This window comes from Ischnura elegans, chromosome 11 (genome assembly GCF_921293095.1).
Source record: "Ischnura elegans chromosome 11, ioIscEleg1.1, whole genome shotgun sequence".
Lineage (NCBI taxonomy): Eukaryota > Metazoa > Arthropoda > Insecta > Odonata > Coenagrionidae > Ischnura > Ischnura elegans.
The window spans coordinates 88,332,905-88,898,985 of record NC_060256.1 but is presented as its reverse complement, the minus strand read 5'-3'; the positions used below and the strand labels follow the sequence as shown (position 1 = coordinate 88,898,985).

General features: G+C 38.1%; 8 protein-coding genes and 2 long non-coding RNA genes across 14 annotated transcripts; 5 read left to right on the top strand and 5 right to left on the bottom strand.

Moving 5' to 3' along the window:
* Positions 1-58,736: 58,736 nt before the first annotated feature.
* LOC124168381 lies at positions 58,737-59,908 on the bottom strand. Of its 2 annotated transcripts, XR_006866924.1 has the most exons (3): positions 59,870-59,908; positions 59,611-59,742; positions 58,737-58,770 (listed from the first exon to the last, which is right to left on the bottom strand). It is a non-coding gene; the product is annotated as an uncharacterized LOC124168381 (long non-coding RNA). The 2 variants fall into 2 exon arrangements; XR_006866923.1 differs by lacking the exon at positions 59,870-59,908 and having other exon boundaries at positions 59,611-59,835.
* A 21,627-nt stretch (positions 59,909-81,535) lies between these two features.
* Positions 81,536-112,988, top strand: LOC124168036 (probable E3 ubiquitin-protein ligase hulA). 2 transcript variants are annotated; one of them, XM_046546135.1, is made up of 10 exons: positions 81,536-81,952; positions 82,026-82,096; positions 82,357-82,478; positions 85,236-85,386; positions 86,095-86,217; positions 87,257-87,413; positions 89,375-89,612; positions 90,965-91,170; positions 108,785-108,950; positions 112,242-112,988. In XM_046546135.1, the coding sequence occupies exons 1-10, from the start codon at positions 81,862-81,864 to the stop codon at positions 112,357-112,359; spliced, it is 1,443 nt and encodes a 480-aa protein (XP_046402091.1). In that variant the 5' UTR covers positions 81,536-81,861; the 3' UTR covers positions 112,360-112,988. The 2 variants fall into 2 exon arrangements, with proteins under 2 accessions (XP_046402091.1, XP_046402090.1); XM_046546134.1 differs by having other exon boundaries at positions 81,537-81,952; positions 87,254-87,413.
* Positions 112,970-113,718, bottom strand: LOC124168038. The gene is made up of 3 exons (XM_046546137.1): positions 113,630-113,718; positions 113,279-113,521; positions 112,970-113,194 (listed from the first exon to the last, which is right to left on the bottom strand). The coding sequence occupies exons 2-3, from the start codon at positions 113,502-113,504 to the stop codon at positions 113,082-113,084; spliced, it is 339 nt and encodes a 112-aa protein (XP_046402093.1). The 5' UTR covers positions 113,505-113,521; positions 113,630-113,718; the 3' UTR covers positions 112,970-113,081.
* Positions 113,719-113,806: 88 nt separating this feature from the next.
* On the top strand, positions 113,807-182,835 carry LOC124168035 (nuclear pore complex protein Nup133). The gene is made up of 22 exons (XM_046546133.1): positions 113,807-114,069; positions 114,168-114,292; positions 115,963-116,288; positions 117,097-117,315; positions 129,187-129,375; positions 131,244-131,367; positions 134,047-134,223; positions 136,056-136,218; positions 144,308-144,461; positions 145,253-145,442; positions 145,943-146,052; positions 146,608-146,714; positions 146,853-146,952; positions 150,477-150,596; positions 150,718-150,852; positions 154,648-154,849; positions 162,324-162,457; positions 170,630-170,995; positions 172,533-172,724; positions 176,681-176,784; positions 180,806-180,927; positions 182,574-182,835. Exons 1-22 carry the CDS (start codon positions 113,960-113,962, stop codon positions 182,702-182,704), a joined length of 3,600 nt encoding a protein of 1,199 aa, XP_046402089.1. The 5' UTR covers positions 113,807-113,959; the 3' UTR covers positions 182,705-182,835.
* A 7-nt stretch (positions 182,836-182,842) lies between these two features.
* On the bottom strand, positions 182,843-247,750 carry LOC124168037. Its single transcript, XM_046546136.1, has 4 exons — positions 247,644-247,750; positions 242,942-243,364; positions 185,472-185,826; positions 182,843-183,212 (listed from the first exon to the last, which is right to left on the bottom strand). Exons 2-3 carry the CDS (start codon positions 243,339-243,341, stop codon positions 185,519-185,521), a joined length of 708 nt encoding a protein of 235 aa, XP_046402092.1. The 5' UTR covers positions 243,342-243,364; positions 247,644-247,750; the 3' UTR covers positions 182,843-183,212; positions 185,472-185,518.
* An 8,388-nt stretch (positions 247,751-256,138) lies between these two features.
* Positions 256,139-273,267, top strand: LOC124168258 (dynein axonemal assembly factor 10). Of its 2 annotated transcripts, none has more exons than XM_046546398.1 (8): positions 256,139-256,391; positions 256,636-256,736; positions 259,528-259,658; positions 259,755-259,856; positions 265,108-265,223; positions 265,320-265,454; positions 267,029-267,126; positions 272,945-273,267. In XM_046546398.1, the coding sequence occupies exons 1-8, from the start codon at positions 256,218-256,220 to the stop codon at positions 273,150-273,152; spliced, it is 1,065 nt and encodes a 354-aa protein (XP_046402354.1). In that variant the 5' UTR covers positions 256,139-256,217; the 3' UTR covers positions 273,153-273,267. The 2 variants fall into 2 exon arrangements, with proteins under 2 accessions (XP_046402354.1, XP_046402355.1); XM_046546399.1 differs by having other exon boundaries at positions 272,895-273,018.
* LOC124168259 (JNK1/MAPK8-associated membrane protein) lies at positions 273,220-282,670 on the bottom strand. The gene is made up of 6 exons (XM_046546400.1): positions 282,493-282,670; positions 282,121-282,364; positions 281,834-282,046; positions 281,588-281,757; positions 281,349-281,425; positions 273,220-273,553 (listed from the first exon to the last, which is right to left on the bottom strand). Exons 1-6 carry the CDS (start codon positions 282,557-282,559, stop codon positions 273,338-273,340), a joined length of 987 nt encoding a protein of 328 aa, XP_046402356.1. The 5' UTR covers positions 282,560-282,670; the 3' UTR covers positions 273,220-273,337.
* A 206-nt stretch (positions 282,671-282,876) lies between these two features.
* Positions 282,877-458,047, top strand: LOC124168256 (serine/threonine-protein phosphatase 2A 56 kDa regulatory subunit epsilon isoform). Its single transcript, XM_046546397.1, has 10 exons — positions 282,877-283,847; positions 398,864-399,060; positions 421,074-421,175; positions 423,323-423,415; positions 424,727-424,857; positions 429,015-429,074; positions 434,042-434,255; positions 440,257-440,376; positions 443,400-443,629; positions 455,784-458,047. The coding sequence occupies exons 1-10, from the start codon at positions 283,709-283,711 to the stop codon at positions 455,887-455,889; spliced, it is 1,392 nt and encodes a 463-aa protein (XP_046402353.1). The 5' UTR covers positions 282,877-283,708; the 3' UTR covers positions 455,890-458,047.
* A 10,082-nt stretch (positions 458,048-468,129) lies between these two features.
* On the bottom strand, positions 468,130-506,321 carry LOC124167886. Of its 2 annotated transcripts, XM_046545944.1 has the most exons (12): positions 506,087-506,321; positions 504,978-505,095; positions 502,430-502,615; positions 495,770-496,050; positions 491,655-491,799; positions 490,805-491,096; positions 487,293-487,688; positions 485,949-486,190; positions 483,251-483,372; positions 482,748-482,821; positions 473,640-473,778; positions 468,130-469,000 (listed from the first exon to the last, which is right to left on the bottom strand). In XM_046545944.1, exons 1-12 carry the CDS (start codon positions 506,101-506,103, stop codon positions 468,622-468,624), a joined length of 2,391 nt encoding a protein of 796 aa, XP_046401900.1. In that variant the 5' UTR covers positions 506,104-506,321; the 3' UTR covers positions 468,130-468,621. The 2 variants fall into 2 exon arrangements, with proteins under 2 accessions (XP_046401900.1, XP_046401901.1); XM_046545945.1 differs by lacking the exon at positions 473,640-473,778 and having other exon boundaries at positions 468,760-469,000.
* A 5,300-nt stretch (positions 506,322-511,621) lies between these two features.
* Positions 511,622-513,554, top strand: LOC124168082. Its single transcript, XR_006866836.1, has 2 exons — positions 511,622-511,779; positions 513,362-513,554. It is a non-coding gene; the product is annotated as an uncharacterized LOC124168082 (long non-coding RNA).
* The last annotated feature ends 52,527 nt before the right edge of the window (positions 513,555-566,081 follow it).

The window sequence follows — 566,081 nt, the reverse complement described above, 5'->3', positions numbered from 1 at the left end:
ACCATTAATTGAGGATACGAGAAGATGCTACTTTTTACGCACATATGGGAAAATGCATAAACAAAAGGAATAACATAATGTATAAAAACCCAAAAATACTGAAATTGTAAGGATTTTTATAAATGCATCATCCAAATAATATGTGTCTTAAGGTATTCTATATAGTTTTGTTAGAATTAACCATTAAATGACGATATGAGAAGATGCTACTTTTTATGTTAATATGGGAATAAGCATAAGCAAAAGGAATTACAGTATGTTTAAAACCCCAAAAATACTGAAATGGAATAGATTTTTTAAATGCATCATCGAAATAATATATGTCATATGGTTATCTAATTAGTTTTGTTAGAATTTACCATTAATTGACGATACAAGAAGATGCTACTTTTTTAGCACATATGGGAATATGCATGAACAAAAGGAATAACAGAAAGTTTAAAAACCCAAAAATACTGAAATTGTATAAATTTTTTTAATGCATCATCGAAATAATATGTGTCATAAGGTAATAATCTATATAGTTTTTTTAGAATTAACCATTAATTGACGATACGAGAAGATGCTATTATTTACGCACATATGGGAATATGCATAAAAAAAGGAATTACACAATGTTTAAAAACCCAAAAATACTGAAATTTTATGGACTTTTATATACGCATCATCAAATAATATGTGTCTTAACGTATTCTGTATAGTTTTGTAAGAATTAACCTTTAATTGACGATACGAGAAGATGCTACTTTTTACGCACATATGGGAATATGCATAAAGAAAAGGAATGACAAAATGTTTAAAAACCCAAAAATACTGAAATTGTACGGATTTTTATAAATGCATCATTAAAATAATATTTATCCTAAGGTATTCTATACAGTTTTGTTAGAATTAACCATTAATCGACGATACGAGAAGATGCTACTTTAAACGCACATATGGGAGTATGCATAAACAAAGGGAATAACAGAATGTTTTAACCATAAAAATACTGAAATTGTATAGATTTTTTAAATGCATCATCGAAATCATATGTGTCATATGGTTATCTATATACTTTTGTTAGAAATAACCATTAATTGACGATACGAGAAGATGCACCTTTTTACGCACATACGGGAATATGCATAAACAAAAGAATTACAGAATGTTTAAAAACCCAAATATACTGATTTTCTATGGATTTTTATAAATGCATCATCCAAATAATATTTATCCTAAGGTATTCTATACAGTTTTGTTAGAATTAACCATTAATCGACGATACGAGAAGATGCTACTTTTTACGCACATATGGGAGTATGCATAAACAAAAGGAACAACAGAATGTTTTAAAACCCAAAAAGACTGAATTTGCATGGATTTTTATAGATGCATCATCCAAATAATATATGTTATAAGGTATTCTATATAGTTTTGTAAGAATTAACCTTTAATTGACGATACGAGAAGATGCTACATTTTTCGCACACATGGGAATATGCATAAACAAAAGGAATTACAGTATGTTTAAAACCCCAAAAATACTGAAATGGAATTCGTTTTATTAATGCATCATCGAAATAATATATGTCATATGGTTATCTAAATAGTTTTATTAGAATTTACCATTAATTGACGATAAAAGAAGATGCTTCTTTTTCCGCACATATGGGAATTTGCATGACCAAAAGGAATAACAGAACGTTTAGAAACCCAAAAATACTGAAATTGTATAGATTTTTTAAATGCATCATCGAAATAATATGTGTCATAAGGTAATAATCTATATAGTTTTTTTAGAGTTAACCATTAATTGACGAAACGAGATGATGCTACTATTTACGCACATATAAGAATATGCATAATAAAAGGAATTACACAATGTTTAAAAACCCAAAAATACTGAAATTTTATGGACTTTTATACACGCATCATCAAATAATATGTATCTTAACGTATTCTATATAGTTTTGTAAGAATGTACCTTTAATTGACGATACGAGAAAATGCTACTTTTTACGCACATATGGGAATATGCATAATCAAAAGGAATAACAGAAAGTTTAAAAACTCAAAAATACTGAAATTGTATAGATTTTTTAAATGCATCATCGAAATAATATGTGTCATAAGGTTATCTATATAGTTTTGTTATTATTAACCATTATTGACAATACGAGAAGATGCTACTTTTAACGCACATACGGGAATATGCATAAAGAAAAGGAATAACAGAATGTTTAAAAACCCAAAAAAACTAAATTTTCATGGATTTTTATAGATGCGTCATTTAAATAATATGTGTTTTAATAAAGTTTTGTTAGAATTAACCATTAATTGAGGGTACGAGAAGATGCTTCCTTTTACGCACATATGGGAATAAGCATAAACAAAAGGAATTACAGAATGTTTAAAAACCAAAATATACTGAAATGGTATGGATTTTTAGAAATGCATCATTCAAATAATATTTATCCTAAGGTATTCTATACAGTTTTGTTAGAATTAACCATTAATCGACGATACGAGAAGATGCTACTTTTTACGCACATATGGGAGTATGCATAAATAAAAGGAATTACAGAATGTTAAAAAACCCATAAATACTGAAATTATATGGATTTTTATAAATTCATCATCCAAATAAAATGTGTCTTAAGGTATTCTATATAGTTTTGTTAGAATTAACCATTAATCGACGATACGAGAAGATGCTACTTTTTACGCTTATATGGGAATATGCATAAACAAAAGGAATTACAGGATGTTTAAAAACACAAAAATACTGAAATCGTATGGATTTTTATAAATGCACCATACAAATAATATTGTTCTTAAGGTATTCTATATAGTTTTGTTAGAATTAACCATTAATTGACGATACGAAAAGATGCTACTATTTAAGCAAAAATGGGAATATGCATAAACAAAAGCAATGACAGAATGTTTAAAAACCCAAAAATACTGAAATTGTACGGATTTTTAAAACGCATCATCAAAATAGTATTTATCCTAAGGTATTCTATACATTTTTGTTAGAATTAACCATTAATCGACGATACGAGAATATGCTACTTTTAACGCACATATGGGAACATGCATAAAGAAAAGGAATAACAGAATGTTTAAAAACCCAAAAAAACTAAATTTTCATGGATTTTTATAGATGCGTCATCCAAATAATATGTGTTTTAATATAGTTTTGTTAGAATTAACCATTAATTGAGGGTACGAGAAGATGCTTCCTTTTACGCACATATGGGAATAAGCATAAACAAAAGGAATTACAGAATGTTTAAAAACCAAAATATACTGAAATGGTATGGATTTTTAGAAATGCATCATTCAAATAATATTTATCCTAAGGTATTCTATACTGTTTTGTTAGAATTAACCATTAATCGACGATACGAGAAGATGCTACTTTTTACGCACATATGGGAGTATGCATTAATAAAAGGAATTACAGAATGTTAAAAAACCCATAAATACTGAAATTATATGGATTTTTATAAATTCATCATCCAAATAAAATGTGTCTTAAGGTATTCTATATAGTTTTGTTAGAATTAACCATTAATCGACGATACGAGAAGATGCTACTTTTTACGCTTATATGGGAATATGCATAAACAAAAGGAATTACAGGATGTTTAAAAACACAAAAATACTGAAATCGTATGGATTTTTATAAATGCACCATACAAATAATATTGTTCTTAAGGTATTCTATATAGTTTTGTTAGAATTAACCATTAATTGACGATACGAAAAGATGCTACTATTTAAGCAAAAATGGGAATATGCATAAACAAAAGCAATGACAGAATGTTTAAAAACCCAAAAATACTGAAATTGTACGGATTTTTAAAACGCATCATCAAAATAGTATTTATCCTAAGGTATTCTATACATTTTTGTTAGAATTAACCATTAATCGACGATACGAGAATATGCTACTTTTAACGCACATATGGGAGTATGCATAAACAAAAGGAATATCAGAATGTTTAAAAACCCAAAAATACTGAAATTTTATGGATTTTTATAAATGCATCATCCAAATAATATGTGTCGTAAGGTATTCTATATAGTTTTGTAAGCATTAACCTTTAATTGACGATACGAGAAGATGCTACATTTTTCGCACACATGGGAATATGCATAAACAAAAGGAATTACAGGATGTTTAAAAACCCAAAAATACTGAAATCGTATGGATTTTTATAAATGCACCATACAAATAATATTGTTCTTAAGGTATTCTATATAGTTTTGTTAGAATTAACCATTAATTGACGATACGAGAAGATGCTACTATTTAAGCAAAAATGGGAATATGCATAAACAAAAGGAATGACAGAATGTTTAAAAAACCCAAAAATACTGAAATTGTACGGATTTTTAAAATGCATCAACAAAATAGTATTTATCCTAAGGTATTCTATACAGTTTTGTTAGAATTAATCATTAATCGACGATACGAGAATATGCTACTTTTAACGCACATATGGGAGTATGCATAAACAAAAGGAATAGCAGAATGTTTAAAAACCCAAATATACTGAAATTGTATGGATTTTTATTAATGCATCATCCAAATAATATGTGTCCTTAGGTATTCTATATAGTTTTGTAAGAATTAACCTTCAATTGACGATACGAGAAGATGATACTTTTTACGCACATATGGGAAAATGCATAAAAAAAAGGAATTACATAATGTTTAAAAACCCAAAAATACTGAAATTGTAAGGATTTTTATAAATGCATCATCCAAATAGTATGTGTCCTACGGTATTCCATATAGTTTTGTAAGAATTAACCTTTAATTGACGATACGAGAAGATGCTACTTTTTACGCATATATGGGAATATGCATAAACAAAAGGAATAATAGAATGTTTAAAAACCCAAAAATACTGAAATTGTATGGATTTTTATAAATGCATCATCCAAATAGTATGTGTCCTACGGTATTCCATATAGTTTTGTAAGAATTAACCTTTAATTGACGATACGAGAAGATGCTACTTTTTACGCATATATGGGAATATGCATAAACAAAAGGAATAATAGAATGTTTAAAAACCCAAAAAAAACAGAATTTGCATGGATTTTTATAGATCCATCATCCAAATAATATGTGTTTTAAGGTATGCAATATAGTTTTGTTAGAATTAACCATTAATTGAGGATACGAGAAGATGCTACTTTTTACGCACATATGGGAAAATGCATAAACAAAAGGAATAACATAATGTTTAAAAACCCAAAAATACTGAAATTGTAAGGATTTTTATAAATGCATCATCCAAATAATATGTGTCTTAAGGTATTCTATATAGTTTTGTTAGAATTAACCATTAAATGACGATATGAGAAGATGCTACTTTTTATGTTAATATGGGAATAAGCATAAGCAAAAGGAATTACAGTATGTTTAAAACCCCAAAAATACTGAAATGGAATAGATTTTTTAAATGCATCATCGAAATAATATATGTCATATGGTTATCTAATTAGTTTTGTTAGAATTTACCATTAATTGACGATACAAGAAGATGCTACTTTTTTAGCACATATGGGAATATGCATGAACAAAAGGAATAACAGAAAGTTTAAAAACCCAAAAATACTGAAATTGTATAAATTTTTTTAATGCATCATCGAAATAATATGTGTCATAAGGTAATAATCTATATAGTTTTTTTAGAATTAACCATTAATTGACGATACGAGAAGATGCTATTATTTACGCACATATGGGAATATGCATAAAAAAAGGAATTACACAATGTTTAAAAACCCAAAAATACTGAAATTTTATGGACTTTTATAAACGCATCATCAAATAATATGTGTCTTAACGTATTCTGTATAGTTTTGTAAGAATTAACCTTTAATTGACGATACGAGAAGATACTACTTTTTACGCACATATGGGAATATGCATAAAGAAAAGGAATAACAGAATGTTTAAAAACCCAAAAAAACTAAATTTTCATGGATTTTTATAGATGCGTCATCCAAATAATATGTGTTATCAGGTATTCTATATAGTTTTGTTAGAAATAACCATTAATTGACGATACGAGAAGATGCACCTTTTTACGCACATACGGGAATATGCATAAACAAAAGAATTACAGAATGTTTAAAAACCCAAATATACTGAAATTGAATGGATTTTTATAAATGCATCATCCAAATAATATTTATCCTAAGGTATTCTATATAGTTTTGTAAGAATTAACCTTTAATTGACGATACGAGAAGATGCTACTTTTAACGCACACATGGGAATATGCATAAACAAAGGGAATTTTAAGAATGTTTAAAAACCCAAAAATACTGAAATCGTATGGATTTTTATAAATGCACCATACAAATAATATTGTTCTTAAGGTATTCTATATAGTTTTGTTAGAATTAATCATTAATTGACGATACGAGAAGATGCTACTCTTTAAGCAAAAATGGGAGTATGCATAAACAAAAGGAATGACAGAATGTTTAAAAACCCAAAAATACTGAAAATGTACGGATTTTTATAAATGCATCATCAAAATAATATTTATCCTAAGGTATTCTATACAGTTTTGTTAGAATTAACCATTAATCGACGATACGAGAATATGCTACTTTTAACGCACATATTGGAGTATGCATAAACAAAAGGAACAACAGAATGTTTAAAAACCTTAAAAAACTGAATTTGCATGGATTTTTATAGATGCATCATCCAAATAATATATGTTATAAGGTATTCTATATAGTTTTGTAAGAATTAACCTTTAATTGACGATACGCGAAGATGCTACATTTTTCGCACACATGGGAATATGCATAAACAAAAGGAATTACAGGATGTTTAAAAACCCAAAAATACTGAAATCGTATGGATTTTTATAAATGCACCATACAAATAATATTGTTCTTAAGGTATCCTATATAGTTTTGTTAGAATTAACCATTAATTGACGATACGAGAAGATGCTACTATTTAAGCAAAAATGGGAATATGCAAAAACAAAAGGAATGACAGAATGTTTAAAAACCCAAAAATACTGAAATTGTACGGATTTTTATAATGCATCAACAAAATAGTATTTATCCTAAGGTATTCTATACAGTTTTGTTAGAATTAACCATTAATCGACGATACGAGAATATGCTACTTTTTACGCACATATGGGAATATGCATAAACAAAGGGAATTAAAGAATGTTTAAAAACCCAAAAATACTGAAATTGTATGGATTTTTATTAATGCATCATCCAAATAATATGTGTCCTTAGGTATTCTATATAGTTTTGTAAGAATTAACCTTCAATTGACGATACGAGAAGATGCTACTTTTTACGCACATATGGGAAAATGCATAAAAAAAAGGAATTACATAATGTTTAAAAACCCAAAAATACTGAAATTGTAAGGATTTTTATAAATGCATCATCGAAATAATACGCGTCATAAAGTATTCTATACAGTTTTGTAAGAATTAACCTTTAATAGACGATACGAGAAGATGCTACTATTTACGCATATATGGGAATATGCATAAACAAAGGGAATTAAAGAATATTTAAAAACCCAAAAATACTGAAATTGTATGGATTTTTATAAATGCATCATCCAAATAGTATGTGTCCTACGGTATTCTATATAGTTTTGTAAGTATTAACCTTGAATTGACGATACGAGAAGATGCTACTTTTTACGCATATATGGGAATATGCATAAACAAAAGGAATAATAGAATGTTTAAAAACCCAAAAAAAAACAGAATTTGCATGGATTTTTATAGATCCATCATCCAAATAATATGTGTTTTAAGGTATGCAATATAGTTTTGTTAGAATTAACCATTAATTGAGGATACGAGAAGATGCTACTTTTTACGCACATATGGGAAAATGCATAAACAAAAGGAATTACAGAATGTTTAAAAACCCAAAAATACTGAAATTGTTAGGATTTTTATTAATGCATCAACCAAATAATATGTATCACAAAGTATTCTATAAAGTTTTGTTAGAATTAACATCAATTGACGAAACGAGAAGATGCTACTTTTTACGCACATATGGGAGTATTCATAAACAAAAGGAATTACAGAATGTTTATAAACCCAAAAATACTGATATTGTATGGTTTTTTTAAAAGCACCATCCAAATAATATGTGTCTTAAGGTATTCTATATAGTTTTGTTAGAATTAACCATTAATTGACGAAACGAGAAAATGCTACTTTTTACGCACATATGGGAATATGCATAAACAAAAGGAATTTCAGAATGTTTAAAAACCCAAAAAACTGAAATTGTAAGGATTTTTATAAATGCATCAACCAAATAATATGTATCATGAAGTATTCTATATAGTTTTGTTAGAATTAACCATTAATTGACGATACGAGAAGATGCTACTTTTTACGCACATATGTATGCATAAACAAAAGGAAGTACTGAATGTTTAAAAACCCAAAAATACTGAAATTATATGGATTTTAATAAATGCATTAACCAAATAATATGTGTCTTAAGGTATTCTATATAGTTTTGTAAGAATTAACCTTTAATTGGGAATATGCATAAACAAAAGGAATTACAGAATGTTTAAAAACCCAAAAATACTGAAATTGTATGAATTTTTATAATTGCATCATCCAAATAATTTGTGTCATAAGGTATTCTATATATTTTTGTTAGATTTAACCATTAATTGACGATACGAGAAGATGCTACTTTTTACGCACATATGTATGCATAAACAAAATGAAGTACTGAATGTTTAAAAACCAAAAAATACTGAAATTATATGGATTTTTATAAATGCACCATCCAAATAATATGTGTCTTAAGGTATTCTATATAGTTTTGTTAGAATTAACCATTAATTGACGATACGAGAAGATGCTACTTTTTACGCACATATGGGAGTATGCATAAACGAAAGGAATAACAGAATGATTAAAAAACCAAAAATAATGAAATTGTATGGATTTTAATAAATGCATCATCCAAATAATATTTATCCTAAGATATTGTATACAGTTTTGTTAATATTAACCATTAATCGACGATACGAGAAGATGCTACTTTTTACGCACATATGGGAATATGCATAAAAAAAGGAATTACACAATGTTTAAAAACCCAAAAATACTGAAATTTTATGGACTTTTATAAACGCATCATCAAATAATATGTGTCTTAACGTATTCTGTATAGTTTTGTAAGAATTAACCTTTAATTGACGATACGAGAAGATACTACTTTTTACGCACATATGGGAATATGCATAAAGAAAAGGAATAACAGAATGTTTAAAAACCCAAAAAAACTAAATTTTCATGGATTTTTATAGATGCGTCATCCAAATAATATGTGTTTTAAGGTATTCTATATAGTTTTGTTAGAAATAACCATTAATTGACGATACGAGAAGATGCACCTTTTTACGCACATACGGGAATATGCATAAACAAAAGAATTACAGAATGTTTAAAAACCCAAATATACTGAAATTGAATGGATTTTTATAAATGCATCATCCAAATAATATTTATCCTAAGGTATTCTATATAGTTTTGTAAGAATTAACCTTTAATTGACGATACGAGAAGATGCTACTTTTAACGCACACATGGGAATATGCATAAACAAAGGGAATTTTAAGAATGTTAAAAAACCCAAAAATACTGAAATCGTATGGATTTTTATAAATGCACCATACAAATAATATTGTTCTTAAGGTATTCTATATAGTTTTGTTAGAATTAACCATTAATTGACGATACGAGAAGATGCTACTCTTTAAGCAAAAATGGGAGTATGCATAAACAAAAGGAATGACAGAATGTTTAAAAACCCAAAAATACTGAAAATGTACGGATTTTTATAAATGCATCATCAAAATAATATTTATCCTAAGGTATTCTATACAGTTTTGTTAGAATTAACCATTAATCGACGATACGAGAATATGCTACTTTTAACGCACATATTGGAGTATGCATAAACAAAAGGAACAACAGAATGTTTAAAAACCTTAAAAAACTGAATTTGCATGGATTTTTATAGATGCATCATCCAAATAATATATGTTATAAGGTATTCTATATAGTTTTGTAAGAATTAACCTTTAATTGACGATACGCGAAGATGCTACATTTTTCGCACACATGGGAATATGCATAAACAAAAGGAATTACAGGATGTTTAAAAACCCAAAAATACTGAAATCGTATGGATTTTTATAAATGCACCATACAAATAATATTGTTCTTAAGGTATTCTATATAGTTTTGTTAGAATTAACCATTAATTGACGATACGAGAAGATGCTACTATTTAAGCAAAAATGGGAATATGCATAAACAAAAGGAATGACAGAATGTTTAAAAACCCAAAAATACTGAAATTGTACGGATTTTTTATAATGCATCAACAAAATAGTATTTATCCTAAGGTATTCTATACAGTTTTGTTAGAATTAACCATTAATCGACGATACGAGAATATGCTACTTTTTACGCACATATGGGAATATGCATAAACAAAGGGAATTAAAGAATGTTTAAAAACCCAAAAATACTGAAATTGTATGGATTTTTATTAATGCATCATCCAAATAATATGTGTCCTTAGGTATTCTATATAGTTTTGTAAGAATTAACCTTCAATTGACGATACGAGAAGATGCTACTTTTTACGCACATATGGGAAAATGCATAAAAAAAAGGAATTACATAATGTTTAAAAACCCAAAAATACTGAAATTGTAAGGATTTTTATAAATGCATCACCAAAAAGTACGCGTCATAAAGTATTCTATACAGTTTTGTAAGAATTAACCTTTAATAGACGATACGAGAAGATGCTACTATTTACGCATATATGGGAATATGCATAAACAAAGGGAATTAAAGAATATTTAAAAACCCAAAAATACTGAAATTGTATGGATTTTTATAAATGCATCATCCAAATAGTATGTGTCCTACGGTATTCTATATAGTTTTGTAAGTATTAACCTTGATTGACGATACGAGAAGATGCTACTTTTTACGCATATATGGGAATATGCATAAACAAAAGGAATAATAGAATGTTTAAAAACCCAAAAAAAAACAGAATTTGCATGGATTTTTTATAGATCCATCATCCAAATAATATGTGTTTTAAGGTATGCAATATAGTTTTGTTAGAATTAACCATTAATTGACGATACGAGAAGATGCTACTTTTTACGCACATATGGGAAAATGCATAAACAAAAGGAATTACAGAATGTTAAAAACCCAAAAATACTGAAATTGTTAGGATTTTTATTAATGCATCAACCAAATAATATGTATCACAAAGTATTCTATAAAGTTTTGTTAGAATTAACATCAATTGACGAAACGAGAAGATGCTACTTTTTACGCACATATGGGAGTATTCATAAACAAAAGGAATTACAGAATGTTTATAAACCCAAAAATACTGATATTGTATGGTTTTTTTAAAGCACCATCCAAATAATATGTGTCTAAGGTATTCTATATAGTTTTGTTAGAATTAACCATTAATTGACGAAACGAGAAAATGCTACTTTTTACGCACATATGGGAATATGCATAAACAAAAGAATTTCAGAAATGTTTAAAAAACCCAAAAACTGAAATTGTAAGGATTTTTATAAATGCATCAACCAAATAATATGTATCATGAAGTATTCTATATAGTTTTGTTAGAATTAACCATTAATTGACGATACGAGAAGATGCTACTTTTTACGCACATATGTATGCATAAACAAAAGAAGTACTGAATGTTTAAAAACCCAAAAATACTGAAATTATATGGATTTTAATAAATGCATTAACCAAATAATATGTGTCTTAAGGTATTCTATATAGTTTTGTAAGAATTAACCTTTAATTGGGAATATGCATAAACAAAAGGAATTACAGAATGTTTAAAAAACCCAAAAATACTGAAATTGTATGAATTTTTATAATTGCATCATCCAAATAATTTGTGTCATAAGGTATTCTATATATTTTGTTAGATTTAACCATTAATTGACGATACGAGAAGATGCTACTTTTTACGCACATATGTATGCATAAACAAAATGAAGTACTGAATGTTTAAAAACCAAAAAATACTGAAATTATATGGATTTTATAATGCACCATCCAAATAATATGTGTCTTAAGGTATTCTATATAGTTTTGTTAGAATTAACCATTAATTGACGATACGAGAAGATGCTACTTTTTACGCACATATGGGAGTATGCATAAACGAAAGGAATAACAGAATGATTAAAAAACCAAAAATAATGAAATTGTATGGATTTTAATAAATGCATCATCCAAATAATATTTATCCTAAGATATTGTATACAGTTTTGTTAATATTAACCATTAATCGACGATACGAGAAGATGCTACTTTTTACGCACATATGGGAGTATGCATAAACAAGAGGAATTACAGAATGTTTAAAAACCAAAAAATACTGAAATTTCATGGATTTTTATAAATGCATCATCCAAATCATGTGTCATAAGGTGATCTATATAGTTTTGTTAGAATTAACCATTAATTGACGATACGAGAAGATGCTACTATTTACGCACATATGGGAATATGCATAAACAAAAGAAATTGAAGAATGTTTTAAAACCCAAAAATACTGAAATTATATATATTTTTATAAATGCATCATCCAAATAATATGTGTCATAAGGTATTCTATGTAGTTTTGTTAGAATTAACCATTAATCGACGATACGAGAAGATGCTACTTTTTACGCACATATGGGAGTATGCATAAACAAAAGGAATTACAAAATGTTTAAAAACCCAAAAATACTGAAATTTATATATTATTATTTTTATAAATTCATCATCCAAATAATATGTGTCTTAAGGTATTCTATATAGTTTTGTTAGAATTAACCATTAATTGACGATACGAGAAGATGCTACTTTTTACGCACATATGGGAGTATGCATAAACGAAAGGAATAACAGAATGTTTTAAAAACCAAAAATACTGAAATTGTATGGATTTTAATAAATGCATCATCTAAAAAATATTTATCCTAAGATATTGTATACAGTTTTGTTAGAATTAACTATTAATCGACGATACGAGAAGATGCTACTTTTTACGCACATATGGGAGTATGCATAATCAAAAGGAATTAGAGAATGTTTAAAAACCCAAAAATTCTGAAATTATATATATTTTTATCAATTCATCATCCAAATAATATGTGTCTTAAGGTATTCTATATAGTTTTGTTAGAATTAACCATTTATTGACGATACGAGAAGATGCTACTTTATACGCACATATGGGAATATGCATAAACAAAAGGAAATGCAGAATGTTTAAAAACCCAAAAATACTGAAAATGTATGGATTTAAAAAAAATGCATCATCCTAATAATACGTGTCCTAAGGTATTCTATATAATTTTGTAGATTTAACCTTTAATTGACGATACGAGAAGATATCACTTTTTACGCACATATGGGAATATGCATAAAAAAAAGGAATTACAGAATGTTTAAAAACCCAAAAATACTGAAATTATATGGATTTTTATAAATACATCATCCAAATAATATGTATCTTAAGGTATTCTATATAGTTTTGTTAGATTTAACCTTTAATTGACGATACGAGAAGATGCTACTATTTACGCACATATGGGAAATTGCATAAACAAAAGGAGTAACAGGATGTTTAGAAACCCAAAAATACTGAAATACATGGATTTTTATAAATGAATCATCCAAATAATATGTGTCCTTAAGGTATTCTTTATAGTTTTGTAAGAAATAACATTTAATTTACGATACCGAGAAGATATTGCTTTTACGCACACATGGGTATATGCATAAAAAAAGGAAATACAGTATGTTTATAAACCCATTAATACTGAAAATTTCATGGATTTTAATAAATGCATCAATCAAATTATATGTGTCTTAAGGTATTCTATATAGTTTTGTAAGTATTAACCTTTAATTGACGATACGAGAAGATATTATTTTTTACGCACATATTGATGGGTGCATTAACAAAAGGAATTACAGAATGTTTTAAAACCCTAAAATACTGAAATTGTATGGATTTTTAGAAATGCATCATTCAAATGATATGTGTCTTAAGATATTCTATATAGTTTTGTAAAAATTAACCTTTAATTGACGATACGAGAAGATGCTATTTTTTACGCACATATGGGAATATGCATAAACAAAAGGAATAACAGAATGTTTAAAAACACAAAAATACTGAAATTATATTGATTTTTATAAATGCACCATCCAAATAATATGTGTCTTAAGGTATTTTATATAGTTTTGTTAGATTTAACCATTAATTGACGATACGAGAAGATGCTACTTTTTACGCACATATGGGAGTATGCATAAACGAAAGGAATAACAGAATGTTTAAAAAACCAAAAATACTGAAATTGTATGGATTTTTATAAATGCATCATCCAAATAATATTTATCCTAAGATATTGTATACAGTTTTGTTAGAATTAACCATTAATCGACGATACGAGAAGATGCTACTTTTTACGCACATATGGGAGTATGCATAATCAAAAGGAATTAGAGAAAGTTTAAAAACCCAAAAATTCTGAAATTATATATATTTTTATAAATTCATCATCCAAATAATATGTGTCTTAAGATATTCTATATAGTTTTTTAGAATTAACCATAAATTGACGATACGAGAAGATGCTACTTTATACGCACATATGGGAATATGCATAAACAAAAGGAAATACAGAATGTTTAAAAACCCAAAAATACTGAAATTGTATGGATTTTAATAAATGCATCATCCTAATAATACGTGTCCTAAGGTATTCTATATAATTTTGTAAGAATTAACCTTTAATTGACGAAACGAAAAGATGCTATTTTTTACGCACATATTGATATATGCATAAACAAAAGGGTTTAAAGAATGTTTAAAAACCCAAAAATACTGAAATTATATGGATTTTTATAAATGCACCATCCAAATAATATGTGTCTTAAGGTATTCCTTATAGTTTTGTTAGAAATAACCATTAATTGACGTACGAGAAGATGCTACTATTTACGCACATATGGGAATATGCATAAACAAAAGGAATTACAGAATGTTTAAAAACTAAAAAATACTGAAATTGTAAGAATTATTATTAATGAACCATCCAAATAATATGTGTCTTAAGGTATTCTATATAGTTTTGTTAAAATTAACCATTAATTGAGGAAACGGGAAGATGCTAATTTTTACGGATATATGGGAAATTGCATAAACAAAAGGAGTAACAGGATGTTTAGAAACCCAAAAATACTGAAATTGCATGGATTTTTATAAATGCATCATCCAAATAATATGTGTCTTAAGGTATTCTATATAGTTTTGTTTGAATTAACAATTAATTGACGATACGAGAAAATGCTACTTTATACGCACATATGGGAAATTGCATAAACAAAAGGAGTAACAGGATGTTTAGAAACCCAAAAATACTGAAATTGCATGGATTTTTATAAATGCATCATCCAAAAAATATGTGTCTTATGGTATTCATTATATTTTTTTTGGAATTAACCATTAATTGACGATAAGAGAAGATGCTACTTTTTACGCACATATGGGAATATGCATAAACGAAGGGAATTACAAAATGTTTAAAAACCCAAAAATACTGAAATTGCATGGATTTTTATAAATGCATCATCCAAATAATATGTGTCTTAAGGTATTCTATATAGATTTGTTAGAATTAACCATTAATTGACGAAACGAGAAGATGCTACTTTTTACGCACATATGGGAATATGCATAAACAAAAGGAGTAACAGAATGTTTAGAAACCCATTAATACTGAAATTTCATGGATTTTTATAAATGCATCATCCAAATAATATGTGTCTTAAGGTATTCTATATAGTTTTGTTAGAATTAACCATTAATTTACGATACGAGAAGATGTTACTATATACGTTGATATGTGAATATGCATAAACAAAAGGAATAACTGAATGTTTAAAAACCAGAAAATACTGAAATTGCATGGATTTTTATAAAAACATCATCCAAATAATATGTGTCTTAAGGTATTCTATATAATTTTGTTAGAATTAATTATTAATTGACGATACGAGAAGATGCTACTTTTTACGCACATATGGGAGTATGCTTAAACGAAAGGAATTACAGAATGTTTGAAAACCCAAAAATGATGAAATTGTATAGATTTTTATAAATGCATCATCCAAATAATATGTGTCTTAAGGTATTCTATATAGTTTTGTTTGAATTACCCATTAATTGACGATGCGAGAAGATGCCACTTTTTACGCACATAAGGGAATATTCATAAACAAAAGGAATTACAGTATGTTTAAAAACCCAAATATACTGAAATTGCGTGGATTTTTATAAATGCATCATCCAAATCATGTGTCATAAGGTGATCTATATAGTTTTGTTAGAATTAACCATTGAATGACGATACGAGAAGATGCTACTTTATACGCACATATGGGAATATGCATAAACAAAAGGAGTTATAGAATGTTTAGAAACCCAAAAATACTGAAATTGCATGGATTTTTATAAATGCATCATCCAAATAATATGTGTCTTAAGGTATTCTTTATAGTTTTTTTAGAATTAACCATTAATTGACGATACGAGAAGATGTTACTTTTTACGCTGATATGTGAATATGCATAAACAAGAGGAATAAATGAATGTTTAAAAACCAGAAAATCCTGAAATTGAATGGATTTTTATAAATACATCATCCAAATAATATGTGTCTTAAGGTATCCTATATAGCTTTTTTAGAATTAACCATTAATTGACGATACGAGAAGATGCTACTTTTTACGCACATATGGGAATGTGCATAAACAAAAGGAATTACAGAATGTTTAAAAACCCAAATATACTGAAATTGCATGGATTTTTATAAATGCATCATCCAAATAATATGTGTCTTAAGGTATTCTATATAGTTTTGTTAGAATTAACCATTAATCGACGATACGAGAAGATGCTTCTTTATACGACCATATGGGAAAATGCATAAACAAAAGGAGTTACAGAATGTTTAAAAACCCAAATATACTGAAATTGCATGGATTTTTATAAATGCATCATCCAAATAATATGTGTCTTAAGGTATTCTATATAGTTTTGTAAGAATTAACCTTTAATTGACGATACGCGAAGATGCTACATTTTTCGCACACATGGGAATATGCATAAACAAAAGGAATTACAGGATGTTTAAAAACCCAAAAATACTGAAATCGTATGGATTTTTATAAATGCACCATACAAATAATATTGTTCTTAAGGTATTCTATATAGTTTTGTTAGAATTAACCATTAATTGACGATACGAGAAGATGCTACTATTTAAGCAAAAATGGGAATATGCATAAACAAAAGGAATGACAGAATGTTTAAAAACCCAAAAATACTGAAATTGTACGGATTTTTATAATGCATCAACAAAATAGTATTTATCCTAAGGTATTCTATACAGTTTTGTTAGAATTAACCATTAATCGACGATACGAGAATATGCTACTTTTTACGCACATATGGGAATATGCATAAACAAAGGGAATTAAAGAATGTTTAAAAACCCAAAAATACTGAAATTGTATGGATTTTTATTAATGCATCATCCAAATAATATGTGTCCTTAGGTATTCTATATAGTTTTGTAAGAATTAACCTTCAATTGACGATACGAGAAGATGCTACTTTTTACGCACATATGGGAAAATGCATAAAAAAAAGGAATTACATAATGTTTAAAAACCCAAAAATACTGAAATTGTAAGGATTTTTATAAATGCATCATCGAAATAATACGCGTCATAAAGTATTCTATACAGTTTTGTAAGAATTAACCTTTAATAGACGATACGAGAAGATGCTACTATTTACGCATATATGGGAATATGCATAAACAAAGGGAATTAAAGAATATTTAAAAACCCAAAAATACTGAAATTGTATGGATTTTTATAAATGCATCATCCAAATAGTATGTGTCCTACGGTATTCTATATAGTTTTGTAAGTATTAACCTTGAATTGACGATACGAGAAGATGCTACTTTTTACGCATATATGGGAATATGCATAAACAAAAGGAATAATAGAATGTTTAAAAACCCAAAAAAAAACAGAATTTGCATGGATTTTTATAGATCCATCATCCAAATAATATGTGTTTTAAGGTATGCAATATAGTTTTGTTAGAATTAACCATTAATTGAGGATACGAGAAGATGCTACTTTTTACGCACATATGGGAAAATGCATAAACAAAAGGAATTACAGAATGTTTAAAAACCCAAAAATACTGAAATTGTTAGGATTTTTATTAATGCATCAACCAAATAATATGTATCACAAAGTATTCTATAAAGTTTTGTTAGAATTAACATCAATTGACGAAACGAGAAGATGCTACTTTTTACGCACATATGGGAGTATTCATAAACAAAAGGAATTACAGAATGTTTATAAACCCAAAAATACTGATATTGTATGGTTTTTTTAAAAGCACCATCCAAATAATATGTGTCTTAAGGTATTCTATATAGTTTTGTTAGAATTAACCATTAATTGACGAAACGAGAAAATGCTACTTTTTACGCACATATGGGAATATGCATAAACAAAAGGAATTTCAGAATGTTTAAAAACCCAAAAAACTGAAATTGTAAGGATTTTTATAAATGCATCAACCAAATAATATGTATCATGAAGTATTCTATATAGTTTTGTTAGAATTAACCATTAATTGACGATACGAGAAGATGCTACTTTTTACGCACATATGTATGCATAAACAAAAGGAAGTACTGAATGTTTAAAAACCCAAAAATACTGAAATTATATGGATTTTAATAAATGCATTAACCAAATAATATGTGTCTTAAGGTATTCTATATAGTTTTGTAAGAATTAACCTTTAATTGGGAATATGCATAAACAAAAGGAATTACAGAATGTTTAAAAACCCAAAAATACTGAAATTGTATGAATTTTTATAATTGCATCATCCAAATAATTTGTGTCATAAGGTATTCTATATATTTTTGTTAGATTTAACCATTAATTGACGATACGAGAAGATGCTACTTTTTACGCACATATGTATGCATAAACAAAATGAAGTACTGAATGTTTAAAAACCAAAAAATACTGAAATTATATGGATTTTTATAAATGCACCATCCAAATAATATGTGTCTTAAGGTATTCTATATAGTTTTGTTAGAATTAACCATTTATTGACGATACGAGAAGATGCTACTTTATACGCACATATGGGAATATGCATAAACAAAAGGAAATGCAGAATGTTTAAAAACCCAAAAATACTGAAAATGTATGGATTTAAAAAAAATGCATCATCCTAATAATACGTGTCCTAAGGTATTCTATATAATTTTGTAAGATTTAACCTTTAATTGACGATACGAGAAGATATCACTTTTTACGCACATATGGGAATATGCATAAAAAAAGGAATTACAGAATGTTTAAAAACCCAAAAATACTGAAATTATATGGATTTTTATAAATACATCATCCAAATAATATGTATCTTAAGGTATTCTATATAGTTTTGTTAGATTTAACCTTTAATTGACGATACGAGAAGATGCTACTATTTACGCACATATGGGAAATTGCATAAACAAAAGGAGTAACAGGATGTTTAGAAACCCAAAAATACTGAAATACATGGATTTTTATAAATGAATCATCCAAATAATATGTGTCTTAAGGTATTCTTTATAGTTTTGTAAGAAATAACATTTAATTTACGATACGAGAAGATATTGCTTTTTACGCACACATGGGTATATGCATAAAAAAAGGAAATACAGTATGTTTAAAAACCCATTAATACTGAAATTTCATGGATTTTAATAAATGCATCAATCAAATTATATGTGTCTTAAGGTATTCTATATAGTTTTGTAAGTATTAACCTTTAATTGACGATACGAGAAGATATTATTTTTTACGCACATATTGATGGGTGCATTAACAAAAGGAATTACAGAATGTTTTAAAACCCTAAAATACTGAAATTGTATGGATTTTTAGAAATGCATCATCCAAATGATATGTGTCTTAAGATATTCTATATAGTTTTGTAAAAATTAACCTTTAATTGACGATACGAGAAGATGCTATTTTTTACGCACATATGGGAATATGCATAAACAAAAGGAATAACAGAATGTTTAAAAACACAAAAATACTGAAATTATATTGATTTTTATAAATGCACCATCCAAATAATATGTGTCTTAAGGTATTTTATATAGTTTTGTTAGATTTAACCATTAATTGACGATACGAGAAGATGCTACTTTTTACGCACATATGGGAGTATGCATAAACGAAAGGAATAACAGAATGTTTAAAAAACCAAAAATACTGAAATTGTATGGATTTTTATAAATGCATCATCCAAATAATATTTATCCTAAGATATTGTATACAGTTTTGTTAGAATTAACCATTAATCGACGATACGAGAAGATGCTACTTTTTACGCACATATGGGAGTATGCATAATCAAAAGGAATTAGAGAAAGTTAAAAAACCCAAAAATTCTGAAATTATATATATTTTTATAAATTCATCATCCAAATAATATGTGTCTTAAGATATTCTATATAGTTTTTTAGAATTAACCATAAATTGACGATACGAGAAGATGCTACTTTATACGCACATATGGGAATATGCATAAACAAAAGGAAATACAGAATGTTTAAAAACCCAAAAATACTGAAATTGTATGGATTTTAATAAATGCATCATCCTAATAATACGTGTCCTAAGGTATTCTATATAATTTTGTAAGAATTAACCTTTAATTGACGAAACGAAAAGATGCTATTTTTTACGCACATATTGATATATGCATAAACAAAAGGGTTTAAAGAATGTTTAAAAACCCAAAAATACTGAAATTATATGGATTTTTATAAATGCACCATCCAAATAATATGTGTCTTAAGGTATTCCTTATAGTTTTGTTAGAAATAACCATTAATTGACGTACGAGAAGATGCTACTATTTACGCATATATGGGAATATGCATAAACAAAAGGAATTACAGAATGTTTAAAAACTAAAAAATACTGAAATTGTAAGAATTATTATTAATGAACCATCCAAATAATATGTGTCTTAAGGTATTCTATATAGTTTTGTTAAAATTAACCATTAATTGAGGAAACGGGAAGATGCTAATTTTTACGGATATATGGGAAATTGCATAAACAAAAGGAGTAACAGGATGTTTAGAAACCCAAAAATACTGAAATTGCATGGATTTTTATAAATGCATCATCCAAATAATATGTGTCTTAAGGTATTCTATATAGTTTTGTTTGAATTAACAATTAATTGACGATACGAGAAAATGCTACTTTATACGCACATATGGGAAATTGCATAAACAAAAGGAGTAACAGGATGTTTAGAAACCCAAAAATACTGAAATTGCATGGATTTTTATAAATGCATCATCCAAAAAATATGTGTCTTATGGTATTCATTATATTTTTTTTGGAATTAACCATTAATTGACGATAAGAGAAGATGCTACTTTTTACGCACATATGGGAATATGCATAAACGAAGGGAATTACAAAATGTTTAAAAACCCAAAAATACTGAAATTGCATGGATTTTTATAAATGCATCATCCAAATAATATGTGTCTTAAGGTATTCTATATAGTTCTGTTAGAATTAACCATTAATTGACGAAACGAGAAGATGCTACTTTTTACGCACATATGGGAATATGCATAAACAAAAGGAGTAACAGAATGTTTAGTCACCCATTAATACTGAAATTTCATGGATTTTTATAAATGCATCATCCGAATAAAATGTGTCTTAAGGTATTCTATATAGTTTTGTTAGAATTAACCATTAATTTACGATACGAGAAGATGTTACTATATACGTTGATATGTGAATATGCATAAACAAAAGGAATAACTGAATGTTTAAAAACCAGAAAATACTGAAATTGCATGGATTTTTATAAAAACATCATCCAAATAATATGTGTCTTAAGGTATTCTATATAATTTTGTTAGAATTAATTATTAATTGACGATACGAGAAGATGCTACTTTTTACGCACATATGGGAGTATGCTTAAACGAAAGGAATTACAGAATGTTTGAAAACCCAAAAATGATGAAATTGTATAGATTTTTATAAATGCATCATCCAAATAATATGTGTCTTAAGGTATTCTATATAGTTTTGTTTGAATTACCCATTAATTGACGATGCGAGAAGATGCCACTTTTTACGCACATAAGGGAATATTCATAAACAAAAGGAATTACAGTATGTTTAAAAACCCAAATATACTGAAATTGCGTGGATTTTTATAAATGCATCATCCAAATCATGTGTCATAAGGTGATCTATATAGTTTTTTTAGAATTAACCATTAATTGACGATACGAGAAGATGCTACTTTATACGCACATATGGGAATATGCATAAACAAAAGGAGTTATAGAATGTTTAGAAACCCAAAAATACTGAAATTGCATGGATTTTTATAAATGCATCATCAAAATAATAATTGTCTTAAGGTATTCTTTATAGTTTTTTTAGAATTAACCATTAATTGACGATACGAGAAGATGTTACTTTTTACGCTGATATGTGAATATGCATAAACAAGAGGAATAAATGAATGTTTAAAAACCAGAAAATCCTGAAATTGAATGGATTTTTATAAATACATCATCCAAATAATATGTGTCTTAAGGTATCCTATATAGCTTTTTTAGAATTAACCATTAATTGACGATACGAGAAGATGCTACTTTTTACGCACATATGGGAATGTGCACACGGAAAAAAAAGTTTAGTCAGAACTATCGAATTCTGATGAAATTTATCAAACTTTTGGGTTCATATGGCACATTGAAAAATTCAGTAATTATTACCAAACCAGTTTGATAAATTCTATCAAACTTATTTGGCAATTGTTACCGAAATGGCTACAGCAGTTCGATAAAAACTATCAAAATCGAAAGGGTAATAAAACCGACGTAGCGTGCACGTGTGAAAGATTTTCAAACCAGAAAACACTATTATGATTGAAAATCATAAAATTAGGAGTTTGGCGTAAGTTTCTGCAAAAGAAATACAAAAAAAAGAGGAAAAATAACAAGCCTGCATGAAGCATTGAACGTGGGCCCCCCGCGTGGTAGCAACGGACTCTAACAACTAGTCTAAATCGGTTGCCATAATAAATGCTTATTTAAACGATCTAATATATTATTATTGCAAGTATTTAACCTTTGTTTTGATATGTGAATAAGGTGTGACTACAGTTTCCCTTTGTATGCTTAAGAGGAAAACTTGATGCATAAAATTGCATTAGGTAGTTACTCCATATGGATATCTAGTGCAGATGCGCAAGAAAACTTTATTTGCAGGCTTATTACATCGATATAGAGATGGCTTTAACGTGCTGGGTGATATCCTTAGCATGGATTGGGTCTAGTATCACGGCTTTTATCACATGTTATTAAACATGATCGCGAATGATTATACCTCAGGAATACCTCTAATTAAAGTTTTAATGTGTCGAAATACACAAACATCTCCTTACAGCTTTAATATCTATGATAATATGTTATTCAATCAATGTCTTTGATGCACCAGCTAACGGGTAGTATTGTAATTTAAAGCAGGAAAAAACAGAAAAATGAACGTAAACAAAATTAAAACGTTATCGCCATCACAAACAATGAAAACAAAATCATTTTACCCACCTATCTTTTATGCAAGGCCTGTTTAAGAATCTTTCAACTGCAAATGTGTTTTGGTATAAACATAAGAGGAACGATAGACCGTTCGATAGATTACGAAACACTTGGTAATTTCTATCAAACCAAATTTGCATAGCGATGTAGAGTTTGATAATTTTTACCAAACTAGCAATCACCTTCGTAAAATTAATCATAACTTCGATAAAAGTTATCAAACTCAGAATCGTATTGAATTAATTCGGTTATTTTTACGAAACTCTTCCGTACAATTGACCAAATTATGCAATACCAAAATGTTTGATGAAATATATCAAGAGCTCACGCTAGCGTTTGGTAAAATAAATCAAGTGCTTAATAATTTGCATCAAAGTTTAAGTATATTTAACAAAAATACTTCCTATCACACCAGTTCGATAGTTTTAATCAAATCTTTTTTTTCAGTGCATAAACAAAAGGAATTACAGAATGTTTAAAAACCCAAATATACTGAAATTGCATGGATTTTTATAAATGCATCATCCAAATAATATGTGTCTTAAGGTATTCTATATAGTTTTGTTAGAATTAACCATTAATCGACGATACGAGAAGATGCTTCTTTATACGACCATATGGGAAAATGCATAAACAAAAGGAGTTACAGAATGTTTAAAAACCCAAATATACTGAAATTGCATGGATTTTTATAAATGCATCATCCAAATAATATGTGTCTTAAGGTATTCTATATAGTTTTTTTAGAATTAACCATTAATTGACGATACGAGAAGATGTTACTTTTTACGCTGATATGTGAATATGCATAAACAAAAGGAATAACTGAATGTTTAAAAACCAGAAAATACTGAAATTGCATGGATTTTTATAAAAACATCATCCAAATAATATGTGTCTTAAGGTATTCTATATAATTTTGTTAGAAATAACAATTAATTGACGATACGAGAAGATGCTACTTTTTACGCACATATGGCAGTATGCATAAACGAAAGGAATTACAGAATGTTTGAAAACCCAAAAATGATGAAATTGTATAGATTTTTATAAATGCATCATCCAAATAATATGTGTCTTAAGGTATTCTATATAGTTTTGTTTGAATTACCCATTAATTGACGATGCGAGAAGATGCCACTTTTTACGCACATAAGGGAATATTCATAAACAAAAGGAATTACAGAATGTTTAAAAACCCAAATATACTGAAATTGCATGGATTTTTATAAATGCATCATCCAAATCATGTGTCATAAGGTGATCTATATAGTTTTGTTAGAATTAACCATTGAATGACGATACGAGAAGATGCTACTTTATACGAACATATGGGAATGTGCATAAACAAAAGGAGTTACAGAATGTTTAGAAACCCAAAAATACTGAAATTGCATGGATTTTTATAAATGCATCATCCAAATAATATGTGTCTTAAGGTATTCTTTATGGTTTTTTTAGAATTAACCATTAATTGACGATACGAGAAGATGTTACTTTTTACGCTGATTTGTGAATATGCATAAACAAGAGGAAAATATTAATGTTTAAAAACCAGAAATTCCTGAAATTGAATGGATTTTTATAAATACATCATCCAAATAATATTGTCTTAAGGTATCCTATACAGCTTTTTTAGAATTAACCATTAATTGACGATACGAGAAGATGCTACTTTTTACGCACATATGGGAATGTGCATAAACAAAAGGAATTACAGAATGTTTAAAAACCCAAATATACTGAAATTTAATGGGTTTTTATAAATGCATCATCCAAATAATATGTGTCTTAAGGTATTCTATATAGTTTTTTTAGAATTAACCATTAATTGACGATACGAGAAGATGTTACTTTTTACGCTGATATGTGAATATGCATAAACAAAAGGAATAACTGAATGTTTAAAAACCAGAAAATACTGAAATTGCATGGATTTTTATAAAAACATCATCCAAATAATATGTGTCTTAAGGTATTCTATATAATTTTGTTAGAATTAATTATTAATTGACGATACGAGAAGATGCTACTTTTTACGCACATATGGGAGTATGCTTAAACGAAAGGAATTACAGAATGTTTGAAAACCCAAAAATGATGAAATTGTATAGATTTTTATAAATGCATCATCCAAATAATATGTGTCTTAAGGTATTCTATATAGTTTTGTTTGAATTACCCATTAATTGACGATGCGAGAAGATGCCACTTTTTACGCACATAAGGGAATATTCATAAACAAAAGGAATTACAGTATGTTTAAAAACCCAAATATACTGAAATTGCGTGGATTTTTATAAATGCATCATCCAAATCATGTGTCATAAGGTGATCTATATAGTTTTGTTAGAATTAACCATTGAATGACGATACGAGAAGATGCTACTTTATACGAACATATGGGAATGTGCATAAACAAAAGGAGTTACAGAATGTTTAAAAACCAGAAAATACTGAAATTGCATGGATTTTTATAAAAACATCATCCAAATAATATGTGTCTTAAGGTATTCTATATAATTTTGTTAGAATTAACAATTAATTGACGATACGAGAAGATGCTACTTTTTACGCACATATGGGAGTATGCATAAACGAAAGGAATTACAGAATGTTTGAAATCCAAAAATGATGAAATTGTATAGATTTTTATAAATGCATCATCCAAATAATATGTGTCTTAAGGTATTCTATATAGTTTTGTTTGAATTACCCATTAATTGACGATGCGAGAAGATGCCACTTTTTACGCACATAAGGGAATATTCATAAACAAAAGGAATTACAGAATGTTTAAAAACCCAAATATACTGAAATTGCATGGATTTTTATAAATGCATCATCCAAATCATGTGTCATAAGGTGATCTATATAGTTTTGTTAGAATTAACCATTGAATGACGATACGAGAAGATGCTACTTTATACGAACATATGGGAATGTGCATAAACAAAAGGAGTTACAGAACGTTTAGAAACCCAAAAATACTGAAATTGCATGGATTTTTATAAATGCATCATCCAAATAATATGTGTCTTAAGGTATTCTATATAGTTTTTTTAGAATTAACCATTAATTGACGATACGAGAAGATGTTACTTTTTACGCTGATATGTGAATATGCATAAACAAAAGGAATAACTGAATGTTTAAAAACCAGAAAATGCTCAAATTGCATGGATTTTTATAAAAACATCATCCAAATAATATGTGTCTTAAGGTATTCTATATAATTTTGTTAGAAATAACAATTAATTGACGATACTAGAAGATGCTACTTTTTACGCACATATGGGAGTATGCATAAACGAAAGGAATTACAGAATGTTTGAAAACCCAAAAATGATGAAATTGTATAGATTTTTATAAATGCATCATCCAAATAATATGTGTCTTAAGGTATTCTATATAGTTTTGTTTGAATTACCCATTAATTGACGATGCGAGAAGATGCCACTTTTTACGCACATAAGGGAATATTCATAAACAAAAGGAATTACAGAATGTTTAAAAACCCAAATATACTGAAATTGCATGGATTTTTATAAATGCATCATCCAAATCATGTGTCATAAGGTGATCTATATAGTTTTGTTAGAATTAACCATTGAATGACGATACGAGAAGATGCTACTTTATACGAACATATGGGAATGTGCATAAACAAAAGGAGTTACAGAATGTTTAGAAACCCAAAAATACTGAAATTGCATGGATTTTTATAAATGCATCATCCAAATAATATGTGTCTTAAGGTATTCTTTATAGTTTTTTTAGAATTTACCATTAATTGACGATACGAGAAGATGTTACTTTTTACGCTGATATGTGAATATGCATAAACAAGAGGAATAAATGAATGTTTAAAAACCAGAAAATCCTGAAATTGAATGGATTTTTATAAATACATCATCCAAATAATATGTGTCTTAAGGTATCCTATATAGCTTTTTTAGAATTAACCATTAATTGACGATACGAGAAGATGCTACTTTTTACGCACATATGGGAATGTGCATAAACAAAAGGAATTACAGAATGTTTAAAAACCCAAATATACTGAAATTGCATGGATTTTTATAAATGCATCATCCAAATAATATGTGTCTTAAGGTATTCTATATAGTTTTGTTAGAATTAACCATTAATCGACGATACGAGAAGATGCTTCTTTATACGAACATATGGGAAAATGCATAAACAAAAGGAGTTACAGAATGTTTAGAAACCCAAAAATACTGAAATTGCATGGATTTTTATAAATGCATCATCCAAATTTTATGTGTCTTAAGGTATTCTATATAGTTTTACTAGAATTAACCATTAATTGACGATACGAGAAGATGCTACTTTATACGAACATATGGGAAAATGCATTAACAAAAGGAGTTACAGAATGTTTAGAAACCCAAAAATACTGAAATTGCATGCATTTTTATATATGCATCATCCAAATAATATGTGTCTTAAGGTATTCTTTATAGTTTTGTTAGAATTAACCATTAATTGACGATACGAGAAGATGTTACTGTTTACGCTTATATGTGAATATGCATAAATAAAAGGAATAACTGTACAGTAGTAGACAATTTGGCAATTGTTTACTTCTACATCTAATGTTACAACATCTTTAATCTCTACTTCTTCCATATTTTCATCACATTGGCTGGGGATAACATGCCATTTCCGTGCTAATACCAAACTTGCGTTTCTCAAGGCCATCAGGAAGGTTTAATGCGTCAGAAAGTTGCGCCTTAAGCACCACATTTTCACTTTGCAATTTGGACATTTGATCAAAAAATTTCTCTAATATTTTACTCTGTGATTCAATTAACTTTAACCTGTCTTCCAATTTATCGTATTGCTTATAAATAATGTTCCCTAGTTTTTTTGATCCGTTATCTTTAGTTATTTTATAACCTCTGCGAACAAATAAAATATTTCCTGAAGGGATTTACCTCCCAAATTACTTCTGTCAATTCGGAATGTCTTTCGTAAATTTTGGGAGTCCATCATTTCCAGGAATGTCCTCTTGATTCAATCCCTTCCACCTTCCTTCCACCTGTACTTCTAAGATTGTTTTCATCAGATTGTCATGGCTTATATTATTGCCAACTCAATTTTCCCGTCTAATCCTAAGGATTTTAGAATTCATCTCTTTTCTCCCACTTTTCTTGGCACTTCCTCATTATACTTTCATATATCAATCCATTTCATACTCATCATTCGTCTATAGCACCTATTCGCTTCATCAACTTTATCTTTATCATTCTCCGGTAGCACCACATTTCGAATGCTTCCACTCTTGACTTCTCTGCTGCTGTCAACGTCCAAGTCTCACAACACGCCATAACGACACGAATTTGTAATATTTCACGATTATTATCAACCAGCGATTGATAAATAGAATAGATATTTACTTAATAGGATATCGCGCGATTACTTCTCGGTAGGTTTTCCATTCTTTCCTCACACGTAGAATGTAAGTACTATCGTTTTCCGATGTGTGTAGACACCCAGGAGTCCTAGTCAGAAATTAGCACTTGTGGCTCGTGAGCACTTGAAGTTTGAGCTGTATCCATCTCATAGTTTCTTTTTTGTTACCGATTGTAGAGAACAACTTTTGCTTACAAAAAATTATGGAGCTGAAAGTAGACTAAAATCAAACATGTATAATAATTGAACCAATAGAATTTGTTTTTATACCTTTTTCTAAAGACTCATTGAACGACCCTCGTACTATATTGACTTTCACAGAAATACTTCCTTTTCCGGAAAATTTACCAGTATTCTTTTTACAAGTTTTTCAAGTACGTAAGAATAAATTTAGAGAAAAGAAATCGGACGGTAATTGTGAATACCACGTAGTTCGAATTTTTGGGAACGGGAATAATAATTTCTTGGGTTAAGGATGCAGGGAACCTTACATTTGGCAAGCTTTGATTGAAGAAATGAAAGATTACATCTGCAATGTCTTATATGATAACTTTGACATACCAGCATTATTTGATCTGGACGGGCAGCTTTTTTAAAGATTGGCTATTGATAATTTTTAATACATCAGGCGCGGTGACTAGTTCCAAAAAGGAGTTCAGGCTTAGATGATATTACTATTTGTTGAATTATCAATCATTGAATTATTTTTTACAGATGGATACAATTTAAGAGACTCAAATGTACTTGCGAACTCCTTTTTGAAGTCAATATCAATAATAACTGGGTCATTTAAGGTCCGATTTCCATGTATTAGTTCATGCATCCAAAGTTTGTTTCGCTCCAATTAATTCCTTGAAGATACTCCACTGTTTCTTTTTATTTCGATTTACTTTGCCCAACTGTTCCATGTAATAGGAGTTAGCCGCATTACGGACACATATACACAGTTTATTTCATATTTTTACGTACTCTTTTCTCAAGCCGTTATTGTGCGGGTGATGACGTAGTTTTTCAAAAAAGATTTTTTTACGCGAAACTTTGCTCACCGAGGAATCAGTGATCCAGGGCTTTAATTTTACGGCACGTTCATTCCTGACAATACTTGAGAGTCATTTACACATGTTAACAGTATGTTTGAATTCGTATTAAAAGTTTAGGAAATTTCATGTTCTTCATACAATACTTCCCAAGAATACAGTCGAACATTTTCATTTAATGATTTACGGCAGCAATACTATAGCATATTAACATAAGATGGTGTGCTTTCGTTTTCTTCGCGAGCAGAAAGATTGGAGATTGGGTTGGACTGAAGAGTGATGCGTAAAACCTAAATGCATAACCTTGGCTTGAAGGTTTACGTTAAATGTGTTCAAGAACCGAGTGATTACATGATCTGAACAGGTAACTCATTGTCTAGTAATTCTGGTTGCTTCATTGGTTAAGGTAGTCAAGCCACATGAACTCATGATATTTGTAAGCTGCTTGGAATCGCAGCTGGGCATTAGTAATTGAACATTCATATCACCGACCATTATTTTTTTTGAGATATGTCCCTTGATTAGGGTTCAAAATCTAAAAATATTAATCAATAGAAATTTTTGTCCCTGTAGACGACAAAGAGATCAAATATACAAAACTTGCATGAAACATTGATCAACAAGCAATTTAGGTTCTGAAATGCGGTTGGGGTTGAAGGTTGTTTAAATGAAGGTTAGGCGATGCGGGCGGTCCCGCAAAGGGCGCAATATTTATTCGTTTCTGCTACTTTTGAAGATATATATTTGCGTCCGAAATAGTAATTTGTTTGTACCCGGTTAAATCTGTACAGGAATCGAAACACGTGCTGTGAGGAGTGGAATGAAATCAGTGGGCAGTACGATATCTTTGCATCAATTCGATATTTTGTTCCGCGATATCTCCCCGGAAAAAGGTTGACTTTGCGGCATGGTATATCACTCATACGTGACTCACCGTTTCTGACTTACGAAGTTGTGGCTCCATAGCTTAGTAGGTTCATTACATGTGCGGTTGTTGCGGGAAATGTGGGAGGGTTTAAATTAGAATTATTTATTCTCTTTTTCATTTTATAAAATAATAGAGTATACAGGATTCAATACTACATTTATAAAAGTAATGGCTTTATCTACCTTAACACATTTCTTTCCAAACGGGTTAAATCACTGAGGTGAAATAGGTAGGAGAAGCGGCAGTGTTTGTATCTTAATTTCCTTGTGGCTAATTGCTGTCTTATATCCGTTGAGTAAAATCCCAACTTATAGTATCGACAATACTCAATAACTAACCAGATGCATTCGTAGTCGAAATCAATTTATAGCCCTAAGGGTATGGAAATTATTTTAACTCACTAAAATGAGACACGTGAATCAAAAAAACATGTTATTGAAAACGATTGTACATGACTAGGAGGTAAGGATTACAAGGTCCAGAGTCGAATGGAAGAAAATAATTTTTATTTGACACTTAGCTAACAGGTCATCATTTACGTGCTGATTCAGAAGTCGGAGTTGAATTCCTCCTATTTCCCAACTAGATTTCGTCTTAACCGGGTAGTTGTTAGTACAAAGCCCACCCAAATACCTTAAAAAAAAACTACACACAAAAAAATACCCACATGGATTTCCTGCCTAAGAATGCATTCTTTGTCTCCTAGGACCGGTCTCATTCGTAGTAAATAACTTTAAAGTGCACTTTGTGGTACCTTTGTTTCAGCGCTGTTTCGAAACCTTTTTAAACTTGCTCCTTCGAGCCGTTAACTTTCGTGTACTGTACCAAGACCTCGTGCTTTGATAACCGAGGGTGAATTCACTCTACACCAGGAGTCTCTCATAACTCCAGTTGTGTGGGTCAGGTCGGCCCTTATTTACCATTTCACGTTCATTATAACCTGGTGTAAACCTGATGAAAATATACGGCAATGCATAGCGTCCGAGGAAAACTGCACTCCTCCCAGCTTTAAAGTCAAGTCGATGAATGGTGTTCTAATTCTTCAATATTCATTCTGAAATTGAAAAAGCAAAAATGTGGATTAAAATTCGAGTCAAATCTCTTCGAATAACATAAAAGGAATTAGCATTGGATGTCCCGCGAGGCCATCGTCTCCTTCTCTTCTTCATTCTTCCTGCTCCACCCTTCATTCTTCCCCTCACGTCCGGGGATGGCTTGCACCTAAGGAGAGAGCAGAAAATTAAATTAAATTCGGGGGTCAGATTAATAAATATGGGTCACTCCACCTTAATTCAACAAGCGTTTGTCCATGAGAGACTCAGATTATGATGTATGTATGGGTCTACATCAACCTCAAACTAAAGCGCTGTTATTCGTAGCCTCGTAGCGCTATTATTTATTGCTTATTTTACAGCGAAGTCCTTTCGTGAGTCTCTTTGAGTACAATATTTATAAAGTGCACCTCCCCATTATTGTTATATTTAAATATTTCAAACACTGTTAATCAACTTTTCTCAAATAATCCATCTCAGAATTGGCCCAAGTATTTATTCTTTAGAATGTGGGCTAATTCATTACCTCAGAATTAGAAAAATAAATTTAAATCAACTCCTGAATGATATTTTTTGAAAATATTTAAACGTTCACTTTTTCTCCCGTGCGGCTTTCCGATTACTTTTAATACCAATCTATGGACGTGTACTCATACTCTGCTGTCTATATCATAGTAGTATGACCTACAGCGTCAACTATAAACTATCAACCATGAATTCATCAAAATCTGAAACCCTGCGGGACAAGCTTTTTTGGAATTGAGATGGAATGACTCAAACTATTATACCCGTTTGTCTTTAAAAATCGAGGAAATGGATACTAAAACAAAGGCTGTTTATTTAATAAGAAGGACAACCAAAAAATTCTCTAGAAATTCACATATTTGTTCAATGACTTTTAAACAACAGGCTATTTTTTAGGGAGCTTGCTAATATGATATTGAATAGGGTAGGTATATTAAAATCTCTCGTAAACAAATTAAATTATTGTACTTAAATGTGGAATTCTTTATATGCACTTGATTTTAGCAGTGAAAGATTTGTATTACTATGTAACCTGACTAAGAAATATACTACTTTAATTATAATAATAGCAACACTAAAGGATTCGTAGAATAAGCAGTGCCAAAGAAAAACATAGCAAACAAACATTTTGGGAAATATTACATCGTATCAACAATTTTGTTTTCAAAAATAGGCAGATAACAAAAGTTAAATATATAACTCAAAAAATTGAAATTATTGACCACATGATGTTAGTAATTTACAAGTTGTGCAAGATTCTTTAACTATATTGGATTTGTACAAATTGGAATTAAAAGTTGCTTTGTTCCACCGAGATCACGATTTAACTTTATTTTGTTTATTTTGGACACGTTTATTTTGGATAAATTAGTACGGAAAGTCATTTTTAATCAATATTTAGAGTAAATATTTACATAAAATTTCTTTCTCTCTTCGCATAAATCGTTGAAATTGATAGTGGAAAAAAGGAGACAGTGAAGTGATTCTTATTTCTATATTTCACGGGTTATCTTAGTGGTAAAATGAAAAATCGATAACTTAAAACCATGACCCATAACCATGCGTTATTATCGCGACGGAACTGAATGTGTATTTTTAGTGAAAATACGTCAATTTAACCTTCATTACTTAGATTTATTTTTAAAAAGTGTTTAATCATTTTTCATTTAAAAATACGTGATACTTCCAAGGTCCCCCACGTAATATTGGGTGAGAATCGGCTTGACCTCCTCGCCCCTCCTAAGCGCCACATCTAATTAACCCTTTCGCTACTAACAAAGTAAATATTCGCCCGGAAGGTTTGTGACACGGAAGACGAAAGCAGCAAATTTTCGTCTCATATTTTCCTACGCAAACTAACGAATGACGCAAATATCCGTTTCGTTGCCCTTTCATGCCGGTTGCACCTAAGCGAAGTCTTATCGGGACCCAACAAAGCGGGGACATAGGCCGCACCCTCGAAATCCGGGAGCACGTACCAGGACACATCGTCTGCGCTTCATCCGCGTCCGACCTCGTCGGCGACGTAAAGGCATAGAAAGCAGCTTGCATTGAGTGCCAACCCTGTAAGTGGTCACCGACACGGCCCCATCAATAAAATGGGACTGGTGGGTGTCTGCATATTATTGAAAACGATAATACTTGTTGAGACGCGATGAGACCCTTCGTGCTGGTGTAGAAAGGCCGGATGGCGCAGATTGATAAGCACTGTAAGAATCTTGGGATTCCTGGAGGTAAAATTTAATTGAGAAAAGTAGAAAAGGAGCCAGCAATTGACTTAAAACCAAGAACCATGCGTTATTATCGCGACAGAGTTGAATCCTTATTTTCAGTGTGAATACGTTAATGCAACCTTCATTCGTAAGATTCATTAAAAAAATGTTTTATCATTTTTAATGAAAAAATTACGTGATACTTGCAAGGACCACCTGGTCCCCCACGTGAGATTGGGTGTCCATCGGCTTGACCCCCTCACCCCTCCTAAACGCCACATCTAATTAACCCTTTCGCTACTAACTTACTTTTATGATACAGAGTATATAAAGTTGACAGACGAAAGTGGTATATTTTCCTTGAATGTTGAAAAAAAAATAAGGAAATAAAATCCTTTCAGGAAATAAGGAAGGCGGAGTAGTAAACAAACGAAGCATTACTATACATTAACGTCCGAAAAATATGGTTCTGTTGTGCCTACAAGTCAAGGGTGAAGTGAAGGGTCTATCAATTTATAATGAGAGGAACTTTGAGAATAATATGAAAATAATATTCGGTTCCCTTATTTTTCACCTGTATAAAGGCTTTAGTATCGAGTACGGACACGTTAAAGATAAGCGTGCAAACTCCATCTGCAAATACTGTGAAATTGAAAGTATAAAATGCAAGAGATTGAATAAATATATTATAGTTTTTCAAACGTTTCAACTTCAATGGTGAAGTATATGAATAAAAAATAATAAAAAGCACGGTCTTATCTTGTAACTCATGTCATAAATGATTAGCCTCATTCACATGAATCGAATCACATACTAGCTTTCTATACGCGAGAGACAATTGCTACAGTTAATCAGCTTATTTGCCTTTTTATGCTTCATATTACATTTTTTCCAATGCCCTTTGAAGGTTTAGTTAAATTAGCGCCAACGAGAGTCAGACATGTATCCCGATGTCAAATGCTAACTCAGCATAATATTCAGCCAGCATTGTGCGAAAAATCAACGGCGAAGAAATCATTCGCCAGGATTCGAACCCGGATCCCCCCCGAATGATTTTTTTTTCTCAGCCGATTTTAGCACAATTTGTGCATTGTGGGTGACTCTCGTTATGTTCCCACCGTGGCTATTCCCGGTATACTTATAAAAAAAGAAATACTTATCCATCCAGCGAACTGAAAAGGTATTTGGCAGGGTTGGCTTATCACAAGCATGTAAGCTACCCTCCATAAATTTTTACGAAACATAATAGTAATGTATATACGAAATTACGCCCAGGAGTTTGGTCCGTGATTTCAAATGAAACTATCATTGAACATGTAATTTACTGCGTTCCTTGGGTGCAAACTTCTTCGCAAGATTTATCGCTCACCGACAACATGAAATTAATCTGAATTTATTCATTGGCGATATACAAAGAACGAGAATCAATTTTGTCATTTGGTAATTTTCCAACAACTTTTCCAGTAATTTTCCTGGGCAATGATTAAAATTGATTCCCTATGAAATTATTTGAATGGTATAGATTTATATTATTGTATCGGCTTTAAAGTAAGGAGCCCCTTTTCATTTTTTCCATAAAAACCAGCACCAATTAATATTTAAATGAAAGCTGATTTAAATGAAACAGAATTACTACTACTATGTAGTTTTCCTACCATTGTTCTCAGTGTATAACATATGACGTTATTTTACTCAACTTTCTTCTATTCGGCAACCATTATTATCCTCTGTATTGTGAAATTCTTTAGAACTAATATCATCTACTTCGGGCACCGCAAAGTAAAAGTTACATTATTTCTGACTCTCGACAAGAGGGCAGGTGAAAATTCTAACGGAATGAAAAAGGAAGATTACATATGTTCTTGTCAGCGTAAAAAAGTATTAACTCGAAAGCACACAATATATTTATGGATATGACTAATGAACAAAACGGGGCCCATTGCGCTTCATTGTGGGGCACCTTATGTCACTTCAACTATGGACAACAATGGACAACTCGCCCAACGATACGTCGGCCGAGATGGAGTTGGATAACCTGACCCGGTGGAAATACCGTGTAACCTTCCACAATTCTATACGCCGGGAAAGCCTACGATCATTCTTCACCGTTCCAAATGCTTTCTTAAAATCCAAGAATAAAGTGTAATCATGTCTTTTCGATTCGACAGATTGAAGGACATCGTGAAGAAAGAGCGCGAGCTGTGTTTTCGGAAGTCGTGTATAAATATAACATTTTCTCCGTAATAAGGTAAAAGGATGGATTTAATCGAAATCCCTCCGTGAAGGGATTCATAGCAAATTTTTGGCAGGTGGCACCTCAAGTTTATTGAAGCTTCCTGAATCATCTTGTTATGACAATTATAATATTTCACACGAACATTTTATTTTCGCTTCATATGTTTTCTTATGACGTATACTCCTGCCTGTCCTTCCCGTATTTCATTTATATTTAAAGGGTTTCTAGAGCCCGTCCATATTACGATAGTATTACTTACATTAAACTAAGTCATCAACAATGTATTCACAACAGCGTATCAGAATTCCACGCCTACTTGAACACCTTATAAAAACTGTAACAACTGTCATATAAAGCCTATTTAAGGTTTTAAAAAGGAGTACGGATATCCTTATAAATAATCGGTTATAAACTAGGACTCAACAACAACTGTCAGCTCCGAGTTTTTAACGCGACTCAAGTTAACAGAAAAATAACCAGACCGAAAACCTTTTGCAGTACAAGACCTCGGAGCCTCTGATGAGCTCAGTTATACTCCCAGAACTTTTCCGTAACAACCGCGCACAGTATAGACCTACTCGGCGACGGAGCCACAAATAAAGTAGTAGTAAGAGACAAACGGTGAGTGCAAATGTGAATCTAAAGATAGGCAAAACCTCGCCACGGAGCCCGAAAGAAAACTCAGCGACGGCACAAATTGAGTGTGGACGTGGGTTACCTAAGCACATTCCATCCGCTAATCTTAATTCTGATTGCGCTTATGCTAATGGAGTTCGACTCCAGATTCGGTGGCTAGGTCGCGTCCACCTCCGTCCTCGTCGGCTCTTGGTTGCTTACGAGTGATGGATGCAGGTCGCTGTATGTGCCAACCTCCCACCCACCCGGCCCCATCAGTTAAGTATTGGTGGAGAAGAGGTCCCACTAGTTCTCTTAAGATATTTTCATCGCCACGACAATTGTTTTGTAGTCACACGCCCATTTTCATGAAATAATTCACCCTTTATTAGGCGATACATGCTCTCAAAGAAAAGGTTTAGTGATTTGAGAAGTGCAGATGGACAAAATGCTTCTGAAGGAGGGTGGAAGGAGATAAATGCATGGTGGCTGAAGGGCGCCTTATTGATAGTTGGAATTTTAAGTATTTCATTGATTTTGCCCAGGTGAGGAAGAAATTTTATTTCAGAAACACGCGAAAAAATGATGTCTACATTGTCTTTGGTTTTTCACCGCGTAGGGTCGAGGGTGACCTTTGACCTGAAGACACTGACTACAATGTCAGCGAAACTGTTGTCGCCAAAAGCAAACGTAGGTGGTGAAAACCCAAAGAGAATGCAGAGATTATCTGGTCAACGCTGCAAAAATCTTCGAAATATGCGAAAGAAACTTAACTTCGATGATAATGTGAATGCTTGAGAGACCTTGCTTGAGATTCTAAAATTTGATTTACGTTGAAGAAGGAAAAATGAAATATTACTTCAAACATGTGAAAGGAAGTTTCTCTAAATTTAAAGGTTACATATCGAGAAGAGCTTAGAAAGTATGGGCGTCAGAGAAGACTATTTGAAATTAGACTTTGTTTGAATGTTTTTTCCTCATCCGTCAGCGCTCCGATCACCTGCTGATTCCACGAGCACGAGACCGACTTAGCGCTGTCCCCCAGACCGTCGCGAGCCGCGCTCTTCAAGACTTTGGCCAGCGATGTCCTCTCGGCTGGTAGACTCGGAATCCGTAGCAGGTCCGCTTTGGTGGCCACGGAGTCGGATGGAGGACCTGGGAAACATAAAAGGAAGATCAGTGGCGCTGCGTCCGTCAGACATTCTGGTTCTTTTGGATGGCAATTTTCACGAATATTACAAAAGAGGAATAAATATGTTGTCACCCACAGCGCATTTAAATGGGTTTATAATAGTCACGGCGCTGACGGACAGACTGATCCGAGTTATATGGAGAAATATGGAATTATTGGGGATATTAACGGAAATTTATATACTTGATTATCACTGAAATTCGAAAATTTTCAATGCTATTCCTCGCAATCGAAAACAATACTGCAAAATATATGTTAAAAAAGTGGATTGCATTGCACTCATAACCGCGCCGCGGACATTATTGAAAACCGAATGAAATGCGACAGAGGAGGCGTAGGAAATCAGCCTTCTTTGGGGTGGAATCAGGCCTCCTCTTTGCTGTCTCCTTGGCATTTCCAATCGCCGGCGTGGTGCCCTCTGCATTAACCTGCTCTTAACGAAAGGCGCCAAGAGTACCACGGTTTAACGTCCCATCCGACGGACCGAGTGTTGCGCTTGAAAATGTCCTCCATACAACTTTCGATCAGGGATCGGGAAAGCTCTGAAAATCTATCACAAAAACGGGATTTGAACGACACGATTGATGCAATGAAGCTTATCATTGAAGTGTTCGTATAAAGGAAGGACGGCACAGGTATACCAAAAATGATTTGTTCATACTCCTAAATGAAGAGTTGAAAGAAAATTAAAAGCTTACCAAAAGTTGCTAAATTTAACAGCAAAATCCCATATTGGGGGCATGAAAAAAGAGTGAGCAATATTTTTGTTGTCCATATTTCATAAGTTTTCAGAAAGACAGATCAAATCATATTTCAATGGCTCAAGTATTGACATACCTTGTTCTTTGCAGATAATTTTTAATCTAGAAATCTAATAAACTATTTTATTTAATAAATTTTTAATTGACTGTGCCTATATATTAGACGGATTCAATATGACAACCAGAAACAAAGAAAAAAACGGATGCCACAAAAGTCACCAAGCAAACCAAAAAAATTCAGGCGATACTTCAAAATAGGAAATAATCAACGATGTACTGGGATAAAAAATTTGGTTTGATTGTGGATTTCAAGTTTCTTTTGGGGGTGTATTATTGATTCGGATGTATGTTAAGCACATGGCACATTTTATTTGAGTTGGACCTTCAAATCTATGTATAATAATTGACTAAGGAATTTAATGTGAAAAAAATTATCCAATATACCTTCTTTGAATAATGCTCCTCCGTAGTGTTTATGATTGGCAAGTGGATTCATAAACACTTTAAACGAAATGTGTATATTTGTAATAGTACCTTGACGCAATAAAATTAACATAACGGATCACTCTGCAACTATTTGCCGTGAAGCAAAACCTTTATTAGTTAAATACGTAAACTACGAGCGTGTATGACGTCGCGAAATGAATGTCGGGTCTTTTTGTGTTGAGGGTGGCGCCCCGAGTCGCGCGCCGATATTTTGTCCCTTACCCCTAAATTGCATCCACAATCCTGAGGACTCTTCCTCACCCTGACCACTGGCTCCACCCAACGACGCACTTCCCGACCGCCTTCGTCATGCAGTCGAACTGAAAATCAGGCCAACAATTTTGACTCTACCTCGGGCTATTTGTGCATGACAACCTCCCTTCATATCCTTAGTGATTCCCCGCCCATTCGTTACCTCTCATGGCTGTATGTAAGGAGCAATGCGTCACTTGCGGTTTTTCCCCTCAGTCCTCATTCCTTCCCAGTAAAGTTTGAGTCTGACAGCGGTTTGGTTAGTGCTGAGATGTGGACGTTTGTCGCTGAAGAGTACTGGTGAAATGTATTACCACGTACGCGTTACTGTATGGATCAATGGAATTTGGTTCACATTATCGCATATGTTTGGTTCAATTACAACTTTTCAGAAGTGTACGTGAACTTGTACTAGATACAGAATCATGAAACAAGACGTAATTGCCTAATGGCTCAAATTGGTGGACATAGCAGGTATTTCCGCTGTGACAATTCCTTCTTGTCATTCGGATAGAAGTATGGTGTCATCGGTACTATTTTTGTGTTTTAGCTTAAGAGCATTTTCTTATTATTTACAGTTTACGAAGGTGGTGTGAATAATTCAATTAATCGATTGAATGAAGGTGCATGGCTAAAATCAAGCTTTCAACCACCCCAACGAAGGCTTCGGGTCAACCCTTGGAGTGTTGTCATCGGTCATACTGCTAGCAGTATGCATGTCTCAAGGAAATAATGTGAAGCTTCCTACTGTGTTAGTGAACTACATGAGCGAGTGTTCATCTAAAAATTTGTTGTCTGTTGTGTGATCAGTGTGAAGTGTTCGTGTATGCATGTATTTTGAAGAGTCGTTGTTTTAAAGCTGAGCTCTACCGCCGATGGCACTGGCAGCAAATGAATGGTAGGGATTCTTCTCCTCTTTCAGTTTGATTCAATATGAAGCTTGAAAATTCTTTTCAGATAATCATGTATAACAAACTTGTTTTAGCAGCAACTTTTTCTGATCAAAAGGAGAATTCTTTGACGAAAATTGCGGCGTCTTTTTGAAAATGCACTATATAGTTAGAATGTAGAATCTAATGTTTTTGTGATATAGCGAGATTAGCTCGTTGGGTATTAAATGCTCTTTATACACTATAACAATTATGCTTTTTATGTCCTGGAGTACTAATAGTGCTGGATAATTTTAATATCGTGTAACCCGGAAACTAAGGGTAAGGAAACTAATTTTCACTGGCTCGACTTTTTGATTTGCGATGCGAAGCATAGTGAACTTACCAATGTACTTATGTAAAAGTTTTAAGGTTCAGCAGTCATGTGTCATGAGTTTAAATATTTTGATCAAAGTGCCAACTACATGCAGATAAAATTGTCAAGGAAGTATGTATTTAGTAAAATTTTAGAGTAAAAAGTTAGATACTGAAGAACAACAGACTCGCCAATTGGGAGTGTTGGGTTAGAGAGAGAGAAACGTATTTGGTTGGGGGAAGTGGATTAACTTATTTCCACCTTCCCAATTCTCTGTCGACACATGAATGTGCCAACCTACGTGAAGCAGTGACCGCGGCGGACGGGACTCCATTTGACCGTTTATTTCTCCTATTTCATCCACTCTGGTAAAATCCTGGCTGGATAATTTTCGAGTCGTTTTCCTGTCTCTCTCCTGAATGACATGACTTAAAAGGACGTACCACTACCTCTCGACCGAATACATCTTCTTAATTATGTTTATATTCATGGCCATATATCTTTCTTGACACATATCTTGCTAAATTATAAAGCTTATTTTTTTGCATTTTTGAGGGTAAATATCTTCAACCGATCTTTAAAATGCGGTTTAAATTTTAAACGATCAGGTGGTAAATCAAGATTTCTGCATATTTAGCGATTAATTTTTTTTCATTTAAGATAATCCCTTCCCCGTACTTTTTCTTCGTCACGTAGTCCACGGAAAAATATAATCTGTTTGGTAGCTGGAGTAAAACCCGAGCCCTTTCCTGGTGTATTTCTCCCAATCATCGTGATTTATGTATGAACATTCAAGTATATTGACAAAATATTTAGTCAGATTTAATCATGCTTAAGGGTTGCGAGGAGAACGAATGGTGTTCCTTCAACTTTTGATAAGGAATCCTCACTGGCCAAGTCTGAATTACACATCCAGAAACATTCACAGTTAGACATGATGAAACATTCTGTTCCAGAAACGCGTTGATTTAAATCCATGAAATAGTTCAGTTAGTAGTTAGCAATTGACAATAACTCAAGTAGAAGCGACCAAGGTATGAACTTGGCGAGTGCTGAAGCTGAAATTTATAGAATTATTTCTAGACTGCTTTTTCTTGCGGCACGCAAATAACGCACACTATTACACTTAATTGCTGTGATCTCAGACCGTCTCATAGGCCCACCGCTTATTAGCTCATAAGTGCGCAATTAACTGTTACTGACAATGGTTACATTCGGAAGAAAGGTTAATTGCAACTTGTTATCATTTTTGACATGTTTAAACCTACTGAAGATGCCATTTTCTTTAATTGAATGAATGATAAAATAAATTTAATAAACCATTATGAATTTATTTAATGCAAAGTTATTAATTCATATGATTGAATTATAACGATATTGCTTATCTCGAGTAAGATTCGACGATGAAAACAAAATATTGTGGATGTCTTCACGAAAAGAAAATCAATCCTAGGAGTCCGTTCATATATTTTTCGTTGAGGTTGCATGTTTCGCGTGTGAATAATATCTTTCCGATGGTTAATTAGGCTACAGTTTTTGTTGGAGAACTTGCCAGTATTTTCCGTACGCGACGAATACGACCCTTGAATTGAAATTAATAATGCTCAATGTTGATTTCCTTCAATTTTAAGGTTTTCAATCGTCAGTAAATATGATAAATGTATGACCATGATGTGATTTGTTAAAGGGAGAATTTCTATGCACTAATGCAAACACAATTGTACTAATCGCATAATGGTAATGTCATTATCGCTCATGAAGTCCAATATATCTATTCACTGCCTATCTTCGCTATTCACTCTCGTTTGCAATTATTTTACGTGATTAGCTACTTAAGTGACATGTTTATGAGTGAAAAATTTAAACCTTTGTTTACCAATACATTAAAAATTCATGTCCTCACTTACCTCAGTCAATACCGTTGTTTTCTTATTTGTAGTTCTGTAGATAGCTCATCGATACTGCTCTCCATTATCATTCCCCGGAATGAGACTGTGACTTCAACGAACGAAGAAACGGCTGTAAAAGACTAAAAAAAAAAAATTTATAAATTTAAAACTTGCAAAAATGTGATTCTATCAAAACGACGGTTTGTGAAGGACTGGGGTGTGTTGTGTTTTCTTCATGAGCAGGGGGGAAGGGGAGGTGCTTGATTGGAGACGACAGTTGAATGCAGACCGTTAGTATTGTAATGTATTGTTTTTCGTAAATCGATGATGTGTTCTGCAAACGTACCTTCTGACCTTCGGAGACAGCTAGCAATTTCTGGAACATTGATCACGTGTTTCATGACCGTTGGCTCTTAAAGATTTTTCGCGCTATTTTTGTGTAACATCGCCAACTTGAGATCAAATCCTATTGGTTAAGCGTAGCAATGGTTCTCCGCGGGAAATATTTTTTATTTATAATATATAGTATATCAACGTATTTAATAATGTATATTACTAGATAAAATTTCAAACAACCCAATATCAACGATCTTTAGCGTTTTATACATATTTCGTTGCCTTCAAAAGAAATCGTATAAAAATTATCGTGACGTCACAGGAACACGTCACAGGGCTGACTCAGTGTCAGAAGTACCCCTCCCTCAGTTCCTGGACTGCACTTCGCGGCGAGATCTCTTGGGGCTAAGAGGTGAGTACCTGAACTATTCTTTTGCCGATATTAGGCATTTTTGTATGATTTTTGAAGCAACTCTCTGATGTAGAGAATAATTCACGAACACTATTGATTCAACTTTATTAAGTAATCGTGATCATAGCAACTATTATTTTGAACGAAACATTTTTTTACGCCAACCGTCTTCCGTTCCAACTTTTAATACCATGTGAGGAATGCGCCTCTAAGATAAAATTAGTGTCAGAATAGTTTGTTTAGGGAACGCTGGTGATAGGAAAACATCCCCTTCGATGACAATCGTCCTGGTTTTCCTCTCGACCCTGTCGATTTCAAATGGAAATGATTTTTTATGGAAAGTATTTCGGCTACGGAAGATATGACCCACTTGATTAGCCAATGCTAATTTATTTGACGAATACCCGATTGCTATAATTTTGTGATCCCCTTTTGCGTAACTATGTATTCGTTTACGAGTGTTATATCTATGTGTAACTTTTGAAAATTGGATTTCGCTATAGAGTGCGAGTATTTGAAATGAGTTACCTGCGAGTAGTTTTAGCTTTGCATTGATCGTGTGTCTAATAACATCGAAGATAACGGTTCGAATACAGAAGTAATGATCCTAACGGCAATACTGTGCATTACTTTCAGTACTTTGGTATTTTATCGCTGTGACTGTAATTTTAAGGTATTAACAGTAGACGAGGAACAGTGAGACATTTTCGTTATTAATTAAGAGAAAACTTGAAATTGCATAGTGTAGCTATTACTATTCTTGTTTGCTTTAAAGATTTTTTCTTATCGGTACCTTAATGGCGAGTTATTCCGCATATTAATGGTTTCTTAGAGGTTTTTATAGTCCCTAATATTTAAGCCACGTAAGTTACAACAGAATAATCTCATTAAGATATTTGGTGACACTTCGAAACCGCTATGAAATAATAAGTCATAAAATTTTGACGGGGATGTAAAGTAAGAGAACATTGGCGATCATAATTGGATTTACAGCACTTCATTTGGAATTTTCTTTTTTACACACAGCTCTGAGGTCGTTAGTATCATAATATGTTGTAATCTTTACTGTCGCCATCACCTTGAGTTATGTGTTATGTTAACTGTATAATTTTAGGGCGTAATCATATTGCCAACCTTAAATGCGAAATTTTTCTTTTCAGGTGAACGAGTAAAATGGGGATAGCGAATCGATTCCGTGAAACGGGTGGGGTCAAATGGGGGAACGCGATGAGGTTTCAAGGATGAAGCAGCATTCGGGGAAATTGTGAGTTAATATAATTCACTTTATCATTTGATGTCTTTAATATTCCCATATTTAGATCTTTTTTTATCTTTGTCTCTCTTCATTGCTAGAGGTAAACGAAATACTGTGAGTTACGGAAATTATAACGTATTGTGTGAAAATTCTTATGATCCTATTTAATATTATACTATTTTTTGATGCTCCGAAAACCCTGATTTTACGTTTTTGACCCTTGGTGACTATTATGCCTTCGAAGGCCGCTAGGAGGAATGAAAAATGTTATTAGTTTACGTATCTCACGTAAATGTTGAGAGATAGCACTTAATATTTAATGATGCCACGTGGAGAGAGATGGAATATCTAAAATACTCATTTAAATAATTCTTAATATGCGATATCCGAGGTATTACTTTTCGCCTCCCACCATACACTTGTCCCTCTAGTATATCCTTCTTCGGGCAATCATAATAAGTGCTCCAGGATACATCCGTTTATCGTGGTCTGCGTTCTGCTTGCTCGGATATCCATTTAATTTTCTTATAGCCGAATAGCTATCAGTTTCTGCAACACTGTCATTGCCCAGGACCATGGTAAAGAATACTCAAATATCAAGTTCTGATGAGTTGTCTCCTTACTTTATGCTCTAATTTCCTGCTCATATAAGTGAGGTGATGCTTTATTTTTCTGAAAAGTTCTCTTCGCCTGGGCTATCCTACTGATTATTTCTTTCATGCTTCCTCCGCCGCTGGTTATTCTGCTTCCCAAATATTAAATTAGTCGACTTCTTCCAACGCTTGTTTCCCAAAGTTTATGCTTTTCTTGGCTTCCTGTCGCTTGCTGCATTCTATTTTTTTATAGTGATTTTCAGATTGCATAGGTCATTGTCCTACCCATCTTCACTTTAATGTTTTAAAATTTTTCAATTCTCTGCTTAAGTTTCCTCGTGGATATTCACGCCATGGAGATTCCGGGTTTTTCTTTGATTTAATCGGTCCCATTTTAGTTCTGAACTGATTAAATTACAGGAGAAATAATTCGGCCTTGACGCACTCCGTTTCTAATTCTTGATTTTCCATATATGAGTACACATTTTATCACGCCTACGTGTTTAGAAAAATAAATTGAGGATGATTCACCTGTCATTGTTAAGTACACCTACTTATTTCAGAATAGGAAGCATTGAATTCCAACCCACGCTAGTTATGCGTCATATTATAAATCGATATCTATTTAAATTGCTTTTGTACTTGATCGCCCTCCATCTCATATAGATATTCAAACCATCTCTTCACAATGTATCAATTATCGGTCATGGGTTCTCTGTTGTGTCACTTACGGTTTACATTTTACGCTTTTTATTTGAAGTTTTTCAAGTTCCTCCCCCAATCGGGCCTCTACTTTTCCATGTACACGATGTTTTTATATTCCTATACCACGTTTCACTGGCCTGTCTAGCTTTATGACAAATGCCGTTCCCTATTTCAATTATTATTGTACTTTAGTGTGCCTTTAATGAGATTAAAGGCTTTCTGCGTGATCCAACCTTATGATTTCCTTCTATCAAGAACTTCTTTAGTTGTTATCGTTAGCTCACTGATCAAGATTTTCTGACTCTCTTCCTCTAATTTCTCGGTCAGATATGATGCTAGATTATTCTGCACTGCTTACCGAAATTACACTTTCCTAAATCATTCTACTTGGCAAATGCTTTCCACCGCTTCGTTTTTTTAATTTTGGGTAACATGACTTCGCTATTAAGTTATGACCTCTGTGGTTACATACCCTAGGTTAGCTTATGTCGTCCTTTTCCTAGTTTCTGAATCTGTTTTTGGTAGAATTCAATCAATTTAGAATCTTCTCACGTATGTTGGTGTTTCCCTTGTGTAGATTTTACGGCTGTGACAATTTAATGTTGATTTAGCAACCACTAGCTTGTGATCTGTGTTAGTCTTTCATTTTGGTTACAATATCCTTGCTTTCGGGAAATTCTCCAGTCATGACCTTTGATGATGATATATTCACTTTCTGGGAGAATATTTACATTTTATTCATCTCTTCCTTGCTCTATTACTTCTGTTTGTTCTTGACCTATTCCGCTTCTGCATTTTTTATCAAATCTTTTGTATGCTTACAAACCTTCTGAGCTGCAGTAATTATGGGTTTTGGTTTATATCTCAGCCATTACCAACCTATCATTAAATTGTAAGTGGTCTTCTAATCTGCGCTCTTTATTATCACTATCCCCACTTCATTGTTACCTTTTAGCGATCCCGAGTGTTTTTTTCTTAGCATCCATTCCATAAGTTTCCCACTTCATGCCATTTCGTTTCGCTTTTTCTTTATACGTCGAGGATCATTCTTCATATCGCCACCCACAAAGCGATGAAACGTTACATCTTTAAGAAAATTTATCGCACTTGATAGATGTACTCGCTTTTGTAGTCCTCGCATTGAATTTCTAATTGGTGACTATCTTTGTTTAACTTAATTATATTTTACTCAAGATGTCGTGTGAATCATGTTTGTAATGAATACACTGGATGTGAATTATTGGGATAACTGTGGTAGCCACCCCTGCCCTTCCACATTGCATTAATAATGCCAACAAATTGATATTACGATGCCTGCAGTGAAAAATGTGTGGCTCCTTTGATAATTTCAGCATGTGACTTTTCACGTATGAAGAAGAGCTGCTATCTCCTCCCTCTTGTGAAGGAAGGGATATCAGGTGTTGACTCATATTGCGAGTAATTTTAAATAGCTTAATATTCGACTGAAACACGGCAAAGAAATCACAAGCTGCAACAAATATGAATAGTCAGCCGTGTGCTTTGTTTCCAAGATTAATTTTTTAGTTTTTCACGATTTTTCCCTTTTTTTTCTAACAACCGTAATTGTGCTAATAAGTCGCATAAGGGTGTATTCCGTGTGCCGTGCTGGAGATTTCCCCGACGTTTCGCGACCGACTGCTGGTCATTTCTTCAAGATATTAATGCTGGAATTGGTTTTTCCTGTCTTTTTTATATTTCTGGTGGGAGGGATGGACGGAGGGTATGAGGAGTTAGGAGTGGAGGGGGAAGATATCGAAATGTTGCGGATGACTGGGTTCCAAGAACTGCTGATTCTTAATCCAGTAACGCTATTATGGTTGTCCTTGTTTTTATTTATTTGTATGGTTTCGCGGATGAGTCGGGCTTTAAAATGTTTTATCCTCGCGATGACTCTTGATTTTTCGAAGTCGATCGCATGTCCGGTGTCTTCGTGCTCCGCTACGGCTGGCTTTGAAGAGTAACCCAGTCGAATGGCCCGCTTGCGCTCTTCTCTACGAGTTTTGACCGTTCGTCCCATTTCCCCGATGTATTTCTTCTCGCACGATCGGCAGGGGATTTCGTATACTCATTCAATTTGAAGTGGCGTCTTATCGTATGCATTTCCCAGAAGGTGTCGTGCTTGGGCGTGTGGTTTAAAAATGGCTTTAATGTCAAATTTCCGGAGGATGTTACCGACCTTCTCCATCGTTCCCTTCACGTAGGGTAGGAAAGCTTTCTTTTGGCTAATGATGTCTTCTGTCTTGGGAATTGTTCCTATTGCCCTTGTTGATCACCTTTGCTAAATATTTGCATATACCAATTTATATTTACTTGGTTCCCAAAGCTTAGTGAGGTTAGCACACTTGCTGGAAGGAAAGCATTGGTAGTTTCAATCACGTAACAAACTGAAGGGAGGGAAGTCGTGTTTTATAGTTAACCGGAACTTATTTAAATGTATATGAAAATGATGAGGCACATTGTCTCTCAGAATTTAACTACAGAACGGCATAAAGCATTAAAAAGTGTTCAAAAATGTTTACTTATATTGCTCCTTCAGGAAGATAAGCGGCTCGTGCACAACGAAGTTAGGAAAATAAAATTGCACGTGATTTCACAAGTCACACAACTTCTGGGGTCGCTCCTAAGCGGCTCATAGGGGAATCACTTGAATCATAAGGAAACTTCAACGATCGGTACTACCCCTAGCGGGACTGTCAGTAATTATATATTTTTTAGTATACAGCTAGGTTCACTTGCTTAAGGATGGTGTATGTGTTGTTACTCTGTTAGTAATAGAAATGCTACGAATTTCTGCCAGATGTGGTTTATCCAAAAACATCTAGTATTTTATTGTATCAAAGGCTTTTTTATAGCTATGCATAAAGCAGCGGTTTATTTATTACATTTAATGGACTGGAAAATCGGAGTGATAGAGATTTTCAGGCGTCCTGTGTACTTTTACCTATTCCAATACGTGATTCGTTCTATAAGTCCTTAGAATTTCCAAAAAATTGCTCTCTTAGTTTCCAAAATTAATGTTAGTCAGAAATTAGCACTTGTGGCTCGTGAGCACTTGAAGTTTGAGCTGTATCCATCTCATAGTTTCTTTTTTGTTACCGATTGTAGAGAACAACTTTTGCTTACAAAAAATTATGGAGCTGAAAGTAGACTCAAAATCAAATATATATATCAAATTGAACCAATAGAATTTGTTTTTACACATTTTTCTAAAGACTTATTGAACGACCCTCGTACTATATTGACTGTCACAGAAATACTTCCTTTTCCGGAAATTTTACCAGTATTCTTTTTACAAGTTTTTCAAGTACGTTAGAATAAATTTAGAGAAAAGAAATCGGACGGTAATTGTGAATACCACGTAGTTCGAATTTTTGGGAACGGGAATAATAATTTCTTGGTTTAAGGATGCAGGGAACCTTACATTTGGCAAGCTTTGATTGAAGAAATGAAAGATTCCATCTGCAATGTCTCTTATGATAATTTTGTCATACCAGCATTATTTGATCTGGACGGGCAGCTTTTTTAAAGATCGGCTATTGGCAATTTTTACTACATCAGGCGTGGTGACTAGTTCCAAAAAGGAGTTCAGGCTTAGATGATTTTTACTATTTGATGAATTATCAATCATTGAATTGTTTTTTACAAATGGATACAATTTAAGAGACTCAAATGTACTTACGAACTCCTTTTTGAAGTCAATATCAATAATAACTGGGTCATTTAAGGTCCCATTTCCATGTGTTAGTTCACGCATCCAAAGTTTGTTTCGCTTCAATTAATTCCTTGAAGATACTCCACTGTTTCTTTTTATTTCGATTTACCTTGCCCAACTGTTCCATGTTCCAACATAGTATTTTATCTCATGAAATTGGTATTTTTATTAAGTTTTATCTAGTTTTTTCTTTATTTTAAAGAAACATAACAGCGTAAATGCAATTTCCTAAAATTATCCTGGAGAGGACTCCCGCCTCATTTGCTAAGGAAAGTCCCACCATGAGCCGAGGGCCCCCAAACAGTGGTGTAGCCAAGGTGGGTTCCGGGGGGTCCAGACCCCACCCGAAATATAAAAAACACAATTATTGTCCTTCATAAAAGAAAACAAAATATAGGAAAATCAGGAATTTACAAAAATGTTAATATAACAAATTAAGTTTTTCGATTTTGAAAAGTGTTAATATTAGTTTAAAACCCATTACTTAGTGCTCGGTTTTTCAAAAATTTTCCCCCCCGGTTTCCCGTTCCCCCGATTGAAATTCCTGGCTACACTACTGCTCCCCCGAACACCCCAGACCACTGTATTCACATGATGTTCCGGCTAGGTTTCATGACGTTAACAGCCTTCAGCCTACCTAGTATTTCATTTGGGATTAGTATTTATATAATTTGTTACTTATTACTTAGTTTCACTATAAATTATTTTTCTTTGACAATTCGTCTAATATGTTTTTATTTCCAAAAATTTTCCAATCAAAAGTTTTTCTCTTTCGTCAGTAGTTATCATTTAAGTTTCTTATTTTGTTATTTTACATTTTTTAATCTGAAAGATGTTTTTAAAAAATGGCTATGAGATCACTTAAAAAGACCTATTGGATATAAAAGGTTTTATAGTGAGGTAATCGATAGTACGCCATATATATAGTATTAGTGTCTAGTTATATTGAATCCATAGTCTAGGGTTTTGAGTTGGGTAGGTAGGGTTTTGGTAACTCATTCAGTATGACCGTGTTCAAACATGGGTCGTGATGGAAGTTTTCCCGTCAAAGATCGTTCTCCACTTGTAAGCTGTGTGCATAGAGCTGCAAGTACAGTGTTCCACCCGTCATTTGGGACGTTGAGATTTTAGCCCCTTGGCGGCTTTCGTTAAAAGCAGGATATAGGCGGCGCTGGCTTTCTTTGCACCAGGGAAGCTCAACAGGATAGGGGAAATTTTTTCGCAAGCATTTGCGACATCTATTCTTGACGTTGTTGTTAAATATAATATTTGTAGCCACAAAAATGCATAATTCAGCCATAAATTTCCAATTTACGCTATATTGCCTTTCCTTCTGATAACTAAATGTCTCTTTCTAATGATTTATATTTTCGGTCGAAGTGCTATTAGAAAAACAAATGAAGGTGACATCCGCGTCCTCTCAAGTGAACTGTGTTGTTGTTTCGGAGTTCTGTAGTGAAATCGAAGAATGTCGGCATTTGCCAGAGTGTATCGCATCGTAATAGATCTTCAAAATTTGGAGTATCGTAAGAAATACGTTACTGTTGCGCAGTTAAGGACTGCCCTTCCAAGGGCTGTAAGTTTTTTCTGTTTTCCTCGACAAGTAGCCAGGTAAGTCACATTTATTTTTATTGCATCTGCTGTCATGTGTTGTGAAATACTTTTCTCAAGAACTTAGTTGTTGGATGTTTTACATTTAGGTAACTTAATCCAACTCTTTAGAAGAACAGCGACATTTCAGTTTATTTCCTCTCAATTGATAAAGACATATCTTTCCCGTGGAGTAAGTATAGGACTGTTAAGAATGATTAATCCAAATGTAGTTCATCTGCTTGAAGCGATTATTATTAAATTCCAAGGATCTCGAAAAAGGAATGCATAATTTTTACTATGCTTAGTTAACTTCCATCCTTCGCTCGTCACATTGTTTTTATGCTTCTATGTGCTTGCTCCAAACATCCAAACTCGGTGGTTTGAAGTTACTATGTATTAGAATTACTGTTTAAATCTATTTAATTAAGTTAAATCATTTTTAATTAATGCCTTTATTTTTCACTTATCTACACCAAATTGTGTTGTTAGTGAAGTTAACTTTATGCATATTTGTGGTGGTGTCATGTGAATCTTTCTTTAATTTTAACCTGGTATTGAAATACTCTTTGCAACAGTCTAAGATAATTTTCTTCTAAGAAATTACTGAGCTAAATTTCTAGTTCTTTTAAAAGTTTTGAATCATCGCCTCATCCATGCTGCCATTCAGAGGGGTAACTAGGACTATGCTTTGGGTGGAGGGGATAGCCTGGGGTAGCGATTCCCCACTTTCGTTGGGGAAATTTTTTGAAAAATAGCATGCCTGGAGATACATTTCACATAATTTTCGCACTAAAAATTGACTTTAAGCAGACGCAGTTATTAAATGTCAAAACTAGACAATTGTTTTTGTTTCTCTGAGGCTTTGGGGGGGGGGGGGGGATCTATCCCCCTTCCCACCGCCATGGTTACGCGTCTGCTTCCATTTTTGTCTTACAGAACTGATTTTTGTGGATATCGTCTGAAAATTGTTTAACAGTGCAATACTCAGTTATGGCCAATTCACTCAGCTAATTTTGTTTGAAAGTCCTAGCATTTCTCATAACTTTCTTGTGTTTTTCATAGGGAGGTGTAATTTTCCTTTAAATTCTGAAACATTACAAGTGATGTACTCTGATTGTGTTTCTTTCTATTCTTTCTTTATCCAGGAGTTCATGAATCATTCATCAGAACTTCATCATGAAAAAAATATGTAGCACAGAACTATTCGGATAAGTTTGTTATTCTCCTGATTAATGTACTTATTGACAATAAATATTATTTTTGTCTTTTTATATTCGATTTTAATTTATGTGCAATAACCTAAGATAAACAATAAGCTACTGCCCTGAGGCCTTGATGGATCTTTCCTCCAAATAAAAATGATATGAAACTACCCATTCGCTCCTGAGAATCAGTTATTTTGTGCGTACGAGTTTGCGGGCATTTTGAGTTGAAGCAAATAGACTTGAAATAATGGAATGGGAAGGGAGGTCGTGTTTTAGGGATTTGAATTTGGCGGCAGATGCCGATGCTGCTGCCATCTGAAATTATAGTAGTAAAACTCTTAACTGTCAAAGAAGTTTTGCGTGGAGTTGGACATCTATGCTTTGCACTCTACCTTGCTCTCAAGGCTCAAGTGGCGTTATCTGTCGGCCTCTTCTCTCAAACACAATACGTGGTCGTTGGTTCAAATCTGGGTGAATTCCTTACCGGCATCTCCTCATATAATCCTCGCAATGTGGTTATCTGATGCGGTTCTGAAATAGTAATGGACTTTATCCCCTAAATAGGGAAATTGCATACTTTTTATAAACAGTATGCTGATATACTACAGTAAACACTTAGTACCGCAATATACTTTTTTCCGCTTAAAATTCAGTTTTAACCCTAGAAAATGACTCCCAAAAGTCTCCCGAGTTTCGCGGGCTAAAATATACCGCCCCCACTAATCTTTGGCCGTGACGTCATAGTTCAGTAGGAGTCCAGATCCAAGCCTAGTAACTGCAGGTTTGGAAGAGCCACGTTGCGTTTAAGGGTGCGATTCATAGACGACACTGAAATTGCTCACTTTACAAAGTCTCTCTTTACGGTAAAGTGAGACTTTAGCTAAAGTTCGTTTCAGAGTCGTTCCAAGGATCTCACTTTATAAAGTGGAACTTTAGCTCCTAAAGTCTCGATCATGCATTGAAATTTTTGAGTGTTGGCAATGAACGCTGCGAAAAAGTGAAGAAAAAGATGACACACGATATTAAATGCGTACTTGTTCACATGTTTCTGGCGACTGGGTTTTCGTGTTGTATTTTGCTAAGACTTATTAAGCTGTATTTTCTCGTTTTCTCATATTATGTGCAAATTTAAATGAATACTGCGTCATTGAAAGCTTTTCCCCACTAGCTTTTTTGTACGTTAATGACTGAGTTGGCTGAATAAAAGATCACTTTTAATTAGCTTCGTGCATTGGTAATGCCCTTCGATGTTCCCAGCGAAGTAAATATTCAAATGCTGATGTTTTCACGTCATTTTATGATCATTTTCTATGATTAACTGCATACGGTTGTTTGGACTACATGTTAGTCGAAGTTTGATGGTGTACATTCATTGAAGGTGGGTGAAATAGTGAAATTCTCTCGCGTTAACTTGAAACTGCCAATTAATTTGAAGATTTACCGATCAGTGGTTGTCTCAGTTGGACGCATATTTTGAATGAGGTATGGGTGTTTGTTGAATTCTTTTGTGCTTACCAATATTTTAATCCTTGGAATGTTGACCTAAGGGGTTATATATTCTAGAGAAATCGACGAGAATGTACAGTCAAGAATATCTATATCATCAAAACCAATGAATGAATGGCCACGCAATGAAACATGTTGAATGTGAGAATGGACTTATATCAATAAATATCTCTTTTTCTACTTTAAAAGATGCCTCGACATATGTGAATACCTAACCCGAGTATCCATTCACGAATTTTGCAGTAAAAAATGTCAGTGAAGTCTGTGATGCTGCGTAAATAACATTTCATAACAATCCTACATCCTCGAGAAAACATTGCTTTGCTGCTGATAATATGGCTATGAAGGAAAGTACGTTTTACTTTTTATTGCTGCCTTTCATGACGAGATCTTATATCATCATTGTAAACATGCAAATGTATAGTCGAAAAACGAAACAGAAACTCGACTCTAGTTTCACAATCACAGAAACATGTTAAGCGTGATATGGAGGCATACGGAAAGAGTACATTAAGCAAATATTGAATGAAAACGCTTAAAATGCAATGCAAGGTGTAGAAACTAGTATTTGGCTGGCCAAACGATATGAAAATCAAGTCTTTGTTTACGAAGGCTATTGACGCCAATGTAAACAGAATATTCTACACAGCACAAAATATCCACTGTATATCCATTGGATATCCATAATGTCCACCACACATCCATCGCCACGGGATATATCCTATGTATATACAATGGATATCCATGGCTGGATATCCATCAGAGTACAACAATGAATATCCAATGGATATCCAAGAGTGGATATCCATTGGATATTCATCAGAGGACACCCATGGATAATAATTATTTATAATGAGTAGTTACAGTATGAACGTAAAAATCAATCTATACATGTTTTCTATGACAGGGGTTAATAAATGATATTACAAAATAATAAAAATAACTACTTAACCCGTTCGAGATGGCGGAGTTTTCGTCTTAGCATGACTGCTGTACTGATCCCCAAGTGACTCTTCTTTCTACTGGTACGGAGCAGGGGCGCAGCTATAGGAATTAAGGCTGGGTGGGGGGGAGGGTTTAGGTGCAACTAATATGTACCGGGGTGTGTGGGGATATGGAATACACGCCAGGATAAGCGGTAGGTGCGAGATTAATAAATTGCAGAATTTTAAAATAAATGGTTCAAAATGGTGAGTTTTACGGCTTTAGGAGGGATATTTTATTAATCCTTACGCTACCTATTCTATTAGTAATATCAATCCAATTAATTAAAATGGATTAAACTTATAAATTTCTCTGAGCTCTGCGCGGGGGGGGGGGAGTTTATCCCCCCAAAACCTCCCCCTCGCTGCGCCATTGGTACGGAGCATTTTTGGAGGACCTTCGTTAAAAAGTGTCTCGCCGATAATCACACGGGAGGGGGGAGCACATGTGCTCCCTCCTCCCTTGGAGAGGAGGGAGCACATGTGCTCCCTTCTCCCCGGAGAGGACGGAGCACATGTGCTCCCTCCTCTCCGGATTTACGACCCTACCAGTGTCATCGGTTCGAGGTCAACTCATGGGTTGCTTATATGTGTTTGGCACATGGACAATTGTTTCTTGCACGTAAATTGCAGACTTTGAATTGAATTCCTCGTTTTCTTCTGAGCCTTGTCAAATTTTAAATGAAGTTCTAAGGTCAATATCAACGCATTTAATGCAGCATCAATTTCCATGTTGATGTTTATAAAGAACTCGAAATATAAGTTAATATTTATCGTAAAATTTCGTTTAAAAATTGTAAACGCTGCTCAAAAGACAAAGAATTCAATTCTTAGTTTATATTTATTGAGAAAAGAACAAATATTTATTTAGAAAACTGACTGGATAAACAATTGCATGACCGCGGTCCCTTTTACCCCTAAGAGGGGTAATAAAGGCGAAGGGTCAGGGTAGTTGCTCCCGGACTCCGAGGGTAAAGCCTAAACCCCGCAGTATTGGGTCCCGAAACAAAGACGTCGTACACCCGCGACCGTCATGAAAGGGGGAAAGCTGGGAAACGTTTTTTCGCAGTTTTACTGGTTTTACTTTTGACTTGACATCCGAGTGACCACGTTTTTCGAAACTAGTGTCTTTGCGAGCGTCAGTTATTGAGGCTAGTGCGACAAAACTATATTCATCACTTCGTTTTTCGCGAGTGAATTTTAAACTGCTGTCACTAGTTCACTCTGTGTGACGCATTTGCTGGACTCCTCCGCCAGATTTCGACGGAAGTTTTTAAAGGTAAGTGTACGCGTACTATTAATAGCTGACCATATTCGTTAACATACCAGAGAGCACAAAAATCTCATGAAAGCGTTTCAAAAACAGCTAAAAAAAAGTACTGAAACAGTAAGTAATTAAGTCCGCCCGAAAACATTTTTTTCTCGACCATAAACACGTGTTTAAAGACGTAGGCCTTTAAATGCCTTTTCATGTGGCATCAGAACGTTTTCATGCAGTTTCAATTACGTTTTTTCGGCCCTAACCACGCTTTTTATGCTACGAATTTTTTTATATTCTAATACCCATACAGCACACAAGGTGGAATACACATGTATTGCATCTGTAATACAGTCAAAATACACGAAGACCGGATGCTGTATTCAATTGTAATACAGCAGTAATTTCTGTGTATTTTCACTGTAAATATGCTTCAAATGTCCTCTAGTACACGTATAATACAGTGTAATACATGATGTACACTAGTGTATTTTTCCATGAAAATTACATGATGTACGGTAGTGTATTTTTCCACGTAAATTACATGATGTACAGTGGTGTATTTTTCCACGTAAATTACATGATGTACAGTGGTGTATTTTTCCACGTAAATTACATGGTGTACCAAAATGTATATTTCCATGACAGTTATATTGTAACAATTACATATACAAGCTGCCTTCAACCTCAGTAGTTCATGTAAGTGAACGTCTTTTCCTAACAAATTCACAGGGGATATGAGGTGCAATACTTACTAACCGATCAATACAAATAATTAAAGCATAGCTTGGAAGCTTAACATTTTTGTTGCCTCTCATAAAAGCTAATAATATCTTCCTCATGACCCCTAAACAAAGCAAATGCATGCAGTCAAGAGGAAAATCCATAACCATCCTAATGCCAGGGATTGCTAGTAACGGGTTGTAACACAGCCACCTAGAGATAAGGCTTGTTCCCAAGCGTGTGTGGCGAGGCCAAGCATTTGATTAAACCTGGTTGCATTCCATGCACTTTCCTTGGATAGATAATTTCTTTCTAGCAGGGTAAAAGGTGTTCACACAAGGTCCCAAATGGTTCTATTAATTAAGAGTAAATTCTTCTTCAATTGTTCACTGAATAGACATTGCATGACAGATGGGCTATGAAAATCTTACCCTAGAGCCTGAGTAAATATAAGATTGTTCAATGACAATTGCCAGTGAATCATAACATCATTGACACATCTGCTATTATTCCGCTCGTATTCATCAAAATGAAAGCCAAAATTTACATATAGTCCAACCTCAGCTACTAAAACGTACCAGTCCCAGGCGCTTATGCATTTGAAATATTGTTTGGGATGAGCAAAAGTTTCAATGTCACTTTGCAGTAGATGTATCAATCTAATAAAAATTTGAAAGTCCTGCCAAACCACCAGCATAAAAATATGTATAAAGAATATGATATCTCTTAAATCACATCTCAGCTCTTACCATGCATGAGGAAATCACCACAATGAATTATAGTGGCAGGAAAGAAAAAAACAATTAAAATACAGATATTTTATATTTTCATTATTCAATCACAATAATAGCTGCAATCCTCTCTTGTTACCATGAAATACTTTGCTGAAACAAATATTGTCATTCTCTTTTGAACAAAAATTATTTTTAAGTACATTGACAGAAGCCATACTAACTATCTTCAATAGTTTCTCCAACGAATGTCTATTGTCACATCATCCACTTAAAAAAATCCACATCCACCATAGTTCTATACGTCACTTATACCTCTAAGTCTTTCTGTCTTCTGAATGATAGTTTGGTAACTGAAGAAATGGCACCTTCCTCCAGTCTCGGCACCTTAATTCAACACGAATTATCTCCCCATCTTCTCGTGCAAGGCCACAGATTCTTTTCTGATGTCACTCGATGTGAAGTGCAGCTCACACACCTAAAATTAATAAATAAGAAAATACCAAGTAAATTACTTAGTCATTTCAATTTCAATTTAAGGCATTTCTGAATGAGAAATATATCTAATGACTTGGCTGGTAAATACAGGAGATAACTACATACCTCAATGATTTTTTTTATAAAAAACTAGATATAAGCATAAGATAATTTGAGATGATAAAAGCCGGACACAGCTAAATTCCGGTTCATTGCATCACCCACGATTGTAAGAGAAAAACGCGTATCTCCATTCACGGCGGTTCATACACACTAATAGCATATAAGTTACTGACGAGACTCAATGAATTTCTCAGCATTGCTTTCCATGAAACTTATTAAGTGAGTATCGCTGGTCTTGCGAAATGATACATAAGCTCAAATTAATTCGAAAGCATGAATACCTTTAAAGGTATGTGTTTTCCCCCGTAATATACCGTACTACGCCAAAAATACAATGACTCAGGAAGCTTCATCGAAAATACCCTAGTATATAACTTAGGGCGTAAATAATTCAAACAGCTTTTCAATTCTAAGTTAAATAAGTATTTTTAACTGAGTACAGAGTTTCAGACGCATAACACACCAAAGGGCAAGCTAAGAAATAATATTCGATACCATAAACTTGGCTGCTAAATTATAATTCCCAGTAACTCCTTCAACCACACGTTTACTGAACGAAATAATACAAAAAACAACTAAAATAAAAGAATTTTCAGTCGAATTGCCGCTACAATATTTTAAATCACCACTTTTAGTATTGGAGACATTCATCAACATCTCCAAGCCACATCTAGCTAGAAATTACATCCAAATAATTACAGCGTGAAAGGGTACATACCTTACTGTTTTTCGTGGAGATGAAATTGTCTCTTCTGATCGCCCGAATCCACTTGATCTCCAGCTCATGATATCTTGGAAAGCTAAAAACTTAACTTTGGGTCCACTCCTGAGTTTTCTTCGCACTCCGGCACTGAACACGTGAAAGGCGTTTTTAACAAAAATGTCTCACAAACACACGTTTCTTAAGCCCAGCGAATGAAATTCAAGAATAAAGGAAAATTCACTATCATCAGAAACTTCAATTTTCAATAACTTACACCACAAAAATCCCTGAAAAAGTGGTGAAACGTAACGTAAAATTCACTCGTAAACAACGTAGGGGTTTCAAGGATATCACTACTTCGCTCAAAGATGATCTTATGAGTGGATTCATTAAAACCGATAATGTGCTAGGCAATTATTAGTTTTCAGAGTGAATATTAATCCACAAATATAATTTTCCTCGGCAGTGTACTCTCCTATATGTTACATTTATATTTTTGGTCGCTAATATGAACTCACAGGTTTATGCATTATACCGGTATGGATACACCAATACTTAATGTAAATCCCTACATATAATAACGCTGTAATACAGCAATAATACGTTACAAAATACATTATGTATAGTGTACATCAATTTCCTTGGTAAATACATTATGTACGCGAGTTCTTGTGCTGTGTGGGTAACGTTTTCGATGCCCTAATTTAAGAGCAAAAAAAACAACAAAACAAATGTAAGAGACAGGAATAGGTACGTTAAATCTTAAATACGGGCATCTTATTGTGAAAATGTGTTAATGGATCGATTACCTCGGTGTGTGATGAAATTCTTTGTTTTCTGTTTCTACCAGGTCGGTTTGTTGTGGCGAAGACAATAATTTAGCAGAGCTTACCGCCAGCTTCTTCGGGTCGAAGATAAAAAATTACCGTTGTAAATCTTCCAAGTAGTAGCAGTAAATATTCGACTTGAGGACGCTGGCAATAGGGCCAGCATAACTTTTGTCTTTGTCTCAACAAACCGACGTGAAAGTTATCGAATATCAATAACCTCGAGAAAATAGTAGATTTGAAAGGCAAACATGTGAAATGAAATGGATGAATAAAACGTTGAAATTATATGATAGATGATGTTCTGAAAGCACAAGGAAAAAAGGCACAAGGTAAATACTTCACTTGAAATCACAAGGCGTAGGAATGGCAAAATCAAAGTGGACGCTACCAGCTCCTTGTGGTTGGAAGTGCGATTAACGTTATGTCATTGTTTGGTGTAGAGCGAGATATCTATAACCGCGTTTTTCAAAACGTGATAAAAAAGCAGCAAAAGCTTTTTCTTGGAGGGAGAAAAACCTCTGAAAAAAAACATTTTCAAATTTGATTTCTGAAACTATAAATGGTTTATATATATAAATAAAGAAATATTTTCAAAACTTAACCTCGCTGAAGTGATTTTATGTAATTATGTCTTCTTGATCATCATTTAATAGTTTTACCAGCCAAAATGTGACCAACTTTTATTTGCAGTACTAGAAAAAGATTGCATCTAAATTAATAAGCTTAGCGACTATTATTATAATTTGTGCTAAGTGCACATAGTGGACCTTGTCTTTTTGAAAGATTAACTATCATGTACTTGCCCCTTTTTTTTGGATGTTATGATTATTTACTTTTATCTCTTTGCTATAGGCGGTGTTAGAGGTAATTTCCCTAATGAAAAAATTACGGACAAAGTAATAATTGATTCTGTGAAAAACTGGTTGCGACACGGAAAGGCGAGGGCCATCAATGAAGCCAGGTAAACAATTCTGGTAGAGTCCTGAAATTACTATGTTCATTATTAATATTTGGCTTATTTATTTAATATTACAACTCACAGAAATATCTATACAGAGAGCATATCATTTTTCCTATTTTAGTCTGTCATTAATTATGATGGTGGCCTAGGATGATCTTTAAATTATTTAGACTTTTGCATTATTGTTCCTACTATGGAGTTCCTTTTCATTGAAACAAAAACACAATTTTCAGCTACGTGACATTGGATTTATATACTTCTGAGCTTACTGTAAAGGAATAATTTTAAATTGTTAGAGCACTAACCTTAGTTACTTACAAGCTCTATTATTTATTTCAGGAATATCCAGGAACCTGGTGCACATAATAATAATAATAATGTTAATAATAATTGAGTTTAAATAATGAAATTCATACATGTTCTAATTAAAACAAAATAGCATTGTATTGTAAAAGTCATAAGTTAAATAAATTTCATTTCAGAATGTTATTGCCCTTTCATCCATCATTTATACCTCTGGTGATATCCAAAATCTTAGTCTGTTAAATTAATACAAGGTTCTCAATCACTGCTTGGTGTGTTTACTTATTCATTGCAAAAGAATGCATTAAATTTATGTAGCCAAACAAAGAAAAATTTAAGGCATTAACTCAAGTATAATTTCTATTTTACAGTGTAGTTGTGGATATTTGGTGGATCCACTCAATATCCTGTAGGTAGCATGCCAATTTTTGGGGATCTCCAAGATTTTCCCTAGACTCTGTATATCCCTTAGAATTCAAGACGATTTGTAATGAATATCCATTGAATACCTTATAAGGTATAGATACTATAGTATCGTGGATATCCACTGGTTATCAAATGAATGTCCACAGGATCCTCGATGAGTATCCACTAGATGTCTAATATATGTCTATGGCCTATCCAGATAGAGAACATTTGGATATCCACTGGATATCCACTGAAAATCCACTACAAATCCAGAGCATTCTCAATGGATATCCACTGGATATCCAATGGATGTCTAATGTATGTCTATGGCCTATCCAGATAGAGAACATTTGGATATCCACTGGATATCCACTGAAAATCCACTACAAATCCAGAGCATTCTCAATGGATATCCAATGGATGTCTAATGTATATCCATGGCGTATCCAGATAGAGGACATTTGGATATCCACTGGATATCCATTGGATAAATCTATGGATATCCAATGGATGTCATGGCAACCAACATGGATATCCAATGGATATATTTGTGCTGTGTGGGATTTTGCTATCATATTCAAGTATCTTTAAGGAAAATTCTAGAATATGAACGTATAAATAACCTAAGAACTTAACAATTAACTTGTATATAAAATCAACATAAATTATGCCAACCTGTTCAACCAATTACTGTGTTGTAATTATCACACGACCGATAGTGTTAAACTTCAAAATATAAGAATTGGGTCATCTCCATCAATACCGACTCGATATATATTCAGGGAAAAGACATATATTACTTGTATGGTTATTTCTTGAAACGCGCCAGTTTGCTGCTGTGTTCTCACCAAAAAATTAGTTCATATTCATTTCCGTAACCCAAATATCTTCATATTTCAACTTCAATAACAGCCGGTGCAGCCATATTTATTCATCCGTAAAGGACACTTTGGCTGCTATTCTGGATAAGCGTTGCAAAAAATAGCATATGCTATTCTGCGGGTCATTATTGCAACGACCCCGTATTCAGAATGAAGCGTAGTAATAATTTTGTTCGGAATAGCAGCATGCTATTTCTTGCGCGAGCTATTTGGAAGCTCCGCCCCTTCCCGTATGAAAAACTTTCTGAACAGTTTGCGCCGCCAATGAGGGAGAAGATATTTTATATATTTTTCTGTATTTTATGGAATATTGACTTGCAATTACAAATAATTGCTTCATTTGCATTTAAAAATTATATTAAAGCGTGGATTTATATAATACGCTTTGAAAATCTCGTTTAGGAAATCAGCTGATTGTTGTTGTTTTGATAATATCACAATGGCTTCAGACAGGTGGGTTAGGTCATAATTTTACTGTTATAATGATGATTTATCGGGCATAAATATTGAATCATTTACCTATATCCGATCGGTCCTTTATCGTGAGATATATGTTATGCGAAATAATCATTGAAACCTAAATATGCTTGATTTTCTTCGTAATTGTCTTAGGCTTCGAAGTCTGTCTGTTCGTTGCATGTCAAAATAAATATGTACCAACTTTTATTGCTTTGATCGTGACGATATAGCTTTACTGTATGAACTAGAAGCTTTCGTTTCTAATACTAGCTTTATATTATATGACTCCCTAATTTCAATTCATTCTCTGTTTAGGAAATGAAGTAGGTGGCAACGTCACCGCTGTGCTTTCATGTAATATGATGGAATAGTATCAATATTTCAGCTGCAGATTTGGAAAAAGCAGAGGGATGTGATGGTGAATTTGAGGATGGATGGAACAACTGTGAAAAAGTGAATCGTGTGGAAAGTGCTGTTGTGTCACTTATTATTCCCAGACGGCACAGAACCCTCCGTATCTAATTCGTATGTACATAGTACCCATTGACTAAGGGGATAGTATGCCGCTTCGTCGCTTTTCGTCAATGGATAATTTCCGTTCGCGGCCTGTCGACGAAGCGCGTACGCAGCATGTGAATGTCCGCTACTAAGCACGTACGATTGGATACGAAGCGCGCAGGAACACGGCACTCAGGCTAATCTCAATCGATTAGGTCGACATTAGATATATCGTAACTCGCACGATCGAAAAATGTATCGAACGCAACACAATCGATAGCTACCGACCGTAGCGAGAACCTTGATACGAATCATTATGAATTGTAAGTTCTCAATAGGTAAATAACACCATATCATGAATTCTAATTACCATGAAAGACTCACGACCGACAAAGTTTTGTCGGTTGTGAGTTTTTCATGGTAATTAGAATTCATGATATAGTATTATTTACCCATTGAGAACTTACAAAACTTACTCGGCCACTTAAATAACTCTGCGAAAAATGAGATTCTCATGGCTAATTCACGCACCCCCAGCATCCAGCATTGTTAAGTGGCTCGTACTTACTTGGAAACCTTGAGATGTTAATGAGAGTAAATTCTTATTAATTTTGACACTAAATAAGACATCACATAGCCCACGAGCATTAAAAAGCTTACCCTATAGCCTGACGAAATAAATTTTTTAAATAAAAATTGCCGATGAAACAGGATTGCTGACACATCTGCTATTAGTATGATCGAATTCATCAAAATGCAAGCAAAAATTAACGTATAGTTCAGTCTCAGCTACTAAAACTTACCCATATCAGGCGCTAAAGTATTTGAAAAATTATTTGGGATGAGTAAAAGTCCCTAGGTCACTGCAGTAAATGTATCACCCTATTAAAAATATGAAAGTCTTGCCAAATCACCAGCATAAACGCTTGTAAAATAAAACATGTTATTTCTTAGATCACACCTCCGATTTTATACTTACTTTGCATGAAGTCACCACCTGAAGAAATTTTAAAGAGGCAGGAAAGAAAAAACCCACAGAAATACAATACATATATTATGTATTTTCTATTGTCAACCACAATAATATTTCCAATTTTCTCTTCTATCCCACATCTAATTTAGCGAAACAATTACTCTTATTCTCTTTCGAATAGAAAATTATTTAAAAGAGGACTGGTCGATACATACAAACTATCGTCAATACTTTCTCCGATGAACGTCCACTATCACTGCACCAACTTGCACAAATCAAATCCACATCCACAAATATGTCACTTCTGCCACAATGTCTGTCTTCTTGGCGACAGGTAACAGTGAAGCAATGGTACCTTCCTCCAATCTGGGCACCTCCAATTCAGCAAGAATTTTCTCCTCGTCTTCTCGTCCAAGGCCACAGATTATTTTCTGATATCACAAGGTGCGATGTGAAGCTCAGACACCTAAAATTAATAAATAATAAAATACCATGTAACTTATTAGGTCAAATCATTTCCAATTTTTGGTATTTCTGCATGAGAAATCAAATTACTAGGCTCGTAAATATAGTAAATATTTTTATGCCTGATATTTTTATTGTTTTAAACTATAGCATAAGATAATTTGAAATGATGAAAGCCGACGTGTAATACACCATAGGGCAAGCTAAGAAGCAATATTCGAACCTATAAACTTGGCAGCTTATTCCTAGTTTCTCCTTTAACCACACGTTTACCGAATGAATTAATACAAAAAAGACAACTAAAATGCAAGAATTTTCAAAAGAATTGCTGCTACAATATTTTGAATCACCATTTTTAGTAATGAATAGTACTATAGTACTTCAGTACTGAATAGTTCGGGATGTTGATGCATCAACATCCCGAAGCCACTTCTAACTTAAAATTACATCCAAATAATTACAGCGAGAAAGAGTACATACCTCACAGCTTTTCGTAGGGGTGAAATGTTTTCTTCTTATCGCCCAAATGCACTTCTTCTTCAACTCAGGATCTTTTGGAAAGCTAAAACCTTGAACCATGTCCCGGAGTTTCCATTACGTCATCCCGACAATAAACACACGAAAGGCATTTTTAACAAAAATATCTCACAAACACGTTTCTGAAGCCCAGTGAATGAAATTAAAGAATAAGGGAAACTTCACTATTACCAGACACTCTATTTTTCACAAACTTAACCACAAAAATCCCTGAAATGTGGTAAGACGTTACGTAAACGACGCGATCTCCAACGCCTTGTGCTAGCTTGTGAAGACATGTGATCTTTCTAGGAGGATATGGCACGATGGCACCAGATGGCACCACCCGCGTAAGAAAATAGTTCCAGACCGAATACAGTTTTATCGATGAGATACAATTTTATCGATGCATATGAATTTGCCAGTCCTCTTGCATCTTTATTCGTCATTAAAGGAAATAAAGAAACAAAACCTTCTAAGTAACTTCTTAAGCGCGATTTTTGTATCTTGATTGTCCACCCTCGTATTTAGGAACGAAAACTTCCTGTGCCGTCTGGGTTGTTTTCGTATCAGCTGATTTTAATATGCTCACTGAAATTTTTGATAGACCCTGAACTGTGCCGATATACTGAAACTTAATTGTGTGAATAACTTACTTGCCTATAGAGGAAACAATTTGTATTGAATTCCACATGATATATATAGCATTAATGATGTACATGGATATTCCATTAAACGTTTGTGGCGAATCATATTTGTTCCGAAACTTTATTGGTGTTCGGAGAAATCCTTTGTTTTCAAGCAAGTAATTCAAGTCGACTGCCCGTGTTATAAGTTTGTAAATTTTAAGTTTTAATTGTAGAAGGTAGCGAATAGTGGGGAAAATAATTTCGACTCGTTGCATGTTTTTGTATATACTGTCCAATTGAGGAAATGAGCGGCTGATCAAAGTATATGGTATTATTATGGTAATATATGGTTTTCATTGAAAGCTATAACTGTTATTACATTTGGCGAGTTAGTGTGTTCACACAAGCTTGAAAATTTTCAAGAATCGACCTGATAGCCTACATTGAGGATATTTTTAGTAGCAAGTCAAGTGATGAAATAAAATTATGAGTTGTAAATATGAATAAAACACGGAAAATTTGGGCTAATCGTAGTAATTCTTTGCATTAATTGTTATTGTTTTCGTACTGTCGATGAAGCAAGCTGGTGCTTCATATATTAAGCGCGAATGTTAATTTCTACCCAATTCACTTAACTAGTTAAATATTCATCACTTATGCTACTATTATTTAATTAAAATAAAGCAGATATCATTTTATTTTTGGCTATTATTCCATTTTTCAATGCTTGATTATGTTACTTTAACCTCAGAAAAACAATTCGACATCGCAATGCGCACCTTTTCAGGGTTGCAATACCGAATAGCTCGGCCTCGAAGACTGCGTAATATTATAGCAAGCCTACCGGTTGCAATTCGCCGTTCAGAATAGTGAATTGCTACGGGCCTATGCTATTCTGAGAATTACGTCTTCCGGTGTAGTAAAAACACGAATTGCAACCGTTCTGAATACCAAATAGCATAGGCGTTGCAATACGCTATATTATAGCAACATCGGTTGCAATACCGGAGAATAGCATGATGCTATTCCATCCAGAATAGCAGCCTTTAGCCCTAAAGTGAGCTCCGGTTGGGCACTTTACGGTAAAGTGACGATTCGGCCATTTTTCCTCTAAAGTGGCGTTTATGAAACGGAAAAAGCAGACTTTAGCCCGGCTAAAGTATACTTTAGCCTAAAGTGCCGTCTATGAATCGCACCCTAAAGGAGAACATGGGTGAAATAAGGAAAAATTACAAGTGGTGCATTGTTCCTCTGTGCAATAACACCCCAGAAAAAATTTTCGTCTGCATTCCCACGGAGGAAATTAGAAGAAAAGCCTCGATGCATGCCGTCTGTCGGGATGAGCGTTACGGAAAAATAAGAGTATAATAAACGGAATGATAAACCCGCCCAGCTAGCACATTATAAGTCATTGAGATAAGGTGAAAGGAAGAAATAAGGAAGTCGCTTCTCAAGTAAGCTTGTTATGGGTTTCTTACGGCCAGGGCGACAAACATCCAGAGTAATGGCAAAATGGATGCCAAACTTTCAGCACTTCCGTAGATGCTGTTATTATCCCATCGTTACAGAGTGTTAATTAAGGCCTTTATGCATTAAAACAATGTTTTTATTATTGGCGCTTCTATATTATGAGGAGAAATAACATCATACCGCCATAATTTGAAAATCATTCACATTTATGAACTGATAGCTTAACGAAGGTCGTAAGAAAAACACAATTTCACAAGAATACCAACGTAGAATAATATAAAAATGCTGGATGGAACATCTAATATATGTATTGTAGTCGTCGGGTTATCAAACCATAATTTAAAATTCATAAATGTTAAAATGTATGGACCTTGAATAAATTCAGTTTTTCATGCACATGCCAAACAAGTTTTTTTTTACATAATTGGATATTTAGTTAGTAACTACGCCGTCATTCCTCAACATCTGTCGTGGTGTAGTAGTTAGCGAGTAGCACTTCAGTTCCGAGGGTCACACGTTCGGTTCCACCCTGACGTTATTTTTTTTTCTTTCCGCCGCATGGTTAGAGTACTTGTACTATGCTTTATATCTTCACTAGCCGGTTGCTTGCAGTTATTAATTTTTTTCTATTTACGGGAAAATCTGTTATCAGTTGTTCAGCCCTTCTAAAAACTCGCTAAATTTCCCCAATAGCCTTTAAATTCATGTCAAGATGAGCCGCGTAGCATGTGTAGTACGCTGTTCAGCCGCCTTTGGCGCTCCAACAGAAGTGACTTACATTGTCTGAGGATATTTGACGGCATTCCTTACCTAAACGCCCCTAACGTCTTACCCTTGCCTTATATAAGTCCCTTAGCTTACGATAAGCTGCTTATCAATTTTTTCCGTAAGAAAACCATAAGAAACGGTTAACTCACTTACTTTGTGCTATCTGGGCGTGTGCTATGTGAGCGAAGATAACTTTAATACAAATAATATATCCATATTTCATTGACTGAATAATTTGAAACTGAGATTTTTCGATAATTCGGCCGCCGTAGAATAAAAACTCAACTTCACAACAAAAATCGAGATAGGTGTTTCTCGATGGTTATAATGGACTCAAATTATTTATGGCACTTTTTAAATTTCAGTTACGGAAGGACATAGAAAATTCCATGGTGTTTAAAATCAAGGGAGGAAATATGAAAATATAGAGCAACGTTGATCCTCATGCATTCGAGTGCCAGCCAAGAAGACAGCGTTTTCTTCTACTGTCGACGTCAAAATGATGTGCCGCAGTACTTTGCAAATTTATATCCTGGCTTCACTGCATGCTATAATAATGAACTATATGTCATTTTAAAGGAAATTTTATCCTAAATTCTTATTTATTTTATTACAAAAAAATTGAAAAATGTAGACACGGCCAGTGCAATAAATGACTCCGCGCACCGAAAAATTAGCCGTTTTGTCAACTTCATGAACTTTGCAACTCAACCTAAGGAAAACTACTACGTCTACAGCATTCATCTTCCACATTAATTTACACTCATCAGTGCGGATTAATAAAATGGCTTTTGGGTATTTTTAGAACTTATATTTTGTTATAAATTAATGAAAATATATAAACATATCTTGTCCCATAGTTAACCCCCAAAGATAAAGGAAGTTTTAGATGGAAAAAGAATGGAATCCAGAGGTGGTCACAAAAAATGAATCGCAGCATTCTTTAATTTATTCTACGCCGGCTTGCTTTTCAGAAAAAGTTGAGTCACAACGAGGAATGTTCCGCGGCCCTTGATTTGGAAACTGTGGACCCAGACAGCACACATGCTACTGTATACATTAAATATACGTATACGTAGTGTATAACATGCGTATACAGTAGAAGATACACGTATACTGTATACGTATAAAAACCTTCTACCCACCATCTACCAAATGTATATAACGCAGCAAATGTCCTCCTACCACGCATATACAGTATACGTATACAGTATACAAGACATATATATATACAGTATACAAGACGTATATATGTATGAAAGCAGAAAATTACTGCAGAATTCCAGGTTTTCTAGGGAAATTTTACTAAATTCCAGGTCAATCTTACGAGATAAAAGCTATGTATACGAATTTTACAACACTACATTTACTTAATACTTTTAATTAATTCTATAATTATGTATTGTCCTAATTAAAATTCTTACATTTTTAAAAGAAATTATTCACTTATTTTATGAATGCAACACTTGGAATATCAACAAATTTGTCAAAATTGTAAAAGTTATCTAAACAGTGTTTGCACTCATAAAGTGCAATTTAAAATGCAATCGATGCATTTTGAAGCATGCATGTAAGTATATAAAATAGGCCTGAAAATTGGCCTTGCACTGACAAATTTCATGTGAAACGAGTTTGAAATAAAAGATTTTAAATGCAAAGCAGGAGCAAAAATTCATGGATATTTTTAGTGACAAAAAATCATGCATATTTCCAGATTCCTAATCACTAAACACCCTGAGTATATTTTTCCTCATTGAGCAAAATCCTGAATGCAGCTGTTGACATACACTGCCGTATTAAAACTGAAATTAAAGTAGCAAAACGAAAACTAAATCTCTGTTCTGGTGCCAGTGTGAATTTAGTGCAAGCGTGGAAGTACTAGTACATTCATTTTGTCATTTAGTGTGAGTGACATCTCCAGCATTTCAGAGTGTTTACGTACATTTGAGAACATCCTGTCTAAGCAGCAGAGAGCGTTCATAAACATAATGTAACATGCTAGTGTGTTTTGCATTGTTCTGTGGGAACACTTACCAGTTTGTTTGAGACTTCTTGCTGACAATAAAGTGAATAGAGAAAAAAATCTGTGAGATTCAGGTCTTACAGGGTCTACAGAGGAAATGGAAAACACATGTGTGCTGTTAAAACAAAATAATTATATTTAACTAAATATTACACATTTTTACTAATATACCACACAATCTCAGAAATACATAAGATATTGAATTCATTAGACACAATAAAGGGGCCAAGCCCGGATGGTAAACCACATTTTGTGCTTAATTATCGTCAAGAGGTTTTAGTGGATCCTCTCACAGTATTATTTAATCAGTCTATTCATCCAATGTAAAAAAACATCTTATCGTATGAGTAAATTCACTAAGCATAGTAAGTTAAAAGTCAATTTAAGAAGTAGTAAGAATTTAGATGTCAAATATAACTAGACAAATATTTTCTGAATATTTTGATGAGTGTTGATAAATAACAAATACCGTTAGAAATGCCTTTATTCAATGTAAACGAAAATAAAGACCAATAGGATCAATATCAATGTTTTTGCCTGATTATCCTTCCTTAAGGTCACAAGAATCCATGAAGAACAAGCTCACTTTTCCTCGTATTTCTTCATCATTGGCAATTTGGAAAAGTCTTCCTTTCTACACCTGTAAATAATATCACATAAACTTTATTAGAATCTATTAGTGATACATCTAATTTGTCTAGTTAAAGTAAGTCATTTTGTTAAAAAGTAATCTCTATTGATGTGATTTTCCCTTAAGCTATATAAATACCTACCAACTATCAACAAAGGATATTTCGAAAAAATTCCCCATCAGTTCTATATGTAAAAAACGATAAGTTATTCACCTTGAATAATCGAAGTACTAAATTGATTTGAGAATTTAATTCCTAATAATTTAAAACCTATTTGTCTAAACCTAAAGAGTGAAATACCCTCTGATCTCCAACAAATATGATTACATTTTAAAGGAAGCAACACTAATGGCACAACAGCCAATTAAAAAAATGTAAATAACTTTAAATGACTTAATAAATAGTAAAGTCGAGAAATGTTTGTTCACATTCCTCCCACACTACGGTGATTAAATGCGTCAAGCACATAAATAAATTAAAGTTTACGCAAATGCAAAGTTTTTCAATCAATAGAAGATGGATCCCTCAGTCTCAGAAAGTGTGAGAAGGTTGAAAATATTAAGAATTTGCGTCATTTAAGAAAGAAAAATGTGGCAATGGCAACACTTCTACTTACCCAGATTGTGATGAAGGAAGCAAAAGTAGCACTTGAGCGGTTGATAAACTTTCATTGGACAAGTTTCGCAAACAGCAAACACAACACTACAAAAGTTAAGTTATAACGGTAATTGATTGCCTAGGTGCAGGTGAAACAAGTAAATGAAGAACTTAAGAGGCTGATAAACTTCGGCAGGATCAATTTCGCAAACGACGAACACAACACAGTGAACGCAACATTATTCGCGTGGTCTTTGATTGTGAAAGCGGTTATGGACGCATTTACGTTTGCATATGTTATCTGTGGAAATCGACAACTGGTGGAATCGACTATCGACGGAATCCACTATCGATAGGTCGAAATCACGGGCGGGAGTCCAAATCTTGGCATTCAAAAAAATTAAGTTTCGCGTTATGACTCGAGGAATAAATTCCACTGAAAAATATCTTTTTTGTTTCATCGCCTCAGTAGATAAAAAAGCACGATTGAAATCACATTTCGAAGAGCATTTTTCTTTATGAAAAGAGGGACTTTTCATGGATTTTTTACATCTTAAGGCAGTTCATTGATTTTTTAAATTAATCTGGATTTCTTAATAACCCAGGCGGACGGCGTTCTTGGGTGTTCCGAACAGAAATGATAAAACACTCTCCAGTACCGTTATCAGCCTCCTTCATTTTTGCCAGGGCTGCCTGAAGCCAACCGTGGAAAATAAATTCACTGATGAATCAGTTTAAAGATATTAAATGAGACGACGTCTTTATCCAATGAAACCAGAAGGAGAATAAGAAGAGAATAGCGGCTCGAGCCAATACCTTTACAAAGAATGAAGATACATGTACAAACGTAATTATTTGCTTTGCCAACCTCGCTGCCGTGAATGACACCTGCCCTTTGCGAACAGGTCCCACTCCATGTTTTCAGGGAAGAGTTAGCTGGTAAGGTTTTCCAACTAAATTCCAACAGTGTTTTTCACGTGACACCATCACGTGGACTACCATTCGTCTGGCTCCTACCCTTCCACATAGTTGGCGTGAGTGGCCCTTCCTGAGGTAATTTTGATTTATTCCTGTCAGTGTAGCTCTTGGGGTCATAGGAGCACGCAATTAGTAACGGAAAGGTTTTAGCCCATTGGAAAGGACGCTGTGTATACTGAAGTCTACATATGGAAATAGTATACGGACAGAGTAACCTTTAAAGGACACTAATTTTTTACTAATGGCTACACAGTAGCGGATACAGAAAAAAACTCTAGAGGGGGGCGTAAAAGATATCTTGACCAACCTTTACTTTTATCCTAAAAAAATAATCAAGTCACATGCAAAGTTTAAGAAAGTGTTATTTGAACTGATTATACGCACATGAAATACAAAGCCATCTTATGACATAAAAAAGTTAAAATTGTAGTCCTGCAATGTTTGGTTATGCGGGCGGCCAGGAAAGGGTTGGGGGGCGCGCCTCCCATATGCATCCGCCACTGAGATTACATATGGAAACAGTATATGAAAGGTATACGTATACCTCTCAGATACTGTTTCCATATGTAGCACATACGTATACAGTATATTAAAGGTATACAGATACCTTTCGTATACTGTATACGTATACGCTTCAGGATACTGTTTATGTATACCTAGAATCTAAAACATGTATACAGATTCTCAAGGAAACAGTATACACCTGGTATACTTACGGTATACGTATACCGTTACCAGTGTGCTGTCTGGGGAGATAGAGGAAGACGTGTGGATCAGCAATTTCCATTTAGTTGGTTGTCAGGATAACCAAGGATCCATTTAAAGGTTGTTAGGCCATCGTATAAAGATAGGACTGATGTGCATCACAGGGGAAATGGGATGTTTGAGGGAAAGTCAAACCTAAAGTTGCCCAAAGAATGTGCAGTTCTATGTCGTTCTTTCCCAGTTAAAACCAAATAGAAATTGGATTGGGATGATATTTTCACCACGGGTTCCAGTGATAGTGAGAGTGCAGGTAATCATGGTCATCGTCGAAGGTCATCCCTCTAGGATTTCCGATACGTCGAATTTTTAAGTGACAACCGATCGCAATGACGATGAGCTCGCCTTTAGAGTAGGTTTCAGATATATCGTGAGAAAAGCTCCCAAAATGTATCAAAGACTCTGTTTGGAAAATGTTCCAATTTTAATGTTACTTTAGGAAGGCCCTCTAATTACAAAAGTAACTTATTAACACCTGAGGACGTTGTATTTATTATATTAATTGAAATGCGATTGACCGATTCTTTCTGCAGAATAGGAAGTAGTTTCTGGGTTTTGAGTTACAAGATGGTAGATTGTGTTGGAAGTTCGTCTATATTATCGCTACTAAATTGAAACATCAATAGTCTGGCTTCCTCAGAGCTTCCTGTCGCCCTCCAGGCAAGGTATTTTTAAGTTGAAAGTATCATCGACAGCTTCGAGGTGGAAATAAGTTCACCATAAGACTCTACCGGACTGCCAAAAGAATACACACATCACATGAGTATACGCTTTCGCCAATATCATACGCAAGTCTCACTTTGTTATGAACTATAAAACATTTCAGATGCACATCAGCTACCTTTCCATTTCTCGGCATCGACTTTCCGCGCCGACGAAGTCTACAGTTTCACTAAAGTACCCTGTTATTATGATGGAATCAGTAACAAGGAAGCTTGCTAGGATCAGCCTAAGGATAACCATATTCCTTCATCTTTACGCAAGCTATCGCTTTCAATGGAGGAGAAATAGATCAAATAATAGCCCTGAAGTCACAATGAACAACTGCGATACGTCTGCACTTCAATAAATGAATCATAACCACGCCGTCGCATGTATTCATGTATGCAACCTCTACTATGGCCGTGCCGCCGTCCGCCGTGCCTCCTCGTACTGAACTATGACGTCACTTTTCTGCCAGCCAATCATCGGGCGTTTTCGCTTCTCACTTGCATTTGAAAATTCTCGTGAACTTTGATGCATTAAATATCGCAAACCACGTCATAAAATAATAAAAAAAACTTTCACCGAGGTATGCAAACATATATTTTTATATAATTTTGGGGCTATTGATTATATCTGAAATATATGCAAGTTCCCTATTGGTTGATAATATCATAATTTCATCAAAATTTGGGATAGATTATTATTTAACTGTAGAGAGTCCACAGCTGTGGGTATTTGAGCGAATTGGGTAGGCTGTGAATTCTATCTGGTGAGAGAATGCAAAACAATCTCGAGGCTGGGGGCCCAGATAGACTAAAATTATTCAATAAATTCTTTACAGATTGCTTACATCCTTCATCTACTCTCTCTAATAAAATTGATCACTTCGCCACAACAATTCATGACCATTGTCTATCTAACATTAACGCAGATCCCAGAGAAGTATTTGAGTATCTCTGCAAAATCCCTCTCCATCGTGCCCCTGGTCCCGATGGTTTGAGCCCCAAACTAATTAGACACTGTGCCTCCTCCCTCCCTCTCACTTCCATTGAGCCTCCTACTGAACCGTTGGCACCTTTCCCTCTGCACCTTCCCCTCCCAAACAAACAACATTCCCATGCATAAAAATGGCCCTAAAGATGGCCTCAAACTACCGCCCAATATTGTTACTTCCAATACTATCTTCAGTTTGTGAAAGTATTATTCTGAACAGGGTCTACCACTTCACTTCTCCTTTTTTATCAAATAATTAGCATGGTTTCCTTCCAGGACTCTCCTGCCTGACCAACTTGGCTCTTTTGCAGGATCATGCAGTCGTTTCCACCTCCTATAAAGCTCAACTTGACGCAATATTCTTAGATTTCTCGAAAGCCTTCGACTCTTCTCCTTCACAAACTCTCTCATCACTTAAACCTGCATGGAGATTTTCTAATCCTAGTAGACTCTTTCCTCTAGACAACAATAGATTCCAGCGTGTACTACTTCCTGGCTGCTCATCCCAATGGTTACCCACAACATCTGGAGTACCTCAGGGAAGTGTTCTCGGACCATATTTATTTAATCTTTTCATTGACGATCTGGCCTCCCTCGTACATACCTCTCAAGCCCATACCCTTTTTTACGCAGATGACTGCAAAATTTTTAAGCAAATTAACAATGTCACAGACTGCCATAATCTACAGGATGTATTGAACAAGGTTTCAGAGTGGTGCAACACATGGAAACTCCGCTTAATTGCTAATAAATGCAACATAATATCCATTTTGCTAAAAAAGTCCCCTTATGATTTCAGGTGTAGTTTAAACTCCCTCAGACGAGTCTCCACCATCAAAGACTTAGGTGTTTTAATGGATCAAAAATTAAATTACTGTGAGCATATTACAAAAATTAAAAAACAAAGCTATGTCTCTCCTTGGCCTCCTCTACCACTTCTCAGAAATTACATACCCAATAGCATTACGTACATATTTTTCAACTATTGTCATTCCCATTGTAATGTATTGCTCCCCCATTTGGACAATCTCAGCCCCATCCAATATTCTGGCTCTTGAAAGTTTGACAAATTTGTTCACTAATATATAGTTGAGGGCAGAGCCCCTCATCTTCGTAATATGTCTGCAAACACTGTTTTGCAGACTCTCTCTATATCTAATAATCCAAATGTAATCCTTAAATCTGATTTAAAACTAATACATAGCATTCTAAAATGTGCCATAGACTGTCCCGATCTCGTCTCCAATCTAAATTTTAAAGTTCCATGCAGGCCCACCCGAACGCATTCGCTGCTCCATATATTCGCCCATTCCCAGATTGTCACTAACCAAACATTCCATCCTCTCTTCCCTCATAAATTCCCTTCCAGATCACATTGGCCCGTTCTATTTTCCAAACCACTCCTTTACAAACTGCACTCTTTCCTACCTTAATAGAAACACACAAGGTCAATAAGTTTACTCAATGTATTGTTATTTATTTAAATTTATTATGTATAATTGTGTATATGCTTTTTATGTTTGTTATACTGTGCCACTATAAAATGGAAAACTATGCTGTATGTGGAAAATTTTATAAATAAATAAAATCAAATTTAAGTAATATTGTATACTTGAGGTTATTAAAAATCTTGCTCCTTTATACTGTGGCTGCACTTTATTTAGTGGACACAATTAATTTTATTAAATTCAGTATCATTATAACCGGTCAATAATCCTTACATTGGTTTGAAGCATCTCTCCATTCAATTCTCATAGCAGCCAATCTTTTCACACCAACCCATTTCTTATCTTTCACATCCATCATACATGTCCCATATATTTCATTCGCATGTACTTGCCTCTCGACAATTATCTTAATCAGGCCATAATGTCTCAAGATAAGGTCTATGTTCGGGTAGGACAAAGCGAAATTTTTGCTGCCGACACCCTGGAAAATTTGGAAATCACTTGGTTTTTTACATAATTTAATTATTTCGATCGTTTAATGCAATCATGCCTGAGAGTGAGGTAACCACGAGACAATTGCAAATCGAGTCAATCGAATTCTGCGATTCAGAGACTATACCCTTTAGGTCTCATATGTAGTCGCGCACGTGAATTGAGAATATAACAGGGGCAAGTCAGCATACATTTCAAATATGGGGTATTTACGGACAGGTGAAAATAGTTTCATGGCTCAATAATCTATGAGTACAGCAATAATTGCTATCGCACAGGCGTGCATAACATATATTCTATAATGGCAAATGAGTTCCAGGAGAATTATTTTGTCTGTTTTTGACAAGTTGACGTTGCCCATGAGTGATGTGGATGGGAAAGCCAGTTTCTCTGTGCTGTTTCGAAAATACATATAGACTTCCAGCCATTGATGTTCTGAAATTTTCTTGGTGGTTTTCTAATGGCCAGCTTATCGTGATGTGTTTAAATCATTGGTAAATTAATGGAATGATACCTCCGCAAATAAAAAGTTTTACGATCTAATATCTCCTCTCCAAGGCGAAGCATTGGCGATGATTGCTTCTATTCCTTTCGGCAAATTGCATTATACATCCTCCTGGGGAGAATTAAACAATTTTTTTCCTAATTCTCTCATTCCTTGGTTTTCATTTTTGGATAAGATGTTTTCGTTTTCAGAAATTTTTTATGCATAAGCAGAGTTAAGACAATTTTTGTCAATATTTGCGGAAATCTTTGGAGCTTGAAAATTCCGGATTTGGGAGAATTTATTTTATTCCGCTTGGCTGCTTGCGTTTTGAATTCAGAGACATTGTGCCATTTTGAGGGAATGCTGAGTGGAAATATGTATCATTCGGTAACGGATGTAACTAATTTATGAAATGAACAATTTATAATTCTGTAAATATCTAGGGGAGCGATCCACAGATCTACCCCCTCTATTTCTTGAGGTAATTCTAAATTTACTGTTCTTTCAATTTTCACGAACCCAGTACTCGTTTTCGAAGTCGGTTGTAACATTCGAGGTCATAATTACACTTCCAGCAGTTACCCACTCACAGTATATTATCAAAAAATTCTCATTTACGTCTCGCCAATTTCAATTTTATAACAAAATAATAAAAAAACTTCACCGAGGTATGCAAAAATATACTTTTATATAATTTTAGGGCTCTTGATTATATCTGAAATATATGCGCAAGTTACCTTTTTTGATAGGCCACCCCCGTGGAAATATTATTGGGCTGGATCTATTTCCTAGGATTTTCCTTGGTAGGTGGAAATCATTTTCTAATGTGATCGTAGTCGATACCTAGGGGGTGGCACGGGGGCGCATACCCCCCCCCCCCAAAACCTCTATATATGTGCAATATTTCAGTGGCGTAATGATGGGGGGGAATGAGGGGTTGTATACCCCTCCCCAAAGCCTCTTGAGTAATAAAAAAATATTAAAATATCTTTTCTGGATTTTATATATACATAATAACTTCATCTTCTTAAAGTTGAATTTTATATGCCAAAATGATGAAACATGCATTTTCAGAAATGTTATTTTTCAAAATGTTTCCTGACCTCCCTGTTTCTTGGGGGGCTAGCCCCCAATAACCCCTCTCGTCCCCCCAAAAGCTGGATCATCCCCCCCAGGGCCCTCTCATCCCCGAAAGCATATTCCTAGTTACGCCAATGCAATATTTTTAATACGGTCCCATTCTCATTGCGTTCGTTTTGTATTACGAGGTATCCTTGTCCTTGTATCCCCCCCAGAAAGATATCCTGGGTCTGCCCATGAAAGCGATAGCTATGAAATCTGTTTTCGTTTGGATTACAATGAGAAGCTGTCCAGTCATCGCTTGTTAGCCTCCTCCTCATGTTATTTGGTTGGCTGTTTGTAAGTGGGAGATGCTTATCCTCTATCAGTTAATTGGTTTTGGTAGGTGTAAGAAGTGAAGGTCGATATGCAACTGTCACCTGAAGACTTACATTGCAAAGTGGGGTTTCCAAATACACATCGTCGTATGCCTGACAGTAGATGTGAAGCTATGTAGCAGTTTAAGGAATATCCTTTAACTCTCGGAGATTCTCGTGGACATGCTTTAACGCGGTGGATGAATACGGAGTGCCGATGATCTATTTAATTGGGAGTATCTTCATGAAAGAATACGAATCGAATTACGTCCAGGTCTATGAGTCCCAGATCGTATTACCTGTCTATCATGTCGTGTTCAAGGCTGCTTCAAGCTGGTTCAATGCTTTTTCTCTTGTGTTTTTAATTAGATTGCTGGAATGTCATCAGTTGCGGATGGCTTATTTATCCAAAGGTCTCTTCATCATCGATTTCTGATGAATAGGGGCTATAATGTCATCTTCATTTACTTCCCTCTCGTTTTCATTAGCATTCTTTCCTAGGCTGTTCTTCCCTTTGTTATCAATCGTTAGTTCTCCATTTTTTCCCTAAGGGTATCCTCTCCTCAGGGTGGTTTCTCACTTTCCCATTGGTGGCCTCTACTTTTCCATGCACAAGATTGTTGTGATCACAGATATTTTTCATCCACGCTCCTGTAGCTTTTCCTCGCTTTATGGCATATCTTGTTTCCTATTCTCTTGATTCTGCCCTTCCTCAGTTTTCACATTGTTTACTTTTTTCTTTCTTCAATGAGATCCAATACTTCCTGCATGACCAATGGTTTTTCCATAACGTCTTTTCGTCTGCAAGAACTTAATTGGCTTCTGCCTGTAGACTTTCCCACCTCTCTCCTCCTGAATTATTGGTCATATGTTTTAATCTTTTTCTACTGCTTCTTTAAAAGTCAGTTGATGCTAAACCTCCTTCAATTTTTCAACCAGCCATGTTTTTTCACGGCTTTCTTCATTTTTTTATTTTAGGGGATATTTCGTCATAACATTAGTTATAATCACAGTCGATATCTGCCCCTGGGTAGCTGTTGAACTCCTTCACCTGGTTCATGAATCTAACTTTCAATATGATGTAGTCAATTTGGGATCTCATAAGGTCTCCTGGTATCTTCCATGTATATCCTATTCGCAAGGGGGTTTTGAGTAGTGTTGGCCAACACTGACCTTGGATCAGTGAAAATTCAAGCAGCTTCCTCCTCTTTCATTTCGGTTTCCTAATCCATATTTCCCTTCTATCATCCTGCCTCGACCTTTGTTGACGGCAGCAATCCATTCACTACATATGGTAAGGTTTTTTCCCATCTTACCTGTTTGATAGACGTCTTCGACTTCTTCATCCTCATAATCTGATGAAGGCATGTAAACCTGCACCACTACAGGAGCTATGGGTTTTGTTTTAATCATGACCATTACTATCTTTTCCTTAAACTGCAGGTAGTTTTCTTTTAACATGCATCCCACTGCTCTTCCTATGCATTATCCCTACTCCAGTATTTACCATTTAGCGATACTGTGTGTATTGTTCTGTGGCTTACACTCCAAAAGTCTTCCTCCTCAAGCCACTTCATTACGCTGATGCCTAATACGTTGAGGTTCATTCTTCGTACCTCTAAGTTTTCTAGTCTACCACAGGCACGATGGGAATTAACATTCCACTTTCCTGTCCTTAGCATTTTACCACATTTGACCAGTGTGCCACGAAATCTGAATTTGGGACTAGTTAACCTACGGAATATTTTACAATAGAGAAATCCATTTTGTCTTGATATAAAATTAGTGGAGTAGTTGCAACTCCTCGGGATGATATTGTGGTGGTTTACTCTTGCCTTCCACATCGCAGACCTAACATAGGGCCGAGAGGTGGTCCAGCGACAGCAGGAATATGTTCTCAACTTGCTAATATGTTGAACTTTATCCACTACCTTCTTCATGGCTTTGAGCCTGCTTACAGCTTTAGACATGGTGGTATTTATAATAGAAACACAAGACTAGATACAATTTTGTCACACCGGTTTAAGGTTACTGAAGCAATTTTCAGCCGCTAATACAGAATGATTTCACGGCAATATAATGTCGGGAAGAAAGTTACTCATAGTTAAAAAAAATTAAACTGGATGATAATTCAGCTTCCCTATAAATGTACAAAATTAAATTGAATGAACATTCATACAGAACGAAAACAAGAATACCTGTAAGAAACAGTTGAACAATGACGACCGTTTATGCGGTGTTGCAATTGTTGACTGTACAATGTTTTCGTTTCTTCGGGCTCGGGGTGAGGATGAATTTGCTGAAATATTTTATTCGAGATGATGATAATTTATTGTTTTTAGGGCACTATTTATGACCAAAAGTATCCGAAATCATACGTGAGAGCCATAAATCGAATATTTAGTGCCTTAAGTCTTTAATTGCGTGTTACGAGATTCAAATGAAGACTGTCGAAACATGTTTCCTTGTGATCAAACCTAACTTCATGCCTTGATTTTTAGATTGATGATAGTAATATATTTTTGTATACAAAGTATTATATTTTTGCAATAATGTTATCTCGAAAGAACAAAGATTTAAGGACTATCAAGGAGGGAGTTGTTGGGAAATACGTCAAGAAAGATACTCCTCCCGAAATGCCAAGTGAGTTGTTACCTCTTTGATTATGCATTAAATACCAAGTTACACTAGGATCTTATCAGAATTTAATTTACAGTAATTAATGTTTGGCCTACACAACCCCAGCGAAAGAGTCATAGGCGTGGCCAAAACCAACATTCCTCAATGGTAAGTCATTGGTACACCCAGCTTGAAAAATAATTAAACAAATGTATCTGACTGTCTATATCACTTAGTGCGTCGCTTGCCATACTCGGTTCAGTACGCTCTGTCACCCGACCAATCATAATGTATCTTCAAACTCGGTAGAAATGCAATTTTAATGAATTACTTGTGTTGTTTTGGTCCGAAAAATGAAATGTGCCGTGTATTTTCAATACTTTAGATTTTCCAATGACTGCTGAGGTGATTGCGCATTTGACTTTCAGGTTGTGCCGCAACAAACAAGTATTGTACAGAAATTTGGAAATAACAGGGGGACACCTAGCACATTGGGTGGCCATGAGGGAAAATACACCCCCAGCAGCTCTGTTCCAGACCTAGCCCAGAGGTATCAATTTTTATTGTGGCGGTGTTCATTTTTTACCTTTAGCCGTAAACGATTATCTTGAGTTCAACTTTGGCTCTCTTTCAGTGACTTATTGTCCGATGAGTTTCCAAATATTTTTGATTTGCAAGAAAACTATTTTTTATGTATTAATGGAAACAATCGATAAATGCCCTATGTTTATGTAGAATTTATGAATTATTCAGAGTAAATTATGCTTTGAAAAGAGGTGAGATATGAAATCATTTTTCTGACAGTGCTAGACAAAGTTATGAATTCTTGTATGATTATAAATATCTAGGTTTCAAGTGTTCCTTTTTTTTTAAGTACAGCAGGATACTAAATTCTTATTATATTTATTTAATAATAAGTTGTTTAATGTGAATTTGCTATTGTTTTTTTTAATATTGTACTACCTTGCTGGACTCATGTCTACAAGATCTACTTGTATCTTTAGATGATACTGGGTTTTTTGCCCTTCCATAATGTTTCACATGTCTGACGTTGAATCATTAATCAACTATATATGTGCCACAATTCTCTGTGCAAATACTCATTTTCCATGCAAATATTCATTTGTATTTGCTGGTGCGGGGACCATAAGAGGGGTTAGTGTGAAGAGGAACTTGTAGGTTTGTTGGGCAATTGCGGCATCAGAGAATGTGGAAGAGCTGTTATCAACATTAACTTTTATTGAATGGCACCAGGGGTATAATGGCTCAATGCCTCATCCAACCGAAGCCCTTTCTTTCAAATGCCCTCCACACAATACTTCAGCGGGATCGGGCTTCCTCAAACAATCTTGGGTATTTCCAGGATACAGCTGTTGGTCCATGGGGTACTTGGGAAGCTGGCACTCTTCCCGTCATATCAACCTGGTTAGAATATTTACTTGGGCTCACTATCACTCATCTGAAGTTTGTTCATACTGTTTTGGGTTGACCAATTCCCATGGAACTCTTTTGATCATCATCAGTCTGCCAATTATCCTGAAATGGGTTGGATTCAGTTTTTCACCCAATTCTCTTGTCGGCCAGTATTTTCACCCCTACGTTATTGTTCTTTCACTTGTCTTTTTTAACCTGCTATATGTATTTTAATCAAAGTATACATCTGCCATTTTTCCACTCTCGAATGTGTGTCTTCATCATGATGTCTGTCTCCATCAAGGCTGTCATGCATCCCTATGTGGCTGATTAAAATATCTCAACTTTTTAGAAGACCTCTTGGTGCCAAACTTTCCCATAGCTGTATTAGGGTCAAATATTAAGAAACCCCTGCTAATTAAATTATTTAAGGCCTAAGAGTGAATTTTAAAGTGTTGTTCACACTGCATGTATGCTCAGTTGATGGAAATTTGAGTTGAAATCACAAAAATGTATTAATTTTTTTGTATTGACTTGTATTTGTTCATCAAAATTTTCACCTGGTAAAGTGGCGTTAAGGACCGCTAGCATTGGTGGGGAAAGTATCACCGTTAAGATTTCTGCAAAGCTGATGTGGCTATGAATCAGACTTTCCCTTAGGGCTGGTCTCCAGTAGTCAAAGAGGCAAACATGCTTGCTGATTTCAGCCCTTCTGATGCTGACCTCTTCTCCAGCCCCTCTCCTCTTTTCTAAAGCACTCTTCGAATCAGGGATGCCGACTTACACAAAATATTTGGGAGGCCCAAACCGAGTATCTTGCCCCGGGAATTTCTATTAGTATGAGTAGGAGTTTTTTAAGCATTTAAGAAGAGTCATATGATGAACATTTTAACTCTGATAACTTGAATCTCGATATCAGGACACTCTGGGGAAAATCGACAAGCCTGACACATTTTTTCCTCATGCCCATAACGAATTTTCGAGGGGGCTTGGGCCCCCTCAGGCCCCATGAGTCGGCGCTACTGCATCGGATGTCTACACTAGGGATAAACAAATGTCAAAATAAAACACAAGTAATGATTCTAATATTTGATGCATATGGTGCTGACAGCCCTAAACTAATGAAATATAAAAAATAATTAGCATAAAAGCAGAACTTTCTTTAGCAATTCTTGGTGGTAATACTTTCTATTTCAAATATCTACTCCTGGATATGCATTTATAAGAATCCTTTTTTCATTTAATGGTCTTACATATGTCAATGCATGGAGAAGTAATTGAAAAAATATTATTCTTATTGGAGCTGCCATTTTCTGAGTTTCTTAAAATGCACCATTTTTATTTAAAGCTCGAAAAAAATTGGTAATACTATGATGAGTTTCTGATGGCACTGAGAAATTTTAGAAGAAAATTTTCTTTCATTTTCTGATTATTTTGCAACAACTGTTTATATTATAACTGAATTGCAGCTGCTCAGACTCCATCTCCACTTTTTGCAGTGGCAGTAGATCTGCCCCTACTATATTGTAATATGCCACTCTATAATGTGTTTCATGTAGAATAATGTATCCCAGGAGTTAGAAATTCCCTGTTTTGAAGAAGAAGAAAGGGAAACTTCTTTGGGTTCTTTTTCATCTGAATGACTAAACATTCTAAAGAATATCACTGTTCGTTGTTGGGAATAGAATTTTATATTGGGAAACTGGATATTTCATAAACTCTCTAGAAAATGCCTTTTCCGTCATTCCTCTCTCTGCTGGGGAAAATAGGAAAAAAAAACTTTGAATTTCCATGCATTATGATCTCATTGATCTCTGTTATATTGTCATCACTATTGTATTACGAATGAATATATAATATATTTACTGTGTTACAAACACTATTTTGTTCATAGGTTTGCGAGCATGTCTGTGGGTCCTGGAAATGAACCATTTGGTGGGCCGAAATCGATCCACAATGGATACGGTAATGGGATGGTTACAGCCATGAGCCACACTTACATTAATCAGTGCAGTGGTTCAGAGTATACCACTGAACAATTACAGGTATGATTGAACATTACTGCTCCATTTATTCATTGAAATGAATGAAAATAATCATTGGTTTATAGATCTTAAACTAGCAATCATGTGGAATGGATGTTGTCGTTATTCTTATTAAGGTTAATGTACAAAAAAGAAAATTTTATTGAGTCGAAATTCCAGCTACGTAATGAAACTGCTAAGATATTAAATTTGAATACTCATGGCTTGCATATGGATATTCATGCTCACTATAGGTGGCCAGGTTCTGAGGCTCACGAAATCTAAAAAATAGATTTTCCAGATTACATGCATTTGATTTTCTTTTGAACCATAATTCTGGCTTCTATTAATTAACTTATGTGGCAGTATGTGTTTTACGTGTGGTTTTTCAATGTTGTGTCCAGTCAAAGAGAAAATAATACCAACTGAAGGTGTCTGTACTACATAGTAAGCCTAGCATGTAGTAGAGTAACTGGCAGCTCCCAACCTAATCCTTGGAAGAGCTGTATAATGCTCTATATTCACTAATAGTTTCTGGCAAATTGGGCAGCTTTCCTCTGCATATTATTTTAGTTTATGGATCTTTTTTTTCCTTGACTTCAGGTTAAGAATGTGTGAAAGACTCTCACAATGTGTCTTGAACTTAGTTTTAAGCTTTATTTTTATTTAAATATAAGCGTGATATCTGCCTTAGGCTAATTTTTTTAATGCCTTCTTCAACCTTGGCAGATTGGATATATGCCATTGAGCGGGCAAGTTTCTGATTATGCCGACCAACTTGATCAATACATGATTCAAAGGGAGGTGGCAGCGGCGTATCATCTCCCTGAGGATTATTTATCCTACCCACAGGTAAGGATTGTCCAACACTGGAAATTATTTTTTAATTAATTATAAGTGACAAAACCCAGACTCTTTAAATTGCCCTTGCGTTGAACCTGCCGCAGCATGTCTTGAGGCAACTGGTGCATGGGTGTGTCGACACATTTGAAAGTCACCTCGAAAGCAAAGCATGGAAGATACAGCTGTTTCGTTCTCCTCTATTTTACATCGACACAGAGAACTAGGATCTCATGCTAAGTGCTCTGTATGGATGATGTATTGCTATTTTTTTTAAAGCAGTCATAAATTATTAGGATTTCAAGGAGCAAGGTTACAAGGTATGCCAAGAAAGGACAGTGCTATACCTCGGATCACTCAGCAAATATTCATGAACTTTCTAGTGTTCATGGTCCAAAAGCATTTCACAAAATGCACTATTTTGAAAGAGTTTTGAATAAAATGTAAAACATTCTGGATTTACTTTGAGATGTACCAACAGAGTGCAGATGTGTGCTTCTGTCATTGATGCAATAAAAAATAATTTTATAAGTGTGGGCTCCTAAGAGAAAAAAATAGCAAAAAATGAAATTTCTGATGAAACAGGAGGGTTGGAAAACTATTTTCAACCTATTATTTCTACCAATGATTAAATTTTTCCTTGCTTTGAAAAATTACTTGCCTGAGATATTTTACCTTGTCTACTGGGATTGACACGTTTGTTTTCTGGGTATGCACCAAATTTTCATTTGTCTGACCATGACTCTTTCCCATGTTAACCTGCCAGTATCTTCAGGTCAGGAATTAAAGATGGCTCAAAATGCTGGCCGGGTTGCCTGCCAAACTGTCATCATCCAATAACAAACGGTGTGGTGGAAATCTGGGAAACATGATTGCATATACCATTTACCGTAGAGTCTAGAATTTTACTGGCATTGTCTTCAGATACAGAAAGAATCTTCATTCTGTAAAGTTTATAGACAACCAAGCACAGCTGTATTGAGTAAATAAGTTTAGTGTCTACTTGGTGTGCTGATGTCTGTAGATTGGTGGGTAATCTCTTCTTTAGCAGATGCCAGTGTCATCATATGGGCAACCCATGGTGACCACATACACATTTGACAGCCAGCAGGTTCATCATCCCAACACACATCTTGCACAACACCAGAACCTGCATTTCCCTGGGCAAACTATGGCAAGCCATCAGCAGCAGGCTCCAACAACGCAAGGTCTCTGTCTTAGAATTTGATTTGGTAATTTGTTGCATGATGCCTTGGAAGTAATGATTGCAATTCAAGACATGTCATTCAGTATTCTAAGCCTTTTCATGCTGGACAAATGATGCAATACGTTTACTAGTCGAACTGAGATTGGCCTGATTTCAGATTGGTCATGAAGTTCATATGCAAGGCAAATCAGATTGCCAAGTTTGCCAACACGGGCTCAATATATTTTTATTCAGCTATCAATAACAGCAGGTATTTTCCAAACTATAAAGCTTATTTATTTCTTATATTTTAGTGTCCAAATACAATTGTTGTGAGCTGAGAGAAAAATTTTGGTGTTGCATGATTTCTCATGCATTTAAATTATGCACTCTGGGCAAGGTTCTTTCAAAGGTGGTCAATGCAATGGTGCACTACTTCTCCACATGGGGAGGGGGTATCATTACATTGTATGTAGTTGAGTGCTAGAGGCATGGATATAACAATGAAAGATTTCTCAGTCAGCCATTAGATGTGTTGTCACCCTATATGAATTTAAGTGGGTTTACAAAAGTCGCTATTGACTGATGAGTGGTCCCAGTTTCACGGGAAAAAAGCCATAATTAAGGCCTCTGGGAAGGCTACTTTGGTTTCCCACCTGGTAATTGTTGATATTGGCTGTGACGTTGTGGGAACTGATTTTGTGAGGGGGACAGGGGGAACAGTAGCAAAGGAGTTGAAGGAACTTCAAGAGGCTCTTCCAACACCTCAGACTCCTCCAGCATAAAAAATCTGCAGTGGCAGACCATGCCATTAACCATGGCTACTCCATCCATTGGGCCTAGGAAAAAATCCTGTGCCATGAGACAAAATTATGGGAGGGATTAACAATGGGATCCATTGAGATCTGGGTTGAAGGTAATAACTTCAATTGCGGCATAGGATATGCACTCAGCAACGCCTGGTAGCTGACTTTGAAGAGGATGTGATTGGCCTGCAAAGGAAAGACCCTGGCCAATCAGAGGAGACCTCAGGAGGTGGATCAAGACCAAATTAACTGCGCAGACCTGGCATCATCCCTAAAGATGAGATCCGACTCAGATCCAAAATGTCAGCAGCAATGTCAACAAATAATTACCCAGTGGAAAATCAGAGTAGCCTTCCAAGACGCTGTACACTGGGAAAACACCAGAGAATACTTATAACTAGGTCTTTTTAGTGAAGTTTAATTAATTTAATTGAAGTAATCATGATAACATACAATATGAAATTCATAACTTTTAAATTCTGTTCTTGGTGAGTGCAGTAATCTGTTGCAAATATTGAGGATAAAGGATATCTTTGTGCTCATTGCTACGCTACGGACATTTTTGGAAACAGATTAAAATGCATGCTAATTAGCAAAATGATTCAAGCTTCTACAGGACTGATTGGGGCCGCCTCTAGTATAGTCAACTTTAACTTATTACTCAAGATGCCTCAAAAAACCAACACATGAAATACATGAGCACCACCATGCTAGGTGGCAGGGCTATTTGCCAGGGCATCATAGGCTGACTTTTCTTGGGGCTATTTTACATCCATGGGCATCATTATAGTTGATATGGCTCAGTGATCAAAAATCCTACTGATTATTATCTTTTGTAGAGCCAATTACTTCATGAATGTATTGAATTGTGTTCTTCTTTCCTTTTTTCATGCTTATAAACAGGTGTCATGAGATGAAGGGAAATGAGCTCTATGGCCGCGATAGAATTACAGTTAAAACGGCCATTAGAGACTGTTTCTTTAACTGTTAAGGTGACATGAGAAATTTGGCAAGTTCCTTTGTTGAAGTGAAACAGGAAAATTACTTGAGCGAATAGAGACTAATCTTGAAAACCAGACGTGTTATAGCAAAAACCATATTTAGTTAATTTGTGTCAAGGGAGGGATACGTAGGTATATATTCATTTTGGATAACGATGCGTATATGTTGCTTGCAGGTGGTGGCGGAGGGCGAGGGAGTCAGGGTGCGGGGGACGGGAAGGGGGACGGGGGAGAGGATGAGGATGAGCTGCCCCTGCCGCCTGGCTGGTCCGTCGACTACACGCTCCGGGGACGCAAGTACTATATAGACCACAACACAAAGACGACGCATTGGAGCCATCCGCTGGAGAAGGAGGGCCTTCCTACTGGCTGGGAGAGAATTGAGTCACCAGAATATGGAATTTACTACGTGAAGTGAGTAATTCTTCTCAGCTCTCGATTTGATAGTGTTTCTACGCTTAGGTTAATGAGATCAGTTAGCTAAGGAAATGAAAATTAACTTAATACATTCCACTCTTCATCATTCCTGACCTGTATTTCACTTTCTTCTTTATTTACTGGGGTCATGTGTTTTTACCTTTAAATATTCTGAAATAATACTTTATAAACCGATTAAATTGTACTGACTGTTATATAAACCATCTTATGATGTGACACTGATCGTTTAGGTGAAGGGTCCATTGACCCAGCTTGCCCAGTTATGGTAGAAAACATTTAATTTTACCATAAATAAGGAGGTAATATTTTTTACAAACTTTTCAAAATTTTATTGTGCCTTATTTTACGCATAAGCAATGTCATAGAAGTTCATAGTCCAGGAATAGCTTGTTCTCGTGTTATGACTTCTAATCAGGGATGGGAAAAGCATTGAAAAAATATCGGGCTCAACAATTAAATTAAATTGTCTAATTTGTAATTAATTAGAATTGCAAATTTCTCATAAATTTACTGAGTACTTTTTCAGTGTAAACGAATATCTAACTGCATCTTTGTTGCTGAAAATGTTTTTCTTTGTATTTGAACATTTACATTTTTTTAAATTCTGTTTTCCTATTATGTAATCTTTGAATTCGTATATTTCATTACCTTTTTTGACTTGCCCAACACTTATCTTATTTGATAAATGGGGCCTATAAATGTGTACGGGGTGGATAAAAATTGCATCACGAGATTTTAACCCTGGATTGCAAGAACCAAAAAAACTTAGGAAGAACCAAAATTACAAATGATGTTAAGGTGGGAAATGTACCATTTTTGAACTGCAGACTTGAACATTACTTCGAATGCTTTGTCTGCCGGAGATAATGTTGTATCCAAGACACCTTGCTTACTCATTTGCTGCATGCTAGCCTTCAAATCTTGGGGCTATGTTTCAAATACACCGTCTACACTTCAATTTTATTTTCATTTACTAGGAAATTTTATTACTTAAACTGCTGGCCTTGTGAACCCATTTTACCGGTCATCGATTGACTGGCAACCCTATATTTATATCTGGATCTCCAGGAGGCAAAGCATTCAAAGTCATAAGTTGTCGAGAGTGTCCGGCAACAGGGCAAACTGGTGGCCAATCGGAGTGCTTTGCTCAAAGTTTCTGTAGTTTGAAAATGGTTTTTGACCTTAAACATCATTATTAATTTTGGTTCCTGCTGGCATCAGCTATCCAGGTTAAAATTTGGTGGCACAATTTTTTTCCACCTTGTACATCATTATTATAATTTGATTGTGTTTTCATGGATCATATTACTCCTACGCCCACCTTTCAGTCACATAACTCGGCAGGCGCAGTACGAGCACCCCTGCGCCCCCCACTACATCTACCACCAACCGACAGACTTCCGAGGGCACCCTCATCTGGAGATGGCGCACCCGCGAGGGGCCGGCATGGCATTGCCCCTCCCTCCCCCACCACAGCACACCCATTTCCACCCGCATAGTGTCCTCGTTCCGGCCAGTCCATACCTCAACCAGGGTAATGTCTTATCTTTAAACACCTGTTTAAAGACTTCTTTTTTCAACATTGCACGATTGGCATGCACTTGCATGGTTTTGTCAAGAACATGGAGGACAACACACATGTTTAAGAGTGATTTTTAGAGTGGGTGGAGAGTTTCCATGAATGGAAAAATGAGAATTAAGTGGAAATTAATCTGCATTTTCTTTGATAAAACAACACAGGATAAGAAAAAAATTGATGGTAGAGTGAGTGTCAGCTTTTGTGAGTAGTGGCTTTTACACAATCCTGTTTAAAGATAAAGTTGCTACACATATACACTAGGATACACCATAATATTAAATAATATGTGTATGTAGTTTGAAGTACAATCCTTTAGAAAATCTTTTACATCTTAATAACATATGTCCATAAGAAACACTTTGATTCTCCTTTTCAATGCTCCACGAGAGGTAAGTGTTATAGTGCTGTTTGGCAGCTTCTTATACAGCATTGAGATTGAGTGATTTGCAAATTGTGAATTAGAGAACTTACTGGTAGTTAGTTATTTTTAGAGTGGGTGGATTTATTCATGGAAAGTAAAGAGTTAACCAGGAATTAATCTGCGCTTTCTTTGATAAAACAACACAGGATAAGGTAACAATAGATGGTAGAGCGTGTGTTGACTTTGGTGAACAGTGGTTTTTACACAATCCTGTTTAACCCACGTGTGGATTTACGAATTAAAGTACGTCATTGGATTTATGGTGCAGCAGCGGCGCTGCATCATTTTTTGTTATTATCTTTCAAAGTTAGCCTTTATTTTAGAGATGTGCGAATAGTATCCGCGAATACTCGAATACCTCGAATAGTAGAAAGTATTCGATATTCGAGGTTTCGAATAGTTATGCGAAAAGTACCGCCTCGAATACCTCGAATACTTTGAATTTCGCGTCATACACTGTCGCACGCACGTCGTTGGTAGTTGACTCGGAAAAATGTAGAGAACTGTAGTCATTTAGTGCTCGCAGCGCCGTTTTACGCAAGTTGACGAATTACATCAAATTCGTGGATTTTAGCGGTGAAAAGAGTTCGACGAGGGGAACCGAAAATGGTCTGGTGAAAAAATCTGAAAATCCCCGAATCCCCCCACCAGGAGAACCTCAGTGCCGTGGGATAGCAACCTTAGGGCATTTCCCACGATCCGCTATCCCCCTCCATTCGGCACTCGCCTCACCCACTCTGACGCTTTCCTCTTCTCCGAAATCAAACAAAAGGTCCCAGCTCGCGCAGGGATCGCATTACGAAGACCCCTGCTTCGAAAAAAATATCGAGTTACGAGAACAATAAAAACGTGTTTCACGCCCTTCCCCCTTTTCTCACCCACTGACCTTTTTCTGGCTACCTGCTTCGAAGTTCCCCATTTCTGGAGGTCAACTGCTGTGTGAGTACCGTGGGATACTTACATTAGCGCATTTCCCAAGATCCGGTATCCCTCTCCATTCAGCACTAGCCCCCCCTCTGAGGCTTTCCTCTTCTTCGAAATAAAAAAAAGGTCACAGCTAGAGCAGGTATCATATTTCGAAGACCTTAGCTTCGAAAAAATACCAAGTTACTCGAGAACAATAGAAACGTGTTTCTGGCCCTCCTTTTTTTCCCCCTGTGACCTTTTTTTCCTACCAGCTTCGAAGTTCCCCATTTCTGTGGAGGTCAACCGCTGCATGAGTCATCTATTAGCACAAAAGGTGTCTAAGAATGATTTTCGTCAATTGATGTTACACCTTTATTGAATAGAAATACAGTAAACTCTTGATTTTACGAAGTCAGTGGGACCGGAAAATTGGCACTTCGTAAAATCGAGTTTCGTAAATTCAAACCTTTTTCATAAGTCACGAAAAAAATGTTCGCTTTTGTTTCTTCCGCCGTTTTTTGTCTTTAGTGGTCTTATTTAAATGTTTTCGGTGGTTATTCTCGGTATAATTCATAGAAAAGGCTTTTTGCTATCGATTTATGATGTGAAAAATCGTTAAATACCACCATAAAATTCCCATTTCTAGTTCATACTTCAACATCAACGATCGCTAAAGAAATTCCCGACCAGTTTAGAAAACGTAATCAAATAATGAATTGCAATGTTTATTATAAGAATTAACAGTAATAAATTTGTGGTTAGGAGCCAATAGCTACTGTTAAGTATGCAAAAGATAGATATTTGTTTCTGACACCCACGGAATTTTAGCGGCAGCCGGCCTAACCGCCATTTATGTCGCCCTCTATCGCTCAGTGACGAGAAAAAAAGAAAAACAAGGGTCTTAGCCCGTTTCCAAAATAACCTTCGTAAGTTAATATTTCGAGTTACTTCGTATTTTCAGCAGAATGTGCTCTATTTTCACTGAGACTCAATTACGATCATAAATAACGTAGGATGTGATTATCTTCTGGCGAATATTTGAAGTAAATTCTGTTTGAGTTCTCCGTCCGACTACTGTATTCCATCATCTTCGCAGACGTTGCCATAAAAGACTTAATTCTTCATCAGGACTGTATTCTTCATACCGGGTGTGAGGTGACCTGTTCATATAGTATGTTTCTCTCCTTTTATGCCGACAGGAGCAAGGTTCCAACAGGAAAACGACAGGAGAAACATCTTACAGTATCGGAGAAATATAGATAGAAACGTTATTATCCACATTGATTGTTTTCCTACAAGAGACGTTTTATCTAGAGATGTGCGAATAGTATCCGCGAATACTCGAATACCTCGAATAATAGAAAGTATTCGATATTCGAGATCTCGAATAGTTATGCCAAAGGTACCGTCTCGAATACCTCGAATACTTTGAATTTCGCGTCATACACTGTCGCTCGCACGTCGTTGGTAGTTGACTCGGAAAAATGAGAACTCTAGTCGTCTAGTGCATGCAGCGCCGTTTTAGGCAAGCTGACGAAATACATCAAATTCACGGGTTCGAGCGGTGAAAAGAGTTCGACGTGGGGAACCGAAATTGATCGGATGAAAAAAATCCGAAAATCCCAGGTGTCCCCTATCAGGAGAACCTCAGTTCCGTGGGATAGCAACATTGGCGCATTACCCACGATCCGCTATCCCCATCCATTCAGCGTTCGCCCCACCCCCTCAGACGATTTCCTCTTCCCCGAAAACAAAAAAAAGGTCCCGGCTCGTGCAGGGATCGTATTACGAAGACCTCAGCTTTGAAAAAAATATCAAGTTACCGGAAAATAATAGAATCGTGTTTCACCCTTCCCTCTTTCTCCCCACTGACCATTTTCCCGCATCCATCTTTTGATAAAATGAGAGGAGGTGTTTGCCGTGTGTCCTTTGTGGCTAATAATGACAGGCACTTATTTTGAATCTTCCCCAGGAGATGAAACTACCATTGGGAGGAACTCAGTGCCGTGGGATAGTGACATTGGCGCATTTCCCACGATCTGCTATCCCCCTCCATTCAGCATTCGCCTCACCCACTCTTGAGGATTTCCTCTTCTCCGAAATCAAACAAAAGATCCCAGCTCGCGCAGGGATTGTATTACAAAAACCTTAGCTTCAAAAACTATCAAGTTACGCGAGAAAAATAAAAACGTGTCTCCCACCCACCCCCTTTTCTCACCCACTGACCTTTTTCTACCTAACTGCTTCGAATTTCCCCCTTTCTCGAGGTCAACTGCTGCATGAGTCATCTACTAGCCCGAAAGGTGTCTAACAATGACTTTCGGCAATTGTTATTACACCTTTATTGGATTGAAATATTAGTAATGTGCGCGTAATTTAATAAAGAATAAGACCAAACACGACATATTTCTGACTTTATTTAAGCATTTTGCGCAGGAAAATAAATACCGGGAAGAAGAAGAAATACGACGGAGGCGTAATGCTCAAATAGGGTGGTTTCCTATTATTTTTTATTGCCTAAATCGAAATATTAATACTCCTGAAGTACGTATTTAACGCTTATAGAGTTTTATAAGACGATACCTATTTTTCGCGATTAAATTAAAAGTGAAAATTTTCAAGCGCGCGAAAACGCGACGGGTAAGTATGAATGCCGGGAAAAACTCCGCGTGACGTCGTTCTGGTTCCCGCTGCCGCAAGTGAGGTGACCTTGGGGCGAGGCACTGAGCGCTATTACGACGCAGGATGCTAGCAGGTAGCCGAGTACCATGCTAGCTGGTAGCGCTTGGCTTAAATAAGGATTATTAATACCTTATCAAACAGACTGTGTGATTATTAAGACATGTTTCCCTGAGCTCTGTGCCTCATGCATGCATTGGTAACCTCAGACGATGTAAAACTCCAATCCTCTCGTCTAGAAACTAGGTCCCTGTGATGTCACGTGGAGTGGCATCGCATAGGCGCCAATCTGGCCTTTTTCAAATGAGGTAAAATTGAACATTGCCATTAGTCTAAACCGGTATTTCTAGAACGAAATAATTTGTATATTATGAATACACTAATGGTGGGTAACGAATCACAATCAATACCTTTCGTTTTCTCCCTCAGACTCCACCTGGGGTCTTTTTTGACCCCAGGGTTGATAAAATTCCTGCAATTTTTGACTCAATTCAGATAAGCTTTCCTTGTTACAGATATGCCTTCCCTCATGTTTTGTCTTTAAATTCATAATATTTTGAAATTAAAATTTTGTGTTATTCATGGATGGGAATTTTTTTCCTGGGTGGGGTCAAATTTGACCCCAGGTGGAGACTGTGTAGGTATTAAAATTTGAAACGTATATCTATGGAAATATAATTGATAAAACGTGTTGAAAGGTACATAATCCTTACGTAGATTTTCATGGTGGTATGAAGATTCAGATCCAAAGTTTCCGGGTTATACACCGCGTGTCTTTCTTCATATACAACAGTTTCGCCGGCATTGCAGCTAGCATCTTTAGGTCACTGAAGTGCAGAGTGGAGGTAGAGATCGTCTTTTGTATCATTCGTTTAAGGCTGGGATTATCTCATCGGTCAATCCTTCCTCGTGTTTTCCTTTTTCCCTATAATTTTTTTTTGTATTTTGTTGGAGCATCCTGTTCAACATCTAAATCTACATGATAAACTCCTAGCCACCTCTAAGGTTTTAGGCAGGGGGTGAGTATGTTTTACTCAACGTATACTATTTTCCATGAGTTGGGTAGCTGGTTCCCGTCTTTCCTGCTGAAGATTTTTATAGAATCCAATATCTTTTCCTCCGTTTAGAGCTATATTTTGAATATAAAGTATCACAGATATTGTAACGTGGGCCCAGTGAAGATTGAGTGAAAATAGTCACCGCCTGCCTGAGTTCTCTCGGAGGGTATCATGTTGATGCATTATCCTCATATTATTCCATGTCAAAGACTTAGCATTTTCACTCATGAAATAATAACAGCATGTAACGCCTACGTCGAAAGCATTTAACGCCTATGTCTAAGGCACTATTTGGCCTCTTAGAGCATCATAACCCTTTGTCATCAGTGGGTGCATTGAGAGGAGGAAAAGAAAATACTGTATGGGACAATTTGCCGAAACTGTGACGGTGATTCATCACCTTTACTTTCTCACAGGATTTCCCCTTCCTCCTCATTTTCAAACTAGCCACCGCTGTCTTTAACACAACTCTCTGTCAAGGAGAACAGGCCTTATTTTCGTTTCAGCTCTGTAGGTGCATAGTTCATATCGCAATCGATTTTGTGGGATCTGTAAAAAATTGTACCTTCAAAACGTTGTAGTGAATATGTATATATTTTCATTTTGATTGATATTTTGCCATTATATTTCATTGATATTTTTCAAGTGAAATACAAAAAATTAATAAAAATATGAATATGTTACTTTCAGCTATCTAAATGGGTGGATTTGGATATCATAGAGCTAAATTCTTTCCTTGGTCTTCTGATTATGTCTGGTGTTCAGAAAGGACAAGGAAAGCCGCTACCTGAGTTTTAGTCTGCAGACAATGCCTTACCAATATTTAGAGCTACTAAGTCTCGTCACCAGTTTCAAGATATTATTAGGTGTCTCCGATTTGATAATGAGACTCGTGCGGCTAGGCAAGAGATATCAAAAAATAAAGTGGAGGCAATAAGAACTGTGTTTGAAATGTTTACGGAGGGCTGCATTTTCTCGTACAAACCATCCTCAAACATTACAGTTGATGAGCATTTGTGCAAATTTAGAGGTAGGTTTATATTCAAAGTGTGCATGCCATCAAAGCCGTGGAATATGGAATAAAAGTATGGGCAGCTGTTGACTTGAAACTAATTATATTGTAAATGCACAAATATACACTGGAAAAATTGAATGATCCCGGGAAGTGAATCAAGGTAAACGCATAGTGCTAGATTTGGTTTGCCACTTGCAGGCAGTAGAAGTAATATAACTACGGATAATTTCTTCACAAGCAATGAACTGGGACAGGAACTCCTAAAAAGGAAATTAAGACTTGTAGGTACACTAAGATCAAATCGCGTAGGAATTCCGAGGGTGATGTTACCCGATAAGCATTGAGAAGAGCATTCAAGTACTTTTTCTTATGCAAAGAATATGCTAATGGTTTCATATATCCCAAAGACAAGAAAGGCAGTTAGTACACTTTCAACTCAACGCCGGTCATTTGATATTAGTCGCGGTAAACATTAAAAGTAATTTTATTTTATTATCATACAAAATCCGGCGTCGACACTAGATCTAATGGCAAGACATTACTCAGTAAAGCGTAGGACAAGAATATGACCTCTTGCTCTATTTTTATTTTATTGATATTGCAGCAATTATTGATTTTGTTTTAAATTCAAAGAGGTTTAACGGGGAAACGGGAAAGGGAGCAAGGAGAAAATTCCTTATTGAATTGGCAAAGGAGCTAGTAGAATCAGAGATAAAAAGACCATTGAAAAATCCTCGGACACGAATGCAAGTTATTAGGGAAGCAGTTACCTCTGCAGGATTTGACCATTTATTCCACTGCAGCGTAGAAGGGATTTGCAACTACGTAGAAAAAAACGTGGACGCTGTTCATTTTGTCTGAGATAATCCAGTAGGAAAATTAATCGGAGGTGTGAAAAATGTGGAGTCTTTGTTTGTAATGATCATGCAAATATCATTATATCCTGCAGAAAATGTGAAGGATTGTAAGATAGATTAGTTACTATTTCAATACATAATTTTATAAAAATATTTTTTTTGTCTTGGACTGTAACGGAAAATTATAGGAGAAATTTTCTGGATGAAAAATAATTTGTTGCGTTTTCTAGGATAAATATTATTGCAGTTCAAAGTGTTAATATTACTCGATAAAGCAATTAAATTACTTATTTATGTCTTTATTATGATTTAAAACTGTATAATTCAAAATATCCTGAAAAATACCTATTTGTTTATAAATTTACGGTATGGGGTCAAAAAAGACCCCAGGTGGAGTTTACGTAAGTATTGAGCAGGTGGAGGCCGAGGGTTAATGAAGGAAACTACCCTATTGTTTACATAAAATTAAAATATTCCATTAATCAGCTAAATTCCTGTTTGAATCCTTTAAAGGCAATCACAATTACTCGCCAAAATCTTGGGTTTCCTGCTGTATAGGCGACCTAGTCAAACATTTTCACATTCATCGTTTAGTATTCGAGGTATTCGAAATTCGAGGCATTCGAATATTCGAGCAATGATTTAATATTCGAATTCGATATTCGAATTCGAGAAATCTACTATTCGACCCATCCCTAGTTTTATCATTTCTCAACGTGGTTAAGTATTGGTTCGCTAGCGTGAATTCCCAAAAAATGACACGCAAAAACCTGTACCGTCACCTCATTTAGTTTTCGTGTTCCTTTCTCCGCCGTATTGAAAGTTAGGCAAAGGATCATTGACATAGAGAAAAGATTTTCTTAGTTTTAGCACTAAAAAATAGTCGCGCCATAATCGTAAATAAATATAGTGTGGAAAGAGCAAAGAAATTAATTTCAATTGAAAAGTCAGCTGAGAAGAAGAGAGACAATTATAAGCGCGGCACCATTTTCCCGATAGTGGAAGATACTTCTTCTGCCTCTCTCCGGTTAATAACTTCCCCCCGTTGCAGGTAAAGATGAACCATGCCCTTCTCCACAATCGGGGAACATTCCCAGTGGGTGGGGTGAATAAGAGTGGGATGGGGATTGCCTGAGGGAAGAAGTGTGGTCAGCACAAGGACTGATGAAGGGGGCAGGACAAAGAAGGGTGGGGAAATGGCCTTCAGCTCTGCCTCAGTCTACTTTTGGGGGCCGTATTTTTTTGCGACGCACACAAGCACAGTCTCCTTAGGGAGGGAGTGAATGGGAAATGCTGGGGAAGGAGGGGTTTGGGATGCGTAAGGTGGGTGTCAGCAAGATCAGCCAAAGGCGGCAGGAGGGAAGGGACGGCTTTGGAAAGACAGAACCCCAGCATGGGAGAACGGGGAAGCGCGTGAGAAGAAAGTTCATGGTTAGACTTGGAAGTGCGTCTTCATTACGAGAAGCCTGAAATATAAATTGGCGGTAAATAGAGCCCAGTACTTAAGATATTTAAGTTGTTCATTCACAAAGGCCAATATATACACGAAAAGATATTATGGCGCGGATTGCATGTATCAACGTCCATTTCGGGATGTTATTAATTTCTGTTCCCATTTATAAAAGTAGCAAATAGATTTGAAAGAATGATAATCATGAATAAAAAATATCTAAATCGATATCCAAACGCACATGAGCAAAATAGATGAATGTATACATACCGATCCATCGCAAGTAATACCGCTCAAGCTTCTTCCGGTATAGGACTTAAAAATCCTGGATAATGCCTTGGTCCAAGGGCTGGGACTTGCTAGTCGAGTTCGGGGGTAAAAAGAGGACTCGAACATTAGCCAATTTTAGATCTTCCACGTATTTATGAACGGTGGCATTATCCATTATTAAAACAATTTTGCTGTTCTTTCTAGCAATTTTTCTCTGTAGACGTATAACCGTTTGCTGGAAAATTTCTTGGGTCATCCAGCTGTTTTTATTTGCATGGTAAAAAACGGGGAGGGCTTCCAATTTTACATGTTTTAAGCACCGTGACCTTTCAAATTTCCCAATGACAACGGGCTTATTTTGTCCGTGCCCGTTTGGTTGACGCACAGCCCCACAGTAACACGCACTTTACTCTTTTTCCCCCCATGGCACCTTTGCCCTTTGAAACCCAGGGTTGCGTCAGGTAATGCATTAAAAAATAGCCCAGTTTCAGGGGCCAGCGAGGGTGAGCTCGTCGAGGAAAGGGTCCCGGATTAGGGACCCTTCGAAGTGCTTCGGCGAAAAGTAGTCAAGTAGTCTTCGAAGTACGTTCACAGCAGTGCAAAGGGTTAATTAGGGGTGTACGAAATACTCCGCGCGACCTTCCTGACATGTTAAACTACGAATTATTGTCGATGCTATGTTTACGAACAGGCACGTAAATAGGGGCATAATGTCAGCCGCGATATTTTAACTGAACTCCTACTCCCCCTAAATTCCCACAGTGAGGTTTTTGGCGACCCATTTCTCTCCAAAGTTGCATTATCATTTACGATTTCGCACTTTTGATGGACCACAGTTGGAAGCGCTGATTTTTTAGCTACTTATGCCGGCGTAACTAGTTTTGTTGACAAATTTTTCGCCGTAGTTCGTATAAACGAATGCCATTTGCTCCTAGGGACCGAGCCGAGGTTCGTAAATTCAAAAAATTTCGTATAATCGAATAGCGCCATGTATTTAGCATAGGCTTTTCACCGGGACCGCAATATCACTTCGTATAATCGAAAACTTCGTAAAATCCTGCTTCGTAAAATCAAGAGTTTACTGTATTAGTAATGTGCGCGTAATTTCAAAAAGAACAAGTCCAAACACGACGTATTTCTGAGTTTATTTAAGCATTTTACGCAAAGAAAAAAATGTCAAAACACGACGGAGACTTAGCATTCTGGCGAAACTCGATATGAGCAGCAGAGCTTCTCGGAAGTTGATGCGGTATTTTTTTCCGAAAACATATATCAAGTTACAATTTATGAGTTGTGCTATAAATCTTTATTGTTACAGTCCCAGACAAAGGGATATTTTCTCAGAATATTTGGTTTCTCCCTGATAGCAATTCCAATTCATCTTCTTATCTCGTGAGAACTCCCAAAGATGGACTGAAAATAATTGAAGAAAATCCGGTGGAAAAGAGCTTGTATTTTGCAAAATGCCTCAGATTGTCAGCTGGCACTTGGCAGCAGGAGTGGGGGTAAAGCGATGTTTGTTGAATTAATTATATGCCCAATTGTTTCCATAAAATTAAAATATTCATTAATCAGCTTAATTCCTGTTCGAATCATTTAACGGAAATCAAAATTACTCCCCAAAATCTTGTGTTGCCTGCTGCATAGGCAACCGAGTGAAACATTCCAGCATTCATCATTTAGTATTCGAGGTATTCGAATATTCGAGCAATGATTTAATATTCGAATTCGATATTCGAATTCGAGAAATCTGCTATTCGACCCATCTCTACTTTATTTACAAGTTTTCTGATTGATTATGGTAAATACATCTATTATCTTTATTTCTCACCATGTTTTGCTATATTTAACCCATTATTGTGGAAGTTTTAACAAAAATCTTGAACGCTGCATTATTTTCCATTTGTTGCCGTAATGCTCTCTATTCTGTTCCCTCTGTCTGTTATTTTCAAATGAAAGTTTTAATTTCGTGTGTAATGGTTTTTTTTAAATGTAAAAGGTTCCAAGATGATGTTCTCCTTGTCACTCTGGAAGATATCAGTTTTTAATAGCACAAAATATCTTAGCCTAGCACAAAGCCACTGAGTCTATAGTAGTTCCCAGCATAATTGATGTACAAGCTGTTGTCAGCTCCTCAGTTGACGACAATGGGACAATGCAGATGATAGCTCCTGTGCAAGTCAATATACACCCATGTCTCGTATAGCGCAAGGGATGCATTCCTTGGGGTCTTTGCGCTATACGAATTTGCGTTATACGAGAGCGTTTTAACATTGGGAAGATAGGGATGCGTTCCTGGTAGAATAGGTCTTGGGTATTGAATTTCCTCTAAAACATATATATTCCCATAAATAGCCTTAGAAAACATTATTTATATAAATGTTTATAGTTTAAAACATCTTTAAAGATTGTGGGCACGCATTCAAAGACTTTTATTCACGGTAAAAAAAAATTCGTACGTGTTTTCAAAATTCCCTCCGCCGTGCGGATAGGCTAACATCTGCTATCTCAGGGGTTCGTAATGCATTGCCGGCAGTTGACGATTTTTCAAACCAGTTTAAAAACAACTATTGTGTCACCCAGGCCCTTTTGTCGCTCATCGAAATGACAGGCAAATGCTACTTTGAATGCCATTTCATAGCTAGCGGAGTTTATGAATGATAAATCATTTTAATTTGAAGTCCTCTGAGTCATCAGCAGCTACGTGAAACAGTCTTTAAATGCCTTGAAACCTGACCCAGGTTTTCCTTCCCTGAAAATGAATGAACGAGAATGCATTCTTTTCCAAAAGAATATCGTCTCGTCAACACTAAAAACTAGTTGAGGGGGAAAGGAGCCACTTTCAATCACAGCTTGGAGTTCATCAGAAAATGTTGTGGTGACTGCGCTATCAACACTTGCAGATTCACCTGATATCGCCGTACTGAAAATACCTGCTTGCCTTTTAAATTCTGGAACCAACCGGAGCTTTCACTAAATGTCTCGGAGCGATTACCACTCTTGTCTTTTTGTACTGATTCACTATGAACTTTCTGTATGTGTAGACCGCTTGGTTGAAGTTGGTGCGGCTGAGGTCACTGATGTTTTAACCTTATCTTTATTCAGAATAAGGCATCGTGCGTTTAAACTTCCGCGCAATATCGCTTTGACATTCTCCATTTTCAAAGCAATTGACCTACCTATATCAATTTCTCTTCTAGGTTAATGGTTTTTCTTGATAAATTCTTGATTTTTCTACCTGCGTTCCAATTTTTGCCATTTTCTCTTGGTTTTTACTCTGCATGGCTCTATCGAAATCACCTTCTACTGCTGAACTGTATTCTTGAGACGCAGAGGGCCTACGACTGCGAGGAGGGAACGAAGCTGTTGTGTTTGAGACTCTATAGCGGACCCTCTTATATGTTGACGCTATTCATGCGCAACTTGGCCACCGCTCCATTTCTCCCCCGTTAATGCCGATGACCTTGAAGGCTTTAGCGTAGACCCTCTACCTGGAAGTCAATCGCCCGATAACCTATGACGGCAAAAATTACGTCTCAACCAGTATTGCTTAAAAAAAACTCATTTCCACTAGCCCCACGCTTAATTAATGATCTAAATGAACTCATTCTGTTAAGGAGACGAGATAAATTACTTCGGTAGGCCCGCTATCTGGACCCAATGACGTGTACTTTTGGCCATTGCACAGCAATTGATTTCGATTAATATATAAACAAAAAAGAAGATTTGAGGCAAGCAATAATATTAATATGCGTAAAATGATAGAAATTTCGTGTGTACTTAGCGCAAGTTCACGTTTCATCACGAGAGCGTTTAAGATATTTGATTAGGCTACACTGCGTTGCAGTGTTTCCCCGAGGAACGAATTTGCGCTATATCGAAATTGCGCTATACGAGACATGGGTGTACTCTAGCACGCCTGCTGCTGAACTAAGGCTGTTCTAGGCCTTATAGAGGCAACAGAAGGACCGATGTATGTTCTTAGACTCTTTTTCTCAAGCCTCATGAGTAGGGACATGCAAAAGTCGCAAATGCCATAACGCGAATTTTAACGCGAATCTGGGATTTTCCCGCGAAATACGCGATTTCCGGCGTTTTCCCGCGAATACGCGAATTTCGTATTAATTGCGATTTTCTCCAATTCATGGGCGATTTTCACTAACTCAGACGCGATTTTCACAATTTTTTTCTTCTGCTCATGCTCCTCCCACGAAATTGTTTTTCGAGGCGTACATTTAAGCCGTAATATTTTCCCTGCATTGGCCGCTTTTCGACGCGACGAATTTCCATGGGCCGCCGTTCACGGCTCAGCGCCGTGAGATGTCTCGTTTGAAAGTGGCCAGAATTTCACGGAACCGTGCCGTGAACGGCGGCCGGCGAAAAGTCGTCGCGTTTGAAAGCAGCCTCAAGATAGCACGATGTGTATTTCACGCCATAAACGGCGCACCGCCGGGCCGGATTGAACCTTGCCTTGCTGACCGTCAACAACGCCGTGCCATCAACTGCGCGATTCGACTCGCTTGAAGACATGCATTGAGACCAATGGTTATTTGAAAGCACAGTGCCGTGCCGTTGACGACGGCCGGAGCAAAGCAAAAGCCTGAAAGCGGCAAAAAGTGGCTGTGCGCCGTCTATTCCGTGAAATACTCACGGAGCTACATTGTGGCAGCTTTAAGCCAAAACGACGTATCGCCGGCCGCCGTTCCCGGCACAGCGCCGTAAAATTCAGGCCACTTTCCGACAAGACGACTCTCTGGATTTCACGGCGCTGTGGCGGGAACGGCGGCCGCGGAAATTAGTCGCGTCAGTGAGCGGCCAATGCCGTGAAAAAATTACGGCTTAAATATACACCTCGAAAAACAATTTCATGTAGAGCAGAAGGAAAAAAATTATGAAATTTGCGTCTGAGTTGGTGAAAATCGCCCATGAATTGGAGAAAATTCATGATTTCCGCAAAGAAACACACTCGAGGAAATAAGGCGACTTGTTTGTCCGGAGGATGTCTAAACCGCATTCACGATGTCCACAAAGTAGCCAAAATGCCATGGGAATCAGATGGTTGACTTAATAAAATTACTGGAGGGTTCAAACTATCCAAATACTCACATTCTATAAAGAGATAACCCTTTCGCTGCTAATGACGAAAATATGTGGCAGGACGTTTCTTGACCCGGGAGACGAAAGGCGAAAATTTTCGTCTGAGATTTTCCTACGCAGGCCTAATGCCGAAAATACATTTCCTTGCTCTCCTCCTTTTATGACATTCCTGGGTTTGCAAAGTCTTAGTTTCGGGACCCAACACAGGCCAACACCATGGACTGGCAAAATCTGTAACTGCCGAAATCCGGAAGCATGAACCTAGACCCTCGTCTCTTATTACCCCTCTTTTTGGCAAGGGACCGCAATAATACAATTGTTCATTCAGTTAGTTTGCAAAATAAATATATGGTTCTTTCTTAAAAAAATATAAACGAAGAATTGAATTCTTTGTCTTTTGGCAGAGTTTACAATTTTTAAATGAAATTCTACCATAAATATTAACTTATATCTCGATTTCACTATAAAATCAACATGGAAATTGTTAAGGCATTAAATTCGTTAATGCTGACGGTAGAGCTTCATTCAAAATTTTAAAATTCTCAGAATAAATCGAGGAATTCAATTGGAAGTCTGCAATTTACGTGCAAGCAACAATCATCCATATAGCTAATTCACATAAACAAAGCATGAGTTGACAGCGAACCAATGATGCTGGTAGGGTGGTAAACCACGAAAGGAGGGAGACCAACTACCCTCAGAGTCCAAGATAATGCAAAATGCCCACTAGGAAGGATCAGAAAAGGTTGGTGTTGAGAGTGTTTGATTATCTGCAAGACCTTTCTTAACAGATGTCCAACATAAATGCTCCATACAGAGGGGACCAAGGAGTCTCATGGAGCGCAGTCCCGCATTCATGTTAAGGAGAGAACTCCACCATTTTGAAAGAGTTAAAGAAGTTAAAAATGAGCCTCAAGAAAATTCATAAGAGTACTTTTTTAGATAAAACCACTTATTAAATCTGCAAAACATGAAAACCTCTAAAGCAGCTGCTGTAAAGTCAATACCTATGCAGATGGCTGAAAAAGCGTCAACCAAACTTAGTTCTCTTATGGTAGAAGACCTAAGCAGAAAAATAGGTATTTGAAAAGATCTCAGTTTTTGATCCCCAAGAAGTTCCGTCTACAGACATGAACCCTGACTTAAAAACAAAAAATTCATGGCCTGGAATCAATGGAGACAGAGAAGTTGATGTTGGCGTTGGGAGGATTACAGAAATTACTACAAAAGCGAAATTCCCGGGGTTCAGTGGATGTAATTAAAGCAATCCAGGAGCTCAAATGTCTGAGACATCCTTTGCATCTAAGTGCCTTTAAGCAATTTGGATCACTTCTGCAAACATGGACTGAGAAAGATTTCTTTCCTGCTATAACGCTGTGTTAATAGATAAGAGAACAAATGTAAAAGATGACAACTTGATCACAATAGCAATATTTCATTTGAAATTACAGACATTTAAAAGTAATTTCTCTCTAAGTAAGCTAGATATATGTATACGCGAAGGATAAATATGTAAAATAGGTTAATTCAGTCAATACTCCATGTATATTATTGCTTTAATTATTCCCAATCAATAATATCCTAAATTTAGGGCAATGGGTGGGCCACTGGAAGGATGGCTCTCAATCAACATAAATTATTTTGGCTTTAAAATAACACCGATTTCAGGGCAAAATAACATCGCTTTTGCAGAAAAATAACACCACTTTTGGCTATAAAATAACCCCACCTTTTGCATGTCCCTACTCATGAGTAAAATGGGATATGTCGGTTTCTACAAATTATAGTACAGTGGAACCCCGATCTACAGTTCCCACATTGATCGTTTTCCTGTATTCATCGTGTGCCGTTGCTGGTCCCAAATAAAGTTTCATAAAGGCAATGTAATTTTTACCTGCATCCATCGTTCCCCGAAGTATCATTTTCCTGCATTGATCGTTTGACGAAAATGAGACGAAGTGTTTACCACCTGTTGTTTGTGGCTAATAACGACAGACATCGCCAGGAGATTGAATTACCATAGGGAGAAGCTGAGCACCGTGGGATAGTTACATTAGCACATTTCCCAAGATCCGCTATCCCTCTCCATTCAGCACTTGCCTCCTCCACTCTGACACTTGCCTCTTCTCTAAAATCAAACAAAAGGTCCCAGCTTGGGTAGCAATCGTATTACGAAGACCTTAGCTTAGAAAAAATATCAAGTTACACGAGAACAATAAAAAAGTGTTTCATGACCTTTTTCTCACCCACTGACCCTTTTCAGCCTACCTGCTTCAAAGTTCCCAGTTTCTGGAGGTCAACTGCTGCATGAATCACCTATTAGCCCAAAAGTTGTCTAACAATGAATTTCGGCAATTGGCATTATACTTTTATTAGATTGAAATATTTGTAAAGTGCACGTAATTTAAAAAAGAATAAGACCAAACGCAACGCATTTCTGACTTTATTTAAGCATTTAAAACAAGGAAATAGTTGGAAAAATACAATGGTGATTTCTGGCAAAACTCGATATCCTCGTAGCTGAGCTTCTCGGCAGTTAATGTGGCATTTTTCCAAAAACAGGATATCAGGTTATTATCAGTTATCTATTTACGAGTTATACTATAAGTCTCACTTGTCAGAGTTACTGAGGAAGGGATATCTTCTCAGGATATTTTGTTTCTCCCTACTAACAATCCGAATTCATACTCATCTGTTGCTACACTAATTATAAAAGAGTGTGTAAGTTGCCTTCTATTTAGGACAAAAAATTTTATGGCACAGTCATATGTTTATGCTTCACCCTCTGCAGTATGTTCTGCGTAAAACGTACGCAATAGCATCAGTTCCTAACTTCACCTCGCACAAGTGGTTCCTTACCTTCCAGAGTGGGTTGAGTTCAAACTAGCGAGTGTTTTCCATGTGGGTTTAATAAAGTAAGGTTTCATTTTTATTAGGTTTATTTTTAATCATATTTGGACCATCGCCCTTCCGAAGAAATAAGTGAGTACTTTAAAGTTGGACTGAAAATAATTTAATATGGAGAAAAGCATCCAGGATAGAAGCGCGTGAATATTGTCAAACGCCTCGGGCAGTCCGCTAGCACTTGACGGTAGGGGTGGGGTAGAGCGAGCTACCTGGTGAAAACAAGAAGTGGGATCAAGCCAAGGCTCAGGCGGGTATGCCGCTGACGATTAACGCAACATTGTTCATACTTTACACATTGCCTAAATTACATGAAAATATATTTATTAGACAGGAACATTACAAATAATTGACTATTTTTGGCCTATATGATCCATCTCACAACCAATGACTGCGCCGGCGAAAGCGGTTGTTTTAGGCATAACATGCACATTGCTCTCATGAATACGTATGACGTTTCATGGATTTTTACTTCAGAGAAAAATCCATAATAGCAGGGTAAATGCCGAATGGAGAGCAAACATTTTTTAGCGAGGTGGCGTGTTCCTTTAGGATATTTAAAAGAGATATTATTTGAATCAACAATATGACCTAAGTGTCTCGATAAAGTACTAGTATACCTGTAATTGGCTAAAATCTTGTTTGAATCCTTTAACGAATATCATAATTACACGCCAAAATCCTGCGTTTCCTGGGACATATGCAACCTAACCAAACATTCCCACATCTATCGTTTTCCGAATTCATTGTTTTTTTTCGTCCATCCCCCAGAAAAACGATAGATCGAGGTTCCTCTGTAAAACAATAGTATGTATATCAAGATTGTATTCTATGCAATAGTTAATGTGAGGAAAAAATTATATGTTAAAGTATGTAGGGTATATTATTGTTTGTTTTATGTTCTTTTTCCAGAAATTCCACACTGGCTTGCTGTTTACTCTCAAGCATCTCAGGACTTGGACCATAAACTTAGGTGGGAATTATTCCGTTTACCTGAGCTTGACTGTTTTGATGCCATGTTGAAAAGACTGTACAAGCAAGAGTTGGAGGAAATAGTAATGCGATATGAAGCATACAGGTAGGTTCATATTGAAGTTTTGGTAAGATTTGCCTTAAATCAAGATGTGTACAAAGTAATTTTCTAAGACCTGTAAAAACATGTAAGTCCGTATATTTTTCAATGAGGAATGTATTCTGCAATCAAGAAATCGAAAGCATTCCATCAGTTGTGCTGGCATATTTAGGCGAGTGCATTTGCTCTTCAAAAGCACTGTACATACCTAGCATTTTGCCTTTGTCTTTCTTTGCTTTTGATAAATTCAAATTGATTTTTGTTATATTCATTAAGAGGTCTGGATTTTGTATTTAACCTTTGTGATGTGGACAATCGACATTAAAATTTATCCAATTTTCCCAATTCTTTTGGCAATTAGTGTGTAAACTTCATTTGAGTAACTAGAAAAGAGTAGGAAAAGTGAGACTTCTGGGTAAAAAATAATTTTCTTATAAAGTTAATGTAATTTTGTAGGTGAAAGCAGAAAAACAACTCATAGCTCTTCATGGTCTATCTGGTCATTGCAATACACAGCCAAACTTGCCATCACATTACTATGTCACCAAGAGATATTTTTTCATAGATGTAAAAAATTTCTCTCAGAATGGGCGTATGCACTTATATTATTATGCTGTTGATTGCCATTAGGTTTGAAAAATAGAAATACCCTTATTTTCTCTTACTACTACTTTTACTACCCATCTGCTACCTCTTGAGCCATTAGTGGCGAAAACGCCATGGTAGTAATCTGTTTGCTGATTGAAGAAAGATTTCGTGCTTTCCCGGCGAATGGACTTGGTACAGAGTTCTCGGGATCGCCACCGGGTCAGGAACTCCATATCTGCCAACGTTTCGATGTCCGACTCGGTCATAGTCCTCAGGGCTGTGAATGTCGAGTGAGAATTTGACTTGCTTATATACAATTACTCTGGTGGTCAGGTGACTGCTGATTGGCTGTCGTCAGCGGCATGCTCTGATTGGTGGTTTTGCCTAGCCTTTTGTATAGTCTTGAGCACAGGTTTCCAGGTGCTGCTCAGAGCATATCCGGAGTCTCTATTGATGGTATTCTTAGTCAGTCTAATTTCAATAGACTCTTTAATGAGTCGATCCCAAAAGCCATTGGATCGGCAGAGCATCTTGGTGTCGTCAAACTTAAAAGTATTTTTGCATTCCATCCAATGCTCTGCGATGGCTGACTTTTCGGGCTGTCCTAGGCGGAGGTGGCGCTTATGTTCTTTGAGCCGCGTGTCTATAGTGCAGCCCGTCTCACCGATGTATATTTTCCCGCACCCACATGGCACTTGGTAAACGCCAGGTGTCTTCAATCCTACCGGATCTTTTGCTTTGACGAGCATGTCCCGGATCTTTTTTGGTGGTTTGTGGATGGCCTGGATGTTGAATCTCTTCAGAATTCTCGCTACTTTCCCCGACACTGAAGAGATGTATGGTAAACACGCCTTTGCAGTTCGATCGTCTCTTTCTCCATCTTCTCTCCTTGAGTTGGTCTTGGATATGGACCTTTTTAGGGCCTTGGAAATCTGTCTCTCATCATATCCATTCTGCTGGAAGGTTTTCCGAAGGCGCTTTAGTTCAGGTGCTAGGCTATCTTTGTCCGAGATAGATACGGCTCGATGAATCAGGCTTTTCATTACTGCCATTCTCTGCGAAGGATGGTGGTGACTACATCCATGTAAGTAAAGGTCCGTGTGGGTGGGTTTTCGGTAAACGCTGTGACCGAGTTAAAGAGCTCAGGTCACCACTTCTCGGCCTTGTGCATTGGTATCATGTGATTTGATGTTGTTTACTCCCTTGTGTTTGATTCTCACTGAAAAGTGAACCCTGAACGAGTAATGCATCAGAAAGACTGATGGGAAAAGTATTAAAAAATGTGAGTGAGTTCAATTACAACGCCAAACTTGTAATTACCATTAAAATATTTTCTTTGAAAAAGTAATCAATAGAATTACAAATACTTTTAATTTTGCTCCTATACATGATGCAATCACTGTCAATATTTTCTCAAATGGGAGTACTATCGTGCAGTAACCATTTTAATTATTATTTAATGCCATTACATAATAAATAATCAAAATGTCAAATCGAGGCACAATACGCGTAAATATGTAAGCTCTTTCAAAGTTTTACAACTGAGGATGAGGTTAATGTAGCTGGAACTACCTTTAACGAGGGTGAAATATAAATTTTCACTTCTGATTTCTAAAACGTAACAATTTCTCAGATGTATCTATGTAATATATGCTCAAGCTTTGGATTAAATTACTAGTCAAAATTGCTATCTAAAAATGTATTCATCACAACTAAAAATTAGTAAAGGTGTAATTGTTAACAGTAATTTGATTATGTAAACATACTTTGTTACATCACATCACTGATCAGAACTCGGAATGATGTCACTTGTGAGAATTAATTGCAGACTATGTATATGTTTTTGTGTTTTGGATGAAGAGGCATAGGTTATGATGAGGGATGTTATTAAAACCTTATTTTTGCAATTATATCACCATTTTATCAATTGGATGTCTTAATACTGTGCTCAATGGAGTTATTAGCGCAGGCAGGTGTTTATCTGCAACATTTTTATCTTTCTAACCATTTTTGATGTAAATAACCCAATGAAATTTTAGTGGTTTCTTGGTATCAAATTGTTAAGATATGCTTAAGAGACATGTGAGTTCCTTGGTTATGCCGTACATGGAATGAAAATTAGAAGAAATACAATAATTTGCAGGCCTCAGTGGTGACAAGATTAAGTCCTAACATGCCAAGCTGAAGGTTGTGGGTTCGTACCCTACTGGAGTATAGGTGTCTTTAAATTTGTTGTCAAGTAAAAAAGGATCGTAATTGGTTGGCACCTCTAATCATTACAGACATTATTAATATTATAATCAATAAAAACAGGCAAGCCGGTAACGGTATGTTTATCCAATGGCATTCAATTATATGCTGGCTATGTCAGTGATGCAGTGAGGGGGGGGTTTTGGGGGATAAAAACCCCTCCGAGAGCTCAGAGAAATTAAAAAATTTAATCCATTTTACATGATTGGATAAATATTACTTTCAGAATAGTGTAAGGATTAATAAAATATCCTTCAGAAAGCCTTACAACTCACCATATTGAACCATTTATCTTAAAAATCTTCTGGGGGAGGGCAAAACTCCCCCTAGCCTTAATTCCTAGCTGCACGCCTGGGCTATGTCATTGAAATATCTATCTAGTGATATTAACCAAGTTGCAAACCCAATAACACCACATCAAATATTGTCTTAAATTCATCTTCTGCTATTACCATGTAGGTCAGCGTTGCTGTGGGAAATGGATATGAGGCTGAGCGTTCACCAGGATGATCCAGTTCTGCCACCAGAGATCTTAAAAGAAGCAGCACTATCTCAACATGTTGAAACTAAAGTATGACACACATGGTTGTGTATCAACCAATTCTGCTGTCACAGAAGCTGCTTATGTGTATATATACATCCTCTTATTCAGTGGAATAGCAGCTTTAAATATACTGTTATATTGGGCATTGCTGTAATTTTAACCGTCCTTGAAAGTTGGAACAATTTGCCCAATGTTAGTTTTGATAAGGGTTTTATTCAACTGAAAGTTGCAGACTAATTTTATTTTTCTCTGAGTGATAACTATATTCTACATCATATTCAAGCTTTGTAATGAAAGCTGATACTGTGATGTTTTCATCCAATCCCACAATTACTCTTTTGTAATCATGAGTGTGAAATTTATAAATGGGAAGCAAGAGTAGCGTCTCAAGGGACTTACTATATTTTTTCCTCGAATTCGATCCATATCAACCTATAAATGCTAACAATTTGGGTAAAATATATTTATGTACTCTATTAAGATTCCACCCAGGTCTATTGAGAGGTATCACTACTTTTGCTCGTCATTGAATAAAAGACTTGCACATCCTACCTGATTCATGCAACAAATTGGTCTATATGTAATGCATTTTTTGGTCTAAGATATAAATCGCTTATCCTGTTGACACATTCAATAAATCACATTTTCAATAAATGAAAAAATTGTTTTACTTAAACATACTCTCTTACAGGGGCTCTAACACTGGCACCCTTCCAAAAATATTGGACTAACAAATTACTCGACAGTTGGGTACGTCACTCTTTTTCAGGTTTATCACCTTCCCCTGTATCTTCCTCTACCAACGACAATCCGGAAAGCTTAAGAACTTTAGCATTCTCAATATTTAAAGTCCTTGCCCACTGCCGTCCTGGAAGAGGCACAAAGATTTAACTTGAAAACGGAACACCGAAATATAAACTGAAGCATGCACATTTCGAATGAGTAAGCATACCTGGTGAGATATTTCCTTCTGATTCACTTTTATAGCCATAATATTTCGCCCAGTCACTCCTACCAGTTGCCATCATATAAATCACTAGCCCGAAAGCATTCCATGATATAAACATGTAAGTTAAAGACAGCCGACGTTTCCACATATGAGCTTTGTCCACTGGCACAGGATTCATTCTTCGTCGGAAGAACCGCCTTAGCCACTGAATGTTCCAAACGCTACCCATTTTTCTCAAAAGTTAACCTACTCAAGGATGGATACAGAGTTAATCAGAACCCCAAAAATAACTCCGCATCTCGGAAGTGAATATTGCCACCAAGGCAACAATTGCTAAAAAAATCACTTCAAAACCTTCGCTGTCTGCTGTCTGTCAGTTTTCCTCACGGTTTTCCTATTTTCCCTGTTTATGCCGAGAATTTTTCTGTTTGTGCCGAGAATCGAAACTGAAATACTCGATAGTTGTCTCGCTGTATTCGATCGATCAATTCAACTAGTATCGATATTCTCGAGGCATGTGTAATCAGCCTGAGCGCGGCAAGGGGGCTTTCGAGGGAGTTATGGTGTAATTGAAGCATTTTATTTAGCTCAGGCTAATGATTTTTGAAAGAAGTGCTTGTCGCTTTACAACACCCGGGGATAATCCACATTTTTCATTGTTGAAGTGATACATGAAGGTAAGAGATGGAGTGGAATCAGTCTATGCCGAAGTCTTTAAACCTGTCCGCTGTTTCCACTAGATCACCGCTCCAGTCGAAAAGGAGTTTTCCTTCATTCACCAGGAAATCTAGCCGGTAATTTGAATGTGTTAAAGAACTATGAATAATTGTTAACCTTTTCATCATCGAATTTAGTTTTTCTCAGATCTTATTGCTTGTCACTTTGATTGTAGGTCCTCTGTTGGCTTTCGTTCTTCTCAGCCCAGGAAAGTTGTTGCAGTAACTCAACGCCATGTTGTTGAAAGCTGTGGTGCTTCATTGCCCGTTTTAGTTGCTGAAGCCCTCGGTTATGCCGACCGTGAGTAAAATGAATTGTAGCATGTGTACTTCTATTCAACTATAACCTGTCAATTCACTTGTTCCTTCGGAGATTTGTTGTAGTAATTGAGCTCTTCAGGTCTCATTGGAGTGGTTCTTCGCCATATTTCCATGTATCTCGCGGTCACTATTTTTTATCACGGTGTACCTGTCTGTGATATTAAGGGCATGAAATTCGGAATAAAATTTTGCCAATGTGAAAATTGGACCATGACTTTAATTAGGATGTCATCACTCTCATTCTTTGAGGACATTACTTCAAGTAAGTCAGTTTTCCTGCGGCCGACATATTGACTTGTATCTGTAACCCACTTCAACAGGTTTTTGAAATTTGCGGGATTCATTTTTTTAGGTGCAATATTTCATAAAATTTATGTATTTATGAGTGAACTCACCACTTTACTCGATTATACCAAACGAAGTCTTGGTAAAAAATCAAGGCAATGCTCTACCATAGTAAACAATACAAAGCGTAGATAATAATATTTAAATTAACAAGAGACCATCAGCAAAAATTTAGGAACCGTGCTGATGGTAAGATAAGATTGTGACGTATAGTAATCGATATATGTGTGGTCATGGATAACATTAAACGTACAACCACTGCTTAGTATATTTATAACTCTCCAAAATCTAATATCTAATTCATGAGTACATGATGTAGCAAACAAATTATCATACACCACTACAATAACTGATCAAGAATATACTTTTTAGATATTCAAGGCTACAGTTGTAATTTCACAAACTATATGCCAATCATTGAATCCTTGGCAAGGTGCTGTTGAGCTTATTGTTTTATTTATTGTGTGGATTGCGAGAAATGTGTAGTCCTCATTACACATTGGATTCAGCAATCTGTCTTTGCCAACAAAATGAAGCAGTCAACTCAAAAATTTGATCTACTTACGGATTAAAAAAAACAACATTGGCCCTTAATCTGAATTCAATAAAAAAACAACATTAGCCTGTGATAGGAATTCTGCTCAAGGGTTCAGCCTCAGGGAGACCATGAACCTGGAAAATGAGGAAAACCCTGAATCCTCTTTGAGTTTTGGTTCACGTTGGAACAGATAAAAGAAGTTATTGGAGTGGGGGTGCATACATGGATTTAAACACATAAATTGTTTGACCTGGAGTCACACAACCCCTAGCTACACTTGACTGTTATTAAACTAAAATGCACTTTGTCACCCTTTTGCTTCATTTCACAATTCCACACACTCATACGTCAACAGAATAATCCCAATCACACAATTTATTCCACCTCAGAGTGCCTGAGAAGAAAGAGAAAAGGTTGGGGTGGAAGGAATGTGTTGAGATGAAGGACTCAAGGAAAGCCTAAGGATGATGATCTGTTACAATATACTTAGACCCTTTTTTTTAGTTCATAAAAGTAATGTATTTATGGCTCTCGATTTTTATATGAATCATGGGCGTACTCGGCGAGGGGCAGGAGGGGGCAGCTGCCCCCCTCGAGAAGGAAAAATCACAAATGTCTTCAAGCAAAATAATATATTTTCAAGCAAATAATTTTTATTGCTGATCAATCGATTTTATTGATATATTTTAATTCTCGATGGAGATTGATTATCACTATTGTGGTGTTGCACATGATTGTTTGCGTTTCTTTTTTTTTTTTAATCTTAGGGAGTGCTTCTGGAAGTGTGCGCATTTCCCCCTCTGGGTGGGCGTGGCTGGTGACTGGACGGCGCCTCTTTGTGTGGCAATATCGTCAATTGTCGTCGGCAGGCTCTGTCCACGAGAGCCGTCGATGGAATGTGGCTGCAGGCCAGTGCAGGGAGTTGAACCTGCCCCCAAGCGATCTATCGCACAAGGCTGACCTTGTGTGTGTCATCACCAATGAGGGCAATCACTTCCCCTCCTGCGTCGCCGTTACCCCTGAGGGCACAGTGCGCTACTGGCCCAGCATTGCGCACGAAGGGACATCCGTGGAAGATAATGCTGACCTTCAGGTTAGATCATTTGATGATATGATTTTTTGGAGATTTGATGCAATGCACTGCAGGAACAAGTGACTTTGTACGCAGTCACGCACACGGGTGCAAAGTTAACCCTTAACCAGTGACGTGCAATTCTGGTTGCACTACCAGTGACTGGGAGACCGCAATAAATCAAAAATTCATAAAATATTGCTACGCCATTTTTATTGTTTTGTTTAATTTTTCTTTGAATGCTTAACTATTTTAAAACTTAAATTAAAATTTTTACACTCCCAATACGAACCAATTTGTCATAAAAAATTTTGATTTGAAGCAGGATCAAAAAACTGATGCCAAAAACACTTGAGTTATAATTATTATATTTATGTATCAATATTTCTAGTATTTCCCCCCTATATAGTAAATATAGTCCCCCCCTTTACTTTTATCACGGGCATTTTTCGAAAAAAAGGGGGGACTATATTCAGACAAATACAGTATCTACTTAATTCAAACCTTTAACCAAGCAAAATTATTGATAATTGGGGATTTTACTGTATTTTTGCTGTTTGGGTCTGGTCAAGATTTCTTTTTTTTTTCTTTATTATTTATGATTAAGAGAGTGTGCAACATGTTTCTAATGCCCAATGATATGTACTTTAGTCTCCATTCCTGTTGTTGTAAAAATGTGATTCAGCTTGGGATGTGAAATTGAGAATGATGGTCACCTGTTAAAAATTGGGTTGATGTATCTTTCATTAAATACAGTTTTTTTAGTCATCATGATGGAAGTATTCCACTAGATAAAAGCTGAGGTATGATTTGGATTTTCTCATTCTAGGGTCAGGAGTGTGATTCCCTCACTTACCTGGGCCCCCACGGATGTCTGCTTGCGACGACCACTTCAACAATTGTCCTCGTTGTCCCTCAAATGATTGATGGCAGGCATTCGATATTTTGCCGTGCTCTCAAGACTCCTCAGGGCTGGCTGGGTGGAATCAGTCGAAGGTTTTCATCGCTCATATTTGGCTCAATGACGGCCAGCCAGGTCATGGAAGTGGTGAGTTTTCCCAAGCATGGCATGATTCATATTGTAAAACAAAATGCATTTTGATAACATAGTTAAGTAATGATTGATAATTGTTGAGTATGTTATTTGAAAATTTGTGTGTAGTTTTTTGTGAATCTTTCCCTAAAAAATTGAGAATTAGTATTAAGTGTTATGTCTAAGTATGCAATGCCTCATTTTTCAAGGGAAGAAATGAATGTGTGTTTATCTTTGAAGTGGTTGCATGCATTCACATTAAACATTACTGTCTCACTTTTACTCAGCTATTTAGAAACTGGGTGTTAGATTTTGGTATGCTCAGGTGGACTTATTATCGTGGTTTAAAGATTGATGCAGATACTTGCAGTGAAAATGTTTATTTCACACCATAAGCAGCAAGATACAGGGCAGACTGATGAAGTATGAAATAATACATACGTACTCACGCCAGAGTATAACACATGAGGGGCACAACTATGAATTAAGGCTAGGTGTAGGCACAATTAGGGGGTTTGTGCATAATTAATACCGGGTGGTTTGGGGGTATGGAATGCCCACCTGAGTGTTAGGCACAGGGGCCCTCCTCCAAAACAATTTTAATATAAATGTGAGTTTTACCACTCCCTGAGGGATATTATATTAATCTTTACACTATTCTATTAGTAATATTGTTCCAATTAAGTAAAATAGATTAAACCTAAAAATTTCTCTGAGCTCTGGGGGGGTTATCCCCCAAGCCCTTCCCCTCGCTCCGCCACTGTTACGCATGTTCAAAAAACAAGAAAATTAGTTCATACTAAAATCATGAGTAGACATGTGAAAATGTAGATTATAAAATAGAGATGTGCGAATAGTATCCGCGAATACTCGAATACCTCGAATATTAGAAAGTATTCGATATTCGAGGTTTCGAATAGTTATGCGAAAAGTGCCGCCTCGAATACCTCGAATACTTTGAATTTCGCGTCATACACTGTCGCACGCACGTCGTTGGTAGCTGACTCGGAAAAATGTAGAGATCTGTAGTCATTTAGTGCTCGCAGCGCCGTTTTACGCAAGTTGACAAATTACATCAAATTCGTGGATTTTAGCGGTGAAAAGAGTTCGACGAGGGGAACCGAAAATGGTCGGGTGAAAAAATCCGAAAATCCCCGATTCCCCCCACCAGGAGAACCTCAGTGCCGTGGGATAGCAACCTTAGGGCATTTCCCACGATCCGCTATCCCCCTCCATTCGGCACTCGCCTCACCCACTCTGACGCTTTCCTCTTCTCCGAAATCAAACAAAAGGTCCCAGCTCGCGCAGGGATCGCATTACGAAGACCTTGGCTTCGAAAAAAATACCAAGTTACACGAGAACAATGGAAACGTGTTTCGGGCACTCCCTTTTCTCCCCCACTGACCTTTTTTTCCCACCAGCTTCGAAGTTCCCAATTTCTGTGGAGGTCAACCGCTGCATGAGTCATCTATTAGCACAAAAGGTGTCTAAGAATGACTTTCGTCAATTGATGTTACACCTTTATTGAGTTGAAATATTAGTAATGTGCGCGTAATTTTAAAAAGAATAAGACCAAACACGACGTATTTCTGAGTTTATTTAAGCATTTTACGCAAAGAAATAAATGTCAAAATACGACGGAGACTTAGCATTCTGGCGAAACTCGATATGAGCAGCAGAGCTTCTCCGAAGTTGATGAGGTATTTTTTTCCGAAAACATATATCAAGTTACAATTTATGAGTGGTGCTATAAATCTTTATTGTTACAGTCACAGACGAAGGGATATTTTCTCAGAATATTTGTTTTCTCCCTGATAGCAATTCCAATTCATCTTCTTATCTCGTGAGAACTTGGAAAGATGGACTGAAAATAATTGAAGAAAATCCGGTGGAAAAGAGCTTGTATTTTGCAAAATGCCTCAGATTGTCAGCTAGCACTTGGCAGCAGGAGTGGGGGCAAAGCGATGTTAGTTGAATTAATTATATGCCAAATTGTTTCCATAAAATTAAAATATTCATTAATCAGCTAAATTTCTGTTCGAATCATTTAAAGGAAATCAAAATTACTCCCCAAAATCTTGTGTTGCCTGCTGCATAGGCAGCCAAGTCAAATAATCCAGCATTCATCATTTAGTATTCGAGGTATTCGAAATTCGAGGTATTCGAATATTCGAGCAATGATTTAATATTCGAATTCGATATTCGAATTCGAGAAATCTGCTATTCGACCCATCTCTATTATAAATACAAGATTTTACACCTTCCCAGCGAACAACATGTATAAACTCTTCTCGGGATACCGCAAGGGTGACATAATGCAAGAGTGCCGACGTTTCGGGTACCAACTCGTTACCCATTCTCACGGTTACAGTAGCCGTGAGAATAAGTAATGAGTCGACGAGGCTACTGTAACCGTGAGAATGGGTAACGAGTCGGTACCTGATATGCTGGTGCTCTTACGTAATCTTACCCGTGTGGTATCCCGAGAAGAGTTTTTACATTATAAATACACTTTAACACTGGATGACTTTTCTCATTTAAACAAAAGTGCTCTTTTTTTCTGGCAAATATGAGCCCATCTTACATGGAATCCATCCTTTCTGTGGAAATAATTAATCTTTGGGTCCTTATTAAATTAGTCCTTTAGGAAATTAGTCCTTTGGGTATGGTTTAACAGCTGAACCGGATGGGCCATTTTTGCGTGTACAACTTCTGTTTTTTCTACCATTTTTTTTATTACTTGTTCAATTCAAATAATAGGGTAGTTTCCATCATCAAGGAAAACGAAATGCATTGATTGTGATTCCTTACCCACCATTAGTGTATTCATAATATAATAATTATTGGGTTTTAGTAATCCCAGTTTAGACAATGTCAATGGTCAATTTTGATCTCATTTGAAAAAGGCCAGATTGGCGCCCATGCGATGCCACTCCACGTGACGTCAAAGGGACCTAGATTCTATACCAGTAGTCAGGAGTTTTACATCGTCTGAGATTACCAATGTGTGCATGTGGAACAGAGCTCAAGGAAACATCTCTTGATAATCTCCTAATAAAATTGCCTATGGTTGGAAAGTTTCCTTAGTTTGATAGGGTATTAATAATCCTTAGTTAAGCCAAGTGCTACCTGCTAGCAGGCTGCATCGTATCGGTGCTCATAGCCTCGCACCAAGGTGGCCGCACATGGTGGCAGCTGGAACCAGAATGACGTCACACAGGCTTTTTCCAGCATTCATACTCAGCTGTCATGTTTTTGCGCGCTTGAAATTTTTCACTTTTCATTTAATTGCAAAAAATTGGTATCGTCATTTAAAAATCTAAAAGCGTGAAATACATATTCCAGGAGTAATAATCTTTTGATTCAGGCAATTAAAACAAAATAGGAAACCAGCCTATTCTAAGTTCACTAGTGTGGGCCCACCTACAATGAAGTTTAGTTAATGCAGAGTAAACTTCTGGCTCCCTCAACTTCATTATTTATGGGCTCCACTGTATATTGAGGTTCATTCTTTGCATTTCCACCTTCAAGTCCTCTGGTAGATATGAAGCGTTCTAATGTTCCATGTCCTAATCCTTAACATTCTGCCGCATTTGATGGATTTATCCTCTTGAGTGGTCCCGGCAGAACGGAATTTGGAACTAGTTTACTTCTGAAATATTTTACCCGAGAGAATTCCGTCGTATTATTATGTAAAAATGAGTTGAGTATTAGCGATCCCTCTGCATGATAATGTGCTGGTTTCTCCTTGCCTTCCGCATGACAGTAATACAGCCATCAAAGTAAGTACTTCTGCACCCGTGGTGAAATGCATAGACTCATTCCATAATCTAAATGTCATTGGTCATCTTGTTGGATTCTGACACAATCAGTTACCCACACCAATTCTTTATCTGAAGTGGTTATCATGACTGCCATTCTTCAAAACAGAGTTAAATTCATTTTGAATTTGTTTGAAATGATATTTCAACGTGTCATGAACCAAGAATATGCTATTGATGTCAAAAAAAAGGCCTCAATGGCATCACAGGAATAATGTACTTATCATCACTGCGGTCAACATTTTAACTAGTGATGGGTCGATTCCAAAATTTTATCGATTCCGATCCCGATTCCGATTCTGACATTTCGATTCCGATTCTACCGATACCGATTCCATCGATTCTGATGCCATAGGCTCCAAGAAAAATATCAATTAATTCCAGGCAACAAGAAAACTACTTTTTTAAATATTACTCTGTGAAAGAGTCAGTTGACAAAAGAATCTTTCATATCATTGCTATGTAATTAAAATATAATAGCTAAATTTCAAAACAGAACATACCTGAAAAGTGGTGTTACATGATAGGTATTACTTTAGAATATTGGCACTCATATATGTCGACAACATATATATATATCCAAACTACAAGGGAGAGCCCTGAGTACAGGAATTTTCATAGCTGTAATAAAGATTACATACTACGTATATGAATCATGTAATATTTGGCCCTTTCAAATTCTCAAGCAGAAAATCCAATTATTCTACATGCTCAGCCAAATCTTTTGCAAGTTTTGACTTCTCCATGTTACAGTATTAATTCCTGCAGAAAATTGCCTTTTCCTACACAGGTGTGTTATTGGGCAAGTACTTTCCCACCAAAATTGCAAGATTTTGGAGACTTTGGAATTTTTATTAAAAATTATATCAACGATTTGTTGGATCTTGAATCTTAATGGAATTCAAGTGGACGAAGCGAACAACTATAGAACTAAACTTTAGTTTTGTAGAGCCAAAAAAAATGCTATACTTCTCACGTCATTCAATCAACCTTAAAATCTCTTGCTTTTTTAAGTTCAAGAAAGAAACTAAACGCTGCAAATGAATATTACATCGGACAGATGCAGTAATAAAAAAGGCTAAAAGAGCCTTGTGGGGTGAAAACTCCCCCTACCGTGCGACTCTCCTCGGCGAGGGTGGAAAGGGAAAAAGGGTATCGCTTGTTGCCTTTCACGGAAACAGTTCATTTTTCTCTCTCTTAAGCATGCTGACTTAATCTCTTCACTTTACTTCAATACCCGAGGCATATTTCTTACGCGCGGGATGGTTCCGAAAAATATCCAATCCTTAGTATTTTCACTCGAGTAATGCGCTAAATGGTCTAGTCGATCTATACATAATCCTTTTTAACATCCTCAGTTTATTGTTTTAAGTCAATGAAGACGATTATCCATGCTTTAAATGACGATTTTCAGGACTAATGTTTTAAAAAACTTAAAAATCGGCCCCAGTTACCGAGCCTCAGAGGTCCGCGGCGTGTAGGTCAGCCTTGACGCGCGATTGAAAAATCGTTCTTATTTCCTTCGTCGCAAACTTTTTTTCAAGATTTCTACTTAGTACTCTTTAAAAATCTCTACTTTATATTGTGGTTCAAATTTTCCGAGTTATATTTTTCGTAAACGAAAGATAATGTCTACTTAATGTCAAATTCCACGTGAAAAACGGGTCGGCCATTTTGCGTTGTAAAACCAGACAGATGAGAGCCAAAATCTTCAAAAGTCATTGAAAGTATAGGCAAAGCACCAGATCAAAGGGATATTGCGTTTTTTATTCCACAAAACTCATATCAACGGAAAACCACTTGGACAAATTCAAAGGATTTTGAGGAAAAACGATATCTCGTGTGGCATTGAAAAATTGGTCATGTTTGGGCCTCTGTATCTCACTAAAGGTTCGCAATTATGTAAAATGGCATATAAATCAATATTTGCTGATGATTTATGAGTATTTACGCTGAGTTTGCAGTCTTTATCCCCAAAAAGGTCATTTTGGACTTTATTCAAGCTTTTTCCGATTTCGGACCAGTTAGCGCGGGGTAGGAACTAGGAAGACGATCAGCCGCCGCGGCTGGCGTAAAGGTATTCGGCGCCTACATCGACAACAACAATAGTGTATTCGGCAGACTGAGGGTGCGTTCCGAATCACGCATCATGTGCATCGATGCGCATCAGGCCGTTCCGAATCAAGCATTGATGCGCATTGATGCGGCCCTGCAACGAGCATATTTCGAGGTTTCGGAAGCATCAACTCGCATCGGCTCGCATCAGAAATTCTTGATGCAGTTGATGCGGAGGCGAAAATGGGCGCAACCTTTAAAATTTTGACTGGAGTTTTGTGTTTGCTTAGGGTGTTTACACGACTATATTGTGCTTCTATTATCGTAGGAAAGAGTTTAAGGAGTTATAGATATTAGTTTTTGAAATAATTAGTCCATATAAAGTTGAAAATGGGAAAATGTATATCCGTTGCGTTGAAGTGTGCGTGTATGTAACTTGTTTACAACCGTTATTTATTTAATTGGTGGTAAAAAATGCAAAATACGATCTATAATTTCACACATTGATATGCAGGCGTGGTAGTTTTATCCGTAATTTTGCTTCTGTACACTAACTTGTGGAAATTTTCGACACTTTAACGTTATATTGTGAAAAGATAAGTTGAAAAGCTACATCAGGGAGTGTTTATAGCACAAAGACTGTGGTTTATAGTATAATAGTATCTTCAAAATAACAATATAAGACTTTGTTCGTCGGAATATTATAATTGCTTACGCTTTGCATAACCTAACTGGTCTATCATTTGAAGGCATATATGTTGCAAATTATTGCCATTTTGCCAAACGTTTATTAGCTATTTAATGTGCGAAACTATACATTCATTGCAAGTGAATTTTCTCGGTAGGTACTGAAATTATTTTCCCCTGCTAAAGAGATTAGTTCACGTTATGGTACCACAAGTAAAGGGACATTCAGTGTAGTGATGCCGTGATAAATAACATCATCAATTAATTTATTTATGCAAGGATCATGGATGTGTGCTTGATTTACATGTACACTGCAGTGATGTGTGCTTGAAGAACCCCATCGAGTTGATTGAGTATTCAGTGCAATTGTTTTGTTCATAGCGTGTGATTTGGTAAGCCCGGATAAATACGTATTGCAGTACTGCAGTTAGTTTATAAATTGGCTCCAAATACTCTTTAATCGACGCATTGATGACGCGGCCAACTTATTTTCAGTGTCCTCCTAAATGCTATCCAACTAAAGGCACACTTCTATCAATGTTTCCTAAAGTAATGGGTTTCCAAAATGGTTCTCAGTTGAACTTGGGTATCTGTCTTAAGAAGCTGCATCATATGATATCAAACATTGAAAAGTAAACAAAAACATTGAAAATCGGAAATCGCCATAACTATAGTGATTACCGGTTTTCAATGTTTACATTCAATTTTCAGTCATAATTACAATGCATAAAATTTTGTAAAATCAGGAGGAAATGCTAAATTCTATTTGATGAATGCCACTCGATCCTAAGTAAATGGACAATGCCCAACTATCCAATCCTCAAAATGTACTTAATTTTATTGTGATTTAGGCTTTTTTATGCACTCGGAACAGTAAAATATGTACCTATGTTGAAAGATGAGACATTGACCTACACTCCAAGAACTATTTTAACATGTTGTAGCTATTTATTTCTTAACTTTGCAACTAGGTTACAAGCACAAAAACCTCCCTTCAACTAGTTGCTTCCATCAGCTACAAAATTCTATCCATTAATGCAGTTCAAATGCTTACCATTGTTAAGCCCATTTGGAAGCACATTTGCTATCATATTTTGTAAACATGTAATCAGCAATTATTTTTTCCTATGGCAACTGAGTTTTTAACAAAATGATGTCTAACCTCTGTTCTTTGACCTTCCATGCACCACATCAGTGCCAAGTTTTTTTGCTCCAGCTGCCTAACTTACATACTCGCCTTCTATTCTATACATAGCCACTGCACAGCACTGCTTTTTGTTTTCCCAAGCTACTGCTCCATTAACTAACTTGTCATGTATCCAGTATAGGACACTCAATCTATTTTGTCAATGGCAAAGTCAGCATTTTTGTATCCCTCCAGAAACGTTCCTGACTAAGAATAAGATAATTTATAGTCCCCATCATATATCTTAATATACTCTTTGCATATGCCCAGTATTGCATTGTAAAATCATCAATAAACCTTCTTAACTTTGACACTGCAAAGACGCGATCTGGCCTTGTACAAATCATATGCATACATAAGACAACCAATCAAAACTAGAAATGGAGCATCAGGAAAAGTTTTTGGGTAACTGCAGGAGATACATTCAAACCTGCTTCTATGAGACAAAGGTTGATTGCAGGTCAAGTTAGTAGATGACAAGGAGATTATGTGATCTGGTAATTTTCGAGCCATTCCATTTTTTAAAGAAAACGTCTTCTGCTTCTCCTCCCTCGCTTCCAAACACTGACTCATTTTCTTGATTACTCTCAAAACTACTGTCTACATTAGTTGGAACTTTGTCATTACCCTCACAACTTGATTCAGGGATGGAGTCTTCATTACTTGATATTCTGATATTCCCCTCACTACTTGGGTACCTTTGTGAGTTCAGCTCTGCCATTCTCTCCACTGCCAGGTTGAGGCTAGTACCTAATTATCCCTTATCCCCTAAGAGCCTAGGTAGAATGAAAGAGTTACCAAGAGATATTTGGACTGGTTTAAGCTCCCTAAACATATTTACAAAGAATACTACATCACGTGCTTCGATGAATTTTCCCGCAATATCAGGGTCAGTCAAAAAATACCATTTTTGACTCCTCACAATTGCCAATACTTTTTGCATTTGGCATCCAGCATCTTTCATTGCTCTGTAGCCACATAAGCATAGAAAATACATCCAAATACTTTTAGATGTCTTCGATTAAATTTTCGTTCAGACCATCTCTCCTCAGGTAATGCATTCCCTCCTGCTTTGGATGTTACTGTTTCGAGATATACAGCTTCTCAACAAGCTTCAACCCAATAATATTTTAGTAAATTGATGCCAGAGAGTTTGTACCTAGCTTTCTATTTGCTCAGCGAATCATTTCTGCTTGAAGATTATAAGATTTTGTAGTTTAATCTTTTATCACACATGCCCTTAACCTCCCCTGTTATGCCTGTCCCATATATTCACCCCCATAATCTGTATGCAGGCATTTCATATTGTTCCCTGTCTCATTCTCCATGCTTGTCTTAAAAATTGTATAGCATTGTAGGACTAAATGAGACTCCTTACTTTTAATAAAGAAAACAAAAACCTTTCTTGTGCAGTCATCAGTTAAGGTGAGCATACATTGTCCTCGTCCTTTTTCTATTCCATGTTCCTATCCCTTTCTTTCCTTACCACTGAATTTATATGTATATTTTGCATAAATAATATAAATATATTTTCACCTATAATACCATCAGACCACACAATTCTGAGAGGATCAGACTTAATTTATTACAAACAGCTTCCATTCTAGCACTTATCTCGAATCATTTCTTTGCTAACATGCCATCAACATATGCTATACAAGGCTGAAATATATTAGTAGGGGGACAATTCCACACCACTGACAACCACATTATAACCTGCATGTTACTCTGTCACAAGTCTGTTACTCTTGTGCCACAGACTTAGTAAACAGTCCTCTACTGCTTTGACAGTCAATCCTACGTAACTTAAGTTGCATTACTTTTACTTTCTGAATTATATTGTTTCAAATCTTGACAACATATGCCATTTTCTTCAAAACTAGTGGCTAGATCACTCCTTTTACTTCCAAAGATCTGGCATCAAATAAGCTGTACCCAGATTCATTAAACAAGACAGCTGTGTCTTTTTAACTAGCTTGCTTACAGACAGTACATTGGTTGATAAATTTGTAAATTTTGATCTGGAGTATAGCAATTTACAGAGTGGGAACATGGGCACTTAGGGAGGAGAATGGGAGAGGCTGGAGGTGTTCCAGATGTGGGTATAAGGAGAAAGTGAAGTGGACTGAGAGAAGAAAGAAGGTCAAAGTGCGAGACATGTTGAGTGAGGAGAGACAGCTTCTGGATAGCATTCAAAGGAGACAGGAGGTATGGATTAGGCAAGTACTGAGCTGGGAGTGGATGTTGAAAACACTATTAGGGGATAGAATGTTGGGTAAACAAAGGAGAGAATAGGATTTTTAGATAGCATGAAAAGGGTGAAGTTGTGAATTCAGGAGGGAAGTCAATGAGGGCAAGGGGGACTTTTGGAATGCTCCATGCAAACCTACCTTAATACCAAGCGGTAGAATACTTAAATAAAAATGTCTTGGAGTTATTTTTTAAGCATTATATATGCAGTATGAAAAAGTGTTTGTGAAAATTTTATCGAAGTATTAAGTATTCCTTCCCGATTTTTATGAAAAAAATTTGTTTTCAAGTCGTATATCTTGTCGGTAAGCCATAAATTGATGTCTAGCAGCTAAATCTACGTACTATTGATCGTAAAAATCGTCTCTTCAAAAAAATTTGACCCGTAAAACTCACTGATGGCTGAGATATACTATACACTACGCTTCCTTATTGACCGTTTTTCGAGTTAGCTGCAAAAATTCCCGTCAATTCGCTCAGTCTATCACTATTTTAAGTAAATATGAGTTGCAAGTTACAGCTTGGAACTTTCGAACGACCGTAATGAATATAATTAAGTTTTAACATACGCATCAATAAACGTTTTTCGTCATCATAAGTACTATGCATATTAAATTTCGGCATATCAATCATTGTGTTATCGCTTAACCCGAACTATCTTCCAGCACGGGTGCCTGCCGGTATTTTGAACGGGGGAATACTTCCCGCTCATATCGCATCAAGCCGTTCCGAATCACGCATCAGCATAAGCGCATCAATGCCTTGATGCAATTTCGGAACGGCTGCATCAAGGTCATGCGTTGATGCGCATGATGCGTGATTCGGAACGCACCCTGAAACTACCAGGCCAAGGCATTAGAATGACTTATCGGCTTTAAAAACTGCATTAATACACGAGTTTCATGATAGCGCTTCCTGTCGGCAGATTGCTGGACCTACTAGCCTCGAAAGCTCTGTAGCCTTAACTACTCGACTCGACATCCGTAATGCTACTCGAAACGCTCGAGTCGAGTACCAACTACTCGATCGACTTGAATTTTCGAGTACTCGCACATCCCAAGAAGATATGTGTTTTGTTATTACGATTACGTGGCGCGAAAATTCAAATGACTGTTGGAAATGCGGTCGTATATTTTGTTGTTTGAAGTACTGCTGGAATCGGAATCGATTTTTCGCCTTGGCAAGTACTCGTTTTCGATTCCGGTTCTTGGCCGAGAATCGAGGAATCGAAGAATCGAGGAATCGAACCGACCCATCACTAATTTTAACCCTTTCGTGCCGGGCTCCTTCATGGAAAGTTAGTTTTGCTCTACGAAGGCTTTGAGAATTTCTTTTTCGCCCTGTACGGAGTTGTTTCTCGGCAAGGAATTGTCCAGGTAGTTGCTTCCTCCACTAAATGACCTTGCCTAGTGGGGTGCCGGACCCTTTCCTCGGCCCCCTGGGCAAATATAATCCTCGACCCTTTTCCCGAAGGCAGCCCATCACGGCGTACTTTTGCGGTCAGTTTATAGTTACTAATGCGATTTCATTTTTTTATTTTTATTGTTACTGTTAGTTCATCAATGTTCCATCAATGTTTCATCAGTTCCTTTCATTCTGCAATGCCTCTAGAACTGTTAAACAAAGTTCTACTGTTATTTTTAGGGTTTTCAGCAAAAAGGGCATTATATCATAGACCAACAAGTACCTTCAAGGGAATGAAATCTTTCAATGTACCTAGCATACTTCTAGTTATTTACGATTTATGATGTTAACACATTTTATATCCATGATGCTTAAATCCACTCTCCTCATTCGCGTCAACATTTTAAAGGAAGGGAGGGGGAGCTGTGGCATTTTGATTTCCAGGAATATTTTCATTGACACCGATTTTTTCCCCTTTTTCAGAGAATATCCAGGGTGATAGCAGTATGCCCCACTCAAGTTGATGGCGGGTCGTCTATCCATAGTCCGTGGAAAGTATATCTTCTTACTGGTCACTCACTGCAGCATTGGATGATTGGAGCCACAGAGCAGCTTATTGCAGAGTACGATTTGGATCGCATTACTCAAGATTCCTTTCAGCAAACTATTTGGGTAAATTATCCTTATGCTTCAAACATGTGCAATTGCTTTCAGTTTTTGTTGGAGTCTTTATATTTTTTTAAATTTTGACTGCGGCATTCTCAAATCCTTAATGGATTCATTTTGCGCAATCTTTGCTGTATAGATCTACAAGAGCTATCTAAAAGGAACTCAATGTTAGTCATTCAAGCACTATCTGGCCTCTTTAGAAATATGCATTAAAAGAAGGGCAGGATAGTTAAAATGGCTAAAAACAATTGAGTGAGCATCATATTTAATAATTTTGACCAAAAGAGTTGTAATTACTATTACGATGGTTTTCCAATAAGTTGTTAGGAAAAGGTAGATAAACATTATTTTGGGTAATTTAATTTTTAAGTTTTCAATACAATCTCCTTTCTTTTATACACCCATGCATCGTATAGCGCAATTTTGATATAGCACAAATATGTTCCTCGGGGAAACATTGCAATGCAGTGTAGCCTAATCAAAAAACTTAAACGCTCTCATGATAAAACTTGAACTTGCGCTAAGTACACACAAAATCTCTATCATTTTATGCATATTAATATATTGCTTGCCTCAAATCTTCTTTTTTGTTTATATATTAATCGAAATCAATTGCTGTGCAATGGCCAAAAGTACACGTCATTGGGTCCAGATAGCCGGTCTACCGAAGTAATTTATCTCGTCTCCTTAACAGAATGGTAATAGTTAATTTATATCATTAACTAAGTGTGGAGCTGGTGGAAATGAGTTTTTTTATGCAATACGGTTTGAGAAGTAATTTTTGCCTTCATTGGTTAGCAGGCGATTGACTTCCAGGTAGAGGGTCTATGCTAAAGCCTTCAAGGTCATCGGTATTCACGGGGGAGAAATGGAGCGGTGGCCGAGTTGCGTATGAATAGCATCAACACATAAAAGGGTCCGCTATAAAGTCTCAAACACAATGGCTTCATTCCCTCCCAGCAGTCATAAACCCTCTGCATCTCAGGAATACAGTTCAGCAGTAGAAGGTGATTTTGATAGAGCCACACAGAGTAAAAACCAAGAGGAAAATGGCAAAAAATAGGAATGTGGGTAGAAAAATCAAGAAGTTATCAAGAAAAACCATTTACTTAGAAGAGAAACTAAAAGAAGTCATTGCTTTGTAAATGGAGAGCGTCAAAGCGATATTGTGTGGAAGTTTAAACTCATGATGCCTTATTCTGAATAAAGATGAAGTTAAAACATCAGTGACCTCAGCCGCACCAACTTCAACCAAGCGGTCAAGACATACAGAAAGTTCATTGTGAATCAGTACAAAAATACGAGAGTTGTAATCGTTCCGAGCTTCTCAAAATAGGCAATTGTGTTGGTGATGACCTCCTCATTAGAAGTAAACCTTTGTCCTCCATGTCATGTCTTCATTTTGGGTAATTATAAAAAGTCTCTGGGGCCGAAATGTGGTGAATTTAGTGAATGCTGAAATGATTGCAACTTCAATTCATACTTTTGGATATCTCAACTGCACAGGTGTGTTCTTCCTCCATTGCCTCAATGAAAGGGGATCTTTTTCCTTGTAAATTAATGATGTTTTTCCCTGTTTTTTTTTGCACGACTGGTTGGATAATAAATGGGGGAGAAATGGAGCGGTGGCCGAGTTGCGTATGAATAGCATCAACACATAAAACGTAATACTCACTTGTTATTGTTTATCCCTTTTGTAAGTGATATAAATTTCATGTGCATCCCAAAAGACCTTGGCTATAACAATAAAAGGGGAGAATCCATGTGAATTACAACTCCAATGAGGTTGTTATGTAATACACTCATTATTATAATTATTTAAAAAAGTGTGAGGAGTTGTTTGGTGTTGATGTGCTTGGCTTGTTTTGCAGAGGGTTGAGAGTGGGGGCGAGAGTAAGGTGTGGCTCATGGACATGCAGCTGATTGAGGGAGGATTCATGGTGCTCGCTGCTGCCGTCAACCCTAGTTGCTCGTCTCTGATGCATTATGCATTCGGTATGTCCCCTCAAGCATTTGTACGGTGATATCCCCTTGTTTTTAATGTACTCCTATGGTGTATGCTAATTTTAGATTTATCGAGAATTATTCAATCTTATACTTATAAATATCGATTACTATTTTGTCAGCTTAAGGTCCTCTATTCCATAAGATTTCTGTGAGAATTCAATTTTGGTTTATTTCTTAAAACCTGGGTTATTATTTTTTGTAGCTTTATGAAGCTAAAATTCTTTATGGTAATTATTGATGAGAATTGAGTGAGGACATCATGTTTATGATGAAAAGAATTCAATGACCTTACCAGCAATAATGGATCACACAATGTTGTAATGAATGAGAGATCTTTTGCTGGTTCCACTTAGTGGATTTATAGCAAACATGTTTACTACCTTGTTTCTTCAAATTATGTGTGCACAGGTTAAAATGGGAAAATACTTGCCATGAAAACTGTGGCGAATTTCCTTCAGGGGATTAACGTTCTCATGGGGGGGGGACTATAAATGCCAACCTCTACTTTACCTTCTTTCATGGAGCTGTGTGTTAACCATAATATTAGCTCCATAGAACCCTGTGTGATCAGACTCAGATCAGCTGGAGCAGTCAATGGAAAATCTAAAATGAATAATTTAGACAAAGCATGCCATCATGCATTTTACCATTGACTTGCTTAGTTCAACACATTCAGCAGTCACTGGACTTCACCCGCAATGGGGGGTGGTTGACTCATGCATTTTCCCACTTTCCTATATTAAACCGAGTGTTCAGTCCATAGTAAACACATGTTGGTAAATGTTAGGCTTTAATTCTGTCCCTGTATGTGGTAACATAGTGTCTCAGTGTTATTTTTTCACCATTTTAAGATCGTCCAGTTCAATTAAAGCTTAGTACAATGTCAACTAATTGAAATTGTGTTGTTGTGAAAATAAGTGATACACTGGAAGTGATCAGGGGGATAGAAAATTAATAATAGTTTTATTGGACATTAAACAAATTTGAATTTGCAATAGTCTTCGTCATATAGGGAATACAAGAGTGAGTGATTCTAACATTTTTTTACATATTAATGAAATGACCAAGTAAATGAACAAATACATAAAATACATATGGCAAAATCAATAAATTATGAATCTACAAAGCACAACAAAATTTCACATTCAAAAAAGTCATTTACGGAGTAAAAGGCTTTTTTTATTTGCCAGTTATGTATTACTTTTTTAAACCTGGGCACACTCACATCTTTAGCCTCTTGGGGCAATCTGCTAAAAAGATGAATTTTTAATATGCTAAATGAATTGTGTAATGATTATGAAAGTTTGACCGTTTTTCCAAGGAGCACGGATCTTCTTTGACATTACAAAGGCATTTATATGATTTCGAGGAGGGTTGCTGCAGCCTTTAATGTAGGTACCTCAAAAGTATGTGATTGTGTGAAAAATATGGATAGCCTTTTAAAATATTGCTTAACAGGTTGTTAGACAGGGTTCCCACTCAACCGTGAAAACCTCAAAACCGTGAATAAGCCGTGAATTTCGTCTACCGTGAAATTAACCTGGAAATAGCCGTGATATTCGTCGTAAAACCTTAAAAACCTCTCAAACTCTATTTTAGATCTACGATTGACGGATCGAAAGAAAAAATAGGTCAGTCACTCGCAGATACTGTCCACGAATTTATCTGTACACGTATATTCGAAGAGCAAATATTGGTCCGTGTGTCATGACGACACACACCTTAAGGCTGTGATTGAACGACCTTTAACCGAAGTGATCATTAACCAGATCAGATACCTCAGATATCTCTTCACTTCCCTTTCACCCTCGATTTTCTCACTCACAACCTTTAGCCGGCTCTAAATTTTGCTAACGATAGGCGACGTCATAAAAACACTTTCATTGCTGCGTTTTGCATTCCCGGCATTTATCGCATTTGCTATATTGTTAGTAGCATGCGGACAGTGATTTTTATGTGATCAATATTTCTTCCTAAAATGGCTTATCAACAGACCGTGAATTTGACGCAATTTAGACTGTGAAAACCTGGAAAAAAACCGTGAATTCTATAATTTAGTTAATGTGGGAACCCTGTTAGAGTAAAAGAATGAAAACTGATTTTGAAAAAGTGAATGAAATATTGTGTTTGTGGTTCACTCAACCAAGAGAGGAAGGTGTCCTGATGGCTTGCCATGCTCTTCAGGAAATGGCTAAGATGTTGTCTGAAATGCTTGGTGATGAAGGAAAAGGGTTTACTGCAAATAATGTGTGGATTGATAGATTCTAAAACCAGTATGGGATTCGTCTGTAGTATTTGTGCACCAAGATATTGTCAGCTAAAGAAAATATGGTTGAAGTGTGTATAGTGGTATTCAAAGAGATGAACGCAGGGTACTGAGAGGACCAAACTTTGGGATAACACTATGGTTAATTTTTTCAAATCTTCCCTTAGAAATTGCATATCCATTAATTATATGTAAACATTGATTATCCGGAATGGCATTGCCCCCATTTTTCTGGTCAAGCAGGGTTCTTCTGTACAAGAATTGTATTGTACCATTTGTACCATTTTTTAATGAAAGTGCATATTTCTATTTTTCTTGAAAATGGAATTTATGCTGATTATGATGGACCCTTCATGATAATCACTTGTTATTTATCCTATGACTATCCTCATTTTTCTCAGGAACAATATTCACCGATGAAGCATCGACGTCACCTGTGAAATTTGCCTCATTCTGTCCCATCAAGTACACATCACTGTATCGGGAAGATGAAGAGTTGAAGAGCTGGAATTATCATTTTATTCTTCATGGAAACAATGTCATAATGTTTAACTTCAAGAACATAATTGCAGTTCCAGGTAATAGTGATTTACAAAAATGATTTTGTGTATAGATCATTTATTGAGGTATTATTAAGTGCACTAAATTTTTGCAAATTTAGGACGTATGATATGAACCATGCCTTAAGGGACCAAAAAAAAACTCTTCATAAGTTGCCTTTTTGGTTATAATTTGTGTCAGGTGGATTTAAATACAGCGCACTCCCGATTATCAGGGCTGGTGATGGGGAGAGAAGACGGCAAGAATAATCGGAAAACATGGATAAACCAAACTTTCACTTTAATATCTTGTAATGTTCATAATTTACGTAAAACAAACAGTATATTATTATTTATCTGTTATTTTAAAGTGCTTGCTGGATTCATTGAGAGCTTTATTCGCCAGTCCATGATCTTTTTAGTGGTGATAGCATGGTAACACTCGTATTATCACTGCTCCATAGAAGACCTGGTTTCGAAAACCGCGCATCTGTGGCTGCGTGATCATGGATACAGAATAGGGGTTTGCAGGAATGCTTCAAAATCACTGCACGACATCGGAAACTACACTTTCAGGCACCACGCCACGCAGTCACAACTAGCACAAGTTGCCCGGGTTGCAACTGCTGGAGGACATGTATCCGTGATCACGGAGCCCAGTTGTGCACTGCAAGGCTAGTGTGCGATCGCTTCCGTTTAATGAGGGGGATTCAAATCAAAATAACAAGTCTGGTGTAACCTAGCATTAAAATGCAGTTATCCCGGTGATTTTTCGTTTGGTTTTATTTTTTTATAAAGATCGCGGAAAGTATTGAGCGAGAGTGAAAATTGTGCACGCTTAATCTGCCACACGGATAAACCGCAGCCGGATAATCAGGAGTCTGCTGTATGTCAATGTGTGTGAATGGGGATTTGGAGTTAGTGTTTCTGTAAAGTGGGGATTATGTAAGTTGTTTTGAGCATCTGAGTGAATGTGCAACTCTGATTTAGTTTTTATTGCTGATAAGTTTGATAAACTATTAGAGTAATTCCAACATTGTGGCTTCCACTCAGAGTGCTACTATCCCAAAATTCGTGCACATACTGTATTGCTGCATTTCTCATTTTCACTCCTCTTTTCTCCCACTCTTTTCAGCACTCCCTCATTGCTCTCTCGGTTGATCTATTGTATCTTAATCATTCTTCCATAGCACCTCATTTCGAATGATTCCACTCTTGACTTTTCTGCTGCTATAATAGTCCATGCCTCGCTTCCATAGAGGAACATGCTCCATGTGTAGCATTTGACGAATTGTTTCCTTACTTCTATGCTCTTATTCTCAGCTGTAAGTAAAGTCTATTTATGTGGAATACTCACTTCATTTGTTCAATCCTACCAACTATTTCTTTTCTCTTTTATCCATCATTGGTTACTGGGTACAGGGGCGCAGCTAGGAATTAAGGCTAGGTGGGATTTCAGGCGCAACTAATACTGGGGTGCTTGGGGTACTGCATACCCACCAGGGTTAGCGGGAGGTGCGGTGGCCTTCCGCCGGAAAAAATTAAGATAAATGGTTCAAAATGGTGATTTTTACGGCCTTCTGAGGGATATTTTATTAATCCTCACACTATTTTGTAAGCAGTATTAATCCAGTTAAGTAAAATAGATTTAACTTAAAAGTTTCTGTGAGCTTTGGGGGGGGTTCCATCCCTGCGCTGCGCTACTGACTGGGTACTTCCTCAGTATCAGAACTCTTTCACGTATGCAATATTGTATTTTTGTTGTTAAATGTCGATGCTGGTATTCTCTCAGTCGTTGAGTACTTGTTTTCTATTACTTTTCAGCTGATTTCTGGGTATAATAATTTGTTATGTTTTATTTCGAATTGTAGTATCATCTCCCAGTGAGGATCCTGATAAATTGGAGTTCATGACGTCAGACGATCGAGTTTTGGGGGGTGCTCTGTGTGGTAGTGTTCCGTTATTTTTTCTCAAGAATCACGGCCTCCTCTCCATTCTTCCGATCGAGAGCACTTCGGTGGATGCATTTAACAAGTTAGTGTTATTCTTTATTTAATTCTTATTTTCAAAAAATGTCTTTACTTTTCTATAATTATTATTCAAAATCCCACCTCAAATGAAATTGCCTTACTCCAAACACGTTGCATTTGACTTTTCCTTGCAAATTTAACCTGCATGGATAAAAAAAAACTCAAAAAAATGGTGAGGGCCCAGGATGGCTGTGAGAAGCCCTGGGCTTTGTCAGCACCTTCCATCTTCCTTGTATTCTGCGAGTCTGTGAACTGTAAAATGAAAGAACACTCGAGACCTGTGCATTGGTTAAGGTCCATCTTTCCTCTCGCACTTGTCAACATTCTCAACATTGTAATTATCAAGATGCATCGGGGATGAGGGCTCCATCTTGCTCCCTTTTCGGTTTAGCATTCACACACATCTTTTTTGTGTTCACATTTTAATTTGAGTACCATAATGGTGAAGATGAGCATCTCTATTCGCTAATGCTAAGTAGCTAAGTGCCAACCATGATCTTGATGATTTATGGGAATGTAAAAATAAAGTTTGAATGCCGAAAGATGCTTTTCGAAATTTATTTTAGAAGGGTGAAGTGAGGGATTTTTTTGTATAGTAGTATGATATAGTGGATTTTGGTCATATTAGGCCATGCAATGCATATGTAGAAGCAAGAGACTGATGAATGAACACATTGGAATGGTAAAACAAGGGCTAGCTAAGGAAAATATTTGATGGATTGCAGTGGAGGGGATTGGCGAAGGTGGATGCAGGGAGTGGAAATGCCACCAGAAGGGATTCTCCAAAATGAGCAAATCCATTGCTTGTTTTCGATGTTTTAACATAGTTTCTCCTGCATAAAAGTGAACAATTGCTGTTGCATCCTTTAAATTGTTTTCTGACATTTTCTCAAGTCTTCTTAATATTTTTCATTTTAGCTAAGTTATCATCGAATCTAGATATGACGAGATCCTTTGCCACTGTTTATGATGAATGTACCGTATAAGCTTGTGTAAGAGGCGCACACGTGTATGAGGCGCACCCCTATTTTGAGGAAGGAAGCTATAAAGAAAAAAAATTTTACGGTTTTTTTTTATCCTTTCGTGCGGTGTTGCAGACGTATGCCTGGAATTTCGACAGTTATCGAAATTTCCTCTTTCAGTACTATTTGGAAGAGGAAATTTTGATAACTGCGGCGGTAATAGCGGCATAAGAGGGAGTAGAAAGAGTTCCGATCCTCTCTTCGCATATGTCATCGCTCTACGTTGCTTGTCCTACTCACGAACAATTTTGTTTAAAAGCTCTCGCAGGAGAATTGCAATAGAATTGCAGCCGTGGAAAATTTTAAGGCAAAACACGACAGGCACATAGCATGAACCTTCCCAAGAGCTTGGACAACAATCGGGGCAATCTCAGCGCCTTAGGATAATAACCACGTCGTAGATTTAAGGCCCCTTGCACACACACCGATTTTGGACGGCCGGTAAAATATCTGCCGTCCACATTCCAATAGTGAACAATGGGAGAGCATTGGAGCTTGCACACGTACCGAACACGCACCGGCACCGGCTAAATGCCGGTTAGCTGCCGGCTTTTAGCCGGTCCCTACTAAAGACGTAAATATACGTGTGGACGTTTCTTGACCCTGGAGACGAAAGCTGTATAATTCCATCTGAGATTTTCCTGACCAAGAGAACGAAAGCCGTATATATACGTTTTCTACTTCTCCCCCTTTTATGACAGTCGTGGATGTACGACGTCTTTGTTTCGGGACCCAGCACTGCAGGGTTTCGGCTTTACCCTCAGAATCCGGGAGCAGGTACCCTGACCTCTCATCTTTACTACCCCTCTTAGCGGTATGGGACCGTGGTCATGCAATAGGGTGGTTTCCTTCATCAAAGAAAACGAAATGCATTGATTGTGATTCCTTACCCACCATTAGTTTATTCATAGTATACAAATTATTTTGTTTTAGAAATACCGGGTTAGACGAATGGCAATGGTCCATTTTTATCCTCATTTGAAAAGGGCCAGATTGGCACCCATGCGATTCCACTCCACGTGACGTCACAGGGACCTAGTTTCTATAGGAGGAGTTATACATCGTCTGAGGTTACCAATGTATGCATTAGGGGCAGAGCTCAGGGAAACATGTCTTAACAATCACTTATTAAAACTGGCTAAGGTCGGTAAGTTTTCCTCGTTTGATAAGTTATTAATAATCCTTATTTAAGCCAAGCGCTACCAGCCAGCAGGGTACTGGGCTACCTGCTAGCAGCCTGCGTCGTATCAGCACTAAGCCTTGCCTCAAGGTCACCTCGCAGGGCGGCAACGGGAACCAGAAATACGTCACGCGGAGAGACTTCCCGGCAATTATACTTAAGCGTCGCGTTTTCGCGCGCTTGAAAATTTTCACTTTTCATTTAATCGCGAAAAATAGATGTTGTCATTTAAAAATCTAAAAGCGTGAAATACGTACTCCAGGAGTAATAATCTTTCGATTTAGGCTATAAAAAATAATAGGAAACCACCCTATTGTTTATTCAGTCAGTTTTCGAAATAAATATTTGTTCTTTTCTCAAGAAATATAAACTAAGAATTGAGTTCTGTATCTTTTGAGCTGCGTTTACAATTTTTAAACTAAATTCTACAATAAATATTTACTTATAACTCGAGTTATGTATAAACATCAACATGGACATTGTTGCTGCATTCAATGAGTTAATAATGACATTAGAACTTTGTTTAAAATTTAACAATGCTCAGAAAAAAATGAGGAATTCAATTCAAAGTCTGCAACTTACGTGCAAGCAACAATTAGCCAGGTGCTAAATACATATCAGCAACACATAAGTTGACCGCGAACCAATGCTGTAAGTGATGGTCGTAAACCCGGAAAGGAGGGAGCACAACTATTCTCCGAGTCCGAAATAATGCGGAGTCTCAGCAGGGAGGGGTCGAAAAAGGTTCCACGAGACCTTTCTTAATGAATGTCCTCCAAAAATGCTCCATACCACGAGAAAGAAGAGTCTCTTGGGGCTCAGTACAGCAGTCATGCTAAGACGAAAACTCTGCCGTCTCGAAAGGGTTAAGTACCATAATGGTGAAGATGAGCATCTCTATTCTCTAATGCTAAGTAACTAAGTGCCAACCATGATCTTGATGATGTATGGGAATGTAAAAATGGTGTTTGAATGCCTAAAGATACTTTTCGAAATTTATTTTAGAAGGGTGAAGTGAGGGATTTTTTTGTGTAGTAGTATGATATAGTGGATTTTGGTCATATTAGGCCATGCAATGCATTTGTAGAAGCAAGTGAATGATGAAAGAACCCATTGGAATGATAAAACAAGGGCTAGCTAAGAAAAATATTTGATGGATTGCAGTGGAGGAGATTGGCGAAGGTGGGTGGAGGGAGTGGAAATGTCACCAGAAGAGATTCTCCAAAATGAGCAAATCCATTGCTTGTTTTTGATGTCTTAACATAGTTTATCCTGCATAAAAGTGAGCAATTGCTGTTGCATCCTTTAAATAGTTTTCTGACATTTTCTCAAGTCTTCTTAATATTTTTCATTTTGGCTAAGTTATCATCGAATCTAGATATGACAAGACGCTTTGCCACTGTTTATGATGAATGTATCAGTGCTTTTACAATGGGTTACTAATGGTGGGCCAGTGAAATTCAAAGTAATGGGTAAAATTTAGTGAACTATATTTGTGCATTACTTAACCATGTCTTTACGTACAGCTTCTATGTAGTTCCTTAGGGATCTGTGAGTGTGTTTTCACAAATTTATTGACAGAGTTTATTTGATGAAGTTTTCTCAGGGTCATTACCAGTTCAGATGGTCCTTGGCTGCTTTTATTTAATGTTCTGATATGTCTGTGGTCATGAAGGTGATCCTGTTAATTGTTATGGCATGTATTTAAAAGAAAATGGAAGTTTCTTCCATTGCTGAATTTACGTTAATATTGTAACAAGTTGGATGAGAACATCCAGCATTTTCAACATTAATGTCTGTATTAATATGAGAGCAGTTTGTTACAGTTCTAATGTCTCTGTTTGATAATATTAGGGATGAGTCGATTCCAAATGTCGATTCTCGATTCCACCGATTCTCGGGCACGGAATCGGAATCGAGAATCGATCGCCTAAAGTCGATTCCGATTCCATCGATTCCAGAAAGATATATGCTATGAGCATAGACTATAAGTTCGGGGCATAAAGGCTGCCACACACCTAAGCGGCCGCGGTGTCAGCCTTGCCCGCGCGGAGAATACGCCTGGCACGCGGGTGCTGCGACGAACATGCCTATGAGGCCTCGGAAACATGAAAATGTCGGCAAGAGCGACAAACCGACGAACCCTGAAATGCCTCGTGTTTATGAGCAACTCTCAGAGAAAAAAAATTGGAAACCACGGGTTCGGGAAGCATTGCGTGCGTTTTTCGTTCTTTTATTAACCGCTGATCATGGCAAATCAAATTATTGCGATTATGAATCACATTCGGAGAATTCATCTGGACCACCAATTTTAAAGTATAATAAATCGATAGATATGTTTTAGTTTCGAATGTTATTCGAAGTCTGATGAAAATAAAAACGTGCAGAGAGCGAGTTTTCCTGTGAAAAAAAGTTTCTTATAAATACGAGCTAAGAGCGGTTTTTTATATCAGTAACTTTTTTAGACTAACAGGCGTCTGCGTCAATAATAAAAAATTAGACACATTCGCGTTTGTATAGCCCAGTTTCATCAATGCAACCCTTGAGGAAGTTGATACTTGCTTGGCATAAGCCTCCGGGCGGACTCGACAGGTTGCGTTCGGCCGCCACCGCGCACCCGCCAGGCTGCTCTGGTATGTACGGACGCAATGAACGCTACACTATTGTTTAGCCACCGCGGCTACTGTTATTTTTAGGGATGGTCGGATCGGATACCTCGGATCCAAATATCCGCGGATATTGTCCTTCATCGGATCCAAAGTCGCGGAAGACATCGGATCTGGATCCAAAATTTTAAATAATTGCTTCAGTGAATGCAACGCCCCATAATGGTGGAAAGAGTTCCGATTCTCTCTTCGAATGCGCCGTCGCATGCGATTCTTGTCCTATTCATGAGCCGTTTTGTTTGAAAGCTCTCGCAGAGGTTACGAGTAGAATTTCAGCCGTGGCCAGGATTTTCAGCCAGAAAATAAAAAAGGAAAAAATACGACTGGCACATAGTGTGACTCTTCCCAAGAGATTGAACAATCATCGGGGAAATCTCAGCGCCGTAGGATAATAACCACGTCAAAAGTAACTACGTCGCAGATTTCAGAAAACCACCCTCGGCCGTCCATCAGCTCGTACCTCTTTTGTTTTTTTTTCGTTTCCGAAATCACACGGGCCATAAATCATTGTCTTCTAAGGAAATTATCAAATCACAAGAAAACAACTGAAGCGTGTTTAATCTCTACCTCGTCTCACCAACTGACCTCTTTTGGCCTAACTGCTTCAGTTCTCCGTTACTAGACGACAAATGCTGCGAGAGTGACTTTCTGGGCCTGAAGATATCTCGATAGCTTCGACAATTAAATGAAATGCACGAGATTTAAAAAAGAATTAGACCAAACGAGATGCATTCCTGACGATATTAGTTTATTTTTTAGCTCTAATTGATTGCCACTCTACACAATTCTACAATTAGACTTTACTGATATGCAACATTGTTCAAACAGCACAATTTTCAAAGAAACAAGCGCAGCATTAATCCCTCAAACAATTAGAGACGGATTGTAAACGCCAACTACATATGTATATCACGTAGCGCGCCCGACTTCGCTTTGAAGGCAACGACGTCACTGAAGCAAGATCCGACTTGCTCGTCCTTGACTCCCTCATTTGTAGCCTCGTTGTTTGAAATACGGAGGGAGCGCGCTCCTTCCTCTCCACCTCTCCTTTACGCGCTCCTTCCCAGTGGCGTATCCAGGGGGAGGGTCCGGACCCCCCCCCTCCCCGAAACATAAAAATACAATTATTGTCCTTCACAAAAGAAAACAAAATGCTGAAAAATCAGGAATTTGCAAAATTTTTCTCTAACAAATTAAGTTTTTTTCGATTATAAAAAGTTTTAAAATTAGTTAAAAACCTATTATTTAGTGTCCGGTTTTTTTCCAAAATATTCCCCCCCGTTTTTGCCCCCCCCCCCTCCCCCACCCCTCCCCCCCCCCCCCCGAACAAAATTCCTGACTACGCCACTGCTCCTTCCTCTCCACCTCTCCTCTCCTTTACGCGCTTCTGCTGCCCACCCCTTCCTCATGCTGAGCGGTTGAGCACCTCGTCGCACGTGACGTTAATGCCGTTTTAAATACTGTTAATTGTGTTGCTGATTACGCAGTTGCAATTTAAATTAATGATACACCGATAAAAATGTCTTTCATTGTGTATAAACATTTCCATTGAGATAAGGAGAACCAATGAATACCGTGTGCGTGCACTGTGGCATAAATTATCGCGAGGATGTGCTAAATCCACCTCACCATACTGAAGTATTTTCGGGTAAAACACAAGTCGGTATGCAATGAGAAAATAAAATTCGGGGGAAACGTGCGTGAGGAAAATTTGAATTCAGTCGATGGCAGGGGGGTAGCAGTAGATATTGAATAATGACTTTGTTTAATGGCAGGAATTTGCAAAATGCATTTGGATTAGAAAATATCCAATTCGAAAGATCTGGCTCCAAAAATCCTGGATCCGGCTATCCCTAGTTATTTTATTCCATTCAATTCTTAAATTTTAATGACAGCAATGCTACAGATAAATCAAAATCCCACCTGTTAGAAGGAACAAGAATCGATGGAATCGGAATCGGGAATCGATTTGAAGGAATCGGAATTGGAATCGGAATCGGGAATCGATTTGAAGGAATCGGAATTGGAATCGGAATCGAAAAAAAGTGGAATCGACTCATCCCTAGATAATATTACTCATTTTTCTGTCGAACTTTCCCTGTGTCTTTTTCACTCCTCTTGCTTGATTTTGCATTCTCTTGTGGTCTGAAACAAAATTAAAAATCTTGGTTTAGTTTCACTAATTTTGAAGGAGTTGTTTGGAAATTTAATCTTTTATCAGAAAATAAGTCTAAAACTTCTGAACCTTTGTGGAGTATACAGTAATGTTGACGATATCAGAAAAACAGTGAGTCAGGCAATAATGGACAGCGAAACTATAATGGATCAATTGTTGATGATGGTGTGGGACAGGGAAAAGGGAGTATGGTTGTGATAAGAGTGGCATGCGGATGTGAGCATCGGCAATCCCAATGTTTTCGCTGAAATATTTATAAATTGTGTTGGAAATACGGTAAAACCTTTTTACATCATAATGGATGGGACCGAAATTTGGGTAATTTGATGTATGGAGGTTCACTATAGAGAGGTTTCAGTGATAGGCACCATTTTTTCATGTCCTTCGGAAATGAAAGGTACCACTGTTTTTTAAACCTTGATATTTATGTGTTAAAACACACATGAATGCATCAGTGAACAAATATTTAATAATTACAGAAAGCGAGCGCTATCGCATGATTTTTACCATGATTCGAGAGAAAACTATGTAATCTCTCTTAATTCAACAGTCACTTAAAATGATTTTATTTCTCACTTAGGATAGTTGGATACCTTTTTTCTTATTTGTTGTTAGGTATTTACTGTTACTCTCATATTGAACAAAATGGCCACGACTAATGATTAACGTGAAAATTACAGCATAGTAAGGTATGTAAGAAAAAAAAAGAATGAAAAATTTATTGCTGAAAATGTCATTCCACGTACGTAATCACGGCTGCATTAATGGTCTCTTGTTGTCTCGGTACAATTTGCGGAGGTAGTTAGGCCTTCTTGGGGGTATCTCCTTGGTATGATAAGTGGAGGTTTTACGATATAAAGAGGTTCACTACAAAGAGGTTTGCCTATAAATTTACATGTAAAGCAGACAGGACCGTAGGGGTGGTATGAAGTGTGGAGGTTTATGATGTAAAGAGGTTCACTTCATAGAGGTTTTACTGTAAAATTGTATTTGTGAAGAAAAAGAGGAAATTTAAACGTTACAATATTTTGTATATTTTCTTCGACTAGTTCAATAATGGAAGACAGTAATGTTTCGGAGCAGTCCCTGCTGTTTTCTGATGGTCTTACCGTGTCAATGGCTGAACTGGAAGAGATGTCAGTAAACAAGGATAGCACTACTAAACTGAAAGCTGCCTTTTTGAACTATGTTAGAAAAGATAGGGTAAGTATAGTGTGGAATATTAAAGTTGTGCCTGACTGTTAATATGCAGTTCAGTTTTATGTTTTTAAATGGTGTGTTTCATAAGTGTTCACTTACAATGGTAATGCTTTACATTGACATTGTAAGTAACATTCAGTTTTATAAATGAGTTCTTTTTTTTTTACTCTTAAATGTAAGCCAGATGCTGAGGTTTTTCCTTTGGTCAGACCTTATTAGTGTTTTGTGATATCTTATGCATTAAATGGAAAATCTGGGTCTCTTTATTTTTCAAACACAAAAGAAAAAACGTTTTGAAGTTGCTCTCAAGCAGTAGATGTTTGTTTATTACTGTTGTTGTTGTAGTGAGTGGTTCTAAGTACTTCACTATAGTTCACAATGTACTTTTTCCTTAATTACAAGTTTATTAAATTTTTGTATGCTTTTTTAATATGAGTTCTTGATTGAATTCACAACCTCTTTACTTAATTAATGTTTTATAAGGAAATTTACCAGTTGTTTTGTGATTATGATTGGATAGTTTCAAATTGGTTAGTGGATTTTTTTAGACAATTGATGTAAAATAGAGTGGATCAACAAATAAAACACAGATTCTGTTTACTCACGTCTATTTGCAATGGCGGTGAAACGGCAACAATGGAAGTGGTATGAAGGACTTGCAAAAGTGGTGTGCATTTCATGTTCTGCAACAAGATGTCCCTTAGCCTTAAATTCCAACTGTTGTGCTAACAAACACAAAGATGTTCGATTATTTACTACACACCTATGTTCTGAAAGTTTTTGAATGTTTGCAGGCCAAGTGTGAAGCCCTCCTCCAGGACTTATTCTCAGAGTCTGCTATGGGGCGGAGCTCACGTTTGGAAGTGTCCGGGAAACCAGATGTTGACAGGCCATTGGACCAGGTGGTTGTGTCTGCCAGCTTGAATATCATTGATGAAGTCCCTGATGGCGACCCCCGGTGGTCGGATTCGAAGCAGTCAACAGGTTGAGCACATTCATCTCCCTTTTAAATACAAACTTACTTGCAAATAAAGAATTTCCTAAATTCTGAGTTAATATTGTGGTAAAAGTTTCTATGCTGTGGTTAATTGCGGTAGTGGCTGAATTTTTTCTTTTTGTTTCGTAAAATTTCATTTAATTTTTAGAGATAATTTTGAAAAAATATGAATATCTTGTGGCAGTTATATCTCCTGGAATCAAATATGCATGTAAATTTACAGATAATGACTGATGTGTGTCATTGGTGACGTATAAATCCAAAGAATATTTATCCATATTGTGAAATAATCAATTAAAATGTATGAGCCTATAGCGTTGTCATTGTTTGTTGTTGAAACAATGGTTTTTAACGTCTGTTAAACTATATGTTGCAGTTGTTTTCTAAGTATATATTACCTATAATATTTTCAATAAATTTCAAGTTCATTTTACACTGTGTACTCACATTTTTCACTTTTTATTTGTTTAATATTGTCTTCTAACAGTGAGCCTCAAGACCTCATCCTCCCTCCAAATATTGAACCAGCTTCAGGGAAAGCAGAAGGCTCTGGAAATATATTTGGATTTCTTGAAAGCAATGCAACTTTGGGAAAAGGTTTGTGTGTAGCTAGTCTTTTTAGTTTGTTTTAAATTCAGTCTGTGCATTAGTTACTTTTTTCCTTGTATGAATGTTTTGTCTATTATATTTATGGTCTTATCTCAGCAGTGAGCAGGGTCTAACATAACTTTTTTTATTGAATTGAAATTAAGGAGGCATAGGTTCCACTTTTTAGACAGTTCTGATTCCAGTTTGGCTCCTTGTATTTATTCTTGGCCTCAGTTCTGGTTCTTAACCTAATTTTTGCAGTTTTCATTCCTTAATTTCTAAAAACCATCAATAATTCTTGTTTGGATATTCTCCAACACTAACTAAAATAATACACCAACTTACCACTCAAGTGATTGATTCTGCTTGTATGAATCATACCGTAGAAAATTCTTCAACTTAGGTTTTGTGGGATATATGTCGATACTGATTCTTTTTGGCTTAGATTTGGGTAGATAGTATTAAATGCATCAGCCACATGCATACATATTTCTGCAATTTATTTTTAAGAACTGCCCAGGAGTACAAGTATCTTCTGACTTGCTTGTATTCCTTTTTTTTCAGCTTTCTGGCCTCTCTGTAGGCGGAAGAGTGGTCTCAACATGCCATGTGCTGGCTGAGCACGAAGAGAAATTAGTTGCTGCCATTAGTTTGAAGACTCTTCATCCAGTGTGAGTTTCTTCTCAATATTACATTTAGTGTCTCCGTTAAAAATTGTTGTTATGTTCACAACCCCAGTTTACTGGTATCCTGGGAGTATTTTTTCCATTATTTTCTGATAATAATCAATGCATTTTAATCCCTTGCAGTCACAATGCCTTGTTAGATCCTGTTATCAAGCGAGTACAAGTGGATCGTGGTATGCTAACTGATGGCTGTTTGACACACATTGATCTATTCTTCAAGGAGGTTAGTTTTCCCTGTTAACTTTTTATTGTGTTTTAGCATGTTTAATCGTTTTATTGAATTTTATATTTATACATTTGCTTATGTTTATTGCTTAACTAACAAGGGGAGTGTCCAAAATGCGGGTCTCCAAAAAGATGAAGATTGTTTATGAAGTTAATGCCAAGTACAGTGGAACCTCGTTAAAGCGAGTATGGGCTATAGCGACACTTCCGCTATAACGAGAGATAGCCGATGCCCCGTCAATTGACCCTATAATAAGCGTGTTAAAAAGTTCGTTTTTACGACACCCTTTTGTTGCTGGCTCTCGCCATAGCGAGGGTTTCACCGCCGGAAGACTTTCATCGAGACTCCTTAACCTCTGTAATTGCTAGCGATCTGTTAGAAATGAAGTTAATGGAGTACTCAGTCTCAAATTTATGTGGTAAACTGTCGTTCGATAAATAAGTAGTTAATTTTGGTGAAAATATTGTGGCATTAGCATTCGCGAATGCTTCATCTTCTTTTGTTCCTCGGGCGGCAGAAAGCAGTCGGCAGCATACCCGCACGTCCGTGAGTTGCGTGAATAGAAAGCATTTGATGGCCGTCACCATGGCCAAAAAAACACCAAACACGTCTAAGCAAGAAAGTAAAAATAAAGGAGTAATATGAGAGTGTCGAAATTAATTTATCTTCCTATTCGCTCTGCAAAATTAAAAAAAAAAAAAACAAAAGCGTCCAAGAAATGCAGACGGTGAAGAGTTATAAGGAGCTTTGTTCGGGTGGTTTTGCCCATTCAAATCTGCGGGAACTTCTGAGAAAGGGGCTACGCCCAAGCCTAAAGCGGAGTATTTCAGGGATAGATTGCGAATCAAGAATGTTAAGAGTGCGGAAGGATGATTATACTAATGCGAAGCATTTTCTCCCCTCATAATTGCTGGTGATGCCTGCGGTGTAAACCCGAAGTCGTGGAAGAAAGGACTCCGATCATAAGTATCTTTAGAAGTATTCCCCGCGTCATATAACATAGACGAAACGGAACTTTTTTACATACAACTCCCCGGCAAAACCCTTGCAGTATGAGGTATTTCTTGCAATGATGCCTCTAAAGGTAGGTAGTGCGTCTTAGCGATGATGTAGGATGTACGAAGAAATGATACTCAGCATGAATAGTCCGGATTGACGTATTTATTCTCCGTTGCGGATTTACAAGGGTGAACTATTCGCGTCAGTGGTCGGAGTCGTACTGGCGCTCTCTTTTGTCACGCGGGTAGCCGAGCATCCCCTGGTGGCCGCTGGAAGAACTCACAGAACAACTAACTCTCGTTTGCAGTGCCGTGGTAAACTCTGTGTACTATTTCAAATATGTCGCGAGCGTAACACAAAAAGAAACTTTTTTCAACAACGGCAATTTTAATCACATCATTTTTCAAGCTTAGCAAACTTTTTACCATAGATGATGAAGATATTACATTATCTGATAGAAAAAGTCTTCCAAGGCGGGAACGTTATACAACCTTCCACCGTTTTCGCCTGTGTAAACAAATGTAATGCGTTATTTCACTTCACAGCCGCTTAACGTACAGAAACAATAAACATACACCAATGGAAACATTTGAGGCAGTATATAACCGCGATACTGTTTTATCAGTTAATTTTTGATTTTTCAGTGGAAAATACCAAAATAATAGATTGATCGCGTAAATGAACTAATTAAGTGCATAGAAAAATGGCTTCGTCGGTTGTGCATTGGCATAATGATTGACGAAACAATGCTTTCCATGATTTTTATTCAGTGCGGCGCTTATAAATTGTTTAAATAGTTAGTCGTTGTTTGAGTAAGGAAATTTAGTGATGCAAAAAAACATCGCCTTTCCTCTGGATTTATGGTTACGTTTATCGGATAGATGTTTATCTGTCGCCACTCCAATCCTGTTCCTGTATATCTGTTTGCAACGGGTATATTGGCTATTATTTGCTCCACCTCCGGTAAAGCGGCAATTCGCTATAGCGAGTGTTTATTAGTGCACCGTGGGGTGTCGTTATATCGAGAGTGCACTGTAGTAGTTTTTCCAAAATACTTGTGTTCTCCAATAAGATTATCTGCAACTACTAATGTTAAATTTAAGAGATAAAATTCACAATTGGTTATCAATTATGGTTACTTATTCAAAGAGGGATTGCCTCTGATCGTAGTATTTGATAATTACTGAAAAGGTAATGTTTTAGCCATGAAAATTATATGAATTTGCGACAGGTGCATGTAGAAAAATATGGAAGAGTGAAATATGGATGTTCTAGTCAGATTGTAAAAATGTGCCATTTTCCTTCCATTCACAGGTGGTCTCATCAAGATTACTTTAACAACCTATCTAGCTCTGTAATTATCGGACGAAGAACTTTTTCAGATGTTTTGAATCTTTTTTAATCGCGTTTAATCGTAAACTTTATGAATTTGATTGGGTTTTTTGATCACTTGACCCTTCACTCAGCAGTGCATCATTTCTACTGACATCAATGCTCCTTCTGAAAAGAGAAATATTGTCAGTATCCGTAAAAAAAATGTGTTTCAGGTTTGCCTACATCCGAGTAACAGATATATTCACCGGAAATATAGTTATTCCAGAATGCATCTGGTCCAAAGCATTTGGGATTATTGATCTTCTACTGTACATATTTGTTTTACCCTTAAAAATCAATAATTCTCTTGCTGGAAGAAGTGAAAGCAAAATTTACCGTCAAGACACTTCTCTGGAGCCTCTTGTTACAGATGGCTTGCATACAAATGAGTGACCACTTGCAAAAAGATGGCTGACTGCCCCCAACTCCGGGGAAGAAAAGGACTGCAATACTACAGAGTTTGATTGAATTCTAATTCCCAGATTTCAGACACTCCCCTTGTTGGTCTTCTTTGGCTCTAAACCAGATTCAAATTTCAAATGCTTCAATTGCTTGCAGCATTTGAAATGCAATATGACAAGGTGAATCATAACTCTTGAGGGTAAGCTTCGTAAGTTACCTTAAAAAGTTAGGTGTTCAAGTCTATGGAAGTAATTGCTTTGCACTGGAAGAGGGGAAGAAATTATGGAATGGAGGACTGGCCAATGACAAAACCCCTGGGGTCAGGAAAGGCTCAGCATATTCAGGAAAGGAGATTTCAATGTTGTAATTGAGGAGGCTCTAGTTTCTTACCGCGATCAAAAACTGGAAGATACTACTTGTATAGAAATGGGAGAACTACTCCGGAAGATAACTTGTGGTTAAAATTTTTCTTAAGAGATATTACATGGCAACAGTGGGTATTAACATTACTAGTAACGTCACCGGTAATGCTGGCAGTGTTTGATTTTGAACCAATTGTTGAGCAGTAGAATACCTGTATGAATATTTTAAATTGTAAATTGAGCACATTATACTTTTTAGAAGTTTTCGATGCATGTTAATGCTTTAAATTGATTAACTTTATTTTTTGTAAGAAATTAAAAATGATTTTATATGTTAAATATTTTATTATACTGCATAAAAACAATAAGCTCTTCCTTTTCCAGGTGTCAAAAGTTCATGAAGCTATTCCAGTGTTGTGCCAGTATTCAGAAGAAGTGGTGCAAAGCAGTCGTCCTCCCGATGAAATAGCCTCCACACTTGCTGAAGCCAACACTATCATTCTAGTGAGTAACACCTCTCTTATTGTATGAGTGCAGTATAAACCTCTTGAATTTATTTAACCACTCTTTAAGAACTTGAATGTCTTGGTGCATTCTTATGCCATTTTCCTTCTATTTTATACAGACTGTTTTACAAGACGTGATGAATTTCCGGAAACAGAATGATCGCTCTCCCTCTCCTAATTTTCCTGGAATGGAGTATTTGCCGTGGACAGCATCCTCTGGAAAAGCCGGGGTTGGGGATGCTCTTGTCTTGCAGGTACCTATGCATTCAGTTGCATTGATATTTATTGTTTCTGGAAGGTAAAAGTCATTAGTGACACATTTAGTATTGTTTTTCCATGGTTTATTGTTCTTTCGCTGCAAATACTTTTGTATATAAGTAGTCCGGTCAAGTATCTTATAGTGTGTATACTATAAGTTGGCGCATGGGCCTGCGAAGTACTTGAGCTGCGAGCAAAGGAGGGGAGGAAAGGACCGACAAAAAAATTGTATTGGACCGACACAGGTAGCTTGCGGGTCCGTTCGCCCGTCCCTTTCCTCCCCCCGACGAAGGCAACTAGCACCTCTCTTAGAATTATTAACTTTTTTTACTTTCTCATATAATATCTCAATCTGAATAGCATATTTGTTAAGTACCAAATAAGCTAAGAAGAATGTTATGAAACACGAAGTGCTCCGACCATAAATGAGGAAATGTTCTAAAGTTATAATTTTAGCTGTTGTACTGAATGTTTTGTTTTAACTTAAAGTAAAATTCATTTGAAACTGCTGTGCCATTTATTGTACACTAAGTGTAGCACGTTCTTGCATACCTCAACTCTCAATGCATGGCTACCGTAGAATTAACATAATTTGGACAGCTCTATGATTTGCCTTAGTCATTAGCTTTGTTCATCGACCTCATAATGTTTATATTCCACACCATCATGCACAAAACTTCAAAAAACATTGCTTATTAGGTTTCTTTCTTGAAGTGAGTGTGGAACCTCATTATCCATTGGATTTTATTCAAGACTTAAATCTTAATCACTTAATCCATTCACTTAATCTCTTCATAACTGATTGCTGTTGGACCTAATGAAAGCTCTGCAATTCTTACAAGTGCTGTGAGATTTACATGTGCACATTTGGTGAATAGAATTATCAATTGCTATAAAAATGATAAGATAGGTGTGTAATAAGTTAATATGGCTGAAAAGTAAGTTCAGGTGACATCAATAGGGAAGAGCATGACTGGGTTAATGTTTTCTGTCTTCGTTGTTCTTGTATTTGTGGTGGTTACAAGTTTTCCTCGGGGATGCTCTGTCTGTGCCCCTTTTACATTTTAAGTTACTTTTTTTGTACAACCAAGAAGTACAGTCGGATCCGGATTTAACGTCTTCGCATTTAACGTTTTTCCGAATTTAGCGTTTATTTTTTGGGGTCCCGATTCATTCCCTATTAGAACAATGTAAAAATAATCCGTATTTAGTGTTTCCGCATTTTGCGTTTTTCCGCATTTATGGTCGTAAAAATTTTTCCCGCACAAGATTTTTTTGCCCGATTTAACGTTTTTTCATGACGGTTCGTGCAAATGATTATCCAAATCTTCAAATTTCTGCTCGTCAACAAGAAGAGTCCCATAGAAGTTTCCCAAGAGTCGATAAAATACCGGGGAATGCTTCTTCAACTGCTTTCTTCCGCGAATGCAGCGCTGGGACCTTCAACTCGCTAGCTGGGTGATTTGTCTTCTCGTAATGTTTCGCTCCCCTTCTAGTCCAAACACCTGGCACTTTTTGGATCAGATCCGATCTAATGGAGCAAAGTCATCCCTTAATAACCTCAAACTACCTTATCCTTCACTTTTGGAATTTTACTTCGATGATAATTGACGACTGATGACGCGAGTTTTTCTCCGAGGGCCGCTACAATGACAGTTTTCTCGTAATGTTTTCACTTGATGGCTTATGCCCCTTTCAACTCTACTCTCTACGGGCAGTTAAATTTTAGCCCAATATTTTTCCAGTCATCTACTTTCTCTTTTCAAAAGAGGAGACACACTATATCATTTGCGCAGTTCACCAGATGATTCTTTCTATAGATTTCAGTTTCCGCGGAGGAACAGAGAAATAACCGAGGAAGCGTTTCCCCTGTCATGATCGTGAAAGAGAGCATTCTTTCCCTACGTAACAACATTGTTTCACATCGTAATTTAGATATCCCGGAGCCCATTTACCGACATGCGGTTGGTTGATATCGCTGTCGATTCAAAGATATTTATCTGGGGCTATTTCATGTCAAAAGATAATGACAATCGGAGTTTTGACGAACTATCACGGTCCATGACTCTAAATAAATCGCTCATGCCGGAAAAAAATCACCGCATAATCAAGGTAAAAAAAGATCGTGGATAGAGCGCGGAAAAATACGAAAATCCAGCAGGATTGCCCTTGGTGGTTGACTTCGACATCATAACTCGGACGAAGTTGCCAAACTCTAGAGGCACTGACAATGTGTCAGAAGAAATCCAGTTCTGTTGAAGATTAAACCTTTTCACTTAACAGAGTTTAGCTAATCGCTATTCAAGGTCCAACCAAATTCTATTAAAGGCTGCGGTGAAACAAGGTGAGTCGGCGTCAAGGTGATTAGCGCGCCGCGTAAGCAACTTCTCCCGGCTCCATTCGACCTGCATGAGGCCGCGGATATATGACAATCTGGTGTTATCATCGAGTTGAATCACCATCAACTTGTAGGCATACTAGAAATAAGATTCTCCTTTTTTGGATGACCTCGAAATCCAAAATGAGCGCCCAGGAGGGTTTTTAAAGGCTCATAAATCCCTCGTTTCGCGGAGGCTACAGAAAACTAGTTTCAAAGTACACCGGGATTTAAGTTTTAAAGGATCCGGGTTCGAATCCCGGTCAAGGCGAATGATTTTTTCTCTGTGGATCTTTCGCACGCTACAGAAAACATTAAGTTGACAAAATTCCAATAAACCCTCCCTTTTACTAGTTATTCGGTAGTTTAGAATTCGGGATTAGCGATCTTCTGTTGTCATTTTATTTCACTCATCTTTATTGTTGCAATGACGATTTTTTAGGACATACTTACACCTTTTCTTATTACATTAGAAATGCTATAGTCACCTACATGTCACTTTTATAGAAAAAAATATAAAATTTAATCGAGACGACTGAAATATGAGTAAAAATGGAATCACTAATGACCATAATAATATTCCGTGGGAATACTTTTAAGTTGATGTACATTATAATTTTCTTAAAATATTTCATTAAAGCAATTGTCATCCTCTCATTACCTACTTATTTCTACTACCCATTTTTTTTAGCTGATTCCTGAAAAGTATTATCCAACCCTCACTGGGCAGAGAAAATTTAATCAATGAATTTTTTGCTGCATGCAGCACCTTTTAGTTGCTTAAAATAATATATTTTATTCATAAAAAGCCATTCCAATCATTACAGACCCTAAAACCTGAAAAAAATGGCATGTCCTCATTTAGTGTTTGTCTGCATTTAGTGTTTTATATTTTGTCCCCCCTGAAAAACCTTAAATCAGGATTCCACTGTATTATGAATTGCATGATTGAGAAAAAATGTAGTAAAACTTATGGAAAGCACTGCAGGAACAAGTGACTTTGTACCCAGTCACGTGCACGGGTGCAAAGTTAAATACACCAAAGGATGAAGTTCGCCATGAAAAAATATTTGACTTAGCCGGGATTCGAACCCGGAATGCCGGTCAGGTGTCCGGATTTTCTTGTTCGGTAAAACCCATCCCGAAGTTCGCTCTGAGAAAATGGCTTGGTGGCGTAATTGGGTGACACACCTGACCGGTAATCGTGAGATCCAGGTTCGTATCCCGGCTAAGTCAAATATTTTTTCATGGCAAACTTCATCCTTTGGTGTATTTAACTTATGGAAACTCAGAAATTTTACGCTTCTCAGTGTTAAAAGGCATTAATTGGTCCAATGTGTTTTATTATCTGTGGTAAGAGATAACAATAGTTCTTGTTGATTTTCTATTTTTCCCTTGTTGAAATCTGTTCTAGCATTCTATAACCTTGAAGAATGGAGCGCAATTGGCAGGAAACCCCAGTTTGCGAAATCAGTTGTACGATCAGTTGGTCAGCCTTGTTGATATCATCCTGGATGGCTGTAGATCTCATCTTGAAAGCATAAAAGGAAGTGGAAAGTACCCGTCTTGCCTCCAGCAGTATGAAGTGAAAAGGTCCTCCTACATCAAATCATTCTGTAAGTTTGTGACTTTGAAGTCTTATATAATATGTAAATTGTTTTGGTATTTTATGGAGTTTTCCAATTTTTAGGAATTCAAATGCATACTATTTAGAACTATGCAATATGAACAAGGATTATGAGGTCGGTCTTATTCAGTTATGACTACCTTTTAATCTTACCCGGTGTTTATTTGTGGGGTACAAGTAATCACATTGATTGTTACAATAAAGATCATGCCGATTGCTGTTGTAGAAAGAAGGGAGACTGAAGGGGGAAAGTAATTGGGAGCTATAAAAACTATTATGAACTGGTAAAATTGATGCATTAGCTCGCAAAAATACCTAAAGATTCTCCATTAATCATCAAAAGAAATAAAAAATTTGACTTTAAAATGGAGAAAATTATCTTTGAGCTGACCACTGTACACATAGGTTCCCAAACTGCCGTCGGGAGTTGGGAAATACACTGAGCGCTTGCTTTAAACATCGTTTTGAGGGAAGATTTAGCAACTCATCGTCACTTGTGTATGTGCTGTAATTCTTGGTAAGTTTTCCTATTGCTTTTGTGCCACGATTATTACTGGGGATACTAAAAATGCGACATCGGGATGATGAAGTACAAGCGTTTCACTTTGTATGTTTCAGTTAACAGAAAAATGGATGATAACGTTGCCGCTCGTTTGAATAGTACACCAGAAATTCATCTTGTTTTACATACTACCCCGCAAGCCGCCTAAAACGTGGGTGGCAGGGGGTGTTAGGACACCAGCCTTTTTTAGGACACCAAAAATTGATTCCAAGACCCTCATGGAATTTGTTATGAAAAATTACTGCTATACATCGGTGGAAAATTGATATGTAAAGGAAACTTGTAATACTGAAGGATAACGATCGTAAGCTTACAAGCCATGCTGTTGAATTTGGCATTGCAGTGTTAGCAGAGAAGGTAGTCCTATCCATCCACACACAAGCTACAACCTATTTCAGTAATATAGGTAAATCCCTAAACAATATACTAGTACATACCATAAAAATATAGTGGGAAATAGGCAAATACAATTATAAAAAACTGGAAGTCACTACCATTCTTATATTCATCACCTACAACTTGCAATAACAGAGTTCATTATGGAAACAACTATTTATTCACTGATTTAAAGCCTTAAATAAGCCCACGCAAGTGACACATGTGGCTTTTCCCTCTACTATTCGTTGATATAATAGAAAAACAAACTTCACACACAGTTTTGATCTTGATAGCTTGATCATGAAATTTCATATCTACCGTGAACAACGGAGGTGAACACGTCATTGATAAGTCCTTGTCCTTGATAACCTTGATAACCTTGTCAAACTTTGTGCATTACAACCACTGACACTGTGATTATTAGCAGTAGTTTAATGGGAGTTGTCACATTGAAAATAACGCTATTTTGGCACAAAAGATGTTCACAGAAATCTCCAATCAGCGAGCAAAAGTTGCATTGACTGGAATTCACCTATAATACAAGCACATGCAGTCCTAAACGATGAATTTTCCAGTACCTACGAATAAATGGATGAAGTTATTGTATATAAAAGCATAGCAGACATTAGAAAACATCAAAATTGTTCTAATTACTTACTTAAATGAATGTGATGTCGCCACAACATCAACTTACAATTAATGAATCCCCCTTCCAACGGCCGTCAACGATGCAGAAAAGTTTTTTGGGTTTTCCACCGGTTGATGTTGTGGTCTGATATGCCGGGAAAACCTAAGATCATACATCCTACAACAATGTTATTTAGGTATTATAAAATGTTTGGTTTTGTTTGGATCCATAGCCATATGTCTTGTTATAAACTCGCATACATCACCCTAGTTAGGCATGCCCTCAAATATTGCTCTTTAGTTTGGTTTCATTTTTTTATTATAAATATGACAGACGTAAAGAGGGTTCAAAATTAATTTCTCATATGGTTGGCCTTCAAGCCTGGAGTTGTGAGGGAAAGTGGTGAATTCGAAAATATTTTGAAACTACTCAATATCCATACTCTAAATGCATGCAGTAAACAAATAGGAATAATATTCTTACACTCATCGCTAAATAATCACATTAAATATTCTTATCTATTATTTCTAATTAATCTGTGGGTTCCATCAGTTCATTCCAGATCTCACTATTTATTTATATTTCACATATGGGAACGATTTACATGTATCACCTACCAATTTTTAGTGGTGAGGGATTAAAAAAAATGTTATATCAATAGATATTTTTTAGTGATGGGTCAATTCCAAAATTTTATCGATTCCGATCCCGATTCTGACATTTCCATTCCGATTCCACTGATACCGATTCCATCGATTCTGATGCCATAGGCTCCAAGAAAAATATCACTTAATTCCAGGCAACAAGAAAACCACCAACAAAAAAATATTACTCTGTGAAAGAGCCAGTTCACAAAAGCATTTTTCATATCATCACTATGTAATTAAAATATAATAGCTACATTTCAAAACAGAACATACCTGAAATGTGTTGTTACATGATAGGTATTACTTTAGAATATTAGCAGTCATGTTTAAATTTAAAATAAAAGGATTTCCTTTAATATCTATCTTTTATTGATAATATCTTATCATTATCATTAATGTCTCACAAATTTAGTCTCCTTTTACAGACTTTAAATTTTTGCTCAAAAAGCAAAGCATCTTCAAAGCATGTCAGGATAAAGCCTGTTACATTTTACTTCACATATTTATCCTGCAGAACTAAATGTCTTTCACTGAACACAGGGGATGGCGGTATGGCAAGGAACCTATTCGCTAATACTTTCACCCTTGGGTAGGAGATGCAAGTCTTCCAGTATTTCCCAGGGAAGGAACTTGGTGGTGCATTCATCTCTGATAAATAAGCTTCCATTTCAGCTTCAACAGTGTGTTGTTATGGTGACTTTGGGTACTTTTCCAAATGCATCACTGTATCTTGACCATAAACCTGTCACAGGCTCCCTAGTCTGCATTTGCTCCTTCGGAATATAATAGGGATTTCCAAGTAGCACTTTTTGATCTCGAGTCGAGTTGAAAATTACTCGCGAGTATGGAGTCGAGTATGATAATTTCTGAACCAGGCAACACAGCAATACATACTACAATATATTCTACTCCAATTTTCTATAATAAATGTCTAGCCTAGTAATGTAACAAGGAAAATATAATGAGGATCGTTGATGGTTATTGTCAGAAGTAGGAGATGAATGAAAATTAATGTGTCTTCAATAGTTCCATAGGCACAGTTGAAATTAATTAACCCCAAGTAATATGTTGACCATTTAAGTCATATATGTATCAAAACTACAAGGGAGAGCCCAGAGTATAGTAATTTTCACAGCTATAATAAAGATTACATACTACGTAAATGAATCATGTAATATTTGGCCCTTTCAAATTCTCAAGCAGAAAAACCAATTATTCTACATGCTCAGCCAGCAGGTTTTGACATCTCCATGTTACAGCATTGCTGCCTGTAGAAAATTGCCTTTTGCTACACACTTGTGTGACTGGGCTAGTACTTTCCTACGAAAATTGCAAGATTTTGGAGACCTTGGAATTTTTATTAAAAATTATATTGACGATTTTTTTGGATCTTGAATCTTCATGGAATTCAAGTGAACGAAGCGAACGAACTATAGAACTTTAGTTTTGTAGAGCCAAAAAATTCTATACTTCTCACGTCATTTAATCAACCTTAAAATCTCTTGCTTTTTTTTTAAGTTCAAGAAAGAAACTAAACGCTACAAATGAATATCACATCGGACAGGCGCAGTAAAAAAAAGACTTAAAGAGCCTTGTGGTGTGAAAACTCCCCCTTCTGCGCGACTCACCTTGGCGAAGGTAGAAAGGGAAAAAGGGTATCGGTTGTTGCCTTTCACGAAAACTTCATTTTTCTCTCTCTCTTAAGCATGCTGACCCTTCACTTTACTTCAATACAGGCGGTCCCCGACTTTCGTACACAATGCGTTCCCGAAAACTTGTACGAAAGTCGAATTGTACGAAAGTCGAACCATTGACTTCCATACTAATTAGGGGTTACGTTCCAAAAGAGCGGAATTTACGTACTAAAACCTTTTTTTCACGGAATTCATTTCAATTGACTTAATTTTAATAATATATTAATAAAACTCCTCAAATCATCTAATTTATTTCGAAAATACGCAGAAAATGCAAATATAAGTTTAAAAAACAAGAACTCCGTTGGCTATCGAGTGAAACTTCCTCTTGGCGTTTAAGTTGACATTCCACTTATTACGTCCACTATATATAAAAGGACATATCAAGTAGCATAAAAAAATGTATTCGTTGAACCCGCACTCTGGATACCTTTTAATTTTTACACCAAAATTCGATATTTGGCAGGTGAAATTCGTGATCGCGTATATTCCGCATGTTATTCAAAAAAGACAAAATACAAACGAAATTCGGGTGATATTTCGTGCAATATCGTTGCTGAAGGTTTACATGAATTAAACAGCACTCAAACGAAAAAACACAATTAGAAAGAAGGTCTTACTATAGTTTTATTGAAAGCTATTCGATGATGTCTAGTCAACTTCTTTTGAAAAATATCTTCAATGAAGGCTTTCCTCTTCTCTTGATAAGGGAGCCTATAGCAGGCAGTCTCTCTCCCAAATAAATCACCTAGATCAGAGTCAATTACCAACAATTTCCTTCATTATATACGTTCATATTGTTCGCATATACTGCCGATACTGCAATTTGAAACAATTGAATGTTGGGATGCGCAATAAACATAGCGGGAATTTTAAAAAAATTACGGACCAGCGTCCGAAAGTCCGAATTTAGCGTACGAAAGTCGAGTAAAAGGTGTCAATTTTGAACGTGCGAATTGTACGAAAGTCGAGTGTACGAAAGTCGAGGACCGCCTGTATCCGAGTCATATTTCTTATGCGTGGAATGGTTCCGAAAAAAATCCAAATCTTAGTATTTTCACTCGAGTAATGCACTAAATGGTCTAGTCGATCTATACATAATCCTTTTTAATGTCCTCAGTTTAGTGTTTTAAGTCAATGATGACGATTATCCATGCTTTAAATGACGATTTTCAAGACTAATGTTTTAAAAAACTTGAAAAATCGGCCTCAGTTACTCACAGTTCCGCGGCGTGTAGCTCAGCCTTGACACGCGATTGAAAAATCGCTCTTATTTCCTTCGTCGATAACTTTTTTTTCCAAGATTTCCCTTTAGTACTCTTTAGAAATCTCTACTTTATATTGTGATTCAAATTTTCCGAGTTATATTTTTCGTAAGCGAAAGATAATGTCTACTTAATGTCAAATTTCACGTGAAAAATGGATCGGCCATTTTGCGATGTAAAAGCAGACAGATGAGAGCCAAAATCTTCAAAAGTCATTGAAAGTATAGGCAAAGCACCAGGTCAAAGGAATATTGCGTTTTTTATTCCATAAAACTCATACCAACGCAAAACCACTTGGATAAATTCTAAGATTTTTTTTAGGAAAAATGATATCTCGCGTGGCATTGAAAAATTGGTCATGTTTGGGCCACTGTATCTCACTAAAGGGTCGTATTTATGTAAAATGGCGTACTATATCTGGAAATGATTTATGAGTATTTACGCTAAGTTTCATGTCTCTATCCCCAAAAAGGTCATTTTGGACTTTATTCCAGCTTTTTCCGATTTTGGACCAGTGTGCGCCAGGTAGGAAGACGATCGGCCGCGGCTGGCATAAAGGTATTCGGCGCCCACGTCGACAACTATAGTGTATTCGGCAAGCTGTAAACCAGGCCAAGACATTAGAATGACTTATCGGCTTTAAAAACTGCATTATTACATGAATTTCATGATAGCGCTTCCTGTCGGTAGATTGCTGGACCTACTAGCCTCGAAAGCTCTGTAACCTTAACTACTCGACACAACATTCGTAATGCTACTGGAAACCGCTGGAAAAGCTCGAGTCGAGTACCAACTACTCGACTTGATTAGAATTTTCGAGTACACGCACATCCCAAGATATGTTTTGTTATTATGATTACATGGCGCGAAAATTCGAATGACTGTCGGAAACGCGACCGTATATAAATTTGTGGTTTGAAGTACAACTGGAATCGGAATCGATTTTTCACTTTGGCAAGTACTCATTTTCGATTCCGGTTCTTGGCCGAGAATCGAGGAATCGAACCGACCCATCACTAATATTTTTCATTTATCACAAAATGCATTCAAAATATTTGTACTTCAAAATGTCTATTTTTTAAATTTTTCTAATCTAACTATGTCTATTGTAATGATTTGCAAAAGGACATTATTCCACATAATAAATATTATCATTATTTCTTTTAATCAATACAAAAAAGTGCACATCAATCTGACCTTTCCTTCAAGAGAAATGGATTGTCAAACAACAAAATTGTATGCATGTTAACAACACCCTTCCCAACATTCTGTTGCTGGTAGAGCCCCAATACCATTCCTTCATCAAACCATTTCATACTACAGTAGATTCCATTTAATGGGTCCACTGGTTACTTGGGGCAGCCGCTTAATTGTGGCAGATCTTGAAGAACAGAACCCAATAGAGGAACATCCCAGAGTATTCTCCGCTTAAGTGGGACAGCATGCCGCTTTATTGGGCCATTAGTCGGCGACATAGACTCTATACTCGTGACGAAATTATTATTATTTTTTTTTCAGAATACTATTTTTTTATATTTTCCTCCTTTGATTTGCTCTTATTTTTCACAAGTGTTCCTATTCTTGCCCTATTTTGAAAGCTCTTGTTGTTATACTGTCCGTAAGAGGAAAGGACTTTTCTTTAATAGGACTTAGTAAAAGACATTCATTCAGCATCGCCCGATGGTTTTGAAAAATATTTTCAGCTTAATTGTTATTATTCTTAAAAGTGATAATAAATTAACTAAACTCGCTGATTTATTAATCAAATTAATAGTTTAATGAACTTTGGTTGCATTATAAACATACGTTAGTCTTCTTTCTACTATTTCAAAGTTTTTATGTCCATATACGAGAGAGTTTGCCTAATTGGGGCAGCCGCTTATTTGGGGCAAAGTGCACAAGTTCCGATACGTCCCAATTAACCGGAATCTACTGTATTTGTGTTGTCCAACTGTAGCCGATGCTTCAGGAGGGTTGATGTGATAAAATGCTGGGTAGTCCTCAGAGTGGTCGACTCAGGGCTGCGAGAGTATTGTAAATGGCGGCAAATATTGTATTTTTACAAACTGAGTGTTTTACCTGTTAAAAATTGTGTGAATTGCAATATGATGTTGCTTGCTAATTCCCCATTGTTTGTTGAGTGAACAGAATTGTAGATTGGATTCATTGTAAAGTGTCGTTTCCAGCTAAATATTTTCATAATTTCCGAAACTCAACTAAAATTCAGTGGGAAAACTTTTGATGTTTTCAAATGCCCTTTTATAATGCCATCATCATTTCATTTTCTAGTTGATGAAAAGGAGTATGAAAGAGCTGCAGTTTTGGCTGAGAAATTTTGTGACTTTGAGGCTCTTGTTCGTGTCTGTGATATTACCGGAAATGACGAAAGATTGAGTGAATACCAAGAAAAATTTGAAGACCAGGTATGTCATATTTACCCAATACTGTTTTATTTATTTATTGGTGTTACACTCTCATGCTATAGATATAGCATGGAACATCAATTCTATCAGCGGAAATGATTCCCAGCTCTGTTTCTGTATCATTTTAGTAAATCCTAAGTCCTAATATAAGTCCATGTTGTGGAAATTTAGGATGAATAGATTTTAGGTACATTTTTGAGCTTGCAAGAGCTGTTACTTTGATTTTTATCTGTAAATGGATCAATTGTTTATATGCTTATATATTTATGGGGAAAAGTTGAAGTGCTGACATAGATCAGAGCTTGTGTAGTAAAGATGTTAACATAGATGCAGAGTTAGACTAATTCAATAAGAAATGAAAGCACTATCAACTCAACCCAACTTGATCTCTTTTAGCCTTGTAAAAAGTTTTAATTGAATATTTTTACAGTACACAGGGATGTATGGGAAAACATCATTATGATGTGTCTTAGGTTTGGCTACAATTTATGATTTGGACATATTGTCTATGGGGTCATTCCATTTCAAATCAACCAAGCCCTGACACCCACCAACTCGGATTTTCATGAAACTTGCTGTGGTCATACATTCTGGTATGATTAGAGATTACATGCAAATTTAGTCTCCAATTGCCAATTGTTTATGAAATATGAGCAATTGAAATTTGTGTGTGCCCCTAAAGTGCTGCAACTTGCAATGCATGGTGATTTTTTTTTTCATCAAACTCCAATCCTGATGAAAAGTCATGATTTTTTTTAGAGCTAAGTAGTCCATAATGATCCCACGATTATCGTTAAATATTCACTGCATGAAGTACTTCAGCTGCAACAAAATAAAGTAAATAATCTCCCTTGTACCATTTTTCATTGTCAGCATCCACAGGGAAAGTGAAATTCGTCGTAAAATCTTAAAAACCCCTCAAAATTGATTTTAGAACTACGATTGATGGATCAAAAGAAAAATCGATGTGTTGATTATATTTCAAGGCCAGTCACTCGCAGACACTGTCCACGCATTTATCTGCACACGTAAATTCGAAGCGCAATTATTGGTCCATGAGTCATGACGACACATTAACCTAAGACCTGTGATTGAACGACCTTTAACCAAAGCGATCATTAACTCTGGCGAGAAATCAGACACCTCTTCAATTCCCTGTCTCCCTCCATTTTCCCACTCACAACCTTTAGACGGCCCTAAATTTTGCTAATGATAGGCGATTTCATAAGAGCTTTTTCAATGCTGCGTTTGAATTCTTGGCATTTGTCGCGTTTGCTATATTGTTAGTAGCGTGCAGACAGTGATTTTTATGTGATCAATATTTCTTCCTAAAATGGCTCATCAGCAGACTGTGAATTTGACGAAATTTTGACCGTGAAAACCTGGAAAAACTGTGAATTTTATAATTTAGTTTGAATGGGAACCCTGAACTAGCGAACTTCCACTGGAGGGAATGACGCCTCTGTTGCTTCACTGGCTAAAGAACTCAGCCGGAAATCGAGGGATCCGGGTTCGAATCCCGGTCAAGCCATATGATTTTTTTCTCTGTGGATTTTTTGCACAATTAGTGCATTGCGGGTGACTACGGTTATCATTGTGGCTAGTCCCAGTAAACTTAAATTCGGATAATCAGGAGTTTACTCTGTTTGGTTAATCTTGAGAACGATATCTGAGTGTGAGTCATGATGATGAAAAGACATTTGAGATTGATAACACTTTTAGTGTTGATTGATCTGTGAAGTATGTTTAATCTTCTCTCTGAACTCATCTCAGATACATTTGTTATTTTATTCCTCTGTAAAATTTATTTTTTCATATCATGCTAATTGTTATTCTCTCATGTGCACTTTTCATTTTGAACAGCATTAGTAGAAACTCATTAGTAGTTTATGAAAATGAAAAGTGCACAGCACACAATGAAGTTAATGCAAAGCTGCCAAAGAAAACAACTGTCTAGTTGTTTTTATAAATTCGGAGTCCATCTCTTGCCTGTAATATCTTAATCAGGTTATTGTTGGCAAATGTGCCCTTAGTGCCTTTGTTGTTTTGAATTGTCTTTTACTGGGGAGCTTCCTGCAGGCATTGAATGTATCGTTTAAAATTGGCTTAATATTTTTTCTTTTACGCGACTGAATATAAATTTGCAAGTTACTGTTTTTTAGGAATTCATTGTGAAGAGTATTAATATTTAGTTGAAAAGAATTTTTTCCGTCATAAATAAACTTACGCTATTCAAAACATCATCAATGATGGTAGGGAGTGTTTGTAAAGGTCGGGGGAAATAATACTGTATTTGTCTGAATATAGTCCCCCCTTTTTTTTTTTTTCAAAAAATGCCCATGGTAAAAGTCATGGCCCTTATATACTGGTTGCTAATCTCCGGCTCGGGATTGTTGCCTGAGATTCCGCTTTTACCCCTCAAACCCCTCACACGCCTCCCCTCAAACAAAACGCTGGGCATAGTGTGCTGCCTTTAGGGGAAATATGGAACTAACTGCGCTGTCGGCGGCTGTATATGCTTTCGACAGTGCAGTTAGTTCCATATTTCCCCTAGTGGCAGCGCAGCGCACTGTGCCCATAGTTGTGTTTGAGGGGAGGCGTTTGAGGGGTCAAAGCGGAATCTCAGGCAACACTCCCGAGCCAGAATATGTTCGGGAGATTAGCAACCAGTATATAAGGGCCACGGTAAAAGTAAAAGGGGGACTATGTGCAAACCCATATTTTAAATTTTTTCCTGAAACTCAAGCCTCAAGATTAGGGGGGGGGGACTATATTCCGAAGAATGTGGTACTTTAAAACTCTCTATATTACAAATTTGGCGGGGACAAAAAGTTGTAGGTTTGCATTGATGAACTTTGTTTCAGAATCACCAAAAAAATTGTATTTTCAGGAAATTTTCGTAAAATACTGTTTAGAGTACAGAAGTTTTTTTTTTAGATTTCAATTTTATATTAATACAGTAAAACCTCTTTACATCGTAATGGAGGGGACCAATATTTGGGCATTTTGATGTATGGAGGTTCACTATAGAGAGGTTTTAGTGATAGGCACCATTTTATTAATAAACCATAATATTAATATATTTAAACATACATGCATGCATTAGTGAACATATATTTACAATTTAATGATTACACAAAGGTAAAAGTAACTTGTTCAAGAGGACTTTTTAGGATAGAAATTAGTTATTGGGTTTGCTTAAACCTTTTTTAAAACTCTTTCGATATAATGTTTTCAATTCTATTGAATACCATCATATTATGATCACATTCCTCCATGCTTAATAAAAGCCATTCAATTACGTTCAATGAATCCACAACCTCTTTTTTGGTGGGAACTGTAACTGATTCCTCATTACCAACATCTTCCTCTAAATCCATCTCTTCCTGTATCCTGCAATATATATACATCTCCTTCACCACTATCTTCCAACTCATGTGGAGAACATATGAATAATTAATTATGAACATTTACAAAGTCTTCAAATGTTGAATTTGTGTCAACTATTTTGTTGATTTTATTGTACTCTGTAGGTTCATTCTTAAATATCTCACTTTCCTCCTGTTTGCTATCACCCGTAATCCCAGCCTTGATGAAGCATTTCTCAAAAATTGAGGATATTAATTCCTTCCACGAAAGGCACAGCCTGTGCATGGTCTGAAGGATGTTCCATGAGCACTTTTAATGTAGTTTTCACTATTCACTCTCCATAAAAATAATTCACTAGCTGCTTTCGATAATGCCTTTTGACCAAAGAAATAATTCCCTGGTCTAAGGGTTGTAATTTACGAGTAGTGTTTGGAGGGAAGTACACAACTTTTATATTTCTTAACATAATTCCTTCAACCTCTTATTTCACTGCCCAAGTTTTTTATTTGTGCAGCCTAGATATACAGTTTCTTCTATTTTTGCTCGGTTGTTTAAAATAGATGTCAGGGTGAATGATGGTATTCCAAAGGTCACTGCTACATCTTTCTTCTGCCTGCCCTCATTGATGGCTAGGAAAATTCCTCGGAATGTGGTAATGTCAAGCAGCCGCCTTGTTTTATTTGTCGATTCCATCGTCAGCTTATAATTAATTAAGTAATTTTCGTATGTTTTCATATTTTATGGCAAATAATTGAAAATACTCCTTATAATATATTTTAGAAAATTGATTTATCATTCTTATAACATATGACTTGTTAAAGATTATAAAAAATAAATAAACACGTGACTATTGCAAAAAATAAACAAGAAACTGAGCGTAATTTGGAAATTTCGATGAATTCCCTTTCTCTAAAATACAATGCTCGTAGAGTTCCGTAGAAAAACTCTGTCAGGGGCACAAAGAAACGCTCGGTCTGCAAAATGACGTGATTTCCTTGTGAGAATGCTGGGCGAACTACTTCAGAATGCCGCGGCGACGGTAAAAAATTTCATTGCTCTACCGCGTATCAGCTAATTATTTGTCTCCTTCACCTAACATTGTCGCGCATGGAGTGATGTTCGTTCAGTATTGCTAGAAATTGACGTCCCGGACTCCCGATGGAAGTCAGATTTCGCGGCATAAATACGCACGCGAGACATATGACTGTCGCTCAGCGCAATAAATTGTAAACTACGATCGTTCACGAAAAAATTACCAAGGCGGCAGTGAGAAAGTGCTACACCGGGAAATATGGGAATAAAATGATTGCAAAACTGTATTTGATTTATTTCGAGTCGCAGTAAATTCATGAAATATTTTCATTTTAGAAATGGAAGTAGCAATGCGGTTGAGTAATTCTGTCTCCATGAATGGGAGTGAAGTTAGTTGAAATATTTCCCCCGGCAAGGGATTATAGGCTGCGCTGGTCGCCTCTTTTATTAACTGAACATAGTATGTTAGCATTTACAGGAAAATAAAGCCATAAGTAATAGATAGCGAGTGCTATCGCGCAATTTTTACCATGATTCGAAAGAAAACGATGCGTTCTGTCTTCATTTAGTGTCACTTAAAATGATTAGGATAGTTCGTTGCCTTTTTCTTATTTACTGTTAGGTATGCTCTCATATGGAACAAAATTGCCCTAGCTAATGGTTAACGTGAAAATTACAGTAAAGGTGTAAAAGAGAAGAATAAGCGTGAAACATTTATCGCTGAAAATGTCATTCCATGTTCGTTATCGCGGCTGCATTAATGGCCTCTAGTTGTCTCGGTACGAAATGCGGAGGTAGTTAGGCCGTCTCGGGGGTCTCTCGTTGCTATGATATGTTGAGGTTTTACGATATAAAGAGGTTCACTATAGAGAGGTTTGCTTATAAATTTACATGTAAATCTGACGGGACCAGAGGGTTGGTACGATGTATAGAGGTTTACGATGTAAAGAGGTTCACTACATAGAGGTTTTACTGTATTAGTATTAATTTGATTATAATTGTAAATTTTGAATAATTTAAAGGTAGTTGATATGACTAGCAATCAAATAACTGGCAATAATATTCTATGAAAAATTAATAAAAGAATTAAGTGAGGAAGAGAGGATTTAAGTTTTATGAGGAAGCACTATCAGTGCTGACTCAGAACCCAAGGAAGTCAAAAGGATATACAGTGCAACCTCGATATAACGACACCCCACGGTGCACTAATAAACACTCGCTATAGCGAATTGTCGCTTTACCGGAGGTGGAGCAAATAATAGCCAATATACCTGTTGCAAACAGATATACAGGAACAGGAGTGGTGCGGCGACAGATAAACATCTATCCGATAAACGTAAGCATAAATCCAGACGAAAGGCGATGTTTTTTTGCATCACTAAATTTCCTTACTCAAACAACGACTAACTATTCAAACAATTTATAAGCGCCGCACTGAATAAAAACCATGCAAAGCATTGTTTCCTCAATCACTATGCCAATGCACAACCGACGAAGCCATTTTTCTATGCCCTTAATTAGTGCATTTACGTGATCATTCTATTATTTTGGTATTTTCCACTGAAAATTCAATAATTAACTGATAAAACAGTATCGCGGTTATTTAATGCCTCAAATCTTTCCATTGGTGTATGTTTATTGTTTTTGTACGTTAATTAAGTGAAATAACGCATTGCATTTGTTTCTACAGGCAAAAACGGTGGAAGGTTGTATAACGTTCCTGCCTTGGAAGAATGTTTCTATGAGATAATGTAATATCTTCATCATCTACGGTAAAAAGTTTGCTAAGCTTGAAAAATGATGTGATTAAAATTGCCGTTGTTGAAAAAAGTTTCTTTTTGAGTGTTACGCTCGTGACGTATTTGAAATAATACACCGAGTTTACCACGGCACTGCAAACGAGAGTTAGTTGTTCTGTGAGTTCTTCCAGCGGCCACCAGGGGATTCTCGGCTACCCACGTGACAGAAGAGAGCGCCAGTACGACTCCGACCACTGACGCGAATAGTTCACCCTTGTAAATCCGCAACGGAGAATAAATACGACCATCCCAACAATTCATGCTCAGTATCATTGCATCGTACATCCTACATCATCGCTAAGGCGCACTACATACCTTTAGAGGCTTCATTGCAAGAAATACCTCATACTGCAAGGGTTTTGTCGGGGAGTTGGCTGTAAAAAAGTTCCGTTTCGTCTATGTTATATGACGCGGGGAATACTTCTAAAGATACTTATGATCGGAGTCCTTTCTTCCACGACTTTGGGTTTACACCGCAGGCATCACCAGCAATTATGAGGGGAGATAATGCTTTGGTGCTTTGCATTAGTATAATCAACCTTCCGCACTCTTAAAATTCTCGATTCGCAATCTATCCCTGAAATACTCCGCTTTAGGCTTAAGCGTAGCCCCTTTCTCAGAAATTCCCGCAGATTTGAGTGGGCAAAACCACCCGAACAAAGCTCCTTTAAACTCTTCATCGTCTGTATTCCTTGGGCGCTTTTGTTTTTTTTAATTGTGCAGAGCGAATAGGAAGATAAATTTATTTCAACTCTCTCATATTACTCCTTTATTTTTATTTTCTCGCTTAGACGTGTTTGGTGTTTTTTTGGCCATGGTGTCTGCCATCAAATGCTTTCTATTCACGCAACTCACGGACGTGCGGGTACGCTGCCGACTGCTTTCTGCCGCCCGAGGAACAAAAGAAGATCAAGAATTCGCAAATGCTAATGCCACAATATTTTCACCAAAATTAACTACTTATCTATCGAACGACAGCTTACCACATAACTTTGAGACTGAGCACTCCATTAACTTCATTTCTAACAGATCGCTAGCAATTACAGAGATTAAGGAGTCTTGATGTAAGTTTTTCCGGCGGTGAAACCCTCGCTATGGCGAGAGCCAACACCAAAAGGGCCTCGTAAAAACGAATTTTTTAACATGCTTATTATAGGGTCAATTGACGGTGCATCGGCTATCTCTCGTAATAGCGGGGGTGTCGCTGTAGCCCGTACTCGCTTTAACGAGGTTCCACTGTACATAGTAGGCACAAAATTAACGTATTTCTCTGAATATAGTCCCCCCTATGAATATGGCTCCACCCCTAATTTTGAGGTTTCAGTTTCTGGAAAAAATTAAAAAATGCGTTTGAATATAATCCCCCCTTTGCGTTTACCATGGGCATTTTTGGAAAAAAAGTGGGGACGATATTCAGATAAATATTGTATTTTATTCCTAAATCAATATTTGTAATTAAGCATTTTGGTGAATCCTATTTATTTCCTGTGCATCTCCAGTCATCCGGCATTTGCAGTAATTCTATGTCATGGCTGCATGTGACAGGGGCGCAGCTAGGAATTAAGGCTATGGGGGGTTTTAGGGTAACTAGTACTTACTTGTAATGGGGTATTGCATACCCACCAGGGTAAGCAGGAGTTGAGGGGGCCATCCAGAAAAATTTTAAGAATACTGGTTCAAAATGGCGAGTTTTACGGCTTTCTGAGTGATATTTGATAAATCCTAACACTATTCTATAAGTAATACTGATCCAAATAAGTAAAATGGATTAAACTTAAAAATTTCTCTGAGCTCTGGGGGGGAGGGGGTCTATCCCCTAAAACCCTCCCATCGCTGCGCCACTGGCATGTGAGTAAGATTTTGCTAAAGTGTTTTGTATGTAGACTGTAATTTGTGTTCCGCTGCTAGGGGCGCATGAAAATTTCTTCTGGTCGCGGTTGGCTCTTACTTACCTCATCTGTTTCATCGGCAGGGATTTTCCAACTTCCTGTACGCTTGGTATATGAGGGAACACAAGCAGGGAGAGTTGCTGGAGAAGTTCAGGCAAGGGAGCTCGTTGAGGAAGGTGCAAGCGGAGGGGATGATGCTGAAGCCCTTGGACGGAGGCAACAGGTTGGCCTTTTCATCAGCCTTTGGGCAGAGGCCATCGCGGCCTCTTACTGTGGGAGGGGACAAGCCGTTTCGGAGGGAGAGCCAGCGTGAAGCGTTGGGTTCATTCCTGTCAAACCATCCATCCATCTCATGGATGCTCAACGTGTTTGATGGGGAGACGGTGAAGGCCTCGGACACCCTCAGGATGCTGGCATCCCAAGAGAAGGAATCCATCACCAAGAAAAAGGTGTGTGCACTTTTGAGCCCAATGTATACCATATCAAGAATATATCCCTATGTGTCCCAGGTTGTGTGTGTATCCCTTAGCGAAAAAAGTGTTGGATTTCAACAATTACTGTTGGACTTCAGCAGTTACTGTTGGGTTTCATCAGTTACTGCTGGATTTTCTACGGTTACTGTTGGATTTTCAACAGTTACTGTTGAATTTTCTACAGTTACTGTTGGATTCAACAGTGGTCCCAAGTAACTCTTAATAATTTCAACAGTTTTTTTTAACAGTTTTTTCACTAAGGGTAAATATCCCAGGCTCTACATATTACTTTTATGACTTAGTTCTTAAGGCAGTTTTATAGAGAAAATCGAGGAAGCCATGAAAAAAATATGCTCAATGGCTCTCGGGTGTTTATTTAAAAAATAAAAAAGCTTTCTCAATGCTGCCTGTCTTTTTTTGCAGAGGTTACTGCTAACTGCCGCCCAAACAGAATTGAAATTGAGTTGTTTCTCAGCTGCATTGGTGTCTTGTCTGGAGCGTACTCCTCCATTCCATTTTTATAGTCTATGCTAGTTTTCATCCTTAGGTATCTTCTGCTAATTAGGCTAATAAAATATGGATGAAAAGCTCTTGAAAAAAATTAATATGACTCTGCGCATTCCATAATTTCAGGATAATTTTTACATTGACCTCTATGGGTGATCATTGATTGGTGGCTGACACAGTGAACCATTAGGTCTAAGTAACCTGGTAGCGCATCTACCCCACCTTGTTCTCAGTCCAATCCCCCTTTACGTCTGCTTAAATATTTCTTATTATGGTTTTTGGTCAGTAAAGGCTGGTTTATGGAAAGAAGAAATCATTATATACATAGCTATAAATCATTATTACGGAACACTTAGAATGAGATTCCAGCTCCCTCATGTCAATGCTGGTGTTTGTACAAAAATTCAGTGCAGAACCTGGTGTGGTTTGCATGGGGTTTGTTCAGTTTTTGAATTATTGGGGAAATAGGCATGAAACTTTGGAACACGCTGTATTGTATACCAGTTTTATTTTTGTTTGTTTTGCATTGGGATTCTGTAAGTTCTAAAAATGAATCGTGCAAGAAGTTTGCTTTGCTGGTGTAATATGCCTGGGAGTTTTCTCTTGTAGGAGGGGCAAGGTATACATTGTACATATAAATGTTCAAAGACCTTTCACAAATGGTATTTATTAATATGTGTCATTAAAATATGATGAAACAAAAGTTTCTTGCTTTTTTATACCATTGGAAAAATGCGTTTCAAGGTGTATTTTGAATCGGTGTGCCTAATAATTATATTTTTTATATGCAGGGGAATACTGAAGGCCATAAAACAAAAATATTGAAAAAATCCAAGCAGTCACACTACTTCACAATAAATGATGATTTCAGTTTGTTTATCAAAATTGAACATTTATTCTATTGTGACTGTAATCACTTTAAGATTATAGTCTTGTTGTACGTGTACAAAGTATATCAGTTTGGAGGTAGAGAGGGTAAATAATGTGAATGCCTTTTATGTTGCAGTACATGTTATCAATGGCAAAGTTAGCATTGCTGGCCAATGGTAATGTTGCAGCCCGAGGGGCAGCCATGGACTGGATTAACAATCAGATGAATCTCATTGAGAGCCAGGAAAATCTTCCTGAAAGCACAGTGTATAGCTTTGGCTATGAGCCTGATAAGATGCCTGTGTTAACTCCAGCGGAAATTATCAAAGTAAGTGTCTCGCTCCTTTTCATATGCTTTTTCATTGTCAACCCACCACCTTAAACCATGTTCAAACACATTTTTTTACTGTAATTTTGGTGTGAAATCTGTTATTGTCATCTCATACTAACCATGGTCACTGGTGTTAGTGCTTGTGTGTATTGCGAAGCCTGCAGACCCCATGTTAATCAACCATACTTTTTATGTTTCTCGTAAGCGTGAAAATGAAGTAAAAATTCAATTTTGCTGTAAACCAAGGCAGGGTGCCCACGATCCGGTAAAACAGGGAAATGATCAGGAAGTGAAATGAAGTAGCATGGGACATGGAAAAGACAGCAAAACATATGGTATCTCGAAATATTGTTTGAAATTTGGGAATTAACCCTTTCCTGCTGGTGCCTACAATTGGAAAACATTTTCTGTGCTACGAGTAGCATGAGAATATTTAAACCTCCCTGAATGGAGCTTTTTTTTTGGTCTGGAGTTACCCTGGTATTCTCGTCCAGGGTTCTCACTCAACCGTGAAAATTTAAAACTGTGAATAAGCCATGAATTTCGTCTACCTTGAAAAAAACCATGAATTTCGTCATAAAACCTTAAAAATCTCTCAAATTTGATTGAAAAACTACGATTCACAGATCAATAGAAAAATCGATACTTCGATCATTATTTCAAGGCCAGTCACTCGCAGACACTGTCCACGCATTTATCTGCTCACGTATATTCACGCTTATTTGCCGAGGAGTGGCCCTAAGGACTCGCTAAGCTGGGTCTCAGGCCGGGCCTGAATGCATCGGACAATTGCTACCTCAGCGGTCACTTCCCTTCCCTCATGTCGGCCAGAGCCAACATCCGGTTGTTTGCGTTGAATAATCTGCCATAGCTATACGGGAATAACAATTAGTTAGTGCCATATACCATCGAGTACACTGTAGCATTGGTGCTCTCCCCCTGCATTCTCCTTGCCTAGTAAAAGAAATAAGATAGGATCGGGTCGATGTGGTGGCTAGAGAGTTGGCTTCCCACCTTGTGAGTTCAGGTTCAAATCCGGGCGGTGGCTGAGAATTTTCATAGACTGCTCAATCCCTGGTTGAATAGGGTAGTTTCCTTCATCAAAGAAAACGAAATGCATTGATTGCTATTCGTTACCCACCATTAGGGTTTTCACAGTATACAAATTATTTGGTTTTATAAATCCCAATTTAGACGAATGGCAATGGTCAATTTTAACCTCATTTGAAAAAGGCCAGATTGGCGCCCATGCGATGCCACCCCACGTGACGTCACAGGAACCTAGTTTCTATACGAGTAGATAGGGGTTTTACATTGTCTGTGATAACAATGCATGAATGAGTGACAGAGCTCAGGGAAACATCTCTTTATAATTATCCATTAAAATTACTTAAGTTCGGAAAGTTTCCTTCTTTTGATAGGGTAATAATAATCCTTATTTAAGCCAAGCGCTTCCCACTAGCAGGGTACTGTGCTACCTGATAGCAACCTGCGTCGTATCAGTGCTCAAAGCCTCGCCTCAAGGTGACCTCACAGGGTGGCAGCGGGAACCAGAATGACGTCACATGGACCATTCCCATCATTCCTAGTTAGCCGTCGTGTTTTCGTGCGTTTGAAAATGTTCACTTTTCGTTTAATAGGGTGGTTTACTATTATTTTTTTTTTGCTTTAATAGAAAGATTATTACTCCTGGAGTACGTATTTCACGCTTTTAGATTTTTAAATGACAACATCTATTTTTCGCGATTAAATGAAAAGTGAAAATTTTCAAGCGCGCGAAAACGCGACGCTTAAGTATGAATGACGGGAAATATCTCCGTGCGTCGTATTTCTGGTTCCCCCTCCCGCCCGGTGAGGTGACCTTGAGGCGAGGCTTAGCGCTGATACGTCGCAGGATGCTAGCGGATAGCTGAGTACCTTGCTGCAAGGTAGCGCTTGGCTTAAAAAAGGTTTATTAATACCTTATCAAACGAAGAAAACTTTCCGAACCTAGCCAGTTTTAATAGGTGATTATTAAGACATGTTTCCCTGAGCTCTGTGCCTCATGCATGCATTGGTAACCTCAGACGATGTATAACTCCTATCCTCTCGTGTAGAAACTAGGTCCCTGTGACGTCATGCGGAGTGGAATCGCATTGGCGCCAATCTGGCCTTTTTCAAATGAGGATAAAATTTGACCCTTGCCATTCGTCAAAACCGGTATTTCAAAAACCAAATAATTTGTGTATTATGAATACACTAATGGTGGGTAACGAATCGCAATCAATGCCTTTCGTTTTCTTTGATGAAGGAAACCACCCTATTGCGAAAAATAGATGTCGTCACTTGAAAATCTAAGAGCGTGAAATTTGTACTCCAGGATTAATAATCTTTCGATTTAGGCAATAAAAAAATAAAAGGAAACCACCCTATTTTGTGTAGAGAACATTTCAAGCACGACACTCCGTCCATCGGATTGGACATTGAGATGTGATCACCTTGAAGCCTTTCCTAGGATCTGGCTAAAGCTGATGCCAGGTTTCTCTCCAGCCTTCCTTCCCTCATGGCGCAGATGGCCTCAGCTGTCGGTCACTTCTCCTTATACCACTACCACTGCAAACAAGAGATGTTGGTATGTCAGCCCTCTCTGCCAAACTTTGTGATTGAATGAAAGTGAAAATTGATGCTGTAAGGAATCACGTCCCGAGTGGAGTACTTTTGAACCCCACTACCACGTCCCCTGTAAAGTCGCCAAGCTGAAAGAGTTTGTTGAAATTTTAAAATGAGAAATGAAATGTTCTCTCATTTTTAAATTTTCGGTTCTCATATGCGTATTTTTTTCATAAAGATAAAATTCTAGTTTGATAAGAAGTGTGTTCATTAATATTGAACAACTTTTCCATAAAATGCGAATCTTTTAATATGAAAAGTTCATTTCCGCTTCTATATACCCAAATTTATTAGGTTCACATTTGAGACATATTAAAAACCTGTTGTTAGCAATTTCTGATGATATTATACGATAGAAAACTGCCTGTGAAATGATGCAGATAAAAGTTTTGGTAGCCCTTCAAGGCAGTCAAAGTATTCTGAAGGCTTGCTTGTGTTTTCCTTGGCATAGTTGTCATAAGATTGTATATATTTCTGCCTCACCTGAGTTAGAAGAAGAATGTGACGGACTTGCTGAAAAACCCGAGGCCCTTGGCTTCACCTGACAATGGTCTGAGGAATAGCTATCAGTGATTTGGTGTAGGGAAGTAAAAGTAATCAAATTAATGTTAACTAATACATCTGTTGTAATTTTAATTGAATTCACTAAATTTGTAAAACAGTATTTTTTACTTATCTACTGCAAAGCTCCTGGGAGTAATTATTACATTTTAATAAACAAGTTAAAATTTGAATTCCACGTGCACTGATCGACAGGCATCATCTATTACATTTTCCCCATCTACTGGTGTAAATGTTTTGGCAGAACATTTATTAATACCTGGAGTGCCTAAATCAAACATTTTAATAATTATTTAATCAATTGCAATAAGTAATAATTAAAATGTTGGTTTACATATTAGTATGCCCGGTTTGAGAAAATATTGTCAGTGATATCATGTACGCTAACAAAATTAAAGGTAACTGTAATATGATTGGTTTTTCAAAGAGAAATTGTAATTAATTATGAATTGAGTGTAATTTTAATATAGCCCAATTGCATTTTGTCTACACTTTTTCCAATACTGCACCCTATTCAGGAACCTCAATGGTATTTACATTACATTTTTTGCAGTGTTTGAACTAAGCTGTTTGGGGAGAGTGATAAATTAAGGGCATGGATTGGCCACATAATTCTGTCAGCATGTTAGTGATGTATTTTTGCACAAACTGCAGATTGAATATTACTGGTAGCATATCAGTGCTATGTTTTTTATATTGTTCTGAAGTAGACCTGCTATGATGCCATCTGTTTTGTGTTTCAGTTGTACATAGCCGATGAGTGTGAGGAGGCCACTGAGTACGAATTCTCCAAAGCCCTTGACCTCTTGCCTATGATCGAGAATAATGAGGAGAGAGAGGAGTTGTGGTGAGTTTTGTTCTTCACAGTTGAGTTCCGATTGGTTCAATGAAAGCGCATAATATGCCTTGTGCTTCGGGCCTCCACATGGCTTACTTGAAAGGCTGACTCATCCTTTGGCCTTTCCACCACATACAGTGCAACCTTGATAAAAATGAGACTCCACAGTGCTCAAATAAACACTTGCTATGGCAAATTGTCACTTTACCGTGGATGGAGCAAATGACAGCCAATAAATTGATTGTCAACACTTACGTAGGAACAGGATTGGTGTGGGGATGGAGATATTTCTGTCCCAGAAACTTAAGCTTGAATCCAGAATGGAGGCAATTTTTTTGCATCACTACTTTTACTTACTGAAATAACGAACTAGTCAATTCAATTTTTAAGCACTACACTGAATCAAAATCATGCAAATCATTGGTTTTTCGATCATTATCCCAATTCTCAACCAACCAAGCCGCAGCTTGTTATGTACTTAGTGCATTTATGTGACCATTCCATTATTTTGGTTATTTTTCAATGGTTTATCTATATTGTCCCTCCATGTGTGGCGGAAGTGATGTTATTAAGCAATTTGATGAAAATTCCTTCAAATGAGTCTACAGACTTCATTTTCTAGTAATAAAACTGTTTTCAAAAGGTTTAAGAAAATCTTCAAGATATCTTCGAGTTTCTTCTTCTTTTGTATCCTGACTCTTTGTGTGAAAACCTGGTGCTAATACCATTAATTTTGGATAAAAATGTTGCTTTTTATCAGCTATTTTCAGTTGTACTTTTCGAAAGGTATTTGTTTTTGTTGGGTGACGTTGTTCAGACAGACCTGTCATCTCAAAAGCCAATTGATTTTTTATCATCTTAACATTACATATTTGTATCTTGAAATACGATGATTTTGAATGGTGGATCAAGAATCATGGCAAAAGTGGGTAATTGTTCTTTTACCAGAAATTCTGCTGACTTTCAATGGAAAACAGCAAATTATTGATGAAACCTCGTAGATGACAATTTGAAAAATTCTTATTTTCTTGGAAATTAATAATGCTTATCGCATGGGGGATAGCTTCAGACTATGACATTTTGGTACTGTAGCTTTTACGATTGGTTTGTTAAGGATTCCATCTTTAATAGCTAGTCGAAGAGTATGAGCTAAGCAAGAAAATGATTAAATGGACTCCCTTCAAGTGCAGATAAAATATTCCTCCCATTGTCTTGGACAATCCATTCAATTTGGTCAGTCAAACCTCAATCTTCTACAGTTAGTGCAATGAAGTTACAAATATTCACATCGGAGCGTGAAAGCTATAGAAATGGGACATTCTCCAAGCACACTTGAATCCATAAAAAATGAGCCGTCAAACTCATAGTTATCGATGGGTGTTGATGTCTAGGCGTCTGTTGTAAGAGCAACGTATTTAGCTTCAGACAACAATTTTTCAATTTGTTTCTGTTTCCTCATACAGATCTGGGATAACTTTGTTTGCAAAATATTTTCTGGATGGAATGGTGTAACTTATTTCTAAGTGATTTATCAGTTTGCAGAAACCTTTATTTTTTACAACTCCATAGGTAGATTTTCAAGACGTACCATTTCTCCTATCAATCTTCACAAGTCTTACAACTCCAAGTTTTGTCAATGAAACTCTTCAGAGTAGGATCAGCAGTGGGAAGAGTTGATTTTCTTTTTCTAGAAGGAGTTTTTAATTGCATGTGGGAACTAGAGGAGGATGGTTAAACTGAAATGTATGAACTGTCTGTAGAAACACTAGCAGCAACATTAGAATCATTTGAAGTGCGTGAAAATCTGGGATTGGCAATAGGACTGGGAAAAGTTTTTTCTTTAAATGAGTCCACGTTGGGGTAGTCGTTGGAATTTTCCACCCCTCAATATCTTAGAAGCACAGTGGATGCACAAAGCAAATTTGTTCCCTGTTTCTAGTATCATATTTGCTGGCCTCGGTGGCGGCAGGGTAAAGTCCTCGCCTGCCAAGCAAGAGGTCGTGGGTTTGAGTCCCGCCTGGTTAAGTTTCCCTTATCCAGGGCATGGTTGTTTGTGCGTGTGCAATTGTTGAAATGTTTATCCCACCCCGATGTAAAAGGCCAATGTGTGCTGTTTTCGGTGGAATGGAAATAAATTAATATTTATTGTGAAATACTAGAGCAGATGCCCAAGTGAACTCGACTTATTCCATGTTAGCAAGTAAAGAAAATAATAATGTCTTACAGAAGAGAATTCTAAAAGAAATAGTAACCCTTGTGTATCCTTGCATTAAAATATGATAATCCTGGTGTTTTTGCATCTAATTTTATATTTTATAAGTACATATTTTGAAAAACATCAAAGGAGGACATGATCAGATAATCAGGAGTTTACTGTGTTTGTTTAATCTTGAGAACGATGTCTGAGTGTGAGTCATGATGATGAAAAGACATGTGAGATTGATAACACTTTCAGTGTTGATTGATCTGTGAAGTATGTTTAATCTTCTCTCTGAACTCATTGCTGCAAATGAACGATGAAAAGCCTATTGTAATTTCTTTTTTAAAAATTAAAGTGGCTTAATTTTGAAAGCTTTTCCTCAGTAATGAAGAATGGCGCAAAGCAAATCATGCATCAACAGATAGCTTATTTTTTTATATGCTATAGTATAGTTAAATTCACCGTTCTTTCTCAATTTATTTATATTTATTATTTTATATTATTTCCATACCACCGAAAACATCACATATTAGTCTTACATCGGGGTTTTCTACAAATTTAACAGTTGCATGTCCATGGGCAACCATTCCCTGGACAGGGGTAACTTACCAAGGTGGGATTCTGTTATACAGCTAGTTCGGCTTTACCCCACCGCCACCGAAGCCAACAATGTTTGTGTGCTGTGATTGGAGAAAGAGCCACTTTTTTGACTCAGTTACTGAAGGTGTGACCTCAATTTTGTCTCATGCAATACAGCATCCATTTCCATTTGTAGTTGTAGTATTGCAAGTAGAATGACAGAAAGTTCAGCAAATAAAGGAATTAATTCACGGACGAGGGGCTCATCTAGCCCTGGTGCATTCCCTCCCTCTCCCTGATCATCTTTTCGGTGTAGTCATCATCATACAGCATGGAACATGGTGCTCTGAATTCACCCACCCCTGCTACAGTTTCAAGACTCTTTCCTGTGACCTCTTGTAAAAATTCCTCGTTTCTCTTATGCATGATTCGATTTCTCCTGAAAAATTCTTGTATCATCTCGTTACATGTCAGGTCCTCAATATAATCACATAATTCATAGAGCAAAAATATTGACTAGCAACTCCCTTAGAAGTAAATGCGAGGGATAAGGATGTTAAAATCACAGATATTTTGAAAGTGTAGACTGTTAGAGCAGAGTGGTGATTTAATGAACTTCCTGCTAACGGGGAATAACTATCCCTTAATTCTCTGTTTCAGCTTCACTTGGCAATTGCTCGCACACTTTCAAATTAGGAAATGAATATTTACCACTCTGTTACTTATAAAGAATTTACAACACAGGTACATACTTACTTTATCTATACTGAGAGATTGTTTGCCATCAAGGAATAATTATTCCAATGGATATTTCCTGTACAGAAAGAGATTAATACCTGCAGGACTTACTGTGGGGAAAAAAAGATAAATGAGTGAACCTTGATAGGATGCCTGTTGAAATCTCTAGATCTTCTTATACTCACCTCTTGCTCTTCCCCCGGGGACTAGTCCTTCAATTTTCTCCTTCCTTTAAGTCCTCATGTGCTAGCTACATCTTATGACACGGCCTATCTACCATTTTCTTCTCTGACAGAATTCCCCACTGTGTCCTTTCTTCTCCTATCCTTATCCTTTGGTGCACCTCCTACTTTCCGGGCACCAAGTCAGTAAAGGTGTACTTCATAACCTGCTTTTTCCAATGGTTGATTTTTCTGATCTGTGAAGTACCACTGCCCATTCGAATGCATTGATGCCTTTGTGTGCATTTATTCATTTTCATTCCGAGTGCTTTCTTTGTCACGAATTTTCCAGGTTGACAGTTTGGTGCCGGGCGATCCTGAGGGACAAGTGGTTGGACGTGGACTCATGTGTTCCAGTCGAGACGTGCCAAAGAAAACTATTTTTCAAGCTGGTTGAGCTGTCGCTCCTCATGGGTGAGTTGATGCACTGTGGCTGCAGGCCAGGGGAATTGGGGAATCCAGAGAGAAGTAAGATAGTTGAAGTGATCAGGGAAAGTCAGGAAATGTTCTCCATGGCATCAAGGAAAATTTATATCGTGATGAGCGAGTCAAAATAACCACCGCACTGCCGCCTTGTGGAGTGTGTGCGTATTTGATTGGGAAAGATGCGGTAAATTTGCTTTTGGAAAGAAAGGAATTCCAGAAGTGGATATGCAACCGAGTAAAAGTAACATGTTTACCAGTAATGATTACTTTCCAGTTATTTTTTATATGTTCATGTGTGATCATTAAAGTTGAAGAAATGTAACTATTACTTGTAATCTACTCATAGCTTTTGGGAAGTAATCGCTACTTTCCCATTATGACTGCACCAGCTGGGTTATGGCAAGAACTTTGGGTGAACTGACATATTCATATGTGCGTAACTCTGCCAAAGCTCCGTATAAAAGCAAAGTGGGAGCAGCAGGTACTGTTGAGGTAGTGGAAATCGTGCCCTCAGTTTTTTATTTCCTCATGCTAAGGAGGTAGACCTTTGTATAAAGCTCATCGTGGTAACCATGTTTACCTCTCACCACATAAATGGTGCCAATTTATAGTTTCAATTCTATTTAAGCACTCTCATTTCATCTTACCGTATAGTGTTTGAGCAAAATAGTTTTGTTCGGCAAGCTCTTCCAGGGGTGCAGCTAGGAATTAAGGCTGGGGGGGGGGGGTTTAGGTGCAACTAATACCGGGGTGTGTGGGGGTATGGAATACCCATCAGGATAAGCGGAATGTGTGAGATTAATAAATTGCGAAATTTTAATATAAATGGTTCAAAATGGTGAATTTTATGGCTTTCTGAGAGATATTTTATTAATCCTTACACTATTCTATTAGTAATATCAATCCAATTAAGTAAAATGGATTATACTTAAAATTTCTCTGAGCTCTGGGGGGGTTTTATCCCCCAAAACCCACCTCACTGCACCACTGAGCTCTTCTACCTCCAGCATTTGTGATTATTACTAAGGGGGAAAAGTATCCCAGCAAAGTTTGTGGTGCCAATAAGAAAATCTGTTTCGTGATGGATAGCAAGTTATTCTTAGGATAAATGTACGATAAAGTAAATTGTCTTCTCCTTTTCATCATACAAGTTGGAAACTTTGAGTGAATTGTTTGACTTAGGCTTAGTGCAAGAAAAAGTGCTGGTTATGAAGGAAAACTGGGGTAGAGTAAATACAAGGAGAAATTTTGGCAATGAGGTATAACTGATAATTTCATCTGAGGAATCAAATAAAGATTATTCTGTGCACTGCCATTCAGGTGACCTCTGTTAGTTACAATTGGGGCAGGCTAGCTGCTGTTATTCTGTCCGTGGCTTGTAAGATGAAAAGAGAAAGACAATGGCGATACGTTGGTATTTTCCTCATCCAAATTTGGCCCAAGACTATAATCAATAGTTTTTACCCGACATGACTTTGTGAAATTTCTGAAAGTTTTTCATTTAAACCTATGAAGCATATGGGAAGCCCATGTTCTTGCAGACTGTTAATGGTGGCGCAAACTTGTTCTTGCCATTAATGCTGATGTTTATGTATTTCTTGTTGTTAAATGGCTGTTTATTTCTCTTTCCTCAGGAAAAACTCCTCTTGAAGTCCTGCCGCCAGTGGATAAAATAATGGCAATGGAAGAACTGGGAACCCTGAGGGAGAGCAAAAGCTTTCAGTACCTTCTCCGCATTGGCTATGAACATTACAGTGGTCTCTGAAGTGATGTTGCTCCAATGCCTCCTTCGTTTCCTTAAATTCATTGGAAATTCTACAAAACGTTTTATATCCAGAATTAATCGGTAAATTTTTACATTGTGTTGTAATAAAATATATTTATAAATGTACTGTACACTTTGTTGCATTCAATTTTAATATAAGTAAAATTTTAATAGCCTAAGAAAGATGTACAATTTTAACACTCGGATAGAAATAACTTTTTTTTTAAGTATAAAGTTCTCTAAGGTTAGGTTTACCCTCAGAAAGTGACCATTCTATGATCCCATCCATATCTTGAGTTTGAAGAATGTATATTTTTTTAAAGCTGTGGAAGTGGTCCTAAAATAGATCTCAGAACTGCTTGAGAATAGAAAAGATATCTCATCCTTCTGCTCCTTAGGTACATTCAGATTGAATGTTATTGCCGTCGTAAGGAAGGCCAAGCAGGCTGTAAAAGATGGCCTGTCGAAATGTTACTCGATGAAGGACCATGGGTGCCTATCTCTTTCCCTGGAAAGTAAATAAATTCAGTGATATTAGGGAATGATGTACGTAGTTCATGCTATACATATCTTGGAACATAATGACGTCATATTAACTGTCAAAACAATTTTATTGGATGGCATGAATGAACCGTATTTAAACACACTTTTCTGTTATGTGGTTATGAAAGCTTAGTTTTAATATTTTCTTGAGAGTAATCTTTTCTTTCTCAGCATCTTGCTATAACTATGTTGTCATGCATATTGGAATTATTCTGAGCTTCCTTTTAGTTGGTGATAATGGTCACACGTAAGACTTTCAGCAACAGTTGCACTGGGCTCGTTCACCACATTTTATTTTACTTTCGATTACAATAGTGTTAAGAATGAAGAGATGTATTTCATCCATTGTTCTATCCATCACCCACATCTCGAGCTATTCAAGAGAAAAATTGATGGCTTAAACTCTTTCTAGCAGCAAAATAGAGGAGCCTAGGACAAATATTAAACTAGGAAACCAAAAGCTTGAAGAGGTGAAAGAATATTTTATCTCAGGGAAGCTGTGTTACCAACAATGGACAAAGCAAGAAAGAAATAGTGGAATGGCACAGGCAAGGAGGGCTTTCTGCGAAAAGAATCCACTTACTGGTTTGAATATTAATGTAGAAGAGAGGAAACAATACATCAGATGCTACGATTGGAGCATGTTTCTCTATGGGAGCAAGGCTTGGATGCTGGCGAGAACCGATAAGTCAAGAGTGGAAGCATCGAAATTGTGGTGTTTTGGAAGAATGATGAAGGTAAAATGTACGTTGGCCACAATATGAGGCATGACGTTTTATTGAAAATAATTGTGGAAGCACAGGTGGAGGGGAAGGATGTTAAGGGACAGCCCTTAATGAGTTAAAAAGGACATCTTATAAAGGATGCAAATGAGAATAAATACATCACTATGAAAAGGCTAGCGTATGGGAGAGAGGAATGGAGAGCTGCATCAAACCAATCTTAGAATTTTCGACTTACGGTGATGATGATACTCTTTCTTACCATCCACCTCGGTTAAATCTCACAGACTGTGGCCATATTTTATTGCGTGTAGAAATTAAATTCATTTGGTCCACACGCAAGGTCTTGTACAATCCAGAAAGCCATACAACTGGACTCGTGGCTTAATATTGATGTGAAAATTTGGGTTGACAGTAATAATTTTTAAATTTCAGTGGGAAAACCTTGAATTATTGAAACTGACAGCAATTCCTTGAATATTACAGTGGATGATTTTCTGGTCAGCGGCTAGATAAGCTGTCCCCCACTGGCATTGAAATGGGTTTACGTAAGCCGCCTCTCATGAAATGGATGACAGAGGGGTGCATACTATTTCATGGCGAGAGATGTAAAATATGGCTAGGGCTTTTTACCAAAACCTATATCCAAGATTATGTTATGTTGTTAGAATACTTAATTTTTCTTCGCTATTCCTCGTGGGTGCATATATGCTGCTGCGAACATTGGGAAGAAATGGATTGCTTTGCTTTTGTTGATGCACTGTGGACACTTTTGAAAACCTATTGAAAAGTAAATTACGTTGCCGCATAAATCAAGCTTTTAATAGGTGGACTGGCATCTTCTATGATGAATGGTATAAAGCACTTCACAAGCCATTGTTAGCGATTGCTTGATAACTATAGTGACTATAATACAGAAATCCACCGTAATAACCAAATTCCTATTAGGAGCTCAAATAATGTTGCATTAAAAATTTTTCATATTATCCCCACAAGATACACAGTCGAGCTGATCAAAGTGTTTCTGTAAACCATATGCTAATACATTGGATAAAAAGGGTCAAAAACGCTTCATTTAAATATATCAGGACTACTACTTCAGCTTTGGCACAGTGCGCATGGCTTGGACTGCTAGTCACATAACATGCTCAGCAAGCCAAACCATCTTGTCTGATATAATCTGCAAATTTCCTCAAAGAGTAATGATGCCGTGGTAGCTTGACTGGCTAAAGCACTTGACTGCAAATTTGGGGATACGGGTTCGAATCCTGGTGAAGGCAAATGATTTTTTCTCAGAATTTTCACATAAAACACTTCATGATCCATCAGTAGTGATACTTGATAACTAAAATGTGGAAATTTATGGTATTAGCCAAATGTTAGCAGCTCAAATAGCGTTAAATTTGAAAATTTCCTTATTATCCTCATAAGGGTATTCATAAACACAGGCCTACTAATTTCAACTGATGAGACAGCTCTCGGCTGTAAAGTTACCCCCTCACCATTGTCTCCAACCATGAAGGTCTCCTGGCCTTGTTGGGCCCACCTCTTAGGCATGGACTGCGATCTCTGCTGGGTGCGGTGGTGGCGTGGAGTGCCACTGCTCCCCTCCTCCCTTGGCCGCACCACGGTGAGGTGTGGGTGGAGGCGCGGTGGGTGTCCGACCGCGGTGAGCAGCATCTCTGCCCGTGGTGGGCGTGGTTGGGTGTGTGGCACTGGTGCTGCTCGGGGTGGTGGTGTCCATGATGGTGCTGCGTGCCTCGCGCCTCCGAGCAGCAAACGCAGCCTCAGCCTCCTTCATTGCGGGCAGTGCCAACTGTGGTGTCGCAGGGACCTGGCTCTCGCTAGCATCATCACCTGTCCAAAGAGGGTGTTTCATTTATACATTCATTCCTAGTGGATAGATAAATTCATGGGGGCACCCCATAACGCTCTAAGGGCCAAGGGACATATACCTATGTCCAAATTTTTAATTAAATGAAAAGGTGTATGATTGTAAGAATTGGTTCTATTGACGAATAGGCTATTGCGTTCTATGTATAATGAACCTGGATAACGTAGTGGTCTGCGCATTGGCCCGGAAAGCCAAAGGTCCGTGGTTCGATTCCCGGTCCAGGAGAATTTTTCTCATGGCAATTCTTGTATATATATTGGGTTCTAGTTTTAAATTCTTTTCCCAATATCCTTTAGATATTGTAGTTTCCACATTGTTAAGAACTTTCACTTGAAATGCTGTTTATGAAGTGGAAATTTGATAGTTTATTACAAATCAATGACAAGATAAATTACGGCAGGACTTTCGGTTTAACCTTTACTTGTACCTAACCTGTGGAGTTAATACGAAAAACTCCGCATTTGTGCTTTTGTTTTCCCAAAATTAGTGTTCTTATGTCATGGGACACACGTGTCCCCATAGACTGTAAGGGAGCGAGAATTGGTATTATTTCACGTCCCAGACTGTATCTCAGAAACTATTATTGATATCACTTTCATATAAATATTTTTGGAATCTACGCATTAATATTAGCCCAAAGGCGTATTTTGTTAAGCAAACTAATGGCTGCACCTTAAAGGGTCAAGCTCATTTTACTCTGAATGTACTCTCGAGCACAAGTGCTACTCAAGGTTATGAAATGCAAAAAAATTCATAATGCCACATAAATTTAATACTGTGCAACCTAGGTTTCAACGTGTTACATCATCATCTGGTACACATGCATTGAAGACATAGAATAAATAGTCACACATGAATTCATTCCTAAAAAAACCAAGAGTGAATCTTTAAAGAAAGCATGCCCTTTTCCTACCTTACCTCCCCTACTACCACATGTTACAATGTTTTCACGGATGCCCTGCAATTCCCCCCCCTTCCCTTCCACCTGACCCAGGCACCACCGCAGCTAACTTCCCTCCTCCTCTTTTTGAAGACAACGTATGTGCAGATCCTCTCCTTCCTCCTTTACTTGCTTTGCTCTTAAACCCAATAGGGTGGTTTCCTATTATTTTTTTATTGCCTAAATCGAAAGATTATTACTCCTGAAGTACGCATTTCATGCTTTTAGATTTTTAAATTTCGATATCTATTTTTCCCGATTAAATGAAAAGTGGAAATGTTCAAGCGTTCGAAAACGTGACGGCTAAGTATGAATGCTGGGAAAACTCCGTGTGACGTCATTCTGGTTTCCCTGAGCTCTGTGCCTCATGCATGCATTGGTAATCTCAGATGATGTAAAACTCCTATCTACTCGTATAGAAACTAGGTCCCTGTGACGTCACATGGAGTGGCATCGCATGGGCACCAATCTGGCCTTTTTCAAATGCAGTTAAAATTGATCATTGCCATTCGTCTTTAACTGGGATTTCTAAAACCAAATAATTTGTTTATTATTAATACACTAATGGTGGGTAACTAATCGCAATCAATGCCTTTCGTTTTCTTTGACGAAGAAAACTACCCTATTGAAATGAATTTGTGTGTGACTATTTATTTTGTGTCTTCGATGCAAATGTGCCAGTAGGTGATGGCATGCCTTGTTTTAACCTAAGACTCACAATACCTATTAAATTTATGTGAAACTAAAGTTTTTTTATATTTCATTATGTTAAGTAGATTCCATGAAGTCACGATTGAGACAATGAACCATTCAAAGTGTTCCTCCAGTATCCCACCAGGATCTCAAATACCCATGTGCATGTTTGTCTAAGTACCTACTTGGGAACCTTGACGAATATGTATGTATGTACATACATTTTGATGACTCAACGTATACTTCCTGTCTTTAGGTGAATTCTTTAAAAATTTGTGAGCACTTGATTACCTGGATGAACCGAAAACGCATATAATTTTTTATTTTTAAAAATTCATTCCCACGTTACTGAAAACATAACTAAATGAAGTAATGGACTTACATAAAATATTGGCCTTTTGCATTGGGGTTCTCCACCAAACTAGCAAACAAACATGCTCTAACATCCATGCTCTACTACTCGCCAATGATCAATTTTAACATCATTTGAAAAAGGCCAGATTGGTGCCCATGCCTATCCCGGTGGGCCTCCAAACCTCTACCAGAGTTGGGGAGTAATGGAGCCACTGGTGATGATCACTTTTCATTTAATTTTTACTAGCAGTTGTTACATTGACAGAAATATAACCATTACTTGTAATCTACTCATTGCCTTCTGAAAGTAATCATTGCTTTTCTGCATATACCATACCACAGCAAGGGGGTCAAAAATCCGGTGCTGTGTGAATGAGTGCATCCCAACATGCTTGACTTTACCAAGTTTACGATAATGAGTGCTGTAGCCACTATACATATGGTAAGAGGAAATGAGAAACTGGAAATGTGATCATTGGGGGAGTTCAAGTACTATTACATAAGATGATAATACATAAATGCTGTCCAAACAAGACTTGCTAATTTCTTTGTTAACTTGAGATAGCATCTGCTAAAAATCAAAGCATGGGAGCTGGTAGTAGTCCGTTAGTTATGTGAGAGAGTGGCTTCCTCCCTCCGCTGGAAGTGGAGCACTCATGTAAAGCACAATCTCACTCAGAATGAGGTCAACATCAAACCATTTTTTGTCACAATACTGTAGTGAAACCTTGAGGATTTGTTTCGATCGATTTGTGGTATTACTTAGCAGTAAAACTTGATTCATCAGGTTGCTCTGCATAAGTCCAACTGAACTGGTTTTTATTTATGTTATAGGTTGCATCAAGTTTATCCCTTGGTTATTTATTTTTTCCTTTGTTTGCTCAGTTCCAGCCAACTCTATACTTAGCTTTGAGAGGATAATGCGAAAATCACAGTGAGAGTCTCTAATTATTTCAGTAACTCAAGTGAGTGACTGCTAATAATAACTACAATAAATGCCCAGGTCCTTCCAGCTGCGATGCTTGGGTTTTATTTTTGTTCGTAAATTAACCTCTGTTATCTCCCCAGCAATATGACTTCAACTCTCTCTCCTGTAAAGTAACTTTCATTATCATCCCTATGGGGTAATTGACGCTGTCTATACTGCTGATATTGTCAATTGAATGTTTATAAAAGGTAACAGTCAATCGAAGGAAAATATAGCTATTGCCCTTGGATGCCATGCAAGTTTCAGAAAGAGACAACTGACGTTGCAAAAAGTTGAGATACCCGAGTTGAGGCATTGTGTCTTGGTAACTACTCAAGCGATTGAAATGAAATGAACTGGAGATGAATGGAAATTTATTTCCACCTTTCCTCAACATCATCAGCAACTCATCCTCACAATTAACAATTATTTTATCCATCTTTGTATGAAATTAGGTATGGTTTTGAAGCTCATAAAATTAGTACTTCCAGTAAAATTCTAACTAAGTGAATTAATTTGTGGAGGTGCATTCTTTAGTGAAATGGATAAAAAAGAGAGACTTTGTTTGCACATTCCACGCAATAATTAATGACCAAACCCAGTTTCACCTAATCCGTAGGCATTATCAATGTGCAAATAACAGGTTGCAACCTCTTAAATGCACTCAAGACAGTGGGATGTGGGAGCAAAGAAGTGGGGAGTGAAGTGCTATGGAAAGCATGTTTTTTAAGATGATGTATGGGTTGAACTGGTCTCTACAACCTAAGTGAGAGCAAATTTTCATGCCTATAGCTTAATTAGGGGTGAGCTCCCTCAAAACCTATCCAAATCGACCTTTAGGTTGCATATCTGAGTCAGTGACATCACAAATTGTTAGAAGTCAGAATTGATAATTATTTTAACTGAAATTGCATAATATAGCATACCATTCCTGCTTCCAGTTTTGTTTTATCATTTAAACTAGGGATGGATTAATCCAGGATTTTTTTCGGATCCGGATTCGGAATGGGATCCATAGATTTTCGGAGTCGGATCTTTCGGATCGGATATTTTCGGATCCAAATGCATTTTCCTGCAATTCCTGCTATTAAGTGAAGTAATTATTCAAATTTATTCTGGGTACATACAATCGAAGGAATGCTTTTTAGATTTTCATACACATTTTAACGTTTTTATAAATTAAAAATCATTTTTATAGGCTTTCAAGTTGTTTTTTTTTTAAACATCTTTACATGGTCAGGACCTAAACTGTTACGCTTGGGTTTGGAAATGAAAATGGGTAAAATTTCGGATAAACCACTGACCAGTGGCGTAGGACAAGAATCGCATGCGACGGCACATTCGAAGAGAGAATCGGAACTCTCTCCACCCTTATGGGACGTTGCATTCACTAAAGCTATTTAAATAAAATTTCGGATCCAGATGCGATGTCTTCCGCAACTTTGGATCCGATGTGTCCGATGAAGGGCAATATCCACGGATATTTGGATCCGAGGTATCCGATCCGACCATCCCTAATTTAACCGTATTTTTAGCATTAGAAATGAAAAACCGATGCTAATAAAGTATAGAAACAAAATATCTGAAACTGATTATTTTTGGCAAAGTTGACAAGAATCCTGAGGGTTCGAGGCGAACCCTCTTATGGGTACAACGCACCGGGGCCAGGAACCAAACCCGAGGCTTATACGCCCGGACACCCGGGGAGGGGCTGGATGGGAAGGAAAAAGGATAGAGGCGACGTCGCGATCGGAGCCCGCCGACGCCTCCGGGAAAAGGATAGGAGGGAGGAAAGGAATGGAAGGGAGGGGAATAGGGATAAAACACCCCAGCGCTATAGAAGCGAAGGAGGCCCTACCTAGCGAAACCAAGCACACGCAATTATTCTTCTACCAATTCTAGTAGATTTTCCTATGAGGAAGAAAAATCTATCGATCGAATTGGTAGGCAAAGTTTACAATCAGTAAAGATGGAGTTAACTTGTTGAAGCTGTTTATGAGAGAATTAACATGTGTAAAGCCAATTTATTGAATTTTTTCTCATGGCAATTCATGTGAATTCCACTTGCGTTCACACGGTCGAATTGAAAGATTGTACCTCACTGCTATGCATAGCCTTAGCACAGGTTTGGGGCTCTCAATGTGCTGTAGCTTCATAAATGTCCTTTCTCCCTCGTGTTGCCATCTTAGATGGACCGCTAGAGCCTAATATGAGCCTCGGTACAATTGCCATGGAAAATCAGAAACTTGAATAGAGCAGTAATCTGGGCAGTCGATACCTCCACTGCAAAACCACGCAACAATCGCCCATGGAATCAAATCCGCTCATCAAGGAGCTCGACAATGTGAATGCGCTCAGCTGGCAATAGCTGGAGCATAAATGCTCACCCCCGAAACTGGAGAATTGGAGGTGAGCGTTTATGCTCCGGCTATTGTCAGCTGAGCGCATTCGTATTTTTGGGCTGCTGGATGAGCGGATTTGATTCGGCCGGTGATTGTTGAGCGGTTTTGCAGTGGAGGTATCGCAGTGGCCTGGAAAACCTAAGGTTTGTGGTTTGAGAATTTTTTTCCCATTTCAATATATATGGACCTCCAACTACAGTCCGGCCGCCGAGAATAGTCCGATGACTTTTAGAAGGGTCTGGTTCGGGGTAGGGGGCAAGGTTGCCAGGTAAGAAAGGGAAATGCCCACCTCGCATGTAAACAAAAGGGTTACCATGAGAAAGGAGCCAGAAGGGATGACAAGCGTGAAGGACCCAAAGGATGAATCTTTTGTTTAGGTGATTCGCAGAAAGGGTTTGTTTTGGTGGCTCAGTCTTGTTTCAGTGCTTCATATGCGTGTGACAACGTTGTATGACTAGGCGAGGGTGTGAGGTGGGTTTGGGGGACAGCGATTGGCTGCAAACCGTTTTGGCGCAGGGTTCTCTTCCCCTCTTTTTGAACTTCCATCGGATAACTCTCGCCGGCTGGACTGTAAGTTACGACCAAGGGGACTAGTGGCCTGGAAAGCTAAAGGTCTGCAGTGTGATTCCCAGCCCAGGGCAATTTTTTCTCATGGCAATTCATGTGAATGTCAAAAGCCATATTTCCAAACGTAATGGTCATGAGGATTTTCGTTTCTAAAATTCACTTGATGCCAATTATGAGCTCGGGACCCTAGCTTTGGTCAGCATCCAAGTGGTCTATACAGTAGGCCAACTCAATCCCCCTTTGCTATACATAATGTGATATCACTGTAGGCTGCTCGATTTGGCAGGATGTCAGTGATTAATCCGTCAGATGTCCATCACCTGTAGTCATGTGCGATGGGTGGAGTTTAGGGGTGGCCAGGAGGAGCCTGGCCCCACAGCTTAAAAGGTAATTTGTCTGAAAAAAGTACGAATCCTGTACATTCTAGTACAATGAAAACAAAAACATCAAATATCTAAATAGATTTTTGTCGTGGATAGTACTTAAAATGTTGTTTTCAGAGGCTAATTAAAACAAATTTTCCAGAAACACCTAGGGGTTATTGAATACCTCCAGTTTCACTGGGGGATGTTCCATAACCCCCGCGATTGCCCTCCCCCCCAAACATAAAACTCTAAAATTCGCCCATGCCTGTGGTTGTGATAGTCGTGTCGGTGGGCGCGGGTGGTGCGGAGCAGGGCGCCTGTTGCAGCTCCTGCACCCTGGCGGCCGACACGGCGGATGCCGAGGACGCGTTGTGCACGTGGTGTCCGGGCGGTCGGGAACGCGGGTCCCACAGGAAGACGTAGTATAGGGAAAGCATGATGGCGGCGAGGGACACGGAGAACACATAGGCCATGACGGTGAGAACTCGCACGATCTTCTTGTTCTGTTTGCGCTCGTACAAGCGGTCCTTGGATTCTTCCCCCGCGAACCTCACGCCCCCGCCGCCACCCTCTCCCTCGGCCGCCCCCACGCCTCCCCCGCCCGACCTCCCGCTCATCTTGCCCTGCCGGTTACGACGAACCGAGTTGGGGAAGCCCGCCAGCGTGCAAGTACACACAACCGAAGACACACGCACCTACACCGGCTGCACTCACGGGCCCATCACGGACCTAGTCGCACTCCTAATGTTGAACGATGCGGCGCCGCGAGAGTTTAGTCTTCCATGCCGGGAGAGAACCAAGCCCTAAATTGTAGAGTGACAATTTTTCAAACTAACTTTCCTCCCCGTCTCTCGATCAGAGAGCTATCTTACGCGAGTGTCTGCGAAAGCCTAATCAGCCATACGGAGAGTCAGCTTATTAACCCGAGCAGGGGAGGAGTGTGACGAATTTGAAAACAACTTTCCTGCCCGTTTACAGCTCCTGAGATCGGTATTGTAATTGTCTCTCCAGGGATGCGTTCGCTATGCTGTTTTGGTGTAGGTACCTCAAGGACTACTGTCTGTCAAAATGGCGGCACAACAATGGAATCTTTCACGGATTTTGTAGATGATATCCGCAGCGTCACCTTTTGTTGTTTGTTTACTCTAAGCTTCCGGTCAGCGGGCGGCGTTCTCCGATTGGGTGGATGCGGTGTCCTAGCAACGGACCGATCTGACGAATGCAGAGGAGCGTTGATGGCGACCTTGTGTTCCACTTTATGATTAATGTCCGATCGAGCGGGCATAAATCGTGAAGCAGAGTAGATGGATAACTCGGCTGCACTCTGGCTAGCGATCTTTCTCCGGAGACGGGTGGTGGGGCGAACTACGGAATGGGGAGAAATTTTGTCGGCATTGTCGTGATGTTTTCGGCGAATTGATTGAGCTAATGCGGCTTCTCCCACCCCTCCCTATTGTGTCATGTGTGTACAGCACCAGGAAGCTGGAGAACTCGCCCCACTTCCCCTCTCATCGACTATTTTCGTATCAAGAGATTTCCCGCTCTCGCTATCGCCTCATTCCCATCTTCCGATCGGATCTTTATTGAAGTTGCGTGGCTATATTTTGATTCCAACTGGGTTTCCGTCGACAATCCACCCGCGACTTTCCGTGATGGAATCAGGTAAATTTTAAGGTCTCGGCTGCATCGAGGCGCCCGTTGGAGTCAATACGTCTCTTTACGTTGGTATGTATCAATGGTGACGTGGATGTTATTGTGTTCTCACTTTTTTTTTGGGGACAATAATTGAGCGCACTTAAATCCTTCGATCGGACACGAGCACAGTATGGACTATCTTCATCACTAGATGGCTCAGTTTCCCTCAGCAGCAGTTTCGATCGAGGCCTCTTGAGTTTCACGATATCAAGTGCTCTGGATCCTTTCTTTGTAGCCCACCGTCGTAGGGCGAATCTTCAAGATGATGATGTGGGAGGCTGCCCTTTCTTTTTCTCCCTGCCGACGTCTCTTCGTCTTATCCTTATTTCTTATCCTCCTGCGCCAGCCAGCCACTATAATGTGCGCCGTGTCAAACGTTGCTGATCCTGTGGATTACGTTGCTCTGCCCTGTGAATCACTCTTATTATCCCTGTCCAGTAATTGGCTGATAAACGTGAATCACTATTCGAGGATTATTACAGTGTTCACCTTGTACAACTTGGGCGTGGATCTCATTAATGATGCGCGCGATCAGTTTACTGATATGAGGTGAGCACTATGCTATCCTCAGTGCACTACCCTACTTTTCGCTGCTGCCAGCTGCGACTTTGGATCGACTATTTTCAACGTGGCGAAAGATTTTTCGCGGATGTTGCTACCGTGTCGCACTTGTCTGTATTTTACATATATATCAGTCCACTTTTCGTTTCGTGGCACACTCTCCTGATCTATCGTTGAGCACCCGAATATATCTCGGCCGTTGGCAGCGGGTGTGGGCCGCCCCTGCTTCTAGTGCGAGAAGGGCCCACCGCGACCGAGGGATAGCGCGAAGTGCTTTGGGTCCATGTCGCCGTCGGCCTGTTGCAGCGTCGCTGCACGACTGAAGCCGCCCCTGCCGCGGGTGAGACTGTCGATGCGAGTTTATCGGCTGGCGGGCGCCAGTCGGGATCCAGGGGCGCCCGCCCTCTAGCGGCGCCGACGCGAACCCCTCCCATCTTCCCCCCCCCCCTGTCCTCGAAAAAGACGGGAACGAGGGGGTAGGGAAGAAATGGTAGCATCCCATCCCCTCCTCCCAACATCTCTGCTCACTGCATCCGGTCGCGAATGAAGGCACGCACTGGAATTCAATGATGACCCAAGTGAAAATCAAATTATGATCAAGATATACGATTTAAGTTTTTCCTGGTGGATAATATTTGAGAATTCTTCCCGGGCTCTGCATCAGGTTGTTGGCTTTATTTAGGCCGACGTTTCGACTTGTTTTCCATTTTGAAAATGCATCCATCATTATAGGTCAGCAACCCTGGGGTTGGTTTGACTTAGCCCTAGATATATTCACTTTAAGTCATACTGCTTCTATAAATCATATGCCCTTAAGCATATATTCAAGCCATTGTAGTGATACCAGAATACCTGGGTGACCGCAACTTTTGTCCGCATCATTCCCCTGTGTTTTCTCCGGCAGTTTTCTCAACCGAAGCAACCATTTGTGACAATTTTAAACCATTCGCAGCATCATCGACATCAGTATTGTTCAACTGGTGGGTTCTTTGCTTTCTTCTAGACCTCACAAAAAGGCCGCATACCTCTCGTATGGGTTCCTCAATGCCATCATCATCAACAGTCATCAGTCCTAAGATTGATTTGACGCAGCTCTCCACTTTTTGATATTTTGGAATCTTTCTCGGGATCTGTACCAGGTTATTGACTTAATTTTCGTCGACGTTTCGGATAACGTATTTCTTCCCATTTTCAAGGCCGTGTCAGATTTTACATTGAATTTAATGGACCGTTGTTGAGGCTCAACAACAAAGTTTAGGTGTCAACTGATTAGCTGATGTTCGTAATAGAATGGTTTCCTATTATTTTTTTATTGCCTAAATCGAAAGATTATTACTCCTGGAGTACGCTTTTCACGCTTTTAGATTTTCGAATGACGATATCTATTTTTAGCAATAAAATGAAAAGTGAAAATTTTCAAGCGCGCGAAAACGCGACGGCTAAGTCTGAATGCTGGGAAAACGCCGTGTGACGTCATTCTGGTTCCCGCTGTCGGCGAATGAGGTGACCTTGGGGCGAGGCTTCGAGCACTGATACGATGCAGGCTGCTAGCAGGTAGCAGAGTACCCTGCTAGCTGGTAGCGCTTGGCTTAAATAAGGATTATTATTACCCTATCAAACGAAGGAAACTTTCCGACCTTAGGCAGTTTTAATAGGTGATTATTAAGACATGTTTCCCAGATCTCTCTGCCTCATACATGCATTGGTAATCTCAGACGATGTAAAACTCCTATCTACTCGTATAGAAACTAGGTCCCTGTGACGTCACGTGGAGTGGCATCGCATGGGCGCCAATCTGGCCTTTTTCAAATGCGGTTAAAATTGACCATTGCCATTCGTCTAACCTGGGATTTCTAAAATCAAATAATTTGTATATTATGAATACTCTAATCGTGGGTAAAGAATCGCAATCAATGTCTTTCGTTTTCTTTGATGAAGGAAACTACCCTATTTGCCTTGGATAGTGTTTACCAAATTCCATGTGAGTGCGGAACAAAATATAAGTGAGGAAGAGAGGCTGAATTGGGACTAGACTGAAAGAACTCTTTAGGATAGAAAGACTTTAGATTAGGGAAAAACAGAAGTCAGGCAAAGGAGGACACAGCATCAATGGAGTCATGCTATTAAATGGGGGAGGAATCCGGCCAAAGTTCGTCGCCGCTCACATCGATACTGCGACCGCATAATCAAGGAAGCCATAGAAATACGTCGCAATCAAAATTTTTAAATTGCGACACTGGCTTTCATTTGAATAATACTTTTGAGACCTTCACCAAAAAATTGTAAAACACTTGAGGAAAGAAAAGTAAATAAATTAATGACAAATAACGAACATCAGTCGTTCACACGACAACTTAACTAATTGAAACGTCGCGACGTCGGCGCAAATGAAGACAATAACCTGGTGCAATGCCCGAGAAAGAGTCCTTAATATCTTTTATAATATGCAGCACGATATGGTGGAAGTTCTTAACATTAGGTAAATGAAACATTACAATATTTTTACAGGATTTATTCGAACAAGACGTGCTGCATTGTTACGTTGACTTGATGATGTTGTGGTAACAACGAAATGCGTCGTGTTACAATTGATCCTGTGGAAATATTGCAATGTTTCATTTCACTCAAGTCCTTAATATGCTTCGGATGGAGATATTATCGATTCACAAGATTAATTAATAACTGCCCATTTATTGTTGGAAACCGTGAAACCCAGAAATTATTTTTGAATTTTTAGAACCCGGAAATCATTAGCGGATTTATTCTCGAAGTCGGGAATTTTTACTGTATCCATTGGAGACTAGCTTTAGTCTCCTAGAGGTCTCTGGGACTCAAGTCTCGAATGTTTATCTCAACAATGTGTCAACTGAAGGAAAATTACGCCGCTATAAGTGTTATAAGACCTGTTATATATATCCGAAGAACGAAATCGTTTCGAATTCTTAGACTTTGTCTCGAGAGTTGGGCCATGTATTCGTGTTCACTTGCAGCAATTTTAGCACTAAAGCAGAACATTTAAATTCATCGGATGCCATGGTTGATATTGGGTAACAGTATTCCGTTTGCGTTGTTATTATTTCCAGCCTTTATTACACCATTCATTACGCGACTTCCAGAAGTGAGGAGTTTTCAGTTCCTCGTTTTGTTAGATATTATTGGTTATTATTTTCTGAATGTCTCGAGTCTTTGTAGACGGTAGGGGGTTTTGGGGGATAAAACCCCCCCAGAGCTCAGAGAAATTTTTAAGTTTAATCCATTTTACTTAATTGGATTGATATTACTAATAGAATAGTTTAAGGATTAATAAATTATCCCTCAGAAAGCCGTAAAACTAACCATTTTGAACAATTTAAATCTTAAATTTCCAACAATTTATTAATCTCGCACCTAACGCTTATCCTGGTGGGTATTCCATACCCTCACACCCCGGCATTAGTTGCACCGAAACCCCCAGCCTTAATTCCTAGCTGCGCCCCTGGCTGGAGCTAACGTTCAGTACCTCACTCGGTCGTATCACAATTTTAAGCTACATATTTCACTGGCGGTGAATTCTTCTCGGGTTTCCATCCGGGTGAGCTCCATCTCCATCGCTGCCGACGTTACGATAGAATCCTTTACTATCGTCATCAGGGCCTGATGACGATAGAAAAGGATTCTATCGAAACGTCGGCAGCGAAGGAGATGGAGCTCACCCGGACGGAAACCCGAGAAGAATTCACCGCCATCATACGCCGGGAAAAAGTGAAATCTTACATACATATTTCACTTTTTTGTTTATTTTTTTGTCCCATATTTTCCGTATGAAAATGTAATTTTAAAAACAATTCTATGACCAGAAGTACAGATGTCCACCAATATAACACCAGAGGCAAATTCAATATTTTCAATGATCATTGCAGAATATCAATGCTTCCAAAAACCGCAGAATTTTCTGGGAAAATAATATGTAACGAACTTCCTTCAGAAGTAAAAGCAATGCAAAGCCTAGAAAAAAAAAGTTCAAGAGTAATTTAAAAGACTTTTTTGTAAAAAATGCCTTTTACAGCTTTCAGGATTGAATGGAGAGATTTTTTTTAAATTTCTTTGTAATTTTTATTTACATTTTTTTTATTTGTAAAACTTGACGAAACCCATACAAGTGTAATCATGTCTTTTTATGGTGAGTCAATCAATCAATCGGAAGGGATGGTAAAAATGATGGTGTGATTAAGAGTGGTTTGACGCAGCTCTCCATTTCGCTAGCCTTTTAATAGTGACGTATTTAGGTATTCTCTTTTAAATCATTTATAAGCTGTCCTACGTAACTCATTCGGGGCCGTCCTTTGCCCTTCTTCCCTTCCACCTGTCCTTCTACGATTGTCTTCATCAGGCCATAATGCCTCATAATGTGGCCAACTAAGTTGTCCCGTCTTCTGCTTTGAGTTTTTATAAGACTTCTCTTTTCTCCTACTCCTATTAGAACTTCCTCATTACTAACTTGTTCGATACATTTTAACATCATCTTTCTTAGGTACCACCACATTTGTAATATATCCTTGCCTTGACTTCTCTGCAGCTGTCAACCTCCAAGCCACGTCCTATAATGAAACATGCTACATAAGCGATATTTAAATAATGGAGAAGCTCCGACTCCTTGGGATAATAATATGGTGGTTTCTCCTTGCCTTCCTCATGGCAATACTATAACGTTAAGGTAAATTCTGCCGCGCCTTCAGCGATATGAGTGTCGCAGTACAGACCACTGTGGCCTCGTTCTTCACTCGTACGAAAAAAGCTGCTGCTTTCTCCCCCGGGTGATGGGAAGAATATTTGTTGGCGGCCTTCCGTCACGGGTTCTTCCGAGGCTTAAAGTATATGACTTGTGGCTTGACCATACCACCTCGGTCGCTTTTTGTCCACGACTGCTTATTCGATGATCTACCGATTCGATCGATGGATTTTTCTTCCTCATAGGAAAATCCACTAGGATTGATAGAACATTAATAGCTTACGCTTGGTTTCGCTAATTAGTAGGGCCTCCTTCGCTTCTATAGCGTTGGGGTGTTTTTCCCTCGTCCCCTCCTTTCCGCTCCTATCCTTTCCCAGAGGCGTCGGCGGGCTCCCATTGCGACGGCGCCTCTATCCTTTTTCCTTCCTCTCCAGCCCCTCCCCGGGTGATCGGGCGTATAAGCCACGGGCTTGGTTCCCGGCCCCGGTGCGTTGTATCCTTAAGAGGGTTCACCTAGAACCCTCATAGTCTCTGCTTATTCGATGATATCTAACGGTTTGACCGTTGGATCATTCTTCCTCATAGAATGGTCCTCCAAGATTGTTAGAACATTAATTGCGTAAGCTTGGTTTCGTTAGTAGTAGGACCCGCCCGCCTTTGTGACGGTGCGGGATTCCTCGTCCCCTCCCTTCCTTCCCTATCCACTCCCAGGAGGCGTCGTCGGGCTCATATCGCGGCGGCGCCTCCTTCCTTTCTCCTTCCAGTCCTCCCTCTTCTGCGGTTCAGAAGTTATAAGCTAACGCTTCAGACCTCGGCCCAGGAGTGTAACCCGCGAGTCCGCCCTAGGGTTTCGTATCCACTGCTTATTCGATGACTGAACTCGCTTATTTCTCAGCTAACCTCTACATCTAGAGGTCGACTTTCCGCTACCCGGTGCACGAACTCGGTGGTTTTGAGCTCGGGAAAAATGATTTGTCTCGATAGGGATTCGAACCCGGATCTCGCTAATTCAGAAAATTATTTATCCTCTTTGGAATTTTAACCCTGTTATTTCCAATGGCCGAGATTAGGGTTAAGCTCATCCCAGACTAAGTTACAAGCTTGTGAACTTCCCACATTCAGGGTCGGCCCTTAGCCAAAAAACTGTTAAAATTTCAACAGTTAACAGTTAGTCAATGCAACAGTAACAGTGGAATCCAACAGTAACGCTGAACCCACCAATAACTGTTGGATTTATCAGTTACTGTTTCTTTTAACAGTTACTATTAGTTTTAATAGTTACTGTTAGTTTTAACAGTGGTCCCCATTTACTGTTGAATTCAACAGTGGCTTTTGGATTCAACAGTCGTCCCAATTAAATGTTGAAATTTCAACAGTTTTTTCGCTATCGGGGGGGGGGGAGGGGGGGGGACAGTTCCTTCCCATCGCACTTCAAAGTTTTTTATGCGGGGGATCCGAAGGCTTCAACCAGGATTGAATCCGGGATCCTTTGTTCAGTAGCCAATACCTCATAGAAGAATTACTTCTCGGATACATCTCTGAGGCATGCCGAATATCACATGTGATGTCTCAGATATATTCTTGAGACTTACGGAGACATCTCTGACACCTCTCTGAGATGATGTCATATGAGAAATTATAGAGATCTCTCAGGAATGTCTCTGTGACGTCTTAGTCTATGGCCTAATTATGTAATTGTTGCGGATCTGTCCACCCTACTTTTTTCGATTCATATATCGATAAATTTGTGATTAATAATGATGGTTTCAAAATAAGAATTCCATATTAAATGTCGCGATATTAATAATCACAACTAGGGAATTGCTCCGAAAAATAGGTATGGAAGGAGTTGACGGAGTTTAAATATGTAAAGAATTATTTTCTGAACATCTCACTATTATTAACATATCACTATTATCTCTGAGACATTCACGATGTTCGATATATCGGTCGAGACTATGGTGAGACGAAGTGGCGTAGCCAGGAATTTATTTCGGGGAGGGTCCAAAACCAGGGGGGAACATTTTTGAAAAATAGGTTACTAAGTAGAGGGTTTTAAAAGTAATTTTAACACTTTTCATAATCGAAAAAACTTCATTTGTTAAAGAAATATTTTGTAAATGCATGAGTTTTCAATATTTTGTTTTCTTTTATGTAGGAAAATATTTTTTTTATTTCGGGGAGGGGGGGGGACGGGGGTCCGAACCCCCCCTCCTTGGCTACGCCACTGGTGAGACGTCTCCGAGACTATCATTTGCCATGTGGGCTGTTCCACATACTTGGCTACCACGCTCCTCAATGAAATTATAAAACCGATTGTACTGTCCAATGGTTTATTAATAATAACATCGCGTTTCGACTGTTAGCGTCATCATCAGTTCAAATAGAAATTTCTAGACTTGTTGTAACTAATTGACCTAATGAAGAGTCGAAACGCGTCGTTATAATTAATAAACCAGAAGACAGTACAGTCAGTTTTATAATTTTATTCAGCCTGCTGTTCCACCATATCTCGCCAAACAGAGTTGAACGCCCAAAATGTTAGAAATCTAAATTTCCGAAGCAGGGGCGCAGCTAAGAATTAAGGCTAGGGGGGGTTTTAGGCGCAACTAATACTTCGAAGTGTGGAGGTATTGCATACCCGCCAGGGTAAGTGGGAGTTGCGGGGGCCCTCCTCCAGAAAATTTTTAAGATTAATGGTTCTAAATGACTAGTTTTACCGCTTTATGAGAGATATTTGATTAATGCTAACACTATTCTACGAGTAATACTGATACAATTAAGTAAAATGGATTAAACTTAAAAATTTCTCTTAGCTCTGGGGGGGTGTTATCCCCCAAACCCCCCCCCCTCGCTGCGCCACTGTTCCGAAGCACAGGGCACAGGCAAGGGAGAAAGAAGTTTCGTCTACAAAGACTCGAGACATTCTGTGGAAATATGTGACCGCGTGTATATATTCGCCCGTCCCCTCCCCTCCTCGACCTAGCCGCCCGCCAGCCTATAGGTCAATTCCCCCCTCCACCCGACCCCCCTCCCCTCCTCATTCGGCGTAGTGTGTGTGTGTGTTAGTGTGTGTGCACGCGGCTGGCGGTTTACTCCTGATCAATACGGGTCCAGAGAGGGGAAGAAGCACCGCCCATCCCCCCACCCCCTTCACCGCAGACGGGGCGGGCGGGCAAGGTGTGGCACTCACTTGCATCATTGCTCGTACACAGATGATTCATACACGCATTCCCCTTTCTATGCTTCCCAGCGTGGTGTCGTTTTGTCCCAACATCAACTGGCTACGATGATTCAGAAAGGAACGAAAATGACCGGTTCCACAATTATTTCGATACCTCCACTGTATAAACGCTCAACAATCGCCCACCGAATCAAGTCCGCTCATCTAGATAGTCCTTATAGTACTAGATGAGCGGATTTGATTCGGTGGGCGATTGTTGAGCGTTTATGCAGTGGAGGTATCGATTTATTGACGCGTTCGGTTTCGATACAAATGATCATCATCAGGAACTTATGACAGGAATCATTTATAATTATCAAATGGGAGTGAGAAGGAGTGTTGGGATGGAGTGGAAGGGGTTTAAACGTTTATCTTTGTTACACAAATCAAATTAGCACAAATTATATACCCAATGATTCTGGGCAATCACGAAGAAAATTCGGGTGCGATTACACGTATCATTACTTTACAAATCAAATTAACATAAATTATACACACAATTATCGTGGGTAATAACGAAGAAAATTCGGAAACGACAACACGTACCACTACTCCAAAAAACAGATTAACACAATTTGCATACACAATTGATAAATATTTAGCACGAAAAATCGGTAGCGAATACGCGCGCGACCAAAGGCCACCATTTACATGACGTCACTTCCTTTTTGTTTATTTTCGCGTCGTCAATAGGATTGGTGTCCATTATTGGACTCCCATTGTTTTCTCCCGTCGTCAAGGAGAATTTTTACAATATGAACGGGCTTCCTTCTGTCTCTCACTATATACAGGCCCTTTCTCACTGTATACAGGGGGTGTTTCTGGAGGATTCTGCAATACTTCAGGAAATGGTAGGGGAGACATTTTTAAGCACTTTTTGTCCATAGACACGGGGTCGCAACTCCTTAGTTACTGAGCTATGGCAACGCAAACATTTTTTTGTATGCTATTTGCATTTACCATGAAAACGTTTTTCCTTGGGTATTCAGCCTTTTAGACATTTTATTTAATACTCTGGATTTTTAAGGACATTAAATAATTAAGGTTGGACGAAAATGTGCGATTATAATTATCTGAAACAATTGATCTCAAAATGGATGATATATCGCAATCGTATATCGGATACTAGCTCAAAGTTCTCATTTAATTAAACTTAAAGATTAATTGTTTCATTCGTGGACCTGGACTAAAACCTAGAAGCCCTCGATTACTGATCGAGTGTTTTCACGGCACCGTTGCAATAAAGCAATCCGTAAAACCACTGTTCAAGGAAAAAGTTGGCTATTTTTAGAAAAAAAAAACTAGGGTGGTCGTTTTTCGCTAAATTTCGCTTAAACTTTGACCTCATATATACTGTTAACGTGTGGTCACAGGAAAGAATAATATAGGAAAGTTATGTAAATTTTATTTGCAAATATTTATATGAATTTTCAATTTCCTAGCTCAAAAAAAATCGTTTTTGAGGTTTTGGTCGTTTTTTTTCGATTTCAGCCCGCCGATATCCTCGTCCTTTTTCTGCTAAATCTTCCTATCCCTTACTTTCCTATCCTATGGAGTTATTTGTATATTATATTAATATTATTAATGCATTAATGCTAAGTCACACGATGGTAAATTTGAAGCGATCAAATTGGCTAATTACGTTGGCGTGTATGCGAAGGCAAATAAATTCATTTATTTTTATGAAATAAATCAATTACAATTAAAAAACAATTGCAAAAAAGAATGTGGCTCAGCAAAAAAGAGTATTGGCTGCATTAAAATAAACGGATATAATATGGCTATAATAAAAACGAGTCGATTGGGTGCTTGAATTCTTCAAGCGGGTAATTAGGAGGGTGGGAACATTGTTGTGTCACGTGTTGTCGAGCATTGTGTCCATAAGTGTTAAAAATATTCAAAAATTTCCCTGCCGGTTTTTGAAAGGGTAAGGAACTTAATTGTTTACTTTTAAAATTATTTGTTATTTTCAATATGATTTCATTTGACGGATACTTCATTATTTGAATAGGCTAAGTTTAGCACTGAGACATAATTGGAATAAGGTTTTTAAAATTTCAAGACAGTGATGATTTTGTGGTTATTTTTCAACTCTTAAAGTCCAAAAGCGTTGTGATAAGCGAAACTTGAAAATGAAACGAAGATTCCTTAGATAAATATATAAAGATGTACCACTCGCAAAACATATGTCCATAATGCAGTGTGTAAAATACTAAATTGTAACGATTCCCCAAATTTCTTTGGTACTAAAAAATAGTTATTCTCAAGATATTCCAATTTGAAAAAAATAGCTTTGGCATATTTGCTATCTTTATCGTATCGAATTATCAAGTATACTGACACGTGTATTTAAAATTCGCAATCCTGTTCCAGTCTTCGATCATCAACCCTAAAATTCCTGGTCAACTATGTACGTGGATAGAAAATCCTGTATGTAATAACAATTCCATATATTTTAAGAAAAAGCAGATTCGATATATATCGAATGAGAAACTATACACAAAAAATATTTCAATTGGGCATTGTGAGGAATACCAAGATGTACCCATTTACCAAGTGTCATTGGTCCAACGTAAATACTAATCATGTTATGCCAATTCGCGTATTTGCTACAATTATCGAATCGATCTTTCGATAAAACTGCTATCTGCACTGTAATATCCGCAATGCCGTAGATTTTAATTCCAGTTAATAGAAATCTTCTCTATATTTCCTGGTCAACTATGTCCTTGGATGTAAAATCCTATATGTTATAGAAATTCGACATATTTTAAGAAAAAGTAGATTCCATATATATCGAACGTGAGACTAAACGCAAACAATATTTCAATTGGGCATTGTGAGGAATCCCAAGATGTACCCATTCACAAAATGTCATTGGTGCAACGTATATACTAATCAAAATATGCTAATTTCAGCATTTGCTATAACTATCGAATCGATCTTTCGATTATACTGACATCTGCACTGTAAAAACCGCAACGATATTGATTTTATTTCCACGCTATGGTCATCTTCTATATAATTGCTGGTCAACAATGCCCGTGGGTGTAAAATCCTAAATGTTATAGCTATTCGATATAATTTGTGAAAAAGCAGATTCGATATGTATCGAATGTGAGACTACATGCAAAACATATTTCCATTGGGCAATGTGAGGAATACCAAGATGTACCCATTCACCAATTTTCATTGGTCCAACGTATATACTAATCCAGTTATGCCAATTTGCGTATTTGCTACAATAATCGATTCGATCTTTCGATTATACTGACATCTGTAATGTAAAATCCGCAATGACATTTTTTTATATCCAGTCTATGGTCATCTACTATATAATTCCTGGTCAAGAATGCCCATGGGTGTAAAATCCTAAATGTCATAGCTATTCGATATAATTTGTGAAAAAGCAGATTCGATATGTATCGAATGTGAGACTACATGCAAAATATATTTCCATTGGGCAATGTGAGGAATACCAAGATGTACCCATTCACCAATTTTCATTGGTCCAACGTATATACTAATCCAGTTATGCCAATTTGCGTATTTGCTACAATAATCGATTCGATCTTTCGATTATACTGACATCTGTAATGTAAAATCCGCAATGACATTTTTTTAATATCCAGTCTATGGTCATCTACTATATAATTCCTGGTCAAGAATGCCCATGGGTGTAAAATCCTATATGTTATAGCTATTCGATATAAATTGTGAAAAAGCAGATTCGATATATATCGAATGTGAGACTACATGCAAAACATATTTTCATTGGACATTGTGAGGAATAAAAAGATGTACCCATTCAACATATTTCATTGGTCAAACGGAAACACTATTGAAGTTATGCCAATTAACGTATTTGCTAGAATAATCGAATCGATTCTTCGACCATACTGACATCTGTACTTTAAAATCCGCATTGCTTTTGGTTTAACTTACAGTCTATGGGTATCTACTATATAATTCCTGGTCAAATATGTCCTTGGATGTAAAATCCAATGTGTTATAGCAATTCGATATATTTTAATAAAAATTATATTCGATATATATCGAGCGTGAGACTACATACAAAACAAATTTCCATTGGGCATGGTGAGGAATACAAAGATGTACCCATTCACCAAATTTCATTGGTCCAACGGAAACACAATTGAAGTTATGCCAATTAACGTATTTGCTATAATAATCGAATCGACTTTTCGATCATACTGACATCTGTACTTTGAAATTCGCAATGTTTTTGGTTTAATTTCGGGGATATGGGTATCTACTATGTATTTCCTTGTCTACTATGTCCTTAGATGTAAAATCCTATATGCTATAGCAATTTGATATATTTTAAGAAAAAGTAGATTCGATGTATATCGAGCGTCAGACTATATACAAAACATGTTTTCATTGCGCATTGTGAGGAATACCATGATGTACCAATTCACTAAATTTCATTGGTCCAACGTATACACTTATCATTTTATGCCAATTTCCGTATTTGCTATAAAAATCGAATCGTACATTCGACTATACTGCCACCTGTATTGAAAAATTCGCATCCTATTGATAACCCATCCATGCGATGGCCATACCCTTATCCCTCTCTTCTCTACTATCCCCGCTTTCAAAATTTCGCCTATGTTCTTATATTGGTGACGTATATAGGGCGATGCGTGTATTTCTTACGGGGACCTAATACAAAAAGATATAAATTCATATTGATATATCTTCGTTAGGAAACAATACTCATCTAAATAATTTATGTGTACGCATAATTCATTTCTTCCCTTACATATTTTTATAATTTTTATCCCCGTAACTATGTAAATAGGTCTGAAAAATGGCTCAATCGAATGCAACCTTTTATCGATCATAACTTCGACTGTAATCGCTCGATTCGCTTGATTTAACTTTTGTCGAAGAAAAGGCATTAACAGTAGTATTATATATGACTTTCACATTCATGCTTTGATTTAGAAAAAAGTTATTAGCGATTTAAGCGTAACCAAGGAGATTGGTATCGATATAACTCGCACATGAATCGATCGAGCGAAATGGTCATCATTGCAAAAGTTGACCATTTTAATAATATTATTACTCTGAAAATTTCATTTCTCTAGCTTAAACGGTTGCTAAGATATTCAAGATTGCATGCTCCGCAAAAAAATGGCGACAATGATTTTTCGCGTGCAGGACATTTTTCGGAATTTAATTATGAATTAACCAAGAGGGTTACGGCGAAAGTAAGCTCAAACGTGACCTCTAACGGTTTTTCCTGAAGAGTCCAAATTTTCATACGGCACATGTCTCAAGGCTGAAATCCGAGTTTGAAAATTCGCCCATCACGACAATGTTAAATCGAAATCGTTTATTCCTCGGAATTGTTTCAACGTACGAAAATTTTACGATAGCCAAAAAATTAACCAAAGAATTCTCTAACTTTTTGGCAAAGGAATTTGTCGTACGATTATTGCAAGTTGGTCAAAAAAATTCCTAAAGTTTTCCCATAAGAAAAGCATTGAGAGCATTCAAACAGTAATAAAAAATACTAAATATCAATTCGTCGCTATGGCAACCACACCAAAAAATCGACCAAAAAATCTAGTCCATGTCCATTGAATATCATGTTCCTCGGGCGTTTAAAAGTACAAAATAAAAGCGATAAAGTTGTAGTCCCATAAGGCTCCCATGTTAATTCAAGTCGATATATCTCGAAAACTAATCGACTTTTTCAACTTTTCAGATTTTTCCTCCCGATGAATTTTTTTTTACTTTTACGTCCAATATTCCATATACCCACACCTATCACAGTTTGGGCTACTAATTTGTGTCAATCACCCAATCAATGAATTACTTTCCAGCTTTAAATATGTAAAAAAAGAGGAAAATAAAAAAAGAGGAAAACCAAAAGACAGCATTTAAAATATTTACAATATTCATATTTTGCAGGCATCAATTCATTAAGCTCCCGAAGTTTTCTTTTGATCTGCATGAAGTAGAGTAGTGCATAAAGGGTCATCCATTAATTACAAGTCCATTAATCACGTGGGGAATTTAGGGGTGGAGGAGGTTAGGCCGATTCTCACCTTATTTCACGTGGGGGAAAGGGTGGGTTCTGGAAAGTACCACGTATTATTTTCAGCAAGAAACAATGTTAAATGTGATTCCAGACTACGATCTTAGTAATAATATTAAATAATTATAGTCTTAACTAATCCTAAATGAAAATAATTAAACAAATTGTTTTTTCAATAAATTCAACGCAATGAAGTATAGATGAACGTATTTACACTGAAAATACGCATTTTGAACAATCCAACGTGAGATTAGAGGGCCGTAGGCTGGGATTTGCCGAATCTCGCGATATCTCACTAAGGGCGTAAGGTCCACAAATCGTCAAAATAACCTCATGTAATAGGGTAGTTTCCTTCATCAAAGAAAACGAAATGCATTGATTGCTATTCGTTACCCACCATTAGTGTCTTCATAATATACAAATTATTTTGTTTTAGAAATCCCAGTTTAAACGAATGGCAATGGTCAATTTTAACCTCATTTGAAAAAGGCCAGATTGGCGCCCATGCGATTTCACTCCACGTGACGTCACAGGGACCTAGTTTCTACACGAGAGGATAGGAGTTTTACATCGCCTGAGATTACCAATGTATGCATGAGTCATAGAGCTCAGGGAAATATCTCTTAATAATCACTTATTAAAATTGTCCGAGATCGGAAAGTTTCCTTCGTTTGGTAAGGTAGTAATAATGCATATTTAAGCCAAGCGCTACCTGCTAGCAGCCTGCGTCGCGTCGTATTAGCGCTCAAGCCTCGCCTCAAGGTCACCTCACAGGGCGGCAGCGGGAACCAGAAATACGTCACACGGACTTTTACCATCATTCCTACTTAGCCTTCGCGTTATCGCGCGCTTGAAAATGTTCGCTTTTCGTTTAATCGCGAAAAATAGATATCGTCATTCGAAAATCTAAGAGCGTGAAATGCGTACTCCAGGAGTAATAATCTTTCGATTTAGGCAATAAAAATAATAGGAAACCACCCTATTGATAGACGTCCTCTAATATATTTTACGCATGCAATTTATCTGGTTTATGGAATTCCGTTTCATCCCTAGTTCATTTTCTAATTATGATATTCTATTATTGGGTTCCGTCAATGGAAAACTAATATTGGAGTACGAGCGAAAAAAACTCACAATCAGTGTGACTCTTGAAGTGTGGATGAGTAGAGGGCGGTTGGGTAGCTTCGGTAAACACCAGAACACTTCATATGTATCACGTGACGTGGGAAATTTAAGCGTCAATGAGCCCTAGAGAAAAAAAATTAGGTGCTCATCAAAATTATATGCAATAATGAAAAATTTCTCCTTGACGACTTTCCCAAGATAAAATGGGAGTCAAATAATAGTGGTCAGCGATTCTTGTTGACGACGCGAAAATAAACAAAAATGGAGTCGTACAATGGAAATAGCGGCATTCGGTCGTACACGTGGTTGATCCCGATACAAACTCTTTCTTTGTCTTAAATACTTAACAATTTAGTTTACACATTATGTTGATTTTATTTGTGAAGTAATGGTACGTGTCGTTGCCCCCCAATATTCTTTGTATTTACTCAGGACAATTGCGTATATAATTTTTGTTTGTTTGATTTGTGTAATATAGGTAAACTTTTCAATATATTATATATTATTTCCTTTACTCACCAATGAAAAGGTCCTTGAGCTTCCCTCGAGTGATTTTTATTGACGCCCAGTTCCACACCAATACCATTCGCTAATCGTATTCAAGTCACGTGACATAATACCATGTTACTATTGAGACGCTCTAGGTGTGTTAGGAGCAAGTTAGTAACGTCACCCGCCTCCGACTTAACCTTACTCTAATAGGGTAGTTTCCTTCATCAAAGAAAACGAAAGGCATTGATTGCGATTCGTTACCCACCATTAGTGTATTCATAATATACAAATTATTTGGTTTTAGAAATACCGGTTTAGACGAATGGCAATGGTCAATTTTATCCTCATTTGAAAAAGGCCAGATTGGCGCCCATGCGATGCCACCTCACGTGACGTCACAGGGACCTAGTTTCTATACGAGTAGATAGGACTTTTACATTGTCTGAGATTACCAATGCATGCATGAGGCACAGAGCTCAGGGAAACATGTCTTAATAATCACCTATTAAAACTGCCTTAGGTCGGAAAGTTTCCTTCTTTTGATAGGGTATTAATAATCCTTATTTAAGCCAAGCGCTACCAGCTAGCAGGGTACTCTGCTACCTGCTAGCATCCTGCGTCGTATCCGCTCAAAGCCTCGCCCTAAGGTCACCTCACTTGCGGCAGTGGGAATCAGAACGACGTCACACGGAGTATTTTCCCAGCATTCATACTTAGCCGTCGCGTTTTCGCGCGCTTGAAAATTTTCAGTTTTCATTTAATCGCTAAAAATAGATATCGTCATTTAAAAATCTAAAAGCGAGAAAAACGTTTTCCAGGAGTATTAATCTTTCGATATAGGCAATAAAAAAATAAAAGGAAACCACCCTATTGTAATTTCAAATGCATTAATATAAAAATTGATCGATATGGAATGGGAGCAAGGAAAAATAAATGATCTTTTTTGGAAGTTATGCTCGAGGTCTGATTCCATAGGGTATATTTTCCCAAAACAAATAGGAGTTTAATATGGGTTTTCATTTAGCAGTGGGGTTCCAGAAGCTCAAGGGTTGCGCTGAATAGTATGTTTAAAAGGAGCGGAACGGAGACATTTTAAAATTACACAAACGGAGTTTCAAACAAAAGTTAAAAAATAAAAATAAAAGTCTTCGTTGGGAAGCTTCACCAAACACCTGCTGCCGTGAAAGTATTATTACCGCTACACTTATCAATTTTACCTGTTATAAACACAATTGAATGTCTTCAGAAGATTAAAAGAATCTAAACTTCTCTGTGTATTATTCGGTATTTTTATTTTTCTTGAATGGCTTCGATTGTTAATCAAAATCTCATGCGCCAATACAGTTGTCAGCAAAGGGATGAGCGTTTATTCCAACCTTCAGTCCAAATGCTCTATGGAATAGATGAATGTAGAGGTAGACCTAGTCCAGTTCACCTTCAAAGTGGGAGAGCCAGTTGGTCTAACTCAGCCATCACCCACAGAAAGGATCTAGAGTAGGGGGTGTCCAAAGTTTCATCCCGCGGGATTTATATGCGGAGCCCTATGGTCAGTAGCCAATGCTCTAACCCGCTCTGCCTGCAGGTAATACAAAAAACTATTTCTGAGGGAAGATGTCACTGATAAAAAAATGTTTGCGGTGGTCAATTAGTGAAGGACGATGTCGCACATTGGAGCCACGCCCAGGACAAAACACGCACGGTATATGATCTCCAAAATTCAGCTGCCACAGAGTAAAGGAAGAGCTATGAAGAGGATATGCGCCCCGGCGGAAAAACATGTGCCCATACTTTGCCAATCGCAAGCCATAATTAGCGAAATGTTCTATTCTATAATGATATTGAACTATTTTTTCTCAATGTTCATTATGCACTCCTGACTGGAGACGACAGATGGTCCACTCAAAAATATTTTAGAACATCCCTCACCTTGAAGAAAGATATGGTGTTTTCCCGACGAATTGACTGAATAAGGTTTTCTCGAGTATAAAATCGGGTGAGTGTGTGTAAAGACTCGCTCACACGGCTGGAAACCCGAAGAACCTTTGTAATGCCTCACCTGTTTTGTTGTCTTTAATATATAGCGCTATTTCTTTTCACATCTTAGTGCTGTAAAAGATAGATCGTCATTCACGATAGATAAGTAACGATTTCATCCGATGTAAAAGGTGTAGGAATTTGACTGGAGGAAGTTTGGATGGTAAATACGACTCTGTATTAGTCGAGTCGGGTTTAAACGTATAGGAAATCTGGTCGGAAAGCATGGGCGAAGTTTAGAGTTTTATGTTGGGGGGGGGGGGGTCATGCAATCTTACGGGGGGGAGGGGGGCTATGGAACATCCCCAAATGAAACGAGGGCCCCAATGTGTTCCTGGAAAATTTGTTTAAATTAGCTCCTGAAGACAGCATTGTAATTTCTACCTAAGACTAAAATTTATTTTCGTACTTTTTTTCGAACAAATTACCATTACATTTGGGGGTGGGGCAGGTTCCTCCTTCCCCCAACAACTCCGCCCATATCAGGAGGGCAAGGCGTTAGATTCAGAGGAAGGGGTAATCCCAGAAGGAGAGGTCGAAAAAGCACAAGTCGAAAAATTGAAGCGTTCAATTTTTAACATTCTGTGAGCCCTCAATATTATCCATAATTTACCATTTTCCATAAATGGGCGTCGACCATGGATGCAAAACTGTTATAAATTAATGTATGATAAGTAGTAGGAGTTGAGAAAAGTTGGCAAAAGTTATTTATGTGCGATTTAAATTCCATAATCAACATATTTGTCTCCAAGTTATAAACTTAAGTAATTTTGATGTAAGTCTTAAGCGCAAGAGTTGTCCTGATTCTTTCTTTTTTAATTTTTAACTGCTCTTAGGAATCTGATTCGCGAAGGTCGTTACATAATTTTAAATTTTCATTTTAAAATCACCCGGGTCGCTTTATTTTTAATAACCACTCTCATAAACTCATACATTTACCCATCTTTTTCCCCTATTCTGGTGTCCATTTCAAAATTAATCTCTTATTCCGTTACGTAACTGAGGTTAAAATAATAAGATAAGTAGCTAATACGTAATTTTCGCCTGAAAATGATAAATATTAATCGAAACCCAGGTCGCTATATTTAATGAAAAGAAGTGTAATAAGTAATCGACATTCATCCAAGAAACCTTAAAATGGAATACCACATAGTTTAACATGAGTTAGTGACTTTTCTTCATAAACTATCAATTGACATTTAGGAATTCTTCTCTGGTTCTGCACCAGATAATTGGCTTAATATCCGCCGTTGTTTTGTAGAATTATTTGTTTCCCATTTTCAAGACGGTTTTTTTCCATCGTCTCACATTTAGGAATAAGACGTTTCCGGAAAAGTCGGTGATAATGAAGCCGGTAACCTGGTGCATAGTCGGAAAAGAATTTATAAATAGTATCAACCGAAGAAAGCTTGTGTCGTATATTGATAAACAATCATTTGTTTAGCCTACATTTTTTTATAACCAGAGATTCATAAATTTCTTTTTCTTTCGCTATATGAATCGAACCCTAATCACCTCACTTTTATTAGATTTTTGATCCAGCAGAGAACACTTTTTACACCAAGATTGAAGTTTGTCGAGGATAAATCGTACGGCTTAGCCTGAATGCGAACCCATATCTCCCGATTACCATTTATGATATCAGTTAACTTCCGTTAGTTACTTTATCATGGAAAATTTCAGCTTGTTTTAACCGAACAAGATGTTGCAAGTCTTCATTGTGGCTCAGCTGATAGAGCATGCGCATACTAAGCTACTGTGGGTGAGGAAAAGCCCATTTATTATTAGTCACTACACAGCAACAGACGTTTTCCAAATCCATGCATTGTACAATTAATTTACTGGGAAGCCTCTTTCCTCGTGCAAATTTACATACACCAAGGAGGAAATTTTGAATTAATCACACGTCTTAACCGGATTAGTTAAATAATTTAAAATTTATGCGTTGGTGGTAAATGCGAGTCAAATTTAAATTTTTCGTCCCGCAAAGAAATTAATCAAATGAACGTAAAGGTGTCGATTACCTTTTCTTGTTGGACACTTGATGTCACTTACACTAAAACAGAGATAATTCTGTCAAGAGCTAATTTATGTTTACGATCACACTAAAAGTCGCGAATCCCGTTTACAACTTTTTCGTTTAAATCGCATGACCGTAATTTGTATAACAGCTTTTTGTGAGGTACCCTGTCAAATTCTTTCTTAAAATATAGAAATAGTGCGTCAACCTGTCTTTCAGAATCACCAGATTTGAGAACAGGAAACAAAATCACAGATACACTTATGTTGTATGTTCCACAAATATTTTAATGGTCTGACCTACGTTTCGACACTATAAACATTCCAAAATATCATTCTCAAAGGTGAAAATATACATTTTGCGAGCTTGTTTATACCGTTTGGAAAGGTGTAGAGGGGTCTTTTGAAGGTGGGAGGGGGAGATAACAAGGATATGGCTTTCTCAGGGTCATTAGACTGACAGATTTAGCTTAGAGTCAAGGAGACATTGCAGCAAAGGAGAGGAGTGGGATGTAAGTTTATTTGTGATTTTCGTGTGAAGATTTTCACAGCTTCTTTTATCAATGTTGGTGGTTGTTTTCGGGAATTGCTGCAAAGGTAACATTTACTCACTCGACGTTTCACTCCTCCTACTGGGAGCGTTTTCAAGAGAATGGGAGGGAAACCGTTCTCGCCCCGAGCTTATATAGGTTTCGCCAACCCATTGTTGACCCGATTTTGAATTTACACGGAAGTCGATAGCCGTTGGTCATCATATCATATGGAGATGGCCATTATATTATTGGGCCAGGAACCCTCTCCGTATGTCATTATATCATATGGAGATGGTCATTTTATTATTGGGCGAGGAACCCTCTCCATATGATATAATGACCAAAGGCTATCGCCTTCCGTGAAAATTCAAAATCGGATCAACAATGGGTTAACGAAACCTATATAAGCTCGGGACGAGAACGGTTTCCCTCTCATTCTCTTGAAAACGCTCCCGTTAGGAGGAGTGAAACGTTGAGTAGGAAAATGTTACCTACGCAGCAATTCCCGAAAACAACCACCAACATTTATCTGTGATTATTATGTTTCCAGTGACACAGTTCCATCAAATATCGCTATCCACCCTTCAGGCCGTTTTACACAGCTCACGTAATTGTGCAGGTCAGAACTCCATTAATTTCTCATTAAGCCGTGAAATTGCGCGAATACACGAAATAAATTTGAAAATGAGCTATTTTGCCATTTCACGTCAATGTATTCTCTCATGTGTTCTACGAATTCACCGCTTAACACAAGGCAATTTTGACTGCGCCTTTGTTCACGCATCAGATTGTGCAAGGGGCACCCGTGTAAAACGGCGTAGAACGACGGAGTGAGCCTTTTTTGGCTATGGAATGCTGCCGTTATAGGCAAAATATCATTTGTTTCCTAAAAAAAAATCGCACGGCAAATACCTGACCGCGCAAGCCTAAATGTCTCTGAAGTGGACGAAAAGTCACGATAGGCCAAACTCATTTGAAACAAAATTAGTGAATAGAGTGAAGGAACGAATTTCACTGGCTCACTCCGTCGCTCTAGTATTAAGATCTGAGAATATAGCAAAGAAAGAGCGCGAGCTGTGTTTCGCAAGATCATTCTACCTTTCCACTTGAGAAATTGAATCCATTGCCTTGTGTGCAGTTCCCTCGAACCTTCGAGCCATGAATATAACAAAAGAGGATCCTCAAGTCGGCCCCGTAATATGTGTTTTCGCCCACCACGCATTTAAATGGGTTTGCAAAAGTCGCCACTCGCGTCGCTGACGAACAAAGTGATCCGAGTTTCGCGGAGAATTAAGGTTTACCTAGGAGTGTTAACCGAAATTTATGTATATGACCATGTGATCGATCAAATTTATAACTCTTCAATGCTATTCCTCGTAATTGGAAAGGCCAAACCGAAAAATATTGGTAAATAGTGGATCGCATTGCACTCATCACCGCACCGCGGACATTTTTGAAAACCGATTTAAATGCGACCGAAGTGACAACAGAAATGAACCTTCTATGGGAAGGAATTGGGCCTCCTCTACGCAGTCCTCTTGCTTCGAGCGTACTTTTTCCGATGATTCCTCATCCTGTTCGGAATTCTCGAGGGACGTGCCTCAAGTGAGCCGAGTGGAGCTGTTCCAGCTGTTCGCAGCGCTTGAAGCAACGCTTTCTATTTATAGCGCGCCCTCTCTTAAACTTCGCTCGCTTTACGCTCTTCACCAATGACATGAGGGACTCTCGGCCTGCCTTTCGGACCGTTAAAGTTTTACCCAAGGGGGATGCATAGAGGAGGCCCAATTCCATCCCATTGAAGGCTGATTTCTGTTGCCACTTCCGTCGCATTTTAATCGGCTTTCAAAAATGTCCGCGGCGCTGTGATGAGTGCAATGCGATCCACTTTTTATCCCAATATTTTGCAGTGTGGTCTTTGTAAATGCAAGGAATAGCATTGAAGAGTTATGAATAGGGTGGTTTCCTATTATTTTTTAATGACGATATCTTTTTTTCGCGATTAAATGAAAAGTGAAAAATTTCAAGCGCGCGAAAACGCGACGGCTAAGTATGAATGCTGGGAAAACTCCGTGTGACGTCATTCTGGTTCCCGCTGTAACCGTGGAGGTGACCTTGGGGCGAGGCTTTGAGCGCTGATACGATGCAGACGTCACGTGGAGTGGCATCGCATGGGCGCTAATCTGGACTTTTTCAAATGCGGTTAAAATTGACCATTGCCATTCGTCTAAACTGGAATTTCTAAAACAAAATAATTTGTATATTATGAATACACTAATGGTAGGTAACGAATCGCAATCAATGCCTTTCGTTTTGTTTGATGAAGGAAACTACCCTATTAGATAAATATCATCATCACGAATGTAATTTCGATCAACACCGATAATTACGCCTTATTTACCCGTGAAACTCGGATCAATTTGTCCGGCATCGACGCGAGTAACGACTTTTGTAAACCCATTTAAATGCGCGGTGAATGTCAAAAATTTGGCCGACTTGAGTATCCTCTTTTGTAATATCCATGGTTTTACCTTTCGTTCATGTCTGGTAACGACCCATAAATCATTTTCGATTGCTATGGTTGAGTAGTGTCCTCTAGATTGCCTCATAACATCTACGAAATGAAGTCGTCACAGTCCATCATTGTTCAGCAGTTCACTAATGGCGGACTTTGTTGAAGCATAGGCGTAAAGACATGAGTTAGTTCATTTTCAATTTTCTAATTGAAAGTTAAGAAAAACTGACAATTCTTCCGCAACTACATTTTCTAAGGACTCCTCAACAATTTGCATGCTACGGGTTAATAAAATAAAAATCTTCGATTTTTTCTGCGGGCGTAATATTATGCCATCCATCTTTTGAAAAATCGTATTTTGCCTTATTTAACAAGGTTTTGCTAACCTCTAAATAAATAAACGAAAAAACAAAGGAAAAATTCATTCTTTAAAATGATATCAAGCACGTATTCCTAGCATCAAAGGTTGGCGGTTGAGAAATACCACAAAAATATTGAAAATGGCCCGCACTGGGTTAAAGGTCTACAGTACTAATTGTAAGTACTATGGTCATCACGGAAACTGATGAATAAGCTTCACTTCATATCCTACGTTCTCATTGTTCTCACGCATTAAATTTCATATTTATGTTTGTACAGGCTCCGAAAAAGATCTCAACTTTTCTATAATGCCCCAAGATCTTTATACGTTCAGTTAACTTTAAAAAAACATAAAATCCGCCCATTTGCCCATGAGGTTCTAGGGGGAATTTGACTTAATCCTTTATAACCCAGGGATGATTCTGGGATAAATTAAATTTCAAGACTTCTCATTTTAAAAATGTGAGAATTTTCTACTCAATCATAATTATTGTGGCAGCCAGGGGCGCAGCTAGGAATTAAGGCTGGGGGGGGGGTTAGTGTATAACTAATACCGGGGTGTGTGGGGTATGGAATGCCCACCAAGATAAGCTGTAGGTGCGAGATTAATAAATTGCGGAATTTTAAGATAAATGGTTCAAAATGGCGAGTTTTACGGCTTTCTGAGGGATAATTTATTAATCATCACACTATTCTATTAGTAATATCAATCCAATTAAGTAAAATGGATTAAAATTTTAAAAATTCTCTGAGCTCTGGGGGGGGGGGTTATCCCCACCCCCCTCGCTGCGCCACTGGTGGCAGCTGCATATTTCGTCGTTAAAATTTTCAATTAAAATAACTCGTAGTTTAAATATTTCCTGAATGGATCCGAAAATGTATATATTTTAGATGTTACTTAGACGAAACATTGGGTTATAATGGGATAACCCGGTAACGCCTGAATTAAGAATTTTCTCCGTCTTTTGTCGTAATCTTATATTTTAAAATGAATTAAATTCTGAGTAATCCGGTGCATTTTCTTAAATTTTAGTACAAATACTTTTGGAGATACAGCCTGGCTCCATATGGTCCCGCTAGGCTTTTAAGTAGTAAAAAAATCGGAATTTTATAAACATCTTCTAATTTACATTTTAATACCAAAAATGTTGATGCATTTTAAAAATATTTTTGAAAATAAATATACGTACAAATAATGCATATACAAATTAATTTATGTACAACAAATATAGATTAAAAAAGCAAACTTTTCGGAAAAACGTCAGTAAAAATATTCTAATCAATTTTATTAATCAATCTATTTAACTTATCTTATCTAATCAATATCTCTATAAACCCAAATAAATTACGATAAATAAATAAGCTCTCATAAAAAAATATTTTTTTTAAAACCAGCCTTTATATTTAGATTACAGGGGATGAGCAACGTTTATATATGACACAAAGCAAAAAAACTCAGTGACCCCGAAAAACCAAAAGTGACGTATTAAAAAAGTCACTATATTTATTAAATTTTCAGTGAATGGTAAGCCCCCTATGTTTCAAAATGTCACCCCTATGCTTTTAAATGCCTACTATGTGGATATGCCTAAAGTGGATAACTTTTACTGTGGTCGCAAAACACGAAAATCGACCATTTGGAACTTCTTAGATCAAAAACATGTTTTGGGGGGCTATAGGTTGACTGGGGGGTGGTTAAAGGGGGGTTGGAGAGAAAAAGTTATATTTTCATGTATTGTCATCGGAAATGAAGAAGTGTGCAAAATTTCAGCGTTTTTGCTTCACAGGAAGTGAGTCAAATTTGAGTTACAAGATTTGTACCAGACAAACAGACAAACATACAGGTTGGTGAGTTGATATAAAGGCTGGAAAAACAAGGTATGTTTAGTACCATATGATACCGCGAGGCATTTACGGGTTAACAATGGCGGAGTCCGCCTTTCCCACAGTTGAAGCATAATATGCGACGACTGGACTTGGTGAAGCAGTAGTGCTGAGAATACAACCTAGAGGACTCTGGTGCGAAGCGAAGGCCAGAGTCCTCTAGATTGCTCTCTCAACACTAACCTCAGAGGACTCTGGCGAAGGCAATACATACTCGGAAAAACATCGATGCTCAAAGAAAAATAGTTTGTATAACCGATATATGTAATGCTGAACCCCTTGGAATTATGCGACTGCAATTCTCATTAGTGTAAGGAATTGCCTACTTTCACGGGGTTTGCAATCGTTTGCGTCGCGCGTCGGCGGTTGAATTGGCTCCTGTGGCCGAGTTCCTTTCTATGTATACCACCTTAGTATGCCCTAGGGTGCCTCGTTTTGCCACTTTTTTTTAGGAGCGAATCGTAACACCCGACAAAAGTTGCGTAACCGGGTGGGTATTACAGATGTGATTTTTTTTTCAAAATCGGTTAATATCTTCTGTTCGCCTTTTTGTCTTGAAATTTCGAAATTTTTTACGAAAAACGTTAAAAATGTAAATAATTTAAATTTGGTTTAAGCAAGCACTCATTTTTTCCAGTGGGCTATAAAATTGGTCTTTCCTTTGTATTTAAGACCAAATACGTCAGATCCATTTGCTTTTAATTATCGATAAAATGACCTTTTATCGTACCCCCAAAAGCGGTTTTGCGGGGTAGGCAATCATATCTGTATTACCCACCCGAGTACGCAACTTTTATCACGATTCGCTCCTAAAAAAAAGTGGCAAAACTAGGCACCCTAGTATGCACTATGTACTAACTTATGAATATACCCTCTGTGCGGAAAAGATCCTACGCATGATCGAAGCGCTCCTACACCGGTGCGGCCGTCAACGAACTATAAATCATAAAAATCGCTTAGTGTTGCGTAGAGCTAAAGGATATGCATAAATGTATAGATAAACATAGTGATTTCTATGTAAATGACCGTCTTGGAAATACTTAAGTATTGCTTAGAGAATTATTGCTTTTATAGGAAAGTATGAGGAATAAATTAGGCAGCGTGATGGAGAATGGAGTAATTCGACGAAGAGCTTAAATTTTAACGTAGTATATTCAGCCCATTGTTGCGACAGCGATTTTTAAGACACAAATCTGGAAATAGTGGAATGTAAATCGCAATACGCCGTACTTGAGAACAGCTGACGTCAGGCTGAAGCGAGTCCGGGACTTCCAAAAATGACCGATTGCCATATGTTTCAAATGGGAAAATGGCCGCCCAAACAAGGTGCCAAAAAATTTGCACAGTCAGTAGCACATACTAGGGACAGATTTCATGTTCCAACACGAATAAAAATACTGTGGAAAATAACCACAAAATGTAAATGTCAACCAAGACTCTGAAGATCCCTTGTACTTTGAAAAATAGGAATTTTTAACGCACCCTTCTCTTTTATTTTATATTTGTGTTATCCCAAGTTAGGGATACCTCCCCCTTACATGGAACACCTTTGTGTTCTAATGCCTGTACCACGTTGAAATTAAAATACTATAACTTGGGACGCGGTTTTTGATTTACATGCAACAGTAACAAAGTTTACCTGCAAAAAAACACATTTAACTTAAGAATTTAGGAAAATGTAAGAGAGGGGTTTTATTTTGCACACGACATTGTTTTTATTTTTACTTCTAAAAGGTTTTATGTCCTGAAACCCCCCCCCCCGCCACCTACCTATTGAGGTGGCTTGCGAGACAGTGCATAGATGTAGATGAAAACTATTCCTCACAATGAATTTCCTCCAGCGTGATCCCCAGTGGCTATTCGAGACTCAAATCACCATTTGCGGCGCTGAAAGCAGTGAAGTAATTTGCCAATATAGCTGACGCATCGAAGATATTGTTGTGATGATAACATAGGTGCAATAGAATGAGTCGTCGAGACACTGCGATATTTTAAGTAGATAATATCTTAGAAGGTTTTCTTGACTTTCAGGAGGTATTTCAATTCCCACGGGCAACGACAAATAGCAGTTAAGATTAAGGAATTAATACATCTCAGTTGAAATATCCTCTACTATCTCACGGACATTACTCAAAGGGTTCCTAATGATCATTAATGAGTGACTGCGATAAAAATAGCATTATTTTCAGCCGGCTAGAAGAGATAAATTGCAATACGTCGGTTACCCCAAGTGCATTAAACAAACACACCACCGTCCGAGTAAATGATGGATTGTAGCAAAAAATGGCAACTGAAAATGCATTTTACATGAATATGAATGCTTAAAATATATTATTTGCGACGTTGCGATGTCTTAATACCAAAACTATTATTCGAAAAATCAGTAAATTCCCAGAAATGCTAATGATTTGTCAACGTGGTGTCCTTAGGTATCCTCTTAGCTCTACCTCCGAATTCGGCCAATAGTTGGCGTATTGCTTGTCTGGATTCTCGAAATTCGAGACAGGCACGTGCCCATGTATGGAGGATGAAATTTCCTCTAGGCCGAGCACAGGTATGGATGGATGGATATGAGACAAAGGGTGACTTCCCTTGTCTTCTACTTCCAGTCGGCCGCCCTGTGGGATCCCTCGGGGTCCGTTACGTAACGAGAGTGCGGTTATGCAACTAATTCCCAAATGGAGTGGCGATATACGCGTTTCGCCCCCCCCCCCCCCCCCCCGCCCCAACGTCCACTTCACTTTCACAGAGTGCCTGCCCCCTATATGCCACGTGTATGCTCTTGCTATTCATCTTTCCGCCTGCCGGCAGAACAGTAACACCATTTCTACTATGTCTTTTTTGTAGTCTCTATCAGGAAATAATTTTTATTCTGAACAAAGCAGACTTTTAATAAAAATAAAACGACAATGGGATATAATAGAACATCGCCAAATTTGAAATGGCTGAAAATTTTAAGAGTGATTTAATGACTAATTTAATAGTTGGTTAAATTAATGGATGATTTGATATGGTTTTTATTTTTCTTTATATTCATTGTTAATATGAATTTTTTTAGTGCCATTAATGTTAAAATTTGTGTAATTTTCATAATTCGTGTGGCTTCTTTTTTGCTGCTAGTCCTGAAGAAGGCGATTAAATATGCCGAAATTTCGGTCTCATTCGGAATCGCAAATAATTTCCTCAAATCAGAAAATATAACAGCAGAGTTAAAAATATGGTCGATCGCGGTCATCATAATTATCTGGTGCTCTGCATGCTCGCTGGTCCATTAGGTCACTCCTGTCTCCATCCGCTAATTTCCCAAAATTTCTCCTTTGTTTACTCATATATGCTGATCTTCACCTGATCCTATTATATAATTCTTCTCCTTCCTCTCTCCTTCAACTGTCCTCTCTAGTGCCACACTCATTATACGTTCTCATCTCATCATATTCTCATTTCCTGAATTCGACCAATAACCAAAATATCAAGCTTATTTAAATAATGTAAGATGTTCACACAGAATCAATGTTTACGAATGCGCTGCTCTCTTAAAATTAAAATAGTATTTTTTTACATGTGTAGATAAGTTAAATTTATTGACGTATGAAAAATATGACCTCATAATTCTCAATATCATAGTTGGTACAGAGCCTCAAAGTTCGCGAAAATGACTAAATTTATCCGCGCTACAAGAATGCCCTTTGGCGTCAGAATGCGAGTAAGCAGATTTGCTCCATGGCAATAACAAACAGTAACGACGATAAGAAACAGCAACAGATACTGATTCATAACTTGAAGGCTGTGTCAAAAAGAGTGCTGAATGGTTTCAAAGATTTTACGGTGTATATATTGCGCAATGGCTGACTCCGACCTCGTAAAGGTGCTTTCAGGGAACTTTCTGAAGGTAGTTTAATTCATGGTCACTTATTTCTTCTCCGGCAATTGGAGCGGAGTTGAGAAGCCGCGAAATTTAAACGTACTATAAATTAAATCAACTATCTCGTTCGCCAGTAATCAAAAGCTTGGTTTTTATCTCATTTAACTACTGGCATTTACTCATTGCTTTTAATGTTTTCTGGGTGCAATATTAAAATATGTGAAGGTACCTAGAAAGAAATACGTTTTGAAGAAATACAAATGATCATATTTACGCCGATTTACTTGGCATTCCTAAGGTCTGGAAGAGAGACATACGGTGATTCAGCAGTTGGATAGGTTCAACTGTAAATAAATTTGAGCGTTTGCACTGTTGGGGCTAAGGTGACATCAGAATGTAAAGTGAGAAAAAGAATCTTATACTGTGGAAATTGCCGTAGATGAGGACGATGAAAAAGTAATAAGCGCTATTTTTCAAGAATGTGCTGCATCTTCCAGTATGCATACAATATTTAAACATGCCAATTATTCAGTGAAAATATTTCACGTGACTGATGATGAAATTAACATTTATTACTATGAAAAAATAATTATACTGAGGAGAAAGTACTGAGAGATACATAGGTTCCTCTAAAACTGGGAAAAGTAGTCTACTGGCCCCACGTAAACGTATTTTTTACTGGACTCTGACTTACGCTCAGCAAAAATGGTGATGGATCGTTAGGAGCGCGGGATTACTATACAATTGTCAATGTGGGATTTTACGAATACGAATTCAGGTTAGAGAAGAACTGCTTTGACTGTCATTTTCAGTGTGGAAGATATTTTTTATCGAATAATCATCCATTTTCAGTGGAATTTCCAATTGTATAAATTCTATATTCAGGGTTACGTGAGAAGAAATACGTGATGGTCAACTTGATAGATCACTTAAATCTAAACAATATCGACTAAATCTCGTATGCAACAATTACCTTTACGTAAATGCATACGCCATCCTTATTCAAAAATACTCTTTTCCTGATTGAAATATGAGTAAAAACAGGAAATCAATATTTTTGCATGAGGATGGCGTCGTAGCTACGTAGCAAACCGCGCGCCACCATAAGAGCGCTTGGTGACCGGCCACTGGCTAATGGAGTGACACAGCCGCCAGATGTCATCGAAGTCGACCCGGGCCACGAGCAGCTCGGCGTCATGACACTCGGAGAGTCGTGCCGCAAGCACCTCGCCTAGCTACGGGCTAGCTACACGCGACAGCAACTGAAGCAACTGCCATTTGATCTTATTGTTAGTGCAACTGAATATTTTCTACTTCTTTGTACTTAGCGCTACGCGATTAAATATTTACTTTTATTTCTTAAATAGAGGTGGTCATTTTACTGAAATCACTTCCTCAGGGTGTTTCGGAAGGAATCTGCCATACCTACTTCAGGAGATAGTTGATAAGACAATTTTAAGCATTTTTGTCCAAAAATATGGGGTTGCAACTCCTTAGTTACTCAGCTATAGCAACAAAACATTTTTTTGGATGCACTTTTGCAGTTTCCATCGAAAAGGAAAAAACCCGCGATGCATCTTCTGAGGGGACTCCTAGCCCAGGGGCAGTGGCGTAGCTCGTTTTGATCCGGGGGGGGGGGGGTCCAAAATCAAGGGTGAAAAAAAAAAAAAAACAGATTATCTAGTAGAGGGTTTCAAAATAGTTTTAACGCTTTTCATAATGGAAAAAACTTCATTTTACAAAGGATTCTTTTAATTCATGATAGTACAACACTGTATTTTCTTTTATGAAGCAAAGTAAATGTGTTAAAATATTTCGGGGGGGAGGCCTGGACCCCCCGGAAACCTCCCCTCGCTACGCCATAGCACAGGGGCATATATTATCTGACACTCCATTTCTCAATATGGTTAAATTTCATAATAATTGCCCATGACCAAAGATGATGTATAAATTTCAGTATTTTGCGAGCGAAATACATATATTCTAGCTAATGTAATTAATTGATATATTAATTAAATGTTTTCCCGATGCTTGCGAATTGACAAAAAATATCGGTAAAGGCCACCAAAGTGGCACCCAACCTTTCCCGAAGCGAATTTCTCGTGCTACGTGCCTAACGGCCAGTGACTATGGTTGCTCTAAGCTACATAAATCCTTTTGTGTCCACTTCCTTATTTTATTGGATTACCTTAGCGAAAATAGAGGAGACAGAAAAGATATAGATGCATAAAATGTTACACATTTAAGGTTCTTGATCATAACATTTATGTTTCCCTATATTGACTATTTTTTAATACAAGTGTGTGTAATACGTTTATATATAAGTCTTATTAAAATTTTATTCAGAGATGTGATTACTGATGATATTAGAGCCAGAAACCGTAAACGGGGAAGATCCTTATTAGCTTGCGGCGGTGACCTTGGTGTTTTTCTGCTCCCGGAATCTCCCTTCGATCTGGATTCCTTTTTTTCTAAGGCTTCTTTCCTCATGTAATGTTCCCATTCGGGGAAACTCGCCGATCGCTGACCTCTGAAGGGAATCGATCACAATTACCTCCGGACAGACTGATATTTCAGTGCATTTATTATATATCAATGGGTTTAAAACGATTTCAATATTATTGATTTGAATCTCGCGGTGTATTTCTAAAGTTTCCCTCATCATAACTCTCCTCTCAAATTTTCTCGCAATCAGAGTTGACTTTGATTTGGTGCTTTCGAGTTCATTTGCGATAAAGATTTAACTATTTCCTCAATTTAACGAAACGAAAATTTACAAATTCACACCCCTGTAATCAGATTAATTAATTTAAATCTCTTTACACAGTATTTTTAATGTCTGTCATAGTTGTTTCACTTATATAAATTCGTTATCATTACCCAAAGACCGGTGAATAGAAAAATAGCAATTAAAAGAAATTAGAATTAAAGATAACATTCATTTAATAATAAAAGATCCTGAGTTCAAGGAAACGAAGTACAATATGCGCTTGGAAATAAACAATTGCAACTCTCAACGACCATGTCATTTATTACGATGGAGGTTTCATTGTAACTACATCATCGTCAAGGTACGAATAGTGTATGGTGCATTGAATTTATATAATTTTTGACTGAAGTGAGGGAAAATAAGGGGAGAGAGGATTTGCAGGATATTGGAAAACCAGAATTATAAAGTAAATGGAATAGAAAGGAGAGTAAAAGAAGGGAAGATGATTTTTTAACTTCTTCTCTATTTTGTTCACTTTCTTCTTCAGGTTTTCCTATCTCATCTCCTTTCTTCCTCCACTTCAGTAAAAATAAATTATACATTGAATGCACTACACACCATTTGTGCCTTGAAGATGGTGTAGTAGAAACCTAGGTCGTAATAAAGTCTATCATCGTGAAAATTTGCAAGCATTTATTTCAAATTGGAAAATTCCGCTCCATCACGCTTGAATCTTAAAATTTCATTGGTATTTTTTTTACCAACATTTCTCAGTGAATATTTTTGAATCCATGGTCAACGTACAACTACGGATTAGGCTCAATATTAAGGGCTCACATAATGTTAACAACTGAACGCTTCAGTTTTCGCTGAAAATCTTCACCACTTTGGGGCGTTCATGGAAAAAAGGCGCGGATTACACGCCATCTATAATTCTTTTTCCGGACTAAAACAGCAAACTGCTGCACAGAAAATTGAGTTGAATTATTTTTTAGCCGCGTCGAAGTCTTTTCCTTAATTTACTACCTATTTAATCCACGATAATTATCATTTCGAGGTGTCTTATACCACGACCAAAAATGAGAAATTACAAACATGGCTGTAAAGCGCCAAAAATAAAATTCATACGATATCGTAGCTTCTTTTTTTCACGTTAATTTTCCTGTTAATTCAAAACGACTATGCTAATGTCACCTAAATCTGCGCTAATTTTTTGGATGACATTTCGATGCAATGTAGCCGCCATTGACGTATGGGTACTGGCAACTCACGCTAAGTGCCCCTGTAATGATCCTATGATGGAAGAATCCCATTTCCCAAAAAATGCATAAATATGTTGCTGTGTGGCGCCTCAGAATAGCCATGTCAAACTATGCCTCGGGAACTTTACCTTTCGCTTCCGAGAACGGCTTACTCCTCTTTGCCGAAAACATCCTAGTTTCACCTTTCTTGTATAATTATAATAATCTTCATTTCTTTGCCGGCCTCGGTGGCGGCGGGGTAAAGTCCTCGCCTGCCAAATTAAAGGTCGCGGGTTCGAGTCCCGCATGGCTAGGTTTCTCCCATTCAGGGCATGGATGTTTGTGTAATAGGGTAGTTTGTTCATCAAAGAAAACGAAAGGCATTGATTGCGATTCATTACCCAACATTAGTGTATTTACAATATACAAATTATTTGGTTTTAGAAATACCGGTTTAGACGAATGTTGATGGTCAATTTTAACCGCATTTGAAAAAGGCCAGATTGGCGCCCATGCGATGCCACTCCACGTGACGTCACAGGGACATAGTTTATATACGAGTAGATAGGATTTTTACATCGTCTGAGATTACCAATGCATGCATGAGGCACAGAGCTCAGGGAAACATTTCTCAATAATCACCTGCTAAAACTGCCCAAGGTCGGAAAGTTTCCTTCGTTTGATAGGGTATTAATAATCCTTATTTAAGCCAAGCACTACCTGCTAGTAGCCTGCATCGCATCAGCGCTCAATTCCTTGCCCCAAGGTCACCTCACTTGCGACAGCGGGAACCAGAATGACGTCACACGGAGTTTTCCCAGCATTCATACTTAGCCGTCGCGATTTCGCGCGCTTGAAAACTAGATAAGATAGAACTTTTCAGTTAATCGCGAAAACTAGATATAGTCATTAAAAAATCTAAAAGCGTGAAATGCGTACTCCAGGAGTGATAATCTTTCGATTTAGGCAATAAAAAAACAATAGGAAACCACCCTATTATTAAATTTACTGAAAATCCGTTTATAAAATGGCCAATAGGAGATGTATTCGGTGTTTTGGGAGTAAAATCAAATAAAAATAATGGCACGGTGGAGACGTTGTGTCGATCATCACTCACTTGTCACTCCACAGTCGTAACTGACAAGTCAGTAAGAGTATTTCACGATTCTCTCCTGGGTCAGTTATTATTGGTTACTCTATAGCTATTTAATGATGCATTTAATGTAACCGTCAGTGGGAGTCGAAGCGTGGGCCATACGGCCCGGGCTACTGAAGCACCTCACTTTCCACCCTTTCCACCACAAGCGGCTCTTCTCCCTCCCGAGGCATTAGTTAAATCTTCAATTTCGATTATTTTAGAGGCACAAATTCATTACTTGGTATCCATTCATTGAAATAATTTTTTGGGATTAGGGAAATAAATTTTGAGACAAAGGAAGTATTTGTGTGATAAAGTATTCGCTGCCCGACACCAAGAGCAAGAACCTACTTTAAAATACGACCCACAACTACATTAGGTTAGGGGACGATACACTCCTTACAGATGATTTATTGCTATTTAAAAAAACCGGCCTTTAGGGATTGCTTTTGGACCCGAAATTTACTAGTACACCAATGAAAATGAACGATATGGAGGAACATATGTGGCCAACTAATAATGACAGTGGTCATCGATATCAGTGGTTGCCGCAAAGTAAATCGGTTTAAATGCTGTCAATATTATTTATCGAATTTGTTTGTCGAAATTATTTTTTGGGCCAATCGAGTTAATTTGTGATAAAGATGTAATCATTTCCTCAATTAGGCGGAACGATTATTTACGTATTTTAAACCCCAAAAACAGGAAAGAAACTTTCAATGGCAAACTATAAACTTGATATTGGTATTTTTTTGGAAAGCGCCGTTTCGTAGTTGATTAATAATAATATTCCTATTGCAATTGTAATTGAATATTTAACTTCACACTGTCAAAATCCACTATGACACAAGGTAAATTAAATAATTAATTACTAACCATAGTTTCAATTGATTTCATTCATCAGCAAGGTTTTTGATTTTACAATGGATTAGAGTTCACTTAACTCTTGCGATAGCGCGCTCGAACGGACATCCCTTCATCGATTGGATAACTTCAGCGAGATCTTAGGATAACCTACATAGAGATGTTATGTTGGTGAGGTAATGAGTACGTTGCAGACCTCATGTGACATTTCTTTCTCCTCTTAAGCCGACAGAAAAAAATCACTGATGCCGTCGAGATATAGTGGAAGGACAGTCTTAGTGAACGAAATAGATATGGGGCTTTTCCACAAGTTTATTGCGTAACGTACAACACGTTTCGACCATTTGGTCATCATCAAGTACACTGCGATATTGTTAGTTTTTGGAGCTATGTTTATTCGAAAGTATTCATCCAAATACAGATCCAGAAACTGAAATATCAAGTTGTACTTGAGAGTGACGTAGCGTTCGAAACGAATTGTACGGTACGTAATCAACTTTTGGAAAAGTGCCATCTCTTATTCCATAGAGTTAAACGCCGGTCCATTATGACAACCAACGTGTGGAACCAAAGATTTTAAAGGTTGCCCAAGTCAGTTTTGCAGTTCATGGATCCGTATTGTTGATTTTTTTTTACCTCCGAAGGTATACTTTAGTACCTACTGTATGCTACCTGCCGATCACGAGGTCGACTTGTAAATTTTTTTTAAATAATAACGATTATAATTAACAATAAAATGATTTAACTTTTTTGGTAGTAGCGTAGAACCCGCTTATTGTTAGCCGGACCATAATCAATTGGAATCCGGGTTGACGGGAGCGGTCGACGAAAAATCAGCAATTAACCCATTTATGCCCACTAATTTTTTTTCATGAAAATTTAACTTTTTTTTCTTTTTTCGAACTTATTATTCCTCTGGACAACAGAAAAAATGTTGAAAAAAATCCTGAAGCATTTGTTTAAAAATTATGACATGGGTCGTTTTCGACCCACTGGGCATTGGTGAGCACATTTAGGATATTGACTATTGGAGCGTTTTCTAATAGGCTCTTCAGAGTTATTGAGGTGCAACTGCTTTATGATTTCCAATTTGTTGTGTTTTGTTTTTAAATTGAAATTTTAATTAACTTACATTATTTTGGGAAAATTGTTAAAATAAAAAAAATATTTTAAGATAGTATTCATATAAAATAATTGTTTATTTCCTTCTAAGTTTTAACAGTCAGAGATATTTTTATGGTACTCCTCAAAGCACTTATCGTGCAAAGGAATGCAACATTTATGGCATGATTTTACTGTTTTACTACGACATAAAACGCATCTTCTTCTTGGCTGATCTGTGAGAATGATATGGTGCGGTCCACTCGTTCGGATTATCTCTGGAGGTGCAAACTTGCTTGTTAGTCCTGCTCGTTGTGGTGGAGTATCATATTTCTTCAATAATGATATTACAATTTCTCTTCTGAAAGCTAAACTGTCCAGTTTCATACCATAAGTCCTGCTGAGACACCATGCATTACTCATGCATACATCCATCATCCATAGAAATATGGGCGTGTACCACTTTTTCCCACGAATGCCAATACGGTAATTAGAGATATTATTGTCCATTTGGTCTACACCACCCATGTTTCGATTGTACATGGCAATAACGTGGGGTTGTGGAATATCAATTCTTCCTTTTACGGATGATGAATATCTCGATGCCTTCTGCTGAGGTTCGACACCAAACTGATTAGATAGCATTGTGACAACATTATTGTCCATCCACCTAACTGCACTGATATTGTCCTCCCGGGATACACGACAGTCATATCTACCTCTCTCATTTCTTTTAAACACTTTAACATCCTGCAAGGGGCAGTTATCAATTCGGTTCACTCTAGCGGTTCCCGTTCCACCATAGTCAAATTTTGTTAGTTCGTGTATTAGATTCGCAGAAGTGAAAAAATTATCAAAATACAGGGAGAAATTCAGCAGTGGATAATTTTTTTTTAGGATTTCAGCAAACCCCATCACCACAGATTCACCGAGCCCTCTTGATGAAGTGAAAACCCTTTTTTCCTTTACTTTCCCTTGGTAGATATCAAATTGGATGCAGCTACCCAGGCCTTGTAACCGAATCTCACTGGCTTTCCCCGAATAAACTGTTTGCAACCGTGCCTTCCAAAGTATGGAATCATAGCCTCATCGATAGAAATTGATTCTTCTAAAGGCGCAAATCTTAAAAGTTTTTGTTGAGTTCACAAATGACTGGACGCAATTTTGCGAGACGACCGGATATGTCTAATGCACTATTATCTGCACAATGGATGTTCGTAAATATTTCCTCAAACTTGTTTCTTCTCATACTTCTAGACACAAGTGCATGATAGACATCTTCCTTTTCTTCCCAATACATTCTTCTTCTTGGGAGCCAGTTATATCCGGATAAAAACAATATGCCTAAAAATGTATACATATCTTCCTTGGAAACCTGCACACACCTATTCCTCGCTGCTGCATATTGGTTGGTAAACTCAACAAGTTTCGTAATGATGTTGTCATCAACAAAAAGTTCGAAAAACTCTAAAGGGTGACTGGACGAGGATAAAGTCAGTGGAGGTATAAAACATGTACTCCAAGAATCACAAACAGGGGTAGTAAGATCACAACTGGCCCAACTTCGTGTTATGTTTTGTGTTTTTGTTGACTTCCTTCTCCTTTTAGAATGGGATGATTCTTCAACGAATTTGATTACCTCATCAACTTTACCAGGGTCATCTTCAATGTCAATGTTGAAGTCACCTTCCGCTTGCAGCTGCCGGCCACAAAGACGATCAGGATCGTTACATTCTTCGTCCCCGGAATCCTCACATGTATCGTTTCCATCTTCTGGAGGAGTTATGTAAATATATACTTCATCTTTTACACCTTTTTCATCCAACTCTTCTAGCTCGTGAAGTATTTCTGTTGTAGTCAGCTGTTTGCGACTGATTTAGACAAAATACACCGTCGTCCGTTAAGCAAACGACGCACCTAGTTCAACACGTCTGCGGTCGTTGAACTTTGGATTGTTTTGACGACCTATCCTGCGTACCTCATCTTTCATTCCATTTTTCCTCATTCCTATAATAATATATACCAACGGTTTAGTCCAATGTGAACAGGCGTTGGTGAATGCTGATTAGGAGGGAACACTCAAAATTAAAAATTGGTTTTCGTTATATAAAGCCAAAAAGAAATGAATGAAAAACACACTGCCGAATTTTCAGAGCTCAAATTCGATTTTTAATCGAGATAAGTAGGTTTAAAAGTCCGATAGGAGCCTTGGCTACGCCCACGACGCGAAACGTATTTCTATTGGCTGACGCCGCGTGACGTGTGAACCTCATGAATGCCGCCCGAGTAACGCTGGAAGAAGCGGTGAACACATCGCGTTCGTGGAAATATTGGCCAAAAGTTTATCATCATGGCGAAGCGAAATGTCAATTTTCTCCTGGTCGATTCCCGAAATGAAATTACCTAATTAACAGAGACTGTGAACAATTTTTTATCTCAAAACGAATCATTTCATTGAAATGAAACTATTTTAAGATGAAATACTTATGGTTTTGAGTGAGACAGTGATCACGGCAATAATCGTGGGTACTTTCATTTGTGGACATACCATCCTAAAATCCTTCACTTATTACTGCTTCTTAGCTTCCGGATGTAAATTATAAAATAAAAGAACAAATCATCACAGTCAATATCTTTCCCCTCCTAGCTGTTTTCTTGCCCTGTGAAGGGAGGAAATTCGGGGGTCTCCGTTTCTTTCAGGATTGGCATTCAAATTTCGTTGGCGCAGTATTTTTTAAGTAGAGGCTTTAGCTATAGCTTTGGCTATACATACGTTCCTGGTAATTTTTTAGTCAGTTTAGTTCTATAAAAAATGGCAAACAAGTGTCATCAAAATGAAAGAGTAACTCAGAGACGGGGATGTTTTTATGAAATATATTTACACCAGTGTTACACCTACAGTCACTTTCAAAAGTTTTAGGACCAAGTTAGCGGCACCACTCAAGGAAATTTAGTATCCTTTAATCCTTTCGTTATTTTTTTGCTCCGTGCGGTAAACATTCCTCTTGTGAGTGAATGTATGTATATGCACTCAAAGAGATAAATTATATTGTAACTGCAAATTTATGATTCTGCTTCCATTTATTAAGGACGTAATGATTGCTTCGTGTGCATTTACTGCGTACTTGCACCAGTTTTCACACTTAGTTGTTAAAGCACTTATTATATGGCTTTTATCATGTGACGGCGGTGGCTTGGTGGGCTTTTCAGATGGGATAGTGAAAGATGAGGGGTCGGGACTATCTCTCATAATTTTTTTTTCAGCTCGTTTTCTTACTTATTGACAGGTTTTATATAATTGAAATTTCGCTCTCATTTCTATTGTTACAAAATGATTTCATTAATGCTAATGCGGATTTTTTTAATTAAGAAAAGAAATGGTGGATAAAATCCTGGCGTCGGCGTTAACGTACAGGCTGAAGTCTGGTTAAGGAAACACACATTACATTGTATTATTTGAAACTTACTATGTTTCGATTTATCATAGTTCAAACTATTTGCTAGTGTTCATTCAGTACGCGATTGCCTACGGTTTCTCTGTTATTTTGTAAGACTTGCAAAGTTATCCGTGTTTATTATTTACTATTTGTGCTTCTGTTTATCAACCTGGCGGTACCTCCTGGGGTCAATTGTTCTTATTTCTGCTTTATGTGAGTAATACGATATCATAGAATTTCCTGGAGTACAAATTTGTAATTATCATACGTAACTTTGTACCATTTGACCTTTCTTTAGGCTAATGCCGGAGACCCTTTCCGTGACTGTGGTTGGCTTTTAATGCGCAAGATAGAAACAAAGAGAGAAAATCGGGGCAAATATGCAGTAAATACACGCGAAATAGTCGTTCAAGTCAGAGTAAATTTTATCAGAACGATATATTTGGAATTAAAAAGGAAAATTTCCCTTTGAGTGCGTATATATTTAAGCACGTGCGAAATTTTTGCGATGTGTGGCCGAAGACAACAAAAGGAGTAATGGAAACTTTGGGAAGCAGAAATGACTTACATTAAAATGGCCCTCACGAATTCATAACAGACAATTTCTGAAGGAATATGCTGTCTCCGTGCAGCGTCGTACCACTGCCTTCCTGGGTCTGGATCGTTAGACACCACAAAAAAATGCTTTCCTGGTGTTTAACGTGAGGTAAATTTACATTTCGGCAGACAACAGTGTACTTAAGGTTTCCTCCCACTCATTTAAATTCTACGTTTTATCTAATATTAATTTATACTCGAAGTAGCGTTTACGACAATGCAATCCTTATGCAAGCAATGCAGATATCATGAGGTTCACACGTCATCAACATGGCGTCGCCCGAGAGATGCGTTTTTGGCGCGGAATTCAATTTGAAACTTCAAACTGCTCTAGGGGCGAAATTATTCAGCGCTCAACGGTAAAATTTGGTGCGAGCCTTTCTCACACCCATTGCATTATAAATCAAACATAATATTTGGTAGTGCAATACCTTCTATTTAATCCTGTCCCTATATTTTTGATCATTCAGTGCCTCAGTGAGATTTTATGACAGTTTTAAGTTTGAGTTTTTCATTTAGACATAAAAACTGAGCCCGCTGACGAAGATGACGACGCTGATGCGACGACTGCATGTGACGTCAGCCGAGTATCAGCAGAAAAATTATAAAAAGAGTTCTGTTAAAAATGCAAAAATGGCTTGAGAAAATTAGATCCACAGAAAAATATGCAAAATCATTGTGCTAATAAATTTTTTATAGTTCTTAATTATGAAATATGGTTGGCGAGGAAAGGGAGCCTTCAGATGAGATACGGAGGAGACAGAAGGTTTGGATGGGAGGAGTGCTTAGCGGGGAGGGGACGTTGAAAATGGTGCTAGTGGGTAGAATGCTAGGGAAAGGAGAGAGGAGAAGGGAAAGAATAGGATTTTTAGATAGATTGAAAGGGAGTAGGTCTTACAGTGAATTGAAGAAGGCAGTGCTGGAAGGAAAGGGAGTCTACCAGATCACTTCTTTAGCACTCCATGGAAACCTACCTTAATCGGTAGAATACTATAATAATAATTATGAAATTTTCGTTATTTTTTCAAGTGTTCTACTTTTTCTCCCTATACCCTTCTTTTTCTAAGGGTGTTGCCCTCTTTTCCACCTCTTGACATCTGGTCTCCCTAGGTGTAACTGATTAATACAACGTAAAAAAAATCTTTTCGGTTGGCAATGGTGTCGCCCGTCGGTGGCAACACGTTTCTTCTGGGGAGGGGAGATGGCATTTTCTGCTCACGTATGGGAAACAAAAGCAAGGGCCGTCTCTCGTAAGGCTTCGTCGTCGTCGTCGTCGCAGGGGTGTGGGTGAGGGAGGGCTCGCCGTAAACATGGAATGGGGGCGGAAAGCATACTTATCGGCTGCCCACGTCTCCTCCTGACACTATGCCTCCGATCTAACCTCATAATAACCCATGACAGTTGCAAACCCGTACGAATATTGGCGTTCAAATATTTATAATATACACAACTAACCCACTTCCGTCCACCGTAGCCATATTATGTCTACATCCTAACCATTCTGAGAATATGAGGCTGTTGAAAACTCGCACTCCTCTTTTTGCCGCCAAATTGCCACAAATATGATGCTGAATCTTGCAAAACTTAATTCAATTTAATAACTTATCATTTTATTTTTTTAATCCAATGGAAATGAAACCACTGTCGGAAAGAGACGGGTGCGAAACGGAAATTCAATATGGACGCCTATTTTCTGTAAATTACATGCGAATATCATTAAAGTAAACGGGAAACGGCTTTGTATAGATTATTTTGACTTAATTTCATCCAAAAATATGCTTAGGTCCAGATGATTCATGCTTTCTGTCATGATCACTTGTAGAAATTGAAAAACAATAGATTCTGGCCTCGTTACCGCGTAGTGACATGGTAACATTAGAAGATGATATCCTTTCTCTTTAAAGGCTGATTATGGTTTAGGAAGGAGGACTGAAGTTAAATGATGAAGATAAATCTAGGAAAGACAAAGCGATGTAAGTAAACTATTAATATTATGCAAGTGTGAAAATAAAAGAGTGTATAATAGGAAAGCGAAGAAATATATAGTGACAGATACCGGAGAAGTATCTCAGAAATAAAAGCAAGAACAGCAATGGAAAATTGTTTTCAGCCAGAACAAAAACTTGCTTTGCAGTAAAAGGAAGGAGGGCTGAACTTAAATGTGATGAGGATAAATTTAGGAAAGACAAAGCGAATTAAAATTATGCTAGTATGAAAATAAATCTGGAGGTGAAAAAGCGACTAATCAAGTGTTACTCACGGAGTGTTTTCATGTATGGATCATGAATCTTCAAAGACCGAACGAACTTACCTACTGTTTTTTTTGCATATTCTAATTACTTTACAATTAAGAGATACTATGAAAGTAAACCCGAACAAAACTTTAAATGCGTTTTCAAGCATATTCCCAAACGGGAACACGCCACAAAATTTTGACATTGCTTGAAAAACAAATATAAACTTGACCGAAAATCTAAGTCGAACAATGTAATATATATGTATATTGATCTTATGAATAAATGAGCATTTGTTCCCGGAGATCGAGTGTAGAGAAAAATATCGAATAAAACGCATGCTCACTACAGAGGCGATAAGAATAACCAATTTCGAAAAGGTATAATTAACAACCAATGTATACACAAATCATGCGATTCACTGAAAAAAACCCCATACTTTATTTACATAACAAAAGCTATAAATGTTTTATACAAGTAATCACAGATAAGAAATAAAATTATCCTGATTTTGATACGTATGTTCCCAAATGGAAACATTTGGAATGTGAAAGATTAAGCGTAGACATGAGTTGAGAGGGAAAGAAATACAATAGAAGATTATGGAATGAGGGTTTGGAGAAGGAGGGAAAAAGTATGATGGGTGGATGTGATGAGAAATGAGGAGGTAAAGATATTCAAAAGGAAATGAGGAAAAGTAAAGAAAACTGCTTGGGTCATGTGATGTGGGGGATATGTATAATAACAGTGACACTAAAGGGGCCAGTTGAATGGCATCAAATATTATAAATATACTGATTTACATGCAATTACTCCCTTTAAGAGAAACTTTTGACAGTAATTTTCATCATGCAGGGGAGAAATATTAAAAGTAATATTATTCGTAATTTTTATCCCACTGACTACTTAAAAAAACAATTTTTAATTGTGATTAATTACAAATAAGGCTGAGTGATTGTTACTGAGCCCGATAACATTTTTTTCAAATTCTCTGCCCATCACTAGCTGAGGTTATTATCTGGGTAAAAGAATATTGCGGTATTATTTATCTGCGAAAAGGATTATTACGGTATTAACGATAAGTATTAGAGAGGCCAGTTAAAGGAGAGAGGAAAGAGAAGAATAAAATGAGTGGAATAATCAGGTGAAAATCAACAGCTATAAGGAAACGATGGAGAAAGCTCGGGACAGAAGTGGATAGAGACAAAAGTGGCCCACGGGACCTGCCCTTAGAGTATATAGTTCAAGTGCTTTAATCACTCAATGGGCCTGTCAGCAAGGAGAACATCAGAAATGGCAATAATGATGATAATCCACCACTTATTGCTGCGGTATTTACCCAAACTCACACCATTGAACCTAAAGTCCAATGGACCTGGTTCTTTTAAATAAAATCTTTATAATCGGGTAGTTTCCTTCATCAAAGAAAACGAAAGGCATTCATTGCGATTCGTTTAACACCATTATTGTATTCATAATACACAAATTATTTGATTTCAGAAATCCCAGTTTAGACGAATGGCAATGGTCAATTTTATCCTCATTTGAAAAAGGCCAGATTGGCCCCCATGCGATGCCACTCCACGTGACGTCACTGGGACCTAGTTTCTATACGAGTAGATAGGAGTTTTACATCGTCTGAGATTACCAATGCATGCATGAGGCACAGAGCTCAGGGAAACATCTCTTAATAATCACCTATTAAAATTGCTTATGGTCAGAAAGTTTCCTTCGTTTGATAGGGTATTAATAATCCTTATTTAAGCCAAGCGCTACCTGCTAGCAGCCTGCATTGCAGCGGCGCTCAAAGCCTCGCACGAAGGTGGCCTCACACGGCGGCAGCGGGAACCAGAATGACGTCACACGGGAGTTTTCCCGGCATTCATACTTCCAATTAGTCGTCGCTTTTTCGCGCGCTTGAAAATTTTCACTTTTCATTTAATCGCGAAAAATAGATATCGTCATTGAAAAATCTAAAAGCGTGAAATGCGTACTCCAGGAGTCTTTCGATTTTGGCAATAAAAAAATAATCGGAAATCACCCTACTGGGGAACGAGCTCATATATACCCTATGGTTTTTTGGCCGTACGACCACAGAAGAAAATGTGCCCATCTAATTAATTTTCTCATGCTCAAATATGTGGCCTCACATTTTTTATTAACTTTTTCGCCTGAATAAATGGATATTTATGCCAATCAAATCAGAAATAATAATATCAAAATAAAGATATGGAGTGATAGCTGACAAAATTCGGACGAATATTAGATTTTCGCCGATTTTTTAAATTTGTCAACATGATTTTTTAAAAATAAGTTTAAATGCAAACAAATTTACGCTAAAATAGAAAGTATTTCATTCCTTAAATATCAAGTAGAACGTATTTACTTTACGACACTTTACGTATTCACGACACCTTTAATGAGAGTCTGTCCTATTTTGATCATGTTCTGCTCTGAAAAAGGCAAACCTGATCCCGCTATCAAAAATAACGAAAAAATATATTTTAAGAATCGTTATGTATCAACATGCAGTTAAGTTGATGTGGTAAAAACATGGATAAAATCACCAAAAATTTTTTTTTTCGAATTTTGGTAATTATCCGGATTGAAAATGGCAAATCTGACCCTGCAATTTAAAAGAACGAAAAAAATACACAAAAAATAATTATTTAGAAGGTTGCCAAAAATTACCTTCATAACCTAAAAGTTCTAGTAAAATTCAAATATTTTTCCTTAACTCAATTTTGGTCCAAAAAATCTTAAATAAATCAGAATGTGTTTGGGCATATAAATATATGTTCATGAATTTTTAAAGCAAAGGATCGCTCAGGATTTGTTTAAAAAAACACATTTTTACGATATGAGACCCCTGGGACCACCTAGGCATCTAAAAATTTCGTTAAAGGGGTTTCTAAATATTTACTTTCGAGTGCATAATTCCAAATATGAATCCAGCCGAGTGGATATTTCACCATCTTATCCCGCTATAACCTTTTGGGTATAGCCTGTGGTAGGGTTTGCAACACCAATCCCCATGTGGGTAAACTTTTCTCAGCATTCCCACCGGGTTAATGTTTTTATAACGGCCAACGTTTCAAGTACCGTCTCGGCACTCATCATCAGGGCTGAATATTGATTTATTTAATGTTTGGTTGCTAATTCTCATTGTTTTAATAAATTTTGTTAAATAAAAATATATTTAAAAAATAAAATACGATGCCAATTCTTTTATCGCAGCTATATTAAACAGTCTAATTTCCTTATGTGGCCTTTTTATATAAATGAAGTTCTTTAGACATCCTCATTACGCGGAGAAAGAATGGAATATTGGGTCATAGTGTTTACCGTAAGCCGACAAAAACTAACTTATACCTTAATGGGAATAGTCACCATCACCCCTCACAGCGATCGGCGGTCCTCACAACTTCATTCCATCGTGCTAGGACCATTTCTGACAAGAGTAGATTACCTTCGGAGATTAGATTCCTTATAAGGACTTTTGCGCAGAATGGCTACAGTGGGCACCAGATTTCCATGGCACTCAAGAGGACTTTCCAGCCACGGGATATCCAGAAAGAAGGTGGAAAAGAAAAACCGGTAGCCAAAGCTTGCCTGCCGTACGTCTCCACTATTTTGGGTAAAATATCAAGGATACTCAGGAGACACAATATTGAAACTATCCACGTGCCTCCGGTCAAATTAAGGGAGCAGGTGGTTAAAGCGAAGGATCCAGTTGGTCTCAAGACTCCTGGCGTCTACCGTGTCCCGTGTGAGTGCGGAGGAGCATACATTGGAGAAACTTGTCGCACCATTGAGACTAGGCTCAAGGAGCATAAGCGGCACTTAAGACTCGGGCAACTGGAGAAATCTGCCATTGCCGAACATTGCGTGAGCTAGGACCACATCATTAAATTTGAAGAAGCAAAAATAATTTGCCATGCTAAAGGTTTTTGGGATCGCCTCACGAAGGAAGCTATTGAAATTAAGCTGGAGAAAAATAACTTAAACAGAGACTCTGGGTATTCCATTAGTAATACTTGGAAACCCGTTTTGCAGAAGATTCTAGAAGTGAGGGCAAATTCTCGAATGCAAAAATCAAAAACTAACGCCACCTACAGCCACAGCTGTCTCTAGAGATAGCCAATCTTGATGCAGTTGACCAAATTTTTTCGAAATTACAGTTAAAGAACTTCATTTATATAAAAAGGCCACATAAGGAAATTAGACTGTTTAATATAGCTGCGATAAAAGAATTGGCATCGTATTTTATTTCATTATTATTTTTTTAAATATATATTTTTATTTAAATAAATTTATTACAATGAGACTTAGCAACCAAACATTAAATAAATCAATATTCAGCCCTGATGATGAGTGCCGAGACGGTACTTGAAACGTTGGCCGTTATAAAAACATTAACCCGGTGGGAATCCCGAGAAAAGTTAACCCACATTATTCGCCGGGAAAGCATAAAATCATATTTCACCAATCTCCATGATACATTGTAAATGTTGCTATGGTTGCAATGTTTATTGATAGGGCATTTTTATAAGTGCCGCTGTTTATGATGATGCTTCTTGGCGTGTACAGGCGTGCATGTATTAGTGTGACTATTCGTCAAAATGTGGAGTTCCAATACGTTTACATTCATTGAAAAAACTGATTTAATCTACGGTCCCTGAGGTGCATGGAACATATCTGTGGTACATCTCCCCCTAAGGTATGTGCTCTTCAAAGGTAATGGGTAAACCGGAGTTTAAGCCCCTTGTCGCATTGGTGGCGGTTTCTGGAACTATTTTTCCCGCGAGCTATGGTTACGAAATATTATCAACAAATCTTACGTTAAATAATAATAATAATAATCTTACGTTAAATCTTACGTTTTATCCTCAGAGTAAGGATGGGGTTTTATCAATTTTACCATTTCAAAACACATTCTAACATGACTCAATTCGAAGTCGATTTTAAAAAGAATTTGGACGAATGTTTGGCGAAAGAAGTCAAATACTCTCCGGTTCACCCGCGAAATATCCGCAAGAGTATTTGAATTCTTTCGCCAAACATTCGTCCAAATTCTTTTTAAAATCGACTTCGAATTGAGTCATGTTAGAATGTGTTTTGAAATGGTAAAATTGATAAAACCTCAGATTTGTTGATAATATTTCTTAACCATAGCTCGCGGGAAAAATAGTTCCAGAAACCGCCACCAATGCGACAAGGGGCTTAAACTCCGGTTTACCCCAATTATGTTACGTGTTCCTGTGAAATTAAATTTTTATCTGTTTGTGATGAATATTTCATAAAATTGTTAGCCTTTTGAGAATTTATATCGTTTACCTGAAATTACAGATTTTCTGTTAACTTTACCCACGGAACTAGACCGTTAAACAATAGCCGCGTTTAAAACTATGCAGTGCATCTAATTTGATACCAATTTTCAATATGCAAATTGAAGTGTCTTCCCTAATACAAATACACCTTTGTACGTACTGCTTCAATAGGACAGAAATCAATTTAGCCATGTAATTATTGTGTAATAATATGAAAATATTGCATTTTCAGATGAAAAATCCACAAAAAAGATGTTGAATAGCTTATGGCTGCTTATGGGCTTTTTTACGTAAAAATAAATAGGAGTAGTATAAATTTGTGGTGGTTCGTGTTTTTGAGGGTTGCTCCCACATAGCACAAAATATCTACTAGATGTCTACAAAATATCTAGAACGTCTGCAGCTAATATCTAGAAAATATCTGGTAATATCTTTTAGACATTTTGCAGATAATTGAATGTACGCTTTTCGGACATCTACAAGATACGTTGAGAAGATATTTTCTAGAAATTCATGTTCAAATTGGACCCACTGCAAAAATTCAGGAAAAATGACTCGAATATAACATGCTTCGGTATAAAAAGAGTTAATTTTCCAATTGACAGCCTGCTGGTGTTCTGAGGATTCTTCCTCAATATTGGAACCTCTCTGGCATTCACTTCTTTCTAATGGGGGCTTCCTCCTCCAATTCCAAATTTGAAGTTACCAAAGCAGCTCACAATTCCCTTTTAGATTTTTCAAAGGAGTCTGCAAGATTATCAATGAATGTTGATTCAGTGTCTTGCAGTATTGGTCTTGAGGAATATTTAATGCAAGTTTTTGTTTTGATTGATTAGGAAATTTCACACTGAACCGATACGACCATTTACCGAGGACAACAATACGGCTCAGGTGTCGTCCGATTGGCTGTGTCTTTTGGAATTCTTCATGTTCTTCCCTTATGTCTATTATGCAGCTGATTACAGGTCTGGTAAGATGAAAGCCGGTGTCTCGATTGAATTGTTGAGATACTGATTGCCGTATGGATTAGACATAAACAGTTAGTGTTGGGACTCACCCTTCTTGGTCTTCCTCCTCGTGCCGTCTGTGGGTCTCGGCTGCGTCCTGGCGGCCCACTGCGGTCCCGAGGCCTTGCTCATCTCGTGTTCGTCGGCCACTCTGGCGGCGAGGTGTGGGGCCATCTCGGGGAAGAAGAGGGCCATGGAGGAGGGGGGCGGGGGGTCCTGGACGAGGGCCTTCCCTCCCAGCTGAACTTTGGGCGTCCACAGGAATAGGTAGTACAGCGAGAGCATGAAGGCGGTGCCCGAGACGGTCGACAGGTACGCCATCACGGTGAGCAGCCGAAGCAGCTTCTTGTGCTTCCCTGCTCCCCCCTCCTCCTTCTTGTCCCCCCCGCCCCCTCCCTTGTTGTCCCCGGACGAGCTCCCCTCGCCACCGCCATCTGCCTGATCCGGCATCACTCAGATGTCACACCCTCGTCCTGCAATGATGAGGAACACCTTTCAAATGAAAACCACCATTGGAACAGTCCTGAGCAGTGGCGTATCCAGGCGCCACCTGGGGCAGGGGCGCAGCTAGGAACTAAGGCATGGGGGGTAAGGTGCAACTAATACCGAGGTGTGTTGGGGTATGGAATATCCACCAGGATACGCGGTAGGTGCGAGATTAGTAAATTGCGGAATTTTAAGATAAATGGTTCAAAAGGTGAATTTTACGGCTTTCTGAGGGATATTTTATCAATCCTTACACTATTCTGTTAGTAATATCAATCCAATTAAGTAAAATGGATTAAACTTAAAAATTTCTATGAGCTCTCGGGGAGGGGGGTTTATCCCTCAAAACCCCCCTCGCTGCGCCACTGACCGGGGGTACGTTCCCTGCAAAAACCATTTAATTTTAGCAGAAAAGTATTAACCGATAAAACAAATTATTCTACTCCACCAATATGTTTTAACAAAATAGCTTCCCGATGATCCATCAATTGTGTAATTTTAAGTGCCAAAGCAGCATAAAATGTGATTTCTAGATATGAAAATGTTCTCAATTTGCTGGCTAGGGGTTACACCCCTCTATTCCCACGGGTCGTGCCCCCCTCCCCCCCCCCCCAACAATCGTCCTAGCTGCGCCCCTGCTCCTGGAGTGCGAGAACCAAATTGGAGACTTTTACGCCCGCACACCTCTGCAGGGGTGTGGATAGGAAGGCAAAAGGAAGGGAAGGACCGGCCGCCACGATAGGAGCCCTTCGACGCCTCCAGGGATATGCAAGGAAAGGTTTCGGATGGAAAAATACCAAAGCCGTCATTTAGCCGACTTGGGCCAACATTAAGGAAACCAAGCTTTGCTGTTCCTTCAGCAATGGAACAGCATTCTATAATTAAGAATATTCCACTCATTTTTCCTTAGATGTGAAAACCAGGAGCGGGTGAGGACTTAGGGCGGATCCTTAGAAGGGATCAACACACGAGGGCCGGGAACCAAGTGTCTTTAACTTATTCGCCCAGTGATCCTCAGGACGGGGGTGGAGAGGAAGGATAAAGGGAAAGAAATCGCCGAAGAAAAAAAGGTAAAGAAGTACTGACCTAATTTTTTAGGTAATAATTATACAAATAAAAAACAATGCATTTGACGAAAAATATGAAGAGTAGAAGAAAATAATATTATTGGCATGTATTGAAATGTATTTTAATATATATAACTACGCACATACACACACAATAAACAAGACAACGAAACATTGACACATGTAATAAATTGAAATTGAGGAACAAGGACATTACAATGTTCACATTAAAATAATGCTCATTTGAACTACACCTTACTTGAAGTAACTTTTACCGTCGAAAAAGAAGGCTACCACCTGTGACCTGTCCGTGCGGCAAAGTATCCATCGTTTTTTATCTCGGATGTGGAAATATAGCTCGGTAGTAATATGATGTTCTATGTGTTGATATGAAGGATATCCTTTCTGAATTGCTCATGCAATCTATAGCCCCATTCATTACAACTTAACTTGGCTTACCTAAACGTAATATCCCATTGACCGACGAATGAAATATTATGCCAATCAGAGCTCAGACCGTGTTTCAATCGTGGAATAGAGTTTAGAAAACTTTCCAAAGTTCATTTGAATACAAACTGGCTTTATTACCTTCCTTAATATTATCAATATGTAAGAGATGTATGGGGTGGACAAAAATTATATAACACGGAACTTTAACCCTGGAGAGCTGATGCCAGTATAAACCAAAATCACTTGTGATGTTTAGGTCGAAAACGCACCATTTTTAAACTACAGAAACTTTGAGCTAAGCGCTCCGATTGGCCACCAGTTTGCCCTGCTTCCGGATGCTCTGGACAACTCGTGACCTCAAATCATTTTGTCGCATTTGCCTTTGTCTTTTTCAAAGAGAAAACTCGCTGCCAATTGGAGAGCTTTGCTCAAAGTTTCGGTAGTTTAAAAATGGTGCGTTTTTGATAAAAACATCATTACTAATTTTATTTCCTTCTGGCATCAGCTATCCATGGTAAAATTCTGTGACACAATTTTTCTCCACCTTGTATGTAATTTTATGAACTAATGGCTATTCCCAATCGAGTTACGCCGCATTGAATTGTTTTCAACCAGTAGATGGTCTTCTCAAGTTTTCAACTCCTTAATTACGCAAAGTTAAATCAAGTTAAGTTGCTGTCAACGTGGCCTAAACTTAGCACATAGTTACATAGCCTCTAGCAGCTCCCACCCAAATCCGTGGAGAGGCTGCGTATCGCTCACCGTTCTCTCTTACCACTTTTTAACGAATCGCGCAGACATACTATTTATTTTGTTTACGGATTATAATGAACAGGCATTTTGTTCGCGGATGAAGTTTTTCTGTGACTTATCTCTCCCTCAGTAATTCAACCAGAAGGTTGGATCGGATATGTTAGGGCAGAGGTCACCCCGAACTAATCCACAGGTATTTGAATCTCACGCATTCAGGGTATGGGGTTGAATTCTTTCCCTGGGCTACCTTCGGCACTTCGATGATTTTTCTTTGGGCGTGTTCGAAGGCTTCACGTTGATTTGAACGGGGGGCCATCGAACAGCATCCAAGGGTACTACCCACTTGGCTACTGTGCTCCCCGTCATATCTCCAGTAATGAAAAAAAAAACCTTTTTACCGCAGACGTTTTGAAGATGTCAAATGAAAACCTTTTTATATGTACAACGTTTTTTACTCACATTATTTCCTTTCTTATAATAAATGTTTACCTGGAAAGGAATGTCGTAGGTGCATTTATTTTATTTTATACCACGGAAATTTAGGCTGATATATTATCTTTCCCAAGTGTTATTTCGTACACGGAAATATTTAAGTTTAAAATGTCACATTATAACGAAAACTCAATGTGTAAAATAGAAGAAATTCATTGATATGAATAGATTAGCGGATAGGAGAGAGGAATGGAGAGCTGAGTCAAACCAATCTTAGGATTGTTGACTAGTTATAATGATTTTTAATGAGATACGTATATGGCGTCTGCAAAATCACATGCCAACACTCATTGTCAGTGGACTCGAACACGTATGTCTTGGAGGATTCGTAATTAAGAAACTGAATGAAGGAGCTTATTACACATGAAAGATGTTAGAAATATGATATTAAGAATCAGGGTACTAAATTAATACGATATGCAATGAAAAGCGCCGTATATCAAAAAAAGTTATCGAAAAAAAAAAACTTTCTTCACATTCTTTTCGAGTCAGATGAAAAAAATAAAAATGAGCGAAATAGAATCTCAAAGGCAGCTAAAGCATTATTATTTGGAAAAGAGCAGGAATTGTTATCATCCGAAAGTATTTTTTATATAGCTTAACCGCATCAACGATGTGTAAAGCCGTTCGCGTTGAATCTCACCGTTCACTGACACTGGAAGAAGCCAACTCATAACTATCTGAGGAAGAAGTTTACTAATGTTTTGTGCTGTAAATTTACCCGCAATGTAAGACATAAGAAGGTAGGAATTGATTGCCGCAGCTGCAAGAAGTTGTATCATCTTAACTGTGTCCCAAACGCACCCAATGTATATTCCAGATGCCTCCGGCGCTGATCTATTTTTTTGTCATCAATGCTGCGAGTTTCCATATGACAGTACTTCTGAGAGTGATAAATTTTTAATTTGAAGAGATGATTAAGACAAATATAAACCTAATTAATTCTTGAGGGTGTAAAGTTTAACTGTTGACAGTCAAAACTAATTTTGTTTCGAGCGCAAAAAATGAAGTACCTAAAACTTTAAAGCTACCCCATCAGTTATTTCATCACTTCTCATTGCATTAAAATAATGAAAGGGAAAAATAATGATCAATGCATTAAATCTAAAAAAGGTTTTTTTCTATAATGCATAATTAATTAATTAATGTATGAAGAACCTGTCAAGTGGTGCATGAAAATCTGATGTATCGATAACTGGAAAAATAGTGTGCCAAAAAAAAGAGAATGGATGCCCATAACAGGGATATTACACTTAAAAAATACCTTATTTGTTAATAACTGCATTTAAAACATAATTCGCTAACATGAGGAAACTAAAGCAATCTGTTTTACGGCAAGTTATTAAAAAACTGAAATGGTGATAAAAGGGTCGTAATAGTAAAATTTCTCCATCGATCTCGTTAAAGTGCCAATAACTGGGCGGTTTAGCTTATTAAACTTAAAATTTTTTTCGAGGTGGGCGTCTCTGCTTACACGGTGTATGTAAGTGTGGGGATGACTAACCTTAAAAATCGATGGAGACTTCCGAATAGTTGTCCCGCTCACATTCGCGTAGTCTTCTCCTCAGCGTCCGATCGCCAATTGAAGAACAGCCCCCTCTACGGCGGCGCGGACGACCAACCGCCAACAATCCATAGACCTCCCCCAATTCCAAGATGGACGGGCCGCGCACAACACCACGTGTCGCCATAATCCACTTCTGCACCCATTGGCTTCCTCCTCCTCCCTCTTACGAAACCACCCATCCACCCACGCCGACCCCCAACGGGTGGATTATACACACTCACACCCCTCCGCCTTGTTCGCCAATTTTCTTTCAGTGTCGATTGTAAGAATGCTTGAAAAATAACGACAACCGCAACCAAAGGGTCCGGTGTTGAATGGCATTCATACATGTATTGAAATCAGTAGCAAAGTTTTCATTCGAGCTCTTGTACAGCAATAATTAGTTATAATATCATCATGATACCCTCCAACATACTGGAGCATCGCCTGAAACAATCCTAAGAATGTACCTCGTTGAATGCTGGTAGAACACCTACAGAACATCCTAGTTCCAGGGATGTTTCCGCGGAATATTATTCAGTCCCAGGGAGATCCATCTACATCTACGAGGTACCGTACAAGCCACCACCAGGGTGTGTAGCATGGGGTGATTCCACACCAGGCATGAAGCGCTCATCCTATCATTAGGTAATCATAAACGTGCTCGTTCACTGAGCACAGCCCAAGCGCTAAGGATAATGACACGCGGTCAGACCAGAAACTAGGATAGTGCTAAGAGCACTGACATCCAACATGCAAATAAAATTACTCTTTAGCAATAGAGTAACGAAAAGTTAATGTAGTAAGTGATTCATGCATGAGTTATAATATTGCTAGTATTTACAAATACAATAAGCTGTTAACTACACAAGCAGAGCCTATTTTATCCAGTCCTAGACAAGCTATCATAGAGATAAACTATTCCAGAATCCAGACAAGTGCGTCGCCAGCTATTCTTTCGGAAGTAGAGTTCAGAGGATAGTCAGCAATTATCATCGGCATTGTTGGGTATTTTCTGATTGATCTTGTTATTTTGTGCATTTAAGCTATCATAATGTCGTAAGAAATATATTTTATGCATTCATATTTAAATATAATGTCTTTTATTTCCCATTTATTGCCACAATTCATCATAAACTGTGATCAGTGGCGCCGATTCCATCGGGCCTGAGGGGGCCCAAGCCCCCTTAAAAATTCGTTATGGGTGTGAGGAAAAAATGTGTCAGGCTTGCCGATTTTCCCCGGAACGTCCAGATATCGACATTCGAGTTATCAGGGTTCTAATGTTGATCATATGACTCTTCTAAATTCTTAAAAAACTTAAAACTCACTACTTATAAAATTTCCCGGGGCAAGATCCCCGGTTTGGGCCCCCCCAATATTTTTTGTAAGTCAGTATCCCTGACTGTGATGGTGGTTTGTAGGTTTTAGGCGTTTAGGGTAACCAATGTATTACACTTTATTTTCTACTTTGCTAACAGTTTTTTATAAGCATTTGTGGCTCTTAGGAACCTTTTTGATAATCGCCATGAGCTAGTAATTTCAGTTATGATTTATTACTTTCTGAATCTTTATTGCTAATTTTCATTGCCCCAAGGTATAGAAATATCTCCTCAAAACCAAGAAGAATCTTCCTTGACATTTTCTACTTTATTTTTTGCATTGACTTAACGATTCCTCTTATTACACCCTGATCGGTTCATTCTCGATTGTTTGTTCGCATATAGTGATTGATTATGAGAGTCCACGTAATCAATCATTACATTATATTATCTTAATCAATCACTATATACAAAAACAATAATCGAGAAATAACCAATCAGGGCGCTCAAGGCTATATATAAATAACATACCGACGAGGATTTGGGTCCACATTCTGCCCCTGAAGACGATGGTAGACTCAGTCTTCGAAACGTTAGGATCAATTACCCAAAAACACACCCGGTGGGAAATCCGAAAATTTTTGTGTGGGACATCTCACTACGTCCTTGGCTAGTACCATTCAAATCCGTGTAAAGTCCTAGGGAAGCCACGGGTATTTCCTTGAAACTTACCAAGTGGCTTGCTCCTATTATGCTAGCATTTTTTACTCTAGATAAATTCCAACAATTAATTTTATGCTGATTGGAAAAAATCGCTTTCAACCATAGTAATATTAGGAGTGGGAACGATCGAGAAGCGAATTGTCAATCATCGACGTTTATGCATCCATGTTGTATCCACCGAACATCGATATGTTTTTTGACCGAAGAATGCAACCATTCAACTTTTACGCACTTATTTACTCGAACTCATCAAAAATTTTCTCCTTGGCCGATGGATTTCGCAAGTTGATGCCTGAATTTTCATCGGTAAATGAGAGTTACCTATTAGGAATTCACTTTCAAACGTCTTGCCATAAGGTTCCAGTCATACCCTGAGGGGACTGCATTCCGCGAAATCTTCGCGTAGACGGGTACAGTATAAGGAGCAGGAGAGTACTATGGAGCTCATTTCTATCCGCTAACAATAATTAATATAAAGCAACTTCATTCAAAATAAAAATGAACCAGCTCCTGATTTCCCACGATGGTCTGATATGGGAATTTTGTAAAAATCAATAAAGCCGAGGGATTACAATTTAAAATCGAAATATTTTTTTTATTCGCAAGATTAATTATTATTTACAGCCATATCTCCTTTCATATTTTATTAATCTTATGACTGTCCAAAGATCTTAATGACGCCGGAGTCAACCATCGATTTCCAGTACCCTTCCTTCGTCACCATGGATGAGATGTTGAAGGCTCTGGCGCTGAGCAACAATGGGACTTCCATGGAGACCACTACGTGGGTCCTCATTTGGCATTAGTGGCTGCTTAGTCGTGGACTTGTTTTCGTTAAGCGATTGCTAAGAGTGAAAAGGGGCTGTGTTCTTTGATGCTACCGACGCCAGGAGGAGGAGACGGCCTAAGAAACGGTGGAACACAGCATTGTTCTACACAAATAAAATTGAAATCAATCTATGTTGATTGATTACTCGAATAAAATGTTTTCACAAAAAAGTGTCATGTTTTCATTAATCCTTCGCCCTTCGATCCCGAAGGAAGTAATTGGGTATCCATATTTGTACTTTGCCCACGATGTAAGTGTTGAGAAAATAAACAAATCCAAGGTACAAGTAAAATCTGAAGACCTTGCATCTGGTAAGAATAATAAAAAATACGAGGAAAGCAATTGAGGGAAATGGAAATTAAGTGATATCATTCGAGTTCCAAAGAGAAGTAATGCGATACTTTTATCATGCTAGAGGGAAGTTTGTTGCTGTTGATAAATGACTGATGATGAAAACTTATGCACTGAACTTATTTAAAATAAAAATTAGAAGGGGACTGATAATAATAATGAATGTGTGGACTAAAACAAAGGAAAAAAATAATAGAGCTGTACAACAGGGACACATTATAAAATTTCATGCAAACATTCGTTTCTGCTCAATCAGTAATAGTAACAAAGGCATAATTTCATTATATTGACTCTCTTAAGCCACAGTCCTCACTCACTAATCCCTTCTTTTGCAATGAATATTTTTCTGCCGGTGGTCGAGATATAAATATTTATTTTTATCCCTATTTATTATATTTTCTTCGCATGGAAGCAAATCCCATAGCAGCTTCGGTATTTCCATTTCGTAATCATCATCACTGGCCAATAATCCAAGATTGGTTTGACGCAGATCTCAATTCTCCTGTCACCTAATATTTTGACACCTAACCCTCTTTTACGGATGTATGACCCTTAAAATGTAGCCATTAAAAAGGAACAAGACGACCGTTGCCCTATACCCAAGTTTAATATGACTCATTACCCTTAAAAAAAAAATAGTATATAAAGTAATTGGGGAAAATTTAAAAATATTTGAAAACTTCGAGAAATATAAAGCGAGTGCATAACTTAAAAAAAGTTATGAACAAAGTTTTCCGCGACGAGGACTCGATTCAACAACCACCACCACTATAGCAGCACGTTTACTCCTCTTGACTATCGCATCCATTTCCGTAAACTGTAAAATACAGACCAACAGTGAAAATCGTGGCGAGTACGCAGTAACTGCACGCGAAATAATCACTATATCCTACATAAATCGAAACAGAATGATACATTAGCATGCAATTTGTCCCTCTGAGTGAATATGACAGTCGTGGGTGCCAGCTTTTTATGCCCTCTGTGATCATGTTGGGTCGGTTCTGATTGGCGCTGATTAAACACAAGACTGGCATCATCGGTCCTGATGATGATGGGAAAGAATTCCATCGAAACGTCGGCAGCGACGGAGATCGAGGAGCTTACCCGGATGAAATCCCGAGAAGAATTTACTTCCACCATTCGCCGGCAAAAAGTGCTGTCCTACAAAAATAAAAACTATTATTTGCATCGATTTCTCGCCAATTTACGGACGATAGATTCGTGAAGAAATTCACCAAAACTTTGTTGACAACAGCGAAAGACGATGAATGACACTGACATAAGAAATACAGATTGGAAAGCAGATAATTGAGTAAATCTTTCGTGTTTGTTCCTCCACAGACGATACTGAAACATTAAATATTAGTTAGACTAACGAAGAAAGACGCACTTGGTGTGAATTTTGGTGCATTTGGGGCGCGAGAGAGGCGTGCGGGGAGGGGACGCGAGCGGTCTTCGCCAAAAATTCATGTAGTCACATCTGTCGGACCATGCCGAAATTGAAGTGCATATCCAAAGTTCGCACACCTTTATAGCCACTCGAGAGGACTTTTCATAGACCGTAGGCTCCTTTCCTACGTTCTCGGATCTAAAAATATTTCATCACTTCTCTAAAAGTTGGTAACATCGATTTGTTTAATGCCGACGAGGCGCCTAATAAGGGACAAGTCGTCTCACTACGCTTCCTTTGTTACCTTCTGCCATCCTCCGATTAACATTATCAAAGATAAACGACCTACTAGCAGCATGCGCGGGATGAATTTTGCTGTATTGGAAGCGTGGGCGGGGGAGAAGCGAGCGTGGAGGGGAAGGGATCTGCCTGCGGCTCTTACATCCGCGACGCTGCGTGGGCGTTGGAATATTTTCTTCGCGGACGCGGACTCAAATTAGGAATTTTGTGGATAAACGGTGGCAGATACGTCAAAATGCACGAAAATTTTGCTCTTAAGGGCAGTAACTCGGTAAAATCTGTAGAGAATGACCATAAAATATTACATTTTTCGAATTTCGACCCTCCCCCCTAAATTGCATTTGAGCGAGGGTCAGGGGTTCACCTAGAGGTCTCAAAATTTTCAGGCCTTATTTTTGATCGGTCCCACAACTTTTTTTCATTGGGCCAGAGGGATTTGAAAAAAAATCGATTTTTCCGATCCGCCCTACCGTTCGCATAACTTGATTATTCTTATTAATTAGTTCATAGTGTAAAGGTCGGCTGCCAGGCTATGTTGCAAGCAAACAATACTCTTCCAATGTACGATTTTTATTATGTACAAAAATCGGTTTACACTTGAGGTGGCACAGTTCTCTCTAGCACAGCGTTCTGCTAGCACCTTCTCTTATATTTCTGCCTCTCGCAGTGGCTTCTCCGCTGGTCTTATATACGCTGGATATACTGCTTTTGGTTTGATGCGGCAGCCTCGCCGCGTTGACCGGGCTCGCCTGGTTGCCCGCGCTGATCAGCGTCGGTGCGTTGTACTTCCTGTTTGACTCGCCACAATAGGAAGTTCATACGAAATAAAACTTTTGGAACGGAAGATTGTATCATAAGCGTACGCAGTGCATAGGGCTGCGTAACTGGACGAGAAGGTAGGTACTCTCCCTACCCCTTCTTCGTGGCAACAATCTGCTGACTTGAACGTCCATATCTAAGAACCTGACTCGACCTGGAGTCTTCACTCTACCTCGGCGGTTGAGATCTTAGACTCGAGGTGAGTTTGAGTTAAGATATTCTAGAAAGTAACTTCGACTTATATTACTTGAGCTAGATCAGTTGTGGTAACGTTCAGCCTTAAATTTGATAAAATAATATATCTGCCTAAACTTTTTTCACTCATTGTCTCCTGCTCATTAAAAACTAGCATTAATGCATTACAATATCACAGGTGGAAGTATTTTTACGAGGGATATTTCATTTCAAAAACGTTAGACGACGGCGGCGGACATCTTGAAATTTGGCGACTCAATTAGAATTAGGACTTGTAATAACAACGCAGCAACCGAGTCGAGATAGTCTCTATCCATACTTGATTGATCTTCTGGAATACGACTTATAGGCGCGCCTGACACATTCGGCAGACGTCACTCCCCATTAGTTTGTCCTTTGTTGCTTTAGTGCGCATATCATTTAATTTTTTTCGTAGTTCAGATTAAGCGGATGTTCGGATTAAATCTAGCGGGCAAGGGGACTGCATAGAGGAGGTCCAATTCCATTCCATAGAAGTCTGCTGTCTGTTGCCGCTTCGGTCGTATTTTAATCGATTTTCAAAAATGTCCGGGCGCAATGATGAGTGCAATACGATCCGCTTTTTTCCATTTTTTTTGCATTATTATGTTTGTAATGGCAATGAATGTCATTGAAAGTTATGAATCCAATAGATCGCATCAACAGTTCGGTTAACACCCCTAATTATATGTTATTTCCCCGTGAAACTCGGATCAATTTGTCCGTCAGCGACGCGAGTGGCGGCTTGATTTTGTAAACCCATTTAAATGCGCGGTCGGTGACAACACTTGAGGCGGACTTGAGGATCCTCTTTTTTAATGTTCGTGGTAGCGGGACTTACGAATTCCACCGTCTCTATAGCGCCAGGTTCGACATTTATCACAATACCTTTATCGCTAGTATGGGATTCACCTTAGACAGTGACTTCTTTTAAGGACATGTTCCCTAGCCTTGCCATCCGTACCGCAAGGGGTTACACCAATCTTCATGAACGTCGGTAAATTGCTATGGGAATGAAGGACCCTGGATCGCGATGCAGACTGCACAGTGGTCCGGATGGCCAAAGGTTCGCGGTTTGATTCCCGGTTCAGGGGAATTTTTCGCAATTATTATGGGTTGAGATGATGGAACGACAATGGGTTGGGGAGGGAAAAAGCATTGTAAAATTTGGTAGGATGATTTTAATCAAGGACACTGTGATATTTTAATACTGAAAATATACGGATGATAATAATATATGTTACGGAATAACACCGCATTCCGCGGCCATGCCCTCCCGCATGATTCATCGTACTTTTTTCTTTATTACCCTCATTGTATGGGGGTTGTACTACGACTCATGGACCCCTTGACCCTCCCCCAATGCATGCCTCTGCGCAATATGATTTTTAAACAGCGTCATCCCGAGTAAATTTAGCTTAGTTAAACTCCAACCACGCTTTCACCACAAAATTTGCATCGTCATCAATGTATAAATTGTACCCGCGAGCCACAGGAGTGATCTTACTATAATGATCCTTTGCACATGTGTCAAGTTTAAAAAATTCTCTTCCAGATGACGTAGTCCTATGCTCCGAGGCGTATGCTGGCGAGTTCACAGCCAGCAAGAATTCGTAGGAGTCACAGGAACTCTGCTCACTCGATAAAAAAACGCAGTTTTGTTCATGCATACCCCACTATAGCTGAGTTTTATGCATCATACAGCTTACCCATACATAATTTTCTCGCGGACACAATTTGTTAATTTTTGACACTGGGTGACAGAACTCGTTACTCTTGACTTTTCGTAACTCACAAACAATTTTTTTCTGCTGCTACTTACTTGTTCCTCTAATCAGTTTGGTCTTTTGGCGAAAGCTTCATTAGACGAAATCAAGTTGGTCAGAAAATTTAACAAGAAAGACGTGCATGATTGGATTTGTGGATGAGAAATTAGGAAGGCCTTATGTTGTTTTCCGTGTTTTTTCTATGGCAATATAATGACTACATATCCACTGGTCTTATTTTTTAATTTTTTATTTCTCTTATGTTCCGTTATGTCAATAGTTTTAAACTTATTCTTATGCTCTTAGAGTTATGAGGCAACGTATAATAACTCGAAATGTCATACTTCGAAAATTTTATTGAAAGTCTGATAATTATCTAAATCAATCCAAATGCATTCATTTGTGATTTAATATTAAGGTTTTATGCGATTTTTGGTACACTGGGCCTATTTAAAGTGTAGTATTTCATATAAGCCTTAAGTTTAGCGATATTATTTAAATTTCGCGCTTCATCGTGTTCCGAATGATCCGTACCATCATGTTCATCTGTGTTCCATTCTCTTCAGTCATGATTTCAATGAAGTTGATATCGGTATTAATTTATAACTTACGATAAATTGTTAAATAAAAGGTATGTAGTTAGATTTTATAGAAAAATATTAAGGAAAGGAAGGAGAGAGTCGGTCTTTTTCACCATTGTATGAATGACTCATTCTCTTTGTTTATTCGACTTTCATTTGTCGTGTATTTCAAATTCGGCATGGAAACGTAAATAAACTAGTGATAACCTGTGTATCGTGAAAACTACCTGTGAAGGCAATGGATAAACCTCAGATCATATGTCATTTAGAAAAGAGCCTCAACTTTACAGTTTTTGATGGCCGATGGATTCCTTGTTCTGCAAAATTCGTCATTTTAGGAGGCCACCCTAATGGGACAGGTGCCTTGCAAATATACGAAATAGACGGCACGGAAGTCAACCTTATCCGAGAGGTACTGTGTGTTTCATGTATTAAAAAATTACTTTAAATAGCAAAAATCTCACCATTGCTGGTGTGTTGCCATAGGTGTAATACTTTGTGAAGGAGGAGCACAAGTTTTTTTGCGAACAACATTTTTCATGTTGTCTGATTAGTTTACTCATGGGGCAGTGATGAATTACACTCATAATCATGCGTATTATCAATGGATTTCACACAGAAGAGGAGCTTTCATGCTGTTAATCCCTCTTTTTTAGGTTGGGAAAGGTAAAGCTTTCAAATGTGGAACGTTCGGAGCTTCCAGTTTAAAAGATCGTCATCTAGCAACGGGAGATTTTGAGGGGAAACTGCAAGTTTGGTAATGTACCGTCTTAATTTAAAAAGTCTTGTAATATTTAGCAGCTTGTTTGCTTTGTTTTCTTTCATGCATACTTGAGGTAATAATCAATTATAATTTTAGGTTCATGATACATCTGCGTGTGCGATCATAGGGAAATATCTGTTATGGAAGTTTTGCTTAAAGTAGTCGCTCCGGTTCCATTTCATGTTCTTGATTGTTGTTCAGTGTTAACAATAAGTTCAAAATAATCGGCCTTCTTGATTTTTTGAAAAGCAATCTTTTCAAACACATCATTCTAAAACTACATTAAATATGTCCTCGCTATTGAAAGCATACAATGTTTACGCATATAGCGTAGATAAACTCCTTTTATTAATTACATTCCATTAAAATATTTAATAAGTTGTAAAATTTATTAACCCCTTATACATTACCACAAATATGCATTTATATGATGAATATAATATTTTATTGCTTGGAATGATGGATCAGATTCCACAGAAACTATAACCTATGTATTGTGCATCATTAACATTTATGGAAACATAAAATACAAATCATATTACTATAAATTGATTGCATCATTCACAAAATGTATCACAGGAAAAAAATAGATCGATGAAAAAATTTACATGAATGTTAAACATAAGAAGGCATATGGATTTTATTCATACCCATCCCACAGGTCCTCGGACATTTTGTGGTACAATTCTGGAAATTTAATCCTTTAGTGAGCTGTTATTTTTTGATTTCTTTAATTCAATGGTTTATTCATTGAAAACTCATATTCCCCTTTCCTGTGGTCCACATTTTATTCTTTCTGCTATAAGTGAAAAAAATGGTGATTGTTTTTTTTCTACCGATGTTATGATCTTTGGAGGATAAATGGCTGTAATTCTTTGTGAGATGGTAAACCAGATGAAGTAAAGTAGGCAGTGGAGTGGAAGAATTTTTGGGGAAAGAAAAATAGGTTTTATATGAGATATCTAATGTGATGCAACTTGCCGGTCTTTGCTCCCTTGTTTAGGAGGCTCTGCCCCAACAGCTTTACTGTTTAGGGTTAGGGTTTTGAATATTTGGACATTGAAGGGGATCTTCTAATTTTCAAAAATTTGCCTAGTAGGGCTTTTGGTTGGTTACCAGCCTATCAAATTTGATGCCTAAGGTACATTTGGGAGTCAAAAGCACTGTATGAATCAAGTAACTTTTTTTACAGTCATGTGCACGGGTGCAAAGTTTCATACACCAAGGATGAAAGCTGCCATGACAAAAATCATTTGACTTAGCTGGCATCGAAACCTGGGTCTCCTGATTGCCGGTCAGGTATGGTAACAGTAACACCACCAAGCCATATTCTTTGAAGCTGAATTTCAGACTGATGTTACCAAACAAGTAGATGGCTTGGTGATGCAACTGGTGGTATGGCTGACTGCATGGGCAGATCCAGGATTTCTTTCTGGGGGCACAAGCAAGGCCGTATCCAGGATTTTTTCTGGGGGGGCACAAGGATACCTCGTAATACGAAACAAACACTATGATAATGGGTATTAAAAATCTTGCATATTTTATGAAGGTCTGGGGGGTGCACGTGCCCCCTAGATCCACCTATGTCTGACCACCAGTTGGGAGATCTAGGTTCCAAATCCCGGCCAAGCCAAATGATTTTTTCGTGGCAAATGTCACAGGCTGTGCGGTCTTTGGAAAATTATGGTTTGAAACTTCAACTTTGGTGGGTTTTTTGCGGAACTGTTGTTGGATATACATAAATAAGTAGGACGGAGTAGAAATTATGAATCCATCCATTATTCAAATTATTTAATGATATTAGTTTTGGGGTTAGAGCCATTCAACTACTGGAATGCTCCTCAAAATTTTTATTTCTGCTATTTTGAATTCTTTTGGGGAAGGAGGGTGAAAGTCAGATCCTCCAGAATTTTCTGCTGGATTGTTTTTGGTCCCCTTCTTCCACCGAAGTTTTCAGCTGTGCAGCTTGCCTGGAAGCGGCCAGGAATTCAGATATTTGAGTCAGTCATCAGAGTCATGCAAGGGGCTTCATAGGGTATTATGTAATATGATAATTTTAAGAATCCTATTTTGAATAGTGATTATTTCATTGAGGAAGTTGGATGCTCCCCAGAATAATATGGATATACATAATGATAATTTAAAATAAGTTGTAATATTTACCTGTTCTACACTATCGCAAATATGCATTTATAAGATAATGATAATAATTATTTTTTATTTGCAAGTATGGGCTGGATAAAGCAGAAACTATAACTTATACATGGGGCTTCAATAAGATATATCAAAACAGAATTCAAATCATTTTACAATAAATTGATCACATAATGCACAAAATCAGTCGCAGGAAAAATACTATACAGATCGGTGAACAAAATTTACATGAATGTAATGCATGTTTAGAAATTTAAACTCATTTCGATTTGTAGAACCCCAGATGAATATGTTTTAGCTGTCTATAAAAAGGTCCCAATAGTTTTATTTTTAAATGGAATGTCTTCTTTTAAATGAATTAAACTCTGAAAAATGGTCTCTGCCAATTAAGTTACTGTATTTCTCCAAATAAAGTCCCCCCTCCCTAATTTTGAGGCTTCACTTTCGGGAAAAGTTAAAAAAATGTGTTTGAATATAGTCCCTTGCTTTACTTTTACCATCGGCATTTTTGGTTAAAAAGGGGGACTATATTCAGACACATATGGTATTACATCAATGTTTTATTGAAACTGTCGAATCTTTTATTGTGCCATTCGTGACCAGGACTTGAAATGTCTGTCTTATTTTCAAGGAATTTGGAAGATCTTACATTCCCGGTGTACTCAGTCAAAGCGCACAAAGAGATCATCAATTGCATTGATGGCATTGGTGGTCAAGGTACTTCAATAGGTGCTCCAGAAATTGTCACAGGAAGTCGAGATGGTGGGTTCTTAGCTGCTAGTGTCCTTTTTCTGGCTTATAGCCTGAAAAAATTGTGGAATTAGCAAGTGTTAACTTTTGGGACACAATTTTTTCCAGGATTAGTCAAAGTTTGGGACCCTCGGTTGAAAGAAGTCCCTGTTGCAACAATGCAGCCATTTGAAGAGGATACAACCCGAGATTGTTGGAGTGTTTGCTTTGGTATGTAATTGCAGGTGAAGCACTGATGAAAATCAAGTGATTGGTCCATTGAGAATATGTTCTAATAATAAATTACACAGATGGGTACATCTACATAACATCCTGCGAGTCACCTCTAGGGTGTTTGGCAGGGAGTGATTAATCACTAGCATTCAAGGTAACCCACACATGCATACCACATGACCACTGACTGTCGACCATCGACCGGCACCAAATCATTTTCCGGAGGTGTAAATGCCATATTCCCATTTTGGGGTCATTTCATAAAGGTAGCAACACCATTCAGTGAATTTAGATTCGGAATGCAGAAGGTATTTTATGCTTAAATAACTCTTTTTAACCCTCAGACTGCAGGACGTTTTGTATGCTTTTTTGGGAAAAATGTTGTCAAACGTTTGACCATTGCTAGACTACCTACTTCAGTTTCCCAAAATTTTTATTGAAACCGGGTGGAGGCCAAGTGCCCTTTCCCTCACTATAGCGATCGCTAATGCGTTCAACAGATTCAGGCTTTAATTGGTGGAAGTTAGACATATTTAAATGAATAAAAGATCGTAGCACTTCTCCACAAAAAACTTTTGACTGCGTACAATGCATTTCGGCTCACTGAACCATCATCTGGTACAAGACCAGAGACCAAGGACCAAGATTTAAAAAATTGTGGAAAAATGCTACAATCTTTTATTTATTTAAATATCGCTAATGCGGCTTAACTCTCCTCAGCCATCCCAGAAAAACAAAACGTTTAAATACGTTCTAAGGGTTAACAACCGAAGGAATAATTGCAACCCATCAGTTACAGGTTAGGCGGAGAGCCATTTTTTCTTCACTCAATTTCTTATTAACATATTTAATGCATTGTGTCTAGCGTAGGTAGTTGCTCCACTATTGCATAAGTGCAACTGCTTGAATAGCATTTCAAAACACATGGTCACCATATGGGGTGATAACTTTCGTCATGTGTCTTTACATGCATAAAAAAGTAAAAATTAAAGACTTACTATGGCCTTAAATATCAAAATAACAACTTTAATGTCCTTATGGAAATATTTGCAAAAAAGGTGTACATGTGAAATTTCAGGGCCCATACCCAGAAGATGGAGGTTGAGAACCCTGGGGTGACGGCATGTGTCGTTCGGCCCATCGCTGTCCCCTGTTTCCAACCCTCACTCTCACTTTCCTGTGCAGTGCTATTAGGTGGACTTGAATTGTCAAAAATACCTGGAAATACGTTTTCATTCGTTATCCCTTTTAAGGGCATACCGAACCCTTTCAAACAGAACCCTCTTGTTCATCTCTGGCTATGGGTGTTTTCCTTTCTGACCTGAAATTTCAACATTTTCCCGGGCAAATCTGGCCGGCCAGACAGTGATTACAGATAATTTTCTAAACTAGTACCTAATCAGTCATGAGTTAAAATTAAATTTCCTTTGCAACTTTTGAGAAAATGATTAATTAAGGGATAGTGTGGCTAATATTTGTAATAATAACTGAGGAATATTAAAAGTAAAACCATAATATTAATTGAGGGATACAAAGATAGGACATTCAAAAGGAACAGTAACTAAATAAACTATTTTCTAACTGCTAATGATGGGATGGTTTCACTTTTTTCACTCCTATTCCGATTCAGTCCCAGGCATAAGTTTTTTGTATTGCTTCTTAATCAGCAGTAGTGGGACATAGTCACGCAAGAGACCATATTTTTTCACTTTGAATTGACTCAATTGCCCCACCACATCTAGATATTGGGAGAGAATTTTCAAAGAGGTCAAATCAGAGAGCAACAATATCAACCTGCGATGCATGTTGTCATGAGAAAAGATTTGATGAAGGTGATAAGGAGTGAAAAAAAAAAACAAATTGCAATTGAGATTGATTTCCAAGACAGTAAACATTTAATTTTGGCCAGAAATGATGCATACAATATTCGAGAGAGAGTGCTGGGCAAATCTTGTGGTATCCCTGTTGGAACTAGCTCCTAGTTTCCCTCAGGGTGCTGACTGCCAGGAAAGAGAGAGAGAGAGAGCCCCAAACTCGTTAAGTAGGGGAAGTCATCGGTTCTTGGGTAGGCTGGAAGGCTTTCCTTAGAGGGTGGTGTCGAAAAAAGTTAGTGTCAGCATCAAAAAATAGAGGCCCCCAACTCTGAAACCATTAAAAATTAAGTGTAACAGCCCTGTTTTGATGAAAACCATGAACTCAACTAAAAAACTTGATTGTGGACTTTTAATCTCTTGACATGTGTACATACTTGTAAATTATAGTCTTGCGATCCATTTGAGTCATGTCAAAATTTCAGGGGAGTATAAGGCAGTTTTTGGAACAAACTGTGACTCAAGTTTGCCTTGAGTGCCACAAGGAAGCCTATCCTTAATTTACTTAAGGATAAGAGATGCCTTGGAACAATTGATGTGAACAGCAATGGTTGGAAAACTGAATTCACTAGCTTAAAAAATATCAGTGTTTGCACTAAAAACAATGGCTGACTCAGCCAAAGAAACATTGGCAGTTGGTTGTTATTGATTGACCTGATGTGAAAACTCAGAGAACCTCATTAATCGCCATTCACCTGGAAATTACAACATCATGTTTTCAGATCATGGATTAACTCTCATTTCTTGGCCACTGCCAACTTAGGGAGTTATCTAATCACGATTTCATTATGATAACTATAGCACAAAAAAGTGACTGATTTTGCCTAAAAAGATGCAATTTTCATTCTTTTATTATGATTTTCAATTGTGATAGAGTTTGAAAAATTAAGAGGCCCACATTTTTCGGTCTGTTGCCTTCTTCTCGAGCTATCGGTGGTGTGATATTGACAGGCTTACTCCTTCTGCTGAAAAGTTCATGACATCGCCGACTCTTGCTGAGTGGCTCGATGCTTCTCTGTTACTTTTTGGCCTTGCTCATGAATCTTACGTGGTTTGTGGTCATAATCATCATGATGAGCAATCCTTGCCGTCAAAGATTGGGTCTCTCTGAAGGACTTGGTGAATCAGAACTCAAATAACCTCGTTATCTGATGAGCAATGAGTGCCAACTTTTGTTTGTTTCCAATTTCAAGTTATGAGAAAAAATGGTTGAATGAGAAAGACTTTTTTTCATCATGACTTATCTTTCCCTTCCACCTTTGGAATTATCTTTTTAAATTGTGATTTCAGGACTGATTGAAAGTCTCCATCATTTTTCAGAGAAGTCACTCAAAAGTCTTTCAACACCTTCATCATTAAGTTCTGAAAGTTATTCAGTTTTTGAGGTTTCTATGAACTTTATGAATGGAAAAACAATATTTTTTAATTCTAATTTTGGTGGAAAATGTAATTGGGCATTTGATTGAAAGAGTAAATCTAAAGTAAATTTTGGATTCATCAAATAGCTGGAAAAAATTATATATTTTGAAAAGCCACTGTAGTTAGATTTCAATAAATGGTATTTATTATGTGATTTGATTCTAACATTCACTCAGTCCTTGGAAAAATTTTACTTGCCTATCGTACTACACCTTTGGCAACAGGTGAGATAAGCCCCTCAGAAAAGATGTTCAAGTATAAACCTTGGAACATACTTGGAGGCCCGGGGGAGATGCGTAGGGGTGTAAGGCTAAAAAAAAAGGCTCGATTGAAAGGAGAATAAAAAATTTAATAAAAAAAAGACCTCACTGAAGTGTGGTGCTAAAGGTACAAATTAATGACTCGGGGTGGGTAGGTAAGGTAGGGTAAGGATGTTACCTTGCCAGCAAGAGGTAGTGGTGGTCAAAGAAACGGTGCCGTTGGTCGCCTCCCGGGAGCAGCTCTCCTCACAGCCAAACATTCGACGAGAGTTTTTCCAAAATTATGCTCGCCGCTCGCGGGCAGGCATTCCTTTTTATAGGTTTGGGCCCATTTTCCACCATCAATGTTAGGCCCTCACTGACTGGAGGCCATTTCCTTTCGGCGGAGGATTACACCACCCGCCGAGCTGCTCGACCGATAGAGTGAGGCACGGCTCAACCTGGCACCCTCTTGTCATTAATTAAACCACCCTCTAATAGTCTCCCCTTCCTAGCTCTAGATACCCAGAATACAAGGTGGGTGAAGCTGTTTTGGTAAAAACTAGATCAGGCAGTGTTCCTGTAAAAGGTGTAGTTGGGGAGAGGGTCAGTGTGGTTACTTGCAGGGTGTACATCGGAAGCCAATGTCAGTATGTGCACATGAACCGATTGAAACCCTTGCCACCTACAAAATTTATTCCTAAGCCAAATGTTTTCCCTTTCCACTTGTTAGCAGATCCTGATAACTCGGCTGTGGATGCAGCACCTCTGTGGTCAATGGTGCAGACTCCCTTGACCATTACCCCTTGACCCAGCCAATCCTATTCTGCTTCTGTCCCAACTGCTGAAATGGTGATACCCACTGCTGACCAATCCTCAAGGAGTACAGGACCAGAACTTCGTCGTTCCAACATTGTATTTGACTCAAACTTGAAAATATTGTTATCATCCACATCAAAGTACCCCTCATTTGAAACACAACAAGAAAGCAGCCTCCTTCTCCATTCTGGAGACAAAATATCAAGCCAGGGGCGACCCATGAGAGGTTTTACACGCCCAGTGGAAGACACAACTATTTGTGCCCTATTACATCAAAAACTCAATCTTTTTTTGGTGACTTCAAAATTTGCAACATTGAATGTAAAGTGTTTCATTGTTGCAGAGCTCGCTCATGAGTTGGGAAGGTGGGGATGTGAATTTTTGCAAAATGTTACCAGATTTGCTGGGACAATAAGATATTCAGGGAAGAAGATGCCTTGGTATTTTACCATTTTTCTGGTTTAAATTTAGGTATACCTCATCCAGTATTGCCATCGAATTCAGTTTTGCTTGCGATCCTATTGGCAAAACTATCTTTGATTGCAAAACAGGATGCGGTGTAATGGGAAGAGAGCATCCCCATATTCCTTATGACCAAGTTGGTATCTATAATTCCATATTCTCAATTTTATTTTTATAATGTCATGCAATTTTGGTTCTTTCAATTTTTGCACTTGTATGATCGTAACAAACGTATTGGTCTGCCGCAGAACAGAAGAGGTGAAGGTCACAGTGAAACTAGGAAACCTCAAACTTCGGGAGGTGAAGAAGCTCTGCTACTTGGGTAGCTGAGTGACCACTGATGGACAGAGCAAAAAGGAAATGGTCATTTGAATAACCCAAGCGAATAGAAGAAGAATCCTTGAAACCTCAATTAATGCCAACCATGATTACTTGCAGGCAATTCCTACAACAACACTCACCGGACTGTGTGTGCAAGCTATGATAATGGAGATGTTAAACTTTTTGACCTGAGGAAATTGTGTGTTCTTTGGGAAGCAAACTTAAAGAATGGGGTGAGTCAGTGGAATTGGCTTTCATCTTGGAAGAATTAGTTTCCAGAGCAATTTAGAGAGTATGTTGACTCATTTGTTGATCTTCTGGTTTCTCAGGTTTGTTGTGTCGAGTTTGACCGGAGGGATATCCCAATGAATAAACTTGTGGCAACTACACTCGAGTCAAAGTTTTATGTCTTTGACCTGCTTGTACAGCATCCAAAACAGGGCTACCCGCATTTAATGGAAAAGGTAACCCAGCATTTGCTGCAATTTATTTACAACTCTCCAAAAATTACTCGTGATAGCCCTCAATGTTTTCTGTGATTTATATTTAGAAAAACCATGTATATCTTACCCACAGTATAAATTATTGTTCTACATATTCTTATTGTATAATTGATCTTTTAATATTAACTTCAGATCTTCAATATATTGTACATACTCATCAACACATTTTTTGTGTTTGCTGCAAACTTTTCTCATTTCCCTTGGCCAACTAAGAATTTGTTAGTTCAATAGTTGTAAATATGTATTTCTGGTATTATCTTCTTTTAGTCTTAGAATTAGGGGCAGTTAAAATACATACTTGCATTAATCATAGCCTTAGCACAGGGCCTATTGGAAGTACATATGTATTTCATCTATCCCAGAAGAATGTTGATGAAATGCATTGTTGGGGCAAAATGTTGGTCCCAGCACCAAAATGTTTTCAAGAGAGCCAAAAATTGTTCTCTCAGGGCCAGTAGCACCCTATGCCTTATGAGCCAATCATTTGCCTTGACCAGGATGTGAACCTGGATCTCAAAGCACAAAAAAACACTGCAGAGGAAGAAGATGCCTTGGTATTTTACCATTTTTCTGGTTCACATTTATACCTCGTCCAGTATTGCCATCAAATACAGTTTTGCCTGGGACCCTATTGGCAAAACTACCGTATTTCTCCGAATATAGTCCCCCTCTGAATATAGTCCCCCCCCCCCTAATTTTGAGGCTTCAGTTGCGGGAAAAATTAAAAAAATGCGTTTGAATATAGTCCCCCCCTTTACTTTTACCACAGGCATTTTTGGAAAAAAAAGGTGGGACTATATTCAGACATATACGGTATCTTTGATTGCTAAACAGGATGTGGTGTAATGGGAAGAATGGTAAGTTATCTAATCATTCACTCGGTGGAAACCTGAGAAGCAACTTGGTAGTTCAAGTGGTGTAGCACATAATACATTTTTGGGAGATCCGGAGTTGAATCCAGGCCAGGGCAAGTGATTTTTCCTCTGTAGACATTTTGTACTTAAAACACGCTCTTGGGTGACTCCATAAAATTATGCTCGCTGGTAATTACGCCGTTGTATCCTTGAATAATATCGATGATGTAATAATTCAAAGTTCCAGCTTCCACATAAGAACTATGGCACTATGCACACAAGCATCCTGCCCTAACATCTGGAATTTTTTTTACCAACTTATCATATATAGCCAACAAAACTTGACTGGGAAAGAAGATGCCTTGTTAGAACTCCTGGTGCAAATTTGGCAGATCAGGGTTCAAATTCCAGTCAAGGCAAATGATTTTTCTTCTGTCGAATTGTAGTACTTAATGTTCACTTGCGGATGACCCTATAAAGTTATCCAAAACTTTTTCCTTGAATAATCTCATTATAATCGTTTATCAATTGTTAAGAAGATGTTATTAGTAAAATGATTGCATGGTGACTTATGGTGTCCAGTGTAAAATCTTTATGTAGTGGTGCTAGTTATTTCTTCCTCTGTTAATGCCCATGTTTATCATCTTTCTGCATAAATTAATATTGACTTTTCATCCATAGGCTCACAAGTCTACAATTTGGGCGTGCAGGCACTTACCCCAAAATAGAGAAGTGTTCATGACTTGTGGAGGAAGTGGATCTTTGTGTTTATGGAAATAGTGAGTATTAATAATCATAACACCATTTTTTGCAGCCCACATCCTTTATGTTTATTCTCAATTTATTTTTTTCTTGCCTCCTTTCCTCGTATTAATTTGTGAGAAAACAACTTAGTTAGTGGAAGGTGGAACTTCCCAGAGCTGCATTTTGTGCGCTTTCAGTGGGGCTATGAAAGCACTTAATTTTTAAAACTTTAAACGAAGGCTTTAAGTCAAATGTCAAGTGTAACCTATTTTCTGATCTTAGCGAGTGTCATTCCAGGAGCATAAAAAAAATATTTACACTATCTCAGTGACGAAACTCATTATATGTCGATTTTAAATTTCTCGTGCACCCATTGTAAAGAACTTATGACGATCATTATCTAATCATGACATTTTTGAACCTGGTGTTTTGTTTGAGGGGCATACATTTGTTAATACATATGTCAATGCTTTATGAATAATATTATTTTCTACAAATGCTTTTGTTTGTATTATTCAAAATTACTGTGAATGATTAAGGACGGAGAATTGAGGGTACCAACACTGTTGCCTAAAATATTTTTGCTAAGACTTTGTGTATCTGTAAGATTTGACTATGAATGTGTGCAGTGCAGATGAATGAATCACTGCACTCCTCACCATCCCTCACTTAACTCTGTAGAAATGTACCTGAAAAATATCATATTAAGCCAATTACATGTTAAGTGAAATGTCTATTTCAGGCAGTCTAATTTACACTTTGTGCACCATGAGATGACTTCTCTGGTGGCTATTCTACATCCATGGGCATCTTTACAATTGCTATCGTGTTGCGATCAAAAATGTGATTACCTTTTGATTTGATGAATATACTAAGGTGAATAGGGTGGTTTCCTATTATTTTTTTATTGCCTAAATCGAAAGATTATTACTCCTGGCTACGTATTTCAAAATTTTAGATTTTTAAATGACGATATCCATTTTTCACGATTAAATGAAAAGTGAAAAATTTCAAGCCCGTCAAAACACGACGGCTAAGTATGAATGCCGGGAAAACTCCATGTGAGGTTGTTCTGGTTCCTGCTGCCGCAAGTGAGGTGACCTTGGGGCGAGGCTTTGAGTGCTGATACGACGCAGGATGCTAGCAGGTAGCAGAGTACCCTGCTAGCTGGTAGCGCTTGGCTTAAATAAGGATTATTAATACCTTACCAAACGAAGAAAATTTTCCGACCATTGGCAGTTTTAATAGGTGATTATTACGACATGTTTCCCTGAGCTCTGTGCCTCATGCATGCATTTGTAATCTCAGACGATGTAAATCTCATATCCACTCGTATAGAAACTAGGTCCCAGTGACGTCACGTGGAGTGGCATCGCATGGGCGCCAATCTGGCCTTTTTCAAATGAGGATAAAAGTGACCAATGCCATTCGTCTAAACCGGTATTTCTAAAACCAAATAACTTGTATATTATGAATACACTAATGGTGGGTAACGAATCGCAATCAATGCCTTTCGTTTTCTTTGATGAAGGAAACTACCCTATTGTGTTTATTGCTTCTCCCATGCTCATAAAGAGGTGGCATGAGAGTTTTAGCAAGTTCCTTGGTCGAGGTCAAAGAGGAAGATTGTTTGAACAAATAGGGAACATCTTGAGACCCAATCCTGTTAAATCAAAAACTGTAGAAAGAGAAATTGTGTTTGAGGGTAAGGGATATCAGTATTGAACTTAAATCTGTGGAAAAATGTAATTTGAAAGATTGAAGTTGGCTCGTGTCCACTGTGGTGCCATTTTCAACTATGCACTCACACTATGTAAGACAATGAAGATTTTTCCCATCTCCAACCCTCCCCCTTAGGCTAATCAGGGAGGAGTAACGAAGTCTAGCATAAGGTGAATGATTATTTTCTCTATTTCTCTGTAAATGCTGCAGATTATAAGTAAAATGCATTACTTGCAATGCATTGTAAATTTTTTAAATTGCTTAACACTACTCATCTAATTCTGGTGGGCATTTGGTTTGATTTTTCCAAATGTTACCAAAAATAACAATAATATTACTTGTAACTGTAACTCTTTATGTTTTAAAATTTTAACTGGTATTTTTATTTGAATACACTTTTTTAAAACTAACTGTAACTGATTTCCGGTACACTTATTTGGTACTTCACTCATCACTGGTAGGTTCTCAAGTGACTGCTTTACTGTGTATTCATGCAGTCGAAATTTGCCTTGAAAATAATTTGATTATATTTTTAAATGAATTGTGTAATTTATTACTGTCCAAACTTACTATCCAAAACTCTACTGACTTACTGTCCAAAAATGTTATGACATTGTCGGAAGGCGTTTGGAGTGAAGTGAAGTCTGCGGTGAAGAAGGTTTTGATCACGGAAAAGTCAAGAGAATTTGGATGTGGGAATCCTATCTCAACCCTCAATTGGGAACAATCAAGGAGGTTGTAAATATCTGGAGGTGCTGTTTCTGAGTTTTTACCATGGTCAAAGTTCCACCATCTTGTTTTGACAATTTTTGGTCTTAGTCTCCGACTGTCATTTTGATGTGGCTAAGTTGTGCTCTGAAAATGCACTACAATGAGTGAAAAATGCTACTACAATCACTAGTATATTGCCCATGATTGTTATTTGATTTTTCCCATAATTCGCGATACTTCTATTAATGTATAAACACTGTGTCTGTTAGCCACTTTACTAGTGGGAATATCTTTGAAAATATACTTTATTGCTGTAATTGTTAGTTTTCCGTTGGCTGTAATAAAATTAAATACCAGTATAAGTGCAGGTAAGAGACTAATTTACTCTCGTAAATTTTATTTTTAGCTGAGATGATTGAAGAACACTACCATGGTGATTGATAACAATTTTTCTCTGGGAAAAGATGTTTGAGTCATAACTTCACAAAGCGTACCAATGAAGTGAGAAAAAAAGTTTACATTGTGCGTACCATAGGTTATTTTAATGTATTAACGAGTTATGACCAAACATTTGACCAAACAGTAAGCATTGACCCGTATGGGATTCCCAATGTTTTAGTCAAAGTGGGCGTGGCTTGTCCTACCCAAGCACCCGGCCACACTTCACTCCACCCTTGAAACCAGTGGTGCCCCCTCCTGATATTTACAACCTCCTTGGGAATAACCTGCAACAACGAATAAATCGTAACAATTATCTTTTACGATGGGAAAAAACAATGAGAGCCAAATAATGGTGGGAAAAAATTCTCTTTGACGACACAAAAATAAAGAGGGGAGGAGTCATGTAATGGAATTAGTGGCGTTTGGTTGTATGCATTGTCACTCCCGATTTTTGTCCTGAATACTTATCAATTGAGTTTGCAAATTGTGTTAATTTGATTTGTGAAGTAATGATGAAAATGAAAAGTGCAATTTTTCAAGCGCGCGAAAATGCGACGGCTAAGTATGAATGATGGGAAAACTCCGTGTGACGTCATTCTGGTTCCCGCTGCTGCAAGTGAGGTGACCTTAGGGCGAGGCTTTGAGCGCTGATACGATGCAGGATGCCAGCAGGTAGCAGAGTACCCTGCTAGCTGGTAGCGCTTGGCTTAAATAAGGATTATTAATACCTTATCAAACAAATAAAACTTTCCGAGCTTAGCCAGGTTTAATAGGTGATTAATAAGACATGTTTCCCTGATCTCTGTGCCTCATGCATGCATTGGTAATCTCAGACGACGTAAAACTCCTATCTACTCGTATAGAAACTAGGTCCCTGTGACGTCACGTGGAGTGGCATCGCATGGGTGCCAATCTGGCCTTTTTCAAATGAGGATAAAAGTGACCATTAACATTCGTCTAAACTAGGATTTCCAAAACCAAGTAATTTGTATATTATGAATACACTAATGGTGGGTAACGAATTGCAATCAATGCCTTTCGTTTTCTTTGATGAAGGAAACTACCCTATGCAGTAGCCGGAATAGAATTGCTGGCCTTGGTGGCATTGGGGTAAAGTCCTCCCCTGCCAATCCGTAGGTCGCGGGTTCGAATCCCACCTGGGTAGGTGGTCCCTATCCAGGGCATGGATGTTTTGTGTTGTGCTTTGTTAATCCTCCATAGTGAGGGCCTCTATGTGCTGTTTACGGGGAAGTTGGAAAATAAATAAATAAAAGTAAGGAGGTAAGGCTACAGTGGACTGAGTGCTTGACGAGGGATATTTTTGGGACAGACATGTGAAGTAAGGGATTTAGGGGGAATATGTGTACATCTGGACTGTAGCAAAGCCAGGATTTTTAAATGGAGAGGGGGCCCTTCTGGGGTGTACAGAAAATCCCCCTTGAGTAAACTGGGGAGGGTTGTAACCCAGAAAAATGCCACTGCGTGTGGATTGATTGGGGAATCTGAATTTAATAGAGGAAAGCAAATCAGGATGATGAATGTATGAATTAAGAAATGTAAATAACTTTAAAATCTGTTTTCTTTGATGGCAGAAAACAGGGAGTGACAGAAAAGATAGGACGGAGCATGCCAACGAAGGGGGGTACCCTGTTTCTTAATTGAAGCTTTCATGGCAAAGAGAGGCATACCGGTGTATGCCGCATGATTTTCGGGTGACATCTCACGGCATACACCCGTATGTCTCTCTTTAAGGGGTACTCTGTGTTTTACAATTCTGGTGTAGAAGCTACTTGTACTGTCGAGGGAGGTGATGTTAGAGGGAGATGTGATGGACTATATGGGAGAGCAATATCCTGTGAATGGAAATGTATAAATGCTGTGAAGTATAACTTAAGAGCTTGAAGGTCAGTTCTGTACAGTGATAAAAGAGATGTAATAGAGACATAGCTTTCCTCTTGATTGAAGGAATGTTATCTGAGAAGTTAAGTTTACTGTCAGTTAAGACATCTAAATCCTTCACAGCTGAAAGACATTGAAGAGGCTTAGAGTTAACGGAATAGTGAAATGTAATAGGGATTTTTCAGAGAAACTGAAATGGAATTTCATTTCCTGGAATTCAAGTTGAGTTTCCAAGTACATATTGCACCATTTTGCAGTCAAATCTAAGGCGTTCTGAAGGACTTAGCAGTGTGAGGTAGTGTGAATTTGTTTGAATATTTTTCAGTCGCTGGCTAAGAGTAGAGTATTATCTTGGTAGGGAGGCAAAAAGTGTGCTGAGGTCATCAGTGAAGAGGCTATGAAAATATGCAGTTATAATTGTCTAAAACTACTAATATTTGAGCTTAATTAAACGACAGCTTTAAATGAGTACCAACAATACGACTGTGCAATGTCACCCATTTTTAGATTGTTTCAGACCATTATAATTGCACAATTTTGTCCAGCCTTAATTATTTATCGTCCGTAAAAATTCTGAGTATTATATAAGGCTTGATACCCAAGAAAAACTGTTTTCATGGTAACTGCAAAGTTCATCCAAAATATGTTTGCATTGCCATAGCTCAGTAACTAAGGAGTTGCGACTCCATGTTTATAGGACAAAAAGTGCTTAAAATTGTCTCACCTACCACCTACTGAAGTATTGCAGATTCCTCCCGAAACACCACGAATATGCCTTAGTATATATCTTGATTCATAGGCGTTTTGAATAATACAAAATATAAATTTTTACCTAACATTATTATTTATCCAGCATTAATTATTAACAAATATATGCCCATCAAAGTGTAAGCAAGGTTTTGAATATCATCGTTTCACAGTAAACAAGCGTTTGGTGATTATTGTTTTAATTTCACTTCCTAATCATTTTCGTTACCACTAATTATTTCCCTTGGAAAGAAACCATGTCTTTTCTCTCAATCCATTTTAGGAGTGGAAATTGCCTCCGAATGTTACCTGACATTTTGTTATTACTTCCAGTAAGTATCCAACTAAACGAAAAGAAAAAGATGGAGATGGCATCACAAAAGGAGTCATCGGAAGTGTCGAACTTCTCCAGAACGCAACCCTATCAACACAGCCCATCCCAAGTTTTGACTGGAGCCCTGATAAGCTGGGCCTTGCGCTGTGCACTGGACTTGATCAGGCATTCCGCGTCCTCATCACAACTAAGCTGAACTTACTTTGAGCTGCAATTACAGCACTTAAAACTGATGAATATCGAGTGTTTTGTAATCCAAGGACAGCACATACTGTAATATCAAAATAATTTATTTTACAAAAATTACAAACATTTACAATGACCTTGATCTTAACTTCGACTCAAGTCAATGGCTATAAAGATGGTAATTGACTAACAATAGCATCAGCACTTCAGTCGGTATGCAACTTTCTTGGATCTGTGAAACGGGCAGTAAGAATGTAGAAGGCAGCAGGTAGGGGAACGAGGGCGATGAGAGATCCATGGAACACAGGCTGCTGCAATTGAGTGATAGCGATGATGCCGTACGCGTGCAATGCCCAATGCCCGAGCAGAATCACCACGTTCCTCACATCAGTGAAGGTAGTGACGATCAGGGACTTCATTGACTGCAAAGAAAATAGAATCAGTTGTTTTAGGGAGAGGAAAAAAATGTTTACTACAACAATTCCTTAGTTTCTACTGATTTTTGCACATGCACATGGCACACTATTAATTTTACATACAAAATATGTAGATATGTACCACATATGGATTGTGGTTTCATCAAACATACAAAATTAAAATCCAATATGGTGTAATAGTCCGTCAAATATAAAATAAATTATTAAACTTTCACATCAGCAGAGTTACTTGATGAATGGATTCCTAAATTTTGAAGATTCTAGCAATATTATGGTGTCAGCAGCAAGTACCCAAGACATGAAATAATTTGTCATAATAACATCTTTTGCCTTAACTCTGGACTAGAACGAGTGAATGTGCCATGGCTCTCAACAGACAAGCTTCCAAGTTCTTTCCCTGCCCTCAGCACACACGGGTGGATATTTAGCCCCACCAAATTGGGCAAATTGCAGGTACTGAGACTACTAAGGCCATGTTTAAGTAGTTGAGTGATTTCACTTGGTTTTTAAGATGTATTATCAATATTTGGCATAGTAAAATTATTTTTTTCAATATCAGGCCACAATCTGAGACTCCCAATCAGATTGATTGTCGAGCAGTTTACTTGGTTGAAATTCATTAATAGTAAAGATACAAACAGCTGAAGTAATTTTCCAAACTTTTTTAATGTTTTCACTTCATTATCAAGAGCTGTCTATAACATCATTATCTAAGAGCTATCTCTGTTTGAAAAACATTGAAACCAGTAGAGAAAATAAAAATAAAATTTGGAAAATTACTACAGTTGTTTGTATTATTACTATGTGAGACACTACAATGGTGACACTGCATTAACCTTACCATAAGTTTCCCAGAAACACATCAAGCTTTGCATTTACAGAGAATTTAAATCATGAATGCTAATTGAAGTGAAATGTATCATTCATACATGCTAAATGCATGATGAAATTGGTGGGGTACTTTAGGGGAATAAATCACATTACGCCAAAAGTATAATACCTATCCAACTATATTGAGTAACATGGTATACTTTGAAAATGGTATACAACATAATTACTGTAATGTGAGGCATTTCATAAAAATTGCTGCGGAGCAAGTCACTTCTTTTGGAATCCTAAGGTCTCTCTCATTCCTAGGTTCCATCATAAATGCACAGACATCAATTAATACGAAAAAATTCATCCTAGCATAAGAGTCACTTTCTTTCAGCAGTTTATAAAATGCCAAAGGAAGAATTGAGGAAGACATCTCATAACCAGATCAACTAGGCTTGTAATGGTCAAACGAAGGATTAGGAGCTGGTATTTAATATAAGATTCACTCACAGTACAAACTAAAATTAAAAGATCCACCAAGGGGGAAGGAGAAAAATGGAAGCATAGAGTAATAAAAATCCCAATCTACACTCCAGACACAATGATGACAGACACAAGTGCCTTTTGTGTCTGTCGTCATGTGTGACACAAAGCTTTGCTTCGATACATTCAATCTACTGCAATTTCCATTGTCAGAAGGTTACTATCATTTTCATGAGAATTTAGAAATATACCCTGCTTGTTGTGCCTATGTACTACAAAAAGTATGGGAAAAAAATTAAAATAAAACCTGGGTTCTCACTTGTAAAGTTTCTTTGAAAGAAAAAATCTACAATTTTGACAAGCTCTTTATGGTGCATAGAAAAATACTTAAGTCAATTTGAAAAATATTGCCAAAAGAATGATATCGTGTTTCATACAGTAAGAGACATGGTGCAAATAAAACTTGACCAACTTAACACATTCCGTGCTCATGACTTAACGTTTACATCATGGCAGTGGCTACCGAGTGGCTGATGACGTAAGGACTACGTCATGATTCCCTTTTGCGTTATATTCCACCCTGGGTGCCAGCCACCAGTGTTAAGGTATGGGAGAGGGTCAGTCACCATTCTTCGCCTCTTTGCCATGTGGAAAGCTCCGAAATTTTTTTTCCCGATTTTTTTCTATTTTACCCGGTTTCTTTTAAATGTTCTATTTAAATGTTTCTTTTAAAAAATGATATTATTTGATGCATAGTAATTAGTAAATGAAAAATTATTCTTCATATGCTAGTCAATTTCTGATTTGTAAAACAATATGTTTCATTGCAACAATTCTTCATTTATACAAATTTTCCTTATCATTTATAAACCAATGTTTATCATTATAAAATCTTTTCCAGAGGATATCATATCGTTCAGTTGTATTTTCCATCACAGGGACGGAAAATATTGGTAATACTCACAATATTTACTTTAGTGCAATAAAACATTTAAAATCTTATTTAAATGTATAATTTCCAGATTAAAAAATTAATATTAGCTGCATTACTATTTTCATTAGTTTTTTCCAGAAAGTGATAAAGTCTGAACGGGTTTTCCCTGCAGTAATGGCAAAGAGCAAAGAAATATAGGAAACATGTTGGTGTGTTGCGGGTAGGTATCACAAGTTTGACAGGATACTTAGAAAATTTTAATTTTACATTTTTAGCAAATGAAGGGTTACCTTTGGAAAAAAAGTGTGAAAACATGTACCCAGCATCACAAATCATAAGATTATGTCATTTAAATAATAATAAAAAATACAAATTTTTGCCAAAAAGTCAGCCTCAGGGCATTTTCTCCAAAAAACGGTCAGCACGGAATGTGTTAACACTCTTTTATATTTGTTAAAAAAAAAAGTTGAAGGGTGATTCAAAATACTATGCGAATAAATGGGAATGGCACTAAAGCCGGATAAAGTGTAATCATGAGAATATATCCTTAGGCTATCTTCATGTTCTAGACCCTAGTTTTGCATTTAGATGCATCACAATAGAAAGGCAGCTATTAAAAAAATATATATTATAAACAGGAAAAAAGTTCTTTACATTATATATTTTTTCCACTTTTGACCTTATGTTTGAAGTGCTCATTTCCTGCAGCTTGGTGAGGAGGGCCAAATTGAGTGACGAAATACGTATTCAACCTTGTCCCCTTCTCACCATTGACTATGCCCTCCGTAGAGCTATTCTCTACTGGAGTTTTGAAGCCATCTACGAGGGGGGACCCACGAATAACTGGATGGAAATTTTTGCACACGTAACTCCTATATTTTGGGCTTCTCCCACTAGATGGGTGTTATTTCATCATTTCTGAGTCAGTATGCAAAACGACGTGGCTTTGGACGGTTGTAGTGAGCCCCTGTGGCCATTTACTTTCAAAGAGTTTTCCGATCTCTTTGATTTTTGAAATGGCTGATATTCGAGAACAATGGGCAGCATTGAAAATTTGTTCTCTGTTTGGTAAAATTTATTAGGACATGGTTGTTCTTTTGTCTACAGCTTATAAAGAACACTCCTTAAAGAGAACTGAAGTGCACGAGTGGTATTCGGAATTCAAACGAGGCAACATGTCAATCGAAGACATTCAATGCCCAGGCCAGCCTTTCAGGTCCACAACTGATGAAAATGTAGAAAAAAATCATGCCCTTGTGCACGAGGCGTACTATTTACAAACTTGCTGAACAATCTGGTCTTTTTTTGAGTTCATTACTGTGAATTTAAGCTGAAGATTAGCAAGTGAGACGAATCACAGCAAAATTCATCCCCTGTATTCTGACTCCTGATCAAAATGCGCCACGTGTTGCTGCTAGCCGCGACTTGAGTTTTAATGTAACAAATTGCATGACACTGCTTTCTCACCCACCCTACTCACTAGAACTCACACCTTGTGATTTCCTTTTGTTCCCCCTGATTAAAATGGTGATGAAAGGCAAATGTTTTCATCACATTACAGAGGTGAAAATGGAATCGAAGGTGGTCCTGCAAGGCATTGGAGACTTTGATGGTGTTTTGTGCTGTGGAAAAAACATTTTAAGGAGGAACCTGCGCTTCGAAATACTGCTTTCATTAGTTACATAAACTCGATAACAACGAGTTATAATCGCTAAATTTGAAATTCTTAAAAATTAAAAGTAATGCTAAATCAATCAAAATAGCTGTACAATGCATGAATTTTACTAAAAATGGAATAATCCTGTGATATTAAGAAAAGCTGTTATATTGACTCTTAGGTATTGGAAGAATTTAAATACTTTCTCTGGAAATACAGCAAAGCGTTATAATTATGTCATTTGTGATGAATAAAATGAACTTGACTAGTGAGACCTTTTGCTCTGTTAATTTCAACGTAATTTGGAAATATGGTTTATTTATAATTGCTGACCACCAACTCGACAACGCTGCCTACATATCGTAGTTTCACACTGGTTGAGCACCTTTGTTTGTTTACGTTACCTCGTAGAGTTCCGTTGCATTGTGACAATATTACTCGTTTTACTTTCCAATTTACTTAGCCTTAAGTTATTAAATATACCTTTGGGCTGAAGTGATGGCTTCTTTATGCCGATTTAAAGGCAAATTTATGTCTGAAGGAAAAGGTAAGAGCTTGGATTATTTGAGGAAACGAAATGTGGCCGAAAGTGAATCCATCAATTCCATCGAAGCGATTCCAACGAGTGCATTTGTTGAAGGATACCGAATCGTCGACATGCATTTTTAATTTCTTAAGAAATTTTTGCAATATTTTCCAACATAAAGTGTCCATAAATGCTTAAATAATCAAAGTTTATGTCTTGATTTAAGAAGATTAAAGTCCCTGTCGAATGACTGACACAAAGCTCTTGAATGTTTATTTCTTTGTAGATTTTCCATTCAATAGCCTCATCCATACTATTAATAAGGAGTTGATCAGTGAAAAATAGAAATGTTTCAGTTAAAACCCAAATGTAATTCGATTCATTAGTATCAGGATAATTAAATAATACTTGTTCCTAGTGCCGAAGTTTCAGTAAATTTGGAAGGCTAGCATTGCAACGGACTCGCTTATGTCAGCTGTCATCGATTGTTCAAGAATGCATCCTAATTTTTATTCTCCTGGAATGACTTCATAAATAGGTAGATGTATTATCTGTTGTTTTTTCAAATTATGCTAATTGGACCTTTGGAAAACGTATCAAAGTAAATTGTTTGGACAGTGAAGAAAAGAAGTACTCTTTTCTATTCTATTTTATACTTTCGAAAAATTACATGGGTGAATATTTGATTAATTAGTACGTTCGCGAAGTTGTATTTCCAAATACTACGTAGTCGGTACCCAACAGCGATATGCTTGTCTCGTGGTACATTCATTTACCTGTAGACCTTATTCTAGACTTTTAAAATCAATTAAATTGATGATTAAATGCATAATGCGCTAGAAAATGAACTTCTATTTAAATAAGTATTTTCTACAAGTTGAAAAGGATGTATATTTTTAGAAATAAACGTTAAACAATTTGAAGTATTATTCTGAAGAACAGATAAACTATTGCAAGTCTCAATAAATTCTATCATTTTCGCTTTTGAAGTGATATGCCTACAATTTCAAGGGATGTATTATATTCCGGTCACGATTATTCGCATGTTCAATAAAATTTAGGTGCATATAGGAATTATTTAACAACCAGCACTATTAAATTACATATTTCGGTGTACAGCACGTTTCGAGATGAACTGAATATTCGTTTAATGAATTCGTAGAAAAATGACTCCGAAAAATCCAATTCACTGGAATTGTGCAGCAGTGGACAGGTGCAATATCGCTCTTCATATTTAACCTCCGTACACTTTGCAACGTTGCCACTACCTCCGCAGCATAATGGCTGCTCGCTCTGCAGAAAACCGGAAGTATGTTCTTTAAACTTAAATACTGGCGCTAACATATCGGTAACCCCTTCTAAAAAAATACATATTTTGGGCATCGATGTCTATTCTATGCTGTGCTAATTTTTCAACGATATATTTCGGGCCAAATTTGAGATAAAAAATGTTTTACAAGGGAAGGTCATCATTCTCCCATAAAGACAATATATTTCAAGGTGGAAATCCGTTATTTTCAAATCCATAAATCTCTTTTAAATGGCCGATGACATAGTACATAATACTTTTTCACTATTCGATAGAGAAAATAATGAGCAACAACATATGTCAAAATAAGGGGAGGGTTTCGGGCATGTTTGAAATGATGGTTCCTCCTTCACCAATGTACCATTTTAAATGGGGAAAACTTCGAAGGTGACTAGCGTTTTTAACACAAAAAATTAAATTTTCAATTTTTTAAAAATTGTCTCCAATTATTTTTGGATCCCCTCTCCTATGTGAGTGAATCTGTGAATTCTGGATGCTTTGAGTGTGATGCATCTACCAAAAACTAGGCATCCTTAGTATGGTGTCTCCATTCCTGCAAAGAATCCAAGGTTGCTGACGATGTAGCATTTATAATGAAAGATGATTGGCAATTTTCCACAAAAATAAATTTAATCCGACCAGAGTTTTGATGTTACTACATCATTTTCAAGGTACGAATGGTGGTAAGTGCAGTTAATTAATACATATTTAGGAGGTGGGAGAACTGAGGGGAGAAAGAGGAGAAATGGGGTGGAAAATCCTCAAGGAGGTGGCTGGAATGGGTAGAAGTGGAAAGCGTTATTCTACCCTTTCCAGCCACCTTCTCGAGGATTTTCCACCCCATTTCTCCTCTCTCTCCCCTCAGTTCTCCCTCTCCCACCTCCTAAATATGTATTAATTAACTGCACTTACCACCATTTGTACCTTGAAAATGATGCAGTAACATTGAAACTCGGGTCGGATTAAATTTATTTTTGTGGAAGATTCCTTCATTCATAATGGAAGGCTCTTCCATTATGAATCAATTCCACTCCATCTCGCTTCATTCCTCGAATTTTAGACGTAGCCTTTGTTTGGGTCCCTTCAGCCCTCACAAAGGATCCTGTTTGGTTGCATATATGCATGAGGGTGTTTACGAGTGTTTGAGTTGGGCTATTCCAGTTTAGAATCTGGGGTTTGGTCCCCGAGGTGAAACTCTCCCCTTTCCACACACTAACACAACACAGTGATTCATTTTTGCAAGGTGGATGAGCATTGGAATATATAATGTGGTCATTTGAGTACTTCATTCCACATTGCATTGCTGAGACTAAGCAAGCGAAGAAATATTTTCACTTAGAGTCTCGACAGAAAAGTGTTTAATTGAAGAACCTCAGTTTTAGTTCCTTGCCAACACAGACGTAGGCTTATTGTAAAAGGTCCATCATGGTTAGTGACCCTTATAAGAGAATTTGATGCTATTGGATTTAATGTAACAAGTTGAATGATATAGTTGTTCCTATAATTTTAAGAGCCGCTAATGCCCTTGGTGAAGGGAAAATAGATGAAAAAAATCATTCAGTAAAATACCTACAGTCAAATATTCACAATGGAAAATTGTGAAAGTTGTCATGAATTTCCAGAAGACTGGGAAATTCTGCTTGATATTTCAGTAGCTATGATGTAAAGGTTTAAAAGCTTAAAATAAAATAGATAGTTTTACTGGTGCCACTTGGCTCTCTCAATAAGGTTTGTAGTATAGAAAAATATTGCTTCCTATCTATCACTAGGAAGAAATGATCTACAAGCTTTGTAAGGAGTGTGCTAACATACAGATGAGAGACATGGACACTAAGGAAGAGTGAAACGACCAAACATAAAGCCACAGGGGCGGATCCAGGATTTCTTTGTGGGAGGGGGCACAAGCAAGCATTTTGTCGAATAACCGCCAACTTCTCGGAGTCCAGTACTGCACATTTAAAATGTCATTTTGAAAATCTTTTTCATTCATTATGATGACCTAAATATGACTAGGAACTAAATATGACTACATGGAATTAATAAATCAATACAAACCTGATTCAACTTAAATGCAAAGTGGGCTGCATTTGAAAGAACTGACAATATGATCACGATATACGGGAAAGAGTAATCTGAAAGGCAAAGGAATCACACATATTAACAGAGATAAATAGAAAAATTGGCAATGCATAATTCAGACAATGAAATGCAACTGCCATTCATGAATCAATGCAAATATGTAAGGTTTATTTTAGACGCATAACATTCGCTATAGACAGCAACAGTATACTCACAGATAAGACCTCCAAGTACTGCTTGAATGAGAGCTAGTATTGGGAAAAAATACAAAGCAGCGTAAATAGACATCTTTCCCTGTTTCGGCAAGAAACGGCCCGCCAACCACGGTCGAATTGCAAGCATGATCACGACACACAGCGCAAAAAATATGAAAACCATTGTGTATCTGGAAAAAAAATGAAATAAAATTTTGCACTGCAATGGGAAGCAAAATACTTGAAAAATATAGAGGTTTCTCTTACAGTGGGAAGACAGCTTCCTGTGTACAGTGCAATGTTTCTTCATAGTTAGGATTAGGATTATGAAAAAGGGTATACCAATCCGACAGGTGTTCCGCCTTGCAAGACCTGATAGAAAATTCTCCTCTTGGCTCCACCAAAAGCAATGTCATTATTGATGCTGCAGTTATTTCCACCAAAGCTGACAAGTGTAAGATCAGCACCTCTTTACAAAAACTGTAAATCGATGGAAACAATTCAATAGAGGAAATTTAACACCACCTTTCGACTTCTAACAACAAAAAACCAACCTTCGTCGTTTAGCAGCCGTATCTATACAAAACCAATGCATTACCAGGGCTACGAGGGCCATGAAACTCAAATACATCCAGTCATAAAACTGAGGACTATCATGGCATAACATACATTCAGAATCAAAGTCTTTCCCTCTCCTGTACCCTCGAGGGCAGGCACCACAACTACTCCAGTTGCCATCCGGAAGTTTCTGCCGGCCACAATAAAGACCCGGACACCTAGCTGGATGCGAGACGGGTCCTATTTGCCAAAAAGTCAGCAATAAACCGGCAATTAGATACACATCACGATAACTTACTTACGATGTCACTCAACGTCAAACTGCCAAGTGAAACTAAACTTGGGAAAGCTAATGACGTATTGTATACCTTTGTCGTACTCATAACATTCTGCCAACGACGAAAAAAATATGCTCACTATGAATATTTTAAGCATTTTTGGATCATCGATGGTTCACATTAATCAACAAAAAACATAACTTCAACCCATCGGAGCAGAAACACTTATTTTGTATTGGTACCAATGGCACCGAATGGTATGATGGTTGGTGTCAAAAGAGGAATAATGTTTATGAAAGTAGAGGTTTATTATTCACTTTTTATTAAAATATCAACGAAAAAAATCAAATCTTTCCCATATGACTGTCATCAAACCCACCTGTTGTAATTAAGTTTATTTTAACTGCTATTTTGAATAAAAGAAACGCCTGTTCTTTGCTGCCATCTTCCGAGGTGGCCTGCAACTGACATTTGCATGGTTTGTTGCCTCTCGTGCATTACGAGATTTCGTGACTACTATTTATGGCACAATGTTCTACTGACGGTTAGATTTTTGGAAAGGTTTCGTCTTATGGCTACTTCTTTTGTTATAATTTCTGGTTATGAGTCGTTATTTGATTTGCAGTTGTAACCAACCAATGTCGGACTTTGTGCTTCTTTCATTTCACGAGTGAAAGTGTTCATAGTAACTCGGTAAAATGTGGAGAATAGCGGAAATCCAGCAGCTGATGGCGGTGAAGATTAGTGTGCATCTTTCGATCCTTTTCTTGTGAAGTGGCTTGAATGCAAGAATATTTTAAGAACTTGGAATGGACGATGTTAGTATTGTGTGTTGGAGTTCGTCGTTTTATGTAGTGACAAATTCTAAACGGGAAACATAGCTTCCAGGGTAACTCGTTTGTCATAGATTTGTAATACCGGCTGAACACCCTCGATGCCCTCGTTTTGAACCCGAATTTTCTAGTACATTTTCACGTATTCATTGAAATAAGTGTGGTGCACTCGTGTGTGTGTTACTAAATGTTCCGTGAAGTTAAAACCGTTACTGCAAACATAATTGCGAGTTCATGACACGCCTATGTCAAGCGAATGTGTGAACCCTAGTCACCTTCATACTGAATATACTATCCCTTGGTTTTGTTTACACTTTTTTGTGTGTTGTACATTTGTGAATGAGATTAGTATGTGTGTGAGTCCTTTTGTATGCAGTTATGCATGAACCACTACAGGCTGGAGCGAAGTTCATAAACCAAGGTTAATGAAAGGTGTTAATTTACTTTCGTAACAGAGAAGATAAACAACCAACATGTCTTCGGGCACGTTTGTGGATAGGATAGATCCTTTCGCTAAGCGATCTCTGAAGAAAAAGCCGAAGAAATCGCAAGGATCATCACGCTATCGGAATTCGGCTGATGTTGAATTGCAAGTTCTTCCTATGCTCAAAGGTAAGCAATTGTTTAAATCAGATTTCTTATTATAGTTTAAGCATATACAGACCTTTTCGATTACCAATTTTTGGCTCAATGGTACCTTACTTGATGCGACAAGTCTACCCATCGTAATTTGTGACTCCCTTGTTTAAAAGAGAATGTATATCGATCTCATAGTGTTATATTGCTCTTAAGCATGGCATTAATTATATGTTTGGCGCCTAACCTCACGATGTTGAATCAATGGCATTGTAAATTCATACAAATGGGATATTTATTTATAATTGTCATTTAAATCGACCTTGTATGGTTATATTGGATTTTTTTACTGTTAAATGTTTACTCCAACATTGGGTTGAATCTATCTTGTTGTTTTGTCCTCCGCCCATTTAAAATGGAATGAACAATCGATCATCCAATTTTCGTAAGAACTGCCGGCTTTGACCCGGTCACGTAATTCAAAATGGCGCTCGCCTTCGCAGTATGAGATATTTTATTCGATTATAAAAGATTTTTTTAACTGCGAACTGCTACCGTTATCTTTCAATAGTTTTATTACCGTAAAAATGATGCAGGTATTGAAATAGGCATCCGTCATCACCCTAGATCTCAGGGTTGCATTTTATTACTTCGTGATCACGCTGGTCTGAAAAACTTGCTGTCTGTACCATTAGGACTGTTTCTATTCTGTTAGTGCTTTCAGTGTTACAGTTTTACTTTATTTTTACTTTTCAATCAGATAGGAATTCAGAACTTGGGAAGTATTGCCCATTTCATATTTATGACCTCCACAGAGAGGTGGTGTAGCGTGCCCCCATGTGACAGAATTTTTATCGAGCGTGTGCATTCATTCAATACGGAAGGTGGTTAAGTCTTAATCATCAGCCGTAACTATCTATTCGTGTTAAAATCTTTACCGTCTCAGTTTTGGAGTCATGTTTTGCAATCCGTTGCATGGTAATGTGTAGGTAGTTCAGCCCTTATATATCCCTGCTATCTGAATCTCCAATACCAGTAGGTGGGACGTGTTGAACAATTCTTATAAAAGCTTCTTTTGTCGGAGGGTTATTGGTGACAGAAACTAACGTCGGTTGATATAATGTGTTACCGTGTATTATAGACACATTTGTGAAGCATTGTGCGTATGACGATTCCGATCAATATGAGATTTTCAATAATATGTTAATGCCCTGCATCATTTATGCTAAAAAGACCGACAGCTTCCCATAATTTTTCTGTGCAATATTTAGGCACATATGTTCATCAACTTAGTTCGGAAATTTGATGTTTCCAATGGTTACCTATCGATCCTTCGTAAGAGCCGTACGATTTAGCAATGTGTGAAGTGTTGATCAGTGAAATGTTTCATGAAAATTTATTATCGTCCTGTGGCCATTATTCCTTGTCTGGTTTTAGGTACACGTTCGGTATTTTTGATTGTTCGTTTTCTGCTTGTTCCTAAATAACCGCCCTGTACGAAAAAGTGCTACTATTTAGGCTCACAATATTGGAGTTATGCTTTTCTAGTTTCTGACTGTGAAATTCACGTAGGTATTCGATTTCGCCAATAGATTTTACGGAACACGGATCGCTAATTTTTTGTCTCGGTTGGCCAATGCTTGCTTGTTTTTTATTCCATTCTCTTCTTTCATGGAATCTTATGGAAATGATGGAGCCCAATGCTGGAATTCATAATCCAGGTTAAGTGAATTGTAGAAAAATTGAGAGATTATTGGTGAGTTGCAGAAGTTATCGATCGAAATGCTTGTGCCTTGCTTCACTGTATATCGTATTAACAAATGCGCTTTCTTCTTTCTAAATGGGAAAAATGTATTGCGGTCACGGTACCGGTCCGTATGAACTACGGGATGGCCCTTAAGACTGAGGACTCCTTAGTGCACGAGATAGGTTCATAATTATTATCGTGTATTTTCTTCCCTCCTATGGCCTTACACATGTATTCGACGATGATTGTCTGCTAATCCTTCCCTGCAAGTGCCAGCAATTTATCTCCACGTCATGAGGTCTCCAGACTTAGATGCATCGTGGCCCCCTGTGTTCCTCGCCCATAGTATACCTCTTCCGCCTCTCGTCCTGCCAGTTGGAAAGACTTCGGCATATTTCCCCCAATGCTGACGTCATTTGGAACTACTTCCGAATATTGTTTTTTCCAACGACTAGAGTAAAATGTTCTTCTCTTGTTTCGATAGCACATTTTGTGTTGCAACTAGTACTCATTACTCATCTGTTAAAATATTTTTTGTGTATTTTATTTACTTTACGTGTGCTGTGTGAGTTGTCACGGACTAAGTCTGTTGCATTTCTTGTCCATGCTGATCTTTTATTGAAGAACCTTGAATGAATGAGTTGCACGTAGTGTTTCCTCGAAATCGATTAATGGCTAGTGTGCGCTCAGGATCGGATGGCAGCGGTTGTTTATGACGTCGTGGCACTCACCTCTTTTAATATCACGCCGCCAAATTTGGAATTGGCAAGAGCGTCCGCGGATTGAACTATCGGGCGGGTTGGAATCGAACGCGCGCGGGGAGCGGCCGACCGCCGCCTGCCAAATAGTCTAGCACCATCGATCCCTTCCCCTTTGATGTGCCCTCTCCCTCTCTCTCCACTTCCCTGAGAATTTTCCTGCCCCTCGGAGGAATCCATCTCGACGACTCCTTCGCGGAAGTCTTTCTCGTCGGCGAAAAGGGGAAGTGTTGTTTATTGGGCAAGCACGGCTTCCGCCCATCCTCTCTCCTTCCGCCGTGGACGTTTCACGAATTCGTCAACGGGGGTTGCCAGTCGTGATGCGACATTCACTGGCACGTCGATGATTTCACGCTGCTGGGATAACGATTACGGAAGATGATTCCTCGTACGCGTGACCATTTGTAGCGCAATTCGAAATACTTCCCCCGTTGATGTGATAAGAATTATCTGTTTTGAGATTGACTCCCTAAAATTTGGCGAGAATAATCCGTTCTCGCTCGAATATACGACACTTCTGTGGGAATATCTTTTTGATAATTCTGAAATTGCCTTACGGTCCGGCGGGGGTTGATCTGCTGTGGATTATATGTTGGATGTGGTTTCTGGTTAATTGCGGAAAAAAATGGAGAGAAAGAAATCCAGTGCCTCTCTTCCTCCTTGGCGGTTTGGTTTTCTCGGATTTCGACCAATCCCGGGGCGTGAATAATTGTAATTGTTTATTTTTGTGTGGAAACTATAGAGTTGGTCCAAGGCAGAACGTTTTGAATTCCTTCTTAGCGAGAAGGCGCTAACAAAATTGCGAAACTACTTTCCAGTCATCTGTATCGACTATTGTGTCACTGTCAAATTTGTTGACGACTTATAAGCACCGTTCACCTTCACGAATTCTAATCGCTCCCGGTTTCACTTGCATCTTTTTTTGCTTGGACGTTTAATTTGGAGTATAGATCCAGCGACAGGGGAGGAAATGTCAATATTCCCCTCGCATGTAATGTTATTTTTCCACGGAAATCGTTTTAGTCTTTGAGTAGGTATCAAAGTTTCTTTAGCGGGGGGGGGGGGGGGGGGGGTTATTCTTCTATGTAAATTTATTTTTGTCAAACCCCAGCAACAACAGCCTTTGTTACATAATACGCCTAACGCAAGAATCATTGAATATTTAACCCGCTCTAACGACTGCCATACCGCTATTGCCGTCAACCATGCTCATTAGAAAAATAAAGGCTGTGATTATGAGAAAATCGATGATATCACGGAAAGTAAATTACAAACCTATGGTTATGATTTAAAATAATTGTTTCTGTCTACTAATCTGATTGCCTTGACTGTTTTTAATGCGGTGGGCGTGTCAAGTTGACTCGCGGAAATGCGCGTTATCGGAATAAGTGTTGAGCTACTCGGTAGCGCCGATCGCAGCCCAGTAGCTGTACACTTACCTTCCTTCTCTCCCGACGGCTCTGAGGGAGTATTGTGCACAAGGTCATATGGGTTAATTTGAATATTACTTGACATAGGGATCATTTCAATGGATTGTTCAAATTATAAAACGTCTTTGTCTTATAAGCGGCACTTCTGTAGGCGTAAAAAATATATAAGCTCATGCGCGCCAAGCTATACGACGTACATACAAGAGAGGCATCCAAAATATTCCGTAGCTTTGGTGTAATTGAACCCTTAAGCACTAAGCATGATGTTCTCGCGTATGATTTTTTAAAAACTTTTTAGTCTCCTCGGGGAACGTGACTAACTAAGCATTTTTCCTCTGTTTGATGATAATAGATGTAAGGTGTCGTTATTTTTAAGTTTTCAGTTTAGTTTCGTTAGTTTTAAGTTTTGCTAATTTCGTAGCTGGTTATTAAAAAATAACCAGAGTATTAAATTATCTTTATTCCATGGGCTTAGATAGTTATTCTGATCAGAATGGTGTCTTCTTTAAGCTGGAAGGGGAATTTTGTGAAATTAGATCTCAGTATTTCAGGTTATCCACCTTATAGTTATTTTATAATCACGGATTTGTATATTCGTTGTAGGTATGAATTACTGGTCATTTCATGGGGCACAAAATGCCAGAAAAGTGTTTATTTTAAGGTCCTCTGGAAGTAGTAGTTTTCTGTGTGGGATACCCTCGGCAGTAATGGACGATATGATTATTTTTGGTTGTTATAGTAAGTATAGGTATTTTCTCACGGCCCTTTCTTTGAAGAGTTGAGTTGAGCTTAGTTTGAGGTCAAAGTGTGACCTTCAACCTCGCGTTATTGTTCTTTCGTCACGGCTTTAGTAAAGGAAAACACTCAGACCAACAAACTTATTTTTTCTCCTCTCTCGGCTAATTTCACGGGTGTGAGTGAACCGACGATTAGAGACGCAGTGGAAGTTGGTGCCTTTGATAGCAGCAACACGTTCAAAGGATTTTATCATACTGCCTCCAGTCAGGTGGTGCGAGTTGTGGGTGTTGGAAATGTTGCATGTATTCTTGATGGAGCCCCGATTTTTTCCTTTGCAATTGCTTGTCTGTAACCGTTTTCTCCATCGCGTATTATCCTTCATTTACCGTGATGCATATAAGTTATTTGTGCATTTCATGTAATGCCCTCGTCAGTTCCTTAGTTTTGCTTTGTGTGTCGTATGGTTTTAAGTAAAAATACAATAAATTTTTTAGGAACCAACCTTTGCTGTTCTAAATGATACGTAGGTCACTTTCCCTCATTGTTAAATGAGCTCCAATATAGAATTCAAAACTGTCAGCAATCATAGGGTCACTAGCCTATTTTGTTCGTGCGTGAAGTTAAAATTTGAGAATTCGCCGCCAAAATTTTCATCGAACCTATTAGGTAATCAGCGGTTTCTGATAGGAGTATCGTTGTGTAACTATTATGTGAATACGTATTTACGTATTCAATGCACCAAGTGTTTATAGGTGAAAATCATAAAAATATTTATGCGAGTGTCTCTTTGAGTAATCTACACCTGAAGCTCCACCCGTCCGCTGAACTGCATTACTCCAGATCACTTTTTTTTTCAGCTAATGGAGCACCTGATGCTGGAAGCTGGGAATCGTTCGTTGTTACCCCGACTTCGATTACTCTCCCATTGTATAATAGAATGTTCGAACACAAGTGTTACAGTTGCTCGTGCTTGGACTGGCGTAGACTCACAGTCGTTTAGAAGTACTCGGTCTACCCAGAATTCGATCACTGCACACATCCATCAGAGGGTTTGCTTAGGGAGCTGAGGGTAGACTTCACCCTAATCTAATGCAGTGGCGGGTGATTTTCGCACATGCATAGCGAGGGGATCCATCCGTCCGACCTCGTGAAGTGTGGATTTTTTTTACTCGTGCCAAGGCATTACCGAGTTCGAACTGGGCCCCTACGCCCAATGTACCTGGACCTGCTTACCCCTCTTACATACTAATGATTTTAAGTTGGCTATTTATATCCATCTAATTGGTCATCTGTTACGCAAATCCTACAGCTCCCGTGTAATCGACTCCTCGTATAAACGCCAGCTACCATTCGTCGTGGTCTCATCTTTGATCGCCCTCTCTGTGTACAATTATTCTCGAAAGTTATAGATGTGCAGTACACGATTTTTATTCTTAAAGTTCTTATTGACTTGAGTCCAGCCTGGGTCCATCAAATGTATGCCCTTATTTATATTCCAAGCTGTAGGCATAGGGATGAATCTGATCTAAGGTCGCACACTCTGTTGTACCCTTTTATCCTGCTTGCAGTTAAGCCTCTCAGAGGGCGATCGGTTTTCCCTCCACTTTCTTTCAGATTCCGTAATCGGCACTTTAAGTAAGAGCTACCCCGTCCTTTTTATCATCTGCATGCCACCCTACCATCCACCTCTCGGGTGTTTGGCTTAGGATATTTCTCCTCAACATGCACTTAGTCACATGTTCCCGACAAGCGAACCCGTGTATGATTAAGGCTAGGATGAGTGCTTCATGCCTGGTGTGTAATCACCCCGTGCCACTCATCCTGGTGGTGCCTTGGTCTGTACCTCGTAGATGTAAGTTCTACTACAGTGAACTGGGTATATTATTCGGTAATGCTGACCGAGTAAAATATGGACTAGGTAACTTAACCGTTTAAGGAAGAACTTAATTAGCGGTGAATTCTATTGTGGTCTTTATCGTTCTTGGTGAAATGAATGTTTAAAGTTTTCCGTTCTGGAATCTATTTCTCTGTTGTACTCAAATTTGCCTTAATAGGAAATCCTTAACAGGTCTTTCACAGTACGCTAGACGTAGCCTGCTAATATTTCACTAGGAAACTCAATTAAAAGATTAATTCTAGGATTTAAACGATGTTCATTCAGTGCTGCCCATCGTATTTGTTGCTGCATTGTCATCTACGTAATCTCCCGGAAACTGCCTCAAAAGGCGAGTGACGGGGTTGTTAGAACATAAGCCGTTGACAGATATAAAAGAAAAGCGAATATACCAAGTCCCGCCTATCATTAATTAAAATCTTATTGTTCGGGGAAAAAACGAATTCCTTCACCTATCCTTTGGGAAAAATGCCTGTTAGTCGTTTCTGTCGGGCCTGGAAATATAGTGATGTTCTTAAATGAAGTTCACGGATTTAGTATTTCTGCGACGGGTCCTATATGTTCGCTGCATATTCAAGGCGTGGCCGGACGTGAGCGAAATAGTATCTCTTTCACTCTTTCATCCGAAAATCCTCTTAGTTGATTATATACGATAATTAAATTAAAGAATCGGCCTTTAAATTCCCTTGTTAATCTTCTCTCTACGGGTCCTTGGTCAGTGATTAAGAATACCGCTCACTGGCTTTTTGTACTCCCAAATGAGGTCTTACGACATTAGGACTATCAAGTTCTCTCCTGTAATTCACTTCTCGGGCATACACATACTACTTTACATAGGATGGTGAAAAACCCACCCAGGTGAAATTCGAATTCGTGACATCAGGGTTAGCAGACGAGGACTTAACACCTCACCGCCATCGTGGCTGACCAAGGATTATTTCTGCAGATACTATGCTACATTTTTACTGACCTGATAATTCTCTATTTACATATATGTAATGCTTTTCTAGCTACCTCAAGGATGTGTTGGCGAGAGGTAAATCTTCATCATCATACAATACGCTACATGTGCACTTCACAGTCATTGAAAAGCTAAAGAATCCTTGCGTGCGAGCAGGCATGCCTTGCGTTGGACCATGACACGGATATTACAATAGAGGATTCTTCAGGCGACCAATGCGTTGTCACCCGCCGCGCATTTAAATGGGTTTACCGAAGTGGCCACTCGCGTCGCCTACGGTAATAGCGATTCGAATTTCGAGGAGAAATAAGGTATAATTTGGTATAAGAATCCAAATTTAAACCGGGATGATGTGATCTATTTATTTATTATAAATTTTCAATGCTATTCCTCGCAAAATCAATCATTATGTAGTAAAACTCGCTTATGATGAATTTCAAGGAACCATCGTTCTATTTTGTTAAAAAAGTGATATCGTTATTCCCATTATATAGGATTTTGGCCTTGGCATAATAGGACTGCCAGCTAATATTCCGTAAATCGTCTTGATTTATGCAACAGATCCGAAACATTTAAACTATGTTCCAGCATTTCCATCAAACGACTGTAAAGGGAAGGATTTTAAGATCAATGATAGATGGATATGGCGTTGGCCACACGTGCACAACTGTTGAAAAGGTAAGGAACGGTTAAGTAGCCTCGGTTAAGATCGCCTTAATTTTTTTGTAAAACCGGAAATAATCCGTAAGGGACCTTAGAATAGTTCGCTAAAGCAGGGATTTCGTATCGATCAATCTCGTCAGGGGGTATTCATTATTAATGAGAGGTGATTTTTGCGATTTTTGAACCCCCCCTCAGTGAGATATCGTGAGATTTGAATCGATTTCCTTCCTCTAATGTTACGTGAGATTGTTCAGTATTCGTATTTTCAGTGTAGATTCGTTAATCTATGCTCCATCGCGTTGGATTTATTTAAAAAAAATTTGTTTGATTATTTTTATTTAAGATTAGCTAATACTAATATTTAAGATTACTGATATCGCAATGTTACACTGTTTCTTGTGGGAAAAAAATAACGTGATACTTGCAAGGACCCCCCCTCACCCTCCACGTGAGTTGGGGTGAGAATCGGCTTGACCCCACCCGAAACACCTCACGTAATTTATGAATGCCCCCAAGAGTCGAAGATACCGGAAGTTCTCCTCGCTATAGGCAGGATTTGGTTACATGCGTGATCGTTATAAGCTAGTTTTACTGTATATGTATTAAGTAATGAGAATAAGGATCGATCTTCACCCGTCGCCGCGGTGCGGACGGTTTTGAAAACCGATTAAAGTGCGCCCTAAAGTGGCGACTAAACTGGGAGCTCCAACGGGACAGACTGGTGTACGTAGTCGTCCCCTTGGTCCACGACCGGTGTGGCTGTCGTGGGCGCCGCCGCATTAAAAGCCTTTACTCGCATGCAGTATCCCCCCTTCCTCCGCCTCCGCTGCTTCCTTGGGTTGGGCTCTGGAGGGGAGGGGAAGAGGGAGGGGGTCGTAGGGGCGGGAAGAGCTGGAGGCGGCGGCCCGCGCCGTGTGGTTATTGATCCGCCACCCCTCCCATCTTTCCCCCTCCCTCCCTGCCTCGCACCTCCTTGTCATCTCGGGGCTGCATTCCACATGCACGGCGACCCAACCTCCTCGCACCAACACGCGTGCTGCTGCGCCTCCTTCCTCTACATCTACACACTACCCCTCAATGGGCATTTGGCGGGGGGTGTCATGTCAACACTTGACTTTTTTTCTTTATTCTGGGTTAGATTTGGCGAGGACCCTCCCTCTTCCTCCAGTGAAGTTGCTCTTACGTACAATTTTAATCATTTACAATATTATAGTAGACAGAACCTATTTTAGGTACATTGACAGTTGAAAAACATATATTGGCGGAATAAGCTTTCAAAGGTTCATTTCCCTTATTCGTTACGTTCTCCCCTCTTCCTCCATTCCAGTTGCTCTTACTTACAAGTTAAATCTGTTACAATATTATACTAGGCGGATATCTTATTTTAGGTAAATTGATAGTTGAATAAACTACATTGATGGAATAAGCTTTCGAAGGTTCATCTCCCTTATTCGTTACTCATACATTCAATATAGCATTTGTTTCGTGGGGCATAGATGCATAGATTCAGTGGATCCTGTAGCTTACTAACATAAACGGTCCTAGAAAATGCGTGCGTAAGTAACAGATGTCCCTAAAATGGAGGTAACCCGAACAAACCCTCACTTTTACGGTTTAATTTACCATGCACATATATACTATAAGAAGTTAGACCAAAAACTGCAACTTCAATCACTTTTTCGCGTAAATGTGGACAGGACAATTATTTGCCCTTACGTTCGTTTACCACTCATAGACAACAGCCCCCAATTTGTTTATTCCCCCTCTGCGTTGTATGTTTTCCGTAGACGTGCCAATCATAGGCGACTGCAGTGGAGAGGGTCGCAAAAACGCCGGTCAGCAGGAGGTACTATAAAATATGGATGGGATTTGCATTTTCAAGAATGCATTCCGGGACACACTTTCGTTCATTCTCTAATGTGCGCATGGTTGTACTGGTTTCACAATTTTCGCTCTCTTCTTTCCCCTAGCTATACATAGACTCAGTTTTTAAAGGAAAAGCCATTTTTAAGATACCGGTCGGAAAACCTATGGCTATGGTTTCCGCAGTTGAAAAGAATTGTGCCGAACAAGGTGCCAGTGTCCGCAAGTGGGAGTGACCCTATACTCGTGCATATCCGTCCGCCGAGGAATTGATTTCTGTCCTTAAAACGGAGGTTTTCCATGAACAGAGGTTTCGCTGCATATTCTTCGTCGTAACTGACTTAACTTTCGAGCGCCACCCAATGGTTAAAATGAATTCGTGCCCGAGTGAAAGATTCCTTTCTCCCTCCACCCATGGCTCCTCGTGTGTGGTGCGTTTTGGCACACGCGTGTCCCCCCACCCCTGTCGCCAGTGGGACACGCATTCCGGCTGCGTTTTGTGATCGTGCTAATCCCTCGCGCGTAGGGCACGTTCACGATTTTGGATACGTGTGACAGGTCTACCCCGCTCTCTCCCTTTCTCTCTCTCTTGTTGCGTTTCGCAGGTTGATTCTACGCACCCATGAACTTGTTTTTTTTTTCATTACGATGAAATTTCCTCGATATACGCGTGAATTTCTGCTCGTATTCAGGATATATGCATTGTTTCCCCAGACTTCGTTAAAAATTCATTTTTAAGCTCACTGCCAATGGAAATACATATTTTTATTTCAATGCTTCACCTCATGCTCTATATTTATTGTTTAAATACTTTGTTCTTTCTTGTATGATTTTGTGCCAACAGTTGAAAGTCGAGTGGAACGGCTGAATGGTAAAGGTAGTCCTAGGATGACATGTAGTGAGCAGGAGATGGAGTATATAATTCGTTAGAATTATCTTTGAGTTAAGAGATTTTCTTGCAGCCGGAGTGTAGAGCTTTATCAAACCAATCTTCAGGTTGCTACCTATTGGAGATTGTAATGATTTTACGTATTACGTTTAGGGAAATCCATAACCTACATAAATATACATCTACATCAGCGTATCCTTATTTAATAATTGGAGTCAACAGCGCCATAACTTATTCAGGGAATGACGTCACATCTGGGATGCGACTTTTATGTACAGCCGTTTTTATTTGTGAGAATTGAGGTTGTTTACCTGATTGAATTTATTGTTATAAATAAACTAACTGGGTGCTAATATTGAATAATATTTTTCACTGCATGCGAATGTTAATCGAGTAAACATTTTCCATGCTTTACCCAGTCGACCATTGCGGTCGATTCGTTCAAGTGACTGTGAAGAGAGTACGAATCGTCCGAGGACGTTTTCGATATTGATTTGATGGCTATGGATGTGTCTCAAGGTATTATGTGGATATTCAAGTGGTTATATTTTTATCATAAGCCAACAATCCGAAGAATGGTTTGACGCAACTCTCCATTCCGTTCTCCTCTCTGCAAGCCTTTTCATTATGACGTATTTCTTCTCATTTACATCCTTTACAACATGTATAATGTAACTCATTCGGGGCCGTCCCTTGCTCTTCTTCGCATCCACATGCCCTTCTGCAATTGCTTTCATCAGGCCATCATGCCTCATAATGTTGGCATCGAAGTTGTCCCGTCCTCTCCTTAATCCTTTATGATGACGTATATTTTCTTCCACTCGTCGTAGCTCGTCCTCATCATTCTTCGGCAACACATTTTGAATATGGGCGTTCTTGATGGCTTTAAGAGCATATGCGAAGTTGATCATTTTTGTGTTCAAAGTTAATTTCATTGCGCTTGCTGAGGTTGTAGTTTCAGCTTCCTTTTTTGACGATTCATTGCATGAATGAATATTAAGCTAGAAATCAAATTTCCTCCCGTAAAAGAGGTGATGAAAATATCGCCCTTTTGCCGCCGGCGGTTCATTTTTTCTCTACCTTTCCATCACGGAGCTGATTGGTTCTCCTGGGACACTTCAATGGGCATAGTAGTGGCGAGATACCATTTTTGAGCTGCTGCGATAGCGGCCAACATGGACGTGTGAACCAGTCTCTGAAGGCGGGTCTCATTCGCGTTCTCTGCTTAATGTGAGGCCACGCGTGATCGACTGATTCCCATCTGTCGCGCGCGGAGGCGTTGACGCACATCGCGCCTCCTCCACGCATTCGGTGACGGGAAATCTGGCTGCTGGTCGTCGACCTGGAAAGGCCTTGACCACCCTTCGCTCCTGGCCACACTCTGATTGGCCGTGAATTTGCGTATACTCTCGTTTCATTTCGCGCCGCTCGTCTCTGGGTCAAAATTGCACCTGTCGATCCTGTAGTTCTCTCTGGTGCGTTTAACGGCAATTTTGTCGATTTGTCAAAGCCTTCGGATTCTTTGTGTATTTTGGCTTAAAATGCTTAAAAGTCACATTGATTTCCATTTTCCTCATTTGAAAACATGATGGCAGACATTGATGCCGAAATATTGAGAATTTGTCGCAGAACGAAAGTTTATTTTTAGCGAGATAAATTATTTCAATATTCCTCATTATTTGTGCATTCATATCATATTTTAGTTTTCTCTCCACGTAACACTTGCACTTTCATCTTCCCGGAGTATCCCTCCTTTCGGATAGGAGTTCTAGACGTTTCTAAGTTTCGTGAGCGCCTCGTGAGTGCTATAATGGGGTGGAATTGAGACATTATCGTCGCCAAAATCGAGTTGGAAAATAGTACATGTGAGTTAATAGGGTGATTGTGTTCAAGGTGCGCTGGTCTCCAATGATATTTATCCGAGCCCATCGAGCGTGGAACCACGCCTATGCGATCGAGGCAATGCGATTCCTTTTTTCCTGTGTGTTCTTGATATCTTTGTCGTGAGGGTGATCAGTTTCTAGGTTTCAGCATCTTCAATTCCTCAGTTGCGTTGCCCACCGCCTAATTCCGAATTTACGGTCTTCTTTACCGCACAAATTGGCCGTTGTAGTGTTCCTATGTGTGAGTTTGCTTTTAGTTGCCTTTTCGACAACGACTATCAAAAAGTGGATTCATTTTGCAACGGAAAGTGATGTTATTTTTTGTGAATGTGATATCGTTGAGGCAGTTATCCTTGACGAAATTATAAACGGTCACTTCGTCTGGTAACGTTGACTCTCCTCTTGATCCCAATGTTATTTCCATTCGGCAGGTTTTTAATAATTTAAGGAACAACAGGCCTTTTCCTTCTGCCTTATTCTCTTTATGTTTTAAAATGCAAAAATTTTGGCGTTTTCATCAACATTCTGGAAATTGTGTATTATAACGACATTAATGTGAAACGATATTTTGTAGTTTGTAATCAACGTAGAGCAGTTGAATATATAGTAATTATTATTTCATACAATGAAGTATGTATATAAACACACCGTGAACTTAGTTAACTCGTATAAAATCAGTTTATTCCTTCCAATGCATCATATTTAATGAGGTATGAGTTATTTATGTACTTTATGGATGTTTTAACGTTGTTAATTTTCTAAATATTTATATTTTCTCGTAGCCATGCTCGTCGTTGCGCGTTATTGCATCGCTAGTTCGTGGCGAGCTAGACTCGCTCAGCTCTTGGGGGTTAATTAGCGACGTGAAATTTAAAAGCAGATCCCAGAAATTCGCCTCTCATAACTGTCGCCAATTCGCCTTAGAAAATCTGTCATATGTCTGACTGTGGTATGACACGTATTCTAGCTCGTCTAGCGTCGCTATTGCACCATGAATGGCAAAGGCAAATGAATGGTTTTTATATTTCTTGGCGGAAATCGCAACTTTTTTGGTGAGTCAACCATTCCAATGCCATTGTGGACAGGCTTTGCCTCGGAATGGTTGATAATTTTATTTATGTTTTGAGGATTTTTATCATAGCCAAGGATACTAGATAGAGAACCCCCCACTACGTCATTTAAAAGTTTTATTTATGTTACAACTTAGGGTGCGTTTAAATTGGTTTACAGATAAATATGCAGCACGGCGATGGGTGTAGACCGACCCATTTGCTCTCAATATTTGCCATAAAGTGTTGCACTCGTGAGAAGTAGTATTGAAATTTTTGTATTCGGTAGAAAATATCATGTCAAAGTTAAATTTGTGTTAGGAGTCCCAAAATCAAATAAAATCCGATAATCCAAGCGTGATGGAGTGGAATTTTTTCCATATTGAAATAAGCGCTTGCAATTTTCCAGGATTATACAATTTATTCCGACCTAGGTTTCGATGTTAATACCTAACCTTCAAGGTAAAAAATGATTCGTACTCGTTATGTTACTTCGGTGAAATTCGGATCACTATGCCGTCAGCGACGCGAGTAGCGCCTCTTTTAAACCAATTTCAATGCGTGAAGGATAAAAAAAACCTAGTGTAGTAATCGTGGGCGTAGTTATTTTAGTACGAGTCCAAGGGAGAGGATCGCGAAGTTCTCACGTGAGCGCGTCGCATTTATTCGTGAGGTTTAAAATATTTCGTGAGCCCCCCATTAATTTGCACTTATTTATTCTCCCCCGTGCGACCTTATGTCCACTTGAAGGGCCACAAGAGCGACTGTTGCGTGGCCGGAAGTAGGAGGAGACTTCAGGAAGCGAATGTTTTCTTGTGTCACGCACCGAGTCAACGCAGATGCTACTAGTTGCGGGCAACCAGTTGAAACTGCATGGCTTCGCCTATCGGGTTGCATGGCTCTCGGACCCTCCCCGGCTACAGATTCTGTCTGCTCCCATCCCCGTGTGTGTGAGGCTATTTAATTCAGGGTTGGTACAGGTCAGGAATTGAATCAGGATTGAATCAAGAGGATTTAAAAATGCCCATGTGAAAGTGTGGGAATAACTTAATCAGCATCAGGGAAATTTATGTCTGTACGCGCGAAAATAAAGGACAACTACGCTATCAGCTGGCTGTGGGCTAACTTTTATGAATTACGTCTTTTCCAGTAAATTTTCCTTTGGAAATGCATCAATTCAATACGTAAACGTTTCTACTCGTATTTTTGGGAAAATTTCGATTCTGGAAGAAACGCATTACATTGTGTAAAATTTATTGATATAAATAATTTATGTTTTCTTATCTGCTAGGAATTCAAATGGAAAATTACCCTGCTCCGCGCTCAACTTTGCCATGTTTCTGTCGTATACAATCTTCCCACTATAAAAGCTACTCTACGTTGGTCGTTCGAACTACAGTGTGCACGTATTTCCCGGGCTGACTTGAATCATTGGTGAGGTTGGCCGTGACTCGCCGAGCTGAACGAAAAATTTGAATACGATCGGGTTGGGAGTGCGGAAAGGTCATGGGGAAAGGTATCGTGTTAATTCTCCCAACGTTTCAATGGCTGAGTCTGCCATCGTCTTCAGGGGTTTACTCTTAATGGTAATTTTTTACGGTACTTATTTATTTATTCATATCCCTGGTTGCCGTTATTGTTGTGTGCGGATGCAGCGATTAATTATGACATTCCAGGCACTGCTCAGTTGGAAGCCTTTATCTTTGTTTAAGCTCTTCTCCTCAAGGCTAAAAGCAATTGCCTCCTTTACCACACCCGGTGGAAATCCCGAGAATTTTTTCATCAATTTATACGCCGGGAAAACCTAAAATTTTACATCATGGGGAAAGTTTTTTGCTATGGAGCAATCACGTCAGAGATTTTGGATTGGGAGTTCTTGTTACAACCCTGAAGTTAAAACCTACTCTCCCTGCAAATAGTCGATTCACTCGCCTTTATGTGTGCTACACCGCGGTAACTAAGTCATTGATTGTGATGCAATAAACTGGAACTAAGAGACAATTTGTTTCTAAGTTTTCAACCTATCATTAGTAAGGATCATCGCTTCAAAAATAAATTTTCGTGCGTTGCGCGTTATTGACACGATATTTGGTGCTCGGGAAGCGATGACTCCACCTTGAACGTGCTGTGCGAACGTACGTAAACATTTTTCGCAGTGTGTTCATATGAGAGCCCATTGAATGTTAGACTGGACTGTGAAAATGCATATCCTTGATGAGCACTTAATAGGGAGAGAAGAATTAATTCTAAATTTCGTTGTTATAAAACTCATTTATTACAACCAATTTTTAATGCTGCTTACGTTTAGGTGCATCTCATGGTCAACAAATGGAGGCTGGGACATGGAACTATTTTTTTACGCCTTTAAAGTTAAAGCCAACCCATATGTCTTCAGTTCGCAATAATTCTTTAGAGTTTTCATTCGTGATATGTCTAATTTCCTGAAAACCAAATAAATTTATAATGCTACATTTGAGATTCAGCGAGTTATGTTAGACTAAAGCGTCATTTTCATAATTGCATAGTTTCATTGTTGATTTGCATGCGTATTATTCGAATTTTCTAGATCTTCCTTGCGTCATTCGGGGTCCTTCCAAGAGAGTTCACGTTAACTCTGGTAAGAGAGATCGCAGTTTGATGAATAACAAATTTGAGTGTTAGTATCTGGGCATCCCACTTTATAGTTATTTTTTATGAGAAAAGTTTGCTATTCTACGCTTTTCCTTGAAGTTTTTAAATTACTCGTTCCACCTTAAAGGAAATATGAGCCTTCGGGTATAGATGAGTGGAAAAAAATGTATTGAAAAATAGTTTGCTATGTTGAATGGAATGAGAAGTGATGATGGTAATTTCTAGTCGAAGTTTTGGAAATGGGATCATTTTGTTGTCGTAAGTTTATTTGCCTTTTAATCCTTGGATCCTATGATGGAATTAGTATATCTTTTTATATAAACCACGAAAATATAAGTTAGGAGGAGGAAGCCGTTAACTATTCAACTTATTTGCGTAAAAAATAAAACGTTTTGGACTCATTTACTAGGAATCGATTTGATATGGGTCTACAAATTTCCACCACGATTCCTACTCCAAAATAATGTTTTGGTATGTTGGTGATGTTATGCGGTCTGTAAGTTCTAGCTGTCCTCTTTGGATGTCACCAATGGTCATACTCCGTCATTATTATGGCTGAATTTGTGAATTTATAGCTCAGATACCCATTCCTGGAAAGTAAAATTAGTCCTCTGCCAATGATTGAGATAAATTGTAAAGTTGGTGTCAAACTAATGGATTATTGGAGATACATTACGGATTCGCAAAAGTAAAAATAAATAAGATGGAGAACGAAAAATACATAATCAGTCATCGCTGTTAGTTCGTGATTGTATGAGGAAAGACCGTCGCATATGCCCGAATTATTCATGAATTTTTCCTCTAACCTGGAATTTCATTTCGCATTTAAAATACCGTAGCATAAAATTTTCCTATTTTATGGCCCAAAAGTCCCTGCCGTAATTTAATAAAGACAATTTTATGTACACGCATTCTTTACACGGAATTGATTACATTTTAAAATGCACTTCATGAAAATATTTATGTTTATCTCTTTAAATCATAACGGTTGTCTTGAGGTGCCAAGTGAGACGTTCATAAATCACTTAAGTGTAAAAGTTTTATCTCGAAATGTGTCTTTCAATCAGGAATCTAAAAGAATACATAAAAGTAATATTATTATAAATTATTTAAGTAATTTTGGTTGTTATAAATTCTCATCTATCGCAGTAATCGCGTAAGATTAACCTAGAACTTAGTAACCTTGAAGGTAAAGTAGTAATCACCTAGAAGGAGATACTGTCACGAAGTGAGCGAGGTGGCGTTTATGAAGAACCACCGCCATTTGAGCCCCTGTTACGGGTGTCTTAAATGATTGCCTCCAATACTCCTTGTGACCATAGCAGGGCCAAGGTTAAGTGACTTCTGTCGACCTAAATAGGGCGTGGGTGCGTTATGCCTTCCTTTTGCAAACTTATCTCCTCATTCAGATTGTTACCGAGTATGGTATCCTCTGCCGTAAGCTTGTGTGGCGCCTCACAGATTATGATTTAAACGTGTTCAGTGTGTTAAGTTTACTTATTTTGTTAGTGCGTGGGTGGCCATGGAATACTGAGTGAGGGGTGGATTCTCTTGCTGCGTAAGTTTGTAGGAGTAACTTATTTTTTTTACATTGGATTAGATTTACTTATTCAGTTATTTACGATCACAAAGACATAATAGTATCAAATATTACAAGAATATAAAACACGTGAATTTATTGTGCCTGATAAATCAAAAGGTATATTAAGGCAACAATAGTAAATCAGTATCAGGCTTCACACGTAAAAACGAACTATAGAGGGTATTACAACTTCTCACAAAGACATTATATAATTGGAAAAATCAAATGCATCAATGCACGAATATCCCTGTGTTAAATTATTAACATATTAGTATCGCTTTGCATTTCCTTATCAAAACATGTTGTATGTTTTGCGGAAGCAATAATTGTCGAAATTTTATTAATTTTTTTGTGTAATGTTATTTTTGTTGGTGGAATATTTGTCTTCTTTGTGGGTGCACCGAATGATGTTCTGGTTCGACTTTCCTCACATTACTCGTGGGCTTAGAACACCCAAGGGGGCGTATGGGACCTAGTCATCACACATCTAGAACTGGGGTTGGATGGTTAAACCACCTCTGTTCAATTAATCAACCATCCCAGGGTATTTTGTTCTATAAAAACCTATTTGTTTTTTTTGTCACCCGTATGATTTTATTTGTGACCACCCCTTTGACCTTGATGGGGTCATGGTTGGAAATTCGCGAATGTTGATCGTGTGTTTCCAGTTCCTTTTAAATTTAATAATGAAATTTTCACCGTAATTTCAGCCTTGTTTTATCCCAATTTTACTTTAAAATCCCTCGAGGAAAGCAATGATTTTGGCTTGGGACGCATATTGTGGCACTCCAGGGTAATTTGGTGTACGCTAGCATGACTAATGACCTTTTTCCGATGTGTGTGTAATTTAATCAAGTCGAGTTTTAGAATCTGGAATTTGATTAGAAATTACGCGTGGTGGTGGCTGATGAAATTTAGCCGTTTAACATCTTCAGAGACGACTGAATAAGCTTTTCATTTGGATCCTTCGGTCATGCCCATAAAATTTTTGTCAAAAAAATGCTAGGTGACCCAGGTGAAGGAAATGACCCTCTGCCCTGGATGCAAAAAATACACCAAGCGTACAAGGGCATGTTTTAAACCGGAATGAGCTCTCTCACCATTTGTTAAAATCCAACTTCGGGTTTAATTTCTGAGTGAAATAACCCCCTTCCGATTTCGTCGTATTAATGTCCGTTTATAGCCGCAGGAGGACACAGGTGCTCGCCCTGGTCTTACGATGGATGTTCAGCTTCTAGATCCCTAAAATTATCCCGTTGAATGCGTAATTGTGAATTTTTATGAATGATTTAACAATCCCTAAATATAATAGATTATGTGTCGAATAATTGTGATTTATGCTAGACTTGGTTGTAAATGGTGGAACATGGTTTCTTATCTCTTTTCTATGAGTTAATGTGAAGCTTTTTCGCTATTCTGTGTTCTGCGTCTTGGGAAGAATATGTTTCCCTGGCGGAGGTTGTTGGTTGGTCGTTTCTGGAGTCCGGAGCTAGTTAAGTCGCAGCTAATTACTAAAGACCAGAGCAGGGTTTCTTCAAACGTTCGCTCGCAAAGATATGACGCAATTTAAAGGTTACAACCGATGCAAGGTCGTGCGATTGTTTTTAAGAGTGAGGATCTTGACCTCGCTATCCAAATCAAATGCTTTTCGCGAATTCTGTTGAAAAAAGTTTTGCCGTCAGAGACGACGTCCGTCGCGGTAGAAAATCTAAGCAAAGGTGCAAATAGTGTGGAAAAGTCAATTATTATGTTTTAAAATATCTTTTCCAGGTATTTGAGTTTATTGTACCGCTGTTTTCAAGTAATTATAATATTCATTTTCAAATAACTTTTTTATAGCTTGAGTCGACTTTATTTACGGCGTCAATTTGCTAATCACTGAAAATGTAGTGTGATTACATGCCTTTAATTCATTTTTTCTCATATTCCTAAGATATTAAGCTCATAATACTAGCTTTTGCTTAGAATGGCGTATAAATGGTAGAAGTAATCACGTTTGTTTTGCTTTGTTACGTACCAACTCAACGAAAGTGGGCAGAAACTTTCACTTTTCCAGATGTTATACTTGGAAGAAAATGGTTGATTAAGGAGGGTACTTTTATCGTCTCAACTTATCTCTCCCTGAACAATAAAAAGTTATGGTACCTTTTCACACGATTTATTCAATACGACCGGTTTCGTCGCAGAGGCGACATCATCAGGTACAGAAATCGTTTTTTTAACAGTTATTTTGTTGTTGTTTATCCGGTTGCTATTACGCGTTGGTAGGGGAGGGTTGCGTTGGGGTTGGAGCGTTACTCAGCTTCAGGGGAATTTCCAAGAGGGGGGAATTTTTTTTTTATTGTTCAGAATGGATTTTCACAAGGTAAAGTCAGAAACAATCGAGTTTATCTCCCCCTTACTTGACAGGAATCTTCTACTTAATTGCGAATTTGGGTTTGAGTGAATGGCACCATTAGAAAAGTCTATTTTTAAATTTTCCTGAAAATGACATTTGCAAGGTGCCGAAAAACCGGGAAAACAGGAAAAAAACAAAGATATGAAATGCGGCAGATTTTGACGGATGAAAGAAGGTAAATGTCTGGGATGTAGGAATCTTTTTCCGAATGTGGAAATTAATAATTAGTTGGCGCCACATAACATGCAGCACAACGTGCGGTTGGTTATCTCCTACGTTCTGCTATGCCTGTAAGACAAAGATGTGTTGTATGACGGTATATCGGCCCTCTCTGCCACACCTTTTAATTAAAATGAAGACGAATTTGGTTCCGTTAGGAATCATATCCCGAGTGGAGCACTTATACAACTCATCGCTATACTCCCTGTACACTAGGTAAACTTTGAGAATTTTATTTCTCTGTTGAACATTTCTCTGACGCTCTTCCTCATCGGAAGAAGATGTGATAGGAATCATATCCTGTCTGAAACACGGTTTAATCAAAATAATGTTGATATTTCACGCTTCAAAGCGACCTGTCCCTGCAAAGTTGGCAAATGCGTATTTATTACTAGGGCAGTCGCCATTTTTTAATATTTGTAGCCGATGCGCGACTTTAAACGTTGCCTCGGAAGAAGAAGTGGAACCCGGAACGCTTCAAAGTGGGTTGGATGACGTCTGTGTTGTCTTCCTGCATGGCGAGGATATCAGGCTTTTTTTGCCGTAGGAAAATTTTCATAGTTTCTGCTTTCCCCCTTCCTGCAATTGATCTTACGGTTAATGTGGTGATTTGCAACGTCATCGAACTCAATTTTGATTGCTCTCCCCTGATATTCTCAGGGGTGAGAGAGAGCCAGGTTCACAATTCTGGTAATATCGGTATCGAGATTGAATAAATATGCACATTGAATAAGTTAATAAAAACATTCGATATATTATAATGTCCGCTGTTGGCAAAGACTGTGAGTGTGTAATGCCAACTCGCTCGCGGAGGCATCTAAGGCATAGGTGATGAGGTAGAATACGCCATAGACTTCAATAATCTTCAAAGTCTCATCTCTATCGCGATGTCTCCGATCATTTCTCTGGGATTTTCTACTGGCGGACGTAATTTCTTTGCAACAATAGCATCATATTTTCAGCCATTTCTCAAAGCGTATCTGACGCTGAAGCCAGTAATCTCATTTATTCATGTCGACTTGCGGGGTAGTATGTGCATGCAGATATTCTCCTTCATTTTGTAACATAAATATTAATGACGTATTTATTGGTATGAAATGTGAAGCAGATATCATTTTTTTGTATCTGCTTAACTTCATAGATTAGAGTTGATGGTGATAATGACATTGAGGATCATATGCGAGCGGTGAATGGTATGCTAGTGAAGTCTGACGTCCTAAACGAAGCAAATAACCTTCCAGCTGAACATAATTTGTGATGTTGCCAATGGTTTGAAATGATCTCAAACGATTGCTTTGGATACAATTGTGAAAACTGCCGGGGGAAACACAGGGATATGATGCGGAAAAAAGTTGTGGTCGCCCTGGTATTTTGGTGTATTCATCGCACCCACATCCTTGAACCGTCCGGCCGAGAGTGGATGGATAGGCACGGCGCTGTCCCCTCCCATTCGTGCCCCGATATGTATGTCCTGCTGCCTGGGTCACGCCATTCTCCCCCCTCCGCGCGTCGGGTCGTTATCCCGTGAGCGGATGTGACGGTGGCCGTTACCGGCTAGACGACCGGACTGAGCCCCGCTCCATTAGCGAAGGAGGCGGCACGCGATCTATCTTCGTCGCCGTTGGAATACTTGAGCCGCGCGCGGCACTGATTGTGACGACCAGAAGCATCTCTTGCGCTGCGCCCGCCGGGGAGCGGAGCCCGGCCAAAGCGGCCGGTGGTTACCCCAGTTAATAAGACGTATTTCATGGAGTACCAGCTATATCTTTCACCAAACTCTTTTCATAACTTTAATCTATGAAGTAAAAGACGATAATTTGAATTAATAATAGATGAAGACGATAATTTGCCCTCCTTGTATGTTCGACGGCAAAATCTGCTCCACAACTGCTCCACATTAACGATAAAAATATTAATGTTTATATTACAAAATGAAGGAGGATATCTACATGAAATTACTACCCCGAAAGCTGCCTAATTAGGTTTGTGGCAACGGGTGCTAGGATACCAGCCGTTACGATACAGATAAGAAAGAAAATCGCATACGACGTTCAGTCCTAGCATTTATTTAATTTCTCTAATATTCTGGGGAATCGCAGATTCCTTTTCTTATCCGTTCGGAAATGTATCAATCCTAGTTAAATTTAGTGCATTAGTTTAATTTTTTTACGTGCAATAGTGTACATATTGGAGAGTTGATGGCTCAACATTTATAATAATCGCTCACACCTCCTCGAAGTAATAAAATTGGTTTGCTCCGAATGTCGTATTTTTAAATACATATAATTAGGAATTATACTCTATTCGGAAAAAATCTTCTTAGAATCATATGCCCTGTAGTGTACCCTTGTAGCAGCATATTGTTCTCGGTAATTTTAAATTTGGTTTTAGACTTATTCCAACCAGATAAAGTTAGACCACTGTGTGCCGATACGAATGGGTCCGAAGAGTCACTGATTGAAGCCGAGCGGGCCGATAGTTGCGGAGTCTCTCAACTCGGAAAGAATGCTGACTGAATCGTAGATCTCTGGGGGTCTTGGAAATTGGAGTTGAACCGCGGTCAGCCAATGTCGTGCTCATCAGCATGTAGCAAGTCGGCTATCTTCGGAACGTTGGAATGTGAGCCATGACCTCTCCAGTGGGCCAAACGAGAATATTATAGCAGAGACTCCTCCAGTCGGCCACTAATTCAGCTGCCACCCATTGCGCATTTAATTTGGTGCACAGGAGTCGCCACTGGCGTCGCTGACAGTTCAGCGATCCGAATTTCACACGGGGAAAACATCATTTCCAGGACTTTATCTGAAAATTATATTCGAGGTGGTATGCTCTATCGATTTGATAACTTATCAATGCTCTTCTTAGCAGGAAGAAATATTCTATGGCAAACATTGGGAACTGCGGTCATGTTGTATAACGGGTTAAAATGTGAGCGAAGTGCTAGTGGAGACAAAGATTCTGGGGCTTCATCCACGTATTCCCCTTGGAGTCAGTCAACCATCAACTAGCGAGCTGTAGGTACGTAACTGCGCGGAGTGAAGCGAGACCACTGCGTAAACATCTTCTCCATGCTGTTATTACGATCACGTCAGAAGAAAGAATCGCTTACTCTAGTTAATTCGTACAAGTAGTTGTTTACAACCCTCTTCTCCCTTTCTCCGCTCAGCTTCTCCTAATCTTGAGTGCGGTTCTTTAATTTGCGGAGTTTTTAGATCATTCTTAGGTACTTTTAGGCAGCCCGTCGAAAATCAGTGCGAACTTATTTTCAAAGTTATTGAGCGTATAGGTGAAGAAAAGAATTCATTGATTGCTATCGTTATTTTGTCGTTTTTATGGAAACTTTTTCCATCTCCCATAATAATACTGTGGTGACTATATTGTTGGCTTCCCACCCTTTTCGGACCAGGTTTCAATCCCAACCATGGCGGAGATTTTTTCCGTGGCTACTCGATCCCTGCTTGAGTGCTTCAGAGGGACGTTAAGTCGTAGTCCCCATAGGACATTTCCTTACAGGCAGCATGAAGGACGGTTCATGGAAAAAATAGCAATAATTCGTTCTTACGGAGCACTTACCATGAGGTTTCAGTGCCCGTGCGTCAATGGCGTTCATAGAGAAAAATGAGAGCAGAGCCTGGTTGAATAGGGTGGTTTCCTATTGTTTTTTTATTGCCTAAATCGAAAGATTATTTCTCCTGGAGTACGAATTTCGCACTTTTGGATTTTTAAATGACGATGTCTATTTTTTGCGATTGAATTAAAAGTGAAAATTTTCAAGCGCGCGAAAACGTGACGGCTAAGTATAAATGCTGGAAATTGCCCTTGTGATGTCATTCTGGTTCCGGCTGCCGCTGTTTGAGGCCACCTTGGTGCAAGGCTAAGAGTGCCGCTACGATGCAGGCTGCTAGCAGGTAGCGCTTGGCTTAAATAAGGATTATTAATACCCTATCAAACGAAGGAAAATTTCCGTTCATAGGCAATTTTTATAGGTTATTATTAAGAAACAGTTCCCTGAGCTCTGTGCCTCATGCATGCATTGGTAATTTCAGACGATGTAAAACTCCTATCTACTCGTATAGAAACTAGGTCCCTGTGACGTCACTTGGAGTGGTATCGCATGGGCACCAATCTGGCCTTTTTCAAATGAGGTTAAAATTGACCATTGCCATTCGTCTAAAATGTGATTTCTAAAAACTTATAATTTGTATATTATGAATACACTAATGGTGGGTAACGAATCGCAATCAATGCCTTTCGTTTTCTTTGATGAAGAAAACTACCCTATCATCGCGAGAATTAGCGTTGGGTTTGGTCGATTTTGAATTAACGGGTGAATCAGCGTGAGAATTGGCAGCACGCCGTGTCGCATCCATTTTTATGCGCTTCTTTACCGGGTTTTGATAATTCTAAACATGAATCGTGGAAGAGGACTCGTCGGAACGAAAAATAAGGTGATAATAATGCAGAAGAATAATAGATGGCGTCCAGTCCACCCTAATGTTTCTATGGACGCCCTCATAGCTGCGAAGCTACCCCAATCCCAATTTATATTTATGGATAATTTTTGTTTACAAAAAACAACCTTTAGTCTAAATAAGGAGCTGTTATACGCACGTATGATTGACCCTTACATTTCAGTTCTGCATATTTTTGCTGTAACCTAGTGTGGGTGTGGGCTGTGGGATTTTTATCTTTCCCCAATGGAACCGTTCGCCAGTATATATTAATATCGACTGTGATCGAAAGTAAAGAGACTTGCATTTTTTAGGTTTTGTGGTTCGTCGCCTGCCTCTGGGGCTATTAGTGGCCGAAGGCCTTAACCCTATCGGATATGGAGATTTTTCAATCTCCATCACAATTTGAAATAATAAAGTTTTTTCTTTTTTCTCACCGGATTTTCCGTCGTGCTGGTTGAAGATCAGTGACATCTAATGCCAGCTTCTTTCAAGTCGGTAATGTGAAGTAACCTTCTATTTCTACTAACCTTATGTGAAGTAACCTTTCTATTGTGAAGTAACTTTCTAAGAAGGTTTACTATTCGTTAATGAAATGGGGAGGTATACCTTGGCATCGAAGCTGTTGACTTCATAATAAAAAATGATTTATTTACTGCTCTGTACATAAGCTGTTATCTTAACCAAGTAGCTGCTGTTGTTCAGGTGAATCGGACTTTATATGAGGAATTATGACGGATGCTTCCTTCGCGGTAGTGAACTCGCTGGGAATTAAACGAACTCTCCTCAATGGAGATCAGTATTACGTGGCCAATGTCGTCGCGAATTTCACCTTGAAGCGAGGCGTGTGGTTACTCAAGGTCTAGGAGTTACTTTTAAAAGATCGTGGGAAGCGTGTTTCGCTTTCCACTCAATGTTTGTAGTTTACCTGTTGCAGAAGTCTCACATTCCCAATGGGGCGTGAAGGTGAAGGGTCATGGAGGGAAATGTTATCAGGCCAAGCATTAGCTTTGCTTTATTTTATGAGGGATGTCGATCCACGGAAACTAGCACTTCGAATAGTCAACTTTTGTATATTTTATTAGGTTGCACCGAAGAATGAACCATATACTGCTTTCATGGATATTTGTATGTATTCTATTATAATGGGCTGGTCTACCCTTATTTCATTATTGTCTATTTCGAGTAATGAAAAAAAAATTGGGAACAATTAATTTTAATACACACATCATTAGTTTCGGAAACTTGGTCTATAGTTTCCTGGATGAATGTATTGAATATAAGAGGAGAAAGGGCGTATCCCTTTTCTAATCTTTTTCTAACTTTTGCTTCTTGACTTTGATGAAAACTTCTTATGATAGCCTTTTCGTTCTGATATAACCTGAGTATCACCCGCATGTCTTTAGGCTGCGGATATAGAAAATGAAAGAATACCGAGATCTTCGTTTTCCAAACTCTTCTACTTTGGACAATAAAACAAAAATCGTTGAGCGAGTCCATTTCTTCGAAGTCTCTGTGATTTGAATGTCTTTGTTCGCCTGTTGTTGATTGCAAGGCCGTGTGACGCGGGTCGCTCCGTGACTCTTTCGACGGATGTCTCGGTCACAAAGAGGGGTCCCCTCGGATGCGGGTACACTCAATTTACGAGAGATGAATTCTCCCCTGCAACTCGTGTTCTTGAACTACGACGAACACGCACAGTGGTCCCAAATCGAAAATCGCTGGACAGAAGTTCAAAATAGCTTTTTTTGTGACAGCTTATTGAAACTTTGGAAAAATTTGCGAACGCGTGATTAGTGATCAAGATGTGGTAAGTATTTTGTTATTGGCATAACCCGTTACCTTGGCACGACCTAATTACATGAAAAAACGGCTGTTCTCATTTTTCTTCGAATAACTTAAAAGCTAAGCTGACATGGGGCATTGGAAGGATTTTTATGAAATATAAAAAAATAACCATTTTTCAACTATTTTTTCTCTCTTCGTTAAACCTTTCGCGGGTACTCGTCATGTTAGTTAAAAAAACATTTGGGCTGCCAATGTCGCCGCGTAAATTTTCGGGTGGCCCCAACGTTTCCACTCCTATGCTGGTCTCTTTTTCAAGGGAATCTTCAAGAGACGATGTGGCCATTAGAAAATTGACGCGGCGACATAGCCCAAAAGTTTTTTCTACTAATATTTTATCTATACTTTGCACAAGTTTCAGACATTTTTGAGAATATTCGATGAATGTTACGTCACAAAATGGCGGACCCTTTTTACGGGCAATATTTTACATAAACTTTACTGTTTAATCCCTTGCGATGAGCGAGACAGCCTAGCCGCTCGGAAATTTTCAGCCCCCGTCATCCCCTCGGGCGAGCAGCAGAGAAACCCGTTATGAAACCCGAAATGCGTTAGGATTAGGATAAAAGGAGTTGTTATAATGGATGGAAATATCGAAATATAAAATGTGACATAACTACGAATGTCTTTTTCGATGAGATTTAAATGGCGATTGTAAAATCACTCACTGTCAGTGGATTCGAACCTTATATTTTGGGGACTCGTTAGTAACAAACTAATGAAGAAGCGGAAGTAAGAAGCTAATTACATGTAGAAGGCATGAAAATATGTTGATTAGATTAAGGGTACAAAATTTATACGATACACTACGAAAAGTGCCATCTATATAGTTGTCTTAAAAACATTTTTCTCGGTCTTTTCGTGTTGAATTATGGCCTTTTTTTTTTAAACGCTTGTTTTTCTCGAGGTTCCAATCTTAAGTTGCGTCGAAGGACACGTGCATCGACCAGTGTCGCGTCGTGTCTGAGCGGGTCCGTGCGTACGTGCGTGGACCACGCGTGTGTGTATATTCCGTAGGTGGTGGTGTGGGGAGTTCCTTCCTCGCTCGTCCTCCCTCTTACCTCCTCTCCCCACCCTCTTCCTTCCCCTCCCCTTTGCCCCCTCTGCTTCCATTGATGTGTTAAGAACTAGTATTTCCGGGTGCATGCGCTGCTCTCTAAAGCTGCTTCTGACTCAATGAGCATACTCCACAGGCCCTGGGAACTCGGTTGAACTTTTTTTTTATTTTAACTTTTTCGTCCCGCTAAAGGCTGTTTTACACGGGGCATATAATTGCGCAACGCAGAACAGCATTTTTTCTCAATCTGGGGCGTGCTATTACGCGAATGCATTAAATAAATCAGGACAGGGGCCGTTTGGCCAACTCGCCTTCGTGTATTCTTGCATGCGTTCTAGCAATTTACTGCTTTACACGGCGCAATTGTGAATGCGCTCTCGCACGCACGTCAGATAGCACAAGTACATGCCCCGTATAAGACGGAGTTTAATTGAAGACAAGTTTGGCCTGCCTTTCGTTCGTGATATTTTTTCAGCTCTATTTTCGGAGGTGTCATGCTCTTGAGTGTAGTCGTGATAGTCCTTACCTTTCACTTGCTGTACTTGTTCCTTTATTCCCTCCTGTCAATCACTGGCCGATTCTATTATAATGCAAGCTCGGTAATCAGTCTCATTCATAGTGCTACGATGACATTGTCGGATTATCGAAAACGCCAGATTGGCAGAAACGTATCGGATTCAAAACCAATTCGCCGAAAAAAAAAGTTGTAACATTAATTTAAGAAATCAATATCGACATTATTGCAGACCATTACTGCGAAGTAATTCGTTCTCCCGCGCGTTCTTATTTCCTTAAATTGGTTGGTTTCCTTTTACGGATACAGAGGGTCACATAACCGAAACTTTCTACATGCTATATTCGGATATAACAGATAACATCGGATATATTTTTTCACTTTATTGAAAAATAATTCATTTTCAGATATGTATTTTATTATATTCCTTATATATTCGTTATTATATTCTTAGCCTGGTACGCAGGATTACTGGAGGCTGCGGGCCGTATCACAGACAATGTACTGTATCTTCTTCCCTAAAATGAGCAGCTGAAAAAGCTATTATGTTTATCCCAAGATACTCACAGGCTGCACAGCTCCTTGTGGAATAGATCTCTCTATACCTCTCTACACTAGCAATATATTTATTTAATTATTTAGTGTCTCAGTTACTTGGAGTTTTACTGCAGCTATTTTTCTGCGAAGTAGAGCAAAATTAATGTTTGAGTAACTAGATTGAATTCTCTGTTGTTGTTCGTGTTCGAAAATGCTTCGTGTCTGGTATTCCTTTTTCAGCTGGGCCCAATTAGCGTGTCGTTAATTAACTTCTGTATCGAAGCATCAAATACCATTTCATTTCTTCATATCTTAGCTTTTTGTCATGGCTAGCTCTTGCGTAATTAATCGATCAAGTTAATTTTATTGGGTAATCTTAGGGAGTGTAGTGGTGGGTATGACGTTAATAACATGGGCACATGGAAAAACTAAGTTTTTCGTGAACTTTTTCTATTCGACTCTCAAGCCATACGGTTTCTATTCCGCTCGATTTTTGCATTTTCGTCAATGGTTGTATAATAAGAGGTGGAGGTGAAATCCTTACATGCAACAGCCCAATTATGCCTTAATTTCTGTCAAGATAGAAAGTGCTATATTTAGGTCGATAGTCTCGGATGGTGAATTTGCTATCTTGAAATCTCCCGCTTTGCCGTATATCGCTCCTTTTTTGGCGTTAATTAACTGTTTTCCCCTCTTTAATCTCCTCCCAACATTATTAGTATGTGTACAAAATTTATTATTAAGGCCGCTTTTGATTTCCCACTTTTAGTTGTTTTTTGAGAGACAGATTTCATTGCGGAGCTATGGCGACAACTCTCTTTGAGTATTGCAGGAAAAATAAAACATGACGAACCTATTTAAGTTCAGGGGTAACTCGTTGAGGATGTGGACTCTACCATGAAAAAGATCCAGTATTATAATTATTCGTGGAATTTTACGAATTTTTACTTTGTGTCAGTGAAAAAAATTCACTGCGTTTAGCCTGAAATCTTCGCCTTCCCTGTGAGTGATATATTTCTAGTAAGCATTTACTTCATAACCGTCAAAGTTCTCCGCTCATTTCATTCATGTTTTCATATCTAGTCCAATGCCTATGCCTCACCCGTGTTGGCAGATGTTGGGAGTACTGTACAATCATTATGTACTTTTTACTTTCATCTTCCTTTGAGCTGCACCTGGAATGAGAAATATTTTTTCCCACTTTCCATTGGATCATGTTTTCACGCCAAATTCAGCTTCACTTAATTTCGTTTTTGTGAATACGTTAGCATAGTTTACATTTTATGTACACTTAAACAGTCGTATTGGCAAAAGTCGTACTTTAGTATGTGAATAAAATAGTAGAGGTGTTACTCAATATTCCTCCCGATGTATTGTTTTTTTTCGTTATTAATTGAAGGATTTTCATCCCGTATATCATACGCTTTTCGGGCCTTGTAATTTCACGTTTAGTCATCATTGCAAAATACTCTGCGATTTTGGAACCCGTTTTGAACGTTCTACAAGGGAGAAACGTGGATTTGATAATGGTGAGAAACATATCGGTGAAATTCTTAATGTCATCAAGAAAGATTGACAAGAAATTGAACTCGTTTCTGAAAAATTACTTTATGAACCACATGATATCGTAGAGAGAGTAATCAGTACTACGAATCGCTCAAAGTCAAATTTACAGAATATATCAGAGACTGCGATTGAATCCTATAGACGACCGTTGATCATCCCTTATCTTGGTTCCGTAATTTTATCTTTGAAAGCTAGATTTTCACTCGAAAATACACCTGATATTTTCTTCGCCTATATTCATCCTTCGTGCTTGCTATAATGGCATTTAAAAATTTTAAGAAAATGCAAAATATTCCATGGAGTTTTTTCAGTTGGTCGATGTATTTGTAGAATTAGATTTGTGGTACAGTCTGTGGAATAAGGAAGGATTTATCCGGAGACAGATTGAAGGATATAGAAGTGGGTGCACTTTTATCAAGCTAATATTTTATCCTTGCGACAAGGCACGCACTATCCATTTTAAGTGCTTTCCCATCCTCCACGACTAGGGTAGAACGATCCTTCAATATCATTCGAAGGGTAAATACCTGGCTCATATGTACAATGGGAGAGGACAGACTGACTGGGATGTGTTGTATTGAAACGACAGTTTTGAACTAATTTTCTTCAAGTAAACCCAAGAAAATTGATATTGGTATAAGACATGTATCCAAAAAGAGAAATTGTTTTTTTTTCCAGCAAATAATTTTGAAAATTTTTAAAGTGCTGGTATAATTTTCTTAAAATTTTGGTTCCATTCACCTCTTCTGTGCTAAAATGTTACAACTGTAACGACCATGGCTTGCCCCTACCCGTAGTTTTGATCCTGGGTACGCCCTGGCGCCTATACGATACTAATAGCATAATCAGTTGCATGGGTAGAGGTTCTCTTCATTTTTCATGCATAACTTTCGCATCTGCAAACTTTATGGTATAAAACATGCACTGTAAATTTTAGCGTTTGGAAAACGGCATCAGTTTGTTGTTTTTGCTGAGGAAGGCTGAGAAGTTCAATAGTACGACTCTTTTTCCCAACTGATTACATTTCACTTTCAGTGCTCATTTTATCGTAAAACTATATTTGAGATACTAAAATAACGGATTTTTTACATTGAAATTTTAAAAGTATTTCTTATTTCTTCTCAGTTTCCACTTTACGGAACTCAAATTAGAGTAATCAGTGGCGCCGACCCCATGGGGCCTGAGGGGGCCCGACCCCCCTCAAAAATTCGTTATGGGGGTGAGGAAAGAATGCGTCAGGCTTGTCGATTTTCCCCGGAGTGTCCAGTTATCGAGAGTCGGGTTTTAGCGATCTTATGTTGATCGTATGACTCTTCTAAAAAGCTTTAAAAAACTTTAAAACTCACTATTTGTAAAACTTCCCGGGGCAAAACCATCGGTATGCCCTCCAATATTTTTTATAACTCGGCATCCGTGGGAGTAATGCATTGACGATATAGCCCTCTGTATGGAGGCTTATTTGACCGCGCGCTGGGAATACGCCGGCTGTCTTGATTGTACTCACTTTCAGACTAGCCTGTGCCGACCAGTGTATTCCCAGGTATCCGTCACTATTACTAATAGCCTGTTCCACAGCCAGGTTGACTCTGCTGCGCTACCGGTCATTGCCTTGTCGCCTTACGTTGTGGCACTGTTGCCTCTAATAGTTTCGCACCTGTTGCTGGTTGCTAGACATTTGCAAAGGAGAACCACTGTGGTGGGGGGAGAGGAATTAATTGTGCCTTGCCACTGTTTGTCTCCCGTTTTGTGGGCAGGCTGTTTTTGGCCCGTTTTTGCACGTTTTTAGCCCGCAGTTGGTCGCAGTGTCGTGCTACATCGCTGGGACCAAGTCTTAACTTTGCGTGCGGAGATTCTGCGTCGAACGCTCCAAATCCCATCCCTTTCGCACTAGTTACGCGTGAGATAGACCCCAAAGTTAGACTGCACAGAATGCATACAGACCGATACGCTACTAACTTAAAATATATGCATAGAAATAGCAGAGATTTTCCCAATAATCCTTACCCGGAAAATTGTTGGGAAGGAAAGTTCATTTTTGTTGTCTATGCCGTATTTTCGGGGTCTTTGGATCACCGTGCGTGATGTCGAGACGCCGGCGTGTCACGGCGGTGACGCGGGCGTTTGGAGCACCTACCGTTGTTCCTTTCGTCCCGGGCGCAGCGCGCCGCTCGTCTGTTTCGGGGCGGAGTTATCTCGCGCGAATAATCCCGAACAGCTCCCCCTCTATCTCTTGCGTCACTCTTCCCGCCCTCCCCCTCTGTCCCTCCTCTCCTCCGTGCAGAATCCCCGGCTCAATAACACCATAGGCGGCTTCGCTCCGGCCTGACCCCATGCGGCCCACTCTTACCTCTAACCTTTTCGCGGAGAGTGTGGGCCCGCTTGCTGGAAGTCACCGGCCGCTCTCATTACGCGCTCCAAGGGTTACCGTAATTAATGTGTCCAAGCGGGCTTTAATAAGGGCGTAGTGGTCCATTATTGTAATTCATCGCCAACTTTTAAGAAGATTAAAATTTGAGCCTGCATCATGGTACAGAGTAAATTGCAGAAGGTAGTATTCGCAAAGAGAGTTGTGGGAAGGTTTTCGGATGGAATAGTGAATTAGAGGTGCTACTTCTCTCTCGTCTGGCTGAGCCTCGAATACGCGGTAATCATATAGGATAGGGCGCTGAAGTATGTAATCTGTGAACTTAATGCTGAGAAAGAAATAAAATGCTATGGACAGCGGTGCATTTCTTCAAAAACAGTTACGGTCGAACAGTGAGCATTACACAGATTACCGCTTGACACTCGTAGGGTGCCTGCTAGGCTATAAAAAACAAGGTCTTTGTCACTTCGATGAAAATTTCACAACATGCTCTTCTAATTGTACTCCATCCACCGACGAATGCAATATTAGACTTTTAATTCTATATTTTATGGAAATTCCTTTTTAAAATCCTTATTTTGTACCGTTTATGGTGATACTCGCTCAAATGTTCGAAATTTTTTGATAAATGCTTTAATATACGTGCCAGTTTTGGTAAAAAAATCTATGAGTATCATGATGATAACAAAACTTTGGCCTGCCACTTTAATACTCTTTGTGTTACCAGCAAGTAAACTTCGACTTCGAAGTCAAATAACGTTGGTCACATGAAAACGGCGCTACTACTTACTTTTCCCCTTTTTGTCACGGACGACGGGGGCCCTTCACTCACGGTCATTGGTGCTGAATGGCGTTGTTCACGGAGTTCCTACTCCTAATTCAGAAAAAAAAGAAATCGGCAGATTGAAGGGAGGAAATTTAAATTAGAAATTGCCAAATTTACCGCCCAATGATCGTGAATTCGTGACGTTATCAGAGGTCTGGTTCATTTGCTCGTTCGGGGCTAGAGCCTGATGAGTTGGTGAACGAGTCCTCCGTCTTCCTGTTTTCCTTCCATAGTACCATCATCATTATCATTTGGTGTTTTTCCTGCTTTCAGGTCGCGTGCACTACTTCTGCCTCCCACCGATTCTGTTCCTTGCTTTTGTTTCCTCGTTATTAATATTAAACTATTATTAAAAATATGAAGTAGTTATTAAACTATTCTACCGATCCAATTAGGTTTTCATTGACTATTTACAAAATATTCTGACTGTATCCCCTCCTTTCATGGAATTCCCCCTCAAATTCACAGTAAGGCCTATTCCGTTTCATTATATGTAAAAATCCTACTCTCTTCCTTCATCTTTCTCGTTTGCATAACATTCTGTCCTCCAAACACCGTTTTCAACATCCCCGCCCCGCTTCGTACTCGCTCCATTTATACTTTCTGTCTCGTCCGTATCTCATCTAGAAGCTGCCTCTCCTCACCCACCATGTCCAGTACTTCGTCGTTCCTCTTCTTCTCCGTCCACTTGACCTCCATTCTTGTCCACACCCACATTTCAAACGCCTCCAGTCTCCCCTCGTCCACCTTCCTAAGTGTCCATGTTTCCTCATAGCTGTTGATATTAACCTGAACATCCACTTGAATACTTCTCCTTCCTCTCTTTTTCTCTCCTTCAATCACATCGTATACATCCACAATTTTTTGGAAAAGTCCTCTGTTCGTGTCTTGGCGATGAATTGGAAGCCCAAGATTACCCAGGAATTTTTTTCGAGGGGAAAACGAGAAATCAATGGGAAACGGTGGATCGCCTGGAGTGAGTGACCTTTATTGCTTGACCAGCAACCCGTTGTGGCGCTTGCTAGCTGCCGCTGTCCCCACACATACAATCGCCCTAACGGGTTTTTAGACTGTTTTGGGTGTAGATGAAATTTTACTTGTAGGGTACCAAGTGGAAACATGGCCGTGTGTACTGTGGCACCAACGCCCAATCTCCGAGAGGCGTAAAAGAAGCCATGCGTACCAACGCTCTTCCGTTTCAAGCGTGAGCGTCGGAGTACTGTGAAGTGAGTTAAGTCTATGGTTTTTAGTTAAAACTAAGAAATATAATCATTAAGTATATGATACTAATCTCAGTTTCAACTTTAAAATTCATTTTCTTGATTTATTATGGCAGTTCAGTTGCAGAAAACTTAAATGAATAATTTATGCACAGTTTTATATTTTTTCCTCATTCGGACTATTGCCTAATAATTTTCCTCCATCATCAACAATGCTAAGGTTGGTTTGACGCAGCTCACCATACCGCTCTCCGATCTGATAGCCTTTTCATAATAAACTATTTCTTCTCTTCTATATCCTTAATAACCTGCCCAATGTACTTTATTCGGGGCCTCCTCCTGCCCCTCTCCCATTTCATCTTAAGCGTTTTCTCCTTAGAGTTTTTAGAAGTCTTCCCTTTTCTCCCACTCATTTTAGGACTTTCTCATTACTTACCTTGTCGATTTCTTTTAACTTCGTCATTATTCGGTAGCACCATTTCGAATGCCTCCGCTTTTGATTTTTCAGCTCCTGTCAACATCCTAGCCTCACTCCCATGGATAAATATGCTCCATATGTTGTATCCTATGATTTATTTTACCTCTATACTTGTATTCTCAATTATTCTTATAACAGGCTGATAATTTTTAGGGGTGGCGCTCACAAATACTAATGAATCCCACTAGAAAATATCCTGAACCCACCTATTAATGAAAATGTACTTGGAATTTGGATTAATTTTACTAATACTTACGAAATAGTTTTTTTGTAAATACCCAGGTGAAAATGGAACGGATACAACGGCGCATGCATTTTTCAAATGTTACTGTAACGAAGCTGGAGCTGGCTGTAACGAAATTCTCGCACTCTCATAAATACATCATCGGCGGTGGTGGAAAAGTGTTCCGTTTTAAACACGTTAGTGAAAAAACGGGTTGGAATTAAAAGTCATCTGAGGTTGTTCAGACTATGAAAACGTGAAGGAATGTCCTACGTAATTATAAGAGGGTTTTTCTAAATGCTCCCTGGCCCTAATTTGGATCAACATTGACAGTTTTACTCAAGTAACGTTCCGGAGACTAACGATAACTTTACGCAGCTAGAAAATGTTTTTAAGGTATTAATATAATTGATCGTAGTAACTTGTACGAATGTGTTTTTGTGGCAGTTATATACGCCGACTTACAATAACCCTTCCCCTGTAACAGTTTTCAAAATTTTATATGGTTTTGGTGATGTCACATACGAGAACTCGTACGAGTGAACATTTGATTTTTTTTCCTACTGTTATCGTTGTTTCTCAATAATGTAATCCAAAGGTTTTCAGATCAATTGGGACGTTAGAAAGCTCTTTTAAATGCTTTATACCCTTACCCTTAAAAAATATTTCTTCAATTTATCATCACTGGTCTAGATTTCTAGATTGATTTGACGCTTCTCTCCACTCAGTTCTCCTTTCAGATAATCTTTCCACACTTACGTACTTTTCGCTCCTCTTTCACATCCTTATTTACCTCTTCCATGTATTTTATTCGCAATCTTCCTTTTCTATTCCTACCATCTTCGTGTCCCTCGACGATTGTCCTCATCAAGCCATCTTCTTTCAAGATATTGTCAAATAAGTTGTTTCGTCTTGTTATCAAAGTGTTCACGAGGCTTTCTTTCTCTCTTACTCTTCTTAGGAATTACTCATTGCTCCCTCTGTCTATCAATTTGAACCTCATCATTCTTCTATAGCGCCACATTTTGAAATCCTCTCTTTATGTGGAAGAAGTGGATGAATTCTGTTTTTTTGGTAAGGGCGGATTGAGGAAAGGTAGTTAGTTTGAAACTCAGTTAGCGCTTTTCTCCAATGGTATTTTAGTGTATAGATTTGCTCTGGAGTGGACAAAATTCTAGTGGACGCGATTTATCTTGATTTAAAAAAAGCAGTCGATGAAGTGCCAATCAGAAAGTTATCAATAAAACTAAAATCTTTCGGCCTTGACGTTGATGGTATTTCCTGGATGAAGGAACGTTTGAGCGATCGCGTGCAGAGAGTTGTTTTGGACGGCGCAGTCTCCAACGAGTCACTTGTGCCGTCCCAAATGCTAGTGTCATAAGCCCACTGCTCTTCCTTGTCTATATTACCCCAAGCCAAACACCCTTGAGGTGGCTCTCAGGGTATTATGTAGACTTGGGTAACTAGCGATGGGAGAAGGCCTTCGTTTGCCAAACCAAAGGTCGCGGGTGCGAGTCCCACTTGGATAGGTTGCCCCTATTCAGTGCATGGGTGTTTATGATAGTCCAACATTGTCATTTGTTATATTCTCCTTTGCAACGGCCCCATACGCTGTTTTCGGGCGTGGATAAAAAGCAAAATGTAATGAAATAGAAATAAGTGGGTGGGAATTAAAAGTCATCTCAAGTAGTTCAGACCATGAGAACGTGATGAAATTTACTGTGTAATCATGGAGGGTTTTTTCAATTGCTCCCTTGCTCTACGCTGGATTAACATTGGCAATTTTTTGCTCAAATTACATTCGTGAGATCGTGTGGATAACTTCACGTGGTTGTAAAATGTTTTTGAAGGTAGTTAACATTTATCAATGTGCTTTTGTAACAGTAATATTCGCTAACTTAAAATATCCCTTCCCAGGTAACATATTTTAAAATTTTGATCTACAGTTATGCACACAGAAGAGCGAACCGTCGCATTTTTGCCTGCTATTATCCATTCCTCCTATTTATATAATCCATAGGTTTTCAAATCAATTGAAAAGTTAGTGAGTTTTTTAAATTCTATGTACCCTTACCCTCAAGAAATATAAATAAGTATAAAGAGGACGCTTAAATGCCACTCTATCGATGTTATTTCATGAAGTCTTACCTGTTTGCAATTACATTCAAAATTTAAGGATTTACGGGTTAACCAATTTCAGTATTCAGTTGTGTCACGATTCAGACAAGGTAGGCTCTCGATTTTCTCTGAGGTTTACTAATTTTTATGATTGAGATGACTTGAGTGGTGAATGTTCCTTGGCTGATGCAACTGGACCAAAGGGCGCTATAGGGACACCGTCCGTGAGGGCATCGGGTTCGATGTCTGATTGTAGTGTCTGTGTGAGTGGGGAGCGGAGGTTGGGAGGGGGGCGCCGCTAGGGCCACGCCCCTCCGCTGGAATGCCGCCCCGCCCACCTCTCCTTCCCATCTCCGCGCAATCGCTGCTTTTTCCTTGCGGAAGCTGCTCGCTCTCCCGTCCGCCCACTTGTCGCGTTCAACACCCCGACCGCCTTCCAGTTCTTTTTTCATTTTCACCTGGACCAGCGTTTTCTTTAGGCGTCTTACGTAGTCGAAGGTGCACACCGCCTGGCAAGGTCTCCAGCGAACCTGAGGATTTGGAAACTGTTCACAGCGAGGGGACTGCACAGATGTGGCTCCAGATTGTGGCTCCTGTTGATGCGTGATTTATCTGGGTGGCCAGCTGTCAGGAAATCTAGAAAGTTTGGGGAATATCAGGGGAAAATTGGTCACCTGTCAGGGAAATTCATTCCTTTTGTGGGAAAATCAGCAAATATTTTCTTTCACCATTGTAATATTAAAATGAATTTTACAACCACTCCTGTAAAATACGAGAAAAACATTATTTAAGCAATGGAAATGTATCTACATCTACATGCTACCCCGCAAGCCACCTCAATAGGTGTTTGGAGGGGGTATTTGGACAGCTGCCGTTTGCAAATAAAGAGAAAATGCTCTAAAAAGTTTCGCCTGGCATTCATTTAAGTCCTATCGCTCGGGGCAAAAGCGAATTCCCATACCTATCCATTAGGTGAGAATAGAAGTTACTGCAGATTATAAAAGCATTTGAGGATTATTATTGCTTTCATTGTTATTATTTTTATTGGTAATCTACCGGTTACGGTAGGTTTACTTGGAACATTTAAATTTCACAAACTGGACTTCATACCTGCTTCTAATTTCCTTCTACAGTTTAGCCTATTACTGTAAATTCTATCTATAGAACCTTTAGTACTCCTTCCACTTACCGTCTTGCCCTACCTCCAGATTGTAATCCAGCTTATTAATGACCCAGGCACCTAAGGTATTGCGCTAATCATATCCGTCTTTAATAACTGTTTCCGATGAACATTAAGGAATTTATTGTTTCTCAGTTTGAGAAAAGATATATATGGAGCTTTCCTGTTTTTGCTTGATATTCGGAGGATTCGAGTTTTGACAAATGCGATGTAATTATCAGGGAATTGAAAAGTTTCAATCTGAGTCCATCCTGTTGCATATGTTCAGCTTGAGCGCATTTTAATCGGGTTTCAAATATTTACACAACGCAGCGATGAGGTGAGAGCGATGCATTTATTCTCAATATTTACTATTTATAATGCATACAATCGCGAGGAGTAGCGTTAAAATTTCTTAATTTGATAGTTCACATCACCGGGAATATAAATTCTGGTTAATTAAACCAAGGTAATAGTATGTAGCAGAAAAGGAGAAGTCGAGACTAACTTTAAAATAAGGAAACAAAAACTGGAAGAGGTGAATGAATTCTGTTATTTGGGAAGAAGAATAGCTAGTGTTGGAAGTTGCATTAATGAAATTCTCAGCGGAATAGGCAAAGCAACGAGAGTATTCCACCGAAATAAAGATCAACTCACAGCGAGAAATTGAAACATAGAAGTAAGGAAACTATTCATCAGAACTTATACTTGGAGCATGCTTCTCTACGGATGTGAGCCATGGACAATGACAGCTGCTGAGAAATCAAGGGTGGAGGCCTTCGAAATGTGGTGCTACAGTAGAATGATGAGGATCAAATGGATCAACCGAGTAAGTAATGAGGAAGTCCCAAGAAAGAGTAGAAGAGAAGGCTCAAGAAAACCTTAACAAGAGGACGGAAAAACCTTAGAAAAACCTCTTGAAAAATGATGGCCTGACGAAAGCAATCTTCAAGGGACAAGTTGAACGTAAAAGGAAGACCTCGAATAAAATATATGGAACAAGTCGAGAATGATGTGGAAGAGAAGAAATACGAAGGTGTGAAATGGTTAGCTGATTGGAGAATTTAGTGGAGAGCTTCGTCAAACCAATCTTAGGGTTGTTGACCAGTAATTATGACGAGCCCTAATTACAGCTCTTGTCGTCTGCGTCGCGAGTGACGGCTTTTGTAAACCCATTTGAATGCGCGAAGGGTGGCAAAACATCTAGATGCCGTCTGTGGAATCTTCAATTTCAGTATTCGTGAGCGTGAGGGTGAGTTGACCGTGCGTCAGCTGATGGATTGCCACTGGCACGCGATGCTGGGGAAGGTCACCGCCCGACCTCTATTCCACGCGCTCCTTGTTTACTCCTCGTCTCTGTGTCTGCCCAACGCTCTGAGGCGATCAAAGCCCCCGGGTAGTGCAGTCCGGTCAGAACTTGGTGGCCCCTGGATGCGCAGAACTCGAGCCAGAGGAGGGGAAAGTGGCCTTGGTGGGGGAACTTCGGAGGGGATGCGAAGGGCCTCGGACTGAGTCAAGCATAGAACTTGGATGGAGTCATTTCCCAAGCAGAAATGGATCCCAGTGATGGGAAAAGTATGGAAAAATTTAATAGGGCGCAATTAAAGTTGCACTGTCGAATTATTAATTAATTATAATGATGAATATATATCAAGTGATCAGGCTTGACTTCGTGGAGCCACATATCGATAGTGCGAAACAACTATCTCTGTAATGTTGCACAAAACTTTGTTATTCCGGCCCTGGCTTTCAACTACTGGATTGTTAAGGTGAACCATTTCATTGACACCTTGATAATGATTGTCTAATAGTTGAAACCCAGGGTCGGAATAAAGTTTTGTGGAACATTTCGAAGAGAGTTATTTCGCACTATAGTCGCAATTGCGTGTAATTTTGCGCTTGTATATGATGCAATCGCCGACAATATTTTCTCAAACAGGGAGTACTAACATGCAACAAAGCATTATGATTGTTATTAAATGCCGTTGCAAATACTAATAATTAAAATGTTTGATTTAGACACTTTTAGTGTAAATGAATGGTCTACCAAAAATTTAGACATGGAGTTTTGGACGTGCCTTTCGATTCACATGAATGGAATTAAAATTTTCACTTTTGATTGCTAAAATGTGGCGATTACTTCCGCGAGATTTTTAGTGAATTAAAAGTATAAATTATCAAAGATGAAATGGTAAGCAGTTATGCGAGTATTTAGCTTCACTTGGTTGTATCACATCACTGATTTTAATCTACACTCCGTGTAGCGGTACTTTTTTTAAATTGCTGTTTATGTTTTACAAACTCTGACGTAAGGATACCGTGGGATGCGACGAGTTTTTAAATCGTTTACTTTTAATAATTGCACAATATGCAGCCTTAAATTATGCTATTCCCTTCCATAGTAAATTAATATTTGAAGTAAAATTGGATTGCACTTGGAATGAGTCCTGCTGCAAGTTACAGAATTTTAATTTTATTGATAAGGATATCATGGAAGCGAATTCTCCACGTAGGCTTTCTGAGTAGAAGAGGGGAGGTAGTGTTCCGGCCTGTAAATCTCGCCTGTTACGGGCGCACACCTTCCGTCACAGTTAGCGGAGGGCGATAGCGTGCGCGCGTGCCCACGCAATTGTTTACCCCTCCGCCTCAAATCCCCCTTCTCCCCCTCCTCCCCGCGACGTATGCTCTCCTTTCCTCCCGCTGCTATGCTAACAAGGGGACTTCATGGAGGAGAGACCACAGTCCGTCCCATATAATCTTCACACACCTTCCAGCGGTCACTTTAAAAATTGTCAAAATGTTTTTCATAAATGTGCGTAGAACAGCGACGAGTGCATTGTGTACAATTTATCTTTGATATTTACATTGAAATATTTGCAATCACGAGGAATAACTGTAAAAAAGTATGAATTTGATAGCTCTTTATCACGCATGTAAGTTTCTGTTAAAAGTGAGATTTACAGTTTATTTCTCCGTGAAATTCGAATTGCTCTGTTCGTCACCGAAGCCAATGGCGACATTTGAAAATCCATGTTAGCTCTCGGTGTGTAAACACGCATGTATTGGCCGATCAGAGAGTCATCTAATGTAAAATTCGTGAATGTGTGCGTGACAGTCGTCTATTCCGAACCACGCTCGTCCAAACTACTCTTACTTGCTCACAAACGTAAACCGTAATATAAATTACCGATTAACTCATTGAAATCAATAGTTAGCTGCGCGACCTCGCGAAATTGTCTCGTGAAATCTCTGAGACTCGAGTCTCGGAGACCTTTAGGAGGCTGAGGCTATTCTCCAATAGAGACAGTTCTGAGATAAATCTCGATAACAAATCTCGAGAAGTGGACAAGTTGCCTAAACAAAGTTTTTGATGCCTACCATGATATCCTTGCTTATAGTAGACGTCGTTTTTAAGTAAGAAGTTAAGGCATAAACATGGATACTGTTGACTTGTGACATTGGCCTTTGAGGATGATCGAAAATTCCTATCAAGAGGAGCGATTTAGGCGCTGGTCTTATTATTGGGTGCCAAGTCAGCAGATGCCACAGGCGACCGCATTTTCGCCTCATCCACTCCCTTGTCAATGCGCTCCGGTGAGCCTGTTAGCGCTAAGTGGATTCGAAGCAACAGCATGGCTTTCTTCTCCCAGACCCCATTCGGTCGTGGAAGCGAAACTTGGGCTCGCCAGGATTGGTGTTTTAATTTTTGAATGAACAATGTTCGCATTTGAACCACTGGTGTCTGTGGATTTTTCCTGTATAAATTGGGACTCATACTTGTGAGTTACCTTCAAGGGACTAATGCTACGATCACGAATATTCATCATTTGAGGATTCGGTCGGTTGGTCACATGTGTTGTAATTTCTCTGTTCCATTTCTTGTGCCTCTACCCAACTGCTAAATTATTGAAGGGCGCCTTGGATGACTTTGCCTGTTTGGGTACTACAAGATTTCGTTTTCTTTACCAAATATTTTTTCCAGTGCCGTACTTTTTAATGCTTAGGCGGCTAGTTCAATCACATAGGTGTCAGGCTTCTTTGAAATGCCATCTTTGTCAGGTGAAGAATGGATCTACTTCCTCGAGTGTGACGCATGCGTTGCCCTTGGTCAATCGTCACTTATCCTGGATACGATAATGTCTTATCGCTTAATGAGAATTTGATATTTCGCCGCTTTGATCGTTTCGGCTCCACCAATTCAGTCTTCGGTGCGCGAGACGCTCATTAAAGTGGCCTTATCTATCAGAGTCCGGCACGAGGAGTTTCGACCGCTCATATATCGGCGATTTTTTTCAGTAGGTGACGGTAAATAAAGAAAATCCTTTCTCTTACCCCGGGCTTTTTGAAATTATCAGCACTCTTCAGAACTCCTGTCTCACTCAGTTGAGTGAATGGTTCAGTTGCTTAGTTTATTTTAGCCACCGCAAACTTGGACGACATTCTTCTTAAGTATCTTTAGTTATCAATATGTAGTGCATGACATCCACGTAATCGTTTTCGATTGAGTGTCCTCTATTGTAGCGAGTTTGAATGACCCGGACCAGTCGTGTAAAATAATTCCACCTGTCGAGGGCAGTGTAATGGAAACCAGATAATAATAAAAGTGTTTATATGCATCTTCTGAGACTCAGCCTCTTGGAAGTTCATATTATTGTTAATGAAAAGAAAAAATATTGAAAAGACTTATAGAAACATTTATGACGGGTATTTGAAGACGACGCCGCTGCGTCGAAACTTATTATACTTCGAAAAAAAAAGGAATTGGTGGAATTTAACAAAGTTTCATTTTCATTTACGATAGTAAAAAGGTATTGTAATAGTTTGTGAAGTAAAATTGAAGTATTTTTGGAAAATTACCGGTTACTTTTGATTAACTTATATCTTATAATTCCACCAGATTAAGCCTGAAACAAATCTGTATATTATTTCATTCACAGCGCTGCAAACCCATAGTTAGTGTGATGCACAGCCCTCAATTTATCCATATCCCAAGCTCCTTCAGTTTCATGATGTTCTTGCCTCTGCCCTTCTGTATTCGTCTCTAGGTTGTCTTCTGGAGACTTTTCCTTCAAATTCCCCTCTTTCACATTCCTCACGTAATGACTATATTGTATTACATTTCCTCTCCTTTGGGTCTTTCCCTGGTGTATGCTAATCTGCAGTTCACTATCGTCTTCTTAGCATTTCCTTGTTTCTCACCCTTTCTGTACATTTGATCTGCAATACCCATCGCCAGCCTCACGTTTCGAAGGTTTAAATTCGTTTCAGGTCAGCTTCTCCGATTGTCCGTCTAGGATTGATGGAGAGTGCGCTGACCACACGAATGTTTTCACTAGAGGTAGGCCACATCGATTAATTTCGATGATTCGAGGCGTGTGGTTTCGTTCATGCTAATGAATCGTTCAAAATTAACCAAATGAACACAATAACCATTTGAACCGAAAGAACAGAATGAGCTATGGCCACGGATATGAACACTGCCAACCAAATGATTGTTAAGATTTGTCTGAAAAAATAATGTAACTTCGAGTTTTTGGGGAAAATGACGGTTTTTTCATTCCGTGTGTGAAGTTTTCTAATTCACAAGTAGTGCTATCTTTTATCTACGTATAATGTTACAATGTACTTCCGTGGTTAAGAGTTCGTTTAATTACTTTGTTGAAGTTAATTATGGTAATGGTTGATTTAAAGCGAAGTGAGACAGTGAAGTCTGATTTAATTTTTTCGGACTAAACAGCTGAAGCTAGTTCTGTTGCTCCAACGCCTCGTCCACTTGAATCCTAGAGAATGCCGTTATAATATATTAATAATGATAACATGATCCATAACAACTGAATGAGCAATTAGTCCATCAAAGATTGCGCTTCGTGGTGCTGTGGGTTATGTCGATGGTGAATCACCGAAATTCCTGAAGTAACACAGATTTTTTTTTATTTTAGAAATGCATTTCTGAGAGAAAAATGTGATATTTTTGTCAATGCAATTTTTAAATGTTTCACCTCAATTACTTGCGCCCAATTTGTGTGAAATATTAATTTTTACTCGTATGTGTGTTATATCATCCATATAATTCCCCAGATATCATGAATGTATTCGTAATCATCTTTAACGACCACCAAATTAGGCCGATAATATTTAGCATGGAAAATAAATATGGGCCCACTTCTTTTCCGCGTGATTTCATTTCCCTTTATGCGACGATTTTTCATGAGACACATTATCTACATTAACCAAATGATCGCCGCGAACCTCCTGATCGACATGAGCTATTTGATTCATTTTGATGCATTTAAAATGGACAATGATTCAATTCGTATTATTAATGACGTCGAACCGTTCAAAATGAAAGAACCATGAATGACGCAGCTCTAATTTTCACATTCCGTTTCCGTGTCCCCATTCTAATGCTTTTGGAACAGAGTGGCGATATTTTTAATGACTTTTGTCCTAGCTTGGGGTTATTTATTATGATATGCTTATTTCTATTCTTCATATTAATCTTCGATTTCATGAAAATACGGGTAGTTTTTTCCGGAGGAGTCAGGCACGAATTAGATATAGAAATTCTCGACTCATGATTTCCTGTTAGTGATCGCTTCCCTGTAGTGAGCGGTTAAGCTTTGAGTTTTTGTTTCCCTTAAGCTTTGCTGTCATTCTTGGACCTGTAAAGTGTGATATTTGAACCATTAACGTCGAATCGTTGCAACGATCTAGTTTTCCCATCTTTGGCTATAAGCGGGTGGGTGGATACATAGTTGTCGATTGTGGGGCGTAATAGAATGTGAGGAGCTTCATGGTATTTTGCCTTCGGTGTTTATTCGGCTCGTAATTTATATTCCTGTTGAGTTTTAATTTAAGGAGAAAATGAATAAGTTTGACGGAAGAATTAAAGCTGTCCGTGAAATAACTTTGTCTATCATACATAACACTTTCTTATTTTCAACAAAGGAATAGCCACACCCTAATTTTTGTTTGTTTTCAGATTCTTTTTTCTGTGGGGCTTTGATTTGGTAATTGCGGATTATGTGTCCCTGTTTTCTCTCTATTTATATTTGTGTTTATTAATACGACTAGTTGGATATATATTCGAATTCCAGACCGGTATACGTGCCTAACTTCGGTAGAATTAGCTTAGCTACCTCGTGACGATCCCATTGCCCACAGTCACGTTATCGGGAAATATTGTTTTTTTTTTGGCGATTTTTTATGACTTATTTTTAGCCAGTAAAAGTAATTATGTAGCGGCCATTAAAAATAATTTATTTCCAACGTTAACATAAACGCATCTATATTCGACGATTCCTCGTATTTATGTTCTGTTCAAAACAGCTGAATGGGGGCGAATTATAATAATTTTACGGATTTTGATTTCAGTAGAAATTTTGTTGAAAAATTGTTTAATGAATTTCGTCCTCCCGATGTTCTCAAAAAAGATACATGAATTATATGTGCGATTTGATAATTTAGAATCTATTAATTTACTTATTTATATTAAAAATAAATTTACTTTCTTCCTATTTACAGGTAAGTGTAATCCATGGTCCCTCACTAGTAGCTGAGGATTTCCTATGCTGGAGAATATTATCTGTGAGTAAAATAAATCATCTACTATTGGTGGTGTAAGATGTCCGGCTTTCGTGATAGAATTAAGTCAAATATGACCTTCGCATGAATATTGCTGCTGAGCTGAAGTAAGTGATTATATTCGAACCATGGGACTCGTGACGTCAAGTCTGTATTTCATTGCCGCGTGTGGATTACAGCCATTACGAATGAAGATTGTTTTTGGGCAGTTGTTTTTCCGTCTTGCCAATTTTGCTTACACATTTTCTAATGTTAAATATTATTATTCTTCTAATATTATAAATGTTCAAATATACTATGTGCGCTTCGTCGAATAAGATAAAATTAGATAATGTATAAGCAAAGAGGCGATTTAATATGAAATTAAACATGAATTACATGGCTAGTGAATGGATCATCATCTAGAAATTATCAGTGAATTGGTAATTCTAAGTAAATAAATTTCCTTATTATAATTGGATAGGCAACAATTCATTCTTCGGGAAATAGCTACTCGTTAGAATATATTGATTTATATAACTCATTAATATTAAGTAAAAAATAAATGGCTGCAGTATACACTCGATAATTAAGGACCAAAATGTACTGCCATTACGTGATAGGTATACTCATTTTTTTGGTTGAAACCGCATTGGTGAATGTAAAAAAAGGTAAACACTTAAGTTGTGAGTCTATTCTCCTAAACTTCAACGTTAAAATGAACAGCGTCTAGTATTGAGTGCACAAATTCATTCTTGCATTAGAATTTACTAACAACAAAACATTTGGAATTTACTATCAATAAAACTTTTAGAGGCCGTTATAGCCTTCAGCGACGAATACTGACGAGTTATTGAACCCTCGTTAAGGATGAACTGCTAATAGATCGAATGAAGATCGATCACACAACTATCGATTCGCAATCTCGTCGCTATAGCTGCCCGGACTTGCGAGTCGAGCTCACTGATGGAATCCTACAGCAATTGATTTCGAAGCGTAATCCAGGCCTTGGTTGAACTGCTTCAGTCTCGCTAATTGATCGAATCAAATTCGATCACGGCCAATATCGATTTGTAATTTCTTCGGTAGCTGCCCACACATGCGAGTCGAGCTTAACAGTCGACCCTTACAGCAGTTTACTTCGACTCGTAATCCACGCTTCGCTGTCCCTGTAAGTCTCCGAGGATTGGGAATGTCTTTGATCACTTAAGGTGTTCCCTTATGATTGTGTCTGCTTCACCAATTTCCACGCGATACCTCCAAGTGTGTGCACTCGAGTAGACATGTGCGGTGAAGCCACACGGGGGAGAGAGAGAGAAACACGGACGGTCCATTCGCTTGCAGCTTCCGCCACTGTGCCTCGCATGCTCGACCGTCCCACGCGACGACGCGGGCAGCGCCTCTCTCGGCCGGCCCGGGAAGCGGCAGCTGCGCGCGGAGGGGCGGCCTCTCTGATCGCTTGCGTCACCGGGAGGGGGCAGGGGGAGTGGGAAGGGGAGGGGCATTCCTATTAGCGAGTGAGGTGTCCATCTTGAGGCTCCGTTATTACGGCCCGCTGCCGCTCGCCCGCCTCCATGCGAATGTAACGCGAATGCGCAACGAGTTGCTTCTGCATTCGGAGCGAAAGTGCGCCTCAAATGCACCTCTTCCCTTATTCTGTTCGGCCTCCTCCCCCCCCTGTTACCCCCGTGTCCAGCCGTTTTCCATGTCGTCGTCTTGCGTGGACGAGCGTGCTAAATGAAGAAATATTTAGTGCTTTCCCGGCGAAATGACTGCGTGAGGAGTTCTCGCGATCGCCACCGGGTCAGGAACTGCATTACTGCCGACGTTTCGATGGCCGAGTCGGACATCGTCCTCTGGGTTACGAGGGGCAGCCCGGAAGACGGTGGTCGAGTCGAACATCGAAGCGTCGGCTGTAATGCAGTTCCTGACCAGGTGTTGATCCCGAGAACCCTTCATGCGAGTATGTTACTTGACCAAGCCTGCGTGTCTCGTTTCTCTCTCGGGGTTTCCTCCGCGTCGATTCATGCGTGCAGCTTGCGTCCTCGCGGAAATTGCATTGTATCAGTGCTGTGAGGAACCGGAGTTCAAAAGATACGTTCTTCTTTGATTTTGTGCTGTTACAGAGTAGTGACGAGACTTTTCATTCAGACTGATGTACCAACATTTCATACTTATGAAATGTTGGTACATCAAACTACAGTTATTGCTTTCTCTTGCCAAACGCCCTTGAGGTGAGTGGCAGAATATTGAAGAGAAAATTATTTTTTATGTATAGAGAAATGAATGCAGATTTCCTCCAAAATTTTAATATTTCAACGGCTATCATCCTGCAGTAATTCTCAGTCAGTTTTGATGAAAAATCAAGACGGTAGCACTTCAAAATCGCACTTTTGTTATAAAAAAACGGATGGTTCCATATGTTGTTATTTCATGCGGTCATTTATGCTCAAGTTTGGAATATATCTTCAGCATGCCTATTTTGTCCAAGTCAAGGTTACGTGTTAAATTATTGGATGAAGGAGAATGAGTTGAGTTACCACTCGTTTGCATTCACTAAGTAGAACTGCTGTCATTGCATACTCTCATAAAGTTTTCTCCATCACGCAATTCTCGCAGTGGGTGGTATAATTGCGCAGAGTTCCCCAATTATCGATATTTGTTTCCGTTTCGTCATGTCGGGTGCTCTTTGAGAAAATTCCTCGAGCGATCATCTTCATAATTGCAGCGTAAGGCTTATAGTTGCATTTATGCGTGCAGTAATTGACGTGTGATCTTTTATGAACGTGATAAAATCTCCCAAGTATTTTCGCCACAGGAAAAGATACTGCAAAGATTAGTTTACGCCGATAAATTATCGTGACGAAGCAAAATTATACCTTTTATTTTTCACTCAAATTATTCGAATAAATTCTTTTAGCTGAATTACTAACGTCGAAACCGGTATTGTTTATTTAAATAAATTTAGTAAATAAAATTTATGTAAATGAAATTGTTACTTAATTATGTTTTACCCTTATCATTCGGGTTCGAGAGGAATGTGCGTGAATTTTGCACACTCGTGCCAAGGAAGAATATAAATGTTCGTGAACAGGTGGTCTTTTGAAAGTGAAAGATTTGAAAAAGCGAATGAGGCGTTAAGGAATTGATTTGTGTGTTGGGGCGGAAAAAAAACCCTCCATTCGTGTTAGTCGGGGATCTTTTGGGATTTTTTCCAAATTCCCAGTTGGAAGCGTGCGGTATAATTATAGATTCAGGAAATAAATACATGGGCGGTACATGAATTCGGAACCGACGAATATCCTCGGCAGCGTCGTCGCCCGAAGCGAGACATGGAGGTGGGAGTCCGGCGCCAGGGGCCATCTCATTCCCGTTCTGCTGCGGGAAGCCTTACGTTCTTGCTGGATATACGGCCGTTGTATCCGGGAAATAATGTGATAAGCGTGGAAAACACTCTCCCTAGAATAAGAGGATGAGCGATTAAATAATACGCTCGCCTACAAATACATTAGCCACCCATCGGCGGGGTTGGTGGTTGATATCCAAGCCCGATCCTTATTGGCTCTCAGTCCGTGGGTGGATTACCTCTGCTACCTCATTAGAATGGGCTAGTTCACCTATTTAAGTTACTTGTCGTTTGTGAGAGAGTTAAGGCCCGTGTATAGACAAAATTATCAGTAAATAATAATTAGGATCAACGAAAATAATAACTCTGCTGCTTCTAGGCGATCACAGAAAAGTTTTGCATGGCCTGGACACCATCTAAGATGTCTTATAATTATTCTGCAGAAATATTATTACGCAATGCTACAGGTAGGATATAGCCTGGTGGGAGCATCAGGTTTAAAGAAATGAATGAAAAGTCTACCTATCTAAGAGCAAAGTAAAGGGACAGAAAGAAAACTTATAGTATACAAAATATACATAAATTCGAATACCATACAACTAACAAATGAAGTTTGAACCAAATAACCCAATACACCTCTCCCTAATAAATCACGATGACATCAAACAAGAATCGATAAACACCCTTAAAATTCTAGCGTTTACGGCAAAGAGCTTAAAAATATCTTTAGGTTGGCCGTTCTACTCCTTTATTCCTCTATGCAGGAAGGATTTTTTTTTCAAAATGTCCGTTTTCTGCTTCTTGAACTTAGTTTTGAATTTGTTCCTTCCTATGTGGCAGGGTGAGTTCAGCTTTTGACCTATTTCCTTCCAACCCCGCTCTTTTCTTAAGGATTTATAGATTCCACATAACCTATATATGGTTCTCCTTACTTTTAATGGTTTCCAAACATCCTAGTATAGCTCTGACACTGTCCCCCATACTACGCCACAAGAGAAACCTGCTGCAAATAGTGAAATATTGGTATTGAAATTGAGTTTAGCCAGATCGATTACTTTTCCGAAGTTTAATTCTCAATTCCGTTTTAAATCCATGTTATTCCTCATTCCGAGGTGTCTTCTTCCACGGTTCACGGTTAGAACTAAGGGAAAACCGTTGCAAGCGTACGAAAAAAATGCTACTCTTTACGTTCCAAGGATTCGCGCTAATTTTCCCGGGAATCGACCCAACCCTAGTCTGATTTTGCGCTAATTTTGACAGGTGCGCGCTATTTTTTTTTTTTTCTTCTTTGAACGCCGCCATTGACGCTCGTGTACTGAAATCTCACGCTAATTGATGCTTGGGAATGACATGGCTAATTTTTTTAATCAACCGGCGTTTATAAAAGTAAAGAGAGACTTTCCGTTTTTCGATCCCTCGCCTACTTCTTGTGCCATTCGCGGCGAAAATTCGACCCACTTCTTCTCACTGCGACCGAATTTCGCATATAAGTTGATGACGACAGCGACTCTAGCCGAGCGGGTCACCGGTTCACCGGCTACTCACGGTCCTGTCCATGCGTCTCTCGAGTTGTTTACACTTTCGTGAGCGAATCAACAACGACAGGATTGGGTTGTAACAATGATTTATCCAATTATGAAGAAGAAAAAAATTAGACTCCACGGAGACTCGAACCTAGGGCGCTAGTGAGAAAAGTCAGAGCACATCAACGCCTTCGGCTGGATTCAAATTATTTATTAATCCAACAATTTTTCATTTTTACATTCGAGCGGATTCGTGAACGGAATTAGAACGGGCTATTTTGTCACCTTACTATAATACATATTCGCATTCGTTCTTGCAATTCACCGATTTCATGGCGCCCTTTTAAATGAGCTCTTGAGCGGACTTCAGATAGTGTAAGTGCCTGCCCCATCTACCACGAGCTTAAGGATATGAGATTGGGCTGGCGTCTGGCGAACGTACAATTTCGCAGTTAGGGTCTGCTAATCGAATGTCGGCAGTGAATTCCTAAATTAATATTACAGTAAGTATTTCGACGAATTGGTTTCGTCTCCGATGAATTTCCGGCAATCTGGCGTTTTCGATAGTCCAGCCATGACGGGTTTTCATAATGTGACGTATTTCCGTGATCGAACTGTACTTTGTCATTTCCGCTCTGAAAAGTGAATGATGATGCAGGGGTAGATCATTAGATTAGCATCGTTTCTCCGTCCATCTTCTTTCCCTGTGTCGATTTTGTAGGCGAGGACTCCCCTGGAGAACCTGGATACTAGAAATGATAATTGTATTATTTTCTCTTATGCGTCACTTCAGCGTAAAATCAGTGGTAGTATAGTTGAAATTTGTGGTAAATAACCGAGTATTTCTCCGATAGTCTCAGATATCGTATTTAAACGTCACAGATTGTGTAAAACATGTTAGTAAGCATAGAAAAGTAGTTTTGAAAATTTAGTAAATCCCCGATTGCCACGGTGAACGGCAGTGTATAATTTTATCGCGCAAGTTAAAGACATTGTGACTTAATCTCGGAAGTTGATGCACTCAAGAACATGAAAAAGCGATTTAATGTTACAGGCTGCGATCGAAAATGAAGCTGATGTAATAGGCATAATTTGTTCAACTGATTTTGGTGCTCATCTGTATGCGCTGTCTGAAAAACAATTTTTACTAATTAAAGTACGCATCTTTTTCGCTCAGCCACTGATTTGTACATTTTTTCCGAGCGCCCGGGTTGAAAACTTTTGTTATTATCTTCATTTTTTCTTTATATTTAGTATACAATTTCCAACTCTTACCTGTGTCTCCTATGTCCTGAAGTATAAGATAGAAGGTCGATACTTGAGATGGAGGTAAATGTTGACAGCTTTAATATGGTTTCGCCGCGGAGGCAACGCCGTGCAGAAGAATCTCTTTAACGCTAATTTGATATTAACTTACCGGTGAAATAATGAAGCAATGGATATTTTGATAAGGAGATGTACGTGTACGTTTATTTGTATAGACATCGACTGAATTTCTATCATTTTTTTAAATATGAGGTTTGGTACCGTCAACTTTAGCCCAAATTTTCATGATTTCATGAAAAAAACAAACTTAACTAATTATAAAATTAATAAAAATGTTTATAAAATGGTTAAAATTATTGACAGATCATGTACCTTACATTTATGGCTGTTTCTCAGTCTCTAACTACTTTAAAAACCAGGTTTTATTTTTTTTAAATGTTGGCCAAAGCAACCTTGAATTTGGGTAACTTGGGCCCATTCTAACAAGTGTACTGTTTTAGAGTCTTCCTTGATTTTTAACCTGTAAATTTATTTTATTCGGGTAAAAATGAAAAATTAAAAAAGACTAGGAAAATTCATATTATATTGCAGTATATCAACGTATATGTAACCAGTTTATGTTCAAAATTCCTTCTATTCTATGGAACTAAACTAAAACTAATTGCCAATCCTGCTGCCTATCGACTGATGCAAGAACAAAGTTGATAACTCAATGCAAATGGCAAACTGCAGGAGTATGAATATTTTTACATCTCTGGGCCAAAGTTATCTGTAAAGGGCCAAAGTTACCCCATTTGACCGTAATATTTTTATAATAATAGTAATCAGCGTGTTCCTTCCCTCGTTATAACCCACCGGGCGGCGAGCGTTTGCGGGATCAGGGGCTTATTATTTGTCCCAGTTTGCTGTCGCGTCACTTTGGCGTGACGAAAACTTCGCGGACGTCTGGGCCGTCCGCGCGACCCACTTGCTTCCCCTCTGAATTTAATTAAGTCGCTGCCGAGAGTTAAGTCAAGTGCAAGCTCGCCCGCGGCAGGGGCACCGAACGCGACCAATTCTCAGGGCCCCCGTTCAGGGAGCGAATGAAATATCCGCGGAATGTGACGACGGGGAATCGGGGAAGGTTGGCGGCCCTGATTCGCCCCTTCCCTCGCGTTGAGCGGGGGAAGCCTAACCGAGCCTCCCTCGGCGTATTATGGAATTACGTTCCGCTACCGCCCATGTCTTCTTCCGTCCACCTTCTGGTGGTGGGCCTTGGCCATATTGGTTCATTGAGGGTGCAGGCTTTTTGAAGTGGGTGGAAAACTCGCCTGAAAACAAGGAAATTCGGGAAATTTCATTGTTATGAAAGTAATGGGATGTGAGGGAAAGTGACAAATAAATTTCGGAAAGTCACTCACGTTTTCAGGAGTCGTGTGGGAATAATTCCTCATCTCTCTACACTTGAAAATATCTTTCTCAAGATGCCATTCGGGTATCTGTTAATACACATTTTTAATGTCGTGCTGTTCCATTGTTCGTTTCATCATCACCAAAACTCATCGATCCTGAAATCGGTTTGACGCATGTGTCCCCTCAATTCTTCTAATCGGCTTATATTTTTCTACCTACATATTTTTTCTGTTTACATCTTTCATCGCCTTTTCGACGTATCTCATCCGAGGCCTTCCTCTGCGGCTCTTCCCTTCCTCCTGCCCTTCAACGATTATTATTCCACCGCGTCTCATGATGTGATCGTGTTAATTTTCTCGTCTTCTACTCTTGGTTTTTTAAAAGGCTCGTCTTCTCTGCAACTCTTCACAGAAGTTCCAAATTACTCGCATGATCGATCCATTTGATCTTACTATTCTTATATTGCACCAACTTTTGAAAGCTTCCAACCTTTATTTATGTGCTACTGTTACCGCCGATGCTTTTCATCCTTCGTCACCTGCTCCATGAATCTGATCCGTGGTCTACCTCTGCCACTCTTCCCTTACACTTGTCCTTCAGCGATGATTGTCATTATTCCACTGTCTCCCATGTGTGGCCAATTCAATTGTCCCGTTTTCTGCCCACGGTTTTTAAAAGAATTCTCTCCGGCTCTTCGTAGAACTTCCTCCTTACTCACACGATCTTTCCATGTGATATTCATGATGCTTCCATTACATCACCTTTTGAAAGCTTCCTACCTTGATTTCTCCGCTGCTGTCGTCGTCCATGTCCCACTACCGTATTTTGGTTTGAGGGCGGTCCTTATTTTTAAAGTTTTCGAATTTTTTTTGGGACGGCCCCACTTTTGTTCCATTTGGTGAGGAAATAAATTGGGAAAATTATTTTTGAAATCGGATACCGGGAAAACGTGCCGCATCGAACTTAAAGGTTTGAAATATTGGTATTTTTAGATGTTTTTCGGGCATAACTGAAGATGATGTCACTTTCTGGTTATTCTATCATTTTCCTGTTTTTTTTAAACATACACTCGTTAGACATTTGAAGCGTATCACCTCAAATATCTTTCATTTCTGCCCTTTGGTTCCCGGGATAACGCACCGAGAGTGAGCGCGCGCCACCCCAGTCAGACAATTTGGGTGGCACGCTGGTTGCATACTCTCTATATTTTTTGATCATTCTCACCCATCGTAAAACCATAAATTTTTTTAGATGAACTTTAAACTTCGTCAATATAGCCTTGAATGCTGTATTTATCTCTGTTTTTGCCAAAACGGGCTTAGTAGCAGTGATATATTCTCCATATCTAAATCTTATATCTAAGTGCTTCTATCTAAATTCAATAAATCATTTCTGAGAGCTAACCCACTGAATGGTTTGTTAAGGTGCTTCTTCTTGCATGTATTTCTTTGTCATTGTACAGGATCTGGGTTTCATCTTAGGGGATTGTATTTCTTTGAATCGGGAAAGCGTGGGTTTAGTTGGGAGTAAAGAGAGAGGTGGGGGAGGAGCGGCCTTAGATTGGGTGGATTTCCCAGTTTTGATGGATCTTCTACCAGCAGAGGGAGAATTAGGTGAGGAACCGAGGGGCTAATGAGGGTAGGAGTGCAGGAGGAGAAAGGAAGAATTGGCGAGGGCACAGGGCACAATAGTTAATGATGGGTCCGGACGTTGACGATTCGGGCATAGGATAATGAATTCCCGGAAATGAACCTATTTTCCAACCCCATAAATGAAATTTACAGTGATTCTTCCCGGTGACCATCCACCTGTGGGCATCAACATATTCCTGTAATTTGCTCCATTCAGTGCCACTTGAGAGAAAATTCCCCCTGTCATCCATGTGAAAATTGTACCATTGCAATTACTGTGATGAGTTTGAAAAACTACAAATCAGGCATTCTCGACAAGATCTACAAGGCGCAGTCGCACATGTTAAAAAAAATTGTTGCAGCAAGAAGAAGAAAATCAGCCCAGAGAGGACTACAGAGGACTCCTCTAATTAAAGGAAATATTTTTGGGCGGTGTTTCTCCACGAGGGATATCATTTCGCGCTCCCGGAGTTTTGCACCATATTAGGTAGATATATTTGTATTTAACCGCTTTAAATGTTACTTTATAGCCTTAAACATGCGAATTCACCGACCACTTGTTGAAGCACCATTTAAAAAAACCAAATACCAATGACGCATTTGCTACTACATGCATACAGCGACTAAAAACATTTTTCGTTTACTTCTTCTCGGCCCCATTAGCTTGCTAGCCCATGAAGGCCCCTGCGCATCGTGAAAATGACGCTTTTAGCAACTATTGATGTTTACAGTTAGACAGACTCTTCTTACCTTATTTTTTTAAAAGAAATTTGGAGAACAAACGTACTCCTTCTCGGACGGTCGCATTTGGCCTTATTTCCTGATGAATTAAATAAAGTTACTCTATAAACTTGAAATTTTATGGACAGATAGAGTAAACCCAGGTCATAATTCACATATACCATCTATCATGCTGAAATGTTGTCTCCCTTTTTTTTCCATAAGTTCAAAATTTCACTAAGTACCTACTCATAAATTTCAGGATGATTGCGTAATTTTTAAACCGGTAAAGGCCGGTTTACAAAAAAATTAGTAAAATCAATTAGCACTTAGCGTGTGAGATATTAGTGCCCATGTGCCGATGGCGACGTTCAGTAGAATAGCGTGTATCCTAGTGAAATTATCGTGAAAATAAAGGTGGAGTTCGATCGATTTTGAATGAACGGGAAAGCGTGACGTAAGGTGCTGACGTCACTCGCTCGCCACCACTACTACTTCTTACTCTAAGCTTCCTAGTTCCTAGTTATTCATTTTGGAGCTTGAATAAAGATGAACAAGAGAGCTTCAATTGTTTGCGAGTTAACATAGGGAAAGAAATATACTGAAAACTTAAGTTTGCTCTGCACAGATCATTCGGTACTAGCCCGACTGGTTTCAGCAATCTAGTATGCTTATCAAGATAAAAGCTAATGTAAATTGACTTTTTTTGAATGAAGTTTTTCTATGCAGTTATTAATAAAAATACGCCTCTCAAAAACATAAAATACGCAGACACTGACCAGAATCAAATACGGGTGACGAATCGAAGTGGAGTCAACCCGAGCGAGAGAATGGATTTAGGGTGTTCCGACTAAATCACAAGAAGCCAAGCAACAAACGACACCCCCTCAATCCAGGCCCACCGCGACCAGCGTAGACTAATAAAAACGGGTGGAATATATCACATATCTATGGAAACATACGAAAGTTGCCCCACCGATGAGAATGCGGGAACTCTCAACTTATACATGTTGAAACTATTGGTTAAAAAATGTACTTTGCTAATCACGTAGCGCTAAATATCGTAATTCAATGACAGACTTCGATATGTGTAAATTTTGCTCGTCACGTGATACGTTTGATGGTTAACACCTTTTTGCCGAAGAGGATGGTTTCTACCCACCCTCTATTAACCCTTACCCTAAGCTCGGAAGAGTAGGTACCGATGCATGTACTCACATGAGTACAGTTAGTACCGTGGCAAGTAGCTTAAGAGTCACAGTGATACCAATAGAGGTGGCGTTTTCGGTATTTATTTTCAGTTTGTTGAGGCAATTTGTGTGATTTATTGAAGGGAACTGCGAAGAGGAAAACCCGGTTCGTCCTGTAGAAGCTTGATTTGCTTTGCCACCACACGGGCATATTTTTTTATAAGTTTTCAAAGATGTCCACAGTGCTGAGCAAGCCATTTATTTTTGATGTTTGCAATGGAGTTTGTGTGCTCTCTAGTAATGTCAATGAAAAGTTATGAATTTGATAGATCGTGCCATTAAGATTTAAAAATTTGGTTTTGAGCTCTTACTATGGCTTACTTTATGATGGAATTGGGATATCTCTGCCGTCAGAGACGCAAGTGATGACTTTAGTAAACGCGGTGGTTGGCAACAGTTTCGGTGGCGGAATGGAGAATTTTCTGTTTTTCCGTGGATATGTAATTCGTCGGAGTAGTTACTACATTCTATCGAAGACTCATTGTTACGTACTCTAGTAATGGTGAACATAATCGTTTAGCACACCCTTACATAGGGAATTTCGCCTGAAAAACGTACCCTTATCTTGGGCTAATTATAAGACAAGATTTAGCCATCTTATCATTATTGGTAGTGAATTTACTCTTTGTATTTGCCTTAAAATAACGTCAAACGGTTAACACCTCATTAACAATCGGATAATTATGTCTCGTTGGAATCTGACCTCCGTCGATGTTAATTTTATTTCATTAGAAATCACCAAGTTTCAATGCACAATAATTACAAACCAACTCTGGTTTCAAAAAAAGTTTACCGTCGTCGTGGTTTGTTCTGAATAAGTGTGGATTGAAGATAAGTAACATTTATACTGAATATATATATTATATATATGTTTAACTTTTACCAAGATAAGCTTTGGGTGCTTACTGACGTTGGGAAATCTTGCTTCAATAAGTAATAAGGTTCTTTGACGTGTTTGGTGAATTCTCATCACTGTTTTTATTCCATGTTTACTTGGAAGAGGTAGTTGCTGGGATTTCCCACGTCCATTCCAACGGTTTTATTTACGTCATAAACTTGAGGAGGTGGATAAGGTCAACTTTTTTTTTCGGTAGAACACTTACAAATTGGCTAACACAAAAGAGGATAGCGGACACAGCAGTGGCGACATCAGTAAGAGAAATGCGTTTGTAAAGGAGGCATTCATGAAATTGGAAATAACTGAGTATTACGTCAACCTTAGCTTGGAAAGAATCGTTTGTATGAGTTTGAAGAAAAGGTTGATGAACAGTCTGATGTGGAGTGTAGCGCATTACAGTGCGGAAGCATAGACGTTGAGGAAGGAGGACGAGAAGATGCGAGGATCGGGTTGGAGTGGTGGCTAGAGCATTGGCTTCCCACCTAGTAGGCTCGAGTTCGAATCCCGGTGGTGGCAGAGATATTTTCCGGAATGTCCAGAAACCAGAAAAATCGTTGAATGGCTTCAGCATTGACATGTCTTCACCTTTATGCCGGTAAAAGATACTTTGTTAATGCACTGGCTAGAATGTGTAACAGTGTGAAATATTACGTCCATTCCCGTTCAAAACAAAAGAAGAGACCTGGTGACTTCTGGAAGTGTTCTGATCCATGACAACACCCGTCATCTCAGCGCTGATGTAACCCAACTGCTCCTTGAACAATTTCAATGGGACATTTCGATCACCCTCCGTGCAATGCCGACCTAATGCCGGGGGACTTCCATCTTTACGCTGAAATGAAGATGTGGCTAGATGGCAAGCGTTTTCAAACGGGCGATGTACTTCAAGATAAAGGCATAATTCATTGGAAGTCATTGGCGAAAGCATTCCATGAAGGAGGTTTAGTAAAGCTTGTCCACAGGCACGAACAATTGCTTAATCGCCGAGGCGATTATGTCGATAGAACACCGGTAGCGTGCTCTACATTTAGCAGTGAAATAATTATTAATCAATCACTTCGTCTTCTGCTCTTGACCCATGTTTCGCCGTCATGTTTCCTGTTGCAGTGCAGTGCGGGGGTGGTTGGATTGTTATCCAAAACTTAATAGGGTTTCGTGGGGCTTCCCTCGGTCATGTGCGAGACATTCCATAATGCGGGCTTTTTTCTTTTTCGTCGCTTCTCGGCTACTTCGTCGCAGGCAGCAACATATTTCTCCCACCCCTCTTTGTAATGCCTCGGTAAGGAGTCGTGTTGTGTGAGCTACGAATACGGATCTAGATATGATGATAACTTCGTCTTTGAGTCGTTATTCGATCGCGTTTGGTGTTGAGAACTTGATAAAAGAAAATAGGTAAACCTTAAGTAACTCGAAAGGGGTGTTATTCGCATCAGAACCTGAGGAAAACAATACCCATTCCCCTTTTCTTGTCTTTGAAGTTGTGATTCGATCGACCCTTTATCTCTTCCTCGTACATCTCGTTTTTACTTCGATTTGCTCTACTCCGTTATTGAAAAGTTATTGTTAACCCATGCCAGTACCTCGGTACTCTGTCCGTATTCTACTAATTGTAAGTTAATTCTCCATGGCATATCCAGTAAGATTAACAGCTCTATTAGGCGCTCAACTTCAAGGAAGATCGAGGTATTCCATCAGTGTTTATGTTAATCCTACATGGACGCTCATCATGAGCTTTTCCCTAGGTAATGTCGTGTGTGTAGGATGGCGACCGAGAAATTTTAATAGAAATTGCAATCTTCTTTTGATTTTTGAAGCATTAGTATAATATCTGTTCCATTTCAGCGTCCAAACGTAGATGAAAATAATTTTAGAAGGACAGGTGGTCGGAAAGAAAGGCAACGGACGGTCCCGAGTGAATTACATCAGACAGGTTGTTAAGGATGTATAAGAGAAGGAATACGTAGCTATGAAAAGTCTTGCGGATATGATAGAGGAATGGAGAGCTGCGTCAAACCAATCTTAGGATTGTTGGCTTATGATGATGATGATTTGAGTCGCGACGAACCCTTCGTGGTTCTGTGCAGTGCGCGCATGTGATGGCGCATTTCCGTTGCCTTCTCGCGTGGGTGACTCGCCTCACCCAACGGAGACGGGTGGACGCAGATTTTCGTCGCTTCGAACGCTTTCTAAAGAGAACATGTTATGTCGAGAGCAAGCAAACGCTCCCGACCAAGGAAATAAGTGCAGTCGGGCCCAGTTCGTCCCAAGGAAGCTAGGTGTATGCTGATACCTGGCTCGCTTTTTTATCGGTTTCCAAAAAATGTGCGCAGGGCGGCGATGGATTCAGATCGATTCACTTATTTCCGATAACGTTTGCTAGTAATGTAGCATGCAGGGTGGAGCAAAATATGTCAAGAATTTTTAACATTTGAAAGGCAATGCCAGTGGGAACCGAAATTACTGATGATGTTTAGGTTTAAAACTCGCCATTTTTAAACTACAGAGACTTTGAGCCTAGCACTCCGATTGGCCGCGAGTTTACTTTGTTACCGGATGCTCTGGACAACTTACGACTTCGAATGCATTGGCTGCCAGAGATCGTTATGTATCCTAGGCGTCCGGCAACAGGGCAAACTCGTGGCCGATCGGAGCGCTTGGCTCAGTTTCTGTAGTTTAAAAATGGTGCGTTTTCATCCTGAACATCATTAGTAATTTGGTTTCTACTGTCATCAGCTATCCTCCTCCAAAATCATTGCCACATTCATGGCTGATGCCTGGTTTCGCTAGTGAGGGACCGTTTCCGCTTCTATAGCGTTTAGGTTTTACCTCGTCCCATCCCTTCCACCCCTTTCCCTACCCCAGAGGCGTCATCGGGCTCCTTATCGCGGCGGCGCCTCTTTCCTTTTCCCTTCCTCTCCAGCCCCTCCCCGGGTGATAGGGCGAATCAGCACGATTTCTGGGTCCCGGCCCCGCTGCGTTGTATCCTCGAAGGGCTCCCCTGGGCCCTCATTCTCTGTCATCAGCTATCCACAATTTTTCTCCACCCTGTGTACCTACTAATATAGTACAGGCAGTGTAAAAATTGGTGTATCCTGCGCGACTGTCGTATTGGGTGTAGGCGCGTCAATTTTGGAGAAGTAGAGATTAGTGATCAGAATATTTCACGTTCAAATTAGGGCTTTTTTCCTTTTATTTTGTAATGTTTTTCACGTGTTGAGTTTGCGCATCCTACGTCGCTCAAGGCTTTGCCAATTTGCACTTTTTTGTTGAAGCTTTTGACAGCCTAATATGCCTCCCTTTATATTATAAAATTGATAAAATGACATTACAAGTTCTAGAAAATATACTCTTGAAAGCCACGTTTTTATTTTAACAGTGAAAGGGAAAATTAAATTAAAAACGTGCGTTTTAAATCGAACTTAAATCGAACTCATGCACCTTGGTGGGAAATTTTGACCTCATTAAATTATTTTCTTAGAATATTCATTTCTACACTACTACAAAAACTCAAATATATGGTGATGAATTTATTTCTCTCCAGTTTCAAACGTGCAACGAATGTGCACCATATTTTTTGTTTTAAGATAGTCGTTTATCTGTAAAATTTAAGCGTGAGACCTTAGGCCTAGGCTGGGTGTTATTTTCATCCTTTTAGTTTGAATAAATTCATTGTAATATATTGACTGCTAATTTTCGGGTTCTCCAGTCGCGTCTGTCGTTTATGGTTGACGACAGTTTCGGGAGCCATCCTGCTTCCGTCTTCAGGTCGAAGTCTTTTAGTTTGAATAACGATTTTTTAAAAAGAATAATTACTTAATATTTTTTGTATTACTTTCTCAATTTTATTATATAAAAGTGAGGCCCAGGGGGCTACCAGATACTCTATAAAGAATCGCGAAATAGAAAATCCTAAAACGATGGAAGAGGCGCAAAGCCAACTTTGAAAATGCAAGGAAAAGTAGCGATAAAGTCAGGATTCGAACCTAAAGTCTTTTAAATTTTCTTCTTTTTATTTCGAATGAAGTTGTGGGTTTTTAGATTAATTTGCTTGTTGTGTAACATGTCATGTTATGCCCGTATCACTGTTGGTATGTCGAATGCAGCAGATCTTCTGGGTGAGTCGGCGGTGTAGGATGGAGGATGCATGTGTCTCCTCTCCCCGCCCAGCCTCCCTGCTCTTTTTTCCGTTCGCTACGGCGACCTTCAGCTGTTATGTACTCCTCCCTCGCAGTATAGTATGAGTCAGCAGCCCACCTCATTGTCACTCCCTCCTTCCCAGAAGTCTCGGTGTGTCACGGGTCTGGTCATCCTCAAGCATGGTCACCTTCACTTGGGAATTTAGTTCGTGAAATTTTCATTATATTCATTATTGTAAGAAGATATTCAAGCTTCCAAACCTAAATTGCCAATCGCAAATTCAGTAAGGTCGACATCAGAAAGTGGTGTCTCGACCGACACACAAAGATGTGGCGAGAAACCCCGCGTCTGCCTATATCTTCATTGGACGATATAGGCCAAGGCCCCTTCGAGCAAGAATAAGGAGAGGAAGGGTAGCTAGCACACTCTTTGTAAACCTATGTACCTATCATATGTATCACGTGACGTAAGATATTTACACATAAATGAGTCCGGGAGGAAAAATTAGGCCCATATTGCAATGAAGTACCACGTATTCATAAATTTGAACTCAACTCACCAATGTAAGGTCACGCAGCTATCCGTAAACTATTTATCTTGGCACCCAAATGCTCAGGGATAGTGCAGCATTACGCTAATGTTATGCCAGTCATGTGACACAATACCTCATTACCATTGAGGCGATCGAGGTATATTGGGGCCATAGATTTAGGATCAGTAGAGGACGAATGACGTCATAACATTGTTCCCAATATACCTCGAGCATATAAAAGGGAACGTGGTATTGTGTTAAGTGACTTACATACAATTAACGACTGTTCCACTATTTATGTACATTAGGGTACCAAAAACATTCATTCAAGGGAAGCTCATTTACATTTCTTAGGTGAGTAAAGTTAAAACTATTTTAATACATTTTGATTTGTGTTTAATTTTTCCTCCCGGGCTGATTGACGCTTAAATTTCCCACATCGCGTGATACATATGATGGGTACACGTACAAAAAGTATTGTTTTATGTCCACTCCTTGCAATAAATTATAGTTCCGTTACTTCGTTCGCTAATGTGCGGGAGGTGAAGAGGCGGTGGTGTGGGGGAATGAATGCCGCTCTTCCACGTGCGGTTATGTCACGCGTGGGGAGAGAGCGGAAGTGCATTTGCGTGGTGCGGCGGAATGCGGTGGCTGCTCCCCTTTGGCTTTCTCCGAGGAGCGCATCGCCTCCTCCCTGCATCTCCACACGCAAATGCAGTCTCTTTCTCTCAAACGGTTTGAGCAGTATTTTGCGCTTGCCAACCTGCATTGAACGGCAGAGAGGAAGAGGTAGGAAGTAGTCCAGAGAGTAAATGCATCTCGAATTGCAGCAGTCGAGCAGCGGGATAGTTCACCAGGACACGAAATCGCTAGTCAGTCGTTAAATTCGGTGGTTTGAAAGGATGGAAATGTTCTGGATGGTTGCCCTGCGAGCCACCTCTTAGTGTGTGCTGGCAGGGGATGGTAGGTAATGCACACCACACACTCATTAAAATATTACGCATAATGACAAAAATACCGTCACATTCATGCACGGTTATAGCAACGGCAAAGACAAACATGAAATGAGTCGTCCTAGCGATTAACGCCACTAATTTTATTTATCGAGACACCTTTGCCTGCATCAAATGCGACGTCTCAGCTAATAGTGGTTTTTCCAATTATGGAATTCATCGGATAATTATGGAGTCCTATTCAGGATATGGGTAGGAAAATATCTACAGACATTGCTTACTGACGTTGGTGGTAACTTGCTTAGACAAAGGGCGGCATCTGTCATGTCTTGCACGGTGCCTTCCAAACTCCCCAACTTTCACTTGGCTGGCTGTGGAATCGAATCGAACTCGAGCCTAAAGACAATCGAGTGCGGTTGTTCTCGACCCTCACTCGCCTCGAATCCACGATCTACCGACCAGTGTGAACGGGTTCGGGCGTCTCGGCAGCTGCAGTGGTGTTCGCTGAGGAACTTTCACTGCTCAAATATCTTACTAATTTTTTATTTCGTTTCATAGTTGAATATTTGTCTAACCTTCTTCATTTATGCTGCATAGTGTTGTTTTGTTTTCTTCGCATTGATTTTCAGAGTTTTCATTTTACATTTTCCTTAGAATTTTTCTCCACATCCCTCTCTATCTAAACTGTGACTGTTATGTCATCGGAAATGCGAGGCATAATATTTTTTTCGCCATGGCGCTTCCATTTTTATTTAATTGATTGCTTTTTCAATGAAATTATTGAAAATTTCGTGGGAATACCTTTTCTCACTCCTTCCATTATCTCGCTTCTTTGCGACTTTTTCACATCCTTAAGTTTTCGTCTCCTAATTCATTTCATTCTCAGCCTGCATCCAGGTGTGCATTGTGTTTTTGATATGCATTGTACTGCTTAGATTTCTGTCAAAATTTCTATTCCTGCATAATTCCCCGATAGCTGGGTGTGTGACAGGGTATAAGTATTTCTCCTTAAAAGCGTGCAGGTGCTACCCCAATTACACATAAGGGTAGGCTCTCTTTACGTAGCTATTCTTTCCGCTTCAGTACTTTGGACCACATGGGCGTATTTTTCGGTAATAATTAGAAGAAATTACAAATTAGGAACTTAATTATCTATTGACAGGCCATTTGTACCACGATTTTATGCAGTAACGTTCTAGTCGGTTTGTTTGTGCGTCCGGTCAAAATCTTGCAACGGAAATCTAACCCAATACACGATTAGCTATCGACTTGAACTTTTCAGTACAGAACATAACCAGATGATAGTGCATTGTTACACTATTAAATTTGATGTAATCTCATAGCTGCTGCGTAAATTTTAACGATTTTATCCTCTTCTCTACGAAGTATTCTGTGGCTTATCGAATAACGCGTTGCAGTACTGATCATAAGATCTCTAACTTTCGGATTTTGGAAATGTCATTACTTTTGTCTTACAATTAAAATTGTTTTACAAGTTGGATATGAGCGCCTTCCTTCGTTTTAATCTTTGTTATTTCGAACTTTTCACGTAAAGTTTTTGATAGCCTAATAGGCTTCACTTATAAAATTGAGAAAATTATATTGCTAAGTAATTAGAAAATAATCTAAAAATGAGTTTTATTCAAACTTAAAGGAAGAAAATATCCCATCCTGCCTTGTCCCAAGATCCCACGCTTAAATTTTAGAGATAAAGACTAAATGTTCCAAACCAAAAACGTGGTGCGCGTGCGCTATACATTTGACGCTGGAGTGATATAAATTCATCACCGCATATTCGAGATTTTAGTTGTTTTATGGCATTGAATATTTACAGAGAAAGGTTTTCATTTAAGAGGTTGAAAATGATGCGAAACACGTCTTTGGTTTCTGCATGCAGTATTTTATATGAAAAATTTAAGCGTTGTACCTAACGCCAAGGCCAAGTTTTAATGTGTTCTTTTTAGTTCTGCTTAAAGTGTAGTTTTTTAAAAATTTACTTTCTAATTTATTGTAATATTATATAATGTAATTCTTTTGAAAAATATGTATTTTGTTCTATTTAGTTCGAATAAAACCTAATAACTGATTTAAGAGGCTGAAATTAATGCGTACCAAGTTTAAGATTTTGAGCATGTAGTATTGTATCTGTACAATTGTAACTTCAGGTTTTGTTTTTGCTTCAATGAAAACGTGGGCTTTAAATATTTTTTTAACCCTCTTACAAGTTAGTGCCTCTCTTGTTAGTGCCTAGGGCAGATAAATCGGCTCTTGTTTCTCGAGGGAAAAGTGCCATGACCGGTTTTTACCATAATAAGTTTATTTTTATTTTATTCAATGTATAATAAACAACGAATAAATTCTTAAATAAATAGAAAAAACATTTAATTGATATCTAAAATAGTAACTTCATATCGTGACTGCGTACAAAGTCATTTGTTTCATGCAGTGCTTACCTAATTACTTTCGTGTTATGTTAGTTAAAAAACTTTTGGGCTGTGTCGCCGCTTATATTTATGAATAGAAATTCCTGCTTCATCTGATTCCCTTGAAAAAAGCGACCAGAATCGATCGGGAAACGTTGGGATCACCCGAATATTGTCGCGGCGAAAGTATGACGAGTACCCGCGAAAGTTTTAAAGGAGGAATTATATTCATGTTGCGATGGGGAATGCCTTGCTTATTAGAATGTCCTAATCGCGGTCGCGGGAGGTGTATCTGGGTGTCGTCGTCCTCCTTCGGGAATCCGTGAATCGCGAATGCCGCCGCTGTCGTCGCTGTCTTGGTCCCTCGGGGCGAGAGGAGCAGCCGCCCTCCGCCCCTAGCTCTATTTTTACTCTTGGCAGTGGCGGAGTAGTCGGGTGCGGGGCCTGGGTGCGTGCGTGTGCGTGCGTGCGTGCGTGCCAATATGCCAATGCTCCTCCTCCCGCCGCCGCATTCTATTCATTCGGCCGGGCTGGCCCTCCCTTCGCCTTTCTGCGGGGGTGGGCGGTGAAATTCACAGCATTCGGAATCCGCCGAGTCAACCTGGGAGCTTAACGCCCTCGGGATATACCGCAAGGGTGTCAGCTATTCGGGGAATCGGGAAAATTTTGGAAATTCAAGAATGACTTGAAGAAAAAAGGAGTGTGGTAACCGCTGAAAGATTATCTAATTTTGTAATGATCGCTCATTATCTCTGGTCGACAATCATTAAATTGAGTTGGCACAGCTCTCCGCTCAATCTCTGATCAGCTAACCTTCTCATATTTAGATATCTATTCTCTTTTACATCCTTAATAACATATCCAATGTAACTTTCGCGACATTCCTATGCCTATCGTCATTAACACTTTTCCTTCGATTGTTGTTTTCATCTGGTCTTCCCGTCTTCTTCTTCGGGTTTTAGAAACATTACCGAAATTCATTCAAATGGACCGTAAGTCCGACCTCCATGTAATATGTGAAATTTTTTTTTGCTTGGAATGTTTGTTGAAGAAATCGTTGAGAATTTATTGGCCCCAATGCCTCTGCCTTATGATGTGGACGATGTAAGTTTTCCCGTTTAGATTTAATCTGTAGATGCGTTTCGAAGGCAAAATCTTCGCCCACGTTAACTGTGGATCCGTTTCTAGGGCATGAAATCGGTCCCAACCTGAGTGTAGTGATTACTAGAGGGCGCGGGTAGCCAGCGCCCTCTTCGATAAACTATGTACCCATATTTATCACGTGAAGTGGGAAATTTACTCATCAATCCGGGAGGAAAAAAGACTCGCATCAAAATGAAATATAATATATTAAAATATTTTTAAATTTACTCACAATTGAAAGGTATCTTAGTTTCCCTTTAATGATTTGTTTTGGTATCCAAGTGCACAGCTATAGTGACCACTTCGTTAATCGTATGCATATCACATGACACAATACCCCGTTGCCATGGAGACGCTCGAGGTCTATTGGGACTGAAGTAGTGACGTCACCCGTACTCTGCTAATCCTTACTCCCATAAGGGTTGCACCTATCCATTATTAATGAATGAAATCCTACAAGTTCCACTAAAATTTATTCACTGACTCCAAGCGTTATGAAATTTTTTTAACTCCTAAACTTTACGTGAAACCGTATACACGCGTAGTGTCGTGAAATAATGTTTAATGGAACTTGCTAGATTTCTATTATTCATAATGACTTCCGATACGAATTGGTGAACATGCTCACCTGAGGAACTGAGAGCTTCTGTGAGAGTAGCTCGTTTCCCCAGCATGGGTTGAAGTAGACGTGTAGGTGAAAGCAATGGGAGCAAAGGAGATTAGGTCATTTTGGCACTCATTGCCGGAAGGACTGCCCTCGCTTGCGTCAGAGTCAATGCAGCTGCCTTGATGGTGACGACAGTCGGAGCCGGTCATTCCTCCTGCTGGGGCAACTCGATAGTGAAGAGTGGTTGTATCCCTATCTGAGCCTACCTTCCTTAATATTCCCGTACTAACATCTACTTCAATCCTTTCGTAACCACGAGTTTAAAGTTTTGGAATCCGCTACCCTCCCACGCCTAAATCTTCATCGCTTCTATCGTTTTAAGACAAATTATTTTTGTTACCTAAAATTACGGGTATAATTGTGTGAAACTTCGCTTTCATTGTACGATATATTTCCGTCTTACTTATAATTGTGTAAATAGACTTTTTCTTTCTCATTTTTTATTAAATTAAAAATAAGAACTTTGTGCTTTCACATGAATATTTATTCACACATATACACGACCATGGTTTCAACGTTAGATGTCATAATCAGGTGAACTGGGAAATTTACTCATCGTAGAGTTCACCTGATGATGACGTCTAACTTTGAAAGCATGGTCGTGCAAATGTGTGAATAAATATTCATGTGAAAGCACAAAAAGGTATTTTGGATGAGCCGATGTTATTTTACTTCATTATCTGAAAATATTGAAAGTTTACCCCCCAAAATTTTAGATTTGATTTTTTTTCGAAATAATGCAAACCTAGTTGTTGAACCTCTAGATAAAAAGTGAGTGATCAAATGGAGCTGTCTCAATAATGACTATTTACAAATGAATTTTTAAATCGTTTTGTTTCAGTACTATCGTTAAATGATCGTTAAAATTCATTAGTATCATGGAAAATTCGTCGAAGGTAATGACGTACAGCGTTTGGTTGAAAGTAAAGACTCGAGGCGACAAAATATTTCGTTTTCGTGCTGTTCCGCTCGCGACAAAATTTTTTCAGTGTTTCAATTATAATATTTACCAAAAATACTGGCGTCAGTTTGATCGACCAGTAAGAGATTATTTCATTGCATGATCTATTCAGTTTTTTTTAAGCAGAAAGAGATTTTAAGTTGAAAAATTAATGGAATAAGTAATATAGAAGAATAGATGAGGTTTCACTTCTCTCCCACCCCAGATAATGGAATGGCCCAGAAGCGAAATCCGTTTGACCTTCAAGCAAAACATGGGTCTGGTACTGTAGGTGAAGTGAATAACTTCCTGAATCTTACTCATTAGTCTTTGCAATTCAGTGGTCTAGTTTAAAAGACAAATTTATCGCCCCTCTTGTTTTGTCTGTGTACACCTATTTCCGCATTCCTGTCGACTTCTTTGGCGCTGAACTCTTTCCGGCTTTCGCGAAATATGTTCGTAACTGGGATATTTACTCCCTCCCACCACCACTCCCTTCGGCTCTGCTATAATCTCTCGAATCTTAAAAAAGTGAATGCATTAGATCAATTAATGGTAATAAATTCATCAATTTCTATGAAATTACATGGATAATATTTTCGGCGAACAACCTTCATGTGTATACGAGCGTAAATTCTTACCGAAAATGCTCATTTCCGGCAAATTCCTGTTAAAAGACGCTCAAGTGGTCGACATCCAGTGGACCCTTAATAATATCCGCGGTAATATTTTAACATATGTTGTGCCATGTTGAGAAATAGTCCCAGACAAACTATTTTATCGGAAAAAGTGCCGGAACTTCAACATAGTACCAAAATCTTTAACTTAGTTACTAAAGTACGTTACATTCAACTAAAAGTGTGGAGGTTTTCAGTTTAAAGATCTTAGGTATCTGTTTTACAAAAAAACTCATTTATCTTTTACCACGCTCCAAAGAAAGCTATCTCTAAGCACAGTATTCGCTGTGGTATCCTGGGAAACCTCCGGCCGGGGAAGATTGTTCCTTTAATTTCTTCGGGTATTTGTTTGTAATAAATCAAGTTTTTTTGTTTTGTTGATTACGTCATGTAATTTCTTCGGCAGGTATAAATATACTATGGAGGAAATATCGCTTTTCCTCGAATAAAAATAAACTTACCAGACATAAAGTTAAATGACGCCCATTAATGACCAATCTGACCCGAGTTAATGGTAGACCTTTCCTCATTCCTACAACATTAATCTTCTTATTTTCAAGTAAGTAGGTGTTTGAAGATCCCCACTGAAACTTTTCATTTCTTCAATCGCCTCGGAAACCCTTACAATTTGTGGACTTTGCTGGAAAAGCGCTGCAAAATGGCATGCTATTACTGTGGAAGTTGAAGTGAAAATCTACTTTTAGCTCCAATTTCTTAACGCATGCTCCATATCTCAACGATGCTCGAAGTACTGAATGTAATAAGGTTACTTTACTACTGAAATACGTCATTTCTCGTATGGAGGACCTAAAATTGGCTCTTTACAAAAATTTGAGGAACAAATTGGTTTTATCGACTACAGAAAATTTTGGAAGTGATGAAAAAAGTGAGTTTTAATTATGGACCTCATGTATAGTTGAGCTTATGAATGAAAACTGGTTGTTAATATGGTCATCTGTGGGGGTCAATTCATGATAATATGTGTTGCCTTAATTTGCCATCTATTTAGCGATTTCAGGTGTTCGCTACGGTTTTGCTCTATGGAACTGAACTCTACCAAAAGTTGTTTCTGTAGCTCTCGTGGTACAGTAATGAATCTTAGCTACGTGAATTAAATTCGTTAAACCATAAATGGGAGCTCACATTACATACGTTTCGCTGATCTTACCATTAATGTTTTGTTCTGCTACTGTAGCTAAGAGCATTTTCTGTTTCCTTGCATTAAAATAGGTTTAAAAAAATCATGTTCATGTGCCTGAAACAAAACTTATTTCGTCTTTTCTTTTTTTCCAGGTAAACTTTTCTACGTGTTGGGATACTGCTACTAACGGATGACCTCTGCATCGGGGTATGCCTGCACGTAATTTCGTATGAATTTGCATATGTGCTCGCACTTCACAATAAGTTTAATGTGAGTGCGATTCCTGCTCTAAATCTCCATCACTCCTCTTTTTTTCGCCGAAAAATTTTTCAGACCACTACAGACGAATAGGTACGTCTTTTTTTATACAATCTCAGCGCATTGTATGGTAAATGTGTTGGACTGCTGAAAATTCTACCATGTACGGCAGACATTGTTTTCAAATTCAAATACGCGAACATTTTTTTAGACATTTTAACACGCAAATTCCGTTGCGGTTGTTAGCGATTGAGGGGATGCAACCCTTATGACAATAGTTGAAAACATAGTGAAGTATTATTCTACATCCATGTACGCCAAGCATCTGATAAGATACCGGTCATCGAGGAAATTTCACCCCTCAAATTTTGCGTGTTTTCTAAAAAAGATGTTTTCAGCTGGATTTTTTTACAGAAGTTTGAAATTGTGTAACGGTGCTAATCCGCCCGACATGGTTTGACTCAGCTCTTCACTCACTCCTTCTATTTACTAAGATTTTCACGTCTACAGATTTCTTCCCTTTCCCATTCTCCTTTACCTGTTCCATGTATTTTTTCGCGGTCTTCCTGATCCATTCTTGACATCTACTTCACCGTCTTCAGCAGGCTTAGGTTGTTTCGCCATCCTATCAAGGTTTTCTGATGCTTCTCTTCTCTCCTATTCTTCTTAGGACTTCATGACTTACTCAGTCGATCCATTTGATCCTCATCATTCTTCGGTATCATCAAATTTCGAAAGTCTCCACCCTTGATTCCTCCGCTGCTGGATATACCTAAATGTCGGTCAAACAGCCATTATTATAACTTTTTTCTCCGTTAAATTCGGATCGCTATGTCCGTCGGGGACGCGAGTGGAGACTTTTCTAAACCCGTTCTCTAAATTCTTGGTGGTTCCAACACTTGAATAGGCCGACTGGAGAATACTTAGCTGTGATGAGGGCGTCCGGTGATCGGGAAAACCGGAAGAATCGGGACTTAAGCGTGAACTTTTAATCCGTGGAATTATTCACGATTTTTTTTCTCCAGCATGTAATTGAAAAGTTTTTTATTCCAAATACATATCGCATAAAATGTTGCCAGTTCAACACTCATTTTCTGACCTAAAATGTATTTACCGTAATTTTAATCACTGTAACTAGTAGAAATTTTACTGCCGCGTCGAAACGAAGAATGCCAGACGAGAGAACAGAATCGAAATGTCTAGCACTCTGGTGTTGAGGGGCCAATTGAGACATTCAGTAATTAATTTCAAAATTTCTGTCACAAAGTCTAAGTCTTTAACTGAGGAACGTGAAACATTTTATGAATTTAATATTATTTTAAAATATTGAAGTAATTTTGGGTCTTTTGAATTCTTATCTATTGCAGTAATCACATAATATTAACCTTAACATTTGTAAAAAAAATAATGGAAAACCTGGAATTATGCATGAATTATTCTGCTTCGATTGGCTGGGCAGTGGACACCCTGGTAGTACTCGTGGGATTTCGGATGAATTGCATAGATATATAACGGTAAGATGGAAATGACGCTGGACTTCGTGGTGGACCAGTCCCGTTTAATTTTTTTCGTGAAATTGCGAGATCACATTTCCGTGGTGAGGCAAGTGAGAGAAAGAGAGAGCGGCTGACCACTAGCCTTAATCTCTCTTTCTCTCTCTCCCTCTCTCTTTCTCTCTCTTCGCTGAGAGAGATGCATGCTGTCCGTATCCCGAGGCCCTCGAATCGCAACTAACGTCATTAGCATTTCGGGAAGGGGCGGGTGGAGCCTTACCACGAACAATGGAACGCCAGCAATCGATGTTACACCCGTGTGTTACTCGCTCATTATTCCCCTCTCCGCACGGCAAAGACAAGTATTCCTCTGCGATCTCTCGCGCCTCAGGTAATCCACGAGTGCAGGACGCAGAAAAAAAACACTTGCATGGTGTGAACTGGGGCGGAGAATATTTAAAAATGAATGAGGAGGCTACAGTAGCGAAATGTCGCCATAAATGTGAGTAGATGGGTCAGCGTGTGGGACGACCCGAGCCTCGCTGGCGTCCGAAAATTAGGTGGGCCCACATCGCGTGAATATTTACCCGTCAATTTTAACCATAAGCACCAACGAACCCGCAATATTATATTTTTTTATGTGCATAATTTATAATATGTATCATACGAACTGTCGGTCCTGTCTTCATTCATGTAGGTCCTCCGAAGGCTAAGCGGCTTGTTAGTAGAGACCGCCTCTTTAAATATTTGGTTTTGCTCTGTAGCTTATGGACTCATGGTTATACGTGCAGTTATGCTGGACGAAGTGAACTGTAATGTAACAGTTGTATAATTTTAGTGAACTTAAGTTTACAGACATTCTTTTTACAGATTTTTTAAGATCAGACATGCACTAATTATTTTTCTTTAATGAAGGAAATGCATTTAAAATAGTAAGGACGATATTTGCCATGGAGGTTATGAACCAATGCCATGCCATGGTTGATGAAGGGTGTAAGATTACTTCAATTCCATAAGGGGGCATCACCTTCCTTCTGTTTTATTAATCCACGGTTGCGTGGTCATAAGTTTATGTGGTAAAAAAGTTTCTTTTGGAGATCTAAGAGAAATTTACAGCTTTTTTCGTTATGTGAAACAAGAACGTCTTAATGACGAGACTCATTGTTCTAAGTCAAGTTCCAAAAATATCGATGTAATGTAAGCAACTGTAAAATATAATAAACGTTTAAACTACATCTTCATCAAAAATGCACTCATCCATTATGCACACTTTATGCCCTCATTTAGCCAATAAACGAATTTTTACGAACAATACCAGGATTCCCCATCAATTTGTTACCCGACATTAGCGATAATTGCCTTAACTCTTATTGAATTCAAACACACTACCATTTATGGTGCGCATTGATCTCAGATTTTATTCTAATATAGCATGTGGGAATAATTTCATGTAAAAATCAGAACATTCAACCTGTTTGGCCAAAACAGTATATTATTATTAGTCCTTTTTGTGCTTGGCTAAACAATATATTTTGTACTATCTGAATCTTTGTTTTAGGGCGAGGATTCATTTTGAGTCAATTTTGCACATAACATTTCCGATTTCCTGATATTAGAGCTTAAAAAAATTTGAATGAAATTCGGCCAAATGATCGGATATTTCAGGATAGGCCGAAATCTTTTCTCACACGATTTAGTTATTGCATATTCAAAAAATATATTCAATTGCAATTATTTAGGGCTGTTTTTAATGTGTGATTGGGAAGAGGCAGATTCTTCGTTTATGATTATTCACTGTCCTCATATAGCGGAATATTTGTGTGTACTTACCGGCTCATTAATACTGGGCCCCTGCGCCTAATGTCTCTATATTGGATTGGAGGGCCTCCACATGTTCGCAAATGCATCTCGTGGAAATTTTGGGGGTTAATTATCTCATGAGCATCGTATTCTTTGGATGAGTTTTCATTAAGAGTTTCACATACCTGGGATTTGCGAAAACATTAATGTGAAATATACTCGTTAACAGAAAATTAACAATTATATGAAATTGTGTTGGATGAATATGCGAATGCAATTTTTGAACGTCACAAATCATCACAGTTTTTATTAGCCGTGCGAAATCATTTATTGGTGACTTACTTAGTGTCTTTCTTCCAATGATCATATTATATCTTATCGAGAGCGTACTATCGTCGAGGCAGTGATGTACATTAGTCTTCCATCAAATCTCTTCACATGCCTCTTCAGCGAAATGGAATCTCCCCACCCTTAATCGTTCTGGGTCATTAGGGGCTGCATTATCTGCTAAACTGCCCTTTCATCTCCTCCAATTGAGTTCCAAGACCGGTGCGGCGTCTATCAATCTCCCATCACTCTTCATTTCGGTCGAATTCGCCGTCCGTGGTGGCTCAAACGGCCGCGACAATCCCTCCGTTTTTTGTCCCGGCGGAGCAGCTATCCACGCGCTCTTGCCGCCAGATTTTCTTAGTTCTCGCCAATACATTCGCCAGTCGTATACCCAAGGAGAAAAGGAAGTAAGGAAACTTTATAACCTTTGCCAAAAGATTGCCTTTGTTCTTGCTAATTTATTCGCCAGTTGACAACCCAATCGATTTTGAGGAGACGAGAAGTATGGAAACTTTGAAAATTCCACTGTAAAAAAAAATAAAATTTATTGGAGTCTGCATGTTTCACTGTACTGCATCAGGAATAATACATAGTTAACTGTCGGCCCTCGTATAGTCATACGGAGACTTGCGGTTAAGGTCTTTGACACGTAGCGATGCCTCCGGAAAGTTGGAGGAAGTCCCACCCTCCCCCGACCCCGCCTCCGAATCCCCTCCTCCCTCGTTACCGTTATGGCTCTTTGAGGCTCGACATTGTACTATGTATTTAGTCCTGATGGTACTGAAGTGCAGTAAAACTTGAGGACTCCAGTAAATTTTTATTTTTTAGAGTGGAATTTTAATTTTTTCTTACTTGCTGTTATAATGGAGTTCCTCAAAGTATCAGCAGCGACCATCTCTTTCATATTTTCCATTTAAAGGAGCTTCCGCCGCGACTGATCAACTCAAAACAAATGGAAACTAAGGTTTCAAGGGAAAATTTGTGAAATTTTCCGTGATGGCAATGATCATCACGGAATGGCTTTGACGCAATGAAAGTTTGACTACATAAGAATTATTGACGAACCGGGTCCCAACATTTTAATTTTAATTTTATCATTTTTTTCATAAGCGAAGGAAATATAATTTTAAAAAGTTAAAAAATCTTATTTTCCTGCCCAACTTAATGAAAATCGTGCTAAAAATCATGGGCTAAATATTTCGCATGGATCAATAGCTAGTCTTGAGTATCTTTGAAATATCTCCCGGTAACCGATTCGGCATACTTTTCTTGCTAAGCCCATTAGTGACTGATGTGTTTTTGTTCATATTGTAGACTTTTTTCTTCATGTTCAAATTTTAATTTATTTTTGAAACCATATTTTGACTTTTTAGTGGACAAAAATGAAATTCACAAGTTTCTGTTATTCTACGTGCTGATTTTAAGTATCTTTGTTTTAAAATGAATAAGAAAATAGCATGGGAATCGTCTACTGTTTAAACGACTATACGCTTCAGGAATTCATTTATTTAATGCATATCGCTGCAAGTAGGCTATCGCCAGGTGGTAACGTGAGAATTAAGTGAATGATAAGCTTACCTACCCAAGAGCAAAGTAAAAGAACAGAAATAAGCCTTTATGAAATAGGAAATACACTAATACGAATACCATAACTAGAAAATGAAATTTGAACCAAGTAACCAATTTCCAACCAATTTCCAACGCTCCCTAATGAACCACAATTACGTCAACCAAGAATTGAGGAACAGTTGCTCTTAAAAATATTAAAATGCAGGGAAGATCTTAGAATTTCTCCAGGTAGGTCATTCCACTACTTCATTCTTCTATGCAGAAAGGTTTCCTTTAAATGTCCGTTTTCTGATTTTTGAACCTAATTATGAATTTGCAATCGCTCCTTCGTATGTAACAGCGCTAGTACAGCTTTGACGTAATTCCATTGCTAATGTTTAGTATTGATAGAAAGGAGAGTGTGAAAATTTTGGGGAAAAAACGATTTTTCTCAGGAAACTTGGAATCAGGAATGTTTTACTCTTCATAGTCTATTTTAAAGCGCTCATTTTCAAATCCGGTTTCTGAAAAATACACCGTCGAAAGCACACTTTTTCCATCATCTGTCGGATATTTTGGATTATTTATAAAATTGCTTTCCTTACGTTTCTCCCGGGGACTAATTTAATTTTTTTTGTTTAAGATGAGCGATAAGTGCATCTATTTTTTTTCTTTTTTAAGCATATACATAGTAAGAAAATCGTAGGATACATCATAAATCGGGGACTTGATGGTACGTGGGAAATATATGTCATCATAATTCTTAAGAGATTTTGGTCTTTAAAGGATTATTTCCTTTTTGATTATTTAAAGATGAACCTTTTAGTTTTGGGTCATTTATGAAAAACATGTTTTCCGTCGTTTCTGACGCGTATTTTCCATTCCAAGGTTCATAATATATATATTATGAGAGGTAAAATAGATACAAAAGTGGTCTAGTATTATAAATTAATTTGACTTTTTATTTATTGTACCAATAGTCTTTTCATATTATAAACCTTGAAAATGGTAAAAAAATCCGTAACGCCGGCAAACATGTTTTTTTCGTAGAGTTCATATTTTAATATAAACAAAAGGTCAAGAACAAAAGACAATTTTAAGTGTTACAAAATCCCCTTCCATCTATTTTATCCTTGTATATTCCCGTTTTGTCGTGGTTATTTCACGATATTTTTCCTTGCAATAATTATATTCGGGAAATCCGTCTTGGATAATTATTCTTGATTTTTTCCGTTTTCATTTGCCCATCCTTACGCCTTAATGCCTTTATTGCTTCCAATTATTTTTCTTGAGGAATCCGTCATGGCTTAGCCCCATGGTTTCTTTCGGCCACTTTTATCTCCCATCTTAATCTTTTCTTCTTCTCGATATTGCGTCGGCGCGGAAAAAAATCAGCCTGGAATTATCGCACACCCTGCTGCTCAGCCTAAAATGAGAGGAGGCTGGATCGTAATCACGTACCGTGAAGTTTTTTTTTTATCGTCGCAAGAGTGGTTATTGCGTACTGATTAGATAAAAATTGCGTAATCCGCAGCATATAGTCCGTCATTAATGTATAATCTGAGACCGGGCGCAATCAAATGAAGAATAGATAAATTTTCAAGTCGGCTTATATCTGAACCAAAATTTTTTATTGCTGCCTAATTTTGCGATAGAGGTATGTGAAACTCCGTGAAACATGTAACTGAGTATTTAAGAGTCGCGGGATAGTTTTCATAATTGAGTTAATTATAAAGCTTCGCTTCTTGGGAGCCTGAGAATTTCACGTATATGTTACAGAAGGAGCTATTTCATGAGAATCATTATGTAACAGTTTGAAGAAGAGGCTAGTGAATAGTCGAATATAGAGTATACCGTTTTACGGTGCGGAAACATGGACTCTTGGGAAGGGGGACGAGAGAAGACTGGAGGCGTTCGAGATGTGGGTGTGTCTAAGAATGGAAAAGAAGAGAGGAGGAACGACAAAGTGCTGGACATGGTGGGTGAGGAGAGGCAGCTTTTAAATGAGATACGGAGGAGACAAGGGTTGGATGGAGCGAATACTGAGCAGGGAGGGGATGTTGAAAAGAGTGTTAGAGGGTAGAATGTTAGGTAAACGAGGGAGAGGAAGTAGGAGAATATGTTTATTAAATAGAATGAAAGGACGTAGACTTATTGTGAATTAAAGTGGGAAGTCTATGAAGGGAGAGGAGACTGCCAGAATACTTGTTAAATACTCCATTAAAACATAGTTTAATCGCTAGAATCTCGCATCAATTAATAATCACCAGCGACAATACTATGAAACGCATTGGCGGGAGGGATGGGACTACTACGGGAGGGATGAGGGGACCCCCCCCCCAAAGCCTCGGAGAAAAAGTTTTTTAAAAAATATTGTCTAGTTTTGACATTTAATAACTGCATCTGCTTAGAGTTAAAATTTTTGTGCCAAAATTATAGAAAATGTATTTCCAGGCATGTCATTTTTCAAAAATTTTCCCGTTGCCTGGGGGGGGGGGGGGGGGTCGCCACCCCGGGCCATCCCATCCCCTCCCCCCAAAGCATATTCCTAGTTACGCCAGTGATGAAACTGATGAACTATATTACATTCAATTTCAAATTTGTGGTATGGCTACATTTGGAGATGGCAAGAAGACTCTTGCTGCTGAGTTTCTCTAAAGACGTCTGCGTACCGAAACCATTTCTAATATCGTGCGAAGCCTTTTGCGTGAGCTCCAGTGTCGCAGACATCTGAGCGACTTCATTTGCCATTCTAAGCGGCCAATCACCACCCCAAGAAAATTCCAATCAGTTCGTGAAGGAAGACGTCGTAATTAATGTCTCAATCGCATTAATTAATCTCGACGCCTCTGTGTTAGGTGGGGTAGCTCTCGTTAGCCGTTTCAGCGGCAGGGCTGCCACCATCCCGACGTGTGCGATGTCGAAGGCAGGGCCTCAATTTCCCTCCCCAACGTACCTACCCTTGATTTCAAAATTAACGAGTATATGGCGAAGCTGTCAAGTAAAGGATCGAATTTTTGATTTTGCATTTGTGGAAAACGGGGTAGTTTTGAGAAAAACCGAAGACACCGCATAAATACCGCAGAACTGATAGAAAAAAATACGATAAGCTTATGGGACACGTAAAACAGATGACAAGCGTGCTCTAAATGAACCGTTTTGAAATATAAAAGGATAAATGTTGGAGAAGATAACTCAGTACAGTTGTATTTGTTTTTCTTCTTCTTTGTCTGCCGCTTAATTCCCGTTAGGGGTCCCTGTTCCTAACTAGTCGCCCCCAAGTCACCCTATCCTGGGCATACCTTTCAATCAAAAATTTCTCCCTGAAATCATTATCTTAGAAAACACATGATAAATTAAATACTTAGAACGAAACTATCCACACATGCAGGTCCATTCCGCAGAAGCTTGGTTAATGTCATTTAGGTCGCATTAAGCGGTTTCCGAAAATTCATTAATTCTGAATATTTTCCACTTGGGTATTTGTTCTCGTGTAAATTAGCATTTAGAATTTATTTATTTGATTGGTCACATGATGTCGATTATACATTTTGGCTAACAACCTTCATTTCCACGTGAAATGCGGATCGCTCTGCCTCCAGCGTCGCGTGTGGCGGGTATTGTAAACTCCTTTAAATCTGCGGAGGGTGGCGGGTTTAATTTGCTAGCTGTTGAATCCTACATTGTAATATTCATTGATAAATCATTCGAATCGGCCTAAGATTCGACCGGTGGCAGGACTTTGAAAATGGTTAAAATGGTTAATGGTTAACAAAACTCACCAGTGTCGTGTGAATAGCTAACAGATATTGCCGAATTGGGTTCTCGAGTTCCCACCTGTAGAAAAGCTTGGATTTTATGAATGCTACGCTGTTCAGTTATGCAACGCATTTTGCCTTTTATTCCCTATTCTTTAGGATCCTTTTTGTCGCCGGGAACACCAGTTACTCCTGGACAGCTAATGAAATTTCTTAGAAAAATAACGACCCGTGAACTTTTAAGGACCCTCGGATGCAATGCCATTATTTCCTCTATGGTTTGTCATTTTTCAACTTGTGTTACATTCATTGCTAAAACTTTAGTTCAATCGATTAATTTTAACCTTGAATCATATAATTCCAGGATAGATAAAATGATAGCCAAACATTTGAAATTCTTCTTGTACCAAGGCTGTTAGACCTATGGGGTAAATTGAGTGATTAAAATAAATATTTTGTGGACTTCCGTGTTCTGATGTGAGGCGATAAGGAATTCCATATTTCAGCGGCTATTAGTATCTAATATTTGATGAGAAGTGAGGTTTTGCTGTCTGGGAATAATTCGTTATCCCTTAAGTCGTGGAATCAGGAATGCTTTCGCTTGGTTCCATGATGTCGTTTTGTGCCTATTCAATTTCATTTAAAATGTATATGCACTATAAAAAGCATTAGTATTATTTAAGATGGAATATTAGGCAATAATTGCCAGAAAGCAATAAAAAGTATCGAGGCTTGGTATAGTAATAGGCTTCTAATGGCGGATTCTAATGGCGGATGGGAAACATAACAGATTACACATATTCACTTGGGTTACTTTACGGACCACTTCTCTTTCTTTTAAAACATAAAGGCATTACCTTATCCAAGGAAAAATAAACATTAATCAATCATAAAATTAACGTTATTCAATTGCAATGTTCGTGATACGTATATTGAAACCCGGTTTGTGTTTTCAGATTTATAAATTTTGCATTTCAGAAACCACTGGGGTAAAAATTCTTGAATTTGAGATACAGGATAATATGGCGAGGGTTTTGTCTGCATGCCCTAAAACTCATAAATGATAGCGTAGGTTGAAAAGTATTTATTTTTCGCGAAAATAGACCAGAGGAGCGGGAAGGGTTCGTCCTCTTAAGAAAGAACTTGAAGGAATGGATGCAAAAAAGAGCGGCAGCCGCTTCATTTTATTTTGCTCTTGTCGCCCGAAAATTTATGATTTAAACTTTAAACATTGAAAATAAAATGAATTTCAATGGTTGGCTAATTATTATTCAAATTTTTTCTCTTCTTTAAAAGGAGTCTTTGGAAACCTTCGGTGAAGACAAGACTATTTAATCGGTCGTATCATAAGACGCAGTGGAACAATTAAAATTATCGTTGGAGGACAGGTGGAAGGAAAAGATTAGCCGATTGGAAGATTGAGTGGAGGGCTGCGCCAAACCAATCTTAGGAGCGACGACTGTTGATGTTCATTATGATGATCAATATCCATTGCAAGAAATGTATAAATTTTTTTGGCCAAAATATCCTTTTTTGTAGTAACCCTAATTGAAGTTAGAACTTTTGTAAGCGGAGAGTGAAGAAGGTGTGTTGGCGGACGTGAATATTTACGGAGAAGGGATTTGGGGAGGAAGCTGAATTTGTGGGAGACGTGAAACAAGAAGACGAAGTATTATGTTTATTAGCATGAGGAGAGTTGATGAAGGGATGATGAAGTCTGCTCTTGAAGGAAGGATGCTATGCTAGGGAGCAGCTGTCTTTTTGACCTCGATAATGGGTGGCAGGGTGCCATCCGACGCATTGAAGTATTCCTTTGAGAAGATAATGCTCTGCTGCCATTAAAATGGAATGTATGGAAACCATTCGATCAAAGTGTGAAGATTTTCTTTTGGGATTTCCTCGCGTGTTTGATTAAGCATTTCTTTTCCTTCTTGTGCTGGCGATCTCATCAGATGTAATTATTCCTGCCCAAGTTTCCCGTATAAATATATATGTTACTCTAGTTATAACGTATCTACGTTTCTCTTTTTGGAATTGAAGCCATGTATCACTAATCTGTATTGATATTTTTCTGGTTCGTTATCTCGAGGGCTTCTCTAAAGATGCGTGTTTGGTAATATTTATCTGTAGCGTGGATAGGTGGATTTTCGACAGCTAACACGTGGATTTAAGCAGCGCGTTCAGCTATGACCGGATTTTATTCGCTACCCTGGGGAATGGTGGTACCGATCTCCTCCTGTAATCCTCGATATTTCGGTCCGTTTAGTTGCTCTGCCTTTATCTTCTCTCATATTATACGTGTCAGCCGTTATACTCGAACCATCTCTTTTTATCTTCCTATCAAGGATTCAAAACGGGTAAATTTGTTGAATTTATGCTGCCGCGCCATTTTCATTTTCCTTAAATTATATTAAATGGCCTCAGAGTGGATGAAAGCGACATTATTCAAGGTTATTTCGTGGTTACTAAAATCTGAGACCAACATGGAAACACCCTATTGCAGTATTATCTTCATGGGGAATTATACATAGTTAGGAAATGAAATTCTTATAAATAAAGATTTCATTTAAATTCCGATGCATCTTCGTGAGTGTGAAATTTAATGGAACAGAATTAAACACAAAATGGATTCCACTGTTGTGATTAACGTTGGTCCCGTGATTTTTTTCTCCACTGCTTCCCAGAATTTTCATCTTCAGGTTATATTTGTATGCCACGTGTATCTTTGAAGTGAAAACTGAGTAGTGGAAGCAGTCTTTTTATTGTTGCGGAGCTTCAGATTTTTTTATTTCCTGCCATATTTCGGGGACATGTATTGTATAGCCTGAGGCCGTAACTTAATGATAACAAAATTAAAGAAAAGCAAAATACACGTGTCCGCTCAGTTTTCTCATCTGATTTCACTGGATGATGGCAGCTCTCGTGCGGTTGATGCCTTCCGCATGGTTCAGTGATTCGGATTAAACTTGAAGGGATTGATATTGTCCCTGCGGCGCAAGGGTCGGTCATTGAGCACCTCTTCTCTGTCTTCGTCCTTCGCTTTGGCTGACCGTTCATCCGTGTTCCAGGGTAACCGTCCTCGGTTCCTTATCATCTCTGAAACAAGTGCCTAGTACATCGTGGTCGTACGGATTGTGAGGGCTAGTCGAGCGTTCATTGAAGACATATTCGGGCTCATCCCTTCCACTCCTTAGCTTCTTTGTGTGTGTGTGTTTGAGACACCAGTTTTATCTCCAACCCCGCTCGATATCTTTCAGGCTTGTTTGATGTCGGACTTAGCGAATCAGTGGATCTACTCTTCGAATCCTCCTAATTTATATTGATGCTTTTAGAGATAGATAGGTCTGGATGTGTCCAATCTGTTATATCTGAGCCGTGGCCTTCCATGGTGTTGATGTGCTGTTGTTAGTATTTCGCTCTAAGGTTTGAAGTTTCGTGTAGTTCTGAACTAGGGGGCGTACATAATTTTTTGAGGCGTGTTGGCGGTAGGGTTTTCGGAAAACATCACGTAATTTTTTCCTCAAGTAACGGTGTTAAAATTCACTGCTGAGCTAGTGTGTGCAAGCGACAACGGTTTATATTTGCTAGATCATGGAGATGTTTCAGGATCAGATGCTCCTACTGAAAAACACATGGCCGTGTTGGTTCCTACAGTCACTCTTTAGATCGCGCATGAGTACTTGCACAATCTGACCTGCGTGCGAGAGCGCATTTCCAATTGCTTCTTGTAAAGCAGTGAATTGCTATAACACATGCGAGAATGCATGGGGACGAGGTGGCGAAATAGCCCATGTTCTAATATCAGTTATGCATTCGCTCAATTTCACGCCAGAATGAGAAAAATATATTGTTATTAAAGTATTCTATCTATTAAGGTAGGTTTTCATGGATTATTTACGAAATATTGTGGCAGTGTCTCCTCCCTTCAAGGACTTCCAGTTTAATTCAAAATGAGGCATTCTCCATTTCATTCCATCTAAAAATCCTATTCTCTTCCTTCCTCTCCCTCGTCTACCGAATATTCTACCCTCTAACGCTGTTTTCAACATCCCCTGCCCACTCAGTACTCGCTCTATTCATATCTCGTCCGTTTCTCATCTTGAAGCTGCTTCTTCTCTCCCACCATATCCAGCACTTCGTCGTTCCTCCTCCTCTCCGTCCACTTCTTCGTCCTTCTACTCTACACCCACAACTCGAACGCCTCCATTCTTTTCTCGTCCTACTCTCGTCAAGTCAAGTGTCCATGTTTCCGCACCATAAGGCTCTTTACTCTAGATAATACTTTTCACTTGCTTTTTATTTAAAATCTTACATAATCCGTGATATTATCCTCTCATAAGGTCATTCATGTTCACGAACGCCTCCTTTGGTAAGGCAATTCTATTCCTGATGTCCTTATTTCTGCATCCGTTTTCCTCTAAAATTGCTTCCGCAACAGCTTAACTGCTCTACTTTGCAGTTGTTAATTGTGCAATGCTCCGTTTGAAACATCCTTTGCTCATCTATCTTTTCCTTTCGCCTAATAGTCTTAATGAATATAGATATCGAGTGTGAGAAAAAGATTCAATGGCACACTAACAAAATAATAGCGAATACCGGAGCAACCAGGAAGCACGTGAGGTCAGTGACCCTGACTAGTGCGGCGAAAGCGAATGGAGGCGAATCATCCGAAATCCCTGGCCAAAACACCAAAAATGAAAATTGTTTTTAAATTTTTTTTTCAGTTATTACCGCCTGAAGCTGGGTTAAAGAGAGATGCTATTAGAATGGTTTTCATCTCTATTTAAGGTTTCTCTTAGTGTAGACAGCAGTCCCTTTCGGAGAGTTTTGACGTCAACCAGTGCTTTATTGAAATAGAACAGAATATCCAAGTGCTTAATATCAGAACCAAAGTGAACAAATCATTATGAATTCAATATCTGAAGGTTACTTTGGTAATTCAATGCTGCTATAGTACACATGTTGTTAAATAATTTTAGTAAAAATATTTATGAGCAACTCACATTTAAACCATTTTTCAAAATGTAAGTAGGCATAAAGCCATCGATTTAGCTGCATTAAGCGCCCAAATTGGTATCAAATTATACCCTAGCATGTATAAAATGGAGTCATGAGAAAAGTATCTGCTATATCCTGTAATATTTTTCATAAATTAAATTGTTCGTAAAATATCCATACCTGTTTTTCCCATGTATTTTAATATCTCTCTGTTATTCGTTGCCGTTTAGTTCCGTAAGAATTATGTAAATGTCCAAATAGCAGTTATTTAATCCTTAAAAATAGAGAAATGTATGACTTGTTGATGTCTTGCCCAAACTGAAAAAGTTCATCTAACCCTTGCCTAAGGTATATATGCCAATCACTCACCAAACTCCAAAGAAAAATTTGAAATTCGGTTTTATTCCGTGCAAATATAACCATAACTAAAACAATGTTTTATCTTCCGAAAGTCAGATTTCTTGAAACATTTAGGAGAAAATTTTTAGTAAGGTCATAATTGATCTACGCCTGCGCGTATGGCCTGGTAATTTTAGCCATGGCTGTTGGACGATTGTTGGAGAGATGGTGTGCGTTGACCTTAGTTTTGTTTTGGGCTTGTGTTTCATTGGAGTGAGTGTTGTGATTGTACGTAATTGTGAAATGTGTGTATTGACTGGTTGTTTTTAATATATTGCCAGAGTTTCTTTTGTTAAGAAGTGGTTGGATGCGGATCGAAAAATGTGGACGGCGATGTTTGTATTTTGGTTTCATGGAGTAGTCCCATATTGGGTCGAGTTGAGGGCTATGAGGAGTTCTGAGTGAGTTCTCAATCTGAATCAGTTTCTGAAAGGTATTGGCCAATAGATGGGATGTGGAGATTTTCTGCAATATATTTATTCCGAACGAACTAAGGGGCGTTGACTATTCTTCTCAAGCGTTTTATTTTCCACGACGCAGAGACGGTCGAGGTTCGTGAAGGATTCCGGCGGCCATGCAGGATACTCGTAGGTGAGTAGCGGTCGGAGCATTTGGTATCCAGCGGCAGCTTGCTCTACCAGTTGAGTAGAAGATGGAGGGCGGAGAATGAAGCCGTAGGTTTCCGTGCTGCCGTATGTTATGTGGGCGTTCCAGTTGTAACGTCTGTCCAGATTTACGCCCAGAAATTTGGCTGTCTATGTCGGGGATTTTGTCTAATCCGTTCAAGTGGGTTGATGATGTGTTTTGGCATTTGTGGCGGCGGTCGAAGGTGATGGCGTTTCATTTGCCTGTGTAGATGAGAAAATTTCTTCCACCTTTGCAGTCATTCTTCGATCCTGCATAGTCGGCGGCATCTTTCACTATCGTCGACCGTCTGCACGCCATGAAAAATAAAGCGGTGAGAAGAATAGTCGACTCCCCTTACTGTTCGTGAAGAGTCCTCGCGGGATCGCCACCGGGTCAGGAAATGCATTACTGTCGACGTTTTGATGTCCACTCGGCCATCGTCCTCGGGGGTATTGAGTGTCGAGTGAGAATTTTGACCTGCTTCTACAGTCACTCCGGTGGTCAGGCGATTGGCCGTTGTCAACGAAGCGCTCCGATTGGCTGTCGTGCTGCTGATGATCTGGACGTCGAAACGTGGGCAGTAATGCAGTTCCTGACCCGGTGGCGATCCCAGAAACTCTTCACGCATATCCATTCGCCGGGAAAGCTCTAAAACTCTATTCGCCGCTTACTGTGTTGAGGGGTTGTTCCTGAACGCACACATAGAGAGATTCCGAGGCGGTAGTAGTATTTGGTGAGAGGCGTGCTTGTTGCAGTAGTTGTAGCCGCGCGCGCGGCACGTGGGTGCGTGCCTGCTGATCGATGTCGTCTGCTCCTTCCGCCGCTTTCTCCCGGAAAGGGAATGGCGCGGTGCAGGCGGCGGCGCACGTGGTTTGTGTCGGCCCGGGGCGGATTCGCCCCTCTCTCTCTCGTAGGGGGCGACCGTGGCCGTGGAGGTGAAAGTGGGCGGGAGGCAAGGAAGGATCTTTCTCTGGGCCGCCGTGTACTCTATGAGCGGCGAGTATGAGGCGAGGCGGCGGCAGGAGGAGCCTCCTCCTCGCTCGACTCTTTCCCCGCTCGATATTTTGGAGGTCGGCTCGCTCGCCTGGCGTCGCTCGTTCGCTCGCTCGCTCGGGGCGACACTCGCCGCTCGATATCATACCACCCCCTCCTTCCTTCCTCCCACTCCCTCGTTCACGAACGAATCGGGCGAGTGATCGGTTCAGCGAGAGCGAGCGGAAATGTATTGGGTGCTTTCAGTCGCTCCTTCCAGTCGTGACGTCATGGTCACGGGGTGAGATTTATTCCTTTAGTGAATTTACCACACACATGTTACTTGCAAGATTACCGTGGCTCAGTATAACGAACGTTAAAAAATACGAATACGTTCAAACATAATAAATTTCAATTAATTGCTATACATCAAAGAAGAATTTAACTACCTTAAGAATTTTCATTCAGATGGTAAAGAGCCCGTAAAGTTAGGAAGTGAGAACGGGTCAATGTGGTCCGAACGCAACAGTTCGCAGTATGACTCTCACTTGTTTTACTCCCTTCTGCTCCTTGGCGGTCGGATGTGAGCATGGCGTTTCTGCGCACACTAAAATTCCTAAGGGCCGAGACGCCAGACTGATCAGTCACATGACGTCAGTGCGCTCACTTGCTCGGTGAGCAAAGATGAGCGCTCAGTGCGGCTCAATGCACCCGTTGGGCGCATGGCTCAGAGCCGTCGTTCATTGCGAGAGTGGACCGCTACTACTGCTTTACTCTCAGCCTCTCTAAATGGAAAAAAGTTGATGGGCACTACGTATGGGCTTTTGAATCATCTAGCAACGCCGCTGGTTACCTATGACTAACGTTTAAGCTCCCGCCAATCAGCGACGAGTGATCATACAAGTAGTGGCCGATGGGACCGCTCCAAGAAATAACTGAGCTCTCACGCTGAGCTACGACGTATCGGTCGCATTCAGGGGAAAATTCCAAAACTGTAGTTGTAGTGGTCTGAGCGCTCTTTCCCCCTGAATGTGAATTCCATTCTGTCAACAGGTCATTTACATCTTCTTCATACCCCGTAAGCCGCCTCAGTAGCCGTGTAGCGGGGGGTGTTAGGACTCATGCCCTTTACAAGAAATAAAAAGTCTCACCTAACATTTATTCAAGCCCATAATTTTGCTAGGTAGAAAAGGAAGTCCTCTACCTATCCTTTCGCCACAATGCCTCGTTTATTTTCGTTTTTATGGGGCCAAGAAACCTTAGTAAGAAATAGTAGTAGAGTGACGTCACTACTTTTGTCCCAACATACCTCTAGAGCCTCTATGGATAACGTGGTATTGAGTCACTTGATTTGAATAAGTTAAGCATTGCATATTAGCAAATGGCACGCTATTGCTGTGCATTAGCGTACCAAGAAAAATCCTTCAAGGGATCCTCGGTGACCGATTGGTGAGTAAAGTTAAAAATATTTTAATATGTTGAATATCATGTGATACGTGCCTAGATTTTCCTCCCGGGCTCATTGATGTTTAAAATTCCCACGTTACGTGATGCATTTGATAGTTACACTTGTTTACTGTTTACTTGTTTACTAGCTACTCGCCCTCTACTAGTCCTTACTTTAAGCAATAAACATAATTAGGTTCCAAGATGGTGATCTCCTAATTGTTCTGATGCTCAAGCAATCTATGCTTAGCGCGTAGCCTCCGAGTCTCTGGCGACTCCCAGCCTGATTCGTATTGAAGGCGTGTAACGCTCTCTGCTCGTTCGTAGCTATTCTTGACGAATCGCGCAGCTTTCCTCCCTGTTTTATTAAATCCACGTGTCATGTCTCTTTGATCCGCATCTCAAATTCTCATGTAAACGGAGTGTCTCCAAACTGCGGCCCGTTCGCCAAATGCGCCTCCCGAGGGCCTTTTAGCGACCCTTGGAGACCTTTTCCACCCACTGACTCATCGATTCAATCCAAAGATTGGTTTAGATGCGTGAGAATCCGGCTCACCCCGGACTTAGCAACAGGGGTGTGAATATCACTCATTCAGGGTATGGTGGCCAGTTCCTTTCCGTGGACTACCTTGGAGGATTTTATTTGGTGGTGTCCGAAGGCTTTACCCTAGATTAGAACTCCATACTATAATATCAGAAGCCAAGCCATTAGTACCCTACGCTCCAATAATACCTTATTACCTTAGTGATTGCTTCAGTCATATCAGGAGGGTAACAGTCAACGAAGATCTGATGATTATCAGCGTGCATGTGGTCTTTACGGCTTAAGATAACCTCAGAAATATCATTGGCATAAATGGAAAACGGAAGGGGTCCAAGGGTTGACCCCCGTGACACTCTTTAGGTTACTGGACAATTGTTTGATAGCTCCCATTTCAGTCCTCTAACTCGGAGGTAGGTTGGGTGAAACTTGTCGAGATGAACCCATATTAATGGTGTGGAATAGACGAAGAGGTCAACTTATTTAGTTTCTCACATATTATTTACAGCCTATTCGTTTTGCCTCGTGGCGGGCCCACTTTTATTTTTCAGCCTGACCTTCCCTTATCCCTCAGCTCGCATTGATGAAGACTTTCACAGGGTTCGAATGCTGATCCCATATTTCCATGTTACTTTGCTGTTGTCACTTGATTAACAACAACGCTGGAGATAACCTGGACATATTTAGTCTTTATTTCTAGTTTTCTCAAGGAAACTAAACTAACTTCATATTTTGGGCATCAAATAAAGAAAATATGCCAATCATAGATATTCCGAGAAGGTATATGTGTATATGACAGATAAGTCGATTAAGACTAAAATAAAATAGCTCTTACGATACTCCTCTGAATATAACTCCATAATTACTATTATTATAATTACAATGTTTCTCTACTGAATATAACTCCACAATTAATCACCGAATGGCACTATTTGAAGAACCACGATAAGCGGAGGCGTCGCATTTGATGGAGATTTTCATTCGTGAGCGACCTGGAAACCTTCTCTCGATCACGGACGACCGACATCGACTTCGATCGCGAGTGATTGCCAATCAAATCGACTTGGTCTGCTAATGGCCAAAAAGATAGAATCGTTCGTCGGACCAATCGAGTAGTTCCGAATGGTGGGAGAGGTTACCTATAGAGCCTGCCTCAAGAGCGATTACTATATTTAATTATAACCACTCCGAACTCCTTTTATTTGTGGTTCTTGGGTATCAAAACATATTACAGATAATTCCACGAGAAAAAATAATTATATTCCACTCAATTTGTAATACTTTGTATCATGTCGCATTTTCAATTTGAGTCATGTTTACGTTAATCGTATGCGTAGTTCAATGATGTTTCTCTGAATTTAATTGATAACTAGCATTCAACTAGTTTCATGAATTTTGTTTATTCTCATTAGCGAAAGTAATGAGTATAATAAACTTTTGCCTCCAACTACGTGATACCCCGATCATAATATCAATGTGATTTTGCTATCACTGCGGTGTCACTTCTCTCAGTTAACTGTTAGCTCCTTGAAGCGATGCTAGCTGTGGCTGGGTCACATTACCTCGAGGTTAACACTCCCTCCAACCTCCGAAATCCGGAGTGATCCCGTTCATGGATCGATCGCACGAAAGATTTTTCGTTCGCGCATGTCGTTCACTCGCGACCGGCCCATCACTCCCGATCATCACGGATTGTTTTTTGAATGGACCTCCCCGTGACCCTTATTCCCTTTCCCTTTTCACGGAGGGCGAGGGGGAGGGTCACCCTTTGATCTCTCTCGAATTAGATCCTCCCGAGCGGCCCTTTGACGCGCATGCCGGGGCGGTAGGGGAGGGAGGCTGTTCCCTCATTCCCCTCTTCCCCGTCCCGTGCATCGACACCCCCCCCTTTCCACACGGTGCGTGCGCCTGTCCATTCATCCTCCACAGGACGGAACGTCTGAATTTCGATTGTCATCTGCTTGAAATCAGTAGTCCCGTTCTTATGGGAATGGTGTAAACATTTCTTTCACTGAATCAACTGGCGCTGCTAATATCTGGGAGGAACGAAAAATTCCTCTAATTCGTTGACCCGGTTCAACGAATCGACTAAACTTAATGGAGTGTAAAAAAAACTTTTTGTTTAATTTTTTAAATTAATTTGTGCGTTAGTAGTTATTCTGTGCCTTCGATGCAAATGTACGAGATAATTACGTGCCACATGGAAACCTGCGTCATACAGTATTAAATTTAGGTGTAATTAGGGAGTTTTTTTTTACGTTTCATTGCTTGAATTTCTATGCTATATTAGCATACTTATCGATCAATCGCTACTTATGGCTCATGAAGCGTGTTATACCGCTTTATGCAATATATTAGCGCATCGCTCAAATAAACGCGTTAATCGGATTTTTTTTGTTCACCATTTTTCCAGTTATATTTTTCCCTTGGATACAAAATACCATGATGTTTTAATCGAAATGCCAGTGGCCCTTGAAATGAGCCATGCGAATACAAGTATAATTTATGTTTTCCTAACTCGGAAAAAATCTTGCTTGAATTGAAATAAAAAGGAAATAAATTATTTTAAAAATGAAAGAAATGCAAATGAGTATAAAATTTGCAAAACAATTAATTAATCATTTTGCAATCAATATGAAACCATCGATATTTTCAATTTTTAAATATAAGTTTCTGCTAACACAAATGACATGCTACCCTTGCAACAGAAACAGATTGCCCAAAAGTATTGTAATGTAAACTGGCTGGTTGGGGTGAACTTGGTTTACCGGTACTGCTGTTACGCGCATGTGGCGCGCCAAATAATAAGAAGGCTGTCCTGGACAGTACAGCTCGGAGGCTGCGATCTTCCAGTGTCCACAGACGAGGGGGAATATTGGTTCCATTTTTGCTCCAGCTAGTGTAGTTTAAAAAAACCATAGGCCTGATATTTTTTTTCGACCCGTCACCGTGTTAGTGCAGGGCGTGGAAGCCCAGTGCAATTGTTTCCAAACTGCGGCCCACGGGCCAGACGCAGCCCTGCAAGTCTCTCTAAATGCGTCCCGTGGATTTAAATACGGTAAATACTAAGAGCATCACCCAGATCAGCCACCACCTTCGTAGACTATATTTTTTTACCTATTTAACAATTGAGGAGCGCAGTAGTTCGTTACGTTTTCCATGCGATTACTATATTGCCAACCCGTAGTCGCTGTTTTTTTCATAGTCAATTAGATAATATACCGGTGTCTAGTGGTATAGTAAAGGTGTTCATGTGGGCTAGGTGGGGACCTGGGGAGGGAGTGTTTCCAAGTGTCATTGAATAATAACTGATAAAAACAATAATATTACGAAAATAATTGAAAACAATGCGCATGTTTTGACTCTTCCTTTATTTGTACCTCAGGTGCGTAGTCGACATCCTAATTGCTGTTTAAGAATTAACCCTTAACAATCCTTAATAATTAAACCCTTAAGCAACGAAGTCTCCTTTTCATTTTCCTGTATTAATTTCCACAAAGTTGAGCCGAAAACCATTGAATGAATTAACCCTTACACTGCCTGGGAGCTGATCTGTCGGCCTGGTCTTTTTTACACTCGCGCCTTTTATATTGTTGTGCTTCGTGTTGCTTTTGTAACTATTTGTAGTTGCTTTGTAGTGTTTGTTATGCTTTAATAAACCCCTAAGTATTGAGAGCGCATAAAAGAATTTGCTACCAAAAATGTAAATTAGGCATCATATAAAGTTGGAGGTGCAAACATACTGGTTCTGCGAAGAAGCCCTCGTATTTTTCAGTATACTAGGCAAAATAGACTGGCACTGAAAGATTGCGGCCCTCGGGCTGAACATTTTGGAGACCCTTGGCCTAATGGATGAAGCGCTTAGGACTCCTCTGAAATAAAATGGGTAAGGAACTGGTCCTCCTATCCTGAATGTGTGTGATCGGACGTCAATGGCGTCGTCCAGAGTCGTCCAGATTGCCTCTTAATAACTGTGAATTTTAGTCATCGCAGCCCACAATTGTTTGGCACATCACCATTGGCGGACCTTATAAAGGCATAGACTTCGAGACGTGTGAATTTGGCTTATTTTAAATTGAAAATTAAGAAATGGACTATTCGTCAGCAAAAAACATTTCTAAATACTCCAGAACTGAGTTCCACATTTGTTATGCTTCAAATATTTGTGGTTTTGTTCTTACACGCTCGGGAAAAGATCTCAACTCTTCTCGAATGCCCTACAATATTCATACGTTCAATAAAACATTTAAAAAAAACATAACATCTGCTTCTTTTCCCATAAAACCACTTTAACAGGAAAAAGCGATTGAAGTTGCAGTGGTTGCCAAAAACTCTCACAGTATAATATTTTCATATTATAATCGTAAGAATACTGTATCATTAGGGTCACCTCCAGTCACAGACACTTCTCACAGACGGATACGTTTTTCGGGACCGTTTATGTCCGTAAGCGAGTGAGGTTTCACTGACTGTGGTTGTGTTTCGGCTCGCACATTTCGACCCGCTCTTGTGATCCGATTCCTCCGATCCTGTCTTCCCCCTCCCCTCTTCTCCTTCTTCCTCCACCACCCTCCCCTCCCACGCCTCCGATCGATTCTGCGCCGATGACCTCTCTCCTAATCGTCTCCTCTATTATTATCATCATCGATGATATTGACTATCGTGATATCGATTCCGAAAAAAATAATCGCGCCCCATCGTCTCCTTGCCCTTCAAGTAATACTTAAATATTGGGCGTGTAATGTCTCTAGGTAGGCGTTCATTTGGGTCAAATGGTTTCCTTAAAGTCGATGCGTGGTCCAGCATCCTATCCTTGCGATACTCACTCAGATATTTTACTAACGTAACGTAGGCAAGGGTGGTTGAACATAAGAATTGATGGGTAAGAGGTGATCCCACCTCAAATTTCGAAAAGCATTTGTTGGACTCCAAACACAGCTGTGATTTTTATTGTCAAGATCCTCCACAACCTATGTATAGAATAAATTTTGGACTTTTTGGAACAGTTGGAAATTAATTGGGATATCTCAATGAAGGACAATGGCCAGATATCAGCAAAAAGAAGACAAATATATTATTATGCGGCCAACGAGAGGATGTTGGGACAAATTTTAACTACGATAAACCTTGAACGGGTGAAAGGGTTTTGTTTCATAAAAGAAACCGAATAAATAACGATGAATGAAGCAAGAAAGAAATAGTGAGTAGAATAAGGCGAAGAGGGCTAAGGCTTCGCTAAGGCGAAGAGGACTTTCTACAAAAATAAAGCATCCTCCTTACAACTGAGAATTCAAGCACATTGAGGAAACAATTCTACAGATGCTACATGTGCAGGACGTTTTTCTACGGGAAGGAGGCTTGAAAATGCTAAGAAAAATGGGAGAAGAGGGAAACCCCAAGGAGAAGACGGGATGAATTAGTTGGCCACATTATGAGGCATGATGGTCTGATTAAAACAATCGTAGAAGGACAGGTGGAAGAGAAGGGGGGCAAGGCACGGCCCCGAAAGAGTTACATAAAGGCAGGTTGTAAAGGATATGAAAGGGTTAAAATGCGTCATTATGAAAAGGCTAGCGGATAGGAATGGAGAGCTGCGTCAAAACAATCCTAGGATCGTTGACTCCTGATAATGATCTGATCTAAACAACCATGCATGTGTGGTAAATGACCCCTTGTACTCGTCACCCTCACTGTCTTGTCTCGTTGACTTCAAGCCGGGCAAGTCAGCTCTGTGTCCATGTCTCTCATTTTTACCTCCCCCACCCTCCAACGGCCTCTCTCCAACCCCCATCCAACTTATGAGTCGAAAGTGGGTGGGTTTGATTTTTGATATTTGGAAAGTTGGAATTATTCATTCGAAGTGCATCACTGATTTTCAGCTTTCGCCGCAATTCGAAATTTCATTGAATTATAGCCAACTAAGTTTTACCCGCAGGATGGCATAGGATGTAGTTCATGGTGGAGAGGGAATAGTCGGTATATGTGCTACTTTGCACTCGTCAAACCGCTTTTCGAATACTCGGCAAGTATACAGGTTCCGGCGCGGAATGATTTAATCCTTGAACTGAATAAAATGCAAAGAAATGTTGTGTTAATCGTCAATAGCTGCTACGAGTGCACACAAGAGTGAAAGTATCTTTCAGAGCGGATCAGAGTACATCATATTAGAACCTCACTAAATTTCCAGGCCCGAGAGAAAAGATAAATTAATAGATTTTTTTAAATTAAATTAAATTTAATTTTTTTAACGTTTGGTGTCTAAATTCCCGCCGCCATGCGCATATTGAAGCAGCGCTGGGTATAATGTAGACGAAGGTTATTTGAAGTGGATTTTTAATCTGTGAATTCATATTATGGGCTTAGAAGCACCTTTTTCCTCGGATGGAGGTATTAGCGAAGAATGAAATTGCGGAGAACAGGTTTAATCACATGTAAAACACAGCCGTTTCTTCTATAGTATTGGAGGATTGGCGAAGGCATCGATTGAATTTTTATGTTGGGGTAGAGATGTGGAGAAGACTGGAGAAATTATATGTGTTGCGTTTTGAGACAAGTAGCCGGAAGTTAGCCGTTCAAGGCGGAAGATGTACCGATTAAATTTACAGCGCCTGGGATTAGCCTGCGTAATTGATGCGTGGCTGAATGGGTTTTATTGGATGAAACTCATCCAATTTGGAAGAATTTAGATGAAATACATCTGGGGTGACGGATGATTAAGAATCATTATGGGCAGGAAATACGTTTCGTGTAAAGGTGAATATGTGACGAGTGATTTTGGATGTGTAGTTGCCATTGATTTTACGCTTCGACGAGTCATTTGGGGTCGAACGGGAATGGGCGCGACCAGTCGGGAGAAACGGGACTATCAGAGAATTCAAAATCTCTCATGGAAATTGGAGAAATGCCTGGAATAATCGCAAAGATGTCAGGAAACTAATGTAGGAGGATGATGGTGGTGGATAAGCCGGTCAGAGGATGACGTACCCCAACCTTACGAAAAGATGTATTCCCGCTCATTAGGGGGTCATCCATTAATTACGTGACGCGTTTAGGAGGGGAGAGGGTGTCGAGCCGATTCTCTCCAAATCTCACGTAGGGGAAAGGGAGGGTCTTTGCAAGTATCAAGTAATTTTTTCCCGCGAGAAACAGCGTAAAATTGCGATTTTAGTAATCTTGAAAGACCGTTTTAACGGGGCACGCAATTGCGCAGGTTAGGGCTGCGATAATTTCTAAAGTGGCGTGGAATTGCGCGAATGCATGAACGAAATTAAAACGGGCTATTTTGCCATCTCACGTCCAGGCATTCTCGCATGTGTTCTATCAATTCACCGCTTTACACGACGCAATTGAGACTGCGCCTTCGTATACACATCAGATTGTGCAAGTACGTGCCCCGTGTAAAACAACCTAAATGCTAGGTTTTTCTAATATTTAACAAAGATTATCAAACAAATTGTTTTTAATTATAAATACAACGCAGTGAAGCACATAAGAAAGTATATACGCTGAAATTACGCGTTTTGAACAATCTCACGTGAGATTAGACGGAGGGGTAGTGAGTTGAGCCAAATCTTACTATATCTCACTAAGGGGGGAGAGGGGGTACAAAAATCGCCAAAATCATCTCATGTAAATAATGGACGCTTAGGTGAGGAATTTTCGCTTAAATTTTTAAGCTAAAGTTTTTTAGTTCGGCATGTTTCTTTTAATTTCGATTTTGATCAAAATAAATGAAACAGTATTTTTCTATCGTTATGTTCGTCGCCGACTCTTTGGTTTATTCAGGGCGAAAAATCTACGGCCTTAACCCTTTCGCAGAAAAGTAGATTATGCAACGCGCTTCTGCCAAACATGTCACCGGTTCTCAGCTATTCCTGGGCCACGCACATCAGCCTTACCAGGTTCGCTGTTGTTTGTGCCCTATTCATACTACCTCGGTCATTACCTTGTTAAAACCAACATTCACACGACCTTGGTAACCTAGTGCTGCCCTCGTGAGCCAAAGATTTGAAACTCGTATGAATATAATTTACCAGCAACAAAAAATTGCATTGCACTATCTTTCATAATTATCTCCTCCACTGCGCTGAAGCTTCTTCCCTGGTGCATTTTTGCTCTCAGTGTCTCGAAACGATTCTACCGTTCATCTTTTCATACCTCCTTTTTTCCAGTTTCGGCCTCGCCATCAGCGCTGACTGCGGTCTAGTGGCAGCGTTACGAACTAATGATATCTCGGTAACTAACGCGCTTTCGGACGATGGGCTACCTGGATATGGACCTCGGTTACGATAGAGGTTGTGTGAACGACTTTTAGATGGAGAATTAGACTTTTATGAGCGACTTATAATGAATGATTCTTAACGAACAATTTAATGATACGAAGCTGAAAAGCCGCTGTCAACTCATGAAAAAATTGTTGGAAAATATCGATGTTTTTTATTTCAAAATCATGAGAGAATGAATCAATTAGAATACTTAACTTTCATCTTTAATTATCTTCCCCAAACCGTCTGCCGAATTCTTGTAATGAATTGCGATTTCACGTCTGAGTGAATGGCCCCACTCAACTTACATTTGCATTCCAAATTATCACTGCCCTCTGGTTGTCTTTATTTAAGGAAACATCAGAGAACATTTCAATTTTTCCAATTATGGTGTGGAGGAAATTCTGGGTATCTATTTTCCACAGTTATTTCACAAAAATGATTTAGGAGATGCTCCATTAAATGTAGGTATGCGAACAAGGGGGTGATGGAAGCCTTTGTCGCTTGTGACAATTCTGCCCACCTTTGGATCAAAATGTGTCAGTGTCTTTTATGCAACATCCCGTTGCTGAGTGACAACTCGTTTCGGGCATGCTCAGTACTCCTTTTTATCTTCGATTTTTCCTTTTGATGGCTCAACACAATCCTATCATGAGACTGGAATATGAGAGAGGAATTTATCAAAAAAATAATGAGTTACAGAATCGTAATAGTGATGGAAGGAGTCTCGGAACGTAGAAGAAGACTACAGTAGATTGACGGAGATTTGGCATCACTATCTAAGCTTAGCATTTTTTTCTTCCCTAAAACTGTTCATCGTTTGTGTACGTGCACAGTGAACTTTATTCATTTCCCAAGAACCTTCATCAGTCTCGCCCAGATCGATTGGTTTCCGCTCAGAGTCATCTCTGCGCTAAGATATGCCGAAAAAGAGAATTATTAATGTAGTACCTACTGGCTCTGACTTGGCCTGGTGTTTCCAGAAAGATGGTGAAGGAATATGGAGGTCGAGCGTAGAAAATCCTCGGCACGAGGGCCTATCCTTGTGATATCCCTGCACTGGATGACTCACGCTGTTTCGAGAATGATTAAATTTTCACCAAATGGAGAAGGACGAAGCTTGGAAGTTAGTCAATAGTACCAGAATCAATAACAGGCTGGCTTAAGTCCGACGAGTTTCTTGATCGCGTCCGCTTTCAGCCAAGGAAGCAATTAAGCACCGTCCGCTTGGTTATTTAACTTTAATATTTTTGATATTTTATTTAAGGCAAAATTAAAATTTCTCTAGTACTAATGATGACGAAATTTGAACAGTTGTGAAAGCTGACATCGGGTGCTGAAGGTCAAATGGACGGATTGGGGTTGAGAGAAGGTGGTGTTACTGACGAATAGGAGAAGAAAAGGAGACTGGGGCACCGGGCGCCACACTAGGAACTGGTGCATTCCATGAGAAATGGAAGTATTTTCGATTGAATCTAAGGCTCCTAATGGTATTGGTAATGAGGCTTGGGAGAAATTCTTGAAAAGCTTTCTCTGAGTTGTGCTAACGTATTGACGAGAGACGTTGACACTTCGGAAGAGAGAAATGACCAAAGTTGAAGCTGCAGAAATGGAGGATGGTTACATGAACTAGGTGGACAGGCAGAAAAACTAGCTGGCAAGTACTGAATGGAGACTTAACGAAGAGATAGCTATTGGAAACACTTTAAATAAGAATAGCAGAGCTGATCGGACACTTACTCGGGAACGGAAACTTCATACAAAATATTAAGGAAAAATTCTAGGACGGATAATATGTCCAAGAACTTGGTACCCAGAAGTAATGGCGATGGAAATGGGATACGCCATTTACCGGGAATTAATATTATAGTGCTTATAGTATCGTATAGTAAAGTAATAATTAATAATAGTGCTTAATTGCTTCCTTGGCTGAAAGCGGACGCAATCAAGAATCAACCGGGAAGGTTAAAAAATGAGATTGTTGGAAGTCGTGGCTTCAATTATAAGGATAACATAATCAAGAGCTTCGGACGTTACTAAGTGAAATTGCTTCATATTAAATGAAATAACTTTGTTTCTTTCGACATCATCTGAAGGGCCAGATAATGTCGCACCGCATTGAAACTGTTCGTTGAAATAAACATATTTATTTAATTTTATGTAAGGATAACCTTTTGAAGAGATGATGGAGAAAGCGATTTTCATGCGTTTGATTATTGCGTACACAAAATTTCCCACCGCGACTTTTCGTTCGCGGATCTCTTGCAATAGTCAGTCGAATATTATTTCGTGCGGGTTCAGTTTTTCCTCAGACTGAGTTCATTATGATCTCATGAGAATTTTGGGGGATGTTATTTTTTCTTTTTTATTGGCAAACGATTGATGTTGATTTATAAAATAAGATGATACTTTTAAGCATCCGGTGTCATGAATTCGGGATTTTATTTCCATAAAATTTGATTTTACAAAAACGTATGTGTTCGCCATTATCCCTTAAGCACTTGATATTATGAATTAGTGCTAACTGACGCAAGCCTGTGCAGTTGAGAATTTGCATAAAATCCTTGACATGATGGCACATGGTGTTAGGCGATGCCGCTTCAAATGACCCTCTTACGCTTTTTATCGCACCGGCAACTCCAACGTCCTCTGGAGCGGAATTGATTCATTTCGAGAAAGAAGTTTTCTCGTAGATTTCATTTGAATTTTAATTAATTTCAGTCTTGGATGAAGTATGTTGCATAGTGAAGGAGAAACTTCCTTTTATCAAGCGTGACGGTGTCACTACCAGTGAAGACATGAACTACAGTCACATGAATGTATAAAACACTACTTACAAACACATTCATGTTCTTATTGTTTTCAGAGGAAAATGAACTTCGAAATGCTGCAAATAGTCTCTTGAATCATGTGAAAAGAAACTGCTTTGTACTTGCCACATAGCTTTTTGGTTATCCCGATCGATCGAATTCAATAATAAAGTGTCATTTTCAAGTGGGAAGAGTCAAACAAGAAATGGTTTTAGTAAAAATAATATTTTAAAAGCGGCTCACCTCCCTTGAAAATGACTCATTGTTGTTTAAATCGATCGGACAATTAAAAGGCTCTTTGGGAAGTACTTTAAAGTTGTAGTAGTTTCTTTTAACATATCTGATGTACGGGAATCCCACCAAGTATCGCCTTCATCAATTTAATTGGTTTCCTGAAAGATTAAATGTGCAATGATTCTTTATTCTTCGCTGGAAATGAGTGCGTTCTTATGTAATTGTTCTACTCTTGCAGAGATATTTTTTCATCGGCAACGGAGTCGCTAATTTCGGAGTAAACTTTGTTTCGTATCGAAAGTATCGAAAAATTTCTTAGAAAAATACTGCTACTTTATTTGCCCAGTTTATCAAGAATCCAGTTCCTATATATTGAAAACTATGTTGTGTTATCCTTTACGATAGTGAATTTACGCGTCACCTAAGTTTCTCAGGACAACAAGAGGGCTATTTTTTCAGTCGTCATGCAAAGACATTTATGAGCATAGCAAAAAAATGGTCTCAATTCATAATAAGGTGAAGAAAAAGCTTTTTGTCAATGCAAGTTTTGTTGTCATGTTGTTATTTTACTACCGAGATGTTAACTTTCATATTCGAGTTGCTTCCCAAGGACCTCCTGCCAAACACCATAGAGGTGGCTCGCATGGTATAATGTTTTATGCAGCTGTAGAAGTAGGTTACGGATCGAGAAACGGAAAAATTCGGGTCTTTTCAATTCTTCAAACCCTCTCACAATCAGTCGCAGAGGAAATTTCATACCAAGCTCATGGTGGGCAACTATATCATCGCGAAAAACGATGAGTAGTATTAAATATGTGAATGCGCGGGCGGTGTGTGACGTGCTGTACCCCTCCCACCAATACATCAGTGGTTATCGAAATTAGCTCTGTGGTCACGGAAACAAATAATGGAGAATAAATAGTTTTTTTTTCGACTAATATTGCCTTAAACCCCTTCACAAGTCGTTGAGAAACAGTGACTAGAACTTGTTCGATAGTCTGCGGCTATCGAATTTAAGATGTTGAAGCCATAAGTTCTTTTTGAAGTTGCACTAGGAAACTCTTCCACAGTTATTGATGGTCAACATTTCTCTTTATTGCCGGGGGACGGTCGCAAAGCGTAAATCGTTTATCAGTCCAACCCCTCGCCTTTTATAAATTGATGAATTGCCCCCACCGCATGGTATTCGCCACCTGGCTTGGTGTTGGAAATTTCGCGTGAAAATAGCGTCCATTGAAGTCAAACGTTCCGACGTTAAATAGCGCAATTGCCCATCGAGGTACCATTTGAATTGCGAAATAGATCTGAAAACATCGATCGTACTCGCATATCTCTGGTAAATTCTGTGCAGGAGTGGGAAGCGGAGTTGAAGTTGGAGGTGATTGTTGTGGTTATATACTTAGGTACATAGTGCATAAGTCCTAAGATTGCGATACACTGCATCTCTCCATCTATTCCTGCAGCGAGCTTGTTCCTTCAATCCCTTGATGTTCATTGTGATTGTGACCTCCTTTGTCTTCCAAGGACCTGCCTATATGTCTTCCTCGGGGAATTTTCGTCTTAACTTTTCCATCCATTTCATTTTTCACGTAAATGCTGTTTTTATTACATAGCCTATCCTCCGTTACGTTCTCTGGCCTCCTGCTCCTTGGTTCCATTTTTCTTCTATTATTCGATACACCTTATCAAGGTCGTTTCGCCCCTAAAAACTGCCTGTTGTCTATTCAATATCCAAAAACGAAGAAGCAGTTGAGTGATGGACATACATTGAAGAGGGTTATGATTGTTATCGTTGGACGCGATGGAGGGGTTGTTTTTAACTCTTCTAAATTTCGGCGAAGAAGGAGGATTTTTTTAACGATTTTTTTCAATATGATTTAAATCAACTTCCCTCTTTTCCCAGGGCAGTGGTCGAATAAGGTAACCCTTAAAATAGAGCTAGTGTTTAGGCTTGATCTCGTGTAGGTCTAATATATTTTAAAAATTGCGTCTGTTTTATTAGTATGTACTGCTTATTGTATGTAAAAATATGTTTTCTCAGTGGAAACCTGCCGTCAAGCTGTGCGCGTGAATTTAACTACACTTGTGTTTCCATGCTTGCACTATTTTGGTTGTCTCTGTATCACTGCTTGTGATTTACCTTTGATCAAATTCCTCGTGGCTTTTATGAAACAGGAAAAATCTTTCAGCTACGTTCCCGTATTTGCGGTCCGCTTCCGTCTATCCTCTCGGGCACCCCTGTTACCCTCATCAGACATGTGATGTAGCGAAATAAAAGTTATCGAATTACTGTGAAAGATTATATCTTTGATAAATTTTACTCATAAACTTGAAAAAAAGCTTACAATTTTTCACGATTTTATACATTATTCCGACTTCGCTCGCTCGACCCATCATCATTTTCTGAATCGCACGGACATTCTGCCTTCCTTTTTTCCACCTCTTTTTCCGTCCTGATTACTATTTACAACTGTCATTCTATTTAATCCAAAACGTGGCTTTACAATCGCTATCAAATGCGCATCTGATCAGCTGATAGACGGTCCCAGCGATGGTTTTAGCGACGGAAAAAGGGATGGGATGCCAGGTCTGGAACCGTCGCGAAAAATGATCGCGAGAAACGGTTATTTTTCCGCCATCATTGGAGCGATCGCTGGAGCTGTCCCTTGAAAGGGACGGAAAAGGATGGAATGATCGTGGTATTCAGGGTTAACTACGCAGCCACCTTCCAGCTGTATTTTTTATATTTCTATGAGGTACCAAAAAGGCGACGAGTGTTTTACGCGGATATCACTCGACTCTGCTTATCTTAGAGCGACCATCGATCTGAAATCTGGTCCATTTGCTGCTCCCTCTACCACATTCCCCCACATCTTCGTGCTTCCATGTGTCGCGCAATTCAATCCTGAATCTCGAGATCACTTTCAGTGATGACTCCAGAATGGACCTTCCTATCTCAACTTAATGAGCTTATTGTCATTCTTAACTACTTTCTGTGAAAAAGGCGCATTTGGGAAAAGTGCATGTGGCTATCAAACCAAGACATGAATCATAAAACGGTGCCATTTATCTTGCCATACGTAGGAGGGGATGGTTTAATTGTATGCGTGATGGGATATTTGAAGTGTTGCTTCAATTGCGTTGCTTCAGGCGTGACTGCGTGTAATTTAATAATTATTGTGAAACAGTAATAATAATAACTTTGTTTTCCCACTTGTGTTTAATGAAGAGCTATTTTGCGACCTTGGTTCCGAAGGAAATCGTCATCATCAGGCACATTGGACTTAGATGGAATTGAAGTGCTGAAAGCGTTGAAAATGCTATGTTATTATTTTTTTCGAAGTTATTTTTATTATTAATTTTTCAGAATGTTTCCTCAATAGGTTATGTATGAATAGATGTGAATATTAAATGCTTACACCCACATTTATTATAACCTCTTAAAAGTAGTTAAAGAAGAGTTCAAAATCAAAATCAATGCAACGATCATTGCAGGCCACAATTGTTCTATAATAAATAATATATTTCTCATCTAATTGGATGAGAGGTGTGGTACATGTAGGAGGTTAGTGTTTCTTGCTATAACCTGAAGCACTCTGACAGTAATGAAAGAAAGTAAGTCTGGGGGATTTAATGTGATTTAGTATTATTACAAATAAAAATGAAATTCCTATTTGTTTTCTGCGATGAGTAAGAGACGTTAGATTGAAGGATTGTCTCGAGGTAATTTAAGTATTTTTTCAGTTATTGGGCGTGTTATTAAATAGTTGCAGAAATTTAGTTTTTTTCTAAGTATAATTAAGTATATCGTAGGAAGGGATCCAAATCACAGAGCAATACTCCAGGATAGGTCTTGCCGAGGCACTGCATAATAATAAAGTACAGTTTCGATTTAGGAAATATTTATAAGTGCTGCTTATTAAATCCAACGTGTGAAAATATATAACTGTGATTTGTTCAATATGCATTCTAAAGGAAAGATTACTTTCAAATGTTATGTATAAGTATGCAATATGATTAAATCTTTTAAAAGTAGTGCCAGATATATGGTAGTCATACGTAAATGGGATATTGCTCTTGCAAAAAATTGTCGTATCATTATATTTAATATAGTGTATCCTTACGAAGTCATTGCATTTTGTATTGAATGTGTGTCTATGGTATGCATCCCTCCAGACTGGTTCTATATGATGTTGATCCTTGCTCTTTATGGATTCAGGAGTCGTGAAGGTCGAGCCCTCCTTCTGTGGTGTGATGAGTGTTTTCTTAAGGTTATCGATCGATGCGAGTCTATTAGCCAATCGCAGAATCTGTCAGACCTCCCATTGTGCAAATAGAGTGGAACTCCTAACTCTTCGAAGTCGAGCGATCCGAAACGCCGGATTCTCCCAATCATTTTGAAAAAAATAATGTTAGGGCTAACACCTTATTTTTAAACCAAATAGACATGATCTTTTGTGCGACAGTTTAGACAACCTAGTTTTTAGTCATTACTATGTAATGCAATACACTTTTACTCCTTTATGTGCAATTTATTAATTTTTTTAAACAACTTTTTGTGGTAAGAAGATTTTTAGGGTTTCGCACCGGGTCCAAGGGTTGGTTTCTTCCGAGGCTGATATACGGCCATAAAATACCCTGAGATCCACCTCTATGGCGTTTGGCTGGGGGTGATCAATCTCCAGCGTGCTAAAAGATTCCCACATGCACGCCACACGGTCATAAAAATGTTACGAGTATTAACAAAATATACGCACACATATTCATGCAAAGGCAAAACTTGCCAAGTGTTAGTATTTCACATAATTAATCCATGCAAGGTTAGAAAAATGGATGAAGATTAACATGCAATGAGTCGTCCTTTCGAGTGACGCCCATTCTTTTATTAAACGAGACACCGTTGCTATCCCTTATAGTTCGAAGAAAGGGTGACATATTAAATCTCTTTGTTTTCCAGTCTATTTCCTTTTTATTTCGAGTGATTACGTTCACTATAGTACCTACGACGGTTAACGAAGAATCGGAGAAAATAATCTTCTTCTATTTCCTTTATTTATTTCTGAGAAAAACTCTTCTTCGAATATACTTGGTAAATGTGGCCTATAATTTGCTCTACGCTCATGTAAAGATTCCTATTCTAACTCGCGTAGCATATGGGAAATGTTATACGTTTTATCGTTTCGCGATCCCTCTGTAGACGACCCATCATTTTCTGAGTCACACTGTCATTCTGCCTTCTCTTTTTCCGTCCTGATTACTGATCACCCTGGAGACGATGGCAGACCACGCCCTCAAAACGTCGGAGGAAGTCGACCCCTGCACCCTTATTCCAGAACTCGGGTGGACGCGAGCTACTTAAAGCGCGAAGGGTTTACAGCTAACGGCAGTCACTTTGCCATCGTATTCTGGTGACCGGGCGGTTAAGTGAAAGTCCGTGAATCCGTCTCTCTAATGGCCAAGCCATAGACGTCACTGATGTTGGTGGCGTAGATCGTTGCGACCAATAGGAACATAAGAAGAAAACGAGTGAAGGGTGAAATACGCAAGATCCAGAAAAAATAAGCGCTATAAAGTCGCTAATGTAACTGCTGCTATAGTTATCATACTTTTATTTTGAAAACTATTACTTGTGCGTACTAACTTTATCTTAAATTAAAATATCGATTTACATATTCTGAAATGTGAGACGTGCATGTGTCCATCTTTAATATATGTTATTATTATGACTAGTGATGGGTCGATTCCAAAATTTTATCGATTCCGATCCCGATTCCGATTCTGACATTTCGATTCCGATTCTACCGATACCGATTCCATCGATTCCGACGACATAGGCTCCAAGAAAAAGAAGAAAAAGCTCCAGTATTTCTCAGGGAAGGAATTTGGTGGTGCATCCATCTCTGATAAATAAGCTTCCACTTCAGCTTCAACAGTGTTTGAAATGGTAACTTTGAGTACTTTTCCAAATGCATCACTGTATCTTGACCATATACCTGTCACAGGCTCCCTAGTCTGCATTTGCTCCTTCGGAATGTAATAGGGTTTTCGAAGTAGCACTTTTTGATATCGAGTCGAGTTGAAAATTACTCGTGAGTATCGATTCTAGTCGAGTATGATAATTTCTGAACCAGGCAATACAGCAATGCATACTACAATATGTTCTACTCCTATTTTCTATGATGAATGTCTAGCCTAATGTAAGAAGGAAAATATAATGATGATCGTTGATGGTTATTGTCAGAAGTAGGAGATGAATGAAAATTAATGTTTCTTCAACAGTTCCATAGGGACAATTGAAATTAATTAACCCCAAGTAATATTTCTACCACATATATGTATCCAAACTACAAGAGAGAGCCCTGAGTATAGTAAGTTTCACAGCTATAATAAAGATTACATACTACGTAAATGAATCATGTAATATTTGGCCCTTTCAAATTCTCAAGCAGAAAAACCAATTATTCTAGCCAGCAGGTTTTGACGTCTCCATGTTGCAGTATTGCTGCCTGCAGAAAATTGCCTTTTGCTATACACTTGTGTGACTGGGCAAGTACTTTCCTACCAAAATTGCAAGTTATCGGAAACTTGAAGTATATCATCGATCTTCATGGATCTTGAATCCTCATGGAACTCAAGTTGCCTAAGCAAATGAATTAAAGAACTTAGCTTTAGTTTTGTGGAGCCAAAATATCCATACTTCTCACGTCGTTTAATCAACCTTAAAAACTCTTGTTTTTTGAAGTTCAAGAAAGAAACTAAACGCTACCAATGAATATCACATCGGACGGACGCAGTAATAAAAAAGTCTAAAAGATGCCTTGTGATGTGAAAACTCTGCTTTCCGCGCGACTCACCTCTGCGAAGGTGGAGAGGGAAAAAGGGTATCGGTTGTTGCCTTTCGAGGAAACAGTTCATTTTCCTCTGTTAAGCATGCCGACTTAATCTCTTCACTTCACTTCAATACCCGAGCCATATTTCTTATGCGTGGGATGGTTCCGTAAAATATCCAATCCTTAGTATTTTCACTCGAGTAATGCGTTAAATGGTCAAGTCGATCTATACGTAACCCTTTCTAACACCCTTAGTTTAGTTTTTTAAGTCAATGAAGACGATTATGCGGGCTTTAAATGACGATTTTCAAGACTTAAATTTTAAAAAGCTTGAAAAATCGGCCTCAGTTACCGAGTTCCGCGACGTGTAGCTCAGCCTTGGCGCGCGATTGAAAAATCGCTTTTTTTCCTTTTTCGCATAAGTTTTTTTCCAAGATTTCTGCTTAGTACCCTTTAGAAATCTCTACTTTATATTGTGGTTCAAATTTTCCGAGTTATATTTTTCGTAAACGAAAGATAGTTTCTACTTTACGTCAAATTTTAAGTGAAAAACGGGTCGACCATTTCGCGCTGTAAAACCAGACAGATGAAAGTCAAAATCTTCAAAAGTCATTGGAAGTATAGACAAAGCACCAAGTGATAGGAATATTGCGTTTTTTATTCCATAAAAATCATATTAACGCAACACCACCTGGATAAATTTAAAAAATTTTGAGGATTAACGAGATCGCGTGTGGTTTTGAAAAGTTGGTCATGTTTGGGCCACTGTATCATCACTAAAGCGTCGTATTTAGGTAAAATGGCATTGAAGTATATATCTGGTAATGATTTATGAGTATTAACGCTAAGTTTCAAGTCTCTATCCCCAAAAAGGTGATTTTGGACTTTATTCCAGCTTTTTCCGATTTCGGACCGGTGTGCGCCGGGTCGGTAGACGATCGGACGCCGCGGCTAGCGTAAAGATATTCGGCGCCCAAAGCGACAACTATAGTGTATTCGGCAAGGTGAAACTACCAAGCCAAGGCATTGGAATGACTTATCGGATTTAAAAACAGTATTATTACATGAGTTTCATGATAGCGCTTCCTGTCGGCAGATTACTGAACCTACTATCCTCGAAAGCCATTATAACCGTAACTTACTCGAGTCGACATTTGCAATGCTACTCGAAATACTCGAGTCGAGTACCAACTACTCGACTCTACTCGAACTTTCGAGTACTCGCAAATCCCTGGAAGATAATGCGTTTTGTTGTTACGATAACGCGGCGCGAAAATTCAAATGACTGTTGGAAACGCAGTCATATTTAAATTTGTGGTTTGAAATACTACTGGAATCGGAATCGATTTTTCCCATTGGCAAGTACTCATTTTCGATTCCGATTCTTGGCCGAGAATCGAGGAATCGAACCGACCCATCACTAATTATGACTAATGATAACTAGACCATGAAATATATTTACCTAAGGAGAAATAACTTATATTGTGTGATGGAAGGTAAAATTTTCAATTACTTTTACAGATACGGAAGAAATAGGTGACAAATTATTTAGTTTATCTGGCATGTATTGGCGACTTCTTTGTTTACGTATGGCTCCGATAGTTATTTTGATTTTGACGTCTTGCTTGTCTTGGATTTTTCACTGGATATGGGTAGCGAAAGGATGAAACAGAAGAAAAGGGGATGGGTAAATGGAAGGATTAGATGGAAAGGCGCCGAATGCATGAAGCGCGAGAATCGTCCAAGATTGAGATCCAAATGATCGTTAAAAAGAAATAAAAAAGCATTTGATATACAAAGAAATAAGTTTCAAATACTATTTACGCTGTATTTACTCGAGTTCCTGTTTTTGAACCGAGACCGACAGCAAAAACGAGTTGAAATTTTAGGTTCTGCTTTGACATGCAGCGAACGCTTTGGGCATCGCAGTAATAAATATTGAATTTACCTTGCCAAAAGCCTCATATTTCTCGTGTATTCCTAAAGCGTGCGCCGATTCACAGGGGAAGGATGGAGAGAAATCACGACACACTCGCTTTCAGGTCTAAGACTCAACTGCCTTTATTATATCCTGTTTATTATGTCACGAGGCTTATGGGCACGAGAAATTTTGAAAATGTGCTTTTATTATGGAACACTACTACCCTACAAAATTTGAACGATATCGGCGAAAGACACTTCGTGAATGTTCCTTGTTAGGGGCTCCTTGCGACGAGAGGTCGGCCACCCGTTACATTCCTTATTTTTCCGCGTGGTTTAATCATAATCAGTATTTGTTCTCGTAATCAGCCACTTTCCGTATAATTTGATCCTATAATAGACAGAGTAATAGGTATATTTATAGGGTTGTTTACAAAATGAAATAAGTGATTCATCCAAAATTTGGTGGTCATCCGAGAAAAACTGGCGACTCGATAAAACCCTACGGTAACCCTTATTTAAAAGTGTACTTACGTTGAGAATATCCCATTGACAATATAGATAATGTATTTAACTCCATTCTGTGGATCATCGACCACTTATTCCTCTTATTTTTGTTCTTTGGAACACAAGCAATTCTCCAGCGAGTAATCAGAGGTACGAGACGACGGGACACTTTATATGGTTTTGTAGGATACACGGTATACACGATTTATAAGGTTTTCACACGTTTTTCTATTGAATATCTATGCTGTAATACACTCACTGCATTCAGCAAATGATGTAGGTGTGTAACGTAGATCACAATCTGCAATCAACTTATATCAATGTAAGCTTTCCAAATCTCCCAAAACAATCTCCTTTATTTATTTCAACAATGCCTTGGCAACCCAATATATTCACAATCTGAAGTTTGACGTTAAAACAGCAATTATATTCGCCAAATTTGCGTTTGAGCCCCTACATTGACAGTTTTTCTATCCACTTCCTCAGTCTGTCATCAGTGGATACCATGCCGTGATATAACGCGCCCACGCTCCGTCACGTGTTTTCAAGCAGTCGATGAAGATTATTTTTTATAGACTCAAAACTCAGTTAAAAACATAATTCATCCGCGAAAATTTCGGCGAGCACAATTGAGGTAGGAATCTTCTTATTCTAGTACTTTTAAAAAGCGTGCATGTTCCCCATTGGTTTATAGGCCTTATGAGATAACATGCAAGTCACAGTATATATACAGAGTAAATTCTAAAGTTCCACGTACCTGTAATCAGTTTTTTGGTGATAATTAGCTCCAATAACGCGTACGATTTTGCACTTGAAGCGAGGAAGATATGCGCTATATGATAACTAGCCCCTTAAAGTTCCCTGCTTTAAGACTATTTGCTAATGTCAGTTCTAGAATGCAATTTTTCGCTTAAAGCGCCAATAACGGTATCGGTAACGGCTTTCCTCACGTTAGTGAGTTTTGGAATATGCCTGTAAAGTGAGTGCCTTAAAGCGCGGTTAACGTGTCCATTAGTGGAAAGTACGAATCGTTAGCGGGTTCCAGAATATGCGTGCTGGACCCGTTAAGAACCCTATGTCTTCGAGAACTGTAAATTCGTTGGGAAAGCCTGATATCCTTCATAAGCTTTTTATCGTTTGCTATCCATTTATCCGGAAGTATGTTTACCCGGATAGAGTATGATATAAATTAATACAGTGAGAGTTATAGTGAGCGTTTAAAAATGGCTGAAGTGTTGATATTACAGTAATACCTCTATGATCCAGTACTTAACTTCTCCGCCCCTGGCAGTAATGCGGGATTTTAAAAAGGCAGCAACCAAGCAGGTAGCTCGCTAATTTAGTGTAGTCTACTTCGCATGTGAGTCTAGTCCTACTCAGAAAATAGGGTAAGTAGTGCTTACTGAGATGGCAGCCTTCCACTTCAATGGAGTAATGTGGACTTTTGATCCGAAACTATACACTACTGTAATATGAGTTAAATTTTTCCTATTGTAGTTTTTATTTACGATAACTCTTCAATTGTGTATACGTACTAATGCAATGTATGATACAATATATTTTATACGTTTATGTATGCAATAAAACATAGCTTGGGCCGTTTAATTACGTCATTATCTGTACGAGTTAATGAGACAACTTTCCAGTGACGTCACCAACTCATGAAAAGTGGGAGGCAACTTTCGCATTTTTTTTTCATTTTAAAGTGAAGAGAAAATGGACGAGGGGGAATTTTTCGACATTTATTCTTTCCTTGTTATCTACCGAATTATTTTATTGAACTGCGATTTCGAATTTCAATGAATGACGCCTTTCAGTAGACGAATGGGAAAGATTAAGTTAAGAAAAAAAAGATATTCCCCATGTAGCCATCGTCATAATCGTCATTTTAATAATAATCGTCCATCAAGGCCTGGTTACACGATTCATTAACACGTTAATATCTAAATGTATGTGCGCGTGAATGAACGCGAAACTGCACCGTGTAATCACCCAACTTGTGCGAACGCGTGAACAGAAAATAAAAGCTGTTCTAATTTGGTTCATGCATTCACACATTAGCGCGTGCGTGTTAATGTACGGTGTAACCAGGCCTCCGCAATCGACAGTTGAAACAGTGTCGAACGAGCCGATTGGGGGAGGAGGAGGAGGAGTTGATTTGTCTTGCGCCCCCGCTCCACTCCGCGGAAAGGTGTCTCTCTGATTCGACTGCTCCCTCCCCTCCGTTTCTCCCGCCCCCACCGAGTCTCGTACGCACGTTCACACGCTTCGTGCAGGTAGAAGTTCCCTGAACGGGGTCATGTGTGTGTTCGTTGCATAAGGACGTGCCACGGCGACTGGGCGATGATCCGACCGTATGCAAACCTCAATAATGCCCGGTTCACAGTAAAAACTAGCTCTAAATGAACCCTTGGTGTGATCACTTAAGAGTGAGATTTCGGTACTCGCGCACCAATGGCGGTGTTCACGGAAAAAATTAGCATGGTACCTGTAGAAATATGTGCGAAAATCATCATGGGGTTTAGTGATGGAAAATGTTGGTCGAAAATGATTTTTCGAGCAATCGATTTTTGATCAAAATTTAAATATCGACTTTTCAACAAAAATCGAAATTTGAACCCTAAATAAATCGTTCAAATGGACGGTTATAAAAAGTAATTACAAAAAATGTTTATTATTAATTCGAAAATCACTAAAAAATGCACATTTTAGTGGTAGAAGAAAAACCCTAATATTATGATAAATGGCAAAATTAGCAGTGCCAGAACGCACTTTCCTTAACATTTTTTTCCTAGTGATGTATTACTCTGTGTGCTTTTACTGCCAGTTATTATTTATATTGTAGTACAAAAATGCTTGTTTTGGTTACGAATGTCTATATTAGAAATTTTGAGGCACCAAAATTGTTTAGTGTTATTTGACTATATTGTCTTTTGTTAACCAGTGCCAGAATGGCATTCCGGTACCATGACACCGCTGGGATACATGCTTGAATATTTGGTAGGAAAAATTTTCAAATGCACGCGCATAGAAGTTGCTGGATCACTGCTCGGACCATTTGGCTTCACTAAAATTTTTAAGAACAACTGATTCTTTCTTGATGGCTGAGGGCGTGTCTTTCCAATGTTAACAGCCTTAGATAAAAGTCTTTCACTCGGAATGCATGATATCGAAATCAAAATTTTAATCGAAATTGATTTTTCCATCAGTAGGTGGAGTTTGGTCGATTTTGAATTAACGGGAAAATTAGTGTGAACTTTGGAATGTGCACTTTTTGTTCTCACCCCTCCCCTCGTGCTGGGTGTACACAAATGTATTTGTGCCCTTTGTGTACACACGAAATTATGCTTTACAAACTTGACACTATGCTGGGTTTATCAAATTGTTTGCTTTTATTTCTGTGATTGAATACTCTTGAATCTCATCATTGCATGTTTGGTTGCCTTTAGTGTAGCAGAGTATAAGGTGGTTTTTTTACTCCCTATTTCTATTGAGCAACATTTAAATAATAGTCAAGTGGAGTTCCTATTATTATTATTTGATAAATATGTTAGTAGAGGGTATTTGATTCTCAATATCAAAATTTGTGCTAAGAATAAACTTTAGGCAGAGTTTGAAGGGACTTCATGTTTGTTCATCAAGTTACATGGGTTCATGGGAACTCTTGAAACATGCTAAATGTTTGATTTCTGACAAAAGTAAGCTTCATGCAATTTGAAATTCCTTCTTAAAGGTATTTGCTGCCAAGGGGAATCTCCCTTCGTGGGTTCAGGCCATGGTGAGACTCACTGGTGGGTCAGGGGTATACTTCATTCTGCGATGAAGCCTTATGTTGCCTAGGGGCTGGTTTGACAACCCCTGTTTTAGACAATATATACTTAAATGATGCACTTGTTTTTCTATGGATTAGTATCAATTTTATTTGTAGTATGTTTTATGTCTCTTAACTTCTCATTTTGCACAATGGCGAAAGTAGGAAAATAAGGAAAACTAAATTTTCTTCTGGGGAGGGAGTTTTTTTATGACACATGGGTGGTTCACACCTCTGTGAATGCATCAACAGGCCTTTCAATTTATGGTGTGTACAAGACTGTGTTATCATCAATTAAGTCCCAAAGAAAAACTTGTCAGCTTTTGTTTGGAAGGGGTAGAGCTTCAAAGGTCACATTGCCTCCAAATTTCTTCATGCAGCCCAAGGTCAGTGACCTTTTCCTATCTCTTAGAGTATCCTCCAATACTCTGTGACCCTTGCTGTTGCTCGAATTTCATCCTTTACTGACAGTATCTTATTGATGTAATTGTGAATCTGTGAGAAATGGGCTCAAAAATTAGCATCAATTATCTTATTCTTGAATATTTTTATGGCACAAAATAGTCACCCCTTTCCTTATAGCGTTCAGACATTCCATTCTTATTTGAGCTATTGAAAGCTCTTCTTGTAAAATGGAGCACTTTCTCTCACTTCCTGCCTCACTAATTGGTATTTGCCTACGTATAATCAAAATTCTAAACGGCATATCAAGTTCATTAATCCTTTTGCAGTTATTGCGAAGAATTAAAGTGCTTTTGGTATTTTAATTATGCATTGTAGTCATGTAAGAAAATGATTTATGGTAGTTATGGATTGCACTCTGACTTTCAATAATCAAAACTATGAATTGGTCTGCGTTGACAAGAATGAAGTGAATCACTCTAAACTTGTCACCTCATGAGGCTCATCTAAATGAAATCTGAAAACTGAAACATTACACATGCAATAATGAGGGAAAAGTCTTATAAAATTGGTATGCAAAACAAAAGTTGTTTGAAAGTAGAGACAGGTACTTTAAATTCCTTATCTTTCTTCAAAGGATGTGCTTTTCAATTTGGAAAATATTTTGTTTTTGTCTGAAAATCCAAGGAATAGAGGAATGCTTATCTGCCAATCTGTGTCCACTGCTTTGTGAATGGTGACAGTTCGTTGGTTGTTAGTGTTGCAACATGGATGATTCATTTGAAAGATGTTTTTGTACCTGCATTCTTTTAACATACTTCCTTCTCTTCTTTTGCAGATGTGCCCACTTCCGAGCAAGAAGATCTTTTCATTCGGAAACTACGTCAGTGCTGTGTGGGATTTGATTTCATGGACCCAGTGGCCGACTTGAAGGGCAAAGAGATTAAGAGGGCGACTCTGAATGAACTGGTTGATTACATCACCGCTGGCCGTGGGGTGCTCACTGAGCCCGTCTATCCAGAGGTTATAAAAATGGTGCGTTGATTTTTGTGTTGCTGCTGTAACTTAGATTAAATATTTTAGCCATCCCTGAACGGAGAGAGTTTTGTGGGGCAAGGATATTACTGCTTTCCTTTGCATTGGTGGTGATTTTTTCCTCCATGAAAGTGGTTGGCATTTTTTGTAGTGGAAGCGAAGACGTGAAGAGGTGAGTAGGTGATGAATCTGGGGTTGCTCATTGAGGGAGGGCATTTTGTTTGGATTTGTCTGGTCCACCTCTCCTCGACTCCTCACCATGGGCATCGGGTCTGGCCGAGTGTCGAATTCTTTGACAATTGTTAGACCAAAAATATCAATGTGGTATGTGGACATGGTTTATATCAGGAGTTGTAAACCCTGTGTTTGTGGGGACCATGTGCAAATTGGTATGGTTAAGTGGGATTGTTCCCATATTAGTGAATTAATCATCACTCTTCTAAATATATAATAACTTTACTAAGGCTAAATTATGTACTTTCTGCGTTGATAATTTTACTGCTAAATGGTTGATATAGCTTACTTTATGATCACGCAAAATTTTCTTTGGGGCCTCATGTAGCCTAGGGGCTTAGTCATCTATCCATGTTTTAGACCATTAATACATTATTGGTGTGCTAGTTTATCCATGGATTAGTAACATTTCATCAGTTGGTAGTTCAAACAAACATTAACCCTTTTGCTGCCGCTCAATCTCCAAAAACCTACCCCTCACATGCGGTGAAAGTGCTGAGGGCATGGCAGGGAGAGGGAAAAGGTACGTTCACAGCGGTGAAAGGGTTAACAGAAATTTACACACTCAATGTGTTTTCTCTCTCTGGAGCAGCTACAGCAAAATACTTTCTGCATGTGTGGGCTTTATAGTTATGAGATTATGGCATATTCTCATACCATTCATTTGCCTTTAGTAACAATTGTATCGATGCTGCTGCTTTCTAGGGATCCCTTTTCTAGATATTGAGATTTCTTGGGTTATTCCTCTATTGAGGCTCCTTAATCCTATCTTATGTACCAATGCATGCGAGCCCTTTTGCATTCATACTCATTGCCTTTGGCTTTCAGTGACAAAACTATTCCAGCCCAGGCTGCAATCTTTGTGTGTAGTGTGGACACCCTTACAATTTTTCTGGGTCCATTTTCCTTTCACTGCATTTGAGAATTGGGTACTCTAAGGTTATGCTTAATTTTGAAAGTGATGGTATATACAGATAGGTAAAAAAAAGTACTGGAGGTTGTATATAAACCTTGGTCAAAAAAGGAAATCTACTTGCAGCTGGAAATGTAAGCTTTGAAGTGGCAAAGCAATTCATTAGGACTTGCATTTGGAGCATGCTTTGTTATGGAAGTGAAGTATGATCAATGGCAGCGGCAGAGAAATCAATTGGAAGCTTTCTAGATGTGGTGCTGCAGAAGAATAATGAAGATCAAATGGGTGGATCGATTGACTAATATATAAGTCTAAAAAAGAGAAAGGAGTAGTCTTTTGGAAACCTGGGAAAGAAGACAGACCAATCAGGAGACGTAACAGTGTGATGAAGACAAATGTTGAGGGACAGGTGGAGGGAATAATGGCAGAGGAAGGCCTCAGATGAGGTATTCGGAGCAGTTGATGAAGGTTATAAAGAAGTAGAACCTTGAAAGTGTTAACTGATGGGAGAGTTAAGTGGAGAGCTGCATCTAACCAATCTCCATAATGTTGACTGATGGTGTAGTGTGTGTTCCATTCTCTGCATGAATTTTTTGCATGTTATTAGGAACTTCCTACTTCAATATTAAAATATTTGGAGGAATATAATCCAAGGCATCCAATTTTTGAACTAGTTGAATGCTGGAGGAAAAGAAGTCTGCCTCGTTTAGCATTGTATGCTTTACCCTGTCAAAAATTTCATACCAGTTTCGAATGAAAATCAGACCTGATATTAGCCTAGTCATATCTGAAACAGAAATATGGCTCTGAAGTTGCTGATCTGGAACTGTCATGGAACTGATGTTCCTGATCAGGATCTTTAGGGAAGAAGAAAAATTGATATGTACTTATTAAATTCTACGTATATCAATTTCATACATTTAATATCAGCTCCCCATTGGTGGCTCCCAACAGTTTCCATGGAAACCCATTAGCTACCATTCCTGATATGTTCCCTGCCAGATTCTGTTGTCCCATTCTTGTTCCCTATGAGTTGTATATTTTACCTGTACTGGATTTCTATTATATTTCTATCAGTTCTATATGTTCCTCTTCAGTTCCTCACTATTTCCATACCCTGTACTATATATTGATTCTCTGCTGTTTCATATCAGCTCCTTGCTGGTTCCCTAGTGTCCAATTTCAGACCTGGAGCAGTGTTACATATTAACATTTTAGAACAGAAGCTTCTGATATGGGTTAGATTGGCAATGACTGGCACTTTCCCACATCTTTCTTGGCTAGTATAACATCATAATCCTGTGGAACATGGCCCAAGGTCCTATTATTTTGAAGTACCTTCGTTGGGATTAACGATTAAAATTCGTTGTTGAAAATGTTGTCATTTATTTAATTTAATTGTAATTGGTCATAATATCTAGCTTTTATTTGTTTGATTTCACATGAACTGATTCAAAACTAACTTCAGTTAATTTATGGTTAAAGTTTGGTGAATGTCAAATTGTTCAAATTTGGACTTGAAAGGGGAAAATTAAACTGTAACTAAGAATGTAATGTAGTAAAGTAGGTAGTTGTGCAAGAATGCAATGAATAAGCTCAGAAGAATTCCTTTGAAAAAAAGTGGGGCTGAGTGGATTGGATGTTTTTTTATATTCTAACATCTACCAACTTCTATCATCCAAATGGCATATTCAAACACAGATACAGAAGCATAAGATATTTTTATGAGCGTAGCACTGTTGAAAATTTCTCAAGCTACGTTAGAAATATCTTTATCTAGAATGATACTGGTATTCCTTAATCAGCATTTTGTGAAAATACATTAATTACTGCAAGACTTCTTTTTTCAGACAGGAGAGGACAGATGTCCGATACAGATTTTGAAAGAAGAATGTTATTTAAATTACTTTTAAGTTGAAGTTGAATAAAGTACATATTCTCTGAGTTAAATTTTGCGATGAAATTATTGTTATTGTGATAAAAATAGATTTAAGGATAAATTCATGATTATTTTTTAATGTAATGCCCCGGTGTGTGATGCATCTTTTCTAGCTCTCATTTGAGTTAACGTTTTCGTATATACTAATGTAGTTTCCATATTTTCTTGATAACTTCTCTTATGTAGCTCATTGGGACTGTACTTTGCCTCTCTTCCCATCCACTTGGCTTTCAAAGATTGTCTCCCTCAGCAAAATTCACTAACTCTTGGTTAACTTTGTGGTATTCCATTATTTCCTGGATATAGACAGTTACTTATACCACTTATTTTATAAGAGCGCGACCCGGGTTTCAATGAGTAATCATCATCATCAGGCGCTAATTATAATTTGTTTATCTTGTTGTTACCTAGTTACTTGATGAATTTTAAAACGGACGCCAGAATAGGTGAAAAGGATGGGTAGAGGTATTCATTTAAAAGGGTACTATCTTGATTTTCAATAATTTTTAAAATTTCTAACTGTTCCCTAGAATCCAGTTCTCGGCGGTCATTGCAAAAATTTAAAATATTCATTTTAAAATCGCTTCTGTGGCAGTTACATATTAAGTGCTTAGCAAAATTACTCTTTTCATCTTTATTATGTTTGTAAGCACTTAAATGTTCTTTGTCCTTAAAAAATAATTATCATTGAATAAGTATCCTAAATTAAAATCAATTGCTAGATAAGAAATTTAATTCTGTTATCTGTGTTTTATTGAAAAATTTCTAGCAGATATCTTATATGAGAGTAAACTATGTGGAGAGAGCAATTGAAGAAATCCATGATTGATTTTCCCCAGAAATGGCTATCTCATTAGAAATGCTCAGGAATATATGCACATGTTTATTTTTGTCTTCTAAATTACTTTCTGATGAAAATTGATGGTTTCTGGACTTGGAGGAAATAGCCATTATTCATACTAAATGACCAACTTTGTTATTTCCGCGAGAAAATTATTTTAAATCATGTAACACATTTCACCATAAGATTCGAATAAGTCATGCATAACAGGAGAAGATTTGCAAGGAAAGACAAACACGATCAGGATCAGGAAACTCAAGTACATACATATTACATATAAACAAACCAGATTTCAAATAATAATAATAATTTATTCACTGAAGGCAATACAATTGCATAGTTTCGTCAAGTTACATTACATAAAGCATAAAAACACAAACAAACGATGGCAATAGAACACAGTATGTACACAAATGACAATTAAAGATACATCAGGACAATATTTAAATCAGTGGTTAAGGCATAATACATATTAATAATATAGTTACCCTTCAATATTTATCAACAGATAGAGAATTATGATTTCTGATTGGCCTTAAAAAATTAATTAACAGATGGGACGAAGAAAAAAGTAGGGAATCCCTCAGAAAATAATTGAAATACAATTTGAATTCAAATTCATTGAATACAAAGGAAAGCTACGATTCATCAAAAATTGCAATTGGGATACAGAAAGACTTACAGAGATGTTGAACAAATTAGCCAGGGAACTGCTGGAGACTTTGAGGCTTTGTGCTAGGCTTAGATTTATTGACCAATTAAGAATAGATACTTTTTGAAGCAACTGGGAGAATGTCATATTAGAACCCCACTGCATTTCCAGATCTGGCAAAAGTGATTAATTAAGAGAAATCCCGAATTGCAAATACCTTTCCTATCATAGCCTGTCGTACTGAATGTGAGTTGTGCAAAATGGTCATTACCTTTTTTAAATTCAGTCATCAACGGTCAGCATTCCAAAAATTGGATTGATGCAGCTCTCTTCTCAACTCTCTTATTAGCTATACTTTTAACGCTTTGATATTTCTCCTGTTTTACATCCTTCATCAGCTGGTTCCTCCATCTTACGTCTTCCTTTGCTGTTTTTCCCTTCAGTCCTGTGACAGTTGTTTTCATTAGATTATTTTTTTCTCATGTTATGGCCAGTTAAGTTTTTATCTCTTCCTCTCATGGTTTTCGAAAAAATTTTTTCCTGCTCATTCACTACATTTACCAACTGAGCTGAGATCAGTCTGAACTCAGATCAATCTGAAAACATAAATCAGGGAAAGAAATCATAGCCAGACACTGTTAATGGCAAATTTAAAACTATATCAGCTACTTGTGAATCGAAAATGAAAGGAACACCAGCACTGTTCACATCACAGTATAATTTTTCACCTTGGATTTTACTTTCTGTTCTATTTAATATCCTCTTTGTCTTCTCCACTGTATTTTAATGACTTCTGCTGGAAAATCAGGTAATAGTGATGTTCACAATTTTTTTTACTGTCTTAAATGAAAGTACACTCCAAGGGGGTAACTGGAGCAGATTAAGAACTCTTCCATTCAGAATTTGAAACACAAAAAGGTTGAGTGAAAAGTATCAATTATGAGAGCCGGCTCAAATATTCCAGAAGCAAATGATGATGTCACACACTGCAAACTTCTCACAGAACTCATCTACAAACCTGTACTCCTTGTTGAGCGAGGAAGCGAAGAGGGTGGAAATGGATGAAATTGCGAGAAAAGCATAATAATATTGCTTTGTGCTTCTTTGTAAATCGACCATTATAAGAAATCCAGCAAAACATTTCACTGTGCTTCCTCTTAATACTCTATTGCAAAGGAAATGGTTTACTGCCGCTAGGCAAGATGCCCAGAAAAGCAGCACCAAGAAATTGTATAACTGGTGTGAGGATCATTTTAATAAGTATCAGAAGAATATATGGTGCCATTGGTGCAAATAAGAGTTAGTTGTCAGTTGTAGTGATTTATTTTTATTTAGTTGGTTCTAGTGATCTCTTAAACTAAACAAAGTTAGATACATAAATTAGGTAAAGAAAACAAACCTGATAAACTAGATATTAAATAGTACATTTGATTTTCCATACGATGTCTGCACTGAGCAGTGACTCACTCGCATCCCATGGCCACAAAGTTTTTGTATATTTCTTTCATCAATTTCTGTAACTAACACTGTTTAGGAGGAAAATCACTTGAACACTTAGCTTCTCTCCCCCTCAATTGTAATGAAAGTTGAATTGAAGTGAGCTGAAGGGAAATATGATCGCCTAATAAAACGTGCATCGATTATCTAGAGTTTTTCTTTGTGTTACAGCCACTTCTTTTTCTGAATCAGTGTTTCAATTCAAATTTAAATTATTCATTAGATCAATTCAGACTTTTGTAAAATTTAATTGTTGAAGCATGTTCTAGGACTAGGAAGAGTTCAGAAATTTTATGAAGGAAAAAGTGATGGGGTGTAGACTGTGTCGTTCTCCCAAGTAAATTAGATTGGCAAGCTAAAAAAGCTATAGCCCATAGTGTAAAAACCAGAAGTATAATCACATAATGCAAAAGGAAATTCATTAGTATTGGATTTCATTCTAGTGTCTGTGGATGGGAATGAAGATAGCTTGAAAATATTCATATTAACAGGTGTCTATTGGATTTGTAGGCAGCCATACTAATGGATGGCTCAGAGGACAACAACCTATTTCTGTCCTTTAGTTCCTCATTCTTGTGCTTTCTTCTATCCTCATTGTGGCCCAAAACTTCAACCATGATCCTTTGATTTACTTAACTGCTTCTCTTCATCCAGGAACTTCTTTTGTGGCCTCTTGTAGTCCCATTTTAATATTTTTCCTGCTATCTTCAATTGATTCCTCACGTAATCCTCCTTAATTTCATTCGCTACTGCTTCTTGTAATGGAAATGGTAGTAATGTATGTTTAGCCTCTTTCAGTTTTTAAACTTACCTCATTTTCTTCTCAGTCCTCCTCAATTTCTTGAATTCAGAGTGGCATTTCAACATTTTTTATATTATGGCTACTGTCAATATCTGCCCTTAGGTGGCTTTTGCTGTCTTTCACCTGATTCCTCAGTCTTGAGACATTCACCAAGTACAATCAACTGATTTGGGCGTTACTTGGTGGAACGATGAGATGTTCATGGTGAAACTGGTTGATTAAAGTTTGTGGCTCAGTACTTGGTTTATGATTCACCATGAACATTCACAAAGTTTTTGTCTGTTAAAATTTTCTCATGCCTCATGCTATTCTCCCTGTGCATCTATATTGGTTCAGACTTTTTAATCATGTGCCTGCAGCCACTATTCTATATGCTGAAATCCTATTGCCTTTCTCCTATTTCCTTTTGCTATTGTTAACCACATTACGTAGTGATTCTGTTATTTTGCCTTTTGCTTGAAAAAGAATTACATACAATCTCATAAAGTAATGAGACTCTCTTCCCCTCTTACCTTCAGCTCTATCTTTGTAGATGTCTTTCGCTGCTTCATCTTCTTAGTCCACCAGTAGTATACAGGCTTTTATCACTTTGGTATTTGCTGGGTTTGTCTTGATCTTAATCATTATTATGCTTTCATTATACTGCAGGAAGCTTTCTATAGCTATTCTGGTGCTTTTTCTGAGTACAACTCTGTAGCTTACCCTCAAAATTTCTCTTTTGGGGCTCTCCATTGTGGTGATTCTTCATACATCCAGTTTCAATCTTTGAATTTCCACCTGTGCTCCAGCCTTCCATTGGTTTGAAGCAGTTTGATGTTCCATATTTCTACACTAAAAAGTTTCTCACGCAGGAGTGATGTACTCTTGGATAGCCCCTGCCCAAAGTATCAATTTGGGGATTATTTCTCCTCCTGAATATTTTACTAAAGGGAGCGTCAATGTCTTCAAACGGGAATAAAATAACATAAAAGATCTTCAAATAACGCTTACTTAAAAATATTTATTGATTTTTTTGTTAATAAATGAAAGAAATTTTTTCACGATTTCCGTTCCGTATTGAAATTTGCTGGTATTGTGTAAGCCTTGACTCAGGAAAACAAAGATTTACCTGTTAGTTTTATTTTGAAGTGGTAAATTTAATTTCAATGCTTACAAGCATGAATGGTTGCTCTGAGTGAATGTGAGGCTGTTTCTATTACCATAGCTTGGTAACTAAAGTACTTCAAACCCAAGGATTGTAGGACAGAAACTGATATAAATGCAGGGTGTCAAAATGGGCATATGAAACTGTGGATTGGAGCACCAATCTCAGGATTGTTGATCTGTGTCGATGCTGGAAGTGCAACTGTGAACAGGTGCACTAACAGTGCTGTAGCTAATGGATCCCACCTGGTTATTATGGTAACAACAAATATGGATGACTCAGTCTATGAATCATTCATTGTGAATTTAACATGACCTGCAGCTCGATTCTGTAAATGTGATATGGCCGTCACAAGCGGATTTCGTCAATGTATTCACGGCTTTGACGCTGGAGCGATTCTGAAACTTTTTAGTGACGTCACTCTCACAGCCGCGTCCGTGAAAGTATTCACGCCCAAGAGGGCCCGTGGTAGCTTCGTCGCGGCAATGCGCTCTAATTTTTCATTATGAATTTACGCTGTGATTCATAATTAATAGCACATTATTCATTAATTACGATGGTGGCTATTTCATATTGTCTCTTCGCATAAGTAATATGTATTAAAAACAAATAAAAGAAATGCATAAAGTTAAATTTACATTCGCGTCCTATTTAAATTGATTGGCGTTCATTGTGATTTAAGTTGGTGGGAAGTTAAACCTTGCGCTGAGGGTTTGACAATTATCTTATATTTGTGCATCTTCTAGAATGTACAATTAAAATACTGACAACTTAATTTTCATAATAATTTGGAGTAGAACCAACGGTAAAAGTATTGTGCGGTATTGAATGTTAACAGATTTATTTAATATTTATCTCGTAAGTTCAAGCCTTCGATTTGTTTTTATTAACGAGAATGGAGGCTCTTTACATACCTCCGCTACTTTTGCATGAGCATCAATGTCGACGGAGGCAATAGATGCACATATATACTTCGACGGCAGATACGCGATATCAACATTCCCTTCGAGACGCGAGATTGGCGATGGATCACTGAGTTCACACCACGATTAATTCGTAGACGTTTAGATGGCTTGCCGGGGCATACTTTAGTGCGTTAAGATAAACATTGATCATCTATTCCATCTCTTCCATGCATTATTGCTGCCGTTCAGTAACACGACCAACATGATTCGTTTTTCTGTTGACATAATAGAAATACTAAGACATGTAAACATCTCGTCCTCTAGCAGAAACTGTTAATAATCTACTCGTATTCGCGCCAGAAACATTTTCATCAGTATAAATCGTGAATAGTGGCATGTGCTTGCACAATCAGACATATATGTATACGCACCACAGCGCATTTAACATTATGTACTGAAATGATGAGAACAGCTCAAACACATACGAGAGTGAACCATTATTAAATAATAAAATAACACTTGTTCTCATTCCGCGTAAGCATTAGCTCCATATCATGAGGAAATTAGAGCTAATTGTGCAATTACGAGCCCGCTACGTGATAACTGACTTTGATACGCAGCACTTGACAACATATAAAAGAGGTAATATACAGTTTATAGCTATTAACTAATTAAGCAACCGTAACTTATCATTAATAGGCACTTTTAAAAGAAAAGACCTCACTCAAAATTGAGTAAAGAAGTATTATTTACTTTGGGAGTGAATATTCCACGGCATTGTATATGTTTCTCTATGGTAACTGAAGTTGCAGTTGGCCGCTGAAGTAAGTTTGTGTCGGAGATTCTGATTCGTTCCTTGCATCCGCACAGCTACCAACATAAGAAACTGAAGTGATCGTTCGTAATCCGTCAAACATCTCACGACACAGGCTTACAGGATCGCTTGAACGTCTTTCACGGTGAGAGGCGTGAGAACTCCACTGTGGTTCGAAGCACGCGAAGCACAGATATCACATTTACAGAATCGAGCTGCTGGTTCTGTTCTTATTTAAGGCAGATTTATTGGCTCTTGCAAGAAATTAAAAACTACCAATGTGTGGACATTTCAATTCTGTGTGTTATTTTGCTCTTTGGAAGTGAAAAGTGTACAAATAAGTTGTAACGGAAGAAAGAGGATACAGAACTTAGAGATGTGGTGCCACCAATGAAGCCTTAGAGTACCTTGGATGAAGAGGATGACTGATGAAGAGGTTTATACAGAGAGCTGATGGGGTGCCATGTGTGTGGTTCACAATGACACTTGTGAGGTGTGACACTTTTATGGGCCATTCCATAAGATGTGAAGGACTTATTGTTAAGGGCTTGTCTCTGGGCAAAAATATGAGAGGTAAGTGTGGAAAGCAATACATGCAGCAGGTAGCTGAGAATAAGGGCTTCTGTTGGAATAGAGAGTTGGGAATGGAAGAGCCTGGCTCAAGACCAGGTGAAATAGAGAAAGAAGTGGACTGATGCAAACCAATCCATACTGACGAATAGGAGAGATAGAGGTACCATGTATTTTCACATACAATGTGCCCTCATTTATGATGCCCATTCTGTTTCTTGGTCGATAAATTTTGCGGAAGGATTTTGAAAAATCACCTCTACATATTGGATATAATTGAAGTTAAAAATTTTTGTTATTAATTCCATTTACATTAATCAAGTACATTATTATAAGCAATCAAGTATATTATCATGGAGCACATGCTATAATTTGTTGGTGACATAGCTGTGATAGCAGAGAGAGATGAAAATTTGAAAAAGATTCTTATTAATATAGGTTATATCAGCTGAAAGTAAGCACAAAGAAAACTAAGGTATGAGTATATAGTGGAAGAGATGTAGTCAAGAATAACTTAAAAATAGGGAAACATAAACTGGAAGAGGTGAATGAATTCTGTTATTTGGGAAGTAGAATAGCTTGCAAAGGAAGAAACGCGTAAGAAATTTTCATTAGAATTGCCCAGGCAAAGAAAGCATTTCATGAAAAGAAGGGAAAATCGAACATAGAAGTGAGGAAGTAACTTATCATAACTTGCATTTGGAGTATACTTCTTCACAGAAGTGAGGCATGGACAATGACAGCAGCGAAGAAATCAAGAAATAAAGAGACTTTCGAAATGTGGTGATACGGGAGAATGAATAATGAGGATCAAATGGATTGGCCGAGTAAGTAATGAGGGAATCTAAGAAGAGTATAAGAGATGAGAAGCGTCATGATAACCCTAATAATATGACAAAACAACCTCATCGGCCATATCTTTAGACATGAGACAATCGTCAAGGGACAAAAGGATGGCAGGATGGGAAAGGAAGACCTTGAACAAAATATATGGAGCAGATAAACAAGATTCAGAAAAGAAGGAATACATAGGTGGGAAAATATAAGCTTACAGGAGAAATGAGTGGAGGGCTGTGTCAAATCAAATTTTGCTCCATTATGGTTACTCTGGCAAATTTGTAATTAATTATGATTAAAAGTTGCCGTTTAAAAAAACAGTAGGATAATAAATACAATAAGAATTACTTTTAATTTTGGTCCATAATGTGCTCTGTTAATATTTTCTCAATCAGTTGTTGAAAACCCCCACTCCTTGCTAGATATCAGTCACCATTAACAGTTAACAGACAAGGTCTGCCCTGTGAATGCAATGGATGTTCTTTAGGACCGGTTTGACGGTCCCATGGGTGGAAACTCAGCCGACTGTGCCTCTATTCTCCAAATCATAGAATTTGATAGGGGGTTTTTAGAAATATGCATGATCAAAGTTTAAGGTCATTGACCTTTACCTTGAAAATCCATGCTAAGAGGCCATGATCTATTTCAATTCCAAAAATATGTTTGATTCCTGTATATATTCTAGAAATGGTTATATTGAGTTGTTTATCTATAGATAGACTTTTTGTCAACTTTTCCTACTATGGTGCTCTCAAATTTGTTATTAATTCTTGTAAACATCCAGCAATGGGTATTTATTCATCACTTACAAGGATTGCATATTGTCCAAATTTTAACGGAATCGTGGAGTTCAGGTTGAAAATATTATGTTCTATTGATGAGTTGATGTGGAATGACCCCATCTCTTACTTTGCCTTTTTCAGTAACCTTGACTTGAGCCTGTTCAGTGTTACTGAGTATTTTAATGCAATCATTTTAATCCTTCTCTCTTCAAGTGTTGTGATTTGTGTGCATATGATTAATTCATAAAATAATGCTGTCCTTTGGATATCTCATGTAATTTTACTTTGACTCTTAATGAGCATCTTCATGTGTGTGTCATATTACTCAGAAGTATATACATCATAAGTTCTTTTTCGGTGTTTAGTGTACTCAATCTCTGAAAGCAGTTCCTTCAATTCCTTGAACTACAAAGGTGGAATTGATTGAAGTGATCAGTGATGGAGAGAAGTTATGGGAACGACGAGCAAAAGATGCATTATCAGGAGGAGAGGTGTGACATATTCTGTACGAAGATTGGTTCAAAAAAATGCATAATTTTGAGAGTGGTAGAATCATTCTGAGGATTGTTTGATCTATAAATAATTTATAGTCAATTTTGCCCTCTGTTGAATGTCAAATATTACCTTCTTCTCGTTAACATAGTGCAATGATATTTTGGGGCTAGGATCCTTGTATGTATTTGGAATCCAAATACGTATATCACTTGCAAGAGTGGTAGCCCCAGATACAAAAAGAGAGGAATGCAGTTATTGTTTCTTAAAACATCATGCTACAGACATATATGTAACTATCCTCATATTTTCACTGTTAACTCTAGCTTACACAATCAAACACACACTCCAGAAACAACATACACACCCTCCACCACTCCTACAGTCTCTATTTAAAAGGTCCATACCATTCCATTGCCTCTGTGTATAATAAGATTCCTATGACCGTCTCTTCCCTTTCTCTATGCTATTTAATTCATAGCTAAATTAAAAAAAAAAATACTAATCCAAAAGTGTTATTATAGGCTAAATGAATTTCTCACTGATGTTTCACATTGCCCTACATGTATTTACTTTAATTCCTCTGAATAGCTTGTATGTGTCTTTACATGGCATGTATGTATTGTATTACCTTTTTATATTTTATTTTATATTGTATTTAGCCAAAAATTGTGATATTTTCTCCCCATGACGTTAATAAATATGAATGGAAGCTTCTCAGGTTTCCAACCGTGTCAGGGTCTGCATGGTCTAGGCCGATTTTCGTTGGGAGACTTTCCCAACATTCTCAGGGCTGATCATGCCGATAGCTTAGATAGAAACCCGAGAAGCATTCACCCATGCTATTCATTGGGAAAAGCTCAGATTCTTTGTTAATAAATATTATTATTTAGTCAGCAACTTTCTAGGTCTTGGACAGTCTCAGAGCTACACAGGCACAGTGAGATACCATTTTGTTTAAACTACTCAGCTACCATTCTCAAAGAACTTTGCTCAACTCTTTCCACTTATTAATGCCGCACATCGGTTCCGTTAGGTATTCACGTATGCTCATAATTTAGTGTGTAACTCAAATGTGGAATGCGCAGTTATCTCCAAATCACCGAAGTGCACATTTTGCAAGATGCTGTTGCAGCAATGGCTTTTTACTTTTCCCTCAATATTCTCTTTATCGGTAGTCCAATAAAGGCTAACATTTTGAAATTTACACATGGTTTCCCATAAATCAAACGTATGGAAAGAACAAATGTTTCATGAAATTGCGCAATATTTTGGGCCAAGGTGTTAAGGCTAGTCAAAGTAAGATGGACATAATTGTGAATGGAAGTTACTAATCGTAAAACTATCACAGAAAATTATATCTTGGGTAGTAATTCAGAGCTACGTAACTGCTATCATTTTCTCCCAAGCATTGAGCTATCATGTTCGGAGAACTTTGCTTTGCATTTGCGAGGTATTGATGCATGTTGATAATTAAGTAAGGATTTAACTCAATGACAGACAGAATGACTTCATAATTTTCTGTTAATGTATATAATAAATAGTAAAAAGTACGTTTATGAAGTCATGAAAGGAATAAAACTCTGGAATACATGCATGGTTTCCTGTTGAATAACCATTCTTACTGGAGCTTACAGTTTATGAAATTTAGCAGGTTTGTGGAACATAGTGTTACACCATCCAGAATCAGAAAATTGATGTGTTAATTTATTATGTAATAGTTTTAAAATATTTTCAATCATTTAATATTGGCTGTACACTTTGTTATGAATTATTTATGTATGATTTGTAGCCTTTGCTAAAGTGTTTTGGACCAGCTTCCATTTTTGTTGTCTTTCCAATGAAGGGATACACTGCTGACCAATATTTTGTTGAATTGGTGCTTGGTCACCATAATGAAATTTCTGTAAGCAATTATGCCCTTTCATTTAATCAAATGTCTCTCAAATTAGCCATTCTGCTATGTGAGTGCTAATTCCTATATCACAAAATGTTTTAATGTTAAAAAAAAATACTTTTGTTCATGGTTGGAGAATAAATATTTTAAAGGAGATGAATGATTGAGGAAAGGAAATGAATTGAATGACTAGCAGAAGTTGAACTTTTTCATTCCACAGTTTGAAGAGAGAGTCATGTTTTTTTCTTTGCTTTTGTAAAAACCAAGTAATGCAATAATTCACCACTGTTGAGTATGGGTGAAGAATTCAATGAAGTGTGTAAGCATCTGGATTTTTCATAGAGGAAAAGTGTGATTTTTCCTGATTAAATCTTAATTTTGAGTAGAGGATGAGCGTGATATTGGGATTTGTTTTGTATTGAGGAAATGTGCTGCAGAAGTTGGGGTGTATCGGACGCTAGTTTAAATAAGGGTTATTTTACAAGATATAATTATGTCTCTTTTTTAAAAGTTGTTGATGATTTTCGGAGGTGAATATATATTGTGATGATGATTCTAATACACCGAGATGACTATCTATGATGATGTAATGTATGATTTACTTTGATAACAAATTTATACTAATGTTAATTTTAGTATGAAGACTATGCTGTATACATTTAATTATTTTAATATCTTGTAAGATATGAGGCACGATGTGGTGGTAATTCTTAATATTCGGTAAATGAGATATTGCAATACAGTGGAAATATTGCAGTATCTCATTTACCAAATAATTATTTTAAATTAACTATGACGACTGTAACATTAAATTTATTATGACGACTATGTGATGATGCTGTATGTGTTATATTGCAAAACTGATCCTCCCTGGAATATGGGAAGAACCTAAAATCATTTAAATACATATATAAATGTAAGAGCAGGATCTGTACTTAGGAGAAGGTCATAAACTGCATCCCTTATTCAATGTGTTAACTCAATGGGCAGCTGTGGGGTCTAGAGGTTCAAACCCCTCCCTAATGTTTAGAAGACGCAGTAAAAGGTGCACCCACTCCAATTGTACCCCTCCAAAATGCATTCTTCCCCACTAGTAAATCCCCCAAAACTTTTTTCCTTGATAAAGCCTTGTAAACCTTAGTGGGTTTATTTTAGAACAAATTACTCCCTTATTGTTGTTACTAGTGACCTGGAAAATAATGTCATCAATCAGAATGTTTTGCCGAATTAATGTTGTTAGTGTGCCGAAGTTACTATCATATTCCTCTTGTATTAATCCATCTTTTCTAATGAATAGTGCTACAAGATGGTATTAAAATTTCTGTTAGTTACAAAAAAATGTTATTTCCATTTTTCATCAAAACTTTCAATTCTTGTATCTTAAATATTTATTTTATAATGTACTTTTATTGTGCATATTTTTTTGTCAATTTTGTCTAGTTGGATTGGTACCATGTGTTTCTTCTTATTTCTATTCCATTAAATTAAATAAAGGAATCTGTTAATGAAGAAAAACCTTTCCCTTTTGAACTTGAAAAGTGATGAAATGAAATCTTTTTACCATCTACTTTTTATTATAAATACCTAAAAATCCATGATCAATCATTTTGTGATCTGTAAACAGAATGTTTACTGGAATATGTGGAATAATTATGGTGTAACATTTTACTTTTTTAGGTTCTTAGTTTTTTATGTAGAACATCAGCTTATTCAATCTTGATTTCTTACTTGAAATTCAAATTGTCTTGTATTTTTTCATGTTCTTTTGACTGTATTCATCCCTTTCCTTCGAAATTCACAGTCAAATGAGTAGTAATTTTGATATTTTTTTGTTTCAGAACAAAATGTATGAGTAAAAAATCTTATATATGTGTAGCATATTTTTTTGTGCTTAGATGACTGTGCAATGGACTCAGTATGAGAATGCATTTCACTATCTTATTTTCCCATACTGACTTAATGCCATCTTGTTAAATTTACTGTTGGCACAGAATTATTTGAACTTAGGTATGGATTTGAATAATTAAATATGCAATAGGGGCAAAGAAAAACTATTTGTACCACCATTATTCTTAGTTTACTTGCTTTTTTTATTATCAACCATAATTTTTTAAATAGATTTTAGTAGTAGGTATTCTAGTTGTAATAAAATAAGAATCCTTTTTGATGGTGTTCAGTGAAACACTAAGGAAACCTATTCAGAAGCAAATTAATATAATTCAGCCAAAAAAGCATAGGGGAAACAGGGAAAAAGATTAAAAGCCTCTCTTGCATGCTCAGGAACGATTGGCAATTTAAGTTGAAATGTCTATTACCAAGGATCAATGTAAAAGAGTTTTCGTTCCTTAACAGGATAATTAGACTAAGGCCTTACATAACAGGTTAAGAGGACCTAGATATTGGTATGCAGTAAAAGAGAGGAGGCTAAGACAAACATTAAGCTAGGAAAGCTTAACCCTTTTACAGCCACCGGGCCGACATATCGGCCCTCGCTGGTTGAGTGAAAACTGCCATGAGCCGATTTATCAGCCCGAATTATTTCACATTTTTTTTTCGTGATTGCAGCCTTTTCGACAGCTGCAATTTATGTAAACCCCTTTAACTCATCTATGGTTATAAGATATAAATATATCTTAAGAATTGGGAAAACAATCTAGACATTTTAAATAAAATTAAGTAGCTGAAAAATTTTTAAATCTGAAATGTTGCTAATTCCGGAAAATAGCCTTGGCAGTCTTCGTACATCCCACCTGAAATGGACTGGCAGTAAAAGGGTTAAGCTTGAAGATATGAATGAGTTTTCTTACATGGGAAGCAGAATTACCAGCAATGGGTGAAGCAAGAAAGAAATAGTCAGTAGAATAGCGCAGGCGAAGAGGGCTTTCTACAAAAAGATGAATCATCTTACATCTGAGAATACAAGCATATAAGTAAGGAAACAGTCCATCAGATGCTATATGGATCATTTTTCTCTCTGGAAGCAAGTCTTGGACGTTGACAGCAGCAGAGAAGTCAAGAGTGGAAGCATTCGAAATGTGGTGCTACAGAAGAATGATGAAGATAAAATGGATCAATTGTGTAAGTAACTAGGAAGTTCGAAGAAGAGTGGGAGAAAAGAGAAGTCTTTAAAAATGTTAGGGAGGAGACGGGACAACTAGTTGGCCACATTTTGAGGCATGATGGCCCGATGAAGACGATGGTAGAAGGACAGGTGGAAGGGAAGAAGGGCAAAGGACGTCCCTGAATGAGTAACACAGGACAGGTTATAAAGGATGTCAACGGGAAAATACATCGCTATGAAAAGGCTAGTGGATAAGAGAAGGGAATGGAGAGCTGCGTCAAAGCAATCTTAGGATTGCTGACTGATGATGATGATGAAGAGGATAATTGAGGATTGAAATAGACTACCTGCAGGATTGTTTCAGCCCTTTCCTAGTAATTCGAAGATGCTCAAGAGTAGGTGCAAAAACTGTATTTCAGAAAATTGATTCAATGTTGGCTTGAAGATTTCCGCTCAGAATAATTGAGGATTGGATTAGACTCTTTGCAGGACTATTTCAGCCCTTTCCTAGTAACATATTTCTCCGAATGTAGTCCTCCTCTGAATATAGTTCCCCCCCTAATTTTGAGCTTGAGTTTCAGGAAAAAATTAAAAAATGGGTTTGAATATAGTCCCCCCTTATTTTTACCATGGGCATTTTTGGAAAAAAAGGGGGGACTATATTCAGACAAATACGGTAATTCAAATATGTTCAGGATTAGATGCAAAAAATTAATTTTGGAAAATTAATTCAATGTAGGTTCAAAGATTTTTGTGGCATTGATCCGATGATCTATGCATTTTCTTTGGGTTCTCACAGCATCTGTTGGCTTCCGTTGACAAATGTTTTGCTGAAATTGCTGGCAGCATCGTCAGGTCGAAGGTGATGAAACTCTGAAATCTACTGCCTTTTATAGGCCTTTTCATCCAGGTGCTGCTCTCTCATTGGTTGGTGGTTGTAGAATGTGGGAAATTCAGCGTTTATTTTCAATTTTGGATTTGTCGATTGATTTTGTTTATTGTGGTATTTCTCTTTTCTCCATTTTATTGTCACCACCTGACATATGTATTGCCAAATTGTAACACTTTCTGAATGAGGTTAGCAATAAAAAATGTAGTACAGTGGAACTTGGTTAGTACGTTCCTCCTTAGTACGTTTTCCTCCTTAGTACGGCGATTTCCCTCGGTCCCGGTACCATCCGAACAAAATACAGGTAAAAGAATTTGGTTAGTACGTTTGAAAAAATTGCGCTTTCCTGGTTAGTACGCTCAATTGCTTGCCGTGACGCAACCCGCAATTCGTTCTCTAGTGTCTTCTTAAGGGTCGCAAACGTCTGAATTCATGATTTAATTTATTATCATTAGTCATTAACATTCTTCCATTCATTCCACATCTCTTTCTTCTACCGTAATTTATCCAAATTCATTTCTTAATTCTTGTGACGTGATGAAAAATAAAATGCGGCCATTTTTCGGGAATGTCTGACTATGAAAAACTACAACCAATAAGAAGCCCCAATTTTCCCCACCCCGAGTTCCTCACCTTCTGTTGCCTTTGGAGCGCTTGGGAGTGCCCACTGCTGCGCACAAAGTTCGTGAGTGGGCAATTGTTGCTATTGCACGAGTTATCATGATGAAGAAATGAGTCAGACAATTTCCACATTATCTAAAGCAGTACTGTTCCATAAACTCGACGTCGTGCGTATTTACTTGACTACTGTTGCGGGAGCAGACGATCCTCAGGATCTCCACGCGAAGCTTACGATTTTACAATCGAAATGGTATCATTCCAGAAGCGAATGTCTACGGCTGTTGCCGTAATTTGAAAGTCAATATAATTTTGCCCAATTTTAATGATGTTTAAAAAACCAGTTGACTTACTCCGGGTTGTTGTTATATTCTCCGAGTACGCTGTGAGAAAGAAAAATGACATGTCTGAGCTTCACTCGTCCTCGTTCTGTAAATATATATAGGATAAATCACGGGAGATAGACGCCGTAATCATGAAATCGTCTCCGGGATGTCCATGAAAAATTTCGATTTTTATTCACATGGTATTGTTTTTCATGGTAGCGCTCATTTTCTTGATTTTAAATGTGAAAAGACTTCAGGAAGGCAATCCTATGAGAACTACCGATAGTAATTGTCATTATGACGACTTTTTCACTGATTGCAATAACCCCGACTGCTATTATTTACTTTCCTCGTTAGTACGTTTTCCTGGTTAGTACGTTCATTTTTCGTGGTCCCTTCAGAAACGTACTAACCAAGTTCCACTGTATTTGTGAAGTATACCTCTTTGTTGAAAGTATTGTAAGTTTTCATTATATTTTGCAGAAAAAGAGCTGTTGTTCATTTTATAAAATAAGAGTGCATATTACAAAATTTGATAATGGTACAGTTTTGTATTTGGTGGAGTTGTTATCGGCATGTCAGCAACACTTCTATTGCCAACATCAGCATATGCATAGAGCTTCTATTTGGTGATATTTGTAATAGTGGAAAATGTCTTGCTGATGCTTCTCTTGAAGGAATGGTAAATTTGGGGTACATTGTAGCCATGTTTCACAGGGTCTCACCTGCCTCCATGGCCTCCTGCCACAGGCTACAGGAAGCACAGAAGGCCCAAAATTGTGCTAGGATTATTTACTATTTGCGTAGTGCAGCGGTTCCCAACCTTTTTTTCCTCCGGTACCCCCCCTATATATATAAAACTAATATTGTACCCCCAAAAATGTAGCGTGCGCATTTTATTGCATAATTTCACTACGGGTAGGTGACACTTGTATAATGGTTAGAAATAATTGTATAAATGGGAACTTTGTTTTAAATACCTCATATAATATGTGTATACATTTCCTGGTTAAGAGATACATAGTTCCTAGCATCTGCCATTACCATTTATTTTCGGCGTACCCCATCTGGTTCATCGCGTACACCCAAGGGGTACGCATATCACTGGTTGGGGACCGCTGTCCTAAAGGGATCGTCTGCTGTAAGCATTCACCTTGGTCTGTGTAATCATCAGTCAATATGGATTAAATGCATCTGCTCATATTGTGGGAAATTGCTCGTTCGTAGCCTTGTGAACATGTGGATTACAACGCTATCAAGAATGAAACTATCATGCCTAAGTTCTGCCATGCTCTCATTTTACAATTTGATAATAGCTCTTTTTCTGCATCAAGTGGGTAGTTGAAACTTAAAGCATTTATTGCTGACATGTGTGTCCAGCAGTCAATTAAATTTATTTTAATTAGAATGACTTTTGGGGCTACATGTTACCAAAGTCATTGCTTTGCTTGATCATCCCAAAAAAAATGGGTGCTTTTTTCATTAAAACAGCAATGAGAAATTTTTAAATTTGTTTCCGATGCTAGAGTTTCATTGAAATCAAGACAAAATAAACCAAGTAAAAATATGGTTAAATCATTACTTCTGTTGCCTTTTTATCATTTAGTTTGTATCTATATTTGAGTGCACATAATTTCTCAGCCAAGAGTGGCTTTGAGACCATGCATATCCTCGTAGCTTCCCCAGACAACCTCACTAGAGACCTGTTGCCTGGTAGAAAATGACTGGGTTCTTCCACCAGCTGGGTCAAAGGCTCTTTGCTGCCCTTAGCTTTCCTCGCCAATGTATTCCCTTCAGTTCAGTGAATGTGGTTATACTACGTGTACAGTGCGAGTAACATTTAATTTGTTGTGTAAACAAAATAGCGATATTTCAAGGCTTTGCTCAGTAGAAGTGATGCGAAAAGTATTGAAACATTGTTATCCTGCTCTATTTCAACAACCCTGTCAAATTTAGTATTGATTACTATTAAAGATTACTTTTTGCAAAAGTATTCAGTTGGATTTCCATTACTTTTAATTTTGGTTGTGTATGTGATGCATTCGCTGTTAATGTTTTCTCAAAATGGGAGTAATAACATGCAAAACAGCATTTAAATTATGTATCTTTAATGCCAGTGCATAGAATAATAATTCTTTAGCTATAAATATGTTGTCAAAAATTTACGCCTGTTGATGAGGTTAATGTGGTTGAAACTGCCTTTCGATCAGTGTGTGTGGAATTCAAATATTCACTTTTGATTACTATAATGTAATAATTACTCAAATGTAAAAATTTTTCTCGCACTAGCTTTGGAGTGAATTTCTAGTAAAAATTACTTTTTAAGAACTAAATTGCAGAAGATATAATCAATGCCAGTTATTTGTTTACTTTTTATTTTTTACGTCACATTTCTGGAAGTGAGACATAATCTTAATTAAAAATTGCTTGGTTTTAATCCACTTTGTACTGACTCAGGTTTCAATATAAGCTGTTGTGTTTTTTTCAACACTGACTCAGGTGATGCTACCATTCTGCTGACACATGTCATGGTTCAAAATTAAATGTGGAAATAAAAGAAAGTGATTTTAATTATGGAACAGAATAGTTTGTTTTCATTCAGAATAAATAAAATGGTTGTTGTGGGTTGGTACTTAGTGAGCATATATGTATGCGCTGGCATTGGTGATCCCAGTATACAGTGTTATTTCCTGATTTCTCTCTTACTTGGATATCAAACATGTTCACTTGAAATCAAGTGTTTATATATGCTCTGCTTTAATCAAACATACTTATGATCTTTTTTCCATTCTTTTTGCAGATCTCAGTAAACCTTTTCCGAACACTTCCTCCGAGTGAGAATCCTGACTTTGACCCAGAAGAGGATGACCCCACATTAGAAGCATCTTGGCCCCACCTACAGGTCAGACACAGTGCATTTATTCAGTAATCATGATTGTTACTATTATTATTATTTAAAAAATACTTGCTACTGCTTATGTGATCTTTGACAGCTCTTTAGTTCTTTCTAGCTTAAATTATCACATAAATTGAGACTTGAAGGCCTGTAGCCCTTTCACTGATTGACTAATCAATGCCTGATCAACCACAAACCTCGCCGATTTAAACATCATTCCTCTCACTTTAACTCCTGCTTCCAACTCGTGCCATTCCTCTCTAACCATCTCCTCAGCATTCACGCTAAAGAGCAACAGTGATAGTGGGCAGCCTTGCCTCACTCCTCTGCCAATGCTTGCCCACCCTGATTCTCCGTCCGCTACTCTAACTTGAGAAGTCTGGGCCTTGCACAGATTACGACTGAGTCACCTATTCTTATGTATGCCTATTTTCTTGAGAATATCCATTAACTTTACTCAGTCCACTCTATCAAATGTTTTTTCAAAATCCACAAGACAGGCATGCATATCCTGATTGTATTCTATGTCCTCTACACGAGGGACCTCTTTACCACTATTGTATCTCTAGTTGACTTTCCTTTTCTGAAACCAAACTGATCCTCGCCCAAACACTTGTTTGCCCTGGCCTCCATTAGCCTATTGAAAATTCTCAGTTCTATTTTAGCCACATGCGGTATTAGGCTAATGGTGTGGTAATATGAATTGTTAACTTTGTTCTCACTACTTAAATTGTAAAAAAAACTGCTCTCTCATCTAATTATTTTGTTGCAGATTGAACATCATTTATTGACAGTAATGTCATAAACTTGTTAAAAAAAATTAATTATGAAAAGTCACAGCAACAACTTTTGAATTGAGTTACCCGAATCCCAATCAAAACTTAATATTATTTATCGATTAGAACACGAAAATTGAGAAAATAATATTAATGTGTTCCAGCAAATAATCCTCTAGTCTTGCCATTCTAAATCTTTTTTTTTCTCTGCAGCAGATTTAGAACTGTTTTCACGAAATCCTCAAACCAAGACCTCTCCGTATAGATCCTGTTCACTAGTTCGATAAACCATCTCCTAGCACCCACCCCGAAGTTCTTCAGAAGCTCACAGAGGGTGTTTTCCAAACCCACCGCTTTCCTAGCATTAATTTAATGAAGGGGTTACTTGATTTCTGTGTGTGAGATCCCCAGCCCGATATTATCCTCCTCTGCTACTCTTTCCTCCTCTATGTTCAATCTCTCCGGCCTATTAGTGCTGTCATCTAGATCCTCCACTTATTTCTTCCACCTGCTCTGAACCTCATTGTTCTCGGTTTGCATCCTTCCGACATTAGCCTTAATGATTGACTTTACTTACGCCTATTTTAATTGTCCTCGCAACTAAGGTTGCAGTGCTTTCTCCTGTATCTAGGATTGTTTAGAATGAAAAAGAAGTCTTATGTCATAACTTTGGTGGCCATTGGACAAAAACTGGTGGATTGATAATATGGGACTATGACCGTTACTTTCAAGAGGGAATATACACAATTTCTTCGGTAAAAGCCACAAACTCAGGAACAAATGAAGCTCTTGGAAGCTTTTGGAACTTGATGACCCGAATAGAACTGTTTCCATTAGCGCTCACTTTTCATGGAACTAATTAAGAGCATTAATCAGGGAGTGGGTGTAATTATCAGCAAAAATTACACTTCACTGTCTCTTCACTAATTTCCTGATTAATTATTTTAAAACAAATCAGAATTTATTAAAAAATTATTTAATATGATAGAAGATGTATCAAATCAGTCCTCTTTTTGCTCACACTTATTCTTTATTTCATTGCTATTTGTGATTCATTTTTTTAATATCAATTCCTATTGTTATGCATCAGTATGTGTTGGCCATAATTAAAGTTCTACAAATTTTCTTCTCTTGGTGATATGATATACTTGGCAGTTGCTCTACTAACCACTCAACTGCCCATGCAATTCATTTTTTCTCTACTGCTAAAAGTCAAAGATTTTGTGCATTTACTACCTATTTTACAATAACAAAGCAAGGAAAAGAATCAGTAAAAATATCTCCTCTGTGTATGTGGACTCATTTTCTTATTCATTTAAAGTTCTAGGTTTAAATTTATTATAAATTCAATAATTTTACTCTTTTATTCTCTTCCAGTTGGTATACGAATTTTTTCTTCGGTTTTTGGAGTGCTCAGATTTTCAACCAACTGTTGGGAAGCGAGTGATAGACCAAAAATTTGTGCTCCAGGTAAAGTTGGCTCTGTATTTTTTTTGTCACTAGTTAGTGGAGTGTATGATTTTTTCATAAAATGATTAAATTTTATGAACACTGCCCTTATGACAATTCACATACATTCACTGCCAGAAGTTATGCATGACTCTACATTTTTCATGTTAGAGCACTGTAAAGATGCCTTATCATCTACTTACAAACAACTTCCATTTGTAAACTCTCTATGTATTCCCTTTTTACAAAGCATTGGCTAATCCATAATTAGAACAAATGAAAAAAATGCACTTCAAGCAAGACAGAGTACTCTGTGCCCTTTAAATTGCATTGAAGAAAAAATTAGGGAGAACAAACATTGATGGAGATCAGTGATCAAAACATTGGTTGAACACACAAAATTAATGAAAAAGAATTGAATTGTAAATAACAAGAATTACATATTTACATTTTATTTGGAATATTACATTAAGTTTAATTTTACATTTTGATTAATTGAAACCTTTAATATTAGTACACTGTATTCTTATTGGATAGAGTCTGTAAATCGTCGTTTCTAGAATGTACCTTTATCGGCTAGTAGCAAAGTCTAATTTCCTGTGCATTGTTGGATTTTTTAAAAAATATTCCATCCATTGCTGAGAGTAGAATGTTTTTGTAATTTCTGCAATTTGATGCCTTTCTCTTTTTTCCACTCTTGAAAATTACCTTGGAGAAAGTCAATTGTTTCAGTTTTTAAAGTCGTTGAACCTTTTATATCAATGCTATTAATGGGGAAGTCTGGATGTTATGTAACCTTGTTTCTCTGAGCCAGTATAACATTCATTTACTTTAAGGACAGTAGCTATTTTCCTCCAAATGTGCAAGTTTGAAAATAATCCTTTGTAATATGTTTCATCCTCTAAAAAAATTCATCCAGACTTTCATCGTCTGAAAAAAATTCCAAATATTCTTTCACTTTTAATGGCTGCAAAATCAATATTTCCTCAGGAAAATATAAAAATTATGCCTGGGAAACGTGGACACCTCATTTCCTTCAAATACCCAGCTTTTGAACACCTTGTAAATTTTTACTATCTTTTTCAGGAATATGATTATGTTCCGATTTATGAATAATAATGCGCTGAAGAAAATAGGAATATGAAATTCATTGATTCAATCAGGTTGAAGTTCTCGTGAAAGCAGGAGTATTACCTGTTGCTATGTTGTGAAAAAAAGTCCACATTTTATTCCATTCCAGTCTTTTGTATACATAAATAAATATAGGTAATATTGTTAGAGGTTGCTTTCAAATATGTATTTTTGATACTTATTTCTCTTTGAATCGATTAGTTATTGGAGCTGTTTGATAGTGAGGATCCTAGGGAGCGGGACTTCCTGAAAACTGTACTGCATCGCATCTATGGCAAGTTCCTTGGTCTCCGAGCCTTCATACGTAAACAAATCAACAACATCTTCCTCAGGTAATATTAGAATTTATCTACGATCAACTTTTTTTTGCTGTGCATAGGAAAAAGACAATTTTTATATTTTATGTGTATTGCTGTAATTTTATGTGAAGTCAAATGCTTTTTTAAACTTAGAAAATTTATGAAATTTGTGACTGGTTTAATTTTTAATGTAACTGGTTTAATTTTTAATGTACACAAACATCAACCCATAAGCAAATATGTGCAGTGAAACCTTTCTATTGATTTGTTACTGTAGCAGTTAATTGAGGTGCTGTTATGTCCTCCTTGACCATTTGAAACACATCTTCTTATCACTTGTATGTTGTGGAATAAACTCATGAGATAGATTTTGTAAGTGGTATTGAATCTAGAGTCCAGTCCTGTCCAATGACTTAGACAGCTGCAATTACTTACCAAAATTCAAAGTCCTTGAAAATTTGAGGAATTTTGTATTTTTCTGATAAACCATGGAAAGTGCATGGTTGGCTATTTTCTCTATAGCAAAGATTGCTTTTGTCTTCATCTCGCTTGGCTCACTTCAGTGAAAATCCTCAGGAAGTAATGAGGTTGTTCACCGAGCCCCAACAGGCTGGTGTGTCTACAGTAGATGTTAATCAGAATCTAGAAGTACAAGGAGTATGCAAAGTTAATATCTTCTGCAATGAATGTATCAATAAAATATTGATGACATCCTCTCGTATTCTCAATAAGTCAGCAGAGGCTTTTTGATATTGGCTCAATCACCTGATGTAATCAAAAGCCGCCACCAAAAGACAAATTTGTTTTGTCAGGGAAATCGTACCTCACTCCTGTTCATCCAATTGATATCTAAGGGTTTCACTGGTTGGCTGACTTTTTAATGGCTAAAAAATCTAAATCCTTGACAGTACTGCAGATACAGTAAAACCTCTATGTAGTGAACCTCTTTACATCATAAACATCCATACTTCGTACCCTCCCACGATCCCGTCAGATTTACATACAACTTTATAGGCAAACCTCTCATGGCTCTTACCTCTTTATCACGTAAAACCTCCATTTATCATTGCAAGGAGACACCCCCGAGATGGCCTAACTACCTCCGCAAATGGTACCGAGAGAACTAGAGACCATCAATGCAGTCGCAATTACTTACATGGAATAACATTTTCAGCAATAGATGTTTCACGCTTATTTTTTTTTTTTTCATATACACCTTTAATAATTTTTACCTTAACCAGTTATGGCCATTTTGCTCCACATAAGAGCATACCAAACAGTAAATAAGAAAAAGGTATCCAACTATCCCAATCATTTTAAGTGACTGTCGAATTAACAGAGAATGCATTGTTTATCCTTGAATCATGGTAAAAATTGTGTGATAGCGTTCGATTTCTGTTACCTTATATGACTGAGTATTGTCCCCCCTTTTTTTCCAAAAATGCCCAAGATAAAAGTTAAGGGGGGGACTATATTTAAACCCATTTTTTTAATTGTTTCCCGAAACTCAAGCCTCAAAATTAGGGGGGGGGGACTGTATTCGGAGGAATACGGTATTTATGGCTCTATTTTCCTATAAGTGCTCAAATACTATGTTAAATAAATAAAAGAGACGTCTAGTTCAGCCTATAATCCCTTGCCGGCAGAAATATTTCAGCTAACTTCACTCCCACCCATGGAGACAGAAATACTTGATCGCATTACTACTTCCGCTTCTAAAATGAAAACATTTCATGAATTTACCACTACTGAAAATAAAACAAATCCGGTTTTGCTATTATTTTATTCCCATATTTCCCTGTGTATCACATTCTTACTTCCACCATGGTAATTTTTTCAATGCTTGCGTGAATGATTGTGGTTCACAATTTAATGCCCTTAGCGACTGTCATATGTCTGGCCTTCGTATTCTTGCCGCAAAATCTGACTCTTCCGTTGGGAGCCCAGGAAGTCAATTAGTAGCAATTCTGAACGTCATTCCACGGGCGACAATTTTAGGTGTGGTAAAACACTAAGTAGCTGTTGTGCGGTAATGAAATTTTTTACCGTCGAGCAGTTCGCCCAGCATTCTCGCTATTAAATCATGTTGTTCAGCGGACCCAGCATTTCTGTGTGCCCTCTACAGCGTTTTTCTTTGGATCCCTACGTTTGGAGAGAGGGAATTCGGCGAAAGTGTCATAAAATATGAAAACATACGAAAATTGCTTTGTTAATTATAAGCCAATGATGGATTCAACAAATAAAAGAAGGTGGCTGCTTGACATTATTACAAAATTAGTGATCTTCCGAGCCATCAATGAGGGCAGGGCATATTGTGAGTTAACGGAAGAGATAGATAATAATAATAATATTTATTAACTTCATTGGGATAATACATCCATGAGTTTCGTCAAGTTAATACAGCATAAAATGCTAACATATAATGAAATATGATACAGACGAGCTATACAAAACACACAGCTATCAGTGGGATTGAGGTCATAGGTTATTACACAACACCAGTTAAAAACTCATTTAGATTGTAGTAGCTCTTTTCAATTAGCATATTTTTCAGTTTGGCTTTGAATTGGATTGATGAGGAAATGGAACGGATGGTGATAGGAATCTTATTATACACAGTGGCAATGGAGTGGTATGGACCTTTTAAACAGACTCTGTAGGAGTATTGGAGGGTGTGTATGTTGATTTTGGAGCGTGTGTTGTGATTGTGTAGGTTGGCGTTAACAGGGAAAAGATGAGGATTATTTCGAACAAACATGGCACAGGTAAGGATATAGATTGAGGGGAGAGTTAAGATGCTGGAATTTACACAAAGTGGTCTGCCTGGTGTGCGAATGGGGACTCTATAGATAGCTTTAACAGCTTTCTTCTGGAGAGAAAAGGTTCTTGACAACAGAGAGGAATTTCCCCAAAACAAAATGCCGAAAAAAAGATGCAGAGGAGGAAATTGATTATTGAGGAATCAGTTACAGTTTCCACCTAAAAAGAGGTTCAGGAAGCTTTGAACGTCATAGAAACTTTTTTTCAACCATGGAGGAATGCGAAAATGATAATATGATCATATTCAATATGATTGAAAATATCATTTCAAAAGAGTTTGAAAAAAAATCAAGCAAACCCAAATTACTAAAAAGGTCACTTGAGCAAGTCACTTTTTCCCTTGTGTAATCATTAAATTGCAAATAGGTAATGCATGGGTGCATGTATGTTTAAACCCATAAATGTGATGGTTTTAAAGACAGTAGTGCCTTTTCATTTCCGAATGATATTAAAAAATGGTGCCTAACACTAAAACCTGTCTATAGTGAAACTCCATGCATCAAATTTTCCAAATTTTGGTCCTCTCCATTACGATATAAAGAGGTTCTACTGTACCTACATTTTAAAAGTTTGTTGAAAGTGGAGATATCATTTTAACTACTTTCGTTTTTGTAGAAATCAATTATTACCCTTTACTTTCTGTACTTTACCAATGAAATTTAAAGTTTATGTAATGAAATCTATGGTTTTGTAATGAAAACAAATTAATCATGCATACCACCTGTGGTGATGATGGTATTGAAAAAATGAAATTGGGCTCAGATAAAATTACTCTATTAAATTCGTAATTTAATACCATAACAAATCACTCTTTGTTAAAGTAATCGGTAGGATTACAATAACTGTTACAGTTACTTTAAATTTTGCTCCTGTACATGATACAAATTGCTGTCATTATTTTCTCAAATAGGGAGTACTAACATACGAATCAGCATTTTAATCATCTTTAATGCAATTGCATAAAATAATTATTAAAATGTTTGATTGAGACACTTTAAGTATAAATGAACGGTCTACCAAATCAAAATGGTCTAGCTTATGGATCGGAGTTAATGTGGCTTGATCTGCCTTTCGATCTGCTGGTGTGGAATTCAAATTTTTACTTTTGATTGCTACACTTTAATAATTACTCGCATGGGCTTTGGAGTAGATTAGTGGTAAAAATCACTTTTTAATGTATTAATTACAAGTAAAAATTGCCAAAGATGTAATCGTTAACAGTAACTTGATTACTTTTACTTCATGAGATCACATCTCTGATTATACATTGGAATTCCACTTGGTTAATCATAAAACAACTCTATTTTCATTTCCTGTTTTTTATTAAACTACTCTCTGACTATATTATTTTATTCTTCTTATAATTCCAGGTTTATTTATGAAACAGAGCATTTCAATGGTGTCGGTGAACTGTTGGAAATTTTAGGAAGGTGAGTGAATTTACTTTTACGTTGAAGCCATAAGCCATTATCTGGCTAAAATTTTCTTGGAAAACCATTTCTAATTGTATAGTGGGTATCTGTTTTGAAAAAACATGTTAAAATATGCATATTTTGGAAATGAGCTGATTCTTACTTTATTTACACACAAATACTGCAGTGTGGTTAGGAGGTAGCTCACTCTGTTCCTACGGCGTGTCTCTTCTGACCTTCTTCCAAATCCCATATGACATTCAATGGAGAATTTGTGTTTTTTTTTTTTTTTTTTTTTGAAAAAATAGAAGTGACAAAGGACGATGCATCTTGCTCTATGAAGAAAACTGAAGGAATTGTTAATGCTTTGTTCCTGAAATGAAAATTCTCAAAGTTGTAGAAATTCAGTAGTGAAAAAACATGGCCTTTGAAAGGGGCGTGGTCAATTTGTTGGGTCTGAAATCACCTCAGCCATTCTGAGATCTGAGGCAGTCCCGCCATGGCGGCCACCATTCTGATGCTTCCTCTGGGTAGCATCAATGGTGAACAAGATGTTGCAACACTACATTAAAAGCAAAGTATCTTAAAGATGCTTTTCGTGTACATATGCACTTGGATTACTTTTAGAATTGCAGGGCCTGTGTCATAGGCGGATTTGGGTGGGAGGACACGGGGGCACGTTCCCCCCCCCCAGAACCTTGAAAAATATGGAAGATTTTAATGAAGTCTAATTATCATTACGTTTGTTTTATATCATGAGGTAACCTTGTGCCCCCCCAGAACAAAATCCTGGACACGGCTTTGCTTGTGCCCCCCCAGAAAGAAATCCTGGATCCGCCCCTGGCCTGTGTCATTCAATGATGACAGGATGGGAGACATTATGCCATTTCCATCAATTCTAGAATATTTATTTAAACACTACTGGGTTTGATACTTCCGCATCAATCTCCCTTGGGAGGTTGTATGGTGGATAATAACTCGAATCCATTCTTGTTTTAATTTTAAAGTGTGGAATGAGGACACAGTGCATTATTTCTCCCTCATACGAAACTATATTCTCCATCCAAGTCTTTAAACATTCTTCTATAGTATCTTACTTCAAAGTCTTGATTTCTCTGATGCTGTTATCGCCAATGCTTTTCATCCCTCGTCACCTGCTCCATGAATCTGATCCGTGGTCTACCTCTACCACTCTTCCCTTACACTTGTGCTTAAGCGATGATTGTCATTATTCCACTGTCTCTCATTTGTGGCCAATTCAATTGTCCCATTTTCTGCCCACGGTTTTCAAAATACTTCTCTCCTACTCTTCTTTGAACTTCTGCCTTACTCACACGATCTTTCCATGTGATATTCATAATTCTTCCATTACATCACCTTTTGAAAGCTTCCTGCCTTGATTTCTGTGCTGCTGTCAAGGGTACTGCACGGAGGAGGCTCGATTCCATCCCATTGAAAACTGATTTCTGTCGCCACTTCGGTCACATTTTAATCGGTTTTCAAAAATGTCCGCTGCGCTGTGATGGGTGCAATATGATCCACTTTTTTTCCAATAGTTTGCATTATAATGTTTGTAATTGTGAGGAAGAGCATTGAAAAGTTATGAATTAGGTATATCACAACATCATGCTTATATGCTTTGGTTAATACCCCTAATTGTACCGTATTTCCTTGTGAAACTTGGATCACTTTGTCAGTCAGTGATGCAATAGGCGACTTTTGTAAAGCCATTAAATACGTGGTGGGTGACAACAGATGTTGAGGCATTTTGGGGATCCTCTTTTGTATTATTCGTGGCTGCTGTCATCATCCATGCCTTATTTCCATAAAGAAGCATACTCCGAATCTAAGTCTTAATGAATTGTTTCCGGACTACAATGCTTATATTTTCGGCTCCAAGAAGACTAGTCTTTTTGAGGAATGCCCTCTTGGCTCAGCTTTGCTTACGGTATGCTGGTGACTATTCTCGCCATGCTTTGTCTATCGTTGGTCACTTAGCTACCCATCTAGCAGAACTCCTTCACCTAATGTAGTGGTGTTCAATGCTCAAGCAATATGAAAGCAATGCAAAAGCTCAAGTTCATGGTTTCCTAGTTTCAGTATGGTCTTCATCAGTTCCCTTTTTTCTGCAGACCAATTCCTTTGCTTTCTTTGCTTTGCAAAAACATTCCTCCAGTATCTTGTCACTATGTTTTTAATTGAATTTTCCTCAGATCTCTGTCTGTCTCTGTTAGGACTGTTATTTTGTCGTTTGAGATTGCAGCAAGCTAATTTTTTCAATGTGGATTTTATCACCTGGCACTTAATCCTTATTTCCTCATATATTGGATGTTCAAAGCATAAAAGTAATACAGTGGAACTTGGTTAGTACGTTTCTGAAGGGACCACGAAAAATGAACGTAATAACCAGGAAAACGTACTAACGAGGAAAGTAAATAATAGCAGTCGGGGTTACTGCAATCAGTGAAAAAGTCGTCATAATTACAATTACTATCGGTAGTTCTCATAGGATCGCCTTCCTGAACTCTTTTCACATTTAAAATCAAGAAAATGAGCGCTACCATGAAAAGCAATACCATGTGAATAAAAATCGCAATTTTTCATGGACATCCCGGAGACGATTTCATGATTACGGCGTCTATCTCCCGTGATTTATCCTATATATATTTACAGAACGAGGACGAGTGAAGCTCAGACAAGCGAAGACAAGTCATTTTTCTTTCTCACAGCGTACTCGGAGAATATAACAACAACCCGGAGTAAGTCAACTGGTTTTTTAAACATCATAAAAATTGGGCAAAATTATATTGACTTTCAAATTACGTAGACATTCGCTTCTGGAATGATACCATTTCGATTGTAAAATCGATCAATATATCGACTGATGACACGCAAGATTATTAGATTACGACGTAATTACAAGAAAATTTTATATTAAACAGTTGAAATTTACTTTCAAAATTTGTCTAATGTCGTCTGCTTTCGTTCCGAGATCAATTATTTTTAAGCTAAGCTTCGCGTGGAGATCCTGAGGATCGTCTGCTCCTGCAACAGTAGTCAAGTAAATACGCACGACGTCGAGTCTATGGAGCAGTACTGCTTTAGATAATGTGGGAATTGTCTAATACCGTTAAGACTCATTTCTTCATCATGATAACTCGTGCAATAGCAACAATTGCCCACTCACGAACTTTGTGCGCAGCAGTGGGCACTCCCAAGCGCTCCAAAGGCAACAGAAGGTGAGGAGCTCGGGGTGGGGAAAATTGGGGCTTCTTATTGGCTGTAGTTTTTCATAGTCAGACATTCCCGAAAAATGGCCGCATTTTATTATTCAGCACGTCACAAGAATTCAGAAATGCATTTGGATAAATTACGGTAGAAGAAAGAGATTTGGAATGAATGGAAGAATGTTAATGGCTAATAATAATAAATTAAATCATGAATTCAGACGTTTGCGACCCTTAAGAAGACACTAGAGAACGAATTGCGGGTTGCGTCACGGCAAGCAATTGAGCGTACTAACCAGGAAAGCGCAATTTTTTCAAACGTACTAACCAAATTCTTTTACCAGTATTTTGTTCGGATGGTACCGGGACCGAGGGAAATCGCCGTACTAAGGAGGAAAACGTACTAAGGAGGAACGTACTAACCAAGTTCCACTGTAATGCATTATTGCCCAGGGATCTCATTCACCAACAATGATTAAGACATTAAGCTCATCAAACTTTGTACATATGTATCTAAATATGCTACTACAGTACACACACTAGCACATAAATGTGAGGTGCGCATAATTTTTGTAAATAATTAAATTCCATAGTTCAGTTTGTGTTTACATGATTTTGATTTAAACTACATGGATATTTTTGACATACTTTGGAGGCAAAGCTTTTACACTTAATTACCACTATGGGTAGGATTGTTGTTGAAATAACTATACTTCAAAATTGCTGTTCACAAGAATTTGGTGTCTCTAATAATTGTCATTGGAATCAAGTATACTTCAGTAGAATAATATGTCTTTGTCAGTAAATGTCTTTTTAATTTGAGTTAAAACATATTGATGCTATTTGCGGTTTTTATTCATGTCAGCAGTAGATCAGCCTTCTTCATTGGGTCTCAAATTAGCTACTTTAATTCTCACTGAAGTATTATGAGCATTTTTTGTTCTTTTCTGGTAGTTATGAAAAACAGTTTTAATGCTTAAGTTTTCCAGAATATTTATCGCATGCATAAAGGTTTTTTTACATGAAGCAGGTACTTCCACAATCTGATTTGTGTATGATGGTGCAGTCAAATTGCGTTTTGTAAAGCGGAGAATTACTAGAACATATGCCAGAATACATGGACCTAAGATGGCAAATTAGCCCATTCTAATTTTGTCCGTACATTCATACGATTCCATGCCATAATGAGGAATTAATGCAGCGCTAAGCTGTTCAATTACGTGCCCCTTTTAAAATGACCTTAACATTTAAGAGTTTATATGAAATGATGAAATATGTTACAGAGCACCAAAGCTTATTCCCTTCTCTGTAAAATCAAGCATGACCATTATGCAAGAAAAAAGCATCTATTTAACTCACCAATGCACCAATTGAAAGCTCCCCCTATCACATGGGAGTAAAAATTCACAACTGTATGTTGGGAAAACTCAATTCAAATAATGGTGTACGTACTTTCAAAAGATGCACAAACTAAAATATAGACAATGTTAATTGAAAGAAGCTATTATAGTGTGAATGAATTTTTGAAGTGAGGGCTACTTATTTTTGCAATTTATGTAATGTTTTTTAATGTATATCCTTAACGTAGGTTTTTATATATTGCATTTGTGTTTTGTTATGACGAGACACCAATTTACTTGTAGTTGGTAATGATGCTATGAACTGTAAATGTTATGTGTCAATAAATTATTATTATTATTATTATAGATGCAAGTTAATCGAAGCATTTGTGTGATGGTTTTGTTTTCCTCTCCGCAGCATAATAAACGGATTTGCACTCCCTCTGAAGTCGGAGCATAAGCAGTTTCTGGTGAAGGTGTTGCTGCCTCTGCACAAGGTGAAGTGTCTCTCCCTGTATCATGCACAGCTGGCCTATTGTGTGGTGCAGTTCCTGGAGAAGGATGCCACCCTCACTGAACCTGTCGTCAAAGGGCTCCTTAAATTCTGGCCTAAGACCTGCAGTCAGAAGGAGGTAAGCACTTGTCTTCATTCATTTGTTTCTTGTTCTTACTTTTATCGTTGAACCTTGATTACTCTGTATTATCATGTATTTACACATGCACAGTAATTTAGCACTCTCTATGCTACTCACTTCCCGTCCTGATAAATTCTCTCCTGACTGATGTTGATCCATTTTTGTTACCAATTTAAAATTTTACTCGTATGGCATCATCTTATTTAACCCATAATGGCTATATAACTTGCTAAGTACCGAGGTTGTGGCCATTGGATTCAGTTTGTTTTTTTACTGTTTGATATGAAATTGTAATTAGCTAATTGAAATTTTATTTGTTGTAAGTGTACTTCAAATTGGCAGTCTTGCTGTATGTGCACCATTTCATTAAAAATAAAATAAAAATGTACCATGCACGCCTGTTTTTCGTTGGAAATGAATTAAGGAAAACAATTACATATTTCAAAAAAATAGGCTCAAGGTAGCATGTATTTTTAAATGTAAATACGAAAGCATTTAAATAATTATAATGGAAGAGTATTCACTGTTTTCGAGTGAACACTTACTTCCTTAGTAAATGAAGGCCACTGACTTCAGCAACTTGCTTACACACCATGCACATGAGATGAATTGTGATGATTGTGACTGTGGTGGATGGGTCTACAACTCTGGGCCCATCTCAGAGTGCCTTAACCTGAAGGGAAAGATAAAAAAACTAAGTAATTGCTCAGTCAAAGCTTATAGATAGTATTGCCATCTGATACTTGTCCTTCCTATAGATACTGTTAACAATGGAAATAACCTTGATGATCCACAAATCCTCGTGTATGATGTGCACATTGTTTTTTTTATGCTGCTAAAATGGAAAAACAGGCACAGGTGGCTCATGAGAAAATACGGTATCAACTTCTCTGTTTTGTAGATACCATATATTCTGGCATATATGGCGACCCCCAGTGTTTCCATTTATAATATAGATTTTGGGCTGTATTATAATGATAGGGGAACACCCAAACTTCTGCAATTTTCCTCAATTCAGCGAAATTTACACATGCCTAGGTTAGATCCAATTTTCAGTCTGTGGGGGAGCATCACAATAAACAGATGCCTCTTTGGACCAAAACGCTAGTTGCCCTCAAAGGACCAAAATGCTAATTGCCCTCCATGAAATCCCCGGGAATTGACCATTCATCTACATCTACACAATATCCTGCAAATAAAAATACCCATTGAGCAAAGGATCTCAAGTTAGAAGAAGAGAACAAAACATTCTTTGTAGTTTGCTATGATTAATCTGAATTAACTGTTGGAACAACTAATGGTAACATAAATGGCAACAAATAATGGTAGCATAATGCAATGTGAAACGATATAATCACATAGAGAAAAAGCACTTAATTGCTCCTCTTACAAACACCTTAGGATAGGCTCCATAATCAACGCATTTACAAGACTATCCAGTCGCTAAGAGTAGAATAAAAATTAAAGGTGGGTGGCCTTAACTTGTAAATGGCTTTGCTAGTTCCATGGAAAGAGCTCAAAAGATGTACAGAGAGGCTACTTGATCAAGCCAGTATGAGATTTATTCTCGAAAGGAAGAAGCGTTGTGTCTTCTCGTGTAAAAAAGCATGTGAAGGTGCTACTTGCTTAAAATTGTTTGGAAATTGCTGTAATATTGAACATTAGAGAAAAAATCTGGCAGATAAAATGAGGAAAGGCCAAGTTGGCCACTTACTTTTTAGCAACGAAACAAACTCACGATGAAGGTGCCGTATCTGTAGCACTCAAACTAGTTGTATGTGTCATATGTGAGAAATTCAATTGCATGTGGATTAATTCTCTTAATGCATGTAATGAATGAAACAATATGCGATTCGTTATTTGGGTTTTTGTTTGCTTTGTTTAGTAAAAAAGCATTTGTTTATAAAAATGAGACCTTCAAAAAGAAGTTATATTGACTTGTTTGAACCAGAGAACTAGTCTTCAGAGAACTAAAACACTTTGCATATGTGTAACATTTCACCTTTGTTAAACTAAAAGCAATAAAAATATAGTTATTTATAATTTACCTTATTTTAGTGTGTTTCATTGCTATTTCAAGTTATGAAAAAAACTGGAATTTTCAAGTTAAGAACTTGCTTGGGAATTGATGGGTTATTTTTCATTGTGAAGGAGGATAATGCAAGTTGTGTTGCAACAAGGCTTTTTTTTTCATAAAGGAGATTTCTTTATTTTTACTGTCATCTATTCATGAATTAAGGCTTATCTAATACATGCCACTTATGTAAAATCATTTTATTTTATGAAATTCATGATAATTCAGTTCAAAATAAATAAAGCATATTAGTTTCTCTCCTATCCCGGTAATCTCAAAAAACTTCGCCTACCAACTTCGACGAGAGACCCACCAAAGACAATAGCTTGAAGATATGATAGGGTTCCCACTCAACCGTGGAAACCTTAAAACCGTGAATAAGCCGTGAATTTCGTCTGCCGTGAAAAAACCTGTAAATAGCCGTGACATTTGTCGTAAAACCTTAAAAATATCTCAGTCCTGATTGTAGAACTACGATCGACTGATCGAATTCGATATGTTAATAATGTTTCATGGTCAGGCACGCGCAGACTCATAGTCTACACATATATCTGCACACGAATATTCAAAGTGAAGTACAGTGGAACCTCGTTAAAGCGAGTACGGGCTATAGCGACACCCCCGCTATTACGAGAGATAGCCGATGCACCGTCAATTGACCCTATAATAAGCGTGTTAAAAAATTCGTTTTTACGAGACCCTTTCGGTGTTGGCTCTCGCCATAGCGAGGGTTTCACCGCCGGAAGACTTTCATCAAGACTCCTTAACCTCTGTAATTGCTAGCGATCTGTTAGAAATGAAGTTAATGGAGTGTTCAGTCTCAAATTTATGTGGTAAACTGTCGTTCGATAAATGTAATGATTGACGAAACAATGCTTTGCATGATTTTTATTCGGTGCGGCGCTTATAAATTGTTTGAATAGTTAGTCGTTATTTGAGTAAGGAAATTTAGTGATGCAAAAAAACATTGCCTTTCGTCTGGATTTACGCTTACGTTTATCGGATAGATGTTTATCTGTCGCCGCACCACTCCTTTTCCTGTATATCTGTTCGCAACAGGTATATTGGCTATTATTTGCTCCACCTCCGGTAAAGCGACAATTCGCTATAGCGAGTGTTTATTAGTGCACCGTGGGGTGTCGTTATATCGAGGTTGCACTGTAATTGGTCCATACCACGGTCCGTACTATATGATGACACATTGACCGTTATTTTCCATTTTTATGGCGGAAGTCTGTTATTTTATCTGAACGTTTCAATTTCAATGATAGCTTGGGATGGACTTATATTCGAAAAAGGACAAATGAAATAACTTGCATTTCTAATGGACCCATAATGAACCATTCATGAAAACTATCCGATTTGTAACTCGAAGTTCGGTTCCCACACAAAATGAGGGCACATGCCATATGCATCGAAATATGAGTTTGCCATTGGAATTTTACTTAAGGAAACATTTCTACGGCAAATAGGCTTTCAATTTATGGCAATAGCTCTTAATAGACTGCGCTCACCTCGTTTGAGTTTATGTGAAAAATAACGTGAAAGTGAAAATAAGGTGTTTCAGCAGGTATTTATTTTGTCTTTAGATATTTCAAACCAAGTGCATTATAATTATATTGTAACGGTTCAAACCGCGAGAGCCGCCCGCTCGCCTCTCGTTCGATATCTCCCCGTACATGTGATTGTTAACTCTCCACTCCCCCAAAATAGAAAATTGCCCCTACGGAGACTTACCGTTTCCGGGCTTAAAATCAAGTTCGCCAATTGTTCGTGCCTGCACGCACACTCACTTACAACAGGATTTAAGGAAATCGTGGCAATAGCAAAACAAATAACTTCAATGACATCCCTTTTACAATTGATTTTTAATAACGGAACTACCATAGGTTCCAAAATTTACACTGACACTAAAGTATTCCCCAAACACATACAATAAATCCCCGTTCCAAAATCCATCGGCGTCACCTCCAACATGAAATATTCACCTTCGGCTTCTCCTTCAAAATTACAAAAGCACTTTCTCAATGATTATAAAAAATTGATGTTTCCAACAACAAAATATACCCACGCTCTTTGGCGAATAAGCAACGTAAAAAATAGTGACATCAAACTTACACAAAAAAAAACTTTCCGTGGAAAGCAAGTATAAATTGGGCGTTACTGTTCAAGTGGCCACCCGTCTTGAAGTCGGGCTCAATGATCCGCCAAGTGACACTAACATTCAGATATTATGCTCAAGCTTCACCACGTGCCGCACTTAAGTCTTGCAGGGCCGTGACTAAAACCAGCCAACAGTAAATTCACTAGGGCCTTATTGTGGGGAGTACACTTGGGACTTTCAAAGGGGAGAACAATCTGGACACAAAAGGATCTATTCGGGCTTTGGTAATTTCCAAGCTTACTTCCTTTATCCGATGTTCTCGCCACCCCTGAAGAGCTGTCCTCGTATCTGCCTCCACCACGTGCCGTAGCTTGGCTGCTGCTGCTTGTCACTGAACACCACTATTTGACTTATCTCGTGTCACACTGTAGGAGAGAGAGAGCTATCCTTCTCGTCTCTCCCTTTTATAAACTCTGCACTACCCACAATTACCTCTGGTGCACCACAACGCCCTCTTTTTCCCTGGCCGAAAGGCGGGTTTTCAAACGCATTCCGGGAGAGAACCATTGCGTCGCCTCTCTCGGAAATCCACTCTCACACAATTTCACATACATTAAAAAATATACTACAATAAACACAAAATAAACCCTTTACCTAGTTCAGAACTCTGTAAACAAATAAATGCTAAAATTGTGAGTGTGCGCGCAGACGTAACCCCCCCAGCTGCGATGTTTTTTAAATGATGCGTCGGGCCGGCTCCGGTCCGTACCGCTACAATATGAAATTGATTTTTTGATGTATTACATTCTATAAACAATTTTAATATTTTCCGCGACCTCAGGAAGATTTGGTAAGTGAAATTTGATAATAACAACGTGCGCAAAAAAACAATCTCTCGGCAAGGAATTAAAAAAGGACTTCCGGTGTCCAGGCGGAAGAAGGTCCTAAGGGCATTCGCATATTAAAGGAGGCCATGGTATTCAGCATCAGGGCAAGAGCGCAGTTGGGTTGGGCCTTTAGTTGGCCCTGAATTTTGTAAATGATAGGTGACGTCATAAAAGATATTGCTTTTCATTGCTGCGTTTACATTCACGCCGTCTGTCGCGTACGTTAATTTTTAGTTAATATATGGCCGGTGATTGTTTTATGTTGGCTTATTAACGGACCGTGAATTTGACAACATTGAGACCGCGAAAACCTGAAAAAACCGTGAAAACTTGAAAAAGAAAGAACATGAAAACCTGGAAAAAACTATTAATTTCATTATTTAGGTAGAGTGGGAACCCTGTATGATACAAGTTTTTTTGTTGAATAAATTTTGTTTTTCAAAGGTTTTAATAGTATATTATCTTTCTTGCTATTTCATGTCATTTGTGTGTATTGTAGCACTACAGTTCAGCCAGCGAGAGTTGTCCGATGGCACATCAAAAGGAGGGGTGAAGAACCCTGCGCCAGCACGGTTTGCAGCCAATCGCTGTCCCCCAAACCCACCTCACACCCTTGCCTAGTCATACAACGTTGTCACATGCACATGGAGCACCAAAATAAGCCTGAACCACCAAAACAAGCCCTTTCTTTGAATCACTGGAACTAGTGATTTTTCCTTTGGGTCCTTCACGCTTGTCATCCCTTCTGGCTCCTTTCTCATGGTAACCCTTTTGTTTACATGCGAGGTGGGTGTTTCCCTTTCTTACCTGGCAACCTTGCCCTCTACCCCAAATGAGACCCTTCTAAAAGTCATCGGACAACTCTCGGCGGCCGGACTGTAGTGTGGATTTTCTCATATATTTGACTGATAATATGCTCTGTTTGCTTCATAGGTTATGTTTCTTGGGGAAATAGAGGAGATATTGGATGTCAGTGAACCATCACAGTTTCGAAAGATACAAGAGCCTCTATTCCGACAAATATCTAGATGTGTATCCAGTCCTCACTTCCAGGTATGCATGAATTTATCATTTTTTGATTTGTTGTTTTTAATTTATTATTGTCTTTTCTCGAGAAAAAGTTTTGAAATTCTGAGTCATAGAAGTTACTTCTCCCACTCCACGAAAATGAGGTGGTAAAATTCAATAAGTAAGAGTAAGATTCGAGGTACTTTTTGTTCTCCAAAAACGTGGATAAATCAAAAATACACGGAGTAATTTTTAGTCAAAACAATTTTCGGTTGTTCATCTACGATTTTAAATTGACATACATACAATTTGTTGTCTATTCCTTGAGACCCTGAGGAGCCATTTCTTGTCGAATTTTGATGGAAATCACCCACTGTGAAGCACTTAGGAATCAAGTTCTGTAGATTTTGTTCTTGTGTTGATAATCAGCTGAAAATTTGTGATTTTAAGCATGTTAGCTGTTATCATCTATTGGTAGTGGGAAAACTTCTTGTGGACTGGGAATTAAACCATTGACCTTTGGGTTTCTGGGCTACTTTTCTTACCACTATACAATCCTGGAAATTAATTCCAGTTCTTTCATTGCGAAGGGTTAGGCACTGCTATGATCCTTTTCAAATATCTTTGCAACTGCCCAGTCGTGCAAGTTGGGAATGCGTCAAGTGGCACCATGGCAGGAGGTGGGACCTACAAGACAAGGAACATGGGAAGGAATGGGGAGGGAGAATGTGGCTGGTTTCCTTGATTTTTCAAAAGACTTTTTCAGTGAATGGAAACAAAAGACTGTCTCAAAAACCCTCTTTCTACCAGCCTTTCCGTGGCTCATTTAGAAGGGTGGGAAGCCAGACTATCTCCAAGGATGAAGAAAGGAAGGGATTACTCATTTCCTTGATCGAAGGATTACTCATCTAATTCCTTGTTTTGATCATTTTCTATGGCCATAGGATTGCAATCACTATGGCATGACAAGCTAGTGAAGGCAACGGACGTTTGGAAACACAGCTAACTTACTCTCAAAGTGCAAACCATGGAGGTCTGAAAGTTACTGAATTTCCCGGAGGCTTGGCTCCGCATGTCCCATTTTTGTTGGTTTTCAATGAGTCGTGTGCCCTCTGCCCTTGCCCCTACAAAAAATTGGGGCCTGCCTCTCAGTTGCAAAGATATTTGAAATGAACCATAACACTAAGTAGCCACATGAAGATAACATAGCAATTTTATCGAAAGTTGCTGATTTCTTTGCTTGCTTTGGTTTGCCACCACCATTGATAACCAGGATAAATGCCCAGTTTCCCTGATTGCCATAGTAATTTTACCAAAGTTATTGGCTTCACATGTTCAGCTGTTATGGCTCATCAAGATTGGCAGTGCACGGGAGAATTAGCTTCCAAGAAGCCACTACTAGTTGAAAACCATGTCTCAGCTTTGAAGTTGCACTAGGTGGTAAATGTAAATGGCCATCAATGTGAATTTCACCGCTGTTCACATGGCAGAATTTATACACCCATTGTGTGGGATGTTATTAACCTTGAATCAATGTGCATGTGGTGGGGAAATAAACACCCCAGATTTTGTTGACCATTGTAAGGCCTTTCCTCAGAAGCCCAGTAGGGAAGTAATATTTGTCTTACATTCATGATGCAAACTATCATTCAATGCTTATCTTCTACGAGGAGTGCCTTTTTTATAACCATGGAGTAACTAAATTGATTCCTTTTGTTGGAACTTCGAATTTCTTTTCTTAACTATTTTTATTGTATTGTATAAAGAGTTGCATGTTGAAGGTGAAATTGAAGACCTGAGTGAAAGAGCCAGATAATGAACATTTTTTGCAAATATGAGATTTCCGCAATTAAATTACCAGCAGACATTGTTGAAAACTTACGTTCCACTCTCTGAGTGCAAGAATCATTTTTTTTCTCACTTTTCTTGAAAGTTCACCTTAGGTTATTATTTGGTTATGTACTTATGTCTTCTAATAATAGACTGCAGAATAATGTTATTTTTGATGATGTGTTTAAAAAAAACTGAAATTAATTCATCAATGTGATTCTGGTTCCTTAATATATCTCTGGCCTTTTTTTTTAATACAGTAGATTCTGTGATAATATGCTTCATTTTCCCCATTTTTTTGTATATTTTAAAATGCCTTTTCTCTTTTTTTTGCTTTTTTGTAAATTTTTCTAAGACAAATGTGAATAGGTGTTTTGCTGTGTATTATTCTCATCACAAAGTTTGCTTTGAATTTATCTTAACTGCTGATTATTTGCCTTAGATATGTATGGCTTGAGAGTTTATGTGATTAGAATTTATGCAAAGTAAAATTTTGTGTAGCAGTTACTACTGTATTTAATCTGATAATTTAGTTTTTTCAGTTTTTCTTTGCAATTTGGTGTTGGGATTCATGGCTTCTCTTTTAATTTTTATTGTTTTGATCCAACTCTAACGCTCGGTTCTTGTAATATGCCTGGCCATATGCAAGTGCATGGAGTTCAGTGTATACATACATGTTCCCAGAGAAAGTACTCATTGATGGATTATCCTTTCCATCGCCAAAAATATTTAATGCTGCCCCTGCCCCATGGCATTTTAAAAAGGATTAATAGCAATTGTTTTAATATCTTTCAGTTAAATGCACCAAAGCATGAAGTTTGCCATGAAAAAATATGCTGGCCGGGAAAATGTAAGACTTAGCCGGGATTCGAACCCAGATCTCTCGATTGCCGGTCAGGTGTGTGAGCCAGTTACTCCACCAAACCATTTTCTCAGAGCAAACTTTGGAATGGCTTTGTGGTGTAACTGGCTAACACACCTGACCGGCAATCGAGAGATCTGGGTTCGAATCTCAGCTAAGTCAAATATATTTTCATGGCGAACTTCATCTCTTGGTGTATTTAACTTTGCACCCGTGCGCGTGACTGCATACAAAGTCACTTGTTTCTGCAGTGCTTTGATCTTTCAGTTACTTCTCATCCTCTTCTGAACGAGATCTAATTTAAATCTGCTCATTAAGTATCATATCTCATAAGTTTACTGACATTAATGCTTGATTTTTATTTGTGTGCGCGCAGGTTGCAGAGCGGGCGCTGTACTTTTGGAACAATGAATACATAATGAGCCTCATTGAAGAGAATAACCAAGTGATCATGCCTATAATGTTCCCTGCATTGTACAGAATCAGCAAGGAGCACTGGAACCAGACCATTGTGGCTCTAGTTTACAATGTTCTCAAGACCTTTATGGAAATGAACAGTCAGTTATTTGATGAATTGACTGCTTCATACAAAGCTGAGCGACAAAGGTGAATTATTCATTTATTACTGGTGTTATGTGGTGTGATAATAATTTCCCATGATGACCTCTTTCAGGGACTTTTATTATCAGAACAGTGTTGGAATAATTAAGTTGAGCTATTAATAATTCCCGAGACAGGGAATGCAAATTTCAGTCAAAGTTGGGAGTAAAATATATCCAATAATGGTTTCTATGTTACCTTATTAGGAATTGTCTAGTGTGGAAGCCCATCAAGGTTAAGCACCTACCCTCCTTCGTGTTAATGATTGCCAAAAACAATAGAAAAATTGGCTTCAGAAATTTTTATCTTTCCTAACTCAAACTTGCATTTGGATTACCTGTCAGATAGATTAGGAATGGACGAAGGCCTAAAGCCACGGTCCCATTAGACAGTTTAGCACGTGCTACTTACCAGCCATTGGTAAATATTGCCATCAGCCAGCAGATATGTTGGGTTCACATTACAAGTAAATAGCCTCTAGTATAGTTGCTGTTGATGACTTGAAAACATCTACATCTACATAATACCCCGCAAGCCGCCTAAAAGGCGTGTGGCAGTCGTTTACAGCTACTACGACGACACCAGTCGTTTACAGCTATTTAAAAAAAAAAGAAAATGAAGGGCTCTAACGAGGTTGGAACTAGCGTTTATTAAAGTCCTTTATGGTTCGGGGGAAAAACGAATTCCCATATCTATCCGTTCGGCAAAACATCTCTCTTAATTTATCGCTTCCATCGGACCTGAAATATAGTGTGGCTCTAATATTATGTTCTCTGTGTCGCTCTTAAAGATATCCATTCTCAATTGTTCAAACAATCTAAGCCTAGCACGCATCATGTGTGTGTGTGCAACATGTCATCTATGGGTGTGAGTCGTGACGTTTTGAGTCTTGCAATATCTTGGTCAGTATATCATATCTATCTTCAACATCTCTAAAAGTCTTTACAATAACACATTATAAGCTGCGTCTTTGGCATTTCTGTTTATGTAGTCTGCAAATGAAGCGTCCCAAAGGCAAGGATAATTTTGGAATAAATCTAGAAATTTTATAATGCCTTTGCCCGACCACTTGTTGATGTCAACCATATTCACTGTTATGCAGAAAAATAAGGAGAAAATACAGTATAATGAAACTAAATAACGCTGCATAAAAGCAACTGGACACGCCTTAACTCACCAGCCGCTTGTGAGCTACTACTACATTGGCTGGCTGGCACCAGCGAGGGTATCACATGACTCCCAGTGGAGGTTAGGCAGTGCTATAAAGTTAAATGTGTTCAACTTCTGATTGCAGCTAGTAAACACTACCCCACTGGAAATCTCCAGCCACTGGTTCTGGATCAGACTAGGCTGCTTGCTGGCAATACCGTATTTCTCCAAATGTAGTACCCCTCTGAATATAGTCCCCCCATCCTAATTTTGAGGCTCGAGTTTTAGGAAAAAAAATAAAAAATGCGTTTGAATATAGTCCCCCCTTTACTTTTACCACGGATATTTTTGGAAAAAAAGGGGGGACTATATTCAGACAAATACGGTATTACCAGCAGCTATTTAGACGCAGCTGCTAAACAGCATAGTGTGACTGCAACTTTACAATGGTGCGAAACATATAATTGCTGGTTTGAAATGGACTTCCAAAATGTACACAAAACTAACTTTAGATTCATTTTATTGATGATAGGTATCATTTTTGGCTTCAACGAATATCAATTTATATCCTGTAGAAAACGAGGAATAGGTGAACAACGAGCAGGAATTTAAGTATAAAAAATGTTGACTAAAGAATTGAGGGTGGCATCTTATGTATATCATTCTTGTTTAGTTAGTTTCAGCTAGGTGGATTTCAACTGATGAGTTTATTCATTTGCGCAATCTTGTTCTAAGGGGTATCATCATTTTTGTCAATGAAAAAGGAGTCACCTTTGAAATATTGTCATGAGGAAATGAATTAATAATAATAATAATAATAATGTTTATTTGTCCAGAGATCTAGAAGTACAAGGGGTGCACTGGATATAGGACACGTCAAGATAAAAATATATATACAATAAATACAAATATACAATGATGCAGGATACATCAAAATTTGTTTAAGAATTCATCTACAGAATAATACATTCTTAATTTCAAATATTTAAGTAGGTTGGTCTTAAAAGTAGTGACACTTGATGGTGCCTTAAGTTCAGGTGGCAATTTATTGTAGAGTTGAAGGCCCATACAATTTGGACCAGCGCTGGTATTCTTGGTGCGCACATACGAAACATGCAGCTGGTCAATTTGCCTCGTGGAATGATGGTGGACATCACGGTTCTTAATGTAATGAAATAGATTTCTTTTTGTGTAAGCAAGTAAATGAAAAATATACACACATGGTAGTGGTAATATGTCCAGTTTCTTGAACAAGGGACGACAAGGTGAATCATAGGGGGCATTGCACATCAGCCTTATAATTCGCTTCTGAATTTTAAAGATTTCAGTAGAATGGGGAGAGGAACCCCAAAACAGGATACTGAAAATAATGTGCGAGTAAAATTCACTATAGTAAATGGACAATAAGACATCATTATTTACCGTGTTCCTGATGCTTCTTATGAGAAAGCATGTTGAACTGAGCTTGCTGCGCAATTTGCTGATGTGCTCTACCCATGTCATATTTTTGTGCAGGATAACTCCGAGGAACTTTGAACTGGAAATTTGTGGGAGTTGTTTCCCCTCTACAACAATTGGTATTGCTTCGGATTCTTTATTTTTGTTACAAAAATGAATAAGGCCAGACTTTTCAAGGTTCAATTTAAGAAAATTATTTTGACACCATTCATATAGGAGTTTAGTGGCAGTGACTGCTGTAAGGGACAAGCTATTCAATGATGGGGCAGATACAATAACATTAGTATCGTCAGCATAGAGTATAGGTTTGACACCTGTGACAGATTTAAGAGTACCTGGTAGATCATTTATATACAGCAAAAACAGAACAGGACCCAAGACAGAGCCCTGTGGCACACCTAGTAGGACTTCTTTACCAGGAGAGATAAACTGAGTGCCATTTTTGTATAATACAACATGTTGGTGACGTCCACTCAGATACGATTCAATCCACTTATAAGGAGTACCTCGTATACCATAAAAACCCAGTTTTAGTAGGAGTAGTTGGTGATTGACAAGATCAAAGGCTTTAGAAAAGTCAAAGAAAAGACCCAGAGTCTCCATTCTTTTGTCCAGATTTGAAAGTATGTGGGTCACCACTTCATAGGTGGCTGTGGATGTGGATTTAGATTTTCTGAACCCATTCTGAGAAGGGGACAAGAGACTAAATGACTCAAGGTATGAAACCAGACGGTTGTAAAAGACCTTCTCAAAAATTTTACTGAGCTGGTTTAACAAGGAAATCGGACGGTATGAATTCATATCCTGTTTGCTTCCTTTGCCTTTGTAGAGAGGAACAACTTTGGCAGTCTTCAGAGAGTCAGGGAAAACTCCCAGCCTTAAAGATTCATTAATGAGGAATAGGACTTGATCCTTAATGACAAGGATAGATCTTTTTACAACTCTCCCGGGGATACCATCTAATCCATGACTATTTTTATTAGGCAATTTGTTAACAATATTGGTCAGTTCAGATTCAGTACAAGGAAGCAGGTACAACGAGTTGCTAGGCGATTGGGTTACGGAGTAGTTAGGGGAATTGCATGGGATTGTGGGATCCGACTGAGACAGGAAAAAATCATTGAGATTGGATGACATGGTAGTATAATCAGAGATCAGTTCCCCTTTAGAGTCTTGTAATTGAAGGATGCAATGTTGATTGTGGTGAGCTTTGGATTCTTTGATGATTTTCCAAATTTCTTTTGATTTATTGTCAGCATTTACTATTCTTTGATTGTTGAAGGATTTTTTTGCTGTTTGAAGAATTTTACGGTATCTTTTCTTAAGCGCCAAGTACTCTAATCGATCTGACACTTCAGTTTTATGTTTGTAGTGAATGGCAGCCTCCTTCATCTCACTTGACAGACGTCTAATTTCATCAGTAATCCATGACTTTTTACGCTTGGAAAGTAAAGGATTTTTCACCTTCTTCAGGACTAAAGGAAAACAAATGTCGAAGTAATGTTGAAAAGTAGAATAGAAATACTGAAAACTATCATCAAAGGACATCAAACTATACATTTCAGACCAATCATGTGAATATAATGTTTCTTGGAAAGTTGCTATATTCTGCTCGGTAATATATCTTTTGTAGAAGCTGCTGGAGTAGGGGGAAGATGAATGAGAGATAGAACAATTGGGAGGCTTGGGGATAAGAGTGTCAAAATCAACATGTACACAGAGGCCGAAGTGGTCAGACAGGCCAGTATTTATAGTTTCAAATTGTAGCTCAGAGGCTGGGATGTTTGTGATGAAATAATCAATGAGGGACTGACAATTTGCAGTAACTCTGGTAGGTTCTGAATTTACAACCTGTAGCCCAAAGGAGGAAAGCAAATCCATGAGGTCACTCTTCATAGTGGAATCTTTTAGAAAATCAACGTTTAAATCACCGAATATTATTATACCATTCGGACTTCTGGCCAGTAGGGACACAAGAACATCATTTATAGTATTTAAAAAAATGCTAAAATTACCTCCAGGAGGCCGATAAACGGATAAAATTGCAAAAGTTTGGTTTCTCACTTTGAGTAAAGCACCAGAGCACTCACAAATTGATTCCACTGAACCGTCCAAGTTCAGACAGATCATATTTATCTTTGGATGACAATACAGAGCAACACCACCACATTTGTGCTGTTGTCTACAGAAAGAGGAGATTAGGTTTAGGCCTTCGATGGCAAATGAAGATATTTCCTCCTGGCGTAACCAGTGTTCAGCTAGTGCCAAAACGTCAATCCCTAGCTCACTCATCAGTAATTCAAGTTCAAGGTATTTATTCCTAATACACTGAATGTTGACGAAGAAAAACTTCACTGTTCCATTTATCTCCCTACATTCACTGTAACCTTGGTGACGACACTTGTTTAGGTTTGAAACTCCTAGTCAGGAGCTGCCTGGTGTAGCAGTTGAACCCTCAGAGGAGTCAGTTTGATTGCTATTGATGCCATTAAGGGGTAGATATTCGACACTCGTGGAACTTAATTCTGATTTGGAGATAAGGGGTAGAGATTCGACACTCGTGGCACTTAAATCTGATTTGGAGACAACCGGGGGCACATCAGGCTGTTGGCTCACTAGTGGCTTTTTGGGGGGAAAGTACTTGCCTATAGAGACATTGTCCGGCCATGTATTACTCTTGAGGAGGACGTTCACAAGTTTCATGGGGGCGGTAACCACGAAAGAATTATATATTCTGCCGCAGTTTAAAGTGGAGCACTCGAAATCGCCAGAGGGAAACTTTCTTCTAAGGTAATTCCCTATTACCTCCGATGTGGTTGATTTGTTCACATTCCCGACGTATATGTTTACGCGTCGGGGCACTCCAGAAAAGGAACACTCATCACTGACCACTGTATTTGATCCAAAAATGGTGCTCTTTCTTTTGGATTTACGCTTATGCGTAAATTTCGTGAAGCCGTCGGCGTCGGTTTCGCTGTCAGCCCGCTTGTCGGCAGGAACACCCGGACGGTTCACATTCACGGACACATTTTTCCCGCCGCTGAACTTAGCACTCGGGGTATCACAAGATTCATTTATCCGAGGCGGATGTCGAGGAGGTGCATCAGGTTTGGCAACTGACCCGCCATTAATTTTTGATGAATCCACAGGTTGATTCTGCAATGTCACTTCACTAATTGGAATTGCGACTTGTTGCGTGGTGTCTTTCGACTTTCCCATCTCGGGAACGAGATTGGACGAAATAGCATCCGCGAAACTGACTTTTTTAGGAATAGTCGGGTTCTTATGGGTCGAAAGCTCGAGCTTCAGAGCTTTAAACTCCGATTTCAGATCATCAATGTCGGACGCCATGTTGGCAAGCCGGTGCTTCAGATAACGGCAGGAAAAACACTTCCAGCTAATGAACACGTGGTCACTTAGTATGCGCAAACATATTTCGTTCAAGCCAGAACATTTATGGTGATAAATATTATCACAGACGTCACACGGAATGACTTTATCCGCGACCTCGAGACTTAAATTGCACGACGTGCAACTGTGCGAAACCATCTCCGCCGCCATCTTGTTTCGAATTCTCTTCCCTTGCAATACTTTTTGAGTAGTTGTAAATTCTTGTTGACTGTAGAGGTGCTCCCCGACCATTGCTGTCATTATTATCTCAGATGACGAGAGGGGAAATGACTCTGTTAGGATTATGTACCACTAGCCCAGCAGGGTCCATGCTGGGAGGGTATTACTAGGATTCTTATGCGTCTTAAAAACCTGAGAAACTTAGAAATGTCTTAAAATTTGTGAGGTAAATAAAAAAGTATGAAGGATATGTCGGCAAATATCTGAAAAAGTCAGTAAAAAATAGAAGCAACGAGAAAAATTTTTAACTCTCCCTATTATGTATGAATTCTAACCCAAAACATTTGTTGTAGTTTTTTCAATCGATTACTGGTGGTGGAGCTTCTTAATCTGAGTACAGTGGAACCTCGTTAAAGCGAGTACGGGCTATAGCGACACCCCCGCTATTACGAGAGATAGCCGATGCACCGTCAATTGACCCTATAATAAGCGTGTTAAAAAATTCGTTTTTACGAGACCCTTTCGGTGTTGGCTCTCGCCATAGCGAGGGTTTCACCGCTGGAAGACTTTCATCAAGACTCCATAACCTCTGTAATTGCTAGCGATCTGTTAGAAATGAAGTTAATGGAGTGCTCAGTCTCAAATGTACGTGGTAAACTGTCGTTCGATAAATATAATGATTGACGAAACAATGCTTTGCATGATTTTTATTCAGTGCGGTGCTTATAAATTGTTTGAATAGTTAGTTGTTATTTGAGTAAGGAAATTTAGTGATGCAAAAAAACATCGCCTTTCGTCTGGATTTATGCTTACGTTTATCGGATAGATGTTTATCTGTCGCCGCACCACTCCTGTTCCTGTATATCTGTTTGCAACAGGTATATTGGCTATTATTTGCTCCACCTCCGGTAAAGCAACAATTCGCTATAGCGAGTGTTTATTAGTGCACCGTGGGGTGTCGTTATATCGAGGTTGCACTGTAGTTTGGTTACTCCAGAGAAGCTTCTTTGGCTGCCTTCAGAGATCGTGTCATCTGCTATGTAGTAGCATTGATGTCTGCTATTTATTAACCAATGAGGAGTGTGAGATAGTTAGTGTGTTTTGGCTTGTGGTGCAGGTGTTTATTTTAATTATGATGCTGACATACCAATATGTCGGGTGATGGTAATGGACAAGCACAGGAGATTTCTGCTTAGCTGTGGGATAGCCCTGAACAAAAATTTTAAGTCTTAAAAGAAAGTAGACTAGTAATTGAGGCTGACATAGGTGCTGAATTAGAGAACCAGCAAAGTCTTTGCTTATTTCTGTCTGGGGTAATTTTATTTTATGTAATTTTACGTACTTTAATTAATTTTTTATACCTGAATATAGCCTACATTCAATTGCCGATTCCCTCCTCCTAACTTTTAAGTATAACATTTGGAAAAAATTTAACATCTTCTATTAGAATCTTCTTTTTCAGATAACATACTATTTTTCTTGAAAATAGCTTAATAAAGGTACAGTAAAACCTCTATGTAGTGAACCTCTTTACATCGTAAACCTCCATACTTCGTACAAACCCTCTGGTCCCGTCAGATTTACATGCAAATTTATAGGAAAACCTCTATATAGTGAACCTCTTTATCTCGTAAAACCTCCATACATCGTACCAACAAGACAGCCTCGAGGCGGCCTAACTACCTCCGCAAATTGTACCGAGACAACTAGAGACCATTAATGCAGCCGCGATTACCTACACGGAATGACAGTTTCAGCAATAAATGTTTCACGCTTATTTTTTTCTTATACACCTTAAATAATTTTCACGTTAACCATTAGTTAGGGCATCCAACTATCCTAATAATATTAAGTGACGGTAAATGAAGACAGAACACATCGTTTTCTCTCGAATCACCGTCAAAATCGCGCGATAACATTCGCTTTCTTTTACTGATGGCTTTATTTTCTTGTAAGTGCCTACATACTATGTTCAGTTAATAAAAGAGGCGACCAGCGCAGCCTATAATCACTAGCTGACGGAAATATTTCAACTAACTTCACTCCCATCCATGGAGACTGAATTACTCGACCGCACTGCTACTTCCGCTTCTAAAATTAAAATATTTCGAGAATTTTCCGCGACTTGAAATAAATCAAATACAGTTTAGCAATTATTTTATTCCCATATTTCCCGGTGTAGCACTTTCTTACTACCCTCTTCGTAATTTTTTCGATGCTTTCGTGAACGATCGTAGTTTAAAATTTATTGCGCTTAGCGACAGTCATATGTCTTGCCTGCGTATTTATGCCGCGAAATCTGACTATTCCATCGGGAGTCTGGGACGTCAATTTCTAGCAATACTGAACGAGCATCAATCCATGCGCGGCAGTTTTAGGTGAAGGAGGCAGCTAATTAGCTGATACGCGGTAGGGCAATGAAATTTTTTACCGTCGCCGCCGCATTCTGAAGTAGTTCGCCCAGCATTCTCACCGGGAAATCACGTCCTTTCGCAGACCTAGCGTTTGTGTGTGCCCTCGACAGAGTTTTTCTTCGGAACGCTACGTGCATTGTATTTTGGAGAGAGGGAATTCAACAAAATTTTCAAAATTACGCTCAATTTTTTGTCTATTTTTTTGCGGTAGTCACGTGTTTATTTTTTTTTTTATCACATGTTATAAGAGTATATTATATAAGAGTATAGTATATAAGAGTATATACTTGTATATGAATTCTGCTGGTTTTTCCGGGTATTCTTCCGCGTTTATCCATTTGTAGGACAACAAACAACTAGTCCTACAAATGGATAAACGCGGAAGAATACCCGGAAAAACCAGCAGAATTCATCATAATCTCCGCGGAAGCCTACTTGGAAACTATACTTGTATATGTTTATACAAGTCACATGTTATAAGAATGATAAATCAATTCTAAAAGATATAATAAGGATTATTTTCAATTATTTGCCATAAATATGAAAAAATATGAAAATTACTTAATTAATCATAGGCTGATGATGGATTCGAGAAATAAAAGAAGGCGACTGCTTGACATTACCACATAATTAGCAATTTTCCTAGCCATCAACGAGGACAGGCAGAAGGCAGTGACCTTTGGAATACCATCATTCACCCTCACATCTATTTTAAACAACCAAGGAAAAACAGAAGAAACTGTATATCTAGGCTGCACAAATAAAAAAAACTCAGGCAGTTAAATACGAGGATGAAGAAATTATGTTTAGAAATATAAAACTATTGTTCTTTCCTCCGAACACTATTAGTAAATTACAACCCTTAGACCAGGGAATTATTTCTTAGGTCAAAAGGCATTAACGAAAACAGCCAGTGATTTATTTACAGTGAAAATGGCATTAAAAAGTGCTCGTGGAATTGAAAAAATTATTTCGAAAGAGTTTGAAAAAAATTTTGAGCAAACCCATTAACTAATTTATTTTCTAAAAAGGCCTCTTGAACAATTTACTTTTACCTTTGTGTAACCATTAAATTGTAAATATATGTTCACTTATGCATACCTATATATTTAAATATATTAATATAATGGCTTAAAAGACAGTAGCACCTTTCATTTCCCTAGGATATGAAAAAATGGTGCCTACCACTAAAACCTCTCTATAGTGAACCTCCATACATCAAATTGCCCAAATTTTGGTCCCCTCCATTACGATGTAAAGAGGTTTTACTGTATTTTCAAATGAAGCCTAAGGTATCAAAAATGACACGGTCAACACATATTTGTAGATTAGAAACCTTTGCCCCTATGTATCTACTTTTAGAAGTCCCTTCATGATGTTCTCTGGTGTATCGTATGATATAGCATAAGTATTAGCTTTAGCATCCTTTTTATTTCAAATATTGTGTCAAAAGAATATGCCCAAGTGAATCTCAATGTTGTGATTAGTATCTATTACAAATACATAGATACAATGTGCATTTGCATCTGGCATATGCTCATGTTAGTCACGTTGCAAATACTAAAATTTTGTGTGAATGTTACTTTCAAATTGTGTACTCATTGGAGAAGAAACATTGCTCTGTAATCAGGGGAATACGATATTTATGGAGACAAGGGCGTTCGATGAGCATACAGTCCTCACCACCACGTTTCCAAGGTTGTAATATTTGTTAGTATCAGTGTCAAAAACGTGTTCATGAGATGGTGGTGGAATGTAAATTGCTTGAAATAACAAGATGATTTAATGTAGGGAATCACCTCACTTCTAAATGGCTTCAAAATTATAATGACCTTAGAGACTTCCACCTTATTATCTAATTTGGGGTTTTTGGCCTGAAGTAGTAAAAATATAGCTGGTGGAAGTCGGTGGATACGAAACCCTAGGGCGGGCTCGCGGGTTACACTCCTGGGCCGAGGTCTGAAGCATTAGATTATCACCTCTGCACCGCAGAAGGGGGAGGACAGGAAGGAGAAAGGAAGGAGGCACCGCCGCGATAGACGCCTCCTGGGACGGGATAGGGAAGGAAGGGATGGGACGAGGAATCCCACACCGTCACAAAGGCTATCTATCACTAGCGTCCTACCACTAGCGAAACCAGGAAAAACCATTGCTGTGCCAGCGATTTTAGAGGATTATTCAATGAGGAAGAATAAACCAACGATCAAATCGCTAGATAGCTGGTGAAAGTCAGTCAAATTTCTGATTTTGTGATCAGAAAATAAGGAGAGGTAGGTAAACTTTGAAACTTGAAAAGTGTGCAAACCCTGTCCTGCTAGCCATTTTTTTTGTTGACACTTTTAAACATGAAAAAATTCAATTATTACATGATATAGTGTACCACCAGTCAAGGTAGAAACTAGAATAAGGAAATGCTGTGTACTAACCTGCCCATCACTTCAACTCTTGAATATCTTTAACTTCATGCGTGGTAAGGAGCCCCCAGGAGGTTGAAACAGCCCTAATTGCTCTTCACTTTTGACAATTTGCATCTTAACCCGCTATGCTTGAGCTTATTCTTTCAGCAATGCAGCCTGTGTTAGTTTTTGTGTGCGAGTGAGTGTCAAGGCTTGCCGGTTTAGAGGTCACTGTGTTTGCTCCCTGCAATCACATGCTCCATTCTCAAAAACCATGACAGTAAATCCGGGCTGGTGCAAAATGAATGTGTTAAATGCATTACGACTTCTGGAGCATTTCCATTTTCTATTATGTATTCAAGGCCATAAAGATCATATCCCTGTTTTTAGTTAAGGTGGCTTTATGTGGAGAAGTTTGCAGATTACCCAGGCCCAATCCCCTCCCAATTTCCCTTTTTCATCCCCATTCTCTTTCAGTCAGTCAATAAATCCTATTCTCTTTCTTCCTCTCCCTCATTTACCCAACATTCTACCCTCCAACACTGTTTTTAACATCCCCTCTCCGCTAAGTACTCGCTCATCTATACCTTCTGTCTTGTCTGTATCTCATCTAAAAGCTGCCTCTCCTCACCCACCATATCCAGCACTTCATCCTATGTCCTCCTCTCTGTCCATTTCACTTTCACCATTCTTCTCCACATCCACATCTCAGAGGTTCAGTGTTTTCATAGACACAAAAAACTATGGATGGGTTTTATTATCTTTTCCGAGGAGTAACATAATGCAAAAAAATGTATCATTGGAAACGAACATTGATAAGCATTTAAAACTCACTCAGAATTTAAACAGGCTGTCTGGTTTTGATTAGGTTAAGGTAGAGCCAACCATTAGCTAAGCTTAACCTTCTCCAGTCTCCTCCACGCCCAATTCTTGATCACCCACTGCAATATCTTATCATCCTTCATAAGTGTTCATATTCGTGCACTATAAATTAAAGTTAAATTGAGTTATTACTACTTTATTTAATTTTGGTAGCATTAACAACAAAATTTCCATGCATATGAAAAGACTGGGTACCGAAGTACATATTTCAACCTCTTATCTGTTATGCACCTACCTTGCCTTTTTAAGTGCCTGACCGTTATTTTATTCTATTTCTCCATTTGTTTTCAGAGAGAAGAAAAGAGAGAAAGAGAGAGATGAATTATGGAAAAAGCTCTCGGAATTGGAGATGTCCCACAAATCAAAGATGGAGAACAAGAAACAATATTCCAAGTGATATTTCTAAAAGAGTCATAGAAACTTTATTTGCTGTTATATTTGTTGTGTGATGAAGTGAAAAGTTGTCGGGACTTGGAGTTCTACAAATCTTGTCAGTTAATTCGTGAGTGAGGATGTTAAGGCCGATTGATTAAAAAAAGGAACAAATTTTGCAGTAGCTGCTTGGTGCTAGCTAGCAGGAAAACATGGAACACATCAGGTTGGAGCAGTGGTTAGTCACAAAAGGGCTCTTGGATGTGTGGGAGGATGGGGGCAAGGGGATGGCTGGCCTGTATTTGTACCTAGAATTGCTAAATGAACAAATAAGTCAAATACATATAGGGGATCAACGTGCAATCACCAAGTGCTACTGTTTTGCACAAATTGTTGGCATTTTCACTGATAATTTGTCCCACAGTAATTGTACGGTTAGTGAGGACGACATTTCTTAGCATATTGCTGAGAAATGTTGCACTCGGCTTCCTTGCAATCGATCAAACAATTATTATTATTAACGATTAGAATTGGAGAAAGGAAAACTTCTTCAATCTCTTCAATAGTTGAATGCTCTTTGCAAATCGATTGAATTTATTATGTCAAATGGAGCATTTTCATTGTCTTACTATCTGGCCATAGATTTTTGAAACAAACGATTGATTATGGTTTCAAAAAGATTTTCAAAAGTGATCTTGCTTTGTGCCAAATATGGTGGTTAAATGGTGTCTAAAAGTTATCCAGTGCATGAACAAAGTAATTGCGTGAGCCCTCCTAACTGCAGTTACTTTGAACCAAAAAGGGATGCTTTAAGAAAACTCAAATCACTGAACAATTAAAAAAAAGATGTGGTCTGGTGGTTAAATTCTTTAAAAGGTACTAATAGCAGCAGCTTCAGTTTTTAGTTAGAAGTGAAACATTGTAATGTATGTGAGACTGAACGCAAGACTTGCACTCTAATAGTTAAATGGAAGCTTACTCAGCAACAAAGTGTTGAAAAAGCTTGTAAACCATTCACTGTCGAAACCTTGGTAGATTGTTTTGTAGTTTAACACTTTATGTACCAAATTTTCCATCTTATTTATTTTTTATGTAATGCTGACATTCTGAGAAGGTTCAATATTGAAGCCAACCATGTCGTTGTCAGAATGATTCATAAGAGCAGAACACAGAGAATGTGTTGCATGTCATTTTGGTCGTCTGTGAGTGGGTCGTGGTCATTTTTTTCTGACCTTTTTATTGTAAAACCATCCTCCCCTTCATCCTTCATGTGTTTCCATCCAAAGTTGATAATAGCCTGATGTATTATAGGTGCTCTCTCTGGTGAAAATAAAATTTCCTGAAATTTAGAATTTCTACGTACTGCATCTGATCTGTAGATTTCAGTGATATGTGGACGAAAGTAACTCAAGTTGACTGCCATCCAATTAATGACGATACCACACCAATAAATTTTAGCAGGCACTTACTGACTTGTTTTGACTATATTTTTTTCTCTAGACTTCTGTAAAAAAAAAAATGGAAACCCTTTCAAAGGGATTGTTCTTAATATGGGTTAACATGTGGCAAACGCTGCTCAAACTTGTAAAAAGAGTACATAAGGAATATATTTATACTAAGATGGGGTAAAAAAAGGCATATAATGGAGTACTTGCATCTTCACAGAAAGTGGTTCGATATGTACCGATGTGCGTTGGACCTGTGCGTATGCGACTGTATGATCGCGGCGTGAGTGTGTGTATCTGTACGTGTGTGAGCGCGAGAGAACTAGGTTGTTGTTCTTCCTATTGCTGAGCAAAAGTATGAGACCCTCCTGAAATAACCTATCTCTGGAATTTTTTTAATCGTTCTAAGGTGAATATTCTTCTTTTGTACCATAGAATTCAGTTTGTTGCTTTAATTTGAAAGAAAGACTTATCCAAATGTTTGCTGATATGATCAGTGGATCCTTTGTGTTTTCTTGCATGAACAAACCTCATCCTGAAGCTCTTGAGCATCCTTACCTTTTCATCAACACTTGACAGTGTTTAGCATGTAAATATGTGCATTGAACAATTTCATATATTTTTGGCATATCTGAAACAAAAAGCTATGCCTTTTATAGAACCTGAACTACCATGAAATTATAGTATGTATGCATTGAAACCAAATTTAAATAATAAAGAGCTACATTTTGTGCTGAATATAACTGTTATCTTCCAAATGATAGATGTTTAAAAGCTCTAGTACAGCATATTTTATGTTCCAGAAATTTGAAGGTTACATCATTGCATCGTTTATGTTTGCATGTGGCACGCCTGCATACATATGAATATTTCCTTTCATTTGAATCTTGTCTTTTAATGGTAATTGTTTCAATGATTGTCATTTGTTTCAATGAAGTTTCATTCCTAGAAACTTGTGCTTATTAATATAAATTGAAGAAATGATGAGTCAAAGAGTTTTAAGCTTTTCACCTGGTAATCACTGTTATTTGCGGTGGAATAAAGAAATTGATAAAAATAAATCCCATGACAATTTAAATTTTAGAGCATTCTATAGACTTATTAAACGTATTGATATCTTCACAAATATGTTGGGCTGCTGAAAAACTCCTAAAATGACCTAATTGTGTTAATAAACATATGGTCTGGGTAAAATTAGTGAAATTTCCATGGTAGCAACGAAATATTACTCTAATTTTACAATAAAAGATTCATCGACATCCCAGGTTTTGAAAAAATCATGTCACCATCAGAGAAGAGATGGCGTACTGAGTTTCAAATTCCGAGTTATCAATGAATCCATTATTGTGAAATTGTTATAATTTTATAATTGGCACTTATGATGAAAACCTGAAATCATTACTAAGGTTAAGTGCTTATGCTTATCTTTACTGAATGCCTCCTCTCAGAATTTTTCTCTTCAAATGGCCGAATGGATATTTTTTATTTTCTGTCAAAGATTTTTGTAAGGTCTGTCGTTAAAATCTTTAAAAAAATTGATTTGGTTTACATACATAATTATAAATATAACCTGCAATTATTAGGTTGATTGTGGAATGTGCACATTTTATTTCCATTTATCATGAAATAAATTAAATGTTTTACTTTCTAAATTTATTAGAAGTAAAAAAAAATATCTTTCTCTGTTGTAGCAGACCAGTGAAAGTTTTGATAGACTTGAATAACATTTTTACTCTTCCCTGAGGCGTGTCAATTCTTCGTGGATTAATTTTTTCATTCCAATAGATTTTCATGGAAAATATTCTTCATATTGAATGCTGAAATATTTGGTGAAAGTACTCGATGTTGACTTTTCCTTTAATTTTCATCGTGGGTATTTGTTGGGCCAATGCAAGCATCAGGAGTTCATAATATATCTTAATACATTGTTTACATTACTTGATTCTGTCTGATCATCTTTGCTAAAAGTGGAGCCCATCTAATGAAGGATTGGTACATTTATATCTATACTTTTGTTAACGTGACACTTTTTTGGTTGACTGTGAACTTTTTTAGGGGAGATGCATTTTAATTTCAAGGCAAGGAATGACAAATTTTTGTGCCCTCTGCTGTGGGACTTGTCGAAGAATATATTTTTATGTACGGTGGTGTGTTCGGGTGAATGAGCCTTAGTTTGGTGACTGTGAACGTTCTTATTTATCTTTGAGGTAAATGCCATGAGGGAAGGGTGGAGATGAACCTGACTTCTAAATCTGCCTGCTGTTAAAGGTGTCCATGGGCATAACGGCTTAATGCCCAATTCGATTGACAGTGTGTGCAATGGACACCTTGATAGAAAAGTTTGGCAAAGGGGGTTAGGAGTGAAAATAACCAAAATGCGATTGGGATTGATTTCTAAGTCAGATACACATTTTATATCCCCCAGGAATCACATGTACAGTAATTGGGAGAGATGTTGGGCAAATCTTGTAGTTACCTTGTTGGAACTTGCTCCTAGTTGCTAGCAACATGCTGGCTGCCAGGGAAGAGTGAGAAAACTCCAACAGGCAAAGGAGGGGAAGAAGTCCAGACAATGAAGGGGAAGTTATCGTCATTTGTATTGGTTTGGAAGGCTCCTTTGGCAGTGGTGTTTAGGAAAGTTAATGTCAGCGGCAAAAAAATACTTAAACCATCCCCAATTGCCTTTTTAATGAAACCATTTACAATGGTGGTTTGACTGAGTTATTATCTTTAGTGCGGCAAACTGTTCTGTAATACTTTGCAGAAGTGATGAAGGTGTTAATTAGAGTACATATGTATATCATTTCATACTTACTCTAACTGAGGAGGCCACCTCTGCTACTATACATGTTTCATTGATTGTGTTCAAAGAGAAGCATCCTGTGGGTAATCATGTTTATTATCAATGCATAGGTGCATCACTTAAATTCATATTGTCTACCCTACTCATAAAGAAAAATACTATTAGCTCTTTTCCATTGTTAATAACTCGTAGTTTTGCTTCGTTTGTGATCGTTGTTTTCTGCTTGGTGAAGCTTTGAAGTTAGTCTTATTTCCCCATGGTGCATGCTATGTAAAATTGAATGTATTTTAACTTGGAAACTTTAGATGACAAATCATTCTGAAAAACAAACTACAGAGTCATCAAATTTAAAGTAATAGAGATGCTTCTTCTTCGATCAACTCATCAATGTATGAGTACCAAGCATTTTAAGAATTGCTACTGCATAGAATGGGTACTTTCAGTGCAAAGCCATCTCAGTAGTGGAATTTTTTGGAAATATTGATGTGAAAAAAGTTTTTGCTGCCACTTTATCAATTCATTAGTCAACCAGCATTAAGAAGATCGTAGAGATGTGACATCTGTTTAAGGGGAAACTGATTTTCTCTCGTTGATTGGTGCAAAAACTAAATATCGAAGACATCTACTTTGTAAAAATAGTTCAGGTCATTGTTTGTAATTCACGGTCTTTCCTGACTGTGTTAGAGTCAAAGGAAAAAGAATTTCTCATCCTTGACATTCTGAAGTACATATTGAATATGTACACAGGCAGGGCCCCTGCAGCACTCACTTTAATTGTGAAGCGTATATGATAGGTGTCATTTAAAAAAATATTAGCACTAAAGTTTATTTGCAATTATAAAATTCTACGTTTTCATTAGTTGCTGTATTTACAACATATTCGGGGAGAAAGGTTATACAAAAATAAAACCACAGTATATCATTAAATTTTATAAACTGTGAAATTCTCTCTTTTCATACTATTTTTTCTTACAAAATTACTTTTTTTGTTATGTTTTATCTAGTTTTTGAGAGCCCAAAATCCCTTTCCTGGCGTGAAATTTCCTAAAATTTTCCGGGGTAGGACCCTCGAATCGGAAGAACAGCATGAGCCTCAGCCGAGGGGCCCCAACAGTAGCGGATACAGAAAAAATTCAAGGGGGAGCGCAAAAGATACTTTGAGATACAGTTACTTTCGTTGTAATGGCAAATAATTAAGTTACAGGCAAAGGGTAAGAAATTTTTATTTAAACTGATAATACCCATTTATAATATAATGCCATCTTATGATGTAAAAAAGTTACTATTGTGATTCTGCAATGCGGGCGGGCACGCAAGGGGGGGGGGCGCCCCCACACTAATCACGTCTCAGATCGCCCCTATGTTCCCAGCTGTACAATATTCGCGGTCTTAGCTCCGTGATTTCAAGAAATGCATACAGAAATTATTATACATTTTGCTGTTAAACTGAAATCTGGCATTTGTCATGATTCCGCGTATGAAAATAAATTCACGCGTATTTAGTATCCCAGACGAATATTTGGTGGTGTCGCTACCGTCTACATATATTCGAAGTAGCTACACCCGTGGGCGCATTTGCTCCTCGTTTCCCGCGGTCGTTGCGTCGTGATCATGTGAATATGAAAACGGTGAAGGCAAATGAGTGACTGTCAACTGGTGTTGGAACGCGTATTACTCTCTCGATTCCACAAATCGGTGCGACGAAATTTTATTCTTAACTTTCAGCAAGGATTATCGTCTTATGTGTGCGGTCAACTTCTTTCTGCCTGTGAGCGGTATTAGAGTAAGTATGATTTTATTTTTATCTCACTGCTTACGTGCGACGTGATTGCATACGTGACTTGATGTAAATATTACCTGGCTCTGGCTCTATGCATCTAAAATTAACCACTCTCGGCAACATGCTGTGCTCTTAATTGCATGTTGGCAATAGATAGGAAGGCGGAACTCCGGGAAAATAGAAATGGCAGTCAAATGGGTGTGCGATTTGTTTAGCTTGGTTGAATGGAGCGGGAACGCCAAAATATTCGAGTTATTCGTCGATTATTGGAGATCAAATCGCTGTAAGTAATCGTTTTGACCGAAACTACCATAATGAGGCGTTTGTTGATCTTTTTTCTGACATAATATCTCTAAGTAAATGTAAACATCGCCCTCAATGTGCTGGTGCGGTAGCGTGAGGACAATTTCTTAACAGTGGCGAATTTAGGGGAGGATCACAGAGGTCATGACTCCCCCCTCAAATTTTATCAACATTTTTAATGTGTATTATTTTATTAAATTTTTTTCCTTGTTGAGGGGTGAAGGGAGTGTATATATGCAAATGCATGTCAAAGGGCAGATCCAGGATTTTTTCTGAGGGGGGGACACTGACTGGTCATCTCATATTTGAAATTAAAAACAAAATACAACAATTACTGTGGAAAATATTGTCTTTATTTTGATATGAAAATTATTTATATTATATTGAGGAATATTAGATGGAGGCTCCATAATACACAAAATAAAACGAATGTATACGAACGAATAACAACTGTATTCAAAATCTCGTCTATTTTTTAAGTGCTTGGGAGAGTACGTGCCCCTGTGCCCTCCCCTTCTAAATCCGCCTATGGCTGTAAGTCCAAGACATGAGAGAAGTTTGAGTTAGTTGTATCCATGCTTAATTTGCCTATCTGAAACCGTGCCATGACTATAATTAACTGTGTTATTCTAGTGGAAACAAAAAGTTGCAGGACTATCTAGGAGACAGCTAGCTGACAAGCTGAGAAATGGGAATCAACAAACAAAAAAAGAAATTCGTTGTGTGCATGCGTGGTAGAGTGTAGCACTCCCTCCTGAGAAAACGCCCCTCTCTCCCTGGGGGTATTCCATACTCCCCGAACCCTGGTCATGACCCCCAAATTTGATGTTAAATCCGCCTCTGCTTCAAAACCCCCATCATCTAACTGATTTTGTTATGATAAATAGGAACTGGACACTCAAAACTTGATACATGCACTTCATGACAATCAAATTTTCTATGGAAACAACTATTAGGGATACTCAATGTGCATTGTTCGTTGAGCTAATTTAAGACTGCACAGTAGTTACTTAATTTTTAAAATTTATTTCCTCTCATTTCGGGAGGCTTGCACCCATTATATACTGCTACCATGAAACATCAGATAGGGGTGGGGTGGTGTTTTCTATGTCAGTAATGCATGCACAGCAGTTATTTTAGGTCTACTTGAAGGAAAAGCTGGATCGTTATTTTAATAAGACAAAGTGTAGGCAGTTCTAAAATAAATGTTTCCAGTGGGGTCTCTAAAGTCACAATTTGAAATGGGACTGAGATCACTGTGGGAGGAAACTAGCCGTAAGTATCGGAAATTTCAATTGTTGCTAGTGGACTCTCATACTTCCCAACTCACAAGAAAAATCAGAATCAGTTTTTCTGGTATCTTGTCTCAAGAGCGGTGTAGTCTTCTCTAGTTTTGTTTCAGTGGACTCATTGTTGAGATAAATCTCCTAGACCTGTTGAGATAATGCCTCTAGGAGACCTCTGAGAGGCTAAGAGTAGTCTCCAATGGAAACATTTTTGAGATAAATTGCAAGATTGCCTCGAGATTTGGTTGCCAATGGAGGCGTAGCTTAAGACTCAAGGCTTCGGAATCCAGGAGCAGCCTATAGGATGTGGCCAGAAAAAGTTTAAGGGGGATTTTTTGCAGAGGTGGTACATTTTGAGTTAATTCATATGGAAGGAGTACATTTACAAATATGTATCCCAAGCAATAGGGTAGTTTCCTTCATCAAAGAAAACGAATGGCATTGATTGCAATTCGTTACCCTCCATTAGTGTATTCATAATATACAAATTATTTGGTTTTAGAATTCCCAGTTTAGACGAATGGCAATGGGCAATTTTAACCTCATACGAAAAAGGCCAGATTGGTGCCCATGCGATGCCACTCCACGTGACGTCACAGGGACCTAGTTTCTATACGAGTAGATAGGAGTTTTACATTGTCTGAGATTACCAATGCATGCATGAGGCACAGAGCTCAGGGAAACGTCTCTTAATAATCACCGATTAAAACTGCCTATGGTCGGAAAGTTTCCTTCGTTTGATAGGGTATTAGAAATCCTTATTTTAGCCAAGCGCTACCTGCTAGCAGGGTACTCCGCTACCTGCTAGCAGCCTGTGTCGTATCAGCGCTCAAAGCCTCGCCCCAAGGTCACCTCACTTGCGGCAGCGGGAACCAGAACGATGTCACATGGGCTTTTCCCAGCATTCATACTTAGCAGTCGCGTTTTTGCGCTCTTGAAAATTTTCACTTTTCATTTAATCGCGAAAAATAGATATCGTCATTTAAAAATGTAAAAGCGTGAAATGCATACTCCAGGAGTAATAATCTTTTGATTAAGGCAATTAAACCTCCCTATTGTGGTTGGGGACTTTAGCCCTATCCTCACTCTCCTCCTGCTTGCCACTAACTACATCCTTTGAGTGTAGTGACTTGGTGCGGTAGACATTTGCGTAAGCTACCCAAGTTACCTCAAATTTGATTAAAATACCTGGTGACCAGTGTAGGTGCAGGGGCAGCAGTTTCTCTCGTTTGGCTCAAGCGTGGTGCCCGTATCCAAAACCAACATAGTCTTCATTGGTCTCATTTTGGTGCTGGCTTATATAATAGCCCCACAGTATCACCAAACATTTGCATACTTTCTCTCAGTCGCCAAGCCTTCGTTAACCTTTTCCTGCTGGCACCTACAAGAGGAAAATGTTTTCCTTGCTACAAGTAGCATAAGAATATTTTAAACCTTGATAAAAAGAAGAACACAATGGTGATTTCCACACTTTTAATGTCACAACTCGGCAACCAACCATGGTTTCAACACATAAGTGTCATTTTCAAGGTGAAAAATCCAGTACTCTCTCGGTATATATACCCAGGCCAAGATAGGAGGTGGGGGGATATGGAATTAGGTGTGGGGGAGTGGGTGGGGAAAACGGTTTTGGTGAACAAGTGAGTGAAGGACGAAAACATACATAGAGTGAATTGGAGTGAAGGTCAGGGTTTTGACGATGGGGATGCATTTTAACAAAGGAGAGTCAGTACAAAATAAAACATCATTACAAATTCCAACCGGGCTATTGGCAATTTCGAATTTTTCCATAAAATCTAGTTTAAGCCCATTACCATTGTGTTCTTCTTTTTATCATGGATATAAAGAACTTCCACAAAATCGAGCCAGATACGATTTTATACGATTTTAAACCTTTTTTGGGGTGGAGTTACCCTGGTATTCTCATCCTTCCGGTTTGGGACCCAATTAGATGGGGCTCTCGGCCCTACCCCGCCCACTGGACTAAACCCTCTAACCCTATCTTGGCACGAGTCAATGGTCAACTGATTGCTTTACCAGTGTTTTTTTAAACCAAATATATAGCATTTGATTTTCAATAATTTACTCTTCTGTAAGAATTACAAACATTTTTTAAGCATTGTGGAACTTTAAATATATTTCTATCATCGATAACAACAAATTTATTGAACACTAGGTACGAAGACTATAATGTCCAGAAGTATGTTATTTGTAACGCTAAAATTTTGCGTAAAAATTGCTAATGTACAGAGCAAATCGAAGAATTTATTCCAAAGTATAAAAAATTGTAGTGAGCAACAAAATTATGTATAATGTAGTGTAAAAAATGTATAATTGCCAAAACCAATGACAATATAACCACTTTACAACAGATTCCTGCAGCAAGGATGATCATAAATGGGTGGAAGGGCTGTGCTTAATTGCCGAGGAGTGGCCCTGAGGTCTCGCTATGCTGGGTCTAAGGCCGGGCTCAAATGCATCTGACAACAGCTACCTCGGGGATCACTATCCTTTCCCTGCATTGGCTAGAGCCGATGTCCGGTCATTTACCTTGAAAAATCCACAACAGCTATTCCCAAGATTAATGCCGTAATACACGGTACACGGAATTGTGCAATCCAACGTATGTGCGAAGGCGCGATCAAAATTGCATCGTGTAAAGCAGTGAACGCAGAACACATGCGAGAATGCGAGACGGCAAAATAGCCCCTGTTCTAATTTCGTTCATGCATTCGCGCAATTCCATGCCATTTTAAAATAAATGCAGCTCTAACCTGCGCAATTCCGTGCCCCGTGTAGAACGGCCTTTAGGGCATGATGTCTCCATGTTCCTGGGCTTCACCGCGTGGATTTTTCTTTATGACGATAGTTTCTCCGGTATTCCAACCGGCGTCTTCAGCATCGACCTGAAGACGCCGGTTGGAATACCGGAGAAACTGTCGTCATAAAGAAAAATCCACGCGGTGAAGCCCAGGAACATGGAGACATCATCTAGACAACGCCGCGGAAAACTACGCATCAACGGCCTTTAGGGCATATGAAATGCTCGTCATCTCCACCCGACATTCAGGGTGAAAGGGTAACCTTGGGGTTTGATTGTGTGCCACGAACTTGCAGTGGGAGATTGTTCCTCTGCTGAGGTGTACCACTCAGCATAGAGATGAAAAACTGTGGTTAAGCATATGGAACTGATTCTAGAAAAGAACCTTATCATGAATGAGAAATAATGAAGGTTATTGTGATGAAAAGGACTTGAAATGAGCCTTCAGCACATTTACCTGTAATTAGATATCTATTTGAAAGACTACCTTCCTTTAAATATTTAGGCTCATTGATGATGGAAAGTAGTGATAACAGAAATCAAAGAAAGCGCGAATGTGGGAAAGAAGGCATACTTTGGACTGCAGCACCTATTTAAGGCACAGTTATTAAGTCACAGAAATAAATACATTTTTTTTACAAACAGTGGCAAAAGCAGCCAGACATTTTTGGTGGCACATGGGTTGTATACACTCGAAATTTGTTGAGCATTCTCACCTATCTTAAAGCCATGAAATTCTTCAGATAAGCTTTAAATGTTATCAAAATGATCTTGAATGTTATATTTGTCTTTGCTTATTGTTAAAAGGAGCTTAGTTGCAGTGATTTATTCTCTATAGTTTGTTTGTCTCGAAATTCAGCCTGAATTTCTGAAAAATGTTAAACTTTAGGGCTCGGACACCAGTGGTTTACAATATCTGATTGTAAAAAAAATTCAGATCTGAGACCATGAGGTAAGCTGACAACTTTCCTGCACATGACAAATTTCCTGAAAAAAATGTCATTTTTTGGCCCACCCTTAAACACATGCCTCCAACAAAGTTGTTCCTGCAAGTGACGTCTTAACAGTGGGAATAACATCGGACTCTTTCATTGTTAGCAGTGGAATCGATGGAAAATTACCATATTACTGAATATCCTACAACAATTCATAGCAAAGCAGGAAAAACTACCAATATTAGAATCCTAACTGCATTAGCATGTTGCAAGACTGATATGTACTTAACGTGTTTGAACTTGACTGGTAGTGCAATTTGCAATTACAGCCTGAACCATCTTCTATCCTCTTCATATGATCTGTGCTGTAGATGTACAAATAGCTAGGTTCGATCCATCAGGGGCGCAGCCAGGAATTAAGGCTGGGGGTGCTTTGGTGCAACTAATACCGGGGTGTGTGGGGGTATGGAATACCCACCAGGATGAGCGGTAGGTGCTAGATTAACAAATTGCAGAATTTTAAGATAAATGGTTTAAAATGGTGAGTTTTACGGCTTTCTGAGGGGTATTTTATTAACCCCTATGCTATTCTATTGGTAATATTAAGTAAAACGGATTAAACTTAAAAATTTCTCTGAGCTCTGGGGGGAGGGGGGGGTTTATCCCCCAAAACCCCTTCCCCCCCTCACTGCGATCCATGGTACATATGTATTGGGGAAGGTGTAATTATGAATTTGTCTCCTTCAGTTATGACTGGTGGAAATAGGTTTGGGATATTTGATGATTTGGCAATACAAATGAACGCACCACCCTAGCTTTCTCCAAAATGTGGTGAGATAGCTCCTCTACATTCATTATAGTACTTTTTTGATGTACATAAAAAAACTGAGGATTTTATTCATTTAATTTATTTGAGGAATAACAAATACAAGTGTAGTAAAATAATGATAAAGGAGTGAAAGACGTTATGTACTTTCCAACAAATATGGTATCCTTCACCCTGTTCTGAGGAACATTTTAGTATCCAAGGGTGGTAGAAACAGTAAAAGATGCCAAGTACACGTATCTGTACATGACACAAGGAGTCAAAATATGCAGGTAACAACAGCCTTTTCACATAATTAGTTATTAAGAACCCAATTTGGCCGACATTCACAAACAAGTGGTGAATTAAATTAAAAAAATATTACATATAAGGCTTGTTCACATCCTTGAAATATTTATTGTAAAATGAGCAATTAGTGTTTACCATTAGAAATTCCTTGTGGCTACTTGGCAAGAGATTGTATTGTGAGTCGTTTGATTAATTTATAACTTAAATATTCCCACCAACTATGTATGTAATGTGATAGTCAGGGAGGAGACAGTGCCGCCTACTTTGATGCTACAAATCTGTTACGGGTCCATGCATGGTGACGGGTGAGGAGATGGAGGTGATTCCCATATTGCTATCACAGCTACTATTAGAGCTATCAGATTCCAAGCTGCTAGAGAGGTCAGGTTCTGGCTTTTTCTTCCTGGCACTTCCGCTCGAATTGGTGTCTTCCCGGTCACATCCGCTGGCTTTCCCTGAGTCGGAATTACTGTCGTTGGCAGAAATACTTTTGTTGGCAAGACCACTGCCCACGTCCTCCTGAGAATGTTTGCTCGTTCCTTCTTTCGTTGGACGGCTCCCTTGGCTGCTCAGAGCAGTGGATCCACTCAGTGATATTCCATTTGGTGGGCACGCGACTTTCTGTATGAGAGCTGTAAGCTGCTCAATCCTAAAAAAAGTGAGAGGGCGGCAAAATACAATTTTCAATTAATTAATTGAATGAATTAATAAATACATTTGAAAATTGTAATTTTTATAAGAGGTATTAATTAATGAAACAGATTTCAAGATGTGAAAAAAATCAAATAACACCACCAACAGTAAAAGTTGAGTAAGAATTCTAAATATGTAAAATGAAATTGAAAAATTTTTCATACAAAAAAATCAATCCACAAGGTCAAATAGGAGTTAAAAGAGTACAATTTTCCCAAGTTTGGAATATTTACAGATACACAATTAGAATTCATTAGGTTTATACATACATTGAACTAACAAACACACAAATCACGAGTAACTTTAATTTCTTAAACATAGCAGCAGGATCCCCAACCAAATTAGTATGTATTTGCTTAATTTTGTCCCATAGCCTTATCCAATTGACCTTTACATGTATGTGCACATGTCATGCTTTATACGCCCAATGATTAAAAAAAATGTAGATAAATGTAAGCTTTGTGCAATAATGACACTAAAGACCTCGAGAAACAATGTATACAAAATGAACAAACAGTGCAGCTAGATATGCAAAGTGTTTGTGACAGTTGATAAATATATGAATAAAATATTTAAATAGATTAAAAAAACAAATACATGTTACAACAAATGCGACCCATTTAAAGATTACTTTTCCACTAGCACCCAAGAGATGTACTAGGTACATATGTAACTAGGGAAAGCAGGGGCATGCAATAGACCAATAAAAATGTGCATAAGAATGTACAAGTGGTTTTTGACATTTGTTTACATTGCACTTTTGCATGCTTTAACCTGATCCGCAAGAACCATTGAATGAAATGTAATTGGTATAAGAAGTGGAATGTATGTTGCGGGGTGCACTAATGGACAAGATGGAAAAGTGCACGCGACAAATGCATAATGTTACACTAAAGATCACCTACAAAGTTGAAATTTATGTACATAATTCCTAAATTAATACATGCTATAAAATGTATTTTTTCGACTTGGATTTGTTTTATGTACAATTCCAGTAATCCGACATTTCTGTAGGTAATATTGTGCCAAATTGAAATGGAAGCATTAAAAAAAAGTCATTACAATAACCACACGACAAAACAGTAACTTATGAATTTTCGGACATGACATGAATTTTCCCCATTGCAGTGAATGAGATTCCCTTACTTCTTCTTGAAATTCCTGTATCATTACAAATCCCCTGTCTTTACCCTGGCCTGTAAAAGCTCTGAATAGTAATCCTAATCTAACTAAGGGAGGTAAAGCATTCATAAGATGTGGAGTGTGATTGGTCCATTACAGAGAGTTGGTCCACAAGAGATTGTTTCAAAGTTTTCCTCATAAGAAATCCCACAAAACTAGCAATAGGATTATCCTGCTAAGGAGTACCTGAAATATATATACGTGAAACATTGCGAGAAATGCAGTTAAAAAGACAGTCTCTGAGAAGAATAATGATTGTGCCATTAACCTGAGATTGCCCGGGAAGCCATAGGCAGCGTGCAAACAGAAAATATGAGTCAGAGGATCTACAAGAACCTATTCTTGAAGGCTATGACTCAAGCTTAGGATTTTATAAAAACAAAACTATTGAAACAGATAATAGGAAGGAGAAAATAAATTCTAGTAGAAAAAAAACCTGATCGATCTACATAATTGAAAAATATATTTTTACTCAATATGTACTCTTTTTACTGCACTTGCAGTCATGTCTCATTTATCCCAAATACATTATGTATATGCATTTAACTGGAAAACCTATTGCCTAATTACCTATTCTTTCAGTCAGGGGCACATGTCAAGATGGACTGAACCCCCAAAAATGAGGAAAATAAAGAAAAAAGTACTGTGGTCTGTATTGATTAATGAATCCTACGCGAGAGCATAGCAGAGTCATGCAGTGATACTCTGATGTATGAATTATTATTACTATAATTTCCATCAAAATGATGCAATGAAGGAAAAATTATGAATTACTGTAAACAATTATATCTATGATCATTTTTGCTTGTAATTGATACTTGAAAAAAGTGATTTTTACTTGTAATCAACTCAAAAGCTAGTACGAATAATCGTAACATTAGAGTAATCAAAAGTGAAAATTTGAAATGCACATGTGCTGACTGAAAGGCAGTTCAGCTACATTAACCTCATCGCCAGGTGTAATTTTTTGGTGGAGGATTATCACTTATACCTTAATCAAAGATTTTAATTATTATGTTATGAAATGGCATGGAACAATAATTCAAAAGCTTGTTCACGCTATGACTCCCTGTTTGAGAAAATATTGACAGAGAATTGATCCACATCATGTAAACGAGCAAAAGAAATTGTAATCCTATTTGAAATCCTATTGATAAATTTTTCAAAGAGTAAATTGTAATTATAATTAATTACAAATTTGACTATGTAATTGCAATTGAGCCCACTTAAATTTTTACACATATTGTTCCCACAATTGTTGTTTTCTCACTTAAAAATACTTTGTGTGTACTTTTCAATTTCCTTCCTGTGGTGAGATGTGTTTTGGGACGGAATGGAATCATTTTTTCGCGAGGTGGTGTGTCCCCTTCGGATATTTGAAAATGATGTTAGCTGAATCAACTATATGCTCAAATTGTTTCCATAAAATTAAAATATTCCATTAATCAGCTGAATTCCTGTTTGAATCCTTTAAAGGAAATCCCAATTACTTGTCAAAATCCTGGGTTTCCTGCTGCATAGGCAACCTAGTTAAACATTCCCACATTCATCATTTTTTTCGTCCATCCCCTTGAAAATCGATAGATCGAGGTTCCACTGCTTACCTTTTCATTTATCCATTCATCAAGTGAAATAGAAGAAGTAACGTACGTTTAATATGCTTTGCGTAATTCTAGTATTCGAGGTATTAGAATATTCGAGCAATGATTTAATATTAGAGTTCGAGAAATCTGCTATTCAACCCATCTCTAGTTTCCACTTGGTGAACTTGCCAACAATCAATCTGAATAGTGGAATCATTCGACACATGGTGTTACCGAATAATGATGAAGATAAAATGGATGGACCTAGTAGGTAATATGGAAGAACTAAGAGAGAGAGAAGTCTTCCAAAAACTCAGAGGAGAAGACCGGAAAACTTAGTTGGCTGCATTATGAGGCATGATGGCCCGATGAAAACAATCGCAAACGAACAGGTAGAAGGAAAGAAGGGCAAGGGGCAGTCCGAATGAATTACATAGGACAGATTAATTAGGATGTAAAAGACAGGGTTCCCACTGTAACTGAATTATAAAATTCACGTTTTTTTCCAGGTTTTCACGGTCTATATTTTGTCCAATTCATGGTTTGTTTTTTTTATTCTAGGAATAAATATTGATCATGTCAAAATCACCAGCCGCACGTTTACTAAAAATTTAACAAACACTATAAACGCCGGCAATGCAAACGAAGCAATGAAAGTGCTCTTATGACGTCGCCTATCGTTAGCAAAATTTAGAGCCGGCTAAATGTTGTTAGGGGGAAAATGGAGGGTGGCAGGGAAGTGAAGACGTGTCTGATTTTTTGCGAGGGTTAATGAGCACTTTGGTTAAAGGTCTTCCAATCACAGCCTTAACATCTGTTACTCGTCATGGCACACGGACCAATAATTGCGCTTCGAATATACGTGTGCAAACAAATGCATGGACAAACGGTGTCTGCGAGTTACTGACCTAGAAACATGATCGGCATATCGATTTTTCTTTTGAACAGTCAATTGCAGTTCTACAATCAAGTTTGAGAGGTTTTTAAGGCTTTACGACGAAATTCACGGCTTTTTCCAGGTTTTTTCACGGTAGACAAAATTCACGGCTTATTCACGGTTTTAAGGTAGAGTGGGAACCCTGAAAGAGGAGATACATACACCTATGAAAAGGCTAGCGTGTAGAAGAGTGGAATAGAGAGCTATGACAAACCAACCTTAGGTTTGTTGACTTGTGGTGATGATTAGAGCATGTTGAGAGCTCTCGGCTGGCTAATACAAATAGAATGAGGAAACTGAAGTATATCTTTCTGCCTACATAAGCTACCTGCCACTCAGTTCCAAGAATTATGACCCATTACACAAAAAAGAGTTTTAACACGTTGTATAGCGGGGTATTTAAATTCCTAGGAATGCCAATTCTGTGTGGAGGAGTTGAGATTGGAAATATGAGCCAATTAGGGCGTAATGCCTTTGGTTTAAACATGGTTAAAAAGCTAATGTTTAGAATATAACTTCACCCAATCAGACGTGATGATGCATCAATTCATTATGAATGACGAACAACAACTGAAAACGTACTAACGAATATGTATTGTATGCTTTAAATTGTTTAGGTCGACGCGCCTAAATGACGAGAATCTTCGTCATCCGTCCGGAACGTTCGAGAAAAAAATGACGAGAATTCTCCCCATCCGTACGCAACATGTTAAGAAGCTTCCTAAGGGTTTAACTGAGGCATGACTGCACTTATTTTCCCATTTTTCAAAGTTCATTCAATATATGTATCTAGTGCCACAAGGTACTACACAAGGTGCAAGTGAGGCGTGCGATTAAAGAGGTGCTACGTTAAAAATATCACTGGAAAGGGAGAAGAGCTGAGAAGAGCATACTTGTTTGATTGATTTAATGGGGCGTTCTGCGTTGCTTTCATGCCTTGCAACTCAATCCTTAGACTCTGAATATCGTCCTTCAAGAGAGCTATGTCGTGATTGAGGCACTCCTCTTTCTGGCTAACCCCCACGTTACCCCCTGAAAAGTAAATGGACAGCAATTATACAATCATGAAAGTAAAACATAATTAATAGCTCACAAATCTGGCACACTGCAAACTCAATAATGTGGAGAGTAAAAAGTAGGGGTGGGTGGATGAGTGTAGGTGGGAGAGAAAGGCTCGTGCTATTTTATCATCTTAACACTGGAAGGGCAGTCACTTTGTCCCTTTTTGAATTTAAAATGGTCTCCTCTTCGCGATGGTTAAAAATTGCTCATGTTTTGTGACTGTTAATGAATGTTCGTCCTCAGAACTACCTACATCCCAAAAAATTTTATGCATGAATTATAAAATAGTTTCTATTATACCTAAAAGTGCCAGGGCTGTCATTAAGACCTGTACCATTAATGTTCTGCTTATTATTAGAGTCCTTTGAAATCAGATTTTTTCTGGCATTATGAGTAGCAGTCACTTTTACAGATTTAATTCACAACTGATTGTCTGCATGTTTCTACACAACTCATTTTTTTATGCTATGCTGTTATATCACAGAATTATAGCATAGACTACCTCAGTTTACCTATCAAAGTGTGTTCAAGTTGGAAAACTAAATTGTTTAAAATTTTTATTTATTTGAAAGCATTATAAATTTGAATTAAAAATGAAATAATAGCATGTACGTACTTCAAAATAGAAAGAAATTATTTACACATACCACCACAACAAGAGAAAACACCTACCAGTTAAAATGACCTCTCCCGGCACTTTAAGGTATGGGAAAAAACACAGCGGTGCTAGTGTTAAGGCCTATTGATTTAAAAAAATTAGCGATAAATATAAATTAAGATTAATGAAAAAATAAATTGCAGCATCTTCTGGGGTTTCCAACTGTGTTTTTTGTTTATAATGACAACAGTTAACCCTGTGTTCCAGCAGGCGTCTTCAGGATGAAGTGGTAAAGATCTGGGTAGCCTGCCTCATATAGACCGTCATCTTGGTTCCATTTGATGCTTGATTTCTTCTGTCCTTCTGATTGGCTTGCGGATTTAAACTGCCTCTTCCACACATTGTGGAGCTTATCTCCGTCTTTTCGGTTGAAGCTTAGTGGATATTGGGATATTTTGATGAATTCTCAAATAACTCCCGCGAAATATAGGGATTTCCTGGAGCCAAATGTGACCAAGACAATGGGCAAACCACCGAATAATCACCACTTCATAACCTGATGACACCACCTGGAATGAAGGCGATTCTCTTGTCTAAATAAACAACGAACATGGTTGGCAACCCGAAAAGATGCAGCCATTCATTGCGCAACACTGTGGAACCCTTCACGCCAACGAAAAAATTAGTTCCCCAGATTCTTGGCATTCCGGCAAAAAATAGGGTGGGCAGGAAGCTGTCTATCGTTCGCCTGCAGATATTTAACAGCAAACTGCAGCACATAAGGCATTGACTGTGAGTTAGGCTATTTCTTAGCCGCATCGATTCTTTTCCAGTTTACTGATGATGGGAAGGGATGGCTCGAATAATCGGAAAACACGGGTAAACCAAACTTTAACTGAAATGTCTTGCAATGTTCATAATTTACATAAAACAAGCAATATTATTATTTATGCAGTAATTCTGTTATTTTTAAGTGCTTCCTGGACTCATCGAGAGCTTTCTTTGCCAGTTCGCGATCTTTTTAGCAGCGAGAACATGGTTGTGCTCTTATTATTAATGCTCCATGTAAGGCCTGATTTCAGAAACCACACATCCGTGGCTGCGTGACTATGGATACAGAAAAGTGGTTTGCACAAACGCTTCAAAACCACTGCTCGACGTCGGAAACTACTCTGTTAGGCACCACACCACGCAGTCGCTTCTCGCATAAGTTTCCCGGGTTGCAACTGCTGCGGGACGTGCATCCGTGATCACGAAGCGTGGTTGCGCACTGCGAAGCTTGGAAAACAGAAGGACGGTACTCCCGTGAATGCAGCTTAAGCGCGATCGCTTCCGTTATACGAAGAGGATTCTAACGGAACTAATAAGCCCAGTGTATCCTAGCATTAACCCTTAGATACACGCTAAGCGGGGATTTTGCAGCATTTTTCGAAAATTCGATATAACGCCTTCACTGCGTGGAGATCACTGGTGGTACACTTTGGTATTCTATTTCGCTGCCTTTTCCTCGACCAAGAATCGTCTGCAACCCCTAAGAAAAAATATTCAAAGTCTTTACGAAGAAATTTGCATACCAATATGCTTTATTTTTTGTTAATCTTAATGAAAGAGAAAATATTTAAAGTGCTTTTAATATTAGAAATTTTATCCAAATGCATTAAAATACCCTAAAATTTTAATGTATATTTAGGAAAAAACCAAAAATATTTAAGTGTGGCAAAAAAGCCGCAAGTGTGCACTGGCGCTATCCTCACGGGCACATGTAGCCAAGGGTTAATGCAGTGATTCCGATGATTTTGCGTCTGATTTTATTTAAAAAAATAAAGATCGAGGAAGAAATTGAACGAGAGTGCAAATCATGCACGGATAATCTGCAACACGGATAAAGCGCAGCTGGAAAGTCGGGAGTCTGCTGTTTGTCCACACTATTTTTCATTCCGAGGTGTCTTCTTCTATGATCCTAGGCAGGGGCGGATCCAGGATTTCTTTCTGGGGAGGGGCACAAAGAAGACCGTATCAAGATTTCTTTCTGGGGGGGAGGGAGCACAAGGATACCTCATAATACAAAATGAATGCAATGATAATGGGACCATATCAAAAATTTTGCATATTTTTTAAGGGTCTGGGGGGGGACACAGATACCTCATAATACAAAATGAACGTTATGATAATGGGACCGTATTAAAAATCTTGCATATTTTTTAAGGATCAGTGATGGGGGAACACGGATACCTCGTAATACATAATGAACGCAATGAAAATGGGACCGTATTTAAAATTGAGCATATTTTATAAGGGTTTGGGGAGGGCACACGGATATCTCATAATGCAAAATGAACGCAATGATAGTGAGACCGTACTAAAAATCTTGCATAGTTTTTTAAGAGTCTGGGGGGGGGCACGTGCCCCTTTACAATGATACACGCAAAGTTGAAAAAAAAAATATTCTATTTAAAAAAAAATGAGACCTTACTTTTCAATACCCTCTCGTATATGGTCCCTGTAACATAAACTTAATTCGAGTCATGATCTGTGTATTTGCAGCCACCTGGGTGGACTCTAGAAAAGCGTGGGATGGCATATTTCACCAGAACCACTCCACCTTCCCCATCCTCACTCCTCAAACATTTTCCGTACAAACTCACCACCTATGTCATTTCCTTTGCAGAAGCCTTGTGAACAGTATCTGGTTCATCCCTCATCCCTCAATCTAATAACAATGAGTAAACTTCCTTTCCCAAGTTGATTTCCTTATAATGTGTACGTTCCAGGGGGCAACAACGTGCTTGAATCTCACTGAAATGAACTGTAATTGATTTCACTACACATTTGTGTTTCTTTTTTCAGTCACTAAATTTTTCAACTTCTTATGAAAGTGGTTTTTGAGTCAGCTGTACTCACTGCTCAAGTTATTCCCCTAGTCGCACCACAACCCCAAAACTACAGTCATGAATCCAGATGAAAAATTACACAATATATGTAGTTTCAATGTTTTGGATTCAATGTTATTTCTCCATAAAGGAATGAGTTGAAAATTAACAATGATATAAAAGCTTAGATTAAAAGGTGTAATTTCAACTGTGTATTTGTTACTTCACATCCAAATTTTATAAAATTTAAAATAACTCTATTTATCTTGGTTGCATAGCAAAGCTGTTTAGAGGTTTCTTTTATGGAGGAGCCCCCTAGACCAGCGTGGATACAAATTCCTGACCACTTCCAGAAATGGCGGCTATCTGAAATTTGGCACAGAGGTGGAGGATAGAATATGATTCGGAGGAAAAAACAGAAAACCTCCACTTTCCACAACCTTCCTTCCCAAAAGGTTAGAAATGGTGGAAATTTTGTTTTTATTTGGTACATTCCTAACTACTAGCGCAAAATCTATTTCCTCACATTGAATGTTTTTAATAATTTGACAGTACATACTACACATATCTCTATACTCTATCAAAGTTCTGCAAGATCTTGCCTGAGTTAAGCCTATTCACACCTCTGCTATGGATTAAAAAAATATATATGAACTTCTTTTTGCGGTTCGAAACAAAATTTCCAGAGATTTCAATGGTAGAAATAGGGTTTTCCTAAGTGACGCAACCCGGAACACACAAAATTCCAAAAATGTTTTCGACCACTTCATTAAGGAGCTGTAGGCTTGAAAATTGGTTCGACCTTACCAATAGAGACCTATCCATTAAAAGTTAGAAAACTGGAAGTTCCTTTGAATTTTTCCTGGAAAATATTCCAAATTCAAAAACTCTGACACTAAACAGCAAAGCCTTTCCCCTTGTTCCATCGTCCCTGTGCATAGTTGAGTTTCCCTCTAACAGTCTATGCAAAGCCCAGTAAGGGAATAAAAGTGGGCAATTTATTAATTATTCACCTAGATCCACAACATATATTTTTTTGATAAATATACATGTTGGTTACCCCACACTTTTCATGAGGGCCCTGCATGAATATCCACGAAATGAATCCTAAAATCAAATTTTGTGAGCCAGATTTGTGAGCTTCAAATATGAAAATGAGAATGTGATTATCCCAAATAAAATATTAACTCCAACAAAATCAGGGTTACGAATATGCATGCATTCCATGCAGCAATTAAAGAAATAAAAATATTACAGACATCTCACCATTGAACCTATTCACACCTCTGCTAAGGATTAAAAAAATATGCATGAAACTTATACCAGTTTCATTGAGCATTATATTGCGCATGAATTCACATCACACGACAAATATAAGTACATAGTTGATGCAGCATAAACAAAAAAGCATAAAGTAGTTAGGACCACAAAAGATTTTTCAGAGGGATTACACTCACACATCGTACAGAATAATTTCACTATTTAATGCTATTAGCTAGACTAGCCCTATTTGGCAACCAGGTAAATTCCTTCCTCAGTGAAATATTTCCAATGCAGCTAAGCCAAATAATATGTATTGCCCTTATCCCTCATTTGATCGAAGGTGGACTATCTACAAGTATGTACACATAAATCTCTCTCTTTTAAGGCAAATTAACTCTATTGTTTGCCTTAAATCTTATTTGTCTATATATTAGTCGAAATCCATAACAGTCAATGGCTAGAAGCAATGCTCATCATGAAACCCAGGTAGCCAATCCACTAGAGTAATGAATATAGTCTCCTAAACTGAATGGCATCATTGTGAAAGTAGATCACTAATGTAGTTTAGGGTAACTATGCCATGACAGGGGTTTTTGCTGAACAAATCCAAATTCAAGACGACAATGGGTTCTTACTTCTATTATATCAAACCCTGTAGAGTCAAGAGGTGAAGGAGAGAACAAAAATTTGTTTTGGCTGAATATTTACTGAAAATCCTAAATTGTAGTCAATTCTATAAACAAAAATGTTCATAAGGTATTCTTTTACTTTCATTTATTTGTGTTAGTTGGCAACATTTCATGAGAAAACAACTTAAAGCAAGGGCCATTTACCTTTAAAAATATTTGTAAGAATAAATATTTATAAAAATTATTAGTGATGGGTCGATTCCAAAATTTTATCGATTCCGATCCCGATTCCGATTCTGACATTTCGATTCCGATTCTACCGATACTGATTCCATCGATTCTGATGCCATAGGCTCCAAGAAAAATATCACTTAATTCCAGGCAACAAGAAAACCACTTTAAAAAAATATTACTCCGTGAAAGAGTCAGTTGACAAAAGCATCTTTCAAATAATTACTATGTAATTAAAATATAATAGCTATATTTCAAAACAGAATATACCTGAGTACAGAAATTTTCATAGCTGTAATAAAGATTACATACTACGTATATGAATCTATGTAATATTTGGCCCTTTCAAATTCTCAAGCAGAAAAACCAATTATTCTACATGCTCAGCCAGCAGGTTTTGACGTCTCCATGTTATAGTATTGCTGCCTGCAGAAAATTGCCTTCTGCTACACATGTGTGTTATTGGGCATGTACTTTCCCACCAAATTTGCAAGATTTCAGAAACTTTGGAATTTTTATTAAAAATTATATCAACGATTTTTTGGATCTTGAATCTTCATGGAATTCAAGTGGTCGAAGCGAACAACTATAGAACTAAACTTTAGTTTTGTAGAGCCAAAAAAAATGCTATACTTCTCACGTCATTAAATCAACCTTAAAATCTCTTGCTTTAAGTTGAAGAAAGAAACTAAACGCTACAAATGAATATCACATCGGACGGTCGCAGTAATAAAAAAGGCTAAAAGAGCCTTGTGGTGTGAAAACTCCCCCTACCGCCCGACTCACCTCGGCGAAGGTGGAAAGGGAAAAAGGGTATCGGTTGTTGCCTTTCACGGAAATAGTTCTTTTTTCTCTCTCTTAAGCATGCTGACTTAATTTCTTCACTTTACTTCAATACCCGAGGCATATTTCTTATGCGTGGGATGGTTCCAAAAAATATCCAATCCTTAGTATTTTCACTCGAGTAATGCGCTAAATGGTCAAGTCGATCTATACATAATCCTTTTTAACATCCTCAGTTTAGTGTTTTAAGTCAATGAAGACGATTATCTATGCTTTAAATGACGATTTTCAAGACTAATGTTTTTAAAAAACTTGAAAAATCGGCCTGTTACCGAGCCTTAAAGTTCCGCAGCGTGTAGCTCAGCCTTGATGCGCGATTGAAAAATCGCTCTTATTTCCTTCTTCGCAAACTTTCTTTTCAAGATTTCTTATTAGTACTCTTTAGAAATCTCTACTTTATATTGCGGTTCAAATTTTCCGAGTTATATTTTTCGTAAACGAAAGATAATGTCTACTTTATGTCAAATTTCACGTGAAAAACGGGTCGGCCATTTTGCGTTGTAAAACCCGACAGATGAGAGCCAAAATCTTCGAAAGTCATTGAAAGTATAGGCAAAGCACCAGATCAAAGGAATATTGCGTTTTATATTCCATAAAACTCACACCAACGCAAAACCACTTGGATAAATTCAAAGATTTTTTGAGGAAAAACGATATCTCGCGTGGCATTGAAAAATTGGTCATGCTTGGGCCTCTGTATCTCACTAAAGGTTCGTATTTATGTGAAATGGCATATAAAGCAATATTTGGTAATGATTTATGAGTATTTACGCTGAGTTTCAAGTCTCTATCCCCAAAAAGGTCATTTTGGACTTTATTCCAGCTTTTTCCGATTTCAGACCAGTGTGCGCCGGGTAGGAAGACGATCGGCCGCTGCGGCTGGCGTAAAGGTATTCGGCGCCCACGTCGACAACTATAGTGTATTCGGCAAGCTGAAACTACCAGGCCAAGGCATTAGAGTGACTTATCGGCTTTAAAAACTGCATTATTACATGAGTTTCATGATAGCGCTTCCTATCGCCAGATTGCTGTACCTACTAGCCTCGAAAGCACTGTAACCTTAACTACTCGACTCGACATTCGTAATGCGACTCGGAACGCTCGAGTCGAGTACCAACTACTCGATCGACTTGAATTTTCGAGTACTCGCACATCCCAAGAAGATATGTGTTTTGTTATTACGATTACGTGGCGCGAAAATTCAAATGACTGTTGGAAACGCGGTCGTTTATTTTGTTGTTTGAAGTACTACTGGAATCGGAATCGATTTTTCGCTTTGGCAAGTACTCGTTTTCGATTCCGGTTCTTGGCCGAGAATCGAGGAATCGAACTGACCCATCACTAAAAATTATCTTTTCCAAGGCTTGTAATAGGAATATGTATATATTGTCTTAAGGAAATCAAACACCCAGCAACTCTCCTTATAGGAATGCATTCCACTTTTCACAGTGATAAAATTATCTTGTTTAATGCACATTGTATAAGTGTTAACAGCTAAACCCAAAGGAATGCATACCTTACGCAATAAGATGCATGAGTATACATGAATTCAGCACATGATTAGAAGACAAGGCAAGAGCACAATGAAAGGAGATGCAAAAATGAATGGGAATAAAGTATGATACATGGTTTGGGATACGGAGAATCCTTGGATAGCACACAAATGAATTCCGTGGTTAGTGATAATACCAATAAAAACCACTGCATGGAAAGAAATGGAAAATTATGAATGCAAAACAATAAATTGACAATTATTAAGCAATTGTAAAATTTTCTGATAACAATGACTACATATATAAAAGCAACTTCATTGAATTAAAGATTTTCACTATGCACACAACATTTACACATGCAACAAGCACATACTAAACAAAGACATCAATACCTCAACGATAAAGAAGCTAAAAAAAAAATTTCCTCTATTACAACTTACCAGGATCAAACAATGCTTGCATATAAAATTAAAAATTTTCAGCAAAAATGCCCAGTTGAAGTCAATGGAATTGAAATTTTGCCCTGAGCATTTGAATTGGGGCAAAATTTTGATTCTATTTCATCCTCTACCTTGGGGTAAATCATGTACTAACCAACATAATCAATAGTTTTTTCCATTCATGTAAGTCTTGAAACAAACATTTCTGCCGGAGTTCACGTTAATTGCCATGGGAAAAAATTTTCCTGGACCACGGAACTTTGCAATTGCGTGCCACTGCGCAGATCACTAAGCCATCCAAGTTCTTGATTTCCCATAGCAAATGTGCCAAGTATCATTCATTTAGTCACTCCTATTTCATTTCTATCTTAAGTTTTCAAAAAACAAGCTTCCATGTTCTTCAGTGTGGTTCAACTTAAAACCTAAGATGGCCGTATGAAAATAAATTTTTTTGAGGCAAGGTAAAATATTTTACCACATACCCATTATTGTTTCATTAACACTGCAGTTTGTTATGCAGAGAAACGGCCTAGTTGACAATGCAAACTTTCAAGCATTATATATGTACTCACTCTGATTGATATCCTCACTTGGAGGTACTTTAGCACCTTTGGCAGATGATAAACTGAAGTCAGTTTCTTGGAGACTGAAAATGAGAAATTTACTTAATTAGTTAGTGGTCACAATTACAGAGTTTTTTTTTACATAGATTTTTATATAGATATTGGAGAGATACTAATTTCTTGACATAATTTTCAATTTTTCAGAGGATATCAAGGGAATTCTAATGGATTTATTAAGGACTTGTTAATCCTAGCATTAACATACAATAATCCCGGTGTTTTTGCATCCGATTTTATTTTTCTAAAATCAAGATTGCAGAAAACTTCAAAGGAGGGCGAAACTCGAGCATTATAATCTGCGCAAGGATAATCACTCGTTTACAATATTTGATAATTGCAAACAATTAACAGATTCATCTTGAATAATGAATGCATCATCATTGAAATAATACCATGGTGACCTGCTCATAAACATCCAAAGAATATGCATCAAGGACAAAGCATCTACTCACCTGCTACTTCTTGGCATTTCAGTTTCTCCAGATATTTTGTAACTGTTCAGCCTCTCTTCTATCCTTCTCAGCCTCATGCTCAATTTCTTCTGCTCACAATCCTGGTCCAATTGCAACACATCCTAAAATTATATTTCAATGATTAGTGACACTCTGAATAAATGAGAAAATAAATTTTAGGAGCAACATCAGATGAATTTTTACCTACGGTTATAGTTAAGGAAAGCTATGGCCTAAACCACTGTGTCATCCGTAGGTATTTTTCGTGTTCTTTGGAGTAGTTCAATTTAAAACTAAACACTATATTACTATGAATAATTTTGTATCCATAGCGTAGGAGGGGCAATCAGACACTTCCACTGAACAAGCCAATCAGAAACGTCGTTATTAATCGTAACCTTAACTTTCACTTTGGCATTCTTCCAGCAACTTACAGCATTGACTCACGGTTGCATGATTTAATTCTGTTGAAGTTAATAGTAATTATTTTAATGAAATGTTAATTTAAATCAACAACATCAGTGCTGAAGTTTATAAATAAGCAGAGGGTTGTCGAGGGTAAGAAAAAGTTGTTTACTAGTTAACAGAGCAGTTGAATAAATAAGTTAAAAGAGACAACAACATTGTTTACAATTAAGAAGAATAATTGAGTTACATTATATTCTTTTGACAATTATTGAGGATAATTTATGGAATACAACGTATTAATTCCAATGAGCATTGTTTTTACTCGCCACCATCTCGGAGAACTTCTAATCACTGGAAATGCAATGTGTGTGCTCAAACATGAAAGCCAACAGTTGCCTCTCTTAATTCTTTTGCATATGACTCAGCATTAAATTTTGTTTCATTCTCATAGTTTATTTCAATGCCATCTCAAAACTAACGAGAAGCTTTTGCGTTTGCATCTTGGATAAATTCTTGAAAGTATAAAATATTCCTGCTTAAGATATGAAAGTCATCCCTTAAGCAGGAATAGGGTAGTTTCCATCATCAAAGAAAACGAAAGGCATTGATTGCGATTCGTTACCCACCATTAGTGTATTCATAATATACAAATTATTTGGTTTTAGAAATACCGGTTTAGACGAATGGCAATGGTCAATTTTAACCTAGTTTGAAAAAGGGCAGATTGGCACCCATGCTATTCCACTCCACGTGACGTCACAGGGACCTAGTTTCTACACGAGAGGATAGGAGTTTTACATCGTCTGAGATTACCAATGCATGCATAAGGCACAGACCTCAGGGAAACATCTCTTAATAATCACTTATTAAAATTGTCTAAGGTCGGAAAGTTTCCTTCCTTTGATAAGGTAGTAATAATGCATATTTAAGCCAAGCGCTACCTGCTAGCAGGGTACTCTGCTACCTGCTAGCAGCCTGCGTCATATCAGTGCTCAAGCCTCACCTCAAGGTCACCTCACAGGATGGCAGCGGGAACCAGAAATACGTCACACAGACTTTTTCCCATCATTCCTACTTAGCCGTCGCGTTTCCGCACGCTTACAAATTTTCACTTTTTGATTAATCGCAAAAAATAGATACCGTAATTCGAAAATCTAAGAGCGTGAACTGAGTAGTCCAGGAGTAATGATCTTTCGATTTAGGCAATAAAAAAATAATAGGAAACCACACTATTGAACTCATCAATCTCAACGCTGTTTGAATTGCGTGCTTTATTTTCAAAGTCGATCTCTTCAATATGTTTGTAGAGATGTTGGAATGTGGTGAGAAGCTGAGACTGTTTTATTTGGAGGAGAAGTTTGATATTTTTATGGCCGTGTATTGTGGCACGAAGAAGACGAAGTCACAAATAAGTATGACATTAGGCCATCCACACCGATGAAAATTCTTGCCCAACGGCTGAAAATTGTTAACGCTGCATGGGCCAGGGGCCTAACCAAAAACACCTCATTACGACTGTAAATGAGGACCTGGATCAAGCCGTCTTCAACTGGCTTTCTTGGGCATGGGCTAGGATAATCCCCATTTCAGGGTCCATCTTGCAGGAACAAGCAAGAATGGAGGCCCTGAAGTTGGGAATGGAATTGGCTTCACGGCAGCCAAGGGGTGGCTTCACAAATTTAAAAGACGGTCAAACCTGACATCATTAAAAATTTGCGGTGAGGAGGCTTAATCATCGGCATTTGTCTGTCTGGAGTATGATGGAAATGATAATATTACAATATATTGCTTACAAAGTCCACAATCACAAATTTTGCAATAGAGTAATCTTGATTTGACGACTAGAAATGCTGTCACCCACCTCGTAATGTTACTTGAAATATGTCATCTTGATGGTAACATCCATCGATTTAATAACTTTACAGTGTAAACCTCGTGGGTGCATGTACTCTATTTCAAATATTGAGAATAACTGGACCGCTTCGAACTCATCGCTACGCTGCATAGCTTTTTAAAAACTGATCACAAGTGAGTCGAATGATGGAATAATACGAAGAATAAATAAGAATATACTTTTTATTTACGTTAATTCTGAACTTTAAAAATAAAAGTGATATCTTGGATTTTACGCGCTCTCTGATTGATTATTCGTGCCTCTTCTTCCCATCATTAACCCAGATAGTTGGGAGTTCACTGTACCTAACAAATTCTAGAACTGAATTGTGATTTTGGGTCTGACCGAATGGCCTTATCTCTGCCAAATGCACTGACGCTAGGTGCCCATACATACCGACGAGCTTAGCGGTGAGCAAGTGGAGGCGCTCTGCGAATGTCCTGGTTTGTTCCATTTGCTCTTGCCCCACCACCAACACATCATCTTCCTCTTGCCGGCCCCGAGGGCGCCTCCTCCATCAGGCATGAGCGCTGCGCCGCAGCTGCACGACGCACCCTGACTCATCACGGCCGATTGGACGTGTGATAGGAATGCCTCCTCCCTCAGCCTTGACGCTTCGCGCAGCTCTTGAACAAGCTCTGAAAATAAGATCAATTATGAATATTGACACAGAAAAAATACATAATTAAAAATTAACCCCAGAGCAGCCAGCGTTGCACCTCAAGAGAGTCACCCATACGTGCACACTAACGTAGAAGATATCTCGATAACTTTCGGCAACTGTGTGACATGCACAAGATTCAAATAAAGGAATGAGACCGAACGCAACACATTTCTGAGAGTATTTGCCAACTACAAGCATCACATAGCTCACCCGGCTTCGCTTTGAAGGCAATAACATCACAAACTAGCAAGATCTGACATGTTCGTCCTTGACTCCCTCATTCATAGTTTTGTTGCTTGAATGACTGAGGAAGTGCACTCCTTCCCCTCCACATCCCCTTTGCCCGCTTCTGCTGCCCACCCTAATCCTCTCGCTGAACGGTCGTTTCCTTGTTCCCGCAACATGTCGTTCATGATGTCAATGTTGTTCTTAACATAGCTAATAGTGTTGCAGATTGCGCAATTGCAATTTAATTTAACAATATACTAATTAAAATGTTGTTCAATGTGTAGAAACATTTTTATAGAGATAAGGAGAACTCAATGTATGACATGTTTGTGCACTATGACGTGTAACCTTCGTGAGGAAGTGCAAAATCCACCTCACCACAACTGAAGCATTTGCAGGCAAAACACAAGTGAGTATGTGATGGGAAAGTGATAAATTTCGGGGGAAATGTTTGTGAGGAAAATTAGAATACAGTCAATTGGTTTAGCTGTACATTGAAACCTATTTTCACTGCCAAACACAAGCTTAATAGTTTAGATCCTGAGCATGTAAAGATATTGTTGTTAAAAAATAACTTGAAAGCTCAAATATAAATATTATAATCATTAAAAATATTAAAATTTGTACGACAATCTAAATAGCATTTATTTGATTGCATGTACCTAGAAGAAACTTGAGTAATTACATATTTCGTTTTATGGCAGACAATTTAAAAATGCAGTTGGATCTGAAAATATCCGAAGATCCGACACATGAAATAAAGTGTCCGATCCAGATTCGTATTCGAAAAAATTCCTGGATCACTCTTATGATGATGATGGCAGAATAGTTGGCAACCAATCCCCCACCTGCTATCATCCCCGGCCGATAGTCCACTCCTGGGTACTGCCAGCTCATGGAGCCGTCGTGCTTCAAGGAGTCTGCGTTGGGCAGCATCACTTTGAGGTCGTCCAGCTCCTTCCTCGTTTCCCTGAGCTCTCGAGCCAACTTGCGGTTGCACTCCTTCAGAGCAGTGACCTCTTCCACGAGTTTCATGGGCACCGACCACCCATTGCAGCAGCACACCACCTTGGCCTGGTGTGCAGTGGCGCTGAGCTTGAGCCCAGCGCCACAAACTCCATCGCTTCCCATGCTGCTCTGACCACTCATGTTTGCCCTCGGAGTCTGCTCGTCGTCACCCTTGTCGACAAGCCCCATCTGAGGACACTTCTTCTCCTCGTGTGAATGGAACCACTGATTGTTGTCTGGAACAAAGGAGTCATCACATTATTATCATATTACAGTTGAGGACCTCAAATCCGGTATCCAGAAACCCGGAAAACCCAAAATCCAGAACATTTGAAAATTCCTCTGCGTAGTGTTTTGACTTGCCACCTCGTGGCACCACACTCCAAGCCTTGTTCTGGGATGAGTAGGAAGTTAGCACATGCTATGGACATATGCTAAAAACCTTGTCACGGACACATAAGGATATCAAATATCAAGTACAAGAGCCTGATCACATGTATAAATTAATAAATTTACTAAGTACACTATGAAGACCAGAAATCCAGAAAACCAGAAATCCAGAAGCCCTTTGGTCCCAAGCTTTCTGGATTTTAGGTCCTCAACTGTATTACTATCATTATCAATCATTTTATTTTTAACTATAAAAACTTATAAGTTTCCCATATTATTTTTGATGACCGGTTTCGTCGTGGACTAGACCAGATGATGTAGCAAAACAAAATGTGCCTGTGAACTAAACAAATTTAAGTTTGATTTAAAATGAAGAAATTTTATCAAGTGACGCCTCTACTGATCAATCATGTGGTGTCAGGGGATATTGGATCAAATCCCTCATTGATATTGATCTAGGTAAAAAGCATCTGTCTACCATGTTGAACAATCAGTGTTCACTCGCAGGTTTACTCAAGTGCAGGTGCATCAGTTTCTCCATGAATAATTACATCTCTGTAACAGAGGCTATTTCATAACAAATTCTGATGTACCACTATTTGCTCACATTTAGGCGTCGTAGATACATAAAATTTCTTTTATTCAGTAATGAAAGACTGCTAATCAGGCATTGAAAAGTGTAGTTATCCTGCAGAAAGCAACACTTATTTGAAATTACAACTTTCACTCACGATGGTATGAACACTACTGGCAGCGAATGTTTCTGGCAGTGAATGTTTTTTGACTCCATCTGCCTGAGCTGAAAAAAATTCACTGCCTGCAGTGAGAGAGAACAGGAGAAACACTGAACAGTTCCTGACTTCACAACGGTTTAAATGGCTAAAATTGCACACAATCTCTAATTATACCAGAATGGATGACCATGGCAAGTTTCATGAAAATCCGAGATGGTGGGTTTCATTTGGTCAAAATATTGATTGATTTGACATGGAATGACCCTGAACAGTTCCCAACTTCATACTTAATGGTTTAATGGATACTTTGTTCAGACTGTGCCCGAAGTACGAGTTCCTCTACGCCACACAGCATTGCATTGGCCAACCTCAAAAGTGACAAAAATTAAAAATTCAAATTAAAAAAATTTTTAAGTTTGCATTTTTTTTAATATTCGCTAGAAGAGGACATGCAGGGCTATTCTGTATCTTGGGGGCGCTTTATTGCGCCGCCGCTATTTCCCTCTTTCAAATGGCATCGATTTTGATTCTGCAAATTGCATCGCGTTATATTACGCCGATTTTGGGGGGCGTAATATATCGCCCCCGTGAAATCTGTAGTCGGTATGAAAATTAGTGTAGGGCAAGTAATACAAGTCGAGTAACTCATTAAGTTATTTATAAATATCTAATTATTAGACATAATAATGATTAAAATATCTTTTTTTAAATTATTCCATCGTTATCTAGCGGTCAGCGAAAGCCAATTTTAGGTTTTATGATATTACCTGCAAATCCAAGATCTCCGAGAGCAAGATACAAATGACGGTCGGAAACAGTTCCGCGCATTGCAGACGACGAAAATTTCTTACAGTATTTATGATCAAGCTCATCAGCAGAGAATGGGATTTAACATGAAAATATCTCTCCTACCTTAATCAATGCCCTTGCGAGCATTCTATCACACAGCACAGGCAGCACTGCTGCAATTGACAATGCATACTAATATTTACTAATAAGTACGTACCGTGATTTCCAACGGAAGAAAGGGGCAAATAAACAGAATGATTGCTCGAAACAAGGAAACATTTAATGAATTATTCATCATAAAACAGCATATATTTCATTTCAACATCATTCCTCTTGCGGCATATCACAAATTTACACTGTACTAGTATATTTAGTCCGAGTCATATCAACGCCAATAGTTGTTTGAAGTAACATGGAAATGGTATCAAAATGCAAACATGATAACACTTCCATAATCATTGCTCGAGGAATTGGTATTAGAAACCGTAAAGTATGTCACACGAGTTCACAATCACAACACTCGCGATGATTCCTTCCATGACATCCGCGAAATCTAGAAAACAGCAGTTTTCCTCAACGGATGCATTTTAAATGGCCTAAAATGTGATTTCAAGTGACAAAAATGTTTTATAATTAAATAATTACCCGTGTGGACAACTGTGCATTAACTGTGGACATCGTAGAATTACGGTGAGCAATGAGACAAACGATGTAAACAAGCCGTGGCTGAAGATGAACATACTAGTAAAAATAATTTCGTCACCACTAATCATAAGAGTATAATCATTATAGGCGTAGGTGAACGAATAGTGCGTAGCGGACGAAGTCCTCTTCAAGACAATTATACTTGTAAATTCCGATATATTAAGCTCAAAAATTGGCGATATTCTTCCGTCGTCGACTGTTGAACCCATGAATATAGACGCTTATTTACTTAGGCTAGAAAATATCCGATAAAAATCTCCAAACACAAGCCACATCGTATTTTTAACTTCTTCCCGGGCTGCCGAGTATCCTGCTGCGTTTTCGGAGTGCCTCATTTGTTTATTGCAAAGAATCGAGAAATATGATTGGACGTGTACAAAACTCCGCCCCTGGTAGGGGCCGCTATCGGAATAACGCGAGCCAAATGCTGGCGTTATAGTCGATGCTATAAAGCGACCCCAAATTCCGCTTAGGGGCCGCTATTTTGAGATAGTGAATCGGGCGGGCGTAATATTGCGCCAGAAATAGCATCTTCGTCGTGATAGCGGAGCCGCTATCTGTTACAGAATAGCCCTGTTAATGTACACAAACACTCGGTGGCAAGCATGAATTATGAGCCCTAGAACCTTCTCCTACCATCCCATTCCTCTGCTCCTTTCTGTCTCACCAGCCTAAGGTTACCCATTCTCGGACAACCCCAAGACGTTCCCAGTTGCTACATTCATAATACACACCATGAGTCATGGACGATGAGAGCGAAGGCTCATCCAGTTTGGCCTCGGAGGAATCCCTCAAGCGGCAGCCTTTGAGCCATGCGTCGAGTCGGAGGGCTGGGGGAGGGGGAGGAGGCTGGGCACCATGGCTCGGCGCCGAGGTGAACTCGGAGAGGTTGAGGGAGTTGACGAGTCCGGGGTCACTGAGGGTCCTCCGATGGTGACATCCTCGCTTCCCTGCATCACTATTTGTCGGGGCAACACTAGCCTTGCTGACGGCAACCTGATTCTTTGGACGGATCATTTGGCTTATCTGTGAGTGAGAGACACATTTCAGTTTTAGCCAATTTAAAACCGTCCTAAGTTACTTGAAAACGTAGTAAATCACTCCTGGAATATCATTACTGAAGGTTTCCACATTGTTATCATTTCTAAAAACTTATTAATTTATAAGCATTAAAACTGAAAATTTCATTCAAAGATGAATACAACATATGGAGCATAAAATTTGGATTGCTGCAATGAAAGTTAACATTTTACTCCTATAGAAGGTAGGGTATTTCAGAAATATTCTTCCATAAAATTTCATTCATGAATTAATTAAAATTTCATTGAAGAATTAATTAAAATTTCATTAAAAAAATAATAAGGCCTTCAAAATTTCACAGAGGAGGTTGATGCTTCAGTAGTTCAAGTGGTAGAACGCTTTGGTAGATCAAGGGGCAAAAAATGGCCAAATAAAGTTAATTTTCCTCAGTAGAATTTTCTCCTCAGTGGAAGTTTATTCCTGGATGGATGGAATTGGTGGATGAGTGACCAAACTGAACAAAAGCAATGAGCAGGCGAAGAAAATCCGGCGCAATACACTCACCTGAATTTGAGTCTCCGAACAAGCAGCAGTTGTTACAGGTAGACTGTAGCAACCTTGTTCAGCGTAATTGGTAGAATCAGGATTATTGACACCAACAGGAGGCATAGTTGGATAATTACTACCAGGGGTTCCAAATAGAGAGGCACTGGAAGCACAGAAAGAAAGGTATTAACGCTTATCTGCCATCGCTCACAAGAGGAATGCGTTTTCCATACTTCAATTAGCATAATAATATTTTTAAACTTTCTGTACGGAGCTCTTTTTTGGGGTGGAGCTACCTTGGTATTCTCACCCCTCCGATTTGGGACCCAAGTAAACAGGGCACCCGGCCCTTACCCTGCCCACTGGACTATATCCTCTAACCCTAACCTACCCTATCTTGGCACGAGTCCATGGTCAACTTATTGCATTACCAGTGTTTTTTTATAACCAAATATGTATAGCATTTGATTATCAATAATTTACTCTTCTATAACAATTACAAACATTTTAAAATCATTGTACAATTTTAAAAGGATTTCTAGCGTTAATAACAATGAATTTTGCGAACACAATATACTAAGACTATAAGTCCAGAAGTCCGTTATTTGTGATGCTGAAATTTTATCTAATAATTGCCTACGCACAGAACAAAATGAAAAATTTATTTCAAAGTATAAAAAAATTGTAGTACGCAATAAAATGTACTATTGCAAAAACTAATGACTATATAACCACTTCACTATGGATATCTGCAGCGAGGATGATCATAAATGAGTGGGAGGATCAGGCTTAACTGCCGAGGAGTGGCCCTAAGGTCTCCCTAAGCTGGGTCTCAGGCCGGGCCTGAATGCATCCGACAATTGCTACCTCAGTGGTCACTTCCCTTCCCCTGTGTCGGCTACAGCCCACGACCAGTCTTTTGCGATGAAAAATCCACGACAGCTATACCTAACATAAGGTCTTCTGTGTACAAAAATGCTTGTCGGCTATACCCAATACATTCAGTGCAAAGGGGTCAAATTTAACATTAAGTTCACCATGAAAAATGGTAAAGAGTGAGAGAAGAGGAATTGCACACAATTTGACATTAGCTAATTAAAAATCATAAATTCCGCCAGTTAAGAAAATACTCGGAGTGTTCCTTCCATGGAATTCTTTCAATTAATTGTGGCTTTCGGTCTGACAAGGAGCCTTCGCTAAGTCAAATAATCTATTTCATTTACACTAAGTAGGTGTTTTTTCCATAAAATAAAAGCTGAATGGTGTGAAAACTGCTATACATTGGCTATAAAGGCATGAGGGCAAAGCAATTTTTTGCTCCGTGAGGATTGGAAGTGAGCCTAGTGTTTCTACGCTCACTAAAATGGCACCTGCTCAGTGCTGCAGCTGCAATGCACCCAATTAAAAAAAAATGTTTTTGACAACAAAATTGTATTAACACATTCAGTGCAGAGCACTTCAATTGACGTGGTCCCACAAGGTTCCAACCCAACCTTGAAAACCGTGAATAAACCGTAAATTTCGTATACCGTGAAAAAATCTGGAAATAGCAGTGAATTTCGTCATAAAGCCCTAAACATATCTCAATCTTGATTTTACCATCGTATAACTACAAGAGACAGATTAAAAGAAAAATGGATATTTTGATCATATTTCAAGGTCAGTCACGCGCAGACATGGTCACGGATCTATCTGGACACTTATATTTGAAGCGCAAGTATTGGTCCGTGTGCCATGATGACACATTGACCTTAAGCCTGTGCCAAAGTCGGAAGACTGGCAACCAAAGCGTTCATTAACACTTGCGAAAATTCAGACACTTCTTAATTTCCTTGGCACCCTGGTCCCTCTATTTTCCCACTCACAACCTTTTGCCGGAGCTGAATTTTGCAAACGATATGTGACGTCAGGAGAGAGAGCACTTTCATTGCTGCGTTTGCATTCACGGTGTCTATCGCTTTTGTTAAATTTGTTGTTAAAGTGCGGCCGACGATTGTTACGTGATCAATATTTCCGCCTAAAATGGTTTATCTACAAACCATGAATTTGAAGACATTTAGACCGTGAAAACCTGGAAAAAAACGTGAATTTTATACAGTGCAACCTCGATATAACGACACCCCACGGTACACTAATAAACACTCGCTATAGCGAATTGTCGCTTTACCGGAGGTGGAGCAAATAATAGCCAATATACCTGTTGCGAACAGATATACAGGAACAGGAGTGGTGCGGCGACAGATAAACATCTATCCGATAAACGTAAGCATAAATCCAGACGAAAGGCGATGTTTTTTTGCATCACTAAATTTCCTTACTCAAATAACGACTGACTATTCAAACAATTTATAAGCACCGCACTGAATATAAATCGTGCAAAGCATTATTTCGTCAATCATTATATTTATCGAACGACAGTTTACCACATAAATTTGAGACTGAGCACTCCATTAACTTCATTTCTAACAGATCGCTAGCAATTACAGAGGTTAAGGAGTCTTGATGAAAGTCTTCCGGCGGTGAAACCCTCGCTATGGCGAGAGCCAACGCCGAAAGGGTCTCGTAAAAACGAATTTTTTAACACGCTTATTATAGGGTCAATTGACGGTGCATCGGCTATCTCTCGTTATAGCGGGGGTGTCGCTATAGCCCGTACTCGCTTTAACGAGGTTCCACTGTAATGTAGTTAAAGTAGGAACCCTGTCTCATCCAATCCATGATACGGAGCACGTCAATTGACTTGCTCTGCCAGTCGGGCCGGTAGCCCTTTCTCCGCCTCCATACATGACTAATATCCACTTCCGAGTCCTTCAATCGTGTGTATGGCCTTCAGCAAGCTTCCCTCTTTCGAACCGTGTGCCCGGTTGTAAAAAGCAGTATTTGAACGGAAGTTATGGTGCTGAAACCTCCCTCTATTTTTCTTTCTTATTCCAACGGCCGATTTTGACGACTTCAATGAAAATTGGGCCCGCATTGAATGTGTTAATACCATTGAAGTGAGAGTGAAGAATGAAGTTCATCTACATGCTTCCATGATTATTATAGTACTCATCACTTAGCCTCATAAATGACAATAAACATGATTTTTTTTCTGTAAAAAAATTGATATGCAGTGATTAAAAGCTCAAGCTCAAAAATTTAAACTTACTTACTTATTTTAGGATAAATATTTTGGCTTTGGTTTCGGCCCATGCTTGAATGCACAACAACAAATAATAGTTGTGCATCAATTGCTTGGTGGAGAACAAGGACAATGCATCTAAAGGTACCGTACACACTAGCGACTGACCCGTCGACCAATCAGAGCGAGGCAGACAATGCTACGAATGGTATAACCGACCGGCTATTCTTCCGAAGCGCAGTCGTAGCCAATCAGAGCTCCATTTGAATCTCGCACGCTTACGGCAGACGTGTTTGTTTTTAGCGGATCTTCCAATGCTAGTTCCATAAAAAAGGTTATCGTGTACACCATGTTTTTTTCACCGAGCAATCCAATGCCTCACCAATGCAGTTTGATCAGAAAATCTTGAGCGATAAAAACCAAGAACCAGCACAAAAAATGCTACCGAAAACTTCCTACATATGTATTATGATGCCAGTCGAGCTGCCTTAATTTCAACAATTGCTGCTCTTAATCCATTCTTTGGGATTTAGTAAACAAAAAAGCTACAAGCAGAAACATTCATACGTGCACATGCGCTATCATGGCGTCAACCGCAATGTGTGATGGTGTGCAGTCGCAGCCGCAATTACAGTTACTAGTGCGATAGGCCCTTAACACATTCAATGCAGGCCAGATTTTCACGGAAGTCGTCAGCATCGGCCGATACAATAAGAAAGAAAAATAGAGAAGAGGTTTTCGTGCCATAACTTCCATTCAAATATGTACTTCTATTTACAAACTGTGCACACGGTTCGAAAGAGGAAAGCTTGCTGAAGGTCATGAACACGATCGGAAGATTCAGAAGTGGATATTAGTCACATACTGAGGTGGAGAAAGGCCAATCAATTGACCTGCTCCGTATCTCGGCTTGGACGGGACCACATCAATTGACGTGCTCCGCGCTTTGTTAAAGGGTACAGAGGGAGTAACTCCTTCGAAAGGATCCTGGTGAGTGAGTGTCGTCAATTACCTTGAATGAGCTCGGCTGCTCCTCTCGTGCGGAGGGTACGCCTGACTGGGGAGGGAGGATGGGTGGTGAGGGGTGAAGAGGAAGGGAGGGGGCAGAAGGGAGGGGGGCCCTCCCCCACTCGGGATAGGCCCCCCTCCACTCACGGGGGCAAACAGCTGGTGCTGGGGCAGCCGTGGGAACTGGGGCACCGGAATGACGTGTGGGGGAGGGCGGAATGCATCCGAGTTGCGGCTCGAGTATATTCCAGAAGAACTGCTGTTTGCTGTCATGGTTGGCATGGCCTGGAAGAAACAAAGCATGAATTATTGAATGCTATCACAGGGAGTGAGGGCTCAGAGGTCTTGCGCACCATTGGAGAGGTCTACTAAATAGTATATAGCATCGCTGATTGGAAAAAGCTGAGTGGATCCTTATGGGGGCTTTTGAATCTTATAGCAACATACTATTGGCCACCTACAACTAACATTTTAGCTTCCACCAATCAGGGACAAGTGCTCATACGAGGGGGGACCCAAAAATGACTGGATGGCAATCGCTGCACATGTTACTCTTATAGTTAAGGATTCTCATACTTGATAAAAGTGCATTGGAGGTGGTTGATATTTTGTCCACAGCTTACAAAGAACACACCTTGAAAAAAACTCAGGTGTACGAGGGCTATTCATGTTTCAAATGTAGCAACATGCCAATCAAAGATTTTCGAGGCCTGGGCCAGCCTTCCATGCCCAAAACTGATGAAAACGTGAAAAAAATTCATGCCCTTGTGTACGAGGATAGGAGGCATACTGTTGATGAACTTGCTGAACAGTCTAGTCTTTCATGGAGTTCTGTGCAGTGCATTTTAACGGAAGATTTGCAAATGAAAAGGGTGATGAAAGGGAAATGTTTTGATGACATTCCAGAGGTAAAAATAGAATCAAAGGCAGCACTGCCAGGCATCAGATAGGACGAGTACCAAAGGTGTTCCTTGCAGTGGAAAAAATGTTTCAACCAATGTATCAGTGTTAATGGAGAGCACTTAAAAGGCAGTTAACATTTGCGAGCTGAAAAAATAAATTTTAAAAATATCGTCCGTTTATTTTAAGGCCCCCCTCCCTGGTACAAGTAGTGGCTTAAAAAACTGCACCAAGAAATGACTGAGCGGCTGACATTGAACTGCTACCTAGTGGTCACATTCATGGAGAAATTCCGCGGCTGTTGTGGAAGTGCTCTGGGCACTCACTTCCTCTGAATGTGTCCGTTACAAAATCGGGCTAAGGCAATCAAGTGGAAATAGCTGTAGAGGATATATGATTCCAACCAAAATGAGACCAAATGACATGCCTTTTTGTCACAAGATGACAGTGAAAATTTTCAACAACAAACAAATTGGTAAACATACCACGGGTTGTTAGTTCTTGCTAAGAGCACACTGCTGCCACAATTAATTCACTGTAGAATGGACTACTTAGGGTAGAAGGTGGCTTGCATTATTCTACTCTTCATATGTTGAAAAACACCAGATTATTCTCCCAAAACACAGCAAAGTTACCAAGTTACTAGGGGAGCAATGCGATGCATGCACTGTGAATGGTGGTCCACAGCTCATGCTAAGCTATTTAAGTACTTTTCTTTCGGTTATCTAGGTTTCTTGATTTCCAAGGCAATTTGATGAGGCTGATACCTACCACCACAAACATAGAGTGGAGATGCTCAGTAGAGTGGCAACTGGACTATTTATGATTAGAAGATTCACTTCAATTATCACCCAGCGATACTTAAAATTATTGTATTTTGCTAAAATTCAGTCCTAACTTACATATGGTATTATCGCCTGGGGTAAAGCCTCCCCAGGCTAGCAAACCTTTCTCTTTGCAAAAAAAGCTGTAAAAGTAACTGCAGGAATCTTGTTGCGCTTCAACGTACCATGGGCAAAACCCACTTCGGAACACGCGCCACCACGTGACTTCCCCCACTCCCGTGCCGAACGTTCCCCTCACAGTCCACGCGCCATACTTCCCCTCAAACGACGTGACTTTCTCCCACCCCGGCACCGAACCTCCCCTCACACCACGTTGCCTAGCGGATCAACCTCACTGGCCGTAGGGCAGCCAGGATCCGGTATGAAGCCCAGTGCCCAGGACCATACAGAGGAGTGTGGAGGAGGAATCCTTAGGAAACGAAACCGATTGACACCCTCGTTGGTGATTCTCCCCTGATGGTTTAGACGTTTCGCCCCCTGCTCTGAGGGAGCCTTAGGGAAAGAAGCCGATTCACACCCTCATTGGTCATTCTTCCCTATGGGTTTAGACGTTTCGTCCTCTACTTCGGCCGGATGCCCTGGACACACCGCAGCCAGAAGCCACCCGCAGAACCAGACGATCGGAGCAGAGACGGAGCATGTGGCCGGTGATCACTGATGCTGCCATCCCACCTGCGGCTCGTGGACCCGCCGCCAATGCCGGAACCCCCATCAGAGCTGTTGTGGATCCACAGAGAGGCCATTCTGGACAGATCCAGCCCCAGCCCCGTGGAAGCAGCAGCCGCGCCGCGGACCTCGCCACCCACCTTTGCACTCAATCTTGTAGGGGAAAGAAACCAATAAACGCACCCCCGGGTGTTTTAAACTTTACCTCAACAAGTTTTTCCTTCCACCATGATTACCCGATCCCGTGTGCCAGGGTGGGTCTCCCTCCCACCTCCGGAGGTCGCTGGAGCCGCGACAATCTCAATTTCAGAACATGGAAGACTATTTTTCAAATCCTTAGTTATTCTAACACTACCCTGTCCCTTAATAGGGTAGTTTCCTTCATCAAAGATAAATGAAGGGCATTAATTGCGATTCGTCACCCACCATTAGTGTATTCATAATATACAAATTATTTGGTTTTCAAAATCCCAGTTTAGACCAATGGCAATGGTCAATTTTAACTGCATTTGAAAAAGGCCAGTTTGGCGTCCATGCGATTCCACTCCACGTGACGTCACAGGGACCTAGTTTCTACACGAGAGGATAGGAGTTTTACATCGTCTGAGATTACCATTGCATGCATGAGGCACAGAGCTCAAGGAAACATGTCATAAAAATCACCTATTAAAACTGCCTACGGTCGGAAAGTTTCCTTCGTATGATAGGGTATTAATAATCCTTATTTAAGCCAAGCGCTACCTGCTAGCAGCCTGCATCTCAGCGGCGCACACACCCTCGCCCCAAGGTCACCTCACTTTGCGACAGTGGGAACCAGAATGACGTCACATGGGATTTTCCCAGCATTCATACTTAGCCGTCGCGTTTTCGCGCGCTTGAAATGTTTCACTTTTCATTTAATCGCAAATAATAGATATCATCATTTAAAAATCTAAAAGTGTGAAATTCGTACTCAGCCCCCTCCAACTCAGCTGTTACGCCGCTGGTTGGCTGGCCCCAAAATCCTCCCACGTTATTCAATTTTTTTAGTTCGTTACAGAGTGGCGCTGCGAGCCTGTCGCGCGTCCAGTATCGCGTTGCTGTTTCATTCATTTCAATGGTGAACCAGTGAAGCTCATCACTTGGAAGATGTGCTATATTGCTAAAAAGCTATTAAATTTGAAGATGGTTAGTGCATCGCGCTTTTGATATGTGTCTAATAATTCTACAAGATACAGGAAAACCAGGAAGGAATGCTGAGCTGAAAATAAAAGTTTTTTCAAAGCAGTGGTAAGTACTCAAAATGCGGTGGGTTACCGATGTTAGTTTTATGGCTCTGTTATCGTTAATTTGGCAATTTTTTCATGGTTTTAGATCTCAGTGACCTCGTTTTCTAGTTGAAAATGTGTTATTCGCTAAGAATAAATTAGCGGTGCAAATAGATAGCGGAAATACTGCAGTATCTGCAATGGCGGCTGTGTTTACTCTTCCATGCATGCCCTTTCTCTTGTTTTTAAAGAGGATATGGCAAAGCATGCGATATTTATTCACTAGCCTTCCTCATTTATTTACGGAACTTTTTATTTTTATCTTCGCGGGAATTCAATGGTTCATGTTTTTCACATAATACCGAAATAATATCATGCCACGTTGCCGTGGAGGCATAGTTCCATCAGTTTTTACTAATTGTGTTATTGTACTTAATTACTATTGTATAACCTCGGTGGTTTCGTAGCTCGCTTTGCAATTAGTTGATGTCTTTAGATATTTAGTGAAGAATTTTGTGTCAGTACAGAAAGAGGAGGAAAAATATCGCTCCACCACGAATTGAAAACTTGTATTATTTCATTCCTATTAGATACAGTTGTGCAGTGAATTAATGTTTTTATGATCATGGTGAAAGTGTTAATGTGCATCCTACTCTAGTTTTAGGACTTAATAACAGTGAAATTATAATGGTAGCTTCTGTTATCTGGTGGGATAAGATTTATGGCGCCCTAGCGATAGTTATGCTTGCATCCATGCTCATTTTATGCAATAATTGATGTTGTTTAGCGTACAATATTATACACGGACTAACGGTGATCCGCCTACGGATGTTGAAATATAATTAATTTAATCTTTTTTTTACTTCTGTGGATTAGCTGCCATTGCAGTTTAGAAATTGTTGTAGTTGTAAACAAAGTGCAACAACAGTAATGTGGTCAGGATATTTTTTGCTGAAAAGGGGCAGGGGTTACTATCTGTAATAAAAAAGGAAGTCATGAGAATAGAGTAAATGGTGGTAATATTAAGAATTGAAAGGATGAATTTAGCTCTTGATATTTGCAATCGAAAATTTGGCCCCACCCTTTCATTATGATAATTTTCTCGTGCCTCAAAGCCTCACATTTTTCGTGTGACATAACCTCGTGTAACGCCATTATTAGCTAACTGTGGAGATTTTTCGTGGTAAAAGTACTGTCATTCCACATTTATAACTGATACGACCTGGGATTGCAACTGTCATTTTTTTAATATATTTTTTTAAATTTTGCCTAATTTTGAAAAATTTCTATTTCTAGGCGGTCATTCATCTCCAGATCTTTTGGTGGAATTGATACTGCCACAACCGTGGAAAACCCTCAAATCTTCATGAACTTCGAGATTTATTTACATTTTTCACACTTCCAACCTTTGCCCTTATCCTTTAAGCTCGCCTGTACAGTGTTAATGATAGTGCTTGTGCTTTCATGAATAAATGCATTTTAAATTTAACAACAATCACTTCCTTCAACTACCGCTCCCTTTTTCGTCCCCTTTTCCTTTACATTGGTTACTGTTTCGGTTGATCTTGTGATGTGTATTTCTGTGACTTTCTTGGGTTAAGAATTTAGCAAGGTGTTTTTGTTGTGCCTAAAGTCTTAATTAGGGTTCCCAAACGTACATTTTCCATTTCAGAATAACCATTCAGTCTTAATCTAATCTTAATATGAGTCGTTATGTGAAGCTTTCAGTAATTAATTTTGGGCCAGTTTTTGTCATTGCGGATCTTGTAATTTCTGAATCGGAGATAACCGTATCCTCGTAGCTACCAGTTTAGGATTGCCTGTTTAAGGTGACCTAATGAGAGTTTAAAGGAGATTTCTGCAGCCAAAACTTATTTCCCCATTCAGAATAATTGCGCTGGAGTTCCTTGGAGGAGGAAACGCCGACTCGATTGTCTGTATCGCCAATTTTTTTTTGGGGCCGGTACCTTGATAATTATATGTCAGGCAGTATGCCGTTAGCGATAAATATATGATGATCAGGACGCAAATAACTTCTTTTTTATGAAGTAGAGCTAATAAAATACGACTGCTAGCAGACGACAACATCTCATTTTCAATTTCTTCTAAAGGCAATGTTTTTTGTACATGGACTTTCTAACTGGCTGTCAATGAAATTAAAAGGCTATTAAATCGCTTCTTAGTGTTCAATTCAGTTAAAGGCATTTTAAATTCGTTGTTCCAGCGATCAAGTATTGTATTTGGTTCAATGCAATTTCGTAATGCTGGACGCGCAAACACCCACTAGCACCATCTATCGGCGATTCCCTCGCACGGAAGCTTTTGGGGCCACCTAGCGGCCGGGAGTTGGAGGGGGCTGTTCGTACTTCAGGAGTAATAATCTTTCGATTTAGGCAATAAAAAAATAATAGGAAACCACCCTATTCTGCAATGCTCCACCTTTGTTAAGGAAAATCGTGATATAATTGGACCAAATAGCTCCTTCCACTCTCATGACACCCGCGAGATTAGGGATGATCGCCTATTGAGATTTAACTCATATATTTTTATTGATATTTAACCCACATATTACCTGTGCTCAAATTTATAATCATCTGCCAACTAAACTTGAAAGAATCCATGAATTAATAAAATTTAAAAGGCAATTAAAGTCTTTTCTTCTAGAGAATGCCTTTTATAGCCTTGCTGAATACTATGAACTGTAAATTTTTAGGAATGTAAGTATGTCATGTGTTAATTTTGTGTGTTTTTATGTAATAATTATTTATGTTTCTCTTTAATGCCATGAATAATTTTTAATTTGACGCCTTCCAATGTCTCTAAGACCATACAGAAATAAAGACTATATTAGGTATTACTATAGCAGAGAATTTTGCCTTAAAGGAATGATAGTGAAATTCACACTTAACACAAAAGGTTCGAAATTTTTCAACGTGAATGCTGGGAATCAATGATTTTAATGCAAAGAATAGGAATCTAAGGTGGATGGCAAATCCAAAGACTTACATAGTGCCAGGGTTCCACCCCTGGTTTAGGGGCTGGTCCATCAGGCCTGGGGCACATGTTGGCATAGGGCATGTAGTGTCCACCAAGGCGAGAGGGGGCAGTCATCTCGGTATGGAACGGTGAACGCTTTGGATCAACCGGGTAATGAGGTCCGTTGGTGTTCCATGCAGCATAATGATCCCAATCCTTAAGCAAGTAACAATTATAATACAATAATAATAATTTATTTAGTCTAAGGCATGTCTAATCATTCACTTACAATCAAGATATTTAAAAAAGTGCAACCTTTATTGTTAAAAGTGTATAAGGTTCACTACAATAGGTACACAACATTATTATGGCAAAAAGGTAAATCAACAATGGAATATATAATTCTTAAACCGACTTGTAAAATATTAAAAGAAAGAATAGCAGTGTAGGGCATAATAAATACATACTTGCATGAAAGGGTAACAAAATGAAGCCAGTAATTGAAATTGTGTCTAAAAGACACTCATTGACTGAAAAGTACACCTTCTCCAGAAGGAAAATTCTCTGATTATTTTTAAACAGCACTTTTGAATCGATGGTTTTCAATTTACATGGGAGTTTATAATAGATCGTAAGGCCAATTTTCCGTGGGCCTAAGGTAGGAAATAAGATTCAATTACAGTGCATGCTTATAACATGTAATACTAATTTTTATTTTCAGAGGATCTAACAAAAAGATATAAGACACATCACAAAAAGTATGATAGGTTAATGAATAAAATGCATAGTAGATTCACACAATGTACACCCCACATGTTTACACACAATATGTTTATGGCACACAATAAATACAGAATGGAATATACCTACTATACAGGGGCGCCGACTTATAAAAAATATTGGGGGGGCCCATATCGTAGGTCTTGCCCCGGGAAGAGGTTAAATTAAAAGTGTGTCGCAGCACCAAAACACTACCATGATTCACACCACTTGATTCAGTTAACCTGCTTAACCTTATAATTATTTGTTTTAACACATTGTTGAATATATTTTAAAAGGTAACTATTGTCAAACATGGGAAATAAAAATCACCAATATATTTTTGTGATTTCACAAAGAATTATATTACTTAATTATTTTCTTTAATTATTGAGGGGGCTCAGCCCCCCCAAACGAATCTTTGAGGGGGCTCGGGCCCCCTCAGGCCCCATGGAGTCGGCGCCACTGCTACTATACTGACACTGACAATAAACTCAAGTTTAATTTGGTGGAATTTTTGATGATGATAGAAAAAAATGGAAAATTTTGTAATTTTCCACACTTAATTCAAACTTACACTGACCTAGGTTTCAACAGATAACCCTCTGACTAAAGGTATCACGTACATCCGCTGAAATCCAGGTTGATAAAAGTTTGATTGTGAAAAATTACAAAAGCTTGTGCATTCTTCTATAATCATATTTTACATATGTTATGGAGCTTAGTTTAATGGCTTACATTCACATATTAATTTTGCAAGATAATTTTGTACTTAGAACTAACCAGAAGTTTAAGTAAGATAATGATCACAATGGAACTTTTTTTAGTTCTAATTCAAATGTTTTCAAGTGGATTACTTTTCTATCAAACTAAATAATGTGTAAATTTTGAACATTTTACTTCAATTTATTATCAAGACACCAGTTTATAGTTTGGAGTTCATAAATAAATAATTTAGTGTTGAAGAAGGTAATAAAACATTTACATCATCAACATACAGTATGAAATCAGTGCCTGGGATTTTATGAAGGGGGATGCTAAAGATGATGGATAGTCCATCATTCATTTCCTTCCTTTAAATATTGGCTCTGAATTTTGAAGCTATACTTTATCCATGCGTGTTTAGTGAGGAAAAGGAGGATTAAGACCTTAGGAAAGAAAAAGTTGGGAAGAATATGGAGGAATGGTAAAATGATCCATTCCAATCACCAGCCTCTATGGAATTTAAACTTACACTCTTGATTACTAAAACGTAACAACTTACTTGCATGACCTTTGGAATAGATTAAAATTAAAAATAGCTTATTTCAAATGCATCGATTACAAGTAAAAAATTACCAAAGATGTAATCATTAACAGTAATGCGATTACTATAACTTCACTGCATCACACTACTATTGAGGACATGGTTGATCTTAATTCAACCTACACCCACGGTTGAAGTAGCTCATTTTTGCATGCAGTAGGTGTCTAAGGCTGTGGATGCATCACAGGTGTCTAACTTTCATTAACAAATGCAGGCAAAACAAATAGTTACAGTTTGTTTTCTTTTCCAATTTTTTTAATAATGAGGGATCAATGGTAAGCCGAAATTTGATTTTTAATTTTATCACAATGCAGAGGACATGATTACAATATTTTCTTCATTCCACTACAATTTCTTCTCTTTTCATACCTCTGCCATTGCAACTTCATCATTGACACACTTGGGGCACTTCTGACTTACAGAGAACAGTAATGAAATATAATTTTTGAGCAACTGCATGACACTAAAATTTGACACCTAATCAATGTTTGTGTATCATACTAATGAATTTACCTGCGAACTTGGAAAATTAGGATTGCTATCAGCTTCCATTGGATCCTGCATAAAGTTTGAGCCCCCTAGCCAATCCTCCACGGAATTCTGGTTACTTAATCCCCTCGAATTCATATACCTGAGGAAAAAAAGGAGTTTTTATCATTTGTCCATCAAATCATTAAAATGGATGAGAATTTTTGTAATTTCTATCTCCATCACCGTAAACACCACATATCGGTAATCACATTGGGGATATCAACAATTAACAACCACACGATCACAAAATCCGACGCCCTAAGAAAAGGTCCCCAGCCCGGCTGGCCTCGAACTCGCGACCTTCGGTTTGAAAGGCGAGGACTTTACCTCGCCGCCACCGAAATCAAAATCGTTCGCAAACTGATACCATAATCTGGGTCGACTCTATGAAGTACAGCATTTAATTTGACTGCAGAAAAATAACATATTGCACCCAATTTAAAACTACATATTACATAAAATATTCACACTCAGTAAGTGGCCTTTTTCGGCCTAAAAACTGATCCACAACGTACAAAATTTTTTATAAATTATTTATGAAAATAATTTGGATGAATTGATTCCAATCGACTTCCACAGTGCATCACTAAAATTAAAAATGATTTCAATTATTGACACACAATGACAAAATTAGTGTCAGACCACTTTACCAATCGTAAATAGATTTTTGGGCACACATTTCCATTTAAAACTTCTTTAATGTGCCTGTGGGTAATGAGGAAGCAACGACCGATTAACATTGCCCATAGGAGAACGGAATTATGACACAAGGGAAGTATGAGCTCAACCTATCTCACAAATGTCAGTAGATTATTTCCAATTGGATATAAACACGAAGTTCAACGAATCTCACAAACAAGAAACTTCCTTAGACTTCAGCAATATCAAGCTTAAATGATGACACTGAGAGCAACCTAAATAACTGAACAGTACTATAATCTAAACATTGGTTACATACATGACCTAGGAACAACTCAATACTTTTTCAGTCATCGTATACGATCATTAAAAAAGGCCAATCAAATATCCCAATCTATGGACTTAAAACAATCTAAGGGCTCAAAATGAACATATTTATAAAAGATAATTACCTGATATCCCTCTTCATGTTGAAAAAAATTCGGTGATTTCAACTACGGAATGCAATACTTCTAACATTTCGATTATTCCATCGTTAAAAAACATGCAGATGGACAAAACATCTCACCGGCATCACAACTTTTAACAAACATCAAAATCAACAATTATTCTTTCGCAATTCAGCCAAATATATACACCCACGGCACACATTCCATCAGTCTCACGAAACTGTTTATAACGCCCAATTAATCGCGTTACTCTTTTCGTTGCGCTGTTGTTACTCTGGTGGATGGCCTTGGCGCTAGCGCTGTCAAGTTCAAAAATTGAATTGGTTGTATTTGATTGAATTCATCTCCTCTTGGATATCTGATTCCAAATAAAGTCTTTATTGTAGTAGTATTCAATTTTCAAAAGGAGAAACCGTAATAATGGCATTAAACTTGTTCTGGATCGTGTATTCAGTTGTTATTACGCTGCCCAAGGCCTCGGAGACTATTTCGTGTGTGGTGGACTTCACTTAAAAACTTGGAGTGCATATTAATTGTGATGAGAAGTGACCCCATTGAGGAAGCAGTTCGGTTGGGGGTATGTTTAATTCAAGCTTAGCTGGATGAGAAATTTTTGGTAGAAATATTCTTTCGTCGATCAAACACGCCAATGGTATTAAGCAATGCCGGCCCACAATTGCTATTTCCTTCCTTTTATTTATGCTATAATTTTGGTAAGTTAAGTCTTTTACCTTGCATCACAGCGCATATATATAACATCTGCGTATTTTGCACATTTTAGACATGCTTAAATATAGTTAACATGCGTTGAATGAGGTCTTAATTAATATCTTTATGTCTACAGAAAGTTATGGGTATTTATTAAAAATCTTTTTGTAAATATTTTTAAATGTTTTTTATGTTTGACGATGGTTGAAAATATTACATATTATAGGTAGATATGCTTTGTTCTTACATTGGAGGTGAAATTATATTTTAGAATGCATATAAACTTTACATTTGGTATCACCTGATGCTATCTCAGACGCACAACAGAGCAATTATGGCCACAATGGATCCGAGTTGTGGTTTACCTGTGGCAACTATAGCTATCGCTAGCCACAGCTTGTTGCATTATGGCCCGACTGTGGGTGTCATCCCGCAAGCTGTAGTTTGGCTTGCCAATAAACACTTGCGCAACTATGGCCACACTTCGGACCGTCTCAGGAAGGCCGCAGATTGGCAAACGAAACATTTGTAAACATAAGTATAATACGGTTGTTATTGATAAGGGTTTGTTGGTGAGTTATTAAAATGTAAGTTGGTTGTTCCTATTGATATAAAGAAAGTGTACTGTTCATACATTAGCCACATTATGGCGGGCCACACTTTGGTCATAACATGGCCGGGGGTCAAAACCATTATGGGGCCACAAGGACAACCCACTATGGCCACATTGTGGCCAAAATTGTTTTGTTGACTGGGATTGCATAAGTTTGCCTGTTGCTTTAATTGATACCAGTTGTCCTTAGCAGCAAAATTTGTTTTCAGCAGATGCGGAGCACATGCAAAATGTGTTGAACATATGTTAAGCATAGGATGAGAATATTTTTATTGGCCAGAATGACAGTGAAATTTCTTGATTGAAGAGGTCAAACTCGACTAGAAGAGCATAAGCGGGCCATTCAACTGGGTTACTCTTCAAAGTCTGCCATAGCAGAGCACGAAGCCACTACGATCGATTTCGAAAAATCAAGAGTCATCGCAAGGGTAAAACATTTTAAAGCCCGACTCATCCATGAAGCCATAGAAATAAAAAGGAACAAGAATAATAAGATAGTTTCCTTCATCAAAGAAAACGAAAGGCATCGATTGCGATTCGTTACCCACCAATTGTGTATTCATAATATACAAATTATTTGGTTTTAAAAATACCGGTTTAGACGAATGGCAATGGTCAATTTTATCCTCATTTGAAAAAGGCCAGATTGGCGCCCATGCGATGCCACTCCACGTGACATCACAGGGACCTAGTTTCTATACGAGTAGATATGAGTTTTACATCGTCTGAGATTACCAATGCATGCATGACGCACAGAGCTCAGGGAAACATGTCTTAATAATCACACATTAAAAATACCTAAGTTCAGAAAGTTTCCTTCGTTTGATAAGGTATTAATAATCCTTATTTAAGCCAAGCGCTACCAGCTAGCAGGGTACTCTGCTACCTGCTAGCATCCTGCGTCGTATCAGCGCTCAAAGCCTCGCCTCAAGGTCACCTCACTTGCGGCAGCGGGAACCAGAACGACGTCACATGGAGTTTTCCCAGCATTCATTCTTAGCCGTTGCGTTTTCGCGCGCTTGAAAATTTTCATTTTTCGTTCAATAGCGAAAAATAGATATCGTCATTAAAAAATCGAAAAGCTTGAAATACGTACTCCAGGAGTAATAGTGTTTCGATTTAGGCAATAAAATAATTACAGGAAAGCACCCTATTATATCAGAGATACCGGATTGAGAATCAGAAGTGCATGGAACTCAGTCATCCACAACATTTCGTCATCTTCCCCCTCCAGTCCCAACTCCTCCCACCCTCCACCCACCCCTCCCACCTGAAATAAAAAGGTAGCAAGAACCAAATCCCAGCATCATTCCCTTGAAGAAGTGACCAGCAGTCGGTCACGAAACGTCGGGGCAATCTCCACTACGCCATGCGGCATTACCTGTATGTCACTCTCATTTAATGACATTGAAATGTTTAAATACCTTTGCCCTTAAATGCCTCAGGTTTTCTTTCCTTGACTTTACTGTGGATCTTAGGGCTCCATCATATATCCATAGATCTGGGTCCGGTAGATCTTCATCCAACATTCCCTTTACTAAAGCTTCCCATTTGTTACCAAGCTGGTGTAAAACCAGAATGTTAATGGGATGGGACCCATGCTTGCTGGAACTGTGCCTGAGTCCACCTAGCTTAACTCTTCAGCTGTGAGAAACCTGTATGTTCAAGTGTGCCAGTGACTGCATAAAAACTTAACAAAAACGTTAGATTGACTCTTCCTACCTGCTCTCCAAGGCTCAACTCTTCCCTTGGGCCCAAATGCTTTCTTTTATTCACATTATTACTATGAATCTGACAATTCTGTCCCTGGTCCATTTTTCCCCTGCCCAAGGAGAATGCAAAGGTCATGAAGACGTCTATAAGAGGTCAGACAGGTCACCATATGGTGAGTGGTTTTACTTTGGTCATCCATGGATAAAAAGTGACTGAAAAAGGTGTTAACCAGAATATTTTTAAATTGTTAGGTTGGCAGTTCAAGAACATACCTACTTGAATCATTTTTCACTGTGATTATTAATTAATTCACAATGTATTTACTTCATGAACAGAGAAGATTAGGATTGTTTTTTAAAATGTCTTAAAAATATCAACTAAGTCATCTTCAAAATACTGAAAATTGGTGAAGCATCACTTACTGTGAATAGATTTTTACTGGTTGATGGTACCCAATGCTTCTCGGACAACTTTTTCTTTGTTTAGTTTTCTTTTGTGTTTATATTTTTGTTTACATGCCTTCATTCATCCCACATGTTAATGATTTCTTTTTGAACAACTCAAAGGGATTTTCCTTGGATCATGGTGTCAGGGGGAAAAAATTCTTTTTGGTGTATTTTCCTCAGTTTCTTTTACCATCGAAATATCGTCCCAAGTAGCAAAAGAATATTGAAATATGATTTTAAAATTATTTCAAATAATTTTAAAATCATCTTATGTGCCTATCAACGTATCATAAGTATATGTTATAATCATAAGATGGCTAAATTCATGACTTTTCAAGATTTTCAAATAATTTTAAAATAATTTATTAGGTGTTGGTCTTTTTAAGTCTTGTACCGTTTGATCTCATTTTGTTGATAGTACATGTACATGGATATGTAGGAAGTAATGGCTTATTTTTTGCATAAAATGTTCCTTTTTTAATTTCACAGAAAAATTATTATGTGAACATTATTTTAATTTATTTATTTCTAAATTATTTTTCACACATTTTGAAATAATTTGATAATTATTATCTGATCATTTTAACATAATGTTGAAATCATTTTAACGTAATGTTGAAATCATTTTCAACATAACTTTAAAGCATTTTAACATAATTCTGAAATAATTAGGTAATCATTTTGAAATCATTTTAAAACATTCATATAAATAATCATTGGTACGTATAATCGTCTTGACAATGTGATAAAATAAACCAGTATAAAAATTCTCATTCCTTTGAGTTGAATGTGAATAACTGACAAGTAGCTATATACATAAAACAAGTAATACAGATGATTTTGGAGACTTTTTCTACCAAAATTGAATCCTATTTTCAAAAGTGAGTTTAAATTTAGTTTTTATTAGGACTTCTTGAAATCCACAAAATGGTATTTTTTGGCGGTTTCCATAAGATTTCTAGAAATTTAAAATAATGAATTTATGGGAAAATATCCCATAATGAAGGCATATCATCAAAAGATGGACATTGAATGATCTGAGAATGCAATTAAGCAATGCCTGGAAACACTCTCAATTTGTGCTTTGTTGCAAAAAGGGATAAGTCCTGAATTTCTGACATCTAGGATTACAAATGTCTCATAATTTCATCAAGGACATCTGACTTGCGAATATCTCAGGTGATGGTGGCCATTCAGTGAAAGCACGCAGATAAGGAGATTCCTTTATTCTCACGATGCTTGTACTACTTCATTCGAAATAATCATGCATGCTTGTCTATTATGTGGGTAGGATAATTATTAGGTGGGAGAATTTTTTTTACTGTTTCTGGCACAGTTAGTAATTTCAAACATGTTTACTTTTATCATATTTACATAACAATTAATCATTTTAAAAGGAGGCTGAATTAGTTACCAGGATTTTAAAACAATTTAAAAAAGTATAATTCATAGCTCCTTCAAGAGTTAGACATATTTTAAACCTAAGTTAAAATCATTTCGAAATAATGAAAAAAAGATTTCCCTAGTAGCACAAGAAATGTTGGGCATATGCTCAGATTATTTTAGGGAAATATGTGTTGTACACAACATGAGCATATGCTTAAAATATGTTCAACAGATGTTTAAAACCACATGTTTTCAACATATGCTTGACATATTTCCAGCATATGTTTCGACGATGTGTTGAGCATATTTTCATAGAAATATGCTCCACATGTGTTCAACGAAATATGTTGAGCATATATACGTAGACATATGCCCTACATGTGTTCAACGAAATATGTTGAGCATATATACGTAGACATATGCCCCACATGTGTTCAACGAAATATGTTGAGCATATACACGTAGACATATGCTCCACATGTGTTCAACGAAATATGTTGAGAATATTTTCAAGAAAATATCTATGCGTTCTGAGAAATATTTCGTCGACAAATGAGCGATCAGGATTCGAATACTGCATGCTAGTTTTATAATTAATGTAAAGGAATATATCTAGTTCTAGTTTATTCTAATTCAAGTAGGTATATCAATTCATAATTTTAACGCTTTTAAAATAATTGAAGAGCGAGACGCATGCGTTGACGTTGTTGTGTGTGTTCATGTTGCTGTGATTTCATTGCTCAAATCGCACGTTGTGTACGTTGGGAAACTTTAACTTTCTACAAGAGGAGAGAGCCCAGTTACCTCGGAATCATCTAGAAACATGAAATGTAAGTACATTGGTAGATAAATATATGAAATTACTATTTTACAATTAGTATACTAGCTGTTCTTGTGTGATATCGTAAAAGTTCTCAATGGCTGTTTATGAACGGATGCATGTATGATATTACTATTTTAGTTCTAACTGTTCTTGTGTGGTATGGTAAAAGTTCTGAATGGCTATATATGAACTGAATTGTGGTCGTAAATGCCATAATAAGTTATTCCTGCCCAATGTAAATACTTGGATCGAATATGATGCATGTAACCGAGTGAGTACAAAAATGTTCGATCAAAATCAATCATAGCCACAATAAAATGTGAAGGAAGTAATAAATTCTTGGTCAAGGCTTAGAGCCTGTTCTAATTTCGTTTGTGAATCTATTCATAAACTCTTTTTTTTGTTCATGCTAATATTGTAACAAGGCCATAAAATTATGATAACTGCACCATTTCATGAATGCTAATCTGGATGATGAATTACCCCTCCCTTTCATGGTATCATTTTGAGGCATAATTAACTAATTTGTAACCAAGTATCATTAACGAACTTATTTTGTGAATAACTGTCGCAGCGAAGTGCTAACAGGAAATATGAGTAGTCTCGACTAGGAATCATGTTAACACAGTTGCACTATGAGATGAGGGAACGAAGCAAAGAATTTGCATAGGTTACCCATGGGGATGGCTCAAAAGGTGTGCATGATACGTACTGTCGTTAGTTTTTCCATCAGATTACTAAAAATTTACTTTAGCTCTAAGGTGATTCACTCAGAAGTAAGGGGACAAAAATAATCGAGTTGATTTGCAGTATCTACAGTATTCCTGTGGTTCGTGCCTCAAATACTAACCAAATCTGGCATATATATTGCTTGGGTTTCACGGATTTCAAGACATACACCATATGCCCATTGGTATTTATAATTTCATGGACATTAGAGACCAAAGTCACATAATGTGTATCTTAAGCGATTTTTTATGGAATATAAGGCACCACATTATAGTGGAATTAAATTTAATGTTGTCAATTGAACCGTTTGTTCTGTTAAACATGATATTCTCAGGTTCATCATAATTTTCTTGCTTTCCATATTTCATTACATATTTTAAGCAATGCAAAATCTGTTAATGAGAAATGTCGGTTTAGTCATGTAAAAAAATGACATTTTTATTTTTTGAAGAACTTCACCCTCTTGCATGGAAAGGAATCGGTGTCTTAAAATGTTCATGACCTCACTAATCTATGAGTATTATCTTCATCTAGCACTCAATAATTGTATTATGATGATGGACTTACATGGAAATGTATTGTAGGATTATTGATATTTAAGACCAATGTATATACACTAGCTGACATGAATAACTGTTACATTACATATTGTGTGAACTTATGATGCAATACTTCCCTTACTGCTACTTCCTCTCCTTAGTCTGACACATGCAAATTTTAAATTTTGCTACTTAATGTTAATTTATCATTCATGAAAGATGTCAATATTCACCATTTTCAGGTTAAAGAAGTAATAATTTTTTGCTGTTTAGTGCTTTTTTAGTGGATAAATATTGATTTCTGTTTATTTTTATCTACAGATGCTCTCCACTCTTGTCTTATGTTTAGCAGTGCTGATAAATGTGCCTTTCTTGAGGTAACTGGGGAGTGGCTACGATGGTCATGCTGCCTGAAGAAGACTGAGAGAAATCAAGGAAAAGAATAGGCTTGAAATATTTGTTGATAATGTTAAATGCTTATATTTTTTTATTAGAATAAATCTACTTCATTATCAAATTGCAGAACTATGTCATACTTGATTTTCCTATTATATCCTATGTAATCCATTATCTACCAATTGATTACATATTCCGTAGGAGCTCCATCAAAGGATAAAGTTGCAGTAGACTTTAATAATTACAAATAATTTGGGCTAAAGCATTAGTGGCTCATGATACCACCTATGTATCAATATTCTTATTAATGTCACTAAAACATGCCTTAGCCCTTTTCCTTGTTTGTTCAATCTTTCGTACGTTGTAATCTAGCAGTGTGGAGTGTAATGCTTTCAGATGCACATGTGCAGTGGAGCTGGTGAGAGCTGTACGATGACAGGGCTAAAGAGGATGTTGAAGGGTTAGACAACATGAATGTTTTGCAGGCAGTCGCTATTACCCTAATGTACCTTTCACCCTTGCCTACTCATACAATTTCGTCACAGGAAAAAGGTAATAATGACTGCATACCTCTTGTTTGCCCTTCTCTCTCCATCCTCTTTTCTGGATTGTCTTCGTAAACCCTTTGTACACCTTCCGTGGGAGAATGATGGGCATATGTTAAAAACATATGTTGGGCATAAGTGGGTAATATGCTGAGCGTATGTTAAAAACATATGTTGAGCATAAGTGGGTAATATGCTGAGGATATGTTAAAAACATATGCTGAGCATGTGTGGAAAACATGCTGAGCATATGTTGAAAACTTGTGTTGAACATATGTTGAGCATATGCCTTGCCAGACATTTACATATGCTCAGCATGTGCTCAAATTATGTTGAACACATCTTACATATGTGTTGAAAATGCCTTGAGCATACTCTGAACACAAATTGTGATACTAGGGTTGTAACATTGAAACAGGGAGAGCTAATATGTTTTCAAAATAATGTTAAAGTCATTTCAAAATGTTCTCGCAATATATTTTAAAATAATTTTACACAAGATTTTGCTACTTGGGATCTTTAGAATCTTCTTTGACCATCCAGAAGAGTGTGGTTGGGTCACAATGCAAAAAGGAAATAAGCATTAAAACTGTGAGCCAAAATGCTTCGTTCACTTTAAAATAACTCTGAAAACGTGAAATTACATTTTATTTTCATATGTCTAACTTTCTCTCAGTCACACCTGAATGGGTAGACTTTATAAGGAAATAGTTACGATCGATGCAGGATTGTGAGGAGTTTTTGGCCCTCAGAATTATTTTTTTTTACCTCTTTTTGACCTTTGTGCTCTCCTATGGTGGAATCATAGAAGGCATGGCCCATGTGTAGATTTTCCAGGGATTGAACCGCAACAATTTTACACATGACCACTTCCTGAGTGGTGAAAAACCCTCTCAGCTGCGACTCATAAACCTGCCACCCCAGGGTTAGCAGGTGAGGAATTTACCCTGCTGCCATCAGGGCTGACTTTTATGAGAGGGACAATGTGAAAACCTTACCTTCTTACCCAATTGCTAGTCCTTCACTTGCTTGTTAGTGGGCTTATTCAATTCTTTAGTGTTTCTAGGCTGTCCTTCGATTATCCTCTCAATCTTCTTAGTTAGAGTTATTTTTTCAAATTAATATTCAGTTACAAGTACCTGTTACAATTTCAAAAGGCAACTACATCGTTGCTAATACTGTTACAGCTCACCATCATAGGTCAACAATCCTAAAATTGGTTTGGCGTAGCTCTCCACTCAATTTTCCTGTGAGCAAATCTTTTCTCGCCTATTTCTTTTCTCTCACATCCTTCTTTTCCTGTTCCATATATTGTGTTTGAGGTCTCCCTTTTACATTCTTGCCATCTGCTTGTCCCTCAACGATTGTCTTCATCAGGCCATCATGTCTCAAGACAGTTGCGCCGACTCCATGGTGCCTGAGGGGGCCTGAGCCCCCTCGAAAATTCGTTATGGGTGTGAGGAAAAAATGTGTCAGGCTTGTCGATTTTCCCCGGAGTGTCTAGATATCAAGATTTGAGTTATCAGGGTTCTAATGTTGAAAATATGACTCTTCTAAAATGCTTAAAACTCACTACTTATAAAATTTCACAGGGCAAGATCCCCGGTTTGGGCCCCCCAATATTTTTGTAAATCGGCATCCCAAGATGTGGCCTGGTTGCTCTGTCTTCTTATTAAGGTTTTCATGAGGCTTCTCTTCTCTCCTACTCTTCTTAGGAGTTGTTCATTACTTACTTGGTCTATCCATCTTATCCTCATCATTTTGTTACAGTTAATTTTCGTAAAACCTGTTGAAAACTACCTATGAGATTCATGCAGGAGATTTTTCTTCATTTGAATGATATTTTCTTAAAGTTATAGTTTTGCTTATTGCATTCTAAGTAATAAGTAATACATTTTACCAGTTAATTCCTGTTAAGGCAGTCGTACAGTTATTGTTGGTAACCTAATGGGAATGGAGGTAATTTTCATTGGAATAAATCTTTTGACTATTCAATATTATGGCCCAGGAGGATCTATTGTATGTTTTCTTAAAATGCAAGTTTAACACATTGCTTTTAGTTGATACTTTGGCAGAGAAACGTATATAGGAATACGTCAGTTAACATAAAGTTCTTATCGTATGCCAGTCGGTCCAGCTATACTTTCAGAAAGCAGTGAGTAGATAACAAGTAATAGTTAGATTTTTTCAAATGTAACTATTACATGTAAAAAATTCTGGTGTCTGGAAATGTATGTGTTAGTGGTAACTGAGTTACTTTCAGTTAATCCCCATCTCTGTATATTTTTTAGATGAAATAATTTTACCAAATTGTCCAATAATCCATTAGTTGGTCCTCCCCACAGACCCTCAGGAAAAGAATCAGGTGGAGATTGTGAGGGTCTTTTAGTTGCTCTGACCCCGTAGGCAGAAAAAAAGGCTCTGGCCTCCAAAGCAAATTTTTGGGCACAGATTGGGATAGCTCAAGCTTTTGGCACAGCCGTAGGGCTAAAGATGTGACCAATTGACAGGACTTCCTAACAGTCACCTCCTCTGTGGCAAATGCGGTAGGGGTTCCATTGAGTTTGCTATTGATGCAGGAATGACCAGTGGCACTGTAAGAGGGGGGAGGGGGGTTGGGTTTGGGGTTAAATCCTCCCCCCCAGAGTTCAGAGATATTTTTAAATTTAATTGATTTTACTTAATTGGATTATTATTAATAATTGAATAGCGTAAGTATTAATAAAATATCCCTCAAAGACATAAAACTCACCATTTAGCTTAATTTTTTTCTGGGGGAGGGCCCCTGCACCTCTGGCTTATCCTGGTGGGTATTGCATACCCCCATACTCTGCAGTATTAGTTGCGCCTAAAAACCCCCCAGCCTTAATTCCCAGATGCACCCCTGGGAATGGCAAGTGGGTGGAAGAATGGGATGTAATGTAACTGTCCCGTGATCTATCCCCACTCCTCCACCCAGTTTAACTCAATGGACCGCTCTCCTACTACGCTATCCAGCTTCCTTGATTCCCATGGCAATTTACTAAGGTTCATGACAAAAGATTGCTGAATAGGGTGGTTTCCTATTATTTTTTTATTGCCTAAATCGAAAGATTATTACTCCTGGAGTATGTGTTTCACGCTTTTAGATTTTTAAATGACGATATCTATTTTTCGCGATCAAATGAAAAGTGAAAATTTTCAAGCGCGCGAAAAGCGTCGCTCTGGTTCCCGCTGCCACAAGTGAGGTGACCTTGAGTCGAGGCTTTGAGCGCTGATACGACGCAGGATGCTAGCAGGTAGCAGAGTACCCTGCTAGCTGGTAGCGCTTGGCTTAAATAAGGTTTATTCATACCTTATCAAACGAAGAAAACTTTCGGACCTTAGGCAGTTTTAATAGGTGATTATTAAGACATGTTTCCCTGAGCTCTGTGCCTCATGCATGCAATGGTAATCTCAGACGATGTAAAACTCCTATCCTCTCGTGTAGAAACTAGGTCTCTGTGACGTCATGTGGAGTGGCATCGCATGGGCGGCAATCTGGCCTTTTTCAAATGAGGATAAAATTGACCGTTGCCATTTGTCTAAACCGGTATTTCTAAAACCAAATAATTTGTATATTATGAATATACTAATGGTGGGTAACGAATAGCAATCAATGCCTTTCATTTTCTTTAATGAAGGAAACTACCCTATTCCAATCTTCTCAATTTCTATGGCAATTTTAACAAGGTTCTCCGAGCTAGGTGGTAGATCCTTGTGGTCCATCAAGCATGGCAATATGCAAAGGAATATGGGCTTCCAAGAAGCCACTACCCTAACAAAACATTGAATTGCATGAGGCTTCTTGTGGCCGTGTATCAATCTGAACTTCTGTGAAAATATTTTTATAGCTATTTGTCAATTGAGTAAGGGGGCAGCATGCAAAATTTGAGCTCTTTCATTTTTTTTGATCGCTCTATCGCCATCCATCCTGCTTCTCCATCGGCTGCTTTCTATTAATGAGTTTGAGACATGTGTAGAATTTGATAAGCCAGCTGCCACTCTTATCTACACCAATGTTCTCAAGAATGCTTTACCAGTCCACCATTGTTCCTTAATTTTTATCAAAATTTGAATCAACTGATTTTTTGACGAGCATTGTTGAGATGAAAATCAAAATTAGAGCTTTTAACTTTAAATCAAAATTAGAGCTTTTAACTTTGATTAATTTTTGAAACTCCAAAGTTAAGAGAACATGAAACATTTATAACTCACTTAACATTCTTCCTATTTAAATCTGTTATTCATCATTTTTCAACTACACCAAAGCTAAATGCTTCTCACTATGGGTATCACATAAAATGCTGAATATGCCTGATAGTTTTGACTTGCCACTTGCTCGCAGAAGATCTTGCTACCTTATTGCTATCTTTCTATAGTATTAAGGACTGGTTACAGGATGCATTAACCCATACGAGTTAATGTCTAAATGTATGAAAGCGTGAGTGAACATGAAAATGCACAGTGTAACCACCCAACTTTTGCGAAAGCATGAACAGAAAATAGAACCTGTTCTAATTTAGCATTCATGCATGTTCCATTCCGGTCCACAAAAGTCATTCATGCAAATGTACATTAACTTGTACGTGTTAATGTATCGTTTAACCAGGCCTTTACTATCAATTGCAGTATTGCAATCTTAAGATTGATATACTGCAGCCTTCCATTTCTCCCTATCCCAAGCTAGTTCTTATACCTCCCCAGGCTCTTCTTGATCTCTCCAGCTGGTTCTTCTCCCTTAGTCATCCTCTGGGGACTTAACCATCAATTTTTCCCTTCCATTATGCTTCCCACATAACTGATTGCCTAAATCGAAAGATTATTACTCCTGGAGTACGCATTTTACGCTCTTAGATTTTCTATCTATTTCGCGATTTTCCATCTATTCGATATCTATTTTTCGCGATCAAACGAAAAGTGAAAATTTTCAAGCGCGCGAGAACGCGACGGCTAGGTAGGAATGATGGGAAAACTCCGTGTGACGTATTTCTGGTTCCAGCTGTCGGCATGTGAGGTGGCCTTGGGGCGAAGCTTGAGCGCTGATACGACGCAGGCTGCTAGCAGGTTGCTGAGTACTCTGCTAGCAGGTAGCGCTTGGCTTAAATAAGGATTATTATTCCCCTATCAAACGAAGGAAACTTTCCGAACTTAGGTAATTTTAATGGGTGATTATTAAGAGATGTTTCCCTGAGCTCTGTGCCTCATGCATGCATTGGTAATCTCAGACGATGTAAAACTCCTATCCTCTCGTATAGAAACTAGGTCCCTGTGACGTCACGTGGAGTGGCATCGCATGGGCGCCAATATGGCCTTTTTCAAATGCAGTTAAAATTGACCATTGCCATTCGTCTAAATTGGGGTTTCTAAAACCAAATAATTTGTTTTTTTATGAATACACTAATGGTGGGTAACGAATCGCAATCAATGCCTTTCGTTTCCTTTGATGAAGGAAACTACCCTATTGCCCGAAATATTTAGTTAATGATGATTTTTTAAGTTATAAGTTTCTGTAATTTTATTCGGTTGTTTTACCAGCTGTAGAACTTTGGCCGAAAACAAGACAGCAGCTCGATTCTGTAAATGTCATATGGCTATCACAAGCGGATTTTGTCTACTTATTGACGGTCACTACACTGGAGCGATTCTGAAACTTTTTACTGACGTCACTCTGACTATCTCGTCGGTGAAAGTATTCACGGCCAAGAATGCCCGTCGTAGGTTCGTCGCGGCAATCCGCTTAAAATTTTCATAGTGAATTTACGCTATGATTGTTTATTAGTAGCACATTATTAAATAATTACAATGGTGGCTATTTTATGTTGTCACTTCCCATAAATAAAATGAATTAAAAATAAACAAAAGAAATGCGTAACGTTAAACTGACATCCGCGTACTATTTGAATTGATTCGCCTTTATTACGATTGAAGTTGGTGAAAAGTTAAACCTTGCGATGAGGGTTTGACAAATATCTTATGTTTTTGCATGTACTAGAATGTACAAGTCAAATACTCCCAACTTAATGTTCATTACAATTTGGAGTGGAACTAATGGTTACTGCGCTAAACAAGGTGCTGTGTAAAAAGTACTGTGCGGTATGGAATGTTAACAGATGCATTTAATATTTCTTTCGTAAGTTCAAGCCTTCGATTCATTTTTATTAAGGAGAATGGAGGCTCTTTTCATAGTTCCGCTACTGTTGCATGAGCATCAACGTCGATGGAGGCAACAGATGCGCATACTTCGGCGGCAGATACGCAATGTCTACGCAATCCCTTCGAGATGCAGGAAGAGGATTTAAGAGTTTTGTTCTTCGTATCTCGAGGATTAGCGATGGATATTGTCACTGAGCTCACACCACGATTAATTCGTAGACGTTCAAGTGGATTGCCGGGGTATGCTTTAGTTCGTTAAGGTATACATTAATAATCCATTGAGGCTCTTCCATGCATTATTGCTGCCGTTCAGTCACACGGCCAACATGATTCTTTTTTCTGTTGACATAAAGAAATACTAAGGCATGTAACATTTCGTCGTCTACCGAAAAGTATCAATAATCAACTCGTATTCGTACTAAAACATTTTCATCAGTATACATCGTGAATAGTGATATGTGCTTGCACAATCTGACATATGCACGAGAGCGCGTTCGTATGGGATGAAAAAAATGATTGCTCGGTTAGGCCCCTATTAGCCGAGGCAACCAGACGCGCAACCGGACGCGCCACAGGTGGAACTGGTCAGTCGTGGGGCATAGAATCAAATGAGTCCTATTAGCCGAGGCAACCAGACGCGCCACCAGACTTTCCAGTCGCCTGAGCCCTGCAACCGCGCCTTCCACCTTGGGTTGCTCAAGGTTTAAGACTAAACACGATAGGCTCACAGTGTGCATCTTCGCCAAGAGATGGAACTACCATCGGTTGTCAGAACTGTAGGAAAGTAACTACGTCAAAGATTTCCCAAAACCCGCTATCCCCCACCTCTCAGTCCTAGGACCACCCATCTAAAGTTTCACTCCTCTCCGTGACTGCCCAGAAAACATCTGACTCCCCAGATGATTAGGGCTCGATTAGGGTTAATGTTGTGAAAACCTAAAATAGATGGCTTCGAAATAAAATATCAAGTTATATATCTGCGATCTGAGATCCCACGAGGTTTTTCTCTCTATGTTCCTGTCTTGGGAAAAAGGCTCCACTAGGCCGCGGAAAGCAATAGACTACGCGAGTCCCTTCAAATATCCTATGACTATGAGATTAAATCGAACAAAACGGAGTGGTAGGCTGTCAAACTAAGCGCTTAAGAATATTGGCTGAGACAAGGGATTATTTGATTCCACTTTTTTTCCGATAACAATTCCAGTTCTTTCAAATCGATTCCCGATTCCGATTACATCGATTTTTACTCATAATAACAAGTAAGATAAGTTCAACAGATTCATGCTTCATTTGGTGGAAATTAGACATATTTTAATAAATAAAAGATCGTAGCACTTTTTCATAAGATTTTTTTAATGCGTACAACGCGTTTCGGCTCACTGAGCCATCATCTGGTACAAGACACTGCAAAACATTCATGAGACGTGTGGGGGAGATAAAATAACAAGACAATCAAGTTGCCCATAAAGCGTATTTATTAAAAATAGCGAATTAGTATTATAATTACATATGCTCATCTTAAATAAAATAATAAGCACTTTAACGGTTTCAGGCATAAATATTTAACTTAATAATGTACGGTGGAGATTGCCTCTGGTCTGTGGCGGCCTTTATGCCCCAGCTTATGGTCTATTATAAATATATTTATATTCGTGGAGTCGATGGAATCGGAATCAACTTAAGGCGATTGATTGTCAATTCCGTTTCCGTGCCTGAGAATTGGTGGAATCGAGAATTGATCTTTGGAATCCACGCATTCCTTGGTGAGACAAAACCCGGTTCACGGTAGTCGAGGCCGAATGGGCAATCACCCTGTGTTCGGCCACCCGGTGAGCACAAAAGTTTATTGGGTTGTAAAGATTCAGGATACTCCCTGCTAAAATCGTGCTCTTATATTTCTGGAGAAATCTCATGTTATGACCTCGTGGTTAGTACAAAACAAAGTGAATTTCGGCTCCTGTACGTGTGACCGAGAGAAATGAATACTTGATCTTTCATAGGTAGATGCAGTGAAGGGCATAGCCGGATAAGAAGGCGAAAAGTCCCCCCTCCCGGATTTTTCCCGTACTTGGGGTATGCGATTTGGGATCAAATAGGACAAACCTCCCCACATTTCCAGCCCGCTAGATGCCCACCAGGGCCGGCTAGATCTAAAATACGATTTTCATTCTTTTTTTAATATCTCGGTCAAGAAGGCATATTTTTTAATGCGGTTTTCGGCATTTGAAACCTTATTTAACGGAGCAGATTTTCAATTGTTTTCAAGAACTTTGAGCGGCATAAGAAGATATGGCGTTGATTTGAAAATTTCTAACGCATGTTTTCATAACATATGTTTGAGAGGGCCAAAAAGAAGAAAACATTTCCTGGAGGTGTTTTTTAATACCTTTCGGCTGGCGCATTGAAAAAATAATTTTTAGGTGGTGGAACATCGTGAAAAAATGCGATTAAAAATATGCGATTTTGGCCATTTGGCTCTATGATCTGGCCCTCCATAACACCCCTTTTTATTTATTATGGTCTGGTTGACATATTCTGAGGATTAAGTTTATTTGGACGTTGTTTATTTCGATTGGAAATGTTTTTCCGTTACATTTAGTACTGTAGAGAGAGGGGGAGTATTGCTTTACTGCTTAATTTACTCTACGCGATCAGGCTCAGTGAACCGCGCGTCGTCAATACCAAGGCCAAATTCTTAAGATCTTAGTTTTGTAGGCTACCGCTCCGTTTTGTACGATGGAATTGCACTGGAGACTAAAAGTCTCAAGATTGAGTCTCGTGAGTCAAGTCTCAAGTGGAAATGGTAGTCTCGGAGACTCCAGTTGTTACCAGTGGACACACTTGTATCCCATATCTTGAGAAAAAGTCTCAGACTTCGAAACAGTTTCGTTCCTCCGAGGCTGGTCTTAAAACTCTAATAGGGGCGCATTTTTCAGTAATTTATTTCAGTGGAAACATAGTTGAAATGAATCTCCGAGACTCGAGGCTGAGGCTAGAATGGGAACGTAGAATTCTTCCCTGAATACGTTTGCAGACTCGACCCTTGAAATATCGGTATCCAACGAAATGAGCTCTCGGTTGGTAACCTGAGTAATTTTTCTACACAGTGTATGCTGGGACTAATTGAAATTCCCCAAGATTTTTCTTTTTGAAATTCTCGGAACTCGGATTCGGAAACGAGTGGTGCATCTGAGTATTTGATTATTCTTTGAAAATTGATGAGTGATTTGCTGTCAGTTAAACGAAATATTGACCGCAGAAATAAAGATCTACAGAGCAATATAGAAAAATTCAAGAAGGATGTATAGGAAAAATAACGAAGAAATGGCACTGTGATCATATTATGGACGCCACCATATTATTGGGAAAACAATTTTTCAAATAAAGTATTTTGAAAGGAATCTTCAATAAAGCGACTGAAAATCGGTTAGTGATTTGGTGTCGGTTTGACGTAAAATATACGTCTCGAAAGGAATTTCACAAAAACTGTTTTAAGGTGGGTGAGGAGAACAAAATAAGAAAGAAATGGTGCTGTAATCACATACTGGACCGCTACCATATTTTCGGAAAAATAAGGTATTTTCAAATAAAGGAATGCGAAAGGAATTATTCATCTCATTCTTCGATTAATCGACTGAAAATCGATTTGCGATTAGAGCCCGTGGGTCACTGTGTCGGTTTTTTTTAAATCGCCCAAAAGAGGAAAGTTTGATGTTTGCGCGTGAGGGGTTTGGATAAAAGTGTGAGCGGGTGAGAGAGAGAGGGAGGGTTAAAATGAAAAACAAACAAGTAACAAACGGTTTGCGCGCCTCCGAGGTAAAGCGTGCGGCGCAAGGGCCACTGAAAAAAAACGCCCTTTAAATTATCCACGAAGTGCTGCGAGGCACTCAACTCGTTGGAAAGCGTGTGTACAGCGTATCCATCCCTTTTTCGCACACATTCACAGGGTCCTATTTGCCGCGTCCTTTTCCGTGGAATAAAGAAAAAAACAAAAAACTAACGGACCGGTTCCATTTCGATAAGCACTCCCTCAACGTCGCTCCTCATCATTCCGTCCCGTCCCGCGGGATGGCGTTGGTGTGTTTGTGTGTACGAAGGGTCGGTGTCGCGTTGATTTAACTAACATCCCATGCGTCCACGTGGAGGAGCGACCGACCGACCGGCCCTGATGACTAACAAGAGCGCCGCGGGTGGGCGATGTGGGAGTTGCAACAGAGAGAGAGAAAAAAAAGAAACGCAGTTGCGCGCGAGCCCGAAGAGGTGTTTTCCATTTGGGAAAAGGACCGTTCGCTGGCGACGCGACGCTTCGTGTACCGCATTACCTTTTGTTGTTCCACTGGACCGTGCTCTGTTACTTTTTTTTTATTTTATTTCCATCGCCATTTCTTTGCTCAATTCCTATATTTGTTTCACATCCTTTTTGCCCCTAAGGATGGTGCTTCATGAATTCATTTCTGCAAATTTATTGATCACAAAGCATTCTCTGTCATGCGTAAGCTCCTTTCAATTTTTAACGCTAGAAAATAGAAAAAAATCTATAAATTGAATTTTTATGGTTCTTTGAAAAATGGATGGCACAGGTTCAGCGTTTCACACTTATGGATAGCTCCCAATACTCCCAATAAGGGAAACTAAAATGATATCAGCTCTGAAAAAAAATCCATTGCTCACTCACTCACTGCGACTAGAAGTATGTTTGGAGCGAAGGCTTCCACGATGTTGCGTAGTGAATGATTGCATGTTCTTGGGTTTTCCACCGTGTTCGTTTGTTTTTAATGATAGAAGTTTCGCCTGTGTTCCAGCTGCGAAGTGGTGATGATTCAGGTGGTACGTCGTACATAGGTAGGCCCTTTTTCTTGGTTTCGTTTGGGAAGAAATTTGGCGCCAAACCAGACGACGGGTCTTTATATGAGGGCGTATTGAAAAGTAAGGTCTCCTATTAAAAAAAATAGAAAATCAATTTATTCTTTGCATTCATCATTGGAATCGCTGATCATTTAGCTATTTTTCTACATAGGCACCTTGATTATAAATTATTTTTTGCATCCTTGTAACCAGCTTTTTAATACCGGCGTTGTACCACTCTTACGCCGCGTTGCGAAGCCAACTGACGGCTGCGTCTTGCACTTACTTGTCTAACTTGGATTTCTGTCCCCATTGAGCCTTTTGAAGGCGGGTGAAACGTGGTAATCGCTCGGGGCAACTTTCGGGCTGTACGGAGTGTGGTCGATGATACCCCAACCGAATAGGGTGGTTTCCATATTATTTTCTTATTGTCTACATCGAAAGATTACTCCTGGAGTACGCATTTCACGCTCTTAGATTTTCGAATGACGATATATATTTTTCGCGATTAAACGAAAAGTGAAAATTTTCAAGCGCGCGAAAACGCGACGGCTAAGTAGGAATGATGGGAAAACTCCGTGTGACGTATTTCTGGTTTCAGCTGTCGGGATGTGAGGTGACCTTGGGGCGAGGCTTGAGCGCTGATACGACGCAGGCTGCTAGCAGGTAGCTGAGTACTCTACTAGCAGGTAGCGCTTGGCTTATAAGGATTATTATTCCCCAATCAAACGAAGGAAACTTTCCGAACTTAGGTAATATTAATAGGTGATTATTAAGAGATGTTTCCCTGAGCTCTGTGCCTCATGCATGCATTGGTAATCTCAGACAATGTTAAACTCCTATCTACTCGTATAGAAACTAGGTCACTGTGACGTCAGGTTGGGTGGAATCGCATGGGCGCCAATCTGCCCTTTTTCAAATGCAGTTAAAATTGACAATTGCCATTCGTTTAAACACGGATTTCTAAAACCAAATAATTTGTATATTATGAAAACCCTAATGGTGGGTAACGAATAGCAATCAATGCATTTCGTTTTCTTTGATGAAGGAAACTACCCTATTCATTGAGTAGTGCTATCGTTTGATGGCACATGTGGTCGCGCTTTTTCTTGTAGTCATCGGTGAGCTGCTTAGTAACCCACCTGGCGGACACCTTGTTATAACCGAGGACCTCCGACGCAATATTCTGCTCGGAGAAGTAGCCACACTCGTCATTAAGACCTTCCTTTATCTCATAAACGGCTATTCTCCGGATAATGCGCATCATATCTTCAATTGGAGCCGCCGTTGATTCTGGCAAATTCGGCCTCCCCGACGGCTACTCATCGTAGACGTTTTCCCGTCCATAAGAAAACCCCCGGCACCATTTCCGCACGTATATAATGCAATTTCATTTCTCACCATACAATTACACTAACTGGGGACAAATTTTGTACATCGGAGAAACTTTTTTTGCGTTCAAAAATCGAATGACTGAGCGTAGTTCGCTCCTGGCGAGCGAGCTAAGAGTGCTCTCCATCCTAAACGACTGCTACGCAGCGACTGAGCTGCCTAAAGTCATTTGGGTTGTCGTACACTTTAGCGAAGGAACCAAGGAATGCAGTGCTGTGGTCATATTTTGCCTAGTGACTCGCGTTCGGGAATGGCGTCGTTGGAGACCTTACTTTTCAATACACACTCGTAAGGTGGAACACCCAGATCATCATCACTTCGACCTGAAGACGCCTGCTGGGATGCAGGCTTAACTGTTGCCACTATAAACAAGGAAAATGGTGGAAAACCCTAGAAGATACTGTCATTCATTAGAAGTTTGTTTGTACTGGTCAGAGTTGAGCCCACTCCAGGCTAATTGTAAGCTATAGGCGTGTGGAATTCATACATTCTGTGTAGGGAACAATTTATTTCCCTGGCTCAACTTCCTTTTTCAGGATATTTTATTAGGAGTGCACTAAGAGCTCACCGCGGACTTGATACAACGTTCAACCCTCTATTCACCACCGTCCCTTTGTTAAAGTGGAATTTGAAGTGAGGAAGAAGGCATTTTTGAAGGAATTAACTGCAAGCAAAGGCTGTTTCGTTGTTATGGTCATTTTTCAGACCTTTAATCCTTAATTATCGGAAGGCTCATGCCTACTCCGGATATTATACCTGCCTTGGTAGATAACAATGTCAGTTTTCCGCCCAGCGTCCAAAGCTGCTTTGACCGTGACTGTCCGTATTATGCGCTTTACCCCTACCAAACTTTCCTGACCGCGAGCGTCCAAAACTTCACATATTTCTGCTATACCAGTGACAATAAGCTGTCTCTCGGACCTTAAGCAGGTACTATATATGTAGTTATATACGCTTAGTACCTCCATGCAAAAATTATTTTGATTTGTGTAAACAGTTTTTTTTGCTGTTCGAGGTATATAATAGACATGAGTGGCCAAACTAAAAACCAGAATTAAATTTCACTTTCAAGTCGGTGTGAATTTGTAATCTGCTGATCAGCAATGCTATAACATCCCAACTTCGCACTATGCCATATGCCTATCATCTCAGTGGCGCAGCGTGGGGGGGTTTTGAGGGATAAACCCCCCCCCCCCCCCCAATGCTCAGAGAAACTCTTAAGTTTAATCCATTTTACTTGATTTGATTAATATACTTATAGAAGAGTCTAAGGATTAATAAAATATCCCTCAGAAAGCCATAAAACTCACCATTTTGAATCATTTATCTTAAAAAATTTCTGGGGGAGGGCCCCCGCACCTCCCGCTTATTACCCTAGCCTTAATTCCTAGCTGCGCCCCTGTATCATCCAGCATATTGCACTTCTGTTAGCAGGAATATGCTACTCACAGCCTCCACACCCACTCCGAACAGCTATACTTTGTTCACTTTGTCTGCGGGTGAGCTTTCGTGAGAGCCCGGACACACTCGGATGGCTTCGCTGATAGGGAAGGGGTAGTACCGAGGGAGAGAGGAGGAGCGAACATAACGTTGCCAAATGTACATAGCCGCTCTACTTTGTCACTGAAAACGTGTGAGTCATAGGTGGCCACAGGTATTTTGGCCCCGGCGGCGCCGAGACAATATAACTACTCATTCGGAAGGCATTGGGGATAATCCTTTCACAGAAGCCCATGACATTGTCAGCTACCGCGCTGAATGAGGCACCGTAGGTGGAAGGCATACTTAGTCACATACAAGAAGAACGCGTGAGGTTTGGCAACACTGCTCCACGAGCAGATTCACGACGTTCACTCGGCGGAGGTCTGAGAGCGACTCACTGAGGCCACGCCTACTGTTTGCTGATTGGCTAAGGCAAAGTCACACGTCGTTAAACTTTCCCTCCCCTCATCTCCACTTCCTTTGGCCACACCAGCTCACCCTTAAAGATAAAATGAACTGAGTATAGCTACTGGTCATTTGTGAAACAGAGACGCACAGATTAGTAGACCTATTTTCGACCCTTTTTCGACGAAAGTGGGTGCGACCGGAAGGATATCGGGAGATGAAATGGAAAGTATTATTCAGGACGTTTTAAATCGGCTTTCATATCTTCCTTATTTCCGGATATATGGCGTCGTCTAATGCGAAGACACTTTCCGAAAATTGCTGTTTTACAACGTTACAATGCCTAGTGAACAGTAGTATGTATTACAAAAGGACTTCTAGATTTTATTTTGTAATCAAATGAAGACAGTTTGCCTAATTTTCAATTCAATTCTGTATTTCACGTTATTTTTCATTCCGAGGCGTCTCCTTCCACGATTTACGGTTATAAATAACAAAACACTGTTGCAAAGCGCTCTAAGAAAATGAATACCACCCTGCGCGTTCTAACGTTTCACGCTAATTTCATCGTTAGTGAAAAATCGACCACATTCACGATAATTTTTCTACTTATTTCAACAGGTTATTCGCTAATTGTTTCTATGAATCCTGCTGTTGGCATTCAGGCACTGGAATCGCATGCCAAGTGCTCCGCACGAATAATTTATCACTAAGTGTATTACCTGGATTTTGCTAATATCTATGTTTGCAATCTTGTAGTAGGTATGCAGCTATCTCAAGTGCTTTTGATCATATTTATTAGTTTGAGGTCACTTCTCCTTCTCTCGTTCCATATTATTTTGTTTTCGAGGCGAGTAAATGTTTCTAATATCTCTCTTTGAAGGACGACAGCCCAATTTTGATGAGTTGGTGACGTCATTTGAGACCAGGTTCATGAACTCGTTAAAGGATTATTGATGGTCGAGGGAGGAAATCGCATGAGAGTAAAAACAACTAAGAAGATTGATACGGAGGACGAAGAGGAGTAGATATGAAGCGTAGACCGCTCGGAAGGACTTCATGACGTCATCAACTTATCTGTGAAAGGGTTAAGGCCGTCGATTTTCGTCGCGAACAACTGGAGAAGTAGCGACGGATCAAAATTGGAAAACTTCTGGTATCCTCTCTTTTCAAACTCTCTCGCAATAAAAAAATGGTGAGCAGTTACCTTTGGATCATCTGTTCCTGCCATCGAATACCAAAATAGCAACGGTCAGATTCAAGTCGGAAACAATGGTTAAGTATATTGGTGAGATGGTTTATGGGAAGATTAAGGTTAAACGTAAGTTGAGGTGCTCCCAGTGTACAATGGCTCTTCTCTTAGGTTATCGGGGGAGTATGGGTGCCTCTGAGAAGGTATGGGGTTGCATTTGAAAGACGCGGTTACGAAATCACGTGAACAGATTCGAAAACGGAGTGGATCAAGTATTCATTTTTTCGCGAGAACGACGGAATACATCCGTATTATTCGTAAGAGCGAAGGGTAAACGAATTAGGCTGGGAGCCGCTGAATACTCGGAGGCGGCGCACAGTGGGCTGAAATCGAAAAAAGCTGGACAAAACCTCAAAAACGATTTTTTTGAGTGCGGAATTTGAAACTTTGCACAGTTATTTTCAATACAATAGTGCATTTTTGACGCAAACCGTTTTTCATTGGTTACTTTTTTAAACAAATTACTTGGCCTCAAAGTTGAACAAATTTCGCAAATATTGCCCACATATAATTGTTTTTGAAATTCAGCAGGTTACCACTGCTGCCACACCTTCTGTAGTCATTCAACAGGAACAAAAATTTACAACAATAATATTAAGCGGTTTAATATTTTTAATTATTGGCAAATTTCATGACTGACTTGTATTATTTGTGCCCGATATGATACAAAATGGTGGACCCTGTTTTTCGTTGAAATTTTGTGTTCATGTAGGATTATAAAAAAAGGATCAACGGGTTACCTCGAGATATTTACACCACATATACAGCAAAACCTATAGAGTATGATACCAAAAGGAGAATTGCGACCACCGGCGACGCTGAAATTAAGATCTAAGATTAAGATTGCTTAAGTAATTAAGGATTAGATATCTTTCCGAGCACCCCGGAGTACATAATAATAGAACCCCAACTATATTTCCAGGTCCACTGAAACGACGAATTAAGAGAGATAATTTACCGAACGGATAAGTATAGGCATTCGTTTCTCCCTCTAACAATAACGGACTTCATAAATGCTAGGCGGCCCTTCGTAAGAGCATTTTATTTTTATTAGTTAGCTATTGATGTCCCAGGAAACCCCACCACACGCCCCATTGAGGTGGCCTGCAGTTCGGATTTTGACGTAATCTATTTGTTTTTTTTTCAAACTTTTCTTTGTTTATCATGGTAATGCTGGATTTTGTGATTTTAATGCTTGCAATCTTTTAGTAGGCATGCAGCTACCTTGAGTTATTTTGTTCCGTGTAATTTTGGTCCAGAGTCGAGTGAATGTTTCTAAACTCTCTCTTTGAAGGATGACCGACATAATGTTGATTGATCTTTGATCGGTTATAGGGGATCGCTCCATCAACAGGGAATGCCTCAGGATACCATTGAAACGCTCAGCCGGCCCTCACACCCTCTTAATTTCCCAAAACCCTTAGGGCCCCCTTAGGATTTAATACGGCATACGCGGCGATAGCGCCCAGTCCCTTTCATTTGTTATTTTTTTTCGAACAATCGAACGCATTGATCGAACTCGTTCGGAATGCCCGGTGGCGGGAAGGAGTGATTCGCGGAGGGATGTGAATGAAAGAAATGAAGGCGGCAGTCCGCTCAAATCCCGCGGAAATAATAAAAGGTGGACTCGCTCGACTTTTTCAATAGTCAAACCACAATCGTATGGGTGTTAAAAGGTTCGGTGAGAATGGTGTGGGTGTGAACTTACGGCTTTACTATCTGCAGGCGTTGGTGCGTTGTCTGCGTTGTCAGGGAAACGGGGAAACACTTGAACTGTGAAACTGATATATCGAATCTGTTACGAAATGATTCAAAGGCTTACACCGAGTGCCTGTCTCGAGGCCGAAGGGATTTTGATCGGAGATAAATGAAGCTAATCCATCCAATACAGTCAATTCAGAAAGGGCGAGAAAAGAAAGAAATGAAGAGAATTTACAGTCAGTTTATTTGTTGATACGGGTGCGATAATAGTATAATGTGGATACTAACACTGAATTTAACACAATTTTTTATATATGTATATATTCGTAATAATCCACGTAATTAAAAAATCATAATTGACATTATCATAAATAAATAAATGTATGATTGGTTAAACGCAGCTCTCCATTCCGCTAGCCTTTTCATGGCATCGTATTTCTTCTCTTTTACGTTCTTAACAGCCTGTGTGCATCGACACCTACATCTAAATAATACTCTGCGAACCACCTCAAGAGTGTTTGGCAGGGAGTGAGTTTGCACAAACATGTAGCACGCGTCTTCGTAGTCATCGGAAGAAAAGGCCATCATACATTTCCATGCCTGCAGGCGATGCGAGCTTTCACCGATAATGCATTGCTCCATGTAATTTGGCATCAATCATGTAACGTTCATATCATCTGCGAACACATCATCTCCATATCCGTTAAGTATGTTCAGCCTATATTTAATTCTTATCTCAAGTATCGACTCCCAGCCTAACTCATCTAGCAATGAGTTCACGTTGCTCTCTCTTTATTTCAGCAACCATGACATATTTAGCTGCCCTATTATCCTTTGATTGATCAATAGTTTTATGTGAATGCTAGCAGTGACATTTGCATGTATTTCTTTATATATGAAATGATCCACGAACCCGAAGAGTAGATAAAAAGAACAAAAATGATCGACCTAATTAAACTGAAAATCATAGTTTATTTCGTCATCGCCAAAAGTCACCACATGTAAGATTTGTTTAACGTAGATCTTCACTCCGCTCACATACCTGCTTACATTTTCCACATTTCGAGACTTTTCATATTTCGAGGCGAGGAAAATATTTTTTCTCGAACCCCGATACCATTCCAGCTGATTCTAATGTGAAATGGCCTCCTGAGTCCGAATATGACACCCGTTTATCACCATCGCCCACCATTTTCGGGGGATACTCACCTCCAATTTTAAAAAATCCCTTTTCGATAATTTGGTGGGACTACAAGGATTATTTTCGCATTTAAATTGCTTGTAAGGGCTTAGAGATGTGAACATTTCTAAAATATGAACATTTATGCTAAGGAGGTAGACTTGGGGGGGGGGATTAGTCTACGTAAATTGTAAACAAACGGTGTAAAAATTATCAATTTTTCCTTTTTTCGCTATTTTAATCATTTATTTTACTCATATTTCAGCTTCTATTCCATCTTGCCTTTCCCCAAATATCCCAGAATGATGAGTATATGTATCAACAACATATTGCAGCAATAATAAAAGTATTAAGGGACAATGCATGGCAACAATAATTAAAATATGTAGCAACAGTTCAGAAGATACGCTACCACGCTGACGCTCTCAATGCCTCGCGTGGATCAACAAAGGGTAAAATAATATGCAATGAATGATGGATAAGATAAGTAATTTCAGCATAAGTTATAAATTGTCCCATGTAACTCATTCGGGGCCTTCCTTTGTCCCTCTTCCCGTTCACCTGCCCTTACAACATTGTCTCCGCGCCCTAAGATCCGAATGGGGGACTAGTTTACTAGTGATGGGAAAAGTATTAAAAATATAATCGGGCTCAGTTATAATGAAAGTGTAAATTTTGTAATAAATCACTATTACAAATTACTACTTCAAGAAGTGATGAATAGGATTACAATTTCTAATAATTTTTCTCCTATAAATGATGCGATTGCTGTCTATATTTTCTCAAACAGGGATATCTTATATGCAAACCAGCATTATAATTGTTATTCAATGCCATTGCAAGTAATAATAATTTATTTGTTTGATTAAGGCACTTCAGGCATAAGTATGTTTAACAAAAATTTATACCTGAGGATGACGTTAAGTAACTGGAACTGACGTTCACTTAGCGCTCGTAGAGTTAAAATGTTCATTTCTCATTTATAAAATATAACGATGATTCGCACGAGCTATAGAGTAGATTATAAGTAAGAATTATTAATAAATGTATCGATTATAAGACAAAATTACTAGCGTAGTAATCGTGAGCAATAATTCGATTACTTACTTTTACTTCGTCGCATCACATAACTAGCTATAGATAAATGATTGAAAATTTATTTTTGGCATTAATATACTACAGAAATAACAAGTAATGAAAAAGTGAATAAAAATTATTTAAATGGTGATGAAATGTGGACAGTTGGTATGAATGTTTGAACTTAATGTCGTTATTTTTGACTTTGAAATTAAATATTTGCAAAAGCATGCAATTTTTTGGCAAAGAAAAAATATTGCCCCAGTATATTTCTTGACCCTCTAAAGATATAAAAAAGAGGTGGCATCCTAAAAAATGTTGAGTAATTCACTACTCCATCAAAAATATATGTGCAGCTTTTTTGTTTACGTTCGTATGCAGGTAGTGGGGAAGGGTGCCGGGAAAATTATGGAATTACATATTCCACTTCATATGAAAGATTTTTAAAATTACAATTATCCATTTATAACCCAGAGACGATGAATAAGTCATTCATCGAAACGTCGGCAAGGATGGAGATGGAGGATCTAACCCGGATGTAAACCCGAAAACGGTTCACGTCAACTTAATCATATTTTTCATGTGCTGCCTCAACCACGGTTTTCCCATGTAATAGTTGAGAAAAATTTTCCGTTAATGTGAAATGTCGTTCCGTTCATATGAAGAGTGCCTCGTGTTTTTCGGTGCGATGCGTTCATCCCCATGCTCTCTTGTGGGGACATGAGACCGAATCGGAGCGGCAGCAGGAGCGGGAGCATTAAGTATGTTCGAAGAAGGATTGTTTTCCCATTAGCTCCATGTTGCCTGAACAAACATTCTGCTAGGTGGGAGGGTGGAGTTTGATGTTCTCTGAGGGGCCACGTAGCTTCAGGATGCTTTTAAGGTCCGGGAAGAAGGAATAATAGGGGGGCCGTTGTAATTCCTGGCTCCAGTATGTCTGTGGAAGGGTCCTTCCCACCGCAGCTGCGGGGTGCCTTGTAATCGGACTCTCGTCCATGGCTTAATGGTGAGGGCGGTATCGGCCGGCGCCCATTGGTTGCCTTCGGGTGATGGAGGGCGTGTTGGTGTGTTGTGGCTAATGTTGGGAATTTGGTTGAGGATTACGGGGCGTACTCTCTGAAGAGGGGGATTTATAACTCATTCATTCTCAATAAATTCTCTCATTCAACGCTCACTATTTTTTCCACCTCCCCCCACTTCTTAATTCCCTTGTTACGAAAGTTGATCCCTTTTCTCTATCCCCGAACGTCATCACGAACTTGGCTCTATCTCGCCACTCAATAGCGTCTCTTCCCATTCACTTCTAACCATTGTTTATAACATATGGACTCCACCCGTGAAAGTTCTAATTCTTTGATAAGAAATACATTTTTTCCATTTTTGCTACGAAGTGTGCCTATTTCCTGAGGTAAGAATCTTCCGCAATAGGTGCATAATTCACAGTGTCCGGCGATATCTGGTGGAAATGTTTTATATCCATGAGAATAAATCAAAATGATAACCTTCCACATAATTTTATTTACTAAATTACCGACCCGGTTTCGACGTTGTATAGTAGTAGTAGTGTCGAAACCGGGTCGGTACTTTAATAAAATTGTAAATAAAAGTAAAGTAAAACTTAAGTAAATAAAATGTGTGGAAGGTTACCATTTTAGTTTATTCTCATGTTCCGCATTAGGTGTTGAAAGAGATTTTGTGATACCATTTAATAACATTGAAAGCATAAAAATCTTCGTCCTCTCCTTAAGGTAGCTAATCAAATACCTCATTCTCATGAAAACAGGAGTTTGTCAGTAACAAAATGCATGTATATCAAAAAGCCGAGTTCATTGAGAATATTAGTGAAAGACCACAAACGGTAGTTATAACTGATTCTACCTGGTGTATTAGCCAACTGCCGTTCTAATCTACGCTTCGTTACCTAATTCTAAACTTTAAATGCTCTGCCAAAATACTCTGCAATCATAAATAAGATTATTATCGGCGGAACATACCTGCTGAAAAATCACATTATACTGTACACATACATGTAACATCCTCAACTCTATCACAGACTGTCCTGAACTTTTTCTCCCTACGCGGACACTTCCTGTTCCGCTTTATCTTTAGTCCCCTGATTGTCACTTATTCAACGCTCACTTTTTTTCCGCCTCCCGTCACTTCTGAATTCCCTTTTTCCGAACGTTGATCCATTTTCTCTGACGTCTTCACGAACTGGGATACATCTCACCTCTCCGTTAATCAATGGCATCACATCTTACACATTCTCTTACGTATCGATCGTCCCGATTCTCTTCATTATATTTTATCTATTTATTTTATAATAGGGTGGTTTCCTATTTTTTTATTGCCTAAATCGGAAGATTATTACTCCTAGAGTGCGCATTTCTCGCTCTTAGATTTTCGAATGACGAAATCTATTTTTCGCGATTAAACGAAAAGTGAAAAATTCAAGCGCGCGAAAACGCGACGGCTAAGTGAGAATGATGGGAAAAGTCCGTGTGACGTCGTTATGGTTCCAACTGTCGGCGTGTGAGGTGACCTTGGGGTGAGGCTTGAGCGCTGATACGACGCAGGCTGCTAGCAGGTAGCTGAGTGCCCTGCCAGTAGGTAGCGCTTGGCTTAAATAAGGATTATTAATACCTTATCTAACGATGGAAACTTTCCGACCATAGGCAGTTTTAATAGGTGATTATTAAGAGACGTTTCCCTGAGCTCTGTGCCTCATGCATGCATTGGTAATCTCAGACGAAGTAAAACCTCCTACCTACTCGTATAGAAACTAGGTCCCTGTGACGTCACGTGGAGCGGAATCGCATTGGCGCCAATCTGGCCTTTTTCAAATGAGGTTAAAATTGACCATTGCCATTCGTCAAAACTGGGATTTCTAAAACAAAATAATTTGTATATTATGAATACACTAATGGTAGGTAAGGAATCGCAATCAATGCATTTCGTTTTCTTTGATCAAGGAAACTTCCCTATTCGGCTGCTGTGAATTGGCAATATTGCTGTTTGTGTGCATAAAAATAATTCAACAATTTTCAATGAAAGAAATTTTAGGGCTCATGATAATGTGTATGTTGTGAATAATAGCAATGATATCGCCTGGATAAAATGCTTCTAATGCCTGCCGAGTGTGATCCTTGTGCATTTTCATCCTGTACGCTATAGTTTATGCTTGCTTTCTCGCTGACAAGGGTGATTAATTCGATAAAAATGAAATATTTGCGATGGAAGCATATTTTGCGAGGCATTGTGGCATAGAGGCTGCGAAAACTGAATCTGTTACAACTGCATACTACGCCTTCTGTTGAACAAGCCGTGCTATACATGGTATAGTCTTGAAGTTCACCCACAGTCGAAAAATGTGACGTCAATTCCAGTAGCGAGAAATTCAATTACGTCAAGTATACTCCAAAGGGGATTGGAAATTTGGCCTTGATCTTTTTTGACTTGTCGGTAAGATGAATGGGTGATAACCATTCCGTGGAACTTAATGAACTCAATCTCCTACACTCAGGATTTCAACCCTTAGTTTCTTTTGGGTTGGTGATGGTAGAGCTCGGCCCACGCCAAGCCACAAGCGTAGTAGACTTTCCAAGGGGGCGAGTTCCTTCCCATGAGCCTCCTCTCTTTTCAGGGTTTATTCATGGTGGTGTCAGGAAACTACAACCGGGATTTGAACCCAGAACCCTTCATCCAAGTGCCAGTCTCTTCACTCATCAATCAACTTCCCAACTCTCAAATTACTTTCTTGGAATCATTTTTTCATCGTAATGTCTAGATGTATGTATGCTATGTCACATCCATTCGTTTTTATGTCTAGCTTTAACACATTCCATATCTAATGATAAATCTACGTCGCTAATTGGTTAAAATATTTGACTGGAGGTTCTGTCCCTCGTTCTCAATGGCTTTACCTGGAAAAGGAGCTGCTAATTATAATGCCCACCGGGATGGGGCGGAGGAGAGAATCAGGTAACAATTCTAGGGGAAGGATTTTAACACTTTGCGCTGGGTGTGAGGTGCTTTTCCATTCTATCCGCGGCTGCTTTTACAGTGCGTCGAGACTTCCGTCACAAGGTCCAACCCTTCTGCTGTTAAATGATTTTTCCTGACTCTAGTGGATCCCTTCTCGGAAACCATAGCGATAATGAACCCTTTTTCTAACGCAAAAAGTGTTTATTGTTGGGATGGAGAGAGGTAGGTCGTATGCCATGCCAAAGAAAGAAATGCATTCTGGGAAGAGGGAGCTGCGGAAATAAGTATTTATTTTTTACCGATGATTAGTAATCGCTCTAAAGATTGAATTCAAAGGTTATCTTTAATAATTTGACTGTCGGTGATTACCCGTTTGTAATATGACATCATTTGTAGTAAATTACAATCGCAGAAAATAACAAATGTTTCTCAGGAAATTTTATGTGGTTCTAATTAGGTGCACCCCGTGTTACTCAGCAAGTTATCTGCTCATAATTGCTCAAGCAATCTCATCTATAAAGGATGACAGATTCAGTGCTATATTTAATGACTTATTACATTACTTATGAAATTGGTCAGGGGAAGTGTGGACATGCCGTTGATTTCCTCGGTTAGTCTCAGCAAGTGCAAGCTTATCGAATGCTATTTAGACGTAACTTTCTTCGTCGCATATTTATTTCACTCAATTAATTTTATACAATTTAATTTAAAAGGGTATTTATTGCTATCCATTTAATAAACAATGATTTTGTTTATCCTAATTTTCACGGATACCGTCGTGAAAAATCACTTAAGCCATCTGTGCTGAACAGTTTCATTCACGCAATCACCTTTCCAAAGCTTCGATTCTTAGCCACCAGTCGACGGAAGAGGCCCCTGTTCCTCCTGTTGAAGCTTGCTTGATATATGCTGACGCTTTGGGCGCTTTCAAATACATTTTTAAAACTTCCCGTGGTGGACCTGGATGATCCATTATTGCTCAATATAATCGATAATAATAGGGTAGTTTCCCTCATCAAAGAAAACGAAAGGCATTATTGCGATTCGTTACCCACCAGTAGTTTATTCATAATATGCAAATTATTTGGTTTAAAAAATCCCAGTTTAGACGAATGGCAATGGTCAATTTTATCCTCATTTGAAAAAGGCCAAATAGGCGCCCATGCGATGCCACTCCACGTGACGTCACAGGGACCTAGTTTCTATACGAGTAGATAGGAGTTTTGCATCGTCTGAGATTACCAATGCATGCATGAGGCACAGAGCTCAGGGAAACATCTCTTAATAATCACCCATTAAAATTACCTAAGTTCGGAAAGTTTCCTTCGTTTGATAGGGGAATAATAATCCTTATTTAAGCCAAGCGCTACCTGCTAGCAGAGTACTCAGCAACCTGCTAGCAGCCTGCGTCGTATCAGCGCTCAAGCTTCGCCCCAAGGCCACCTCACATGCCGACAGCTGGAATCAGAAATACGTCACACGGAGTTTTCCCATCATTCATACTTAGCCGTCGCGTTTTCGCGCGCTTGAAATTTTTCACTTTTCATTTAATCGCGAAAAATAGATATCGTCAGTTAAAAATCTAAAAGCGTGAAATACGTACTCCAGGAGTAATAATCTTTCGATTTAGGCAATAAAAAAACAATAGGTAACCACCCTATTGCAATCGTAAGGAATGGTAAAGGGAAGTTGTGAATTTGATATGCTTCAGTCCTGCCGCTTTAGAAATATAAAATGCACAATAATTACCCAGGGAAATTCTCGATCTGGGAATCAATCCGCGGGCCTTCGGCTTTCCTGGCCACCACGCAGACCAATATGCTATCCAGGCTCCTTGTAATTCTGACCGGAAAACCAAATGTCTGTGACTCCATTCCAGGTGCAGGGGAATTTTTTTCCATGGCTGTTTTTATGAAAATCGTGAATTCATTTGATTCACTTCATCGCGATTTTAAATTTCGGTTTACAACCCTGATAATAGCCGACTCCTCTGTGACCATGCAATTTATATCACCTGGTCCCCATGCTCGTCAGTTACGCGAGTGGCGACTGCAGTCTAACCCATTTTCATCTACATCTATATAAAAACCCTGCGAGTCACTAACAGGGTGTTTGGCAGGGGGTGATCATTCACGAGGATGCAGTAGGATTCCCACATGCACACCATATATTGTCACAAAAAACGTTACGCACATTAACAAATTATACTTCCACATTCATGCAAAGGTCTTGCCAACTAATCATGAAGGCAATCTGCCTATGAAATTAGAACATGGTAAACATTCCGTTAAGGCCGTTTTACACGGGGCACGGAATTGCGCAGGTTAGAGGTGGATTAATTTCTAAAATGGCGTGGAATTGCACGAATGCATGAACTAAATTAGAACAGGGGCTATTTTGTCGTCTCGCATCCACACATTCTGGCATGTTTTCTAGCAATTCACCGCTTTACACGACGCAATTTTGATTGCGCCTTCGCACGTAGGTCAGATTGCGCAATTCCGTGTACCGTGTAAAACGGCCTTTAGAAATACTAACAATAAGAAAGTTCAGCAACATGCATTATGGAATACATAAGTCAGTGGGCTACACTGCAAGCCAACTAGCCTATTAGTAAGTCCTGACGTTGCCGTTAAAGTCTCTTATCGATCGTGAAAAATAACCATTTTAAATCCATCCGTTCTACAGTCTTTTTCTCTATAATTTTGTTGTTATTGATTTAAATACGCAATGCATGGCAGCACTTATGGAAGGCAGCTGAGGATCCTTCCATTATTGTGATATTCGTGCTGGGCTAGGCCAGTATATCCTCCATTGACTTCGCCCTCTCCTAGGCAGGTAGGTGGGGCGGGCCCCGAAACCCGCCCACTTCACACGGCTCCTTCGCTCACGTCGCTTCACTCAGGTGGCTCTGGACCACCCACGGCGCGCAACAATGGGATCCCCATTTCACACCGACAGTAAAACGAAAGAAAAAAAAGACAACACTCACACCTTCCCTCGAATATCCCTTTGGCTTTCATTCTTCCCCCTCTTTAGTCGTATTTGTTCGAGGGAGGCTGTTGTGGCCCACAGGATAACATTCGCCCATGGTCCTTCCTGTCCCCACATCGCCTCCCACCTCTTCCTTTTCCGCTACCTCGGCACGTTCTTCTTGTTGTGTGTCTCTCTCTCCATCGGAGGAACTGTACTGCCACTTTCCCTCTTAAAAACCCCAGTCGATGGCTACCTCGGAGAGCGATGATGCGAGACGACCGCCGTCTGTTTGTCCTTCTTTTGAAATATCCCATCGAGTCCATTTAGAGGATTCATAACTCCTGCTCTTTCTTGGCGACGGATTACTTGCTCAAAACTTGAATTATTTTTACCAGAGTATAAAAAACTTTCTCGGGTAGGGTCCATGCATAAGAAATAAATACGGCTGTTCTAACAGTTGACGCAGGGAAACCCAAAAATAATTCTTTTCTTCGTATTTAACTATATTCTTGAACTTTTCAGGGTACAGTGGCGAAGCCAGGAATTTCGTTCGGGGGGGGGGGGGGAGGGGAACTAGGTGGGGAAATTTTTGAAAAACAGGGTACTTAGTAGAGGGTTTAAACTAATGTTAACACTTTTCATAATCGACAAAACTTCATTTTCAAAGAAATATTATGTAAATTTATAATTTTTAAATATTTTATTTTCTTTTATGAAGAAAAAATAATAGTATTTTTATATTTCGGGGGGGTCCGGACCCCCCGACCCCCCCCTGGCTACGCCACTGACAGGGTAGATTATGTAGAGCGTTGTCTGAATTTACCTCTATCTTTAATTTGATACTTTCACCTTTCCATTATATTTTCATTTCTCGCTTCTCAGTTTTCCGCGGAGTGAATAAGTATTTTCAATTTTTTCGATTAAACCGCGTGTAGTATGGCCGTTGGCAACAGTGATCCTTGTGGAATTTTGGCAGAAGGTCGACCTGAGGACGCCAGGAGTGTAGAAAGTGGCGAAGGTGTTGTCAGCGGCAATGTTGGATGCTGTATAACCGAAAGAAATGGAAAATTATATTCTCATTTATATTTTTTTATGTTTGAGGTACAGGAAATACTGAACAGGGTCTTTCTTGCTTACACTGAATGACGTAAGTTTTACGTGAGTAATCTTAGAACTATGTTAAGCAGAGCATTAAAACGTCCACGGGTGGTATCAGTACGTAAAACAATTATTTTACGTTTTCCTTACAGTTTTATGAACGGTCATTCTTCCAATGTAATCGTTCATTCAGCCGCGTAATCGCCCTTTTACCAGATAATTCGGTAGATAAATGGGAAAGATAAGTTAGGATAGTAAAAAAATGTTCTTTACCCAGCCATATTCCCTTAACGTTTCAATGAAAAAAGCGCAAGTTACCGCCCACTCTTCATGAGTTAGTGACGTCATTAAACTTTGGTTTCATTAAATTTTCAAGAGACCCAATCCAATGACGGAAAGAATCTCTAATTAAGTATTAATGACAACGAGCGACGTGAGACTATCGTGCATTCACGCGATTAACACTACGCGACGGTAAATCCTGTGCTGCCCTCCAGTGCTTAAATCTAAAGGGAGGTAGAAACTGACGGTTAGCAAAGCTGTGGAGGTATGTAGGGTTAAGATATTACTGTGTTCAACGAGTATTTTAAGTATAATCCTTCTTCCGCCCATATTCTTCCGTATAGAGACAACTTCATAATAAATGGAACAATGAGAGTCGCTTGTCGCTTCCTCTTCCGGTTTCGCAGCGCCTAACCATCGTAAAGTGGCAACGTTCGGAACTACGTGTACTATTGTGCGGACATGGGTTCACACAGCTAGTTCTACCAACTATCGCTAGGACAATCGCTGGGGCAATCGTAATCTAAACGGGTCATTTCTTTCCCCACAATAGGGTGGTTTCCTATTATATTTTTATTGCTTAAATCGAAAGATTATTACTCCTGGAGTACGTATTTCACGCTTTTAGATTTTTAAATGACGATATCAATTTTTCGCGATTAAATGAAAAGTGAAAATTTTCATACGTGCGAAAACGCGACGGCTAAGTAGGAATGATGGGAAAAGTCCGAGTGACGTATTTCTGGTTCCAGCTCTCGGCATGTGAGGTGACCTTGGGGCGAGGCTTGAGCGCTGATACGACGCAGGGTGCTAGCAGGTAGCAGAGTACCCTGCTAGCAGGTAGCGCTTGGCTTAAATAACGATTATTAATACCATATCAAACGCAGGAAACTTTACGACCTTAGCCAGTTTTAATAAGTGATTATTAAGACATGTTTCCCTGAGCTCTGCGCCTCATGCATGCAATGGTAACCTCAGACGATGTATAACTCCTATCTTCTCGTATAGAAACTAGGTCCCTGTGACGTCACGTGGAGTGGTATCGCATGGGCGCCAATCTGGCCATTTTCAAACAAGGATAAAAATGGACCATTGCCTTTCGTCTAAACCGGTATTTCTAAAACGAAATATTTTGTATATTATGAATACACTAGCGGTGGGTAACGAATCGCAATCAATGCCTTTCGTTTTCTTTGATGAAGGAAACTACCCTATTTCCCGAATTCTTTTCGTTAATTACTGAACTGCGAGTGATCGATCCTATTCTTCGTAGATGGGTGTTTTTTGTATTATGACATAGCTGAGGAAGGTGCATCGAGTACATGGAATCCGGTACAAAAAGACTTAATCCGTGAACTTAATAAAATGCTAAGGAAAGCCACGCTATTCGTCAAAAACTACTTCCGGCGTACATAAAGCGTTAAGCAGATTTTAAACGAATTGACTGGGAGGGACTAGCTACTAGGAGGTCAGGTTGCATGAGCAATTGAGAATAGATATGTTTTAGAGCAACTAGGAGAACATGATATTATAATTCCAGGCCTGACGGAAATTATGTATTAAGAGGGATATTTCCCAAACGCATAGGTGTAGGAATTTATTTTTCCCCCGAACAATATAGGAATTTAATAAATCTTAGGCGGAACTTCGTTAGATGATTTCTTTTTTTACCTTACGGTTGGCGTCCTAATAACCCCCTTAACGCGTCTTATTGAGGCGGCTTGTAGGTTTTGATTATCATCGAAGGCCAAAGGCCAAAGATTGGTTGTTGTCCCATGGTGATATGGATGATCTTTTTGATGTTTGTGAATAATATAATAATATTATAAATTATTTTTATATTTTTGTGAAAGGAGGAAAAAAAGAAATTAATTTTGTTCTGTCCACATATTATACTTTATTCTTGCTTATTGTAAGTTATTGTATCACATACATGTTTCATAGTGATAATGTTTCAAAAAAATTATATATACTTTCTTTTTGTTTCTGGTCTGCCGTGAAATTAATTTTTTAAAGATGGTAGCTCCCATGCTGGTTTATTAACCATTGGAGCTACCTAAAGCTCCATTTGTGTTGTCCTGTGTGTGTACATTCAAGCTTGGAGTATTAAATTCAATTCAATTATCATTATCAAAGATCTCTGGTATTTCAAAGACGTCAATGAAGGAGAACAGTCAGGATTTGGGCAGGATCTATATATATTTTTTTTAATTTCAAACTTTTTTTCGCTTCTCATAGTAATACAGGATTTTGTGATTTAAACGTTTGCAATCCTTTAGTATTTGTGCCGCTGCATCGAGTACTTATGTTTATATTTATTAATTTACTTCGTTAGATCATTTCTTTTTTTTCTTTACTACTGTTGTCCTTACACCCCCCTGCCACAGCCTACTGAGGCATGTAGATGTAGATAGGAGATGTTGCATAGAGGGCACGAAGGAGGAAGGAGAAATAAGCGGGAAGGTGGTGCGGTGATTCGTTCATTCCTCATTCAATGGAGTCTGTTCAAACAGCGCGTCGCCTCCTCCGCGCTGCCATTTCGACTCCTCGCAAGACGACAAATATTTAGAGAGAGAGGAAGGGCGCCCCCTTTCGTCGTCGTTGGACCGGTTGAATAAATTAAGGGCCATCCCTGCTTCTCTCTCTCTCTCTCTCGAGTTTTATTCGCGCTGCGGAGAGGAGAGTTCTTATTTGGACGGTATCGGCGCCTCAGGATATGTTTCCGATTTATTACGAAAGGGTTTCACTCGTGTTTGAGGCATCCGGCGGTGGAGCGACAGCGAGCGGGAGAGAGCGGAAACATACATACATATATATACCCACCCACCCTACGTTCGGTTGACTCTATCGCTGCGAAGAAGACGGAGGACGGCGATCGGATGCCCCCGAGGCAAGGAAATGCGATGCCAGCCATTTCCTCATTTTTGTTTTTCTCCCTCTGACACATTATTTTCTCTCCTCCAATCCTAACAAGGAAATGGAACATGGTGGGGTAATATTTAGTAGTAGGTTGGAATTAGCGGAGGGAAACAAGGAATGTGATGGAAAGTGAAGGGTAAAATACCTCACCAGGAAAAGGGCGTCCTGTTTCATTTACCCAGTTGAAATATCTAGACATTCACTGTGAAATGTAGGAGGGCACTAGGTAGGTTTTCGTACAGCTTGCAAAAACCTTCTTAGATTGATTATATTTATGCAATTACTATATCCGTACTTGAACTCAGGGCCGGAGCTAGGAGTGTTATCGGTGGGGGACAAATATCACTTTGCGCTCACCCTTCCCTGTTCCCCTTCCCCTCCACTTGTAAAATATAATACCTCCGTAAACTATTTTTTGAGATGCGGTTGTTAAAATTACACACCGTACGAAAGCTAATGGAAGTTTTTTTTATGAAAAACACTTGTAAATAACACTTGTATTAATAAACTTATACATATTAATAAGTATCTTATTCTTATTTTCAAAAACACTGGTATAAATAAACTAAAATGCACAATATTCGCGTCCCATAACCCGCTGCCGAACGCTCAGGCAAATAATTCATAAAGAGTCGTAGATATAACAGTAAAACACTCAATCCAGACGTGTTCTCTTGAGTTACGTCAATACTTGTGCCGTGGCTACAGTGAAGAAAATAATTTGATGTGCAAAATGATAACTTCATTAAAAGTAATAACCTATGATTAGATGGAGAAGACAAACGAAAGGCTCCTAGAAGAGAAAATGATTAGGCAGTGTTTATGGTTTAATAGTGTCCGAGATAATTGTGTTGAAAAGTGCCATCTGCCTGGAGTATAAAACATAATTAAGGAGTTTGGAGTAGACGAAATTGATGTAGAAGGAAAGATTTTTTCTCGTTAATGCTGCACAGGGAAGAAAGGTAGGAAGAAAATTTTGAGAACCGGGAGAGTAGTTCTTGGTTCTCATTGGTGGGTGAAGAATGAGTTGAGGAAGGTTGACGATCGTTTGATAGGGAAGGAAATACAGGAAGGCTGTGCGAGACTCTTTGACTACCCGAGAGTCTCGACGGTCGAGACGAGAATTTCATTTCTCGGCATTGTCGGGACGAGTCTCTCGGCGCGGCGAGAGTCTCGCCTGGGTCGAGAGTCTTGACGAGAGTGGAGAAGTCTCGCCCTTTCGAGATTTCTCGACACCCGTCGAGACTCCCGGCTCCCCGATAAAATTAGCCTATGCATTTCTATTTTAGACATTGAAAATAATTTAACAAAAAGGTTATCTTAAGACATCTTATATATTTCCAAAACTAAAAATAGTTGTAATACAAGATCGACATTGATAACTTAAGTATAATTTATTATCTAGCTAACCAAAATTGACTGGTAACTATGAACCTTAGTTACCACAAATAAAAATGGCAAAAAGATGTATAAAATTCTATTGAATGAGACAATGATCTCTTCTTTTTTGTCAATTTACAAGTGAATTTTTATCTTTTATTATATTACCATAATAAAAACATTGATGTAACCCTTTAACATGCCTATGTATCAAAATTATATGCTCAATTTCATGTTAAGCCCTGATAATGGTTTGTAAATAAACGGAAATGTCGGCAAAATTTACATTTCAATTTAAAGACCTACACTCCAAGATTCAAATTTTATATTAAATATTGAGCTCAGGTAAAGGAAAATTTTTTTTCCAAATCCCTCGTTGGGAAATCTATTAGCATCGTGCACACTCTTTAAAAAATTCGATGCAGGGGGTAAATCATTAAATAAAATAGTTTTATAATGTGAATACATCCATAAAGGTCGTAAGGGATACCTTAGTAAACTCTATCATCGACAGATTGCGGTATTCATCGGAAATTCTCTCCTTGCCCGGGAGTCTCGACCGGTGTCGAGAAATCTCGAAGGGGCGAGACTTCTCGACTCTCGTCAAGACTCTCGACCCAGGCGAGACTCTCGCCGCGCCGAGAGTCTCATCCCGACAATGCCGAGAAATGAAATTCTCGTCTCGACCTCCGAGACGAGACCTTCGCACAGCACTATAATACAGTCGGAAATTGAGGATTGGCGGCGAATGATCTGGAAAGTGGGGGAGGAGCAGATTGAGACACTGAAGATGATTGACTGGCTGCCCGGCCGGGGTGCATTCTCCGCAAAGAGCACATTTAGGTGGTAATTCAGAGGATTTCCTGCATGATGAATAAATATGGTCCTATCCAAAACGGGCACACTTACAAGGGAGTGTGCAGTGGCTTTTTGTATGTCCAATGCCTTGGCAACGATCGCATTGGACAGGAAGAGTGTGTTTCTTGAAATCAGATATGTTAATGCTTAAGCCGGAAAGGGATTTTAAATTGTCAAAAGACTGAAGGTCAATGGAGGGATTTGTTGTAGCACGACAAACACTGGTGGGGTATAAGGGAACTGAATTGATTTCATGCAAATTATTATTATTTTCGCTATGAATGTCGACCCTCGATTCAGAATAAGGCTCTAGGTCTAAGAGAAATTCATTATCAAGTACACACGTATTTGCACGAAAAAAGTCTTTTGCATTCATTACTTTTTTTACTTCATACTCTTCTCTGTACTTTCTGTTTAATTAGTTGTAGAATTAGGTTAGCCCTTGTTTATATCACTTGGTATTGGTGCAATCGAGTGGTATTTTCAAAATAATTGGGAGGCATATCCATTATATTTCAAGGGTTGTTCAGTATGGCTAGTTAAAAAATAGCTTCCTCTTAAGTATAAATAATCCTTTTATGTTTTTATCAACTACAGAGTTATCGAGGGAGTACGTTTTTTTATTAATTAAATTAAAAGGGCAGCTTATAGTGAACTTTAAATTTCAAAATCATTAGTATGGACTGCACAATACATCTTTTACTCAGTGTGCCAAGCCTCCTCCGCAATGCGTCTTTTAAGAGATAATACTCCTTTGTCTGTGGGGCAATACATATTGGAGGGTCCCACAAACCTCACTTCACCTTCTCTAGATAAAGATCTCTTGGGCCATCATAGCCTTAGTTGGGCCTTAGAATGTTAAATATTTCAATAATTTTGTAATACATTTGTCAGATAACATTTGTGTAAGGGAATGAAGCGGGTCAAATGGCTCTGGAAAAATGTTGATGATAGGCAAGTATTTTATAGAGAAAGGCTGAGCTGGTAAAAATATGTGTAAACATTGTTCTGTTTTCCTCGGATTGAATTTTGAAAGGTTATAGCAACGAAAATAGTTTTAGTTACATGCTACGAATTTGTAAACAAGTTTTACTGACCACAAAGGTTGCAAAAATGGCTCATGGACTATGGTGGTCAACGTTAAGCATTGCATATGGTCCTGAGGTTTCCACGTTTAATTCTTTAAATAACTCTTACTCTTAATATGGAATTGGTTTTTTTCCCAGATGAATGGCTAAAAGAATCTAGTCTGCAGTTCTCACAATAGACTCTCTTGTATGGTGACTAGTTATGATGAAAGGGGAGCCTCAAATATGTTTACTTGCAAAACATTTTTTATTGCATGAATTGGACTGAAGTATTTATTTGGGCTTCGAACTACTTAAGGTTATAAGTTTAAACGGGATTTCCTATTCTTCTAACACGCCAATTCATTGTTAACCCATATAACTTTCTTTGTATTATAACCTTTCTCTACGAAGCAACTGAATCGGAATTATTTAATTAATAATAAACGTGTTGAAATATGTTAGTCATGCTGCCTTTTACAATTGGTCTCTAGATAATTGGCAATTTAATCCATAAATTTAGAAAGAATGGGCATTTCTACTACTATGAAGTATTTCTAACCAATAGATACATTTTCTCATAAAAAAGGGTCGAAGGCAAAAGAGGCTGGCAATGGTTATGTTAGGAACATACTTGCTGTAACTATGTTATCATATGATAGTCTTTATAAGGTCAAAATTACGTTAGGAAGAATTGTTAAATAAGTATCATCACAGGTTAAGTCATAATACATAGGGGACGCTTAGTTAAATAAAGCACAGGGGAATCTTAACGTATATTATAATTATATGAGATTATTGCGGCACTTTTAGTGTACCCCTCCCAAAATTTCTGGAAACCCCCCACCCCCAAATTCCTCCGAATTCCACCGAACTTATACGCAGAACTTAGCGTGAAAAGTAGGTTTTTCGCGCAAAGGATTTTCGCCAAAGGCCCTTCGACTCAAAGCCTCGGAGACTCTCAAGTCTCGGAACCCTTGACTCCGATCTCTGTCCTCCGAAGCTGCCAACCGAACCAGCCCTCGGAACCAGCCATACCTGGAGATCAAGACTTATATAGTTAGTACGGCGGAGGAATACCTACTCCTAGCAATCTAGGGGAAGTGGGTGCTGAGGCATAAGAATGCAGTTTGGAGTGAGAAGTACTCCACTTGTCCTATCACAACTCTCTCTCCCTCCAACACCTCATCCTACTATGCCTTTCCCCTCCTTGAATTCCAATGGCTTGCCTCTACCAGCTATCACACCACTTGGCTATGTCTCCAACCCAGGAGATAGAGGAGAAGAAACCCGGCGGTACGCTGTTTTCCCCCAACCCCTGTTCAGATGACGAGACGTTTTCCAGAGGTCCCAGTCAACACGGGCGCCTACCGGGAGTTTTATACCGATGAAGCTAACTTGGACATCGCTGTATTCCCCCCACTCCCCCCCTCCTCTCTGCCACTGTTCGGGGGTCGGCCTTCTCTCTTGCTTCTCGGCGGTCGCGGCGAACACATCGGTCGCCTGAGAGAGTGATTTCTTAAAAATCATTTTTGATACTGGCAGGCAAAAACAGCTTTTTAATTAGTTTTTGGTAATTTTATTGTGATATTATTAGTTATCATCGTTGCTGTCTGTAATAATTTTGATTTTGAATATTTCTACTTGGAATACATTTCGATTGAAAATGAATCGTAATTTTGTGACAATCGATTCTTAGACTGCTGATAATTCTTGTTTGTGGAGTGTTTCCCTCATCCAGCTAGTGACTGACGATCGGAGTTCCCTGTGTCTGGAGCTTATGTTAAGAATATGGAAGATTTAAAGACGTAATGCCACTACCGTATAATTTTTATGTATCTTGCGAATGACCTAAAAGCCATAGGATACTTGTGCGCATTGGTACCCATTTAATTAATAGAACTTGTCCTGCATACTCTTTAATACATTTTATTTTATGGACAATAGTCTGTCAGTAGTCCAAAAAATGACTTTCACATTTACCCTCCCTAATAGAGAGAAGTGTTGAAATTAAAATTTGCAAGTTTCCTGAAAAAAGTAAATGAAGAATTCACAAGCTGGGCAAGTAGTCAGCTACAAAATACCAAGAACAAAATTTGAAAGGTATACCACTATGGTAAAAAAAGATGTTTGCTGCTGCGATGGATAATTTCTTGGATGGAAAACTCGGGAATACGTGGATGCGTGTTTTGAGACATAAAATGTTTCGTTTTCGCTCATAATGTGTTTTTTATGGCTGTCATTGGTTAATGTGCTTTCGGTTGGTAAAGAATTGCCATATTGGGAATAAATTGGAGTGTATTACAGATATAAATTACTTTTTAAATGTATCGCTTATAAGTTGAAATTACCAAATATCTAATCTTTAACATTGATTCGATTACTTTACCTCGTCCTCACTGGTACATCACTGGTCATGACCTAGTGTGCAGAGCGTTGGACTGCTGATCGAGGTGGACTGGGTTCAAATACCGGGTGAAGCTTTTGGTATCCCCTAGGTAAATATCCCCTAGGCGAAGACAAAAGAAGGTGAAATACAGAATGTGAGAAGCTACAGCTTCTTGGGAACTTTGTTAACTGAAGACTGGAAAAGTATAGGGGAAATAAAAAGAAGGATAGGAATGGCGAAAGAAGTTTTAGAGAAGTAGAATAAGAGAGTCTTGTGTAACAAGGCACTGGAATTAAAATTGAGGAAGAGATTGGTGAAATGCTATGTGTGGAGTGTGTTTATGTATGGATGTGAGACTTGGACGATTCGGAAGAGAGACAGGGATAGGATTGGGGCGTTTGAGATGTGGGTTTGGAGGAAGATGGAGGGAATACGGTGGACGGATAGAGTTAGGAATGAACAAGTGTTAATTAGGATAGATGAGAAAAGAACGTTGATGGACAAAATAAATCAAAGGAAGGGTAAGTGGGTGGGACATTTGATGAGAGGGAATGGAATTTTGAAAGTAGCTTTGGAGGGATCGGTGGAAGGGGTCAGAAGAAGGGGAAGGAGAAGGTTGAGTTCATTGACAACATAAAAATTGGAAGATATGGAGACTTCAAGGAGATGGCCGGAGACAGGAGAGAATGGAGACAGCATTGGCGCGGGGGACCTGCCGACGGGCAGAACACCACAAGATGATGAGGTATAATCTAAGGTGGAACAGGAAAAGGAACTAGTCGTCTAAAAATCTTCACATGACTGTGACTTAATTTGGGAAGGGAGCTCTTCCCTCACTTATCCAAAGCAACTCTAGTGTTGCATCCCTGAATGAGTGATTCAAATAGGATATTTATGATTTGAATTGTTAAATTTATTTTGATGCACGATGATAATAATGCCTTAATATCCTTGCTATGATTCCAAATGCTTTGCTATTGATTTTTCCTACCACCTCATTTACTGTCATAATATCATATTCCCACTACATGACTGATAATTGACTTGAATTGACTTGATATTGAATTTGCGATTGCTTCCCGTTATTTGAGAGCAATCTCATATCTTAATGTACACAGGCAGTGCAAATCTCTCACATGAATTAGGCGGCGAATTGCCTGGCTTGAAATTTTTTCAGCAGTTTCTTCGAGTACGTAATGCCTATTTCTTTCGCATATGAATACGCTAATTACTGGGCGATAATTTCAGCAAAGCCACGCAATTATTCCACGAAATATTCCACCGGCTTCCATGATTCATCCATTAAATACCGTGTTTACCGTTTGCTTGTATGAAACGAAAATCTACCAAGCTCAAAAGGATTTTGCAATATAAGAGTTAATTCAGGAAAAAGGTAATTGAAGACATGAGTGCAAGAAACGACCATCTTTTGCTAAAAATATGAGATTTCCACCAGCACACAAAGCTCGTACTGCCTTTTACCTGCAGGCATAGTTATTTTCAACAATAAGGTTCCAAATAGTTCAGCAGACATTGTTGAAAACTTACCTTATTCATGTTGAGTGAGTGTAAGAACCATTATTTTTTTCTCGTTTTTATGGAAACTTAAATTTTGGTTGCTATCTGTTTCTTTCACTCATGTCTTTACACTTTCTCTCTTTCTACCTAGTTTTATAATAATGAGGGGTTTTAATAGACCTGGAAAATTAAGAGATATCTATTTTTCATTAATCACAAAATGCAATCATTAAGTTTATGAATCAAAATGTATAGTTTTCTTATTTTTTCTAATGCAACTCTGCGGATTTAATGATTTGTAAATTGAATTTAGTCCGTTTGATAAAAATTTTTATTATATTTTTTATATTGGCCAAAATCACGGGAGATTTAAGGAACATAGGCAACGTTTTATCAATTTATTTTTTTGCAAAACCTTTGCGTGATTTAGATCATTATTGTAATTTGGTTGGGAGCATGGTGTCCAAGTGGGTAACTCATCGAGGGGTCCCCGGTTCTAATCCCGATTGAAAGCTTTGGATATCCCAAATCAAAATCCTCGGAAGTGCTAGGTGGCCGAGGATAAAGAAAATTCACCCTCCCAGCCTGAGGGCGAAAAGTTCACCTGCCCATGGCCTCGTATAGGGTGAGATCTACCCTACCTAAACAAACAAACCCTCTGGTGAATCATTGAGTGAGTGAGTAATAAGGTAGTTTTCTTCATCAAAGAAAACGAAAGGCATTGATTGCGATTCGTTACCCACCATTATTGTATTCATAATATGCAAATTTATTCGTTTTAGAAATACCGGTTTAGACGAATGGCAATGGTCAATTTTATCCTCGTTTGAAAAAGGCCAGATTGGCGCCCATGCGATGCCACTCCACGTGACGTCACAGGGACTTAGTTTCTATGCGAGTAGATAGGAGTTTTACATCGTCTGTAAATTTCCCAAGGCATGCATAAGGCACAGAGCTCGGAGAAACATGTCTTAATAATAACCTATAGAAATTGCCTAAGGTCGGAAGGTTTTCTTCGCTTGATAAGGGATTAATAATCCTTATTCAAGCCAAGCGCTACCAGCTAGCAGGTTACTCTGCTACCTGCTAGTTTTATGCGTCGTATCAGCGCTCAAAACCTCGCCCCTAGGTCACCTCACACGCCGACAGCGGGAACCAGAATGACGTCACGCGGCGTTTTCCCAGCATTCATACTTAGTCGTCGCGTTTTCGGGCGCTTGAAAATTTTCACTTTTCATTCAATCGCGAAAAAATAGATATCGTCATTTAACAATCTAAAAGTGTGAAATACGTACTCCAGGAGTAATAATCTTTCGATTTAGGCAATAAAAAAATAAAGGAAACCACCCTTTTGGTTGGTTGGCGAATTCATATATTCATCCATTAATACCCCAACGCCACTCCATCGCGGGCAGGACGTTTGAACTAACAATAGGCAAGCGAGTGTGAATAGAAAAACATTACTAATGAAATTGGCGCCAGCGATGAAACGCAGCCCTGCAAATATGATACAGTTTGTTGCATTGGCGAGCAGAATAGTGGAGGCTGCATCTTTTGAATCGGTGCTGAGGAATGAGGTCTTGCGATCTCAGATGGCATCATTTCCACCTGCACTGACCTTGGTACTCACTCAGCATCAATTATGAAATTAACCCGGATGAGAAGCACTAGCATTATGGGGAAATTTTCACTACTAGCTGCATAAAAATTCTTTCTTCAAGCAAATATGAAGCCGTTCAAGTGCTATGTACACGAGAACATAATGGTATGACCTGTATTTTGTATGAGAAATCTTCTAACTGAATGACAAGAACTACACGCCCTCAAATTCAATCGCTGATTACGGGGAACGCTCCACCGTAATATCAGGGGTCATTGAAAAAGGGTAATGTGTAAGATGACTCATCAAGGATTTTTTTTATTCCATCGGATTAAAAAAACCATATGTTTATAAAAAGCTGATGGATATCTAAAAGCAACTTGTCTGCGCAAATCAGGCGTATGGTCGCTGTGAGATATTGTATACCATCTAGGTAACACGGAAAGTGTTTAACCCTCACACCCAAAAAATGACCTTAATCCTTGAAAACGACATATTGTCGAAACCATAGCAGGGGAATCATATTATAAAGAGTGGAAATTACATTTTTTTGGTTATATGTTTCATCATTGACCTTAATCCGTCCCTGGATATATTTTTTAAATACACGATCATCGTAAATCTTATTGTATTTCAGGTTCATAATATTCAAACCTCAGTGAGATATTGTTTTATTTTTTAGCGTAAAACATATTGAATACTCACTGTCCGTTAAGCCTGAATCAGAAGATAATTTTTCCCTTCCGAATGATAGCTATAGCGATCGCTCCAATGGTGCCGATCATTTTCCGCGATGATACGAGGGATGGAAATTCCATCCCTTTCCCATCACTTGGCACATCCCTTTATCCGTCGCAGAAGTCATCGCCGGTATCGTCTTCCAGCCAATCAGAACGCACGGGCGGCCGCTCAAGGAAATAGGATATTTTCCTTCATCAAAGAAAACGAAAGGCATTGGTTGCGATTCGTTATTCACCATTAGTGTATACATAATATAAAAATTGTTTGGTTTTAGAATTCCCAGTTTAGACGATTGGCAACGGTCAATTTTAACCGCATTTTAAAAAGGCCAGATTGGCGCCCATGCGATGCCACTCCACGTGACATCACAGGGACCTAGTTTCTATAGGAGTTTTACATCGTCTGAGATTACCAATGCATGCATGAGGCACAGAGCTCAGGGAAACATCTCTTAATAATCACCTATTAAAACTGGCTAAGGTCGGAAAGTTTTCTTCGTTGGATAAGGTATTAATAATCCATATTTAAGCCAAGCGCTACCAACTAGCAGGGTACTCTGCTACCTGTCAGCATCCTGCGTCGTATCAGCGCTCAAAGCCTCGCCACATGGTCACCTCACTTTCGGCAGCGGGAACCAGAACGACGTCACACGGGGTTTTCCCAGCATTCATACTTAGCCGTCGCGTTTTCGCACGCTTGAGAATTTTCACTTTTCATTTTATCGCGAAAAATAGATATCGTCATTTAAAAATATAAAGGCGTGAAATACTTACTCCAGGAGTAATAATATTTCGATTTAGGCAATAAAAAATAATAGGAAACCACTCTATTGAAACGCCACTCTTGACTTTTGTGAGTACGGGAAATGATGGAGCAAGCGATGGAAAAAGGGACGGTGGGAATGACATAGTGAAACGGAAAATGGTGGGTCGAGGGATCGCTCTTTTTGGTGCCTGTAAACCTATCGTTAGAGGGACGGGAAAAAATGGTCGTATGAATCAGGCTTCAGGGGCATCTTTTCATAAATCTATGCATATTTAATATGTTTCAAAAGGACCAATGGAGGAATTATTCCCAGTTTCTTGATCAAAACTGTCTGCTCATTTTCTTCGTATTTTATTTAGTTCACTGACAAAATCTCTCTTCTTCTGATCCCTTATGCAGGCCGGGTATTCAAGGCGTGGCCTGACGTGCGAAGTATCACCATTCCTTTCCTTTTTCATCCGAAAAACTTTCAGCATTACGCTTTTCGAGTCTCTGACGTAAATATTTTTTTGTGTTTTCCCTACGATAGATTTCACGTTTGAAGAGATATTTGACTTCATCTGTCCCCTTCATGTGCTCACCAGGAAATGCACTCCCGTGAATTTTCTCAGATTTACTTTAAGTCCTCACGTTTGGCTTCACTCATGAACGTAGTTAAAGTCCGATGATAGAATTTAAAAGTCAGAGTGATCACTAATTTCGCGACAGAGGACAGCGTTGTTAGCATATAAACGTACTTTACTGCTAATTTGGGAGCAGAGGTCATTTGTGTATATAATAAACAAAAGGGGACCGATTGCTCTTCCTTGTGGCACAAGTGATGTCACTTTCACCGCATAGTAACTAATTCCTTTAAGGACTACTTTTCGCTTACGATTACTCAGAAAGTTGTGTACCCAGTGTGCTTCTGTTTCGTTTGAACCGCTAATGCTAACCGCTAACCGATGTGTGTAATTTGTTTATAACATTTTGTGAGGTACCGTATCGACAGCTGAAAATCTAGACATAATGCGTCAACTTAATTCACGACGCATATTAAATCCGGTGAATCGGAAATCAAGTGCGCGATCTGTATTTCTCATGATCTACCTTTCCGGTAGTCGTGCTGACAGCCATGTCGGAAGTCAAGGATGGGTCTGCTCAGTTGGGCCGTCGAATAAGCCATGCGAATCTCTACTTAATATTATCACTTATATTTCAGAGTAAGCTTTTACTGCGCCGCATGCATTGTGAGATTAACGTCTCTCTCTTTCTCTCTGTGGAGCTACTACGCCCACGGTGGCAGTTTTCTTATTGACTGAAGACCGTCTTCCTTGCTCACGGAAGCGGGCGGTTCAATTCTCGCCGTCGGCACAACTTCCCGTTTTCTCTCGCTGGAATTCTTTTGACGTGATGAGCTCGAGTTCTCCGTGTGCTTGTCTCAACTCCCCTCTCCTCCATGCACCGTTTCCACCCCCACCCTTTCCCATTGTTAATTATGCCTCGAGTACGGCGGGTATGAAAAAGGAAGATTACGCCCGATTCTGGCAGTTTTCCTCGCTTTGTGCGCAGAGGGTGGGGGTGAAGTGGGAAGCGGGAGGGGGTGGTTGTTTTCTACTTCTTGCAGCCCCAGACGAGAACTATCCGGCCGCCCCTAAAATCCTACCTTCTACATCTACATAATACCCGACGAGCCACCTCCAGGGTGTTTGGCAGGGGGTGATACTCCAACATACAACATGCAGTACGTTACGTCATAGAAGTCATCGAAAAAAAACTATGTGCATATGCCTGATTAGCATATGCCTGATTATGGAAAGGTTTAACAAGGAACAACAAAACCAAATCGGAAAAGTGGAAAAAAGAAAACAATTCGGGAATTTGGTCAAAATAGCGAGTGCAGCGATTAATTAAATTGATGGCACGTTTGTTACTATCCCTGATAGTCCTAGGAAAGAGATCTTGAATATCGCTGTTCTGATGTTTATTTCTTTAATCTACCTCTCATGATCTCTTCTACCATAATACGACGCTAACGTGAAACCATTACGTCTTTTTAAGTGGTCATTTATCTGGTGCTGATTTTCTTATACGAGTGGTGGATATTTTTTTTCATTTTCATTGTTTGCTTCCATGGCCTACCTTAGCTGCACACTGTGAAAGATTCTATTCGATTAAACGGGTGAGCTGAATGCTGGCTCAGCCGTTATGTTGCGTTAGGGTTTTCGAATGGATCTGTCACTCGTCTCTCCTTTATGGGAGAAGGTCTAGGAGATCACTGTAAAAAAGGCAGTCAACACCAAACGACCCGAACGAGAAAAGGGAAATTATAGAAAAAATTCACGCACTTGGTCGGCCTAGCGAGCGCAGCGATTAATTACATTGTTGGAACATCTGTCACTATCCCTGTTAATACTAGCAATGAGGGACATATTGAATATTTAAGATAACAACCCCCCCCACCCAATGCCTAATCGCTTATCCTTGCAAAAGGTTTTGTTGGTAAGTTGATGACGTCACTAACTCAAGGCAAGCGGGTCAACGCTTCTCCGCTGTACCTCGCTCTCGTATGGGACTCACGTGCTTAGTTGTTGATGACGCTCTTGTAAAAGATTCCTTCCCTCAATGATCAATTCTCCCCAAATGAGTCAATGAATCGGAACTCGAATGACGTCACCAACTCATGGTAAGTGGGCGACAAGTTTGACGTTTATTTTTAATATTTAGAACTAAGGTGAGAATGGCTGAATGAGATATTATTTTCATAGTCGTAACCAGAGATGGGGAGCGCTAAGTAATTCTGATGGTTACTCAGTTACCGGTAACGATTACATTTTAGGTATTTTTTTACTTAAAATAGCTAGATACGAAAAATTATGACTAAAATTTGTAGTCTCCTTATTGTTCTCTGAAAGTAGTCGCTACTTTCCCATGATGACTCTGACGGCTGGCGTATGCCAAGACATTTGTGTGAATTGATGAATTCCGTCGGGCGTAACTTTGCAAAAGAACCAACTAAAAGCGATGTGTTAAGGTTTTATTTTAGGTGACATTCAATAGATCCTTGTGCACGAATCTCACAGGTAGTTACAGCGATAATAGGGTAGTTTCCTTCATCAAAGAAAACGAAAGGCATTGGTTGCGATTCGTTACCCACCGTTAGTGTATTCCTAATATACATATTATTTGGATTTAGAAATGCCGGTTTAGACGAATGGCAATGGTCAATTTTATCCTCATTTGAAAAAGGCCAGATTGGCGCCCATGCGATGCCACTCCACGTGACGTCACAGGGACCTAGTTTCTATACGAGTAGATAGGAGTTTTACATCGTCTGAGATTACCAATGCATGCATGAGGCACAGAGCTCAGGGAAACATCTCTTAATATTCACCTATTAAAACTGGCTCAGGTCGGAAAGTTTTCTTCGTTTGATAAGGTATTAATAATCCTTATTTAAGCCAAGCGCTACCAGCTAGCATGGTACTCAGCTACCTGTGAGCATCCTGCGTCGATCAGAGCTCAAAGCCTCGCCCAAGGTCACCTCACTCGCGGCAGCGTGAACCAGAACGACGTCACACGGAGTTTACCCAGCATTCATTCTTAGCCGTCGCGTTCTCGCGCGCTTGAAAATTTTCACTTTTCATTTAATCGCGAAAAATAGATATCGTCATTTAAAAATCTAAAAGCGTGAAATACGTACTCCAGGAGTAATAATCTTTCGATTTAGACAATAAAAAATAATAGGAAACCACCCTATTCGACAGATTTACCGAAAATTAGCCGTAACTGCACTTATGGATGTAACTATGTAGTTACTTTTTGAAATCGTAACTACTACTTGTAACTGAGTACCAATGTTTAAAAAGTCACTGTTACTGAGTTCAGATACGTTTTATGGTACTCTTCCCATCTCTGGGTGTGAATTATCTTTCTCTCCCTTCCATTCCTTCAACGAATCTCGACTTCGGTTCTTATTGAATGACCCCATTTTTGAAATTCCAGCTAACGGGGCCAAAGTGTGACTTGAATTCCTTCAAGTTTCTTCCTCCTCACCATAAGTGGTCAAAATCCTAAGAATAATTTGACATAACTTTCCTCTCATATCTCCATTAAACTAATATTTTCACACCTACGTATTTAGTCTTTTTCATATTTTCCCTTACTAGGGTAGTTTTCTTCATCAAAGAAAACGAAATGCATTGATTATTCGTTACCTACGTCATTCATCAAGTCACGGTATCTTCTCAGGTTTCAATATCATTTAAATGGCCTACTTTACCCATGGATAGACCCATACCACCTCGGTATGCCTTCGCTTTTTGGCCACGACTGCTCATTCGACGAGTGAACTCGCTTATCTCGCTGCTAACCTCGATAAGTATCTAGAGGTTGACCCACCATCCGCAACCTGGTGGAGGCACTCGGTGGCTCTGAGCTCAGCCGCGAGATTTACAGCTTAATAGTGGGTACATTATGATATTCATTAATAATTAAAAATTAATTCATAAAAATAAAAACCATTAATAAAATTTATAAAATACTAACAAATGTTAATTAAATTTGTACTTAAAATGAACTTTCTCAACCTAGACTAACGATCTAGAGTCAAAAATTTCTTATTTCTATTTTTATTTGAGCTGGGGCATGTTAAGCACTTGTGCGAAAAATTCTAGAGAGAAAAAAATTAATCGCAAGACCAGGATCCCGGGAAAAAATTGAGGGTGACTTCGTGAAGTTATCTCCGTGGCTATTCCCGGTATACCTACTTAAATAGTCAAGAGCGAACACCTCCAGTGTTCAAAGTTCGGGCTTTGCTCTCCGGCTGCGGTGCACTGCGCACGACTTGGGCTGCTGATCGCATATGCTCAGCAGTCCAGACAATTTTTTTTCGGTATAGTCCACTGATTTGGTAGCCGCGGTAGTAGGTAGTTCTAACCTGGATCCAGGTTCGAATCCAGGTTAAGGCGAATGATTTTTTTCTCTGTGGAGTTTTCGCACAATTTTTTATTGCGGGTGATTCCGTTATGTTATCACATTGGCTAGTCACGGTATACCTAAATAAGTTAAACATCGTTCAAAACGACTTAAATTAGCGTAAATTGATAAATATCACTCAGACCAAGCTCTGAAATATTCTTTTTTTGTTCTCGCCGGCTACCTACTTGTCCCTCGACGATGTTCCCTCCATCCATCTTCACCAGGCCATCATGTTTCAAGGTATGTCCTATAAAGTTGTTCAGAACGCTCTGACCGTGTATCAATCCTGAAATCTATCTAAGGCAACTTTCGATAGCTCATATGACTGTCGATAGACATCACAAGAGGTCGCCTACCAGAGAGGAGGTCGCGGGTTCGAGTACCGCGTGGGTAGTTTGCCCCTATCCAGGACATGGCTCTTCGTGCACGAGTAATTGTTAAATTTGTTGAACACCCAATGTAAAATGATCAATGTGTGCTTAATTCGGTTTTATGTGATTATTTAAAAGTAAAATAAAATTACGAATATCTCTGCTACTGACTAATTTTTACGAGAAGTTTGTGTTTTTCTCCGCTAATGACAATGGCAAGTCGTGTTAAGCTGCTGTACCTGTGCACACTATTCTTCAGTCTTCAGAAATCCTCAGTTACGCCAAGTTAAGTCGCTGTGAACGAGGCCTTAAGCCAACAATAGGATCCATACCCTGTCTCCATGCCTAAAAAAAAAGGGTTCGCATTTCCCCTTGTGAAACTTTTCTGCCACTACCAGGATTAGAGAACCCTTTCTCCCCTTTCAGAAAATACCCTCGAAACGGCGCCAATCCCTTGCAGAAAGGGAGTCTTTCGCGGCGGTCGGCGGTGGGCGGAAGAAAACGAGTGGGCGGGAGTGAAAAAGATGGCCCCCGCGCGCACGTCGTCGGCAGGAAGGAGAGAGAGAGAGAGAGAAGAGTGAAAGGAGAGGTAGGAAAAAGAGAAAGCAAGAGAGAGAAAGAGAGATGGGGGTAGTGGGGGGAGACAGGATGTTTGAAGTAAGGATTGTACAATATTAAAATGATTGCTCTTCGGCAAATATCGTATCTGTTTGAATTATGAAGGGGGCAAATATAGAGGGAGCAAATATTTGTCCGCAAGAGAGAAGGTGGTTTGCGAGCCGAAAATTAAAAGCACACAGGGAAAATAGAGCAGTGAGGAGGAAGCTGGGGGGAGGGAAAAGTACGCCGTGGAGGGAGTGGGGGGCGGGAAAAAGAGTTTGGAGGGATGATGTGGCGGTGGCTGGGGGAGGGGGTGAGTTTGTCGGAAGCGAAAGGGTAAAGCGCAAAAGGAGGGGGTGGAGTGTGGGGGGTGGGGGTGGATATTTTCGGGGGATGATGGCTGGTTCGAGATTTTCCCCGCGCGTGGCACCAACCCCCTTCTCTCTCTCTCTACGCCAACCCCGTCCGCAGCATCTCTTAAAAAAATATCCACCCCCTCTCTCTCTCTTTCCCATACAATCTGCCAATCTTTCTCCTCCTTCCAAAAAAAAAAGATCCCATAACACGCTCGCAAATTCCCACTCTCACGCTCTTTACGAGGAAAAATGTCGAGGGGAAGTATAAAAAAAATGAAACACTTTTATTACCTAGGCCCATCCCCATTTTGCCCCATCTATCTCATTTTTTTAATTGAGGCACCATTGATGAACTGATTAGAAGTCACTTCCCTCTTACTGAGGATAATTATATAGAAATTCCGCTCAAAAATGAGATATTTATAGCGAAGACGGTAAATTTCTCCGTTAGGTGAGATTACCTATTACTTTCCATGATTTATTATTGATTATTACTTTCAACAACAGCTCGCAACAACATAAAGAAAAAAAAAGAAAAATCGGCCAACTTGGACATGATGCCTTTCTCCAGTTAGCGACCCATATGTAATTGGTAAAGTTACGGGCGCCAAGTAGAAGTTTTCAATGAATATGAGAAATGAAAATCTTGTGTGTAAAATTTCCATATCCGTGGTACATATACATTTAATGTAAAAGTTATCTATAACATTTATGTATCATTTGTGATGCATGTTAAATTATTTCCTTAAAAATAAAAAAAATAGCAGAAAGAGTTATTAAAATTTAATAATTGTAACGTTTCTGCGTGTATTTTTGAAAGAAACTTTTTTGAACGTATTTAGAATTTCTTGCAGTCACGGGTTGAAAAAAATCCCCTTCCCCACACCCTCTCATTTCCTTCAATCGGCCAATCTCTCTCCTCCTAAAAAAAAGCCCCCTAACATGCTCACCAATTCCCACTCTCGCGATCTTTACGGGGAAAAATGCCGAAAAAGAATGAAAAGAAAAAAACGCATTTATTACATAGAACCATCCCCCACTTTGCCCCATTTATCTCTTTCTTAAAATTGAGGCACCATTGATGAACAGGGCAGAAGTCACTTTCTTCTTACTGAGGCTAATTGTTAAGAAAAACCGCCAAAAATCAACTATTTATAGCCAAAATGGAAAATTACTCTATCGAGTGAAAGCATTAGTTCTCGTGCCTTGTTATATGGTATTATTTTTGCCGCTTCGGTGGCGGCGGGATTAAGTCCTTGCCTGCCACAAAAGAGGTCGTGAGTTCGAGTCCCGCCTGTTTTGGTTGTTCTTATCCAGGGCGTGGATGTTCTTGTACGTTTAATGGTTAAGTTGAAAACCTGATGTAAAAGGCCAGCTGCTCTGCTTTAAATGTTACAAGAATACATAAATAAGAAAATAAATAAAAATAAATAAGTTATGGATTATTTTCCGAACTTAAGCACAAACGTGCTTTGGTATTTCTCTTAATCCCAAATTTCATCGCATTTTTAAAAGAATGTTTTCATCCATAAGCGGAGTAGGTGTGGCTCTCAACAGTGAAGCCAGAAAATAATTCCAGGTAGTTGTAGAGTTATTTATCATTAGTAATTACATGTTATATTTCGAAATTTAATAACCTCCACTCATTTTTGTTTTTACATGTCCACGGTTGAAAAAAATTGAATCTTCATTGCACCTCCCTAGCAGAAAAGAGTTAATACCGTGTATTTTTAGACTTATGCATTACGTTTTCTGCTGCTATCAATGGTGGATGTATTCTCTAATATCATTTTGATCGAAATTGGTGGTTAAATAATAAACTCTGGATGGAATTCATTTATCTCTTAAGAAAAAATTTCGGAACAATTTGATAAAACCACAAAGTGTTATTCCACCATTGATGAGAAATGGGAGTAGGTTCTAATATTAATTGGTACACGTATAAAAATCTTGGAAGATAACCGATAACTAATAATAAGTTGTGCTAATTTTCTCGCCGTATGGACACAATTTCTGGATATGCCATTGATATTGATTCACGAGAATATCATTGAGTTATAAATAACCCCGGAATAAATAAAGTGACAATGTCTCTCTTTTTGAATAGAAGATTTCATTGATCATCGGAGTGGGCGGCACTCCGCTCATGTTATGGCTAAGTATACAAAGTAGACATCTACGGTCGGCATCTGACGGCGTAGCCTGAAAAGGGACCAAGGAGTTCAAAAATTGGTTCCTATTTATTATCTGAAATAGGTTATTTCCGACGCGTTTAATGTATATGACCTGTACACTCTTTCACCCTACCCCTTCTTGCCTCCCTTTCTATCATTTTTTAAGTATAGGCTCCATTGGTTAACGGATTAAACGTCACTTTATTCATGCCGGGGTTAATTACACGTAGAGGGTGAGTTCCGAAAGTAATGCAATTATTTAAAAAAGCCATTAGGGTGGTTTCCTATTATTTTTTATTGCCTCAATTGAAATATTATTACCCCTGGAGTTCGAATTTCACGCTTTTAGATTTTTAAATGACGATATCTATTTTCCGCGATTAAACGAAAAGTGATAATTTTCAAGCGCGCGAAAACCCGACGGCTGAGTATGAATGTCCGGAAAACCCCGTGTGACGTAGTTCTGGTTCCCGCTGCCGCAAGAGAGGTGACCTTGGGGCAAGGCTTGAGCGCTGATACGACGCAGGCTGCTAGCAGGTAGCAGAGTACCCTGCTAGCAGGTAGCGCTTGGCTTAATTATGGATTATTAATAGCTTATCAAACGAAGGAAACTTTCGGACCATTGCCAGTTTTAATAGGTGATTATGAAGACATGTTTCCTTGAGCTGCGTGCCTCATGCATGCATTGGTAATCTCAGACGATGTAAAACTCCTATCTACTCGTATAGAAACTAGGTCCCTGTGACGTCACGTGGAGCGGAATCGCATTGGCGCCAATCTGGCCTTTTTCAAATGAGGATAAATTGACCATTGCCATTCGTCTAAACCGGTATTTCTAAAACCAAATAATTTGTATAGTATGAATACACTAATGGTGGGTAAGGAATCGCAATCATTGCATTTCGTTTTCTTTGATGAAGGAAACTACCCTATTATTGAACAGATTTTCACAACACTTCAAATTCTTCATAGTACTGCTCTAAGGCTTATACGAGGGCGGTTTTTTTTCAACCTCCGTTCGCTCACCAAAAACACCATACAAGCTACAGGCGGGTATTGCGCATCCTCCGCACCACACGCTCAAGTCTTTTCTGACCATAAGTTGTTAGTTTAAGGGTAGTAGCAATATCTTAAACTACACTGCCTCAATTGATTCCCCCGCCTAGTGAGCACTGCTGAGAGAGAGCCAGAAAACTCGCCGAATGGCTTCAGCACTGACATGTCTTCACCTTATTGCCGATAAAAGAGAATTTTTCTTTAATGCAATGTGGCTAGAGTATGAAACAGTGTGAAACCTTACGTCCATTTCCATTATTCAAAAGAAAAGAAGAGACATGCTGACTTCTGGAAGTGTTCTGATCCATGAAAATGCCCGTCATCTCAGAGTTGACGGAGCCCAACTGCTCCTTGAACAATTTGAAATTTCCATCATCCGCCGTGAAATGCCGACCTAATGCCGGGAGACTTCCATCTTTACGCTGAAATGAAGAAGTGGCTAGGTGGGTATCGTTATCAAACGGGCGATGAGCTTCAGGACAATAGAAAAACTATTTTTTTTCAGGTTTTTAATATTTTGTATTTTAATATTTCTTACACGTCATAAATTTAATTGTAGTTGAGGAATTCATTTTCAAGTTTATCTGAAAATTAAATGAATGAATATTTATACAAATGAAACGCGCCAGTATGCTTTTAAAAGCAAAAGGGAAAAATCAAAATTTTACTTGCATTTCAAGGTGTGAACTAATTAGTTTAAGGAAAACATAAAGACAAAATGAGAATTTACATCCCCTTACGCTGCGCTGAACCGTTTTTGAGGAATGAGATATTTTCGCGTCCAATAAGGCCGCGGTCTTCCCCTTGCAAGCTGCGCTGGGTGCATGCGAGCAACACTCACGGTCAACTAATCGGTCCTGCGTCCCCAATCGCCATGCGCCCCCGAGCGACCATCCTGGCTAGGGTGCCAAGAAGGCGATTTCTAGCTAGCAGCAATATCTCCACTGGACTCCCCGACGTAATCATTGGAGCCATAGGTTATTTATGTGCACGGGAAATATGTGGCTGTTAGGAATATTGCAGCTTAGATTCCTCTGAACGGAAATAATAGCGTTAAGTTTATTATACAGGGTGTCCCATTTATCTTGACCACCCGAAATAACTTTTATCCATATGCAAATTCAAAAATGTGTCAAGCTATTGTCCATTAGCCGTCAAGGGGACATTAATCAGCATGATTGCCTTCCTTGTAGCTTTGTTATTTACAAAGATATGAATAGCGGTATGTCTTTTTTAAATGGCACCCTACATTTTTTATTCGGCAATTCATTTCCTCTCCTAAAGACTTATTCAAAGAAGGAGAACAGTGGACCATTGACATAAATACAACGTTATGAAAACATAATAAACTCATCCACTTAGTGAGGGCGAGTTTCTTATGACTCGTGTGCATTTTACTATGTTTTCATTTCTTCACCGTCAACGTCAGCAAGTGGAGTAGTTCCAATACCCGCGTACCTGCACTAAGCGCTAGAGAGTCAGTCATTTTTCCTAACACC

What these genes read in the sequence shown, in the direction of transcription:
- LOC124168258 (XM_046546398.1), top strand. Translation starts at nt 256,218, where the DNA reads ATGGATAAACCTCAGATCATATGTCATTTAGAAAAGAGCCTCAACTTT. An exon ending in TGTCACAGGAAGTCGAGATG is followed by an intron (nt 259,659 to 259,754) that starts GTGGGTTCTTAG and finishes AATTTTTTCCAG; the next exon opens with GATTAGTCAAAGTTTGGGAC. An exon ending in AAGCAAACTTAAAGAATGGG is followed by an intron (nt 265,224 to 265,319) that starts GTGAGTCAGTGG and finishes CTGGTTTCTCAG; the next exon opens with GTTTGTTGTGTCGAGTTTGA.
- LOC124168037 (XM_046546136.1), bottom strand. Translation starts at nt 243,341, where the DNA reads ATGCCGGATCAGGCAGATGGCGGTGGCGAGGGGAGCTCGTCCGGGGAC. An exon ending in GAGGAGGAAGACCAAGAAGG is followed by an intron (nt 185,827 to 242,941) that starts GTGAGTCCCAAC and finishes CTCTTTGGACAG; the next exon opens with GTGATGATGCTAGCGAGAGC.
- LOC124168256 (XM_046546397.1), top strand. Translation starts at nt 283,709, where the DNA reads ATGTCTTCGGGCACGTTTGTGGATAGGATAGATCCTTTCGCTAAGCGA. An exon ending in AGTTCTTCCTATGCTCAAAG is followed by an intron (nt 283,848 to 398,863) that starts GTAAGCAATTGT and finishes CTTCTTTTGCAG; the next exon opens with ATGTGCCCACTTCCGAGCAA. An exon ending in TATCCAGTCCTCACTTCCAG is followed by an intron (nt 440,377 to 443,399) that starts GTATGCATGAAT and finishes GTGTGCGCGCAG; the next exon opens with GTTGCAGAGCGGGCGCTGTA.
- LOC124168038 (XM_046546137.1), bottom strand. Translation starts at nt 113,504, where the DNA reads ATGGGTAGCGTTTGGAACATTCAGTGGCTAAGGCGGTTCTTCCGACGA. An exon ending in AGAAGGAAATATCTCACCAG is followed by an intron (nt 113,195 to 113,278) that starts GTATGCTTACTC and finishes TGCCTCTTCCAG; the next exon opens with GACGGCAGTGGGCAAGGACT.
- LOC124168036 (XM_046546134.1), top strand. Translation starts at nt 81,862, where the DNA reads ATGTTATCTCGAAAGAACAAAGATTTAAGGACTATCAAGGAGGGAGTT. An exon ending in GTTCCAGACCTAGCCCAGAG is followed by an intron (nt 82,479 to 85,235) that starts GTATCAATTTTT and finishes TTTTGTTCATAG; the next exon opens with GTTTGCGAGCATGTCTGTGG. An exon ending in ATGCGATATGAAGCATACAG is followed by an intron (nt 108,951 to 112,241) that starts GTAGGTTCATAT and finishes ATTACCATGTAG; the next exon opens with GTCAGCGTTGCTGTGGGAAA.
- LOC124168035 (XM_046546133.1), top strand. Translation starts at nt 113,960, where the DNA reads ATGGAGTGGAATCAGTCTATGCCGAAGTCTTTAAACCTGTCCGCTGTT. An exon ending in CCTTTCAGCAAACTATTTGG is followed by an intron (nt 129,376 to 131,243) that starts GTAAATTATCCT and finishes CTTGTTTTGCAG; the next exon opens with AGGGTTGAGAGTGGGGGCGA. An exon ending in GAGGAGAGAGAGGAGTTGTG is followed by an intron (nt 176,785 to 180,805) that starts GTGAGTTTTGTT and finishes CGAATTTTCCAG; the next exon opens with GTTGACAGTTTGGTGCCGGG.
- LOC124167886 (XM_046545944.1), bottom strand. An exon ending in CTAATTTTCCAAGTTCGCAG is followed by an intron (nt 502,616 to 504,977) that starts GTAAATTCATTA and finishes TACTTGCTTAAG; the next exon opens with GATTGGGATCATTATGCTGC. An exon ending in AGCAGCCGAGCTCATTCAAG is followed by an intron (nt 491,800 to 495,769) that starts GTAATTGACGAC and finishes CTGTGCTTCCAG; the next exon opens with TGCCTCTCTATTTGGAACCC.
- LOC124168259 (XM_046546400.1), bottom strand. Translation starts at nt 282,559, where the DNA reads ATGCTTAAAATATTCATAGTGAGCATATTTTTTTCGTCGTTGGCAGAA. An exon ending in ATGTTATGAGTACGACAAAG is followed by an intron (nt 282,365 to 282,492) that starts GTATACAATACG and finishes TTTGGCAAATAG; the next exon opens with GACCCGTCTCGCATCCAGCT. An exon ending in TTGCATTTAAGTTGAATCAG is followed by an intron (nt 273,554 to 281,348) that starts GTTTGTATTGAT and finishes TTTTCTTTGCAG; the next exon opens with TCAATGAAGTCCCTGATCGT.